Consider the following 557947-nt stretch of genomic DNA (forward strand, 5'->3'; position numbering starts at 1 on the left):
TTTTTTATTTGTTACATGTATTTCTATCACAATTAAATAACATGTCCCCTTTATCTCTCTACCTGACTTTGTTCTGTGTTGGCCTCTTCTCAGTCGGGTTCTCTTCATTGAGGATGGGGTGGCTGTCCAGAGATGTAGCCCATTTTCTTTTCTTTCAGCATCTTTAGTGGAGAGAGGTCCTTTTCCCAGTATTTTCACCAGGTGTGTTGGAACTGCTTCCCTTTGATTGACTGAGTTTGTGTCACCCGCCCTTTCTAGAGCCAGTTATGTGGCCCCAGGGATGTACTATCCCAGTAGAGTCAAATACTACTCTTTAGAGAATAGGCACGATTTTATGGACTAGAGGAAGAAGTGATTAACTTTGGGGAAAGAGAATTTGAATAGGCTTCACTAGATAGAGACATGGGGGAAGAAGAAATTTGCTGGTATAAGAAAAATCATGGGATTTCCCATTGTGGCACAGTGGAAATGAATCCAACTAGTAACCATGAGGTTTTGGGTTCGATCCCTGGCCTCGTTCAGTGGGTTGGGGATCCAGCATTACCGTGAGTTGTGGTGTAGATTGCAGACACTCATTGGATCCTGAGTTGCTGTGGCTGTGGCTGTGGCTGACAGCTGTAGCTCCAATTCAACCTCTAGCCTGGGACCCTCCATATGTCACAGATGCAGCCCTAAAAAGCAGAAAGAAAAAAAAAAAAAGAAGAAGAAAGAAAGAAAGAAAAATCATGGGCATGAACTATGGATATTCCAGACACAGCAGAGAATTCACATGGGTGAGTCTTTGGTGCACCACTTAAGAAAGTTTGTGCATTCCATGTTATTAAGAGGTCTGCCCTGTACCTACAGGTTAACAGACAAATTTAAAAGATTTTAGGAGTTCCTTGGTGGCCTAGTGGTTGAGGATCCATCATTGTCATTGCTGTGGTGCCTGTTGGATCCATGGTCTGGGAATTTCTGCCTACTGTGCATGTGGCCGAAAAAAAAAAAAACCCAAAAACCAAAAACCAAAAAACCCCAAGATTTTAGAGCAGAGATTCTATTTTTTTGTACAACTCTCCTTCTTACCTCCATGTTTCTAAATAATATCCACAATGTTAAATAATATTCTACTTTAAAAATTTATTGGAGTATAGTTGATTTACAATGTTGTATTAGTTTCAGGTATACAGCAAAATGAATCAGACATATATCCATTCTTTTTAAGATTCTTTTCCCATATAGATTACTACAGAGTATTGAGCACATTTGCCTGTGCTGGTGGTAGGTCTGAGTTAGTTATGTATTTTATACATGGACTCTCATTTTTGATTTATCAATTTGAAACATCAGTCACTGATCGTTCTCCACTATTGTAGAGGAGGATTTGGATCTCTTGGAATTTTTTTTTTTTTTTTTTTTTTTGCCTTTTAGGACCACACTTGTGGCATATGGAAGTTCCAAGGCTAGTGGTCGAATCCGAGCTACAGCTGCCAGCCCACGCCACAACCACAGCAACTCAGAACCTGAGCCATGTCTGTGACCTACACCACAGCTCACAGCAACACTGGATCCTTAACCCACTGGGCAAGGCCAGGGGTTGAACCCACATCCTCACAGATATTAGTTAGGCCCGTTACTGCTGAGCCACAACGGGAACTTCCTCAGAACTTTGTGTCATCATCATCTCCAAACTGTGACTTTATGATTTTTTTAAAAATTAAATCAATAGTCAAACATCATAAAATGGCTACTGTGTAAAATTGTGCACAGATGAGTAAATTTGTGCAGGTACATTCCCCACTTTCTGACCCTCGCTCCATAAAAAACCCTAATAGTGGGGTTCAGGGCAGTGCACACCAGTGGTGGCATTGGCTCCAAGCTCTGCACATCTCCTGGAGTAACAGTCGCCCCTGCAGACCAGGCTTCTGTCCCTCGGATCCCAAGGAAACTGCACATCTAACCAGAGACTTCATGGGGGAGCTGGGAGACCAAATGGTTTCATTTCTCTGCTCCATCCTTGAAAAGGAAAATCATCAACTCTTCACCTCTCCTTTCTTACAGTGTACTCACTTGGACACACTTTAGGAAGGAGGCTGCTGGCTGTCCTCCCTCATGCCTTTCAGAGAAACTTTAATCAGAGTTTTTTCACTCAAGGACTCTTGAGACCAACCGCTTTGTCAGCTCTCAGCATGCTTTCCTTCCTGCCTGCCTCCCCTCAGACCACTGAGGCTTGTGCTGTTGGACGGGCGTTCCAGACCATCGGGGATACTTTCTGCCTCTCACAAGACGACCCCCTTCAAATGGAACAGCCTGGGGGACTAATCATGGTTATTATTTCACCCCTGCTTTGTTTAACTGGCAGATGGGGAAGGCAGGGAAGCTGCGAATGAGAAGGGAGATGCTGGCAGAGCTGACTGGAGGCCAGGCTCTGAAAAATGTTGATTTCACAATTGTCAAGGCTCCCACGACCCAGTCCTCTGCGCTGTAAATTAAAACAAAGTCTACTGAGTGGAGAGAATCAAGTGATTGATCTGTTTATGGAAGCTGGTCATTTTGGGATCACAAGATGAACCCAAAGCTGGACTGGAAGACTTCATCAGATATGCAGCATGCATTGTTGAAGACTTTTTGAAACCTTCTAAAATTCTGAAAAGATCATTCTTACAGAACTCCAAATGTCTGTATGTTTTATTCCCCTCCCAATGAGAAACAGGAATAATAGCAATAAAGATAAATTTCCTAATTACTGTTGGTGCCTGGGAGGCATGTTTGACTTGGGAAAACAAGGCAGTTGCCTCACTTCAGGAATGTGAGGAGCTTAACCCAGCTCCAAGGACATGATGTGAGAGCTGGGGACTCAGGGACCACACTGTGACTCCCATCACAGGCAGTGTTTTCAATGTATTACTGAGACACCAAACCTCAGATGAAAATCCACATGAAAAGTCTCCTTGATGAATTTCTTATTTCACTAGCATCTGTGGCCGTGGGGGCAGGGAATCATAAAAATGGCAGAATGGTGTCGGAATTGGGAAAAGCCTCACATTCCCTGGATCTCACCCTGGGAGAACCCCTCACCGCTTTAGAAGAAATTCCAACGTCTCATCACGTGGGGCTCATGAAATGTTCTACTCCAAGCCTTGCGCACAGAGAGAGAGAGAGAGAGAGAGAGAGAGAGGATGCCTTTCAGAAAGATTTCTTTTCCGTTTCCAAATATGATAGTATCCAAAGTTCCCTCCCATCAATTCTTTCTCTTCAAACATGACATGTGAGTCTCTCATTCATATGTGGTCAGGGTGAAGGGTGGGGAGAGATGAAGAGACATTTAACAGAAGAGACCCTGATCTGTTGGCCTGAACAGTCTGGAATTCCAAATAAACCCTGAATGAGATCCTTGGGCACCCTTGTCAAACCTCAGAAGCTCTAAATCTATTTGTATTTTTTTTTTTTTTTTTTTTTTTTTTTTATTAATTTTATTTTCCACTGTACAGCAAGGGGTCTGGTTATCCTTACATGTATACATTACAATTACAGTTTTTCCCCCATTTCTTCTGTTGCAACATGAGTATCTAGACATAGTTCTCAATGCTATTCAGAGGGATCTCCTTGTAAATCTATTCTACGTTGTGACTGATAAGCCAAGCTCCCGATCCCTCCCACTCCCTCCCCTCCCATCAGGCAACCACAAGTCTCTTCTCCAAGTCCATGATTGATTTTCTTTTCTGAGGAGATGTTCATTTGTGCTGGATATTAGATTCCAGTTATAAGTGATGTCATATGGTATTTGTCTTTGTCTTTCTGGCTCATTTCACTCAGTATGAGATTCTCTAGTTCCATCCATGTTGCTGCAAATGGCATGATGTCATCCTTTTTTATGGCTGAGTAGTATTCCATCGTGTATATATACCACATCTTCCGAATCCAATCATCTGTCGATGGACATTTGGGTTGTTTCCATGTCCTGGCTATTGTGAATAGTGCTGCAATGAACATGCGGGTGCATGTGTCTCTTTTAAGTAGAGCTTTGTCCGGATAGATGCCCAAGAGTGGGATTGCAGGGTCATATGGAAGTTCTATGTATAGATTTCTAAGGTATCTCCAAACTGTTCTCCATAGTGGCTGTACCAGTTTACATTCCCACCAACAGTGCAGGAGGGTTCCCTTTTCTCCACAGCCCCTCCAGCACTTGTTATTTGTGGATTTATTAATGATGGCCATTCTGACTGGTGTGAGGTGGTATCTCATGGTAGTTTTGATTTGCATTTCTCTTATAATCAGCGATGTTGAGCATTTTTTCATGTGTTTGTTGGCCATCTGTATATCTTCCTTGGAGAAATGTCTATTCAGGTCTTTTGCCCATTTTTCCATTGATTGATTGGTTTTTTTGCTGTTGAGTTGTATAAGTTGCTTGTATATTCTAGAGATTAAGCCCTTGTCAGTTGCATCATTTGAAACTATTTTCTCCCATTCTGTAAGTTGTCTTTTTGTTTTCTTTTGGGTTTCCTTTGCTGTGCAAAAGCTTTTCAGTTTGATGAGGTCCCATGGGTTTATTTTTGCTCTAGTTTCTATTGCTTTGGGAGACTGACCTGAGAAAATATTCATGATGTTGATGTCAGAGAGTGTTTTGCCTATGTTTTCTTCTAGGAGTTTGATGGTGTCCTGTCGTATATTTAAGTCTTTCAGCCATTTGGAGTTTATTTTTGTGCATGGTGTGAGGGTGTGTTCTAGTTTCATTGCTTTGCATACAGCTGTCCAGGTTTCCCAGCAATGCTTGCTGAATAGACTTTCCTTTTCCCATTTGATGTTCTTGCCTCCCTTGTCAAGATTAATTGACCATAGTGTCAGGGTTAATTTCCAGATTCTCTATTTGTATTTTTTTTTAAAGGGCTATACCCATGGCATATGGAGGTTCCCAGGCTAGGGGTCAAATTGGAGCTGTAGCCGCTGGCCTACGCCACAGCCACAGCAACGCTGGATCCAAGCTGCATTTATGATCTACACCACAGCTCATAGCAACGCTGGATCCTTAACCCACTGAGTGAGGCCAGGGATCAAATCTTCGTCCTCATGGCTACTAGTCAGATTTGTGTCCGCTGAGCCATAACAGGAACTGCAGAAGCTCTAATTCTAGATTTTTATGAATAAGTGTACCAGTTGGGAATGTGTTTGAATGCATGTAGCAAATAGTAGCTTAAACATTGTAACTGTTTTTCATGGGACAAGAAGCCCAGAGAACAGCCCTCCATAAAGGGTACAGAGTGTTCTACCATAATAGGACCTATGGACTAAAAATCACTGCATTACACAAAATTGCACAATAGAAACCACAAGCTTATGGGGAAGCTGGGATTGGAGCACAACATCAAAAACATCTTTGGGGACATATTAACACAAGATACCATAGTTTGCACATTCACACAAGATGCCTACAGAATTTGCCATAGTTAGAATCTATTCATTGGCATCTAAAGAAAAAATAATCTGGTCCCTATAATCACTGTACGCAGCCTGGACTTTTGGTATAGCTTTAATTTCCCTCTTAGTCTGTTGATCAAACAAAAGAAAAAAATTCTTTTTAGAAAAGGTTCTTTTTGAGCCAGGATGTTGCTTCCTTGGCTGATGTTGGCTTTGTATAGAAATTGATCTGTTTTCTCTCAGGCATGCTGGGAATTTACCTTCCTTGTCTTCATCTCACTTTATTATTATTATTATTTTGTCTTTTTGCCTTTTCTAGGGCCACTCCCGTGGCATATGGAGGTTCCCAGGCTAGGGGTCTAATTGGAGCTGTAGCCACTGGCCTAAACCAGAGCCACAGCAACGTGGGATCTGAGCCGTGTCTGTGACCTACACCACAGCTCACGGCAACACCAGATCCTTAACCCACTGAGCAAGGCTAGGGATTGAAGCCGCAAGCAACTTCATGGTTCCTAGTTGGATTCGTTAACCACTGAGCCACGATGGGAACTCCTGTCATTATCTCACTTTATACCACAGCCTGAGATTCCCAAATCAAAAGCTCAGGACAGGTGGGAGTGTGCAGACTACATGAATTCAAATCCTGTCTCCATCACGCCCCAGCTGTGTGTTTCTGGGAGACATCCTTAACCTCTCTGGGCTTCCGCTTGCTCTTCTGTAAAATGAGAGTAACAGTAGTCTCTCTCTTTTAGGGTTATTAGGAGGATTTGATGAGTTTACTCCAGGAAGAGCCCTTGTAGCCATGGCTAGGATCTGGCTCTAAGTATGTAGGGGCTGTTATTACAGATGCCCCTCAGTGCTTGACTCTGTGTCATTTGTCGGGAAAACAGAAGCGATGTGATCCCAGCAGCAGGGAGTTGAGCTTCTGGCAGGAAGGTCTGAGAGGAGAAGAACACTTTGCTTTGTAAATCCTGTGCGTTTTAATGTCATAGATGGAAATGCCAACATCACCAACCTCTGCGTCTAAAGTTCAGAGATGTGGGTCTTCCATGAACATTGCTGGAAACTTCAGGCTGAGTAGGTAGACCCATCGGCACACAGGCACTGGGCCATTCTTCCACAGTGACATCCTTGGTTGAGCTCTGGTATTTTTTCAGGCCCTTTAAAGAAAGCCCAGGGGGCAGGGGCAGGAGCAGGGAGAGAATGATGTTGGAAAGAGATATAGGAGAACATATTTAATGTGGCTCAGTGATAAATCAGTGTTTACTTTGAGCATAAATTTTTCCTTTACAATAGCAGAGTCAGAACAGATGTGTTAAAAAAAAAAAAAACTGGAGGAGATAAAAAAAAAAAATCAGGAGGTTATAGTTGACTTTGTCTCTGCAACAAGCCCAAACATGGACTCTTCAAGGTGCCTCATTGTTCTGAATCTGAAGGGGAAGGAAATGCCCTCAGGTCCTCTTTCTCTCCCTTCCTCCTGCTGTTTCCCCCCCCCCCCACAGTGATGGTGCTTTTGCTGTCACCTTTCAGTGACAAATGGGCACCTCGTGGGTGTTGAATTTATTCAGCTTGTCCACCCAGGAAAGATTACAAATGAGGAACAAGGTTGGGATCTTGGAACATGCTTGTAAAAGGAAAGAAAATGGCTTTAGAATGATGCTGGGGTAGCACGTCCTCCAGCGAAGCTCCAAAAAGGAAGTGAAATGAGACAAAATCAATTCTGATGACTGCATATTTACAAAAGGAAGCCAAAGGGCAGTCGGAAAGGGAAATACAAGGGCTCTCTCAGAATAGCGATTCTGGACAGTTGAACGTGCACCCAATTAATTGGCTTGAACTACGTACTATTTGGAAGTCATCTGTCATTCCTTTTGGATTTGTCTCTGACCTGGGAAGACTGGAAATTGAGGGCGGGTGGATGAGGAGATAATTCTGTGCAAAAGATAATTCTTAAAACAGGAGTAGCCAAATGAAGGAAGCTCTCTTAGCTAAGAGACTTGACATTCAAGAGGCAATGGAGGGAAAAGGAATTGCAAACAGCTGTTCCTTACTGGGCTGTTGACAATAAATCTTGGTCCAAGCTACTAAAAATTGCTGCAGTGGTGTGGGAAGGCTTCTGTTGCTCTCCTACTCTCTTCTTGGGAGAAGGGGACCCAGGGCAAAATGAAAAGCTATTTTTTTTCTTTTACTTTTTATTAAAGTATAGTTGATTTACAGTGTTGTGTCAATTTCTGCTGCACAGCATGGCGACCCAGTCACATATATGTTTATACACGCATACTTTTTGAGGACCACTGACTTAAGCCAAGTCCCATTTGAATTGTTTACCCAGGTCAAATTAATGAGATAGTTGTCAAATCTCCATTTCACTTTCTGAAGTTTAGAAATGAAATTAGACTCTCATATGACTTTCCCTCCCTGCCTTCCTCTCTCCCCCTTTTTGAGCATCTCTGGACAAGGCACAAGTAGAGTCAAAGGTCCTCACCTTAGGAAGTAGAAAGGGAATGATGTTTACAGCCTGGCAGAGACTAACTTGTGTCCCATCCTGTCACATCTGCAGTGACCTTGTGCTGTCACAAATCTTCACCTTAGTGTCCTCATCTGGAAAATGTTAATAACTAATTCTTACTCTAGACATTGAACTGAAGCCAATACTGAAAGAGAGAAAGGGAAATAAACAACAAGGACCTACTGTTTAGCACAGGGAACTATACTCAATATTTATAATAACCTGTAATGGAATAGATTCTGAAAAAGAGTAGACTATATACATATATACATATTATAAATATATGTAATATATAGTAATATATAATGCTATTATTATAAATAATAAAAATAAAAATAATAAAAAAACCTGAAGTTGAATTGCTCTGCTGTATGCCTGAAACTAGCACAATATTGTAAATCGACTATACTTCAATTAACAACCCAAAAAGGAAAAAAAAAAAAAAAAAAACCCAGGTCTATTTCTGAAAATTTGTAAAAGAAAAGAAAAGAAGACCGATAGAGGAACAAGGTCAACTTTAATATTCCTCTGGAAATTGTAACAATTTTTCTTTCTTCTCAAGGAAGTTTCCAAATTATTGATTCAATCTTTATTCTTCCTTTCTTGCCTTTTCTTTTTTTAAATGCTACTGCAAAGCTCAACTGTGCGGAGAACAAAATCTGGATATTGTTAATTACCAATTTAAGAATTAATCCACTCAGGGGAATGGTCAACACAGCCTCCCTGAAGAGGTAGACTCATTTATTGAATTTCAATAGTGGAATCGTAAAGTAAACCGTTATGCCAGTGGACTGGCTTTCCGTGTCCTGGCATTTAACGAAGCCGCAAGTGAGGCCTTAGCAGCCATCGTTAGTTACTGAAAAACAAATCCCCTCTGTTACGGGTTGTTTTCTGGCGCAGTTTATAAAGGAATAACTCAAAACCATGTTCCTTCCTTTAGATGATCTTGACCCTAAGCCTCTCTTAAACATTTATTAAAAAGATCAGTAGGGAGAGAAAAATAAAAATACTCAGCCTCCTAGTAGTATCTGAAAAAGTGCTACATGTTTTCTGAAACCCTTGAAGAATGCATTACCTTAAGTCCTCCCATATTAATGATTCATATTATTTTCAAGCTCTCTTCCTATTTCACATTTTGATTAGAAGCTCAGCCTGACTTTTAAGTTGGGCTGAATTCACAATAAGATATGAAACTTAAGCTACTTGATTTGTTATCCTTCACATCTCTGCCCCTTAATCATTTAAAACACTTTCAAACAATCCCAGGTTTTCTAAACCAAAGTGCAAATCATCAGGCACACAGCCCTTGGGAGCCAGAGAAAAGAATTCTCCATGTGTTAGCATATTTAATCATTCCATTTTGGGGAAGATAATCCATTTTAATTTTCTTAGACCATGTTCTCTTGCTTTCATTATTTTTTTTTACTTCAAAGATCAACTTGACAACTGTTTTTTTCTTCACAGCCAGGCTTATGGTATTACTCCAAATCCATCTGATTTCATGGCCTTCAGGGCTGCTTTCATGTATTATGAATTTCTCAATTGGCAGTGTTTATTTGATGGAAACTTACAACTCTTTGTAGAAGTACTATCTGGTGTTAATTTGTTGTTAGGGTTTTTTGAAAGAGAAGGAAATAGCAATATTTTCAAAGAGATACTAAGGAATAGTTTGCAAAACCTACTCAACAATAGTGCATTGGATCATCCTTTTGGGATACGTACTCTTTTCTTTTCGTCTCCTGGTATTTCTTTTCCACCACCCCCACTTAAGCAGTGAGTTGGCTCTTTGTTCCTTGCCTTTGGCAGGGTTTGTGACAGGGCCATCTCCTCTTCCTCCCTCCTGCTTCAAAATCCGAAACCTATTATTGAGAATAGTGTTTGACCACAGAGGGCTTTTCTCCAGACTTGGAAAAGGGAGCCTTGGAAAGATTCCTGGTTTTCTGAGCTGGCAGAGCAGCAGAGAGAGCTAGTAGATTTTGAAACAGGAATTGCATGTGGCTGTAAGTGACAGCGACCACTGTCCTCTAGTAGAGCGGTTTAAACAATTCACAGATGGTCTAAACAAACATAAAGTCCAGAGGCACGTACTCCATAGCTGGTGTGCTGCAAAGTGACCAGGGACTTCTATCTCTTTTTCCTCCATTCTCAAGGTTGCCTCATATTCCAAGACGGCTACTAAAGTACCAGCCATCACATCAGCTTTCTTGGCAGTGGATAGATCGATAGGTGCTTCTCCCAGGCAAAGAAACTCCTTTTGAAAGATCCGTCATAGAAGTCACATATGTACTCACCAGACAGAACTTGGTCGTATGGCTGTATCTAGCTGAAAGGGAGACTGGGAAGTTAGCTTTATAATAGAATTCTGTTACTAAGGAAGAAGAGGAGGTGGCTAGTTGGAAAACAACTAGCAGTGTGTGTCACAGACCTGGGAGGGGCTGCGGGCGGAAGCAAGGTGGACTTCATGTGTGTTTGATGTGAATCAGTGGGATCATCGATATGTAGATCCCTCCATGTGGACCCCATCCTCGTTGAACTGGCACAATGTAAAACTAGTAGAAGCTTACCACAACCTTGGGAGAGAGAGTAGGGAAGTACCTAAGATTTCCAGGCCAAAGAAATGAGGCTTGAAATAGAAATTAAGTGGAGTTACATAACATAAAGATAAGTTTGGACTGAGATTTGTAATTATTATTGCGGTAGAGTAAGAATTCAAGCTTTGATTCAAATGCTTTCTTGTTTTAAGCACCAGGACTTCATGAATTACTTTTGTTATAAAAACACACTATGCTGGAAGATTTTGGCAGTACTTTGCTAAAATGACCCACTAATTACTGAGGACAAGGGTCATATCTTTTATCTCTGCAGAGTGTCTGACAAGCTCAGACACCTCACGTATGTTTGTTAAATGAATAAATGATGATAATCTAAGAGGTTTTAGTCTCCAGTGTTTTCAGGTCTATTTATGTGTCTTCCTATCAGTCAGAACTCCATTAGATGTGAATAACAGAAACTGAAGTTAAGATGCTTAAGGCAAAAGGTAATTTATTGGCATTTGTAATTTAAACAGTGGGCTTCAGGCATGGCTGGATCTAGGGGTTGGAGGAACCCATCAGAACAAGGTCTGTGTTTGCCAATGAAGTCTGCTCTATACTGGCTCCATTCTCAGGTAGACTTTCCCCTTTTGGTGGTAGAATGACTAGGAGTAGTTCCATAAAAACGTTTCTTTTAGTTTTGGCTCCAGTGGGTAGGAATATCTTTTCTCAGGTAGCAGTAAGAATTGTCCCTCAACTAAGTCTCATTAGCTCTGATTCTTCTGACTTGGGAACAGAACTCTTCTCAGAACCCTTCTCTAGAATATGACAGACTTTAAGACCTATGCCCACTGTGTCAATCAGCGTCCAGTTAGGAAAAAAGAAAACACACCAAATATTTATAATAATTTAATATAGGTGGGACAAATCTGTTTCACTGCCTGTTTGTAAAGGAAAATTTATTGGGACACAGCTATGCCTACACTTTTAAGTGCTGTCTACACTTTCACATTACAAGATAGTAGAGTAGTTGGAACAGAGACTGCAGGACAATAAGCCTAAAACATACCCTACCTGGTTCTTTACGGGAAAATTTTACTGACCCGTAATTTTACATAAAAGAATGACAGCAAAATGTTGAAGCCCTGACCAGGAAGAAGAGATTAGTTAGATGATAGTATTGAGGGAGAACCTGCCAGAAGCATCTACCTCTGGGGCTGAAAGAACAAAGGGAAAAGATTGGATTTCTTTGCTGTTGTTGTTGTTGTTTGTTTGTTTTTGCTTTTCAGGGCCGCGCCTGCAGCATATGGAGGTTTCCAGGGTAGGGGTCGAATCAGATGTACAGCTGCCAGCCTACACCACAGCCACAGCAACACCGGATCCTTAACCCACTGAGCAAAGCCAGGGATCAAACTTGCAATTCGTTTCTATTGTGCCGCAAGGGGAACTTCCCTGGGATTCTTAAAGACATTTCCACACTAGAAACTAACAGAACATTGTAAATCGACTAGACTTCAATTTTTAAGAAAGTTAAAAAAGAAAAAAAATAAAAATAAAACAGAAGTTTCAAGAAGAGGTCCCCACAGATCCAAAACTTCAGACCTCCCACGGAGGAATGATCTGGTGTTTGGTTTCAGTGTGGTGGAAGAGACCCAAGGAGGCTGGTTCTGGGACTGCTAACAAAAGGGCACACTGTAACAAGAGGACCGTCTCTGGAATCAACGGCCGAGTTCAAAACGCATGGCTGGAGAGAGGTTGACCAGAAGAGGAAGCAACAGCAAGAAGGGGCATGTCCCCTGGTCCTCTGCCCGCCAGTTCCCTTAGTGGCAGAGTCCGAAGAGGAGCAGTGCAGAGGAAAAAAGGGCTCGCGGTTGCCCCGCTCCAGCGGCACGAAGTTGAGCGGGGAGGCGGGGCTTGATGTTGAAATTCAGTATCTTAAAAACGGACACAACCTGCTCTTTGACCACTCGGACTTCATCCACACGCTTCTACCCAGATTTAAACTTCTGCCAGCAACACAAATAACTACGCTTCCCCGCTAGCAACATACAGCCAAACTTCACTCAAGCAAAGGCACTCTCACCTGCTCCTCAGTCACAACAGTCATTCTATCCATTTCTGGGCTATGTTCATCACTCTCCAAAATCAATCTTCGTCCCGTTCGAAGGTTCTGGTACTTTAAGACTTAATTGTAAAGTTAACTGCCGCTACGAAGACTTGTATAAGACATTGGGGAAGAAGAGAGAAAGAAATTAGAGCACACACACACACACACACACAAAACACATGCACACTCCAGGCCAGGAAGAACTATGCATAGTTCTAGCATTCTTGCTTCTGTAACAGGTCATGATCGAGCTGTTGATATCACATGCCCCTCTTTCTCCTACAAATTTCCTTTTTTTTCAGCCAAGACCTCAATTGGTAGCGTTTTGTTCTTTTGTTTGTTTTTTGCTTTTTAGGGCCCACCCGTGGCATATGGAAGTTCCCAGGCTAAAGGTTGAATCAGAGCAACATTTGCCAGCCTACACTACAGCCACAGTAGCACAGGATCCAAGCTGTGTCTGCAACCTATACCACAGCTCACGGCAACTCCAGATCCTTAACCTACTGAGAGAGACCAGGAATCAAACCCGCAACTTCATGGATACTAGTCGGGCTCATTACTGCTGAACCACAATGGGAATTTCCTGGTAGTTTTCATTACCTTGGGGTGAAATTCTAGCCTTTCATTTCTGAAGGGCTAGAATTCTCAACCCTATTTTTGTTGTTGTTGTTGTAGCTGTCCATTTTCCCAGAGCATGAAAGTAGTGAGAGGAACCCCAGAGAATCTGTCGGTCCAGATAGAAGTCTTCTTGCTGTGATGAGGTAGTAGTGACCCAAATTCCCCTTCATGATTGGGATCGCTCTCCCCCTGCAGGTAGAGACAATCCTTTCTTTGCTTGTTCAGTGGCAGAAGGAACCAAAAATGTCCAGATGGTCGTCTCATCTCGAATCCAATGGCACTGTCATCATGTCCCCTAGTGGAAGCTCCCCCACCCATCCCTCTTGGGACGAAGATCTTCAAAGCAACAGAGCTCACACTTGCTGGGACGGGGAGCAAAGATCCTGTGAGTGAGATTGCTAGTGAGAAAAGAGGTTTCCCACTCCATCTGTTGATTCATGTACTCTCACTGAGGAGGAAACAGCACCATGAATTGCTAGCTGAATCCAAGCAGGTATTGTCTCCTGTAGGTAGAGATCCATCCTTTCTGGGTGTTGTTGTCTCAATGGCTTTGTAAGTAAATCTCATGTAGGCCTTTTCTCCCTTCTCTTAGGCCACCTGCTCCTAGAGGATGAGGTACCTGGCAAAGGAGTGAATTCCACAGGCAAGACCCCACTGATGCATTTATTTTGTTGTTGTGCATCTTTTAAAAATATTTAAAAATTTCTTCTTTTTTTTTTAATGGTTGCCCCTGTGGAATATTGAGGTCCCCAGGCTAAGAATCAATACAGAGCTGCAGCTGCCAGCCTACGTGACAGCCACAGCAACACCGGATCTGAGCTGCATCTGTGACCTATGCCACAGCTTATGACAAAGCTGGATCCTTAACCCACTGATCGAGGCCAAGGATTGAACCTGCATCCTCACAGAGACAACATTGTGTTCTTAACCCTCCAAGCCATGTCAGGAACTCCCATGAGGCATATTTCTTGATGAGGAACAATGGAGGGGAAATGTCATGATGGTGAATAGGGCATACTATTGCGGGTCCATGGATGGATGGTGGTGCTGGCAGAGAGATTTTGGAGAGGGCAGATACCTGAATCCGGTAAATTTCCTGTCACTAGTGGGCTGTCTGGACCCCCAGGAATGCTGTTGATGTGATTATACACATGGTTAGTATTCCCAGGGAGAATTCCCAGGTTTCTGAACCCATACATGGCCCCCATCCCTGCCACCCTGGCCAGCTGGCACATGGACCCACTGAATAAGCACAGGAGTGGCTGGGGAAAGAGACTGACCAGCATCCACAGAGTGTGCCATATATTTTTTTTTTTTTTTTTTGCTTTAGGGCTGATCCTGCAGCAATGGAAGTTCCCAGGCTAGGGATTGAATCAGAGTTGCAGCTGCTGGCCTATGCCACAGCCGCAGCCACACCAGATCCAGGCTGCATCTGCAACCTATACCGCAACTTGCAGCAATGAAAGACCCTTAACCCACTGAGTGAGGCCAGGGATCAAACCTGAATCCTCAGGGATACTAGTCAGGTTCTTAACCTGCTGAGCCACCACAGGAACTCCAGGGCATGCCACCTTGCCCACCAGGTTACTGGGAACCTTCTCCACTGTGGATTTGTGTCTCACATGGATCATTCTGAGCCTAGTCTAAGTCCCTCTGTGTACCCTTTCCATAGCAGCTCCCCCCGACCCCTGTCATCAGCCTTCCACATCTATTCTTTCCAAGAACCTATCCATCCAGACAAATCATTGGCAAATGCCCATGTATTGGTCTGGCTCAGGGATTCCAATTCTCTCTTGGTCCAGCCAAAGTGAATACCTGAATATTCTGCTCAAAGGTCTGACCTCCTGGAGGACCTGTCCTTCAAGGCCTTCTCTGAATGGGGCTGGAAGGTGGCAGCTGTCCATTTCTGGGTGGTACCAGCAAGCTCTGGCCTCTGCCATTTCTCTTGCCGCTTGATCTCACACTCCATCTTCCAGACCTCTGCATCTTTGGCTCATCCCAGAATACCGTTTCTTTCCTCTGTCTGTTTTCATGAGTCACCTCTAAGCAGCACCACAGTTTGATGACTCTGTTCCTGGCCCCTTGGCAATTGTTTCTGCTATCATACTTGTTTTAATCCTTTTATTTGTATGCTACCCAAGTACCAGCTGTGATCTCCTGGCCTCCTAAGGATTCAGAGCACATCAGCTCAAACCACCGTTCTGTTTTTCCCTTGATGTCCAAAGCCCTCCTCAAAGAGTCTGCACATTCTCAGGCAGCTTATATTCATGCCTGCTGGTTTCCAAAGCTGGCTTTTGCACATATTTTCTCTGGTTTTCACCATGTTAACCTGGCTATGGAGTTAAATTCTGTCCTCAATCTGTATTGCTATTTTAGATGGGATTTTGAAAGTCTACTAAGATTGTTTTTTGTATGTAGCAGTGGTCGTTAAACATTTCTTTTTTTCTTTTTATGGTCACACCTGCAGGGGTGGCATATAGAAGTTCCTGGGCTAGGGGTCAAATCGGAGCTGCAGCTGCCAGCCTACCCCACAGCCATGGCAATGTTGGATCCAAGCCACATCTGTGACCTATGCTGCAGCTTGCAACAACATCGGATTCTTAACCCACTGAGAGAGGCCAGGGATCAAACACACATCCTCAGGGACACTATGTTGGTTTCCTAACTTGCTGAGCCACAGTGGGAGCTCTAGTCTTCAAACATTTTGACAAAGGGTCAGAGGGTATATATTTTCATCTTTGGGGTCCATAAGGACCCTGTGGCAACTACTTGATGCTCCTGTTGTAGTGCAAAACCAGCCATAGTAAGCAAGTGCATCTGGCTGTGTTCCAATAAAACTTTATTGACAAATATTGGTGGTAGGCAGGCTTTGACCAGCTCATCAACTAAGGTTTGTTGATACCTTGTATTTAAGAAGGCTGTGAGTTTTGGCCCAGTAAATTTGCATTTTCAGTCAGTCATCTTATAATTCTCTTGTTTGCAATGTTTTTTAGTTGATTTTGAAAACTTGGGTTTTTCAGGTAGACACATCATATCATCTGATGGGCTGCTAGAACAAATGCTGTAGACTTAGCAACAAATACGGTAAGTCACACAACAGTATTGATTTATTATAGTTATGGAGGCTTGGAAGTCCAAAATCAATATGCAGCAGGTCCAGGGTTGGGTGAGGGCCCATTTCCTTGCTCTCGCTGTGTACTCGTATTGGCAGATGTGGCAAGAGAGCTCTCGGAGTGTCTCTCTCTCTTTTTCTTTTTTTTTTTTGGTCCTTAGAGGCCTTCTAGGTAGGCCAAATTTTATTACCTATTGCCTTAAAAATTGTTTTACTATAGTTGATTTACAATGTTCTGTCAATTTCTGCTGTACAGCAAAGTGGCCCAGAGATATACACATTCTTTTTCTTTTTCTTATATTATCTTCCATCATGTTCCATTGCAAGTGACTGGATATAGTTCCCTCTGGCTCTGTTTTTTTGAGGGCTCTAATCTCATTTATGAGAGCTCTACCTCCATGACCTAGTCACATCACAATGCCCCCCACCTTCTAAGAATATCGCCTTGGAGGTTGGGATTTCAGAGTGTGAATTTGGGAGGACACAGACACACGGTTCATAAAAGCTAATAAGGACTTCCTCCCTGACCAAACTCTAGTCCAGCCCCTTTGTTCCCTCTTCTTGACTTGACCTTGTCCTTGGATGGCTATCCTTGGCCAGTGGTCCTTGATCTACCTTCCCTGGCCTGCTGAGCCCAGTTCAGCAAGAATCCTGCCAAGCCAGTATAGCAGGAGTCTTCCCACCCTTGATACCTTACCCAGTTCCTCCCAATGATTTTCTTTCCAATGACTCCTTCACCCCCAACCCCTTTAGCTATAAATCCCCAACTGTCCCTGTTGTTTTTGGAGTTGAATCTCTCTTCCCTATTGCACTTATCTTGTTTACTTATTTAGCATGTCTGGTACAATTTTTCTTTGACATATCTGAACAATTTTCATTGTAACATCTTTTGCTTTGTCCAGGCTATCTGCCTCCTGACCCATATCAAATATAGTGATGACAGTATGTGTAGTCAGGCTCAGTGCAGAAAACAGGGGAGACCCAACAGGATGGATTGACAAGAGTTTAATGAATCTATTTCCAAGATGTGAGCAGAGTGAAAGAAACCCAACAAAAGAGGATGAAGCACCCCAGGGCTAGGCTTGCAAAAGTGGGGCAACTCTTACACACACTCTAGACACGAAGGAGCAAGTGAAGAAAGCCTCAGAACAGGACTAGAGAGCGCTTCACAAGAGCTGTGCTTTAAGTAGGAGAACACACCACTGCTAACCTCAGCTAGATGGAAAGGCAGCCTGGTGACTCATGATCCTGACCAATCTATTTGCCTGTCCCCTGATCTCTGGCCAGTATGTCCTTTGGAAGAACTCAACCAGAAACCACAAGGCAAGGGAGACTAGTGATGGAGTCCAAAGAGGCCAGTGTGGAGTTCCCATTGTAGCTCAGTGGTAACACACCCAACTAGGATCCATGAGGATGTGGGTTCAATTCCTGGCCTCACTCAGTGGGTTAAGGATCTGACATTGCCCTGAGCTGTGTGGTGTAGGTGGCAGATGTGGCTTGGGTCCTGCCTTACTCTGGCTGTGGCTGTTGGGTAGGTCCAGTAGCTGCAGCGCCAATTTGACCCCTAGCCTGGGAATTTTCATATGCCATGGATGCGGCCCCAAAAAGCAAGCAAACAAACAAGAAAACCTCAAAGAGGCCATTGAGGCAGAGTAGGGAGAAGCTGGGTGGAGGATGGATTTGGGGAGGGAGTGTGTTGAGAGTCAGAGAACATGCATCACAATAAATATTGTTGACTTGTTCAGACTTCAGTGGGAGAGTTTCTGGTGTTTACCAATTAAGCATTATGCCATTTTGGGGAGTGAAATGAAGATTTTGTATTATATTAAGAAAGTATTTACTTAAAAATTTTTTTTCTTTCAAAACAAAAATGGATGTTAAAGCTGATCAATGCCTTTTTGTTATCTAAATTATATTCTATTTTTTCCTCTTTTATTATATTAATATAGTGACTTACATTAATCAAGAGTGTATTTTGAGGAATCCTTGCATTCTTGGGAGATGGAAAATGAGTACTGTTGGATTCTGTTTGTTGGTGTTTTATTTAGATTTTTGCCAAGATATTCCCGAGTGAAAAGAGAGAATGGTCTGGAATGGTCTGTATTTTCTTCTGTGTTATCTTTTGCAGCTTCATAAAAATACAGAAGCTTTCCTCCTTCTTTTTGTTTTTGAAGAACCTATTCTCACCTTAGGTTTTTTTTTGTTTTTTTGTTTTTTTTTTCCTGCTTGCCAGTTGAACTTGGAAATGTATTTCCCCCATAAACTAATTTGGGAAGATATCCTGCTTCAATGATGTTAAGTCCTACTAGCATAAGTGGGTCAGGATAGTCTGGGTTTAATTTCCAATTCATAGAGTTTGAGGAAAGAATGGCTTGAATTAAGCCTGGAGAGGTAGCAGAGATCTTCAGGCCAATTCTTGCAAAGATTTGGTCCTATTTTCAGAAAATAGGACCGGTGAGGGGTTTTCAATAGGTCAGTTGCAAAATCAGATTCTACATTCTAAAGATCTCATGCTGACTTTCTCATCATGGAAAAATTACTTTTCTAAGCTTCAGCTAGTCTACAAGTCACTGGGGAAAAACTATGTTATAGAATTTGAGACAATGCTTGAGGTAAGTGATAGCTATAAAACATTTATCCTTGAGTTTATCTAGCATGTTATAAGCATTTATAAACAAAGCTAATATTATTTTTTGTGCATATTCATTCAAGTCTTTATTTTCTGTGTATGTTTAAGCAGTAATTTTATAGTTCCTTTATTTAAAAGCCAGACCCTTTCTGTAAAGGTCATTCCTAAACCCATATATATACTTTTGGGAGTGGAACCTTTTCACACTGTTAGTTTATGGGAAGCCTATTGATTTCTGTATATTTATCTTATATCCAGCCATCTTACTGTACTCTTTCATTAATGCCTATATTTCTTCAGCTAATTCTCTTAATTTTCTTGGTTATTCAATCATGTTGTTTGCACACAGTTTACTTTCTTTTCAAGTCATTATTTGTGAATTACCTTCAACTTGCATTTGTTTGGAGGATAATATTTATCCTTGGAATCCAAGCCAGAATTGCATATTACAAATAGATTGCTTGATGGAGATGTGACTCATCGTTTAAATTACCTCTGAAGTTGAATAGGATGATAATTGCAATGATTGCATAAGGCACCATTTGGAAATTAAAAGTTGGATATTTAACCTACCAGGTGGAAGAGAAAACAGATTATTATGTGTATGATTGAGTTTAATGGGCTGTTTATACGACCTCCATGTTCCCCATGTGTAATCATGCATATATTCCATCTTGAACTAAGAAAGATCAGAGAGGTTTAAATATATACCTCTTTCCCTCATACCTTACTGTTGATTTGGAATATAAAATAGGTCTTGATTTCTAGAATTGTTGATTATGTTTGCCACTCAATAAATATGTATATTGAAATGTTAAGGAGGGCATAGAGAGGGCATATAGTTCTAGTGTAGTTACTGACACATAATAGGTGCTATAGATTGAATATTTATACTCTCCCTAGAACTCCTATCTTGAAGTCCTAACCCTCAATGTGATTAGGAGTTGGGATTTGGGGAAGTGATTAGGTCATGAGAATGGAGCCCTTGTAAATAGATTATTGCTCTTTAAAAGAGGCCCCAGTTTGGAGTTCCCGCCGTGGCTCAGTGGTTAACGAATCCCACTAGGAACCACGAGGTTGCAGGTCTGACCCCTGGCCTTGCTCAGTGGGTTAAGGATCCAGCATTGCTGTGAGCTGTGGTGTAGGTCACAGATACAGCTCGGATCCTGCTTTGCTGTGGCTGTGGTGTGGGCTGGCAGCTACAGCTCTGATTAGACCCCTAGCCTGGGAACCTCCATATGCTGCAGGAACGGCCCTAGAAATGGCAAAAAGACAATAAATAAATAAATAAATAAATAAATAAAAGAGGCCCCAGAGAGCTCTCGCACACTTTTCCATCATGTGAGGGCAGCTGTCTATGAACCAAGAAGCAGGCTCTACCAGACCCTGTGTGTGCCAGTGGATTGATCTTGGGCTTCATGGTCTCCAGAACTGCGAGGAATGTGTTTGTTGTTTTAGCCACCCAGTGTATGGGATTTTTATTATAGTAGCCTGAACTGACTAAGATGATAGGGTATAAACTTGGCTTTCTCACTCTTCCCTTTAAAAAAAAATTAAAGTATAGTTGATTTACAGTGTTTCTTCAGTTGACCCAGTCAATTGTCCCAGTCATACATATATGTACATTCTCTTTTTTTCATACTATCTTCCATCATGTTCCCACCCAAGAGACTGGGCATCGTTCCTTGTGCCTCTCCCCTCCCTTATGTCCAAGGACATTTCAGTCCCCCAGCCTACATTCTGCCCGTGCTTTGCTCAGTCTGCGTGGTCTGCCTCCTGTCTCCTCTCCATCCTCATTTTCTATGACTTTTCCCTTGCTTCCTTCACTCTAGCCTCAAAGATCTTGGTCTTCCTTAAGCTTCCGAATTTTGAATGAAGGACTGTCACAACCATTACCATGGAATTTGTGATGGGAAATGATAAAATGACCATGGCTTGAATTAGCAGAATCTGACACCAGATGCTATATTTCCTGATGTGGGGGATCCCTCAGGAGCTGAAGTCTTAAAGCTTAGGCCTTACTAAGGACCGAATTATGTCCTTTCCAAATTCATAAGTTGAGATCCTAACCTCTAATTGGATTGTATTTGGAGATAAGGCCCATGAGGAGGAAATTAATCTTTTTTTTTTTTTTTTTGTCTTTTTGCTATTTCTTTGGGCCGCTTCCCTGGCATATGGAGGTTCCCAGGCTAGGGGTCAAATCGGAGCTGTAGCCACTGGCCTACGCCAGAGCCACAGCAACGCGGGATCCGAGCCGCGTCTGCAACCTACACCACAGCTCACGGCAACGCCGGATCCTTAACCCACTGAGCGAGGCCAGGGACTGAACCCGCAACCTCAAGGTTCCTAGTGGGATTCGTTAACTACTGTGCCACGACGGGAACTCCAGGAAATTAATTTAAATGAAGTCATAGAGTTGGCAGTCCCCGATGCAAAATTATAAGAAGAGGGGGAAGTATGATAGAGCTCTCTCTCTCCCTCCCCAGTGCTGTGAGGACAGAGAGGGATGGTGGCTGTCTGCAAGCCAGGAGGAAAGTCCTTACCAGGAATTGAATGGGCTGGCCCCTTGATCTCAGACTTCCCCACCTCCAGAACCCATAAGAAGATACATTTTTTTGTAGTTTAAGCCACCTAATATATAGCATTTTATTATATATAGCTGACTAATACCAGCATGCAGAGATGTTTATAAATGATTCATATACCCTTCCATGAACCTTCCACGAGAAAAAGTCTGGAACATAGGAGCAGAGGGATGTGTGTACACGTATTGTTGAATCACTTTGTGGTATATCAGAAATTATCACAACATTGCAAATCAACCATACTTTAATAAAACTTTAAAAAATGAAAAAAAAAAAAAAGAAAGAAAACAGTCTTGGGCTCAGTCTGCTCCACATATATCATGTCCTCTCTGGCTCGGCGGCTACCTGGATCATGTTCTTCCTGTGGTCAGTTGCGAATGTGGGAGAGAGTGAGCAAAAGAACTGAGGGAATCTTGAGCTTCATCCAGGAACTGATACAATGTCACTTAGGCTCACATTCCACTGGACACAGAAGGTCCTTCAGCCAAGCTGCTAACAGTAAGATGGGAAAATATACCCGCTATAGGTAGGTAGGCATGTTATGTCAAAGGCCATAGAATTCTAATATAGGGAGGGTGTGAAGAATGTTAAAAAAAAAAAAGGTAAATAATGATTCAATCTACCACAGTTGTTTTATTATTATTATCATCACTTGAGAATGAAGCCAACCTAGAGGAAAATAGCCAAGAGATGAAGAGAATAAGCATTGATGGCATTATTTGACTTGACCTTCCCCTGGGATTTTCTATAAGGGAGCCAAAAGACCAGATTTGATTTTAACTTAAAGTGGTTAGAATTGGATTTCTACCTTTTGCCCATGGAAGAATGCTAAGGATTAAAAAATCCTCGGAATTCCCGTTGTGGTGCAGTGGTTAACGAATCCGACTAGGAACCATGAGGTTGCGGGTTCAGTCCCTGCCCTTGCTCAGTGGGTTAAGGATCCGGCGTTGCTGTGAGCTTGTGGTGTAGGTCGCAGATGCAGCTCAGATCCCGCATTGCTGTGGTTCTGGCGTAGGCCGGTGGCTACAGCTCCGATTCGACCCCTAGCCTGGGAAACTCCATAGGCCGCAGGAGCGGCCCAAGAAATGGCAAAAAGACAAAAAAAAAAAAAAAAAAGAAATCCTGTAGACTAATAGATAAGTAGTAGGTTGTTGATTAGATTATAGTTTATAAACTATTTACTACTCTTTCCACTTTGATAGAAGGGGCATAGTCCCCACTCTACTTATGTTGAGGTTGGCGTGGAATTTGTTTTGGCCCATAAATTGTGGGCAGAAGTGAGAGTATGAATTTCCAAGCTTAGGCATTCAGAGATATTGCATATATCCTCTCATCTCCTGGGAGTTTCCTACCCTTGCTAGGAGAAGAACATATCCCAGGGGAACTACTGCTCCTTGAAGGAGGAGAGACACATGAGAAGATGACCTGGATCTAGACCAGCTTGAGCTCTGTCTAGATCAGCCAAACACAGTCAACCTAAGACGTACGAGTGAGAAATAAATGTTTCTTTTCTTTTCTCTTCTTTTCTTTTCTTTTCTTTCTTTTCTCTCTTCTCTTCTCTTCTCCTCTCCTCTCCTCTCCTCTCCTCTCCTCACTCTCCTCTCCTCTCCTCTCCTCTCCTCTCCTCTCCTCTCCTCTCCTCTCTCTCTCTCTCTTTCTCTTTCCTTTTTAGGGCTGTATCTCTGGCATATGGAAGGTCCCAGGCTAGGTCCCAGCTAGGCTAGCTGAATTGGAACTGCAGCTGCTGGCCTATACCACAGTCAAAGCAATGCCAGATCCAAACTGCATCTGCAACCTAGACCACGGGTCACAGCAATGCCGGATCCTTAACCCACTGAGTAGGGCCAGGGATTGAATCTGCTTCCTCGTGGTTACCAGTCGGGTTTGCTACCACTGAGCCTCGACAGGAACTCCAAGAAATAAATGTTTCTTATTGAATGGACATCTTGGTATTGTTTGTTATGCAGTAAGAGATGACTGAAGTATGTGACATTTCCCAGACTTTGATGGTGGAATCTTTTGTCTTCATGAAGCAGTTTCTAAGGCAAGCTTGAGCTCCTTCAATTCAGAGAAATGATGGTCTGCTTATCTGCAAACAATCCTACACAAATACCACTTTACTCTCCAAGGTATTTGGTGAGAATTGGACAGGGAAAAAAAAATCCTACTTAGGGTTTAAATTATGCCAAATTCTTTTTTTTATTTATAGGAAAATCAATCAAATACAAAAATTTGTATTTTTTTTAAAAAACTACCATGAACTTGAATAGGAAGGGGAAGGAAAGATGAGACTCGCCCATATGCTTTTAGTTTGCCAGTTAGTAAGATTACACATTCTGTGGAAAGTGGTTACAGGCAAAGGTTTAGTGGCTCCATAATGTCAGAGTTGGTATATTTGCAGTTCTCTTGCACTTTTCTTCATGATCACAAGATGATTCCAGCTCCAGCCATACAGTATTCAATGTTAGCTTCTTGTATACTTTTTGATTATAGAACAAAACTTTCACAGAAGATCTACTTGGTACCTTTCTGCTTATGTCTGAATCATGTCACATGACCATCCTCGACTGCAAGGGAGTCTGGGAAATCAGTAATTAACATTTCCAAGCTGTGTAGTGGGACATGGCAAGAGATGGAAAAAGTGAGTTGTGAAAATCTATTGGGGCAGTCAATCAGTTTACTGTTGATATAAAAACTATACTTTCTAGGGAGTTCCCATGGTGGCTTGGCAGGCTAAGAATCCGACTAGTATACATGAGGATGTGGGTTTGATTCCTGGCCTTGCTCTGTGGGTTGAAGGATCTGGCATTGCTGTGGCTGTGGTGTAGGCCAGCAGCTCTAACTGGACTCCTAGCCTGGGAACTTTCATGTGCCAAGAGTGTGGCCATAAAACAGAAAAAAACTAAACAAAACAAACAAACAGAAACCCCCCCAAAAAAAACCCCTATAATTTCTATGAATACTTCAAGCCCCTTGGAGAACATTCTGGGTAGGAAGCTTGCATCTTTATCGCCATTACTCAGATGCTCCTCTCTGTGGGTGGAGGCGTAGCTTATCTGGTTACTGAGAATGATGATGTGCGTCCTCGTGTGTTGTCTCTGCCCGCAGGCAAAGCATGTTTTCCTTCTTTCCTTTCTCCTGTTATCCCTCCTGCTATTTCCCAGCTGCTCTGCTTCAGCAAAGGCAAGATGAGGTAGGAACCCTGGATGCAAGCAAAGGGACCAGATCCAGTCACCGTGAAGCTGATGTTCTGAAACTACCTAGACCACAAAACTGGGGGCGGAAAAGAGCACCCTCAAACCCCAACACATCCCGTTTGGTGCTTGAACAGTTTAGACGAAATTTCACATCCATTTAACAAGAACTTCATGAGTTTGACATTGCAGGAATTATTTACCCTCACTTCTTTGCAAATGAGGAAACTGAGCCTGAAGAGGGCAAGTGCAATATGCACAGCTAGTGTCGGCGTAGCCAGAACCCAAGCCCGCTCATTCTCCTTCAGTAGCTGATACGGCTCTTCCTGAGACATTTATTCTACACTCTTTTTGCGAAGTCTCATCAATTCTGCTCATCCCCTGGTAACTGTTTTTGCATCCTGTTGTCATCCATCCTCAGTCCCCCTTCAGCCCAGGAGAGCAATGTCTCAGCAATCGGTCAATGCTAATATGCCAGCAATTTCCCAGAGCTTTGTTGTTGAGGAGACTGTCTTGATTTATTATTCTAAGTGTGTTGCTTAGGCAACATTGATTAATGATCAATTTGTACATTACAAAGTAATCATAGGGCTGCTGATGAAACTGCTCAGGGAGCAGAGGCAGCCTTTGAGTAGGTAAGATACATTCAGCTTTATGCTAGATTACCTGTGGCTGCCACTCTGCAGATTTTTAGTTGCTTTGACATTCAAGTTTCCAGACTTCTTAAAGGGATATTGGCCATCATGTTACAGTTTTCTGCTTGGTTATCTATGAGCGCATTTTGGAATAGGGTGTTGCCAAGTAATGTAGCATAGATTTTGTTTTTTGGTTTGTTTTGTTTTTTTTAGGGCCCCACTGGTGGCATATGAAGCTTCCAAAGCTAGGGAGTCTAATCAGAGCTACAGCTGCCGGCCTACACCGTAGCCCCAGCAATGCAGATCCAAGCAGCATCTGCAACCTACACCACAGCTCATGGTAACAACGGATCCTTAATCCACTGAGTGAGGTCAGGGATTGAACCCACAGCCTCATGGTTACTAGTCGGATTCGTTTTGGGTGCACTATAATGGGAACTCCATAGCATAGATTTTGGATTTTGGTTCTTTTTTTCCCCTAGTGGTAAGCAATGCCTAGCACACAGTAGACTTATGGTTGTTGAGTAAATGATTGTACATCTATCTCAGTCTTTGGTGGTCACAACTTTCCGTAGGTTTCTTTGACATTCACGTGGAATATGAGGATTCCAAGAGTCTCCTTGATTCTATAATGCTTAAGTAGCATCCATTCACCTTGAAAACTCCTAGAAGAAGCTGATACAGCACTATGGTTAGTCACCTCTGTGGTCCAATGGCCTGGGTTTGAATCCTGCCTCTCCCTTCCAAGCTCAGTAACTCCAGGCAAGCGTTTAGCCCATTGAACCTCACTTTCCTCATCTGTAAAATAGAAATTCTATTGTCAACACCTACTTCATGGATGGAGCAAGATTAGAGGAACATAACCCATGTTGAGTATTTAGCACACTGCCTGCATCTTGTAAGTCCTGTGTGATTGTTAGCTCTTATTTCTGTTTAACTAAAGATTTTGTGAAGATAACATTAAGATTAGCTGAGAATGACCACATTCACCCCCCTGGAATGAGAACGTGATAGAGTTTGCTATAGAATTAGTTTTGGTCAAATATTTACAGTGATCATGAAAGGAAGTACAGAGGGATTACCAAGACAATTAGTCTGATGTGGCTGAGAGAATAGAGTTTATTCTTGTTGGCTTGGAATTTGCCCTTCTTGCAAGCTTGCCCTTCTACATCCAACATATTCTGCAGATCCTATTTGCATTTCTCTCACTGTTCTTGAACCTCCTGGTCTATTGCGGGATAATGCTTTGGGCTTGTTTGTTTCTGTACCTTCATTCTCCATCTCTGCATTGGCCATTTGCCAGAGTTAGATTTCTAAGAGCAAGGACTTTATCAGCTATATTCCCAGAGACCCAGTGTCCCTCCAATTCACTCTGCAAAATGCCTGTGATGTTTGCCCGAGAAAGTTTTCAGTTTTTCCTCTGGTTCGTTTCTACAGCTTTTTGTCTCCTACTAATTTTGGGACTTGAACTATTTTTTTTTTTAATTCAGCATTTGTTCAGTGTGCTATCATCCAAACTCTTAGCAAAATATTGAGCATTTTCATCACCCTAGAAAGATTATTCATACCCACTTCCAGTCAATTTCCCTCCCCCTGAAAGGCAACGCTTCTTCCTGTCTTTGTCGATTAGTTTTGAATGTCCTTGAACTTCTTTTGCCCGTTCTTCTGCCTGTGAGAGTCATCCTTGTTGCATGGGTGAGAATTTTGTTCCTTTTAATTTTTCAATCGCGTTCCACCGCGTGAATATCCTGTGGTTTGTTGATCCATCCTTGTATTGATGAACATTTGGATTGTTTCCAGTTTTTAACTATTAGGAATCAAGCTGCAACAAACATTCTTCTACACGAATTTTTGTGAACACATAGTTTCCTCTACTTTTGTGGAAAGAAGCGTGGAATTGCTGACTCTTCAATTAAGTGAATATTTATAGGAACTGCCAAGTTTGTTCCATTTTGCATTTCCTCAACTTTCAGTTGCTTGGTCTCCTCACCAGCACTTAGTATGGTCAGCCCGCTCTATTTTAGCCATTCCTGTGGATGATGACTAATGAGGATGACTACTTTTTTTTTTTTTTTTTTGGCAAGAAGTAAATTTATTAGGATAGGATGCTTGCGAGCATTGAAACTGGGCCCACGAGGAAGCTCTGCAATGACTACCTTTTTAAGTGCCTTGTATTTATAGCTAGTTGACCTTTCTCTTGTTGGTGGAAAAGTGATTTTCCAAATGGGGTCTGAACTAAACACTCTTTTCCCCATAACTCCAGATAATGGATGTCATTGGGTTCCCTGCATAATTTCACTAAACACCCTGTGATAGTTAATTTTATGTGTCGACTCGAGTGGGCCATGGGGTTGCTCAGACGTGTAGTCAAGCATTATTCTGGGTATGTCTGTAAGCATGTTTTTGGATGAGATTAACATTCAAATTGGTAAACCGAGGAAAGCATATTGTACTACCTAATGAGGGTGGGCCTCACCCAGTTGGTGGAAGACCTGAATAGTACAAAAAGGCTGACCCTTCTGTGCATAAGAGGGAATCCCCCTGCCTGACTACCTTTGAGCTGGAACATTAGTGGTTTTTTGTTTTCACTTTTTTTTTTTTTTTTTGTTCTTTTTAGGGCCACACTCAAGGCATATGTAAGGAAGCTCCCAGGCTAGGGGTCACATCAGAGCTGTAGATGCTGGCCTACACCACGGCTCACAGAAATGCTGGATCCTGAACCCACTGAGCAAGGCCAGGGATCGAACCCACATCCTCATGGATACTAGCTGGGTTTGTTACCGTGGGAACTACGACAGGAGCTCTGATCTTTTCGCATTTAAACTTACACGTGGCTTTTCCTGTGTCTCTGTTGGCCCTTATATCTTCAGTTCTTCTGGGTTTCAGATTGCCAACGGCAGATCTTGGGTCTTGTCATCTTCCATAATCACATGAGCCAATTTCCTATAATAAATTTCCTTATATCTATGTGTCTTATCAATTCTCTTTCCCCTGAGAATTGTGACTAATATATACTTCTTCCCCTTTCATTGTCTTCCCCCGAAGTGCTCCATTCATTTTATTTCTGCACACACATGTACACATAGCCCTGTGCTGCCTTTGTTAAATAGACCATAAACACGTGTTCAGGGCTCTCACTTAACATCTTTGGGATTGCAGTTAAAATCCTTGCAGAAAAGTTATCCAAAGTTATCTTAAGGCATTCAAGGCAGCCATATTCAGAAGGAGTGACCTTCCGTTAGCATGGCATGAGAGATTATCACTGGGTGGTGGATCCCTGGCCTTACGCTGTTGTTCTTTAACGATGTTTTCCAACTGAAAGATGTAATCTGGCAACATAAAAATGAAAAGGCTCTTGCCCTCCCAATGGCAGAGTGACTAATAGAATAACTAGAGGATGATAAAGCTCCATGGAAGGAGGATGATTAAGGATGCTGATGGATGCAGCCGTGCTGCAATGGAGATCTGTCTCCACACCACGGGATGGATGCAAACCTTGTTTTTTTCATGGTGTGAACTCAAGCATAACATTCTGCAAGCAGAGGTCCCATTAATCAAAATCCTGTGTGTAATGCTTCAGAGACTCAGAGGGAATGTTTCTTTCTTCTGCTTGCTTTCCAAACAGCATATTTACTTACTTGTTTGTCTACGACCCTATTCATTTATTTATCCATTGTCTATAATGTTTATATATTGTTTATTTACCTACCTACTAGTTATTTTAATACTTCATTAATTAAAGGGGGTATAGACTGACTGACTTCCCTGGACTGGAGTAAAAATAGCTTTGCTGCTCTTAATTTTTCTAAATAATACCCCTCATAGGAGTTCCTGTCGTGGCTCAGTGGTTAATGAATCCGACTAGGAACCATGAGGTTGTGGGTTCAATCCTTGGCCTTCCTCAGTGGGTTAAGGATCTGGTGTTGCCATGAGCTATGGTGTAGGTCACAGACGCGGCTCGGATCCTGCATTTCTGTGGCTCTGGCGTAGGCTGGTGGCTACAGCTCTGATTAGACCCCTAGCCTGGGAACTTTCATGTGCCACAGAAGCGGCCCTAGAGAAGGCAAAGACAAAAAAAAAAAAAATACCCCTCATAGCCCTATTAACAACAAATCCAATATCATCTTTCTTGAGACATCTAACCCACCTCCAGGTTATACATGAACCTCAGGGGGAGGCTGCTGGGTTCAAAGGGGTTTTCCATATATAGGCAAAGAGAGAATTAGTGATTTGGAGGGTAGTCCACCAGCTTGGTGCATCTTTTGTTCACTGCTGAGGGTCTGCCTTGGCCTGCAGCCTGAGCTCCCACCACTCGTCTATTTTTCCCTCAGCTTGGTGATCGTTTTCAGTGCTGGACTGAAACTAGTCTTTCACTCCTATCCCCGGAGCTTGGTGTTGAGGCCCAGTCGTTGGTTCACTGGCCCTCATGGTGAGCCATGATCCCCTCTGCAGCCTTGATGTCTGTTTCTGAAAACTCACAATCTCAGTGCATTCTGGAGGTTCTGGAAGATTCATTATCATCATCAGAGGGGGGCCACTCTTCATCCTTCTATTCCCAGACACTCATGGTGCCGTTGACTAATTTGCCCACCCCCTCCTCAGCTGCCAGGTGAAGGGTATTGGGAGAGAGAGCACTTACCAGCCTATGAGGGTCTGGCTACTTTGCCCTCCAGGGCAGTAGGTGCCTGTGAACCTGAAATTTGCCCACCTAGGAGTGCAGAGAAGATGCCAAGAGTGTCTTCTCCAAGAAGTTCCCTGTGCCGACCTAGACAAAGTAATAGCCTCTGATTCTCCTACTGTAACATCTAAGAAAAAATCCACCAGACACTTGGCTATGAAAGTAGTCCTTGTCCAGCATAGGAGATTTAAGAAATACAGATGAATAATGAGAGAAAGTAAAATCATTCATTCAGGAGTTCCTGTTGTGGCGAAGCGGAAAAAAATCTGACTAGGACTGATCTGGTCTTGCTCAGTGAGTTAAGGATCTGGCATTGCCGTGAGCTGTGGTGTAGGACACAGACGCAGCTAGGATCTGGCATTGCTGTGGCTGTGGTGTAGGCCGGCAGCTGCAGCTCTGATTAGACCCCTGGCCTGGGAACCTCTATATGCTGTGGGTGTGGCCCTAAAATGACCAAAAAAGACCAAAAAAAAAAAAAATCACTCATTCACTGCATCATCTAGTGTTACCCTGGGTTGACCTCTGCTTGTATCATTTCAATTTCTTCCATGTACCTACACATACACAATATTGAATTATCTGGCATTGTATTGTAACTGGTTATTTTTCAGTTAATAGCATATTATTTAGGAGTTCCTGTTGTGGTTCAGTTACAAACCCCACTAGTATCCATGAGGTTGCGGGTTTGATCCCTGGCCTCACTCAGTGGGTTAAGGATCTGGAGTTGCTTCAAGCTGTAGTGCAGGTCGAAGACACAGCTTGGTGTAGGCTGGCAGTGGCAGCTCTGATTTGACCCCTAGTCTGGGAAGTTCCATAGGCCACAGGTGCAACCCCCCTAAAGACAAAAAAATATGTATTATTCATAAATTTATTCAAAGATATCGATTGAGTGGCTACTACTTATATACTGTTCTAGGCATATAGCAGCAGCAAAAATTCTTGCCTTCAAGCATCTTGCTTTATCTAAGTGCTCTAATGGGTAATAAATAACAAATAATTAAAATAGGGGTTATTTGTTGGCGTTCCCATTGTGGCTCATTGGTTAACGAATCCGACTAGGAACCATGAGGTTGTGGGTTTGATCCTTGGCTTCACTCACTGGGTTAAGGATCTGGCGTTGCCGGGAGCTGTGGTGTAGGTTGCAGATGAGGCTTGGATCCCGAGTTGCTGTGGCTCTGGCGTAGGCCGGTGGCTACAGCTCTGATTCGACCCCCAGCCTGTGAACCTCCATGTGCCGTGGGAGCAGCCCAAGAAATGGCAAAAAGACAAAAAATAAAAAAATAATATGAAATAAAATAGGTTATTTGTCAAATAAAAATATTGAAGAGAAAATATACAGGGAGGAAGGGAGATGTGAAGAGTGCATATGCGTATTGGGGCCCAGGGTAGGCTGCCCCAAAATATGCTTCAATGGTATGTCGATTATTTTGAATTAATGTTACTTAAGAATTAGCCAGTGTACAAGGGGTTCCCTTGTGGCACAGCAGGTAAAGGATCTGACGTTGTCACTGCAGCAGCTCAGGAGCTGATCCCTGGCCCAGGAACTTCCTCATGCCGCAGTGGTGGCCAAAAAAGAGAACTGGCCAATGCAAGAGGGTCAGTCTAACCCTCCTCCCTGCCTCCCTGAAAGCAGGAAATCAGTCTCCCTTGTGAAATGTGCCCACTCCCTGCATCTGGAGGTAGAAAGACACTTTATCATCAGAGATGGGGAATTAGGGCCAAGGAGCCCGTATAAACAAATCTCGTTGCTTCTTTATTACCTCAAGCCCAAACTCTAGATTTTAACCAAGCACCCAAAGCCCAAGTGTCTTTGTCCTGTCCTTCCTTCACAAATTTACTCTTTCTTTGTGTAAAAAGTATAAAAGCTGTCTACTCTGGCCCCTTCTTAAGTCCCATTTCTACGAGACATCTGGGCTCATGCATTACATTGGTTTCATTCATTCTGTTAATCTCTCTTGTGTTAATTGGATTATTAGTCCAGCCACAAAAACTCCAGAGGAATTGAGGGGGGAAGTTCCACTCCCCACCATGCCTGTTGACTGCACATGTTGGGTGGGGGAAGTTGACATGTTGGACGGGAGCCCTCGTGCCCAAGGTGGTTTCTGGGGAAAGCTCTAGGAAAGGGGTGGGGGAAGAGCATCTCCAGGCAGAGGAAGCAACCCGAGTCCACAGAGTACCTGGCTTGTTCCAGGTAAAGGTGAGAGGGCTTGGCAAGGAGATGGAGCAGTGGGAGAGATGGAGGATGTGGGATCAGGTGCATGGGGTGAGAGCGGACCACCATGAGCCCTTTCCACTGCTGGGCTGCTTCCTTGTTCTCTGTTTTTCTATGACAGGATTAGCAAGGGCTGCTTCCTTATGGGCTGTCAAATACATGGTTGCTAGTTTTCCATCAGGATCAGCCATGAGATCTTGCTGTGGTTTTCTCTTCCTGAGGGTCTTCCTCCAAGGAAGGGGAGTGGGTGGCAGGAAATGGGCACCTGGTGTCAGCCCATTTCTTTGGGGGGAGGTGGGGATGGAATTTTGAGTCATTGCCCTTAACTCCCATTCGTGTTGGTTTGAGAAGCCGCGGTGCTGTTGATCTCTAGGTCCAGGAAGAGCAGCCTTTCCGGCTCTGAGCACAATTCAGGGGATAATGTAATGCCTGAGAAATTTACCAGGCAGGGGAAGGAGGCGAGAAGGAGGGTTAGAAAGAGCAGGAACCAAAAAGAGACACGAGAGGAGGCCAGAAGGAAGGGGGGAGGGCAGGAAATTTTTATAATATTAATACTATTTTTGTTGTCTGATTTAAAAAGTAGTACATGCACATTAAAGAAAATTTGGAAAGTTTACAAAAGAGTAAATGTTTAAGTTAAAGCCACGTAATTCCAGAGCTAGAGATAACGAGACATTTTATTGCCTTCCATCCAGAGATGCGTGTAATCACATGTGTATGCAGTTTTAGATTTTGCTTCTTGTCATTTAAAATTTTGTCAAGAACATTGATTTACAAGCATAGGAATATTAGAAAGCATTATTTTTAATTATCGTATAAGATTCCACCAATATTGTATTTAATGAAATGATATTGCAATGAATGCTATCATTTCCTTATTGTTGGATGCTTTGGTTGTTTTTAATATTGTATTGTTATAAATAATGCAGCCATGCAATCCTTCTTCAACCATCTTTGACTGTATCTCTGAATATTTTATTAGTATGAATTCCTCGGAGTGAGATGACTGGCATGGGCAGATGAAATTTTCTTTTCTTTTTCTTTTTGTAATTTTTAATTTTTGTTTCTTTATATTTTTGTCTTTTGTCTTTTTAGGGCCATACCACCTGTGGCACATGGAGGTTCCCAGGCCAGGGGTCAAATCAGAGCTGTAGCCGCTGGCCTACACCACAGCCATAGCAACTCAGGATCAAAGCTACATCTGCGACCTACACCACAGCTCACGGCAATGCTGGATCCTTAACCCACTGATCGAAGCCAGAGATCAAATACGTGTCCTCATGGATAATAATCGAGTTTGTTAACCACTGAGCCATGACAGAAACTCTGATTTTTTCTTTTTTAAATGCCTGAAGCCTTGAAGGCAAGTGATTGATAATCTTGTGTGATGATATTTAATTTGTTTAACCAATTATGAATGGGTGGCAGGCTACTCAGATTATGATTCCATAATTTGTCCTTACTGTCTTCAGGGTGGCCATTGCTCAGATTGTAACAAAAATACTTTGGAGGAAGCCTAGCCATTGGACTTAATTTTTTTCGGGAAAACCCAACCGTGAGTGAAAAGACATTCAAATAGAATCAACATTAAAAAAAAAAAAATTTAGGAGTTCCCGTCGTGGCGCAGTGGTTAACGAATCCGACTAGGAACCATGAGGTTGCGGGTTCGGTCCCTGCGCTTGCTCAGTGGGTTAACGATCTGGCGTTGCCGTGAGCTGTGGTGTAGGTTGCAGACATGGCTCGGATCTCGTGTTTCTGTGGCTCTGGCGTAGGCCGGAGACTACAGCTCCGATTGGACCCCTAGCCTGGGAACCTCCATATGCCGTGGGAGCGGCCCAAGAAATAGCAAAAAGACAAAAAAAAAAAAAAAAAAAAAAAAAAAAATTAAAGGAGACTTAGAAGAAGCAATGTGTAGACCTTAGTTAATTGTATCTGATCAAAAACACAATTGCCAAAATGTATTACATCTATTAGATAATCAGAAATTTGAATGGAGACTGAATTTTGATAATATGAAGTGGGTTTTTTTTTTTTTTTTCCTTTTTCCTTTTTTAGGGCCTCACGTGTAGCATATGGAAGTTCCCAGGCTAGGGGTTGAATTGGAGCTCTAGCTGCTGTCTGTGCCACAGCCGCAGCAGTGCAGGATTCCAGCCTTGCCTGCGACCTACACCACAGCTCTCAGCAACACCAGATCTTTAACCCACTGAGTGAGGCCAGGGATCAAACCCGCATCCTCATGGTTCCTAGTCGAATTTGTTTCCTCTGTGCCACAAGGGGAACTCCAACCAAGATACCGTAGAATAAGTGTTACGTCAAAAGATGAGTCCTTATCTTTTAGAAGTATATTGGGAAACACTGAAGATGAAATGTCTGGGATTTCCTTCCGAGTAATTTTGGGGGGAGTAGCTGATGGATCAACATTAACTGAATTGATGGTGGTTGGGGCTGGGGGCTGGGTTCCTAGGGGCTCATTTATAACAAGGACTATCAAACTACAGCCTGAGGATTATCAAACCAGTGGCTGTTTTTATAAATAAAGTTTTATTGGAACACAACCATGCCCATTTGTCCACCTATTTTCTCTGGTTGATTTTGCACAGCAATGGTAGAGTTGTTGCAACAGAGACCATCCTAGCCTGTAAAGCCTGAAATATATACTATCTGGCCCTTTACAGAGTTCGTCGACCCTTGATTTATACTCTTCTGCCTACTTCTGTTTGTTTAACATCATTCACAACAAAGTATTTAAAATAAAATCAGTGTAAAAAATCTGTATGGTTTCTACAACTACTGCCCTTAGAGTACTGTTTATCCACTACGCTGAATTAAATCACAGCTGAAATGCATGGCAGAAACAATAAATGGCTGAAATATCTGTGAGCTTATTCTATCAAAATGCATGCCTCTGGGTGGGTAATACAGACATTGTACAAGATTTATAGGGCATGCTCTGCAAAGCGAAGCTCCGTTTCTTCTTTGCCTCCAATCCACCCAGGTCACCTTCCTGGTGTTTCTTGTTTATTCTTCCAGGAATGATTTCTGCATCTACAAGCATAGGATAAGTTTATAGTTTCATTTCTCTCCCATGCAAATGATAGTATACACTATATATTTGCCTTTTGCAGTTAATAATATCTTGGAGACCTTTCCATGTTGGTTGTATAACCACTCCTAAATTATACATAAGTATATAACTATGTATGTGTGTATATATATATTCCTAACATAATAATATGTATATTCCTAAATACATATACTTTATATATATATATATATAAATTTTATATAGATACATATTCCTTATTCTCAGTTTTGGGAAAGAATCATAGGACACAGAGGTACCAACCATGAAATTAAAGCCTGGAGAGAGATGCATTGGCCAGTAGGAGATGATGGAGTGCAGGGTGGGCACCTGTTAAACCCCCCCTCCCTGTTCTGAAGAGTGGGTGCAGAAAGAATTAGGTGAGTTGGAGTTTGTTGAATATGCGAAGGTCCATTCTCCTCTTTATCCTTCCTTAAAACACCAAAGAAAGACAGAAGTATCAATTAGCAAATTCTACGTGCTCTCCCTTCAACATATCTTCAGAACCTGTGCCCTTCTCACTCCTCCCCATCCCGGTCTGAGATCCAGTTCACATCTCACCTGGTGCCCATGACCATCCCCTCTCCTGGGCTCCTCGTATCTATCTACCCCTGTTCCCCACCGTCTGTTCTCACCACGCAGCCAGCATCATCCTTTTAACGGAACGTGTTGGATTATTTCCCTTGCTCTGCTCAGAATCCTTCAATGGCTCATTTTATGCAGAATAAAACCCAAAGGCTTCATTCACAAAGACTCACGTGGTCCTACCACACTCCCCATAGGACCCTCTTCCTCCCTCCCTTCTGCAGCCATCTCGGCCTCCCCATCTCCCCTCCCTGGGAAGATCTTGACCCACCATCCACATTGCTCATCCCTCATCTCTTTCAAGTTTCTGCTCAAATGTCACTTTCTCAAACACTCCTTCCCCAACTCCCTCTTTTTAAAATCTCTGCTTTCCAGCATTTCCTGTCCCCTTTAAAATGTATTTTTTACCCTTGTTTTATTCTTTCTGTATGAGTTTCCTGTGGCTGCTGCAACAAATGGCTACAAACTGGGTGGCTTAAAACAATGGAAATGTATTGTCTCAGAGTTCTGGAGTCCAGAAGTCTGAAATCAACCTCCTGGCAGGGATGGTTCCTTCTGGAGCATCTGTGGATGAATAGATTCCATGCCTCTTTCCCTAGATTCTAGTGGTTGCCTACAATCCTTGGCTTTCCTTTGTTTATAGATGTCTTTTTGTCTTTTGGGGCCCACACCACGGCATATGGAAGTTCCCAGGCTAGGGGTTGAATCAGAGCTGTGGCTGCCAGCCTTCGCCACAGCCGCAGCAACATCAGATCCTAGCGGTGTCTGCAACCTACGCCACAGCTCATGGCAATGCCAGATCCTTAACCCACTGAGTGAGACCAGGGATTGAATCTACATCCTCATGGATGCTAGTCAGATTCGTTTCCACTGAGCCACAATGGGAACTCCCCTCTTTGCTTCTCTTATAAGGACACATCAATGGATTTAGGACCACTGTTTTAATCCACTGGACTACATAATCTTTTTTTATTTAAAAATTTTTTTAAGTCTTATTGAATTATAGTTGATTTACAATGTTTTGATAATTTCTGCTGTGCAACAAAGTGATTAAGTTATACATACACACATATACATTTTCCCCAGATTCTTTCCCCATATAGATTATTACAGAATATACTGTGCTATACTGCAGGTTTCCATTGACCGTTCATTCCGTACACAAGAGCGTGCATGTGCCAATCCCAAACCCCTGATCCATCCCTCCCCACAACCTGTCCCCTTTGGTAACCATAAGTCTGCTTTTGAAGTCTATGAGTCTGTTTCTGTTTTGTAAATAAATTCATTTGTATCCTCTTTTAAATTTAAGATTCCACATATAAGCGATATCCTATGATATTTGTCTTTCTCTGCCTGACTTAATTTCACGTAATACAATAATCTCAATTCTATCCATGTTTCTACAAATGGAATTGTTTTGTTCTTTTTTATGGCTGAGTCATATTCCGTTGTATATGTACCATAGTTTCTTCACCCGTTACTCTGTCAATGAACATTTAGGTTGCTTCCATGTCTTAGCTATTGTAAATTGTGCTGCAGTGAGCATTGGGGTACATGTGTCTTTTCAAATTATGGTTTTCTCCATATATATGCCCAGGAGTGGGATTACTGTAATCCAGGATAATCTTATCTCCAGCTCCTTTACTCAGTTACATCTGCAAAGACCCCTTTTCCAAATAACATCACATTCCCAGGTTCCAGTGGACATGTCTTTTAGGGGGTCACCGTTCAACCTATTACACCTTCTATCCCTTATGTATTTACTGATCCATCTTGTATTTGTCTTTATCCTCACTGTAGGATATAAACACCCAGAGGGCCATGTTTATAGCCTGTTTTTTTACCACATTGCTCTGGTGACTAGACAATGCTCAGCATATGGTAGGGGTGCAATAGTTATTGGTTGTAAGTGAATGAATGAATGAATGTTTTTGCCGCTGGTCGTTGCCCCAAGAACTGTGTGATGTATCTTCTATCTGCCAGTCAAAGATGTCTTGGCTGGAGTTCCTTCTGTGGCTCAGCAGTAATGAACCCAACTAGTATCCTTGGGAATGAAGGTTTGCTCCCTGGCCTCGCCCTTGCTCAGTGGATTAAGGATCTAGCATTGCCATGAGCTGTGGTGTAGGTCATAGACACAGTTGTAGGTTGCAGATGTGGCTTGAATTTGGCATTGCTGTGGCTGTGGTGTAGGGCAGCAGCTACAGCTCTGATTAAATCCCTAGCCTGGGAATCTCCATATGCCACGGTTGCGGCCCTAAAAGAGACCAAAAACAAAAACCAAAACAAAAAACCAAAACAAAAACAAAAACCCCTCAAACAACGAAGATGTCTTGGTTAATCCTTCACTTACCAGTAAAGCTATAGGGGGTATGTAGACGTGATGTGTAAGGTGCCCCCGTAAATGACTGACATAAATCACAGAGTTCTGGGAGTTCCCATCGTGGCTCAGGGGGTTATGAACCCCACTGATACCCAAGAGGATGTGGATTTGATTTCTGGCCTTGCTCAGTGGGTTAAGGATCTGGTGTTGCTGCGAGCTGTGGCGTCAGTTGAAGGCAAGCCTCCAATCCCGCATTGCTACGGCTGTGGTGTAGGCTGGCATCTGCAGCTGCGATTCGACCCCTGGCCTGGGAATTTCCATCTGGTACAGGTGCAGCCCTGAAAAAGGAAAAAAAAACACGTCAATTTATAACTAGAACTGTTTTTTCTTTTTACATTTTTTTATTACAGTTTCTGCTGTACAGCATCACTAGAAACTTTTGAACAGGGAAAATCAACACCTAAAAAGAAACAGCAAATATCACAATCACTGAACATTTTCAGTGACATAGGCTTAAAAAAAATCATCGATTTCCTGTAGGCTCTTGTTATCAGTAACTATGTGAACTCTAAGCATAGTTTTGAACTTAAAAAATGACTGCCTTTGGCCTTGTGAGATGGTGTATGGTCAGAAACTGGGTGGTGGCTCAGAATGGCATGTTAGGGTGAAGAACTCTGTTCCCAGGACAGAGATGGGATTTTGGGGGCAAAGTCTCTCTCACACAGGATCTTCTATCTCTTCTCCTGGCCCAGGATGAAAGATGCTCTCAGAAATGCTGCTCTTTTGTGTCTGGGAGAGAGATAACAGGATGTACATCTGAGCTCACAGCCTTCAACTCAGCTTTATTGTCACAACAGACTCAAGGAACCTTCATAACTGCCACCCCACTGGATTCTCAGACCCTTTCCCAGAGTGTCTCCTGTGGGAAAATTCTCCCCCTTGCCCAAGTCCAAGCTGCAGACGGGTCCCAGGGCTCTGCTCCAGAAAAATGTTCCAGTTTACTTTTCCTCCAACTGCCTGAGAGGGTCATAGCCCAGGAGGAAGCCTCAGTGGGATCTTCTGTTCTTTACAATGTATTATTTTCAGAGATGTTCCCAGCTTTTAAATCCCAAACAAGAGAATAAGGGCCATTGAATGTTGTTCTCGGATGATCTTTTTTTTTTTTTTCTCAAATATCTCTCTTGCCCCTGATTATCAAAGTAATAAGGGCTTGTTGTTCCAAAATTGGGAAATAGAAGAGTGTTAAAAAGACAGTCCAAAGCATCAATAATCTACTGCTAAGAATAACTACTATTGTTACTTGGGTTTATTTTCTCTCTCAGTATTCTCTGAATGTGTATCTGCATATATTACAAAATTATTATACCTTGCACATAGTTTTTGAGCATTTTATTGCAAAAATAAAATGAGAGGCCTCCTATGTGAATGGACGGGAAGAATGAAGAAACCGGGCCTTCCGTTCCTTAGGACCTGGATGTCCAGTCCTTTTGCATTTGAGAGCCCCTCTCCCACCAGAATGTAAGTCTATCTGGAGGTGGCCAGTCCAACCACCAGAGACTTTCACTGAGCACTGAAAATTCGCTAGGTAAGTGCTGAGAGCTCACGAGAGAGAAGATGACAAGAGTTCTTAAGGAACACCCAGTCAGGGGGGAGAGTCTTAGCATTGTGTACATAAGGCTATGTTAATTGGGATAACAGAGGCAGAAATCAAGGGGACCTAAGAACATTTATAAAACTCGTCTGTGCTCGGTCACAATATAAAATATAGTATCCAGTATGGATTGTGATTAACAAAGTTTAAATAACATGAAAGAAGGCATAAGGTGTCATGAGAACCCAGAAGAAAGGTGCCTTTTAAAAAATTTATACACATTTTAAATTTTTTAATTAACATATAGTTGATTATAATGTTGTGTCAATTTCTGCTGTACAACAGTGACCCAGTCATATCTGTGTGTGTGTGTGTGTATGTGTGTGTGTGTGTGTGTGTGTGTATGTGTGTGTGTATTTATATATTCTTTTTCTCATATTATCTTCCATCATGTTCTACATCGAGAGACTAGACATAGTTCCCTGTGCTGGGCAGTAGGACCTCGTTGCTTATTCATTCTAAATGTAATACTTTGCATCTACTAACCCCAAACTCCCAGTCCATCCCACTCCCTCCCACTATGGCAACCATAAGTCTGCTGTCCATGTCTGTGAGTCTGTTTCTGTTCTATAGATAGGTTCACTTGTGCCATATTTTAGATTCCACATATAAGTGATATCATATGATATCTGTCTTTCTCTGTCTGAGTTACTTCACTTAGTACGAGAATCTCTAGATGCAGCCATGTTACTGCACTCTTTTTTATGGCTGAGTAATATCCCATTGTGTATATACACCACATCTTCTTAGTCCATTTATCTGTCCATGGACATTTAGGTTGTCTCCATGTCTTGGCTATTGTGAATTGTGCGGTGATGAACATAGGGGTGCATGTATCCTTTTGAAGAAAGGTGACTTTTGAGGGTTGACAGGGCTCAGGGAAATTGTCACAGAGGAGATAATATTTTAACTAAATTTGGAAAGATGAGTATGAGTTTTCCAAGTAAGCAAGGACCAGAAAGGAGGAATCAAGCAGATGGAACAGAATGTACAATGTCAATGAGCTGAAGAAGAACAATCAGGCAACATTAAGAAGTTTGCAGTAATCGAGTATGTGTGCGTGTGTGTGTGTGTGTGTGTGTGTGTGTGTGTGTGTACACGTCCAGCCATGGCAGATAAATCTGGAAAGAGAAACAGAGATCAGTGGGTGAAGAGCCAGGCCTGCAAGTTTAGATTTTACTGAGAAGATCAGGAATTGGATACACGAATGCCTGCATGAGCCAGGGAGATAAAGTGAATGAATGAAGCTGCTTGGATAATGAGAAAAGTTGGCACAAATGTAATGATCAATGGCAAGAATACCAGCCATGGTGTGGGGGAAATGCAATGGCCACACCATGGAAACCTAGGTTCATGATGCCAGACCTTAGGATTGTTCAACAGAAGCTGAACATCTAGATTTTTATGTAAAACTGCTAATGCAGAGACATTGGCAACTCTTTCAAATTAAAAAAAAATATGCTATGTTGGTCAATATTGTGTAGACTGAACAAAATATGTTGTAGGTTGAAGTCAACCTGGGGTCCACCAATTTAGGGGAACACTCTGGTGGGCAGTAATGGTGACCTGCTGGAGGATCACCAGGAGAGTGACACAGAGGCAAGATTTGGAGCAGATAACGTGTTCACTGGTTAGAGGGTCTTAGGGCCCTAGACCTGCTCTTTTGAATTTTTCCCGCCCCTCTGTCTTTTCTTGGGCTGTGACCGCTGTCTGCTTCTACTTTGAGAATCATTTGAGGTGTCCTTTCTTCAAGACAGCCCCGTGGTAGGTTAGATGCCCTCTCTGGCTCCTACAGTATCAAGCTTATCCCTAGTAGAACTCTTTAAGATTCCATTCTCTCACTATCTGCTTACAATGTATCTCCCCTACAGGGGGTTGAGTTCTATGAAGCCAGAGCTTGTGTCTTAAATATGGTCGCTAATGCCTGGGCCTGGCTTACTGCATATGATTGTTGAGGAAGATTACACATTAGGGGCCAAATGGACAGATGGAGACAAAGATTGCCTTTGATGGAGGCAGATTGCTTTTCTCACCCTGCTCAGGCGATCTGGAAAGGCAAGATCTCCATCTGTAAAATGGGATAATAATAATACCATGTGGCTTGTTATGAGCACTAAAAATGCTCAGGCTTCATTAGCAAAGCACTTGACAAATCATTCAAGGGTTAATACGTTGATTATTGATGACTTTGGTGTTGGTGACGTCACTGTCTGGGACACAAGAAGGTGAGGCATGTAGAAGACAGAATGGCTCAGAGTCTTCCCTCCGTCTGCTGATAGACAGTGTTACTTATGGGCAGAAAGGTCCGAACACAGGTAATTTAGACTGAACAAGGTCTCCTGATCTCTAGCCTGGATTTGTTTGTGTGGAAGAAGTTCCAAGGGGGGCAGAGGGATGCTCAATTAGGAACGGGCTTAACATTATCCAGGGATATAAGCAAAGAGCAAATAAATATTGGCAATGAGTGTCTCTGACCTATTTATCCAGTCTTCTATGGTCTTCTACAGCAGAGTTTGAAAATGCTTTCTACAAATGACTAAACAATAAATACTTAGCCTTTATAGAGCAGAGAGTCTCTGTCACAACTATTTAATGCTACACAAAAGCAATCATAGACAATATGTAAATAAATGGACGTGGCTGTGTCCCAATAGAACTTTATTTATAAAAACAAGTAGGGGGCCAGATGTGGCCTCTGGGCTGTATTGTGGTAACCTCTGTTCTAGAGTCTTCAGAGGCTGGTGATGAAGTTAAGGGCTACAGACAGGCAGCTGCATTTCGTATTGTTTCAAAACACTTTAAGGTCTTCTGTAGCACTTGAGTAGAATGTGAGTTTGAATTTTCCACTCCTCACATTTTCTGTGTTGAATACATGTAATAGGGAATTTGCTAACAGATCTTTTTTTGGGAGAATTCTGAGTGCGCCTCCAATGCCAGGAAGATAGATGTGTCCTAGCGGGGGAGATTAAAAATCCAGGCTCTGGGAGTTCTTGTGGCTCAGCAGGTTAAGAACCTGACTAGTACTCATGAGGATGAGGGTTCAATCCCTGGCCTTACTCAGTGGGTTAAAGATCTGGCATTTCCACAAGCTGTGGCGTAGATCACCAATGCAACTCAGATCTGGCATTGCTATGAGTGCAGCTACAGCTCTGATTTGACCCCTACCCTGGGAACTTCCATATGCTGCAGGTGCAGCCCTAAAAAAGACAAACAAGCAACCCCCCTCCAAAAAAAGAGAGAAAAAACAAAACAAAACAAAAAAGAGGCTCTGTGGTCAGAAATCCCATCTCTGCTTCCCAACAACGGGGCCTTGAGTGAGTTATGGAACTTCTCTATGCCACAGTTTCTTCATCTGTAGAATGGGGTAACATAATAAATACCTTCCTTATAGGAGTGTTGCGAACATTCACAGAGATAACATGTGTAAAATAATAAAATATATTTGTTGATACATTGATGAGAAAGCCTTGGACCTGGGGCAGATTTGGGGTCATGTTGCAAAGGCATAAGGATGTTGGGCTCTGCAGGATTTTGTAGAAACTTGCTCCTGCAGCCTGGAAGTACATATGCCATAATGTGGCAGGCTCGATAAAACCAGGAAATTTCCCTGATATTCTGCACACCAAACTTGTCTCCTTATTCACGGCATTCTCTCTATTACAGAGGGAGCCAAAATTTTGGGGGTGGGAGCAGAGAAGGATTTGGGCACTGGTAAAGCCAATAAAGCTCAATTTGGAAAAAGAAAATCCCTTGACTTCTTGGCCAAATAACTCACTACTCTCCCTGAACACAATTTTGCCGAAGGCACAAAAAAGGAGGATTTTCCAAGATGTCCAACCTTTCCTGCAGTTGAAAACAAAAAGGAGGAGCCACTGAAACTCCAAGTCAGAAAGCTGCAGTGGGATTTTTTGAGACATGGCTCAACTTCAGAGAGAAAAGATGGACTGAAGTGCTTTCTTTCTCCTCCTCCTGGATGGCAGAAAGATGTGCCCAGGCAGTAGCTTTGGAACCCTCCAGGATGCGCCTGGCTTGGAAAGCAATGTCCTTTGTATTCCTTGCCATAAGATGGCACTCTGATGCCTGCGTTGTGAACTGGGTCTGCTGGTTCCTTGGGCAACCACAGGAGCAGCCAGCCAGCGCTCCCATCCACGTCTGCTTTATATTTCTATGCTAACAAGGTACGGTAATTTTACTCCAAATGTGTAAATATTATTGAGTTTGGCAAGGCTGTTGCCTGAATCTGGGACAGAGGACTGATGTTCAGGACCAAGAGGAGAGGGCAGAGAGAAGCAGCGTGGGGGAGCAACAGAGAAGCTTGCCCACCCGGCTTGCTTCTGCCATTGGTTGCCTTTCCTTAGGCTTTTTGTATTAACATGGGACAGTGTGGGTCTCTCTGGGACCATGGCTCATTCTCTGACCCCAGAGGCGGGAGGCTATTCCACTGTTTGTGCTAAGACAGGAGTGAGGGAGTCCAGAAGCCCAGAACCAGTTGCCCAGGCTGTGGTGTGCCTTCTTTCTGGTTTCCAATCCTTTGATGGACTCTTCTTTTCTTCTATTATCTGATACTTTGTTTCACTGAGGGTCCAACTGCCCTTGAAAGTGGTACCTCAAAGCTTTACCATTTTTTTTCTTTTCTTTTTAGGGCTGCACCTGCGGTATCTGGAAGTTCCCAGGCTAGGGGTCGAATCCAAGCTGCAGCTGGAGCCTAGGCAACAGCCACAGCAATGCGGGATCTGAGCTGCATCTATGACCTACGCCACAGCTTAAGGCATTGCTGGATCCTTAACTCACTGAGGGAGGACACAGCATCGTTGTGGATACTAGTTGGGTTCTTACCCGCTGAGCCACAACGGGAACTCCAAGCCTTCACCGTTTTGGTGAATGGGGGATACAGACTGTCTCCACCTAAGTCAACCTCTCCCCCAAGTTCAGCCAGGGAATCTTGCGTCTTATCCAAGTTGCTGAGAAGAGGAGATGCTGGAGGAACTACTCTTCCCCTTGAGCCAGTCTCCTTATCTGTCACTGAGATGAGTTTCTCAGGTGCCAGGAAAGCCCAGAGGATTTCCGGTTTCCTTGCGGTTTGCCTCGTTCTCTGCTCAGTGTTTTCTTAGGAGCCTGGAGGCCTAGTTTGTAGTAAGAGCGCTTTGAATATTTGATTGAATGAGTGGAGGTTGAGTAGATGGATGGATGGATGAATAAGCAAATCTCTCTACTGCTGGCTGAAATGGTTTTGCAGGACCAGAGTAGTAGACAGAATGTTGACCTATTGCTGTGGAAATTAAAGATCATGTTTAACCCTTTCTGTCCTTAAGAAGCTTAATCTTTTTAAAAAGAATTAATTCATTATTTTATTGAAGTATAGTTAATTTATATGTTGTGTTTCAAATGAACAACAAAGTGATTCAGTTGTGTGTATATATATATATATACATGCACAAACACACACATTCTTTTTCAGATTTTTTTTCATTATGGGTTATTATAAGATAGAAAAAGCACGGCATAGGCATAGTGGCATAGTGGGTTAATGATCTATCTTCTCTCTGTGGAGGTGCCAGTTTGATTCCTGGCCCTGTGAAGTGGGTTAAGGATCCGGTATTGCCACAGCTGTGGCGTAGGTCACAGCTCAGGCTGTGATTCCATATGCTGTGGGGGTGGCTGAAAAAAGAAAAAAAAAAAAAGCCGTAAGACACTTAGAGCCTTAGAGGAATTTAAGATATGCCCGTAATTATTAAATGATTGTCAAAACTACCATCTGTTGAGGTTTATATTTATAGTTATATAACATATATGTATTTATAATATCTTTCAAACTTCTTTTAAGAATATATAAATGCATATATGACATATTATGTTATATGCTTATATGTAACACATAAACTTGTAGAAGTTATATATATTTACATACACTTTTTTCTTTTTTTATACTTACATGTTCTTATATATAATGATGAAGCTGAGGATGAAATTTCCTGATGTTAATGAACTGGTTACCTCTGTGGCCTTTCATTGTTCCCTTCCTCTCTCCCAATAAACTTCTGCTTTTGCTCAGTTACTCCCTACCCCCTACACAGCAGGTCCCTTCCTTCCTGGCTCTGTGAGTGGGTCCTGTTTCCGAAAAGCCATGTATGATAGATGCAACCCTCTTGCCAGTGTTTGCTTCCAGAACCAGGCTTCCCAATGAATGCTTGGCGCTCCTCGGGATGCTGTGGTGGATTCAGGGATGAGTATGCGACCCAAGTTGGTGCCATCAGTCTGAGGGAAGAACACCTCCACCGACCCCTTCACCCACCTGGGGGAAAAGCTTGCTCCTCTCCCTGGGGTCTGGACAGAGCAGCCTGCAGCTGTAGGCTGTATTACATCTAGAAGGAAACGGGCCTTAGGATGACAATGCTTTGAGATGGAAGAATCTAGGTCCTTAATGACATCACTGAGTGGCGGAATCAACCAGCCCTGAAACTCATTCCACCTCTGAAATTCCTGTTACATGAGCTCTATTAGCATATTTTAATTTTTTGGCATTTAGGCTATTTTTAGTTACACTGTTGCCTTTTTAATAGATAAAAAAGAAACTAAAGGTCAGAGAGGTGAACAATAACAAAGTAATATTAAGTGACAAAGCCAGGATGGTAACCCTTGGCAATCTGACTCTCCAGTCTATGTTCCAAGCCCTGAATCTGAATCCATGGTGTTGCCTCCCAGTGAAGACAAGGTACAAAGTGTTTAGGAGTTTACTGGGGGTTGGGAGAAGGGATACAGAAAGAACTCACAAGGAAGGAAGGAAAATATTAGAGAATGTTGACTATGGTTCCTTATTATTTTTTTGCTTGTTTGTTTTTTAGGGTCTCACCTGTGGCATATGGAGTTTCCCAGGCTAGGGTGTCAAACTGGAGCCACAGCTGCCAGCCTACACTACAGCCACAGCAACGCTGAATTCCCAGCTGCATCTGCGATCTATGCTGCAGCTTGCAGCAATGCTGGATCCTTTAACCAGCTGAGCAAGGCCAGGGATCAAACCCACATCCTCATGGATCCTAATCAGATTCTTAACCCTCTGAGCCACAGTGGGAACTCTGAGGCTCCTTATTTTCATAGACCATGGGACGACAGATATGCTACCAGAGGGAAAAATTTTTAGGTCCAAACTCTAGTAGAGATGAACAGTTCACACTATTAATTTTGATAAGCTCAAGAGGACTCCAAATAAGATATAAACCAAAGTGATGCTTCTGTGTATGTCTGGAGGGAACATCTCCCTTTTTCCTTTGACCTCTCTATTTCCCGTTCTGCGATTAGGGCATAGGAAGAGATGATTTATTTTCCTATTTAAAACCAAAGGAAAACATCCAAACCCCCAATCTCTCTTTAGTCCAGAATGAATGACAAGCTGACAACTGATGACAACTTGATTTTACCTTGGCTCTTGCCTCCTGGAGTGTGACTTCTTGGACCTTTGCCCAAAGTTGGATTTGCCTGTCACTTCAGATGTTGCAAAGAAGCTTTGCAAAAGTGCTCTTGGGGAACGTGCTGACCAAGGGAACGAATGATGAAACTGAAGATAAAATTTACTGAGAGGTGACGTAGAGTGAAACTTTGATTGGCAGAAATATCAAGAAAGTAACTTTTCTGAAATATGTAGAATTTTCTTCAAGCAGTAGGCTCCATTGACTGCTTCCAGGCTTTAATTTTTTATTTTGAAAAGTTTAAAAAATACAGAAAACATGCATACATATTTCTCCAAAGAAGGTATGCAAATAGTGTGTGAAAAGATGCTCAGTGTCATCATTAGGCAAATGCCGATCAAAACAACGAAATACAACTTCACAACTATTAGGGTGGCTGTAACTTTTTAAAATTACTCAGTGAATTTTATTACATTTATAGTTGTTTAACAATCATCACAACCCAATTTTAAGCATTTCTTTCCCAAACCCCAGGTGCATCCCCCCACCCCCCAGGGTGGCTATAATTTTAAAAAGGAAAATAACAAGTGTTGGCAAAGATGTAGAGAAATTGGAACCTTTGCACCTTGCTGGCAGGGTTGTGAAATGGTGCAGCTGCTTATGGAAAATGGCACAGTGGTTTCTTAACCAGTTAAGTATATTTATCATAATCCAGCAATTCCATTTTTGGTATATACTCCAAATAATAGAAAACAGGAATTCAAGTAACTAGTTGTATGCCAATGTTTTATGGCCGCATCAGTCACAGTAGTCAAAACATGGAAATCATCCAAGTGTCTATCAACAGAGGAACGGATAAACGAAATGTGGTATATACACACAAAGGAATATTATTTGGACATAAAAAGGAATGAAGGTGTGATATATGCTACAACATGGATGAAAATGTGTGAAGTGAAATAAGCCAACACAAAAGGACAAATGTTATATGATTCCACTTCTTTTTTTTTGCTTTCTAGGGCCGCACAGGCGGCATATGGAGATTCCCGGGCTAGGGGTAGAATCCAATCAGAGGCACAGCTGCTGGCCTATGCCACAGCCACGGCAATGGGATCTGAGCCATGTCTGCAACCTACACCACAGCTCACCGGCAACGCCAGATCCTTAACCCACTAAACGAGGCCAGGGATGGAACCTGCAACCTCATGGTTCCTCCTCGGATTGTTTCCACTGCGTCATGACTGGGAACTCCTACGATTCCACTTCTATGAAATATCTGCAACAGGCAAATTCATAGAGCTAGAAAGTATATTGGTTACCAAGGGCTGGGGGAGTATGACTAGGGGTTTATTGGTTAATGGTACAGCTTCTCTTTAGTGTGATCAGAAAGTTTCAGAAATAAATAGCGGTGATGGTTGCACAACACGGTGAATGTAATAATAAAATTTAAAGAAAAAATACAGAAAAAGATAAAAGCAGAAAAAGATACACATTGCTGTGGCTGCAGTATAGGTCGGCAGCTGTATCTCCAATTTGACCCCTAGTCTTGGAACTTCCATATGTCCTGGGTGCGGCCCTAAAAAACCAAAAATAAAAGAAAAAAAAAAGAAAAAGAAAAAAATACAGAAAAATTAAGCAACACCAACAGAATACGTAATAATCACATGTCCATTGGGTAGAATTAACGAATATTAATAATTTATCATATTTACCTTAGGTATTAAAAATGTTGCTGAATTATTGTTATGAGCTACTCCCTTGTAGCATACCTGGTTAATGCCCCCTGCCACGTCCCCGTGGCCAGTCTCTTGCAACTATGGTGGGCAGTCCCCACGCATCCCAACTGCTTGACCCAGGAGCCCACATCTTTCATCTTTTGTGGAGCAGAGCTCCCCCTAGTGGTAAGGGGCTTGATCAGCCTTCCCAGAGGGCACTCCATAAAGGGCTCAGAGACGCGATTCCTGGAGGCCAACACCTGTCAACAAGAAATAGAGGTAGAGGAATGAGTATCCCGGATTTCTGGACCCGTGGCAAATCCATTCTGAGGCATGTTCTCTGTGGCTCTTCAGAGGGTCCTGAGTGAGGCTTAGCCCCAATTGCCAACAGGGGTTCCCCTCTGACTGATACACACTGACTTGGCTTTTCTTCCCTCCAGTGTCCTGTGTCTCTATGCTTCCTGCACTTGCCACCCCCCAAAAACCACTTGTTTCAGGCTCTGTTTTCAGAAGAATGCAAATTAGGACATGGGCTTTCCTCCTTATCCCCCTCTTTCCTCATTGGAGGAAGTCACCTTCATGAAGCTGGTAGAAAGCTTTGGTGATCTACACTTGAAAAACTGGTGGCTAGTGTATAAGATATACTTGAATGGATTTGAATGACTTTATGAATGGAATCATTGTGTATGTGTGGCTCTGCAGATTTTCTCACTCGATACAATTTTGAGATGGCTCCATGTGATAATAGCGATCTGGTTCATTATGTTCAACTACGGTTTGTAATTTTAACTCTTGCATGGCTAAAGCACATTTTATGTGGCCAAACCCCTCGTGATGAGCGTTTATGCTTTCCCCATATTTGGCTATTACCAACAATTCCATTACCCCCAAATAAAACCCTGTACCTATTAATCAGTGTCTTCCCCTCCCCTCCTTTTCCTCAGCCCCTAGCAACCACCGTTCTACTTCCTGTCTCTGTGGATTTGCCTATGCTGGGTTGGTTGGCTGCCTGAAAACCTCAGCTCCTCACTAACTAGCCATGCAGTTTTTCTTGAGTCACTTAACCTCTCTGAGCCTCCATTGCCTTTCATGCAAGATAAGGATGATTCGTACCTCCCTCACAGGAAGATTTTGAGGACTGGGATAGACAATGTGAAAAGTATATAGCACAGCGCCTCTTCCACAGTCAGTGCTTCGTCCCCAGGAAGAGCTCAGCTAATGTTTGCTATTACTGTTATTCCAAAACCAAATAGAGGTGACTTGATGCCTCAGAAGCTCACTTCTCACCCATATTATGTCAATTATGTAAGCAGCAGGATTCTCCCTTTTATCTGGGAAACACAATAATCAATATAATAATCAATCAAGACAAGACAATGAGACCTTTGGGGTGGCAGGAATCCTATCTGTCTTATTCTCTGTTGTATCTCCCAGGCTGAGATGCTCTCTACATAATTGTCAAGTAGAAGAATGAGTAAGTGAAAGTGGAGTGTAGCAGTCATTGGCACCATTCACCAAATATTTCCATGATAGCCTCCCACGTCCCTCCCTCCCTGATGTTTAGCACGACTTGCTTTGGCCAATAAGGTGCAAGCAAAAGGGAAACGAGTCAGAATGGCAGGCTTCTAAGCCAGGGCTGTCCTGACCACATCCCTCCCACAGCCTTGGTGATCATGTCAAGATAAAGCCTCCTTTGGCCTGAGTCCTTTGGTCACTATGATGAGCAGACTCCTTCCCCCACCCCCGATAATCGCTGGCGTGCATTGTATATGCAGCTTGGTCGAGAAAGAAATCTTTGTTAAGTCAATGAGACTTGAGGAGGTTGCTTGTCACTGCAGCTAGCCGGTCCTGACTTATACATAGATCTACAACTTAGTGGAACTTTTGGGGTATTACTTAAAAAATAGAGACAAAGAATCCTATAAGCATTGGCTTCTTTAAAGCCTCACTTAGGCATTCTATGTATTATCCCATTACTATCATCACTTGAAAGAGACTTTCAGAATCATCACAAGAATCTCCAGCTCATTTACTTCCAAGTGCTGGGATCTAGCAAATGTTTTTATTCCTGGAGGAAGAATTTTGTGTTTGCAAAGAGACCGTATCAAGAGACACTGCAGTCAGGTCTAGAGAGGAAGACAAGGTTGGGCAGGCTGGGGTCATTTTTGATCCCAAGCCAGAGGAGGTTAGAAAAAAATGAGATTTATTTGCTTGCTCCAAAATCTGACCTGGAATTACCAGTGTTGGCTGTCTGTGATTACTTGTTCCTTGTGTGCCAGGCATATGGCTACCCTTACTCCTTAACAACAGTTCCAAGTGGTGGGTTTGAGGTCTTCATGTTACACATTGGCTCATGGAAGCGAAGTTTGCCCCAAAGCCCTGCCATGGCCCAGCTGTGAAGCAGACAGCTGGGATTTGCCTGCAGGATTATCTGACCCCAGAACACTCATACTCAAGGGAAGAGAGAGTCTCAGCTTCTTCTTCCCTTTTTTTTTTTTTTTTTTTTTTTGTCTTTTTTGGCCTCACCTGTGGCATACGAAGTTCTCAGGCTAGGGGTGAATCAGAGCTGTAGCTGCCAGCCTTCATCACAGCCACAGCAACATGGGATCCAAGCCACAACTTTGACCTGCGCCATAACTTGTGGCAACAGAGAATCCTTAACCCACTGAGTGAGTCCAGGGATCGAACCTGCATCCCAATGGACACTAGTTGGGTTCCTTACTGTTGAGCCATGATGGGAACTCCAAGAATCTCTGCTTCTAATGGACCAGAAGAAAGTGGTAATGAGTGCATTCTGAGAGCTTTTGGTTTAGCCTTTTGTTCTTATCCTGGGGAGGCAGTATTTCATGGTGGTTAGTGCTTAGCCTTAATCCCCTCTGTTTCCTCACCTATGAAACAAAGTAATGATCCTCCTGTGACCAGGTTACCATGGGACCAAGATGAGCTGGTTGCAAAGCCTTTAACAGAGAGCTTTACCTATGGTTCACTATTAACCTCCCGAGACTCGACATCACAAGGCGCTCCTGTTAATGAACGCTTACATCCTGGATAGCTGAGAGCATGGACATGAGAGCATGGCTGAATGAATTTAAATCTCATCTGCACTCTCATGGCTTTGGACTAGACACTTGATGCCTTGGATAAATTTTCATCTCTGCAAAATGGGGGTATTGATGCGAACCAGGTTCCTAGCGTTGAGTGAGGGTTAAATGAGCTGATATATGCACAGCTTCTAGAAGCCGCCTAGTAGCAACATCAGCATCCCAATGTGGTCTCTTATACCCCTCATCACAACAGTGTAAGATAGATGGTGTCACCCCCCTTTTACAGAAAAGGAAACGGAGGGAAAAGGGGGACCCAGGATTTGAACTCAGATTCATTTCATGCTATTATCTGTGCTGCTCCCTTATATCACAGTGCTAACTAGATTCCTCCATCTACAGCTTCCTCCAGAACTGCAGACTATCCCTGCTTCTCTGCTGCCTGATTCTGTGTATCATTTGGATTCCAAATGACAACCCAGAGCCTCGGCTTCCCTTTTTTATTAGTGTCGTAGCTGATGGGATGGATCCCCTTGCTCCAGCAATTGGGCTTCAAAATATTTTTCTGAGACCTGGGACTTGAATTTCTGCCTGTGTACCTGCTGTAAATGGATCTTCCATCTCCTTTCATTTATCACTGTTTGGAATTGCTTCTTTTGGAAAGCTTCTCTGAGTTAAAAAAAGAATAATAACATTGGAAATTGAATTAGCCCTAGCCCAGGCTAAAGCTACCCACCCACTGGGTACCCCAACTGTGGGTTTGTGGGCCAAGAAGCCATAGCCTTCCTGCAGGAAGGGCTCTGGGAGAATCCTGGTGTGTTGCTAGAGAGGGCTTTGCTATAATGCTTTGCGGGAAGCGAGCTCTGGGAGTTGGAGTGGGTAGGCTGAAGCAGCCCCGCTCACTCAACAGTTAAAAGCAGACCATTTCCAGCACAGTGGAAAGTAAAGAAAAAGGCTTATGCTGCAAGAGTGGAAGTTTAGGAATGCCAATACACAAAACTGCAGACTTTCGGGAGAGCTCTGCGGCCAGGTCTCTTTGTAGAGTGTTTCCATCAAAGATTTGTTTAGACAGCAGCTAGGCTGGACCCTTGTGGATTTATTTACTGGTTGTTGTTAGCTGCTTGAAGGAGAAGATGGGGAACACTAAGCTGAGAAGCTTCAAATAAAAAGTTAGAAATGTCTTAGAATGTGAAGAAATGGATATGAAGAAATTTCAAAAACTCCAAGGTAAATTAATCATTTTTTTTTTTTTTAAATGGGCCAAGTCAAGTTATAAGCAACCTTTCCCAAAATTTGGCTGAAAGTTACTGTGCTTGGACCAGTCTTGGCAGCCATATCGCTGCCTGCCTGATCCTAGTCAGTCTTGGGTTTTGCTGCCAGGGCACCTGGAACGCGTGACCTCCAAGCTCTCTGAGACACACAACCTCTTAATGGCCTCAACCCAGAAGTGTCATGTATTACTCTCACTCTGTTGGTCAGCACTAGCACATGGCTCCATCCTCCCTGCAGAGGAGGCTGGAAAATGTAGGGGAGGGCACAGACTATTTGTTGAGGATTATAACAGTTTCTGGTACATTCCAAAGACTAGCTCAAATTTTCTTCCTCTGTGTTTTCAAATCACCCAATCCTGGGTATTCCCATTGTGGCTCAATGGATGTGAATCTGACTAGTGTCCATGAGGATGTAGGTTCCATCCCTGGCCTTGCTCAGTGGGTTAGGGATCCAGTCTTGCAGTGATCTTCAGTGTAGGCCACAGATGTGATTCACATCTGGCATTGCTGTTGACATGGAGTTTTAACTAAAGAACCCCCCCGCCTTGGGTAAGAAGGCAGCTGCAAGCCTTTCCAGCTGTGCTCATCACAATGCCACCCTTCTTGTAATAATGTAACAACTGTGTGCTCTCTGTCCAAGCCAGCAGCCCCGCTAATCAGGTAGCCAGCATTGCTTATCAGTTCTGCTTCTGTAACCTTGCTTGCTCAGTTTCTTAGGGAGGAACACTGTCTGCTTGGGGATGGGGGAGGTCCAGGATGCTTACATGGGAAAATCAAGACCTTGTAGTGTATAAAAGTTACTGAGAACAAAGACCTGGTGCTCAGACTCTGGAGGTGACTCCTCTGAGCCCGCACCAGTGCTGAATAAACCTTGCTTTTCCATATCTCCGAGTGCTGTTTGTCTCCTTCTGTTGCCACGGTTTTTGCAGTTTCCTCAACACTGTGGCTGTGGCGTAGGCCGGGAGCTGCAGCTTGGATTCAACGCCTAGTGTGGGAACTTCCATATGCATTGGGCGTGGCCCTAAAAAGACACAAATAAATAAATAAATAAATAATGGTTTTACTTAAAAACCAAAACCAAAAACCTGATCTTAGCCCTCTCTCTCTCTCTTTTGGTAATTGCCAGTTTGTTAGCACCCCCAAATCTCAAACCTATATACTCTGAGAGAAAGAACTAGAACTCATTCTCTATTTCAGTCCTTATACACAACCCAACAGAGCCCATGGTGGGAGTTAACTAATTAAATATTGAATAAGTAGTGAAAAATAAGGAATAAAGGACCCAGGAATATAGCCTTTTTTTTTTTTTTTTTAATGGAGGCATAATTGTTCTTTTGTAAATCTCTTACCCAGGAGGTTGAATATTTTATCTGTGGATCAAATTATTTAATCTTGGATGTCCACCAGATTCCTTGATCTAAGAATCTTCAGACAAGGGCATTGGAAATCTCCCCTCCCTAAACTTGTACATGGGATGTATTTAATCCTAGGCTCTATTCAAAGCTTCGTGACTTTATTCTAGCTTCCCTATTGATCATGACTTGTTCTGTGGTTTCTTATGCCTACACACATTAAGGAGAAAAACTGCAAGACTTTTTATCTCCTAAACATGGCCCATATTTTAAAAATATTATTTACGTAAAAAATAATCTCGAGAGTTCCTGTCATGGCTCAGTGGTTAATGAATCTGACTAAGAACCATGAGCTTGTGGGTTCAATCCCTGGCCTTGCTCAGTGGGTTAAGGATCCAGCGTTGCCGTGAGCTCTGGTGTAGGTCGCAGACTCGGCTTGGATCCCGCACTGCTGTGGCTCTGGTGTAGGCTGGCAACCACGGCTCAGATTTGACCCCTAGCCTGGGAACCTCCATATGCCATGGGAGCGGCCCTAGAAAAGGCAAAAAGACCAAAAAATAAAATAAAATAATCTCGATATTGTGATGTATAAGAATTACATGTTTGGTCATTCAGAAGACCAAAATATACATCTCATATATGTTTGGTTTTCTTCCAACCTTCCTGGCGCATAACTCCCCAAGCCCTTAGAATTTCCCAAAGATGGAGAGGGATTAGGTCTCCTTTGATATGTTAATGAAGTGACTTCGGGATCCCACCTTGGGGCTGGTTGCCAAGGGAGACAACCAAGGGACAAGAGGGTTGGAACTTTCAGTCCCTACTTCCTGGGAGGGGCGGTGTGGTCTGAGGAGGTTCAATCAATCACCAAGGACAGTGTTTTAATCAGGTCTTGTAATGAAGCCTTCATAAAACTCCCAACGTGTTTGCAGAGGTTTGGGGTTTTAGTGCACACATGGAGAGGCTGGGAGGATGGTGTGGCTGGAGAGGGCAGGGAAATTGCATCCTTTGCCCATGCTTTGCCCTACACATCCACTCCATCTGGCTGTTCCTGAGTTACATCTGACAGGGATGGAGTGGGATAGTCACACACTAGTTGTGGAAGTCCCAATAAGGGACAATAGATGGAGAGGGAAACCGAGGGGACTTTGGCAGACCACTGCACATTAATAATTGCTCAAGAAAGCCATCAGAGTGAGGCAGGCTTGCTTGACTAGTGGAGGCACGAGATATGCCTCAGGTCATTGGGCGGGAGATGGGGGTGAGGCCTGGATTCAGGTTCAGACCAAAGGGATGAGTTTGAGGACCAACCTTCTGCTGATTTGACCTAGTTTGACCTTATAGGGTCAAGTATTCTCTTACCAGATACCAAGGAGGTGCTACTAGAAAAGGAGGAGCTACTGGAGTTCCCGCTCTGGCACAGCAGATCCATAAGGACAAAGGTCAATCCCTGGCCTTGCTCAGTGGGTTAAGGATCTGGCAGTGCTGTGAGCTGTGGTGTAGGCCAGCAGCTATAGCTATAGCTCCAACTCTACCCCTAGCCTGGGAACCTCCGTATGCCATGGGTGTGGCCCTGAAAAGGAAAAAAAAAAAAAAGAAAAGAAAAGGAGGAGCTACTAAGAAAGAGGAAGAGGTGGCCTTTTCCTACCCTCACTCCCCTTGGATTATAAAATTGTAGCCCACCTCATCCTTAGGGCAGTGCCTGCTTGCCTGCCCGCTTGCCTCTCTCACAAACACTTTATCTTAATTAATTTCTTGCTTATCACTTTGTCTCTCACTGAATTCCTTCTGTGCTGAGTCACAAAGAACCTGAACCTCTGTAAGTCCAGACATCAGGTGAGTGATTCTAATTTAAGAACCATGGGTTCAAGTCCCAATTTGGGTTTAGGCTGAGTTCAAGCCATAAGTGCTGTCAGTTTCATATCCTTTTATAATAAATCTGAAACTGACAGCACTTATGACTTGAACCTAGCCAGAACCCAGACTGGGACTTGAACTCATTTTTTTTTGGGGGGGGGGTCTTTTTACGGCTGCACCTGTGGCATATGGAGGTTCCCAGCCTAGGGGCCTAATCTGAGCTGTAACTGCTGGCCTACACCACAGCCACAGCAATGCCAGATCTGAGCCACGACTTTGACCTACATCATAGCTCACGACAACACTGGATTCTTAACCCACGGAGCCAGGCCAGGGATCAAACCTGCATCCTCGTGGATACTAGTCAGATTCATTTCTGCTGAGCCACGACGGGAACTCCGGACCCATGGTTTTTTAAGTTAGAATTATTGTGCCATAAAAGAACAGAGACCACCACAACACAGGAAAAAACAAATTAGGAGTCTTTATTACTGGCAAGGGCCACACACTGCCTAAAAGTGGCATGCATGTGAAGCCCCGAACAAAGAAACAGACCACGTTTATAAAGGCAAACTTACATCCAGGTTGGGAGGGGGTGTGCATGCATAAGCAGGGGTGCGAAAGCGAATTGGTGGTCAAATTACTTCAACCCTTAACTAGGAATAGTGTTTCGGTTAACAATAATGATTTATAGTAAGGGCCGTATTTTCTGACTTTCAAGCAGGCATCTTCTGCCAGCACCAAAGAGGTAATTAAATGGGTAACCTTGTAGCATCTGCAGTCCTCCTTATCAGCTAACTTTGTTCTTCTAAGGAAGGGGGCTGCAGCTGGGGACTTAGGTGCCGGGTTGATTACATTACACCGGCGCTGTGGAATGTTAATGAGGCCCAGGCAAATGTCCTTCATAATCACTCACCTGGTGTCTGATTTGATGAGGTCCAGGTTTTTGCTGTTGTTGTTTTGTTTAGTTTCAGCACAGAAGGAATAAAGTGAGAGACAAAAGTGATAGGCAAGAAATAGATTGGTTAAGATAGGACACTTGTGAGAGATACAAGCAGGCGGGCAAAGAAGCTCTGCCCTGAGTATTAGGTGGGCTACATTTTTATAATCCAAGGAGTGTAGGGAAGGGGAAAAGACCACTTTTTTCCTCATTCTTCCAGTAGACATCAGGCTCGCATCATTAGCTCCTTCTTCATATCCAGTAAGAGAGTATTTGACCCTACGAGGTCAAACTAGGACTGTCATGGTGCTTATTCAAATCAGTAACAGATGCTAAAATATGTTCAATTATCTCAGGTTTCCATATAATGAGGATCTCCTACTTTGGAATGTCATCTTTCTCAGACATTCTTGTGCTTGGTCCTCAGGATCATTATCTTGGTGAACCTGAATGCAGACCTAATTTTATCTTTCACTTAATGACCTGAGGCATATCTCATGCTTTTATTTATGGTTATAGTTAAGCAAGCATGCTTCATTTTGACAGCTTAAGTGATTATCAAGTGATAGCAGTCTCCCAAAGTGCTTTAGGCTCCCCTCTTTATCTGTGGTCCCTTTCTGGGACTTTTACAACTATCTATATAACCATCCATCCTTATCAAGCTGATAATCTTACTGGGAGAGGGATGGGCCTCCTTCCAGGGTCTGAGAGTGGGCCCTTGTCGACCACTCTGAAATGCATTGTTCGAAAGACACACAGGCTGACAAAGCAAAAGATTTTATTGAAATGGGGGCTCAAGCCAAGAGCAGCAGGCTAAGTGCTGCCAAAACTCAGCCTCTGTCCACTGCTGCCAAATAGAAATGCAAAGACAGAGTTTTGGGTGAAGGATAAAAAAATAGCTTTATTGCTTTGCCAGACAAAGGAGGCCACAGCAGGCTAATGCCCTCAAGACTGTGCCCTCCCTTGGGAGAGATTAGGAAGTGGTTTTATAGTTTAGGAGTAGAAAGATAAGGCTCAGGGTAGATGTAAGCTTGCATTCTTCTTCAAATTTGGTGTTTAGCAGCCCCAGGATTGGTTCTGATGGTCTTCCTCTCAGGTTTTCGTTTGTTGGGGGTTTGCTGCAGAAAAACTCAGAGATATTGTTACATATATTCCTTCCAGAGGAATCAGGACCCTGCCCCATGGCTGCAGTGCTGTTTATTGACCATTCCTCCTTGGTCTCTGCATCCCTTCCCTGATCAGCAACCATTTGAACCTGGCCTTTGGAGCTCTGGGAAGTTCATGGAAGCTGAAGCTTATTCCCCCCAAATAAGAAACAGGGGCCATAAAAAGGCTGGTGCCCAAGAGCCCCACAGAGCCCAGCTCTGTTACAAGAGGGAGCCCAGGAAGGCGGCTCTGCCAGGAGGCTGGCAGTCTCAGGTTTTATGGTAATAAGGTTGGTTTCCGGGTTGTTTTCGGCCAATCATCTTGCTCCTGCCCATATATGGTCCCACAAGCGACCTTTCTCGCTGCAGGTGCTTCTCTCAGTCCTGGGGGTTTCCAGCGCAGGGGCTTCTGGGAGGCCAGCGGGACTATTATGGGCTGGCGCTTCTTCCCCGCTCTGCCCCCTCGGTCCCGCTCGGGCGCCAGCCTGTCCGCGCCAGGTTTCTTACCCGGACCTCCTGTGGTGAGACAACCCCTGGAAGCGGTTATTATCTGGCTGGGCGGCCCCTTCAGCCCACAGCTCCCAACAATCGAGTAAGTAAACTGTTTCTCAGTTCTTTGAGTCGCTCTAGCAAATTAATTGGGCTGGTCGTCGGAAGCACAGGTGGGCTTGAGACGGGCGTCTGAGGTAGAGGTGGGTCTGGTGGGACGGAGCGCATCCCTGTGTCAGGACTGAGGTGACTGGAGCCGAGTTCTGGGACACCTTGCTGGTGTCTGAGAATTGCTTGCTGGTGTGGGGAAGCCCCCCCACGAAATGGGGTCCAGGGACCCAAGAGAGTAGTACACACTTTTAGGAACTGGTTATGGTGATGCTTGCTGCTATCACAAAAGAAAAACATAAATGTTGGTGCCTTATTAAAAATAATTTCTAGCTGACATGGCAGGGGTTTGCAGGGGGTCCGGTGGCCTTCCTGGTGGTGAATTGGGGAGCAGCCTCCTCCTGTCTTGTGTTCCTCCCTTTCCTAGGGCTTCGGGCCCCCCCCCCCCGTCCACTTTTTTTTGTCTTTATAATTTTTTTTTTTTTAATTGAAGGGCCACACCTGCAGCTTATGGTAGTTCCCAGGGTAGGGGTCGAATCAGAGCTGCAGCCGCCGGCCTACGCCACAGCCACAGCAACGCGGAATTTGCACCATAGTTCATGGCAATGCCAGATCCCTGACCCACTGAAGGAGGCCAGGGATCGAACCTGCGTCCTCATAGATACTAGTCCAGTTCGTTACTTCTGAGCCACAACGGACACTCCTCTGCTTTGGTTTTCATTCCCTTAGCAAGAACTAGCTATAGAGGCCAACCTAGACCCAAGGCAGGCTGGGAAATGTAGTCCATGGCCAGACAGCTCCTCCCTAGCAACAAAAGGTCCAGGGATGATGGAGGTCCCCTACTGGTGCACTTGAAAGGAGTCTGACTAGGAACCATGAGGTTGTGGGTTCCATCCCTGGCCTTGCTCGGCGGGTTAAGGATCCAGCGTTGCCGTGAGCTGTGGTGTAGCTTCCAGACACAGCTCGGATCTGGTGTTGCTGTGGCCGTGGTGTAGGCCGGCAGCTGTAGCTCTGATTAGACCCCTAGCCTGGGACCCTCCATATGCTGCAGGTGTGGCCCTAAAAGGACAAAAGACAAAATAAAGGAAAATAAAATAAATAAAGGTCCAGGGATGTTTGTGAGGCTGCCTCTTCAGCAGCAGTTTGTCACCCCAACAGAAAGTACTTTGACTCTCCTTGGTGGACTTCACCTTCTGCCTTTTTCAGCCATGTGATTTCAAATGAGGTCCTCTCAATTTCTTGCGTGGCTCCATGTAAGCCAACAAGCCAGTCACATACCACTGGCCACAGTGAGGGGGTTAGAGGTGGGCACATCACATAATTCAGAGCATCAGGAAAGTGGATCCTCAGACTTGGGCTAATGTTGTCAGACACCCCCCACCCTGCTTTTATTTTTGTGTGAATTTGTGAAGTCAGGAACAGCTCCTGTCATTTTGCTACCATGAGAAAGCCAACTCACAGGTGTGAAGGTGTGTGAGTAAATGTGAGGAGAGGGTGGGAAGGAGGATCAGGACCACTGTGTGGAGCCAGAGCTTGAAGCCAGCATTTGGAAAGCAGACCCTCTAAAACATACAGAAAGCAGATTCTTGGTGATCTTAATCTTTTTTTTTTTTTTTCCCCTCAGTAAGGTCTTTGCATTTTAATTGACTTTAATGATTATTGCTCATCTGCAAAGATTAATACTGCATCCATTAAAAATCATTCAATGCACAATAAACTTGTTCCTCCCAAGTTGCTCTCCACACGCTCCCTTTGATGCCAGACATTTTTCCACAGTGTCCTTTGTTACATGGCTGACAGAGATGGAGCCCCTACCTAGTATTCCTGTGGACACAGTAATAGATATGGGATCAGGGGGCAGGCCAAGGGCAGCAGCAGCAGGACCTGGGCCCATTCCCTCTAGCAGAACTGACGGGATGGATACCACTCTCAGCCAGGTTACCTCTCCTAAAGGATGTGCTGTTCTGATTGGCTGGTTAAATGCCCTGGGAAAAGGGACTTGAACTGTTAGCGTCTATAGAGAAGAACACGTGGTCATACTGGCAAGGAGTGGGAAGGGGCTGGGTGGGGAGAAACAGGAGAGGGAATGGAAAAAAGTTTTGCCGAGATCACAGTCCCCAGCTAGGAAGTCACAGGGTGAAAGCTTTCCTTTTTATATTCTGTTTTTTAATTATTTGTCTTTGTTGGTGATGTTATTCTTGAGGCTGTACTATGCCTTACCTGCAGCTTACTCTATTTCTTAAACTCTCAGTTATGTTAGCCAATTAATTCCCATTACTGTTAAGGCAGTTTCATTTGGGTTCTTTATTGTGATGGAAAAGGTACTAACCAGTATGGACCATTTGGTTGTGTACCAGTTAAGTCTGGCAAAAGCATGAAGGTGACGCTCCATAATTTTTCAGTGTTTTCACAGAAGACATTTTAGTAGTTTTTACACAGTTGAAATCGTGCTGCATATTTAATTTAATCCTGCTTTTTTTTTCTTCTTAACATGATTTGTAAGCATCTCTCCACGTCATGAAATACTTAATGTAAAGCATCATTTAAAATGGATTTATATTCTAGTTGGTTACCATTGCCTAATTTGGGGGCTTTTATTTGCTTTTTTTGGCCTCCTTGATATATATATTTTTTTCTTTAGGATACATTCCTAGAGTTACTTGGCCAAAGGTAGAGCTGGAAAGAACTTGATAACAGTTGCCAAATAATTTCCTGCAAAATTCAGGCCAATCCCATTTCCTCCAGCAATGGGCTGGCATCATGGCTCACCGTGGCCTCACTGGACCCTGGTCACCATAGAAGCATCTCGGATATCTTTGTTAATGCCACAGGCTAAAAGTGGGTCTTTGTTTCACTTGGCTTGATTTTACATAACTTTGAAGTTTTCTTTTTTTTTTCCCCCTTTTTAATGTATCTCTTAACCTAGTGTTTAATATGCTTTTGAGCCTCAGACACTGGACGCATTTGACCTCTGACTCTTGACTGCTGACATTTGCTCTGCCTTCACAGTCAGCTTCCAGACGTGGCTCTGAGTGACACAGACCAGGGTTTCTCAATATTGGCACAAGTGACATTGAACTAGTGATGTATATCTATGTACAGATATATAGATATAGATGTATCTGTATGTGTTTATATTGATAGATAGATATCTCTGTATTATGTATACTTAAAATTTTTTCTGCATATTTTGTTTTGACATCTTTCTTTCTGACAGGGCACTGCCTCTCCTGGGCTAACTAATTTTTAGAGGTGACAAAGGGCGAAGTAGAAAGCATGCCTCTGATGTGCAAACTAAGCAATCCAGAGCCACACCCCCTCTATTTGGCTCTAACATCCCAGGAGACAATCATCCAAGGGCCAGGTACTGGGCCACCAGACCACACTGAAGCCCACAGGAATTTTTCAGAGTAAGCTTTTTACCCTTTCCTGCCTTGCTTTTCCTCGGAAACTCCAGTAATGGCTGTGGCCTAAGCAGTCCTGGCTCTCCTGTCTTTTACCTCCTGACCCCAACCCAATGTTTTCCCTGTGACCCTGTGTCATGTACATTGACCCCCCCCCCAAACATGTGCATATAATCATCCCTCAGTATCTGCATATCAGGGTTCCAGGACTCCCAAGGATGTCAGAATCTAAGGATGCTCAAGTTCCTTGTATAAAATGACCCTCCCTATTCGAGGGTCCCTCATCCGTGGATTCAACCAAATGCGTTCTGGTTCCACTAGGGTTGGCTGAATCTGCAGATGCAGAGATAGGGTTTCAGAAGTCGGAGTGTATAATAAGCTTTGTTCTCCTACCAGCATCACCTGTTTCTCTCCCAACATCTCCCAGCCCCGCCATCCTATGAACAAAAAGTTTAAATCGTTTTAACAACCCACTATCTATCTGTCCTGCTGGTTCATCCTCTCCGTTGAACCGTGCCTAATACAACAGATTTGAAATCTATTTCAAAGTTTGGGCCAAGAGGTGCTGCTGATGGTCTGAATGAAGGGGTGCCAGTTAACCTTTGGCCCACACAATGATGCCCCGATCATGCTCTTCCAACTTGAAAGAGCGAAGCTTTTGCCAAAGTCAGGCTTGGGCAGCGCACCTTGCCCGCTTCTAAGTGGTCTCATCCTGTGCCTTTGACATTCTTCCCCAGAACAGAATTCACCTCCTCAGACCTCCTGTACTGATGTTCCTTACAGAACTTCCCTGATTCCCTGGCCAGGCTTCATTAGCAGCATTTTCAGCGCAAAACCTGCTGGAACCCTTTGCAGAACTCCGGAAATTAGAAAGTGAACGTATTCACTGCTGAGGATTCCAGCTCCCAAGTATCTCTGAAGGACATTTTTCATTCCTTTCACTTGCGTCCATCATCTTCCTCTTGTGCTTAAAGGGCTGAGGGTGGTGGAGGGTGGGCTCTGAGCTGTGTTCAGAAGAGCCGCCCCCGGTTGCGAGAGACTGATGGTTCTGAATCAGAATTTCCATATGGATGGAGGAATGAGAGATCTTCTTGGAAGCCTTTCAAAGGTGTATGGCAGCCGCATCGTTGATCTCAGGGGAAGGACCTTTCCTGCTTGTGCACGATTCATGGGGAGACTGCTCAGCTAACCACAGATCTTCCCTGAAATTTCTAGATGTGATTGAAAAAATCCCTGCTCTGTGTGGGCAAAGAGGCATCAGGGGAGTGGAAAATTGGGGCGAATGCCCCCACTGGGACCCAGGAGAGGGTCTGTGGTTTCAGATTCTTTTGAGCAGAGAGTGATTCTAGACTGCAGACACAAAAAAGTTTAAAAAAAGGAGCCAAGCTCATTTAGAGTCGGCTCATGATCCAGTTCTCTTTTCCTACTATGGAGGCTAAAAGGGGAGGCCTTTCCCTATGGCTCTTGCCCCTATTCAAGGCTTTTCTTTTTTTTTTTTTTAATAATTTTTTTATTTTCCCACTGTACAGCAAGGGGGTCAGGTTATCCTTACATGTATACATTACAATTACATTTTTCCAGAGTTCCCGTCGTGGCGCAGTGGTTAACGAATCCGACTAGGAACCATGAGGTTGCGGGTTCAGTCCCTGCCCTTGCTCAGTGGGTTAACGATCCGGCGTTGCCGTAAGCTGTGGTGTAGGTTGCAGACGCAGCTCGATCCCGCGTTGCTGTGGCTCTGGCGTAGGCCGGTGGCTACAGCTCCGATTCAACCCCTAGCCTGGGAACCTCCATATGCCGCGGGAGCGGCCCAAGAAATAGCAACAACAACAACAACAAAAAAAGACAAAAAAACAAAAACAAAAACAAAAAAAAAAATTACATTTTCCCCCCACCCTTTCTTCTGTTGCAACATGAGTATCTAGACATAGTTCTCAATGCTATTCAGCAGGATCTCCTTGTAAATCTATTCTAAGTTGTGTCTGATAAGCCCAAGCTCCCGATCCCTCCCACTCCGTCCCCCTCCCATCAGGCAGCCACAAGTCTTTTCTCCAAGTCCATGATTTTCTTTTCTGAGGAGATGTTCATTTGTGCTGGATATTAGATTCCAGTTATAAGTGATATCATATGGTATTTGTCTTTGTCTTTCTGGCTCATTTCACTCAGGATGAGATTCTCTAGTTCCATCCATGTTGCTGCAAATGGCATTAGGTCGTTCTTTTTTATGGCTGAGTAGTATTCCATTGTGTATATATACCACCTCTTCCGAATCCAATCATCTGTCGATGGACATTTGGGTTGTTTCCATGTCCTGGCTATTGTGAATAGTGCTGCAATGGACATGTGGGTGCATGTGTCTCTTTTAAGTAGAGTTTTGTCCGGATAGATGCCCAAGAGTGGGATTGCAGGGTCATATGGAAGTTCTATGTATAGATTTCTAAGGTATCTCCAAACTGTTCTCCGTAGTGGCTGTACCAGTTTACATTCCCACCAACAGTGCAGGAGGGTTCCTCAAGGCTTTTCTTGAGGGTCAAAAATAGCAGGGAAGAGGTCTCCTTCATTGTAGAAACTGTATATGCTCATTACAAAATGCACACAGTACAGACATGTGTGTGTACAACACACACACACACACATAAATGAAAGAGGAAAAGATAAAAACCTTCCGAAATCCTACTACCTAGAGAGATAAGCATTGCTAACATTTTGATAAATATTCTTCCAGATATTTCTAAATGCATATTCTCTCTCTCTCATACACACACACACACACGCGCGTGCATGCACACCCACATAGTTCTATGCAAACAAGATCACATCATGCTTGTTCTCTTATTCTGTAACCTACTTTTTTACTCAACATTATGCCATGGTCCTCTTTCTGGGTCAACAAATCTAGAAATATCTCATCAATTTTAATAGCTGCTTGAAATTCCACTGAGTGGTTAAAATATGCAATGTTTAACTAGTTCCCTATTGCTGGACATTTAGGTTGATTTCCATGTTTATTGTAGAGAATGTTTGCTGCGAAAATCCCTGTGGTTATATCTTGATCCATATATATAATTTATCGGTCATTTAAGCATCTCTCTTTTTTTTTTTAAAGCACTGTACATAATAGTCTTTTGGGGGGGTTCAAGATGAGAAAATAATGTGGCATTTCCGGAGACTTCTGAATCTCCCTAGGAGAGTTCTCAGCATGGAAGTAAGGCCCAAGTCAGTGCTGCCTGGATTTCCCTGATTTTAGGGATCCTGAGGGCACATGCTACATGTCCCACTTCCAGGACTCTCTGTGGCATATTGCATCAGTCTCCTCAGGAGCTAAAACACAGGCACTGGGCATAGGTGGGGACCTGGGGCAAAAAGAAGCTGGAGGAGATATTATCACAGAAATTATCACTGTATATTGAGGCTTGGACTCAATTTAAATGCTTGGAAGGGGGACAGAGGGAGGCAGGAAATTATAGTAGAGTAAGGTAAGTGCGAAGTACAAGATATGTTGGAAGCACCAAAAAAGCTCACCAGTCTTTGGAAGTCCAGGAAGGCTTCCTGGTGGAAGTCAACTCCACACAGGTGCTCTCAGTGTTTTGAAAATGGTTAGGTGATGGAAATACAGGTAGGGGGTTCAGGCAGAGCATCTTGGGAAGAGAACAAAGTTGTTATTAAGGTTAGGGGGGGAGAAAAAAAGGAGTTCCTGCTATGGCCCAGTGGAAATGAATTCAACTAGGAACCATGAGGTTGCAGGTTCCATCCCTGGCCTTGCTCAATGGGTTAAGGATCCGGTGTTGCCATGAGCTGTGGTGTAGGTCGCAGCCGCAGCTCAGATTCCGTGTTGCTGTGGCTGTGGTGTAGGCCGGTGGCTACAGCTCTGATTTGATCTCTAGCTGGGGAACTTCCATATGCTGTGGGTGTAGCCCTAAAAAAACAAAAATAATAAATAAATAAATAAATAGTGTTAAATGTACTTAAAAAAAAAAAAAATAGGGACTGTGACCCAGGCGAGAAGACGCTTGGGATCTAATAACTTACAGAAACCTTATATTCTCCTGGAGGGTATTTCTTCCCTCTTGGCCTTGGGGAATGAGAAGAGTTTCTCCTGTAACTCAGAAAACAATACCCTGGTGTTTGGTTCTGGAGCCACTGTCACTGTCAGTCACTAAGGGTCTTCATTTTCTTGTGGTCAAAATAATAACTAAAGTACAAGATGGGAAGCAGAACTTGGGCAAGTGAACAAAGGCTGAATTGTTTTGTGATGACTCCTTTTAAAAAATTTTTTAAAATTAAAGTACAGTTGATTTACAATGTGCCAATTTTCTGCTGTACAGCAAAGTGATCCAGTTATACATATGTATACATTTCCTTTCTCACGGTGTCTTCCATCTTGGTCTATCCTAAGAGACTGGATATAGTTCCCTGTGCTATACAGTAGGACCTCATTACTTGTCTATTCTAAAAGTAATAGTTTGGTGATGACTCCTGGTTTTAAGTGAGGAGTAGGAAACAGTTTTATAGTTCATCATGGAGCTGAGATTATGAGAAGGTAACTGGGAGAAGAAGTATATGACTAGTTTTTTGCTGTAACCCCCCCCCCCCAAACTTCAGTGCAAGTCTGCCACACACTTCCTGTTCTTGTGTGTTGGGTGCTTTGGGGATAATGAAGCTGTTGAGATGAGTTCACTGTGTAGGAAGAACATGGGCATTCCAAGAGATTTCCAGATACTGCCCACTCTACAGAAGCAGAGAAACATCACAAAGTGTGACTGAGTGAACTTAAGTACCTGCTCTGGAGACTCCTCTGAACTACCAGGGAATGGTCATCAAGTTTGACACAAAAGTGGGATGAGGGTTTGAGCCATTATGTATGACTATTGCAGAGAAGGACAAACCAGAATGCCAAGGGGCTGGCATTTGTGTAACATGGTGAGTGATTTTCAGAGGGTCTTATGGGTCCATTAACCCACATCATCCTTTCAGTAACCCTGAGAGATAGGTTAGTTCTTAAACCCATTTTCAGATGTGAAAGCTAAGGCTCTGAGAGGTTTCCCCACCTTCCTGCCATCTTAATTGCTTCCCAGCTGGGTCTCTCCCTTCTGCTCCAACATTTTGCAGCTTGGTTCCCCAGCGCTCCATTAGGGAAAGGGGTGATGAGATTTGATTTGGGATATGAAAGGGTAACTAAAGTAGTTGCAGAAAACCAGGAGGCTGCTAATTTAATTAGTCTCCTTTTGAAGACATCTGATCAGGCCCTTGTCACCACCCAGTTTTTTCGACTCCTGATTGGCTGATGTTTTCAAGTCAAGGAGGAACCTAGAAGGGGAAGGAATTTTATGATGTCAGTATGCACTTACGAGGGCTGTAAATTGGCTTTCTTGGGCAACAAGCATTACCTTTTGCAGGTGGGTCTTTGGGACCAACAGACCCAAAGAAACTCTCCTATGAGACTGGAAGTGGCTTCCTCCACTTAGGCTTCCTCTGGAATCTAAAAGGACGTGGTGCAGCAGTAATGAAGGCATAGTTGCTAAGAGGCCACAGATGTGACTTGTTGAATGAAAAAAAAAGCATAACCAGTAAGTTGAAATTATGTTGTGTTTGATGGACAAAACTGAGAACTTAAGCCCAGGACATAGCTTCTCAGATGGCTCCGAGGGACTGCTCTGAAGAGGTAAGGGGAGAGCCAGGATATATAGGAGTTTTTGAGACAAAGACCAGATAGAACATCAAAAGATTCCTGTTAATTAAACAAAACCAGACATCTCAAGTTAAGGAATTTAGTGCTTTTCTAGGTATGGGAAGATGCAAGAGTCTGGGCTCACCGGAATCATTCTTTTGATAGGCACCTCGTCTCGGGCCACTTTCCTGTGCTTTCTTACCTTGAGTTTCCTCAGGGTGCACTGTGAGGGGCAGAGAAGCTGGAGAAGAGAGGATGCAGCAGCTGACTGCTTGATGGTAGGCTTTCTGTTTCTATGCTGAGCTCCCTCAGGGCTCACTGTTGGGGCGGCTGTAATGTGATGCTGCAACATCCTTTGTTTGCAGATATGGTGGGCAACATTTTTTTCATCAACAGACCCGGCCAGCTGAAGCTCATGGGCTGCACTGACGTGATGGGGGCAGCTCTACGTCGACAAGAACACAACTGGCTGCGGATCAAATGGCCAAACAATTGTGTGAGTGAAGCCGATCTCTCCTACAGTTTTATTCACTCTCCTTCTGCTTCTTTTGATCCTACCTTGGCAATAACTTTCATATTAGCATCCCTGCTGATAGCTCTTCTCCTTTGCACTTGCTTATTAGTTCAGACTTTAGCATCTTCCATAGGGATTACTGCCATAAGTCCTTAGCTGGTCTCCAGGGCTCTATTCCTAAAGGTTCTGCATTCTGTAACTGTCCCTCAGACTTTTTTTTTTCTTTTTGCTTTTTAGGGCCATATCTGTGGCATATGGAAGTTCCCAGGCTAGGGTTGAATCAGAGTTGAGCTGCAGAACTATGCCCCCTTCACAGCAATGCCAGATCTGAGCTGCATCTGCAACCCACACCATAGCTCACAGCAACACTGGATCCTTAACCCACTGAGCGAGGCCAGGGATCGAATCTGCATCCTCATGGATACTAGTCAGGTATGTTACTGCTGAGCCACAATGGGAACTCCCCAGGATCCTTTTTTAAAAAAATTTGAAGTGTAGTTGACTTACAGTGTTTTGTTAATTTCATGAGTATAGCAAAATGATTCAATTTGCTATATACTTGAAATTATATGGAAAATAATCTGTAAAAGAATATATATTTATGGTAGGTTATTGCAAGGTACTGACTATAGTTCCCTGTGCTGTACAGTAGATCTCTGTTGTTTATCTATTTTATGTACAGTAGCATATATGTTAGTCCCTAACTCTTTATTTGTCTCTGTCCTTCCCACCCACCAAGAGTTCTTTAATTGTCTCTTTTAGGGCTTCCCTTGGCTCTAGGGTCATAACGAACACCCTTTAGCTTTGACTAAATCTGTCTCTCCTTTTGTCCCCTGGTTTCTGTCACTCACTTTTCTATTATAAACACCTCCATGATAAGAGCTTTTTATACCAGATTCCAAGTCTAGATTCTAGGGGCAATGAGATGAGCAATAATGGATAGTAACATTGGCAAATTTTAATAATTTTTTATAGCTTGATATTAACTCATATTAATATGGACCCAGGTACTAATTTCCATTTGAGGTTTATTTTTGAGACCTTCTCTCTGTTGAGCACCAGGACAATTTCTGTGGAAAGATGGGTTAGGCAGCTCTTGCTCAAAGAGGCTTGTAGTACTAGATGATAACTTTTTGTGGAACTTAATACTATTTTTTAAATTGATAACAGCACATCATGGATTTTCTAGTTCTTGAAAATGTCCAACTAGGGTACCTGAAACCACCTCATTTTTGTCAATTTTTTTCTCATAATGCTCAAGTCCCTTCTCAACAGCTGCTATAACTAAGCAAGAAAGGCATTTGAGAAACACTTTCTGGTGAAGGGCAAAGGAAATTGAGTTTTCAATATGGTCAGCTAGTCTTATATTTCACTTATAACAGTTTCTTCAACTTTATTTTAGAGCAACAAGATAAACTTGAATTGTAGTTCTAATAAGGCAAACTTTAAATCATGTTTCATTAAGGTTTAGGGTGGCATGGTATTAAGAGTAATAGAAAATAAGAGGGTCAAGTTTCTGTTTTCGATTTTGCTGTGTTCTGTGAGCTTGGGCTATGTGTCTAGTCTGAAAAGATTCAAGGTTTTGATCTGTAAAATAGGAGAGTGTTCCTAGAATGAGGGACATCAATAAATTTCAACTCAAGTCCTCTACTAATGGCTGCCTGATGTTCTGGGTTGAGAAGAATTCTGAGACTGAACACTGTGATCAATTAGTCATGTTTGGAATTCCCGTCGTGGCGCAGTGGTTAACGAATCCAACTAGGAACCATGAGGTTGTGGGTTCGGTCCCTGCCCTTGCTCAGTGGGTTAACGATCCGGCGTTGCCGTGAGCTATGGTGTAGGTTGCAGATGTGGCTCGGATCCTGCGTTGCTGTGGCTCTGGCGTAGGCCAGTGGCTACAGCTCCGATTCGACCCCTAGCCTGGGAACCTCCATATGCCGTGGGAGCGGCCGAAGAAATAGCAAAAAGACAAAAAAAAAAAAAAAAATTAGTCATGTTTGTCATGATTGCAGCATTGGGAGAAGTGGGACGAGTGCCATGCATTTTGTGTCTTTCCCATATGATCTTTAAGTTGCTTTTTCAGCATATAAAAGTCTTGCTGCTCTTCCTTAAAAATAATGAAAGCTCAGGCACCCCGTTAAGCTATCTCTAATGTGGTGTTTGCCAATTTAAACCTAAAACAAATTGCAATCTTCATTCAGCCATCACAGTGTGGAGCAGTGAACTGTAGATGGGTTTTGACATTTGGGGTTCATTGTTTTTTTTTTTTTTTGTTTTTTTGTTTTTTTTTTTTTTTTGCTATATAGGCATCTTTTGGCCTTTGACAAGATGGTCTCACTCTTCCTTCCTTCCTTTTAGTTAGTGCTGTCCCTTGGTATCTGTGAGGGGATTGGACACCCATCAGATACCAAAATCCACAGGTGCTCATGTTCTTTATATAAAACAGTAAAGTACAGTCATATCTGTGAATTCCACAACCATGGATAAGGAAGACTGACTATGTTTAAAAGTAATAATTCTTAACATGACAATCATAGGGATGTTTCTTCTGCATCTTTGTGAGCTTGCAGGTACCTGGAAAAAAAAGAGAACTTAAGGTGATAAAGGTGAAGTGATAAGGAAAACCAAACCAAAGTTCCAGATGATGCATAGAGTTAATTATAAGAAAAGAGTGTGATGCAGGGGTCAGTCACTGAGACCCTAGGAGGTGAAATAATTTTCCCAAGACGCCATGGCTAATAAGGGACAGATCTGGCGCTCTTGACTTCCAGGAGAGAGGGCTGTTTCTCCTATACCATTCAGTGCCTGCCAATTTACCCCAAAAGTTCTAGTAACTGGGATAATCTTTGTCACCAATATGGGGTACAAATATGGATATATTGTTTTATTTTTATTTTATTTTATTTTTGTCTTTTTATCCTTTTAGGGTGGCACCCAAGGCATATGGAGGTTCCCAGGCTTGGAGTCTAATCACAGCTGTAGTTGCTGGCCTAGGCCAGAGCCACAGCAACACCAGATCCGAGCCGCATCTGCGACCTACACCACAGCTCATGGCAATGCCAGATGCTTAACCCACTGAGCGAGGCCAGGGATCAAACCCAAAACCTCATGGTTCCTAGTCGGATTCGTTTCTGCTGTGCCACAACAGGAACTCCTATATTGTTTTATTTTTTAACTTAAAATCAAAACGGGTGAGAGCCCCCATGTGAGAGATTAGCAGGACATTCAATATGTATTTTAGGGGCTACACCCCACCCCTCCATGTATTGGCTCAGAAAATCGGGGATTTATACCGCCTAAGAGAGTCATTCAAGCAGGGAGACTTTGAAGCCCTAGCTGTCTGCTACTGCCATTACCTCCCACTGCCACATGGTGGCGCTGTGGAGCACCAGGCCACAGCCCAATGGACAAGGCTGGTCCACATGGATATCTTCCTTAGATGATGGGTTAGTGCCAAATCTGACTGAGGACATCGAGGCTTGGCATTTAGTACACTCAGTCTCAAAGGGAGCTGCACTGGTAATGGGTGGCACAAATGATCTGGGCACCTACCCCTTAGAAGCATTTGACCACTGTCCCTCTTTTCCCTGGGGACCCATACACTGGCAGGGAGGGGGAGGGGTTGGGGAGATGCAAAGTGTGGGTGCGAGGCAGTGTTTCCTTTTAAAACGTTCATTATATAGGGATATCAACACCCTTCTTTCTGCAAAAATAGACCCTGCCTGATGACCTCCAGGCCACTGGTTCACACAAGGGGTGATTTGTTCCCCAGGGGATATTTGTCCAGGTGCCCAGGCCAAAACCAGGAAGTGGCTTGCTCATTTCCATCCACATGTGTGTGGACTCTGGGTGCCTCCTTTCTGTAGAATCACACCCAGGATCTAGGATGGGGGTGATAATCTCAAATATCTACCAGGGCTCACAGGTCAGGAAAATGAATGATGCAGGGAGAGAGGTGCTGCAGGGCCACTGTGTGCTGCTGTGTGGGGAGTGAGCCCAGTGAGGCCAACTTTTCCTCATATAATTGTCATATATATAAGGGAAGTCATATAATTATATTGTCATTTGAAACAACCCCCTTGGAGTTCCAGTTGGGGCTCAGTGGGTTAAGGATCTGATATAATTTCTGTGAGGATTTGGATTTGATCCCTGGCTTCAGTGGGTCAGGAATCCGGCATTGCCGCAAGCTGTGGGGTAATTTGCAGATGTGGCAGGTATGGCCATAAAAAGACAAAACCAAAAACCATTAACCCCCCCCAAAAAAAAGAAACCCAAAACACCCCCTTTTTAAATACTGACAGTTAGCTAAAACTTTTTTTTTTTTTTTTTTTGGGTCTTTTTGCTATTTCTTGGGCCGCTCCCACGGCATATGGAGGTTCCCAGGCTAGGGGTCGAATCGGAGCCGCAGCCACCAGCCTACACTAGAGCCACAGCAACGCTGGATCCGAGCTGCGTCTGCAACCTACACCATAGCTCACGGCAATGCCGGATCGTTAACCCACTGAGCAAGGGCAGGGACCAAACCCGCAACCTCATGGTTCCTAGTCGGATTGTTAATCACTGCGCCACGACGGGAACTCCAGCTAAAACTTTTTAGATTCGTGGGGGATAAAAAGGAAAGGAAAAGAAAAATCTGAGGGCTTCCTGAGATCCTCTTTGTTTGCTGAGCTATGGCAAGTGCATCTACCTCCTTTGGAAAATTCGTGGCAACTGCCTTTTGTTGTGGTCTCTGCACGTGGGTGGAAAAAGAATTTTCTGGATTTAAACCAAAATGTAGAAAAGACAAGTTTATGGAGGCAAGAAACACTGTTAACACAGTGGGCCGACGTCCTGATAATCAGGGAGAGCCGACTCTGGGCACAGGGTCATGTCTGTTTTTATAGCCCAAAGACAAAGGAGTGCGAGGAGTGGTCTTGCCATACACCTGTTGACCTGCTGGTTGGTTGGGGAAGAATGGGGTCTTCTGATACACTTACTGATTGGTTGAGGAAGGATGGGGTCTTCTGATATACTTACTGGTTGGCTGGGGAAGGATGGGGTCTTTGGATACACTTGCTGGTTGGTTGGGGACATATGTTGCCCCTACTGGGGCAGGGTAAGGAGTGGGCTACATACCTTTCCTAGTGGGGGGTAGGAAGGAGTTGGCCAGGTTTCTGGGGTGGAGAGGTCCTTAGGAACATTGGAATAAGACAGGTGGGATGATAATAACAATTAGTCAGGCGGGATGATAAGGGTCTGGCAATTCTTATCTCCATGCGAGAGAGACATTTTGAGTTTTATCTCCTTGGAGAAGCCTTGAAGTCCCACACCTTTCTAGTATTCGTCTGTTTTCACTAATCCACATACCATTCTGAGACACTGTCAGCTGGAAGGAAGTGATAGGGACAGAAATTTTTGATTAAACCATTAACTCAACATGTATGTACTGCTTATCATGTTCCACTCCTGTTCTAGGCACAAGTATCACCTTGTTTCCCCCTCATAACAACCCCATAGGGAGCTACTGCTCTTAATCCCATATTAAAGATGAGTAAACTGAAGGCAGAGAGGTTGTGGAACTTGCAGTTGGGCAGCTACTAAGGGATGCAGCCTGGATTCAGACCTAGGAAGTCTGACTCCAGAGTCTGTGCCCTAAACCTCTATTCCAACAGTCTTTCAAAACAAAGCAGGAAAAAAGGCAACCTTTGCTTTCTATTTAGTGTAGAGTCTTCTTTAAAGTGAAGGAGTTGAGAAAAGAGAATGCAAATGAGCCAGACTGATCTGACTCTGTTGGCATTTAAAGCTTCAGGAAAGCTTGGTAAGGACTAGCCATTTTCTTCTCTGTCTCCATCATGGAAAGCACCCCAGGGTCCCGTGATGCCCCCCTATCTTTTTGTGTTTCATAATGTGGCTAGCTCATCAGCAGGGAGGGAAGATGGCTACTAAACCTGAAAGACACAGAAATGAGGTGAAATATTAGTCTCCCTATAAAAGATAATTAGACCCAGAGAGATGGTTTTAAAAGCTGCCTCTAAAAAAAGGGCAGACACAGCTGAATGCATTTCCAGTCATCAAAAGTGTTCTTTGTAAAATGAGCATCAGAGCAGAGGAGGGGCAGCAGATGAGAGGGGCATGCATATTTAGGTTTCATCAGGAAAGCGCCAAGTTTGGGGGTGGTGAAGAGGATCAGCACTTCTCTCTGCTCTCTTTAGCACGGATGGCACGGTCCAAATTGCCAAAACTCTACTAGCAGATTTGCCTGGCTCCGGACCCTACCAGACCCGTAGCTGCTACTGTCATAGATGCATAGGGAAACAACCCTGGGCTTTCCAAGTGCAAATGAAGTTCCTGCAGGGTCACTGGGAAATCTGCCAGGCGGTCTCGAAATTGGGAGGCTCTCAAGTGGTTGAAGGCTGGTCACATAGCCTGAGCTCATCAAGTTCTTGCTTTTCTGTGTTTGATTTCTTTTGGTGGAAAAGACAATAAAGCCAGCTAGTTAATGGTTTTCATGCACGGCAGGTTTAGTTCTCCCAGGGCCATGGGAGTCCTGGGAGGAAAGGCCTGGTGGGAAGAAGTTGAGGGGAGAGTCAGTGGACTTGGTTTCAGCTGCATCTCTGACTCCATCTGCAGTTGAGTTGGGGTCTCTGAAAGAGAGCCCTGGAGTGGCTCGAAAAGGCCCATGGACGTCTTATGGAGAAGCCCAATCTTCCCACATCTGGGCTGGAGGGAAGAATCCAGAGTAGTGCATTCAGCTGATCCAGAGATGAAAACTACCTGGCACATGTGCTGCCCCTTTTTTGTCCCATACTCTTGGCAGACATTGCTAATCAATCACAAGGGGGCTGTCCTGGGAGCCTGGAGGTGGCTTCACAGCCCCTTCAACACTGTGTTCTAAACAGCCACTAGCAGTTGAAGGGACTTGGCTTGAGAGGGGAGCAAATTGGACTTCTCCATTTCCTTTCGCAAAAACTTGACCTTCTTCTCGGCCTGACTTTCAGCACATTGGAGGGAAGTAATATAACCTGTTAGTTAGGGTTCTGGCACCAGATGACTGGGCTTGGAATTCCAGCTCCACCTCCTAGTCTGTGGTCTTTGTCTTGATGCCTGCTCACTCCTACCCCCAACTTCCTCTCCTGTGAAACAGGGCAATACCAGCATCTACCTCATAGAAGTGCTGTGATTATGGTGGTGGTGCGTGTGTGTGTGTGTGTGTGTGTGTGTGTGTGTGTGTGGGCATGTGTGTGTATGCAGACAGCATGTGTCTAGCCCTGTGTCTGCTTAGATGCTCCAAAAATGAGGTTCTCTTCTTTTCCCTCTATAAAGTCCCATAGATGAGTTTGGGGGATGGGTTTAGGCATCAGTTAGAGGATAGACAGGGAAGGAGATGGAACAGGTAGGGACTAGACCTTGCAGGACCTTAAAGACAGGGGAGGGACTTCCGTTTTTTTCTTTTTTTTTAATTTTTTTTTTATTAAATATAGTTGATTTACAGTGTGCCAATTTCTCCTTTCGTCTTTTTCTTAAGATCAAATGGAGCATAAACACGTTTGGATTCTCAAATTTGCCATAGTCCCTCCCACCTTTTGTTCAAGCCTTTCCTCTTTGCTAGAAAACTCTTTTCTTGTCTCCTGTTTCACATCCATCCTGCTTTTAGTTTATTTTCGAAAGCCTTAGATGGCTCTCAACCAACACTTCCTTAGGGAAGGTGATCTGATTTCCCATCCCCTTGGGTTATATGCTCCCAGGGGTCCATGTCCTTAACCTCATAACATCCCCCAACTTGTAGTTTCACCTTTATTTGTGTAGTTATATGACGAAGCTGATCTTGTCCACCAGCCTGTAAGCTCTGTCTCCCCAGCATCTCACACATTGCGTGATACATCATTTGCTGAATAAGTGAAGGAACATAGATCAGTGCTGTGCTCTAGAAACGTGGCTCTGATCACATGGAGGAGAGGACACTGAGCCTCAGTGGAGGCAGGGAGACCAGGGAGGAGGCTGTTGCTCCAAACCAAATGAAAAGTCAAGATGACCTTGAACTCAGATGCCCTTGGAGGAAAGTGGATGAGTGGAAAGAGCAAAGAATGGAAACTTTGTCTCAGTAAATGATTGGCAGGCAGTCATCTTCATTCCTCTTTTCTTCTTTGAAGATGACAACTGCCTTCTTGCTTAATAGAAATTCCCAAAGGAGAAACAGCAGCAGCAAAGTAAAATATAAACTACTTTGCAAATTAAGGTTGGAAGAGGAGGAGGAAGACCTCTAATCCTCGTGCTAATCCGAAGTGGGCAGAGCCCATCTGGTGAACCCCTCTCCTCTGGTCCCCCAACAAAGGCTGTTCCCAGCCTTTGAAATCTGCACCTTGTTCTGCCAACTTGCAGCTCCAAAACGCCCAGTAGGTGTGTCTTATGAGCTCAGTGAATTAACTGCGGAGTGGAGAGGAACGGGCTTATTGAAGTCGGCAAAGCTGAAAGCCTGTTTGAACTGTGATGTGTCCTGCCGAGCATTTTATGAATATGCAGAATCAAATAGGAACTAGCAGGAGCCAGAGGGAGCAGGCAGAAAGAGGCTCTCTTTAAAATCCCAGCCAATGGACACACACATTTCAACTCATTAAAACACACAACAGGCTGTTACAGACACTTTCAAAAAGAGCTTTCTATTGAGTTAGATCCTGGGGGAACTTTTTTTTTTTTTTCTTTGTAGAAAGTCTTCCAGGGGCAGCACCAAATGTTCTAAGGCAGGCGGCTGTCTCAAAGGGCCGGACAGAAGCAGAGGGCGGCTTTCCTGGCAGTGACAAATCAGATCTCCGATCTGGGCTTTCAAAAGGCACTTTTCTTTTCCAACTTATCTGTCTAATCTCCCAGATTCATTTACACTTTTCAGTTTGATGGTCTTCACTTGACAGTGTGGCCCATATGCTTGGTGCTTTTGATGGAAATGGTTCTGCTTGAATTCCCTTATTTAGTTTTAATTTCCTAATTTTAGGTTCTGCTCTGGGTTTTTTAACCACTTGTGAAAGTAAACGGCTCCCTTTCCTTTTGAATGCCTCTCAGGATGGCTCTTTCCTCCTCCCCAAATGCTGAAGTTCCTTCCTGGGGTCACCTTGAAGATTTCTTGGTAAAAAACTGATGTTTGGGAGACCCTTATTGACAGTTACATAGGCAGGAGCCACCTCCTGGAGGCTCTTCTCTCCTGGGGTGGCAGCAGAAGCTGTGATTTTCTTTATTTAATGTTGAAGTCTCCCTTTCTTCCTTTATTTCCTTGGGTATCTGGATCTTTCTTGCTTGACATCAAGCCCACAGGAGGCATCTGTTTCCATCCTCCCTCTAAATAAAAGCCATTTAGGGAAAAGTTAAAAAAAAAAAAAAAAGTAACTACATTGGGCAAATAAATCTTGCTACTCTCTATTGCCCAAATACCAGTTAATTAAACTCAAGGCTTTTATTATCAAGTCAATGGCTGTCTCCTTTGGTAGTGTTGAAAATGGTACCTTCCCCAAAAGCCATGCCATGTGACTTTATAGAGCTCTCCCACCCTGACTCTGGACAGCCACATGACTTGATTTGGCCAAGGCAAAAGAGGCATGCAAATGCTTCGTGATTGGTCCTGTCTGCCCTTGCCCTTGGCCACCGCCATAAGAAGGACGTTCCCAGGCTCACCCACTGGTTCCGGGGGAGGATGAGAAAGGCATGAAGCAGAACTGAATCTCCCAGTCCTCCCAGTTGACATCTAGCCAAGACCTGAAGAACCACCCAGCCAAGTAGACTTATGAGCTAAAATAACTATTATGTCAAGACTGAATTTTGGGGGGAGTTTGTAATGCAGCATTATTTTAGCCACGGATAATGGCTATATCCTGAGAATGCAGCTATGAATTTAGTAACGGTTCTGCATATACCTTCCTGTTGCAGGCAAGATATATCAAATGGTTGGGTGTATTGGGAGAGATGTCTGAGAGCTTTCAACCAAAGAAACTCAAAAATTTAACTGCTGGAAGCTGAGGGAGATCTTTCTCCTCAGCTTTTTTTTTTTTTTTTTTTTTTTTTTAAACTTTTGTTTTGGTGGGAGAAGGTCTGGCTGGGTGGACATGAATAGCTCGGAGAGTTAGCACACTGCCTGCCTATTGCTTGTCTGGCAGCTGAATCTAACAAGCTGATTCCAGTTTGCAAAATATGATGGCTCTTTTTATGTGTCTTTGGAGGTGTTCAGGAATGAAACTCACTGTTGTTTGAGGTTTATTGCCCAGTCAAGCCTGGAAATACCTAAATCTCTTTTAATAAGCTATCATTTTAGCTACACTTATTTTTTTGCAGAAGGAATGTGATCTCTGTCTCCATGAAAAATCCGTTTCCTGATATCTGATTCATAACTATGATTTTGGATGGTCTGGAAAACAACATTTGTTTGTTTGTTTAGGGCCATACCTGTGGCGTATGAAATTTCCCAGGCTAGGTTCAAATTGGAGTTACAGCTGCTGACCTTCACCTCAGCCATGGCAACACCAGATCTGAGCTGTGTTTGCGACCTACACCACAGCTCACAGCAACGCTGGACTTTAACCTACTGAGCGAGGACAGGGACCGAACTTGTGTCCTCATGGATACTGGTTTGCTTTTTCGTTACTGCTGAGCCACAACGGGAACTCCAAGAATTTTTATTTTTTAAATATAAACTGAATTTACTTGAGTGATTGAATTTATTTAGGTTGACCCTCCTCACCCCTAACATAAAAACAGAATATGAAGGGATAGTTGACTTTAATTGGATGTTATGGAGCATTAGTCATTTCCTGCTCAGAATCCATGCACACTTTCTCTGGTTAAGTGTGTCCTAAATTTCCTCTCAGTTACCATCTCTCCCCAATTTTCAGTCCATGTGCTTCTGGTGGAGTTGATTTCATCAAGTTCTCCACCCCCTCCCTTCTTCCCAAGGTGAACATGGGACCCAGGCCTGACCAGTCTGATCCTTCAGGCCACTGGAGTGTTGTCACATGACCCAAACCAAGCTAATCTGATCACTGTGATCTGGTTCTGAGACTTTTTGGCTTGCATAGTCAGAAAAGAAGCATGCTTTCTCTTTCCTGTTGAAACTGGGGCTCTGAGCATGTAAACCTAGTTTTTCTAGAAACATTTTGTTGCTGGAGGGGACTGCCTGCATGCAGATGGAGCCACTGCAGGGGATGCAGACATGAGAGATGGAGAGACATATGGTCCTGATGACATTATTTGAGCTCCTGGATCCAGTAAGACCTGAAGCCAGAACTACTCCTGTGATTTACATTTTCATGAGCTCATTTCCTCCTTTTCCTTGTACTTTTGAGTGGGGATTTCTTTCACCAACATCCAAAAGTTCCTCCTTAAGAAATGGTGTTTGGAGACCACAATTCCTTTTTAAAAATGTTCTCTCCATTCTCTCCTCACCCAACTCCTGGCTCTTTACCACTTATCTATGTTCTATCTCTAAACATTTACCTATTCTGTAATTCTGATTTACCTATTCTATAATTCTGTTATATTATAAACTGAATCATATAATAAAAGCAAACTTTTGTTTTTAATCTTTTCAGGGCCTCACCTGTGGCATATGGGGGTTCCCAGGCTAAGGGTCCAAATGGAGCTGTAGCCGCTGGCCTACGCCACAGTCACAGCAACGCCAGATCTGAGCCACGTCTTCAACCTATACCACAGTTTACAGCAACGCTGCATCCTTAACCCACTGAGCGAGGCCAGGGATTGAATCTGCGTCCTCATGGATGCTAGTCAGATGTATTTCTGCTGAGCCAAGACAGGAATTCCCAAAGCAAACATTTTTTGTTCCCTTACTATATATACCATGCACAGCCCTAAGCACTTGAACAGTATTATCTGAATTCATCCCTTACAACTAGCCCACCAAGTGGAGACCCACCACACTCATATATCAGGTGAGAAGACTGAGGCCCAGAGAGGTTAAGTAGCTTCTCCAAGGACACACAGCTAGTAAGTGGCAGAACTTGAATTTGTTGACCCCAAAATATTTTTTTTTTTTGTCTTTTTGTCTTTTTGCCATTTCTTGGGCCGCTCTCGCAGCATATGGAGGTTCCCAGGCTAGGGGTCGAATCAGAGCTGTAGCCACAGCCTACACCAGCGCCACAGCAACGCAGGATCTGAGCCGCGTCTGCAACCTACACCACAGCTCACGGCAATGCCGGATCCTTAACCCACTGAGCAAGGGCAGGGACCGAACCCGCAACCTCATGGTTCCTAGTCGGATTCGTTAACCACTGCGCCACGACGGAACTCCCAAAACATTCTTAACCTATACTGACTAGCACTGAGGAAATGTGAAAACTTGGATAATCCTGAGCCACATTCAGAGACCTTCCTTACCATGTGTTCAGTTGGGGTGCTCCTCCATAGTGGGGCAGCCTCCATGTGTGAAAGCTGATTCTTTAGGATTGTCCTCTAATGAGGATACCCCCAAGGATTGGAGCCCACGCCATGGTGAAGAGGTTGCTCTGTCTTCTGCCAATAGCCAGCCAGGGCCATTGGCCCTTCAGCAAGACACTCTCTGGCTGGGTCTTCTGTTTTCTCAGGTGTGCAATGAACATTTGAACTGACTCATTTGTAAAGTCTTATCTCAGGCCATCTTCTATTTTCATCTTTATCTTGCCCTCTGGAGAAGACTGTGCTTTAGTAAATTAGCATCAATTTAAGCATGAAAATGCACCTCTAATGAGAGTAAAGAAGCTGGGTTTGTTCTTTCATTTCCCAAAATGCATTTTGAAAAATATAAAATCCATGGTTTGATATTATGGGATGTTAAGCTAATTTTTAGGAAAAGGAAAATTAAAAACAAAAAGGAAAAGAATACAATTCCATGAGTTTGGGAAACATTGAGTTAAGCAAAATTGTATAGATGTCTTTACTGCAGGATTTTCAGTCTTCAGTATCTTATGATCTTTCCTATGATTTCCTCACTATAGAGGGCTAATATTGGAACACACTGCAGTCTGGGACACCCAGTATCCCTTGCTAGGAAATGCCCATCTTTAGCCATATATTGGTAGCAGGAGCCTCTATGTAACTAAGTCACACTTCTCCCATGGCCTCAAAGAATGACTGCCGGAATCAGATGGGACAATCACAATATGCCATCCCTTGAACTAAAAAGGTCCTTCTCCTGGAACCTGTGCTTGGAACCTGGAGCAAAGAGAGGAAGTCTCTCCCCATGATACGTAACATGCAGGAGTTTTTAGTGCATTGTACTAAGCAGGTAGTACAGGGTAAATTTCAAGATGGGAATGAGGATGCAGCTTCTTCTAAACTTAGGTGCATTAGCCTTTTATGGAGAAGCATCATTTAGGACTGTGCTCCACTGTTTACTTGTACTACATCCTCATGAGTTTCACCATATTTTTTTTCCTGTACTGAGAATTACAAATGTAGGTAATGCTGGCACTGGTTTAGTGGTTTTGATACTATGTGGTTGATACTCTCTATTCTTCTTGGTCTTTTCCTTATGGTCACAAAGAAGCTGCTGCTTCTCTAGCCATTCTTTCTTCATACAAAGCTAGATAGATAATGAAAGAAAAGGTCATGTCAGTTGCATTTTAAACTTTTTGCCAATAAGGTTAAAGCTTGCCCAGATCCTAAAATCCTTACAGCAGAGTTGTTGTAGGTCTCAATGGTCAAAATTGTGCTAGGGCTGGAGAATTTGGAAACAAAATTGGTGGGATTGGCTTAAACCAACCCCAATCCATTGTTTGAGGTTGAACACAGAGCTCTATCTAAACTGAGGTTCTGTTTTCATGGAAAAAGGAAGGAGAGAGTAATAAGTGGCCAAATAACAGTCTTCTGTGCCTATAGGACCTCTGCACTTAGGTAGACATTTACGAGCTGTTTGAAAGTTTCCTGAGGCTCAGAGAAATGAATGCAAGCATCAGTAAGCCAACAGCCTTTCTCTCTGTTGGTTAGCCTTGAATACTTGAGTTTCTCTCCTAAGGCAAATGTGTGATATATAAAAATTATGGCCCCAGGCAGAATATAAGCATTTAAGGCAGATGATCATTTTTACTCTTGGTTAATACTCTAACTTGCTCTTGCCCTGGCCTGGCTTTGAATGATTTCACCATTCTTCCCTGCTGCCAGTCAGTCTTTTATGCTTTTCCTTCTCACAGGTATATTTAAATTTATCCATTAGTTATTTTTTAAAATTTTTATTGTTATTGCCCCAATATGGTTTTTTTTTCTACTGTATAGCATGGTGACCCAGTTACACATACATGTATACATTCTTTTTTCTCACTTTATCATGCTCCATCATAAGTGACTAGACATAGTTCCCAGTGCTGCACAGCAGGATCTCATTACTAATCCATTCAAAAGCAATAGTTTGTATCTATTAACTCCAGGCTCCCACTCCATCCCACTCATTCCCCCTCCTCCTTGGCAACCACTAGTCTATTCTCCAAGTCCATGATTTTCTTCTTGTGGAAAGGTTCATTTGTGCTGATATTAGATTTCGGATATAAGTGATATCAAATGGGATTTGTCTTTCTCTTTCTGACTTACTTCACTCAGTATGAGCGTCTCTAGTTCTATCCATGTTGCTGCAAATGGCATTAGGTCGTTCTTTTTTATGGCTGAGTAGTATTCCATTGTGTATATATACCACATCTTCTAATCCAGTCATCTGTTGATGGACATTTGGGTTATTTCCATATCTTGGCTATTGTGAATAGTGCTGCAAATGAACATATGGGTGCATGTGTCTTTTTAAAGGAAAGTTTTGTCTGGATATGTGCCCAAGGGTGGGATTGCTGGGTCATATGGTAGTTCTATATAGTTTTCTAAAGTACCTCCATACTGTTCTCCATAGTGGTTGTACCAGCTTACATTCCCACCACAGTGCAGGAGGGTTCCCTTTTCTCCACACCCCTCCAGCATTTGTTATTTGTGGACTTATTAATGATGGCCATTCTGACTGGTGTGAGGTGGTATCTCATGGTAGTTTTGATTTGCATTTCTCTAACAATCAGGGATGTTGAGCATTTTTTCATGTGCGTGTTGGCTATCTGTGTATTTTCCTTGGAGAAATGTCTATTCAGGTCTTCTGCCCATTTTTCAATTGGGTTGTTGGCTTTTTTGCTAGTGAATTGTATAAGTTCTTGTATATTTTAGAGATTAAGCCCTTGTCAGTTGTGTTATTTGAAACTATTTTCTCCCATTACGTAAGTTGTCTTTTTGGTTTCCTTTGCTGTGCAAAATCTTGTCACATTAGTTATTTCTTATATGTATTTCCTTGGTGTACAGTAGTTCCCTGTCAAAAAGGATGCTCCTCATGCTATGGCAAGCATTGTTCTAAGCAATTTTACAAATACGAACTCATTTTATTTTCATAGGATAACAGCAGTATCCCATGATGTAGGTACTGTTAGTAGTACTTTTTAGATGGGAAAACTGAGGTGCAGAGATGTTAAACAACTTGTAGGTGAGTAAATGGTAGAGACAGATTTGAACCATAGGACTCTGGCTTCAGAGTGCACACTCTCAACCTTTCTGAAGGCATCTCTACAAGGCTGTGGTGTGTCCATTGCAGGTGCGTGTGGGGGGGACACTTAGCACATTTTTCCAGGACTCTTCCTTTCTGTCTTGTATGTACGGGTTGTAGCAGGAGCATCCATCTTTCGCTATGAGCCCATGTGGTCTCCTGACTCCAGTTAAGTAAATCTTGGTACCCCAGCTTCCAGAACCAATGACTACTTTCCCCTGGGAATCTTTACTTCAGCCAGAGGAGGGGAGTCTGTTGTCTTTCTTCCCCAAATGCAAAACTCAAGAACTGCTGGTGGCTGTGGGACTAGAGACAGGAAGGAAGAGGAGGGATTGTTTTAGTCCTTGACTTCCATGGGTCATTCTAGGAAACTTGCCAGAATGCTGCCTCTTTCTTCTCCTACTTGACTTGGACTTCATTACCTGCAAACCAAAAGATTCATTAATAGTGTATGGATCAGTTATTTATTAACTCTCCAATGCTGCATAAGGAACAATCCCCAAACTCAATGACATATAATAATGCACATTTATTTAGCTCATGGCTTCTTAGGGTTCAGGGTTGGCTGATCTCAGCTGGATTGCTCATGGTCTGTGGTTGCTGGCAGATTGAGAAGGCAGCTGAAGGTCTGTTGTTGCTGAACTTGGCTGAGATCTTTTACAAGCAAGATGGGGGGCTCGCTGGGGGTTGGCTGGCTTAGGCTGGCTTCTGGGAAAGATTGGCTACTTAGTTCTTTTCCCATGTGATTCTTATCCTCTAGCTGACCAATGTGGGCATGTCCTTGTGGTGATGGTGGAAAAGATGCAAAAGTGAGAGACATGCAAGTGCTTTACAAGTCTCTGTGTGTGTGTCATATTTGCTTCTAGTACATTGGCCAAAGCAAGTCAAGGCCAGAGTGGGTGGGCTCAGCAGTCATGTGGCAAAGTGTGTAAGTAGACGTGGGTGGGTGTGGAGAGGTGGGGCCAGTTTTTCAAATATCACACCAAGGGATAATGGCTTAGAGAAGGCTGTTTTTGAACAATCCTTGCTCTAAAAATGAGTTTTATGTTATAGAAGAATTATAAAATAATAATAAAAATGATAATGAAAATCATGATAATCATTTGTGATAGAGACTATATATATCCTGCAAAACCTAAAATATTCACCATCTGGCTCTTTACTGAAAATGGTTGCCAGCCTCTGGTTTAGAGACTGGACTCCAGAGTCTGTCTGGTTGTTGACCTTGAGAAAATTACTTGACCACTCAGTTCCTTGTCTATAAAATGGGGTATCTAGTAAGACCTACCTCACAGAAGTGCTGTGAGGATTAAATGAACTCTTGCGTGTAAAGTCTTAGCTCAGTGCCTGGCACATGGTAAGACCACGTAGGTCCTACTGAGTAGTATTATTCCATAGGGGCCTTGGGCAGACTGAATGGACTGAGGAATAGCGTCTGTTATGCTATAGTGAGTAAACATAGGATTTGGCATGCATACTTTGAGCTTTGAGTTTGTCTAAACCAAGCCCTGTTTGGCCCCAGGTGTGTGATATATTGTGTTCTTAATCACACTTACAGGTATATCTTTATACATACACAAACTCTGTAGAGAAATGCAGGTTGGCCTCATGCCAACAGAACGGCAGGTAAATGGAAACTTCTTCCAGCTGTTCTGTCTCCAAGGTGTCACTCAGCCGACCCTCAGATCTTCTCAGGCTCTCCTGTCCTGCTGTGACACCACATGGTTTCTTAGCAAAGCAAGAAAGAGCAGCTGTTTCCAAGAAGTGTTCCAGCAAGCTGTTTTTGGCTGGCATCTGGGAGCAGCTGCCGCCGCCACTTCATGTTGAGTCACCACGCCGCTCTGTCAAAGCCTAGGTGTGCAGAGAGGAAGCTACCAACTCAGACCCACCAGAGAACTCATCACTTGATTCTCCCAAGTGATGAGGTATTGGAAACCTTTGAGTAGGTGTTCTGGAGGACCATGCTGAGACCTTGTGGCCATGCTTATTCATTGGAATTTAATTGTGCTATCTTAAAGCTACTTAACCTTCCTAAAATTCCATTTTCCTCATCAGAAAGTGGCCACAATGGTGGTGCAATAGGGAAGAACAAATCTGACTCCATTTGGATCCGTTTCTTTTACTTTAACCTTTGTATTCTTTTGCTTTCTTTACAAATTGATTACTAAAAGGATGTTGCCTAAAGCTTAAACAATACATAATGGCCCACCTCTGGCAACCCTACCTCCCACGGTGCTGGAGTGTTTGGCTAAAATGCCTTTGTTTAAACTCACAGGGAACATCCTGACCCAGCCCAGATATAAATGGCTGCAGGGAAGAAAAAATTAACACACCCCTCCTGGAGTATGCCTGGTACCAGGAAATATTTGCAATAACTTATCACCTTTTTTACTTTACCTCCTCTCCTCCCCCTGTTTGTTCTATAATGAAACCAGTATCCAAATCTGGGCAAGATGGTTCTTTGGGACATGAGTCCACCATCTTCTCAGTCTGCTGAGAAGTCACTATTCGTTTCCTCAACAACTTGTCTCAGTTTATTGGCCTGTTCTGCAGTGAGCAGTGAGAGCTTAGACTCAGTAACAGTGATTCTTGTCTCACATGGTTAATGGTAGCATTACAAGGAATATTGTAAAACAGAGGTTGGCAAACTACTGCCTACAAGCTAAGAAGGATTTTATGCTTTTAAATGGTTGAAAAGAATTCAAATGGAAAATAATATTTCACAACACATGCAAGTTATATGAAACTCAAATGTCAATGGCCACAAATAAAGTTTTATGGAAACAAAATCACATTTATTCCTTTATATTTTGTCTCTGGCATGTTGTGCTACAACAGCAAAGTTGAGCAGCTAAGACAGGATGGCTCAGCTTGCAATATTGACTCTGACTTCTTACAGGAAAAGTTGGCTGAACCTGATGTAGAGCCTTATGTTGGCTTGGGTTCCCGCAGAGGCAAGCCTTGAGACAAGGATTTAAATACAAGTTTTACTTTTATATCTTGGGTGATCCTGTGTAATAAGATTGGAGAGTGTAAGCAAGGAAAAGTTAGGTAGCCAGTAAAGGGTGTATTATCCAACTAGGTTGTTAGAGCTTAATCCCATTGGGAAGCTCTGGGAATCAGTGTAAAATACAGCCTTTGAGATAATTCTACCCAAGGAGTAGAACCACGCAGTGGTTGAGGGCTGCTCTAGGGAAGAAGGAAGTGTTGATTTCCTGGCATTTATGAGAAAAAGCATGCCATCTTAAATGTAGTAAAGTCTCCACAAGTAGTAGTTACTAATAAAAAATATCAATATGGTCAGCTTTGAAAATTGGCAAAGTGTGTTTGTTGAGTCAGACTCTGTGACCTTGGGCAAGCACTACACTTCTCTGAACCTCCTTAAGACTGTGGTGAGGAGTTCCTGTTGTGGCGCAGTGGTTAACGAATCTGACTAGGAACCATGAGGTTGCGGGTTTGTCGGTCCCTGCCCTTGCTCAGTGGGTTAACGATCCGGCATTGCCGTGAGCTGTCGTGTAGGTTGCAGACGAGGCTTGGATCCCACGTTGCTGTGGCTTTGGCGTGGGCCAGTGGCTACAGCTCCAATTTGACCCCTAGCCTGGGAACCTCCATATGCTGCGGGAGCGGCCGAAGAAATAGCAAAAAGACAAAAAAAAGAAAAAATCTTTATTCATCCTATGGTCAAGCAAAAGAATAAAAAAAAAAAACAGTATTATCTGGAAAAGCATTAATAGCAATGAAGCTGTGATTACACACAGAAGATAAAAGTCTGAGGAGGGAATATTTATCCAGAAAAAAAAAAAGACTGTGGTGAGGATTAAATGAGATAATACTTGGCACTAAATAAGTGTGCTGTAACTTTTAATTACTATTAATACTTACTGGATTCACATATTGAGTCAGATTCATAAAACTTTTATGAAAAGTGTGTCTGTTTCTTTTAAAATCCCAGAGCATGTAATAAGATTCTGTAATTAAAATATTCTAGATATCTGAGAGCCAGAGAAGTCAAATATTAATGAGTTAAGAAAGGAGAACTTGGGCTGATGGTGCTGTTCTGGGGGAGTGTTGCCGAAGTGCACGGATGCCTGTGTCTGAGCATAGAAATGTCCTAATACTTAATTAGTTCCCAAGGACTCTGGGGCAGATCTCATTTTTATGGAAGTTAGAAAGCTCAGGGAAGTTGGAAGGCTCAGGACACATTGCTGAAAATCCTTTTGGTGTCCTTGAGGATTTTCAAACCAGTTGGTTTCAACAAACTGATGTCTTGGTGCATGTGTACCTGTCATCGAGTAGGGATGGAGACACAGAACTAACCAAGGCAAAGTCTTCACCTTCAAGGCATTCCTAGTCTGCCTGAGAGATGTTCTTACCATGAACACATCAGCCCAATGAATGCTATTGAAAAGAGAAGGGGGAGGTTTCCTCTGAGCAAGAGAGCAAAGATGTCCCCAGATGGGTGACAAGTGTGGGCCTGGAAGAATGAGACAGATTTTACAGTCAGGAGAGGGACAAATGAACAGATATTTCTGGAAGAGGGAGGGTCAGTGAAACAAAAACTCGAAAGAATGCTTGCTGACAGCATACCATTAGGAATGGGGCTGGAGCCAGAAAGATGGGGTTGGTGTCATCTTGCAATGGCACTCCTATTTGAATTTGAACTTTATTGTATTAGTGGTGGGGAGCCATCTCATGTTTCAGAGCAGATAAATTGTTCTGTGAAAAATTCTTCTGACCAAGCATGAAGGATCTAAGTGCAGAAGAGAGGAAGCAGAAAAGAGACTCTTCCGATCAAAGGTCTAGAGAAGTAATGGAAGAAACAAAAAAGTATGCACAAGGTAGTCTGAGTTTCTTAACAATGAACATTTCTCAGGGGGCAGAAAGGAGAGACAGAGGCAGGGAGTGGAGGAAATGATGTATCTGTTGTGCTTTCAGATAGGGGTCTGCAGGGCACAAGACATCCATTCTGCTCTCCCTCTTGGGACCCTCTTTGAACACAGGTTCTCTTTCGTGGAAGGTCTGGCAACTCAACCTTTTGGTTTGGTCTTTTGGGTGAGAGAGAATTATTCACACTTAAACATGGGTCTCAGGTGATGGAAGGAGAACACAGATAAAGAAAAATAGCACCAAGGTTAGACTTCTCTCAGAATTGTTCACTCTCTCTAGGAATTGGCTGACTTTTTTTTTTTTTTCTTTTTCTTTTGACAGCTACACCTACAGCATATGGAAGTTCCCAGGCTAGGGATCGAATTGGAGCTGCAGCTGCTAGCCTTTGCCACAATCACAGCTACATAGGATCTGAGCTTCATCTGTGACCCACATGGCAGCTTATGGCAACACCAGATCCTTAACCCACTGAGCGAGGCCAGGGATCAAACTCACATCCTCCTGGACACTATGTTGGGTTCTTAACCCACTGAGCCACAATGGAAACTCCTGGAATTGGTTGACTTGGGAGGGGTGGTCCCTTCAGTTCAGCAAGGCCCCATATGTTCATCAAAATTCAGAAAATAAAAAGACATGGTTAAGAGTTCCCGCCATGCCTCAGCGGAAATGAATCTGACTAGGATCCATGAGGACAAGATTCCAATCCCTGGTCTCACTCAGTGGGTTAAGGATCCAGTGTTGCTGTGAGCTGTGGTGTAGGTTGCAGACCCAGTTCAGATCTGGTGTTGCTGTAGCTGTGGTATAGGCCAGTGACCACAGCTCCTATTTGACCCTTAGCCTGGGGAAGCTCCATATGCTGTGGATGCAGCAAAAAAAAAAAAAAAAAAAAAAAAAAAAAGAGAGAGACAAGGTAAATTCAGGCTGTTATCTTTTGTGATGACTCGGTACTTTGATTGTTTTTCCTGCCTATTATTTCCTCCAGGAAGGTCATGCCCACCCAAAAGTTTGGAGGAGAACAGAAATCAACCAGGTGGCCCCTACTCATGGACTCTTGGTTTGGCGTCCATGCTCTCTCTGTGTGAGGGCTTTTCAGGGCTCCTGGAACACTGGCAGCTAGTTGCTTAATGTGTCTTCATTTAGAGGAGATTACTCTTTCTCAGATTGCTTTGTGGTGGTAAGTGTGTCTCTTTCATCTGATTAGTCCTGCTTCTTGGAGACGTGCAAGACCATTGCTTTCCTCTGTGGTACTATGTGTTTTTCCTTTGGGTCTGTAGTATTGTGTGCTCAAATTCTGGAACTGTGATGTGGCATTTCTCTCCTGATGATTCCTAGCATGTGGCTTATCTCCGCAGCTGGTAATGGCTGGGGTTGGTGTATGAAGGAGAAGGCAGGGGATGCTGATCTCTGTGTGTCTGTAGGTCCCTCTTCGACTTCCCCTCCAGGACTATTGCCTTCTGGTGTTTACTGTCCTTTCAGCTCATCTCTTACATGGGCCAGCACTGACTGCTATTATGACATCTATTAAAGGAATTCTATATTGATCTGCCTGTGACAGAGACCCCAGGAGCTTTTGGGGGAATTGAGGTCATATTTAAAAGACAATCATGGTAACATTTATGGAATCCCACTGCGTCCCACCCATTGTGCTAACTAAGCATGTTGCATTCATTAACTAATTTATTCTGTCCTCAAACCATTTCAGGTAAGTGGATTATTATTCCCATTTCACAGATGAGGCAAGTTAGACCAAGAGGCTTGCTAAAGACCAAAAAGAGAGTGAGGCCAGAATTTGGATCCATGCCTGTCTGATTCTAGAATGACACTTACCACTTTGACTTGATGGTATGGGTGGTAGTCGTCAGATACTTTCGTGTAGGTAATTCATTCATGGCTTTCTTCACCTAATGAAGTCCTGGGACTCTGGAACTCTTGAGTCATTAATGAATAAGTCAAAAGTTTTGGGCTCTGGACAGAATTGTGAGGACGGTAAATTTGTCTGCAGGATCGTCCTCGTCCTCTTCCTCTAATTCATTCAACTTGTTTAGTGGCCTCCTGGTCTCTCCTTTTCCTGCTACTGGGGTAAAAATGAATGAGGCTTTAAAATATTGTTTTATAGATGTATTCACATTTCAACTAAATTCCAAACCTCAATTAAAGAGGCAAAGCTCTGATTGTGGGCTTTTGAGAATTTTCTACTCATTCATTCCACAAGTGTTCCCTGAGGGCTTACCCTGTCCCAGGCACTTCACATGGCTCTGAGGGTACAGAGGTGCAGAGGATGTTGCTAAATTCCTCAAGGAGCTCCCAAGGTGGGGTGAGACAGGTGTGTACACTATCATGTACTCTGTAGGAATGCTCAATGGCAGAGCTGTCAGGATGCTATGGAAGCAAGGCTGGAAGCTGATGACAAACACTGATGGGTGTGAAAAGGATAGTCCTGGAAAAAAGGACATTTGAAGTGAATCTTTAAGGGTGAAATGATGGGTGGGCAAAAAAAAGTAGGCATTACAGGTAGAGGGAAGGGCATGTGTGTGATGGGAACAAGAAGTTTTAAGGTGTGACTGTTCTCAAATTGTCTCACCTCCCTCCTCCATCTCCTTGTTAAATAGAGTTGAGTCTTTCTCAGTCCAGGTTACCTCCAGGCTCCTGAGGGTAAAAAATGGGAGGATGGATAAAGAGAAAAACAGGGTTGTAGTTGGCCAGAAAGGATTCTTGCTTGAAGCAGAGAGTTGGCAGGGGGAAAGGAAATCAGAGAGGTTGGCATAATGAGGAGAAAGAAAATGGGGTGAGGTGGGAAGAAGAGATAATTTTTGTAGTATGGATGTTGGGGACAGTTTTCTGGGAGGTTGGCAAGAGTGAAGATCTGGAGATGTTTTGAGGTGAGAGCAGTTTTAGAAGAAGAAATGGTGTTTGCAGAAATCTGGCTGAGTTTTATGACTTTGCTCCCCTTTAACGTTCTCTGAGAGACCCAAGTAAAGAATGCAGTTTCTTTTTATTTGCTTTGCCTACCAGATGATGCTTCACTAAATTTGATTCCATGTAGGGCCTGAGCAACATGGGTCCTCAGAATTTATTTGGGTTACAAGTGCAAGGGCTCAAAGATACTCAGTCAGATGGTTCATAGATAGAAAAGGGTTTTGGTTGTTATTGGTGCATTTCATCATCCAATCCATAGGAAAGGTTCCCTTAGTGACTGGCATTCATCAGTCACTCATTCCTTCATTCATCCATTAGACAAATATTTATTGATTACCTGACATGTATTGGTGCATTGTTTCTCTTCTTAGGGCTGCACCTGTGGCATAGGGAAATTCCAAGGATAGGGGTCAAATTGGAGCTGAACTTGGAGACCTATGCCACAGCCATAGCAACACCGGATCTGAGCCACATCTGTGGCAAAGTCAGATCCTTAACCCACTAAGCGAGGCCAGGGATCGAATCCGCATCCTTATGGACACTATGTTGGGTTCTTAATCCACTGAGCCATAATGGGAACTTCCTGTGTCTGGTACATTTTAGTCCAGGTGGTCTATCATTCTGCATGCTCAACAGAAGGGCAGGGGGAATGGTTAGCTCTGTTCCCTCAGGGAAGAGTCAATCCAAGATTTGCCTAAACCTCCTTGGAAATTCTTTGTGCTTCTAGCCCATGTTGACTCTATTTAGATCAGGAAATTGTTTCCTAACTACTGTGTACTACTATTTTCTCTATAAAAATGTGAATAGTAGTTCTTATTTTTAAGGAATTTATGGATTAGTGGGGAGACACAGACAGAATATGTGACTTCAATTTAATGTGGTAGACACAAGGACAAAAATAGGAAAGGGACTTAGGCTTGCCTGGCTGTTCATGGGGCTTTCTTGGAGGAAGAGATGCTTGAACTGCATCTCAATAGACAGACAGAAATTAGTCAGGTAATAAAGGTGGGAGGTATCCCTGGCAACAAAAACAGAAAGACAAAGTCATGGAAATTTGAAATAACACATCAAGGAGCTCCAGGTTCATGGTTCACATTAATGTATCCAGTATTTGAGTGTCTATAACATGACATTAGAATGTTGCATAGGTAAATGACCCAGTATAGTGTCTACGATGACCCTGTACAAAGACCCCATAATGTAGGTTGGTTATACTTGGCTTTTCAAGAATATAAATGAAAATTACTTGTAATGATATTATAAGTAACGTAATGATAATGCAATTTTTTATAAAGCAAAAATTTACATCTCTAAATTGTGAAGGAGTAACACTGTAATTCATTTATCAAAAATGACAAAATGTGTCAACAGTCCTCAATCTTGCCAAACCCTCCTGCCATCCCATGGGGAAATAGTGGAAAGGATTAGAAAGTTGTAGGTCTGAATTTCAGACTTAGAAGTGGGGGCCTCAGGAAAGGTACCCCTCCTCTCTCAGCCCCCATTTCCCCTATAAAATGGAGACAAGAATGCTGCTTATCTCCTTGGTTTACAGAGTGGATTCAGTGGAAAGTGGGTAAAACAACCTGTAGTGGGTCTGGTCCATAATGGGAGCCCAGAAACTAGCATCTGTATATCAAAAGGGAAAAGCATGGACTTCAGAATGAGACCTGGGTTCCAATTCCAGATGTACCCACCTAGTTGTTTAGGAGCAAATTACTTAGATCCTATGTCTCCATTTCCTCATTGTTACAATATATGTAACACATAAAGCACCTGGAACATCACTGACACTTAATAATAGAAGCTACTAAAGTGGCTTCCTATGTGCATTTAGTTTTACTTTTTATTTACATTTTTTTTGGGAAGCTTACAGGGTATATCAGGATAGATAAAGCTGAGGTAACAAATAGTCCTCAGAAGGGGTGGCTCCACCACAAGATTATTTCTTCTTACGTGCCAGGCCATGTTGGATGTTTCTGTCTGTTGGATGGCTTGCTTCCTTGTGGTGATTCAGGGACCCACGATCCTTCCATCTTGTGCCTTTGCATTATCCCCTTCATCATCAGTATCTAGCTGCGTCTGTTCCTGAGAACCAATCACACAGCCACACAGAACCACAAGAGAGGGTGGGAAGGAGAAATGAATTTTGGTGAACGATTAGCTATCTCTGCCACACTGTCTTTAAAATCAGATTCCTGGGAGTTCCTGTTGAGGCTCAGTGTGTTAAGAACCTGACATAGTGTCTGGGAGGATGTGGGTTCAATCCCTGGCCTCGCTTAGTGGGTTAAGGGTCCGGCATTGTTGCAAACTGCAGCGTATGTCACAGATGCTGCTCAGATCCACCGTAGCTGTGGCTATGGTGTAGGGTGGCAGCTGCAGCTCTGAATTGACCCCTAGCCCAGGAACTTCCATATGCTGCAGGTGCAGCCATAAAATGAAAGAAAAAAAAACAAAAACAAAAACCCAAACAGATTCCTGCCCTCCTGTGTCCTGTTTACATCATAATATTTTCCTGTTCATCACAGCAAATGCTGCCCCTGTAGGGAGAAGACAGATTAGGATTTATGGCCCTTCTTCTTGATTCCCTTCAAGTAGGCTGCAGAGATAACGACAAAGGAGAAATTGAGAATTCTGGGTCATCCTATGTGACTCAAGAAAGCTGTCTTGTAGCGAACCCCTCCATTCAAGGCAATGCGATGTCACTGAACAGCCAAAAAAGTTCTGAGGCTGTTAACTTCAGTACCACTACTGAGTGTGTGCGTGTAACAGGGGTGGCAAACTCAATACCGCCGAGGTCCAGACAGATACTATCCATAAATGAAATGGCCTGAGTGTATACTGTGATGAAATGGAAAGTTCCAGAATGCCACAGTGGGCAGTCACTTCCCACAGATTTTTGCGTTGTGGAAATGTGAGGCGGATGTCAGATAGATTTTCTAGAGATGTTGGAAATACATATTTTTAAAAAATATTAAAATCTCCTTTTACATGTTGGCAGCTAATCCAAATACAAATAACACTGCAGGTCAAACCAGACACAGGTGTGAGCTCTGGGCAGGCCCAGGAGCTGGCATTTAGGGACCTCTGACATACATGATGTGAATAGGGGGAACTCTGAGGTCTATATGCCTGGCTGGCTTGAAGCTGCTAGGATGAGCGCTGCAGCTGGATGAAGGTGAGGAAATTCATTTCTTTCTCTGTCAGGGGTGGGAGAGAGAGCAGAGGAACCACTATGGGCCCCTGGGCTCTAAAAGATTCATCGCTGCTTGTGTCGTAGCCCCTTTGCACAGGCATGATTTGGGTTTCTCCTCTTTTGTGTATTTCATCTTGTGATTTAGGGAAGTAACACATAAGCCTGAAATATTGAAGAGATTTATGGAGCAAGGGGGAGAATCAGCATCCCAGCCCCACCCCCATTATAAGCCAGGAAGAAAGGTGGGGCCTTGGTTTGCACGTTGCTTTCATGATCTGGAGATGGGAGGCAAGGAACACTCCACTCAGCTCTTTTTAATTTTAATAGGACCTCACAGCATGGGTTTGCCTGTGATGTAATTTTCAAGTCAAATTCCTCTTCGTTTTTGAGCTGCACATCTGGTGATTGTAGGACATAATTCTATATTTTTCATGAGCCACTTCGCTTGGAGGGAGGGTTAGAGAGAGGTGATAGAGGGAGAGATCTATGCCTAAAATAAAGGGCCTCTCTGCCTTCCTCACCTCACTTACTGGTTATTCAATGGGCTCCTGTGATGTGTGGGGCTTGGTGACAGGTTCTGGGGACGTGATGATGGACATGTCAGGCAGGGGCTCTGTTCTCAGCTGCTCTGCTCAGAGGAGGAAGCATCATTTCAGACACCCATACGTGTTTCTGAGACCACAAAGCAGACAGAATGCAAAGGGTGACCGTGAGCAGGGGATGACTTTGTGTGTCCTGAAAGGGCCCCCTCTGAAGAGCTGTATCAGAGCTGAGACCTCAGTGGCAAGAAGAAACCAGCCATTTGAACATATTTGGGAAGGGTGTTCCAGGCAGAGAGAACTGTAAGTGCAAAGTGCCTGAGGCAGGAGTAGGTGCATGAGGTGCATGCCAGAGACAGAAGAAATGCCAGCATGGCCTGGGGGGGAGCGATGGGGAGAGCTGTGGGCACTGAGGTCAGAGGGACAGGCAGGCTCTAGATCATGCAGAAAGTTGTAGGTCATGGTCATGGTTTGGGATCCAAATGCCATTTTAAGTGCGATACCTACCCACTGAAGAATTATAATAAGGAAAGTGACATTCTCCCATTTAGGTTTTAAAATGACGATGCTGGCAACTATCTGGAGAAGGAATTTCCTGTGGCTTGAACTGTGGACTGAACGTATGTCCCCATCCTCTCATTTGTGTATGGAAGCCCTAACCCCTGATGTGACAGTATTAGAGATGGGAGGCGATTAGGTTTAGACACTTCAGGGAACTTGACCAAGTTCATCAGCTCATAAGTGATGGAGCCAGGATAGAGCCTAGGTGAATCTGAGTTCAGATTCAATTGCCTTTCCTCAATACATAGTACAGTCACCACAGCCTACTGATCAGAGCCCAGGCTATGGAATCAAATTAGTCTGACTTCTGGTTTGCTGCTCGCTAACTTAATGCCTCTCTGCCTCATTTTTCTGATCTGTACCTCCCTCATAGGGTTGTAAAATGATCAAGTGAGTTGCTTCTTTGAAGCACTTAGAATATTACCTGGCACACAGTAGAGTATATAAACATTTGCTAAGAAAATAGCAGAAAGAAAAGTGATGTCTAACTCTAGCATCCTGCTGTGCAAGTGGACTCTTAGGTATTGGAGGGAAATCTCAGAGTATAATTGTGTTGGACACCTGGTAACTCTACTTTTGAGACACTCTTGGGTTGCCCATTGGCAGCTCTTGATTTCTCACAAATTTATTTTGAGCATGCATGCAGCTTCCTTCTCTCCACTACTTAAGTGGGTCCCAGGAATAGACCAGAGAGGTCCTAGAACAAAGAGGCAAAATTTACTGATTCCCAGCTGTGACGGTGAATGGGAGATACTTCCACTTGTTGCAACTGGTGTGGTGCAAAGCCGACATCCAGTGGGTAGAGACCAGGGATGCTGCTAAACATGGGACAATGCAAGGACCCACCCAACAAAGAGTTCTCCAACCCCAAATGGCAAGGGTGCAGAAGTCGAGAATCTTGACCAAATTTGACCTTGTTTTGCCCTTGATGGATGATAAGATGGCAGTTTCTGGAGTTCCCACCATGGCACAGTGGGTTAAGAATCTGACTGCAGTGGCCTGAGGTTGCTGCAGAGGTGTGGGTTCCATCTGCAGCCTCATGGGTTACAGGATCTGATACAGATTCAACCTTTGGCCTGGGAACTTCCATGTGCCAAAAATAATAAATAAATAAAAAGATGGCAGTTTCTGAGATAGATCTGGTCTCTGCTGAGATACAGAGTGAAGAGACATGACATTCTCTGATTTGGTTTTTAAAATGCAAAAAAAAAAAAAAAAAAAAAAAAAAAAGCAAGTTCCAAAGGGCTTGCAAACCCTCTCTGTTCCTGCTCCTAGGCTATTTGAACTGAACACCTTTCAATGTTTCTTCTTTTAGTAGAAAATTCTACAGAGGGAGTTGGCGGGAGTCAAAAATCCATCAGTTCTCGTTTTCCCAGGCATTTAGGAAAATAACTTTTCTCCTGCAGAAGAAATTACATGAATTACATTAAAACGGTGCTAAGGTAATAAAATTACATGCTCAGGACTCTTCTAAAAAACTCCCTTTGTCTGGCAGGGTAATTTGAGTGTGGGAAAGACAGTCTCCCAGCCACCACACTTTCACATAAAGAGGGAACAGAGGAAATTGGCTCAGACTGCGTTCTTGCTGCATGTACCACTCTGTGAAATTTCATGATTTTTTGCCTTTTTTTTTTTTTTTTTTTTTTACATCTGCAGATTTAGTCACAAGGCAAACTTTCTGATGTAGATCCACGAGAACAATAATTTGGGTTTTATTTTTAAATGCACATTTATAAGAGGAAACTTCAAATCATCACATGAATGGCAGTGCCAAGTCAGGGGCAAACACTCTCAGAATTGGGCAGAAGGGGACTCTGACGTCATGCCGTCATGCAAATCATCCTCACTTTTGGCGTTGGCGCTCTCCTGGTTTGGAAGGAAATGTATAGAAAGGCGCATGTAATGAGAGAAGTCTCTTTTGCTTCCAGTGTCCTAACAATTTTTAGCTCACGAGGAAAAAAAAAATTCTCACTGTAATGTACGAGAAAACCGAAATGACAGGGGAAAACGACTTCTGTTCTTAAGATTCCCAGTGAAAACTCCAGTCATTTAGAGGCACATTGGTGCATGGGGTATATTGGCCAAGGCCATGCGGGATGTATGTAATGGAGTCTAAAAAGGACAGACCTTGGAGACAGAAGCCCTGGTTAGCATCCTCGTTTGCGTGGACAGTGGGGTTTGCACTTTTAGAAGAGTGGTTCTCAGACAGGGGTGATTGTGCCCTCCCAGGGGACGTTTGACAGCATTTTTGGCTAGCAAGCATTCGGTTCTGCTGGCATCTCCTGAGTAACAACGAGGGATGCTGTGAAGCATCCTATGAGGTGCAGGACAGCCCTCCACATTGAAGACTTGACTGGTTTAAAGTATGAACGGAGCTTCAATTCCTTCATCTGTTAAAATGAGAGTAGCTCCTATGCCTCTTTCACTTGGTTGTTCTAAGTATTAAAGATGGTAGCACATGGGAGAATGCTTTCTACAAGTAGCTGCTGTCTTCATTGATTCTAGCGATATCTAGGGCATCCCCATATTTTATTTCTCTATCTAATCTATCATTGCCACAGACCTCTTCCTAAACCGCAAATCTGACCCTATTATTTCTCTCCTTAAAACCAAACTGATCTTTGCGGCCTTGTTTTTCAGCCCCCCTGCTCCCTTGTGCTCCCATCAGGAATGTAGTATAATATGCTCTCTCTCACCTCCGTGCCTTTGCACCTGCTGTGTCCTTTTCTGAGCCCTCTTATCACACTCCCTCCAGTTTCACCTAGTCAGCCCCTACTTGTTCTTGATGGCCTTAGCTTCCGTATCACCTCCTGGAAGTCTTCCCTTATTGCCCCAGGTAGAGAAGGTGCCTATCATCTGAGTTCCCAAAGTGCCTCATGTTTACCCCATGCCACAGCTTGTAATGCTGTCACAATTGCCTTTTAAAATAGTCCATCTTGGGAGTTCCCATTGTGGCTCAGTGGTAACGAACCCAACTAGTATTCATGAGGACAAGGGTTCAATCCTGGCCTCACTCAGTGGGTTAAGGATCTGGCGTTGCCATGAGCTGTGGTGTAGGTTGCAGACGTGGCTTGGATCCTGCATTGCTGTGGCTGTGGTGTTGGCCAGAAGTTGTAGCTTTGATTCGTCCCCTAGCCTGGAAATTTCCATATGCTGTGGTTGAGGCTCTAAAAAGACCAAAAAAAAAAATTCCAGCTTGGCATTCCCTTGTGGCACAATGGGTTAAGGATCCAGTGTTGTCACTGCAATGGCGCAAGTCGCTGCTGTGGCACAGTTTCCGTCCCTGGCCCAGGAGTTTCCACATGCCTCAAGTGAGGCAAAAAAACAAACAAAAAATTCCATCTTCTCTAGGCTGTGAGTACCTTGCTCACTGTTGTAGTCTCAATGCCTAGGAAAATATTTGATCAGCTAGGACAGTTCAGTAAACATTTATTGAATGGATGAATGAATGAGATCTTTGAAAATACCTGTTACCATCAGAAAATACCCCATTTTGATTTGTCTTCCTTCTTTTTCCTTTGGTCACCGTTAGGGTCAAGCTAATGGGTGATGGTCCAAAGGAGAAGGTTGCTGAGAAGAGCACAGGGGGGTCAAGAGAGGCTTTAATCTCAACCAGTGGCCTTGATGTAATCTAGAGGGAAGGGTTCTTGCTTGAAAATAATCATCTTTGTCTTTAGACTGAATTAATGCTATTTTCTGGAAAATATATTAATCAGGAAAAGATGAGAACTTAATAAGTTGCCGGTAGCTCTGGGATGTGTGTGTGCGCGTGCGAGCATGTATGTGAGTTTGCATATTCCAGACTATTTTTTTTATTGTGTGTCCATTGGAATTTTACATTCTCTGCTATGGAATTAAGCTTTTGGAGATAGAAACATTCTTTGCTTCTGAAGGACATCTTAATGTATGTCTTGCCAAAATGCCTGATTAAAGAAAGCTTTCAGGTAAAAATCTTTCAGTAATGGATGTACCGTGTCCCCATTTTACAAATGAGTAAACTGAATATTCTCAAAGAATATGTGTCCATACAGTGAGTTAGGAACCAAACCAAACCAGGACTCAAAAAAAAAAAAAAAAAAAAAAAAGCATAGCTTCATTGGAGACAAATTATAGAAGCTGCAATGTCTTTAAATTTAGAAAACAAAGTTAGCTCCTGCCAGAGCTGCGAGGCAGTTTTGACGTCTTCTGAAAGCCACTTCTCCCATCCAATTTTATTCTTAAAGTAGGAAGCAAAAGCTCGCAGGGACACTCCGGTGCATCTCCCCTTCCATTTATCAGTATTTTTGCTTCTCATTATACCCATGGCCTAGTTTTCTTGGGCTCTTTAGATGTCAATGAGCATATTACACCAGGTATTGTCCTTGAAAGTTTTTGAAGTTCTCTAGGCATTATGAACAAGGTCTTCAACTCCAGCTGGGAGCCATGACGACTTTGGCTCTGCTCTATTTCCTTAAGAAATCTAAAGGATGGCGTTGTCATCTTCCAAAAGAGAAACTGATAAAGAAAGGCTGCCCTCATACTGAGAGTTTTCCCCCTTTCTCAGAGGCAGCAGAGACATTGCTAAAATTGAATTTTATGGTGCAAGACGTGACTATATTTTCACCAAGAGAAAGTAAGGTGTGAGCTCTGGAAGAATGGAGCACGATTTCTGGGAGGCAAGACCACTGATGCCGAACCTGGGGAAGAGGGGGTGAGGAATCAACATTCTTCATTCTAATTCCAGCCCGCACTGGTTGGGGAGGCAGAAATCAGCCAAGCTGGGCTGAGCTTCCTGTGTCCTGGGCACAGGGCACCGGGACACAGATTTTTGTCTCTGGTGACTGTGGGGCATTCCCAAGGGGATCTCGGTCTATGTTTTTTTTTTTTTTTTCCTGCTCTAGGCTTTTTCCAACCCAATATAAGAATGATTGACAGTTCTTAGCAGACCGCTGGGAAGCTGTTTTCTGGCATCTTATTGGATTGGAGGAGAAGATGGAGTTTAGCACCAAGGTTTGGAAGGGAGTGTTGAGCTAAGGGCTTGCTCCTAAGTGGGTGGAGTAGGCTCCTGAAATCTAATTTAAGAAGACCCACTCAAACCCCGAAATATCACCCCTTCAGATTTCGGAAATGTCAGCTACAGCATCCATCACTCCGTGTCCATCATGTCTTTCCACAACTTCCTGTGTGAGGCAGCAGCACATTCAGTCTATAACACTTCCACGTGGGTGGTTTTCTCTGGCCAGCTTTTCCTCTTGACTATGTATAGGGGGTGGTGGCATGAGGAATGAAGCCAAAAGACCCAGAAAAGTGGCTGCTACTGCTGTGGTCATTGGAAAGTCTTTCAGCTGGCTCTGTTTCTCTTTTAACATGTTGATTATGTGTGTGTGTATGTGTGTGTATACCAGTGTTTGTTTCAGCAAGTTGAAGAATAGCACAAATTTGTATTCCTTTTAATATTTATTTATTTATTTTTGCTTTTTAGGGCCATACCTATGGCATATAGAAGGTCCCAGGCTAGGGGTCAAATCAGAGCTGCAGCTGGCCTACACCACAGCCACAGCAATGCAGGATCTGAGCTATATCTGTGACCTACTCCACAGCTTGCAGCAATGCTGTATCCTTAACCCACTGACCAAGGCCAGGAATTACACCAGTGTCCTCATGGACACTAGTTGGGTTTGTTACTGCTGAGCCACAGTGGGAACTCCAACCCTCAGCTTTTTAAAAGGGGAGATCTGGAGCTGGCCAGCATGGATTCACATCCTAGCTGTACCATTTAAGAGCTCTGTGGTCTTGGATAACTGACTTAGTCGTTTTGCATCTCAATCTCTTTTCTGTAAATGGGAGTACTTATACTATATATATTATTATATATATATATATATATATTTTTTTGTCTTTCTCTCTTTTTTAGGGCCACACCTGTGGCATATGGAGGTTCCCAGGCTAGGGGTCCAATTGGAGCTGTAGCCGCCATCCTTCGCCAGGGCCACATCAACATGGAATCCAAGCCATGTCTGTGACCAACACCACAGCTCACGGCAATGCTGGATCCTTAATCCACTGAGCAAGGCCAGGGATCGAACCTGCATCCTTATGGATGTCAGTCAGGTTTGTTAACTGCTGAGCCACAATGGGAACTCTGACTATAGGCTTATTTGAATGATTTAGAATAACATATAATTTCTATCCTAGTGCTTACACACACATGCAAAAAAAAAATCCTTATTAAATCCCATTGGATAGGGTTATGTCAAAGGGGCTAACAGAAAGAGCTCCTAATAGCAAAGCTGGAACATTTTGAGCAATGAAAAAAATTACCGTCAAATAAAAATCCCTGAGTCATAAAAAAATGTTTGAACAAGTATACAAATGGGGAAAAACACAAATCTCCTGAAGAGAAGAATTCCATATAATTCATGTAGACATCATGTCTTTAAGGGGGAGTTACATAGTTGCCCTAAGTGCAGGGTGCATACAGTGACTTTTTTCCAAAGAGGACAGTGTAAAAGGGGAGAAAATCAAGAGTAATTTACAGTGGAGACAGTTGACAAATGTCAAATGATCTCAGCCAGGTGATCAAGGTTAAAATCAACAGTGATGAATCATCTTGATACTAGTACCTTTGATATGATGTGATAAAAATGGCAATTTATCGCTATGGTCTGTCCCCCAAACCTCATAACCCCAGCCTAATCATGAGAACAACAGCAGACAATCCAAATAGAGGGGAAATCATACAAAATATGCGACCAGTATTCCTCAAAACTATCAAGGTTATCAGAAACAAGTAAAGTCTGATAAACTGTCATAGCCAAGAGGAGACTAAGGGGACATCAGCTAAGTGTGATGTGGTCCTGGTTGGAATCTTGGAACAGAAAAAGGACACTAAGAAAATATGAATAAACTGTGGACTTTACTAATAACAATGTATCCATATTGGTTCATTAACTGCTATAAATTACCAAATGAATCTAAGATGTTAATAATAGGTGACACTGGGCTCAGGCTGTGTAGGAATTCTTTGTGTTTTCTTCTCAAATTGTCTTTAAATCTAAATGTTCTGAAAGATAGTCTATTTTAAAAAGTTCTTATCATCATCATCAACATCATTTTCTGAAGTTTCTCTCCTGTGTAAATTTCAAGGCTCTCAGCAGGACCCGCTAAGTCTAAGACATCCATCCCAGTTGCTACTGCTTTTGTTAGCCAAGAAGCCCTGTTCTTTTTGATTATGGTTGGTGTGGTTCCCACATGGTAGAATTTGGGTGATCTGGGTGTCCATTATGCTCTTCTAGGGGAATATGTATTAACTCTGAAAATGTAAACCTAGCAGCATGAAAGAACCTTTGTCCACTAAAGAAAAGTGTTTAGGTAAACTAGCTTTCATTCCAGGCAAAATCAATTTTCTTTCTCTGTCAGCACCGCCTTGTACATACCATGGCTGAATCACTCATCACATTGGATTTTCATTATTCATCTCTACCCATCTGTGAATTCCCCAATGGAAGAGTGTTATCTCATTTATCTTTGTACTTTCAGGACTTAATCTTATGCTCAGCAGAGATGACTCAAAAACTGGTGATTGAGTGGAGGACTGGGCAGCAGTGTTTAAACTTGCAATGCCAAAACTCAGTTTGATTGTCTGTGCCAAAAGAAGATGATGGGAGAGATGATATTTTCCAAAGATGGCCACAGCAGTATCTCCCATCCTACTTTGTCTTTTGTCAACCTGACCTTCCTTTTCTCTAATAGCATCTCGAGATCTGTGTTCTTTCCCCTTGAAAGGAGTTGACCTTTGTAACTGTCTTAACCAATAGCGTATGGCAGAAGTAGTACATTGTGACTTTGGCAGTTGCATCATAAAAACTCCACGAACTTCTCTTTCTCTCTTGAGTCGCTCACTCTTGAAACCCCGCCACCATGCTGTGAGAATGCCAAGCAGGGGTATGAGATATAGCCTTTGAGAGCAACTGAGGTCCTGGTCCATATCCTCAACAGAACTTCCAGCTGAGAGCCAGCATCAACCTGCCAGCCATCTTGGGAAGTGTATTTTCCAGCCCCCAGCCAAGCTGTTATAGCTGATGGCATGTGGAACAGAGATCAGCTCTCTCATCTTGTCCTGTCCAATTTGCAGATTCATGAGCCAAGTCAATGACAATTGTTATTGTAAGCCACTCTGTTTTGGAGTGTTATGGAGGGTTACCCAGATCCTGTGGGTAAATAAGATCCTAGCTGATTGAAAATAAGACTTGTGATTTGTTTTACTTTCCTTTGTATTTCATGCAAAAAGCTTTCTGATGCTGGGATTTTTTTTTTTTTTTAACCATGAGTGGAAATTGATTGAGAGGGATACAGCCACATTTGGAAGTGAGTAACCACAAGGGTCTCAAAATGATAATTTAATTAATGCATTTATAAATCAATTAACAAATTTAGCAACTGTTTGAGTACCCAATGTGGTCCAAACCCCTGGCTGAATGGTGGGATGTAACACTGAAACGCCTAGATGTGATCCTTTGTTTAATGAAGATTAACATTTTACTGAGAAAACCAAATAAATAATTCCACAGTTAATTATTTTACTATTATTATTATTATTATTATTTTTGCTTTTTAGGGCCACTCTTGTGGCATAGAGAAGTTCCCAGCTAGGGGTTGAATCGGAGCTGTAGCAGCCAGCCTGCAACACAGCCACAGCAATGCAGGATCTGAGCCATGTCTGCGACCTGCACCATAGCTCACAGCAATGCTGGATTCTTAACCCACTGAGTGGAGCCAGGAATCGAACTCACGTCTTCATGGGTACTAGTCAGATTCATTTCCCCTGTGCCTCAACGGGAACTCCTACACAATTATTTTAAACTAAGAATTAATTCAGTGTCAGTGGTGGAAAGAACTGAAGGATATTTATCCAAGAGAGTAGCTTCTTCAAATATCTAAGGATTATGCTGTGGCTCACTCACACGGCTTGGGCTTCCTCCTAGTGTGGTGGCTGGGAGGCTGCTCAAAACAGTGCCTTCTGTGGGATGATTTTCTACTCCCCAGTACACAGGTGGGCTCCTAGCATCAGTACCTGCAGTACCTGCAGATGACAGACAGCTCTCTGGTCCAAGTTGATGCATCCAGGGAGGGACACCTGGCTCAGGCTGAGCCAATCACGTTCTTGGAGCTGTCAGTAAGGCTTGTTAATGGCAGTGCTAGAGATGAAGGTTTGGTGACTCCTGATGTGGTCAGTCTTGAACCTGCCCTGATCCCTCCATTCCTGGAGGCTGATTCTCCTTCTCCTTTTCTTCTCCCCAGCTCCTCCTCTCCTTCCCCTTCTCCTTCTTGATCTAACCAGATGCCACAAGATCTTTCCAGTTAATTTCCTTTAATGCTAAAGCTTCCTAAAGCTGATTTCCATTACTTAGAATAAAGCCAAACCTTCCTTAGTACAGACTACAAGAGGGATCATCCTTGTCCTTGAGGACTCCCACAGCATAGAATTACGACCAAGGAGCAGAAGCCACAGTGGGAAAAATTTCAGTTGAATACATGCAAGAATGTTCTAAGGACCAGAGAGATGCATAGACTCAGGTGGTGAGCTTCATATCCTTGGAGGTTTTCCAGTGAGACTGGTCAACCACTTAGATGTAATATTATCAGAGAATTCAAGCCTTCACTCCAAGATTAGCCTGGTTAATGATGATAGTGATGACGATGAGGGTGGTGGTGGTAGCAGCTAACAGTTTTGTACCCTTACCTGGGTACATGATAAGTGTTTAGCATGCATTGCTTCATTTAATCCTCACAATAACTCCATGAAGAAGTATTGTTACCACAACCATATGGCAAATGAGGAAGCTGAGCCTCCAGAAGTTAAGTAACTGGCACAAGGTCATTCATCCAATGAGCCCAATTTTAAATTCAGGCTGTGGGAATCCAGAAACAATGCTCTAGTTTTGTTTTGTGGGTTTGCATCTGCGGTATATGGAAGTTCCCAGGCTAGGGGTTGAATTGGAGTTGCTGTTGCTGGCCTATGCCACGGCCACAGAAACTCTGGATCCAAGCTGCGCCTTTGACCTACACCACAGCTCATGGCAACGACGGATCCTTAAGCCACTAGGCGAGGCCAGGGATTGAAGGGGCATGGATACTGGTCGGGTTGGTAACCCACTGAGCCACAAGGGGAACTCTGCCGGGAGCCTGTTTGATGACTGTTTCCCAGAAGCAGACGTGATCCAATTCAGCAGAAGTTTCTTTTAGAAACATGCCTATAAAAAGGTCCAACCTCTACCTGATCATTCATGATTATTTTAAATAATAGGGAAAATGGAAGGTTCCTATCATTTCCTTAATTGAATAAAGGAGACAGACTTGGAAGTGTCGTGCTGAATGCTGAACAGACTCCAAGCACCTAATTAGAGCATTTACCTGCAGAGTTTGCTTTGCAGGGGTGGCGCTGAGCCCTGCTTCTCTTCCCCACCTGTTTCTGATGTGTTTCTGCCTGTTTGGGAGGTTAACGCCAAGGCCAGCCCGATGTGCGCTTTTTTAATAGAATACTTAAGCTCATTCTTGTTGTGGAGCAAACCACAGATCTTGGAAGAATCTTCCGAGGTTTTGTTAAGCCTATTATGATGTTTCCAAGGAGATGGAGTCCAGCAGAAGGCAAAGGGGGGTTGTTGTGTTTTGTCAGGAGCTTGTTTACCCAGCTGGGTTTGGAAACTCATTACTTTATTATTCATCTCCACATCTCCAAGCAGGTGATGCTTGCGTCTAGAAGCCAATTGTGTGCTTTCCACCACCACGAATCTAAAACTCTCTCAAGCAACCTATTTCAGATATATAAAGAGAAGCACGTTAACATCTCTAGACGTGAGTCCTGCTGGCTTGATGTAGGAAATGCTGGTTGCTTAAAGCTGGATTGAAGTTTGAGTCCCAGGCATGGGATGGGATATATATTTGGGAGCCCCTGGGTGATGCTGATAATAAAAGCTGAAGTCTATGGAGTACTTAACCATATGCCAGGCACTCTGCTCTGGGGCGGGGTTGAGCCCAGGTGAACACTGTGTCTCCATTGTTAACAGGGAAAATAAAACTTGGGGTCTCTCCAACCAGGGACCATCAGGAATCTATTTCAAGCACAGAGAATGAGGCTGTGAATATCATGGCCTGGGTTATACTTCCTGCATCTACAGGGCAGCTTTTTTAGGAATATAGGAACCTCTGAAATCATAGGCAAAAACCCGGCAAATTGCATCAATCTGGGGATGTATATTTTTTGGTTTTGCTCGCTGTTGATTTCTGTTCCCTAACTTAAACTTCTCATATTAGCACGGGAGTCAGCATGCTTTTTCTGGAAGGAAGAGATCAAATGTTTTAGACTTTGTGGGCCCTGTGGTCTCTGTGGTATGAAAGGAAAAATCAAAACAGAGTCAGTATTGCTGAAATGGAGCTGGGAGGCCACTGAGAAGTGTGACTTATGCACGTTTCTGCCTGGACGGGATCTGAGATTTTGACCGCTTATCATCTTAACACAGCCATCCAGAACATTTGCACAGTGTTCCAAAAACTAAAGATACTTGTCAGACATCAGACCCTTACCCTAAAACAACTCAACAGCCATCCCTTAAGGACAAGTATTTCCTTTCTTGTGTAAGAGTACTGCCTCATGGCTTTTGCTTTTATGAACCTTGACTCTTTCTCTTCATCAGAGCGCTCTTTCTATTTTACCTGAATAGCAATGTCCCAATCGCTATCCTTTTTTTTTTTTTTTTTTAAATCCTTGCCCTAAATAAACTCTTTTCTTATTTGCAGGCTTCTGCTTTTTTGTCGTTATTGTTGATAGTTGCAATTATTCAACTCTGCTCTTATAACGCAAAAGCAGCCACAGGGCAATAAGTAGATAAAGGGAGGGTGGTGGCTGTGTTTCAATAAAACTTTATTTATAAAAGGTGTAGTGGCCTCAGGACTATAGTTTGCTAACCCATATACAGCATATAGTAGGTGATTCAGAAATATTTGTTGAAAAAAAAACCCTCTAAAGTAGAAAGTTCAAACAAATGGCATTTAAAATGCAAAACCAATCTTTGTAAAATGTTTATAACAGTAAACTCTTATTGTACAATTTTTGGAAAATTACAAAAAAATACATTTAAAATAAAAATCATGACCAAAAGATAACCAAGTTAATAATAATTTGGCGAATAATTATTTCCTTTTTGTCATTTTCTTATGAAGTTTTTTTTTTTAAATGGGTAAACAACTAGAATTTTAAAATATTACAATATGTATTTGCTCTATTTTTCTGGAAGGTGACAGATGATGCCAGCTTTCTTTAGGACTGTATCAAAAGGACTAAGTCTTCTGTTTAAGGTAATGAAAGATCACTCCCAAGCTTGCTTGATCACCTGTGTCCCTTTACATCCCAGGTCACTTTTCTGTCTGTGACTTCAGGTTCTGAAAAATCTTAAAGAGCTTTTTGGATCCCAAGGAAGATTTAATTAAAAATCTCAGTAGAATTTCAGCATTGAGTTCTATTTTGCTTGTATGGTCAGGGGACAGGGGAGGTAACTCATTTAACCAAATGTGGCACTTCCTGCCTAGTTTTGGACCCTTGCAATTGCCGTTATTATTATTGCCCAGATATTTTGAGACTGTGTTGTCCTAACATGAACAAGAAGGGCTGTGATGAATGTTGAGCCAAAGGATTAATAAGTTGGTATGAGAGAGAACCATCAGGGATTTTTTTATTTCTATGACACAGAGAGCAGTAATATTCCAGTTCCCCTCCATTGGTACACACACACATACGCACACCCCATCCCTGCGCATCTTTGAGGGTGTTTGACCTGCCCTGGTCTGATATTTATGATTATGTAGCCTCTGTTGCCTTGCATAGTCTTTTACTCTTCTTACCCCATCCCCTCCCACCACTGCCCTGTCCCTGCACACACATCCTGTGCCCTGTATCGCTCACTCTTAGAAGCCAGAAAGCACATGATCATCTAAAACAATTCTAAAGGATGTTGGAGAAGCATCTAGCACTCAGAAAACCCCAAAGCTGCCAGACCAGTGATGACCACCCCTTCCCAAATTTGGGAATGGAAAATCAGCAGCAAGCCTTTACATTTTAAAAGTTTTAAATTATGGGTATTTGGCTTGGCAGGAAGGGAGGTGGCCCCATCATATGCAGGTGGCATGTTCGATATGTGTCCACGCAGGCTCTATGTTTTTGATAATGACTGCAGAGAATTCCACCTTGTACCCTCCAAACATCCTCTGTTCCCTTTAAAATTCTATGATGGTCCTTTGCCAAATGCACCGTATCATGTCCCCTTTGAGTGGTTGGATGCTCAATCTGGGGGCTCCCTCCCACACTAGGAGGGATGAGCATATGAGAAGACAGCGGGGAGGGGTGAAGTGCCCATCATGGACCTGGTGCTCTCTGTTCTTGCTCTGATTTATTCCACCCAACAATGCTGTTGGTAGGTGGAGCATCTCTATTTTATGGATTGGGACAGACTCTTTTTGTTAACAAAGACCACATTTTCTCCCTCCTGCCTCCCTCTCTTCTAAAGCTCTTAAAACCATGCCTGGTACAAAAATAAGTACTAAATAATTGTTAGCCATCATTATTCTTGTTGCTATTTTTGTTCCTGTACTCAGCAGGGCTGTGGGAGCAGCAGAGTTCTTACACGAGGATCTGCTTTGGCCTTGAAGAGCCTTGCGTTTGCATCTCAGCTCTGTCTTTTATTTATAAGATGAGCTCTCTTGGGCATGTTATTTTCTGATTCTTAGTTTCCTCACCTGAGAAATGGGGGGTGATAATAGAAGCTTTATTATGGACGTGTTTTTGAGGGTGGAATAAAAGGTCATTCTGTCAGGCCCTGGACTGGAATGAAAACCTTTCACTACCCAGAGGGGTTTGCCAGCCCACTCTGCCAACTGTGAAAAACATATGGTCAACTAATCTTTCCATAAATGCTTATGGAATGTCTACAGTGTGGCTGCTTATGTTGTAGGCCCTGTGGAAATAACTGAGAACTTATATCCCAGTTAGGAAGAGCATAACAATAAACAATCAAACAAGGAAGAAAGCAAGTAGATATATTTGGATAGAAATTAATATTATGAAGAAATCAACAGAGTGCCATGACAGTGATAGGAGGCAGGGAGAGGAGGGCCATATTAGCAAGGTACCAGGAACGAGGCGTATGAGGGGTGTCTTTTGAGTTGAGAGTGATGAAAAGCAGCCAGCCAGGGAAAAGTTTGGAATATGAGAACAGAAGGAATAGTAGGTGCAAATTTTAAGTAATTTTTCTGCCCAAATTTCCCATTAACTTCTGATCCATATTTTCCCTCTCTGTTGAACAGCAACCTGTTTATTAGAGGTTGCCTAACAGCACAATACTCTAGATCAGGTCAGTCTAGGGACATTCAAGTTCTAATCAGAAACTTGGGAGCAAATCTAACTTGGAGATGAATAGCATGTTGACCTTGATAATTAATGAATGCTGTTTGGATGGCTGTTCAATTTTGGAAAATTCCTAAACCCTTGATGGGCTTCAGCTGAACACCAGAGCCTAGTTTCTTCCTCAGAAACCATCCCAGAACTGTGTGAGCACAGATAGGTCTGGGAGCTTCTGGCTTCCAGCAGGTGAGATAAGAAATCTGTTAAATCACTGGTTGATTTGACCTCAGAAACTCACAGAAAAAGAGATCAGATTTGTGGTTACCAGAGGTGGGGGGGTGGTTAGGGTTGGGGGCCAGGGTGATGGTGAGAGGGGATTGGATGAAGGCAGACAAAAGATATTAGAAACTTCCAGTTGTGAAATGAATGAGGACTAGGGGTGTATATCTATCATGTATAACATGATAAGAATAATGAACACTGCTGTATGTTATATATGAAAGTTAAGAGAGGAAATCCTGAGTCCTCATCACACATAAATCTTTTTTTCTGTTTCTTTCATTGTGTATCTATAGGAGGTGATGGATGTTCACTAAACTTACTGTGGTCAGCATTTCATGATGTATCTAAGTCAACTCATTGTGCTGTACACTTTAAACTTAAACATCGCTCTATGTCAGGAAAACTGGAAGACAGGAAGAAAAGTGTTAAACATTCTGCAGGATCATCCCAGAGAGGGTCCAAACCCCTGGGCCTGATGAGATGTGGTGGTTAGTTACCTAGAAATAGACTGCAGAGGCACTTATTCATTTAGCTGGCATTGTTTAGCACCTACTGTGTGCTAGGTGATCTTCTGGGTAATGGGAGTAGAAGGATGAGTAAGACTTACTATTGCTCTGACAGAGCTCATTGTCTTTTGGGCACTTGAATCATTGCTTTTGTTGTTACCTGTTGTTTGGCTTTGGGCTTATCTCTGGGACTAGGTTTTCACATCCACAAATTGATGGGATCCAACTAAGTGACTGGTGGGGTCTTTGCAGTCCAAACGGGGCTGCTTGACTGGAGCAGGAAAATCCATGCTACAGAGACAGGGAATGAGAGTCAGTAAAATCTTACATGGTTGGAGTTCCTGTTGTGGCTCAGCAGGTTAAGAACCTGACATAGTGTCCATGAGGATGTGGGTTCAGTCCCTGGCCTCTCCTGGTGGATTAAGGATCTGGCATTGCCATGACCTGTGGTGTAGGTAGCAGACGTGGCTTGGGTTTGGCATTGCTATTGCTGTGGCATAAACTGGCAGCTACAGCTCTGATTTTACCCCGCCTGGGAACCTCCATATGCTGCAGGTGCTGCCCTCAAAAAAGAAAAAAAAAAAAAAGAAAAAAAAAGAAAGGAAAGAAAGAGAGAAATAAAGATGTGTTCTTAGAACTAGCAGCTATACAACTTACTGGTAAGTTTCTAGTCAAATTTCAGATTGGGTTTGGAAGCACAGTTTTCAAGTAAATATTAGGAGAAAGGGTGATTCAACATGGATTCACAAAGCAAAAGCCATTCACTGATTAATTCCAGAAGCATATTTTTTGAAGCATATTTTATGTATATGTTCTAGGTACCGTTTTAGGCACTGGGAATTGAGCAATGAATAAAACAGTTAAAATATTTTTTTTTTCTTCTCTCATGGTATTTATATTCTAGAGAGGATAGGAGGAGTAGCAGACAAAAACCAAGGTAAATAAGTAAAACCAGCTAGTTGTGAGATGACAGTAGGTCATGTGGAGAAAAATAGAGCAGGGAAGGGGATAACAATGCTGTGGTTTATTTTAGTTTTAAAAAGGGTCATCACTGAGGAATGAGGAGTGATTGCTTAATGATTATGGAGTCTCCTTTTGGGGCAATAAAAATGTTTTAGAACTTGATGGAAATGATGGTTGTATAACACTGAATCTACTAAAAGACAATGAATTGTACATACAAAATAGGTAATTTTCTGTTATGTGAATTTTACCCCCATAATAGAAAAAGGGTCATCAGAGAAGGATTTTTTTTTTTTTAAAGTGATATTTGATAGGGACCTGAAGGAAACGAGGGAGGGGGTCCCTTTTTCCATTTTTTAAGATTCCATATTTGCATAAATGAGATAATGCTATTTTTGGGGAAATATCTTGTGACCCACATTGCATGGGTTTTCCATGACTCAGGACCAGTGCTACGTAGCCGGGGCTAGCTCCACCTGACCCCACTGTCATGGCCAGGGTTGAGATCACCTCCAGGTGAAGCAGGAGGTGGCCAGCCCAGGCACGGACTCAGAGGCTCTTCTGTGTGGACAATGAGTAATCTGAGAGACTGTGTATTACCTGAAGAAATGATTTAAAATATTTTAAATTTATTTTGTGTTATTTTCATTCTTCATGAATTTTGCCTGTAGGCGAGGGCTCATGATAAAGTCACTATCTGTAATAAATTGCATTATTATCTGAGAGGTAATGGGTGTAAAAGCGAGACCAAATCAGTTGTATGTTCATTTTTTTTTTCCAGAGAAGCTAGGGAACAATGAGAGTCCCTAGCTCTTTAAGGTTCTCTAACAGGTTATGGGCTCAAAAAAATTAAGATGCTCCAAGCTAGCAAGCTAATTTTTCTTGTCACAAATAGCAATAGGCATGTTGGCACAAAATCCAGTTTGGCTCCATTAGGGGTAGTGAGGAGAAGACTGGAAGAGGTTATTTTATTTTCAGCCACCAGTGACAGAGGTATTTCTCTAAGTAACTTTTGCACTCATCAAAGTTGTGGAATGTACCAACACACTGTGCTGTTTAAACCAGGACCACTGCCAGGAAAGTACAATGCAGAAGAACTGTACAGTAGGAGGGTGTTTTTGCTCTACTGAACTCTTACTGGATATGTCAACACATGGGGCAATACAAATCTTCCTATACTGTAAATATGAAGTGCAAAAAAAAAAAATCTGAACTGTAAAAAATGCACAAAGACCCATATGCAGGTATATTGATGTTGTAATGGGAATATATTAAATACAACCTATTTGTCCATCAGTAGAAAACTGGTGAAAAAAACTACGGTTCAGCCAGATAATGGAATAATAATATATATAATAGTAATACAGCTATTAAAAGGATCAAACGGATCCATGCACACTGAAATGACATAATCTTTAGGGAATATTATGAAGAAATCTGCATATAGTATGCTTCCATTAGTATGAAAATGAGTATATATATATTTGTATCTCTGTCTTTGTCTATATCTATACCTACACCTATATGTATCACAAAACAATATTTATGTCTATTTTGTTGCTTTTATATGAATAGAATATTTCTGGCAATCTTTATAGGAATCTAATACTCTTGGTTGCCTTCTGGAGAAGACTGAGGGGTAGAGTGGGTGGGAAATCAGAAACAAGAGGAGAGTTATTCTTCATTTGAAATTCATTCTATTTGGTTTAAAAATAAATAACGGGGAGTTCCCTGGTGGCCTGTCAGGTTAAGGACCTGGTGTTGTCACTGATGTGGTACAGATTTGATCTCTGGCCCAGGAACTTGTGCATGCCGTGGGCACTGCCAGAAAAGTCAGAATGTCGAGTTGGAAGAGGGGATATGTTGTGAGTGGGGGATGTTGAAGATGGGACTGGGGGACCTGGCCCCGGCTTTGGTGAAAGAATAGGGTTGCTTCTGATTCTTGGGGATGGTGGTGGAAGCAGATGAGACAGAGTGCTGTACTGTGTTTCATATGGGGTGTGCTGGGAGGGAGGAAAAGGATGCTTGGGAACCCAGTTCCCGTATCTCCCAGACCTTGTTATAGGTCCATGGATAACAAGTGAACCGTTCACCCATCTGGCAACTGAGACTTCCAAAATAAGCTCTTCTCCTTCCCTCCACTTCTGGCAAGCTTCTCTGTGTTCTGTAGTATGTTGCAAAACTGGTCATATGCTTCTTTCACTAAGTGGCGAAGCCTGCTTATCTATCCTTTGAATCAGGGACATCCATGTTTTTGTTTTTGTTTTTTTTAACCAATAGAAAGTAGCCTCTTTGCAGCGTCTTCATATTTTTGGAGCCCTCCACCACCATGTGGACAAGCCAGGATAGCATCGTGGATGATGAGAGATGTGGTCAGAGACTCCTGTTGCCTCTGAGTCAGCCAGCTACCCCCCAGCCACATGAGTGAAGCCGTCCACAAACAGCCCCAGTAAACCATCAGCTGATCATAGACACACACAAGAACCTCAGCTAAGCAAGCTGAGGCCAGAAGAACCTCCCAGCTGAGCCCGGTTCAAGTTGCTGACCCTAGAATGGTGATGGAAATAAATGCTGTTTTTGCACTGCTAAGTTTTGGGGTGACTTGTTACATAGAAGTAGGTAACTACTACATTGAGCATGCAGGGATGGACGCCAAAGCTCAAGCAGTCAAAACAGCCAGGAGAATCCAGGGTTTTGTTTTCAAAATTTTAATTTTGTATCTGACATTTAGTCAAGATTTTTTTGTATAGGGACCACTTTTATTGTATTCTCTTATTCTCTTATCCTCTATTAATTCTTCAAATATGGGACTTTTTAGATCCCCAAGCCTTTCTGGACCCCAACCTCTTCAGCATGGCAGGAAAGGGAGCAGGGAGGATGGTTTCAGTGTTTTTCAATCTATAATTAGCTGCTTACAAGAGGTGACAGAGTTGGGGCATGGAGCCGGCGTTCTTAGAACCTACACCCCTACCCCCAACTTTAATCAGAGCAACTCTACTTTTATTTGTTTACATACGCATTTATTTAAAGAATACATTTTTGTGTGCTCACTCTGTTCCAGTCCTATATTTTTTAGGAATCCTGCTTGCCAGACCGTTAACTGATAAGTCTGTTTGTTCACTGTCAGAAAGATTCATCTGCTTTAAAAAAAAGTTTGAAATCCTCTGCTGTGTACAGTATTTTCTCAGAATCCTTTTCAGAAGGTGGAAGCATTTTCCTGGAAAGGTAATTTTGGCTGTCGTTAAGTCAGAGCTGTCTGCATGTCTGCCAGGAGGCGGCCTGGCTGGAGGAGGGGCAAGGGCTGGCTTTCTGGAGGCCTGGATGGAGTGGAGGGTGCAGGACAAAGCAGGAGGGCTGTGACTGGGTCATAGTCACTCCAGGGCCCCCTCCTCAAGTTCAAGTCCTGAGCCCCAGCTCTGCCCCACCCTCAGCTGCTTCCTGGCAAGGCTTCTTCTCTCCTCCCTCTGCATACCCAGAATATCCCAACTGCCAGTGGCAGCAGCCAGAACGGAGCAGGCTTCCTTGACAGTGGGGTTTGATGGCTTCATTTTCCCTTCTGCTCCCTCACATCTTCTGTCTCCTCTCCAAGGCCTGGTGCTCAGCAACCTGGCCAGAGAGGAAACAGCCACCCTTCTGCCCCTTCTCTCTCTTCTCCCATCCTTTGAGTGACGGTCTGTTTTGGCTCCTGTTTACCTCTCGGAGGCCTTCGCACACAAGAGGTGGACAGGGGATGAGGAATCAGGAGGCTGAGTTCAGGAGACCAGCTCTGTTTCTTCAACTGTGAAGAGAGGGACTTGACCCCAGGGATCCCCTCAGCTGCCAACTGGAGCCAACTCCACTTTCTGGCCACAAATGCCAGGGCTAGATGAAGGCTGTCCAAGGTCTAGCCTGTGGCCTGCTCTTTCTTTGTTAAAAAGGAGATTTGCAAAAATACTGAATCACACCCGAATGTAATGCAATATCATAAATCAACTATATTTCAATTAAAAAAAAAAGGTGAGAAAGTGTTAGGATGTTGAAGACAGCGGAACCCCAAACTGAGACTTGTTTTCCCTAATGAGAAAGACTCCAAAGGGAGTTCCCATTGTGGCTCAGGAGGTTAAGAAACCAATGTAGTATCCATGAGGATGTGGGTTTGATCTCTGACCTCACTCAGTGGGTTAAGGATCTGGTGTTGCTGCAAGCTGTGGTGTAGGTTGTGGATGTGGCTTGGTTCTGGCATTGCTGTGGCTGTGGTGTAGGCTGGGAGCTACTGCTCTGACTTGACCCCTAGCCCAGGAACTCCCATATGCCTCAGGTGCAGCCCTACTGTATAGCCCAGGGAACCATTTTCAATATGCTCTGATAAACCAAAGCGGAATAGAATATGAAAAAGTCATGTGTATATGTGAATAACCGAATCATTTTGCTTTATGGAAGAATTAGTATGACATTGTAAATCAATTATATGTTAGTGAAATACATTTAAAAAAGAAGGAAATTACTACCAAATTAAAAATAAAGAAGGATGTGCCTTGTAGGGACCTAGGGGAACCAGGGATAGAGATCCTATAAGGCCTGTTTAAGTTCTAAACATCTGTAATTATTTAATGTCTGTGTCCATACGTCTTCTCCATCATTTAAATCCCCCTTATTTTGCTGGGTGCTGAGCCTGTCCCAGGCCAATGCCCCAACAAGTGTGAAATCAGTGTGGACATTGGTTGTGGGAGGAGTCTACAGATTCCACGGGAAACATCTCTTTTCCCTCCTATCCACCTTTGCTCCTTTGACTTCAATCTGATCCTAAGTCCACGTGCATTAAAATACAGGGATATTTATGTTATGTGAAAAGGATTTCTTGAGATTGATGGCTCTTGGAAGTTGGTTGTTGGAAGGTTCTAAAGTTTCCACAGGAAATTTCTCATTTCCCTCCCTCCATCTTTGCTCCTCTGACTTCTGTCTGATCTTAGGTCCACGTACATTAAAATACAAGGACATTGGAGTTCCTGTCTTGGCTCAGTGGTTAATGAAACCAACTAGTATCCATGAGGATGTGGGTTCAATCCCTGGCCTTGCTCAGTGGGTTAAGGATCCGGTGTTGCCGTGAGCTGTGGTGTAGGCCACAGATGCTTCTTGGATCCAGTGTTGCTGTGGCTGTGGTGTAGGCTGGCAGCTCCAGCTGATTTGATCCCTAGCCTGGGATATGCCACGGGTGAGGCCTAAAAAGAAAAAAGCCAAAAAAAAAAAAAAATATATATATATATATATATATATGGACGTTTATGTTATGTGAAAAGGAGTTCTTGAGATTGACTGCTTAGTCCCTGCATTGAATATGAAGAAGATGTTCAACCGCTTCAAACAAATACTTGTCAGGTATTTATTTTGAGACTAGTGTTGCTCTAGATGCTGGGAAACCAGCAATGAGGGGGCAAAAGTGTCCTGTCCTCACAGAGCCAATGGGGAGGCAGACAGAAAAGACGTGGAATAGCAGTGGGGGTGGTTGGCAGAATAATATCCCATCCTCCAAGATGCCTACATCCGCATCACCAGAACCTGTGACTACTTTATGTTATATCAAAAATGGGAATTAAAGTAGCAGATGGAATGAAGGTGGCTAATTAACTGATTTAAATCAAGGAGATTATCCTGGATTATGCAAGTTGGCCCATTGTAATTCTAAGGACCTTGACTTTGGGGAAGAGGGAGGCAGAATTCTGACTCAGGGAGACAACAAGCATAACGAGAAATTGCTCACTGGCCATTGCTGGCTTTGAGAATGAAGAGTCACAAACCAGGAACGTAGGAAGCCTCTAAATGCTGGGAAAGGCGAGAAAACGGATTCTCCTCTAAAGCCTCCAGAAATGAGCTGAGCCTGCTAACACTTTGATCTTAGACCAGTGAGACACATTTTGAACTTCTGACTTTCAGAACTGTAAGATAATTAACTTGTGTGGTTTAAGTCACAAAGTGTGTGGCCATTCGTTACAGTGCTCATAGGAAACTAATACAGATAATAGCTCTTCCATCTGCATTTTAGTGGTTTTTTTTTTTTTTTTTTCTTTTTTCTTTTTCTTTTCTTTAGGGCCATACCTCTGACATAGGGAATCTCCTGGGGTAGGGACTGAATTGGAGCTGTAGCTGCCAGCTACACCACAGCCACAGCAATGTGAGATCCAAGCCACATCTGCGACCTACAGCATAGCTCACGGCAACGCCAGATTCTTAACCCACTGAGTGAGGCCAGGGATCGAATATGCATCCTCATGGATACTAGTCAGGTTTGTTTCCGCTGAGCCACAATGGAAGTCCCTTTATTTTAGTTTTCTCTTTGTTTTTCTGTTTGTAGGAGCAAGTGTCCTGGGGTCTTTAAACATCTTCTCCATTCCTGGGGAGATGCATCGCTTAAGGATACCAGGAGCAAACTTTGCTGTGGCTTCTAAAATACAACCCTCCCCCCAAACCCCAAAAAACAAAAAATGGATGCGCTCTTAAGTGGTACTTTGAATCTCATTTTCTCTCTTAGTGCCTCAGGCTCCCCCACTTAAGAACCTTGCCATATGGCAGTGTGTTTCTGGGCTCCTGTGATGCAGGCAGCCGTTTGACAAAAGCCGCCCCATTGAGGATGCTGGAGGCTGGAGTGTGCTGAGAGACCTGATTTAAAAGGTCTTGAACTACAGTACCATACTTTTGCTTGGTGCCTGCAGCCTATGGAAGGGGCATGTAAGCTGCTGAATGGGACTGGCTATGGCATGGTACCAGCTGGAAAGCAAGAGGCTGAAATTCTTTTTCAAATGCCTGAGTGTCCCTCTTGCTTTTTGTTTATTCATAAAGGTAGATTTTAATACATTTATATTGTGATGTATAACACAATCAGAAAAGTGAAAATAACCACACATATACAGCTCAGTGAAATAGCACAAAGCAAACATGTGTTAGAGCATCACCCTGGCTAATGAAACAGAACATTTCTGGTATCTGGAAGCCCTCTTTTGCCCCTTCTCTGTAGCTATTCCATTCCCCCTTCCCAAACAACCACTGTCCTACCCTCTCAAGACTCTTTTTTCTTTTGTGCATTAAAAAAAATAATTGTAAAAATTCAAACAATGTCAAAGCTAAAGAATGATTGATCATGTGTAAGCAAGCATTTCTAATAAGTAATTCTTTTCTCTATTAAAATTATTATGAAATAGTGTGCAAAATATAAGCAACAGCTGGTGCCCCTCACACTCCTTAAGAAATAAAACATAATCAGTACTATTGAAGCCTCATATGTTCTTTTTCCTGATCCCTCCCTCCCTCCCTCAAATGTGGTATTTATTAACTCCAGACATTTTGTTATATTTCCACTGACTACATTTGTGTACCTAAATAATATATCATTTTATTTTGCATATTTTCATACCATACCATACTGTGCACATTTTTTTTTTTTGCTCAATACTATTTGTGAGATTCACCTAGGTTGATGCGTGGAGCTCTTGCTCATCTGTTTTAAAATGTCTTCATGCAATTCTTATTGTGGCTCTATCGGTTAAGAATCTGACATACTGTATGAGGATATAGGTTTGATCTATGACCTTGCTCAGTGGGTTAAGGATCCAGTGTTTCTGCAAGTGGTGTAGGCCTCAGCTGCAGCTCAGATTCAACCACTAGCCTGGGAACTTCCACGTACCATAGGTATGGGTGTAAAAAAAAGTGTTTTCAGCCTCTTTGCATTTTTATTTATTTATTTTTGTCTTTTTGTGTTTTCTAGGACTGCACCCATGGCGTATGGAGGTTCCCAGGCTAGGGGTCTAATCAGAGCTGTAGCTGCCGGCCTATACCACAGCCACAGCAACACCAGATCTGAGCTGTGTCTGTAACCTATACCACAGCTCACAGCAATGCCGGATCCTTATCCCACTGAGCGAGGCCAGGAATTGAACCCACAACCTCATGGTTCCTAGTTGGATTCGTTAACCACTGAGCCACGACGGGAACTCCCTCTTTGAATTTTTGCAAAGAAAGAGAAAACATCTGCCGTCTCTTCCTTTTCCCAATCTGTCATCAAAGGGAAAGGCAGATAGGGGTTTGGTACCAGTAATTCTCCAGCTCTCTCTGTGCATATATATCCATATGCACATGTATACACATGCAGAGTTTTAAACAGTTATAAACATTGAATCCTCAAAATAGATATGAGCCCAAGCTTTGGATCTGAATGGCAGCACCTTCACTTAGATGCTCTGTGACCTTTGGTAAAATATTCATCTCTCCGTATTTTACTTCATTCATCTATAAACTGAGGTAATAAAAATAGCAATGTCAAAGTTTTGGGGAATGGATTCAGTAAGATGATACATGTGCAGTGAATACCTTAGTTTCTGGCCTGTAGCAAGTGCTTTAATAAATGTTAGCCATTATTATTATATGGTCTCTACAATGTGCTTTTTCCATTTAATAATTTATCACACCATCTTTCCATGTCTGTAAATGTAGGACTATATTATAATGGGAAAACACTTATATACATACAATAACTATTTACAAACCAGAGGACTCATTTAGCAACACATCATCATGATCTATTTCAACCTCTTTTATTGGTCATTTGGGGCACCCCTGCTTTCTATCCTATATCCAGAGGACAGGGCAAGGTGGAATATTCATTATATGCTTCAGGAGTTCTTAGCCAAAGACGGTAACCCCTGCAGGTCTGTGGATAAAATGTAAAGGATTAGTCAACTTGGAAAGGCAAAATTTTTTTCATGGACCTCTCCCTGATTTGTTAGCATTTCTTCAGTGATGACTATAGGCAACAAACCACAGCAGAATTAACACTTCCTGTGACTTGGTCACCACTGGAAATCACAGCTATTTTCTTATAATTGTTACAGAGTCTTCAAATATCCTTCATGCTCCTTGCTTCTTTGAAATTACAGTCATTGTCAGATCCACTGCTAGATTTTTTTCCTTAATGTGTTTAATAAAGAGCAATGTGTATTGCATATATATTGCTATATCAAAAGTTTGATCATTGCCATAACTGTATTTCAGTGTAATTCTATTCCTTTGGAATACGTGCATTCTATTTTACTCATTTAAAATTATACCAAGAAAGAGTCCACAGGCTTCACCAAATTGCTGAAGTGACCCATACCACTAAAGAGATTAAGAGCCCCTTGGATTTTCTGACCAAGGTTTCTAAGTATAGAAGATACTTGCTATACTTTTGGCTTCTTGGAATCTGAGGTCCTTATATTTGGGGGAGTCTTCCAAATGATGCATAACCTGCCTCCTTGCACAGAGGCTGAAATGATAGGCACCCACTCTGCTGATTCCCTCTGCAGCTGGAGCATAGACCCATCAGATGACTCTGTCAGTCAACTGTACCAGCCCCAGACTTTTCAGTCAGAAACTGATGAAGACAGAGGGCCAAACAGAATTTATTCTGGTAAAGAGAAGCAGCCACATCCTCATTTTAGAGGCACTGGTAGTTATAGGTCTAGTGGTAACATTAATGCCCAGCATTGGTGGTGCTGGGCATAGAAGCCATGAAGTCTTTATTGCCTATTGGAGATTCTATAACTACCCCAAATCCTTTAAACAAACCTTCTTCTTTCTTAAAAAATCAAAACAGTTTCTGTTGCTTGTCATATGAATCCTGGGCTTGGGGGGTGGGTTTTCAAAGACAAACCCCCTATAGTTTTGGGAATCCATCTCTAAGGTTTAGGACTCCTGTTTCTCTCTCCGTTTTGAAAGTGCTATTTGGTATGTGTGTATTTCCACAGCAAGTGAATACTTCCAAATAATAAGGGCAAGACCCACAATGTGGTAGCCATTCTCCATAACGGCATCCAGTGTTCCTTGCTCCCTGGTCGTCACACCTGAGGGTAATTCCCTCCCACATTATTCCAGGGTTGGTCTGTAGAGCACATAGCAGAAGCAATGGATGTCATTTCTGAGACTAGGTTATGAAAGGCTGTGGCTTCCATTTTGATGCTCTTTCATGTGCTTTTGGATTCCTCACTCGAGGGAAAGCCAGCTTCCACACTGTGAGCAGCCCTACGGAGCAGCCCACATGGTGAGAATATGATGCCTCTGGCCAAAAGCCAGTGAAAAACTGAGGCCTGCCAACAAACATGTGAATGAGCTTGGAAGTGGATTTTCCACACAAATTGAGTCTAGTGATGACTACAGCCCTAGCTCACAGCTGGACTGCAACCTTGTGAGAGACCCTCAGCCAGAACCACCCAGCCAAACTGCCCCTAAATCTCCGACCCTTAGAAAATGGGTGAGCTAATAAATATTTGCGAATTTAAGCTATTAAACTTTTTAAAGCTATTAGCTTTTTAAAGCTGTTAAACACGTAATAAATAACCAAGACACAAGATTAAATAAAATATTCTTGCTGGTAGCTCAGTGGACAGAAAGTATGATACAAGAGTAGTTGGAGGCAACATGGTGTGCCTTTCTTCTAGTATACAGACAGTAGAATACAAATGGATAATAGCCATTATATATAAAGAGTTCCTATGAGTCAGTATGATAAACTACCCCATAGAAAAATGAGTGTATGACCATGAGTAAGTCACTTAATCAGTTTCCTTATTTATAAAATTGGGATAATCAAGTGCCACTTTCACAGATTTATTAAAGTCATGCCTGGCACGGAGCAAAGTATGATGTAAATGTACATAAAACAGGTAATTTCCATAGAGAAAAACAACATGATTTCATTTAAATGTGGAATCTGAAAATAGTTAAATTCAAAAATAAATCGAGATGGGGGTAATGAGGTGGAGATGGGGGATGTGAGGTAAATGGGGAGATGTGGGTCAAAGGGTACAGAGTTTTAGTTATGTGGAATGAATAAGTTCTGGAGGTCTAATCCCACAGCATGGCGACAATAGGGAACAATACTGTACTGTATACTTGAAATTTGCAAAGAGGGTAGATCTTTACACACACACGTAACTATTAGAGATAATGGGTATGTTAATTAGCTTGATTGTGATTATATGTATACAATGTGTATGTGTATATTCACAATGTATATACTCTTGAATAATGGGGTTAGTGGAGGTTAGGGGCACCCACCCCCTGCCCAGTAGAAAATCTACAATTATCTTTTGACTCTCCCTATAGGTAGCTACTAACCGTCTACTTGTCTGGAAGCCTTACCAATAACTGAACAATTTACTAATACATATTTTGTAAGTTTCATGTATTACATACTGCATTCTTACAATAAAGAAGGAGAAAAGAAAATGTTAAGAAAAGTCTAAGGAAGAGAAAATACATGAACAGTACTGTACTGTATTTGTTGATACTGCAAGTTTATGTTGTGTGTTTACACACACATTGAATGGTCTGGCAGAACTTACCTCAACATTGTCTGCTATGATACAAAACACTGTAGAGGCTATATGTACTGCTACCAATAAACATCAATAATGAAAAGATAATGTGAACAAAATTATATTTATTTTCAAGTCTAACAATTCATGCATTGATAACAAAGAAACAGCAATGTAGGCCTAACGTAACTGATGGTGCCATGCATAGTCTGTAAGTGTGTGCATACATTTTGATAAATTTTAACCTTTTATAATAGCTTTGCATATATTTTGTGGCAGTGAGTGATAAAATGGACTAGTATCCACATAGATTTTATGCATTCATAACATACCTAACTGTATCTTAACTTTTTTCAATATTTTGAGGCTACCCAGTTTGTCTGCAAGTTTTAAAAAATGATCACAAATCTCCAAAATTTTCCTAATATATTTATTGAAAAAAACCGCTAGTGTGAGTGGACCCACACAGTTCAAACCCCTCTTGTGCAAGGGTCAACTGTGTATGTCAGAACATTATGTTGTATATTTTATTTTAATTAATTAATTAATTTTGCTTCTTTTAGGGCCTCACCTCCAGCACATGGAGGTTCCTAGGCTAAGGGTCGTACCAGCTACAACTGTCGGCCTACACCACAGCCACGTAATGCAGGATCTGAGCCGTGTCTTCGACCTATACCATAGCTCAAGGCAACGCCAAATTCTTAACACACTGATTGAGGCCAGGAATCGAACCTGCATCCTCACGGATCCTAGCCAGGTTCATTAACTGCTGAGCCACGAAGGGAACCCCTCAAGTTGTACATTTTAAATACATACAATTTTATATATAAAGGATATCTCAGTGAAGCTGTTTAAAAAAAGATCACATCGCAATGAGATGCTGCTGTATAGCACAGGGACTATATCTAGTCACTTGTGATAGAACATGATAGAGGAAAATGTGAGAAAAAGAATGTGTATAAATATATAACTGGGTCACTTTGCTGCACAGCAGAAATTGACAGAACATTGTAAATCAACTATAATAAAAAATAAAAGTCTTAAAAAAATAAAGCTTTACACCTATCTTTACCTAAAAAAAGAGAGAGAGCACAAGATCTCATTGGTCTGTTAGGCAAAAGAAAAAAAAAAGAAAAGAAAAAACCTCCAAGACTCAAAAAATAGTTATAAAATAGTTGATAAGTTTAAGAAAGTTGCTCTACTTCTGCAAAGAGCAGAGAAATAAGTCCAGTCACCTGTGCTGAGGATAGTGTCTAGCACATTGTCAATGCTCAGCAAATATTTATTGAATGAATCAGACACGAGTGAAGGAATGAATGAATCAGATGTGAGGGAGAGTGTGTACAGCGTGCGGATGTGGTCGAAGAGATGTAGACAGAGGGGAGGGCCAGGTGAACATCACAGGGCAAGAACAGGCCTGGCTTGTTTGAGGACAGTCAGGAGTGCTGTGTGGCTGGAGGAAAATGAGCAAGGGGGAGGACCGGGAAGGGGCCAAGGCAGGTCCTGGGATGTGAACGGACTCGTTCATTGTAAGGACATTGGCTTTTCTGCTGGACCAAGCGAGGAGTCAGTGGCAGGTTTTGGGCAGAGGAGCGACATCCTCTGACTGCTGTGCTCTGAATCACCTAATGGGGAAAGGGATGACTCAGGCCAGGTGGTCAGCCATGGAGATGGTGACAAGGGTCAGATTTTTCATTGTTATTTTTTATTTTTATTTTTTAATGAATTGACATTCTATTTTGGGTCTAATTGGAGCTGCAGCCGCTGGCCTATGCCAGAGCCACAGCAATGCTAGATCTGAGCTGTGTCTGTGACTTACACCACAGCTCATGGCAACGCCAGATCCTTAACCCACTGAGCGAGGCCAGGGGTCGAATGTGCAACCTCATGGTTCCTAGTCGGATTCGTTAACCACTGAGCCACTGCAGGAACTCCCAGGTTTTCCAGTTTTAAACAGTATACATCTATATCTCAATTTAATGATCATGTGACTTTCTTCTTTGGTTTGTTAATATGATGGATGACATAGACTGATTTTTGAATATTGAAGCAGTATAGCATTCCAAACTCCATTTGGTCATTGGCTATTCTTTTATGAATGCATTGCTGTATTTAATTTTCTAGTATACATGTGTCAGATTTGAGATATGTTTTGAAGGTAGAACCAGGGCCAGCTTCACGGCCGCATGACTTGTGGTATCCCACAAGTTCCCTTGCTCAGAAGAACTTCGTGATTGGCTTTGAGGTGGGAGGGAGATGGACCCCTGGGCTGAGAACAGTGGGGACTTGTTAGGCTGAGTAAATTGGGCCTGGCTTCTCTTTGATACATCAAGGAGTAGCCAGAGTAAAAAGATGAGATGACCACATCAATCACTCCTGGGGTCAAGGAAACCTCCCCAACTACACATGGACAGAAATACTCCTCGGGGTCAAAACGGAGGGGATGCCAGGCCATAATAAGTCCTGATACTGCCCCATAACCCTTTGCTCTGAGATCCGTTTTGGCCAGAACATGTGCACGCATATCGGGGAGGGCCCTGGGTCCTGTTAGGTGTGAGAAATAAAACAAGATAGTTGGCCAAAGGAAAGCAGGAAGAACTTCCCTATGTAAGTGGTTTAAATCACCTTGCTGGCACACTCATTCAGGGGATGCCCGCCCCCGAGCTCCTCCTTTGGGTGTGTGTTCTGCTTTGCTTCTGCCTTAGATAAACAGACTACTGCTCTGTGTGCTCTCCCACATGTTGTACTGTGTTTCTAACAATAAATTCTGTACCTGTTTTCCTAGCCTTTGCCTCCTTGAAATATTCTTGCTTTCAACAAGGGGCAAGAATCAGGGCAATTTTGCTTTTAGCCTTTAGCTAGTCTAGTGGCCAGGATTCCTGGTTTTCACTCAGGCTGCCCAGGTTCAGTTCCTGAGCAGAGAATTAAGATCTCGCTTTAAGCCATCGCTCACTGCTGTCTCTCTGAGATCAGTTTCATGCTCTGCTCTCACCATCTTGTAGTTCTTAATAACCTTTGGATAGCATCCCCATTTTCATTTGACACTGGGCTCCACATATTATGGATCTAGTCCTGGAGAGAACTGACAGGATTTGTCAACAGATTGGAAGTGCGGTTGGAGAGAAAGAGAGGTGTCAGTTCACGCCAAAGTTTTGATCTCATCCATTCAAGTGGAAGTTGCCAGGGAGTGAGATGGGAATACTGCGGGATGGCCAGGACCAGGGGGGATGTGAGACCCTGGAGGGGGGGGGACTTTTCTAGGACATGAGGTCACTTGGGAATGATTTGGGGGTCCTCTTTTTGTTTTTGGTCTTTTTAGGGCTACAACCTCAGTATATGGAAGTTTCCAGGTTAGGGGTCAAATTGGAGCTGCAGCTGCCGATCAGCCTATGCCACAGCCACAGCAATGCCAGATCCGAGATGTGTCTTCGACCTTCACTGCAGCCCACACCAGATCCTCAACCCACTGAGTGAGGCCAGGGATTGAACCTGCATCCTCATGGATGCTAGTGGGATTCGTTAACACTGAGCCACAATGGAAACTCCTTGGGGTCCTCTTTGGGGAGAGTTTCCCCCACTTAGGTTTCCAGCAGGGCCCTGTCCCCACCCCAGTCTGATTCTAGCCTGAAAACCTAACAACTGCAGCAACAACAGCTGTGTCCTCCTTGGGGACAATGGTCTGACCTCAGAGGGGCTGTGCCTGCCACTGACTTATTTTTAGAATTTCTCATTTCTCCTCAACGGCAACTGGCATGAAAAATTCTGAGGCTGGATGGGAATGGCTGAATAAAAACCTTTAATTAAGAGTTAAAGACTTTAATCTGCCTATAGCTCAGTTTTACTCCTAAATCCTACAATTTTTAAAAGAAAAAGCAATTGAGAGAACACAAAATGCCTTCCAGGACAGAGCCAGGAACATGTTGCGCCCAAACAATGGTGGTCTCTGGGGCAATTAAACTCTTCACTCTAAAGATGGTGGCAAGAAAACGTGTTTCTCCTCCCCATCAAAAATTTTTTCCCAGCTTGCCGGTTATGCTAACTCGGCCCAGAAAGTATTCCTTCTCTCATTTTACTTCTTTTTTTTGGCCACTGGAAAAATGGAAAAAAAGTGTGCACATGTGTCTTTTTAAAAATTTATTTATTATTATTTTTTTGTTTTTTGCTTTTTAGGGCCTCATCTGTGGCATATGGAGTTTCCCCTGCTAGGGGTTGAATCATAGCTACAGCTGCCAGCCTACACCACAGTCACAGCAATGCAGGATCTGAGCCATCTCTGTAACCTACACCACAGCTCACAGCAAATGCTGGATCCTTAACCCACTGAGTGGAGCCAGAGATTGAACCCTCATCCTCATGGATACTAGTTGGGTTCATTACTGCTGAGCCACAACAGGAACTCCCACACTTTTTTAAAGATGCAAATTCCCACAATTTGTCAGAAGGAGGCAGGCACTTGCGTCAGGAAGGACAGATGCCAGTGGCTGATAGGACTGAAAGGGAGAAAAAGCCCTTGTGTTTCTAAGATGTAAATAATTTAAGATTGAGGAGTGCTCACCTTTGGACCTGCTCTAGCTGTTGGGAACTTGGGCCGTGGGGAAAGCAAAACTGCTGAGACAGGAGAGAGAGAGGTGAGCTTACTGGACTTGGTTCAGCCAAGAGAGCAGCTGATGTGCCCTGGTAGAGGAAGACGTTGGTGGGGAAGATTCCATGAGGACTGGGACCCGTCTGGCACTTGGAGTGGGCTGTGAATGGGGACCCCCTTCATCACATGGGTTGAAAATTCTTCTTGCTACAAAAAGAATGGCAGAGGCAGATGACTCCTACCATGGCAAGAGAAAAGGGGAAAAAAAAATAGTAATAAGCAGTGTTCATATAGTTCTTCCTATATCCAAAGTAACCTTCTAGATTGGTAGCTGGCAGGTGTTTTCTGTAAAGGACCAGGCAGTTGATATTTTAGGCTTTGTGCCCATATGGTCTCTGTAGGAACAGCAACTACTCAACTCTGGTCCTGTAGTGTAAAAATAACCAAGGACAGTATGGAAATGAATGGGCGTGGCTGAGTGCCAATAAAACTTTATTTCTGGACACTGAAATTTGAATTTCATTTTTCATGTGTCATGAAATAGTCGTCTTCTTTTCATTTTCCCAACTTCGTAAAAATACAGGAAACATTCTTAGCTTGCTGGCTCTGCAAAAGCAGGTGGCAGACTGTATTTGGCTCTTGGGTGACAGTTTCCAGACCCCTCTGCTAGACACTTTGTATATGTTAACTCTTTTCAACTGTCAAAATCTTGTAATAGCCACTTAGACAGATGAGTGAGCACAGAGAGAAAAAGCAATTGCCAACAGTTGCTCTTACGGTGGGTTGAATTGTGCCCCCATCCATTCATATGTTGAAATCCTAACAGCCGACACCTCAGAATGTGACTTTATTTGGAAATACTGTTGTTGCAGATATAATTAGTTAGGATGAGGTCATTAGAGTGGGTCCTAATTCAGTATGACTGGTATTCTTACAAAAAGAGGAAATTTGGACCTAGAGATGCATGCAGGGAGAACTCCATGTGAAGATGAAGGATGAAATTTCAATAATCCAAGGAATGCCAAAGATTGCCAGGGTACCACTAGAAATTAGGTAGAACAGATTTCTCCCCTGCAGCCACTAGAGGGAACCATCTTGTTCATCACATGTTGATTTTAGAACTTTGGAGCTGTGAGATGATCCTTTTCTCCTGTTTAATCAACCCGTGTGCATTGCGAACTAATGCAATTACATAGCCAATAAGTGGCATGGCTGAGGTTTAAAGACAGTTTGCTTTCAGAGGTTAGGTACGTAACCACTGTTCTATCCATTCTGACCTTAACTTTGTAATGAAAAGTAAATCAAGTGTGACTTTAGAGCCCGATAGAAGCAGGTCCAACTCCTGGCTACCACTTGTAGACACTGTGTGATCTTGGGTGAGTTACGCAATCTCTCTGAGCCTTGCTTCCCTCATTGATAAAGTGGAAATTACAAGATACCCATTTGATAAGGATATGGGAGAATGAGGATGTTATACAAATAAAAGATGATGGAGTTCCCATTGTGGCTCAGGGGGTTAAGAACCCAACTAGTATCCATGAGGACACAGGTTGGACCTTGGCCTTGCTCAGTGGGTTAAAGAATCCTGTGTTGCTGTGAGGTGTGGTGTAGGTCGCAGATGTGGCTCAGATCCCAGCTGCTGTGGCTGTGACTTAGGCCAGCAGCTACAGCTCCAATTGGACCCCTAGCCTGGGAACTTCCATATGCTGAATGTGCAGCCCTAAAAAAGCCAACCCCCCGCCCCCCAAAAAAAATAGTAATAAAGAAGCCTATGGCCCATAGGAGTTGCTCTGTTGCTGCTAATCATTTTTGTTATTTGTGACATTTCTTGGACTGTTTTATTACGTTTTCAGTCTCTCAAGATGCCATTTTTGTAGTCACTCTCCAGATGGGGCTCTTAGAAGCTCTTCTGACCCTGTCGCTCCTGTCCCCAGCACCATATAAGGCAGGCTTGACACTCTCTGTTTGCCCTTATACATACAAGGACACTCATCATATGGGATTAGGATCTCCCTAAGGACCTCATCTTAACTAATTATATTAATTTTTTGGTTCCTGATGATTCTGTTGGAGGAGGTCATTGAGGAGATGTGTCCTCTGGTTGACTCTGGAGCTGGACCTGGGCAATTGGAGGCTCCACGCCCTCCCCATGTCCTTGAAATGTACATCCCACCCACTTTTCTCACACCAGGAGCTGATTCAAGGATGCAGCCTTGAGAGAGTAAGGTGTTGCTGAGACCATCTGGACATGATACAGCACTGAACCCCATCAAGACCTCTAGAAACGGCTGAAATACAGGCGGGCTGGTGGATGCTGAGATCTGCTTGTCTTGTGGCACCCAAAACAAGCCTCACAGGTAAGTTTCCGTGATGTTAAACCTGCCACCTACCAGTCTGGAGTGGCTGCCTCTTTTCTTACTCTCTCTGTGCCCTCCGTGTGCACAGCAGCTTTTGAATTTTATACCGGAAGCTCCTGAAGTTTCTAGCACCTGGGCCATGCCTAGTAGAAGGTTCTCTGCTGCTCATGGGTGAGGTATGGAGAAAAGTGATAGCTTATTTTATTGTCCAAATATTGGCTGCCTTTGTGCAACGATGCCAAATAGCAATGCGGAGTCAAAGTTGAAGGAAACAGAAAAAGTAGCTTTCATTGCCAGGCAAAGAGGGGAACACAGCAGGCTAGGGCCTCAAGTACTGTGCCCCCTTGGAGGGGGTAGTGAGGAGCCTTCACTGTCAAAGAGAAAGGCGTGATCAGTTCATGGACACTTTCATGGGTGGGAGGCCAGGTCACTGGAAGTCAGCTTCATCAACCTGCGTCCAACCGGTCTGGGGTCGAGTGCTTGTAGTGAGCATATGGTTGACTTCTTCCACCTGGTGGGGGCTTCAGCACATGCAAAATGGCTCTGTGGACATGGCTCAGAATATTATCTGTAGCCCTTGAGGAAGAACTAAAGGTCCTTGACGTTATTGAATGGCTAAACTATTATTATTCTGTCTTGCTTGACTGTTTTCCTTTTTCTCTTTTCTCACTTCTTTGATTAAATTGGTTCTTTAAAGATTTTCTACAGATTTAAAACAAACAAAAAAAAGACAGGTGGAGGATATGAGTGGGGGTCTGTTCCGGGTACCCCTCAAAGGTTTCTGCTCAGTAACAATCTGATCTGTTCTGTTCATTGCTTTGAGTGTATTGTCTGGAGAGGATGTGGGGGGACTTAAATGGAGAATGTAGAGATCTTCCTTCTGGCTGTGTCTAGAGGGGCCTGAAGGAGTGAGAGAGGCTTTGACGAATTGGGATGGGGAGGCCACAGTTACAGGGAGAACTCTTGGATGTTTCGAAAAAGATCTTTTTAGGAAGCATTTTCTTTTACTCCTTGGTTTGTTGTTTATGGTCTAATCAAGGTCATTGAATATTCTGATTCCCACTGAAGTTCCAATTTGGATTCTTTTTTTTTTTTTTTTTTTTTTTGCTTTTTAGGGCTGCACTCACATCATTTAGAAATTCCCAGGCTAGGGGTTGAATCAGAGCTACAGCTGCTGGCCACAACCACAGTAGCACCAGATCTGAGCCACATCTGCAACCTACACCACAGCTCATGGCAGTGCCAGATTCTTAACCCACTGAGCAAGGCCAGGGATTTAACCCGTATCCTCATGGATACTAGTTGGGTTTGTTAACCACTGATCCATGAAGGGAACTCCCCAGTTTGGATTCTTGAGGCTAGATAGAAATCCATTCATTTGGGTTAAGATGAAATTCTACCCTCCCATCCCCAGTAGTGAATTCCTACCTGGAATTCTATCAATGAAATCTTTTCTGACTGGACAACCAGCAAGGAGGGACCCAGGACAGTAAGTTTCAGTCGGGGTCCAAAGTGTGGACAACTGTCGAAACAGAGGAAATCACTTAAGGAATTATGGCCATAGGCTTCAGCAGCAGGAAGGACTTCAGTACCTAATGGGGGGAATGTGTCAGAGAAGGGGAAGAGAGGCATGTAAAGGGAGAAAAGCAGCAATAAACTTGCCAGGGGCCAATAGATCTTGGTTCGAATCCCACCCCTGCCACTTAGTGGCTGTGTGATCTTGAGGAAGTTATCTTAACCTCTCTGAGCATTAGTGTTCTAATTTAAAGTGGAATTGATTAGCTCATAGAGTTGTCAGGGTTAAACAAGAATATGGGAGTAATGACAGGGATCTTTACGGGCTGGAAAGAGCCTAGCAGGACACCTGGTTCAAAACAGGTACTCAGTAAATGGGGGTGGGGATTAGGTTGATGCTCTGCCCAGATCCACTTGGATCCTGTTTTTGCATGATCCTTGGCTTTGGGTTTGCTCTCACTTCCTGCTGCTCATGCCTCCAGCTCTCTTTTGGAGAGACTCATGCATTTAGGTTAGGGAGACTCATAGGTTAGGGCTATGAATGTTTTCAGAAGGCAGCCTTAAACCAAAGACTGGGGGCCCAACTTCTCTTGCCCTGACTGGAGATGATTCTGTTGTGTGACTTAAACATCACTTCCCTGTGACATCAGGCTCAAGCCCCGTCTGTGGGATTTCGCCTGGCTTTGCACACTGGCTTAAATCTTTCTCCTACCCTTTCCAGCTTTCCCTCTCTCTTACTGGTCTCTCCTGGGAAAATTTCTTTAAGGAACCCCTTGCACACATAAACTCTGTGTCTGGGCAATTCATTCTAAGAACCGCAACCCTCTTCATGCTATATTCTGGTCTGAGTCTGAGGCCTCTGGAAGTCAAGAAATCAACCAACAAGAGAACCACACTGAAGTCCTTTTTGCATAAGAGATAAAGACCGCTATATACTTTAGCTAAGATCTCTAAGTGGAAGACAAAGAAAATTTAAAAAAAAATCATTTGAGAGAGAGACAAGATCAAAGTTCTATTTGGCTTTTAAAACCAGAGCCAGAAGACTTCTCCTGAAGTTTTCATTGAAAGGAATCTAAAATGTGGCACAAATGAACCTATCTGCAAAACAGAAACAGAATCACAGACATAGAGAACCAGTTTATGGTTGCCAAGGGGGAGGGGGGAAGAAGTGGGAAGGACAGGGAGTTTGGGTTTGGTAGATGCAAACTATTACACTTAGAATGTATAAGCAATGAAGTCCTACTGTACAGCACAGGGAACTATGTCCAGTCTCTTGGGATAGACCATGATGAAAGAAAATATGAGAAAAAGAATATGTATGTGTGTGTGTGTGTGTGTGTGTGTGTGTGTGTGTGTGTATGTTTAACTGGGTCACTATGCTGTACAGCAGAAATTGACTCAACATTGTACATCAACTATAACCTAATAAAAAATAAATTTAATAAAAAAAGGTTTATGGCATTCCAAGGGGCATTTGGATTTTATTTACTATGTGGAAAGAGGAGATACATAAGAGAGGGGCAGAGCTGCCTTCCTGCTCATCACATTGTGTGTGTGTGTGTGTGTGTGTGTGTGTGTGTGGTGTGTGTGTAGCAGTTCAGGTTACCAGTTATGAGGTTATGGTTATGGTCTCAGAGAAATTTTCCATGGGAAAGGAAAAACAGAATCACCATATATTTATGTGCTGTCTACGTAATTGGTTTACTTTTTCTCTTCCACACATGGAAACATTTATTGAACAGACATTTATAAGCCAATAAGTGTAGAACAACCGTATAACCTGTTCTGTATCTGGATTAAATCCCACTACTTTTTAGGTGAGTAGTTGCAAACCTTGGCTGTACAGGAAGCTTTAAAAGATACTGATTGGGGTTAGTAAATGCAAACTGTTACATTTAGAATAGATAAGCAATGAGGTCCTACTGTACAGCACAGGGAACCATGTCCAGTCTCTTGAGATAGACCATGATGGAAGATAATATGAGAAAAAGAATGTGTGTGTGTATATATATATATATATATATATGACTGGGTCACTTTGCTGTACAGCAGAAATTGGCATAATGCTGTAAAGTAACTACACTTTAATAAAAAAAAATTTGATGCATGCGGCCATCTCGGAGATTCTGATGAGGATGTGGGGTATGGCCTGGGCACTTGGGCATAGTGCTGGTTTTTTAAAAAATACTTTCAGGTTTATTGAGGCTTTATATTTGGTGAACAGTTCTATATGCATTGATAAATACGTCTATCATGTAGTAACAGTCATACAACATACACTTTCTTCACCCCCACATTTCCTTAGTGCCCCTTTATAATCAAATCCTCACTTATACCCCCTCCACCCCTTGCCCACCCAGCCCTTGACAAACAAGATGTACTTTCTATCAGTATAGTTTTGCCTTTTCCAATTTGTCATTAAAATGGATGTAGCCTTTTGAATCTGGCTTCTTTACCTTGGGTTGTTTTCAGTTTTTGCAAATCATGAGTAAAGCCACTCTAAAAATTTAAGTATAGGTTTTGCTTGAACATAAGCTTTTATTTATTTTGGATAAATATCTAGGAGAGGGACTGTTGAGTTTTATAGGTTTATACTTAACTTTATAAGAAATTGAAAGTTGTTTTCCAAAGTCGTTGTACCATTTGGCGTTTTTACCAGAAACAAGTGGGAACACCTAATGTTAAGGTTTTTTTTTTTTTTAAGCCATTCTAATATATTTGTTTTGGCATTTCATTGTGTCTTTCCTTTGAATTTCCCTTGTGAAAAAAATGATGTTGAGTATCTTTTCATAAGCTTACTTGCCACCTCCATAACTACTCTGAGTAGGGGAATTTTCAAATCTTTTACCATTTACAAATTAGTTTTTTAAAAATTTCCTTTTTATTCAGCACTACTGAAGTATAATTGAAAAATAAATTTATAAGAATTCTTTATAATGATTTGATAGATGTCTACATTACGAAAGGATTCTTCCCATCTAGTTAATCGAAATACCCATGACTCACTCTCTCTCTCTCTCTCTCTCTCTCTATATATATATATATATATATATATATATAAACATTTAAGTTCTACTCTTTTGGCAGATTTCAATTATAGAATACAATGTTATTGACTATGGTCAGTATGTTATATCTTAGATCTAAAGACTTTATTTATCTTGTAGCTGAAAGTTTGTACCCTTTTGCCAGCCTCTCCCTATTTGCTATACTTCCACCCTCAGCCTCTGGGAACCACTTTCCTACTCTGTTTCTATGTATTTGATTTTTTTTTTTTAAGATTCCATGTAGTTATTTGATACCATGCAGTATTTGCCTTTATAAGTGATACCATGTAGTATTAGCCTTCCACTATCTGGCTTATGTCACTTAGCATAAGGCCCTCATTGTCCATCCATATGGTCAAAAATGGTAGGATTTCCTTCTTTCTCGTAGCTGAATAATATCGTTTGTTTTCTTATTACTGACTCTGAGAATTCTTCTGGATGTAAGTCTGCTCAGACACTTGTTTTGCAAATAATTTCTCCCAGTCTGTAGGCTTATCTTCATTCCTTAACAACTTTTAAAGAGCAGACGTTAAATTTTTTTTCTTTTATTGATTGTAATTTTTTTTTTTTTTTGATGGGGGGTTGTTTCTGCCCAGGAAATCTGCCTGTCTTGAGCTTACGAAGGTTTTTTTTCCTATTAAAATTTTTCTACTGAAAGTTAATTCTAGATTTTAGATTACATTCTGTGATTAATTTTGAGTGAATTTTTAAATATAGCATGAGGTGTGGGTCAAAGTTCAGTTGGTTTATTATTATTACTATTATTATTATTACTTTACATATGATCATCCAATTGTTTCAGAAGAATTTGTTGTGAAGGATATTCATTTTCCATTGAACTGCCTTTGCACCATCATCAAAAATCAGTTGATTGTAGGAATTCCCTTACAGTGGCTCAGCAAGTTAAGGATCTGGCATTGTCACTACTGTGGCACAGGCTTTCTGGGTCCCAGATCTCATTCACCCTTAAGCTAGTTTCATGCTGTAATCTTTGATTTGCCCTTCCAGGGGCACTCTCTCTCCTTTCCCCTCTTTCTTTCTGATCTGTATGCTTTCTGTTTATTTTTCTTGCTGTATTGTTTTGGCCAGGACCTCTAGGACAGTGTTAACTAGGATTCATGTGAATGGACGAACACCCTTGCCTTGTTCCTGACTTAGCGGGGAAAGTGTTCAGACTTCCACCATTGAGCATGCTATTGCCTGCAGTTTTTTTGGCAAATGCTCTTTATCAAGTTGAAGAAATTAGGAAGATAGGAAAGAAGAATTCCTACCTTGCTGACAGGTCTTACCTATGCATGGACACTGAAGTCGTGGACTCTTTTTCCTGAGCCTCTTGATAGGATCATATGGTTTTCCCTCAGTCAGTTATTATAGTGAAGTGCATTGATTGGTTTTTGAAGACTGAACTAACTTTGCATTCTTAGGGTAATATTCTCTACCTCATTCTTTCCTGATAGTTTATCATTCTTTTACCACTACTAGGTCTCATTTGCTAATATACTTGAGGATATTGCCCCTATATTCATGAGAGACATTTGTCCATAGCTGCACTATACAATACTTCACAGAAGCATGGGCTATATAAATTTAAATATAAATAAAGTTCTTATATACAATTAAAATTTTTATCTCCTCAGTTACACTAGTTATATTTCCAGTGCTCAATAGCCACATGTAGCTAGAGGCTGACCCTGCTGGACAGTGCAAATATTTCCACCAAAGCAGTAAGTTCTGTTGCACAGTGCAGTTCTATAGCTTTCTTCTTTCTCTTTTATAATGTCTTTGTCTGGTTTGGTATTAGTATGATGCTTTCCCAAAGAATGAGTTGAACAGTCTTTGCTGTTTTCTGGAAGAGAATGTATAGCCCCGTGTGTAGAAGCAATATGATCGGAGTTCCTGTTGTGGCACAGTGGAAGTGAATCCAACTAGAAACCTTGAGGTTGCAGGTTCAGTCTCTGGCGTTGCTCAGTGGGTTGAGGATTTGATGTTGCCGTGAGCTGTGGTGTAGGTCTTGGTTCAGATCTGGCATTTCTGTGACTGTGGTGTAGGCTGGCAGCTGCAGCTCTGATTAGACCCCTAGCCTGGGAACCTCCATATGCCATGGGTGTGGCCCTAGAAAAGACAAAAAAACAAAAAAAAAAACCCCAGAAAAACAAACAGAAATATGGTTTATCTTGGGGAATGTTCTATGTGCATTGTGCACTGGAAAAAAGTGTGTACTCTGGCATTGGGTAGAGTGTTTTATGAATGTCAATGAGGTCAGGTTGTGGACAGTATTGTCCAGGTCTTCTGTATCCCTGCTTGTTTACTTCCTACTGTCCTATCAAGTAGCACTGAGAGAGGAGTGGTTTTGTCTCTGGCTGCAGTTGTGCATTTGTCTATTTCTTCTTTTAGTCTTAGCAGTTTTTCCTTCTGATGTTTTCAAACTCTTCTGTTATATATATACATTTGGGCTGCTTGTCCCATTGGTTAACAGATTTATTGTTATGTTACTGTTCCATGCTTCTGCCCAGGGGTAGAAGATTCTTTTCTTTTGCCTTTTCTCCTGCTCCAGTGGGTCTCCACCTGGGCCGTGGATTTGCTGCCCTGCTTCCAACCTCTTGGGGTTTGAGTTCTCTTGAGGAGAAGCATCTGGATGAGGGCCTTTGCATTTACCCCAGCAGTGCAGAAAGATCTTTCCAGTATCCTACCCTGTTTCTCAATTTTCTGCCAAGCATCCATTGAGAGTCTATAGAGGAGAGCTTCAGAATATATGTGTACAAGCTTCCTGCATGCCTGTGACTCTCAGGGATTCAGTAATCTCATGGTGGCCTACACTTGGTGTCAAGCAAATTTTTAAAAATTTTAGTTGAGTTTTTCTTACTCACTTGTATGCCTGGTGCCTCTTCATCTCATGCTTTGCCACAGATGCTCCTTGGAGGCACCTTTCTGTGGAGTTCAAGCTCCTTGGTTTCCCTGTGACCTCAGCTTTTAGATGCATTGAAGAGAATTTATAGTTCTGAAGTTTATCTGCCTTTTTCTTGTGATTAGGGTGGAAGTGAAGCTCCTCCCAGCTTTCTCCATCCTAGGTGGAAGTAAAACTCTGCGTGGTTGAAAACTTAATGTCTTTTTTTCCTGAAAGTGTCCTTGCAAACTCCCAATATAGAAGAGGTCACCTTAGCATTATATAAGATCACTTTAATTAAAAAAGGAAAGGATTTTAGTTTGGGAAATGCTAGGAAGGACTGATTCATGCTCTTAAATCATACATAATTTCAAAACAATATTTTACAAGCCAGACTTTATCCCAGAGAACATTTTTAGAGGTAACTTAATAAATAATTGGAATGCAGGCTTATTCAAAAAGTTCTAATATATCTTTCCATGGCATGGTATACTTTGTTCAACTGCAATTATGCCATAAGCCCATATCTCTAGCAAAAAGCTATTGTCCTGCTAAGAGGTATCCCTCTGTCCTTTGTAGGGCAAAGCCTCAGGTATAACTTTTTACATAGCATACATCCTTCCCATAATTAAACCTCATGTTCAGTGTGCTGTGCTTTCTAAGGGTATAAAGATCCCAGGAAAAGAGGATTAAGACGTGAGCAAGGCTCAGAAAGAGTGAAAACATAGGAGTTACAGAGAGGAGTGTATTGCTTAATAAGGATTAAAAATAAAAGCTTTTACTTTATTCAGAATTGTTAACTGGAGTCAGGAGACACAGAGCAAAGGCAGTGTTTCTAGGAAAGAGACTTTCTGAGTCTCGTTTGAATTTCTTTGAATTTCTCAGATTACATGCCCACCCATGTCTCAGTGATGGCACCCAAGACATTGATTAGTTAATTTAAGTTTTCTTAAATTCTGCAGGCTCTGGGAAAGTCCAGTGGAATATACTGGAAGGAGCTTTTGGGACATATGGGCAAGGGCAGCAGTCCCATCACGGACCATGTAGATGGTATCCTTGAGATAGTATGTGGTTTGGATGAACCTATATTTGAATACCTTTTTTTTTTTTTAAACCTGTGGCATGTGGAAGTTTCAGGGCTAGGGGTCAAAACAGAGCTGCAGCTGCTGTCCTATGCCATAGCCTCAGCAACACAGGATCTGAGCCGTGTCTTTGAACTACATTGCAGCTCATGGCAATGCCAGATCCTTAACCCACTGAGCAAGGCCAGGAATAGAACCCATGTCCTCCTGGATACTAGTTGGGTTCTTAATCTGCCGAGCCACGATGGGAACACCCTGGTTTTTCTTCTGAGTGACCTTGGGTAAGTCACGTAGTCTCTCTGACTCTAAATTTACTCCTCAATGAAATGTCTTAGTATTATTAGGTGGATGAGGTAATGAAATCTGTACAACACTTGACATAAGGCCTGACACCTCGTTTAAGGCTCAGTCATGATGAGTTCAGGTCTCCTTTCCCGTTCTCGAGAGTTGCACAAAGAAGAGGGTGAGAAGTTGTCTGTCCACAAATCCTGTGCTCTAGGATCTAGATTTTATGAAAATACACAACTTCACATTTTCAGTTTTAGGAACCTACAGGCATTTTTTGCTGAAAGATCTGAATTTTGCACTTTTCCCCTAAGGTGATTTAGTTGTATGGGCTGTGATGTTAGACATTTTAAGTAATTGTTCCATTTTGCAACTTGGAAATCAGAGCAGTTCTCCCCTTGGCTCATTGGTGGGGCTGAATCTGTCCCTCAGTGAGCCTTGTGTAACTGGGGTCAGCGATTGCAAAGGGTGGGGATCTTCTGCATAAATAGATGATTAGCTAAGGTCGTCTGGGTTACACTGATCTAGGTTTGAATCATGGCTTTGCCAGTTCCCAGGGGCAGGATACAAAGCAAATTCCTTTTCCTTTCTAAACCTCAGTTTTCTTGGGGACAAAATGGGAGAGGGTTGCAAGACTTCATAGTGTTGTGATGATCAATGAGATCATGAATATCGTGCACTCAAAAATGTTTTAGAAACAATTTATTGAATATTTACCATTTACTCTCTTTGGGATAAGCACTTTATATGGATTATATAGTTTAATGCCCATTACATGGTAATATTAGTATTCCCATTTTATAGGTGAGGAGGCTGAGATTTGGAGCAGTAAGTAACTCTGCATAGCCCACGTAGGGTGGTGATGGGATGTAAACCCAGGTCCAGGCTTTTAACCCCATCGCTGGGCTCCCATTTTATTAGGTTTCTTCTTCTCCCCAGACCATGAGGAGTTTAGAAATACGTTCTGGTATTTGGTGACACGTTAGTAGATTGCATACCTAATATCACCTTTTGAAAACATGTTTTGGAGATTTTCTGCTACTCTCAGAGTAGTGAAAGCAGAAGATATTTTGAAGGTCAGCCTCCCAGTTGGTCATGCTTAATCCCCTGATCTGTCAGGCATTTTAAGCCTTAAGTTGGTTAGGTCTACTCATGAATGGGGCAAGGACTCTGGGGGCTGAGCCAACTGTGGGCAGACAATGGTGTCGTGCTTCCCATAGACCAGCGAGAAGATTGACTTTCCAGGGGAGCAGAATGACCAGCAGAAACTCTGTCTGAGGCCTTACCTCTTTAAAAACATGTCTGAAGTTTATTCTTTAGATCAAGCTTGATAAATGGAGGGATGTTCCCTCAATGGTAAAATAACACCGTGTGTTGAATCAGAAGCTTCTGCACTTGGCATGTAGTTTACAAAGAAGAAATGATGTGTTGTCCTAGTTTTTCTTACAATTTTCCATTAGGTCCTAATTAACACACAGCTGGTACTGTAAAGTGCAATGGCCAATTGTTCCTTCAACCTCCAAAGGACTGTCACCTAGAGAAGGCACCTTGGGGAAGGTTTCTCTGTATGAGGATGATTCCAGGAGATGTTATTTACAGATGCATTTTTGCTGGTCTTCCTATTTCCTCCAAACCATGTTAATGAACAGGAGCACTTAGATTCAACATACAGGGCATTAAATACAATGATAGCACCCAATCCACAATCAGAAAGGTAATGTTTTCCCAGACAGAATCATCTGTAGACTTTTTTATTTTTTATGAATTTTTAAATTATAGTTGCTTTACAATTTTCTGTCTTTTGTGAGTCTCATTTGGACCTGTGTTCCCCATGTTACACAGGCAGATGAATGATGCAGAGGTAACACCAGAGGTTCTCTACACAAAATTCCCTTCTTTGTAAAAAAAAAAAAAAAAAATAGATCCAGCAATCCCATATATTCAGACAAAGCTTTTGTTGGAAAAGAAACATGCACCCCTCTGTTCACTGCAGCACTATTTACAGTAGCCAAGACATGGAAACAACCTAAATGTCCAAGGACAGATGAATGGATTAAGAAAATGTGATACATCTACACAATGGAATGCTACTCAATCATAAAAAAGAACAAAATAATGCCATTTGCAGCAACATGGAGGGAACCTGAGACTCTCATACTAAGTGAAGTAAGTCAGAAAGAGAAAGACAAATACCATATATCATTTATATCTGGAATCTAATATACAGCACAAATGAACCTATCTATAGCAAAGAAATAGACTCATAGACGTGGAGAACAGACTTGTTGTTGCCAAGAGGGAGGGAGAGGGAGAGGGAGGGCCTGGGATTTGGGGTTAGTAGATACAAACTATTGCATTTGGAATGGATAAGCAATGAGATTCTACTATATAGAACAGGTAACTATATCTGATCACTTGTGATGGAACATGATGGAAGATAATGTGAAAAAAAGAATATGTGTGTGTGTGTGTGTGTGTGTGTCTGTGTGTGTATGTCACTTTGCTGTTCAGCGGAAATTGATAGAACATTGCAAATCAACTATAATAAAAAAATTAAAAAAAACCCTGAGTTGCTGACCAAGGCCTTAACTGTCTTAAATAATTGATACACAGGAACGACATAGGACCCTGTCAGAGAAATAGGCCTCCCAGGAGAAGACATCGAATCCTTACTGCTTGTCCTTAGTATACACTCTTGATGCTCACAGAGTATTGATGATAGATGAGCAGAAATAATAAAATCTTCTTGCAGTCCTCTCAAATCTGTGTTCATAAACAGAATTATCACTGTTTATTTCACGTATATTTTAGTCTAGTTAGCTATGTACATCCTCTAGAATATTTGCAACTCTGAAAAAATATATATTATTTACTCTACTTTAAATTAGGAAAAGGAGGCTCAGAAGAGTTAATTTCTTAATATCATGCAGCTAGTACATTGTGGACTCAGTCTGAATTACTTAAAAGCTTCTGTTATCCTGTTACTCTGTAGCCACTAGAGGGTATCATGATGGGAAAGATTCAGTTTCTTTCTTTTCTTTTCTTTTTTTCATTTTTGTCCACCCTGCGGCCTATGGAAGTTCCCCAGGCCAGGGATCAGATCCAAGCCACAGTCATGACCTAAGCCATAACTGCAGCAACCCTGGATCCTTAACCCACTGTCCTGGGCTGGGGGTCGAACCTGCGTCTCAACACTCCCAAGATGCTGCTTTGCCCCACCTCAAGAACTCCTCTGTTCCATTCTTTTAATGCATTATGTGTAGTTCAGGCTCTGAGATGCAACCATCACAATAATAGGCTGAATTCACTGAGAACTCACTATGTATCAGGGATTCTGCTCAATGCTTTATATAGATTTTCTCATTTAATTATATCAGGAACCCCATGAAGTACATAGTACTACTATCCCACTACAATGACAAGTGATATTAAGCAGCTAATTTTATATGGTGGATTGAATCTGAGCTTCAAACCCAGGCAGTCTGACTCCAGAGCCTATTCTTTAAGCTACCATTGCTTCTCAGGACTGTTGATCTGGGGCATTTTAGTTTTTCTGAAGACATTTTAGTTGAAGTCAGGCTAAGTGAGGGGTCATACCCTGTGATTAGAATCAGTGGTAGCTGCAGTTTACGGAGTTAAGGGTCAAGACAATGATAGTGATAAGTTGTCCATGGCAGCAGAACTTTCAGAACCATGGACAGCCACCCAGAGAGGCATTTAGGTAAAGCTGTTATCTTCAAACAAGGTTAATGTTGCCTATCCACTGTCTTTATTATTAACTGACCTTCATTCTCCTCTTGCTTGGCTTAGCTCCTTAGAATTCCTGGACTCTTTTCAATACCCTCAAGAACTCTTGATGTCTGTAGTTGCTGTGAGCAATTGTTTTGAGCTTCCGTTGATATACAGAACATTCAGCAGGGTGGTTATGGAGGAGTAGGGTTTGGAGGGAGTAGCATGAAAGGAAGGAGAATTCGTAGCCCTCTTAATCAATTGGTTTGTCCTCTAACCACCCATTTTCCTTTAATTCATGGTGAGATTAAAACTAAGGTCAGGGCCCTGACGATAAATGTGAAGTTTAAAACTGTTCAGTTGAAGAATACAGGCAGTGTCACAAGAAGACTTAATTGCCAAGTAGAAGGTACAATCAAATGCCATCTGAGGGAGAAATCATTGTAAGCTGCAGTGGTCTCAGGAGACAACTGAAGGATATATTTGGCTAAGTACGGATAAAGAGGGGTTGTTTCAGAAAAAAGTAAAGAGCACATAAAACATACAGAGGTAGGGAGCTATAAAATGACTAGTGGAGAATAAACAGGCTATTTTTTTTTCCTGGAGACTCCTATTTGTTTGTGATCAAATTTGATTCTAATTTTTATGTATATACACAAAATGTCATCAGAATGAAGAACCATCAGCTATACTTTCAAGTCATGGCGGTACTGATGTGGATACAGAAGGGCTCATGCACTTCTTTAGCCAGACAGCTCTGCTACAATTATAAAACATCATTGGAGACATGCTGTGCTGTAGCATTTCTCCCCAGGCAACCAGGGGCCCAGAGAAGCTGGAATGTCATTTGCAGGAGACATACGACAATAATCCCATGAGATGTAATGTGCAGAAAAAATGCAGTCCTATTATGAGACTGTCATTGTAAATGTTTCTTCTTGTTCCCAGCTCAGACAGAGGAGGGAGACAAGGTACCATGTTAACAATAGAAATGGAGATTTTTACCCAGAGTATGGAAAGATCAGCAGATTTCTGCTGTTTCGGAAAAGCAGTCCTTTGGGGTTGAATCAAATTAAATGCTTTAGGGGGAAAAATGTTTTGCTGCATAAGAGAAAGAATATGGCTTAACAACTAAAGTTCCACTTCTGATGGACCTGAGAAGCCTTGGTGAGGAAATTTAATTTCACATTCTTTGAAGAGATCACAAATGCCATTGTTTGGGGAAGAGGGTTCCCAAGTGGAATTCTGGAGTTCTGACTACCTTTAACAGATACACTGGCTGGGAAGGGACATTGTTCTTAATTTTAATCTGGGAAAAGAAGAATGTGTTTTACTTTGCCTTTATGTACTGTGTGATGGCAGAAGGAGGGTTATGTCCATTCAACTCAAACCACTGGGAAATGTGTATAAGTGTATCCGTGCACAGGGAGATGTGGGGTTTTGTACCCAGCATGATGAATATTAAGATATTCATCCTTCACCAAGCCATCATCCAGACTATTTCACACCCAATGTCTTCTACTCAGTAAAGTATTAGCATGGTACATAGGAAAGGATGGGAGATTTTTTTTTTCCCCAATGGCCACACCCTCGGCTTTTGGCAGTTCCTGGGCCAGAGATCAAACCTGACCTATACCAAAAAAATGCGTCAATGCCAGATCCTTAACCCACTGTGCCTGGCTGGGAATCAAACCCATGTCACTACAGAGACAGTGCTGGATCCTTAACCCACTGTACTCCAAGGATGGAATCTTTTGATATTAGAGAGATTTGGGTTCAAGTCCCCGCTCAATCTCTTTCTAACCATGTGAACGTGGGCAAGTTACTTAATTTTTCTGAGGCTCATTTTTCTCATCTGTGCAATGGAGATACTTATCCACTGTGCAAAATATTTGGGATAGTGCCTGATATAAAATGCATAAGAAATAGCCATTGCATGTTCCCATATTACAGTCAAAACCAGTTATTTTAATTGCTTCCTTTGTGAGGTGGAGGACACCTCTTTTGGTCTTCCAGCATCTTTCCCCTCCTCTTCAGTTAACACCACTTCGATTTTCCTTTGAAAAAAAAAAAGAAAAAACCTATTCCTCATTCTCCATCCATGTGATTTGGATAGAGAGCTTTCTTTACTGCAGAGGTAGGCAAATCTTCATCAGTCATGGTTTTCCATGTTCTTGCCCACAATGCTTGGTTCAGAGGTGGACATGTGACCCAGGATAGGCCAATGAGACTTGATACTCGTACTTTTTAAAAAATAAGTACCTTCCCCCTTTTTTTTTTTTAATTTATTTTGAGGTATAGTTGACTTACAATGTTAATTCCTGCTGTACAGCAAAGTAATTCAGATACACACACACACACACACACACACACACACACACACATAACACACATATATACATTCTTTTTCATCTTCTTTCCATTACGGTTTATCACGGGATATTGGATAAAATTTCCTCTGCTATACAGTAGGACCTAGCTGTTTATCCATCCTATATGTAATAGTTTACTTCTGCTAACCCCAAACTCCCACTCCACTTTTCCCCCTCTGCCTCCCTCCCTTGGCTATCACAAGTCTGTTCTCTATGTCTATGAGTCTGTTTTTGTTTCATAGATAAATTCATTAGTGTTAGATTCTACACATGGGTGATTTTGTATGGTATTTGTCTATCTCTTTCTAACTTACTTAGTATGATAATCTCTAAGTCCATCCATGTTGCTGCAAATGGCATTATTTCATTCTTTTTATGGCTGAGTAGCATTCCATTATATGTATGTGTTTGCATGTGTGTGTATACCTACACATCTATGTATATCTATATACCTCACATCTTCTTTATCCATTCATCTGTCAGTGGATATTTAGGTTGTTTCCATGTCTTGGCTATTGTGAATAGGGCTACTAAGAACAAAGGGGTATATGTATTGATCCCAGTACTTTTATAGATCTTTCTGGAAGGAGAAACTCTATTCTTCTGGTGGTTGTTAAGATTGTATCAGATGGTTGTTCAGAAAGTTAAACATGGAATGACAACATCACTCATCAATTCTATTCCCAGTTACATACCAAAACAATGAAAAACAAGTGTTCAAACAAAAGCTTTTACGTGAATGTTCATAGCAGCATTATTCATAATAGCCAAAAGGGAAAACAACTCAAATGTCCATCAACAGATGACTGGATAAACAAAATGGATGAAAATATTCACATAATGGAATATTATTCAACCACATAAAGGAATAGGTACCAATACATGCTACACTGTGGCTGAACCTTGAAGATATTATTTAATGACAGCTTTAGGCACCTACCTTTTGCTGAGAGAAAAAGACTGATGATAATAACTCTTAACACCAGTGGAAGGAAGATATTTCCAGGGCCAGACAGCGCCACTCTCCCGCCAAAAAGGAAGGTGGGATACTCTCTGAATCTTAGCCTCCATTGGTCTCTTTTCAGGGGCTCCTTGAGCAAGACCAGCTCAAATGCTGCTTTTTCCAGGAGACCTCAAAGCTGAACATAGTCCCTGCCTTAGGGAGGAATATTTTTATTTTTTGAAATGTCTGTTTTCCTCATAGATTAGGGAGTTTCTGGGGGTAGAAACATGTCTTGTGCTAATTTATATCCCTTACCTGTGGTGGCTATTGTGGTGCTTTGCTCAATGATCCCTTAACTGGAAGAGAGAGTTGGTCACAATTGTGTGAGAGAGTAACACGTAGCTGTTTTTGGGCCTAGGTTTGTTTAGCACTTAGCACGGTTCCTTAAATATGCATTTTATATAAAGTATAGCTATGTGTGTATCTACCTATACCTATACCTACTTGACATCTACACCTATACCTGTATCTTCACCCACACCCACCCACACCCACACCTACCTCTACATCTCTGTCTGAGAGAAACTGAAATCCTTTTCTATCTGTGAAACTCACTACACCATTGAACTCGGGCCACAAGTTCAAAAATCACTGAGCACATACTATCCTGCATGTCCCAGAGGTCATTGAACTGTTGTACTACCTCCTGTACTAGAACCTCTGTCCCTGTCTTCACCTCAAAGTAATCATAATAATGAAGATTGTTGCCAGTGGCCAGTTATTGAGTATTTGCTTTCAGCTGGGATCTCTGAATTCTTCACCCACATAATTTTCTTCATTGCATACAACAGCCATTTGTGTCTAGTTCTGTGATTATCTTCATTCTATGGATACACTGAGTCTGAGAGAGGTTCAGCCACTTGTCCAAGGTCACACATCCCATATGAGGCCAGAGCCAGGATTCAAACCTGTTTGACCTCCAACCCCATGTTCCTGACCAGCTCAACTGCCAAATGGGGAATTCTTCTTTAGTTGGAAAATTCCCTTTCCTTCCTACCTCCTGCTTCTCCCCACCTCCCTCTGAGAGCCAAAGGGTCAGAATCCAGCATCTGAGGAGTCTGCATCCTTCCCATGCACCCTCCCTTTATGTGTGTGTCTCTCCAGTTTCCTGTAGTTCTGAAAGGGGCTTAATTTGGGGCAGTTCTGATTGGGTCACTTCATGAACGCTCAGATGGCAGGAGTGGTTGTATATGTTCTTGTCCTTGTCACTACCCCCCATGTCTGGAGATGTGCATGCAGGACCCCTCACCATACCCCCAGTGCATGGAAAGTGGCATGGGAGATGACATAGATGTGACAAAACCTTCAGAGTCCTTTGCTGGGTACCATGATCTGTCATCATCTTGGTGGCAATCTCAAATACATAAGCTTGTTTTCCTCTAGAAATCAGGCTCAGGGAGAAGTTGTCTTTACATTTCAGATCCCTTAGGTGGGAGAGGAACTGGGTAAAGCACCTGGACCATCGTGGACCTATTTGACCTCAGATCCATCCTTTGCCCTCCTGCAGCCCATGGTTCCCAGGCTCCCATATCAGCGGAGTTACAGCAGAGTTTGGCTATTGGGAGGCGCTGATGGGAGACTAGCGAGCAGGAGAGAAGGATAAGCCATGGAATTTCTTCCTTCCTTTGTCACTTGTGGCATCTCTGCAGCAGCAGTGTCTCCTCTGTGGCTTCAGGTCCTGTGGGAAGGACCCTGTTTTTGTCCTGGGCTCCAGTAACACACAACCTCCCTCAGTCCCTTGTCCTAGGGGTTATGGTAGATCCTTGCTATTTATTCATCTTGAGCAGGACCAGTACTAGGATAAAATAAGTGATGCTGAATTATGTAAGTGTGGGGTCAGATTCTGTCTTTATTTAAAATTTTGACATTTTTTTGTTATCATGGATTTTTCTTCTGCATCAATCGACACTTTTAAAATACAAACCTTCCTCGACTTATGATGGAGTCCCGATAAACCCACTGTAAGTTGAAAATATTGTAAGTTAAAAATATATTTAATGTACACCTAACCTACTGAACATCATAGCTGAGCCTAGCCTACCTTAAGTGTGCTCAGAACATTTACATTAGGCTACAGCTGGGCAAAATCATCTAACCCAAGCCTATTTTATAACAAAGTATTGCATATCTTGTGTATAAAAGTGAAAACCAGAATGGTGGTCTGAGTACAGAATGGCTATAAGGGGATCAGTTGTTGATGCTCCTGATCACATGATTGACTGAGAGCCATGACAGCATCAGAGGGATCACACTGCAGAGGGAAAAGATCAGAATTCAAAATCTGAATTTTGATTTTGACTGAATGCATATCGCTTTCGCACCACCATAAAGTCAAAAAATCTTCATTGGAATCATTCTAAGACAGAGACTGTCTGTATTGCCTTAAAGTAGGATTGCCACACTGTCCCTATTGGAAACTTGGTGTTTGTCACCCAAACAGCTAATTCTCAGCATTAAAATCCTGCTTGCTTTTTTTTTTCTTGTCTTTTTAGGGCCACACCAGTGGTATATGGAAGTTCCCAGGTAAGGGGTTGAATCAGAGCTACAGGATCTGAGCCACATCTGTGACCTACACCACAGCTCAGGGCAACACCGGATGCTTAACCCACTGAGCGAGGCCAGTGATCGAACCTCTGTCCTCATGGATACTAGTTGGGTTTGTTAACTGCTGAGCCATGATGGAAACTCCAAAATTCTCCTGTTTAAAATAGTTATGTGATTTCTCCTTCTGGTTTAGACATTGACAGATAGAGTGCCTCACATAGATTTGGATTTGCACGTCTCTGTGAGGTTGGATTAGTGTGATATCCATTTTACACATGAAGGAGAATGTTCAGAAACCTTCAGTAACCTGCCAGGGTCACTGAAGCTATGATGGGACAGAAACAGACCTTGAACCCAGGTCTTTGGGACTCCAGAATCCTCACTCTTAACCATGAAGTTCTGTGGTTTTATTATACAGATTTTCAAAGGACTCAACTAAGAACAGAAATCCCTTTTGATAAGGAAGAAACCTTTTGATTGTGGAGGACTCTCTTAAAAGGGTCTTTAGCTGGGCTCTTTCAAACTTGAAATTTATATGCAGAGAATACAGCCATGTGAGGATGGATGATATTGGGATGAAACTGGGCAGGTTTATATTCTTCTCTGAGCTGATTTGTCGCAGTAAATCCCCAGAAAATATCACTTGTCTCATTTTCCTTCAATCCTTTTGTCTGAGATTGAGTTGAAAACATTTCCCCCCCTTTTTCTTTGTAAATTCTCTTGATTTTGGTTATGTAACCAGGCTAGGCAATTGCCTTTGCTGAACAAAAGTCTCAAATGAATAGATATCAATGGTAATACCAGTAATTAACAGTTTCTCTCTGCAGCGCATGTCTGAAACTGCTTTTATTGATTTATTTTGACTCTGTTCCATATAGGACAATTTTTCGGCTCACACAAACATATGCTTATCTCCTTTTGCTTCCGACCATTCTGGGCTCTGTTTTTAAAGACTGTAATTCCTCAGGACAGCTCCAACAGGGGAGTGGATAAGGCGCCTCAAATTAACTGTAACCTTGAAGGGTTATCAGTGAGAGGGAAGGATGGAGCACCTCTTAGTTTTGGGGTTTGATTTCTGTATTTTCAGTCTGATTTGATTTAAGCAGAATTTGGAGCTACATGGAGTTTAGTGTAGGGAGAGGAAAGGAGGATAGATGGGGAGACTTCCAGTCAAAGAGGAGAAAAATGGAAGAGGAAGAACCAGTTGCTAAAGTTCCCTTGAGTCAGCTATCTCTGCTTCTCTGGGATCCAGCCCAGTGATCCTATTTTTTCCCTTAATCGAGGGAAAAATGCAGAGTGATGTAAGCATAATTTGTTTGGGTGGCTAGGTCTGTCAGATTATTACTCCGCCCCGCCCCCGAATTGAGCTCTTTAAGTTTGATGTAGAAAACTTAGATGGCAGAGAGGCAAAGGAGGGGCAGGTGATGAGAAAGCTAGTTTTAAATATTTCCAAAAACGTTATGGTCCAAATGCAGATATGTTCTACCCACTCCCAACATGCAGACACACACATGTGATTCAGTTGAGATCACACTGAACATGCCTACTGAACATAATAAACTCTTATTTGAGCCATTTTTCAAATTAGTGATGTATCATGAACCCATTTACATGTCAATACTTACACCTCCATGTCATCATTTTTAATGGGTTTTTGTTGGATGAATGTATATAATGTATTTAACCAGCCACCTAGTGTTGGATATTTAATTTGCTTCTTTTCTTTTCCTTCCTGGCCTCTTTTACTTTTACGATCTTCTTTCCTCCCTGCCTCCTTTCTTCCTTTCTTCTTATAAAAAAACCCTTTTGAAATAAACAACCTTGACCTTTTTTTTATTAGTCTGAAGCATTTGCTTAGGTGCAGACTGATGGGTCAAAGAATGTGCCTATTTTTAGGTTTCTGAAGCATTTGCTACTCTGTCCTCTGAGAAGATTGTAAGCATACAGGAAATATGGCAATTTTAACTCCAGAATTACACTATCCAGTAAGGCTTCTCTGAAGATGTAGTGTTTGTGCTGAGAACTCTAGGATGGGTGTAAGTTAACAAGGCAAGGGCAAGAAATGCTGGTAATAGTCATGATGGTGATGGTAAGCATTTTGGCAGAGGAACCTGCAAATGTAAGAAACATTTGGTAAGAGACACTAAAGGACCTTCAAAGAGGCAGATTGAGCACAAAGAATAAGGGGGGGTGTACTATTCAGGATTCTTGAGGTTATAAGCAATCAGCACATAAGATTTCAGAGGCTGGCAAAGACCCAAGATTGCAGTCAGTCAACAAGCTGAAGACCCAGGAGAGCCAATGTTTCATTATGAGTCCAAAAACTGGGGGAAAAAACACACAAAACGCAACACCAATGTCTTAGTTCAAGGCAGTCAGACAGGAAGAGTTTGATTTTATTTGTGAGTGGGTCATCCTTTTGTTCTATTCGGGTCTTCAACTGATTAGATAAGGCCCACCCACACTGGGGAGAGCAATCTGCTTTACCCAGTCTACTGATTGAAAAATTTATCTCATCCCCAAATACTTGCATGGACACATCTAGAATAATATTTGTCCAAATGTCTGGGCATCCTGTGGCCCAAGCAAATTGACCCCCAAATTAACTATCATTGGGGGAGCATGAGAGGATGCTCAGGAAGTGGACAGTAGGGGAAGGGATGTAGATGGAGGGGGAACAGGACCATATAAGGCCTTGTGGATCACCTAAGGGATTTTGATCTTCATCGTGAGAGATATTAGCAAGGCTGGAGGTACGATGACATAATCACGTTTATGATATCCCTATGAAGTGTGAAGGGAAGCCAGCACTTACCCAGATAATCACTGAAAAGATTGGCTAGAACATTTAAGTAGCTCCCAGAGGCTCAATCTTATTCCACAGGACAAATTAGGGTTCTTTTGGCCACACTGAACTGCTACTTATGGGTCTACATATGCGTAGAGACTTTGTGCAAGGCATCCCCCAAGTACCCTGATCCCTCACTTCAACTTAGGAGTCACCCCATGGCAGATGGGAGCTGGTGGGTAAATACTGCAGCCTGGCTGTCCCAGGCCGCAGAATCATGCTGGGGTGTGTTCTCCCCAGAGCTCCCAGTGCGATGGGGTTCCCATTGCCCAGAGCAATTATCTTCTTTTTTTTTTAAATTTATTTATTTTATTTTTTAGTTGGAGTATAGTTGATTTACATTGTGTCAATTTCTGCTGTACAACTTGGTGACCCAGTCATATGTTTATATATGTTCTTTTTCTCATACTATCTTCCATCATATTCTATTCCAAGAGACTGGATATAGCTCCTTATGCTGTACAGTAGTATGTTACTGCTTATCCATTCTAAATGTAGTACATTTTTTTTTTCTTTTTTCTTTTTAGGGCTGTATCCACAGCATATGGTCATTCCCAGGCTAGGGGTTGAATTGGAGCCACAGCTGCTGGCCTACACCACAGCCACAGCACTGTGGGATCCAAGCATGTCTGTGACCTACACCACAGCTCATGGCAATGCTGGATCCTTAACCCACCAAGTGAGGCCAGGAATCAAATCCGCATCCTCATGGACACTAGCCAGGTTTGTTACCATTGAGCCACGAGGAAACTCCCTAGTTCCTTTTTTTTTTTTTTTTTTTTTTTTTTTTTTTTTTTTTTTGTCTTTTTGTCTTTTCTAGGGCCACTCCTACAGCATATGGAGGTTCCCAGGCTAGGGGTCCAATTGGAGCTGTAGCCACTGGCCTACTCCAGAGCCACAGCAATGAGGGATCCGAGCCGCGTCTGCGACCTACACCACAGCCCACAGCAACGCCGGATTCTTAACCTACTGAGCAAGGCCAGGGATCGAACCTGCAACCTCATGGTTCCTAGTCGGATTCGTTAACCACTGCGCCATGACGGGAACTCCCCCTAGTTCTTGATAATACAGTCTGTGCTGGTGCCTCTTCACCTCTCCATTACCCTGTTGGGGTTTTCTGAGACCACTTCCCCAATAAATAATTTACAGTTAGGTTTTATCTCAAGATCTACTTCTGGGGAAACCCAGCTAAAGGCAGGGGGACCCTCCTTCCAGGACATTCCTTTTTTGTGCAGTTTTGCTGCAAGCACTGGGATCTGGGCACGCACTTGGGCTCTGCAGCTGGAGGTTTTAGTGATGAGCCTGGGGCCAAGACTCTCAACATTTGTTTCTCTCTCTCTCACTCCTGACCACAGAGCCGGTGTCAGGGAAGGACCTCTGTGGGCAGTATGTGTAAATCTCTCCTGTGATGCATTTCTGCTTAAGGCAGGTTTTGACAGTGGGTACCTGCCAGCATGCCAGCAACCATGTTGACACCACGCATGGGGCTGAAGAATTAATCACCAGCCCCTGCCAAGTCCAGAGTAACACGCCTGCCATCATCTCACCTCTGACACCTCTGCTACCCAGTGGATCCCAAAGGCTGCACCAGTAATTCATAGGAGAACGAACAGCATCAGGACCCTAGCATGCATTCCAACAGTCAGTCTGATTCTGGCTTTTTTCCCTACCTTCTGGGTCAGGCTTGGTGCTCTGTTTTCCTGAACTGCAGGTGGCATCAGGTGAAGAATTAACTTCAGGGCTGTCATTTCCCAAGGACACCAATACCAGGGATGTGAATTAAATACTCGTAATTAGAAGATGCCTTTCTGCCAGGCTTCTTTAGGGAAAATTTCCTCCTCACTCCGTCTGATATTCCCATGGAGACGAGGGGAGGAATTTCATATCTGGCAGTGGGCTGTGGTATCAGAAATAATGGCTTGAGGCACAAAGAAAATGTAATCAATATTTACCTGCTGAGAGGTCCCATGATGGGAAGGAAATTGACTCTGTTCCCCACTGCATATATCCCATGTTGATGTCCTGCTTTCTTTGTGTACTTGGCAGAGGGGAAAAGCATAATATTGGTTCTTTGGGGGGAAAAAAATCTCCATGAAACTGTTACATCGTCATCAGTCTATATAAGATAATCCATTGCTGGGGGTAGGAGCTTAAAATATCCAAGCAGTTGTCTTGGTTATCTGCCTGATTTCTCTTTGTGCCCAGACTCTTGTAGTCAGGCAATATATTTTTCCTTTCTCTTCTCTACCCCTTGCCCAGTACAAATACTAATTGATGACACTTGTTTTACTATCTGTGTCACCTCTGTGGGTTGATAATGTTCCTTTGGACTGTTTTACCATAGGTCTGAAGTTTTGAGTATAGATATATCCCTAAAACTCCAATGCATATCATGTAGATGCTTTTTTTCCCCCAGAAGAAGTATACTGGTCTGAATTTCTGGTTGCAAATAAGATGGCACAATGGATGATAGTGACATGAAGCAGAAAGGGATGTATGGTTTGGAAAAAGAAGGAAGACCTGGCCAGGACTTGGCCTTAGGACCAGCCAGTCTGGGGCATTCCTATTGGTATGGTTGCCCCTGGATGCTTGTCATTCTGCAGCTGTACCACAAAGCCAGCTTCAGCTACATGAGTATCCTGGAGAGAGGCACCTACTAGCTGAACTTTAGTCATGGTCAGCAACCCAGCATCCAGGTACCAGGGACAGGCACCCCACCCCTTCCACTCCTGTAAGGGGAGTCTTCCAAAGGGCAGCCTTTTGCTTCACCCACCCATTTTCCTCCCTCCCACAACTTCGTTCTCCTCTTCCCCCTGATTTTCTTCCATTGCTCTTGTACCATCCAAAATATAATTTACGCATCCATTGGGTTTATGTTCTGCAGTTTCCCACTAGAATCTAAGTTTCTTGAGAGCAGAGATCTTGGATTCCCTTGTTCATTGCTAAATCCTAGAACATTGCCTGACACTTAATCAATGTAAGTTTGAATGAATGAATCATTGAAATGGGAGGGATTGTTTAGATGCTGGGCTCCTCTAAAGGATAAATGTATGTTGCAAGAAATAGTTCTTGATAAAAGGAACAATCACTTTCAGAAGTTGACTCTTTGTTTTTAGCAAGACAAGACTGAACAACTCATGCACTGCAGAGAAAAATGCTGCACGGTGACATTTTTCTCTCAGATTTTCTTCTATGCAAAGGTGACATTTATAGCCAGTGTCCACTGGCCTGTGTCTGCAAATTGAGTTGTAGATACCTTAGCAAGGATCCTGGAACATGATAGAGTTACGGGCAGGCCCATCTCTCATACTTTAGGCAGAGATTAAAGGGAGAGTCTATTTTCTCTTCTAAAAAGGACCATTTGGGGAAATGGTACCACTTGGCATGGGACATTCAGAGAGGTGGGTTTGTGGGGGAAAAAATGTAGACCTAGTTGTTTAAGCTCTCTCATCCTGATCACATGCTTAAGGACCAATATTTATGGAGCATCTACTATGTGCCAGGCATTCTTTCAAGATTGCTATACACTCTGATACGTTAACTCACTGTGCTGTTACTGCCATATTGTAATTGGAAACTGGGAAACACTTGAGGTCTGTGTGAGCTATGGCAAGTTGCATGAGGACTTTCCCCCTTTCAGAGTCATGGAAGGACCTGGATGCATCGCCAAGCCAAGCTGTCCTCATCCGAGGACAAGAGAGGAAGGTGCAGCCATACTATGGGAAACAGTATGGAGGTTCCTCAAAAAAACTTAAAACAGAGTCACCATGTGACCCAGCAGTCCCAATCCTGGGCATCTATCTGGAGAAAACTCTAATTTGAAAAAAATGCTTGCACCCCTCTATTCATAGCAGCACTATTTACAATAGCCTAGACCTGGAAATAACCTAAATGTCCATCGATAGATGAGTGGATAAAGAAGACATGCTACATATACACAACGGAATACTACTCAGCCTTAAAAAGCAGTGAAATAACGCCAATTGGAGCAACATGGGTGGACCTAGAGATGATCATACTAAATGAAGTAAATTAGCAAGAAAAAGACAATATCTGTACGATATCACTTATATGTGGAATCTAAAATTCCACACAAATGAACTTATCTATGTCTAGACTCACAGACGTAGAGAACAGACGTGTGGTTGCCAAGGAGGAGAGGGTGGAGGACAGAAGGATTAAGCATTTGGGATTAGCAGAAGCAAACTTAGCATATGCAGGTAGATAAACAACAAGGTCCGACTGTATAGCCCAGGGAACTCTATTCAATATCCAGTGATGAACCATGGTGGAAAAGAATATGAAAAAGAATCCATATATGCATACCTGAATCAACTAGCTGTACAGCAGAAATTAACACAGTATTGTAAATCAATTATATGTCAATAAAATAACAAAAATTTAAAAACAAGAGAGGAAGGTCCTTACCTGAGAGCCCCCCATTATACCCAGCTCCCAGTTACCCTCAGGAGGTTGTGTGGATAGAGATTTGGTCCAGTGAGCTACTGTGTTTGATGGCATGAGGCCAGGCAAGAATGACATGTATGGAAGGAGAGCACGTGTTTGGGCATAAGTGCTAAGAAGACTCTAGAACTGCCCATGACTGCCCTATAAAGAGACTCTTTCACTGCATTTACTCATGGGTTTTGGAATAAAGCTATTGAGATTCACCACCTGCTTTCTGTTCTGACCACGTGCTTCATCACCATGAAGGCAGCACCTTGAATGCTGGCTGTTATTGTCCTTAACACAGGGGATTTGGGGAACATGCAGCATTATTTCCTGTCATGACATGGTGCTAATGGAACTACAGTTGACTTCTCCACACTAGTGCAATTCCTGCCATCAAATGAACATAAACTCAAAATGTGCCTTTATTCTGGGGCCAAGGAATTAATCAGGTGTGTGTTGGAGAGGAATTAAGATATAAGATGCCAGATAAGATCACCTGTTAAATTTGAATTTTATATAGACAACGAATAACTTTTTAATATAAGTATGTCTCATGCAATATTTGCAACATACTTATACTAAAAATTATTCATTATTTATTTGAAATTCAAATTTAACTGGGCATTCTGTACTTTTATGTGCTAAATCTTGCCTTCCTGAGAGTTTTGCTTTGTCTCTAGCTTTTCCTGGCCTTATATTAGCTTCTTTCTCCCCCCTGCCTGCTTAAATGTGAAATCAGAAGTCATAAAAGCCTTGACAAAATGACAAGAATTTTAATGGCCTAAGGCATTAATTCATCCTTGACAGGAGACATATCCAATCTATTTAGGTTCAGTGATTTGAAATGGCACATTTTCATATTTTCCATCCTCATTCCACCCCCTACCCCCTCAAGAACCAGGATGGATTGAGAAGTAATTAATTCCATTCTTGGGGTGTTTGAGGGAAAATGTCTTCCTATGAAGAGAGTGAAGATTTAACGTGTAAAGGTAGATGTCAGAGACCTTTTGGGTGAGTGTTAATTCCTCTTTCCTTGTACTGTGCTGCTAATTTCTTTAATAGTCATGAGCAAACAGGTGTCACTAGCAAGGCAGAAGGAGAGACATGTTCCTAATCTGGGTGATTAAGACATGTTTGTTTTCTCATTTCCACACTATAATTTGAGATGGTCTTGATTTTTCATTTCTGCTAGTCATGAACTAGCAGTGGCACCAAACATTTTAGTGTTGAAAACCTGTGCCTCCTACCCCCACAGGCAAGCTGTTTATGGTGTCTAGATATGCACTTGATCATAAAAATAAGAGCCCTGCAGTGAATCTTTACACACAAGTGAAAATTCCTTTTGTGATGCAAAATACCTGTCTTCTCTATTTTATGGGTTTTGCAAGTGTAGAGGCCTTTGTATATTGATTTTTTATTTTATTATTTTTATATTGACTTTTTAAAAAGCAGATGTTCCTTATATGCTATTGCATGTTCTGACCTCTGTTCCTCATACTTCCTTTCTTCCCATCATCCTCATCATCAGTTTGGGGTTGAACTCACAATTAATCATTACAGTTCAGAGCAGTCCTGGTCTTCAGCCCTGGCTCTATTTTCATATTGCAGGGATAATTAAAACATGGATGCTCAGGGCACAGTCCCAGAGATTCTGACTTATCAAGGTGGGTACCATCAAGTGAGTCTAATTGCAGCCAGGATGGAGGACCACCAGCCTAGAGGTCAAAAATAGTCTGAAGTGAGGGGGTCTGGATTCTCATCCCACCTATGATGTGTCTTCTGGGGAGTCACCACCTCCCTGAGGCTCAGTTTCCTCATCCACAAGATGAGGATGATTTTGGCAGAGTTGTGTTGACTGAAAAAATACACAACCTGAAAGTTGAGAGTTAAGTTCTATTTGGGGCAAAATTAGGACTTAAGCTGGGGAGACAGCAACTCAGGTAGCCCTGAGAAACCACTGCAAAGGCAGTGAGGGGTGGAGCTAGTTTATATAGGATTTTTGCAACAAAGGGCAGGGAGCAGGAACAAAAAAGGCCTGGGCTCAGGAAAATCATTCCTTTGATATGCACCTCTGCTATCAGGGCCAGTATCCTGAGTTTTCACAGCCTGCAGGACTCACTGGCTCTCACCCTTGGAGGTGACTGCATCCACAGATGACCATGACATTCTTTCTCCTTAACTACAGAAGGGGCTGAAATACTCCCCAAGGAGGAAAAGGGGGAATATCAGGATATGATAAAGGTGAGGGGGAGGTGCATGCAGCACACACACATTTTACAAAAGTTTGTTGTGGATCTGAAGGTTACTACCAGTCACAAGGAGCAGACATCACCATGAAGGATTTTAATGTTTTTCTAGATATGAGAAGATGCAAGAATTGGGCACATAAAATCATCTCCTAAAAATATATGACTCTCTGAAGGCCTATTCTTCCAGTTTTCCTGGTCTCCACCCTGAGCTCCACTCAGGGGCTGCTGCAGATTGGTAGCTGCAGTGGCTCATGTTTTACTCCATGTAGAGGCTGATGGCAAGTGCCAAACTTCAATTCACAGTTGAATAGTTGTGATAAGAGACCACATGGCCCTCAAAGTCTCAAACATTTACTCTGAACCTTTGCAGGAAAAGTTTACTGTGACTTAACAACATAACATAAGCCTGTAACATAAACCTCATTTATGTCCTCATGGAGTTCCCAGTATAGTTGTAGGAGACACCTTAAATATCTCCCATATATTCCAGTAGAGACGCAGTGTGGTATCATGGAGGCAGTCTGAGGCTGGTCTCCTCAAATCCTCCCCAAATCATAATTTGACCTTAAATAACCTGCCTTTTTTTTTTTTTTTTTTAACCCTCTGAGCCTCAGTTTCTTCATTTCTAATCTAGAAGTGTGGGGCTAGGTGATGCCTACAGGTTCTTTCAGCTGTAGAATTTTCTGATTCCACCCCTGGCATTACGTAGCACTCTTTTTTTTTTTTTTTTGTCTTTTTAGAGCACCAACCTTGGCACATGGAAGTTCCCAGGCTAGGGGTTGAATCGGAGCTCCAGCTGCTGGCCACAGCCACAGCAATGCAGGATCCGAGCCAAGTCTGTGACCTACACCACAGCTCACAGCAACTCCAGATCCTTAACCCACTGAGCAGGGCCAGGGATCAAACCCACATCCTCATGGATACTAGTTGGGTTCATTACCACTGAGCTGCAGTGGGAACTCCTGTGGCCTTCTTATAGCACAGATCTACTCTATGGGACTTAGCCCAGGAGACCTTTGAACTTGGGCTTGGTGAAGCATCAGCCTTGCTTTCCTCCACACTACACATGTCTTAGAGCAAATGAGTAAATCAACACAATTCTGCATCACAGCCACTCTTCTTTCCCCAGAGGTTCAGAGAAAGGTTTAAAAACACCTCTGTGTAGGATGAATAATGACCCACAAAGATATCCATGTCACAATCCCTGGAACCTGTGAATGTTACCTTATACAGCAAAGGAGACTTTGCAGATGTGATTAAATTAAGAATCTTGAAATGGGGATCATCCTGAGTTACCTAGGGTGCTCTCAGTGCAGTCGTGTGCCCTTATAAGAGGCAGAGGGAGATTCTACTGCAGGGAAGGCAATATGCCAACCTCAGCTGAGAGAGTTTTAAAGATGCTAAGCTGCTGGCTTTGAAGGTGGGGGAAGGGGCCAGGAGCCAAGGAATGCAAAGAATGTGTAGCCAAAAGGAAGCCTCTGTACACAGGCATCGATTAAGTCTTGAAGACAGAGTTTTGGGTGAAGCAGAAAGAACAGCTTTATTGCTTTGCCAGGCAAAGGAGGCCACAGCAGGCTAATGCTTGAAAACTGTCCTCCCTTGAGAGGGGATAACAAGGGGTTTTATAGGTTTAGCTTGAAAAAACAGGGCCGTTGATAAGGATTAGGGTGCCTGCATCCTTCTCCTTCCATAGGTCATTTCAGAGTCATCAAGGCTGGAGTCAGAGGGTCTGATGATGGTTTCTGGTGGTCTTGATTCTCTGCAGTGAAGACTGCTCACAAAAAGAAGAGGGTGTTAGGGAGTGTTCCAATTACAAGAGAAAACACTAGGTGCGATGTAACTCTAGAAAGTAACCATTAGTAAAAGAAATCATTTAAGCAAGGAAGAAATGTGCAAAGCTGTTAGAATAAGTTCATGGGCCAAGGCAGGGCATAACATCATGGAGACTGTTTTAACTAGCTTTTAGCTGTAACAATATTGCCTAATCATTAACTCTTGATACAGCCTTTGAGACTGAGGGGAGGCCTGGGAGACTAAAGGAAAAGAATTTTACTTCAAAATGCAAGGACTTAGGGGCCTGTACACAGTTTCAAATGCAGCTCTAGAAGCTGGAAAAGGCAAATGAAAGGATCCTGCACTCTGTAGGGCCTCTCGAGGGAGCACAGCCCTGTTGACAGATATTTTAATTTCACTCCAGTGCAACTGCTTTTGGGCTTTTGACTTCTCAAGTATAAAAGGATAAGTGTGTGTCATTTAAAGCCGCCACATCTGTGTCATTGTTGTGACAGCAGCCATAGGAAAGCAGTACACTTGCCTTACATTGGTAAGTAATCCATGGATCCCAAGGAGAATCAGCAGTGTGCTTGCAAACTAAGCCTCTCACCAGAGAGAAAATTAGTAAAGGGTCAGTCAATGTGGAAAGCCTTGAATGGAATAGGGACAAAGGGGAGAATGAGAAAAAACCTGGATGGCTTGGGGTCTTCCCCAGCTCTTCATTTCCATGTATCACTGTGGCAGGCCATGTACTAAGATAACCCCCATAATCTTTACCCCTTGACATCACACCCTGCTGGGACCTGTGACTTACCTCTAACCAAGGGAATACAGCAGGGGTGATGTTGTTTCGGTCTTAGGCTAGAGAGATTCTCCCATTGGCAGAATCAAACAGCCATGGTTTTTGTTTGTTTGGGTTTTTTTGTTTATTCATTAAAGTATAGTTGATACACAATGTTGTGTCAATTTCTGCTCTACAGCAGAGTGACTCAGTCTTTTTCTCATATTATCTTCCATCGTGGTCTGTCACAAGTGATTGGAGGGAGTTCCCATCATGGCTCAGCAGGAATGAATCTGACTAGCATCCATGAGGACACAGGTTCTATTCCTGGCCTTGCTCAGTGGGTCAAGGATCAGGCGTTGCCATGAGCTGTAGTATAGGTCACAGACGTGGCTCTGATCTGGTGTTGCTGTAGCATAGGCCAATGGCTCCAGCTCTGATTTGACCCCTAACCTGGGAACCTCCATATGCTGCAGATTCGGCCCTAAAAAGACAAAAAAAAAGTGATTGAATAGGGAGTTTCCATCTTGCCTCAGTGGTTAACGAATCCGACCTGGAACCATGAGGTTGCAGTTTTGATCCCTGGCCTTGCTCAGTGGATTAAGGATCTGGCGTTGCCGTGAGCTGTGGTGTAGGTTGCAGACGCAACTCGGATCCCGCATTGCTGTGGCTCTGGTGTAGTCCGGCGCCTACAGCTCCAATTAGACCCCTAGCCTGGGAACCTCCATGTGCCTCGGGAGCGGCCTTAGAAAAGGCAAAAGGACAAAAAAAAAAAAAAAAAAAAAAGAGTGATTGGATATAGTTCCCTGTGCTGTACAGGAGGACCTCATTGATTATCCATTCTAAATTAATAGTTTGCATCTGCTAACTCCAAATTTCCAGGCCTTCCCACTCTCTCCCTCTCCCCCTCAGCAAACACCCATCTGTTCTCCACGTCTGTGAGTCTGTTTCTGCTCTGTAGATAGATTCATTGTGCGATGTTTTAGATTCTGCATATAAGTGATATCATATGGTATTTGTCTTTCTCTTTCTGACTGACTTCACTTAGTATGAGAATCTCTAGTTCTCAGATTGCTGCAAATGGGATTCTTTCTTATGCAAATAATCAGGTTGTAAACTGTGTGTAGAGAGCAGCATGTGTCAGGGAACTGCCACTTGTCTCTAGGATTCCAGGGCAGCCCCTAGAGCCAGTAAGAAACCAGGACCCTTAGTCATTCGGCAACATGAAAATGAATTTGTCAATAACCAACATGACCGTTTAAGCAAATCCTTCCCCCATCAACATTCAAGATGAGCACATAGCCCTTCCCCCTCCACTGACACCCTAACTGCAGCCTTATGAGACCTACAGGAAAAGACCTAGTTATGGGGCCTGAATACCTGATCCGTAAACACGGTGAGGTAATAAATGGATATCTTTTCATTTGCTAAGTTTGTAGTAATTTGTTACTCAGCAATAGAAAATAAATACAATCACTGACGATGAAATATATTCTGAACTAAGTGGAGTAAATGACTATTGAAGAAGTGTGGTTTGGGGCTACTTCCAGCCTTTCACTTTCATAAGGATTTCCTCCCTCTCTAAGTACCCACGTACCCACCGTGCCTATCCTTGTGACTGTAAAATTGAAAACATCAAAGACATAGTTAAAATAAAAAGTATTATCAAGGAGGAGCAGAGCATGGAATGATCATTAGTTTTAAACTTAGATTAATTCAAGTATTTGATCAACTCATTACTTGATACTGTAGAGAATAGTCCCCAGGATAGGTAAATTTTGATTAAGGCAAAAGGGAGGACCAGGAGCAATCGAATAAAAGAATTGCATTTAACATCTATGGAAAATTTGCTAATGTTTCAGAGGTTATCTTGAATGCTTTATATCTTATTTAGTCATCATATCAACTCTATGGGGTAGGTACTTTGACTATCTCCAGTATACAAATAAATAATGGCACAGAAAGTTTCTTTCACTTGCTTGGAGTCACACAGCTATTCAGTGGTATGTCTGGCAGGGACCAAGCATGGGGATCCTTGAAGAGCCAGAGGATTGGAGAATGACTGTGGATATGCAAGGAATGGGAAGGGGTCTTAAGGAAGAGGAAGCTTCTCTAAAGAGATATGGAATCCAAGGCAGCTCCATCTGAAGGCAAACCGAGGGGCTTTTTTATGAAACTGGTGACAGCTAGGTTTACTGGTAAAGAATGCCTGAAGGACTTGCTTGAGAATGACTCTGAGAGCATATCCAGCTTCACTGGGAAAGAGTGATCTGATGATGGCGATGGTGATAGTGATGATGGTGAGGATGATGGTGATGAGGATGATGACAGTGGTGATGATGGTGCTGATGATTCATTGGGCTTAGGAGGGAGTAGATACATGTACTATTGACTTATCTTTTATTTATTTATTTTTTTATTTATTTGTCTTTTTGCCATTTCTTGGGCCGCTCCCACAGCATGTGGAGGTTCCCAGGCTAGGGGTCGAATCAGAGCTGTAGCCACTGGCCTACGCCAGAGCCACAGCAACGTGGGATCCGAGCCGCATCTGTGACCTACACCACAGCTCATGGCAACACCGGATCCTTAACCCACTGAGCAAGGCCAGGGATCGAAACTGCAGCCTCATGGTTCCTAGTCGGATTCCTTAACCACTGTGCCACGACGGGAACTCTTGACTTGTCATCTTTGATGTAGTACCTCACATGGGAAAGAGCCTCTCAAGATCATTCTTTTTTTTTTTTTTTTTTTTTTTTGTCTTTTTGCCATTTCTAGGGCTGCTTCTATGGCATATGGAGGTTCCCAGGCTAGGGGTCGAATCGGAGCTGGAGCCGTCAGCCTACACCACAGCCACAGCAGCTCGGGATATCCGAGCTGCATCTGCGACCTATACCACAGCTCACGGCAACCCAGATCCTTAACCCACTGAGCAAGGCCAGGGATTGAACCTGCAACCTCATGGTTCCTAGTCAGATTTGTTAACCACCGAGCCACGACGGGGACTCCTCAAGATCGTTCTTAAGTGATAATATAAAATCATCCTCCCAGCCTGACACAAATATTTGGACCACTCGTGAAGACACTTCCACTTTATTCATGTAGATTTGTGCAAATGAAACCATAAAAAAATTGCATGACTTTAAATACATATATGTTAGCTCTTTAAATAATTGTGGAATAGTTAAAAATTGGAGTATCTTCTTGGCTCACAATGATCCCCTTTCGTGGCTGTGTCCAAGCCTTGATTCCTTCTGGAACAGACCCAACTGTCGACCCCATGGGTGAGTAGTGTCTCAAATGGGCCAACCAATCATACTGCTCCTTTACTTGGCCCCAGTGATTGGTCTGAAGGATGAGCACATACAAAAGCTAGCTTTTCAGAGTCCTTTGGGCTTTTTCAAACTGGAGCCGAGAACGAGAAGGTGCTTCCTTGATAACTTCAGCTCTTATTCCAGGGCTGCTGGCCACCAAGGCTCTCACTGTGAGCAGTAGGTTGGAGCGAGGCCACCTTGCAGGGATGCCCAGACATGAAAGGAGGCTCTTTCCTATGTGAGACCCTATGTCAGAGATGACAAAGGAGGGAAACAGAAGATGGATCCGGTGATCCATGTCAACTTAAGTTATCAGCTCTTCATAAAGCGTATGGTTCTTTGAGCCAATGCTCTCTTCTTCCCTTTCCTCCCCAGCTTTAATGAAGTATAATCGACATATAATAACCTGTGCATGTTTAAATTGTACTATTTGATGAAAAAATATATTCACCAATTCATCATCATAATCAGGATAATGAACATACTCATCACACCCCAGAGTTTCCTCAAGCCTGTTTGTGATTCTTTACTTTAACTGCTACCCCCGACAACCACTGATTTATGTTTTGTCACTACACATTCGTTCTGATTTTCTAGAATTTTATGTTAATGGAATCATTCAGAGTGTGCTCTTATTTTTGGTTCAGCTTCTTTTACTCAGCACATTTTTTAGGGGAGATATGTTCAGGTTGTTACATGTATCAAGAGCTCATTCTTTTTTTCTTATTAAATAAGTATCCCATTATTTATCTTGTTGATGAATATACTTTCTTCAGGTTTTGACTGTGATGAATGATCATGCTATGGATATTTGGGTACAAATCTTTGCATGGACATGTGCTTTCATTTCTCTTAGGTAAATACCTAGAAGTGAAAAACCTGGGTTGCATGGTAAGTGTATGCTTAACTTTTTAAGAAACTGCCAAGCAACTTACTTGCTGTCCATGGCAGTGTAACATTTATGAGAGTTCCAGTGGCTCTACATCCTCGCAAGTATTTGGTCAGGCTTTTCACTCCTCGACTTTTGGCTTAAGTTAGTTCCATTTCAGTTTCTGTTACTTGTAACCAAAGAATCATGATTCCAACATGGGGAGAGATACTCTGTTTTAGAGAACTTTATAAGGCTTATGAATTTGGATGTTGAAAAATACTTATTGAGAACAAATAACACTCAGTAGAATCTATGTAAAAGCTTAAAACTGCACGGCAGGGGCGTTCCCGTCATGGCGCAGCAGAAACGAATCCGACTGGTGTCCATGAGGATGCAGGTTTGATCTCTGGCCTTGCTCAGTGGGTTGGGGATTGGCATTGCTGTGGCTGTGGTGTAGGTTGGCAGCTGTAGCTCCAATTCGACCCCTAGCTTGGGAATCTCCATATATGCAGTGGGTGTGGCCCTAAAAAGCAAAGAAACAAACAAATAAACAAAGCACATGCACAGCCTGACTAAATGATACTGATCCCTTAGACAGAAACTCCATCCAGTAAGTAGCATTATTTTATTGTCCTGATCCCATGACATATTTTTTTTCATCCAGGAAATGGAACTCTAGGACCAAGAAGGAGTAATGGTTGATGTGGTTAATTTAAGCAAAGTGCTTTTAAAAAAACTCATAATGAGTTCATAAGAATTAATAATAGCCTTATAATTGTTGCCAATGCATCTGAGATGAGAAATCTGACAATGGCGGAACATCGTGATTGAGTTGTGTGAAAAGAGAAAAGAGGCAGGTGGCCAATGTTTGCCTGGGGCTTTGCCAAAGTGAGGGCCACCTCTGGCTGGAAGGTGGATGAAGGGACATAGCAGAGTGACCAAGAGTGATGGCTCTTGACTCATATGTTTTCTTGCATCCTAACTCAGTCACATAGCAGCATTGGCAAGTTATTACACTTGCTCTGTGCCTCAGCTTCTTCATCTACAAAAGGGAGCTATGCAAAGTATGTACCTAATAAGATTGTTCTGAAGATCAAATGAGTTGATCCATGTCAAGTGCTTATTATTATTATTATTTTTTTTTAGGGCCAATACCTGTGGCATACGGAAGTTCCCAGGCTTAGTAGATGAATCAAAGCTGCAGCTGCTGGATCCCAGCTGCAGCTGCAACCTACACCACAGCTCCTGCAATGATGGATCCTTAACCCACTGAGCAAGATCAGGGATTGAACCCATGTCCTCATGTATACTAGTGGAGTCCTTAACCCACTGAGCCACAGCAGGAGCTACTGATGATGGACAGCTTCTTATTTTTATTTTTAATTTTTGACTCATTCCTGGTGAAGCAAGCTAGTTTTTTCATGTTATTATATCTAAATGTCCTAGGCACTCTGCTTGGTAACCATGATCTCATTTCCTCCCATAATTTATCATCATTCCCGTTTTTCAGGTGAGAGTCTTAGGGGTCCTCAGCATGAAGAAGCAGTTACTGGTAGAGCCAGCAGTTTAACCAGAATGCTGAGACCCTAACCCAGATGCTGTTTCTATTCTTTTAAGCTCCTCTCATGAGCAGAGGCCAGCAGCCTAGGGTAAGAGATTGGTACCCCCTCAGGGTGGAGAACCTGTCTTTCTGCCCCAGCCCATTCTGGCCTCCAGGTGCAGAGCTCTGCTTTTAGGTGTGGGAATGAAAGGGCCCCTTCTGCCTGCCTCCTACTTCCTTAGGGCTCATGTCTGCAGTCTTCATCCTTAATTAGCTGTAGACCTCTCCCTGAAGGAAAATGACCAGGTAGAAGGGTTGGAGACATTCTGAGGGCTTTTGGCAAAAGAGATCTTGGGTACTTTTCCTTTCTGTCTTGTAAACACATGTCCCACTGAGTAGAGGCACTGATGACCCCATTGTGCATGAAGATGCTTCCTGGAAGGCTGCACCCGCTTTGTTGCCCCAAAATGGGAGGTTTTCGAGGCTGAACTGGAGGCAGTCTTCTTTCTGAGACAGCTGCCTCTGCACTTTTAAGGGCATGGTTAGCCTTCCTAATTAGGTGCTTTGGGATTCAGGGAAAACCACAGAGACACAGGGAGTAGAAAAGACATTGAATAAACCCATTGCCATGAACCCTGGGAATGATATCTTTGGGAAGATAGGGGAGAAAGGAAAAGAATGAAGCAAATTGTTGAAGGGCAGGGGTAAAAAACTCCTAAATAGAACGAGAAGAAAAATTGTCCATATCTAGTCACTTGTGATGGAGCATGACGGAGGACAGTGTGAGAAAAAGAATGTATATATGTGTGTGTGACTGGGTCACTTTGCCATACAGTAGAACATTGACAGAACACTGTAAACCAACTATAATGGAAAAAATAAAAATCATTTAATAAAAAATAAAATAAAGATAAAAAAAAGGAAAAATTGTGCCTTGCTCAAAAGACCCAAAGTAAATGACATGTATTAGAAACAAGACAGCCATGAAGGGTAAACAGGACGAGAGAGACCAGGAGTGGGGAAGGCGGCAGAGGGAGCTATTTGCTGGAAGAAGATGGATGATGGCAGTGAAGGCGGCCGAATGGGAAATATGATAAACTCTTAAGTGCCAGCGACAGAGACTCGAGTAACGAGAATCTCAGATAAGACAGACAAGAAGTAAAACCCCATTTTAGAGCAAGGCTGATGGGCCGAATGGAATGGACAGCCAGTGAGGGGGTGGCGGGCTGCAGCAGGGATGTGCAGCATGAAAGAGACAAATCCAAAGAGAAAGAGGATCTCTCGGCTGCTATGGCTGTCAAATGGCTTTGACAAGGGAGGCGAAGGGGGACAATGAGGGGCTGATCTGACGGACAAATCCCCCCAGCCCAGAGTCACATAGCATTAGAGGGATTTGCTTTGTGGGCCGTGACCATCTCCGCTCAGGGACGCCCATGAGGGCACATTCAGAACCAATGATGCTGGTTCCTTTTCTGCTTGGGATTAACACTAAGATGGAAAAATCTAGAAAGCAGCTGCAAAGTCTCAGATGTCAATGTGAATATCCAAACTTACTGAAAGGGAGGGGGCCCTCTGTTCTAACATCAAAGTCTATGGAACTTTTCCCCCAAAGTCTGTGCCTTTTGTTTTAAGTCATTGTTTGTTTGGTTTTTGATAAAAACAAGCTCACTGAATATAGCTTGATGGATAGGTATGTAAATCTTGGCTATCAATACACCAGGTTAAGACCTTGGCTTCACTACTTACTGGCCTCAGATTTCTCAAATAGGATGGAGTTGATCATAGGCTGGCTGTGGGGACCACATGAAATGTGCTGAGTTCTCAGTACTGTGGCAAGGCTGAGCTAGAGGCTGGGGTGTGGAATGAGGCGCAGTCCAGCTCCATGTGGCCTCTAGGATGTGAAGTGAGGCAGGCATGTTAGCATACGCCCCAGTAAAATATATGAAATAGAACCATGGAGTCTTACCCAAGGCCTAGAGATGGCCTGGAGGAGGGTTGTGTTTTACTCTTTCAGGGTGTAATTGGGGCCATGGAGGAGCTTTTGCTTTGTAACCCAGGGTTTCCTGGTTTATAACTAGTAATCTGGAGTTTACTGGTAGGAGAAGAACATTTCAGGCTCAGGGAGCATTAGAACAAAAGGCATGGACTAGTGACACGGGCTGGCAGGTTCAGGAACCCAGACATTGCTTTTTTTCCTCAAAGTGCATTTCACAGGAGGTTAATGGGTATAAAGGAATGATAAGACTCCATGTTTTCATGAATTTTAGAGATTTATGGCTAAACAAACAAACTGGTTTCTTTATTGGAAAATTTAATTAAGAGTTGTTATTTTTTTGGCTGTGGGATGCAACAGCTTGTTATGGAATCTTGTGGAATCTCAATTCCCAGACCAGGGATTGAACCCAGGCTGTAGCACTGAAAGCACCAAATCCTAACCATTAGACCACTGGGGAACTCCCTAAACACCACATTCTTTTTTGGAAGACTTCTAAGTCTTAAACCTGATTATCTATACAGTGAATCTCCAGGAGAGACATACAGGACACAGTATCTTCCAAATTTATTTGACCACAGAACTTTTAGAAGAGGATTTTGCAAATCTGGTATTCTTCTCTTCTTCCCCTGACAAATAACAAGTAAATTGCAAAAAAGAACATTTTGTGAAATGCTGACCTCAAGAAAGAGGAATGGAGCTGAGATGACTGTGGGTGGATTATTTACTCACTTGAAAGCAATGTTACAATAGCAATAGGAATCTAAGACAAAAAGTATCACTACCTCTGGATAACACTAAGCATATTAAGTTGCCCCTATCCAGTTAGGGTAGGTAAGCAGCCCTGGACTCCACTGCCTTCTGGGGAAGGACTGTGGCAGAGCACAAAACAGAAGTCACTGCAGTCTTCTGGGCTCTTTTTTTCAAATCCTCATAGAATTTAGAGGTGTTATGGAAGAGGTTCAAGGCAGGGAGGAGGAGCTTCATAGGTGTAGGGGAAATGTCTTAGCCATGCAAGGAGGGAGTGGGTTCCCTCTCAAGAGAATTTCTCAGAGGTCCATGGGAAGAAACCAGGTCTACTTCTTTGCAATGCACCCGGGAGGCATCAAGACCCCAGACAAGTATGCCTGGCTGGCATCTCAGTAGAGAGGTTGTATTAATTATCTGTACAACAGAATTCCTCACACAACACAAAGTAGTTTTAAACAACAAACATTTAGCATAGCATGTGACTATAAGAGAATTGTTTCCATCAGAGAAAAAGCAGCATCAAGGGCAAATGTACATAGATTGAGTGAGATGCGCTGGTTACTACGTTTTGCACTTTATGGATCCAGTAAACATGATCCATACGTTTGAATGCAAGAACAAACGAATGACTGGAGATTTGATGCAAAAGCAGGAGACGAATAAATAGCTTGGAAAAGGTTTTTTAAAAACCACAAAGCGTTTATTACATCCTTGTTTCTATGGGGCAGGAACTTGAGTATGGCTTGTCAGGGTCCTTTGGCTAGAGTTCTCTGACAAGACTAGAGTTGAGGTGTTGGCGGGGGCTGGGGTCATCTCAGGACTCAACTGGGAGAATAACCATTTCCAAAATCACCTGTGGGGCTGTTGGCAGTATTGAGTTTCTTTATGCTGCTGGACCGAGGGCTTTAGTTTTTTACTGGCTGTTGGCCAGAAGCCACCCTCAGTTCCTTGCTAGATGGGCCCTTCCATAGGGCAGCTCACAACTTGGCAGCTGGCTTTCTTGGGGTGTATCAGAAACGCCAGAGAGAGAGGGCCAACGAGACAGAAATCAGTCTTTTGTAATAGAACCTTGGATGTGACATCCATCACGTGGGCCATATTCTATTCATTAGAGCAAGTCACTAGGTCCAGTGTACTCGAAAGGAGAGGGGATTATACAAGGGCGTGAATATCAGGAGGTGGGGGTCTAGGGGGTGAGGACTTTTGGGGGCCATGGCAGAAGCTGCCTATCATGAAGGACTACAACCATTCTTAAAAGAGTTCTTATAAGCCTGCCTTGGAGGTAGCAGAGAATGGAGGTTGACTGAGAGTAAAATAGTGGGGGTATCACCTTGAGTCTGTATGGATAGTTGGCCTATCACAGAGGAGGTCTACCTTCTATCTAAACACTGCATCAGATCCTAGAATCGTGATGCAGATACAAGGGAGTTATGGAGAGAGTCCCAAGAATGGCTGGACTGAAGGGGAAGTACATTTGCAGTTTTAATAGATATTGGCAAATTGCTAACCAAAAAAGGATGTACCAATTTGCATTTGCAGAATTCACAGTCTTTTCTTATTTTCTTTCTTTTTCCCAGAAACACATTCTGTGGTTAACTGCTGAGTACAGTGGAATAGAAGTGATAAAAGACAAATGTTCATGTTCAGTTCAAGTCAATGAAAGATGAATCATAGACGGTACTGAAAAGCAGAAGAATAGTTCTGAGATTAGATTTAGTGAAGCTCAAGGTGGGAGAGTGACTTGTCAAAGAGTAAATGAAAATCAGGTTGGGAGATGTTGAAGGGAATAAAATTGACTAGAGAAAGGACTTGGAGTCCAATATGGAGACCAGTTCCAGGTCTGAAGCCCAAGCTCATCCAAAGCTTAGCCTAAGCATTTATTTCTTTATTCACCCAGTAACTATTTGGTTCACTTTCTATGCAGTAGGTGTTGTATAAGACATGGAGGGTATAACAATGGGCTAGACTAGGGGTCAGAAAACTATGGCCAGTGGGCCAAATCCTGCAAACCTCTTAAGTAAGTTTTATTAGAATACAGCCACACTTATCAATTTACAAATTTGCAAAAATCATAACTCTTTTCACACCATGATGGTGGACTTGAGTAGGTGTGACAGAGACTGTGTGGTTCATGAAGCCTAAAATATTTACTATTTGTCTTTTGTGGAAAAAGTTTGCATACGTGTATAACTGAATCCCTTTGTTGTCCAGCAGAAATTATTGCAGCATTGTCAATTACCTACTTCAATAAAACTTTAAAAACTGGGGGGAATAAAAAGAAAAGGTTTGCCAGCCCCTAGGTAGGCAGTCATGGTTCCTACGCTCATGGGGCTTACCATCTGGCAGGAAAGATGGACATTCATCAAATAATTTCCTAGATTTATGACTTTAAGTTGTAAGTAGTGTTCTGGACAATTATGTGATACTATGACAGAACGTAGCATGGGACACTTTTGATAGGCTGGTCACCTTTGATACTTACTGAGGACATGGATTGGATGCATGAGAAGGAGGCAGCCTGCAAAGAATCAGAGGAGAGATTTCTGAACAGATGGAAGAGGATTTGTTAAGAATCCATGTTGGAGGAGTTCCCATTGTGGCTCACCAGAAACGAATCTGACTAGGATCCATGAGGATGCAGGTTCGGGCTGTGGCCTCACTCAGTGGGTTAAGGACCTGACATTGCCAGGAGCTGCAGTGTAGGTCACAGACACAGCTCGAATCTGGTGTTGCTGTGGCTGTGGTATAGGCTGGCAGCTGCAGCTCCAGTTGGATCCCTAGCCTGGGAACTTCCATGTGCTGCAGTGTGACCCTAGAAAGACAAAAAAAGAAAAAAAAATTTCCATGTTGGGAGAGAGCTCTCTCTTCCAGAAATGAAGAGGGACCCAGCAGAGCTGGACCATGAAGGGTGAGACAGGACTCATTTGAGATCAGAGACCTGGGTTTTGTTGAAAGTACAAAGTGAAGACTTTGGATGTTTTTATGATCAGTGTTATAAAACTGAAAGACTGCTCTGTCCTGTTTAGTTAGCTGATAGGCAAGGCATGTCAGGCTGGGCATAGAAGTGAAGCAGTGCAGCCCGGTGACAATTTTGACAAGTGTACCTGCTAGGGGACAAGTCACATTGCTTGGGTCACATGGCCCATGGAAAGGTCTGAACCATGGAACTGTCCCAGGAAATACTCATCATAGGACTTTTGCAGTGAAGAAAGTGGCTGATGCTTTTTTAAATTATTATTAAGGCTGTAATTTTTCTTCTGTCTTTTTAGGGCCACACCTGTGGCATATGGAAGTTCTGAGGCTAGGGGTCAAATTGGAACTGCAGCTGCCAACCTATACCATAGCCACAGAAACACCAGATCCAAGCTGCATCTGTGACTTACACTGCAGCTCACGGCAATGCTGTATCCTTGAGGTACTGAGCAAGGCCAGGTATCAAACCCGAGTCCTCATGGATACTAGTCAGGTTTGTTATCAGTGAGCCACACGGAACTCCTAAAGCTGTCATTTTTATCAAATGTAACTGAACTGAGTCACAGACAACTCATAATCTCCATGTCAAACCCTTTTCCTTCAACTCTTAAGTACTGTTTTCGTTGTGGCAACCTCTCACAGGTGCTGATGACATCCCTTGTTTGGCCTTACAGTTGCTGCTAAAAGTGTTCAGGCTTAAAAAAATAAACAGCAAAACAACAAGGACACAACCCCTCCTGACTTTGAGCAAGGAATTAATTCACCTTTTTGACATTCTACCTTATCTTAATGTCTTTCTAATCTCTTAGAAGAAACATAACAATTTAGTCCTGAGTTTGGAAACTCTAACCAACATCTTTTCTCAGTAGATAGCTCTGTAATCGAATAAGCTTTCAAGGTGTCTCCCAGTTGTATTAAAAAGCTGGTATTCAAACCACTTAAAAGGATGTTGCTTTTTATCATCCCACTAAACAGCAAGAAAACCGAGGGGCAAGCTGCTGAGGGTGAATTGTTATTGGTGAATCATGCAGTAATAGCTGATATCCTCAAGGTATATAATTATAAAAATTAAGCCTTAAATGCCCCAATGCAAAACTTTTCCCCCATGAATTATATATAACAGTATGGGAAATTTTCTTTCAGTTATTTTTATAATCAAGAATGATATAAATTAATAGTTAATCTAATTAATGACTTATAAGACAATATCATTACCATTAGAGAAAGCAAAGAGAAATAAAATGGCCAAATCATTAGTGGGCAGTTTTTTCATTCATCTCTGAGACCTGAATGAGGGGTTGATGAAAAGGCAGATGTGGACGACAAGAAGATAGGAGCTCAGAGAAAGGACTGCAGAGCTGGTGTTGGGAGCACTGAAGGAAGCTAGGTATTGGAGCCAACCGATGTTGCTGGAATGCTAAGGTTAGGAGAAGTAAAACAAAGAGATCAAAGTAAAACAAAGAGGCACTGTTTTATCCCTTCCTCCTCTAGAATCTCGCAACAGCAGAAGCCATCCCCTCAAGGGAGTCTGTGAAATTTGGTGTGCAGATTTCCGTTTAGGATCACACACAAGTGCAGAAAGGTGGACAAAGAGCTGAGAGGCAATAGATAAATAACTGGCATGGTAGTATCCTTTTGTGTGAATAAAGCATCTTGGATCAGTAGGAGCCCTTTCAGGCTAGGCTAGATCATCTTGACTTGACCCCATTAAATTCTGAAAGCTTCCTTTCTTTCTGGCACAAAATATTCCAGGCTCATCTTGTACATTTTATGCCCCAGATCTCAAGTTAGCTGTTTCTTCAAAACAAAACAAACAAACAAACCCTGGGTTCCTTTTAGGAGGGAGTGGTATTTAGAGACCAAAATCTGGGCATCTTGGGTGTTCATCTAAAACCCTCATTTTAAGTCAGCCTTTGGCCACTGTATCCATTGTTTAAGAATATAGTTGTATCCTACCACCAGTTCAGGAGTTTTCATGGGGAGGATTATTTTTATTTTGCTTTGGTCCCTTGTGGAAAGACAAATTCCAGTTATTTTGAATTTCCCTCATCATTGTGCTTGTGTTCACTGATTTCATGCTTAGTCTTCAAGATTCTGGCATTTAAACCCTAAGGTATACCCCAAGATGACAGTTTAATTTGTAAGTTACTATTCTTTAAAAAGATACATGAAGAGTGACACTAAAATCAATCAAACATACAATTAATAAGTTTTGGTAAATTTGTGTTACCAGTTGCTCATTATCATTGGAAATAGATGTAAGTTGAGGAAATCAAACATCAAGCAAATTTGTGGCAAAAACCTGAATTGTGAAAGAGGTATTGATTTTCTATATGGTTAAAGGGTGGTTAAACTGGTGCACATAGTGAAAACCTCCAAAAAAAACCAAAAAAACAAAAGCAAAAAACAAACTACGTGTGTAGAAATTTCCAGATTCAGTCAGGGATATCTTGCTCAAGTTCATTGCCTTCTTTGGATCACCACCAGCTATGTTGAAACCCAGTGACGTATCATAATCTTTACTCCCCCTATAACCCTGCTGACTTTAATGCATCTTTAGATTATACTTTAATAGCTGAAAGCATCTAATTATCCAACTACTTTCCTGCACATAGAAGTTGTATGCTTCATAATTTCAAATGTGAAAAATTCCATGAAATTGGTCAACCTGGAAAAATGATAGTTTGATAACTGTGCTTGGATATGCTTATGATAAAATCTTTTTAGAGCTTTGAAAATTAAAAAAACACACTTCCCAAATCTTTGAGTAAAATGCATGCTTCAGGAAGATACATCATATTTATTTGTGGCTTTCAGAAGCCTCCAAGCCTCACTAAGGACTCTATTTTGAGACCTATTAGCGGTTAGGACTTCTGATCACTGTCTCCTGCTACTGTCCTGGTTCTAATGAGAAGGAAACACTAACAAGGAGCTTGACGGAGAAATGAAATATATTATTTATTATTAAGGGCCTTCAAGTTCCAAAACATGGAGTTCTCTGGGAAAGCAGACTGGAGAACACAGAGTGGAGGTGATGTCTTTTGCCACCTTCCCCAGTGTCTAGGTCTTGAACCATCCACTGATAGCATTGGGTAGCCAAGTCAATTTTGAATATCCTCACCCAGTCAGCTCAGTGCAGGGTCACTGTCTGCTTTAACATCTTAAGATTTTCACTGGAGGGGGCCAGAGAGGACTTCGGTGGGGGCTGACTGCTAAGAAGCAGGGAGGAGTCCTGGCTTTCTTCTCTCAGAGATCTGCTGAACAAGAGAGTGGGTGTTGCCTCCTTCTTTGCTTCTGGGGCAAACTAAGTCCACCCAATGGAAGGCCAGTCCCTAGGAAGCTCACCAGTCAGATTAGTTACTCTCACTCTGTAGGGAGGAGCCAGGAAAGGGCAGAAACAGAGGTTAAAACTATCTCTTTGGGGGTCTCCTTAAGGGGGAGACAATCTTGGTAGACACTTTCTTCTTTGGAAATCTGAGGACAGGGGAATAAAGAATCTTCCTTTTTGGGAAGCAAGGATCGTGAATTCAAATACTTTCAAGAGCTGGAAGGTGTTAGGAATAAGGGAAGGGGGCCAGGTAGGAAATGAGGGACATGGAGACACATACCTCATCCAAAGCTCATGGTGCCCATTCAGGTCCAATGAATGTTGGCATAAGAGAACATGGGTTCAGAGTTGCCAGACCTAATTTTTCAAGAGAAGCCAGGGATGCTTTTTTATGATATATGTAATTATACAGTTTAGAAATTTTGGCAAGTTAGTCAACTTTTTAAAAGATGCTCTGAAGGCCAAACAGAACATATCTATGTGCTGGACTTGGCCCAGGAGTCACCAGTCTATGACATTGTCTGGTTTGCAGCATCATCAGCTGAGACAATGAAACTTTTTTTTTTTTTATAACCCTCTGGTTAGGCTGGTGAAATGAGCCATATCACAAAGGATTAGAATAAGAAAAAGGAATATCCTGAACATACACTGTATTATCAATATTTGTATTTCCTGGACTCTCTTCCATCTCGATATCTACCTCTGACCCAAGACAGACTGTCCTGGCCTCTTTCTCTTGCTCTGCTGCTTCCCTCAGCAGCTTCTTCATGTGTAAGTCATGTGATTCTGGCCCCACAGCCTCACACACACTGACTCTGGCTAAAGTTTGCTGTCATTCTGATTAGCAAATGGAGGAAGCAGAAGCTGCTCTTTTTGACAGATGAGACATGGAGCCCCATTTTGAGACCGGAAAGGCCAAGCCTTCATCCTGTGTCAGTAAAAATGTCACTGTGCATTCTGCCAGAACTGGAGCCAAGTGTCCAAGACAGCTATGGACTGAGCCCATCTTTAACGTGTCAGTGCCCCTGTAGGGCTGGTTAATGGCCTTGATTGCAAGTGCAATTAACAGGCTCCTCCTTAAGTCCATCTGGCTCAGAGCACTTTCTGGGCAGAGAAACTTCAGACATTCGTTCATCATTCAACAAACATTTATTGTATTTCTGCTGTTATCTGGATATTGTTAAGGCATTGGGCATTCAGCATTAAACAAAATAAACTTGGTCCCTGCCTTTATGAAGCTGATTCTAGTCAAGGAATGCAAGTAAACAAACAGATAAAAGATGATTTGGCTGGTGATGACGTCATGAAGAAAGTAAAACAAGATGATGTCATAGTGATTGAGGTTACAGTGTCCTCTGATTGGTGTGACTGAGGGGTCCTTTTTAAGGAAATGACATTTGAGCCAATACATGAATCATATATACTTTTTAAGTGTCCATGTATTATTATTATTATTGTTATACTAAATACTTAGTCCTAGAGTTAATAGGGAAACAAGACCATTAAAGTTAAATATGATTAAGGTTTAGAAATGGCATACACTGAAACATTAACAATGGTTATCTCTTAATGGTGGGAATCATGTATTCATTTAACTTAAGAAGCATTTATTAAGTGCCAGTATGACCCTGGTACTATAATAAATACTAGGAACATAGTCATGAACAAACAGACAGTATCATGTGGTTAAAATGTACGAGCATCCTGAGGGAAATAGTGTGCTATGGCAAAGGATAAAAAAGAGAAACACTTAGTTTGTAAGTGAGGGTCTGGTCAACTGAGACTGAGAAATGAGAAGGATTCAGTCATGTGAAGAATATTGAAGATTTGGAGGAGCATTTCTGGTAATGAGGGCAGCATGTGCAAAGGCCCTGGGGAAGGATGGAATTTGTTATATTTGGGGAACTAAAAAGAAAATGTGTTAGGATGGAACAGAGGGATTAAGAATTAAAACTGAAAGGATTTTCAGGATCCATATTAGGCAACCTCTGGATTTATAGAGAGGAGTATGGACTTTATAAAGAGCAATGAGAAACTCTTGAGGGGTTTTGAGCTAGAGAATGATGTGATTGCACATATATTTTAAAAGCGATCCCTCTTGGTTGTTGGGTGCATAATGGATTCTTAGGGACAGAGTGGGAGCCATAGAGACATGTTAGGAAGTTGTTGCATTTATTCTGGTGAGAGATGATGGTAATTTGGACAAGGGAATCATAAGTGATGTTTATGATCCTATAATTGGATCATTGCACAACTCCAGGGGGTACTTTTTACCTATACAATAATGTAAACAATGCTTTCTGGAGTTAAGCACTGGGGTTGCCCCAAGTCTGGGGCAGTAGTAGCAGCAGAGAGAGATAGAGAAGGGGTTCAATTTAGGATTAGATTGGACGGAGGGAAAGGAGAGAGAGGACACATAAGGATGATTCCTAGGTTTCTGAGTTGGATAACTTTGAGGCTGTTGGTGGTGTTTCCTTAAATGGGGGAAGACTGGATACAAAACATTTTAGGAAGAAACAGTAAAACTTTTCTTAGGTTTAAGTGTGAGATTTTGGAGGCATCCAAGGGAAGATGTCAAGTAGAGAGTTGGTCTGAAATTCAGAGTGGAAGTCAAGGCCAGATACAGAACTTTCAAGTTATCAGGATAAAGGTGGCATTTAAATCCATTGGTGTAAAGAGAAAAAGATGAGATCCTAGACCTGTGACTTGAGGAATTTGATAGGTAGAGGTAAGAAGAGGAGGAAGTTTGGCCAAGAAGATGGAAGGGGAGCCACCATGAACCAGGAAGAAATCAGAAAAGCACAGTATCAGAGAAGGAACATGGATGGTTTCTGTCCTAAGGGTTTGTTTTTCATTAAAATGATAAATGCAAATGCAAGCATTTTTGTCTCTAAATGATGCAGTTGGATGTACTTTATTTTTCTGTGAGTGGCAAGGGTGGAACTGATTTTGCTCTGCAAGGTGACCAGTGGTGAGCAGTGGTGGCTATAAATGAGATGTGATTCAGAAATAAATGGGACCTGACACTGTTGGACATAGGAAAATTAGTATGGCTCAGACAGAGCATGGCTCACCACCCAGCTCTATGAGGGCAAGTTGTAACCCACTGCAGTTGCCCACCTAGAGTGTACCCTGAGAGGAATTAAGGATGAAAAATAGGATGGGGCAGTCTATGCTTTGGATAAACAGACCCTGAAATGGTTGGATGATTCCCTCAGGAAGAATTTCAAAGACCCCTAATTCTTGCATCTTCTCATACATGGGAAAGCACTAAAACCATTAACTTGTGATGTCTGTTCTTTGCGATTAGCAGTAATTTTTTTTTTTTTTTTTTATAATTTTAGGGCCACACTCTCGGCATATGGAAGTTCCCAGGCTAGGGGTCCAATCAGAGCCACAAGTGCTGGCCTATGCCACAGCCACAGCAACACCAGATCTGAGCCACATCTGTGACCTACACCCCAGCCACAGCAAAGTGGGATCTGAGCCACCCCTGCAACCCACACCACAGCTCATGGCAATGCCAAATCGTTAACCCCCTGATCGAACCTGAAACTCATGGATACTAGTCAGTATTTTCACAGTAATCATTTAACAAGATGTATGCTTGACTGCATGTGCTCCTTAGGCAAAAACCTCATAGAAGCTGGCTTCTCTTCTGTCTCTTTGGAGCAGTTTCCTCAGAGCTACCTGAGTCAGTGTCCTGGTCTATAGTCCTCAGCAAAACCTTGAATAAAATACCCACAACTCTTTTTTGTTGCTGTTGTTGTTTTAGGGTTGCGTCCGTGACATAAGGGGTCAAATTGGAGCTGTAGCTGCTGGCCTACACCACAGCCATAGCAATACAGGATCCTTAACCCATTGTGTGAGGCCAGGGATCGAACCTGCGTCCTCGTGGATGCTAGTCAGATTCATTTCTGCTAAGCCACGATGGGAACTCCACCATCACTTCTCTTATGTTGTGTGTTTTTCTTCAAGTTGACACACTCTAGTTTCACTCTCAAGTAAAATCAGTAAAGCTGAAGTCTGACTGTTGTAGGACAATGGTTCTTAGAGGGGCAATTTTGTTCCTTGGGGGCATTTGGCAATGTCTGGAGACATTTTCATTTATTACAATTGGGTGGTGGTGGTGGTGGTGAGGTTGCTACTGGCCCCTGGTGGGGTAGAGGCCAGGGACCCTGCTAAAGAGCCTACATAGCACAGGATGTCCCCCGCCCCCAAATAAACAGTTGGGCCAAGGGTGAGAAATCCTGTTGTAGTGAATGCAGTTACTTTAGAGATTCCATCATTTCTTTCCGAAAGACCTCCTTGGAGGAAGAGAGGGACCTGCTAAACCAAAAGTTTATCTGTTTCCATTTTCTAGGAGTGTCTATGCTTGACACAGGGACTTGATTGAAATGATTTCTTGGCTGATGTTTTACACTTAGGCATGTCTAGGCTGTCAGAGATGTAATTCATAGAATATTTTCTGTGGCTTGGATATGCTTTTTTATTTATTTTTTATTTTTATTTTTATTTTATTTTCAGGAGAGGGAGAGGGGAGAGAGGAGGAGAGAAGAGAATAGAAGGGGTAAGAGGGGGAATGTCTTTGTCTTTAAAAGACAAAAGCACCAATGTTGCATTTTGTTTCAGTTATTCAGGATTCCTCATCCTGTTATCCTCTCTCAAAAATGGCATTTACCTTCCATTCTCTTGAGAATTGATTGAATTCTTCCTTTACTTATGTAAAAAAAGCACTTGGCACCTGAAGGCAAATAAAATGACCAAACAAATCTTGGTCTTACCCTTGGATTCAAAGGCAAAGTGACATTTCTATATTACCCAAGATTTTTCCATAATGGGAAGTGTGCCTATGGATGAAAGGTGAAAAGCAGTTTGAGAATAGAAAGAATTATGTAGAACTCTGAATTTTATTTTTTTAATTTTTTGGTCTTTTTGTCTTTCAGGGCGGCACCCATGGCATGTGGAGGTTCCCAGGCTAGGGGTCCAATCAGAACAGCAGCTGCTGGCCTATACCACAGCCAGGGCAACGCCAGATCTGAGCGCATCTTCGACCTACACCACAGCTCACGGCAACGCCCTATCCTTAACCCACTGAGTGAGGCCAGGGATCTAACCTGAATCCTCATGGATGCTAGTTGGGTTCGCTAACTGTTGAGCCACGACGGGAACTTCAGAACTCAGAATTTTAGATCCTTAAGGAACTTTAGGAATCTTCTAATCTCACCTTTGTACAACCAGCAACTTTCAGTTTTGAGAGAATCACAATTGACCTCATCCTGTCCTTCCTCAACCTTGGAAAAGCAGAAGAGATTGCATGAAGAACTGAACAGCGTTATATAAAGAAAAGTGGCCTGAAGTTTCCAGACTGGATAGGTGTTTACTGTAGTGGAAGGAGGAAGAGGAAGAATGTGTGACATACAGTAGGCTCCAGAGTGGAGGATTAAAGGCCATGTTAGCATTTAGATTCACATAAGCATTGAGATAAGGGGCACTGGGGAATTGTGTTCATCATTGAAGACTTGGCCCTTCAGCAGTGCCTGCCCATAATAGGAACTCGGTAAATTTGTTGAATGAGTGAGACCAGGAAGTCAGCTCACAGGCAAGACTGACTGGAGTTGGCAGGCTCATGAAGGAAGACAGCCTTCACTTTTTTATTCTTTGATAGGATGCTTCAGAGAAACAGATGGTTAAGAAGGACAGTAATAATATCAGATATTTTATGTTCAGCTTCATGAAACAGACTGCGTAATAACTAGTGGCTTGGATGGAGAAAAAGTGTATTTTCATCGTATAAAGAAAGCTTGGAGATGTTTAGGAGGTCTGGCTAGTGTGGGGACCCAGAGATGCTATTGGGAACCTGGGCTCCTTCTGGTTTTTATTCTTCACCAGCCATTCTCTACATTTGTCTTTCACCCTACCACCGACCCCCTCCCCCACCCCCGGGCACACCTATGGCCTGAGGAGGTTCCCAGGCCAGGAATCAAACTTGTGCCACAGAAGTGACAATGCCAGATGCCTAACACACTGAGCTACCAGGGAACTTCCTCTTTTCTTTTGTCTTTGTCAAAATGGACACAAGATGACTGTTTTACGTCCATGCATGATCTATGCCCTCCTTCCAGCCAGTAAGAAAAGGGAAGGGCAAAAGTTGTTGAGTCAGTTCCATTTTTATCAGGAAAGCAGTGGTTTTTCCAGAAGCCCCACCCACTAAACTTCTATTTCTGCCCCATTGGCCAGAACTAGGTCACATGATCATTCCTAACTGCAGTGGGGTCTGGGAAGAAATGTTTGTCAGTCACCCTGGACAAAATAGGAATTCTATTTGTAAAGAAGAGGGTTTGTTAGTAAAGTGGCACTTAAAACACATCTCTCATTCCACAGTTGAAGAGAATGAAGTTGATTGGTCCTTTCTAAGTGAATTTGAGTCAACTTGGAAGCACCATTCCAGTCCGAATGGCTTGGCTTGAAATCAGGATGCAGAGCATCATGGAACTTCAGTAAAACTGTATTTGTTTACCACCGCCGGGTTTGGTCTCTGCTAAAGGTCACGTGGTAGGGCCAGTAAGTCCTCAGGAGTCTGGGAGATAGCAGTGCTGAGAGAAAAATTGAATGCAACTGTGTCTGAGGCTGCTTTTGTTCCCTGTGAACCCAGTTCTTACCACTAACATCACACTTGGCCAAAGAAAGATAGACCTGAGTGTCATGCTGAGCCCAAGGGAGCAATTCCAGACACGGCTGAATTTCTCTAAGTTCTACAATGCCGCCAACCAAATGAAAGAAATGATGTGCACACACAAAGCTCAGTAAATGGTAACTGTGGTTATTATCATTTAATGGGTAATATTGACCCAAAGAGAAATCGGATGCATTGTAGGATGAAGTTACATTAGAGTAACTAAGAAAGACATAAAATATGCATGGCGAGGAGGTTGGCTAATGTATAATTATAATTTTATGTGCAAGTAGAGAGCATGGAAAGAAAGAACTGAGGTTGGAAAGGGATTTAGCCTTCTATTAAGTGTGAAGAGAAAACTTGGGGTGAAGGGAGAAGGTGTTGAGTAGGCAGAGTGACCAGATTTCTGTTTCGGAGGAGTTTCTGTAGTACTGACAGAGGGAGGAAGGCTGGAAGCGGAGAGACTGAGGTTGGGTTGGTACTGAAGGTGAGACGTGATGGTGGCTTGGACCACAGTGCCTGTAGTGGAAGTGATGAAGAGTGGTCAGATTTAGGATGTATATTTTCAAGGTAGAACCCACAGGACTGATAGGTGGTACTCAAGAGGAGGAGTGGAGGCAAAGATGACTCTGGTGTGATGGAGTTGCCATCTCCTGAGATGGGGACATCTGCAGGAGGAACAGGTTTGGGGCAAGTGATGGGTTAGTAGTTTTTGGCCATGTTAAGTTTGAGATGTCTGTTAGACACCCAAATAGAGACTAAAGGAGTTAATTGGAAATTTGAGTCTGTAGTTCAGAATTGAAGTTAAGCCTAGAGTATCCCATTTTAAAGCCCTTATTGTGTCGATGGGATTTAAAGCCATGGTGCTGGATGGGCTCATGGAGGGAGTAAGTGTGCAGAGAAAAAAATAAATGATTCAAGAACTGAATCTCTGGATAGTGAGAAGCAGCACCCAGTGAGAATGGGGTTTCTAGGAATCAAAGTGGAGGAAAAGCCCAGCAAGGGCTGAAATGTTGTGGTGGTAAGGATGATAACTGCATTGGCATTGTAGAGTCCCTGGGAACATGGACAGGACCTGTTCTAGTGGTGTGCAGGGGGTGACATCCTCATGGATGAATAGAGTTCCATGATTTCTTCAAGTTTCTATGGGAAGATTTATGACACGATTTGCTTGCCATGTAAAAAGAGTTTGAACTCCATCATGGTGGCAATAGCATTTTAGCAAGAGATGTGATGTGATCACATTTGCGTTGCAGAAAGACCACCCTGGCTGCAGGGAGAGAGGGGGTCAACTTGAAAACAGCTGGTGGATGATGGTGGCCAGAGCCAAGCTAGTGACAGTGGAGATGGAGAATGTAACCTTACTGGAAAGAAATTAAGGAGATGGAACCCATTACAACTTGAGAATGGATTGGAGATGGGAGGTGGGAGAGGAGGCAGGTTCAAATCCTGACTTGCCACCTGGTTGCTCCATGACCTTGAGCAAGCCTCCTAATATCTCTTGTACTTCATTTTCCTTATCTGTAAAATGAGGCTAACAATAGTATCTACTTCATAAAGCTGTTCAGGATTAAATGAGATGCTTAGCATAGGGCCTGGTGTTGGGAATATATATATACTATTGGCATTCATACATTAGCACATATAAACAAAACCTTCGAACATTTTTAGATAGTAGCATCCTTTTCTTGGGGATTGATTCCTCTTTCTTCAGCTATAAGAACTGACATCCCTTTTGAGTAAGGCAGAATTAAATTGCATTTGTAAGAATTCACAGGTCAGATGACTCTCATTTTTGCCAGGAAAATGACGATTCATATTTACTACTAGGTGTCATATAAGCTATACATTATTATATCATTAGTAAAACATAAATATCAAGAAATGCTTTGGCTCAAAGGATTCACAGAATGAGGTAGATATGATTGTCTGTCCTTGTGATTGACATGCAGTGACAGCTAGGTTTAATGGAATTGCAGGTTGATTTACATATATCATGCCTTCAATTTGCCCAGAAATTTGCACACTTATCAGGCATTTAGGTACACAATTACCCAATTAGGGTGTGTCATTTACTAACTGTGGGGGCAAATGTGGTAATTGAGCCTTCAAATGGCTAAGCATTCACAATTTGCTTCCTTTTAGGCAAGATGGTACTTTTGAGTTTCATGGGAGAATTAAAAGCATCTGACAGCTGAGGATTCCTCTCCTAACTGGATGATGGTGTCATTTCAGTACAGGCTGAGCATGGTGGTTAAGAAACTTAAGGAACCATCAGACCTAGAGTTTACACATGGAGATTGCTGATATCTTACTAGACATCATGTTAGAATTCCTTGTCCTGGGATGCACCACTGGACCATCAAGGAATTTTGTCTCTAGATGCTGATGTCTCTGCCCACTTTGGAAATCATCTTTTCCTGGTGTGGGGGGCTGGGGTGGGTAATAACACCTTCCGTCTGTTTTGTGTGTCTCTATTAATTGGGATGCTTTTGCCTCAAAGACATGGGTGTTCTCTTTATCCATCTGGCATGCCCTTAGGTATCACACCACTGCTTCTGGCATTCAGGTAGAACTAGGGAGCTTTCTATTTCTGTCCAGCATAAAAAGAGTTTCTTGGTGAGACCAGGGTGTAATACTGGAACTTAGAACTTTGAATCTGACCCAGATCCCAGTTTGGTGGAAGGTCACTGGAGATTCCTGTGGAGTTGCTTGCTAAAAAAAACAACTTTCCCTCCATTATTGAACCAAATTTTGGTCTGCTCACCTGTGTTCAATAAAACCAATCTATTGACACTGGGTTGTGCTGAGGGAAAGTTCAGTGTTTATTGTAGGGCACCAAGCAAGGAGTACTTCTCTTGAGGATGAGGAAGAAGGATTGAATAAAAGAGCTCTTCTGTATTCACAATGGCCAAGACATGGAAACAACCTAAATGTCCATCAACAGATGAATGGATTATAAAGATGTGGTACATATATACAATGGAATATTACTTAGCCATAAAAAGAATGAAATAATGCCATTTGTAGCAACATGGATGCAGCCAGAGATTCTCATACTAAGTGAAATAATTCAGAAAGACAAATACAATGTGATGTTATTTATATGTGTAATCTAAAACATGGCACAGTTTTTATTTCCTTTTTACTAAAGTGTTTTGATTTGTGTACTGATCAAGCAGCCGTAATTGTTAGTCCCTGAAATCTCAGTGGCTCCACTAACCAAAAATTTATTTCTTGCTCATTTTTCATTTAATTTGTAAGCGGACAGCAGTCTATGAAGTCACTTAGGTACCTAGGCTCCTTCCATCTTGTAGCTCTGCCCTCTTCTTGGTCCCTAGAATCCTCTCTTCTATTGGCTGATGAGGAAAAAGAGGATGGAGAAGGCACACCTGCTTCTTACTCACTTTGTATTGGAGGAAATGCACACCACTTCTACTCTCATTCAGTTGGTGAAAACAAGTCACATGACACCATCTAGATGCAAAGGATGCTGGGATAAGCAGTCTTTGGATGGACAGATAGTTCCCTGCAATAATTCTGCACTTGGCATGGGAAGAACCAGTCTTTGGTGGTATGCTAGCCATTTGTGTCACAATTCACATCTTTCAGTGAGCATATCCCTCTCTGCCCCATCTTCCTTCTTTTGGATCTCCTTTCATTGTGCTTTATCTTGAGTCTTGCATTCCTAGAAAATTTGCCAACTGAAACTGAAGTGCTGAGTTCTCCAGCCAGACAAGCTCGCCATGGGATCTCTGAGGTTCATAAATCACAGTGTAGAGGCAGTTCATCATCTGAAAAATGAGGAGGAAGGGCTGGCAGAGCCCAGCTTATAAAACAGATGTTCTTTTGGTGGAGAAGAGCAAAGGAATCTAAGCTCTGAAAATCAAAAACCCAGGCAACTAGCCCTTCTACCTTAAAAAAGCACATCATCCCTAAAGTAATTTACTTTCTCCTTCTTACTAGACCCTGCCCTCTAGGGAAAAAAAAGTCATTTCCCCTGTTCAATTATGTCCCATTTTAAGCTAGGACAATAGCTGTTCTTCCTGTGTTTCCAACCCCGAAAGTAAGGACATTAATTTTTTTCCAGTGCACGACAAATCCAGTGATACCTCATTATCAACCACAGGTCTGATATGTTTCAGGATACACACGGCTCTGCCATCCTTATCATTAAATCCCACTCAGGATAAACAAGGCTCATTTCAGCAGTAGCCATTTGTTCATGTTACGGAGCTTCCAGGATGGCATGAAATATTAAATGACAAGGGTTAATTCTGTTCTCAGCGAAGTGCTCCCATCTCATTTCCCATAAGAGTGTACAATGGGTCATTGTATCAGGCTTGAAATCAGAGCCTGCGCTAGCCTTCCTCGGGAGGCTTCTGTACCCAGGGTGTACTGATGAATCTAGATTTTGCAATGGGAAAAAAAAGCTCCTCCTGCCACTGGGAGGATGGGGGGCATGGTGGTTGTTTCCAGCGTGTGCAGCAGTGGCTTTGAGACTCCGCCTCTAGTGACTGGTGCTTTGTTATTTTTTGACGATTCCCTTGTGAAGAATGAGGATTTCTGGGATTTCTATCCTTTGGCTGTTGGTCTCTCCTGCTTACTTCTCCTGGCTTCTTAGCCAGAGATTGTGTAAAGTGAGAGGGTTGTTGTTTTAAATTACATTGGTGCTTTATTAATATGTTAAATGATCATAGTTGAGCTATTGTCACTTATTATTGTGTATTATGCCATGTATTAGTAATGAATGGGAGCACTTTACTTAAATATCTGCCTATAAATCAGTTGAACATGGGGGAAAAAGAGTCATGGTTTATTTATGAGGTCTGGGAAAGAAATTATAGAGAGCACACCTTACAGTCTCCTATTCTAAAAACATTATGAAACATTGATTATATGTTTGCCATTAAGTTTATGCTCCTGTTGCCTTTATGTTCCTAATATATTATTAATCTTTCTTAAGAATGAAACCTCTGAAATCTGCTTTAGATAGAAGAGTGGAAAGCTTCAGAGCTAGGCAGTAACGTTTGCTTGAATGGAGTCTTCAAAATGTGCAGTCCTCATGGGAGTGGTTTACCACTGGCCAGGGTCCATTAATGGTCTGCTTCCCAGTAAGTGCAAATTAATAGACTTTCATCGAGCTTCTTTGGACCAACAATGGGACCAAAGTACTGTTAGTACACACAAATGCTTTTTAAAGCATTCTGGGAAGCTCTTCCTTACACCAGAAAAGTCCCTCTTCAAAAGATTTCTTGAGTGAAGCAGTCACATAAAATTATAGCAGGCAGGGAACAAGGCACCCATTTCATTGTTTGACTAAGGCTCTGTTGAGAGCCACTATTTTAAAATTCATTGGTAAAATGGGCTGAAGTATGTAGCCTTCCATAAGAATCTGTTGGGATCTCTATTAATGTCTAAACCCCCAGATCAGCAATCAGACAAGTGCTGACCAAATTCTAGGAAGTGTATGAGGGTAAAAGAAAAGGGCTCAAATGACCTGACTGGCTGCTCTGTAGGATTTGTTTGCTTGGATGGACCAAGCAGAAGAAGAGTGACCCTGTCGGTAACTTTGGCTCAATCATTGTACTGGAACCTGGACAATTATGAGATTAGTAGTTCCTTCTGTCTTTTTTTTTTTTTTTTTTTCGGTCTTTTTGCTATTTCTTGGGCTGCTCCCTCGGCATATGGAGGTTCCCAGGCTAGGGGTCCAATCGGAGCTATAGCCACTGGCCTACGCCAGAGCCACAGCAACTCGGGATCCGAGCCGCGTCTGCAACCTACACCACAGCTCACGGCAATGCCAGATCCTTAACCCACTGAGCAAGGGCAGGGACCGAACCCGCAACCTCATGGTTCCTAGTCGGATTCGTTAACCACTGCGCCACGACGGGAACTCCTTTTTTTTTTTTTTGCCACACCTGAGTCATGATGTTTTCAGGCCAGAGATTGAACTGAGCCACAGCATTGACAATGCCAGATCCTTAACCCACTGTGTCACCAGGAACTCCTTAGTAGTCTATTCTTTCGAGGATGAAGAAGAAGGTTTGAGTAGAAGAGCTATTCTATATTCACAATAGTGAACATGGAAACAATTTAAGGTCCATTGATAGATGAATGGATTAAGAAGGTGTACATATATTTACAATGGAATACTACTCAGCCATAAAAAGAATGAAATAATGGCATTTGCAGCAACATGGATGCAACTAGAGATTCTTATACTAAGTGAAGTAAGTCAGAAAGAGAAAGATAAATACCATATAATATCACTTACATGTGGAATCTAAAATATGACACAAATGAACCTATCTATAAAATAAAAACAAACTCACAGACAAAGAGAACAGACTTGTGGTTACCAAGGGGGAGGGAGGGGGATAGACTGGAATTTGGGGCTTACTAGATGTAAATTATTACATTTAAAATGGATGAGCAATGAGGTCCTACTGTACAGCACAGAGAACTATATTCACTATCCTGTGATAGAACATAGTATGAGAAAAAGAATGTATGTATAAGTATGACTGGGTCATTATGCTTTACAGCAGACATTGGCACAACATTGTAAATCAACTGTACTTTAGTAAAAATACATAATAATAAAGAAGAGCTGTTCTACACCTTCTGTTCTTGCTATAGCTACTCTGTGCTGGGTTTTGTTCCAAGATGATGGACATAACACAGGAAAGCAATACTAATCAGTTGCCATTTAAAAAATGCTCACAGTCTTGCAATAGAGGTGGACTTGTAAGCAAATGAGTTACCATACTACAAAATAATAATAATAATAATAATAAATACCAATTTATGGAGTGCTTGTGAAGCATCGGGCACTATGGCAAGTATTTTATAAGTTTATACGACTTATGGAGGTAGCATAGCAAAGGGAATGATTAGCTTTGGCAGGACAGAACTTTTGGAGGAGGTGACATTTAGGTTGCAGTGTAAGAAGGGACAGGAATTCTCCTTCTAGGTGGAAAGGAAGTGGAGAGCACTTGGGTCAAGTGAAACAGTGTCTGTGTGGAATGACCTGGGCCTGAAACACCAGCTGTATTGGTGAGAACTGTGAGCATCTTGGGATCTCTAAAACATGTTGAGGGGGCAGAGCTGGTGTGAAACGAATTTGAAAACAGGCAGAGTGACATTGTACTTTTTCTGCTAGGACGAGGAACTTGGATTTTATCTTATAGAGGGTGTCAGTAATGGGATATATAAGTCAAGGAGAGAAAGGATTGATCTGGGTCTTTGTAAAGTTCTTTCGGCTACAGCTGGGAAAATGGTTGGAGGAAATGAGACATGAGATTGGAGGCACACACATGAGTCAACAAGGGTCTGCATTAAGTAGATGTGATAACGTAGAGTGGAAAAGGATTTGAAAAATCTGTGAGAAGTAGAATTGATGACATGGTGGCTAATTGGATGCGAGGACTGAGGAGAGGAAAGAGTCGTGGTTGGCTTCATGTTTTATTTATTAGGTGACAGCCTTAGTGCAAAGGGCTGGAGTCAAAAGTAGACTGTAATACCAGGTACCAATTTCTACTACTTAGACTTCTTTGGTTGAAATCAAAACCAATTCTTTTTCTGAATTTCTTTAATTGTGGCAAAATACACAGAAAAGCAAAACTTATTATAATACTTGTAGGTGTACATTGGTATTAAGTGTATTCATCTTGTTGCACTATTATACAACTGCCACCACCATCCATCTCTAGACCTCTTTTCGTCTTGTAAAACTGAAACACTATACCTGTTGAATAATAACTTCCCATCCTCCCCTCCTCCAGCTCCCAGCAATCACAATACAGAAAGTATTTTGCCTCTGTGATTTTGATTACTCTAAGGACCTGATATAAGTGGAATCATGCATTATTTATCTTTTTGGAACTGGCGTGTCTCACTTAGCATAATGTCCTCAAGTTTTAGCATGTGTCAGAATTTTCTTCCTTTATTTTTCGGCTGCACCCATGGCATGTGGAAGTTCCTGGGCCAGAGATCAAACCTGCATCACAGCAACAACTACAGCTGCTGTAGTGACTATGGCTGCTGCAGTGACAATGCCGGATCCTTAACCTACTGCACTGCAAGGAAACTCCAGAATTTCCTTCCTTTTTAAGACTAATTCCATTGCTTATATAGACCACATTTTGCTTATCCATTTATTGGTAGATGGACACTTGGCTTGCTTCTGTGTTTTAGCTCTTGTGAACAACTTTGCCATGAACATGGTGTACAAATATCTCTTTGAGATTGTGCTTTCAATTCTTTTGGATATATACTCAGAAGTAGAAATGCTGCATTATATGGTAATTCTTTTTTTTTTTTAATTTTTGAGGAATCACCATACTATTTTCCATATAACCACTAACAGTGCATAAGGGTTCCAATTTCTTTACATTCCGGCCTGTACTTTTTATTTTCTATTTTTTTTTTTTTCTTTTTATGACCAGGCCTGCAGCATATGGAAGTTCCTGGGCTGGGGGTCAAATTGAAGCTGCAGCTGCTGGCCTGCACCATAGCCCAAGCAATGCCAGATCCAAGCCACCTCTGTGACCCACGTTGCAGCTTATGGCAACACTGGATCCTTAACCCACTGAGCGAGGCCAGGGATAGTATCCACATCCTCATGGACACTATGCCAGATTCTTAACCTGATGAGCCACAACAGGAACTACTCTCTTTCTTTCTTTCTTTCTTTCTTTCTTTCTTTCTTTCTTTCTTTCTTTCTTTCTTTCTTTCTTTCTTTCTTTCTTTCTTTCTTTCTTTCTTTCTTCTCTCTCTCTCTTTCTTTCTCTTTCTCTCTCTCTTTCTTTCTCTTTCTCTCTCTTTCTTTCTCTTTCTCTCTCTCTTCCTTTCCTTTCCTTTCCTTTCATTCCTCCTTCCCTCCCTCCCTCGGTTCTTTCTTTCCCCCCTCTCTCTCTCTTTCTTTCCTATAGTAGTCATCCTAATGGGTATGATGTTAAGACCAATTTTTAGATGTCTACATTTCACCCTATGGTACTATGAGGCCATTCATTCAGGGTCCCTGGGAAGTTATTATGGGAATGACTTTATTTCCATCTTCAGTTCTCCTGTGGCACCACATGGGATTTAGCTTTTTTTTTTTTTTTTTTTTTTTTTTTTTAAAGATTCGAGGAGTTCCATCGTGGCTCAGTGGAAACAAATCCAACTAGTACCCATGAGGATGAAGGTTCAATCCCTGGCCCTGCTCAGTGGGTTAAGTATCCAGAGTTGCCCTGAGCTGGGGTGTATGTTGCAGCTCAGATCCCAAGTTACAGTGGCTATGGCATAGGCCAGCAGCTGCAGCTCTGATTTGACCCCTACTCTGGGAACTTCCATATGCCACGGACGTGGCCCTAAAAAGCAAAAAAAAAAAAAAAAAAAAAAAAAAAAGTTTGGATGCTTACCCATTTATACCAGGGTAAACATTACTAATAACACCAATAGTACACATCCTAGTGAAAACTGCATGTTTTCAGTGACCCTGCAGGAATTTAGATTATTCGTTCAAATCCTGGTTCAACTGTTTATAAGTGTGTAACTTGGAGCAAATTTGATCACCATAACTTCCTCACAGGCAAAATGGGCATTAAAATTACCCTGTGCTGAGCTGTTTTGAGAATTGGAGGAACACCTGGCATGAGTAAAAGCTCAATTAGTATTCATTTTTATTTTTCTTAAGTTGAATAACATTCTTAGTGGTAGGCCTTCGGAAGGGGAGGTGGGTGAAGAAGGTTGTAGTTTTGAGACCTGACTGCTGGCTCCGAAATTTTATATATTTTCTTTTCCTTCTTTTTATGACCACACCCAGACAACCTTCTCCCCGTGCCCTCACCTGTAGAGGGATCTCAGGCCTCTGCATCCTTCTGTTAGGTCACAAATCCCATCTCGGGGCTGATGACCTCATTGAAACCTAATTACCTCTCAGAGGCCTCACCTCCAAATACCGTTCACATTGGGGATTAGGCCTCAACAGATGAATTTGGGGACATAAACATTCAGTCCATGCAGATGGCTTTTTTGCCCTTTGCTTTGTCTTCTCTTTGACTGAATCTTCTACTAAGAACAAGTGCAAATTCTGATCCTGTAGGCAGTGAGGACATTTGACATGTGTTTTTAACTTCACTTTTTAGGTATGAGCTTTCATCCTGGGTAGTTCTTAGTCAATTGCAAGATGGAGAGATTAGGTGGCGGCCAAAGAGGTCCTGACAAGAGCAGAATCACCTTTGCTTAGGTGTCCAGAGGTACTTGGGAATAGAGAAAGATCACCATTGTGTTAACCTGAGGTGTCCTGAATGATTATCCTTGTGGAACCTTTGCAAGGCATGTAATGAAATGAGTGTTGCAGATACTGTCAAATTCCCCAGGAAGAGTGGAAGGAAAATCTTAGTAGCAGAGAGATTTTCATTTATTTCTGTCTAAGGGGAGATGACATAAGTTCACTTTGTGATTTTTTTTCTGCCTCATATAGGACAGTGCTCAGAATACAGATCAGGAAATCTGAACAATTCCTATTCTTTATAAAAATCCAGGGGGGAAGATGTTATAACGATCTGCCATGAGTGCTTTAAAAATGGAAAGGTGAACTCTAAAGATGTTCGAAGCATTGTCTTCCTTTGGATGTCCAGCAGACTCTCAGAAGTCAACTTTTGAAACTGGTGTGGTAAGTCCATTGGGTGGATCCCTTTAGTTCTCCAACTCAACCCAAGAATTATTGTCATCTTTTATTTTTAAAAAATTTATTAGAGTATAGTTGACTTACAAAGTTGTGTTCATTTCAGGTATACAGCAATGCAAATCAGTTATACATATATCTATCCCTTTTCAGATTCTTTTCCCATAGGTTATCACATAGTATTGAGTAGATTTCCCTGCGCTATACAGTAGGTCCTTTTTACTTATCTACTTTATATACGGTAGTGTATATATGTTAATCTCAACCTTCCAATTTATTCCTATCCCCAACATATCCAGTTTGGTAACTGTAAGCTTTGTTTTGAAATCTTTGAGTCTGTTATTGTTTTGTAAGTTCTTTTGTATCATTTTTAATTAGATTCCACATATTAGTGATATCGTATGAATTTGTCTTTCTTTGTCTAACTCTTCCCACCCAGTACAGTAATTTTCAGGCCATCATATTGCTGCAAATGGAACTATTTCATCCTTTTTTAAGGCTTAGTAATATTCCATTGTACATATGCACCATATCTTCTTTATCCATTCATCTGTTGATGAACATTTAGGTTGCTTCCATGTCTTGGATATTGTAAATAGTGCTGCAGTGAACACTGGGGTGCATGTGTGTTTTCGAACCATGGCTCTCTCTGGATATATGCCCAGGAGTAGGATTTCTGGGTTATATGATAGTATGATATTTCATTTTTTAAGGAACCACCTTAAAAAAAAGATGTTATCCATGTCATCTTTTATTTTTAGTGGTTAAGGAAAAGTCATGGTTTGGCCAGGCTTTCCATGGATTTCTATGTAATAGGAATACCTATTGTTTCTGGCAGTAATCTGAGGGAAATCACTCTTTCCAAACTTATTTGGGCTTTGGAATCAGACAAGCTGGGTCCCTGTTTCAGCTCTATCACTCACTTATTGGCCATGTAACCTTTGTCAATAAACTTATCTGAGCTCCAGTTTTCCTACGTATGCAATGGGGGCATCTACCTTATAAGGGTTATATAGGACAATGTTAATTGCCTGGTATGGGACATGGCATAGTGTACACACTCAATAAATGAGAGCTATATTAACTTGACTCTAACATCAGGCTCATTAAAAAGGAAACTAGTCATATATGATGAAGGTAAGGGTTAAAGAAGGCATAGCCAAAGAAGGATGCTGTGGCACATACATTCCATCCTCACTTCAATTTTCAGCTTTGGTCCTAGGTCATGGTACTACAGTGGTCCAAGTATTCTACCTTGAGATGAATGAGGACCATATTGGACTATGGCTTTGATGACTGCAAGACTCCCATCTTCAGATGTCTTCCCCCAAAGGGAGAACGAAGTCATTAAGGACCAACTTGAATTTGAATGGATCATCTGTAAAAGTTGGAGGAACTACCCTGTAGTTCCATGCAAGGCTATGGCTCAATCAAAAGCATCCTTCCCAGACTCTTCCCATCAGGATCCATTCTTCTCACCTGCATATGTCCCCCAAGGTCATTACTGAAGAAATAGGGGTTATGTTGTATAAGCTTAATCACTGCTGAGACCACTCGTTACAAGTCAATGTCCAATGTTGTATTGGCTCAGTTGTTTTTTCTGGTTCAGGGACAAAATTCATTAGCATCTGGAACTAAAGCTAAAAGGCAGTGGCCAGTATAGCATTGTTACTTTTATCTTTATGGCCACAGGGCTTGTAATTATTAATAAAACTTGACTTTTGCTCTTCAATCTGCATTTTCTATGGTACAGTAATTACAAACTGAACTTTAAGTAACTCCTTCTTTAAGAGTTCTTCACTCAGAGCTAGAGGACTATTTAGATGAAGCTTGACTTGTCCTCCTTGGAAAGGCTCCTTTCCTTCCCCTCCAGCTGTCACGGCTGAAGTGTAGTGCTGGGGGTGGGAGGTGGACTTTGAAAATGAATGAGAACAGCAACACTTGTTCATTTTAAATCTGATTTTAATTCTTTATTAAACAAAATTAAAATAGCACATGAAAACATGAAAATTCAATTAGCAACTCTTTGTTGAGAACTTCTATGTGTAAGGCTCAATGGAAGAGAGGTTGAAGATAGAAAGATGAGGCAGAATCTGACCTCAAGTGTGTTCAAATGTCTTGGGAAGAGAAGTGTGATTAAGAGGCCCAAGAGTATGATTTAAAATGAGGAAAACCACCCAGGCATAGCTGGGCATTCTTTGATTCTAATATGCAGTGGAATTCTGAAAGAGCTTGTCAACTTGCTTATGCGTCCTAACTGGAGGCAGGTTGGCTTATGTACAGAGCTACAGACTTTTCCCCTGGTACTTTATTGAGTTATAATTTACAGAGAATAAAATGCACAAATCTTAAATGTGTAACTTGGTGTACACACACACACACACAGACACACACACCCCCATGCCCACACACACCTGTATCATCACCTTACAGGTATAATCTATATTTTTTGATCAAGGTAGACTATATTTACTCCAGAAACTTCCTCTGTACCCCTTTCCTGTCAGTTCCCCTCCCCGGAGGTAACTCCTTTTCTGACTTCAGTCACCTTAGATTAGTTCAGACAATCTTTTTTTTTTGTTTTGCTTTTTTAAAAAATTATAGTTGGTTTACAATATTGTGCCAGTTTTTGCCGTATAGCATAGTAACCCAGTCTCTTTCTCTCACACGCACGTATATAAACACATTCTTTTTCTCATACTATCTTGCATCATGTTCTATCCCAAGCGATTGGCTATAGTTCCCTGTGCTGTACAGTAGGACCTCATCATTGCTTATGAAATACAATTGATTTATAATGTTGTGTTAATATCTACTGTATCATAAAGAGATTCAATTATGCACATCTTGGAAAATGTTGCCTTAAAATAGCTGGATATATTCAGCTGATCAGATATATTCAGATATGTCTGAATATCCTTTTTCATATTCTTTTCCATTATGGTTTATCACAGGATATTGAATAGAGTTCCCTTGCTATACAGTAGGACCTTGTTGTTTATCCATTCTAAATATAATAGTTTGCGTCTGCTAACCCCAAACTCCCAATCCATCCCTCCACCCCCATCCCCCTTAGCAGCCACAAGTCTGTTCTCTATGCTAGTTCAGATTATTCTTGAACTTCATATAAATGAAATGCTAGAGCACATACTCTTCTGTGTGAGAATTTTTTTTTTTTTTCATTCAGCATCATGTTTTTGAAATTCAGCCATTGTGGTGCCTGTGTCAGTAGTTGAGGCCTTTTTTGTTACTGAGTAAGATTCCATTTGTTTGCCCATTTACCTTTAGATGGGCATTTGAACTGTTTGCAGTTTTTGTTTATTATGAATTTAGCTACTGGGAACATTTGCATACACGTCTTTGTGTGGACATCTGCACTCATTTTCTCATTTGGGTGTTCAGTTGCTGGGTCCTGGGGTGTACATTTGTGTAGTCTTAGCAAATAGACTGTTATCCAAAGTTGACATTCTGCTTTATGTCACCACCAACAGTAGGTGTGAATCTCAGCTCCTCTTTCTCAGAATATCTGATACTCTCGGAAGCTAGAGAGACCTTGGTTTAGATTAAGGATCTTCCACTTAGTAGCCTTATTATCTTGAGACAGTTACTACATTTTTTACTCCAGTTTTCTAATCTACAAAATGTGGATAATAACAACCTTTTGCAGTGTTTGTGAAGACTAGTATTTGGAAGATCCAAGACTGCATATTAAACTGCTATAGTAAATACCCCAATATATAGTAACTGCTACACTCATTATTATTTCCATATTCTCATCTCATCCAGCTATTTTAAGGCAACATTTTCCAAGATGTGCAGTATGGTGGCACTTGACATTTATTTTACTCTAAGTATTACCTATTCACAGCATTACGAAGTACTGAATCACACAGTGAAAATTTATTTCTATTCCAATTTTCTTTAATCCCAATAACATCAAAGGAAAAATCTTAGCATGGTGTTAGTCTGATTTAACACCTCTCCAACACTTGCTAATCTTCCTTTTTAATAAAGTGAGAACAAGACACAGGCTCTTAGTCTTGGGAAGGCGACAGAATCTAGAAATAATTCAATGTTGTTTTGCCTTCGTTGTTTTTTAATTTTTACTGTTAGTAGAATGGATGGCTGGCGAGACTAGTAGTATTTCTGGTCGTGATTTACTCTTTTCATAAATTATTAAAATCTAAAAAGTGAGTCGTCTGAAATAAAAAAAAAAAAGTTAAGATATTAATGGTGCAGGAGGAACTTGGGCATGGCTGCAAGTCCTGTCCCAGGTTGGTCCTCTCCTGTGGGTCCCACACTCAGCTTCATACTGACCTCCCCAGGACACACAGACACAGGCATGTGGATGAGCAAGGGCATGTATTCTTTGACCTTGGAGTCCAGGTCGTACATAGAACACGGTGTGTCTGGGTCATTGGGGGTAGAGTTTTGGGGATCTAGATAGGGACTGGCCAAGCAAAACCAGAGCAGAGACAACTTCAATTATCAGGGAAAAGGTCAAAGCGATGCTTGAAGAAACTTCCATGTTGTATACCATCCAGCCAGAGATATTAGAGATGGTGCTAATAGGATTTTAGAGACAAATAGAATGGGGTTCAAATTGTGATGTTGCACATTCATGGCTGCGCGACATTGGGCAAATGACCTGTCATGGCCTCATTTTCCTCAGTTGTGAAATCGGGGTTCTAACCCCTCCCTGTCTGAGTCACTATGCAGATTATATGAGGTAACACTTATGAACAGGTTTTTTGTTTTGTTTTGTTTTCTCTGGTTTTTTTTTTTTTTTTTTTTTTTTTTTTTTTTGTCTTTTGTCTTTTGTCTTTCTAGGAACACACCTGCAGCATCTGGAGGTCCCCAGGCTAGGGGTCCAATTGGAGCTACAGCTGCTGGCCTGCACCACAGCCACAGCAACGCCGGATCCTTAAGCCACTGAATGATGGGAACTCTGACAGGTTTAATGGATGCTTTCTATTATGTTGATGATCTGAGACAGACCTTCAAGATAGTATAGCATCTACCTTTGCCTTAACTCTTCGGGAATCAAGCATGATGACCTTTCCTTGGCTGATTAGGCTTTGCTGCCGTGAATGTTTCTTGTACACGTTATGCTGCCAATATTCTCTTAAATTTATGATCAAAACTTGTGGGTTATGTGTCTCAACACTTCAGGCCTCTGCCCTACTGCTAGAGAGAGTTACGTATGAATCCTTGTGAGTGGAATAGCAGGCCTGAGTCTGAAATCTCATCTAGTTGTTTCTGTTTGAGCTCTGCTAGATACTTTGTACTTACATCTGTCACAGCACCCATGGCATCGAGAGAGAAGTCAGTTAAACAATAAGCTTCTTGGATATAGGGACCATATCTTGCTGATCTCTAAAGCTGGAATGCCCGGGACAATACAGGTGCTTAATAAACATAGTTGACTGATGCCCTGTGGTTTCACCTGTTTTCTTACTAGAATATAAGGTGCTTAAAGGCAGGATTGTGTCTGCCTGTTCAGTGTTGAATCCCTAGTGCTTGGTAGGCTCTCAGTAGCTATGGGTTGAATGAATGAATGAGACAAAAGGATGCTTTTTCTTTTCAGTGTTTGAACAGGATGTGAGCAGGTAACCAGACCCACACAAAGGGGGCACCAGCCGCAGGCCAGACCTGTGAGCAGCTGGTCTGATCTGCTCTCTTTGTTGGCAAATACTCGGTAAGAGGCCTCACTCCAGTACACCTGCCTGGATTGATCATCTTCTTTGTGATAAACAGGAAGGAAAATCATTATAGCACCAGCGCCTTGTCATTCCACATGCTTCTGCCTGTGATAAATGTTCTCCATTTACGGAGCCATTGGTGGAAACCTGGAGGAAATGATTGCCATCCAGGCCTAACCTGGCGCAGGTTCATCATTAAACAACTCCCATAATTTCCACTGCTCAGCATTCATCTTCTCACCGCTCGCAGGGCTGGGGAAAAAGAGGGTTTTGACTTCAAGACAGAGAAAACTGCTACCTAATTGCTCTTTTTGTCATCTGTACACTGTTGTGAGGAAGTGGATAAGAAGGATTGCCATCAAATGAACAGGTATTTGGAACCACTGGAACTTTATAACACTTTGGTGAGAGCCTTCTTTCGGTTGGTGTGACCCAGCCAAAGGGGCAATACCAACAACCCAGCAAGAGGAATCCTAAGTGTTTACCCTGGAGAGTTAACTGATGTGTGTGGGAGGAAAGGTCAGGACAGCATTGCTTGTAGCAGCCATATTATGAACAAGGTTAAATATCCATCCACAGAAGAGCATGTTTTTATAATGTGGTATATGTATACATTAGAATATTAACACAGAAATTAAAATGAATGAACCTCAGCATGAATGATTCTTACATAATGATGTCCAGTAAAGAAACAATATGTAAGAGAGAACATATGCCATGAGCCCATTCATATAGAATTGGACACAGACAAAAAGAAATATATTGTTTAGATCTGCATGCAAAGGAAGAAAAGCTATAGAGACAAGTAAATAAATGATCACCATAAAAGTTAAGATAGTAGCTAAAAGTTAAGATAGGGTTTAGGAGTGCCCACTGTATCTCAGTGGAAATGAACCCAACTAGTATGCATGAGGATACAGTTTCAACCCCTGGTCTCACTCAGTGGGTTAAGGATTTGGAGTTGCCCTGAGCTATGGTGTAGGTTGCAGGCGAGGCTTGGATCTGGCATTGCTGTGGCTATTCCCTAGGCTGGCTGCTGCAGCTCCGATTCAACCCCTAGCCTGGAAACTTCCATATGCCACAGATGCAACCCTAAAAAGGGGGGGGGGTTAATTAAAAAATTAAAATTAATAAAAAATTTTTTTAAAGTTAAGATGGGGGAGGGACCCAAGGGTGCTTTTGATATTGTCCATATTCTTTTTCTCTAGCCATGTGGTTGTTACAAAGATACTCACTTTATAAGTATTTGCTAAGCTGGGCCTGTGCGCAATTTTCTGTCTACAGGTTATACCTGGCAGTAAAATATACTTTAAAACTCTAGCCTATCGATTTGAGCTATAATTTATCGTAATGTTTAGGCCAGTGCTTCTCAAACACGCAAAATTTTAAAAATGACCCAGGGCTTTTGTGAAATGTGCGAGTTCCTAAGTGCCTGGTGATTCTCATAGGTGTAGAGCCAATTGTGATTGTTTTGGTAAGGGAATTTTTGAAAAATTGATTTAGAGCAAATTTTTTTTTTTTTTTTTTTTTGCATTAGAATCACCAGGGGAGCTTTAAAAATAACTTATGTCTAGATTCTATCACAGAGCATCTGATTTAAGGGTCTTGGGAAGGGGGCGGTGCAGCTTGGGCGCCCAGATATTTTAAAGCTCTCCAAGTGATTTCAATATTAAGCCCAGTTGAGATGAGGGCTTCTTAAACTGTAATGCAGTTGGATTACCTGAGGATCCTACTTAAATGCAGATTCTGATTTAATGGGGACCGAATGGGCCTGAGATTCTGCATTTTGCCTAGGTTCACAGGTGATGCAGATACTGGTGGTCCATGGACTGCACTTGGAATAGCGAAGGTTTAGAGCCTTTGGAATCAGGCAAGACTTCAAGTCTCAGCTCTGACCCTAAATGCTGTGTTACCGGGGCAAGGACTGAATCATGCTGAGCCTCAGTTTATTTATCTATAAAATGGGGGCGATAAAAGCAATCCCCACATCCTGGGGTGGTTATGAGGATCAAGGGACTCAAACCAGGTAACTTTCTGCCACAATGTCAGGCTGAGAGCAAGCTTTCAGTAAAGACTGAGGTCCATGTGTTTCCTGCTATGCTGGGGAGCTCCCAAAGGGTGTTAAGAGTGGGTGCAGCATCTAGCATTTCCTCTGCTTCTTCCCTGCCTCTTTAAGAGGCCTCATGGAGGGTCAGCACAACTCATGGGCCTTGAGTGTAGAAGGAAGTATAGTGAGGGCCGCAGAGGACAGCACTAAGGCTAAAGTGGACACTTTGACCAACTCTGCTGGGAACTGAAAAGAGTAGAAGACCAGCTGCGAATTCTCAGGACAGAAGCCCTTGATGCTGGACTTCTTTGCACCTGTCATTATTTTGTGTGTGTATGTACACACAAATATGTTTATACATATATATACATATATATATAGCAGGTACTCAGATGTGTTAAATTAGTGGGTTTGCTGGGGACAGCAAACAGGCAAACATATGTGTATGTGTGCATATATGTTTGCCTATGTGTGTGAATACATACGCATATAAATATAATATTGGAATTCCCATTGTGGCTCAGTGGTTAACGAATCCGACTAGGAACGATGAGGTTGCGGGTTCGATTCCTGGCCTTGGTCAGTGGGTTAAGCATCCGGCGTTTCCGTGAGCTGTGGTGTAGGTCGCAGATGTGGCTTGGATCTTGCCTTGTTGTGGCTCTGGCGTAGGCTGGTGGTTACAGCTCCCATTAGACCCCTGGCCTTGGAACCTCCATATGCCATGGGTGCAGCCTAGAAAAGAGAAAACCAACAAATATATATATATTTACCTGTTTTCTATCTGCCAAGCTATGAATGAATTTATACACATATATTTATCATATATAATGTATTGTAATATACATGTGTATGTATGTACTTATTTGCTTATTTGTTGTCTGTCTCCCTACCTATGAATGACACATGCACACACATAGATGTATATGTGTGTCTCTATATGTGTTTGGGTATGTATATTTTCCTATGTGTATGATATTATATCCATATTTATAAATATATAAACATGCATATTTATATATTTACCTGTTGTCTGTCTCCCCAGTTACAATTCATTCATTAATTCAGCTAATCTTTGCTGAGCACCTACTATATATCAGGTACTTCCTTAAGCCCTGGGAACAAACACATGAGGGAACAAAACAGACAAAATTCCCTGTCTTCCTGGAGCTGACATTCTAGTAGGGCAGATAGTAAACAAATACTGTCATAATAAAATCATGTGAAAGTTGTATGCTATGTAAGAAGTTGACACCTGCTAAGAAAAAAGCAATAGTGCACCAAGGGGGGGGATGGGGAGATGTGTATGCAGTTTTAAGTAGGATGATTCCTGATGGCCTCACTGGAAAATGACATTTGGGCAGAGACTTGGACGAGGTGCTGATATCTGGGGAAGAAGCACTCTAGGCAGAGAGAAGTAGAAAAAGAACCCCCTTGTCTGGGAGGCAGGAGAATGCTGGCCTATTCATGGACTAGAAACGGGGATTGGGGGGTGGCTGGAGGAAGAGAATGGGCTGGGCTGGGCAGAGCAGAAGATGACAGAGCAGTGATAGGTGATGAGAGGGCTGGCTTTTCTCAGAGTGAGCTGGAGCAGCTAGAGAGTGTGAGCAAAGGTGTGACCAGATCTGACTTACTTAAAAATTTTTTTCTTGGAGTTCCTGTTGTGGCTCAGTGGAAACAAACTGGACTAGCTAGCATCCTTGAGGATGTGGTTCAATCCCTGGCCTTGCTCAGTGGGTTAAGGATCCAGCATTGCCATGAGCTGTGGTGTAGGTGGAAGATGTGGCTGGGATCTGGGGTTTCTGTGGCTGTGGTGTAGGTTGGCAGCTGCATCTCCAATTCAACCCCTCACCTGGGAACTTCCATATACAGTGGATGCAGCCCTAAAAAGCAAAAAAAAAAAAACCCAAACCAAACAAAAAAAAACCCCACAATTTTTAAAAACTGAAATGTTAATTTACAAAGTTGTATTAGTTTCAAGTGTACAGCAACATGATTCATATATATATTAATTTTCAGCTTCATTTCCATTATAAATTATTACAAGATACTGAGTATTGTTCCCTGTGCTTGATAGTAGGTTCTTGTTGTCTATGTATTTTATATATAGTAGTGTATATCTCTTAATCCCAAACTCCTAATTTATTCCTCCCCCACCCCCTTTCCCCTTTGGTACCCATAAATTTGTTTTCTATGTTTGTGAGTCTGTTACTGTTTTGTAAATAAGTTCATATGTGCAGTATTTTAGATTCCACATATAAGTGATATATGGTATTTGTCTTTCTCCAACTTAACTTCATTCACTATGGTCATATATAAGTCCATTCATGTTGCTGCAAATGCCATTGTTTCATTCTTTTTTATGGCTGAGTAGTATTCTATTATATACATATGTACCACATCTTCTTTATCCATTCATCTGTGGATAGACATTTATGTTGCTTCGATGTCTTGGTTTTCACAAATAGTGCTGCTGTGAATATTGGGTGTGTGTATCTTTTTGAATTAGAGTTTTCTCTGTATATACACTCCCAGGAGTGGGATTGCTGGATCATATGGCAACTGTACTTTTAGTTATTTAAGGAACCTCCATGCTGTTCTCCACAATTGCTGAATCAGTTTACATTTCCATTGATAGTGTAGGAGGGTTCCCTTTTCTCCACACCTTTTCCAGCATTTATTATTTGTAGACATTTTGATGTTGGCCATTCTGACTGATGGGAGGTGGCAACCTCATTGTAGTTTGGATTTGCATTTCTCTAATTATTAGCGATGATGAGCATCTTTTCATGTGCCTCTTGGACATCTTTATGTCTTCTTTGGTCTATTTAGGGGTCTTCTGCCCATTTTTTGGATTGTATTGTTTGTTTGTTTGTTTGTTTTGTCTTTTGGCCATTTCTTGGGCCACTCCCGTGGCATATGGAGGTTCCCAGGCTAGAGGTCTAATTGGAGCTGTAGCCGCCGGCCTACACCAGAGCCATAGCAATGCAGGATCCGAGGCACGTCTGCAACCTACACTACAGCTCACAGCAATGCCAGATCCTGACCCACTGACCAAGGCCAGGGATCGAACCTGCAACCTCACGGTTCCTAGTTGGATTCGTTAACCACTGAGCCATGACAGGAACTCCAGATTGTATTGTTCTGATTTACATTTTTAACAGAGTGGATGTGCTGTGTTGAGAAAAGAAGACTGGGGGGCAAGGTAGAATGAGGGAGACCAGTTAGGAAAGTACTGGAATCATTCCCACAGGGAAATGATGGTGGCTTGGCAAGGATGGAGCAGTGGACATCACTTAGGGCCAGTGTGTACTACCATTGAGTGAGTTGGACACTACCCATCCAGGGGACCCATTCCCATGGCTATCATGGGAATAGCACCCCTAGAGTTTTGCAGGGCACACCTGTGTTATGCAGTAGTCCTGGAAGAAGTAGGTGGATTTCATGAAGGCAGGGATTTAACTTTGTTCCATGCTCTCTCCCTGATGCTTGAACACATATCTGGCACAGAGCAGATGCTCAACTGAAATGTTTCTCATGAGTGATATGGTGGCTTCCATCTCCTCTGTCCTTGGAAACACTCAGAGGCAGGTGACTCAGTGCAGGCTCAAGTGTGTTTTGGGTTACCTTGTAAACAGCTGCATTTTTCTTTGATGACCACTTTGAGTGTCCTGGTATGACAGCCCCTTTGCACTGCAAAACGCTACCATTTTACGTCATCAGGGCAAACCAGCTTTTAATGACATTGTTTGCAGAGAAGGAAAAAAATAAACTTTTATTTTATTATACTTTGTCACCACCCCCTGCCCTCCCAACCCCCGAAGCATCATGTCTGAGTCATCTCTCACTCACTGATCTGTTCTGGATGCAATTAAAGTTAAATCGCCTTTGGAACCAGAACAGTCTCATCTTTATTTACAGCATCTGCAAATCAAGCCACTCCTCCTAATTTTAACAGCTTCTTCAGTGGCAGAAATTTCTTTTCCAAAGGTACAGGTGGAGAAATGATAAGGAATGGTTACTGTCCTTTTCCCTCTGGGAATAGGATGGTGGAGACCAGGCCAGGAGAAGGGAGTCAATTTATGCTATGACAGGAGGTGCCCCCCACACTCTGGGTTCAAGTGTGGCTGCTGCCTTTCATGAGCTGAATGACCTTGACGAGGTCATGGAACCTCACTGAGCCTCAGTCACCTTATCAGTAGGATGAGAGGGAGATCAATGCCTGTGCAACCAATCTGGTGGACTTTAGGAACCCAAGGAGATCATACATGAGAAAGTTCTTATATTTTTAGTAGCAGTGAGAGGGAGCAAAGAGTGGGAGAATATATAATAAATCATTTAAATTATCAGGCTCACTGCATGTTTTGTTTGAAGTCCTTCTCATCATGTATCATTGTGTTGAAATGCCTTTTCTTCTATATCTGTTGCCCTATGCTTTTTTCTCCTTCCCACTTCCATCAAATTCATTCAGCAGTAATTTATTAAACATTTATGATGTGCTAGGCACTGAGTCTCTAGCAGGGAACAAGACAGATGTGGCTTCTGCCCATAAGTAGCTTACAAGCTGATGAAGAGAGGTCTGGGGGGAAAAAAAAGATTACATACTTGACTATGTGATTACCACTATGCTACATTCCAGGAGGGGAAAATATCTGAAGATATGACAGGGAGACTAAATTAGACTGAAGGGTCAGAGAGCTCTACCTGCAGACATCTATGCAGAGATAGGAGGATGGCTGGGAGTTAGCCAGATGGAAGGAGGGAACAGTGTCCCCCGTGGGTGGAACAGCATGTGCTAAGATCTGGAGGAGGGATGAAACAAGGCTGGGAGTTAAATCATGAGGGTGGAAAGGCAGGCAGGGAAGAGATTAGGTAGGAAATCACTTTGCTAGAGCTGTGGGTGCCTTAACATATGATGCTGGTGCCTTGATGTCACAGAACCAACCAAAAGAAATCACAGAACAAAAGAAGATGATAGCGATGAACAACTCTGGTTGTGCTTCCCCTGGATCATTTACAATATTTTCTCTAAAAGTGTGGCCCTTTTTTTTTTTTTTTTTCTTTTTATGGCCATATGTGAGGCATATGGAGGTTCCTGGACTAAGGATCATATCTGAGCTGCATCTGCGACCTACGCCACACCTTGCAGCAATGCCAGATTGTTAACCCACTGAGTGAGGGCAGGGATTGAACCTAAATCCTCACAGACACTATGTTGGGTTTTTAACCCACACTGAGCCACAACAGGAACTCCTGATGTGTTTCTTAAAGCACCAACTTAGAACTTTATGTTTATACAAGCAGCTCCTTCTTAAAGCCTAGTGAAACAAGTTATTCCTTGTCCTTCTGACTCTAGAGGGAAGGTTGGGGGAATAGAAGGCAGAGACAATTTCTAATCCATCTTCATAGACTTCAGGCATAGAATAGGGGTGCTGTAGTTCACTCATTGAATAAGATTCTTCACACGAGCACCCGCTTTGAAGTTCCCATCGATCACCCTGTGACATTGTTCTAATGAATATCCTCTGCACCCCATCTGGACTCAGCAGACAGATTTGCCCCCCAGGGGATGGTGGCCTCCCCTTGTTGCCATCAAAAGCTCATTACCAAGCCCAGGGAATCACATTTACATTGCTAATTGAAGAAGAAAGCTACAGTAAGCATGAGAGAATTATGGTATCTAGGAAAAACTGGCCCCAGTTCCCCTGAGGGTGTTGGTGTCAGCGACCATGACAGGCCACCATGCTGTGCCTGATACTAATGAAAGAGAAGCTTAAAATGTGCACTGAGGAAAGGCAGCTGACTCCAGAAATTCTCCATGATTGCCTCTGATGTGGAATGTTGAGGTATTTCAATGCCATGGGACTTAACCGAAGTGGAGCAGGATGGCAAATGAGTTTCATTTCTTAAGTGGGTTCTCCGAGTAGCAACGGGATAATCTAAACTGAAATGGCTCTACTGTTATTCAAATGGTTAATTTGGCTCAGGAAATCCCTCTGCTCCCAGTTAGGAAGATCCTACCCCTTCACCATGGCTATCACTTGACCTAGGACCCTAACAGAGGAGTCAAATTGTTCACCAGTAGGTCAGCTTCCTTTTCAGAGTCCTCAGATACTGTCCCGTGCATTCTTTGCAAGGTTTTTAGTTGTCTTGTGTGGGAGAAACAGGTAAGCTTCCTCCACCTTACCCAAAACCGGAAGCTGAACAATTCATTTTTAAAAAAATTGATTTTATTTCTTGGACTTGAGTTCTACATTTCTGAAAGTCAGTTTTATTGAAGCATGAGTTACACACAATCAAGTACACACAGCGTAAATGTCCATTCAGTGGATTCTGACAAATCTGCATACCCATAGATACATAATCACCTCAACTAAGATATGGACCGTTTCCCTCACCTTAGAAGATTCCTTCATAACCCTGCTGATTAGAAAAGAAAAAAAAAAAGAAAAAAACTTGAAAACTTCTGCAATTGTTGGCCTTACTCAGTGAGTTAAGATTCCGGCATTGCCCCAAGCAGTGGTGTAGGTCACAGATGCATCTTGGATTCAGTGTTGCCATGGCTGTGGTGTAGGCTGGTGGCTGCAGCTCCAATCTGACCACTGGCCCTGGAGCTTCCATGTGCCATAAAAATTAAAATAAAATGTCAGGAGCCCCCAGAGGGAAAAAGCAAAAAAAAAAGCACCAATACTTCTGGTATTGAAGGTATTTGCTGTTGATACTTTAGAGTATGCAATGCTTTATTGCTTCTCCTCTCTCTCTCTCTCTCTGAATTATGATAATTCTTCTGAATATTTCAGAGCAAGCTGCTGACCTCAAGACCCTCAGGCCCATAATATAGTGTGTGTATTTCTTAATAACAAGGGCATTCTCTGACATGACTACAACGCAGTGATTGAAACCAGAAAATTTAACATCAATATAGAATGATTATATATTATTCAGTTCCTATTAACATTTTGCCTACTGTCTCATTAATGTCCTTTATAGCATTTTTTTTTTTCTAATCCATGATCCTTTTGCTATTGAGTTTTGAAGAAGAGTAAAAGCTCCTCTCTTTTCCCAATTCCTCAACTCCACACCCGAAGCCAGAGAGCCCAGACTCTGGGTGGAGGGCAGAGGAGGTGAGACGTCAAGAGAACAGCCCTTTGAGGGGGTGGGGGGGCAGGGCATGTGCATCTCTTCACTGGGCCAGGCAGGCCTTCTGGCAGAACCCTGCTGGCCAGTCATCCAGATGGCAATTTCCCAGGAACCTTGGTGTTCCATGAACCTGCCAGCAAAATAAACGCAGTCAGAGATGGCAAGCATGTTTCTTAAAAGCCAGCTTGATCTACTTTCTGGAGGCGAGGCTTCGGGTCTGTGCACCAGTCCTATCAGAGCAGTCAATTTCCTGCCATGTGTTGGTGGAGTGAGCAGCCCATGTGGGCTACGACCATGCCCTACCTGCTGCCATGACAAGGCAAAAGCGTGGTCCCCTACTGCGAGTGCACACAGCCCGAATCCTCCTTGAAACCTACCCCTCTCTTCCTTGCCCGGGACAAATGTGAATTTAGAGGAACATGCTCTTGGCACCATTCACTTTTCTATGGGTCTGACTTCTCTTAGGTGTGGGCAGGTTGGGAACACATGTTTGTGGGCTGGTAGATCTTCGAGATGCAAAGCTGATCTCATGTCTCTTGGCCAGTTGGGAAGCAAATTGTTGCCCCTGGAAACAGATATCAGATTGAAAATAGTAAGTTATGAATATCCTCAGTCCTTTTTCACATTTGAGTTTATGGAAACTGTTACTTGCCTTTAATAATGGCAGCTAATTCACGGCTCTAAGTACTAGAGGGTGTTAATCAAACCTTGTAACTAAAACCCTTTAAGAGTGGAAGGGAGAGGTGGTACGTACAGTCTACTATTAAACAGTCTCAGTATTTACCAGTTATACATACATAGTCCAGGAGAATGTAAAACGAACAAACACATGGAGTTCCCATCGTGGCTGCAGCAGAAACGAATCTGACTAGTATCCGTGAGGATGTGGGTTTGATCCCTGGCTTTGCTCAGTGGATCAGAGATCCGGCACTGCCTTGAGATATGGGGTAGGTTGCAGACATGGCTCAGATCCCGCGTTGCTGGGGCTGTGGCGTAGGCTGGCAGTCATAGCTCTGATTGGACCCCTAGCCTGGGAACCTCCATGTGCCTTGAGTGTGACCCTAAAAAGAAAAAAACAAAAACAAAAAAACCCATAAAATGCTTTTCCAGGTCAAGTCCTATTTCAAAATATACAGAGGCCACTGACACCTGGTCTGCATGGGAAATGGCTTTTCCTTTTTACCCAGCCTGTCAACAGCATCTCAACAGGGATGAATCTTTTCATATTGGTTTAAGTGCTTTATCTTCATGGTTACTGTAGAACTTAACTCCTCACTTTTAGCTCTTTCTTCTTTAGGATCTTACACCCTCCCTCTGCCCCCCTCATCATCCTGCTTCTATTTTGTATTTAAAAATAGGATGTTAGTCATTCAGTCACATTTGGTTCCACCAAATAAGAACAGGGATGCGAGTCTGGGCTGAAAGGTCGATGGTGACTTTGGACCATGTGGGTAGAGCAATGATAGTCCTAGACAATTAAACTGCCATAATGGTCTTACTCCTGGCTTGAGTTCTTAACACTCTGAAGTTAAAATAATTTCTATCTTTTTTTTTTTAAACATACCTTGAGTTACATTAGCAAATGTGCTCTGTTCCCCATTTGTTAAATTATCTTTGAAATGTTCAGGCCCCAGGAAAGGAGGTAAGGAGAGAAAAACCCATGCAAGCTATGTTAACATGAGCCAAACATAGGAAATAAATGTTTGGCAAATGCATCTCTCTGAAAATAACAAAAGAACAACCACATGATCCTTCAGTTTCACTACAGGCCATGTATTTGGAGAAAACCATAATTAGAAAAGATACACGCACCCCCGTGTTCACTTACAATAGCCAAAACATGGAAGCAACCCAAGTGTCCATAGACAGATAAAGAAGGTGTGGTACCTATATGCACAATGGAATATTACTCAGCCACAAACAGAATGAAATAATGCCATTTGGAGCAACACGGATGGACCTAGAGATGATCATGCTAAATCAAGTAAGCCAGATAAGGGCAAATACTGTATGATATCACTCATATGTGGAATCTAAAATACAGATAAAAATGAACTTATTTGCACAACAGAAAGACTTAAAGACATAGAGAACAAATATGGTTACCAAAGGGGAAGAGGGAAGAGAGGGATAAATTAGGAGTTTGAGACTAACATATACAAACTACTATATATAAAAGAGGTAAACAACAAGGACCTACTGTGGGAGCACAGGGAACTATCCTCAACATCTTATAATAACCTATAATGGGAAATAATCTAAAAAAGAATATGTATATATTCTTGACATATATAACATGTATATGTATCAGTCATACATGATACATATATATTCACATGACTGAATAACTTTGCTGTATACTTGAGACTAACACAACATTGGAAATCAACTATATTTCAATAAAATTTAAAAAAATAAGGAAACACAAGGATGTTTAAATGTAATATTTTCTGCAATAACTTTGAGACTTTTAAAAATATGGATTTTGGGTCCTCTCTCTGATTCTACAACATGAGGACCTCTGGAAACAAGTCCCAGGTACTACATCTATAGTGAGTTTACTAGGTGATTCTCAAAGGATTCATGAACCACAGCTTTAGAGAACTCAGCATCCCACAGGGGAAAGAGGAAAACAAACAGCTCCATCCAAGGAATGGGAAAGTAAGAAGGCACGTGCCTCATGAGCATTGGATGAGAGTACTAATAGCCCCCAAAGACTCAATGGGAAGAGGGAAGCTGATTAACAAGGGTGAAGAGAGGAATATAGCATTACTGACAATGTGGATAACTAATTAGTTATTTAGGGAAATTGGATTGCTTAATGTTGGATCAAGAATTTTTAGAGGCAAGAAAAGTTACATTGATTTACAAAATGAAAAGCCCAGCAACCATATACACAGCATTGATGATTTCCCAAAGGGGCAAAAATAACAAGTAGGCATTTTCTGGTGAGCTGAAGCAAGACATAATACACACTCTTTGTTGTAATGGGGCACATTTCTGTTCATTTGTTACCTTAATACTTTCAAACTTTAGGCTCTGTGCAGATTGAAATCCTGGTGATTATTGCAAGGTAGATAATGACTCCTCATAGTCTGTACCACACTAAAGAAGGGAAAACATTCCTATTCAAAAGTGATAAGTGATCAATCAATCTTTCATTTATTCTGCAAATATTTGATTTATTTATTTATTTTTAGGTCCTCTGCCCTGTTTATTTTTATTACTTAATGAATTTTATTGCATTTATAGGCGTACAACAATCATCACAACCAAAGTTTACAGCATGTCCATCCCAAACCCTCAGTGCATCCCCCAACCCCCCTATAAGTTTTGCAGTCTGTGAGTCAGTACCTCTTCTGCAAAGAAGTTCATTTTGTCCTTTTTTTAGATTCCACACGTCAGTGATAGCATTTGATGTTGGTGTCTCATTGTCTGACTGACTTCACTTAGCGTGATAATTTCTAGGTCCATTCATGTTGCTACAAATGCCATCATTTCTTAACTTTTAATGGCTGAGTAATATTCCATTGTGTATATGTACCACATCTTCTTTATCCACTCCTCTCTCAATGGACATTTAGGTTGTTTCCATGTTTTGGCTATTGCAAATAGTGCTGCAATGAATATTGGAGTACATGTATCTTTTCAAGTCATGGTTTTCTCTGGATAGATGGCTCAGGAGTGGGATTGCCACTTCAAATGGTAGTTCTATTTTTAGTTTTCTGAGGAATCTCCATACTGTTTTCCACAGTGGGTTGCACCAATTGACAATCCCACCAACAGTGTACTAGTGTTCCTTTTTCTCCACACCCTCTCCAGCACTTGTTGTTTGTAGACTTTTTGATGTTGGCCATTCTGGTTGGTGTAAGGAGTTTGATTTGCATTTCTCTAATAATGAGTGATGTTGAGTATTTTTTCATGTGTTTTTTTGCCATCCATATGTCTTCTCTGGAGAACTGTCTACTTAGATCTTCTGCCCATTTTTTGATGGGGTTGTTTGTTTTCTTGGTATTGAGCTGTAGGAGGGGTTTATAAATTTTGGAGATTAATCCCTTGTCAGTCACTTCATTTGCAAAGACTTTCTCCCATTCTGTGGGTTGTCTTTTTGCTTTGTTTAGGGTTTCCTTTGCTGTGCAGAAACTTTTAAGTTTGATTAGGTCCCATTTGTTTATTTTTGTTTTTATTGTCATTACTCTAAGAGGTGGATCTGAGAAGATGTTGCTGTTGTTTATATTGGAGTGTGTTTGGCCTATGTTTTCCTCTAAGAGTTTTAGTATCTGGTCTTATATCTAGGTCTTCAATCCATTTCAAGTTTATTTTTGTGTATGGTGTTAGGAAGTGTTCTAATTTCACTCTTTTCCATGTGGCTGTCCAGTTTTCCCAGCACCACTTATTGAATAGGCTGTCTTTTCTCCATTGTATATTCTTGCCTCCTTTGCCATAGATTAGTTGGCTGTAGGTGCATGGGTTTAATTCTGGGCTTTCTATCCTGTTCCACTGATCTATATTTCTTTGCACATTCCTGTTGTTCAAAAGTGAGAGGTGATTAATCAATCAGTCTTTCACTCATTTATCCCACAAATATTTATTGAATGTCTCCTACATGGTAGGTGTAAAGATATGACTTAGGGACAGAATATTGGACAATCCCAATTATTTGGTGTCTGTATTTGAAGCCTGGCTTCTTGTATCAGTTATCTATTTTTGTGTAACAAATTAACCTCAAACTTAGCTTAAAACACTGGACATTATCTCACAATTTCTGTGAGTCAGGAATTCAGTATCATCTTAGCCGAAGGGTTCTGACTCAAAAAAGTCTTTTAGGAGATCAAAGGCAAGATGTTGGCTGAAGATGTGGTGAGTGAAGGCTTAACTGGGTTGAGGGAATCCATTTTCAGGATGGCTTATGCACGGCTGTTGGCAGAGGATCTCAGTGACTTGCCATATGTGCTTCTTTATAGTGTAGCTTGAGTGTCCTTACAACATGGCAGCTGGCTTTCCTTTGGAGGAAGCTGAATTGTCTTTTATGACCTCATCTTGGAATTACATATTATAACTTCTGCTACATCCTGTTTCTTAGAAATGAGTCACTAAGTCTAGTCCACACTCAAGACAGGGGAAGGGATTAGGCCCTATCCTTTTAATGGAGGGGTATCAAAGAATTTGTGGACATATTTTTATACCACATGCTACTTTATCTAAAGGGCTTTGTTACCTGTGTTATGGCTAGGTTCAAGTGTAGACTTAATGGTAATGTACAAACAAGCTGACTGAACCATAAACAACTCTCAAGTACCAAGTATGCAGTTCTTAACTGGTCACATATTAAAATAACTGGGGGAATAGCTTTTCAAAAATTATGTTACCTGGGTTCCACTCCTGGAAATTCTGACTCAAATGGTCTGGAATGGGATCTGCATATTAGTAACTTTGAAGTGACAAATCACTGCCTAAAAATCATTGATTAGGGAGGGAGTGGGATGGACTGGGAGTTTGTGGTTAGTAGATGCAAACTATTGCATTTGGACTGGATAAACAATGAGATCCTGCTGTATAGCACAGAGAACTATATCTAGTCACTTGTGATGGAACATGATGGAGGATAATGTGGGAAAAAGAACATTTATATGTATATATATAATTATGACTCACTCACTTTGCTGTATAGCAGAAATTGATAGAATATTGTAAATCAACTTTAATAGAAAAAATCATCTATTAATAGATCTTTCAGAAACTAGCTTTTGGACACTATTTTAATCTTTATTTAATTACATGATTCGATGAGCTCTGCAAGTCTTTTGTTGGCCTTTGTCACCATTTTTACCCATTTGTATTCATTTTATGTATGTTCAGGTTTGGTGTTCTTATTTATTTTGGATCCATATTCTCAACTATATTAGAGTTTGACATAATGATATTTCCTTACAGCTTCATCATGCATTCACACATCTAAAGGAAAAATCTTAACTCCAGCAAAATTGGCTTGAAGCATGTGTGTGCTATGTAAAAATGTCAGGAATGCTATAATTATTTTTTATCAGGTGAAGCTTAACATTTTAATAGGCAGTGTCTAAGACTGATCTGACAGGGTGTTTTTGGATGGTGAAATGGATGCTCAAAATAAGAAAACACCACTCAGAAACTAAATGAGTCACTTCTGCCAGACAAGTAGGATCTGAGTTTATTCTGAAGGGCCTGTATAATTTTTCTGAAGTGTTATCCTCTCTTAATGTTTGTTCATTAAATCTGATTTGGAAGGTTGGGAAAATAACCCCCCCTGTGACTTGCTAATCATTATAGAAGAGTGAAAATTGGCAAAGTTCCAGGAGAGGCCCTTAGCTGGATATTTATTTTATCTCACCATGGGTATAATTCACCAAAATACCAAGAGTTTAAGCAACTTCATCAGCTATATAGCTCTACTCATTTCTTTGTATGTTAAGACATAATATCCACCAAGTTGGATGCATGGGCTCATTATAGCTGCACTATTTATTACCATTATTATCTCATGGGAGTAAATTTAATTTACTCGGGTTATTCTTCTGATGTGTGTGTTCTCTTTATTTTATTTATAGACAGGAAGTCACGAGTCCTTTGCCTTGAGTTAGATCCCTGGTGAAAGCCTAATTTTGTACATTAACTAAAAAATAAACTATGCAATTTACATATATGTGAAGTATTTCCAGCTCTTTAATGAAATGTTGATTTCTATCTCTAAGAAATATTTCTTTTTTTCCCTGGAGTGCTAAAAAGATCTCCGTTCAAATATACATGTGACTAGGCTGTAGCATCTGCCATTCCAGGACTGCCAGGTTTGACTCTGCTGATCTGACTGCCTGCTTCCTTCCTTCTTTATAAAGCATTCTGCAGGGAATATAGGTTAAGGGTATGAGGCTGAAAGTTAGATCTGTATTTGAATTCCATTTTTGACAGCTCACTCTATGAACTTGAGCAAACTATTTCTCTGTCTCCACAGAAAGCTATCATGAGGATAAAATCAGTGCATAGATAATTCTTGTTTCTATTTGCCTTGCATGTCTCTTCCTTATTCCTTCTAGTGGTAACAGCTCTGTTTTCTTTAGGAAATGTAATTCCAAAATTCCCAATCTTTCACAGATCTGTTCATTTAATCAAAGAAAGTAGGAACAGAATTTTATCAATGGAAATTTGTTTTTAGTACCCGAGACATATAATTCCATTGTCTTCTGACTTCCATTGTTACTACTGAGAAGTCATCTATAATTCTTACTGCTCTTTTGAAGCTAAATGCTTCTTTTTCCTCTCTCTGCTTGAGAGGCAATTTTTTTCATTAACATTGGACTTTAGATGTTTAGCTTTGACATGTCTAGGTTTAAGTACACACATATATAATTATTATCCCTGCTTGGGGGTCATATAATTTCTTGATACTGTATTTCCTCAAGTCATTTTTTAAAAATTCTCTTCAAAAATTGCTTCTTAGAATTCCCATTATGGCACAGTGGATAGGAATCTGACTAGTAAGCATGAAGTGGTGGGTTCAATCCCTGGCCTTGCTCAGTGGGTTAAGGATCTGGTGTTGCTGTGAGCTGAGGTGTAGGTCACAGAAGCAGCTCAGATCCTGCATTGCTGTGGCTGTGGTGTAGGCTGGCATCTGTAGCTCTGGCATCCTAGCCTGGGAACCTCTACATTCTGTGGGTGTGGCCCTAAAAAGCAAAAACAAAACGAAACAAAAAACTGCTTCTCCTACCTCCAGTAAGTCTCTCTCACCTCCCCTATTGAGCATCTAATTACGTAAATGTTAGAGCTTTACAAGAAGTCTCATATGCATTTTATGCTTTTTAAAAATGTATTTCCCATCATTTTATTTTTCTCTGTGTTCCATTCTTAATATTTTCTACAGATGTTCCTTTGGATAGACTAATTCTGTGTTGTGTTGTGTTTAATATTAAAGTATCTGTTCAATTCTTTGTTTGATTTTTGTTGTTACCAACTTTAATTTTGAAAAATTTTTAAATGTAGAAAAATTAAATAAAACAATGTACAAATATCTTTTGTTAGATTAAGCAATTATTAATGTTTTGCCACATTTGCCTTATCTCTCTTTGTATATATAAGTGTACGTGTACATACACATTCATATTTTTTGAGCCAGTTGAAAATAAGTATGTGATGTTTCACTCATAAATACTTTAAATACTTCATTACATAGCTTCTAAGAACAAGGGTAGTTTTTTGGTATCACATCGAAGAAGTTTAAAATTAATAGAATTCCCTGATATACTGTTCATATCCAAATTTCCCCACTTGTTTCAATTAAGTCTTTTATCCCTCCCTACATTTTTTGGCAAGGGGGATCCAGGATCCAGTGAAGGATCTCACATTATAAGTAATCTTTTTAGTCTCCTTTAATTTAGAACAGAGACTCTTGATCTGTTCTGCTTTTGTGATTTTTTTATTTTTGTATTTCCTTTGCTTTTTTTAGCTTTTATGACATTGGCTCTTGAAGAGTTAAGAACAGCTTTCTTATAAAGCACCCCACAATCTGGATTTTTCTCACTGTTTTCTCATGATTAGACACAGTAAAACATCTTTTTGCAAGAATATAACATAGGTGTTGTATATAGTCTATTGCATCATAACATGGATGATAATATCAGAATGTCCAGTTATTGGTGATGCTAAATTTGATTGCCTGGACATGGTGTTGTCTGCCTGCTGCTTTTCTCTGGTGAAAAGGTACTGTGACTAATAAGTTAGGCCAAGATGTTACTTTGAGACTTTGTGCATATCCATTTTAGCAGCCATTGATAAACCTTATCTGAATCAATTATCAAGTTGGTTATTTCAAAATGAGTTCATAATTTTTTTTCCCACTGTACATCAAGGGGATCAAGTTATCCTAACATGTATATATTCCGCCCCCCCACCCTTTGTTCTGTTGCAATATGAGTATCCAGACATAGCTCTCAATGCTACTCAGCAGGATCTCCTTGTAAATCTATTCTAAGTTGTGTCTGATATGTTCAATTCTTAATTTCAGTTTTTGTCTTTTTTCAGCTCTAGAACTTCAATTTACTTACTTATTTTGTGTAGATTACAATTCTCTGGCAAAATTGTCCATTTTGTTATCTTATTGTATATATTAAGGTTGTCTTAAATTCTCTCTCTCTCTCTTTTTTATAGGGCTGCACCTGTGGCATATAGAGATTCCCAGGCTGTTGGGTCTACTCAGAGCTGCAGCTGCTAGCTTACACCACAGCCACAGCAACACAGGATCTGAGCCACATCTGCGACCTACACCACAGCTCACGGCAATGCCAGATCCTTAACCTACTGAGTGAGGCCAGGAATTGAACCTGCAACCTCATGGTCCTCATGAACATGGTTCATCTGAATGGTCAGATTCGTTTCTGCTGCACCACAGTGGGAACTCCTTAAATTCTCTATATGATGAGTTAACATCCTGTTCTCCCTCTCTTTGTCTCATCTCTTGATGTGCCTGGTAACTTTTTATTAAATTACAGATAAATGTATGAAACATTTTTGAAACTCTGAATGATGTTGTTAATTTTCTAGAAGGGGCCTACTTTTGATTTTGGAAGGCAGTTAAAGTATGACATGAGATTGATCTGATAGGAAGCTGGATTTATCTCTGAGAATTGTATATATTCATTTTGACCTTAATTCTAGGGTGGAACACTTCAGGGCCCCTAGTCAAAACCTTTTGATGTTTACCAGAGCCTTTTATTTTGGCTAGCTCTGAACTCTAATTTTTGTCTCACCATCTTTGTGCGACTACAATAAACTCTGTTTAGCTTCCCAGGATTTTAGTTTATGCTTTCTCTTTGGCTCCTCAGCCTCCTAGCCACTGGTTACAAATTCATAAGTGCTTAAAAGGGAAATGTACAGGACAAATATAAAGCTTACTTATACCTTCTCAATGTCCTTGGCCCCTTGAGCTAAGGCTACTTCAGTAGCTGTGACTTTTTACTTTCACCTAGACCCCTGAGACTTCTGGAAAAGCTGGTCATCTTTTTAAGGCTTTAGTCATCTCTTTCTCTCTAGTATCTCACCTTTGCTTCAAAATTCGCAAATGTTTTTTGGGGAAACTTGGCATAAAATATGGGACTTTCCTCATATCCTGGCCACCTTGGTAGATTTTCAGTGACTTCAAACATTTTAAAATAATTCTAGCTTTTCAAGATACTCTTTTTGAAACTTTTGGTCTGATACCAATTAGACCATCTGATTTGGAAGGAGCATCCTCTGCTGAAAATTTTCATTTTGATCTGAAATGGGATGGGAAAGCCTGTGGTAATTTCTAGGGAACCAATTCCGGGAACTTGGCTGGTGAGTTATCTTGTGATGTGCTAGCTATGACATTTCCCCGAGATTGGTTTCTCCTTCTTTCATTTGAGTATATTACTCACCTACTATATTTCCAAGTAAAAACTCTCCTCTTCTTAACCTAGTGTGAATATCTGTATTTTCAAATAAACCATAAACATAAAACTCATTTGTTTGTTGGCTACTCAGAATAAGAGGACTAATTTGTATTCATGCAAGAGCAAAGTTGTGCAATGATTTTGGGGAGGATAGGGAACCAAGTGGCCTGGTTTTGCTAGGGTTTAAAAGCAATTCTGTCACTAGACTGCTTGGTGACTTTGAAGCATTCATCCCCTTGGGTCTCAGTTTTCTCATGTGTAAAATTTTATGTTTGTATAAAATTACCTCTGAAATTCCTTCAAGCTGAAAATCCTATCTTCTGATTGGGAGCTAATTGCCTCATGCAAGAATTGAATACACAAACTTGCCCTTACCCTTTATCTTACCCATTGATTAGGCTAATATTTCACATACATTGTTCTTTATTATAAAAAAAAACTAGCTATAAAACTTCCTGCCTGTGTACTATGTACAGTGAGGCACGTTTGAACAGGAATAATAGTTGTTTGGTTAGTTTTGTGACCGGATAGACTTATTTGGAAAGGTCACTTTGACAGTGAGTGTCAGTGGTTCTCCTTGACTTATATGTCACTCTGTAACAACACCTCAAGATGTTCTTTTAAACTGAGCAATTTACGAAGGTACCAAAAATTAGCTGGGAGATCATATTCACATTTTGGAATAGCCATATATCTTATTTCTGCATATACATATCCATAACTTCATGCTTATGTAAATATGTGCAATATATACAGCCAGATCTTTGACTTTTATGGGAGGATGTTGGTTGTTTACTTCCAACTCACTGAAGACCTATGGACATCACCATTGGCTTTGTGGATGTCAGTATCTCAGTGCCTTTTTTTTTTTTCTTACACCGAAGAAAAATTTTATTAAAGTATAGATTACTCGTTATTTAAAAATACATAAGAAAAGACAAAGGCATTATTATACAACTGATTTCTAAACTCAATACTTTTGAAATACAAAACAATGGTCATTACCCCCAAAAGTCAGTTGGAAACAAACTGATTAAGTTGGCTTTATAATTCTTTTCACTCAATTGTACATACAAATGTTACTAGGTTTTTCGGTTTCATCCCACATCAGAACTTTTCTGGACATTTACTTCTCAAAGTAGTATATAGTTATTTCTTGCAATTAATGTCAGCAACTACGGGAAGCTTCTCTAAGTCACGAGAATTCAATATGGTTGCTGCTTTGGAAATAGTTACCATTTTGGGTTATCTACACTGACTCATATATTGACGGGCAAAATATGGGGCTGAGAACAGAAGGACTAAGAAAAACTGATGTTATCTTTTACTACAGACCTGTTTTTTTTTAAAAAAAGACTCCATTATTTACTTTGATACTATTGCTAGAAAAGCAGTTTCCGCCAGACCACATTTTGGCTATGTGGTTGTCCATTTTATGTTTCATTTTCTAAATGACAGACTTCAACAATAAGATTGCTCAACCACATAAGCAGAGACCTTTGAGTTACCATATACTTCAACTGAGAAATAAATTGTTTTCTTAATTGATTTAGCAGCCTTGTATCTGGAAAGGCAGCAAAACCCACTCTGTTCCAAAATTAGGAGGCCAACTCAAGAGGCTGCTTCTAAGATGCCTATCTTCTATTATCAGTCATGTCATGAAGGACCTTCACGAACTCAGTAACCTAATAAATGTAAAAATGAATCATCTCTCAACACAATGTTCAAAACCGAAAAAACACACTAATAAGGTAGAAATTGGTTTGTATAAAACAAGAGGGTATATACCTTTTTAATATTAACACAAGAGGAATATGTATGGTAATAAAAACAATCTATAATAAACTTGTAAAAAGATGATTCTGGTTTACACATAAGTTTGCCTAAATGATCATGACTGAATGATTGAAAATTTTCTGCTCCTGATATAGTGCCCTTTCATTATAAGCTAAGCTGGACCTAGTTGCTTACAAATCTCTTATTTCTTTGTATTTATCTACTACACCCTTACTTTATAGTCATTTAACTTAGAACCTGGGCCTGCCCAGCCTGCCTATGAAGCCTCTCTTCAGAGAGATACTAGATGCATTAAACAGAGGCATCTTCTTGTAAAAATCTGCACTTCAAACCACACATGAAGAACCAGCAATTGGCCCTCCAATGTAAATACCTTTCATTTCATATTATTACAGAAACAGTGCAGTTTACTAATCACTCCTTCCTTACAGAAAACTCAGTGGCTGTAAAAATTTGTGTTCAGTTTCAAAACTTTTCAGTACTTACTAATTCCAACACAAAAAGACAACCCACAGAATGGGAGAAAATCTTTGCAAATGAATCGACTGACAAGGAATTAATCTCCAAAATTTATAAACAACTTCTGCAGCTCCATACCAAAAAAACAAACAACCCCATCCAAAAATGGGCAGAAGATCTAAACAGACAATTCTCCAAAGAAGACATACAGATGGCCAAGAAACACATGAAAAGATGTTCAACGTCACTCATTATTGGAGAGATGCAAATCAAAACCACTAATGAGATACCACCTTACACCAGGCAGAATGGCCATCATCCAAACGTCTAAAACAATAAGTGCTGGAGAGGGTGTGGAGAAAAAGGAACACTAGTACACTGTTGGTGGGATTGTCAATTGGTGCAACCACTGTGGAAAACAGTATGGAGATTCCTCAGAAAACTAAACATAGAACTACCATTTGATCCAGCAATCCCACTCCTGGGCATCTATCCAGAGAAAACCACGGCTCGCAAAGACACATATACTCCAATGTTCATTGCAGCACTATTTACAATAGCCAAGACATGGAAACAACCTAAATGTCCATTGAGAGAGGAGTGGATCCAGAAGATGTGGTACATATACACAATGGAATATTACTCAGCCATTAAAAAGAACGAAATACCAGCATTTTTTGCAACATGGATGGACCTAGAAACTATCATGCTAAGTGAAGTCAGCCATACAATGAGACACCAACATCAAATGCTATCACTGACATGTGGAATCTGAAAAAAGGACAGATGGAACTTCCTTGCAGAACAGATGCTGACTCACAGACATTGAAAAACTTATGGTCTCTGGAGGAGACAGTTTGGGGGTGGGGGGATGTGCTTGGGCTGTGGGATGGAAATCCTGTGAAATCAGATTGTTATGATCATTATACATCTACAGATGTGATAAATTCATTTGAGTAATAAAAAAATGAAGAAAAAAATACTTATTAATTCCAAAGACCTGAACACCATGTAGCTGTGGCATTTTGGGAATCAGCACACTCAGGAGAGAAGCTGTGTTTAGGATGAAGTGAGTTGGATCATAACTTCGTATAGAAACTTGCCAGGAAGTATAGAATAATTGGAGAAATTGTGAAAAACTTCTGTGAAGATGTAAACTGTACTCCATAGTCCAGTTGTTCCCAATGAGTAAGGAGCCTTGCTTTACACTGGTCAGGAGTTTCAAAAGGTGTTCCTTTTATGGCATGCAAAAATATATACATCCACCGCCGCAGTCCTGGGTGGCCGGCTCAGAGACCCTGCGGCAGCGGCAGCGTCTCCTCAAGCGGAATCTCTCAGTGCTTTTTTTTTTTTTTTTAAGTACCCAGGGATCAAATCAATACCACAGAAGCAACCAGAGCCACAGGAAGTGACAACATCAGATCCTTAACCCACTAAGCCACCAGCGGACTCCTAGATCTCAGTTCTTGATGGATAGTTTAAATTTGAACTTAAGAACTCCTCCAAGGCTCAATTATGAGATACTTTTGTGAGGTATTACCAATCTAGCTTTTAGATTTTCTGAAATTTAGACTTTATTAAAACCAATTATCCTAGAACTGGGTACATGGCACACACTCTTTTGCCCTGGGGGGGGGAGAATTATTTTGGTTCTGTGATACCCAATTACATCAAATATGTTCCCTTCCTCCCATAGTCTCATCAATACCATAGGGAAAAATTCTATTATTTATCATCTGGATTACTACAAAACCTAACCTCAACTTCCAGGTTGGTCTTCATATATATATATTTCTCTTTTTTTTTTTTGTCTTTTTTTTTTTTTTTTTGGCCATTTTTCTTGGGCCGCTCCCACGGCATATGGAGGTTCCCAGACTAGGAGTCGAATCTGAGCTGTAGCCACCGGCCTATGCCAGAGCCACAGCAATGCGGGATCCGAGCCGTGTCTGCGACCTACACCACACGGCAATGCCAGATCCTTAACCCACTGAGCAAGGGCAGGGATCAAACCCACGACCTCATGGTTCCTACTCGGATTCGTTAACCACTGAGCCGGGGGTTGACTGGAACTCCATGGTCAGGAACTCCATGGTCTTCCCATATTTTTGTGGGTCCCATACAATCTGTTCTCCCTTAGATGCCAAGTGATCTTTTCAAAATGAAATTATGATTGTATTACCCAGTTGCTGAAAATCCTTCAGTAGCTCCTCATTGGTCTTAGGACAAATTGCTCCATTGTCTGACCCTTGTCTATATCCTCAGCCTCTTCTTCCACCAGACTCCCCCCACTCCCATTTTAGCGGCAGTGACTCAAACTCATGCTAACACTTTTCTTCAGTGGGGCAGTTTCATGTGCTATACCTTCTGACTGGAACTCCCTCTTCTTTTCTCCAGTCTAAAGTCAGTCAACCCCCAATCTAGATTAAATCATCTATCATCATCTTTTATGACTGTGTGGGTTTCTGCTTCATTGCATTTGCATTTATTCCTGTGTTTTGCAACTTTTGTCTGAATCTCTCATTAGGAAGCTAAGCTCCATGAGAGCAGGAATTTTATCTCTTTCCATTTAACATTGTTTTTGCTCCCCAGAGTCCAGCACAGTGCCTGAAACGTAATAAGTGCTTAAGAAATATGTTCTGAGTGAATGAAGGAAATAATTAGCTTAAATTCATTATTTCATCTGTTGTGGGGATGGTTTTGAAGATATTTCCATGAAAATTGTTGTTCAGTGAGCACATAGTTTAAAGCATTTTCTCTGGTTTTAGTACCAGAGATGAGCTGTCTCATGAATAATTGATTTGTTTTATTTTGTCTATAGATTCTGAAAATTAAAGAACTGTTTATTTTTCCCTTTTTGTTTGGCTTTTAAGCAGGCCAGAGTGAAATTTAGCATTGAATTCCAGCTGGTTATGTTCATTAACCAAGATCTGTTTATTCAGCTAACATTTATTGAGCATTTGCCATGTGGGAAACACTGTCCCAGGCGCTAGAGATACAGGACTGAGCAGAGCTAGGCAAGATCTTATCCTAAAGGGGCTTATAATATGCAGGTAGCTGGTAATGAAAGAATTACTCAAATAAGTCTCACAGTTGCAATTTGGAGATATGCTATAGAAAATAAGTCTGTGGGATTTTGAAAACTTGGAACAGGAGGCTTTGTTCTGGTCAAAGTAATGTCAGAGAGGTTATCAGAAGAAGGGATAAAAGTTAACGGGATAAAGAGTGGAGGGAAGAACATTCTAGGGAAAGGCTTGAGGTAATGTTCTCCAGCAGAAGGGAGCGTGGTGCCTAGAAAACATTCAAAATTCGGCCAGTGTGCCTGCTGTGAAAAGAGCAAGGAGGACTGTGTGGAAGATGAGTTGGAGGGGCATGCAGAGGCCAGACTGTGCAGGATTTCTTGTAAAACTTGCTGAAGAATTTTGTCTTTATCTGGAAGAACAATGGAAAATCAGGAAAGCTTTAAGAGCGGGGCCTTTCTACTCTCAAAGAAACAAAAATCGTTGACTTTAATGGGGAGACACCATATACATGATTTTATAGTCTCGATATTTTGTATAACCTAATTTTTACTTCTGTAGTACTGTCTTTTGCTAAATTCCCTAGAAATAAGGCCAAATCAAGAGATTCTTGAGCAAGTGATTTATTGAAAGAGCGCTCTCAGGAGGCAGAGAGTAAAAGCTTAGGGGAAATGGCTTATCAGCAACTGGGTCCTAACTGGAGTCTAGCTTCAGCCTGATTCCGAGGGAAACTCTGGGGCATGCAGTGTATCGCAGAGTTGATCCCACCTTGAGGTAAGGGAACCAGCTGGAATCACCTAGCAGCTGTGGGTGGGCTGGCCTATGAGAGAGATCGGAATGGGGAACAAAACAGTGTCTACCACAAGCACTTTATTTTCTTTTTCTTGATTGGGAGGAGATTTAAAAATTATTTATTTCATTAGTCCAAATGCATGTGATTGACAATAACTAAAAAGATGTGCAACCTGTCTCCAGTTTTTTCCCCCAGAGGCAACCCTTATTAAGAATTTCTTGTATATCTTTCAAAAATAATCTCGCTCTCTCTATATACACACACACACACACGCACGCGCACACACACACACACACACACACACACACACATATGAATTGAAGCAGAGTTGATTTACAATGTTGTTTGTTTCTGGTGTAGAGCAAAGTGATTCTATATATATATACACATATTCTTTTTTATATTCTTTTTCCATTATGGTTTACCCTGTGCTGTACAGTAGGTCCTTGTTTTAGCTATTTTATATGTAGTAGTATGTATGTGCTAATCCCAAACTCCTAATTTATCCCTTCCTGACCCTTCCCTCTTTGGTAACCATACATTTGTTTTCTGTTTCATGTATTTGCTCTCCCTTTCTATAAACCAACCTATAGCACAGTATGCTTGTTCTTTCATACCTTGTTCTCTTAATAATGAAACTTAGCACCGTATATCAAAACATCATCAGAGCTGCATCATCGTTCTTAATGGCTATAGACTATTGTATTGTACCATAGTATATTTTACCTTGATTTGTTTCACTTAATATTCCTATATTAAGTCCTGTGTATATGTCTATAAGCCACCTCAAATACGTGGAATAGAGTAGAAGCTAAATGACTAAAACTACCATATGAGATCTCATGTCCTATGGCAGTTAATCTGAAAGACCAATATAGGACCTGGAAATATCCATATTCAAAGAGGGACCGTATTTTTTTCCTGTATGACCCTGTGGAGTCTAATCAGTTATGGGTATTCAGTCAGTTCATTATGCTGTAGGTCCTTGGCTGAAACTCTTGTCATTTCATCAGAATATGGCAGAAGTCCCAAGCCAGTTTCAGAGTCTATTTCATATGTTTCCAAAGAATCCATTATGACTTTAGCTGAAGCTCTCCAAACTTTTGTACGGACTTTCGTTATTGATTTAATGTAAAGCCTAATCAAATTCTACAGCTTAAAAATAAACCAGCCTTATCTAGATTTAGCTCAAGGCCAAAATGATGGTACTTTTCCTCTATATCTTTGTCTTTGGAGATTCAATTATCTTATCTTAGTCATGGTTTAATGGAGCCAAAGGTCTGGAATTGTTCCTGCCTAGTTGTGTTTGCAAAGTGAACAGCTGACATTCTTACAAGATGGCTGTTTTGAAAACTAAAGACAGAATCTTGGCTTCTCCCCTGAGACTGCCTGTGTATTCATGAGTCACACACTGCAGAGACCAACATGGAGCTGGATTGGGATAGGGTTGCTGGTGGTTCCCCAAGCGAGCCTCCCTGCGATCTTTTTCTAGTCATTTCCAAAGGACAGATGCTCTGTGGCCAAATGCCATGAGTAAAACACTTGGCCCTAAATTTAATGCAGCTCTGAGATTCCTGTTTTTTTCTTTATGAAGTCATGCAGATAGAGAATAGTTGTCTGTTTTTTTTTTTAACTCAGATAAGTGTATTTCACCAAAAGATAACAATTACCCAGTGTTGTATTGAAAAGGTAGCAATCACATAGTATTTTATGTATTTTTAAATTTGCTTTATTGAAATGTAGTTGATTTAGAATATTGTGTTAATTTCCACTCTACAGTTAAGGGATTCAGTTATATGTATATATATATATATATGCATTTTTTTATTATGGTGTTAACACAGGGTACTGAATATAGTTTCCTATGCTATACAGTAGGATCTTGTTTATATATTCTATATGGAATCATTTGCATCTGCTAATCCCAAATTCCCAATCCATCCCTTGCCTCCTCCCCCACTTGGCAGCCCTAAGTCTGTTCTCTATGTCTGTGTGTCTATTTCTGTTTGGTAGTTCAGTGTATTTGCAGACACAGTATTTTATATTCTCCAGTGTCCAGTTTAAAACAAAGGTACTATTGTGAGTCTTGAATAAGTCCTTCATTGTCAAAGGATCAGTAGGTTGAGGCCAGGTGTTAGGTACCAAATTGACAATGACTCAGGTTTGTTTTCCTTCATTTTCTCTTTGGAAGAGATGAAAGTGATGAGCAACGCCAACCACTTCATCCAAAACTGCTCAGTGAAGGTACTGAATAAGAGATTAATTATTAGTAAAACTGAATTTTTACCTTGGCACTGTGTCCCATTGATGGATTATGTATGTAGATAATCATTTCTTCTTTGCACTTTGTATTATTGACAGCCTATTGGGTGCTGAAATCCATCCAAGAGGTAATGCTTCATGATCCTGCACTAAGCCCCAGATTTCTCATATAAAAAACAATTGTGAGATTTTTGTAAGGATTCTGTGAGATAGTTTATGTAAAGCTCTTAGCACAATGCATGGGACATAGTAATCTCTTATTCACTATATTTCCAATAAATAGTGAATGATTCATATGAGTGAAACACTATTCAAGGTACCAGGGACATATGCAGACATGGACCATGATACTTACATTCCAGTTTGGGAAAACTAATAAACCCATAATCAAGATATGTTTAGAGAGTCATGAGTATTATGAAAATAACTAAACAAGGTAAGGTGGTCATGGAGTTCCCACCCTGTCACAGATTCCTGCTACAGCAGCTTGAGTCACTGTGAAGGCATAGGTTTCACCCTAGCCCTGCCTCATGGGTTAAAGTATCTGGTGTTGCTGCAACTGTGATGTAGGTTGCAGCTGCGGCTTGGATTCAGTCCTTGGCCAGGGAACTTCCATATGCTATATGTGCGCCCATCAAAACAAAAAAAGATAAGGTGGTCAAAATTGAATGGGAGAGGAGAGAAGGTAACATGAAATGGGGGGGGGGGTACATTGGTCTTGGGCTGTTTGATCTCAGCTCCATCTTCCACTCCCCTGTTGTGATCTGTATGGCCAGGTGGTTGTAGGATGTATTCCCCAAGCCCCTGTGTCCACTGGTTTCCAGATAGGCTCAGTCAGTGGAGCCTCTCACAGGAGATTGGAAGGGTGGAGGAAAGGAGAAACTGGGGTGTTTCTCCCCACCTCTCTCTGGTGACTGGGTCCTAGCAGTGGTGGCATTTCTTTTGTGACTCTAGCTTCTGCTGGGCATATATAAAGCTTCTTCCACCTTCCACTTGGTGACCCTAGCTCATGGGATCTAGTGATGCCAGTTCCTTCCGTTGGCTTTCCAAGCTTGGGTGGACTAAGTTTTCCTATTGTTGCAAATCCTTACTTGGGTTGCCTTTCCTTGTTTGGCTTCAAATGCTATCCATCACCTACATCACTAGTTGGCTGTATTAAATTCTTTCTGTTTTATGTACATAGAAAGCTTTCTGCTTTCCTGGTTGGATCCTGTCTTGTACAAGAACTTAGACAAAGTCTTTCTCAGAAGATACCATTTGAGATGAAACTTGGAGGACAGAAGTGATCTGGCAGAGTAATATTCCAGGCAGAGGGAAGAGCAAGGTCAAAACCATTGAGATGAGCCTGAGCTTAGAATATTTGAGAAAAATAGAGAAAGCAAGTGTGGTTGGAGCGTGTTGAGTGGGCAGGAAGGGGATAAATACAGAGAGGGAAGTGGGAATTTCTTGATGGAAGATCTTATAAGGCAGACTAGGGGTTTGGGATTTTATTCTAATTGTGACTGAAAACTTTTGGAATTTTTTTTTTCCATTTTTAAAAAAAATTGTAGTTGATTTACAGTGTTGTACAGTTTCTGCTGTATGGCAAAGTGATAGGGTCATAAGAGTAGGACAGATTTCCCTGGTGGCCAGGCAGTTAAGGATCTAGCATTGTCATGGCTGTGTCTTGGGTTACTGCTGTGGTGTGGGTTTGATCCCTGGCTAGGGAACTTCCACATCCTGCGGTATAGCCAAAAAAAAAAAAAAAAAAAAAAAGGCAGAAAAGGGGAGTTCCCTTGTGGCACAGCAAGTTAAGGATCTGGCATTGTCACTGCAGTGGCTCAGATCACTGCTGTGGTGCAGGTTCTATCCTGGCCTGGGAACTTCCACGTGCTGAGTGCTGCAAAAAAAAAAAAAAAAAAAAAAAGAGTGGGACAAAAACCAGTTAAATACTTATTGCTAATAATCCAAGCTAGAAAAGATGCCAACTTGGACTTCAATGGAAGGAAAGGAAATAGGGAGAAATGGGATGATTCCTAATATGTTTTGGAGGAAGAGTATACAAGCTTACTGATGAGAGGAGTGAGGAAAAAAGATGAATTGAGTATGACTTTTGACTTTGAAGATGTTGTTGATAGCGTAATTTACCCAAATGAAGACTAAGGGAGTCGCAGTTTTTCAGGGGAAAGAAAATATTTGATTTTGAATATTTTAGAGCAGAGATGCTTGTTTGACATCAAAATAGAGATATCATGTAGAGGGCTGTGGATCATGTCTGGAGCTTTGGTTAGAAGTATAGATGTGGGAGTTCCTGCTGTGGCTCAGCAGAAATGAACCCGACTAGGATCCATTAGGTTGTGGGTTTGATCCCTGGCCTCACTCAATGGGTTAAGGATCTGGTGTTGGCATGAGCTGTGGTGTAGGTCAAAGATGTGTCTCAGATCTGGCGTTGCTGTGGCTGTGGGTTAGGCTGGAAGCTGCAGCTCCAATTTGATCCCTAGCCTGGGAACTTCCATATGCTGCAGGTGCAGCCCCCCTCCTCAAAAAAAAAAAGGCAGAAAAAAAAAGTATAGATGTGGAAGTCAATGACATAAATCCATGGGTTGGATAATTGGCAGGAAAAAAAATAGATATGTAGTAAACATTATTATTATTGCCATTGTTGTTTTGTGGTACTGTTGTTGCTGTTATTACTGTTCTTATAGCAAGGTTTCAGACTTCCTCAAAATTAAAACTTTCAGCAAAGCTTGAGACTTGCTAAGTTGATAGAAGGTAAGGAGAGAAATGAGTATAGTGGGCAGGCAAAGGACCAATTGCCTGGATGTTTGTTAGAACGGTCTTGTGCTTTCCTCTGTGGACCAGATGGCTAGCTGGATAAGTGTAGTAAGTGTGATGGATGGTCTGGGGCTTGGAACAGCACTTGCATGGGCAAGTTTTCTGGAGAGAGGCCCAGGCCAGTTCCTTATACAGTAGCAAATAAATCTACTTTGTATTCACACTTGGTATGAATAATTGAATAATCCATCCTAAATTCCCTCCTCTATGAATATTTTGTCAAGAATAAGACAAGTTATAATGAGTACATTTGTAAAAGTACAAATAGATAAGGCCTTAACCTATTTGATTTTAAAAAGGAAATTGGAAACAATTGTTTTTAAGGTCGAACCAGCTCTTTCCAGAAAATTCTCTAGACTAAAACTAAGGAAATACATACTTCAAAGCAAAAGAGTTAAGAAAGGCACAGCGAGCTCATATGTGACCTCTTTATTCTTAGGTCACTGCCTGGTGAGTCTCCAGGAGCTTAATTTACCTGCTGTTGTGGTTATGCAAGCCCTCTTAGGCATGTAAGGAAAACTTTGATAAGAGGAAATGTTTTGAATATTCATAGAAGATGGAATTAGGAGTGACCTTGGGTTACCATATGGAAGTCAAGCATACCCAAGAATAGCACCAACAGCAGGGTCGACAAGATGTTGTTTGTTCACTGTTCACCCAAGCCTTATTTTAATGCAACTTAGAGGTGTGTATACATACTTGAAAAAAAAAATAACTTCTTCAGCTGTCCATTTCTTAAACTCATAGACCATCCTTGGCTCTGTCAATTAGACGCAGAGGCATGTAGTGCTGGCTGATGAGTAGCAACAAGAAGATGATCCAGGGTGATATTTTATCCTCTCCAGTGCCAAATTCAGAGCTTGCCAGCCTGGAGGGCGGCTTGGCAGTCTCCGTAATACTGACGATAAACTCAATTTTCCACATGCCTAAATTAGTCTAATCAAACCTCTCCGAATTCTGAACATCGAGATAGTCATGCTGCCAGGAATTCTCTTCTGCCTTGGACAGCGTCAGATAGAAGCCCTAATAGTAACTTAATTCTGTTATTTTACCCATGAGTGCTGTTTATCTTCAGTTCTCTCATTTTCTCCCCTACTTTTATCCCATTGAATGTGGTACATGAAACATCCATGAATCCATGTGAGTTGCATATTCGTGTGGCGGCGATAGGATGGCAGGAAAGACCACAAGTAAACAAACGGAAGGCAAACCAACTCTAACAATGGGACACAAGTACCTACCAGTTTTGTTTTTGTTTTGTGAGTATTTTGTTTATTTGTTTATTCTTTGAATATTGGAGGTTCCAAATTGAATTCTCTATCTAGTACTAAGCATGGCACTTCTTTTCAAGTTTTAATGCTGCTCGGAGTTCCCATTGTGGCTTCGTGGGTGAAGAACCTGACTCGTATTCATGAGGATGCGGTTTTATCCCTGGCCTCGCTCAGTGGGTTAAGATCTGGTGTTGCCTCAGGCTGAAGTGTAGGTCACAGAAGCAGCTAGGATCTGGTATGGCTGTGGCTGTGGCGTAGGCCAGCAGCTGCAGCTCCAATGTGATCCCTAGCCTGGGAACTTCCATATACTATGCTGCAGCCCTAAAAAAGGAAAAAGAAAAAAAGTTTTAATTCTGCTTTATTAACTCGAGACTTGCTATAAATCTATAGTAACAAAATTGGTGTGGTAATGGCATACCTATACACAAAGAGAATAATAGAACAGAATAGAGAGGCCACATGATAGAGTTGAAATTGCATATCAGTGGAGAAACAGTGTATGTTTTAGTTAATGTTGCTGAGACATTTGTTATCTATATGGAAAGACATGTAATTGGAGCCCTACCTCACACTCTGCACAAACATGTAGTCCAAGTATATTAAACTCCTAACTGTACAAGGGAAATCTAGAAAGCTTTTAAGAAGAAGATACATATGTGGATATTGTCATGAGCTCAAGATAGAGAAATACTTCTTTCTTTTTCTTTTTTTTCTTTTTTTTTTTTTTTTTGTCTTTTTAGGGCTGCACCCACGGCATATGGAGGTTCTTAGACTAGGGGTCAAATTGGAGCTGTAGCCACTGGCTTACACCACAGCCACAGTAATGCCAGATCTGAGCCATGTCTGTGTGTGACCTACACCGCAGTTCACGGCAATGCCAGATCCTTAACCCACTGAGCGAGACCGGGGATCGAACCTGTGTCCTCATGGATTTAGTCAGATTCGTTTCCCCTGAGCCATGACGGGAACTCCAGGATTTCTTAAACAAGACCCAAGAAGTACAATTCATCAAGAACCTTATTGGCAAATTTAACCAAGTGAAATGCAAGCATATGCATTTACCCAAAGACATCACATAAAGAGTGAACATGGAAAGTTGATGCTGAATTCCTTCAATTCTATTGGGGATTGTTGGTATATCCAGACCATCCAAAGCTATAGGAATATAGAAAGATGTCAGGGCTGCTCAGATGTGACAACTCTTGCTGACCTCATCTCCATTATTTGTGACCTTGTCCATCCTATCAAAGTAATGGTGAGGATAAATTTAGCATCATTGCTCTTCCTTGATTCTTCTGCAGAGTGTCAAAGTACTTTTGAACTACTATAGTTAGAAATATGCTCTGTGGCTTCTCTCACTGTTGACAAAATATACAATTTCTTCAAAGAACTGGAGCTTATAATTCAAAAACGTGTGTGTGTTTGTGTGTGTGTGTGTATGCCTCCTTGAGAAATTCAGGAAGTACTAAAAGTGAGTCTCTCCTAGTTTAAATATAATGCATGCTCATTATAGAGAAAATCTGCAATACTGAAAAAGTTTAAAAAAGAAAAAAATCATTCATAGTCCTCCTATCATCCATACTCATTTATTTACTTTTTTTTTTTTTTGCATGACCGCCCTGCAGCATACAGAGTTCCTGGGCCAGGGATCAGATCCAAGCCACAGTTGTGAGCAGCACAGGGGCAGCAACGCCAGAGCCTTAACCCATTGTGCTAGGCCAGGGATTGAACCTGTGTCCCAAGGCTCCAGAAATGCCGCTGACCCCGTTGCATCACAGAGGATTCTCCCATTTATTAACATTGATTTTTTTTTCTATGTGTATCACATTGCAGATACATTATTGAATTCTGATCAGATGACTTAATAACACAAGCTTCCTCTGTGTTGTTACAAACTTGGTAGAAACATCATTTTTTAAACTTTTTCCCCCCAATTTTATTGAGATATAATTGACATTCCACACTGTATATGTTTAATGTATACAGCATAATAATTTGGTTTACATACTTCTAGAAATATTATTTTTAATGGCAACCCATGGGAAGCAGCCCACTATCTTCATTAGGATCCTAAGCTCCATGGCCATACTATCTAGGTTTGAATCCTCAATCCACCACTTATTAGCTGTGTAGTAATAGGCAAGGGACTGACCATCTCTTGCCTCAGTTTTCCCATCTGTAAAATAGGCCAATACTGGTATCTAACTCACAGAAGGACTATTGTGAAGATGAAATTTGATACTTTTAAATGGCGCTTGGCAGATAGTAATAGGTAGTTGTTATTATTTTTATTATTATTATGTTTTTGCTTTTTTCTTCAGGGCTGCACCTACAGCATATGGAAGATCCCAGGCCAGGGATTGAGTTGGAGCTGCAGCTGCCAGTCTACATCATAGCCACAGAAACACCAGATCCAAGCCTCCTCTGCAACCTACACCACAGCTCACAGCAACACCAGATTGTTAACCTACTGAGCAAGGCCAGAGATCAAGCCCACATCCTCATAGATACTAGTTGGATATGTTTCCGCTGAGCCGCACAGGAACTCCTAGTGGTCGTTATTGTTATTGTATGTGTAAAGGGGTGATGGGTTTCAGCACTCTTCAGGTCCACTCAAGTATTAGAGCTAGAGCTTTCCTTGGCATCTTATCATTGATCTCTGTAAATAGCGAGCCCTACAGTTCAGGGCTCATGAGTGTCCTGAAAGGCATCAGTCCACATGGGGTAGTTTGGAAATCTTCAAAGACTCAGGGCAGAATTCTTTGGCCAGAATTCCATTGGAGAGTGCAGGTAGCCATTGCAGGAAGACCCTCAATTGAGAGCAGAGAGAACTGATAACTGGGTTCTCACCATCAGCCCTGATGTCAGCTTCCTCTAATGGGGATGCTAGACCTGTTTCATGATACTGACTTCTCTTCATCTGGTCTTCTTAGGTCCGTTCCTCCTTTCCTTAGTCTTAGGCAGCATCCACCCTCCAAGGTTGGGCCCTATCTCTTTGCCCAACCAGAAACAGAGATGGGAGGTATAATTGCCTACCATTTTTCTTTCCAGCTAGTTCTTGTTGCATCAACTTCATCAGCCAGCTTTCCCCAAAAGCCATTCTTTGTGATTCTTGAGACTAATTTTGGAAGTTAGAAAGGCTGGATATGGCCACTTTCTTTCTTTCTATCATTACCATAACAATCCCCATTTCCTTTGAATGGCTCTGATTAACTAGGAGAAGGGTCATGTATAATGGAGTACCGAAAAGAAAGCACAAAGATTAATATTTTAAGATATTATCTCATCATAAATGAATGTATCATAATTTACTTAATCATTCTCCTATTGCTGGACATTTAGATTATTTCCAATTTTTAGCTATTAAAATGACACTGTGATTAACATTGCTAAAAAATCCTTTCATGTTTTGGATGACTTAGGATGAATTACCAGAAGTGGAAATTCTGGGTCAAATAATACAAAAAATAATAAATGCTTTTAAAGTTTTCTTTCTTGTGTTAGCTTGCATTGCTTTATCAGGTGGTAGAGAATGAAGTATAAGAATAGGACCAGATTTTCAAAATCATTGCCATTTAACTGTCTGGATGCCTGTAATATCCATTTATGTTGAGTGAAAATATCCTGACCAGCTTATTGATGTCTGACTTTCTTTGGCCAATGGCTGTCTTCTATTGTTAAACTGTTAGCATTTTGGGGAATAGTAAAAGTTTAAAACTATGTATTAAAAGATAGACTTCATTTTATTGGAGCTTTAACCAAGCATTAGTTAGTGGAGATGGCGTGGCCAGTGAGACAAGGGGGCAGGAGTGCCACTGGGTGTCACATGTAACATTAGAATGGGTTCCTGGGGGTACCAGTAGCCAGCATTCAATCTTCCAATCTTCAGTCTTCCAGTCTTTAAAGGAAAATAAAGAGTAGAGTGAACTACATGGGACATCAGATAACTATTATGCCTCAATTCCATGATCCTATTTCCAAACAGAGGAGAGTAGATCAATGTAAAGTCAACACCAAGAACAAGGATGTCCCTGATGTACTTTTGTGATGGAAGAAGAGTGTTGTTCACTCCCACCGATGATTTAAGCTTTGTCCAACAAAGAATTCCATTAGGGTGCTGTCAAACTGAGCCTACCCTGGACACTGAATCTTGAATGAGATGAGATCCTATCCCTCTATAGTACAAAACTCTATAAAGGCAAAAAAGTATTCATTGAGAGTAAGTAAAAGGTATTAGGGAATAAAATGTATATTTTATGGTACACTCAATCCAAATACAATTGTGTATAAAAAACTAAAAACGCTGTACAATAGGGCTTGTAATTAATATCTAGTTATTCCTCACTAGGAATTTATGAAAGCTTTAGTCACTGCTCCTATTCCCACTTGGTCTGGATTTTTCTGTCTTCTGTAAGACCTCTAAGATCTGTGCATTGTTTTCTGCATATCTCATGTTCTTCTTGCTTTCTGTGCACCTCAGCTGGAATGCTTGCATCCCTGAATTAGAAAACTTATTACCAAAAATTACAGGAAATCCTCAGTCTCTGAAAGTATAAAGGCTCAACATTTAGTTTAAATATGGAGCCATCATCAACTGTGTTGCTATGGAGATCCTTCTTCCCATGTGCTCTGCAACATGTCTGCTGCCAATTATCCAGAAATAACTTCTCTATTTCTATGGAATATTCTGTTTCACCTACTGCTGCCTCTCTATTCGCTTGAGCTTTGGTACAAGGAGGCAGGCAGGATAGATAATTTCTATTCCTTGTAGGCAGGATAGATAATTTTCAATGTGTCCACACTGAAAAGGATCCCCCACAGTATCATTTCCTGTGTAACACTATTAACCCCCCCACACTTTGATGCAGTGAATGACAGTTAATTTTTTTTTTTATCTATTTCATACTCACAATAAAACAGACTACTGTCTTGGTGGCAGTGGTGGAAAAGATGATTATGAGTCATTTTTACATTTTGGGTTAATTTTACAATATAGACTCCCAGGTTGGTTTTTTTTTTCCCCCTCCAGTAGTTTGATGTGTCATGTTATTTTCCCATATGAACTGCCACTCAGAGTCACTCCAGAGAGTAATTAAGAGTTGAGGATGAGATTTTTCTGCTTCTCTATTTTGATTTGGATCATCCAAGCATGGGAACTAAAGAGTCTTCCTTGAGCTGATTTATCATCATTTGGGCAGATTTGAAGGCACTTTGACCTATAACCATTGAGCCAGACCTCCTTGGTGGCCTTACAATACAGCAAGGAGTTCAACTTTCAAATCCCTGTCTCCATTCTCTCTGCAGGTCAGTTGCTTTTGATGCTCTAGGAGCCTGCTTTATCTGTCACTTCATGCTGAAAATTGATGACTTTTTTTTGGTGGTTGATCCTTCCTTCTCATGGACTCAACCAAGTGCTGTTCCAAGAATATCCCAGCTTCACAGAAGCCCTCCACTGTATTTTATAGGTTCCCTTTTAGAGACTAGTTTAATGAACACAGATGTGTTCTAAAGTGCTAAGTTTCCTGCATTTGCAGCAGGGATGGAGAAACTGGGAAGGCTCTTTGAATACTTTGCCCAACTTAGAGGCCTTGGCAGAAAAAGAAATGAGAATTTTGTCTGCCTGCATCCTTTCCCCATTTTTACTGCCCACTTGGAATCTGTAAGGAGGATGTAATCCAAAAGGCTTGAAGAATATCGTGGAGTGGGTCCAAAAGTCTCACTGACTGGGTCTGAGATAAAGATGATAGAGAGTGAAGGAGGACCAATAAGAGACTGTAGGCTAATTTCTGACTTTCAGGCAAGCAAGTTTCAAATCTTTCAAACCACTGAAGAGCCCCTAGATCAGAATCTCCAGAAAAGCTGCATATATTTCTCTGATAAATATGATTGCTGAGCTTTGATTCTCTCTTTTTGGTAGATTCAGTGACCTGCTACCCTCCTTGGTCATATGACATGATAGGAATCATCATGCCTATTGACAGCTTTTTTATTCTTCTCCAAAGCTTTTAAAGCTGTTGTAGAACAGGAGTTGTAGGGAGGAAGCACTACATAGTGCCAAGGGGTTGACAGTCTGTTCAAGATTAGCCCCAAAGTAGCCTTGTCAGGTCACAGGGGAGGTGCATTTCCAATTCATATTTTGTCAGATAACAACTTAAGGAATTTGTCTTCCCCAAATTGTCACATTATTGCACAAGGCTGTGGTTATAAGAACATTCCCTGCAGCATTGCTTGTGTTACTAAACTAAGTGTCCAATAAAAGAGGATTGGCTAAAGCGGAATACTGTCTGTCTTCTGCAGATTAGGGGCAGAACTTTCAAGTGTGACTTCACATTGGAACATAGCCATTAACATAGAGGTATAGAAAAAAAAATCGAGAAGGCTGTGCACAAACTTATTAACAGTCATTAGCTATGGTCAGTTTAGAGGGAGACTTTTTTACTCCCCATATACTTTATTATATGTGTATGTAATATATAATTTTTATATATTATTTATTTATTATATATTACTTATAAAATATTTTAAATGTCTTGGTAAATAAATTCCCCATATTTATTTAGTTTGTTTATACAATTGAAATCATGAGTGAAAATCATGTCTGTGGCAGTTGCGCAAGGATATCTTCAGTCACACATGTTTACTAGTCCCCAAGTGTTAGCTTCATCTCTTCCTTTCCCATTCAAGAGGGCACTCAAAATGACTTGAGTCAGGATACCACAGTGACCTTAAATATGTTGTAGTTTACTCATAAAAGTAAAGGTACTCATAAACGTTAAATGTATAGATATAGGTCTATCTATCTATGTATCTGTCTATCTCAAAAGCAAATTATATGAGGCACATATTGTTCAGAACCACTAAGATTGATGGGTGGTTTTGGGTGAGATGATTTGCAAAGTTTTGTGTGAGACCAAGAAGATCAAAATCTCATCTTTACTTTAAAGCTGCTTGAAGTAGAGAAGGGAAGTATGTATCACAAGATACCCCATGATGAATTCCTGCCTGGATTTGAATGCACAGATATCCGAAGGCACCTTCCAGCTGGGAGATCGAGGAAGGGTCTCATGAAGAAGGCATCTCAACAAAGTGGTCTGATTAAAAGAGGGTGTGTGTGTGGAGGTCAGTTGAAGCTGAGGAGGGTGTGGTAAGCAAAGGTTGTCTTTAGCAGACACTGCAGCCTCCATGAAGATGAGGGATTTGTTTTATTGGCCATGCCTTACCTCATGTCTGCAGTCAGGCATTGAGACAGGGCTCATAATATTGTTGTGTAGATAACAAGTCAAAATTAGCATCAGTGATAGGAATTACGCTAGTCTGAAAAACAGCTTATGGATCCCAGTGCCCTGCTGGGAAAACAATAGCTGTTCTGCATCTTCTTCATGTGCTGGGTCCCTGGGAGTGCTAGTGGAATAAGCCCTTCAGCAATAGCCTCGGAAGATTGATTATTTCTTGAGTCCAGAGCTCTTTATTGACTGCTGAGTAGAAGACAAAGAAAGGAGACAAGATCTCTGCCAGTAAACAGTTTACTGATGCCTCTCTGTGATTGGCTTTTAATAAGCTGCACATTTGCATAGCTCCAGACACTTATCTCGGTATTTATGTGACCCTCACACTAATTCTGGACTGATGATGGATAGCTGGAATTATTATTCCGCTTTTGCAACTGCTGGGATTCAGAAGTGAAGGGACTTGTTGATCGCACAGCCTAGGATTTCAGAGCCTGGAAAAAAAAGAAAAGAAAAGAAATCAATGTCTCCTAAATTTGATGAAGTTCTCTTTCTACTCACACAGGCTGGGACACTGTGGGACCTCTGTGAGCAGCTTGGTTAAGTCTTAGGAGGTACTGCTTGCTGCTGTAATAAAGGCATGAATAATAGGTTTCTATTCCTCTGGGAAAGAAGAAAAAACAAAGCAAAACAAACAAGCTAACAAAAAGGTATTCTGCTTTGTGTATTGACTTAAGGGTTTCAGAATATACTGAGGCCTCCCTGAGATAAAGTTTCTGGAACTACCAGGGATGAAATTTGCTTTTTTTTTTTTTTTTTTTTTCTCTCTACCCTTGATGAGAATTGTTGAAGGTCTTTTGTTTTGTTCTTCTGAATACAGGGCCTCTTTAATTTACAGTGAGTAAAATCCATCTTTCCATGTCTACTTCCCCATCATTTCCTTCTCTGAACAGTTCCAGACATATGGGCAAATAAATCATGGATTCTGTATGCTGAGATGTCGGGGTAGGGCTCATCCTTGGAATAATCATGAAGTATTTGTCGATATTTGGTTTCTTACTTTCCTTTTCATCTTCCCCTCCCCTTGCTCCTTTCCCTCCTAGTTCCTTCTTTGCTACATCTAAATATACCCTCTAACTCCGTGAAGCATTTAAAAACAAAAGCGGATATTCATTCATTCAACGGTAATTATTGCAGGCCTGCTATGTTTCAGGCACTTTGCTGTTGGTATCACAGTTTTCTAGAGCTGTGTAATAAATTACCACAAACTTAGTGACTTAAACACATTCGTTATCTTACGGTTTCTGTGGGTCAGGGATCCAGGTTTAGCTCTGTCCTCTGCTCAGTGTCTCATCTGAAATCTAGGTGTCCACTGGGGCTACAAGCTCATTTGATGCTTCGTGTGCTCTTCCAAGTTCACTGGTTGGTGGCAGAACTCATTTCTCTGTGGTTGTGTGACTGAGGTCCCATTTGTCAGCTGTTAGCTGGGGACCACTCTCAGCTCCCAGAGGCCACCCTCAAGTCCTTGACATATGGCCTCCTCCTCTCACAACATGGAAGCTAACTTAGACACTGGACAAGCATCTGCTGCTGCTTCTCATCTCTCTGACATCATTTAAGGTCTCACTTGATTAAAGGTCAGTTTACCTGGGATAATCTCCCTTTTGATTAACTCAGAGCCTACTAATTAGGGGCTTTAATTGTCTCTACAGAGTGTCTCATCTTTCCCATATATATAGCCTTCTCATGGGAGTGGTGTCCCATTATACTCCTAAATTCTGTCTACACTCAGGGGGAAGAGATTATACACAGCGTGTGTCCAGGGGACAAGAATCCTGAGGCCATCTTACAATTCTACCTAGTAAGTTATGCAGTAGATATAACTGTGAATAAAACATCCTGATCCCTGCTCTGGTAATTTTGCCAAAGAATCAGGAGCTAGAAAATTGTCACTTCCCAGGTCTCAGGTGAGGCCCTGGGACGAGCTACCAAGTGAGGGGTCCTTGGCTTCGATCGTGCAAGAAAGATCTCAAGAGCGAGCCAGAGTAAAGTGAAAGCAAGTTCATTTAGAGAGAAACATAGAGGTACATATTCTATAAACAGAAGGTGGTCTATCTCAGAAAGGGAGCCCCGAGGTGTGGGGTGGTAAGTTTTTATGGGCTGGGTGATTTGATAGTCTAAAGAGTGGGAGGATTAGTCCAACTATTTTGAGGAAGGGGTGGGGATTTCTAGGAATTGGGCCACTGCCCACTTTTTTGCCTTTTATGGTTAGCCTCAAAACTGTCAAGGTGCCTGTGGGTGTGTCACTTAGCATGCTAATGCATTACTGTGGGTGTATAATGAGGCCCAAGGTCCACTGGAAGTCTAATATTCCACCACCTTAGGCTTAGGTGGTTTTAAATTTTTGTCTTATCTGCACCCCTGGCATAGGGAAGTTCCTGGGCCAGGGATTGAATCTGAGCTTCACTTGTGAACTGTGCTGCAGCTGTGGCAATGCCAGATCCTTTAACCCACTGGAACAGGCCAGGGATCAATCTCACACCTCTGCAGTGACCTTAGCTGATACAGCTGGATTCTTAACCCTCTGTGCCTTAGTGGGAACACTGTGTCATCTTTTGTTTTTTGTTTTTTAATTTGTTTTTCTTTTTACAGCTGTACCTATGCTAGGGGTTGAATCAGAGCTACAGCTTCAGGCCTATACAACAGCCACAGCAACACCTGATCTGAGCTGCATCTGCAAATTATGTGGCAGCTTGGGGCCACATTGGATCCTTAACCCACTGAGGGAGGCCCAGGATCAAACCTGCCTCCTCAGACAACATGAGGTCCTTAACCTGCTGAGCCACAATGGGAAGTCCTTGTGTCATTCTTTTAATGGTTGTGCCCTTCACCCTTCTCTCTTGTCTTAATAATAAGTATATTTAGTGGGAGCGCCATAAATAACAAATGGATAATTAAATTCTGTGAAAGAAATAAACAGATTGATATGAAAAATATTGCACATGTGACATTTAGATGGGGCAATATATATATATATATATATATATATATATATATATATATATATATATAGTCTTTTTAAGGCCACACCCACTGCATATGGAGGTTCCCAGGCTAGGGGTCAAATTGGAGCTGTACGTGCTTTCCTACACCACAGTCATAGCAACGCCAGCCCTGAGCCATGTCTGTCACCTCTACCACAGCTCATGGCAATGCCGGATTCTGACCCACCGAGTAAGGCCAGAGATAGAACCCGCGTCCTCATGGATACCAGTCAGATTCATTTCTGCTGATCCATGACAGGAACTCCTAGATGGGGCAATATTTATACAGAGTAGTATGAAGGTTGAAAAGCAACAGTTACATAAGATCAGGAGAAAGGGCATTCCATACAGACCCACCAACAAGTTCAATAGCGTGGAGATCAACTGTATAGCACAGGGGAATCTGCTCAATACTCTGTAATAAACTATGTGGGAAAAGAATATGAAAACCAAGAGCTATATGAATACTTATAACTTGTGCACTTTGCTGTACACCTGAAACTAACACAACATTGTAAGTCAACTATATTGCAAAAAAATTGATTAAATACAAAAACACAATCATGGAGGTCAGAAAGATGGATGTTTCTGTTTTCGAAGAACAGAGAAGAGGCTAGTGTGGTGGAAGCAGAAGGACGGAGGAAATAAAGTCTGAGAGGTAGTCATGAGCCAGATTAAACAGGGACTCAAACTATGGTAAGAAATTTTGGAGATGGGAAGCTAAAAGTAATTTTAATATATGATCTGATTTGTTTTACTGTCTGTCATATTGTGATTTGTAATAGGAAATATTTATTTAGTCTTCATCCCATTTTGGGACACAGAGGTAAAACCCTTGGAATTTCCTAAGGGATGAGAGAGAGAGAAAGCTTTCTTTTGTTATGTTAATGAGATGACTTTTGGATTGCACCTAGGGGTGGTAGTTGGAGCCAACCAAAATGATTAGAGGGTTGGAAATTTCCATTCCACCTCTCAGACCTCTGGGGGTGAAGAGGGGCTAGAGATTGAATTCAATTACCAATGGCTAATGATTTAATCAACTGTGTCTATGAAATGAAACCCTCATTAAAAACCCAAAGGATAAAGTTTGGAGAGCTTATAGATTGGGAAACATTCTGCAGAGAGTGGTGCCCTGGGAGAGGGCATGGAAGCTTTGCTCTCCTTCCCACATACATCCCTATGCATCTCTACGCATCTCTTCCATCTGCTTCTTCCTGAGTAATAGCCTTTTGTAATAAATAAGTGATTTAGTAAGTAAAATATTTCTCTGAGTTCTATGAGCTGCTTTAGCAAATTAATCAAACTCAAGGAGAGGGTCATTGGAACTTCCAATCTAGAGACAGTTGGTCAGAAGCCCAGGTAACAATCTGGACTTGTGATTGGCCTCTGTGGCTGGGCAGTTAGTCTTGTAAGACTGAGCCCTTAACCTGTGGGGTCTGACATTGTATTCATGTAGACAATGTTAGAATTGAGTTGAATTGTCGAATGCCCAGCTGGTATGGGAGAATTGCTGCATGTTGGAATTGGGTGCAGAATTATAAAATCACTCTATGTGGAAATTGGATCATAGAAGTTCAGGAGAGGAAGCCAGGAGACTATATTGGAAACTACTAAGAGAATCCAGTAGAGATGATGGAGGGCTGGACCAGAGTGGTGGTTGTGGAGATGAAAAAAAGGAAATGGAGTTGAGACACATTTTGGAGACATCAAGGAGGACAGGGGTTGCTGATGTATGTATGGGATGTGGCACCTGGCAGGGGCCTTTCAATTTTAGAAGGTTAATCATTTTGCTTAAGGTCACCCAGTTAATAAGCATCTGCTGGCAGTTTATGGATGCAGGTAGTCTAGCTCCAAATCTGTTCTCTCTCCATCCTTTCAGTTCTTTAGTGAAAGAACAATGCAAACCAGGCAGTTGATATCATTAACTGAGATTTCTGAAAATATGCTGCAAATCCGTTATCTTTCCCCCTCTTAATAATGAAGGTAAAGATAGTGTGTTGGGGAAGGTGTGGGGGAGGGTGGGTTGTTGCTCAGTGAAGTCAGCACATCCATATCTTTCTTGCAAACCAGAGTATGATCGTGCTGGAAGCCACAGTCAGCCAGAGTGGAATTGTCAGATGGTTTTTTGACAGCAAGGAGATGATCTTTTCCTGGAAGTTTTCCAAAGGAACACCAGCACAAGGCTCTGGAAACTAGGTGGTTATTGTACTGTAAAAATGCCTTTGCATAATGAGCAAAGAAAGAAGGCAAAGAGGGAATGATTGCCCTGGACTTGGGTGATATATGATTTCAATGTTTTAATTTGTGAGGCAGGTTTGGGGACTCTGATGACCTACGGAGTCACTTGAATTATAAAAACAAGCTCTCTCTCACCGCCTGCCCTCCTGACCACCCTGTCTGTCCAGAGGAAGACAAAAGCATTTGCATAAGTGCCAGACTAAATGATTTGGTGTCTATTAATCTACCTGCTAGAGATAATAGTTTTGTTTTGAAAATGGCTGTAAATTGTATTAGCACAGACAGAACTAGTGAGAAATTAAGAATCTTATACTGCTGAAGCTAAGTCAACAAACTTAAATGAGTACTTGCACTACAATTTAAATCTCAGAATCTCCTCTTTGTTTCCAATGGAAAACAGTGAGATGCCCCTGTAAAGATGAGGTACACAAAGAGAAGACCTGCTTTTCTTCCAAGCAACAGCTGGGAAGAGGCTATGCAGTATAAGTGACTCAAGAATGTGTTTCAGAGTCTTCCAGCTTCCTAGAGGAGCCAAGCAAGCAGGCAAACACACAAAAAACCATCTATGCCCAGGAAAGTCATCAATGTTCTAGAGCTTATGTTAAGAATCTGTCAAATCCATGCTTATTAAGTGGAGCACAGGATGCAGAATGATAAGCTGTGGTTCAACAACAGACCACAAGAGAAACTGGGATACAGAAGTTTATTACTCACAGGTCTTGGAGGAAGTACCTGGGATGCCTCAAAGGGTCACATGGGGAGGTCAAGGCCAAGTACAGATACATACAGAGAGATAGGACCTGGGCACATGTCTTTATTAGGGTCTAGAGGGGGAGTGCTTTTGGGGTAAGGCTAGATCGGTCAATTTAAGCCAAAAGAGCAGGATTTTGGTAAATACCATGGGGGTGTTATCTAAGGGGTGAACAAAGGGAAACTTTTGATCACAAGGGATGTCAAGGAAGTCTTACCAGCAACTTACACTTGCTCGAGAAGGTTGTGTAAGTTGTTGTCTGCAGGTCGTTATTTGGGGTATCTATTTGCATGAGATGGCTGGTGTCAGTTTAAGGTCCTTGCAGACCACTTTGCCAAAACAAAACAAAAAACAAAAGCAAAAACAAAAGAATGCAGAGGCAGAAATACTATGGAATAACTAAACTCTCAGCAGCTTACTACTACCTCTGTTACTACCTTTATTACTAGTATGGTTCATCATCATCATCATCATATGTAAAGGCTAATAGTTATTGAAGACTAGTCATGGGATAGATGGGAGAGATGTTATGTTGATTGTTTTATGTGAATTAACTCAATTCTTAAAATTATCTTGTCTTGCAGTATTATCTCATCTAAAGGAAACGAGGATTAGAGAGATTAAAGAATTTACTAAGGATTCCTAGATGGTGAATGGCAGAGCTAGTATTAGAATCCAGAGGTATTTCACTCTGGTTTTAGTGCGTTTAAATATAAAATGAGTGCTTTAGATGCTGCACCTTAGAAACTGTCAAGTTAATCTAGTCCATCTCTTCTCCCCTTCTTCCCAATTTTATGGATGAAGAATTGTATCTTAGAGACATGGAGTGACTTGGCCAAGGTCATTTAATTGTGTAAATGTTTAATGAGCGAGAAGTCCAGGAGAGGCTTTTTTTGTTAAGAAGAGTTTTTGAACATCACTGGAAATCTAGAGATGTTCTTGATAGGACAATGAAAGCCTCCGGCAGAAGAGTTTTTAAACACCTGATAAAGATGTAGAAGGACTGTAGCTATGTTTGTTTATGAGATGACTTTAGTCTTGACATGGTTCAGTTGAAGAAAATATCCTGCTGAAATATGAGGGGGAAAAAAAGGTTAAAAGAAGCAGTAATTTAAAATTAGTAGTAAATGATTTTTTTAAAGAATTGCCTAGTTATACCTAGAAGTTTGTCATTCTATATTATTTTAAAATCTAATTACCCTCCAGGAAACATCACCTGAGATGTTAATTTATAAATAACCCAGATTTAAAGTTCTACTGTGTCATTTTTTTCCCATCAAATCTATGTTATTATTTCCTTAGTCTTCTTTTCATTGTTTGCTTCTAGACAGGTGTTAGCAGTTGGATTTCTTGAGAGAAGGGATTTTTTTGGGAGGGATGGCAAAGTAACTTTTATCTTTTTTTTTAACTCACAGGAGCAAATGTATATTTGATGACTATTAGACAGCAGTATTTGGTGGTCAACCAGGTCCACTCACCAGCTATAACTCACAAAGACGTAATATTCTTATAGTTGTTCCTTGAAATTACAAACGGATCATTTCAAATGATAAATGTTCTGGGCCACTCATAAATTGTTAAAATTAGGAAAGATAAATGTCCAGGGTCCACTGTATTAGCAAAAGTAATTGGCACTTGTGTTTTAATTAAGCACAGCTTTTTTTTCCCTGCATGTTTTTAGGGAAGTGATGGGTTATAGGTTGTACAAGACAGATACTGAATACTTCCTAAAGAGATCCATTACCTTGCCATGTTCAGGGCATTTTGTACTTCACATTTTGGGTACAAAATGTTAGCATCATGAAGAATGGTGATTAACTCTAGGAAAATTAATGCATCACCCCATATATTATACTAGCAAACATTTACAAAACACCTGTAATGTAGCAGCTAATATGTTAGGCATTCAGTTTATACAACTATCAGTACAGACTCTCCTTGAGCAAATTACAGATAATGTGAGAGGTAAACTTGGAAAAAAATGTCTACACAGTGAGATTAGGTATTAATAGTATACATTAGAGAGTTATTATACTAGTTGGGCACCAAAAACATACCAGGTGGTAGATGGAATTTTGTTAAATAACTTCTGAAGTTTCTTCCAGGCACAAGTATGTGTGTATCTACCACTTAAATAATTGAGTTGCCATTACAATAATGAATTAAGTATCAAAGAAGTCATGCACATCTTATTCTATATGTAACGACACCCTTTGAGGTCATCAACAGGTATTTATCACAAATTAAAGGAAGAAACCCAGAAGTGGTAAGGATTATTTTTTGTCCAAGATTATTAGGAGTCAGAATCACCAAATAAATTTTGATAGTTCAAAATGCCCAAGGCAAAGACAATAAAACCCTTCCTTTCTATTACTGTATATATATTATAAATTTTATAGAGTTCTGTCTTATTTTCTACTGAGTATCAAAGTTCCTGGTATATTGTTAGAAGAAAAGAAGATAGAAATATTGCAGACTCAAAAAAGGGAACAGAGAAAATGGAGAGAAGGAAATTACTAAGCTACAAGACTTCCATAATGTAAATTTTCAAAAAAAAAGGTTATTGGGTGTCCACAAAATATGAAGAACAATTCTATTCACTAAAATACCTTACTATAATTTTTCAGAGCATAATGATAAAGACATGGACACAAAAGCTTCCCAAGATTTAAAAAGTACCTTAAAGAGTGTGGCATTGGAATGGCTTTGGGCTTTTCAAGAGTAACATTGCAGCCTGAATACTGGAGTCCAGAAGGCAATAGAAAGGTGTCTTTAGAATTTTGAGAGAAATATGGTTTCCAATCTAAAATTTTACACTCAGCCCAATGACCCATCAAATTTGATGATGGAAGAAAGAAATCTTCAGACAGACAAGGTCTCACTAATGTCATTAAATTGATCTTTGAAGCCTCCTTTCTTGAAAAGTCCTGAGAGCATTCTCTCCTACAACAAGGGAGTAACCTGAGTAAAAAGAAGACATGGAATTCAACTTCTGGACGTTTATCCACAGGAAAAGATATCTATACTTCCATGTTCATTGCATCATTATTCATAACAACCAAGACATGGAAATACCTAAATGTCCACTGATGGATGGTTGCAATGGAATAGTATTCAACCTTAAAAAAGAAGGACATCCTGCCATTTGCAGCAACATGGATAAAGTTTAAAGACATATCCCAAATCTAGAAAAGACAAATACTGCATGCTTTCACTTATATGTGGAATCTAAAATGGTCAAACTCAGAGAAACAGAGTAAAGTGGTAGTTGCCAAGGTCTTGGGAGAGGGAAAATAAGGAAATGAAGGGGTTCAAATTTTCAATTGCGCAAGATAAGTTCTGGAGCTATTAGTACACTAATATACTGCATATGCTATAGCTAACAATACTGTATTTTACACTTAAAATTTTCCAAGAGGATAGATCTATGTTAAGCATTCATCTAATAATAATAATGATAATAATAATAATAATAATACAAAAGGGTGAGAGGAAACTTTGGGAGGTAATAGATACACTTATGACCTTGATGATGGTGGTGGTTTCACAAGAGTATAGCTTATCTACAAATTCATTGAGTCGCATACAGTAGATAGGTGTAGGTTTTTTTTTTTTTTTTTTTGGAAAAAATAAAACCCCATTTAATAAAATTATATTTCCAATGCCAATATTTTCAACTGAGCTATTTCTTTTTTTTTTTTTATTTTTCCACTGTACAGCAAGGGGGTCAGGTTATCCCTACATGTATACATTACAATTACATTTTTTCCCACACCCTTTCTTCTGTTGCAACATGAGTATCTAGACATAGTTCTCAATGCTATTCAACAGGATCTCCTTGTAAATCTATTCTAGGTTGTGTCTGATAAGCCCAAGCTCCTGATCCCTCCCACTCCCTCCCCCTCCCATCAGGCAGCCACAAGTCTCTTCTCCAAGTCCATGATATTCTTTTCCGAGGAGATGTTCATTTGTGCTGGATATTAGATTCCAGTTATAAGTGATATCATATGGTATTTGTCTTTGTCTTTCTGGCTCATTTCACTCAGGATGAGATTCTCTAGTTCCATCCATGTTGCTGCAAATGGCATTATGTCATCCTTTTTTATGGCTGAGTAGTATTCCATTGTGTATATATACCACCTCTTCCGAATCCAATCATCTGTCAATGGACATTTGGGTTGTTTCCATGTCCTGGCTATTGTGAATAGTGCTGCAATGAACATGCGCATGCACGTGCCTCTTTGAAGTAGAGTTTTGTCCGGATAGATGCCCAAGAGTGGGATTGCGGGGTCATATGGAAGTTCTATGTATAGATTTCTAAGGTATCTCCAAACTGTTCTCCGTAGTGGCTGTACCAGTTTACATTCCCACCAACAGTGCAGGAGGGTTCCCTTTTCTCCACAGCCCCTCCAGAACTTGTTATTTGTGGACTTAGTAATGATGGCCATTCTGACTGGTGTGAGGTGATATCTCATGGTAGTTTTGATTTGCATTTCTCTTATAATCAGCGATGTTGAGCATTTTTTCATGTTTGTTGGCCATCTGTATATCTTCTTTGGAGAAATGTCTATTCAGGTCTTTTGCCCATTTTTCCATTGATTGATTGGTTTTTTTGCTGTTGGGTTGTATAAGTTGTTTATATATTCTAGAGATTAAGCCCTTGTCAGTTGCATCATTTGAAACTATTTTCTCCCATTCTGTAAGTTGTCTTTTTGTTTTCTTTTGGGTTTCCTTTGCTGTGCAAAAGCTTTTCAGTTTGATGAGGTCCCATGGGTTTATTTTTGCTCTAATTTCTATTGCTTTGGGAGACTGACCTGAGAAAATATTCATGATGTTGATGTCAGAGAGTGTTTTGCCTATGTTTTCTTCTAGGAGTTTGATGGTGTCCTGTTGTATATTTAAGTCTTTCAGCCATTTGGAGTTTATTTTTGTGCATGGTGTGAGGGTGTGTTCTAGTTTCATTGCTTTGCATGCAGCTGTCCAGGTTTCCCAGCAATGCTTGCTGAATAGACTTTCTTTTCCCATTTTATGTTCTTGCCTCCCTTGTCAAAGATTAATTCACCATAGGTGTCAGGGTTTATTTCCGGATTCTCTATTCTGTTCCATTGGTCTGTGTGTCTGTTTTGATACCAGTACCACACTGTTTTGACGACTGTGGCTTTGTAGTATTTCTTGAAGTCTGGGAGAGTTATGCCTCCTGCTTGGTTTTTGTTTCTCAGGATTGCTTTGGCGATTCTGGGTCTTTTGTGGTTCCATATAAATGTTTGGATTGTTTGTTCTAGTCCTGTGAAAAATGTCATGGGAAATTTGATAGGGATTGCATTGAATCTGTAGATTGCTTTGGGTAGGATGGCCATTTTTACAATATTGATTTTCCCAATCCAGGAACATGGAATATCTTTCCATTTCTTTACCTCTTCTTTGATTTCTTTGATTAAAGTTTTATAGTTCTCGGCATATAGGTCCTTTACCTCCTTGGTCAGGTGTATTCCGAGGTATTTGATTTTGTGAGGTACAATTTTAAAAGGTATCGTATTTTTGTATTCCTTTTCTAATGTTTCATTGCTGATATACAGAAATGCAACTGACTTCTGAATGTTAATCTTATATCCTGCTACTTTGCTGAATTTATTAATCAGATCAAGTAGTTTTGGGGTTGAGTCCTTAGGGTTTTCTAGGTATAGAATCATGTCATCTGCATACAGTGACAGTTTGATCTCTTCTCTTCCTATATGGATGCCTTTTATTTCTTTTGTTTGTCTAATTGCTGTGGCTAGGACTTCCAAAACTATGTTGAAGAGCAGTGGTGAGAGTGGGCATCCCTGTCTTGTTCCAGATTTGAGTGAGAAGGCTTCCAGTTTTTCCCCATTGAGGATTATATTTGCTGTGGGTTTATCATAAATGGCTTTGATTATATTCAGGAATGTTCCCTCTATACCCACTTTGGCGAGGGTCTTGATCATGAATGGATGTTGGACTTTGTCAAATGCTTTTTCTGCGTCTATTGAGATGATCATATGATTTTTGACTTTTCTTTTGTTAATGTGGTGTATGATGCTGATTGATTTGCGTATGTTGAACCATCCTTGTGAACCTGGGATGAACCCAACCTGGTCATGGTGTATAATTTTTTTGGTATGTTGTTGGATTCGGTTGGCTAAGATTTTGTTGAGAATTTTTGCATCTATATTCATCAATGATATTGGCCAATAGTTTTCTTTTTTGGTGGTATCTCTGTCTGGTTTTGGAATGAGGGTGACGGTGGCCTCATAGAATGTCTTTGGGAGTATTCCTTCTTCTTCAACCTTTTGAAAGAGTTTAAGGAGGATGGGCACCAATTCCTCTTTATATGTTTGATAGAATTCACCTGTGAAGCCATCTGGTCCTGGACTTTTATTTGTCGGGAGTGATTTTATGACCTCTTCAATTTCATTTCTAGTGATTGGTCTGTTCAGTTGGTCTGTTTCTGCTTGATTCAGTTTTGGCAGGCTATAAGATTCTAGAAAATTGTCCATTTCTTCCAGATTGTCAAACTTGTTGCCATATAGTTGTTCATAGTATTCGCTTATGGTTTTTTGTATTTCTGCTGTATCCATTGTGATTTCTCCTTTTTCATTTATAATTTTGGTTATTTGGGTTCTTTCTCTCCTCTTTTTAGTGAGTCTGGCCAGGGGTTTGTCCATTTTGTTCACCTTTTCAAAGAACCAGCTCTTGGTTTTATTAATTTTCTCTGTTGTTTTTTGAGTCTCTATTTTATTGATTTCTTCTTTGATCTTTATAATTTCCTTCCTTCTGCTGACTTTAGGACTTTTTTGTTCTTCTTTTTCTAGTTCATTTAGGTGGAGGGTTAAGTTGTCGATTTGGGATCTTTCTTCTTTTTTGAGAAAGGCCTGTATTGCTATAAATTTCCCTCTGAGCACTGCTTTTGCAGCATCCCATAGATTTTGAGAGGTTGTGTCTTCATTATCATTTGTTTCAAGGTAGATTTTAATTTCCTTCTTGATTTCCTCATTGACCCATTGGATTTTTAGTAGCATGTTGTTTACTCTCCATGGAGTAGGTTTTTTCTCTTTCCTTTTCCCATGGTTGATTTCTAATTTCATGGCATTGTGGTCAGAGAAGTTACTAGAGATAATTTCTACGCTCCTAAATTTATTGAGATTCGCTTTGTGTCCCAATATGTGGTCGATTCTTGAGAATGTTCCATGAGCATTTGAGAAGAATGTGTATACTGATTTTTTTGGATGTAGTGTCCTGAAGATATCAATTAAGTCTAACTTTTCTATTGTTTCCTTTAGGGTCTCTGTTGCTTTATTGGTTTTCTGTCTAGAGGATCTGTCCATTGATGTGAGGGGGATATTAAGGTCTCCTACTATGATTGTATTCTCATCAATATCTCCCTTTATGTCTGTTAATATTTGTTGTATGTATCTGGGTGCTCCTATATTTGGGGCATATATGTTGACGATAGTAACATCCTCTCCTTGGATGGATCCCTTAATCATTAAGTAGTGTCCTTCTTTGTCTTTCTTTATGTCTTTTGTTTTAAAGTCTATTTTGTCTGATATGAGCATTGCGACTCCTGCTTTTCTGTCATGTCTATCGGCGTGAAATATTTTTCCCCACCCTTTCACTTTCAATGTATATGTATCTTTTCTCCTAAGGTGAGTTTCTTGTAGGCAGCATATTGAAGGTTTTTGCCTTTTTATCCACTCAGCCACTCTGTGTCTTTTGATTGGGGCATTCAGTCCATTGACATTTAAGGTGATAATTGATAGATGATTATTTATTGCCATTTGAACCTCGTGTCCAGTTGATTCTATGGTTCTCCATTCTTCCTTTCTTTGTTTTTTTTTTTTTTTTTTTGGTTGGATGGTCTACTGTTATTATCTGCTTGAGTGTATTTTTTTTTTCATTTTTTGCAAATGGAATATTTGGTTTTGGCTTGTGGTTGCCCTGTTTTTTAAGTATGCTAACCCCTTCCCATAATTGTGTGTTTTAGCCTGATGGTCATGTAAGTTCAAACACTTCATTACTATATTAAAATTAAGAAGAGAAACGTACAAACAAACAAACAAAAAGGGTTATTTACTTCCTAACATCCCTTGCCCACATTTTATGGTTTTGATGACTCTTTTTTCTTTTTTTCTTTTTAATTTTATTTTGTTTGAAGCATGTTCATGATTAAATCTGTATGCTGGCTTATTTGAGTGACTGCTCTCTGATTGCGGTTTCCTCAGTCCTAGTTCTTCCTCTTCTTCTTCTTCTTCTTCTTTTTTCTTTTCTTTTTTCTTCCCTTTCCTTCCTTTCTTTTTGGTTTAGGGAAGCCCCTTCAATATTTCCTTTAACCTGGGTTTTGTGTTGCTGTATTCTTTAAGTTTTTGTTTGTTGGGAAAAAATTTTATTTCCCCTTCTATTTTAAATGATATTCTTGCTGGATAGAGTATTCTAGGTTGCATATTTTTTCCTTTTAACACTTTAAATATCTGTTGCCATTCCCTCCTGGCCTGTAGTGTTTCTGTAGAGAAATCAGCTGATAACCTTATGGGGGTTCCCTTGTAGGTAACATTCTGTTTTTCTCTTTATCACTAACTTTTGCCATTTTTATTATGATGTGTCTTGGTGTGGGTCCTCTCTTTATCACTAACTTTTGCCATTTTTATTATGATGTGTCTTGGTGTGGGTCTGTTTGGGTTCAGTTTGTTTGGGGCCCTCTGTGCTTCTTGTATCTTGAATCCAGTATCCTTTAGATTTGGGAAGTTTCCAGCGATAATGTCTTCAAATATATTTTCCATCCCCTTATCTTTTTCTACTCCTTCTGGAATTCCTATTATGCGTAGATTGGCCCGCTTTATATTATCCCATATGTCTCTTATATTGCTTTCCAGTTTTTTGATTCAGTTTTCTGTCTGTTGACCGGATTGAGTGATTTCCATTATTCTATCTTCCATATCACTGATTCGTTCTTCTGCATTATTCATTCTAGTTTTTACTGCCCTTAGTTCAGTTTGCATCTCTGCAAATGAATGTTGTAGTTTTTCTTGGCTCCTCCTTATATTTCCTAGTTCATTTCTGAGGGTATCTGCATTACTGTTCATATCTTCTCTTAATTCCTTCAGTATTTTCACTATTTCTCTTCTGAACTCCAGGTCTGTCTGACTGCAGAGATCTCTTTCATTGCTGACTGTTTTAGGTGAGTTCTCCTGTTGGTTTGACTGGGGGTGGTTTCTCAGCTTCTTTGTCTTGCTTGTTGTTTTCTTTCTCCTGAGGGAGTTGTACTCTCCGTTATTGGGCAGTGTTTGCCTTGTCACTGCCGTGGAATATTTCCTGAGGGCTGGCGTTGTTGGTCAATCTTTTTTGAGGCAGTATGGCTTTTCTGGAGTGTTGATGGGGCTAACAGTGTTTCTTTGAAGCAAAGGAGGACTTCCTGAGGGTAGACAGGACTGGGAGGTCCACACCACGATGGTAGCAGATTTCACTTGGTCATGCAGAGCTTGCTCTGGTGTTTTTAGACTGTGGTGTTCTTGCAGGGGGTTGGTGGTGTTGGGCAGCTGTTCCTCAGGGGTGCAGCACTCCCTGGGGGCTGGAGCTGCTATCTGGGTCACTGAGAACCTAAGAGGCTCTTCCCTAGGGCAGCCCTACTCAGAAGGACGGCCTGAGAATGTAGGTGGATCTTTTCACAGTCTGGCCGAGTTTGTTGCAGCTTTTCTGGGCTGCAGGGGCTCTTCCAGGGGGCTGGTGGTGCTGAGCAGCTATTCCGTGGGAGTGGGGCACCCTCTGGGGGTTTGGGCGGGTAGCAGGGCCTCTGGAAACCCAAGAGGCTCCTCCCCAGGGCAGCCCAACTCAGAAAGACCGTCTGAGATCTTTTCCCGGCTCGGCCAAGCTTGTTGCAGGTTTTCTGGGCTACAGGGGGTCCTGCCTGGAGTTGGCAGTCCTATGCAGCTGATCCAGTAGGTCTCGGCACCCCCTGGGGGCTTGGGTGGGTAGCAGGACCACTGGAAACCCAAGAGGCTCCTCCCCAGGGCAGCCCAACTCAGAAAGACCGTCTGAGATCTTTTCCCGACTCGGCCAGGCTTGTTACAGCTTTTCTGGGCTGCAGGGGGTCCTGCCTGGAGTTGGCAGTCCTATGCAGCTGGTCCACTAGAGCATCCCCTGGGGGCTTGGGCGGGTAGCAGGGCCGCTGGACATCCAAGAGGCTCCTCCCTGGGGCAGCCCGACTCAGAAAAACCATCCGAGAATTAGGCAGATCTATTCATAGCCTGGCTAGTCTTGTTCTAGCTTTTCTGGGCTGCAGGCCTTTTCTCGGGGGCTGGTGGTGTTTGGTGCTGCTCTGCGGAAGTGTAGCCCCTCCAAAGGGCAAGCAGGCCTGTGCAGGGACAGCCCCTGTGGTGGTAGGCTTCAGGCAATTGTTGAGGCCAGCCCTCCTGGATGGCAGGTAGCCCCAGGTTCAGCGAGAGCGTAGGGGGTGGCAGGGGTAGGGGGAGGGGATGCACTGGGAAGCACAGCTTTCAGCTAGCTAGTGGGCCTGTAAGCTTACTGTGGCGTGGGGGTATTCTACAGGGACACACCCCTTCTTCTCTCCCCTCCCCAGCACGGGCACAGACCAGGCTCTTCTCCCAGGTTCCCTCTGATGCGGCTTTCCACTTCCCCGCCCCTAGAGTATTGCTCCCTTCCTCTGGGACAGCTTTGTTTTCTAGTCTCCCAGGCAGTCTCTGCCCGGTCAAATGGTTTCTAGACCTCCCAAGCAGTTTCCGCTCCACCCCGCCCCCCCAGCCCGGGGAACTAACCTCTGGAGCCGAGGTCTCGGTGCCCAGCCCCCACCCAGGCATCCCCCGGCCCTTTCTCGGGCACTAACCTTCGGAGGCGAGGGCCCTTTCTCGGGCACTAACCTTTGGAGGCGAGGTCTCGGTGCCCAGCCCCCACCCAGGCGTCCCCTGGCCCTTTCTCGGGCACTAACCTTCGGAGGCGAGGGCCCTTTCTCGGGCACTAACCTTCGGAGGTGAGGTCTCAGTGCCCAGCCCCCACCCAGGCGTCTCAATTTTTGGTGACTGTGCCCGTAGTTCAGATGGTCCATTCAGTTCTTGATCGGCTTTTCCGTACTCCAGATTACTGCTACACTCTTCTCTGCATCTGGAGATTCCTCCAGTTCGTATGATCTTTCCCCCGTGTAGGTGACTTTCCAGGGTGCAGGATCCCTTTCTCCTCCTCAGTTCCCTTTTGGGAGCGCCCATCCCGCTCAGATTCACCTTCTCTCACTCTCCTCTTTTCTCCCGTTCTGCCCAGTAATGTCACGAACTTCTTGCCGTTATTGGAGTTTAGGTTCCTCTGCCAGCGATTGGTTGCTGTTCTGTGTGAGTCATATATTCTGTAGATGTGCTTTTTTTGCTGTGTTTGTGGGAGAGGGCGAGCGTGTCCCCCTACTCCTCCACCATCTTGTCCTCCCAGCGGTATAGTTTTTAATATGTCAGTTATCCCTCAATAAAAACAGGAATATGTGGAATTCAGGAAACAGAGGATGTAATTTAGGAGAGAGAAAAAAGGAATTTCCGGATTAATGAAAGAATTTCCAGGATGCCGAATATCTATGAGCAGATCATAATTTCCAGATTATAATTGGAGAAAGAAAAACCCATACAAGGTTGTCTTCAATAAAAATAATACAATGAAAAAATCTCTCTAGGGAGTTCCCGTCGTGGCGCAGTGGTTAACGAATCCTTCTAGGAACCATGAGGTTGCGGGTTCGGTCCCTGCCCTTGCTCAGTGGGTTAACCATCCTGCGTTGCTGTGAGCTTGTGGTGTAGGTTGCAGACGCGGCTCGGATCCCACATTGCTGTGGCTCTGGTGTAGGCTGGCAGCTACAGCTCCAATTAGACCCCTAGCCTGGGAACCTCCATATGCCTCAGGAGCGGCCCAAGAAATGGCAAAAAGACAAAAAACAAACAAACAAAAACAAAACCTCTCTAAATGTTTCTGATTTATACCTTTGTCCTCCCACTCCTCTTCCCTACTGAGGATGACTAAATTCATGTAGTTCAGGAATTCCGAATCTGGTTGACATATTTTCCCCTATATTATAGATTAGAAAATTCAGGTGTTCGAGACCAAAAATCTTAACTGTTTCAGGCGTCTGCATCCATGGACTCCATGTGAACTGCCTACTCCCAAGATCTATAATTAAAACATGATATTAAAATAACTCTTCAATGCTAAATGCACAGGAATTAGAAACATCCCATTTTCATTTAAAGGTATTATGGAAGATCAAGAAATCATACTCTCGAGAATAAGATAAGCAGATTTTGGATTATGCTGGATTTGAATCTGAAGATATAACAGAGTTGTTGTTTTTTTTAATCTAATAAACACTACCAATATTGAGAAGAAAACTCAAATATGTTGGCCACCTACTATGTGGCAAGTCTTGTGCTTGTCATGTTAACTCTACACAACCTTATAAGGATATTTTTGTAGAAGTAATGAAAAGATTGAGAACCCCCACCCCCACCCCCACCCCCCACAAACTAACAAACAATCGTCAAACCCTTACATTATTTGGTTGGTTTTCACAGCTCTAGGGATACTGATTCTCTCTTTGTTAGGTGTTCTGAACCATGGCGGGAAAAGGCAGTGGTAAGAGAGTAGGAATGTGGTTGAAGGGGAGACACAAATCTGAGAAATGGCCAGCCAAAGAGACTGTAATATCCCCTGGGAAGTTGTGGGATGATGTTTCTTCACACATGGTGTTTCTATGTTCATCAGGAATTTTTCCTCCTCCCTCTTCCCTTCTTCCTTTTCCTCTCCTCTTCCACCTCCTCCCCCTCTCCTCTCCTCCCCCTTTTCCTTCTCTTCTTCTTTTCCTCCTCCTCCCCCACCTTCCCCTCCTTCTCCTCTTCCTCCTTATTCTCCTCCTCCTCTTCCTTTCTCTTCCTCTTCCTTCCTCTTCCTCCTCTCCTTCTCCTCCTCCACCACTTCCTCCTCCTCTTCCTTCTTCTTCTCCTTCTCCTAATTCTTCTTCCTATTCTCCTTCTTCTTTTAATTCTTCTTTTCCTTCTTCTCCTTTTCCTTTTCCTCCCCCTTCTCCTTCCCCCCCTCCTCCTTCTTCTTCCTCTTCTTCTTCTTCCTCTTCTCCATAGAGCTAAAGAAAAATAGATCCATAAAATACAATAACTTGCCAAAACTCATACAAGTGGTACACTTGGGGGCATAGACTGGCCTGTGCTTTGCTTACTGCAGTATGTCATTGTATATTACTTACAACTTCTACGAGTACTTGCCCCTCCATTGTTCCTTTATTGGCTCTGTTTTCTATGAAGCAGAGCTGCCAAGTCAACCTTGAACCATCAACCTCCAGACATTCATATGATAGAGAAATAAATATGATTTAGTTTAAACCACTGATATTTTGAGTTTTAATTGCAGTCAAACCTAACTTAAGTCAAAACTAATTTAAGCCCTTTTATTCACAGAGTATTATTTTACTTTATAAATGCATATTCATTGAGAACCTAACAGATGCCTGACATCTGGGGATAGATTAATGAGGAATAATAAACAAAAATTCAGTGGAACACCCATTGGGAAATATCAAAGAAAGAACAATTTGTTACTCAAGATAGGTCATTATTTCATGAAATAACATATTAAAGCAGATTTTAAAAAGCATATTAGCAAAATAAAAGCTCACTGTTGGAGTGAGATAAAAGGCAAACATTTCAAAGTTGGGAAATGCTGGGTATTTGGTGAACTGATAAATGTTGAAGCTGTAATACAAAGTGGAATAGGGTAGTTGATAAAGATAAATTGCTTCCTTCCTACTTTTGCCTCAGCATTTGGAGCCACTTACATGGCTTCCAGTGTCAAGTGTGAACTGACCTTTCCCATTCTACCTGGGGAATGTCATCTTTTCTCTTTGAGTGTGTCCAACACATTTTGGGAAGGAAGAGAGACTCATTATTTAGTGTTCCTTGAACAGCCAGCTTATTTTGTAATAATTTTCTAGGAGGGCCCATGGAGCTTGTCTTTGCCTGCAACATAGATGAGATGTTAACAGATTTAAAATAACTTTGTGCCACCTGGGTCACTTCAGAAGATGTTCTCAGACAAGAACTGTCATTCATCCTATGGGGGAAAAACCCACAAAGCTACTAGTAGCACAGAAATGAAGGCAGATGAAAAGAAAGGGCTCAATATCCAGCATCTTCATCCCAGAGTATCTACTGTCAAGATATTGTTCAGATGGCTATAACCTCAGGAAGTCAGGAAAATGGAGTCAGGAGGAAGGTAGAAAGAAGCATTGGGGGAAAACCCATATTTCCTCATGTCCTCCAGGAAGCTGATGCTTATTAAATCATTCATTCATTATGCAGTTATTTATTGAGGATGTTTACTGAGTACCTATCGTGTGCCACTGTGGCTGGGGATACAATGATGAAAAACACAAATATGGTCCCTGCCCCTCCGGATCTCATCAACAGGCAGAATATGAAATAGTCCAGAGGGAGCCTGCGAGTTTGCAGGAAAAGGGAAAGAAAGAGGGCATTGTTTTGAGCACCTACGGTTCTCTTAATTAATCCTCGTGAAAACTGTGAAAGATATTGTCATTATCATTGTCTCCATTGTAGAGAGGGAGACCAGTGCTCAGAAAGTTTAGGTAATTACCCCAAATTTTTTGCTAAGTAGTAAGAAAGGGAAACAGAACTCTAACCTGGGTCAGTCTGACTCCATTGCTTAAGTAATTGGTGTTTAGATGAATGTCATGTATCATTTCTGCATTTATTTCCAGGAAGGGTCTATCCTGGGCTGGCTTCCCTCAGAAGTTCAGCACAAACATAAGCCACATGAACATTCTTGGAGAAGAAAAACTCATTTTAATATTTATAGTGAATAGCATTAAAAGGGTAAATCTGCCACTACATATAAAAACCTTACAAATGGCATTAGAAATGTTTGGGTTTTACTCCTGGTAATTTAATTTGGATGCATTTTATGGCCATGGCTTTGGAGTTGGCAAATGACTAGCTGAGAATCTTTACTACTCACAGTCTGTAATTTGGATCTTTGGATTTTTCTTCTTCTTTCTTTCTGCACTATTTAGTTTATTTTTATTATGTATTTTTTATTAAAGTATAGTTAATTTACAATGTTGTGCCAGTTTCTGCTGTAGAGCACAGTATACATACATATATACACATTTTTTTCTCATATTATCTTCCATCATGTTCTATCCCAAGAGACCAGATATAGTTCCCTGTGTTGTACAGTAGGATCTCATTGCTTATCCATTCTAAATGTAACAGTTTGCCAAGGGGGAGGGGGAAAGGAGTGGGCTGAACTGGGAATTTATGGTTAATAGATGCAATTTTTTTCCTTGACTGCAAAGTACTGGAATGGATTTTAATAATTCAATCAAGTCAGACATATCTATACAAATGGATATAACTCACATATTAAGTCTCAGCCACTATTATAAATGCTTTACATTTAAACCTCTCAACATTTGTCTGCAGTGTGTCTTAGTAGCATCATTCTCATCTTACAGATCAGGCATACTGGCTCAGAGAAATTAAGTAACTTCCTCGAGACCACACCGCTCATGAATGACAGAACCAAGATTTGAACCTAAGGATTTTTTTTTTTTTTTTAAATACTAGAGCTTAGTGTATATTCTTCTATCTTCCTCCAACAGAGAGGAAAAGTCCTCTGGCTTTGCTCTATTTATGCTCATCAGGAATAAAATAGTATTTTCAGAAGGCTGTTCTGGGAAGTAGATTTTTTATAAAAGATCAATTTCTCTCTGGTCCTATTATTTACATCTTGAGATTGGAGCACCTCAGTGGGAACCGAGATCACGATCTAGTCATCCTTGGGAAACCTCCAGTCTAGGGATTAGAGGGCTCGCTGTGGGGTGGCAGTTGATTAGATACTTGCCTTCAGGGTCAGCAGAGCTGTAGCTTCTCGAGAAGGACATCTTGGCTCTATCCTGTGCCATTGGCTGCCATCCAAAGCACCAGGTGGGATTCTTGCTCACTGCTCCTCCCCCGGCTGGTAGAATCCATTGGTTTTTCTGTTCTTCTTCCTAAGTCCAGAAATGATTTTCCCCATATGCCCTGAACAGGTCAAAGAATCTAAGGTATTTCACTTCAACTTAACCCTCCCCCAACATATATTTCCCATGTTGATTCCAAGCTATGCCCCAGATCCAGGGAACCCCCATGGGGGTCTCTTTGACAGACATCAAAACCTTACACACAGGCTTCCAATCAGGTGTTTCGGATTTGCTCTAGCTAGGGCCTGGCTGTTCTCGAATGTTTTCTGGAGAGAAATTAAGAAAATGAATCTAGGAATGTCCATTTGTGGCTCAATGGTAACAAACTTGTCTAGTATCCATGAGGATTCAGATTCAATCCATGGCCTCAATCAGCAGGTTAAGGATCTGGCATTGCCTTGAGCCATGGTGTAGGTTGCAGAAGAGTCTCCGATCCTTCATTGTGGTGGTTGTGGTTTAGACCGGCAGCTGGCAGCTGTGGCTCTGATTCAACCCCTAGCCTGGGAATTTCTGTACTTGCATATGTTGCAGGCGTGGCTTTAAAAAGGGGGGGGGGAAGGAAAGAAGAGAAAAGAAAGAAAATGAATGTAGACTAAGCAAAGAATGAGGGGAACCACTGCTGGAAAGGAGAGAAGCTTTTATTCCAAACAGAAGTGTCACTGAGAGAAAGAAACTCTTGACCATTTCAGAATAAGAAATCTGAGGTTTGGTGGACAAAAATAAAGATATCTTTATAGTTTGTTGGGAATGTATCTGTAAAAAGGTGCAGAAGGTACAAGAGAACAAAAAGAGAAAGAAAAAGATGAAAGACTGAAATGGAGGACAGGGAGGGAGAAGAGACAGAGGGAGAGAGACTATAAATATGAATGAATACCAGAAAATTGGGTCTTACAAAACATATCAGAAAAAACTATTTTATTTCCCCTATTTCTGCCTCTCCTGTTTCCCCCTGGGCTGCTCAGGACACAAGTGTTCCACCCAAACTTCTCCTACTTTGATACCTCCCAGTGTTTTCAATTCCTTCTGAAACCACACTCCTTCTCCATTGGGGCTCAAATCCAGTTGCACTTCAGATTGGGAACTGAACCCACAATCCCTGACTCAGGAGGGGACTCAAACACTGTCTTTGAAACTGTCTTAAAAAAATTTTTTTTTAATTATAGTTTATTTACAGTGTTCTGTCAATTTCTGCTCTACAGCAAAGTGACCCAGTTACACATATACATATATTCTTTTTCTCACATTATCCTTCATCATATTCCATCACAAGTGACTAGATATAGTTCCCTGTGCTCTACAGCAGGATCTCACTGCTTATCCATTCCAAGTGCAAGAGTTTGTATCTACTAACCCCAGACTCTCAGTCCATCCTGCTCCTCCTCCTTCCCCTTGGCAACCACAAGTCTATTCTTCATGTCCATGAGTTTGCTTCTTTTCTGTAGATAAGTTCATTTGTGCCATGTATTAGATTCCAGATACAAGTGATATCATATGGTATTTATCTCTTCCTGATTTACTTCACTTAGTATGAGAGTCTCTAGCTCCATCCATGTTGCTGCAAATGGCATTATTTTGTTCTTTTTTATGGTGGGTAGTATTCCATTGTGTAGATGTACCACATCTTCTTAATCCATTCATCTGTCAGTGGACACTTAGGTTGTTTCCATATCTTGGCTATTGTGAATAGTGCTGCAATGAGCATAGGGGTGCTATCATTTTTAATGAATGTTTTGTCTGGATATGTGCCCAGGAGTGGGATTGCTGGATCATATGGTAGTTCTATGAATCATTTTCTGAGATACCTCCATACTGTTTTCCATAGTGGTTGTACCAATTTACATTCCCACCAACAGTGTAGGAGGGTTCCCTTTCCTCTGCACCCTCTCCAGCATTTGTTATTTGTAGACTTACTCATGCTGGCCATTCTGACTGTGTGAAGTGAGACCTCATTGTGGTTTTGATTTGTATTTCTCTAATAATTAGTGATATTAAGCATTTATTCTTGTGCCTCTTGGCCATCCATATGTCTTCTTTAGAGAAATGTCTATTCTGCTCACCTGGTGTCAGGACTTACTGAAGCTCAGGTTCTTTTGTCTCTATGCAGAAAGAATTCAGTGTGAGGCTAAGTGGTAGGCAGAGAATGAGTTTATTAGCATAGGGCGCTTGTGAGAAATACAAGCCTGCATGCAAGGAAGTGTAGCCCTGAAAACATAGAGTGCCTCATTTTTATAATCAAAGACAAATAGGGAGAGGAGAAGACCACCTTCTTCCTCATTTTTGATAGACATCAAGGCGTGCATCATTATTTCCTCTTTTAACTCTCTATGGTCTAGCCAGGGCTTTCATGGCACTATTTAAATCATATGTACATTAGCAAAAGGGTGGTGATATATACTAAAATATGGTAATTCATCTCAGGTTTCAGTATAATGTCCCCTTTCGCCTAGTTTCTTTCCCTTTTCACCTCTATTCCTATCTAGGCTACATGCAGAAATGCTCTTTCAAGAGTCTTCTTCAAAGAGTCCTCAACTTCCTGACTTCATGTAACACAATTAAGACCTCATATCTATCGTCTTGTGTTTTAACACTCAGGACTTGCGGCTTGAGTGAACCTGGTCTTCCTTCAAGGTAGAATAGATTGTTAGATTACTAGGTTCTTTTCTTGTGTGGTCATTAGCTTTCAACAGTCTCCCAAACACCCTTAGAATTCCCTTTCTGTCTTTAATCCCCTAGCGGGATTTCTAAACTAATTGCTTTATTATCCTAATCTATCCCTACCACTTCTACCTCTGTACCTCTTACCCCAACCTATACCTGCTGGTCCCAAAGATGTTAGAATAAAGGAAAGTGGGTCAGGAAATGTTGGTTCAAATTCCAAATATGCCGTATCTAGGCTGTATGACCTTGGGTAAGTCACTTCCCCTCATTGGGACTCAGTTTCTCCATGAATAAGATGAAAGGATGGGATTAAATGTTTACTATCCTTTCTTGCTGTATGATTCTATGGTGCAGTTTGAATGGCCATATAATTCATACAGGTCTCTTCTCCCTGGGCGTGGGGGTGTGTCAGGTATGCCAGTTTCCCTAGCTTCCTCGAGCATCAGCATCACTTGAAATGCTTGTTAAGAATAAAAATGGCTTGTCTCCTAGCTCAGTGCACTGCTTCACAGTCTCTAGGGCAGGGTCCTAGGAAGAGGGGAAAGACATCAAGAATCTCAAGTGACTTTTTATCTTGGGAGAAGTTTAGAAAAAAAGACTCTAAGCTAATTGGATTTTATGGCTGATATGGTTTGATGTGGTATTTGTCCTGGTTAAAATATTTACATTTTAAAGGCATCTCAACTGCCTAAACCCAAAGTTTGTTAGTGTCAGTTAGAACAACGGAGGGTGAGGAGGAAGCATTTCTTTTTTAAAAAAATTTTATCATTTTATTGAAGTATAGTTGATTTACAAGGTTGTGATAATTTCTGCTCTGTAACAAAGTGATTCAGTTATACATATACACACACATCCATTCTCTTTCAGATTCTTTTCCCACATAGATCATCACAGAATATCGGGTAGAATTCTCTGTGCTACACAGCAGGTCCCCACTGGCCAGTCATTACACATACTTCAGTGTGCATATGCCAATCCCAAATCCCCAGTCCAGTCCTCCCTCCCCCTCCACCTGTCCCCTTTGGTAACTATGTTTTTCAAAGGCTGTGTGTCTGTTTCTGTTCTCTAAATAAGTTCATTTGTATCCTTCTTTTCACATTCCACATGTAAATGATATCACATGATATTTATTTCTCACCGTCTGACCAACTTCACTTATTATGATAATTTCTAGGTCCATCCATGTTGCTGTAAATGCCATTATTTCATTCTTTTTTATGGCAGAGTAATATTCCATTGCATATATGTGCCACATCTTCTCTATCCATTCCTCTGTCGATGGGCATTTACGTTGCTTCCATGTTGAGGAAGCATTTCCTGAGAGAGCCTCGGGTGCATGGAAACAGCTAAGTGTCACCTACTCTCTCACTGAGCTCTCACTTGGCTGTGTGCACTTGGTCAGGAAAGTTACTTAATTTCCCCATGACTCAGTTGCTTTGTCTGTAATGTGGGGTGAAAATAATGCCTACTCCACTGGTTGTTGTGAAGGTTATAGAAGTTTAGCACAGTACCTGGCATATAGGAAGCATGCAACATATTTTGTTCCAATGAATCCTAGGAGAAATATACTATTACCTCCACTGAAAAGTAGATTCAAGTGGGTCACATCCGTCACCATAATGGATTTTGCAGATAATTTGTAAATGATGCAGGAGAAATTCGAACCTAGGTCTACACTGACCCTAAAACTTCCATTCCTTTGTTGGTATCATTTTCTAACCTGCCACAGCTGAGTGGTGAGCCAGTCCTGATTTAGTCAGATAATTGGCCAATTCAGAAATTGTTTGATAAAATTGTTGTTGAACTTAATGGGATGATCATGTTGTTGAACTTAATGGGGTAATGTTCCTGTTCATAGAACGGCCTCTGGGTAGCACATCCTTTAGGCTCTTGGATAAAGTTTCTTTTTTTGTTGTCATGGTTTTGGTCAAGAGAGTTGTGCAGACTTTTCTCTTGGAGGATATATAATTTACCTATTCCCTTCCTGGCTGGCCCAGGTCAGGCTGCATCAGGTTTGATATGCATTTCTAGTTTGATCTCTTATTTGTGAGAGGCAATTTTTACAATCAAATCAAGAAGCAGAATTTCTTTCCCAGATGCAAATGTTTGATTTATTTCCTGGGCCTGAAACTGGTGATGGCTTGGCTTCTTTGTATCCCTATCTGTGTCCAGATGCAGAATTTGCATATTGTGTGGACATTTTTTCGTGTCCCAGTGTTTCACATTGATGCCAGTAGGTTTGCATACCTGCCAGACTCAGCTGTGACAACTCACATTTATAGTGTCCTATAAACTGAGTGTTTGTGTCCCTCCCAGATTCATATGTTAAATAGTCTTAACTCAATATGATGGCATTTGGCGATGGGGCCTCCAAGGAAATAAATAAAGCCATATGAAGTCATAAGCGGGGGGCCCTCACCCATTACAAAGGATGAGTGTCCCTAGAGGAAGGGAAAGAGAATATACATTGCCCAAGAAATGAGTATTTCCAAGTATAAGCTGGTCATTCCATAACATCTGAAGAAAAGAGTGGAACTGGCTTAAGTTTCATGCCCTAGAACTCAGGGTTCTAGAATTCTTTTAACTTTGTAGCTGGAGAATAAAGAAATTTTAAAAATGTACCTTTTAGGAAGAGGTTGCATTTGGTAGAAGCATAAAGTAGAACATAGATCTCAAACTGGCATCCAGGGGGCTGAACTAGCCCACAGATGTGTGCTTTGCTTGGTCTACACATTGTTCTTTAAAACTTTTTGATTGATTGAAAACAAAACAGAACAAACTCTAAATGCTGTTTTTCCATGGGAAATTTAGTTTAATTCTCTGAATCTCAGTTTTCTAATGTGTTAAAATACTTGCAAGTTTTTAATGAGCTTTACAGATATCACATATACAAAGCACATGGCACAAAGCAGGGCACATCCTAGCTGTTTAGGAAATAGTTTCTGTTGATGAACATATTAAGTGTGCTAATGAATGTGTGTTTTCCACCATGGATGGCACCAGAGCCTTTCACTTGTTTCTTTTTTCTTCCCTTGTGTATATGCTTAATTTTTAAAATGATAGTTGATTTATAGTGTTGTGCCAGTTTATGCTATACACCATAGTAACCCAGTCGTATATACATATATATATGAATATATGTATATTATTTTTCACAATGAATCATTTTCCAATTTGATCAGACGGTTAGCATTGTTGATGGCTTATCTGATCCAGCTAATGGTCAAGTACCAGTCCAGTGTGCCCAGCCACCAGCTGTCATGAAGGCTTGATGTTCTCCAAATATCATTTGGAGAAGCTGCTCCTTCTTTGAGTGACAGCCCAGACCTATGATAACTCACATTGGGAAGGTTGGCTTGTCCACCACTCACTGCCTTGGTCCATAGTTGGCCTCCAAGGTTTGCCACCCTTTGGATTTCAGACAGTATTTCCAAGAAGGGCAGGTGCCCCAAGGCTGAAATTTTTTGAGGGAGGAAGGGCAACCATAAGTAGGTCATCAGAAGGAGTGCACAGCTTGCCAAAGTCCCCCCAGTGGGAACATGCACCTGTATGGTAATTATGCCTTCACTCCTTGGGCTCCTGTACTCCCGTGTAAAGTCCTTGAAGTTAGAATCCATGGATAACTCATCTTTGTATCCCTAATTCTAGTACAGGACCTGGCACAGGGGTGTTTAGTCAAATGGGTCTGTGAATAATTGTTATTTTTTCCTTTTGAAAATTTCTCTATGGAAAATTTTGAGCATATACCAAAATAGAGCCACTGTATAATGAACCTCCATGTACTAATCACCCAGATACAACCATTATTGACATTTGCCACTCTTGGTTCAGCTACTCTTCCCAGTTTCTTTTTTTCCCCTTGCTTAATTTGTTGTATTAAAGTATAGTTGATTTACAGTGTTGTGCCAATTTCTGCTATACAGCATAGTAACCCAGTCATATATATACATATATATGTGAATATTATATATATATATATTATTTTTCACAATAGCCAAGACATGGAAACAACCTAAATGTCCATTGACAGATGAAGGGACCAGGTTTCTTTGTTTGTTTGCTTCTTTTTTCCCTTGGCTGCACCTGTGGTATGTGGAAGTTCCTGGGCCAGCTGTGGCCCAAGTCACAGCTGCAGCAATGCTGGATCCTTAACCCACTGCTCCCACTAAGGAGTTATTTTTTTTCTCAGTCTTACTTTAAAGCAAATAAGATAGAGCATTTCACCTGTAAATAACATCACTAACATATAAGGAATCTTTTAAAAGCATAACTGTAATACTCTTATACCTGACAAATTTCACAATAATTTCTTATATATTATCTACTGTTTGGTTTATATTCAAAATTCTACATTTGGCTTAAAATGTCTCTTTTGGGGGCTTAGCAGCTTTGAATGTTGTTCAGCTTCATTTGAGGATATTTTGCTTATTTACTTTCAGAGTTGGTTTTGACTCAGATATATGTTGTCTTTGTTCTGTACATCTGATTTGGGATATTTCAGGAACTCAAAGATTTCATCACAGTTTACAGGAGATATATGTTAGTGAATAAAAGCTTGTGTGCTTCTATGAATCAAAAAGTCTACTTAGAAATTTCTGCGATAAATACACGGGCCTGTGCATGCACACATACACACACCATAACCTAAACTTGAAATGAAAAACAAATCTGCTTGCACAAGAAAATTTTGGCTTTATTCAGATTAAAAGAAAAAGGACTAAAATATACTTTTCAAGTTAACTGATTTTTCTGGGTAAATCTTGATATTTCTTTTTATTTTTTCTTTCTTTCAAATATAGTTGATTTACAATGTTGTGTTAGTTTCAAGTGTACAGCAAAGTGATTCAGCTATACACACACAGACACACCTTTTCAGATTCTTTTCCCTTATAGGTTATTAAAAAGTATTGAGTGTAATTCCCTGTGCTATATAGTAGGCACTTACTGGTTATCTATGTTATATATAGTAGTGTATATGTTGATCCCAAACTTCTAATTTATCCCTCCCCTTCCCTCCCTTTTGGTAATCATAAGTTTGTTTCTTATGTCTGTGAGTCTATTCCTGTTTTGTAGATAAGTTCATTTGTATCATTTTTTTTAAGATCTATGGAATATCATAGGATATTTGTGTTTTAGAGCTTCACTTTGTATGATAACCTCTAGGTCTATCCATGTTGCTGCAAATGGCATTATTTCATTCTTTTTATGGTTGAACAATATTCAATTGTATATATGTACGACACCTTCTTAATCCACTCATATGTTAATGAACATTTAGGTTGATTCTATGTTTTGGCTATTATAAATAGTCTGCTATGAACATTAAGGTGCATGTTATCTTTTTAAATTCTGGTTTTCTGTAGATATGTGCCCAGGAGTGGGATTGCAGGATCATATGGTAACTCCTTAATTTTTTAAAGAACATCCATACTGTTTTCCATAATGATTGTACCAGTTAATCTTCCCACCAACAGTGTAGGAGTGTTCCTTTTTCTCCACACCCTCTGCGGGGTTTGTAAAATTTTTGATGATGGCCATTCTGACACATGTGAAGTGATACATCATTGTAGTTTTTGTTTGCTTTTATCTAATAATTAGTGATGTTGATCATTTTTTTTCATGTGCCTTTGGCCATGTGTATATCTTCTTAGATGAATGTCTACTTAGACATTCTGCTCTTTTTTTTTTTCTTGCTTTTTAGGGCCACACAAGTGGCATATGGAAGTTCCCAGGCTAGGGGTTGAATCGGAGCTGCAGCTGCTGGCCTACACCATAGCCACAGCAATGCAGGACCTGCAACCTACACCACAGCTCATGGCACTGCCAGATACATAACCTACTGAGTGAGGCCAGGGATTGAACTCACATCCTCATGGATACCAGTCAGGTTCATTACCACTGAGCCACCTTCTGCTCGTTTTTTGATTAGGTTTTTGTTGTTTTGATATTGAGCTGTATCAATTGTTTGTATATTTTGGAGATTAATACCTTGTCAGTCACATCATTTGCAAATATTTTCTTCCATTTCTGTAGGTTCTTTTTGTTTATGGTTTGTTTATGGTTTTATTTCTTTGCAAAAGCTTTTAAGTTTAATTAGGGCCCATTTGTTTATTCTAGTTTCCTAGAATAATGGAAATAAGAAGCAATATCTTTTTGAATCTGTTAAAGCATGTTCTACCCATGTTTATCTCTAGGAGTTTTATGGTATTTAGTCTTATATTTAAGTCTTAATACATTTTGAGTTTATTTTTGTGTGTGGTATCATAGAAAGTTCTAATTTCATTCTTTTACATGTAGCTGTCCAGTTTCCCAGCACCACTTATCAAAGAGAATCTCTTTTCTTCTTTGTAAATTCTTGCCTCCTTTCTTGTAGATTAATTGGCCACAGATGTATAGGTTTATTTATGTGCCTTCTCTCCTGTTGTATTGTTCTTTATTTCTGTTTCTGTTCCAGTACCATATTGCTCTGTTATCAGTAGCTTTATAGTATACTCTGAAGTTAGAAAGCCTGATTCCTCTAGGTCCATTTTTCTCTCTCAAGTTTGCTTTGGCTATTAGGGGTCTTTTGTGTTTTTATTAAAATTTAAAAAAATTTGGTCTAGTCTTGTGAAAAACACCTTGGATAATTTGATGGGGATTGTATTGGATCTGTAGATTGCCTTGGGTAATATAGTCATTTTGACAATATTGATTCTTCCAATTCAATAGCATGTATATCTTTCCATCTGTTTGTGTCAGCTTCAATTTCTTTCATCAACATCTTATAGTTTTTGGAGTGCAGGTATTTTGCCTCCTTAGGTAGGTTTCAAATACATAGATTCTTTTGATCAAAATGTTTTAACTGTTTTTATACACCTGAAGTGATTTTCATATTGCAATAAGTTAGAGCACTTTAAATAGAACTGAATATTACCAGCTATAATCTCTTATGCAAAATTTTAAACTTTAGATAACATTTATGTGGATGCTCATAACTATTAAAAAAATAGTTTATGAAACTATTTCTTATGTATCACCTACTATTTGATTTATATTCACAATTCTACATTTGTCCTAATATGTCTTTTTATAGTTATATTTTTTGAGATCAGAATCCAAACAATCCTTACATTTTTAACTATAATTGTTGTATATTAGAATACAACCTTGATAATTAGTCTTTTCCCCCTTCTTTTTTTTTTTTTTTGTTCATACCATTTATTTGTGGTTAAAGGACGTGAATCACTGTCTTATAGAATTTCTTATATCCCAAGTTCAGCTGAATATATTCTTGTGGCTCTTTAAAAACTTCCTCCATTTCCTTTATTTCCTATAAACTGGTAGTTAGAGTTAGAAGCATTATTATTTTCACATTCATTCTTTTTCTGGGAAAAAAAAAACCTTCTTGGAAAATACTCTTTTCTTCCTTAGTCATATCTGGAAGCATTGGTTGTACCACTTTTAGTGATTGAAAAATAAAAATTTTTAAATTATATAATTTCCCCTATATTTATTAATGAGAATTCTCATATAAGAAACAATATAATTACTCAGATACAGTTGACTTTTGAACAACCTGGGTTTGAACTGAGAAGTTCCATTAATGAACCAGGAAACGTCCTCAACCCTTGGTGTTCGGAGATTTTACCAAGGTTTCATTACCTGACTGTGATTACATTCAGATTCCAGGACTCTTCTGCCCAGAGGTCAGGCAGCTGAAAGTTTCGCCCCTCTAATCATGTGGTTGATTTTTCTAGTGACCAGCTCCTGACTCTGGCATAAGTCTCCTCATTATCATACAGTGACATGCCCATCACTCATAAAATTTAAAGGGTTTTGAATTTCTGTGCCAGGACAAAGACCAGAAATTTTTTTTTCTCATTATAACACACAGTTTGTTTTCAATTTATTGTTATTTTGAATGGTGAATATTGGTTTTTTAGGTTTTTGTTGTTGTTGTTGTTGTTGTTTTCTTTTTAGGGCTGCCCCTGTGGCATAAGGAGGTTCCCAGGCTAAGGGTCGAATAGGAGCTATAGCTGCCAGACTTTGCCATAGCTGCAGCAACACCAGATCTGAGCCATGTCTGCAACTTACACTGCAACTTGTGACCATGCCAGATCCTTTAATCCACTGAGCAAGGCCAGGGATCAAACCCATATCCTCATGGATACTAGGCAGATCCTTAACCCACTGAGCCACAATGGGAGCTCCTTAATGGTGAATATTATTATTATGATACTGTCCTAATATAGGTGCCTTACACAGAATTTTGTATATCAAAGGTACTCCACTATCTGTATGTGTTCAGGTGGTTCTCAGTCTCCTTGGGTTTGTGAATAAAATGATGCTAATGTTCTTTGTATGCAGTTTTCACATATGTGGGTCTTTTCTCCCATCTTGATTTTTTTCTAAGATTAGGACAACGCCATTTCTGCTTGTATATAATATATCAGTGTTGCTGTTACTGGGTTTGATAAATGAATATTGAATCAAATTCAAAAGTTAAAAAAAAAAAAACACCTCTGAGAACAGAAAGGTAGGAGGTGTTAGGAAAATACTCTGACTCTTCCATCCACTATTAATTTAAATATGCTGTGTCCCAGAAAAAAAAAATCCACATTTCCTTTATGTCCACTGTTTTGTTTCTACCAGTGATTCTTAAGGCTCATGGCATCATTCAGTCCCCTGAAGGGGAGCTTTCAAGAAGTTACCCAAGCTGGGGAAGACGCCTCTCCCCGTCTACCTTGATAAAGATTTACCTGATTCTCATTTAGTTCACCTGGGCTGAACTTTGGACATTGGTATTTTAAAAAATACACCCAGGCATTAGTATGAATGCATATTTAACTTAATATAGATTCAGATGTTTACATATAGAAATAATCGTAGATAACTATGTGTGTGTGTGTATATATTTAGTCTGAATACATGAAATCCCTTCTTAGTTGAAAATACCTAAAAGCAGCTCCTCAGTAGCAACAAGCAGTCCTAGAGCCCATATCTTAATTTCTCATACATTTTCCAAGAAGTTTGGTTTCTCTTAGCTCCAATAAAACATTTCAGCACTCCTTGGAGAAATGGCTTACTGTAAGACTGGGCAAAAAATATACAAAATAACCCTGGAGTAGCTTGTGGTACCAGAAATTACAGATAAGTAAATAAATAAATTAATGATAAATAGATAAGTAAAACTGCCCACACTGATGGGGATTTGTTAAAGACATGCAAGAGTCAATTGAAAGAGCTCCCAATGGCCAAAACTAGAACAGTCGGAACAATGAAACAATAAAGTAATAGTAAGTTATAACTCGAGGTAAAAAATAAATAGATGCCAGTCCATGCTGACATAAATACATAATTAAAGAAATGGGGGAAATAGACACATCTCCCAGGCAGAGCAGTATGGGCTCCACATAAAGACTTCCTTCCAAAGAGTCCAGCATCAAAGGAGGTTTAAGAGGAGAAACCTGTAAAACACTCCTCAGCCCAGTGATCCAGATTCACATCAACAGTGACAAGTTGTTGAAAGCATGTACCCTCGGTATTATGGCATTTTACCTCTGTGTTCTTATCTCCTCTAAACTCATAACCCCAGTAGAAGCATAAAACAAATCTGAAGAGAGGGACCCTCTACAAAATACTCGACCAGCCTTCTTCAAACTGTCAAGGTCATCACAAACCAGGTGAGTCTAAGAAACTGTCACAGCCCAGAGAGCTTAAGGAGAACACGATGGCATGTCATGTGGTACTCTGGGTGGGAATCCTGGAACAGAGACTGGACTTGAGGTAAAAACTAAAGAAATAAGAATAAATTATGAAATCAATTTAATGATAATGTATCACTATTGGTTCACTAACTGTGACAAAAGCACCATATTAACATCAGACATTAATGATAGGAGCCTCTGGATGTGGGGTAAATGATGACTCTGGGCTATTTTATTTTCAAAGTATTTCTGTAAATCCCAGACTATGCTAAAATGAAAAGGCTTATCTAAAAAAAAAAAAAAAAAAAAAACCAAAAAAACACCTGGCTATTTCTTCCTTCTTTTCCTTTGCAATGTCCCAGACTAAAGGAAAAGGAGAAATTGATCTATTCTGCCGCAGTTACAATACTCATTCAGTATGCCACTCAAGTATAAATTGGATTATCTTAGTTAAAACTAAGATGTGACTTTCTAATAGGCTTAACACTTTCAGGTGGTATTTACACTTTAAAAGAGGCCCTTATTTACTCAAATCTCAAAATATAAAACCCAGGAGGTATTTCTGAGCTGAGCCTATTTGATGCTCTATATCTGTAACTTCTATAAGCAATCCTCACAAAGAACAACACAGAAATAGATTCATAAACTTTGACAGATTTCTGAAGTCAAAGAAGACAAAGTTGATAACTTCTGACACAAATCTGAACTAAAATTTCAAAGGGCCAAACCAGTAGAGACAAAGCATGGTGCAATGGAAAGATTCTGGCCACTGATATCAGGTGGACCTGGATTCTAATCATGATAACTTTATGACCTTGGCCATGCTGTGGGATTGCTCTGCATCTCAGTTTCCATCCTTGAAATAGGGATAAAGATTTATTATGCCTAAGTCACATAATGCCTATAAAATGCTACATATAGGAAGTTCCTGTTATGGTGCAGCAGAAGTGACTCCTACTAGCATCCTTGAGGATGTGGGTTTGATCCCTGGCCTTGCTCAGTGGGTTGGGATCCAGTATTGCCCTGAGCTGTGGTGTAGGTCACAGCCATGGCTTGGATCCCATGTTGCTGTGGCTGTGGCTTAGGCCTGCAGCTATACCTCTGATTCAACCCCTAGCCTGGGAATTTCCATATGCCGCAAGTGCGGCCCTGTAAAGCAAAAAAAAAAATTTTTTTAATGCCACATACGATGCCTAGCACATAGGAGACAACAAAGATGATAATGTGTTGGAGTTCCCGTTGTGGCGCAGTGGAAACGAATCCCACTAGGAACCAGCCATGAGGTTGCAGGTTCAATCCTGGCCTTGTTCAGTGGGTTAAGGATCTGGCGTTGCTGTGGGCTATGGCGTAGGCCAGCAGCTGTAGCTCCGATTAGATTCCCAGCCTGGGAACGACCATATAACTGCAGCCCTAAAAAGACAAAAGCCAAAAAAAAAAAAAAAAAAAAAAAAAAAAAAAAAAAGATGATAATGTGTTGCTATCATCATCACCATCGTGATCATTATCAGTGGCTCCTCCATTCTGAAGCTAAGTAACCTGGAGTGAATCATTCAACATCCCTCAGCTTCAGTTGCTTGTGTAAAATGGCAATAAGAACTATATATTCCATATAGAAGGGCTATGAAAATTAAATGAAGTAATGGTTTTATTTGTTTTTTTCTTATGCTATAACACAGTTGTTTGTATTTATTTCTATTTACCTACCTACCTACCTATTTAATCTCTTCATTTGTCTTCATATCTATCCATCTGCCTTTAACATTTAAACAGACAGAGTTAACAAAACAGCTAGAAAGTTTTCAGTACAAGAACTTGTAATTGTTTTTAACAGTGGAAAGGAATGAGTTTTGAAAAAAACTCAAAAGCTTTCTTTGATATTCATGTGTTCTGTATAAAATTCTCAAATAATGCATATAAATGAAGAAAGCCTTAACCTGTGATAATTTAAGAAAAAACTGTTGGTTTTGAATGATATCAAAACTGTGGGTGTATTACATTCCCAGTGCCTTGAATTTAGAGTATAAAATAAAACTAAGGCCAGGGGAGGCTGCCTCTACTTACTCCTAATTAAAAAATTGTTGATGTTTTCTTGCTGCTGGCACTGAGGCTGGCTGAGAAATTATGCATAATTCTGGATGCTTTGAAGCCTGAAGCCAATAATACTTCTCTTCTTTTTTCTCTTCTCTTCTCTTCTTTTCTCTCTCTCTCTTTCTTTCTTTTGCTTTTTAGGGCCACACCTGTGACATATGGAAGTTTCCAGGCTAGGGGTCGAGTAGGAGCTGTAGCCGCAGGCCTATGCCACAGCCACAGCCATGCAGAATCTGAGTCGCTTCTGCAACCTACACCACAGCTCATGGCAACGCTGGATCCTTAACACTGAGAGTGGTCAGAGACGGAACCTGTGTCCTCATGGATGGTAGTTGGGTTTATTACCGTTGAGCCACAACAGGAATTCCCTTCTTTTATTTTTCAATGCAACTGTCCATATTGCAGGACCCTTGCAAGCAGGTCATCAATAACAATTCAAAACCTTTATGGTCACACTGTGATAAGCAACACGGTGGTTAAATATCCTCTCTTATTCCTGTTATCCTACTCTTCACTAGCACCTGCTCAAGACCACACACTGCTTCCTCCCTCAGGCCATACAGACTCACTTTCCTCTCATATTCCAGCTGGTAAATAGGCAGACATAATGGTCAAATTTTGGTTGAGTCCAACTCTGAGAGCTTTTAGATTAACTGGGAATCTAGCATGGAAAATGAAGGGAAGGGAAAGAACTTGAAGGGAACCCAGGGCTGAAGCCTGAGCAATGCTGCCTTTTGGAGTCAAGTAGAGGAAGAAGAGTAGCAGGTAGGTGTAAAGTAAAGGCCTGGTTAAGGGGATAGGAGGATACCTGAAAGTTTTAGAAGCAGAGCCCAGATGCCCTTGCAGGCTTGACAAGGGCTCTTGGGAGACAGTGAAATAAAGACCAACACATGGGTTGACAGCATAGAGATCATTAGAAATAGCAATTTCCGTGGAGGGAGAAGGGTGGGAGAGCTAAGGTGGAGAAGTGAATGGGAGGTAAAAGTGTGGGGGAAACCCATACCTTTCTTTGTGTTTAAAAAAATAAATAAATTCCGTAAAATAAACCATTTCTTTTTTATTGAAGTATAGTTGATTTACAATGTTGTGTTAGTTTCAGGTACACAAAAAAGTGACTCAGTTATACCCATTCTTTTCTGGATTCTTTTCCTTTATAAGTTATTATGAAATACTGAGTATAGTTCCCTGTGAGATACAATAGCTCCTTGAAGGTTATCTATTTTATATACAGTATTGTGTATCTGTTAATCTTATCTATTTTATATATAGTATTGTGTATATGTTAATCCCAAATTCATAATTTATCCCTCCCCTATCCCCTTTTCCCTTTGGGAACCATAAGTTTTCTATGTATGAGGGTCAATTTCTGTTTTATAAATAAGTTCATTTGTATTTTTTTTAAGATTCCACATGTTAGTGATATTATATGATATTTGCCTTTCTCTGTCTGACTTCACTAAGTAATATACTCTCTAGGTCCATCACATTGCTGCAAATGGCATTATTTCACTCTTTTTATGGCTGAGTAAATTCCATACATATGTATATGGAATATATAAATATACTGCATCTTCTTTACCCATTCATCTGTTGATGGACATCTAGTTTGCTTCCAGGTCTTGGCTATTTTATTTATTTATTTATTTTTTCATATTAGCATTATTTTATTTGTTTATTTTTAATTATTTCCCCAATACAGTTTTTTTCCTGCTATACCACTTGGTGACCCACTTACACATACATAGATACCTTCTATTTTCTCACATTATCATGCTCCATCATAAGTGAATAGACATAGTTCCCAGTGCTATACAGCAGGATCTCATTGCCAATCCATTCCAAAGGCAATAGTTGGCATCTATTAACCCCAAACTCCCCATCCTCCCCACTCCCTCCCCCTCCCCCTTGGCAACCACAAGTCTGTTCTCCAAGTCCATGATTTTCTTTTCTGTGGAAAGGTTCATTTGTGATTAGCTATTTTAAATAGTGCTGCAATAAACATTTGGGTGCATTTATCCTTTCAAATTATAGTTTTCTCCAGGAGGCATTTCTAAAGCCAGTATCAAAAACTATATTCACCTACACATGTGCATACAGTGCTCCTTGCATTTCATGTAATGGTTGACGTGGAGCATGAACTCAGGTCCATACGATCTCAATGCTAACCCCAGCCTGGCCTGTCCCGCCTTTCTACTGTACCATGTTACAGCTCTGTCCAAAGTACCACTCTTTTATGACTTTTTCTTTTCATATGCCTTCATGATTAGATTTCTTTGCTACTCTCTTTCTGAGATACTATTTTCAGGCCGATACATCCACCATATTTCCTAGGAGAAACTGGCTTCCAAGACCTCATTGCATGGTAGAGCAAGTTGTCCCTTTTTTTTTTTTTTTCCTTCTTCCTTCAATCCCCCTTAGCTGACCATACAGTAAGAGCAAAAACCCAATAACTTCTTATGGTCTATAGGTCACATGACCTAATGGTCACATGACCACCTAGCTCCTGACCCCTCTCTAAACCTCTCTCACCACTTTCCCCCGTCATCCCTAATGCCATTTGGAACTCTGCCCAAATGTCACCTTCTCTAACATGCCTACCTCAAAGAGCAACTCTTGTTTCTCTCTACCTCTTCTTCTTAGTTACTATATTTTTCGTAGTATTTATCTCCCTCTGATTTTATTGTTTATTTGGTATTTGTTTATCAACTGGTTCTCTACCACTCTTCCCACACCCAAAAGTAATCTTCATGTATTAGCCAGTATGGTGAACAGGTTCTTGGTACAAAGTAGCTTCTTGGAGGATCACAGTGCACATTAATGTAGAGTAGTTGAGATGTTCTATCATAAAGTTTAACCCAGCACAAATGGGACAATTTGCCTAAAAGGTATTTTTTTGATCATAACATATTTTATTTCTTTGGAAATTTTTATGGCACTCTATTTTTGTGGAATATAAGAAATGCATAAGTGGAGTTCCCATTGTGGCTCAATGGTAATGAATACTAGAACCGACTAATATCCATGAGGATGCAGGTTCAATCACTGGCCTTGCTCAGTGGGTTAAGGATCCCGCTTTGCAATGAGCCATGGTGTAGTTCACAGACATGGCTCAGATTCTGCGTTACTGTGGCTGTGAAGTAGGCCGGCAGCTGTAGCTCTGATTCGACCCCTACTCTGGGAACTTCTGTATGCCATGGATGTGGTCCTAAAAAGCCAAAACCAACCAACCAACCAACCAACCCTAAGTGCATGGTACAGTATAGTGGGGAAGGTCAGTGCGCTGCAGTAATTAAGAGTGTAGTGTAGACTCTAAGTCCAGGTCTGCTTTGATTATATCCTGGCTCCAAGGCTGCCAGCTGTGTAACTCTGAACAGGTTATTTAATCCTTCTGTGACTCAGTTTCTTGAGTGCAAAATGAAGGTGATAGTACTGGGACCTACGTCTTTAGTTGAAATGAAGATAAAATGGGCCAATCCATTTGGTGTTTAAATATCTGACTCATAGTACATACCTTCTAGCTCTTCGCTCATTACATGCTCATGTTTTTCAGTAAAAATAAGTGCCAACACATTGTTAGTTTTCAAACTCTTTTAGACCCTGGCAGTTTTAAAAAGCAAAGGGCTTTCAGTCTCTTGGTAGTGACCTCCTTTCCAGGAATTGCTCTTAGGCTGTTTGACCTCTCTTGCCCATTTCACTGAAAATTTCATAATCTCATATGACCTCTTAATATTTTGTTTCTCACTGTTAAACTGTACTCAAGCTCAAAAAAAAAAAAAATATGATGTTCCGACCATACAGATATGCGATTGTCTTTCACAAATAATTGTTCCCTCTTTCTCTGCTTATGTCTCTGGCCTCTGTCTGTCTGTCTTTATTTCAGTCTCTTGTCTGTCTGTCTCTCTCTTTTTTTTTAACTGAAGTTGGTTTACAGTATTTGTTAGTTTCTGATGTACAACAAGGTGATTCATTTAAATATATACTTATATATTTACATACATACATTTTTGGGGGGGTCTTTTTTAGGGCCTCGCCCATGACATACGGAAGTTCCCAGGCTAAGGGTCTAATCAGAGCTGTTGCTGCCGGCCCATGCCAGAGCCACAGCAGTGCCAGGACTGAGCCACATCTGCCACTTACACCACAGCTCACGGCAACTCTGGATCCCTAACCCACTGAGCAAGGCCAGGGATTGAACCTGCAAACTCATTGTTCCTAGTTGGATTCGTTTCTGTTGTGCCACAATGGGAACTCCCTATATACATATTTTTAAATATTTTTTCCATTATGGCTTATTACAGGAAATTCAATACAGTTCCCTGTGCTATACAGTAGGACCTTGCTCTTAATCAATTTTATATATAGTATGTATCTGCTAATCCCAAACTCCAAACTTATTCTTCCTCTATCCCCTTACCCCTTTGGTGATCATAAATTTGTTTTCTATGTCTGTGGGTCTGTTTCTGTTTCACAAATAAGTTCATTTATTTCATATTATAGATTCCATGTGTAAGAGATAGCACACAGTATTTGTCTTTCTCTTCCTGACTTACTTTACTTAGTATGATAATCTCTAGGTTCATCCATGTTTTTCCAAATGGCATTATTTCCTTCTTTTTTATGGCTGCATAGTATTCCATTGTGTGTGTATGTGCATATACATATATACATATATGTGTATGTGTATACCATATCTTCTTTACACATTCATCTGTCATCTGTCAATGAAATTTGAGTTGCTTTCAAGTCCTGGCTATTGTAAATAATGCTGCTATGATCATTGAGGGTGCAGGTGTTTTTTCATATTAGAGTTTTCTCCAGATATATGCCCAAGAGTGGGATTGCTAGATTATATGGAAACTCTGTTTTTTGTTTTTAGAGGAATCTCCATACTCTTCTCCATAGTGGCTGCACCAATTGACATCCCACCAACACTGCAGGAGACCTCTCTTTTCTCTACACCCTCTCCAGGATTTGTTATTTTTGTATCTCTGTCTTTATCTCAGCCTGTTTCTATCCTAATTTGTATTTGTCTGTTTGTCTTTTTCATTATCTCTGCTTCTGCCTGCCTTTATATCTTTCTTTGTCTCTTTTTATATTTCTTATACACATACAAAAACAATGTACATGGTGTGTCTGGTTTTCTGTGCATGTGTATTTCCCCAGACATGATTCTAATTCATCTTTCATGTTATCCCAACTTTTCTCTTTCTCTGTGATGAGGCACTGGTCTTCCATAAGACATATCAAGTTCTCTTAACTTGAGCCTTTTGAGTTGGGTTGAGTGGAAGATAAAGGCTCCTCTTAATGGCTCCTTTTCTTTAAATCAGCATTGCACACATGCCAGTGTCTATTTGGAAAGTGTTCCTTTTGGGAGGATTTTTTTCCCCCTTGACATCCCATTTAAAATTATCCATTTGTGGTTCAGTCTTTGTCTCTGTTTTGCAACTCAGCCCCACCCAAGGTCAATCACCTCTCTTCTCTGCTTTTCAATTATCTTTGGTGCTTTTATTCCCATGCACAACTTTAGTTGCTACCTAGCAATTTGAATCAGGGTGTTCAGCCTCTGAGATTCGTGAATGAATAGCCCCCCTGATAGTAAGTGTTGGTTGACAAGCCCCATTTTCTGTCTGCCTTGTTAAGTGATAGGAAGAATGAAATATAAATAGAAAGTCAAATCCTTGTATCTTCTTTCGGGTAATTCTCCTATTAATTTCAGTGTGAGCAGAAAATCTGTGGTCTTCATTTGCAGCAAGGACATTTGACACTAGCATTTTAAACAGATTTGTCTGGAGTAGATTGGAAGTTGATTTTCAAGATGTCAAAATAATATCTAGAAGAACTTGTCACGGTGGAATTTGTTTTTGTGGGTTAAAAAAATATCGCAACAACTTTTGACCTATATAATCTGTCTTCAGAAAGTGGTTTCCACATGCATGACATATTTAGACTGCCTAGTAAAAACACAATTTTTGTTTGACAGTTTTAATATTTTGAACACTCCATGTTGATGTTTTTATCAGATGGGTTGGTTGTTTTCATTGACAGTGGGAGTTTGCAAACCAATGAGGAAACTAAGAGAGGAAATTAGCTTGAAGCTGCTGAGTGTTTGCGACCAGAAGGTAAATGAAGGAGGTATTAGATCTGGAAATAATTACCATCACTGCCACAGTCCTCCATTAGTGCTGGCAAAAGACCCAGGGTCTGACAGTTAAATTAAAGCTTGCAACCTAGTGAAAAATTAGCAGCAGAAAGCTTGAATTCTGGTAACATCACAGTGCACGCCGTTTACTGTAGGACTTGACAGTTTTGCTCCATTCATAAGATTCATTGGTGAGGTAAGATGACTTAGAAGATGCAGAAAACAAATTCTTCTGTAGCAAGCAGTGTTTATAAAGCAATGACACCACCAGTCTGACGTTAACGTAGAACCTTGCTCAGTGAGATTCTTCCTTTCTTATGTGGTACTGGATGATGACTGGGGTCTGGGATTGGAAGTCAGATGGAGTTGAATATGAAGCCCAGTTCCAACACTTATTGGCTGTGTGTTCTCAGGCTGGTGACTTCACTTTTCTGAACCTTAGTTTCCTTACCTTCAAAATATAGATATTACTATGAAATACCTAATAAAAGTTACTGGGAGTAAGTAAGCTAATTCATATAAAGGACATGGCATGATGCCTGGCACATCATAAATGATGCCATTAGTAGTTGATCTTGTTCAAGCAAATGGTGGAGGAGGAGATTAATTGCTTTAGAGACATTTGGAGGCTCCTTGGAAGAGGTGGAAGTTGAGATTCATCTTAAACTAAGAGTGAGGGCTTGACATGAGCATGTAGGTTGGGAGAAGAATGGCAACCTAGAAAGAGGAGAATACTTGAACAAGATGTGAAGATGGGAGAGTTTATGTCCTATTCAAGGAATAAGAGAAGGGGCAGGGAACAGAGAACAGCCTTGAGTTTTAATAGCTTCAGGACCACTTTCTTTGTAATTCATCATACATAAGAAAGGGCCTCTAGGGAGTTCCCATTGTGGCTCAGAGGAAATGAACCTGATTAGTATCCACTAGGATGTGGGTTCGAATCCTGGTTTTGTTCAGTGGGTTAAGGATCTGTCATTGACATTAGCTATGGTGTAGGTCACAGATTCGGCTTGGATTTGGCATTGCTGTTGCTGTGGCATAGGCCAGCTGCTGTAGATCTGATTTGACCCCTAGCCTGGAAACTTCCATGTGCTGCACCTGGGGCCCTAAAAAAAAGAAAAGAAAAAAGAAACGGGCTTCTAGTGTAGCCAGGTGACTTGTTTCAAACTAGGTTCTCTTAAGCATCAGGCCACAGGAAAGACCAAGTGAGGCGTCACCATTCAGTTAGTTTGGCTGTTCTTCCAAGATTCTCAAATGCATTAACTCTTTCCCCTTCCCCTGTCCAGTACTTACCAACCTGATGACTGAAAAATGGTATCTTCTGGTTGATTCCTCATTTGAAAAATGGATATAATGCTGCAATACTACATATAATTCTATAATCTTTTAGGAAATTAATCTGACATTATCTGTTAAAATTAGCTATATGAATACCCCCATTAACCCACAAATTTAAGTTTGAGGATTTGAGCTATAAATGTACTAGTACATGAAGATCAAAGTATTAGCATGTTTATTGCATTTTAAATGCTTATTACTAAGGATGGCTAATAAAAGTAGAAGCAAATTCAGTGTCATAGTTGAGTTAATGGACAGACCGCTCATTTTACAGAATGTTATATAGCTTTTAGAGGAATTAATTATACATATACATCTTAACCTGAGCACACTGCATGCTGCAATGAGAGTAGTATGATCCAGTTATTTTAAGAAAATATTAAGAAACTTGATGCATGTGACCATCTATGCCTACATATGGTTGTATGAATGTAGAGAAAAGTGTGGAAGCTCACACCAAACTTAGTCATGTCTCTGGTGGAAGGGTGACAGGGATTAAGTGAGAAGAGAACAATAGTTGTCATTTTCTCTGTAAATCTTTCTGATTTTGACTTGTTTTCAGAAGCATGCATTTTGTAACTTGAAAGGAAAATCCAATGATATCTATATAAAAGGCACTCATGGGCTGAATGGAAGATACAGTAAAAGAAAAGCAGAGTAAAAGCAAAGGAAAATTGTGGAATACTTATACCACATCTTTATTCACTCATCTGTTGATGGACACAAGTTGCTTCCATGTCTTGACTATTGTAAATACCTCAGCTATGAACATTGGGGTGTATGAATCTTTTTGAATTAGTTTTCATCTTTTCTGGATATATGCCCAGGAGTGGGATTGCTGGATCATATGGTAGCTCTATTTTTAGTTTTTCAAGAAACCTCCATACTGTTTTTCCCTAGTAGCTGTACCAATTTACATTCCCACCAGCAGTGTAGGAGCGATCCCTTTTCTCCACACCCTTTCCAGCATTTTTTTGGGGGGAGGGGGATAAACTTTTTGTTGATAGCCATGCTGATCATTGTTTTAATTTTAATTTCTTTAATAATTAGTCATTTTGATTATCTTTTCATGTACCTGTTGGCCATCTGTATGTCTTTTTTTTTTTTTTTTTTTTTTTTTTTTTTTTTTTTTTTTTTTTTGTCTTTTGTCTTTTGTCCCTTTTAGGACCACACCTGTGGCATATGGAGGTTCCCAGGCTAGGGGTCTAATCGGAGCTATAGCTTCCGGCCTACACCAGAGCCACAGCAATGCCAGATCCGAGCCATTTCTGCAACCTACACCACAGCTCACGGCAACACCGGATCCTTAACCCACTGAGCAAGGCCAGGGATTGAACCCACAACCTCATGGTTCCTAGTCAAATTCATTTCTTCTTTGCCACCACAGGAACTCCACTGAATGTCTTCTTTGAAGAAATGTCTATTTGGGTCTTTTGCCTATTTTTGATTGATTTGTTGTTTTTTTAATATTGAGTTGAATGAGCTGTTTGCATATTTTGGTTAATAACCCATTGTCAGTCACATCGTTTGCAAATATTTTTTCCTGGTCTATAGATTTTCTTTTCATTTTGTTATGGTTTCCTTTGTTATGCAAAAGCTTTTAAGTTTGACTAAGTTCCATTTGTTTATTTTTTCTTATACTTTTGACTTGGGAGACTGATCTAAGAATATATTGCTACACTTTATGACAGAGTCTATGTTTTGCCTGTGTTCTCTTCTAGAAGTTTTATGGTGTCATTTGCTATATTTAGGTCTTTAGGACCTTTTGAGTTTAATTTTGTATATGGTGTGAGGGCATGTTCTAACTATATTGACTTATATGAGGCTATCCAGCTTTCACAACACTACTTGCTGAAGGGACTGTCTTTTCTCCATTGTATATTTTTGCCTCCCTTTTTGAGGATTAGTTGACATTAGCATATGGATTCATTTCTGGGGTCTCTCTTCTGTTCTGTTAATTCACATGTCTCTTTTTTGTGCCAGTACCATACTGTTTTAATTACTGTAGCTTTGTAGTATTTTCCAAGGTCTGGAAGGGTCATGCTTCTAGCTTTGTTCCTTTTTTTTTTTTTTAAGATTACTTTGTCAATTCTGGGTCTTTTGTGGTTCCATATAAATTTTTGGTTTGTTTGTTCTAGTTCTTTGAACAATGTTATGGATAATTTGATAGGAATCATGTTAAATCTGTAGGTTGCTTTGGGTAGTATGGCCACTTTAACAATATTAATTCTTCCAATCCAAGGGGTATGGGATATCCTTCCATTTTTTTTTTTGAATAATTTGAATTTCTTTTATTAATGTTTATAGTTCTCAGTGTATGGGTCTTTCATCTCCTTGGTTAGGTTTATTCCTAGATATTTTATTTTTTGATGTAATATTACAGAATTTTTTTTTACTTTTTCTTTCTAATATTTCATTATTAGTGCAAGGAAATGCAACAGGTTTCTATATATTAATCTTGCTGTCTTTAGAATTCTCTCTTTAAATTTTTGCCATTTTAATCATGATATGCCTTAGTGTGAATCTTTTTGGGTTCATCTTGTTTGGGACTCTCTGTGGTTCCAGTACCTGCATATCTGTTTCTTTCTTCAGGCTTGGAAAGTTTTTAGCCATAATTTCATCAAATAAACTTTTATTCCCCTTCTTTCTCTCTTCTTCTGGGACCCATATAATGTAACCTAGCTGACTCAAAAATAGGATGGTAACATCAAAGGCTTGGAGGTCCTCCCTGGGGATTGAGTGACTCAAACCTCATATCAGGCACAGATTCCAACCTTATCACTTCTCTTCCCTTCCTAAGTGACTCTGTGTGGATCTTTCTTTACAGCCTTGGTTTGTAGACAAGTTTTTCTGACAGTCTCACTTGTTTTTGGTGAGAATTGCTCCTCACGTAGATGTATTTTTGATATGCTCATGGTGGGAGGTGAGCTCAGCATCCTCCTACTCCACCATCTTGATCTCCTCTTCTCCCAAGTACAAATTTGAGTTTTCCTGCAAAATAGGAGAGGTATCTCTCTGAAGTACTAAAGTTTTGAGAAAGTTCATAAAACAAATGGCTAAATTTTCTTGTCTCTTTTTTGAAATACAGTTATGTGACTAACAAATACGGTTATGTGACGAATACTTTCAAGGGTACAAAGTAAAAGAAAGTGGGAACTAAACTACATTTTATGATATAGCAATTATAAAGTCTTGGGAGCTGGAATATCACTGTAAGGTTAGACAAGAAAATGATGCTTGATTATGATATTTCCAGGCTCATAGTGTCAGTACCATAATTTAAAAGACTCAAGTTTGGGACTGTGATGCTTTCCATTTTCACAATTTTTCCTGCCTTTGTAAATTCTAAGAATTCAGAGATCTTCTGTACCTGTGCCATTATCAAGTACTGAAACTGTTTTCTCAAAACCTATTTCATTGTATTCAAAGCTATAGAGTTTTCTACAGTTTAGACATTTCCTTCCAGCCAAAAGATTACACAATGGTGTAATCAGAGAGTCATGTAAGCTAATTATCTATGGTTGTATTTTGATTCAGATTCAGCTTTCCTAATAAGAGATTTCTCAATTAAGTTTTGTGCCATTATGGATAGTGGTAGAACTTTTTCTTGTATGCATATAAATGTGTGTGCATACATGGGAGTGTTAAAGATGCAACATGTGGAAAGCTGTCCAGGGAAGATGAGTGGTCTGAAGGCCTCTGTCCAAATACTGAAATTTTCAAACCCTTTTCCAACCAGTGGGTGCAAGATGCTTGGGCTGGAAGTAAAAAAAATCTGGGTTGCATTATGCTTCTTCCTATTGTGTATTCTGTGTCCTGGGAGAGTTTCCCCTCTCTGGGCCTCAGTTTTCCCATCTGTAAAATGAACACATTAGGTGAATCAGAGCTTTTGCCATTGAGTGTCCTAGTCCTCTCCCTGTCTAGTCATTCCTTCTCCTCTGACCTCCAGCCCCACATTTATGCCAATTCAACATAGTCGATTCATTCTCTCTTACATCTCCCACCCCAATCCACTACCTTCTGCTAACTTTTAATGTCATCACCACTATAACAGGATAATTTTCCAAAAGAGATAAAATCATGTGTCCATACTGATATAAAGTAAACACATGTATACTAGGTTGAATAGCATCCCCCTATTCATCTCTCTGCATGAGACCTTATTTGGGGATAAAGATGTAATCAAATTAAGATGAGGTTATACAGGGTAGGTCCTAAATCCAATGACTGGTGCCTTATTTCCAATGACAGAAATTTTAAAACAGACTCACACAAGCATTTAAAGGATGGAACTGGTTAAGGATCTTGAGATGAAGTCTTCCAGGATTTCAGGTGAGCCTAAATCTAGTGACTTGCATCCTTGTAAGAGGAAGAAAGGACAAAGAAAGACACACAGGCACACTGGGATGAAGATGGAGGCAGAGATTGTAGTCATGCTGCCACAAACCAAGCGAGGCCAGGAGCCACCAGATGGTAGAAGAAATCAAGAAGGACTCTCTCCTAGAGCCTCTGGATGGTCCTGCCGACACCTTAATTTTGGCTCAGTGAGATTGATTTTAGACTTCTGGCCTCCACAACTGCAAGGCAATACATTTCTGTTGTTTTCAGCCACTGTGTTTGAGGGAATTTATTTTGTCAGCCCTTGGAATCTAGTACAAGGGGAGAGGGCAGTGGGAAATAATTCAATTTTACTAACTTTTGCTGAGGACCTACTCTGTGGCTTCCAGATTTGGACCAGGCACGGGGCATTTGGAAACTGCTGACCAGGGCTCTGATCATCTTTGATAACACACGGTAGTGGCCACACAACATGGGCTTTTGGCCTCCTTCTGTGACTCTTCTTCATCTTTCTCTTCCTCCTCTTCTTCCTCTCCTCCTCCCTGCCCCCTCTTCCTCCACATCCTCATCCTTCTTCTTTCTACTTCCACATGGACCTTCCTTTTCTTTTCTCTTTCCTCAGTAACTTTTTTTTTTTTTTTAAAGGGCTGCACCTGCTGCATGTAGGAAGTTCTCGGGCTAGGGGTCTAATCAGAGTTACAGCTGCCAGCCTATGCCACAGCCACAGCAATGCCAGGTCTGAGCTGTGTCTGTGACCTACACCATAGCTCTTGGCACCATCAGATCCTTAACCCACTGAGCGAGGCCAGGGATCAAACCTCATCCTCATGGTTCCTGGTTGGGTTCATTTCTGTATTTCTGCTGTGCCGCAATGGGAATCCCCCCCCTTTTTTTTTTGCATTTTTTAAAGTTTCATTCATGTATAGTTGATTTACAGGATCTTCCTATTCAGTACCTGGTTTGGGTTTTATCATTGTATTGGGTCCTCCCAATGTTTATAGATAAAAGCTGCTGATTGAGTTAGTATTTATTTAGCTTGTTCACTCAATACATAGTCACTGAGTGTCTGCTTCATTCCAAGCACTATTCTAGATGTTAGGGATATGGTCGTGGCGGGGGGCGGGGAGGGAGGAGAGATGAAGGAATGAGAGCAGCACTTCAAACTCTCTCAGCCCTACCTCTTACTCCAGATGCTGCCGTAACAACTAGTTGAGAGCAGAGGTCAAGAGTTTTCAGCTGGTCAGTCTCCACCCTGGACCCTCAGGGTGTATCTCTGGCTTCTCTCACACCATAGTGGCCTCCAAGCACTGATTGGCCTTTAGTTGGGACATGGTAGTCATGAATTTGTGTGTGTGTGTGTGTGTGTGTGTGTGTGTGTGTAATGCCCATGAGACCACCTTGAACAATGTGGCTGAGCAGACGAATGCTCCAAAGCAGAGAGGTCTAGATGCATTTCATCAGCATCTGTAGACTGAGCACCCTCAGCAGGGGCCACCCCATTCTGCCTCTTTACTTTTCTTTCTCCTTCCCCTGGTTCCTCCTCCCTGGACTCCCTCCAGCCCCCTATAATCACTTCCCTCGTCATGATTACTGCTCTTGCAAGACAGGCAAAGGTGGCCCTCGTCATGGTTACTGCTCTTGCAAGACAGGCAAAGGTGGTGTTCTTCCTTCCCCACAGTTCCTTCCTCTGTCAGATCTACCTTCCCTACAACCTCAAGCTAAACTCATCTTGTGCAAATCACTTCCCTCTTTGCTTTGGGACCACTTACCCTCTGGGCCTGGCCATGTTGTTATTTTTCTAATCATAATGAAATAAAAATATGAAATATGAGGAGACCAAAGCTGTTGAAGGGGTCCATCAGGCATTAATGTTATGGTTGTTAAATGCCAGGGATTGCTCTGAATAGCAGGTTTAGGTCTTCCTTGTCACGTCCTTAACGGTGCATCTGGGGAACTGCAGCAGAAAAGTGGGGTGTCATTTCCAACTCTTTACTGTTTCCTTTGAGCAGAAATAAATCAAGAGCCTTTAGTGACTTCAGTTATAGTGTTGTATTAGTTTCCTGTTGCTGCTGAAACAAATTACCACAAACTATTGGCTCGAAACAACATAAATTTCTTACCTTATAGTTCTGGAAGTCTGAAACCCTAAAACCAAGGTGTTGGCAGGGCTGCATTCGTTTTAGAGACTTTAAAGGAGAACCCATTTCCTTGCCTTTTCCAGCTTCATGAGGTCCCTGCATTCCTTGGCTTGTGACTTTTTCCTTTCATCTTCTAAGTACATTGTTCCAAGTATAATTCCCCCATTTTTTCCTTCTTGGTCTTGCTTCCTGCCTCCCTCTTATAAGACCCATTGTAGTTATATTGGACTCAGCCAGATAATCCAGGGTAATCTCCCCATCTCAGAGTCCTTAGTTTAATCACATCTATAAAGTCTCTTTTCCATATGTTACCTGCAACATATTCATCTGTTCTGGGGATTAGGGCACAGGAATTTTTGGAATAGGTCATTATGTAGTCAGTTGCAAGGTTTCTTTTATCTTAATTATGGCATTGATGAAAAGCTCTCTCTCTCTTTCTGCCTGTCTGTCTGTCTGTCTATCTGTCTATCTATCTATCTATCTATCTATCTATCTATCTATCTATCTATCTATCTGTCTATCTATCTATCCATCCTTCCATCCACCTATCCACCTATCATCTATCTATCATATATAATCTATCTACTTACTTGCATCCTTACCCATTTCACTGATCATAATTCTTAAATAATGAGGGACTTTTTTACCTGGAATAATTATCAAACAAAATGCATGTTAAGCAGAGAACCTTCAGAAAATGAATAAAATTTCATCACTGCAGAGGAACAAGATAATTTTAGAAATGACACTTGGATTCTGGAGCACCTTGTTCAAAAGTAATATTCTTTCCAGGAGGAAATCTTATTATGTGGAAGCCTCAAGTTGTATCAGGACTTCAATCACTGCCAGCCTCACTGGGTCCAAAATGAGGTATCTGCTCAAAGATTAGGGAGCTTCTGCTCAACTTTTAATTGATACTATTAGGTTGTGATCTTAATATTTGGCCCATTTTTCCTCTTCTAGCCCTAGTGGGTGGGCATTTTTCTCCCTTGGGTTTGCCAAAAGCAAAAAGAAACAATTCCAGCCACCGGTGACTTAAAAAAAAGATTTATTATTTTCTACCAAAGAGCAGCTGTAATAACAGAGGACCATGTGTGTCCACCGCAGTTTGTGTTCATCGCTGCACACTATCAGAATCCCATCTTGTGGTTCCTTTTCTCCTGTTGAGGTTGTTGCAATAGTTGTATGTAAGATAATGATCTCAGAAGCCTGTGTTCTGTTGGAGGCATGATGGGGAGACCTGAGCTTCTTTCAATGCTTCAGTGTTGTAATTTCCAAGAAAGTGAAAATTTTCTATTCAAAGTGGCCTCTGCTTCTCTGGCCACTTATTCATTGATCAGCCTGAGCATGTGATGTAATCAGTCTTTCAGTGGATAACCAGAAGAGTGGGTGGTGAAATCAGACAGAGTAATAATTTTCCCAGTCAAGAAACGTGATGTTGATGCCTCCAGTAGCAGCATTCATTGGTACCCTGTGTTGGTGAAGGAGCCAGGGAGTTAAGATTATAACCAAGGACCAGAGCATTCAGGGGGAGTTCTTTCCTGCCCTCTGGCATTTGCTGAGACCATATCTTTATGTACCGAGACTATTCTCCTCCTACAAAGACCAATGGACTAGGGAAAGGATTCTTTCAGACACATCATCCTAGGACTTAGTTTAGCAGGTGTTAAGGCTTTGTGTCTTTGTATGTACATGGCAACAATTAGGCATTTGAAAAAAAACAATCATTTTGGACAGAATTTTTGACCTCAGAATAGTTGCCCTTGGCAACTACCAGCTATGTTATAACCCTAGGTGGTTGTTCATTTGTTCTAGTTCACCTTCGTGGCTAATCCTCTCCTTCCTCACCATCTATAAAAGTGGTTCTCCTTCCTCCAACTTTCCTCTACCTTCAATTTCGATAGATCTGCTTTTGCATGTTATTGGTCAGAAACATCAAACAGCTCTCCATTTTGTATGTTTCCTATTGAATAGAGTCCAGCCTTCTTGGTCAGGTCCAAGGCTACACTTCTTGCCTCATCTCCCACTTTTCCCCGAAAGTTTCAGCTACTGAAGACATTGCCTTTTCTTGCACCCATGACTTTTGTCAACACTTATTTCAGCATAGAATTTGCTCTCTCATCCTTTTTCTACAAATCCTTGTCTATTCTACATGTGATAGTTTCAGTGCTTTCTGCTTCCAAAAGCATGCCAGTATTTTCTCAAGCAGGTGAAACCTTTTCTCCTTGCAGTTTTTCCTCTTAGACAATGTTTCTGCAAACTCTCCTTCTTAGATATTGTTTCTGAGAAACATTTGGTCTCATTACCAACTATGATTTAAAAAAAAAAAGTTTATAGTTCATGTCATAATTCTCTTCAAGGCTTGACTTACTAAGAAGAATGTCAATTTAGTATTGTCCAAGTTAGCCATCCCTGTCCACTTAGAATGATTCAGTTAGTTAGGATAACATATTTTGTAAAGAAAATGCTGTACTATTTCCTTAGCATTTTTAAAGAACTATTTAAACCATGGGATCTTGCTCCCCAAAGAGTTAACAAGGCAAAATTCCAGAGAATTTTGCATAACATTTCAGAATGTTCTAAGAGCCCTTGAAGTTGATCCATGAACCACCATACCCTCACTTGTCAAGATTAAAACATTGTTCTTAAGGAATTCCATTCATGGCTCAGTGGTTAACAAACCTGACTAGGACCCATGAGGATGCAGGTTTGATCTCTGGCCTCGCTTAGTGGGTTAAGATTCCCTCATTGCTATAGCTGTGGTGTAGGCTGAAAGCTGCAGCTCCAATTCAACCCCTACCCTGGGAACTTCCATATGCCATGGGTATGGCCCTAAAAACCAAAAAAAAAAAAAGAAAGAAAGAAAGAAATTTTTCTTCAATATATTAATCTCTCTCATTGTGTATTAGCTGAAGCACAAAGGAACTGTATTTGGTATTGCCAGTGGACACCTTCCTACAAGTTTAATATTAAATTTGATTCAGTAGCTGTATTTTTATGGGTCTACTGTGAGAATGATAAGAAAAGAGACTATATGTAGGCCTTGATATGTTTACGACATTGTAAATGCTCTTTGCTTAGATGTAAGTGAAATATACATTTTGTCTCTGTACTGATCAGAAATGCTTAAATGCAAGTTGCCAAGGGCTCGGACTACCCTCTTTGTGGCATAAAAATAATTTCCCCAGATCAGTAACAAACCATTTAGTGCATCGGATTCAATTCACTGATAAAAGTATATCCCGGAGTTCCCGTCGTGGCGCAGTGGTTAACGAATCCGACTAGGAACCATGAGGTTGCGGGTTCAGTCCCTGCCCTTGCTCAGTGGGTTAAGGATCCGGCGTTGCCGTGAGCTGTGGTGGAGGTTGCAGACACGGCTCGGATCCTGTGTTGCTGTGGCTCTGGCGTAGGCTGGTGGCTACAGCTCCGATTGGACCCCTAGCCTGGGAACCTCCATATGCCGCGGGAGCGGCCCAAGAAATAGAAAAAAGACAAAAAAAAAAAAAAAAAAAAAGTATATCCCTCTGCTCTCAATGGGGCTATTTCTTACTAAGCAGGACTGAAGCTGTAGCTATTCAATATCAAATGACCTGTTTGAGAGGTTCTTTGTGGTTGTTCTACAAAGCTGCTCAAACAGCTGTGAGCCAAGTAACTGTTATTAGGGTCATTATTATGATGGAGGATATGTTCTACATGCAAGCAGCAGAGTTTTGGGTGAGAGCTGTTCTCAGCGCTTCGGTGTCAGGATGTGTGAGTGTAAAACTGAACTCTCTCTCTCTCCCCCTCTTCCCCTTGCCTTCTTTCTGCTCCAAGTTTGTGGCTTCCCTCCCAGAGGGCTCCTTCACCCTTTTTCTGGTGCTCTGCTGATTTCTGCTGATTTGTACTGTGTAATTTTCCTCTTCATTCTTTCCATTGACATTACTGCCAATCCCTCAAACTCAGACAACTGCAGTGCCCTCCAGTCATTCCTCCATCTTCTATTATCTCCTCCATACAAACAAGCATCTTTAAAAAATCACTTTTGATTGACGTAGATAATATGTGAATCAATTCCTCTTATTAAAAAACCATGGAGGATGTATGTGGGTGAAATCTCTTGGACAACCTTCTTCTCTCCCAAGTTGTATCCCTCTCTCCAGACTCCTCATACCCATGCATGTGAACTTCCAGACATCATCCTTTGTATTTGCCAACATATGTGCCCATAGAAAATACATAGAAATATGTGTATATTTAGTAGTATATCAACTTTTTATTATTTGGCAATGTGCTTTTTTGCATTCAACAATATGACTTGGAGATCTCTTCAAGTTCTTACATCGAGACTAACTTCCTTTCAACTACTGCATAGGGTCCCTAGTATAAATATGCCATAGCTTACCTGGCAATTTTCCTATGGATATTTTCATATTTTCATTATTAAAAGCAGTGAGATTTATCTCTTCATCTTTCAAAACACCTCTCAGTGAACACTCCTTTATAAACCTTTCAGGTGCCCACACCAGAAAGTCCAGATGCCATTTGGGGAGGTTCCTAGTCTGGTCCTCATCCTCTTTTTATATTTTAATTCTCACTGCTCCCCTCCCATGTGTCTACTGCCAAGCTGGTCTTTACATTCCCTAAACACTCTTGTGCTTTGGCGCATTCAACACAAGATTGATTTTTTTTTTATCATGTTCATGATCATTGCCACCATCAGCATCGTCATCGTCTTCATTGTCATCATCATCACATCACCACTTAACCATGTTTAGTGCTTATTATATTCTAGTCATTTCCTAAGTACTTCACACCTGTCTAATCGTTCCCCATTTTCCAAGTACTTTACATGTGTCTGATCTATCCCCTTACCCTGTGATTGAGGCATCATAACTCATTTTGGAGTTCCCATTATGGCTTAATGGGTTAAGAATTCGACTAGTATCCATGAGGATGAAGGTTCGATCTCTGGCCTCGCTCAGTGGGTTAAGGATCCAGCGTTGCTGTAAGGTGTGGTGTGGGTAGCAGACACGGCTTGGAGCTGGCATTGCTGAGGCTGTGGTGTAGGCTGGCAGCTGCAACTCCAGTTTGACCCCTAGCCTGGGAACTTCCATATGCTGTGGGTGTGGCCATAAAAAGACAAAATAATAATAATAATAATAATTTTCCTCATTGTAAAGAGAAAGCAACTAAGACCCAACAAGGTTAAATAATTTTTACAAAGTCAGTTGGCATGTCCATGGTCAGGATTCAAGTCCAGGCAGGCAGTCCAGCTCCAGAGGCAATGCCCCTAGCCCCTTATCCATGCATCCTCTCTTATAAATCATGTGCCACCGCTTCCTTTAAGACTTCCTTGACCATCACCCCAGACCTGTACATTTATTTTCCTCTTCAACCAACATTTTTGAGTTCATGTCCATGTTCACATTCTATGCTAGTTTCCAGGGAAATATTGGTCAACAAAACTGTGTAGCCTATGTCCTGAACTTGTCAAGCTAATAAACCTGACCTTCAGATGAATGGCACACTACCATTTATCTTTTTATGGATGTGTTCTGCATCCTATATCTCTTTTAGGGAATTAGTTGTATTTTTGCTGTTGGGCATCTCTCTTAACACTTAGCAGATCAAACTTGCTTAATTAGCATTTATCGACAATGGTGTTCCATATAGGTTGTTTAAGTCTTACCTACAAAAGTATTTGAGATGCTGTGCCAGGTAAATTGTAAGACTTGCTTTTAAAAAGTCCACCTCCCACCTTGAGGTCCAGAGAGAACCACTCGACAAACTGCTGAAACCCACTTGTTGGGACTTCAATGTCCCCACTGAGGAAGCAGGACTTCAGTGTCTAAAGATCATCTGAAGGACCTCGTCTAAGGCCTCAGTTTCTTTCAGAGCAGAGTGATGAATCCTGGGAGCTGAACTGCTGTGCTTTGGGGAGCATCTGGGGCTTAGAGAAGTGTGAGGGGCCAGTCCTGGCTCTTAGGCCTCGAGCATCTCACGCTAAGGGAGACAAATGTTAAAAGAATGCCTGTTTATCAGAAAAGCTATATGCCTGTCCATTTTATCTTCTGTAAGACAGTTTCTGTTAAACTAATGCCTCTGGTACCCACATCTAATATCCAATACCCTCATATGACCTAGTGGAAGTAAAAACATTTGGAAATAGCTTTCCCATGCATTGCTTAGAAGATTATCCTACTGTGTAACATACCAGGTGGAAAATACCAAGGGATGTGCTTTTATTCTCTCTTTTACATGATAACAGAGATTGGGAAGAGGATCGGAGAGAAGCAGATAAAATAATAACAATTAAAAAGTGGAAACAGGCGTTCCTGTTGTGGCTCAGTGGTAACAAACCCATCTAGAATCTGTGAGGATGTCGGTTTGATCCCTGGCCTCACTCAGTGGGTTAAGGATCTGGTGTTGCTGTGAGCTACGGTATAGGTCCCAGATGCAGCTCAGATCTGGCGTTGCTGTGGCTGTGATATAGGCCAGTGGCTACAGCTCTGATTCGGACCCCTAGCCTGGGAACTTCCATATGCCATGGGTGCTGCCATAAAAAGAAAAAGAAAAAAGAAAAAAAGAAAAGAAAGTGGGAACAGTTGAGCTAGTGGTTCAGAGTTGTATGTTCCACAACATATGGCACCCGAGGACCAAAAAAACAAAGTAAAAAACCAACCCACTGGGCCAAATTTGTTAAAATTAGGCCTTGCTGGTTTACACGCCAGGCAGGTACCATTAGTATGTTTTTTTTTATAATGTATTTTGCTGTTGTTGTTGTTCATTTTGCCTTGATTCAGTTCCAACACTGGGATTAAACTTAGTCCATTACCTGTTCTGGGCATTTTTAGCGAAATCCTCTTCCAATCACAGGCTTGTCCTACATCCTTGCTCAGAAAAGGAGGAGGTCTTCCCAGATCCTGAATAGTGCTTGGTATTCAGGCAGTGTCTTGAGGGGATAAACACAGCCTTGTAAGGTTACACTGTCTCTATTTCACAGATGAAGGAGAGCTGATTGCTGATGTCTGTGGTAGGGTGAGTATTAGATTACAGGACTTCAAACCTTTGTCCAATCACCAGTTTTCCAACACAATGCTTTTCTTTTCTGTGCTGGGTAGATCTTTTAAGATTAATATCAACATTAGCCCGAGAGGCCTGGCTCCTATTCAAAATCATATACCACCAGTTCTACATAGTCTGAGCTCTAATAATACCAAGGCAGCTCTTTGTTCCCCCAAATATTCCTTTGCCTTTTCTGCCTTTCTGCTTTTGTATGCATGGTTCTCACCTCTCTTCCTGCTTAGCCCCTTATGTGTGATGAGATCCTCCACTTCCTTCTAGACTCAGTTCAAATGTCACTTCCTCTGGAAAGCCCTCCAGGCTCTTCCTTTTGCTCCAGCTTTTTGAGATGACCCTTTGCCTTACTCTTCATCTCAAATGTATAGAGCTCCAAGCTAAGAGAAGGCAGAAAATCGACCATCTCTCCCCCATGACTCCAGGGAGTCCTGGCAGCGTTGGGAGCGGGGAGATGACCCCTTGTGGTCATCTCTTGCCCTGAGTTTCTGTCTCTGTTGAATTTCTGACTTCCTCTTTCTTTTCTTTTCTTTTCCTGATCTTTTTTTTTTTTTTTTTTTTTTTGGGCTTTTTGGCTTTTTGGCTTTTTGCTATTTCTTGGGCCGCTCCCGCGGCATATGGAGGTTCCCAGGCTAGGGGTCCAATCGGAGCTGTAGCCACCAGCCTACACCAGAGCCACAGCAACGCAGGGTCTGAGCCACGTCTGCAACCTACACCACAGCTCACGGCAACGCCGGATCGTTAACCCACTGAGCAAGGGCGGGGACCGAACCTGCAACCTAATGGTTCCTAGTCGGATTCGTTAACCACTGCGCCATGACAGGAACTCCTCTTTTCCTGATCTTTTTAAGGCAGCACTCATGATATATGGAAGTTCCCAGGCTAGGGGTTGAATAGGAGCTACAGCTGCTGGCCTACACCATAGCCACAGCAACGCCAGATCCAAGCCACATCTACAAACTACACGGCAGCTCATGGCAACACCAGATCCTTAACCCACTGAGTGGGGCCAAGGATCGAACCTGCATCATCATGGATCCTTGTAGGGTTCCTTACTGCTGTGCCATGGCGGGAAATCCCCTGATTATTTGTTTCTTACCATTTCCCACAACTTCCCTCTTCTCTCCGTTCCCCCTGACCTGTACTGACATAGTCTTCAAAGCACTGCTGACATAGGCTGTCCTGTCTAGCAGATATTTATTTAACAGAAGATTTTTTTTTTTTCTTCTCAGAGCAGGAGATTACATCATAGAACAGAACAGGCAATAACTTGTGATGAAATATTAGGTGTCCTGATCCCAAGAACTCATCCGACCTTTCCTGGCACTGGGAACTTCTCCCTGCTGTGTCTTAGCTGAGGCTGTCACTTTCCACCCCTTTTTGCCCTGCCTCCTGGGATGTCCCCTCCCCTCTACCTTTGCCAACTTTGAACCCTTAACATTCTTGTGACTTAAAGGCGGTGCCTTCTAGTGATCTTCCCTCCCTTACTCTAAACTAAATTCCAGCCAACATTAAATATTCAAAAATTTCCTTAAGGTAGCCCCACTGAATAAGGCATTTTTACTCCTAGCCTCTCCATTTAGATCACGATGCATCTAACTTGTGGACATTATTGTCTTTAACTAGTTGTGTTTCTCGTGGGTAAGAAAATGGAATTGCTGGAAGGGAGGCAGTCATGAAAGTTATTTTCTTTTTTTAAAAAAATATGTACTCCTGGGAGTTCCTGTGGTGGCTCAGTGCAAACGAATATGACTAGCATCCAAGAGTACGCAGGTTCAATTTGGCCTTTCTCAGTGGGTTATGGATCTGGCATTGCCGTGAGCTGTGGTGTAGGTTGCAGACGTGGCTCAGATCTGGTGTTGCTGTGGCTGTGGTGTAGGCCAGCAGCTGTAGCTCCGATTAGACCCCTAGCCTGGGAACCTCCATATGCCTCGGTTGCAGCCCTGAAAAGGCACAACAAAAAAATATGTATTCCTTTTTGGCTTCCATTTTATTTTTACAATGAGTGCATATTGGTTTATTGATGTATTTTTCATGCAATTGTTAATGCATAAAATTTAAAATGCACTTTGAAAACAAATTATGGCCTTTTTCCAATTCTTGGGACAGCATTCAATTCTTCTGTGAAAGCTTCTTTCACAAAGGCCTTGTAAACACAAGAGGAGCTACAGAAAGATTTATTTTCTTCCTGTCTAGGGCAAAGTGAGTCCTTTGTTTGTATCAGTTTTCCCAGACACCACATGAGAAGTTAGAGGCTGCATCTTAATCATCTTGGTGGCGTAAGGAAAAGAAGGGCTTCAGTGGGCAATTACCCGTTCCCTAGGCATATTGTTCCTGGTTATCGAATGCTGGGATCTCACTGCCACTGAGTTTTTGACGACTCTAAATTGTGGATAACCACTAACAATGCAAAATAATCCCTGCCAGTACACATGCAAAAATTCTGTATAATGAAGGTTCATATATGTGCAGTGGAAACTCCCAAATGCAAGAGGCATTTTGCCCCCACTTGTATATTCATTTCCAATATTGCAGACCTACACGTGTCTAATCTTTGCATTCTCCTGTGAACGCTACCTATTTCCCTTATTAATGACTTAACTAAATTCTCTAACACATTTTCACTTTACTTCTGTGTGAGAGTTCCGATTCTACCTCTCCTGAAATTTTGAAAATAATCTTTTAGCAATTTCCTTATTGCCTCGGTCAAGGACTGATGGGTGATCCCCGCAATAAATGTTTGTAGAATGAATGAATCAATGAAAAGAAAGAACAGGAATGTCTAACCTCATTGCTATTGATATAGCATTAGTTTAAGTGTGTGAATTATTAACAAGATTGAATTTGCCCACTAATGTTAAGCTTGGTGATAACTTGGGTTTTATCCAAGACATATTCATTCCATTTTATTCTAATTAGGAAAAATATTATTTTCTTAGGAAAATCAGAAAAGGGAAAGGATCAAGAATAAATTGTAACCATCCCATAGTCTCCTCTTCCAAGAGTAATCATTGCACATTCTTGGTTTTTTTTCCTTCTAATTTTTTCTCTGCATCTCTTGATTTACTAAGTATTAACTGTGTGCCTGGTCCTGCAGCTATTGCACTGAAGAAAACAGACAAGCTCCCTACCCTTTTGGAGATGACATTCTAAGTGGGTGGGAAGGGAGAAAAAATAGACACAGAAATGAGTAAGAAGATCCCAGTCAACAAAGAGCACGTGGATGCGTCTCAATGACTATTTTCTGTGCGTTGAGATGTGAGTTAATAAAATTAATTTTGTCACATATGCATTATTAACAGCCTAGGTTCAAATGCCTCAGTACAGAATTTGAATCAGCATCCGACTCTCAACTCTAAGGCCCTGCTCTCTTCCACCCCACAACATGCTATGACCAGGATATGAAATGAAAGTTGGTCACCCCCAAAGGTCAATGGCTCTGCTACTTCTCCATGCCTCTGAGACTCAGAGTTAGAATTTTTTTTTTTTTTTTTTTTTTTTTTTTTGGTCCTTTTAGGGCTGCACCTGTGGCATATGGAAGTTCCCAGGCTAGTAGTCAAATCAGACCCATAGCTGCCAGCCTACACCACAGCCACAGCAATGCCGGATCTGAGAGGCATCCACAACCTGTGCACAGCTTGAGGCAACACTGGATCCTTAACCCACTTGAGTGAGGCCAAGGATTGAACCCCACATCCTTATGGATACTAGTCGGGTTCTTAACCCACTGAGCCACAACGGGAACTCCTCACAGTCAGTCTTTCAACTTAAATATCCTCTCCGGGGAGCACAGAGTAAGAGTGATTTTTCTTTCTGTAGAGTTGCAAACAAGAAAAGCATTCCCAAAGTGCAAGAAACTTGAATCCCCCTTCGATCTGTCCTTAGTTGACAGGAGACAACTGATATGTGAAAAGAGAGAAGAAAGAGTGGCAGAGGACAAGGTAGGGAGACAAGGCAACTAAGTTTGACATTTTCCCCTTGAAAAGGTGATGCTCCCTCAGGCACTCTGAACATACTTGGGGAGAAATCACATATTTACAGGCATCCAGACTTGGTAGCTTTCTTTTCTTGTCAGAATGTTCCATTTAAAATTAAAGGTTCTTTGGGAGTTCTGTTCACATTGATGCTCAGCAGTAACAAACCCGACCTGTATCTGCAGGTGTTGCTGTGAGCTGTGGAGTAGGTTGCAGATGCAGCTCAGATCCTGCTTTGCAGTGACTGTGGCATAGGCTGGCAGCTGTAGCTCCAATTCAACCCCTAGCCTGGGAACGTCCATATGCCACAGGTGCAGCCCTCAAAAAAAAAAAAAAAAAATTAAAATTCCTCAAACTGGAAAGCTTTTATGAGATTTGAGAAACTTAACTGAGAGCACGTATTTTAGAGATGGAGTGTGTGTGTGTGTGTGTGTGTATGTGTTTAAGGTTTAGACTAGCTCTCACACAGGAAGGATGCTCTAAGATGGGGGAAGAAGGTGAGACTGTCCGAAGGGCTTGCATCTGATTGATTTCAAGTCATAGCTTAATATCGATTTATAATGTTTCCGTGGGGCAAATTCATGTGTTGCTTCTTTCTATGAATTGGGGCATGAGATCCGTAGTTTTGTAATACATGATAATGGCCTTTTCATATGGTTAGAGACAAGTGTGTGTCATCTGTTAAGGCCCCCCCCCCCCCCCCCCCCCGCCTCTGTCCTTCTTTGTAATTCTGAGGTTTCAGAATGCTTCGTCCTGGTGGCAAATAGAACAATGTCTCAATCCAGGCATCTGAAAAATATGTAAAAGGGCTTACCAAGGGCAAGCATTTGAGAGATGCTGCATTCATCTCAGAGCATGTCTTTACTCACTGTAATGTGTGTATGTTTAATTGAACCATAATTGACATACACTGTTACATTAGTTTCAGGTGTACCACATAGTGATTCAATGTTTGTATGTATTAGGAGATGATCTTTACCATAGTTCTTGTTACCGTTTGTCATGGTTTAAAGTTATTACAGTTCTTATTCACTATATTCCTAATGCTATACATGACATCCCCTTGACTTATTTATTTTATAACTAGAAATGTATGCCTCTTAATCATTTTCACCTATTTCACCCATCCCCCTGCCCTCTTCCCCTTTGGAGACCTCAGTTTGCTCTCTGTATCTATGTGTGTGTTTCTCTTTTATGCATGTTCATTTGTTTTGTTTTTTAGCTTCCACATATAAGTAAAATCTTATGGTATTTGTTTTTCTCTGTCTGACTTATTTCACTTGGCGCAATACTCTCTAGGTCCATCCTAGAAAAATACCTGTCTTTCATTTTTCCCACTTTTGACCTTGTTTTTTGAAGGCTACGACAGTATCTATGATCTGCAGGCAGATTATAAACATGTAAATCTTTTTTTTTTCTTTTTTTAATGTCCACACGTGCACCCTATGGAAGTTTCCAGGCTAGGGGGTTGAATAGGAGCTGCAGCTGCAGGCCTACACCAAAGCCATGGCAACACTGGATCTGAGCAGCATCTGCCACCTATGTGCAGTTTGTAGCAACGTCAGATCCTTAACCTACTGAGTGAGTCCAGGTATCAAACCCTCATCCTCATGTATACTAGTCAAATTCTTAATCCACTGAGCCCAGAGCAGGAACTTCTAAAGAGGTCAATCTTAACTGACGATTTAGGAAAGGAAGAAAAGGAAGATTATTTGTTCATCACCTTTTTCGACATAAAGATGGGAGGTTTGAAATTTCCCGACCAAATTAACTGAAAATTTAATTTTATTGCCAAACTTCTCGTAGGATTAGTGTCCCCCTCTGAGGGTTTAAAAGTTTACCTTTGTTGACTGTAAGCCCATTGTGGAAGGGAACTGCCCGATGCACAGTGAGGCCAAACAAGCTGAAACATCAGAGTTGGGAGCAAAGTTTATTGCAGGTCATGCAAGGAGACAGGGGATTCCTGTGCCTCCCAGGAAAATCTTGAACTACCAGAACAATATTGTAAGGCATTTTTAAAGGCCAGGTAAGATGTGTGGGGGGAGAACGCACAGGGTTTGTGATCAGCTCATCACAATTCTCTGACTGGCTGATGGTAACAGGGCGGAGTCATAGCAGTTAACATCATCCATCCTCAGACCTCAGGCTCCTGCAGGTCTGGGGGCCATGGGCTCAGGGTCATCAAATAGTTAACATCTTCCTTTGGGAAGAGGAGTTTGCATCTGTAAAACAATGGAAATATGCATCAGTTGCTGTTATCTCAGTACTTGGAGAGGAGCTAAAGCAGAGGATATGGGGAGGGGTCTGCCCCTGGAAGACCCCAGAGGGTCCTTCTTGGTTATACCACCATTACTTCTTATTTAGATTATTGCAACAGCCTCCTGAATGGTCTCACTACTTGAGCACCTGCCCCTGTAATATATTCTTCACACAGCAGAGTGATTTTTTTTAAAAAAGCAGAAGTCATATCATAGCTCTCCCTTGCTAAAACAACCTGGTTCTCATGCCCCTTAGAAAAAAATGGAAACTTTACCATGATTTACAAGGTCAATCTTTACACCCCTGACTCTTTGTCCTCTTCCGTTCACTTACCAAGGTTCTGCAAATCTGAGGTTGCCACCCCAGGGCCTTTGCACTACCTCATCTGTCTTCCTAGAGTGCTCTTCTTGAGGACTTGCCTATAGATGATTTTTTCTTGCTTTTGAGATCTCAGATTAAGTGTTACCTCCTTATCCAATATCAAATAGCCCCTGTCTCATTCTCTCTTACTTCATTCCACTTTATCTGAAAAAGCACTCATCTCTGTATGATCCTTTTTTTCATTTTCTTCTTCTGTTTGTGTCCTATTCCCCCCATGAAGATGCAAGCTCCTTGAGGCAGAGATCTTACCTGTCTTGCTCATGGCTGTATCCTTGCTTAGCATCTAGTACTTAACTTAGCATGTGGTGGCTGGTCAATAGGTATTTGTGGATTGAATGGATGAATTACATAACATCCCCTCCACTCCAAATGGGGAGCTAGATTTTCTTTGGGAAATAAAGGGTGTTTTTGCCTTGACTGTTGTTTGTATAAACTATTGCAAATGGGATGCAAGGCTAGGAGTACCAACTATAGAAACATTGGTTCCTGGGGTGACTGGCATTCAGGCTGTCATGCCTGAGTGACACTTAATGCCTCCCAGTGAAGCCAAAGCTATTGATCTCTGAGTGTGTCTCAGGTTCCAGGGGCCCAGTAGCAGCTGTAATTAACTGCCTGAGCCTTGAAAAGGTTTTCTGAGCTAACCTAGAGCAACAGACCTTTATAAACAGTAGTTAGTGAGAAGAAAAGGTAAAATTGCAGGTGTCATCCTATTGTTTATCATATGCATTTTAAAGTTCAAAGGGATTATGTTAAAATGAATATAGCCTAGCCTTCTGCTATGTACTTGCCTTCAAAGGAGCAAAGAAAAAGCTTTCCAGTAAAGCAGGCGGCAGGTACCCCTCTTCAAACAGGCCAGGGACGTTTGAGAAGCAAAACGACCATGCTACTGAAAACCATTTCTCACTGTTAACTACGTCCAGTGAGACATTCTACAGAAAACTGGTGCACTTACTTTCATGATAATTTGGGGGGGGGGTGGATATTGCTGGCCCAGATGAGGGGAAACTGAAGCCTAGAGGTTGGTAATACACAGTATATTTTCATTCATTCATTTGTTCATTCACTCAAGGTTTATTAGGCATCCACATGCAGCACAGGCTGTTTTAGATGCATATATTCATATATTCAATGAGCAGAGAAGAAGCAGCTCCTCCCTATCTTCATGGAGCTTAAAGTCCTTGGTAAGGAGGACAGGCATTCAGCAAACCAATGAGCAGATAAATACTTAATTATTACAATGGAGCAAAGGCTGTGGAGGGAAAGGACAGGGTGTTAGGAGAGGAGATAAGAGGGAACCTTTTTCAAATTTGGGGCTTAGGAGAGCCTTTCTAAGGACATTCAACTTAGATCCAAGAATGAGGAGAAGCTAGGGAAGAAGTGCTCTGGGTGTGTGGGATGGTATATGTGATCAGCCCATGCCAGGAAGGAGCTTGGTGTGCTCCAGAGTTGGTCAAGGCCACGAGGCTGGATGAGGGTGAGTTGAGGGGCAAAGAAGCAGTGACCAGTGGGAGGCCTGATCATGAGGGGTGTATGGGAATGTGGATTTTATTCCATAGGTTACTCGAAGCCAAAAGAGGGGATGTCTAAGACTATGCTTCTCTAGAATGCTAAAAACAGCTAGGTCCCCAAGCCTCTCAGAGTGTTCCCCTAACACAAATGAGTTTTAACTGGGGTGACCTTGGAGCAATATAATTAATCCTCTTCTTTGTAGAGGACAATGCCTTCTGGACTCCTGGGGTAATTCTCACAATGCCACCACGTCACAGTCATTCTCAGTGGCTAAGGATGTTGACTTATTAAACTGAAAGCAGATTCACTCATGGTGGAATGATAGACAGCCACTGAAATAATGAAGAAAGTAATTTAAAGGATGAGCAAAGATGCCATGATAGTATATGATTACAAAGTAGTATATGTCAGAGTTCCTGTTGTGGCTCAGCAAGTTAAGAACCCAACATGGTATCCATGAGGATGCAGGTTTAATCCCTGGCCTTGCTCAGTGAATCAAGGATCCCGTATTGCCACAAGCTGCGGTGTAGGTCGCAGATGTGGCTCAGATCTGGTGTTGCTATGGCTGTGGCATAGGCCTGCAGCTGCAGCTGCAGCTCCAATTTGACTATTAGCCCGGGAACTTCCATATGCTGTAGTATATGGGGCATAATCCAATTTTTTTTTTTTTTTTTTTTTTTTTTTTTTAGGGCCACACCCATGGAAGATGGAAGTTCCCAGGCTAGGGATCCAGTTGGAACTGCAGCTGCCGGTCTACACCACAGCCACAGCAACACCAGATCTGAGCCGCATCTGTGACTTATACCACAGCTCACGGCAACGCCAGATCCCTTAACCCACTGATCGAGGCTAGGGATTGAACCCACATCCTCATGGATGCCAGTCAGATTCATTTCTGCTGCACCACAACAGGAACTCCCATGATCCTATTTTTTTACATGCTGTTTAAAAAAAGAAAATCCGTGTTGTAGGAAAATGAAAATCCTGGACAAATATTTATCAAAATGGGGCTTCTGAGTGCTGGGATTCTAGGTACATTTAGCTCTCATCACAGCTTTGAGAGTAGAGGCTGCCAGTCCTAATTTCTAGATGAGGAGAAACTAAAGTCTCCCAATTATTCATTTATTCATTCAAGAAATATTTATTGGGTATTTACTCTGCAGCAAGGATTTGCTTGGCACTGGCTTTTCAATGATGAATATAGCAGAAGACTTTAAAAATGCATTCTGCATGATTTCAGACATACTGAAAAGGTATCAAAGAAAAGGTATAACTAACATTCATGTATCCAATACTTAGCCAAAGAAATAAAATATTACTGATAAAATGGAAGGTCTCTGTCTATTATTCCTCCCATCACCTTCCATCCCTTCCCTTTAGGGGTAAATGCTATTATAACTAGAGTGTTTATCATTCTCTGGCATTCCTTGGATTACGGTTAATTTTTATCTCCATTTTGCATGCCCATATCTTTGAAATTTCCTGCAGTGAACACATATCCTTTCAAGGAAAAAAAAAAAGAATTCCAGTAAAATGTAATTTTTAAAACTCAGTGGAGATGATGGAAGTCAGGCCTGAGAAAAACAGTTCCTTCAGGAACCTGCAGTCCATGGCCTGCCTTCATCGTGGTGGGTCCTTTGAACCTTCCTGCCCCAGCTGTCCCTCCTGACCGCTCTCCTGAGATCTAGATAATTGTTGGCCAGGGAGGACTCCTTCTCAGGTCCTTTTGCTTCCTAAAGTGATTTAAAGGTCAATGTTTGTTGATGCCTGAAGCTGGGTTGTCAGGCTCCTGATGGGACTGTGTCCTCATCCCTTGCTCTTCCATGGACAGCCATGATCTTCAGGACGGCACTGACCAAGGGCAAAGAAGAGCAACCCTAGCAGCAGGGAGGAGTGTCATCTGAATGCATTTCCAAAACAAAAGCTGAAACTAGAATGAAACTTTACCTTGCATTTTTAATGATGTGTGTCTTAGTCAACTTCTATATTTGCAAAGACAAAGGGAATTAATATTTAATATGGGCACAGCAAAAGGAGAGGGGAGTGATCCTTTCTCTGTTGCATCTTTGTATCTTCAATCTCCTTGAAATATCAGCCTTTAATCTCTTGATTATGAGCTAGACTTTGACCTGTCCCATTTCTCATTGATGTTGGGTAAGAGCTGTTTTATCCTTGGACTCATATAGCCCTGGGCTTGGGTTCCAGCTCTGCCATTTATGTACCAAGTGATCCTGGGCTTCAGTTTCCTCTTCTGAAAAATGGGATAATAATACCTACCTCATGGGAGTGCAATGACTATTCCATGAGATAACTAGGTGTAGCAGGTGAAAACAGTGTTTGGAACCCTACAAATCCAAATAAACTGTCACCAGATAGCCTCCTGGGGGATGAGGGTGGGTGGCTATATATGTCAAAGGAAGGATAAAAGAAATCTCTTTCATTTAGATAGGCCAGTGTGGAAGAGAAAGGGAGGAATAGAATGTGTTAAAGCTTCTTCTCCATCCTTTGCGCTGTATAGGCTGAATTTCAGAATATCAGACCCTTGATTTTAACAGAGATAATTTTATGTTTATGAATATGAAGATAGGTCCAAGGCTAAATTGCTCTGCATACATGGGAGAGTCTGAGGGTGAGGGAAGCTGAGAAAGCAAAGAAAGGAGGAGATAGCCTTGCAGAGAATAGAGAGCTGATGAACAAGGTAATATGGAGCCCAGCCAATTGGAAGAGAGCTGAGCTGGCTAGTCCATCAGAACACAGAATACTTCAGTAACGTGTTCAGGAGCACAAAGCAGCTGGGGTGAAACTCAGAGCCTTTTCTACTACGGGAAAGAATAGTTGGTTGAGTGTTCTACAGATTCTTGGGTTTCCCCTAAATTAGGTTTTCCTGGAGAGCAACTTGGGAATTAGCGTTTAAAAATAAGTGTTCTTGGAGTTCCCGTCATGGCCCAGTGGAAACGAATCCGACTAGAAACCATGAGGTTGTGGGTTTGATCCCTGGCCTCGCTCAGTGGGTTAAGGATCTGGCATTGCCTTGAGCTGTGGTGTGGGCTGCAGATGTGGCTGGGATCCAGCATTGCTATGGCTGTGATGTAGCCGGCAGCTGCAGCTCTTATTCAGCCCCTAGCATGGGAACTTCCATATGCCTCAGGTGCAGCCATAAAAGACAAATAATAATAATAATGTGTTCTATGTAATTGGAAAAAAATATCAAGCTTGGAAAAATCTTTTTTATGGTAATTGTCAAGTTAGCTGGTTCCCAACCTGACTGTAGAATGTATTTAAAAAATCATATTCCACCTATAAATATGAGAAGAGACAAAAAAAAAAAAAAAAAAACAGAAGTAGATTGGCAGTTACCCGGTGCTGGGAAAGGAGGAAATGGGCAGTTATTGCTTAATGGTTACCATTTCAGCTTTCAGTGATGAAAAATTTTGGAAATAGCTGGTGATGGTTATACAACTGTAAATCTAATCAGTGCCATTAAATTAAATGGTTAAAATGGTAATAAATAAAATTCCAAGGCTTTGCTCCAAGATGCCGAATCACCATCCTTTTGCCATAGGGGAAACTTAGATGCTCTTCCTGGGTTGGAAAGTACTGACCTTGAAGATATTATGTCACTCAATGACAGCCATCCATCCCTTTCTGTCTGATCTTGGAGACCTACAGTTTGCCCCTAGCCAACTGGCTGTTGCAGGGCTTCTGGGTTACTTGACAAAGCAAAGTCAGAATCAGTCCTCTTGCTTGAGAATTTTCTGTCCCTGAAGTTCAAGAAAGGAAATCAGGTGGAGGCAGTTACTCTGCTGATATTCATCCTTCCAGAAGTGGATGTTTTCTTTTTTAAATTTTTTTTTAATTGTTTATTGAAAAAATTCTCTTAATAGGGAAACGTTTGCTTTTTTAAAATCATAAACTTTCCTATTTTTATTTTATTTTTTAAATATTTATTTATTTATTTATTGTCTTTTTTGCAATTTTTTTGGGCCGCTCCCGCAGCATATGGAGGTTCCCAGGCTAGGGGTCGAATCAGAGCTGTAGCCACTGGCCTGCACCAGAGCCACAGCAACTCGGGATCCAATCCGCATCTGCAGTCTACACCACAGCAACGCAGGATCCTTAACCAACTGAGCAAGGCCACGGATCGAACCCACAACCTCATGGTTCCTAGTCGGATTCGTTAACCACCGAGCCACCACAGGAACTCCTTATTTTTATTTTTTAATTAAAGTATCGTTGATTTACAATGTTGTGTTAGTTTCAGATGTACAGCAAAGTGATTCATATATATATATATGAATATATATTGAAAGGATGAAAATGCGGCTTAACCCTCCCAGAACCCAGGAAGTTAATAAAAAGCTCTGAATGCCCTCAAATTTCGGACCCTGTTCCCTATAGGTAAAAGACCATACTTGCTGTTTTAGGGCTTGCTTTCTGTTCTGTACAAAACTAAGTGGAGGAGAAAAGAAAAAGAAAGAGAAAATAGGCACCTGAGTACGTGCCTCTATGCATGAAACTCCTTGAAACTGCTTGAGATAACAGGAAAAAGGGTCCCTAACTGATTGTTTGGCTTCTGTAAAGCTGCTTGCATAAGATGAAAGGAGGGGAAGTTAATCGCTAAACCGACCCCAGTAAGATCGGCTTCGCCATAAAATGTTGAAAATCCTGGTAAACATACTTTGGCGACAATATGTCTCCCCCTCCCAGGAACAAGCCGAAACACGTAACTCCAGAACAAATTAAAACTAATTGGTCCACGAAGCACGGGTTCGCAAATGATTGGTTTGTGATATTTTGAAATGATTGGTTTGTGAAGCGAGGGCTTTGCTGTGAACCCCAGGCTTTGTTGTGAATCCCATAAAAACTATCTTGACTCCGCACTCGGGGCCGCAGTCCTCTACCCCTGCGTGGTGTACGACTGTGGGCCCCAGCGCGCTTGGAATAAAAATCCTCTTGCTGTTTGCATCAAGACCGCTTCTCGTGAGTGATTTGGGGAGTCGCCTCTTCCAAGAGAGGGATTTTCTTTCCCCTGGCCTTTCAATATATATATACATATATGAATCTTTTACAGGTTCTTTTTCCTTATAGGTTATTACAAAATATTGAGTATACCTCCCTGTGCTCTACAATAAGTCCTTGGGAAGCAGATGTTCTTTTTGCTACCCCTTTCTTAAAAATCAGGATCCAAGACAAGTATCTCACTTTAAAGATTCCAAGCTTTTTCTTTTTTAATTTTACAGATCAGAGGAGGGACTGGTGGTGGTCTTCCATGACTCAGCAGGAGGAATCTAAGGAATTAACAGGGAATGTTCTGAAGTAATTAGCTTCACCAAAGGAAGGACAGAAAAGGCTGTAGGCAATTGTCTTAAGGCAACACTGTTCTAACCTTGATGGGCCGGCAGATCACCTGGAGGTCTGGTTAAAATGTAGACTCTTACTCTTACTCCTGGGCTGAGGCCTAGGATTCTGCATCTCTAACAGGCTCCCAGTTGATGCTGCTGGGGCTGGTGCACAAGTCACGCAGGCAGGAGTGAGGTCTTAAAGCTTCTGCCCTAACATACCTGGCAAGTCCCTAGCAGTGAATGGAGATTGCCCTCTCAAATATTCGCATTGGCTGGATAATTTATTCCATTTAGCTTTAAACAGGAAAACACTCTGTGACCTTAATCCATGCTAACTCAGACTGTTAGAATCTATACATAAGCCATCATCAGTTGTACTAACAATGGCTAGTGTTTCTATTGAAAAAAAATCCTTAACATTCGTGAAGACAAAGTGAAACATGTAGAAAAACAGTGCAGGGATTGAACACTGATTCTTTGCGATTCTTTGGTCTCATGTTTAGGGATGTTGGGAATCAATACTTTGAAAAACAAAGGAATGTCCATGTGTGTGGGAGGTGGGAAGTAGTGGCAATTAGAGAGAAAGGCTCAAGGTCAAAGCCATGGTAAAGTTTGCCCTTATGATTTATTTCTATGCAGGCTGTCTGGTTAATTGGCTCTCAGGTGGACAAGCTTGGATCTGAGCCTGAAAAGAGCTTGATCTTAAAGATCCTGCCTTCCAGAGTGATTGTAAGGATCAGCAGCTACATAGAATAAGTCTTAGCTTATTAATTCTTTTGAATATTTAACCCGTATTTACTGAGTGCCTATTATGCCTGAACAAGTAACAAGACAAAGTGAATAAAGCAGACACTATCCTTACCCTCATGGAACTTAAAGTCTAGTAGGGTAGACAGACACAATTCAGTTACAGTAATAAGTGGACACTGTGTTGCAGATGCCGCTGTTATGCTGCTCAGAGCCTCTGTTGCCTGCCTGACAGTTTACACCTACCATCTGCAGAGAAGGCTTGCCATTGTGGAATTGGGGTTGCCTCAAAGTAGTGCTCCCACCCCCAGGCAGCCCTCTGTCTCTCACTGACTGATTGGGTCTACAAAAGACTGACTCCCTTTGCCTCAAGGCAGGACAAACTCAGTGGTTCAGTTCTTCCTCCAGAGCTTCCAGTGGGTCAAGTCTATATATCACCTGACCTATGTCTTTGCTCAGCCTTTTCACATCCTGGCCTGCATCCCAACACTCCCTTACAAGTTTCTCCTAAGAGCCTTACCTTAGGAAGCCAGTCCATTGTACAAGAATCCCCAGGCTCTGTTTCTAGGGAACCTGACCTGAAATCCAAGATAATTCACAGTAGTGATGAAGGCTAGGAAGATGAAGGACAGAAGAAGTGTCCCCAGACAGTGATCAGGGGAGAGGGACTTGTTTTAGATCAGGTTTCAAGGAAGGGAGTGGAGGCGACATCTTGAAATGCAACCCCAATTGTAAGGGAGAATGCCTGCTCACTGACCCAGCGGTGAAGCTGGTATATGGACCTCGGGAGGAAATGAACTGAAGCCAGGAAGACAGCCTGAGGGGACTTGAGGCCTGAGAAGCAGCCACAGTGCCTTTCTTTGTAAATTAGGGAAAGGAGTTGGATTGTATTCCAATGTGATGGGAGGACACTGGAGGTGGGGGTGGAGGCGGGGGTGGGAAGGTGTGGGGTGTGGTGGCGAGACTTGATTCAGGGTTCTTAAAGATCACTCAGGATGCTCTCTGAGGAATAGATGATAACTCAGTGCCTGGAGATAATAGTTGCTAAATAAATAGTTGCTCCATTCCCATCCTTCAGAGGTGTCTTAGGGAAGATTTCTGCATTTGGAGGAAAATTGGCGTGGCTTACCCTCCAAAGGCTACTTGAAATAAAGTATAATTCATTGAGCTCTTATGCTAGCGGCCACCTGGGGCCGCAGGACTTGTCTGTCTTGTCTGTTAAGACTTTTTGTTTTATTGTATTTCATTTATTGGAAAAACTGAGAAGACATAGGTTCAAGTATATCGTTTCCAGATTCTTTTATTGACTTTTTTCTCTTTTATTGACTTTTAAATATAGAAAGATGAGACACACTTTTCAAAGCGGCAATATTAGACCTCATCAGATTGTGATGCAGTAGGACTTTCCTTTTCTTCTCTTTAGGTATTTAGTCTCCAGGCAACTGGCCCCTCCTTGCTCTCTGCTAAAAATTTTTATTTAAAAACCTTCAACTGTTTTCTAGTTACAGAAGAAACACAATCATATTATAGAAAATATTATAAAATCCAGCAAGCTCAACCATTATTAAAAATAATGGCTGAGATTAATTGGGCACTTGCTATATGCCAGACACTGAGTGTGATATATACTTACATTATCTCATTTTATTCTCACCATAACTCCAGGAGGTGGGGACTATTATTATCTCTGTTTTAGAGAACAGAAAACAATTTGAGTGGAGTCAGGTAGCTTGCTCAGCTAGGTAGATAGAAGGTGGCAAAAACAGGTTGAACTCAGGTTACCTGACTCCCAAATTTGAGCTCTTAACCATTCAGACACTATCACATCACTTGTATGAAACAACATTACTGTTTGGTACATAGCCTGCCATATTTTAGTATATAAGTAATACGCATGTCCAATTGTATCATCCATCACATATATATCTCATTTTGAACCAAAGGCACAGATATGTATATATCCGTGTATATATACAGATATGTATATATGTATACATATATGTACATATATGTATATATATGTACATATATGTGGGTGTGTATGTGTGTGGATACAAGCACCATGAAGTGCTGCTTTCATTCCCTCATCTGCCTCTCCACACCCCTCCACCATATGTTTGGTGTGAAGCGGACACTCAGTGACTATGTATTGAATGAAGAAGCTAAATAAGTACCAGCTCAATCAGCAGCTTTTATCTATAAATATATAAACATTTTATAACCCAATTCTTCCCTTGAAGCAAACTATCACAAGCATTTACGACATCCATGACTCATTTTTAATGGCTGTGCATGGTTATAAATGGACATTTTCAGTTCTTTTTCTCATCACCTCTTGGGAGCATCTTGAAACATTTTCCTTCATTGGCGTCAGGAATTCTACCCTTTTCTGGTTTTTCTGTGATCTCTCTGGCTATTCCAGTGTCCTCTTGCCTTCTCATTTCCACCTTCCTCTACAAGGGAGGTTGACATTTCTCAGGTTGACCTTGAGTTAGGTCCTTGCACCTTCTATCTTTATACACTTCCTGGGCAAGTCCGTCCTCATCTTTATCATCAATTAAGACCTTCCAGGTTCATGCTCCATGCTCTACATCCATCCCTTCTCTCATTGATTCTCGGAGGCAGGGACCATCAAACTTTGAAGCATAATGAGGCTGCATGACTTCACAAGTGTCACACACGTGGAAGGTAGAAGCACTGTGATTTTAAGTCAGATCTGTCTGATCACAACACAGGCACTCCCTATTCTATATTCTTCAGAGCACTTAACACAGAACATCTCATACTCCTTAATAACTGCTCGTTGAAGCAGCAAATCCTGTGTATTAATCCCCAAGGACTACTTTTATGGGCCATTTCTTCTGACTAAGTGGATTCTAGCTTGTATTTTCCATTTCTCTTCTGCATCTACTTTTCCTCCCACTTGTTCCTCTTCCTTTTTTTTTTTTTTTTTTTTTTGCTTTTGATTTCTCAATCCTGACAATTGGAGATTTCAAACCAAATATGGTTGGAATTTCAGAGTCTGTCGGTAACTTAAGAGTAGTTAGCCTCAACTAATTGAGTGTTGGCTCTCTAGAAAGACCCTGAAGTTAAGCCAGTCAAATCACTGCACTCTGCTTGATTAAATAATTAAACTGGGGATAGCTGGCTTCAAAAAAGATGTTTTGTCGCTGCTCACTCGGCACCTGCTACATTTGGGGAGGCAGGGGGACATTGAGAGGCTTTAGCAAAAGCACCGCTACACAGCCCCTTTTCCTCTCCCTTCCTACTCTCAGTTCCCCTACCCCCACATGGATGGAAGATCCCGCCCATAGAGAGGATCCATGGAGAGGAGAATGACTGTGGAGGCAGAGGCTGAGCTTTGGGGATTCCAGGAACCATGTAGCAATTCCACTGTGTGACCATTCAAAACCACCCATTGTGTGTATGGAAATGAGACTTCGTGGTCCTTGAGCAATGCCTTTAAGCCTTCCTTTGGCTCAAAAGGAACTTGCTGGATGAAGCACTACATCCAAGTACATCTTGGGATCAGTGTTGGCAGTTTCTCAAATTAGGACTTGAGTATCAGCAAACTTAAGAGTGTACTGACTAAGGTGGTCTGTTCTGGGCTGTCCCATAGAACCGTCTGTGATGATGGAGATGTGTATGTATGCTGCCTGATCCATTTGCCACTAGCCGCCTGCAGCTATTGAGCCCTTGAAATGTGAGTCAGGCAAACAAAGAACAGAACTGGACTGGTTTTGTACCCCTAAACTTCATATGTTGAAGTCCTAACACTGGATACCTCGGAAGGTGAACTTATGAGGAGACAGGGTCTTTGAGGAGATAATTGACTTAAAATGAGGCCCTAATTCAGTATGACTGCTGTTCTTATAAGAGATTAGAAGGCAGACATGCACAGAGGGAAGGGAGATCATGTAAAGACACAGGAAGAAGACAGCCATCCGCAAGCCAAGGAGAGGGGCCTCAGAAGAAACCAACCCTGCTGATACCTTGAGCTCAGGTTTCTAGTTTATAGAATTGTAAGAAAATAAATTTCTGTGGTTTAAGCCACCCAGTCTGTGGTGCTTTTTTATGGAAGCTTGAGCAGACTAATAGTCTTTCTCCATCCATCCATCCATCTATTTCTTTTAATCACATCATAAATTTCAAATGCTGCTAGAGGATCATGTGACTTTCTTTCTTCAACACAGTGTTAGTAGTAACTTAAAATTGACATTAACAATGATGGTTACTGTTTCTAGCCTCTCACCTTGAGCTAAGCCCTTGTACTTACTTTCTAATTTAATCTTCCCAATAAACTCAGACATGTTAAGACATTTAAAATCAGTCTTGAATCCCTGCCTCTTTGCCTCGCAAAGTATTTGGCCGAAGGTGTATGTTACTTCATAAATATCAACAGAAGAAGAGTATGGTGAAGTACGAAAGCACATAGGGCATTTGAAGAGGTGACATTTTTCCTGGGATCCAGAAAATGAGCAAGAGTTGGCCAAGTGACAAGGTTCCTGAAGCACTCCCCCGCCTCGACACAAACACACTGAAGAAGCATCAGCCTTGAATGGCCAGGAGGACCTTGCTGTGGTTGAGAAGCCAGAAGTGGCCAGTGTGGCTGGATCTGTGAGGCTGAGTGGGAGTGGGGGCAGACAAGGGACACAATATGAAACAAGCTCCAGTTGTGATAAAGTCAGATGGATACAGAATCTGAGCCTGACTCTAGGGCTTTCTTTTTAACCTAATTGCAAGAGCAATAACATCCATGACAACAGTGATGGTTAACTTTTATCACGTGTTTACTATGTCATAGGCTTCTAAGAACTTTACACATATAATCTTACGTAGTTATTAGTGAGATGGGCACTTCTGTTATTCTGATTGTATAGACAGGAATATAACTTTGCAGATTTAGAAACTTCACGATCATGCTACTGGTTGGTTTGGGAGCAGGCACTTGAACTCGGGTCTCTGTAGCTTCATACTTAAGCTTTTTACCACCATAGTCAGCCCTCCATATCCATGGGTTTTGCATCTGCAGAGTCAACCGACAGTGGATAGAGAGGTAACTATAGTCATGGATTGTGCCATTTGATGTAAGAGACTTGAGCATCCATGAATTTCGGTAACCATAGGTGCTCTCAGAACAAATTCCCTGCAGATACCAAGGGATGATTGTATTTATACTGCCTCCCATATAAGGAAGAGTCTCTACTATTTTCACTCCTCTTTATATTACTGTTCCTTCTAAATATTTTCTTCCTCCTCTAGCCCTCCTACTATCTCCTGTTATTACTGGTACTACTGCTTCTACTACTAATTTTATTTCTACTATTACTTTTACTGTATGTACTGTTAAAGAAGAAATGATTCATGATGTTGTTGAAGACAGTAAGGCAGACTTTATTCAGGAAGGGCCATTGGATTAGATATAGGGATCCCTGTGATGGTGTCCTGCAGTGGGGGAGAGAGATTAGACTCAACCCTGAATACAGTGAGGTAAGTAGGAATTTATTAGCAAGGAGCGGGGTGGAGTTCAATGGCTGGAAAATCACTAAGTGGAAACATCAAGGTTAAGGAGGATTCTGGCTAAACCAGCCTAATAGGATTCTTGCTTAAGACATCACCTGGGGGTTGATAGAGGGTGATCAGGTATAACAGATGGAGAATTCCCACTAAACCAGCTTAGTAAGATTCTTGCTCAAATCTGACAATGCAAAGGCAAACATGGAAGTCCCAAAGTCAGGCCTAGCTGAAAAGGAGTTGAACAGAGTCTGAGTAGAGTCGGTGAGAGAATCTTTGTCACTGCTATATTAACCTCTTTCAAATCTGTTTTTAAATTATTTCTATTAAAATAAAAAAAAACGATGAGATCCTTCTCTCCCCCACTGCAGGACGCCATCACAGGGATCCCTATATCTAATCCAATGGCCCTTCCTGAATAAAGTCTGCCTTACTGTCTTCAACAACATCATGAATCATTTCTTCTTTAACAGTACATACAGTAAGCTATATCTAGTCACCTGTGATGGAGCATGATAATGTGAGAAACAAGAATGTATACATGTATGTGTGACTGGGTCACCTTTCTGTGCAATAGAAAATTGAGAGAATGCTATAAACCAGCTATAATGGAAAAAAAATAAAAATCATTAAATAAAAAGAATTATTTCTAGTTCATTTACTACTACTGTTCTTGGGTGGCCATGGGGTGAGAACGCTGAACCCTAACCACTTAATGTAGGTCCCCAGAACTTGTCCCTTTGGGGAAAGACTTCAACAAAGAGACTGAGGGTAATGGGCAAAAAGTATTTATTAAGAGATAAAAGAGGGAAAATAGATATGGAAAAAGCACAGGGAGTCTCCGGTGGGTGTGGGAGGTGAGAGGGAAAGAGACAAAGATAGAGACAGAGAGTAGAAGCAAGAGAGAAAGAAAGGACATGTGCTTTGGGGGTGGTTCAGATCACCTGTCCTTCTGAGCTTCCTCTGGCCAATCATCTTGCTTCGTCTGGCCTACAGCCCACCTTTGACCTGATTCAGTCTCCTCCCCTGTGTGTGTGTGCATCTTTTAGCCAGGGTGGATTCTACCACCAGGGTCTCTAGGAAGTTGACAGGATGTACTGTGGTCTGGTGCCCCTCCCTTCTCTGACCCCTGAGGCACCTTTCTGTGAGTGTGTAGTTCTGGAGGTCTCCTTGACCTCAAGAATGAGAAAGAGGTGGTCTCCAGCTTTAACCAAGCAGGACACAGCTCCTCCTTGCTCCTGCCATCATCTTTATGTTGAAGTATCTGTCCACAGGGAACAGTTGCTCAGCCTGGAACCCATCTATCACCTGCATCATTACTATTTCTCTATGTCCACTACTTTCACTTCTCCTATTTCTATCACTTTTATTTCTAAGTCTATTTACCATAATCATACTTTCCCCTCCGTACTTCCAAGAGTTGAAATTTTAGTCACTGACTATGGATATAAACATGGCTTTTGCAAAAAGGCTCTAAATGAGACATAAAGTATTCTTAAATTGACATGCATTAGCCCAAACATAAGTAAGCAAAATAAAAGGCATTATCTTAACATATAATCTTGGATCTTCAGTGCTGCAGTGAGAAGGATGACTTTATTTTGTTTTACATGGCCTTGCGCTTATTCTCAACACATCCTAATTAGAAGCTGTTATTGTGCAAAGCACCTTATTCCCAAGTCCAAAGAGCAGGATGTTCTTGGACCTGAAGTTTCTGCCTGCCTTACACTTCATTTTTCTGGGTGGTAACAGGGTTTTTAAACCTCATTTCAAAGTCAAGGATAAAAGTTCTCCATGATTTTTCTTTCTCCAAAAGCCTATGCAGAGAACAGAGCCTGGGGAAAGGGAAAATGCCAGAGTAATGCAATTATATTTGTAGGTGGCGGGCCAAAAGGCACCGTTGCCCAGATTGAATGATGTAAGAGGAATGCTCTCACTCTGATGTGTACATTTGGTTAGGATATTAAGAAGCAGCAAGACTCCCATTTGGGGTGAGGGAGTGGGGAGAATGTGATCTAACCATCCCCTATTGGTCCTAAGATGCAGGACTGAAAATACTCATTGTATATTTGGGGGAATAAGACAATTTTCTTAAAAATATAAATACAAAAACATTAAAATATTTTGAAAACCTAGTAATGAAATTGAAGTCTTCTCTCACCTCCTATCCCCCATTATTCTTTCTACAAACAGTGTTCATGATTTCTAATGTATGTTTTATATACATGCACAAGCATATGTATGTCAGTATGTCTTTTTTTAACACAGAAGGGATAAAACTAAGCACACTGTTTTGTATATTGCATTTTTCACCTACTCTTTCCATAAAAATAATGCATATCTGGAGTTCCCATCAAGGCTCAGTGGTAACAAACCCGACTAGTATCTGTGAAGACTCGGGTTTGATCCTTGACCTTGCTCAGCGGGTCAGGGATCTAGCATTGCTGTGAGCTGTGGTGTAGGTCAGAGACACAGCTTGGATCCTGCGTTGCTGTAGCTGTGGCATAGACCCGCAGCTGAAGCTCTGATTTGACCCTAGCCTGGGAACTGCCATATGCTGCTGTGTGGCCCTAAAAAGCAAAAAAAAAAAAAAAAAAAAAAAACAAAAAACCCAACCAACCAACCAACAACCCCTCCCAAAACAAACAAAAACCAAACAAACAAAAAACCAAATAAGGACATTATGAGAAAGCACATGTCTTAAAAAAAAATGCAGAACTACTTTAATCTCTTTTTGAATGTTAACTTCTATGTTTATACTGTCATCTATGAAATGGGACAGTTTTGATCCACTTTAAAAATTTTTTTTTTTTTTTTGTCTTTTTGCTATTTCTTTGGGCCGCTCCCGCGGCATATGGAGGTTCCAGGCTAGGGGTCTAATCGGAGCTGTAGCTACTGGCCTACGCCAGAGCCACAGCAACCCGGATCCGAGCCGCGTCTGCAACCTACACCACAGCTCACGGCAACGCCGGATCATTAACCCACTGAGCAAGGGCAGGGACCGAGCCCGCAACCTCATGGTTCCTAGTCGGATTCGTTAACCACTGCGCCACGACGGGAACTCCGACTTTAAAAATTTAACAACACTCCTATTGATGACTTTTTAGGTTGTTTCTAGTCTTTCTCTTTTATGAACAATATTGCTATGAACTTCCTTGTGCATATATGTTAATGCATTTCTGCAAGGATACTTGGGTTAGGTAAGTTCCTGGTAGACCACAGGGTTTGTATCTTATGGTTTGTATAGTTGAGGCTAACTTGCCTTCCCAGAGGCTGCCCTGCTTTCCACACTTTGGTCAAGTTCTCAGTAACATTGTCTGTTATAAATACCTTTGTGTTTTCCAGCCTGTGAGGCCAAAATTATGGTCTCGTTTTAATTTGCATTTCTTTAATTATGAGAAAGGTTAGACACCTTTTCACGTGTTAATGAGCCATTTGATTTTTTTTTTTCTCTTTTATGAACTGATTATTTGTGTCTTTGCTGGTTTTCCTACTCGGACATAGGCCATTTTTTATTTCTTTGAAAGAGCACTGATTCAAAGAAAAACATTGATCCTTCCTTTGTCATTGGTGGTACAAAAGTATTTTTCCTTCAGCTTATGATTTTTCTTTTGTCTTTGTTTATTATGGCTGGGCAGAATCTTTTTATTCCAATTTATTCTAATTTCCATAATTGCTCCTAAAGGGCAGCTAGTCCTTTGCATCTTTCCCCTAGTATCTTCTTAGTTCTTTGATTCATTCAGCAAATATTTATTGAGCTCTTACTATGTGTCAAGCATTGTTTTAAGTTCTGGAATGACAGAAATAAAAAAAAAAAAAAGTCACAAATATTGTCCTCTAGAGGCTAGTGAGGAGAGAGAGTCAAAAAGCAAGACAAGTAAAATAATATTAAATGTTAGATGATGATAACTGCTAAGGAGAAATTAAAGCTAGTAAAAGAATTGAGGTCTCTTGAGGTTGGGGGTGGGTAGAGTGGCAATTACAAATGTTGAACTTTCAAAGGCTTATCTTATTGTGAAAGTGACATTAGATTAAAGGTGTGAAGAGGGCAAGGAAAGGAGCCACATGACTATCTGGGAGAAAAGCATTTGGCTAAGAAAACAGCAAGTGCAAAGGGAACATGGCAGGAATAGCAAAGTAACAAGTAGGAAGTGAGGTCTGAGATGTTCTGGGAGGAGGGCAGATTCTTAGTCATTGTCCTTGAGAATGATAGAAGCTGGGAGACCAGTGTGGAGGCTCTGGTTCCAATCCAGGTAACAAATGATGGTTGCTTGGACCAAGGTGGTAGCAGGGGAGGATTGAGAAGAGATGGGATTCTGGATGTATTTTTAAAAGGAACCAGTGGGCTGTACTGAAGGATTTATATGGGATATGACAGACAGAGAAGAGTCAGTTTTGGTCTGAGAAATGAAAGGATGGTGTCAGCTTTTACCGAGACTGGGAAGGACAGATTTAGGGGTACATGATCAAAAGTCCAGTTTTGAACACATTAAGTTTTATTTTTATTTTAAAATTTATTAATATATAGTTGACTTCTAATGTATTAATTTCTGCTATATAGCAAAGTGATTTGGTTATGAATACACATATATTCTTTTTCATATTATTTCCCATTATTGTTCATCCCCACAGAATATTGAATATAGTTCTCGGTGCTATACAGTAAGACCTTTTGTTGTTTACATGTTCTACATATAGTAGTTTGCATCTACTAACCCCAAACTCCCAGTCCATCTGTCTCTCCCCCTCCCCACTGAGAACCACAAGTCTATTCTCTATGTCTGTGTGTCTTTTTCTCTTCTGTACATAAATTTGTATTTTAGATTCCACATATAAGTGATATCTTATGATATTTGTCTTTCTTTGTATGACTTACTTTACTAAGTAGGATAATCTCTAAGTCTATCCGTGTTACTACAAATGGTGTTATTTCATCCTTTTTTATGGCTAAGTTGTATTCCATTGTTCATATACCACATCTTTATCCATTTAGGTTGTTTCCATGTCTTGGCTATTGCAAACGGTACTGCCAAGAACATTGGGGTGTGGGTAACCTTTTGAATTATGGTTTCTTCTGGATATATGCCCAGGAGTGGGATTTCTGGATCATATGGCAACTCTATTTTTAGTTTTTTGAAGAACCTCCATACTGTTTTCCATAGTGGCTGGATCAATTACACACACACACCCTCGCCCAGAATAGGAGGGTTCCCTTTTCTCCACACCCTCTCTAGCATTTAATTGTAGACTTTTTGGTGATGACCATTGTGACTGGTATGGGGGGTATCTCATTGTAGTTTTGCTTTGCATTTCTCTAATGATTAGTGATATTGTGGATCTTTTCATGTGTCTGTTGGCCATCTATATGGGCATGTTAAGTTTTATTATGTCCAGAACAGATGTTGAGCAAGCACCTGAATATATGGGTCTGAAGTTCAGGAGAAAGTTCTAAGCTGGTAATAAAATGTGGGAATTGTTGCCTTACAGATACTGTTTAAAGACATGAGGATGGAAGAACTAGAAAATGAAGATAGAGCATAGAGGTCCAAGAGCAAAGTCATAAGACTCTCCAAAAAGCAAGAAAACCAGGACTCTGTGGTGTCATGGGCCATGATCTCTGATACTTTGAGTGAATGAGAGTTCACTGTCTGAGGAGACAATGGTAGGAAATTGTGTACCAGGCAGAAGGACCAGCATGTGCCAAAGCCAAGAGTGAGGAAAAGTGTGGTCTGTATCAGGATCCTGACCTGAGGGCTGGCAGACCTCCTTTGGCCCATTCATGTCTTTTGTTTGGCTCATTCAGTTTTTTGTTTGTTTGTTTGTCTTAGTGGAATTAGTTACCAACATTTGAAAATAGAGAAATTTCACATTAAACAAAAATTCGGATACCTGCCATCTCTTGAATAATCTGTGTATTTCACAGCACTGGCTCATGTTCCCCCAGAGCAAGAACTGGCCATTGCTAAGTAGCTGCTGGTCCCTTAGGAAGCATTGTATGTTTTGCTGCAGGGGTTCCCCCTACCCCCACCTCGTTCATTTTTGTTCTATGGGCAAAAAGCCATGTCCTTAAGCTTCTACACTGGAACTTTTCTTTCAGTCTGTGCTCCTCCTCACCCCACCTCAGGACTAGATGTGGTGACTTCTTTTGGGGGGCACCTCCAGGTTGCGTGTCAGGAGGCCTGGGGTTACATCCTGGTTCTGTGACTAACTGTGCAATCTGATTCAGAGCTACTGTTAAGGTGACAGACTGTCTAGGTTGGCCCAGAGCTGCAGAGTTTCCCAGGATATGGGACTTTCTGTGCTAAAACCAGGAAGGACCCCAGCAAACCAGGACGAGCTGGGCCCCATCCTCTAAATCCACCTGGTCCTCCAAGTTGAGTGGCAGGCCTCAAAACTCATGTTTTTCCCTAAGACACTAACGTGCTCTTTAAAACTGGTTAAAGATGAAACATGCAATAGAAAAAAGGACTAGCATTTGCGGAGTGCCTGTTGTGGCTCAGTGGAAACAAATCTGACTAGCAACCATGAGGTTTTGGGTTCGATCCCTGGCCTCATGCAGTGGGTTAAGGATCCGGCATTGCTGTGAGCTGTGGTGGAGGTCATAGACTTGGCTTGGATCTGGCGTTGCTGTGGCTGTGGTATAGGCTGGCAGCTACAGCCCCGATTAGACCCCTAGCCTGGGAACCTCCATATGCCACGGGTGCATTTGAAACCAAATTTTTTATCACAGTGAGAACTCACAGGCAGGCCTTGGCGATGATGACGCTCATTGTTATCATTATTGCTATGGTTATAATAACAATAGACGACACTTCTTACATGCCAGACCCTAGACTAAGCATTTTGCAGGGATTCATTCAGTTTAAACTAGGAGAAGCCCCAGGAGGTAAGGACTGTTTTCCCACAGTGCAGATGGAGAAGCGAGTCTGGTTGTGTTAGGTCACAGAGCTAGTAAATGACAGAGCCAGGAAACAAACCTGGGTCTGTGTATCTCTGAAGTCTGAATCATGTTGATCAGTGTCAAAAATCCAGACTTCTTTGGGTGGCTGGCATTGTCTGGATTGTTTGCATGCTGAACAAAGCACCTCTCCCCACAATCCTCCAGGTTCAGACCCCCCCCCCGCCCGCCGCCAAAGTCCTCCTTGTGCTTCAGAAGTCGGGGCCCAGGGAGCCTCAATGAAAAGCTACCTCCTACTGCATTCTAGTTATCTTGTTTTATGCCAAGTGGCTTAATATCCTGGCAACACAAGCCCTGGCATTTCATTTCCCCCCTGTTTTCTGAAATTTGCAACAAATGAGAGCAGTTTGGGCTCATTATCTAAACCCCCTCATCTGCAAAGCAGAGATGGGATCAGAGCTAGCCCACGTGGCAGCTGCTTCCTTTCATGGATGTGGATTTAATTAGGCTTCTGTGTCCCTCAGGCTTGGGAGAGCTGTCTTTTCTGTTGGGCTTAGCGAAGTTAACTTCCTTTCTCCCCTCCTGGGTTCCACAGCGGGTAGGGAGAAGGCAACTCTTTCCTATTCTCTGAAGTTGAACTGTGAGTCTCAAGGAGGAGCCTCTAAGCTCTTCCTTTATGAGAGCCATTTGACAACTCACGTAGAAGCCAAAGTCATGTGCAAGCCTAGTCAGAGATAACCGGGGCCTGAGAGCCCCTTCCACGCTCCTTTTGGGGATTCTGACATCCTTGGAAGGCCAGGAACTCGATCAGACCCCTCAGACAGAAAGTATCTTCCTTACAGCTTCAACCCATTGAATTGTCACCTCCTCTCTTTACCCATCACCTTGGGCCTTTACAGCAGGGCGCCCCCAGCCCCCAACTTTCTTTCCTCCGCTTTTGAGCATGAGTGATTCATTCCCACTCATGTGTCAGGAAACATCACTTTTCCAGGGGTACCATTTCCAACCCTTTCTACCTTTCTAAACCCCTCCTGTTGCATGGCCCCATGGCATGCTGGAGTTTTCTTCCCTTAATACCCTCCCAAATGTAATTTCCCTCCTAGTCTAGAAATCTCTCTTCAAGAATAATTTTCAAAAAGTTAAAAACATGACTTTAATGCAAATAGAGATTAAACACACATCAAGATTTTATTTCCCTCTTTAAGAAAGGAATCAGTAAAAAGGTAAAACTGATGCTAAGAGCATTTTGAAAAACTGGGTATTTATAGATATTTTGGAAAGAACATTAGAATAAGATTGCTAGGTTAGATACAAAAAACTGAGTCATGTCCTATGGGACAAGAAAACTGTAACCTCTAGGGTTGTCTTTTCTCCCTCACAGAAATCTACACGGCGACATGTAACTTCAGAGGATTTGGTCCCTAATCAAAGAATAAATAGCAAAACCAATAGAGATACATTTTTCTAAGAGAATTAAATAAATATTGTGTGAGCAGAACTGTTAAAAGTACTATGACATGATAATTGAGAGCCCAGGCTATGTTTTTTGACCTTATTTCTAAATTTAATTAATTAATTAATTAATTTATTTATTTGTCTTTTTGCCTTTTTCTAGGGTCGCTCCCGTGGCATATGGAGGTTCCCAGGGCTAGGAGTCTAATCAGAGCTGTAGCCACAGGCCTACGCCAGAATCACAGCAACTCGGGATCTGACCTGCATCTGTGACCTATACCACAGCTCACGGCAACGCCGGATCCTTAACCCACTGAGCAAGGCCAGGGATCAAACCCGCAACCTCATGGTTCCTAGTCAGATTCATTCACCACTGAGCCATGACGGGAACTCCTATTTCTAAATTTTAGATAATTAGTCTTAACAGCTCGTATGGTCAGGGCCCCTTTTGTGATATTGCTGTAGCATCTAACCCAGTACTTGGCATAGGATTTTTGCTGCCCTCAGGATCTAGTGGAGACTTGTCAACTAGTTACTGAAATCAAAGAATACCATGTAGTGAATTAACTTGAAGCCCATATTAGTCAGCTCAGGCTGCTAGGATGGGTGACTTAAACAACAGACATTTCTTTTCTCACAGTTCTGGAGGTAAGAAGTCCAAGATCAAGGTTCTTGTGATTCGATTCTTGTGAGAGATCTTTTCCTGCAGAAAGCTGCCTTCTTGCTATATCCTCATATGGCCTTTCCTCAGTACACATACATACAGAGAGAGGGAGAGAGCTTTCTGGTGTCTCTTCTTAGAAGGAACTAGTCCTGTTGTATCAGGGCTCTACCTCTATGACCTCATTTAACCTAAATTAACTTCCTTACTCCAAAAATAGCCACACTGGGAGTTAGAGTTTCAACCTATGAATTTTGGGAGGATACATACATTCAGTCCATAACAAAGCCCCATTTTTGTGGGTTGAAGAGTATGGAATCAGGTGTAAACTCAGCTTTGTTCACTTTAATGCAAGTCGGCCCTTCAAGGCTTCTCTTTGTTCTGGATAAACTATGCAAGTTTCATCATTCACTTGGTAACTAGCCCATGACTATTATCACTCTTTCTTCAAAAGTTTGTACAGATCAATATTTAACAGTGCAATAAAGTTTTTTTCCTTTTGGAAGCCAGTAATATCTATTGGCTAAGATAGTGTAGCAAATATCTATTTTGTCTACTCATCATCCATTCTCTTTTCTTCTACTATCAAATGCTTGATTATCATCTGGGGGACCACACCTTCCCTACTCTCAGTCCATGGGATTCAGAAGAGGTTAACTCCATTCACACTTCCAGCAGTAGCCAAGAGATTCAGGCATAGCCAATCAGAGTACATCAACTCCTAAACCAGATTGGTTTATGGTTGAGCATGTGATTTGACCGGGGACAAGCCAGGTCTTAACTAGGGCTTTTTCTGAACAGCCTTTTCCTTTTTCTTTTATGGATGCTCAGCTTTTATAACATAATCCTGAAGGGGATGGTGGCCATTTCTACAGCCTTGTGATTATATTCTGAGAATGAGGCTATCGAATGCTGGCTCCCCCAAATACCACCAAAAGAAGTTGCTGATAAGACAAAGTTGAGTTGATTTTTATCACTGTAAGGGGGAGCTTACCTTGCTCAATCTTAGTAGCTTCCCAGAGGAGCAAGGACAAAATTGAGATAGCTATTGAGATTTCGAAGTCAATTTAAGGTGTGTCTCTAGTGTGGGGACTTTGTTAGGATTATGATACAAAAGTTTGGAATTGGTAGACACAGCAAGATGAAAAACTTCAGATGAGTGGTTCAAAGAGTCTTCAGTGTAAACTGTTGTTTAATGCTTTCTCTTGAAGAATCGATGAGTTTTTCATGAAGTTCCTTGGATGAATAATAAAGTTACTTGCAACTTTTATCTTGTTGGGTAAGAGTTTTCTGGAACAGCAAAATTATTTTGATGAAGACAGTAAAATAGTGAAATCATGACAAGGTAGACAGTAGGCTGTGCATGTAGGTGGCTTCAGTATTCAGTCAACATCGTGGAGGGAAGAGGGACGAAAGAAATGATTTCTGTTGGCATCATTTAAATTTCTGGAGTGGGGAGGGATAAATTAGCGTTTGGGGATTAACATATATACACTACTGTATATAAAATAGATAGACAACAAGCACCTACTGGATAGCACAGGAGCACTGGGAACTATATTCAATATTGTGTAATAACCTATAAGGGGAGGTTATAACCTGAATCACTTTGCTGTACACCTGAAATTAACACATTGTAAATCAACTGTATGTCAATTAAAAAAAAATTAATTTCTTTTTTTTTTTTTTTTGTCTTTTTGCTATTTCTTTGGGCCGCTCTCGCGGCATATGGAGGTTCCCAGGCTAGGGGTCGAATCGGAGCTGTAGCCACTGGCCTACGCCAGAGCCACAGCAACACCGGATCCGAGCTGCGTCTGCAACCTACGCCACAGCTCATGGCAGCAACGCCGGATCGTTAACCCACTGAGCAAGGGCAGGGTTGCCCTCATGGTTCCTAGTCGGATTCGTTAACCACTGCGCCACGACGGAACTCCAAAATTAATTTCTGAATCCAGAAATCCTGAAGTCAAGATACGGGCGACTGAATCACTGTCTCTTTGCATTAGAATTATGCATTCACGTTCTTTGTCATGCAACTGCAACACCTCCTAATAAACAATGTGGATTCTGTTTCCCAGACCCACTGATGTTGGGCTAGTCCCATGACTGGTTTTGGACAACAGCATGTGGGCAGGAGAGATGGTCGCCAGTTCCAGGCAGAGACTGTAGAGCATTGGTATTTCTGCAACCCTTTTTAAGCTCCTATGATCAGCCTTGAGCTAATGCTGTCCAAGTTTCCATCGTCAAAACTAATCAACTTGAGTCCAGCCTGGCCCAACCAAGCCAAACTGTACTTAGCAAAAAGCTACCCCATGAACCTATGAGGAAAAAACAACAACAAAGATTTGTTGTTGAAAGCCACTGAAAAAATGGAAGTTGTTTGTTACACGTTAAAAAAATGACTAACATTCAGGAGTTCCCATTGTGGCTCAGCGGAAATGAATCTGACTAGCATCCACTGAGGACATAGGTTTGATCCCTGGCCTTGCTCAGTGGGTTAAGGATCCGGTGTTGATGTGAGCTGTGGTGTGAGCTGGTTGCAGATGCGGTTCAGATCCTCTGTTGCCATGGCTATGGTATAAGCTGGCAGCTACAGCTCCAATTCAACCCCTAGCCTGGTTACCTCCATATGCTGTGGGTGAGGCCCTAAAAAGATTAAAAAAAAAAAATGATGAACATTCAGAGTTCACCCCTGCCCATTTAAATATATGATCCAATAGATTCCCCATATTGCTTTAATCCATTTGAGTTGGAGTTTTGTTGTTAACCAGAAGAGTTTTCCCCTTTACTGTCTTTTTATGGTGTTGAGTCACTTTTGACTCACATGAACCTTGGTAGCACCCTGGGTCTTTCGCATGGAAACCACAGCTAAACCTGATCTCCTCCATTCTCTACTTGAGTAACTGAATTTTTTTGAAAGCAGTATTTATCCCTGATAATGCTTGTCTCTTGGCTTGCGTCCAATGTTCCAGTCTAGTGAGATCTTTCTCAATTGATTCTTTCATTCTGGGTCTTAGCTATCCCATTCAGCATTTTGTCAAACACAAACTGGATCAGCATGGGCATGAGAGCCTCCCCAAGCTCTTGATGTCTCCGTAATAATCTCACAGTGCTGCACTAAAAACTGACCTCTCCATTGACCCCAAATCACACAAACAAAATAATCATTATTTAGGCCAGGTATTCTAGATGAATGCCCACAGGACAGAATTGATCCCAGAGGAGTTGAAATCGGGAGATTTTATGTAGCAATGGCTTGAAGCAAAGTCTTCCCAGATAAAATTTTCCAAGTCTATCAGCAATGGAGTGACACACTTGCAAGTCAGTGGGTTGGAATTTGTATCTCTCCTGAAAAAAATAAGATTGCCCAGCTCTTGAGTTCTTGTCTTTCCCATGGTATAAGACCACTGACCTTGAGTGAGTCAGTTATAGCTTGCCTCTGGTTTTCTGTTACCATAACCTGGATAGAATTTATAAAGACCTTTTAAAGTCCAAAAGACCAAGGCAGTTATAAACTTATATAAACTTATTCAAACCTACCTCTACCCCCAGACTAGGTATAAGTTTAGGGTTAAAAATCTGGGGAGTATGCTTCCCATCAGAGTTTCTGTAGGGCAGCCCTGGATCCAGTGATTCACTGTGCTGTAATTTTCCATTAGCTTGTGTATTTGTCTTGCTTATCTCTGGGCTTTTTGAAAGAAAGAATCAAGTTGATCTTGTTATCAAAATACCTGACATTGTTTCTAGCACAGAATGGGCCCTCAGTAAATATTTGTTTGTTTGAATGAATAGAACTTGGTCTGAAGTTCTGAGTGTGTGTGTGTTTGTGTCTGTGTATGTCTGTGTGTTTGTGTTGGAACAGCTGGATAATGTTCATTATTAGCCTGAAGCATTGGCTAATGCTAAATTTAAATTAAAATATACTCTTGGGTGACTACATCTTCAATTTCATGGTTGATTCCTTTGTGATTGACTTATTAAGCTAAACCAGGAGTTGAAAACTCAAATACCTTGAGGGGACAAAAAGGAAACATAATAAACAAGTATGGTTAGGTACAAGTGTAGAATATCCAGTATCTTCATAGGAATGGATGTCTAGCATTTCTAGATACTCTGTTTGTTTCAGAGTAGGATTTTAATTTTAAAACATGCTTTTAATAAATGTAAAAACTCCTGATTTAAAAATTTTTTAATATTCAGAAATGCTAAAACATAACTTCTAAAATATGACATGGGTCATAGAAAATATATCTGCAGCCTAGATCCAACTCAGAGGCTATCAATCTGAGAAAGGGAGTTAAACATTTTACATGTATATTGGTATTTTAGTTTGCAATGAATATTTAATTTATAATGAACAAACCTTGGGTAATATCAAAGACTATGTTTATTACTGAATGATATAAACTCTATAAAATTGATATAGATTCAATTAAGGCCTGCCTGTGAGGTCTGAGGTTAGATTTTAGTGGGCACACATCACAAAGGGTTCACCAGGTAGCAATTTACAGGAAAGATTGTGGAATTAAAGATCAATCTTTAGCAATCTGTACCACTATTTTACTAAACAAAATACTTTGAGTCCGTTGTTTCTGGGAAACTGATCTCCATTATGGTTGAAATAGTGGAGGTTTTGTCACCCTTGAAAAGTTCCCTATCAAACCCCCTGAGCTTGCCCCATCATGTTCTCAATGGTTATACATTAATATTCATAGAGAGAGATGGATATCTTAACTGCTTCTAGCTTTCAGCCCATCAGTTATTGTTCTTGGTTCATCCCACTCAGTTTAGTAACTAGTCAAGCATGTCAATATTCTCTTAAGCATTTGCCAGGATAAAAACCAGAATCTCTCCCTGGGAAAAACATCCATGTTAATCAAACCCTACAGCTTCCAACAAGCAGAAATCCATCTGAGGGTTTCCTTTTATGAACCACTAATTGAAAAACATATTTAATATTCATGCCTAATTGACCCTAGACACCAAATTGATAAAGCATTGTATAGCATTTTTAAAAGAGCACAGCTAGATATTCAAATAAGTCTAGAGGTAATACCTAAAAGAACCACTGTATCTAGGACATTGCCTCCCTATGAGAATCTGGAAAGATAGAATTCTAGGTTCTTGAGAATGATAACTCCTGTCAGGAGATGGGTTGGGGGAGAGTAAAGACAGGGCCATAAGTGAGGTTAAAAAAGGTAGAATTCATTCCCATGGCAGGGATCTGATCTTTTATCCAATACCTGAAAATTTGTAGTGAAGGGTGGGGATACAGTATTGAGAATGATTTCAATACCACACACTAATTTAGAGGAATGCATGCTGTAATTGATTAGTAATGTCTGCTACAGGTGTAGGAAGAAGAAATGGCAGTATACATGTCTGTGCTACCTATGGCCAAACTAGGATAAATAAAACTGAATATGTATATAGGATTATCACAAGTTCTAATTTGCCTGGGACAGTCTCAGTTTACACCTGTCATTAATCAGTTAATTCCTGTTGCTATGCACAGTACCTCTCTTTATTTTCAAGAGTGTCCTAATCTGGATAGTCTGTTATCTACAGCGACCCAAGAAAGATCTTGTATAATTGTTTTAGTTCATATGCTTTTTTTTTTTTTTTTTTTTTTTTTTGTCTTTTTGCCATTTCTTGGGCCGCTCCCACGGCATATGGAGATTCCCAGGCTAGGGGTCTAATCGGAGCTGTAGCCACTGGCCTATGCCAGAGCCACAGCAATGCAGGATCCGAGCCACGTCTGAAACCTACACCACAGCTCACGGCAACGCTGGATCCTTAACCCACTGAGCAAGGCCAGGGATTGAACCTGCAACCTCATGGTTCCTAGTTGGATTCGTTAACCACTGCGCTACGACGAGAACTCCTCATTTGCTTATTAAAGAAATACTCAAAATCTCTTCTTTTGGGCCCAGATCACTTATTATTATTCCCCACCCTTCTTTGGGGGGCTAAGATTTTCTCAATATTTTGCTTAAAATATCTCAACACAACACAATCTATTTCTTCAGACACAAGCATGATTCCACACTTTCTATCTAAAGCACTCTCTGGTATGTTCTGGAACACAGCCATGAGATCACACTCCTCAGCCACTCCTGTATCTCTGATAATTCTCCCCTTCTTCCTCCCCAGAATAGCTCCTGGGAGGGAAAAAAAAAAAATCTCTCTTTGAATGGAGTGCCTTTGTATTTCCTTCCACACCAAGTATCCTGTCTTTGTCAAATAGTATTGATCGCCGAAAGCCCAGATCAGCAAATCTCTGAAGCACATATCTCTCTCAGATTTTTCCACAGCAGATTCCTGGGAGTTTAAAATCTTTGATTCTGTCTGGATTTTCTAGTTGGTTTTCCAAGGGCAGAACAGGTCCCAAAACACACCCACCCACCTTAACTGAGTTTCCTAGATGTATTTAGTCTCATGGACCTACCAGTCAATTTGCTTTCCATAATCTTGCTTTGAAAGAAACCAGATTTCTCAATGTCAGCAAATTAACAGTTTGGGTTGGATAATTTTTGGTTCATTGTCTGTGCATTTTGGGGTATTTAGCAGCATCCCTGGCTCTACCCACTTGATAGTAGTAGCACTCTCTTTCTCCTGATTGTGAAAACAGAAATTTTTCCAGACAATGCCAAACGTCCCCTGGAGGTGAAGCCAAATTGCTGCCTGTTGAGAAATACTGGAGTAGGCACTCCAGATGTCAAGACAAATAAATTACTCTTTCTGGTCTTGAGCAAGTCCTATGAGCAAGTACATTTACAAAACTCTAAGTGCTGTGTTAAGACTAGTCAAAGTGCTCTGGGAGCCGAACTGGGGGTGGGTGGGGGGAGAGGTGGAGAGGTGAGTTTCTTCTTTGACAGTCAGAGAGAGCTTTTCCAAGGATGTACCTTGGGACTTCAAGAGATCGTTCAATATTTGCCAGGTGGGAGAGAAGGGAAGGATATTCCAAGGAGAGGAATAGCACCCGCAATAGGATTGGGGTATGGAGGAGAATAGCATATTTGAAACAGAGTAAGAAGTTGGAATGGAGTGATGGGTACGCTGGGGAGACAGTCAGGGATTCACGGAGAGGATGGGGCCCTAGATTTAAGTCCAGTTTGTAAACTCGCTAGGATGTGGATCTGGACTTCATGAACTAGGCACCAGGGAATCACAGAAGATTAATAAAAGGGATATGGCCAAATCTGGGCTTGAGAGCAGTCACATGGGTGTTAGTGACATCGATGTAAATGGCATTGTCTTTGGAATTATGTTGCCCTGGGTTGGGACGATGCTTTAGCACTGAGTAGCATGTGAGACCTTGGGCAAACCACTTTCTTTCCTTGTCTCCTCCTCTGCAAAATGAAGGTGATAATCCTACCTACCCCACTGGGTTGTTGCGAGGATTAAACAAGTTAATCCATGTAATGCGCTTAATGTATCTGGATAGTGTTGAAGCTCATTAAATACTTATTCTTTTTAGATTGCCAGGCAGCACGGGGGTTGAGGCTGAAGGCAGGGAGACAAGTTTGGAGGAGGCAATGAAACATGATGGGGTCATGAGCCAGCCCAGTGACTGGGTGATGGAGAGATGACGTAGCTTCCACCTGAACTTAGTTGACTCAAGAAGTTAACATTCTCCAGGATCCCAGCAGTAAGACATCCAATTCTCCAAACAGATGCACCATCCTTAGGGTTCCTACCAGGTCCAGCTCTGGACAGTTCCCTGCAGAAAGTTTCCATCACCTCCCCCTTCCCTGACAATGTGAACCTGTCATCTGAGAGAGAGTTAATTCAATGAGGATCCACTGTGAGAGTGTAGATCGTCATCTCATCCTGCCTCCTCTGTGTTTTCCTGATCTTTTCTGCAGCAGGGAGATGGGCTACAAATGACCTGCTTCAGGACCAAATAACAGTTTAATAGAGTGGAGATTCATTCAGACAGTGCTGACGGCGACAGTAGCTTTCGGAGTGGAGAAAGAGCAAGGAGCCCAGAGGATTTCGAGTCTCTACCAGTTTTCTGACCTCAATTTAAAAGGCAGAATTAAGTTCTGGAAACCTCAGAATAGAACAAAATAATGAAACTGCTGGCTTTTAATCACTGGTAGAATCAGGAGGAGTTGGTAGACCTCTAACCTTATCATTTAGTTCTCTCTTCTAAAGGGAAATTTCTGTATCAATAACACAGAGCCTGATGTGATTTCTATTTCCTTTCATTTTCAAAATGTATTCAAAGATATTAAAAAAAACAAAAAACCAAAAAACAAAAAAACAAGCTGTGTGCCATGGCAGTGTCGGGTATTGGGAAAACAGTGATAAACTAGACCAACCAGGCCTTTGTTCTTGTGGCGCTTGCTTTCAAGGAGAACTAGACAATAAAGAGAGAACTACTAAAAAAAAAAAAAAAAAAAAAAAAAAAAAGTGGCAATTACTAAAAAAGGACATGAGCCAACTGCTCTTTATGTAGCTGAAGGAAATGGATCCTAATTTTAAACACGATGCTCAGTATTTTTTTTCTTTCAGATCGTAAATGTTATGAAGCAGGTAGACAATTTCATATCCACCTCTGGCAATTTTTGGAATTGACTTAAACCAATTGAGTCATGGCTTAATAATCCGAAGTTATTATCACTTTCTTACATGTCTAGGAAATCAGGATTCAGGGGGAAAAAAGAGAGAAGTTGTTTGTTTTAGTTTTTCCGTAGTGAGATGAAGTTTGCTATCTTCAGACATTTTGGATGAAGGTGAGTAACAACATGAAAGTGGGCATTAGGGGAGTTCCCATGGCGGCTCAGCAGAAATGAATCTGACTAGCATCCATGAGGGGCCTTGCTCAGTGGGTTAAGGATCCAGCATTGCCATGAGCTGTGGTGTAGGTCACAGGCAAGTCTTGGATCTTGTGTTTCTGTGGCTGTGGTGTAGGCTGGCAGCTCCAATTCGACCCTTAGCCTGGGAACTTCCATATTCTGTGGGTGTGGCCTTTAAAAGCAAAAAATAAACTTAATTAATTAGTTAATTTAAAAAAGAAAGTGGGAGTTAGGAGGATGGGCCCTGAAGTCAGGTGCCTGGGTCCAAATCTGGGCCCTACCACTCACTAGCTGCATACTTTAGCGGGCTTGTTCACCTTAACATGTCTCAGTTTGTAAAATGGGATAACCTACTTCTTAGAGCTATTGTAAGAATTGAATGAAATGATGCATATGAAGGCCTAGAAATTGCCTGACACATATCACATATTAAAAAAATAATATAGCAGAGAAAGGAGATGGGTTATATTGGCAGCTGGGATGGACATTACTGAACTGGTTTCTGAGGAGCAACAACCAGCAGCAAGGAAGAGCAGGTTTAAATGCAGCTTTGCTAGCTCCTAGCAATATGAGCATGGACAATTCAGTTCCCCTCTCTCAACCCCATACTACTACTACTAGGGATAGTAATGGTCATCTCTGGCAGTTCCCACTGTGGCACAGTAGGTTAAGAATTTGGCTGCAGGGGCTCAGGCCACTGTGGAGGTGCAGGTTTGATCCCTGGCCCAGTGCAGTGGGTTAAAGGATCCAGTGTTGCTAGGTTCAGTCCCTGGCCTGGAAACTTCCATATGCTACAGGTGCAGCCATAAAATATGATGATCACCTTCTGAGGTTGTAGTAAGGATGTATGATATCACTTACATGTGGAATCTAAAATATGGCACAAACGAACCTATCTACCAAACAGGAATAGACTCACAGACATAGAGAACAGACTTGTGGTTGCCAAGGGGGAGAGAAGAGGGAATGAGATGGACAGGGAGTTTGGGGTTGGTAGATGCAAACTGTTACATTTAGAATGGATAAGCAGTGAGGTCCTACTATACAGCACAGGGAACTATATCCGGTTTCTTGGGATAGTACATGAATTTAGTATGAGAAAAAAATATAGATATAAATATGACTGGGTCACTATGCTGTAAGGCAGAAGTTGGCACAGCACTATAAATCAACTAAACTTTAATAGAAATTGTGATACAATATTAAAAAAAGAAATGTGGAGGCTAGCACATATCACAATCCTTAGCAGATGGTAAGGATCACCACCACCACAACCTCATCGTCATCACCATTATTAGGGTCAGTTGTTTTTGCTGCTTAGCACGCTTTTTCCATTTCCATCTGCTTTAAGCTGTGTTGCCTAGAAGCAGAAATTGCAGTAGGGTTTCTTGTGCAAAGGGTTTATTGAGTGGCTGCTCTCAGACTAAGCTTTGTCTCGGGACAAAGGTCAGGAGTGGAAGTCAATCCCAGAGTGATTCCAGGAGTATCAGGAATCAGGAGAAGGTGGGAGAGGGAAAGATGCAAAGAAGTGGTTCCAGGGGATATCTAGTCCTAGCCAGAGCCTGCAAGCAGTTCTGGTGCATTGTCGCAGAGTTCATCCTATCCAAAGGCCAGGGAGCTGTGCTTTATATCCCCATAGTGTTCAGTCATTGGTTGCTGGCCACTGAGGAGAAGGACCTAATTTCCCAGGCATGCCTGGTGAGAAGGCTCCTATCAATAGCAAGGCAACCCTCCAGAGAAGGATGCAGGATGAGCTGTTAGCAGCCAGTGTCACAGCAGCTGGGGGATGGATGCACAGGCCTTGTATTGAGGATATGGTTGGGAAACCAAGAGCATCCACTGCACCTCTCTAATGCACTTTGAATTTCTTCTGGGAGCTTCTTCCCCTACTGTTAGTCTGACCTCAACTCTAAGTTGGGAGGCTTGGGACATGGAACCTGGCCAAAGAGAGTATGCGATTTGCCTGCCCATAGGGATTGGTTCAGGGGTGATCATGGATCTCATGGGAGCCAATAAAACATGAGGAAAGTTTTACCAGGAACGCTGGGAAGGAGCTACGTGGTCTTTTCTGCAAATAGTGCTAAGGGTTATAGGGTCATAAGCTAGACCAAGCAGGGCCAACTTGGGGTCTGAGAATGAAGATAACCCAGGAGATGGAAGAGTCAAGTTACAGAGAGAAACAAGGAACTACCCAACTAAGTCTTTGTATCAAGACATGCTTAAATCATGACATTGCTCTCACCTTGAGTTTTCAAGCTATGTGAGCCTGGTTTTCTGTTTTTGCTTAGTTCTGTGAGCTGGAGTTCTGGCTACCTACAACACAGAATCCTGACTGATATCCTTGTGGAAATGAACCCAGGAGCACTATGTAAATTAGAAGGAGTCAGTCAATTTATAGGATTATTGTTGTTATGTAAATAAAGTTCTCTTTTGACTGAGTGAGCAGAGCCTTCCAAGCCAGGGCAGCTTTCCAAATTAGATTTGCATTGTCTCAGCTGGAGAAGAGGCACCTTAGACAACTCAGAGGGCACCAGAGCCGCCCCTACCTCTGCAAGAAAAGAGATTTTTCCTGCCAGCTTTCCCTGACAGCCAAGGACCGGGTGCTGGAAGAGTGACCTTCAAACTAAGTGGCCCTTGCAAAGCTGACAACCCAAACCAAATGAGAGGAAGGGCTAGAATCACTTAGGAAGGAGAGGTAGGCAAAAGTAGAATGGGGTGAGCAAATGGGCAACATCTTGTTATTGTTAAAAGATAAACTGAGGTGTATTAATAATTTTTGAACAAAATTTATTTGAATCTACTAGGGCCAAACAGAAAATGCTTAGGCGTGCTCCACAAGAGGAGCTAGGGGGAAAGACTTAGAGAGCAGAACTGGAGGTAATGCAAGGAAATGATTTGATTGGCTTTAGCTTAAGGGGTTGTTTTATTGGGAAAAGCCTAGTTGGCTGCTTGTGATTGGTTGTCCTTAGATTTCAATTTCTTCACCTCGGGAGATTTCAGGCTTAGGTTTTGATTTGCTTATGTTGACTGCTAAGGCATTAAGGCCACCTCAGTCTGTTGACCTCCTTGTTTAATTAATTTAAAAATACGGACAGAAGCTGTTCACTAACAACAACAAAGAACCCTTTTAATCCACACAAAGACACCTACTGATAAAGCAAAATACATTAACCTTACTCGTGGTTTTTAGCATTTTCAAAAAGTTTACTGTATTTTAATTTTCATTTTTTACTCTCTTTTTTTAAAAAAGAAAACTTTTTTGGTCCTAATACAATATGCACTTGTATTGCCCACTGACCTCAAATCACAAGATCTCTAAACTAGGAGCAGTCAGCAAAAGAACACTCAGAAAAATTTGTGGCGGGGGAGGGTGGGGGGAGCGGTGGAGACTTCCATACATTTCCATTAGATTGAGCTTGGTTTCAAGGCTTTCTGGACAAAAAGAACATCTTTTCTATGACTCAATTTTAGGAACTTTGTAATGCTTTTTCATTGGAGGATTCTTCTAGCTTAAGACTGGGGAGGGCTCTGGCAGTTTGGAGGGTGTTTAAGAGAATGAGAAGTCTGAAATTATAAGGGGAAAACTTAGGAGATGACCATCTAGTACCAGTGGAGTGACGCATAAGGATGATGACAAGAAAGAAGTACGGGAAAGAAAAATGAACTTGCAAATGAGCCGGATAGAGAGAAAGGATGGGAAGAAAAAAGTGTGGCTCTAAGTTCCATTAATACTGCCTGCCCCACTGATTGGGGAAAGTTGGCCAACTGAGCTTGGCATATGGTAGTATCCCTGGCTGAGTTGGTGTAGCCAAGAGATATATTTTTCTTGAGCAGCATTTTTCAACATGCAGTTCAGGGACTACCTACACTAGCTTATCCTGGGAAGCCTGTTAAACAGCTGATTCTTTTTTTTCACCTACGCTACTTAACTATTTCTGGGCATGAGACAGAAGGGGAAGGGACTGCATTTTATTTATTGCATTATGATCGACTTACAATAACTTCACATATTAAAATATACAGTTTGATGAGTTTGGAGTTTACAATGCATCTATAAAGTCATCACTACAATCAGGATCATGAACATACCCATCACCTCCCAATGTTTGCTCATGCCCTTTTGTAATGCCTTCATCTCCACACCTTCCCCTTCCTCCCATCCCCCAGGGACCACGAATCCACTGTCTCTGTAGATTAGTTTGTAATTTTCTAGAATTTCATGTAAGTGGATTCATAGATTTCATGCTGTTTTTGTTTGGTCCCTTTCATTTGTTTATCTATCCATCTGATGAGAGACTGTTCAGATGCTTCTATTTTTTGCCTCTTAGGGCATAAGGCTGCTTTTACCATTTTTGTCAACAAGTCTTTGTATAAACATATGCCTCACGTTCTCCTTGGTACATTCCTCAGAGTAGAATGGTTGGATAATACATTAATGGGATGTTTAAATTCTAATAAATTGCGAGATTGTGTCCCAAAGTGCTTGCAATGTTTTACATTCTCAGCAGCAATGAATGAGCATTCTAGTTCCTCCACATCTTCACAAAAACTTGAAGTCTGTCTTTACATTGTGGCCATTCTAGTATGACTGAAGTGGTATTTCAGTGTGGTTTGTTTTACATTTCCCCAGTTACTAATACTATCAACGAGTTTTTAATGTACTTATTTACTTTCTCTACATATTCTTTGCTGAAGTATTTTTTTTCAAATATTTATATTGGGTTGTTGTAGGAGTTCTTCGTGTATTCTAGATAGATGCCCTTTGTTACATATGTGTTTGCAAGTATTTTCTCCCAATCTGTGGCTTCCTTTTCATCGTCATAGATTTCCTTTGGTATCTGCCAAAAATCAATTGACAATATTCACTTCTCTTTACTTCCTCTTGTTCTTTTTGTTCTGTCTTCTTTTGATTTAGTTGAATTTTCTTTATGGTTCCATTTTATCTCTTTGTTGGCTTTGAGTTTTCTTTTTAATGGTTGCCTTCTGTTTATAACATATATCATTAGCTTATTACTCCTTACCTTCAAGGAATATTATGTGCCACTTCCATATCATACATGGATCTAACTATGTTTTCATTTCCCTGGTAACTGCCTTTGTGCTATTTTTGTCATATATTATACTTCTACATATGTTATAGCTCTTAGGATATATCCTTATTATTTTAGCTGTAAATGGTCAATTATGTTTTAAGGAGTTTTTTTTTTTTTTAAAAAGAAAATAGTCTTACATATTTACCTACATGTTCACTAGTTCTGACACTCTTCATTCTTTTATATGGACCCCAAATTTTCTGGTATTACTTTCATTTACCTGAAGGAGTTTCTTTAATATTTCGTGGAGTATAAATTTGGTAATAAATTCTCTCAGTCTGTGTATGAAAAAAATATTTTATTTAAAAATGTTTTATCTTTACTTTTGAAATGTATTTTCAGTGTGTACAGTGTCCAAGATTAACCCCTACTTTCCCCTTAGAATTACAATTATATGTATTTTAAGCCATTTAAAATTTTCCCATAGCATATTTATCTTCTGGGTTTTGTCTTTCTCTCTTTTTTTTTTTTTTTCCCTCTTATGCTTCTATCTTCAAGTTCACTAAACTTTTCCACTGTAGTGCCTAATCTGCTGTTAATCTCATCAGTGTATTTTTCATCTTAGAGATGGTATTTTTCTTTTCTAGAAGTATGATATATGTCTTTTAAAATATTTTTCTGGAGTTCTCTTATGACACAGTAGGTTAAGAATCCAGTGTTACCACTATAGCATCCTGCATCACTGATGTGGCCCAGGTTCATTCCCTGGCCTGAGAACTTCCACATGCTGCAGGTACAAACAAACAACAACAACAACAAAATCTTTTCTACTTAACACACTCAAGCTTTTCTCTACCTCTTTATCATATGGAATAGTGCAATAATAGCTCTTATTTTCCTTGTCTACTTATTTTCTAAACTATGTCATTTCTGGGTCTCTTTCTACTCACTAATTGTTCTCCTCATTATGGGTGAGTTTTTTCTACTCCCTTGCATGCCTGGAAGTTTTTATTATTATCAGCCATTTTGAATTTTACCTTTATGGTTACTGAGTAGTTTTGTTTTTCCTCTTCTCTTCCTTTTCTTTCTTTCTTTTTTGTAATTCTATAAATATTTTGTAACTTTGTTCTGGGACATGGTTAAGTTTGATGCTTTCTAGGCTTGCTTTTTAAGCTTTGTGAAGTAGGACCTTTAGTTCAGGGCTGACATTTCCACAGTAATAAGATGACACATTTTCAGTACTTTATCTCAGATTCCATGAATCATGCTTTTTTCCTCTCCAGCTAGTAGAAGCACAAACTATTCTTGGACTTTTGTCAGCCTTGGGAATTGTTCTGGGGTTAAATTTTTGATAAGTCCCCAGGGTACTTTTAGGTATATCTAAGTTGTGAATTTTGTCCTAGGCAGTTTGAGGATTCTGATAGAAACCAGCAGTGACTGGGACCACAGGATTAGTCAGGAAAAGTGTATCTACAAATTCATGGCTATTTTTCTGATCTGAGAGACCTCAAGTCTGTGGCAGTTTTCGAGAAAATTTTTTCATCCTTTAATCATAAGGCTGAAGAGGGAAAGGGATTATATGCCACGTTGTTCCCAATAGGCTTCTGTTTTAAGCTTGGGGATTATATAAGCTTCGCAAATAAACACATAAGGTAAGGTGGTCTAAATAAGGCTGGAGTAAACTGTTCTTATTGGTCAAGCCTTCAATCCTTTCTGTTAAGCTCCTAAGAGCCTATGTTTAGATACTTTGGGAGTCTGGATTTACTAGATACTCAGAAGCCAATGGGAAGTTTCTAGTCTCAGAAATGCCGTTATTAATGTATCAGATATCCAGCTGACACACAGAAACAGTCCTGATTATCTAGTAGACATTGAGGCCAACCTCCAGGTAATGGCTTATGCTTGCTTAATTTGAAATTGAACCACATGTCAACCAGGCCAGGGAATCACTTCTAGTCTCCCATTTAGCCATCAAACTCAGAAGTCGTTCCAAAAAGACATTCTGTTCCCATTACCCAACTGTTTCCGTAGGTACAAAACAATCTGTACAGAAACAACAGCTGTTAAGGCATTATATCATGTCAACATTGAATAGTAGCATTGAACAATTTATTGGAATCTTACTTGCAGTTTATTAAAGTATATATATATATTTTTTTCTTTTTTTGTCTTTTGTCTTTTTGTTGTTGTTGTTGTTGTTATTGTTGCTATTTCTTGGGCCGCTCCCGCGGCATATGGAGGTTCCCAGGCTAGGGGTCTAATCGGAGCTGTAGCCACCGGCCTACGCCAGAGCCACAGCAATGCGGGATCCGAGCCACGTCTGCAACCTACACCACAGCTCACGGCAACGCCGGATCGTTAACCCACTGAGCAAGGGCAAGGACCGAACCCGCAACCTCATGGTTCTTAGTCGGATTCGTTAACCACTGCGCCACGACGGAACTCCTATTAAAGTATATTTGATTCCACTAGAATGTAAGCTCCACAAAGGCAAGAATTTTGTCTCTTGTCCTAGTGCTATACCCTCAGAAGCTAGGGTAGTACCTGGCACATAGTAAATTCTTAATTAATTTTTATTGAGTGGCTGCATTTTATTTATTTATTTATTTATTTTGTCTTTTTGCCTTTTCTAGGACCACTTCCCACAGCATATGGAGGTCCCCAGGCTAGGGGTCTAATTGGAGCTGTAGATGCTGGCCTACACCAGAGCCACAGCAACTCCAGATCCGAGCCGCATCTGCGACCTACACCACAACTCACGGCAACACTGGATCCTTAACCCACTGAGCAAGGCCAGGGAGCAAACCCTCAACCTCATGGTTCCTAGTTGGATTAGTTAACCACTGTGCCATGATGGGAACTCCCAGAGTGGCTGCATTTTAAAAGTTAACACAATAGTTTTTGCTTGTCAATGCAAGTCAAATTACATGAAGAAACATATAAAGAAATTCAATGATCCCTGCACTCCAAATCCCTCTCCCCACATATTAGATTACCAATGTTTACTTTCATATTATATATCTTTTTTCATTTTTCACAACCCTCAGACAGAAATATGAAAGATTATACACATTTATATTGTTTATTCTCTTATTTCCCATCTTTTTTTCTCTTCCTTTTCCCTCTTCCTTTCTTGCTTTTTTATTTATTATAACAGTGATGTTCCTTTAATTTTGTGGGTCTCAATTCTAATTGCACATTAAAATCACTATGGGAGTTTCAAATAATTCCAAAGATTGGGCTCATCCAAGACCAACTGAATCCCTTTGGACACTGGCATTTTTAAAAACTCTCTAGAGGATTCTAATATGCAGCTAGGGTCAAGAGTCCCTGATATATTTCAATACATACAAATGTAGCTCATCCATTGTAATAGCTACATACTGTTTCATAGCATAGGGGCATCAAAATCTATTCATCTGGTTTTTTGCTCATGCTCATTAGGTTGTTTCTAATTTCTTTCCCTGTTCTCTGTTGTTGGATGCAGAAAGCCTCTTTACTTATTTTCTCTATGGGTTATGCTTTTTATCATTTTATAATCTGTCATCTGGACAAATTTATGCTTTCGGTCTTGAACTGGATTCTATCTGATTGGACTAGTACCACTCATGCTTTCAATGGTTGATTTTGCGTTTGCCTGCTGTAGCTTTACCTGTAGATTTATTCACAAACTTTTCTTGTCACTTGTTTTAGGCATAAATATCATATAGCTGGAATTCAGCAACCAAAAAATTCTTAGCTGAATGTCTCTGCCTTTTTTTTTTTTTAAGGATATTAAAGTTTTAAATAAGAATCTGAAAAGACTTAAAGTAAATTCTTCAAGCCTCAAATTATTGGGCATATGGGGGCATTTCAGGCACCATGCCAACCCGATAGATCAGCAGGATGACTGTCCCATCTTTACCCCACCCCTCTCCAGTTTTCTCATTTCTTGGGTGAGCAGTTGTCAGTTAAGGCATTTCTTACTGCAAATGTAACTTTCCAGTGTAAACTGTTTCTTTCTTAATTTTATCACTTTTTCCTTCTAATTTTCAAGAGTCTTAAATTATTAGCACTTGTCTAAACAATGCAGCTTCACCTGGTATCTCTGAGGAAGTGTTGCTGATAGCTTCCAAATGATATTACCCCTGAAAGCACAACTCCAAAGCACCCATTCGTCCTAGGCATTGTTCTGAAAGCACCTGAATAATTCAGTGACCCACAGCCCCGATGCATTTATAAAGGTGCAAATTGAAAAGTAAACCAGTGACTTCATTTCCATGTCTTGAGCTCTAAAAACTCTATATATTCCCTACGTACTGACACATCTCATCATCCAGGATGGGGAGAGGCAGTAGTTTCCTATGGGAACTGAAAGATCAATGTTTCTCCACAATCTCTTTCTCTCATCTCCTCAGCAGCAGATTAGGCATTGTGGGGACTTACAACTCCCTGCCTCACCTTTCAGCAGCTATCCACAGTAATATTTATTAAACACAAACACAGTAACATTTATTAAACACATATTTGGTAAATGCCCCAACAGATTATCTTCTTTAATTATCACCACCACTGCTAGTTTCCCATTCTTCGGATGAGAAAACCGAGACTCGGAAAAGTGATGTCACTTGCTCATGATCCTCCAGCAAGTTAGGCAAAGAGTACAGATTTGACCCCAAGTCTGCGTGGTGCCAGAGTAATGCCTTTACTGCCTAGGATAACCTGATTCACTATAGTATTAAAGACCCATCATGATTAGGTCCTGACCACCTCTCTGGTCTTATCTGGCCCCCTGACCCCCCTCCCCACCCACGCTCCAGCCATACCCAGAGTTCCCCTAATGCACATTATGGTCTTTTCCCTCTGTCTTTGCTCACACGGGTCCCACTGAGCGGGAGTGACTGCTGGACTCCATGCAGGAGCCTATCACAGCTCTCCGGTACTTTACAACAGTGTGAGCTCTCTGAGGGTGGGGACTGTGTCTCTCTTAAGTATCTGATCACTTAGCACTTTGCCTGGCACACAGCAGGTTCCCAAAATTAAATTGGATGCCCTCTCCCACCAATCTTTTTTCTCCCCACTAGGAAAAAAAATCAAGTGCTTTGATCTGTCATTTCATTCCTCTTCAGTTGATTAACAGGCACGTTTGTTTCTGTCATCACTTTATTGCTTTCCCTTTATTGGTTGTTGGCCTTGAACACTGGATTGTCTATAGCACCTGCAAGGGCTTGGAACCACTTAGGATTCCTCTCAAGAAATTAGGGAGACAAGCTGAGTATATGTTTCCCGGAGCCAATTCTGAATGCTCTCTTCCATGAGATTTTATCATATGCTTACGTCAAGGTGAACGCATCTAGAGATTTAATGACCTGCACGATAATTCTAGCTAATGATATTGAAGACTGGAAGTTTGCTGTAAGAATAGATTTTAGGTGCTCTCACCACACACATACACGCACAAATGTAACTATGTGAGGAACACACACACATACACAAAGATAACCATGTAAGGAGATGAAATGTTGATTAGCTTAGTTATAGTAGCCATTTCCCTATCTATCTATCTATCATTAAAACATCATGTTATACACCTTAAGTATACACAATTCTAATTTTAAAAGTATGAATGGGAGTTCCTGCCGTGGCGCAGTGGTTGACGAATCCGACTAGGAACCGTGGTGTTGCGGATTCCATCCCTGGCCTTGCTCAGTGGGTTAAGGATCCAGAGTTGCCGTGAGCTGTGATGTAGGTCGCAGATGCGGCTCGGATCCCATGATGCTGTGGCTCTGGTGTAGGCCGGCGGCTACAGCTGCAATTAGACCCCTAGCCTGGGAAGTTCCATATGCCATGGGAAGTGGCCCTAGAAAAGGCAAAAACAAACAAACAAACAAACAAAAACAAACAAAACTAACTAAATAAATAAAAGTATGAATGAATGGCTTTCATCAGCATCATCTTCTTCAACTCACTTCTCATGTGGGAGAAAGAAGTGGGATCCCCGCGTAGATTCTGGAATAGGTGCTGAGTACTGGTAATATGGCGATGATAAGTATGAGTAGGAGGATGCCCTCACAAAGCCTGGAACAGGGCTCACAAACTCAAATGCCCAGGGGCACCAAGGAAGAAACTTAAGTGAGGGAGGCAGTCCAAGTGGAGACTGGGACAAATTGGCAAACTGAGCTGTGTTTCTAGGGGGCAGCATCTCACTCCAGCCAACTGTTGCCATGTGGGAATTCTATTTGAACTGCTGTCAGAAATTTCAACTTTTCAAAACTACTTTGAAGTCTGGATGTTTATATAAATCTGAATTTTGTTGATGGCTAATCATTCTTAAAGTCTTCGTGGTCCAAACACAACCCATATTTTGGCATGATCTGGCTTAATTTTGCCAGTTTCCCACCTCTGGCTTGGATTTTCAGACAGGCTTAAGCAGTCAAACTGATGTGGGTTTGAATTCCCATTCTATCAATACATGTTTCCTGGGTGACATTGCAGATATTTCAGAGTGATAGCTTCCTCATTTTTAAGATGGGACCTCACCATAAGCCTTCTGAATCCAGTCATGCCCATGAAAGTTCAACACGAGAAGCATTTAGTTTCTTGAGCTGTCCTGAGTACCTAGGACAGTGCCTGACACATAGTAGGGGTCAATGGTATTATTTCAAAGAGTGCATGTTATGCTCTCCCATCTATAATGCAGGTGATGTGATAGGTAGAACCCCAGGGGGTATCATGATGTGATTTGATCAAAATAGTCAATATCAGCACTCATTTGCTTGCAAATAATAGAAAGCTGAATCCAATAGTTTAGACAAAACTAGCAACTCCATTGGCTCATGTTTCCATAAAGCTCAAGGCTTCAGGTGTGATCAGATCCAGGGACACAAAATTGTGTCTTTCCATCTTTTGGCTCCACTTACCTCTGTGTTGGTTCTAGTCTGGGACCAGCCCTCCTACCTGGTGATAAAATGGCTGCTGTCTACCTACCTGGTTTTAGGTCTTCCCAGGTGTAAACACTCTTGCTTGTCTTTGCAAGAGTCCCAGCTAATCTCCTTCACTCTGATTGGGTCATCAGTGCATTCTTCATCCATTCCCTGTGGCCAGGACAATGAGATGCTCTGACTGACTGGACCTGAACACACACCCATCCTTGATCTGGTCAGTCATCTCCAAACCATACAAAATAAGAGCTGGGGAGAGTGGTTCCCTAGAGGAAGAAAAGAGAATATAAGCTGCTGGGCAAAACAGTGTGTGCTCCAGAGGCTCCATTTGGGTGATGTGGGTCTGCACATGCCCCATCTAATTTTGCCTTTGGACAGCCCCGCACCTCTCCATTCCCAAAGAGGGAACGGGCTACAGGTAGGTACCAGCTGCCTACCTCCCACCATGTTGTAAACCCAGGGCTGCTTTGGCCCAAGGCTAATGAGGCCTGGGGTATTTGCAAAGCCCTCTCCAGAGAGGTTGCAAAACACAGAAGAAATTTAATAGTATCATCAAGTAATCACACTGCACACTGGACTCTTTAAAATGCACTCTTTCTCCCCTTTGATCTTGTTCTAATGGATAATGCCCATGGCATTTGCTGTGACCTAAATCCCTCACAAGATTGCTGGAGAGGAAAACTGCACCAAAAGAAAACAGCGGTCTGGAATATCAAGTGTAAGGGGCCAATTATTCCTGCTCCTTGAGACCCCATCTACCCGGCTTGCATATTCATGGGACTCACAGGCAGTGAGATGCCAGCTGCTGATTAAAATGGCTCACTTTGTTGTGGGGGGATTTGGGGACTCTGGGGAGACCTCTTGAAGCTGATTGTTGGTGAAATGTCCTCTTCAGGGATTTTTCTGTTCCCACTCAGTGTGTTCCTTTGGAATAGTAAATAATCTAGATCTTTCAGCTTCTGGGAGCAAATGCTTGCTTTCTAGCTGGGTTGTGTTGGGGTTGGATTTGGTTGAAAGCCTAGATATAAACTTGGAAGGACAGACCCTCAATTTACTTAGCAGAGCTGTCCTAAATGATCCCCCTCCTTTTTTTTTTAAAGGATAGGAATGGGGTGGAATAGAGGAATGGGGTGGTCTGTGGGAATTTTTTGGAAGAGTGCTGGAGGCTCAGTGGTTCCTGCCTGGGATGGTCTAGAGCAGTGCTTCTCAAACTTGATTTATTTTATTTTTAATTTAGAGCTGCACTCATGGCATATAGAGGTTCCCAGGCTAGGGGTAAAATCAGAGCTTCAGCTGCCAGCCTACATCGCAGCCACAGCAATGCCAGATCCGAGCTGCATCTACGACCTACACTGCAGCTCATAGCAACACCGGATCCTTAACCCACTGAGCAGGGCGGATTCTTAACCCACTGAGCAGGGCCAGGGATCAGACTTGCAATCTCATGAATACTTGTGGGGTTCATTACCACTGAGCCACAATGGAAACTCCTCAAATTTTATTCATAGACACACAAAACCCCTGAGTCTTTTGTTTGTAGTGCAGATTCTGTTTTGGTAGGCCTAGGATGGGGCCAGCTCCCAGAGGGTGCCAGTGATGCTTGTCCATGAGTCACTCTTTAAGTGTAAGAATGTAAAGCAGTTATTCCCAAATTTGTGTATTACAATTGCTTGCAGAGCTTTTAAAAGCAGGATGCCTGGAGTTCTCTTGTGGTGCAGTGAGTTAATCTGGTATTGTCACTGTCCTGGCTTGGCTTGCTACTGTGACACAGGTTTGATCCCTGGCCTGGGAACTTCCGTATGCTATGGGCATGGCCAAAAAAAAAAAAAAAAAAAAAATCAGGATGCAGGATCACACCCCAGACCAGTTAGATCAGAATCTCGAGATAGCACCCAGGAATCAATAATTTTATAAAGTCTCCCGGTTCATTCCCACATGCAGCCAGGTTTGAGAACCAATGGTGTAGTGGTTCATAACCCTGACTACTGCACATTACACTCCCCTGGGAATCTACAAATACCGATGCCCAGCCCCATCCCAGGCTGACTCTCTTATGAGGTGTGTACGGTGGGGATAAGCCTGAGCATCCTATGTTTTAAGAGCTTCAGAGCTGATTATCTACAGTCAAGTTTGGTAATTAGAGATGTAGAAGGAATCAGCCTCTGTGGTTCTCTCCAATCCTGAGACCTTGAGAATTCCTTTTGCTACTACTATCATCAGGGATGTTGTTATCACTTTTGAACTCAGATTTATAACTGCTAAGGTGACTCTAGGTACATTGTTGTACAGTGGATTGCTAGGGTTTATTCATCTTGCTTAATTGAAACTTTATGCCCAGTGATTTGTAATTCCCCCTGCTCCCGCTCCCTCCTTCTCCTGGCGGTCATTATTCCACCCTTTGCTTCTATGAATTTTACTATTTTAGATACCTCAAATAAGTGGAATCATGCAATAGTTGTCCTTCTGTGACTGGGTTATTTCACTTAGCCAATGTCATCCTCAGGGTTCATCCATCTTGTAGTATATTGCAGAATCTCATTTATCAGGGCTGCATAGTATTCCACCGTATATATACACCACATTTTCTCTATTGATTCATCTGTTGATGGATATTTAGGTTATTCCCACATCTTGGTTGCTGTGAACAGTGCTGCAATAGACATGTAAGTGCTAATATCTCTTAGAGACCTTGATTTCAATTCTTTTTTCAAATTAAAAAAATTTTATTTTACGGCCACACCCACAGCATATGTAAGTTCCTGGGCCAGGGATTGAATCTGTGACAATACTGGATCCTTTAACCCACTGCACTGGGCTGAGGACCAAACCCACACCTACACAGCAATCCAATCTGCTGCAGTTGAATTCTTAACCCACCATACCACAATGGGAACTCCCTGATTTCAATCATTTTAGTTGAATACCCAGTCATAGAATGGCTAGATCATCTAGTAGTTCTATTTTTTGATGTATGTTCTTCTAGTCTTTTTTCATTTTGCAAATTTGGAGTTGTTTCATGGCCACATTTCCCCTCTTTTTAAAATATCACTTCCCTATATCATATCTTTTTCTATCAGACCTTTCTTAATGACTGCAGATGATCACGATTCATTTAACCATTATTCTACTCTTGAGAGATACTTAGATTGCTCCTAACTTAAATATAATTTCTTTAGGAAAACGTCTTAAGTATGAAATTGTGGGCTCAAAGAGCAGGAATATCTCCTTTTTTTCATTTATTAAAAACTCTATCAGAGTATAGTTGACATAAAATTGTGTTTAGTTTCAGGTGTATGCAAATTTAATCAGTCATACGTATACATATATCCATTCCTTTTCAGATTTTTTCCCATATACGGTATTACACAGTATTGAGTAGATTTCCCTGTGCTTGTTACCTATCTATTTTATAGTGTGTATGTGTCAGTTCCAACCTACCAGCTTATCTCCCTCTACCCATATTTCTCCTTTGGTAACCATAAGTTTGGTTTTGAAAACTTTGAGCCAGTTTATATTTTTTAAATTCTTTTTATCATTTTTTATTAGTTTCCACATATGCAGGACCTCATATATTTGTTTTTCTCTGTCTGACTTACTTCACTAAGTATGATAATTTCTAGGTCCATCCACGTTGCTCCAAATGGCATTATTTCATTCTCATTCTTTTTTATGGCTGAGTAATATTCCATTGCATATATGTACCATATTATCTTTTTCCAGTCCTCTGCCGATGGACATTTAGGTTGCTTCCATGTCTTGGCTATTGTAAATAGTGCTGTAGTGAACATTAGGGTGCACATAATCTTTTTGAATTATGGTTTTCTCTGGATTTGTGCCCAGAATTAGAATTGATGGGTCATAGGGTAGTTCTATTTCTTTAGGAGAATGGATTCATACTGTCAAATTAGGGCAACAGAGTTCTAGTTCATTTTTTAAATGTCCAGTGCCTTGCATACAGTAATCATCTAATTACCTAATGAATGAGTAAATGAATAAAATGAGTCACTGCATCTCCAGCATTTAACAGGGCACCTGGTCCCCAGGAGTCATTCAGCAGTGTTCCTAGAATGAATGAATGAGTAAACTCTGTACAAAACTATAAAACATTTAAAAATAGTTATCCATGGGTGGCATATGTCAGAAGGCTCACTTTAGAATATAATTTGCCTTTCCTCTTCACAAGCAGCCAAGCCCAATTACCTACAAATGTTTCCCAAAGTGAGGGCTAACATTATACTTTGCTCTTGGTAAAATATCAGGAAATTAATTGCTCCATTTCTCAAAGACTTTTCATATGCAATATTAAAAAAAAAATTCCACTGTAGCAATTATCTGCAATTACTAATGAAAACAGGTGTCTTCAATGCCTTTCAAATTGAGACATGAATGGTTCATTATCATAGCAGGCAACTACCAATATCCAATTTTCAATGGGATGTTGAGATCAAACATAATGCAGAGGACCGTGGGGGCACACACAAAGGGGATGGGTGCTCCCTGGATGCTGCTGTTTAGAAGAAACGAGGTGGAGGGGGCAGAGGTTGACAAGCATTACAATGAGAAGCAGAGTTTCTTGGGGTTGTGGAGCATTGCGTTGCTGAGAGAACTATAAAATAGCAACAAGGTAGGGGGATAAAAATCTCCTCTCCCAAAAGCCTTTCCATGGAGTGAAGTTAGCTCCATCAAGCTCTTGTCTCTGAGCCCACTTTGCATCTGTTGCATGGTCACCAGAAAACCTAAAAATTATTTGGCCCCAGAACTCTTTTTTTTTTTTTAAATATGAGGGGAAGTTTGTTTGTTTGTTTGTTTGTAATGTTAGAGGGAAGTAACTGAGAAAATGGATAAAAAGGGAATGGCCTGGAGACCAAGATGTGATTCCTTCTTGTATTTCTCCTTTAAAGTTCTCTTTGGAGTGGCTGTTGTGGCTCAGCCAGTTAAAAATCTGACTGGTATCCATAAAGATGCAGGTTTGATCTCTGGCTTTTCTCAGTGGGTTAAAGGATCTGGCGTTGCCGTGAGCTGCAGAGTAGGTTGGAGAGGTAGCTCAGATCCAGCGTTGCTGTGGCTGTAGTGTAGGCCAGCAGCTGCAACTCCAATTTGACCCCCAGCCTGGGAACTTCCATATGCCATGGGTGCAATCCTAAAAAACACACAAAAAAATTCTCTTTAATTTTTGATTTCTGTGAACTTATAATAAGAAAGGTGGACCAGGTATAAGGGGGCATCTTAGAACTCTGCACTTCTGTCCCTTCATTTCCTGTTGCATTGCATGCTGTATCCCTCAAGAGCAGATGCCTAAAGCAAGGAGTCAATAAGAAAGCAGTTGAGAAGCATCAGAGCTTGACCTGGCTGGCTCAGGACATAGCTTCCATGCATTTGAAGGATGGGCACGTTTATTTGGGAGCATTTGCAGTTCCTGCATCCTAGTTTTAGTCAGAAATGGTGAAGTGGGATCAATATGTTTTCTAATTTTGTTCTTCAGATATACCCTGTGGTAATCCAGAGAAGGAAGTTTGTGTTAGCTATCCCATTGACAATATAGCCAGCCGAATGCCCCCCTGGACATTGTGATTTCCATAAAATGCAAGCTTCAGAGGCTGTTCTGCTCTAAAAGCTTTTCATGGCCTAATGGGTTCCAGGAAAACTGTATACTACGTTTCCCTCCTGGGAAATTTGCAACGGAAATTGACATATTTCTGCAGTGAGAGTCCTACAGCAGAGAAACCTGATTAACTGGGTTTACCTAGTCTTTTCTAAACCTATTTGGCCACAGGACTCCTTTTATATGCAGGAACTATTAACATCCCACTGATCTAGTGTTCTAGTGTTGAAGAAACATTGGTTTATAGTCTTTCCTCTTTGGTTTTCCTATCAAGTTTTGAATTCTTATGTATCTCTAAGAGTGTATTAATAAGAAACTGAGTTGCAGAGGGTAATTTTGTTTTTGTCCATCCAACAGTCTGTGGATTTATCTTTCCTCCCCTCTAGCTGGTGGCTCTGGGGAGTTTCTAATCACAGAATTCTTATCCTCCCCCTGGCAACCACAGAGTTGCCAGATAAAATATAAGACACCCAGTTGAATTTGAATTTCAGATCAACAATGAATAATTTTTTAGTACATGCTTACACTGTCTTTTTTACCTGCTGAATCTGGCAACACTGTCATTAGGGTGGCTGGGCACCCCAAGGCTGGCCAGCCTTGGACCTCCTTTCTTCTGGTTCATAACGCCTGTTCCAGGGATGGTATTCCATCAAGCAGGATAACCGGAGAACATCCCCTGCGGTTCTTGATTTAGTGCTGGAGGAAAAAGATGTGATTCATGTCACAGAACTGAGAGAAAGTCAGTCAATGACTGGCTCAACCATCTCCCCCTCCACAGGGGGAAAGGCTCTCTGTGGAAGCCCAGAATGAAACTACCTCCTCCAGAGAAACCAGCCAAGAGATGCAGAGAAATGGAGCTCCTCCAGCTTCAGCGATGTCCCCGGATCCACTCTTCATGGGAAGCAGTCCCATCTTTAGCTCCCCAGGTACACAAGCCAATACATATTTATCTTTTGCTTTGTTGTTGTCTTTTGCTAATTTGATGGCAACCAATACAGAAGTATACGTAGTGCTTCTTTTCTGCTGTCATAGTCCTATATATTATTTAACATTTATTTAACATCTACTGTATGCCAGGGCTTACACTAGATGACTCCCTTTCCCCACCGCCTGGCATTAAGGGCCACTCAGGTCACTGTCTTGATCTGTGTTGCACAATCAGAGTCCCCAAGCCAGCGTTTCCTCTAGGTGGGATCTTTCTCCCACCTCCAGCTTCCCACACCTGACCAGTGTTGCTAGAATCTAATTTTTAAAAAAATGTTATTGGAGTATATTTGACTTACAAAGTTGGGTTAATTTCAGCTCAACAGCAAAGTAAATCAGTTATACATATTTATATATGTATCCATTCTTTTTCAGATTCTTTCCCTGTATAGGTTATTACACAGTATGCAGTAAATTTCCCCATACTCTACAATAGGTCCTTGTCGCCCATCTATTTTATATATAGTAGTGTGTGTGTGTGTGTGTGTGTGTGTGTGTGTATCAATCCCAAACCCCTAATTTATCCCTTCCACAACATTTCCCCTTTGGAAAACATAAATTTGGTTTCAAAATCTTTGATTCTGTATCTGTTTTGTAAGTTATGTTGTATCATTTTTATTAGATGTTAGAATCTAAATGTGCACAGAGTCCTAAAGGCTCGGGGCACCTCAGCACAGAACCTAAGCAAAAGTATCAGATGCATTTTGGCTGCAGACCTTCTGCCTCCTCAGAGCTGTCAGTGGAACAAGGTTCCTGTCCCCAGTTTCCTTCTCACTTAGAATGCTTAGCAGCGGAGCAGCTGTTCAACATCAACTTGAGAGTGAAGTCTTGGGACTATGGATTCCCAGTAGAGCGAGTGTGTTGTAAGGAATGTGAGGCCGAACCCTCCTCCTTCAAGCCCGTGAGTTGCATAAAGAATGCAGCGACTAGTGGGACAAGGGTGCTGGTTCCCAAAGACATTCATTTGGATGTGACTTGTGCTCTTCTACTATTTGGGGACAAATATGGTTGTCAAAGATGTCACTTAGCATTGCAAAGTGATGACCCTCATGTATTCGTTGTATTTTAAATGATGTTCAAACAGTAAATAACATGGGAAGAATTTGTTGTTGTTCAAGGACTGAGATGGCCCTGTCATTTCTCTAACTTCCTCTCCCCTTTATGTGTAGAGCTTATGATCCTGCTGTTTTGAATCACCAGAAATTCTTTGGGTGGTTCATGTCTTGCCAACCCTGTGTCTTGGCATACATGGTTCCCTCTAATTGGAATACTTTTCTATCCTGATTCTTACTGTGAAATCCATCTGGGTAGCTCCTAGCCCTCGTTGAACATCTGACTCAGTCATTATCTTTTCCTTCGAGTTCTTTTTAGCCTTCAGGTGATGCTTCACTTCTGTGATTCCACCTTATCCTGAATTTACCTCTATCAGTGAACATTTCACATCTATTATCAGTATTGGTCTATTTCTTCACTTTATCTCTAGGTTGTGAGTTTCTTTGGGTGTTTTTAATCTCTATATACCCAGAACCTAGCAAGGGACCTGAACAATAATATCTGTGGATCAATTAATTTTTTTAAATAGCAATTTCTAAAATCTCTATTCTTACTTTGGGGAGTTTCTTGAGGGCGTTTGGCCTCATATGTGTGTCATAGTGTAACAGAAAAGTATTGCTTTCCTGGTATCCCTTCCCCTTTCCCATATTTCTATCAGCTTTGAATTTTGGTAGATTCTTTAGGTACTGGAAAAGCTGATACCAATATCTGGGTCACCAATCAGCAGTGTCCATCTCTCTGGCTGTGGAGGTTGGTTCAGGGCCCACCATGCTTTGAATTTTGGTAGATTCTTTAGGTACTGGGAAAGCTGATACCAATATCTGGGACACCAATCAGCAGTGTCCATCTCTCTGGCTGCGGAGGTTGGTTCAGGGCCCACCATGTGACCTAAGCCAATCCAGTCAGAGTGAATCTCAGATCTTTGGCTACAAAGTCTGGACCACAGAAACTCTTTTCTTCAGGAAGCTGTTTTGAGTAGATGGTAAGTCTTGGCTTCCTGCAGACATTCCTGCTACCATGAAGGAAACTGTCCTGAGGGCACAGCTAAGAGAATTGTAGAGAAACTAAGCTGTAAAACTGAAAACATAATGATATTTTTAATCCCTGGAGCAACCCATATTGGAAATCTACCCTAACTCTGGACTTGTCTGTTGCACAAGTCGATAAATTCTCTGTCTTGCTCATTTTAAAGACAGCATGAGTTCATTATTTGCAACACCAAGTCTTCAGTTGTACTCATAGCCCTTCTTCCTTCCTGGTGAATTTTATCCAATGAGAACCATTGCTTAAAATTAAATCAGTCATTCCAATTGATGAGGTAGACTGTAGCTGAAGGTATAGGCTACATTTGGATCTACTGGGAATACCCTCCACATTTTCTGTAATCCACCCTGCCGCTGTTTACGGGGCACTGGTCTATTTCAAGTACTGGACCAGATGCTCTGTGACATCTCAGTAATACAAAGAGGCTGCAAGGTGCTGGCACTATACTGAAACCAAAGCATAAAGGTACATTGCTTCCCCCCCCAATTAACTCTGTAATCTCGGGCTGATCACCACCCTTCCCTCGGCTTGAGCTTCTCATCTGAGGGTATTAGTTGATAATTCTCCAAAATTCCTTCCAGCATTAACTTGTCACTCTCTGTGTACAAATAATGTAAATATACTTGATATTGAGTCTGATCAAAATAAAGCTTCAGGCTTATTTACCCAGCCAATATTGGTTAAGAGTCTATTATGTTTTAGGTGGTAGAGACACAGCAATGAACATAAGAGACAAAAGCAAATGTTTTCGTGGAGTTTACATTCTGGTGGGGGAAGCAGATAATAGAAAATATCTAAGTGGGATATACAGTAGGTCTTCTTTATTCATGGAGTGAGTATCTGTGAATTTGCCTACTTGCTAAAATTTCTTTGTAACCCCCAAATCAATAGTTGAGCCACTTTCACAGTCATTGGCCGACATGTGTGACATTGGAAGAAAATCTAAGTCACTTAATGCATGCAGTTCTCAACTGAGGTCAAACAAAGTGATGCCTTCTCCTTGCAGTTCTCATGTTCTAAAGAAACATCATTTTAGCACAAAAATTCTGGTGCCAAGTTTTCTACTACATCAGATTGGGGTAAGAGCTATGAAGGAAAGCAAAGTGGGAAAGCAGGAAAAGGAGTCCATATTTTTAAAGACTGCCACAAAAGCATGTTTCAGGCAAAAAAGAAGAACAACAACAACAACAAAAAAGCAAGAATGAAAACCCTGCAATAGGAGTGTGCTTTACATATGGAACGGGCAGCCTGGTAGCTATAGGTCTAGAGGGGACTGAGGCCAAAGACAGCAGGAGGATCTGAGGCCATGCCCCATAGGGTTTGAGGGCTAATGCAAAGTCCTTTTTTTTTTTTTACTTCTTTTTTTGTCTTTTTAGGGCCGCACCCACAGCATACGGACGTTCCCAGAACTGTAGCTGCTGGCCTACACCACAGCCACAGCAACACCAGATCCGAGCCACATTTTCTACCTACCCCACAGCTCATGGCAATGCCAGATCCTTAACTCACTGAACAAAGCCAGGGATCGAACCTGCTTCCTCATGGATGCTAGTCAGGTTCATTTCCGTTGAGTCACAAGGGGAACTCCCTACTGCAAGGACTTTGACTGCATTCTGAGGCACATGTGAAACTGTTGGGGAATTTGACAGAGGAGGGATATGATCCAAGTTCATTTTAATGGGGTCCCCCTGTCTGTGGCATTGAGAACATTCTGAAGCAAGACAAGAAAGAGGGCAACCAACAAGTCAGGATGCTGTCACTGTGACTTGGGTGAGAGCGGGGGACTGCGAATCTTGAATGACAGACCTGCACCATCACTGTTCACCTTCTAAGGGAGCAGAGGTGGCTGGGAATTTGAGAGGCTCAATCTTATTGCAAAAGTCCTTGAACCTGAGCAGTAAATTATCCTCAAAGTTTCATTAGAGCACCTTGGCATGGTTCTCTCCTCGGACACCCTGTGCCATGTTCTTCTTGAGAAGTGGCTATAAATAATCTGTGATTCTGCTCTCATCAGGGAAACAGGACCTGGAGTCGCTTTCCCAACGCATTAATAACTGCCCTCTCCTCACCCCCAAATTAATCTTGTTATGAGGCAACTTTGCCACGGTTATCTCCTAATCACCATTTAATCCCAGCACTCAGCCATCCTGTTATGCACCAGACTGTGCTTCCCCTTAGTGGCTTCAGAGGAGCACTGGGTTCTGTTGAATTTCCAGCCAGGTAGCTTTTCCAGACAAATCCATTGCATTGTGATCGAGAAATTATAATTGTGATTGAATTAACTGCATCCATCTTTATGGCTGCTTTATGACGACATGTAATTTGGAGCAAATTTGAGGCAAAAATTCAAGATTCAAGGAGAAAGAAGAGATTTGAATTCCACCTTCCCATATTCTTCAAAGGCAGCAGGGGTGGGGGAGGAAGGAAGACAGAACTGACATTTGGTGAGCATGTACTCTGCCCATTTATTCATTCCTTCATTCAATATTTATTGAACTCCTACTACATGCTAGGCATTGTTCTAGGTGCTAGGAACAGAGCAGAGAGCCAAGACTCATATCAGTCAATGAGGTGAGAAGTAGAACAGAAAAATGCACTGATAAAGAAAATGAATTCCAGAGCAGAAAAATGCACTGATGAAGAACATGAATTCCAGAGCCAGACTGAGCTCATACCCCAACCCCAGTCATGTGACCTAGGCTAGTACTTTGCCTCCCCTGTGCCTCCATTGCATCATCTTTAAAACAGGAGATAATATAGATGCCTGGATCACAACTCATTGTCTGACATGAGCTCACATTCCATATATTTCGTATCAGGCTGGTTGGGGGCTTGTCAAGTGATGTGAAATGCACACCCGTCCTGAAGGAAGAATTTAGGGACATCTGAGTGCAAGGGGGCCTGGCTCATCCTGTTAGGCACCGTGTTCAATGTTTTTCTCATCTCACCTAGAATCCTATATAGTCTCAAGAGATCAGCCATACTTCCTCTTTTTCACAAACGAGGAAAGAGAAAACCAGGACTGGGATGTTTTGTTGCTAAGCACACAGAATGAGGTCTACACAGTGGAATGAGGAATTGAGACTAAGTACGATTTGATTCCAGAGTCCGACTTCCCCAGGCTGAATTTCCCTCTGGGGCTGAGAGCTGGAAAGCTGTTTTGCCTCTAACTATAAAACACCCTGCCCCTTCCCTCCGCTTAGCAGCATCAGGGACTCCAGGAAGATGTCATGGAACATCAGTGTAGCAGGCAGCCTTAAAGCTATGCTGCTCCAACACCGCCTTTGTACTATATCACAACAAATGGACATGGTGGTATGTTCTCTTGACCTTCTTTGGGGGTAGGGAACTCAGTACCTCCCCAGGCATCTTACTCACAGATCTGTTGGTTTGTTTGAGACTCCTGTTGTACAAGTTAATACATTCTCTCTCTTACTCATTTTTTAAACAGCTGGACTTCTTGTCCCTTCTAAAATGGTGTATTCTCATGCAGCTCACATATGCCCTTTCTCTCCCCCCGCCCATCATTTGAAGGAGCTACCAAACCTTCTTGGGTTTAGGTGAAAAAAAAAAAACAACCTATTTTTCCCCACAGCAATTTTTAAAAGCATTCTGAATGTGGTTAAACCTCTTTATTCAACATAAAAGAGGGAGTTCCCATTGTGGCGTGGTGGAAATGAATCTGACCAGGAACCATGAGGTTGCAGGTTCGATCCCTTGCCTCGCACAGTGGGTTAAGGATCAGGTGTTGCCGTGAGCTGTGGTATAGGTCACAGATGTGGCTTGGATCTGGTTTTGCTATAGCTCTGGCATAGGCCGGCAGCTACAACTTTGATTAGACCCCTAGCCTGGGAACCTCCATATGCCCCAGGTACTGGCCTGAAAAAAGGACAAAAAGACCAAAAAAAAACCAAAAAACAAACAAACAAAAAAAACCACATAAAAGAGGCCTCTATTAGGGTGATCAGATTAATGTTTTCTAAGCCCCAATTAGGCTGTAGGGTTGATGACACAACTATTGTACTGGTAGAATATTCTAGAGATAAGAATATATAATTTTTATTAAGTGCTTATTATGACCAAGCACTATGCTAACATTGTATGTGGCTTGTTTGCTCATTAAATCCTCACCACAACCCTCTGAGATTTTTATCAGGCTGTTTAGGAGATGGGGAAATTGAGGCTCAGAGAACTCAGTCGCTTGTCACATGTAATAAGTAATGGAGTTACTTTTTGAACCCATGTCATCTGACCCCAGAGTCTACTTTCTTAGCCACCAGATCACAACCTCCCTGGTTCAGAAAAGTTCTAATGATGTCGTATAAGATACCATGTATACTGGAAGCTATGAGGCTGCAAGACTAGTAGTTTGACTCTGTACCAAGTCGCATACTTGGAATATAGGAAGTACTCAGTAAACATGGATGAATGAATGAATGACTTCACTCACAGGATTAGTGCAGTCTCTGCATGGCCTTTTAACTTGCTTTAACAAGGTGACTGTCAAGGTTAATATTGAATACAAAAAGTCTAATTTCTTGGAACTGGAGTTTTGGAAGCATCCTGGTAACAGCCTTGGCTTTGGGGAATTGGAACCAATTTTGGGAACCCAGAAACTTGCAGTCTCTCCTCCCCTATGCAGATGGGCTTAACCTGGGCAATTCTTTAGGTCAAACTCAGGATATTAAGAAAACAAACATGAAAGCTCCAGTGTCAAAGAGATTTTATTGCTATTTGTTTTTTATGAATTTATTATAAATAGGACGCTTATAGGAACCAATGAGCTGTGGATTATTTGCATATTCATGTAGCCCATTCATTTATTCATTGACCCAGCTATCGAATAAAATGAAGGGGTGGCATTAATTTCCCTAGAAGCAAATAGGGAGTAACTGCCATTTCATGCTCCAAACTAATGTATTCCTGGGATCCGGTGGTTCAGAGATGGGAAGTCTGGGGTAAGATACAGCTGGAACTTGGAAGTATCTGCTCATCATTAGCAATGTCCCCTGGGACTACATCCTGAAACAGTGATAAAGTGAAGAGGATGAGCTCTTTAATGGCTGAATTCACAAGTTATCAATCCCATTTAAAGAGTTTGTTTGAAATAGTTGTACTGTGAGCTGAAGAAGTCCCCAAAAGTAGGTTTCCAGAAGAAGGAGGATACAGTGTTTTGAAGTTAGGGCATCTTCGAGTCTCAGCTCCACTCCTTCTAAATTGTTTGAATTCCTTGTCAGTGGGGATGTCAGTCTGTGTGTTATCTCAGTGAGGCAAGGTGGTTTAATAAAAATAACTAGCTTTTTAAAAATCGATCAAACTGGGGTTCAAATCCTGGTTCTACCACTTACAAGCTGTGAGTCCTTAGGCCAGTCTCTTGACCATCTCAAGTCTCAGTTTCCTCATCTGTAAAATGGCAGTGAGTGTATTTAATTAACCCTTCAGGATTGTTTGAGGACTAACACAATAGCAGGTGTACATTTCCTGGCATAGACATGGTTTTTAATATCATTTGTTTTCCATGTTCCTCTTATGTGCTCCCAATACATAAAAATAAGCCCTACTTTGTAGTTCCCTGGTGACTCAGTGGGTTAAAGATCAGGTGTTTCACTGCTGGGGCTTGAGTCACTTCTGTGGCACAGGTTCATTCCCTGATCTGGGACTTTCACATGTCATGGGTGCAGCCGGGGAAAAAAAAAAAAAAAAAAAAAAAAAAAAAAAAAAAAGATAAACCCTATTTTTAGCTAATACGAATTGTATTTCAGGAATCTGAGGCTTGACTGTTAATAGAAGATCCAACTCAAGTTGTCTTGAACAGCAAGGGGACTTATTGACTGGGGTAAAGGAACATCTCAGAAGAAGATCTGGCATCAAGCAGGATTTGACCCATCTTACACAGATACTTTCCATCTTTCTTCTACAAATTCCTCATTTCCACTTCAACCTAAGAGTAAATCTCCTTGTGATGCAAAACGGCTGCCTGGACTTTGCAGCAGCCCTGTGCTTCCCACTACCCCTCCCCGCAGCAGCAGGAACCAAGTATGCCTGCCCCTATGTCCCTTTTAAATAGAGAAGAAAGATATTTTTTTTCCCTCTAGCAAATAGTATCTCTTATCTCATTGGCTCAAAATGTAGCAGATGCACGGAACCAATCAGAGTGGCTTCCTGAAGTTGTGGACCGTTTTAAGCCAATCAGAGCACGTCCCTGGAGCGAGGGCGGGACTTTGCCTGTGTAAGAAGGGGATGTTACCCTGCCAAACACTGCAGTTTCGTTACGGAGAGAAAGGGAGGTGGATGTGAGTTGCTTTTTTACTTTTTGCTGTCCTTCAGAACAGAATAAGAGAGTTGCCCCAGGACCCTCATAGTCGTGGTCTTGTGTCATTTTAGAGGACCTCACAGGATGCTAGATTTTAATAGGATGTTATTTTTAATCTTTCACAGTCCTGACTCATATATTTTGTGTCACAAAGACATGAAGATCATCATCTGGGTTAGATTTGAAGGTCGCTGGACCTTCCCAGCTGGAAGATTTCGCACAGCCCCTGTAATAGGGGAAAATGTGCTCTGTTGTAAGGGAGTTAATTGGTACTAACTAAAGCATGGTGCTCTGACTTGGTGGTGATTCAGAGGGAAATGATGGTTAAGGCTTCTCAACGATGCCGCAAGAAATTTGCTTTATAATTCAGTTACACAATTTTTTTTTTTTTTTTTTTTTTTTTGGAAATAGTGGCTCAGATACTCAAAATCTCTATGCCAGCTCACTAGGCAGGAAATCTTAAAATAAAAGCTTGTGTTCTGGTCCATGAAAGTTTCAGTCTGACCTTTCCTGTCTGCTAGGGCAGGGGTATTCTAAAATTCTAGACCTGGTGAGCACCAAAACTGCCAGTCGCATGTCATGGGTTGGAATCCCTGCGCCACTTTTTGTTGGATGGGCCTCTGCTTCCTCACCTGTAGAATGGGGATGCTTGTGCTGTCTGCCAAGAGTTGTGGTGAAACCTACAACACAATGCCTGGCACAGTGAAGGCTTGCTAGCAGTCACTATTATTGGCAGTAGCAATAGAAAACTAAGAATAGAGGGATAACGGTAACTTTGGCCAATTATAATTTACCCATTTTGTGCTTCAGTTTCCCCACCTATGGGACGAGGGCATTGAGAGTACCTCCCTTATAGAGTTGTTGGGAAGATAAGTGAGTTAAAAGCAGGTGTTGAGGAAGGATGTAGTCCTGTGAATCTCAGTCAGGGATGATTTTGTCCCACTAGGGGCCATTTGGCAGTGGATGGAGGCATTTTTGGTCACAGCTGATGGAGAGGGGCTACTGGCCTCTAGTGTGTAGAGGCCAGGGATGTGGCTGAAAATCTCACACTGTGCAGGACAGTCTCCTCCAAACAAAAAGTAATCTGGTTCAAAATATCAGTAGTGCCCAAAGCTGAGAAACTCTGCTAGAGCATAGTCAAAAGCCTGAACGAGGTCATCTTTTGTTCTTTTGGTGGCTTTTGTGACTTTGCCTTCCCATGGAAAGCCGTTCCCATGAGACCGAGGCCATCTCTCAGAAAAGAGCCAGATTGGCCTTGTGAAGTGGGTTTTGGTAATGCTTTTCTTTTAAACGTCTGTTTAAAAATAAAGCTTAAAAAACAAAACAAACAAAAAAAACCTTTGTTACTGTAAAACACCCCAGGCTTGACCACCCCCTGTTTCTGGCTGTCTAAATCCAACCTGGGTTCACAGAGCCCCTTCATCAGTTGTGACCCGGAGCAAGTTGTTACCTCTTTTATGCTCATTTTACTCAAATGCAAAATGGCACTAATAATTCACTTTTCCCTTGGGGTTGTTGCAGAGATTCCATGAGTGAAGGTAGCAGAGGCACTTAGCACAAAACCAGGCACCACAGGGTGTCTGAGATCACTCTTGCACTCCTGGTGGTTGTTAACTCTCACGTGCAATCATGACATCTGCCTTTCCCACCTTTTGCTGAAACTTATAAATACAAGAGAACATGGATGTGAAATCGTATTTCCCCTCAAAGTCAAAAGGAATCATAAACATAAGGCTGTTGTTAAAATTAAATTGCAGGATGATGAGGAATATTCTGGGAGACTCCCTCTGGTGAGGATTTCATGAATTTCAAGAGCAGAGATCTGGCTCCCTGCAGAGCCAAAGCTCCTCATCTTCCTTGTCTTTGCAGAGATGAATACCAGTTCTTCTGGTTCCCCAGAAGTCAGCATCTTATTTTCTGACTGCTTCACTCATTTCATTCCAATTGATTTTCCATTTCATAACAAGACAAAGAAAAAAAAGCAACCCACAAAGCAGAAGCCAAAATGCATTCTCTGTCCTTTACCAATTATATTTCTTTGGACCTGATCATTTGGGAAAACCGTATAAAGCTCCTCAGTGTGTGTATACACAGGTGCTTGTGTGTCTGCATGGAGTGGGGGAGTGATGACATGCTTGTCATTTGAGTGCTTCTAAGAACTTGTGTACCTAAGTGCGTGCCCACACATGTGCCCAGTGTTGCATTATGTTATCAGCCTGTGTGGCCCTGAGTGCCTATGTCTTTCTAATTATGCGTGAGAATCTCAGAATCTAATTATGTGTGAGAGTCTCAGCCTCCTGTCTGAGGCTGTACATGTACCTGCATGTCTGTGCTGTGTGTACCTGTGTAAGCCTGTGGCTTCTCTATTGCAGATGCCTTGGTTTTATGTTTGTAAGTTCATAAGTGGACAGATGTGTTTGCTTATGTGACTTGCTTATGTTGCTCAGGTGCCTGTGACATTCCTTACATGTAGGCACACATGCACATGAATATTTGTGTACACACCAGAGGCTGTGACTTGAAGTATATGTTTTTGCTTGTGTGTATTTTAGTGGATGTTACCAGTGACTGTCCATCTGATATGTTGGGGTATGTGTGTGTGTTATAAAGAAAAAAGAAGCAAAGACAGTTGGTGGATTTTTATCTTTGTGTCCATCACTACGAGGAAGGAACGTTCTCTCCACTCAGTTGTTTTAGGGAAGAAATAGCAGCAGAGACCATGCAAACAGCAGGAAGAAAGTTATTAGTCCTGATTAGTTCCTCCTTCTCCTTCCACAGTGAAAATGCAGATTTTTTTTTTAGAGACAGTGTATTAAAATGTAGGGAAGAAGCTGTTTTTAAAAAGCTTCGTTGTGTTTCTGATATTCTCAGAAAGGCCTGGAGTCGGAAGGGCCAGAGTCTGATCCAGGAATCTTGCTTTGTTTATGTTCTGATGAACTGCACATCCGAGAGAATGTGCTGGAAATCCCCTGCTTAGTTATGTGTTTGCTGATCCATGTTTAAGAGTTGCCACTTCGACGGTTTTAAAAATGATGAGGAGCATATTTTGCGGATGCTTAAAAGGGGAAGCTTTTTAACTCTGTGATCTCAGAAAATTTAAATGCTATGGAGGTTTGAGCTGGTGAGGCACTTATGCATGATCTAGTTTAACTTTCTTGCTGCAGGGATGAGAAAACTGAGACCCAAGGTAGGCGGATTTGTTTCTAGGAGCTGGAGAGAGAGCAGTGTATGTGATAAGAGAGGGCTCTGTGTAGAAAGAGCCTCTTAAAACCTAGCAAGAAAGAGCAAGCTGAACACCTCACCCATGCTCACTTAGCCGCATTGCTTTCTTTTGGTTCCTCTGAGCTCAATCCTGCCCCAGGGCCTTTGCACTTGCTGTTCCCCCTTTTCCTTCCACACTTTACCCGGTTCGCCCCTTCTTGTCATTCAGGTCTCAGCTCCATGTATTCTATTGAAAATACTTCCCACCCACTGTTGTCTTTGTTATCCCTTTCACTAAATGGAATGATTTCAAACATGTGTGCTAATGTGATTATTTTTTGCTTTCCTTCAACTGGAATGTGAGCTCTAAAATGACCAGAATCATTGTCTTGTCCACTGGCCTATACCAATTGCTTTCACATAGTCAACACTCCCTAAGTGTTTGCTGAATGAATTAATGATTTAAGTAAAGGGATAAATGTAGAATCTCCCAAGTCATGAGTATTATGGAGAAAATAAAACAGTGTGATGGTCTCTCAGAGGCATTGAAGGTAGGAGTTTGGTGATGAAGAGTCAGCCCTGAGAAGACGGAAGGGGAGGACATGGGCCCGGGGCAAGGAAGAAATTTGTACAGGCTGGGGTGGCTGTGGCAGAGCAGCAAGGTGGAGAATTTCATGGGGTGAGCCAGAGACAAGAGCCAGATGATGTCAGGCAGGGAACAGCAAATGCTTCCAGTAAAGTGTCACGCGGTAAATTGTTCAGGGTTTGCAGACTGTATGGTTTCGGTTATAATCACTCAACTCTGCCATTTATGGAAGAAGCAGCCACAGCTGATACAAAAATGAATGGGTGTGTCCATATTCCCCTAAAACAATCTTGACAAAAACAAACTTTAGGCTGGCTTTGTTTGACCCCAGGGCCCCAGTTGGCAGATCTCTGATGTAAGGCACAAGAGGCTGTGGGCAGGTGTTTACATTTCATCCTCAAGGCATCAGGAAATCTTCTATTCAACATCTTCTGGGCAGAGAAATATCTTGAAGGTCAAGGCCAAGTCCATGTATTTCTCTGTCCCCACTGGACTGAGCAAAGTACCTGGCAGGCTCCTGCATTGCGGGTGTTGTCAATTACCCCAAATTCAGTTCTTACCTTCTTTTCTTGAACTGCAGACTTTATTTCTGAAATCCACCCCAGTCAAACTCCCCGAAATTACCTGGTAATAGTGTTTTTCCCAAAATTGCTGCTCTAAATCATTGCCCATCATTATGTTGTTGCACTCTGAGGTTAGAAATGGCCTCAGAAAGTCGTAAGCCATGTTTGCTGCTGGTCACTGACTCAGTACTGTAGCTTGGGATTGAGTCTGACACTCATACACTTCATCCCATGAGGGGAAACTTCAGGAGCCTTGTTGTGTAGTGATTCACCCAGACTTTCTCACCCAGTCTCAGCTTTCTCTTCCCTAAATCAAATCAACTCTCTAGGAGTTCCCATCATGGCTCAGCAGTAATGAACCTGAATAGTATCCATGAGGATGTGGGTTACATCCCTGGCTCAGCTCAGTAGCATTTCCCTGAGGTGTGGTATAAGTTGAAGATGCAGTTTGGATGCCATGTTGCTGTGGCTGTGGTGTAGGCCGTCAGCTGTGGCTCTGATTTTTTCTTCCTTCCTTCCTTCCTTCCTTCCTTCCTTCCTTCCTTCCTTCCTCTCTCTCTCTCTCTCTCTCTCTCTCTCTTTCTTTTCTTTCTTTTCTGCCTTTTCTAGGGCCGCTCCTGCAGCATATGGAGGTTCCCAGGCTAGGGGTCCATTCAGAGCTGTAGCCACCGGCCTACAGCAACGTGGGATCTGAGCTGTGTTTGTGACCTACACCACAGCTCCCAGCAGCGCCAAATCCTTAACTCACTGAACAAGGCCAGAGATCGAACCCAAAACCTCGTGGTTCCTAGTCAGATTCGTTAACCACTGAGCCATGTTGGGAACTCCTGCAGCTCTGATTTGACCCCTAGCTTGGGAACTTCCATCTGCCATACCTGCAACCCTAAAAACAAAACAAAAAAAAAAGAAAGGGAAGGAAAGAAGGAAGGAGAAGGAAGGGGAAAGAAGGAAGGAAGGAAGGAAGAAAGGAAGAAAGAGAGAAAGAAAAGAAAGAGAAAGAAAGAAAGAAAGAAAGAAAGAAAGAAAGAAAGAAAGAAAGAAAGAAAGAAAGAAAGAAAGAAAGAAAGAAAGAAAAGGAATCAACTCTAGTTCTTGAGTCATGGCCCTGGTTCCATTTTCTTCCTGCATTCCAACCTCTTTGGATTTTGCCCCACCAATTCTGGACTGTGCTTGGATTGTCTTCAGAAGTTCCTTAGTTCATACTCCTTGGGTTCATCTGCCTTTCCTATTCATTAGACCCCTAGGATACTCATCCATTCCATCTCATTGATTAAGCATCCACTACATTGAAAATAAACATTCTCCTATCTACTGCAGTTTGTGGTTTCATTTTCTAGCTAGCACTTGTCATCATCTAACCTATTGTATTGCTTATTGTATTGTCTTCTTTTCATTGTCTTTTGTCTGAATCTCCCACCCCACCCACTCCTGGGAAATAATGCCCTCACTGAGGGCAGAGATCTCACCTGGCTTGTTCACTGCTATATCCCCAGCACCTCACAAATCTGGGGAAGTACTGGTATAGTAGAGGTCTAGGGGAAGTGCTCATAAATGTGTGTGAAATAAATGAATGGGCAAAGGTTGAAGTCAAAGGCTGCGGTGAGACAGCAAAAGCAAAAGTTTTGGCATCAGATAACCTAGGTTCAAATTGCCATTGGAATTGCTAAGCTTGTGGAGTGCAAACCCCTACTGCTGGTGGCCATTGCTTATCAGAACCTGCCCAAGACAAGCCAACACTGGGGGGAATATATGGGATCAGAAGACAGAGGTGTTACTGATGATGTCACCTGAACCTCCAATCTACCGTGAAACTAAAGCTGGGCTACTCCTTGAACTTTCATTGTGTCAGTCAGTGAATCCCCCTTTTGAGTTCACTTGTTTATCTTGCTTTAAATAAGTCAACTGACACTGCTTACAGTCCAAAGAGGTCTGCCCAATGCACCTGTGCATCTTGCTACCCTTGGTTGAGGGAACAGAGTAGAAAGGATAGACCATTCTGCACAGAGTGGGGTAGACATATTTTTGTGGTCCTACTACCACACTTCATCTCAGTTTGGGCTCAGAGGCTGTGGAAAGACTGCCTGAGATCTGATCTCTGCTCTGCCAGCGAGGTGCTGTGTGATCTTTGTTGAGTCACTTACCCTCTCTGAGACCTAGTTGCCTCACCTATGCAGTGCAGGTACTATTATCTATCTTGTAGTGCTTGGGGATGATTAAATGACAGGATAGTTATGAAAGTTCTTCCCTTGTTTCTGGGCCATCACTCCACCCAAGAGCTTCCTAGGGCTGCTGAAACAGATCACTGCAAACTTGGTGGCTTAAAACAATAGAATCTATTCTCTTGTGGTTCTGGAACCCCAAAGTCTGAAATTGAGGTGTTAACAGGTCCATGTTCCCTCTGAGGGTTGTGGAGGAGACTCATTCCTAAACTCTTTCAGCTTCTGGTGGCCCTGGGCATTCCTTGGCTGTGGCCGCATCATTCTAATCTCTGCCTGATTTCATATGATCTTCAGATGCCCTTCCTCACCATGTCTCTGTCTCTCTAAGTCCTTTTTTTATCTCTTATAAGGACATTCATTGCATTTAGGGTCCACTCTAATCTAGTATGAGCTCATCTCAATTCTTACCTTAATTGTATTTGCAAAGACTCTATTTCTAAGTAAGGCTACATTCTGAGGTTCTAAGCAGAGGTGAATTTGTGCGCGGACACATTATTTTATCTGCTGTTCCTCGAAGCCTGAAAATACTACAATTCATGTCGGATGCTTTCTTGTCCTTCATTCTGTAAGTCCACTGGCTTTTCTTAGAATGGATACACTCACCAATACAGTTCCCAATAATCATCCTCACGCTCTTGGCGGCCCCCTTTCAATCAGTAGTGGTTGTGCTCTTTATGATATCACTGATAACGTGGAATCTAAAATATGGCACGAATGATGATATCTACAAAACAGAGTCACAGACATGGAGAACAGGCTTGTGGTTGCCACGGGGGAGGGGGGAGGAAGTGGGATGGGAGCAGGATTTGGGTTTAGTAGACTCAAACTATTTCATTTAGAATGGATAATCGTGAGGTCCTACTGTACAGGACAGGGAACTAAATCATTTCTTGGGGTAAATTATGATAGAAGATAATACGAGAAAAAGAATGTATGTATATGTATGACTAGGTCACTCTGTTGTACAGCAGAAATTGACACAATGCTGTAAATCAACTATACTCTAAAAAACAAAAACAAAACAAACAAACAAAAAAGGAGAAGGAGATGCTGTTCCTGAAGATCCAAACTGGAAACTACCCAAGTGTCCATCGACAGAATGCACAAGCAAGCTATGATCTGTCCATTCAATGGAATACTCCTCAGCAATAAAAAGGATCAAACAATTATTATATGCAACATCCTGATGAATCTCAAAAGCATTATGTGACATTAAGAACACAGACACAAAAGAGGACAGGCTATAAGATTTCATTCACATGAAAATTTAGAAAAAGCAAAGCTAAATCTAGTGACAGAAAACTGAAAGTAATTGCTTCTGGGGTTGTTTGGGAGAGGTATTGACTGTAAAAAGTTATGGAAGAACTTTCTGGGGGTGATGGATATATTTTATAGGTTTCACATAATGATGGTTACTCTGGTGAATGTATCCATATTCAACAGACTTCATGTAAATGATTGCATATTACTGCATATAAATTGTAACTTCAATAAAATTGATTTACAGATAATTTTTCAGGGAGTTCCCATTGTGGCTTAGCAATAATGAATACAGCTAGTATCCATGCGGAGGTGGGTTCAATCCCTGGTCTCATTCAGTGGGTTAAGGGTCCGGCATTACTGTGAACTGTGGTGTAGGTCACAGACGCAGCTCGGATCCTGTGTTTCTGTGGCATAGGCCAGCAGCTGCAGCTCTGATTCAACCCTTAGCCTGGGAACTTGTATATGCTGCATGTGCAGCCCTAAAAAGCATAATAATAATAATAATAATAATAATAATTTTTCAAAAAGAGTACAGGAACATGGTGCGGGGAACATTAAGAGTATCTTCTGTAAGGGGCTTAACATGTGATTATACATCTATGTTTCTCTACATTTAACCAGACATTGAGTTGAGGAAAGGATGTAAACATTGGCTTGAAAGTTAGACTAAAAACCCTTAAAGATCCATGGAGCCTTAATATTAAAGGACACCCCAACATCAACAGGGTATGTTGGTAGCTGGGTGTTATCCTCAATGGGTCATGTCTCTTGATCCCCAAGGTAATGTCAAAGACCCTCAAAGAGCATCAGAACTCACATTCAGAGCAGGCTTCTTGAATGATCTACTTCTAGCTGTCAAAGTTCTGCCTTTTCAATTAACTTATTGAAGCCGCTTTCTTTCTCAGTATGAGTCAGCAGCCTTTTCTTATCATCCCTGTACATATTTTACATCCAATGGCACTTTTTTTTTAATCCAAAAAGATTGTGTTATTAAAGTTTTGTGTGAAGCTGTGATTGCCATTCTTGGAACTGAAGATGCAATCAGGGGACAGAATTGATGCCTGATAATTCAATGAATGGATGTGCTTCTGTGGTAATTTCTTCAGTAATTACTTGTGTAAACTGTGTGTTTCTGTAATTGAAACTTGACAGTGTGCGATAATTTATCAAAATCTATAATTTATTACAGACTTTCCATCTCATTTCTTGGTTTCTCCTCTTGTCCTCATTAGGATGTTGTTCCCTTACCACCACTTCAGTCCATCACAACTGTTTAGATGAAGAGACAAAAATGTACATTGCATTTGAGAGAAACGTTCTGATGGACTTTGATGGAAGTTTAAAATCCATTTTCTAAAGGACACAGTTGTTATTGTTGTTTGCAATATGTATTTGCTGACAGATTCTAGGGTGTGATTTATGAAATGGTTTTGAAGAGATTGTCTGCTTCAAGAGTCTAGAGAATACAATTTTTCTCTTGCGGTCACCAAGTATTCTGAGTGTGTCTCGTGTTTGTCTGCCAAAGCTTGGAGATGGAGGCAGGGACTGGGGTGTGGGGTTTGCTGATAGAGGACATTGAATCCCAGAGCCTTCTGAAGGAGAAGCTGTGTCTTCTGACCTGAGGAATTGCCATGGGGCAATGGGCAGGGCAAGCTGTTGGAACCCCATTCCAAGCCACTCTAAGCACATGCCAGGGAGCTGTCCCTGGTGCTCAGTTTCCCCTCCAGCATATCACAGATATCAAGCCACGTTGTGTGTGTTGTTGAAGGATACTAAAATCAAAGACCATGGAAAGAAAAGTTCATAATTTAGCATATTTTAAAGCAAGCTTTATTTGTTTCATCACCAGAATTAAGCACAGAAGAGAAAAATGAAAAAACAGCATTTGCCCTCCCACCATGGCAAAAGTAATCTAACGTTAGTATTTTGACATGGTTTCTTCTATTTTTTCCCCCTCTGCATGGTTTCTGTGTTACTTGATATTGTTTCATATTCTGTGTGTAACTTCTTTGCAGCATTCAAATAATTCAAAATGTGATTTAAGATTTTTTGGCAGGGTTTTTGTGGTATAGTTTGCACATGGTAAAATTCACCAATTGTAGTACACAGATCTCTGAATTTTGACAAATGTGTACCACCACCAGTCAAGATATAGAACAGCCACATTGTCACCAAAAATTTCCTCATAATCCTTCTAAATCATTCTTTCTCCCCTCCCCTAGTCCCTGGAAACCACTGATCTTTTTTTCTGTTTCTCTAGAAAAATATTATTTTAATGACTGCATAATACTACAATAAATAGATAGACCATATTTTTCTTAACAATCTTATTTCTGTAAAGTACCTAGTTTATTCTCTTTCCTATTATAAATAATACTGCAATGAACACTTTTGTGCCGACAGCTCTTCCAGGATTTTAGATAATTACCATATTATGGAATTCCAGGAATGAAACTGATTCATGAGAGATGATGAAAATTTTAAAGCTTGACTCTAGAACCAGACACTAAATTAATACCCTTGATACTTAAAATCCAGAGTAATTATGTATGAAAACTTCATAATAGAGGGGAGAGAATTTGGAATGTGCCATAGGACAACACTAGGCTTGGATACCAGCATTTCTATTTTCTTTTTTTTTTTTTTTGTCATTTTATCTTTTTAGGGCCACACCCACGGCATATGGAGGTTTCCAGGTAGGGGTCCAATTGCCAGAGCCAGAGCAACGTGGGATCCGAACCACATCTGACCTACAACACAGCTCATGGCATTGCTGGATCCTTAACCCATTGAGTGAGGCCAAGGCTCATACCTGCGTCTTCATGGATGCCAGTCAGGTTCATTACTGCTGAGCCACGACAGTAACTCCAGATATCAGTATTTCTGATCATGCTATAATTCTATTTAGTTTTCAGTAATTTTCTCAATGACCTCAGAAAAGTATAAACATCCTAGCCTGATATTCAAAGTCTTTTATCAGCTGCTTTATGTCTGTTTCACTCCACCCCCATCCTGATCTATATGTATATCTATGGTTCGTCTTATATGTGCCTCTATTTGTGCTTCAAAGTGTGTCACCTTCCCTCATCATTTTTATCTTTGGACATATTTGCCCCCCTTTCTGAAAAAACTCCTTCCCCATCCAGAGTCCCTTCTTTTCTAGCCTTCATAAGCATCCTTTAGTGCTAGGCATCTTCGCTTTGTGTTCCCACAGTCCCTTCTGCTTATCTCTCTGTTAGGACACATCCATTTATACCTTCAACAGTTATATATCGAGAGTCTCCAATATGAGGCCACTGTGGGCATGGCAGTGACTGAAAGAGACAAAATCCCTGTGAAATGGAAAATGACATTCTTTCAGCAGAGGAGATGATACTGGAGCAGACACCCGAATCATGAAAAGAAGGAGCCTTAGGGATATGTGGACCCCAAGTGCTTTAGGCAGATGGCAAAATCAGTGCAAAGCCCCTGCAAAGTGAAAGTACTTTCTTTGAGGAAGAGTGAAAAGGCTGCATGGCTGGTATCTAGTGAGTTAGAAAAAAGGTTGTAGGAAATAAAGTTGAAGAGGAGAATAGGTTCTGATCATTTATAGCCCTGTAAGTCATAACACAGAGTGTGGCTTTTATTACGAATATGATTGAACAATTAGAGCTTTGTAATTGGGAGAGTGACAGGATATGATTTGTGTTTTAAGAACATCATTCCGACTTCTGGGTGATAATGAGGAAAAATAATGGAAGAAAATCTACAGAAGCAGAAGGTCATGACAGTTAGGTAGGCATGAAACAATGGTGGCTTAGGTCAGCAATCAACAAACTTTTTTTGTAATGGACCAGATAGTAAATGTTTTAGATTTCGTGGGCCAAATGGTTTCTGTCACAGCCACACAGTTCTGCCATTGTAGCATGAAAGCAGCCACAGACAATGAATGAGGATGGCTGTTTGCCAATGAAATGTTATTTACGAAAACACATTGTGGGCTGGATTTGGGCCCAAGGATTGCAGATTGCTGAGCTCTGTCTTACACTAAGAGTTGTGATGAAGGATTAGCTTCAACATACATTTTTGGATAGGGAGTAGATTTTCTCTGAGAAGTCAAAAGTTCTGTTTTTGACCTAAGGTATTTACAAACTCATGAGATGTCTATGTGCAGATTTTGAATCATCAAGTGGCCAGTTGTATCAAAGGTTGCTGACCGAAGAGTTGAGTATTGTGGAAAGATTGGCTAGCAATATTAATTTTGGGATTATCAACATGCAGCTGTTAAGTAAGAAGGGATGTGGCCTTCTAGAGAAAGAGCTTAGGTGGAGAAGAGCAGAGGAGAGGAGAGGGGAAGATGAGGGTAAGAGTTGAGTCTTGGATCATTTCAGCATTGAGAAGTTGATATACAAGGAAGATCCAGCAAAAAAGATGGAGGATGAGCTTTCAGTGAAGAGGAGAAGGGTACCTCCAAATTCAGGAGCAGAGAGAATGCTCCTGAGTTTTTTTTTTTTAAACTGAAGTATAGTTGATTTACAATGTTATATTAGTTTCAGATTACAGAATAATGATTAGATATTTTTATAGATTATACTCCGTTTAACGTTATGATAAGCATGTTCCCGTCATGGCTCAGTGGTGATGAACCTGACTAGTATCCATGAAGATTTGGGTTTGATCCCTGGCCTTGCTCCGTGGGTTAAGGATCTGGTGTTGCTGTGGTGTAGGTTGCAGATGAGGCTCGGATCTGGCATTGTTATGGCTGTGGCATAGGCCAGCATCTTCAGCTCCGATTTGATCCCTCAGCCTGAGAACTTCCATATTCCGGGGGTGTGGCCCTAAAAAGACAAAACAGAAAAGTTGTGATAAAATATTGGTTATATTGCCTGTGATGTACATTTAATCCTTGTATCTTATTATTTTATTCCTCATAGTTTATACCTCTTAAATCTCTTCCTCTATGTTGTCCTTCCTCTTTAGGTAACCACTAAAGGTTTAGGTAACCCCTGGTGGTTACCACTCTTCCCACTAGTAACCACCAGTTTGTTCTCTCTCTCTGTTCCTGTTTTGCTATATTCATTCATCTGTGTCAAATATATATATATATATCTTCTTTGTATTTTCTAGGGCCGCTCCATCAGCATATGGTGGTTCCCAGGCTAGGGGTCTAATCAGAGCTGTAGCTGCTGGCCTTCGCCAGAGCCACAGCACCTTGGGATCCAAGCCACATCTGTGACCTACACCACAGTTCACGGCAATGCCGGATCCTTAACCCACTGAGTGAAGCCAGGGATCGAACCCACAACCTCATGGTTCCTAGTCAAATTTGTTAAACACTGAGCCACGACGGGAACTCCCATCTGTGTCATATTTTTAAGAAGGAAGAGTGGCCAGATGTGTCAAAGTTTGCTGAGAATTCTTGTAGGAGGAAGGCTGAGAGTTGACAGTTAGTTTGGGTAACATACGGGTCATGGTGTAGGTAAGACATACAGATTCAGTTAGAGCAAGCCTGGAATGTGGGGTAGTTTGTGGTAGGCTGGAAAGAAAAACAGGATATTGGATGGAAGGAAATGTAATATCAAGGGAAGTGTTCTTTTTAAAAAATGAGCCCTAGAGTTACCTTTATGGCTCACTGGAAACAAACCCAACTAGTATCTATCAGCACTTGGGTTCAATCTCTGGCCCCGCTCAGTGGGTTAAGGATCTGGCTTTGCCTATGTGCTGTGGTGTAGGTCGCAGACATTGCTCAGATCCCTCATTGCTGTGGCTGTGGCAGCTGCAGTTCTGATTTTACTCCTAGTCTGGGGACTTTCATATCCCATGAGTGTGGTTCTAAAAAAAGCAATAAATAAATAAATAAGTGAAAATAAAGAGTAACAAGATAACAAAAGAGCATTACCATAGCTCGTCCACATGTTTATGGAAATGATCCGCAGAGAGGGGAGAACTGATGCAGGAGAAAAAAGAGAATTGACATTGTAAAGTCTTTGAGGAGGAAAGAGTCATGGTGGAGAGGCTGATGGTCCATCCAGCATAACAGGGAAGTCAGAAGCAGTCTGTACAGGTGTTTGCAAATTTGGTGGTGGCCGTGGTATGATTGAGTTCTTTTGAAGTTCCTCATTTTCAGTGAAATAAGAGAAAGGTCATCAGTTTTCCAAGGATGAGAAAAGAGGCATTGGAGGTTGGGGAAGAAGATATTAAATAGTCATTCTGAAAAAAAACAGAAAGACCAAGTTTCTGGAGAAACACAGTAAAATTTTCTTTTCTCTCTCTCTTTCTTTTTTTCTTTTTTCTTTTTTTTCTTTCTTTTTTTTTTTTTTTTTTGGTGTGTGTGTGTCTTTTCAGGGCCATACCCACATCATATGGGAGTTCCCAGGCTAGGGGTTGCATTGGAGCTGTAGCTGCTGGCCTGCGTCACAGCCTCAGCAATGTGGGATCTGAGCCAGGTCTGCAAACTACAACACAGCTCATGGCAATGCCGGATCCTTAACCCACTCTGAGGTCAGGGATCGAACCCGTGTCCTTATGGATACTAGTTGGATTCATTACTGATGAGCCATGACGGGAACTCCCACAGTAAGTTTTTCTGGTAGGACTATCGTCATAAGGGTAAAGTGAGGTCAGTCACCTGGGTGTGTGTTTCTCCAACCATGTTGAGCTGTTGGGCTGCAGGCACAGAAGAGGTAAGCATAAGGTTTAACCTGGGTTTGATTTGGATGGAGAAACAAAATAAAGGAAGGGGGAAGTGAAAGAGTTAATGGTGTCCCCAGGTGTTTGACCATGAACCTAAACTGTGGGAAGAAGAAAGAAAGGGTGGACACTAGATGATCAATACGGAGGTAGTGATGGGGGACCATGGCGTAGGGGCTTCAATGGTGGGGAGAATAATTGGATTAGAGGGTCCTGCAGCAGATGAGCTGCAAAGATACAAGGATGGGATACTTAAGTTTCTTAGACATGGTGCTCTCAAAGTTGTAATCATGCCCATGTGTGGTTGAGATGAATCAAGAGGACAGATTTGCAGAGATACAGTGGTCAAGGATATGGGAAGCTGGGTCCTTGGATGGACACTTGGATGATTCACATGGGTACTGGGGTCACAAGGAAGGATGACAGGAATAACGGTGGAAAGGAAGACAGTGGTCTAGGTGCTAGACTCTTCAGTGAATGAGAGTGAGTGGCTGAAGTGAAGGCTCAACATGAACTTCAAAGGAGCTGAAACTTTGGAAGCAGGAAGGAAAAGAAATGGCTGGGAAGCAGCCATGTTGAAGCAAGGGTGCTTTCCCACATTTTGGAACCTAAGAAAAGAATTCTTGCTCTTGAGGCAGGGTCGTGCTTTGGTTAATATCTCTGTGGAGAGGCATATGTCATTTTAGTGTGCTTCACTTTATTGATCTTCATGGATATTGCACTTTTTTTTTTTTCTTTTTAGTGCCGTACCTGCGGCAGGTGAAAGTTCCCAGGCTAGGAGTTGAATTGGAACAGCAGCTGCCAACCCACACCATAGCAACAGCAATGCCAGATCGGAGCCCTGTCTGCAACCTATACCACAGCTCATGGCAATGCCAGATCCTTGACCCACTGAGTGAGGCCAGGGATTGAACCTGCATCTGCATGGTTACTAGTTGGGTTTGTAACCCACTGAGCCACAATGGAACTCCAGATATTGCACTTTTTACAAATAAATATAACAGAAAGAGACAGATTCACAGAGAGAACAAACTAGTGCAGTCAGTGGTAAGAAAGGTGGGGGAGGGGCAAAATAAGGCTGGAGGATTAAGAGGAACTAACTACTATGTAAGAAATAAATAGTTAAGGATATATTGTACTTCCCAGGGAATATAGCCAGTATTTTATGCTAACATTAATAGAACATAATCTATAAAATATTAAATCACTGCATTGCACACCTAAAGTTAATATACCATTGTAAATCAACTATACTTTAAAGAAATAAATGTTTGTGACAATCCTGTGTCAAGTACATCTACTGGTGCCATTTTCCAAACAGCATTTGCCCACTTTGTGTCATATTTTGGTCATTATTGCAATATTTCAAACTTTTTCAGTATTATTATATTTGTTACAGTGATCTGGATCAGTGATCTTTGGTATTTCACTTTGATTTGCCGAAAGTTCAAGATAATAGTGTTTTTTAGCAATAAAGTTTTTTTTTCGTCTTTTTAGGGCCACACCCACCGCATTTGGAAGTTCCCAGGCTAGGGGTCGAATCAAAGCTACTGATGCCACAGCCACAGCAATGTGGGATCTGAGCCAAGTCTGTGACCTACACCACAGCTCATGGCAATGCCAGATCCTTAATCCACTGATTGAGGCCAGGGATCAAACACGCATCCTCATGGATACTAGTCAGGTTCATTATCACTGAGCCACAATGGGAACTCTAGCAATAAAGTATTTTTAAATCAAGGTATGCCATTATTTTTAAAGATGTAATGCTATTGCTTACTTAATAGACCACAGTACAGTGTATATATAACTTTTATATGCACTGGAAAACCAAATAATTCGTGTGAATCACTTCATTGCAATGTTCACTTTATTATGGTGGTCTGGAATCAAAGCCACAGTATCTCTGAGGCCTGCCTGTATAGATAGTATCACTCCATTACATAGGCAAGAAAAATGAGGCTCAGAACAACTAGGGAACCTGCCCAAAGTCACAGCACAGCTTGGATTCAAACCCACATCTGCCTGATTCTGTATTCTGGTTTGATACAGTTCACAAATCTGAACATCATGCTATGTTCATTTCGGCCATGAGTGAGCCTTTCTGCCCTGACCCTGTAGTTTCCTCCTTCAAAGGTCATCCCCTGAGGTGACTCAGAAGGATGCTGGCACGTGTAGCCTTATCCTGGGCTGGGCTTGGCCGAGCATCCTTGGATGTGTTCCTCAGGGTTAATGACCCACATGGGGGAATTCACCCTTGACTCCTCCTCTACCCCAGATTCTATTCTGAGATGCTGAGCGGGGACAAGTTGTTACTGACAGCAGGTTTTCATTCTCTTGGTGCTGACAGGGAGATAATGAGTCAAATTGGCCTTGGTTATGAAATGAAGCACTGGGAGGGAATTATCATCAGACTCCTTAGTGAGAAGAGCAGAGAAAGGGCTTTAAATTAAAGCAGTAACTGCCGACATGGTTGGCATTCAGACCATCTCCTTAAGTCTTTTTTCCTCTTCATGTCATCATTCAAAGAGACAGAGCAGGCAACTGGTAAATGGGAGAAAGGTAGGAAAATGCTGCGAGGCTGTGATAGTTGATCTTTAATAGCTCTCGTGTAGGCTCTGAGCCACACACTGAACAGGGAGCTTCGTCCCTCCCCTCAGCAATCCCACGAGGTAGGAGCACCCCCTGCCCCTTTTACAGGTAGGCAATTGAGTCGCATTTATCTTACTTGAGGCACACATACAAATCAGCCCCCTTTCCACCCCATAGTGGTCTCTCCCTGGGGACTCTATTCATTTGTCTTGGCTTTGCTTAGAAGCTGGAAGAAGAAGGGAGAGCACATCAGGAGATAAAATCAGATTTCCCTGTGGTCTTCCTCTCTGTGTCATAGTTTTGTTTTGTTTTTCTTTCTAGGGCCATACCTGTGGCCTATGGAAGTTCCAGGGCCAGGGTTTGAATCAGAGCTGCAGCTGTCAGCCTGCGCCACAGCCACAGCAACGTGGGATCCATGCTGCATCTGAGACCTACACGAGCCTGCGGCTATGTAGTTTCCTTAAACCCACTGAGCAAGGGCAGGGATTGAACCCTCATCCTCATGGACACCATGTTGGGTTCTTAACCCACTGAGCCATGACAGGAACTCCTGTGTCATAGACTCTAGTGCTTGGCTACCTGGGTTTAAATAGTGCCTCTATCATCTACCAGCTGTGTAACCTTAGGGAAGTTACTTAACCTCTCTGAACCTCATTGTCTCCATCCATTTGGTATAATTATGCATCTTCCTCATGGGGTTTTGTGAAAATTAATTAATTTAAGTATATTAAGCACTTAAAAGTGTGCCTGGCACATAGGCAGTGTTTGCTGTTACTCTTATAGTTGCTGCTGTTGTTTTTATTATTGTTAGCTAGTAACGATGATAATGGTTATGATGGCATCAACGACAAGAGCTAATCATCTGTTGTACCCTTCCTGGGTGGCCAGGGTTGACTGTGACTAGTGATTTGCCTGTGTTATCTCAAAGAGCTCTCATCGGTCCGGATACTTTCGGATGCAAGTGACAGAATTTGTGCATCCACTTGGCTTCAATGTCACTCATGATCAACAGTATCAGGAAACTTGGAGGTAAGACAGGTTTCTAAGTAGGCTGATTCAAAGGATCAACAGGGATGCACAGGTCCAGGCTCTTTTCATCCTCTGTTTTTTTTTTCAGTGTTAGTTTCACTCACAGGCTGACCTCAAAATGGGTTAAAGAAACTCCAGGCATCACGTCTGGACCAGACAACATCCAGAAATGGAAGAGACCTTTGGAAAGACAGATCTTTTCTGAAAAGTCCTCAGTCATTTTCTTCCCTTGTCTCATTGACTAAAGCTATGTCATATGCTCATTCCAAATCCACGGAGGAAATAGGATTTTCTCCAGACCAATGAAGCTACCGTGGGGCCCGAGGGTGAGGTCAGCCTTCCAGAAGCCTTATAGCTACCTAGAAAAACCATGGTAACTGAAAAAAAGCAAACCCTGTAATGGAGAAAGGGAAATGGATCTGGGTCAGCAAAATCAGGTAGACGTTGTTACTCCTTTTTAATAGAGAAGGAAAATGAGGGTATGAAAAATTAAGTCATTTCATACAGTCGTCAAAAGTGAAATTCAAACTCAACTGTGTCAGTCCTAAAATTCATGCCCTTTAGGGCCACATTAAAGCTTTATAGGGTGTGGAGAAGAGATGTGACAATTTTATTAATTAAGCACATACCATACGCTGGGCACTTTATAAGAATCTTATTTAATTTCCTTAATCCAATAAATTAGGCATTTTAGTTCCATTCAGTGGGGTTGAAACAGCAAGTATGGCTTGCTGCAGGCCAGAAATCTCTCTGGCTTGAAAGGCCAAACTTATCCTATGACCCTAAAATAAGCAAATGTCATTCTCATATCCCTCTATTATTTGGAATTCATATGAGAAAAATCAAACTTTTAATGAAGATCCTGATGCGTTTCAATTCAGTGACCTAGTTCTTTTTTTCATAATTTTTATTTCAGAATAAGACTTTCAAAAAGCACATACAGCTGTGAATTTTTCTTTTTTCTTTCTTTTTTTTTTTTTTTTTTTGCACTCCAAGCTCTGTGACCTCCTCTTTCCACCTGCCTTCCCTGAGACCCTTTAGGATAAAACATCTTTTATTTTTATTTTTTGTCTTTTTGTCTTTTTAGGGCTGCCCCTACGGCATGTGGATGTTCCCAGGCTAGGGGTCTTATTGGAGCTGTAGCCGCTGGCCTACACCACAGCCACAGTAACATGAGATCCAAGCCGCATCTGCGACCTACACCACAGCTCACGGCAGCACCAGATCCTGAACCCACTGACGAGGCCAGGGATTGAACCTGCAACTTCATGGTTCCTAGTCAGGTTCGTTAACCCCTGAGCCACAATGGGAACTCCTAAGATAAAACATCTTAATCGGCAGCTCGGATACCCTCTGGGCTGTGTGGGATCCAGAATGTGTAAAGGGCCTCCTTGGGTTCCATGCTGGCTTGTCTGCTCTTCTGCCTCAGCCAGGAGCAAACAGAGAGCTGAGAGGATTACAACCTCATGAAACCCAGGTCATGCTCAGATCTTGGGCGGCCGCCCTCTTAACTTTCTCCTCTTTGTTCCCTCAGACCCCTTCTAGTGCTAAGATGGGGAAAGGAATTCTGGTTAGTTGCAGCCTCCACAAGGTGCCAGGCAATATACTGATATTTCATTTGCACAGTGTCCACATGAAATATTGGTATCCTTTGTGAAGGGGAAAAACCTAGTTCACAGAGGGAAAATAACCTCCCAAGGTCACACAGCTGGCGTGTGAGCATTTGGAGCTGAACTGTGTCTGACCTCACATCTTTGATTTTTGTTTCCCACACTGCATATTCCTATAGGGGATCTGCCAAAGTCTTATGCTTCTTTGCACCCCTCCTCTGTATCCTATGCATATTCATATTAATTCATCTTGATTACAACTCACAGAAGCCTACTCAGATTAGCTTAAGCAAATGGAGGAATTTATCATAAGAATACTGGTGTCTCACAGAGTACACAAGCGGGAGCATAGGGGACTAATCAGGGCCTTGAATGCCATGTAGACTCTCCTTCTGTTATATGAGATTCTGTGTGTTTTCTTCAGTCTTAGTCTTATTAACTTATATTCGTTTACTCAAACAAATTATAAATAAATGATTGCTGGCACCTCTAGTTTATGTATGATTATATTATGTGAATGGAGAAGGCCTTATTTTTTTCTCCCTTCTTCTCAACCCCCTCTACCTTCTATGTTCTTAGGGATGAATTGGCTTGGGTACGGCTTGTATCCAACACTAGCCCACTCATCTGTGTTTAAAGGCTGGGATTAACGTTGGACCAAAATGGTGACTTCTCTTGCAACTTCATGGGTAAAGGGAGAAGGAAGTGATCTCAGAAATGTGAGTGGGAAATTCCGGAAGTTTGTGGTCGTACAGGATAGAATACCTAATAGTTCTCCTTTATAACAAATATTGCCACTGTACTGCCTCATTAAGCAGATCCAGTGAATTACATGCAAAACATGTAGAACAGGGTATTGATGTAAATATTCAATAAATACAGAACGTTTTTGTTTTAATTCATTGAGTATTTACATCAGCTTCCTAATGATATAAATATATAACACACCACACACACACACACACACACACATACTGGAGTTCCCATTGTGGCTCAGTGGGTTAAGAACCCTACACAGTGTCCTGAGGATGTGGGTTCCATCCCTGGCCTTGGTCAGTGTGTTAAGGATCTGGCATTGCTGTGCTGCAAGCTGTTGTGTAGTCGCAGTTGCATCTTGGATATGGCATTGGTGTGGCTGTGGCGTAAGCCTGCAGCAGCAGCTCTGATTCGATCCCTAGCAAGGAAATTTCCAAATGCTGTAGGTGTAGCCATTAAAAAAAAAATACATCATTTTAAAGATTTTTTCTCATTTTAGGTTATTAGAAGATATTGAATATAATTCCCTATGCTATACAGGAGGTCCTTATTGGTTATCTATTTTATATACAGTATTTATATTTATATTTTATATTTTATATACAGTAGTATATATCTGTTAATCCCAAACTCATAATTTAGCCTCCCCCTTTCCCTTTGGTAACCATAAATTTGTTTCTATGTGAGTCTGTTTCTGTTTTGTAAATAAGTTCATTTTTTTAGATTCCATACATAAATGACATCATATGCCATTTGTCTTTGTCTGACTTACTTCACTTAATATGATAATATCTAGGTCCACCCATATTGCTGCAGATAGCATTATTTCATTCTTTTTTATACAATATTACATACCACACCTTTATCCATTCATCTATCAATGGACACTTAGGTTGCTTCCGTGTGTTGGCTATTGTAAATAGTGCTGCTATGAACATTTGGGTGCATGTATCTTTTCAAGTTAGATTTTTTTGTCTGTTTCTGATATAAGCCCAGGAGTGAGAGTGAGATACGTTGGATCATATGGTAACTCTGTTTTTAGTTTAAGGAAATTCCATACTCTTCTCCATAGTGGCTGCACCAAAAGTACAGAAGGTTTTTCTTTGAGTTTTGAAGTGGAAAACAGAATGAGTTGTCATTTGGAGAGAAGAAATCAGTGCACGAACTCAAGGGGACATGTATAAAAGGTCATCGAATTTTTAGAATCACAATTGGTGTGTGCTTTTCTTTAAGGCAGAGGTCCTTTGGTTACAGGGAGACTCAAAGTGTTTGCAGGGTTTTTCTTTTTCTTTTCTTTTTTTTTTTTTTTTTTTTTTTTTTTTGCCTTTCACTTAACACCCTGTTCTTAACCATGGATGCACATGTGTATTTTTAAAGCAGTAAAAATACTGATACTTGAGTACCACCTCTAGGAATGCTGATTCATTTGGCCTGGGGTGGGGCACGTGCATTAATTTTCCAAAAAAAAAAAAAAATTCTTCTGAGGTGCACCTAATACACACAGAAGGGAGAGCTACTAGTTTAAAGGGAGAAGCAAGTTCCCGTCGTGGCGCAGTGGTTAACGAGTCCGACTAGGAACCATGAGGTTGCAGGTTCGGTCCCTGCCCTTGCTCAGTGGGTTAACGATCCGGCGTTGCCGTGAGCTGTGGTGTAGGTTGCAGACGTGGCTCCGGTCCTGCGTTGCTGTGGCTCTGGCGTAGGCCAGTGGCTACAGCTCCGATTCGACCCCTAGCCTGGGAACCTCCATATGCCTCGGGAGCGGCCCAAGAAATGGCAAAAAGACAAATAAATAAATAAATAAAGGGAGAAGCAGTTGCCTGAGGGTTTGCGCCTATTCCAAGAAGATGCTAAATCCCTAAAGCCCCATGATCCTAGGCAGGTAAGGGAAGGGTCTTTTGCTCCAGGTTCACGTGGGCCAGGCTCTGAAGTGATGTCCTCCCCAGGAGAGGCTGTGCTGAAGCCATTGATGGGTCTCTTCTGGAACAAGACCTGTTTTGGGGAATTACAAGGGAAATAAGTGCAGGTGGATCTTGTTAGTGTCAAGTGTATTCCTACAGCATTCAACTGGCTCTTCCCTTTGAATTCATCATCTCCCACCTGAAATGGCATTAGGGAATATTAGGAAGGGCTCTCAGAGACCAAAGGGGCTGGGATAACAGCTTCACGTGGCCATTCCTGATATACAGCCAGACTTTAAGAACAGAGGAATGTACACTCGCTGCAGTAGCTCATGTCAGGGAAGGCCTCCCAGTCCCAACATTTGTTCCCTCTCTAGACAGTTAACAACCACCTCCCTGGCCACACAAAGTTAATAACAGCACCTTGAATCTGTATGACACTTTGTAACCTATAAAGCTCCCTCACAAACACTCCAGGGTTCCCCAAAGTGTGATAACATGGACCATGGGAGGTGTAGAAGATGATTTTAAGTGGTACACGGAGATTTTTAATAGTTATCTTAATGCCTATTGGGGAAAGCATAATTACCAAGTGAAAAGAGATTACACAGATGTGATTTCTTATGATATAATGGATAATTAAGGTTTTTTCCTCCCCTATTTTGCGAGTTGATGTGAAGAGAAGTGTTCATTTCATGTTGTGAAAGATCTTGTGATGTGCTTTGAGGATGATCAAAGTTTGGGGGTCCCTGGGTTTTTTTCACCGAGTCACCAACAATCCAGAGTCAGTTTGCTGTCACTTGTTCTTTTCTTTATTCTGTGGATTGGGGAATTGGGGCCTTAAAATTCTGATAACTCATTGGCTTTGGGTTTTGTTTTGTTTTTTTAATGGGCTCAAATTCACATTTTCTAATTCTAATTCTAGGCTCCTTTCTCCTACTTGACTCCTCAACTGAGAGTCATTGTCTAAACCAGAACCTTTATTTTTCTAGCACGTGAGGAAGGTCTTCATAGAGTCATCCACACTCAGGATTAACAGTATGCATGATTCTAGATGCATAATGGAATGGACTAATTCAGTAGTTCTCTAAGGGTGGTTTCTGGGCCAATAGCAGAAGCATCACCTACAATATGTGCACATCCTTGGACCCATTTGAGAACGGCTGGGTCAGAAACTCTGAGAGCACAGACAGCTGTGTTTTATCAGGCCCATAGTGTGAATCCAAGGCACTCTAAAGTTTGGGGACTATCCTGTGGTTCTCAGCTCAGGGTGATCTTGCCCCCCTAAGAGATGTTTAGCTGTACATTTTCCATTATCCCGTCTGGGGTAGATGGTGCTGAAGACATTTAGTGAGTAGAGGCTACAGATGCTGCTAAACATCCTACACAGGACAGCCTCCCACAGCAAAGATTTACCCATCCCAAGATGTCACATGTGCTGAGACCGAGAAACCCTGCATCCCACTGACTGACCTTGACTTGATGAGCACGGTGCTTAGGGTACACTTAAGAGGCCAAACATCATCTGAACATTGTAGCATACTTTGGCCTCTGGTTGACAGAGTAACAGGATTTCCATTTGCCACTGTTCAGAGATTCACGGCCAGTGGGCAAGAATCTTCTCCAAGCTACCCATAGCCATGTTCGTCATATCTGAAATGGATGGTCAGAGTTGATGATGGAGTCAAGCCCAAGAAACAGAGCAGCCCAAGGAAAATGTACGGGGCTGCTGTCTGGCAAACTCCACCCTTGCCTTCTCTGCACCCAGAACTTTGAACTGTCCCCTGGATGCTAGGATTCCACCCCTGCCAGAATAGAACGCACGGCCAGTTCCTCGATAACAAGGCAGGACCGTGTAAAAGTCAACAGCACTCTGTAGGGAATCAACCCCAGTTTTATTCTTTCTTGGCTGTGTGACTCTGGCAAATGTGTCACCTTCCTGAGCCTCAGCTTCCCTACTTACAAAATAAGGGTGATCATAATTGTAGTACTGACGAGGACTGTATGCCCAATGCAGGCAAAACACTTAGAACAAATGCCAGACCCATAGGACATGCCTGCCACATACTAACTATAATAATGATGAATTTTCTGTATTGTCTCTTTAGGTCTTACATCTTTAAAGCAGCAAGTCTGTCCCCTTCGTGCTCATTGAGAATATCTGATACCTTCATGTTTGGACTCATCCAGCCCCCATCTCCTCAGTCTATCTCAGATCTGACGGTGGAGGCTGCTTTGTCCAGGACCAACCTTTTCTCTTGCCTCATTTCTGTTATGCCAGCTGATGAAGAGCATGCTATGCCCTCAGCTTCTTGGACTTCACCCTGGCCCTGGAAGGTTGGTGTTATTGTTATTAGTGGGGATGGGACAGGTGTCTGACATTATACAAGCTGCTCCCAGTTTCAAATAATACATTTTGAATGATGGGTTATCGGCCTCAGGGAAGATATTTTCAGATGAGGGATAGCTTCGCCCCACCTGGGCAGGCTCTCACTGCAGTTTTCATAAGGTCAGCCTTGCCCAGGTTAATATGGCTTTCAAAATAATAAAGGGGAAGGAAGAATCAGAATCTGTCTGCTTTCATTAAGTTTCACCCTTGCCTGCATATTAGAATATGTATAACTCAGCATCATGTAAAAGGATGGCTGGCCTCCAGGTCAAGCTTGGTACCAAGGAGAAGACTGGGGCTCCTCATTAATGGTCCAGGAAGCAAATGGGGTCAACATCATTAATACCAGAGCATCCCTAATTCATCTTCAGATGATTGAAGTACTGAGGGAGGGGCAGTGGGGGAAGCCCTGAACATGTCATTAGGATCTGAGCTGTTCAAGCTTCTTTTTCTTCTATGTAACCTCTGAAAGAAGGGCTCCCAGCTTAAACCACTGTTGACCTACTGCAAAAGCTTCTTTCTGTCTTTGCATCTGAGCATCACTGTGGGAAGCCTCCTCCAAGTAAAAACAGGAAAAAAAAAGGGGGGGGGAAATCTTGCACAGATGGCTCTGCAGTCCTCTTGATAGCAGTATCTTCATCTTATATGGAATTATTGGAAAGCAGTTTGAACAGGATTTGGAGTTCAAGGCTGAGGGAGGAGAGAAGCCCGGGGGTTCAAACATGATGGGGGCTCCTATCTGATTTGCCGTTGTTGTTCCAGAGTTCTGTTTCTGGGCCACAGAGTAGCTCCCAGGGTATGTGTGGGCTTTATGCAAAAATAATAAAGTCAACAGCCAGCCTCCCTCCTTCAGAAGGAGTTATTTCTTGAGTGTTTTTTATGAGCTGCCCTAGGAGGAGAGCACTGATGGATGGAGACGTCTATTTCAAAGGTTTGTTTAGTTTTTCAGGGAGAAGTGATATTTTGGTGACTCATCCTAACAACAGTTGTAGGGGGAAATCTGCTAAAGGTTAAGAGCATTTAAACATCAGGAAGATGAAACAGTTAAATGACAGAGTATAGCTTACCAAGCCCCATGCTGGATGCAAGGGCAACAGCTCTCAGCCTTGGCTGTGCATCAGCATCATCCTTGGCACTCAAAAACATTCATAAAAAAAAAACACAATCCAATGCCAAACCCCAGGCTAATTAAACCAGAACCTCTGGGGATTCTCCCAGGAAGCCACCGTTTTTAAAGTTCCCCAGGTGATTTCAATGTGAAGTCAGGGTGGAGAATCCCTGACCTAAATTGTCAGAGTTGAATAGGGTATAATTTTCTCCCTTGAGAAAGTAAACAGACAATCATGGAAATAAATATACATGTAGAAGACATTAGACACATTAATAGTAATGGCCACAAGGGATGGGGTTTTTGGAGAGAATGAATAGACAAATCTTCTTTGGAAGGATCAGGGGATACTTCAAGGAAGAGATGATGTCAGAATAATTTTGAGGATAACAAAAGATTTTTTACCAAGTTGGCAAGCAGGGAAGGAGATTGGAGTGGGGGAAGGAAGCTTACATGCCATGCATGCAGGTAGAGAAAAGTCACAAAGATGCTGGAGATGTCTGACCCATAATTATCGGGTATGGAACAATTTGTGCATAATGGTCTCAACACCCAACCCCGATGCTGCTCTTGACTGATGAGAAATCTGTGGCTGGGGAAAAAAAAATCCTTCTTTCTCTTCAGTGGAGATTATAGTGTGAGAGCTGTGAGCTGGAAGGCAGTACACACATAATGACTTCCTTCCTGGATGCAGGGGTGACAGGGAAGACATTGAATGACAGCCAAACCTTTTGTGCTATTAATATTTTTAACACATTTTAAAAGCATTTAATGAAATCCATGTGGCTTCAAGCCACCAGGATACCAGACCCCTCTTCTTGCCCTTCATCTTTCTCTCACCTTTTCTGCCAAAGCATTTGGCTTTCATGATGACAGGTGGCTTTGAGAACATCTCTTCTCCAGAATGTTTTAGTAGCAGAATTGTATCACTTAAATGATGGGGGCATCTCCAGCCTTGGTTCTGGTAGCATTTGCCCATGTCTGCTCGCCGACCAAGGTCCGTAATTTATCAAGGTTGGCAGTTGGGCAGAAGTTGTGGTTCCTCTTGGAGTGGTAAGGTCTCATAGGAACCTTGTCAAAGTAGGCTGGGTAGTACTTGTCTAAGTTGATCCTTTGGTCATGCTCGCCGCTAGCATGACTCTGCTTCCCCCATGCTTCTGGTTCTTGCTGATGTGGCTGTCCCCAGGGCTTCCATGGTCCTGAAGTTGATGGTTCTTCCTTCATCTGATGGTATGTCAGTGACTGAGACAAAGGTGATGTTAATATTTTTGAAGTGACAGCATTTTCCTGAGTGGAGGCTGTAGCATATAGAAACAAAGACAATGGTGGTTACAGAGATACAATTTATGAAATCTTGGCACTTGGTACAAATTTCAAAGACATGGTGCAAATTTCGGCAATGGCATTCCTGTTTGGAATACTGCACTGTTCAAACCATATACTATCGCCTGTTGCATTGTGAATAGGCTGATTTGTCATGTGACGTCTTGTCGTTAATGACAGTTAATAGTGGCATTGCCCATAACCATGCTGCCACAAAAGTTACAATGACAACTTAAAAAATATTTTAGGGAGTTCCCGTCGTGGCGCAGTGGTTAACGAATCCGACTAGGAACCATGAGGTCACGGGTTCGGTCCCTGCCCTTGCTCAGTGGGTTAACGATCCGGCGTTGCCGTGAGCTGTGGTGTAGGTTGCAGACGCGGCTCGGATCCCGCGTTGCTGTGGCTCTGGCGTAGGCCGGTGGCTACAGCTCCGATTCAACCCCTAGCCTGGGAACCTCCATATGCCGCGGAAGCGGCCCAAGAGATAGCAACAACAAAAAAGACAAAAAAAAAAAAATATTTTAAAGTCTTAATATGCCCTAAGTGTGTTATCTATTTTTATGAAAACTTTGATTATGTTTTTCCACTTATAATTTTATTCTATTTATTTTATTCTTTTTTTTTTTTTTTGTCTTTTTGCCTTTTCTAGGGCTGCACATGGAGGTTCCCAGGCTAGGGGTCTAATCAGAGCTGTAGCCACCGGCCTATGCCAGAGCCACAGCAACGCAGGATCCAAGCCGTGTCTGTGACCTACACCACAGCTGATGGCAATGCCGGGTCCTTAACCCACTGGGCAAGGGCAGGGATCGAACCTGCAACTTCATGGTTTGAGTCAGATTCGTTAACCACTGAGCCACGACGGGAACTCCTCTATTTACTTTATTCTTAATGCTCATCAAATGTTTTACTTGCAGTTTTTAAAATGTCTTATTTGCATATTTGTTTACTCATAACAAGGGGTAATATTTTAAAAAATTTAAAGAGATGCTCTTTCTTCTTTTTGTGGTAAATCAGGTTCTTCTAATACATCTTTAGAATAAGAAGGAAGAGTGATGCTACCTTGGGGAAGAGCAGAAGGTAGAATAGAGAACATCCTGGTGAAAGGGGAAGAAGTGGCTGAAGGTTCATTCCTGCTGTTTCAAGTGGAGCAGGAAGAAATGAGTTACTGGCTCAGCGAAGTAGGTGGTGAAACACATGTGTCTTCATCAAACTCTCTGTGATGACATGTAGGGAGGAGAAACCAGCTAGAGAGATTGATGGGGAGATGAAAGCAGAGAGGATTTTTTTCTTTTCCTGTTTCCTATCTGGGTTCTGAGAGGAGAAGGATTTATAAGATGCCCCCTGTGTTAACATAAGGTGGCTATTTCAAAAGCAGATCATGCTGCAGTTAGGGAAGAGTTAGCCTGAGACAGCATCTTTAGCCTCCCTTGTGGGGACTAAACAAAGCCAGATTTTTTTTTCTGAGTTACTGAAGGACCTGGATGTTAGCTAAGAATGCTTAGGAAGCTTGCTTTGGGAGCTCCAGAAGCAAAGTGATCTATGGTAGGGTGCGTAGGGTGGGCCACCTGCCCTGGGGGCTGAAAGGGAGTGGTCGATATCTGAGGGATGTGCAGCTGGAGGAGGATTGTGGAGGGACCTGTCACAGGCCCTGACTGGATGGAGAGAATAGAGATCTTAAGTTTGCCTATCATGGGCTTCCACGTGGTCCACTGCCAAGCAGGGTACCCAGAAACCAGTCAGCAAGGGATATCACCATGGAGACCGGAGGTGCCTGGATTCAATGGATGGGCTTGACTGAGTGGATCTGCGGCCCCTCTGTCCCTGCCACCACTCCTGCCTCCTGATCCCCATCTGATGCCCCACTGAAGAATAAGTGTAAGAAGGGGAAATGGAAATGGAAAGTGCCGGGAAGAAGCTAACTCACCTTAAGAGACTGTTTGAAGGGAGTTCCCATCATGGCTCAGTGGCTAACAAACCCAACTGGGATCCATGAGGGTGTGGGTTTGATCCCTGGCCTCGCTCAGTGGGTTGAGGATCCGGTATTGCTGTGAGCTGTGGTGTGGGTTGAAGACACATCTTGGATCCAGCATTGCTGTGGCTGTGGTGTAGGCCGGCCGTTACAGCTCCAATTTGACCCCTAGCCTGGGAACTTCTATATGCCTCGGGTGCAGCCCTGAAAATCAAAGAAACAAAAAAACAAAGATTGTTTGAAATATCGCATGGGGCAGCATTAACTTAATTGAACTAACTTTATGTTTTCCCCATGACCCCTTGGGGTGAGGATTTGTGAGGATTATCAGGTGAATTCAGGAAATATAAATGCTACATTGTTTTGGAAATCTGAGTATAATGTACAGATTCGTAATCCAACTATACTAGTTTGCAACACTGCCCCAACAAATCACCATAAACTAGGTGGCTTGAAATACCAGAAATGTATACTCTCATAGTCCAGGAGGCTAGAAATCTGAAATCAAGGTGTCAGCAGTTTGGATGCCTTATGAAGCCTCCGAAGGAACTTCTGGTGGTTGCTGGCAGTCCTGGGTACCCCCTGACATGTAGATTTGTCACTCAGAACCCTGCCTCCATGTTCACATGGCCTTCTGCTCCATGTGTTTCTGTGCGTCCTCTTCTTTTCTTTTTTTTTTTTTTTTTAGTTTTTGTTTTGTTTTGCTTTGTTTCTTTTCTTTTTTTTTTTTTTTTTTTTTTTTTTTTGTCTTTTTGCTATTTCTTGGGCTGCTCCTGCGGCACATGGAGGTTCCCAGGCTAGGGGTCCAGTCGGAGCTGTAGCCATTGGCCTATGCCAGAGCCACAGCAACACCGGATCCGAGCCGCGTCTGCAACCTACACCACAGCTCACGGCAACGCCAGATCGTTAACCCACTGAGCAAGGGCAGGGACTGAACCCGCAACCTCATGGTTCCTAGTTGGATTCGTCAACCACTGCGCCACGACGGGAACTCCTCCTCTTCTTTTCTTATGAAGATGCCAGTTATGGGATTGAGAGCCCACCCTCATCTGATACAACCTCCTCTTAGCTGACCACATTTGCAAAGACTATCTTTCCAAACATTCTGAGGTTCTGGGCTAGCATGAATATTTAGGGACACCATTCGACCCAGTCTACCAACAATGTTTATTTCTTCCTCTCTATCTTGTCAGCTCTAGGAGAGTGGTGACCAGAGGGGTTTGATTCACATATTTGGCACCTCATGCACTACATGTTCTCAGCTTTTATCTATTGAGTAAATGAAAGAAGGGATGGCCTCTATCGGTTACAACTTCCACACCTTCCCTACAGTCCTTCCAGCCATCCCGGACCATTTTGAGACCATCGTGGGTCAAACTAGTCTTCGGTCCCCTTACCTAGGACCTGCATCCCCACCTTTTTCTAGCCCCTCTAGGAAGCTTCTCTAACAATGTGGCTTCAAGCGATGAACAGTCCCCAAAGATTACTCCCCTCAGCGTCTCAGTAGAGAGTGACTACTGAACTGAGGCTGGATTCCGCCTCCAGTAGGGTTGGTTGAACAAGAGAGGAGTCCTGCCTCTCTGCAAACACAGAGCACATTTACTTCGTGCCTTGCAAGGCTGGGAGAGACCAAAGCCCTCTGAACCCTTCCTGACCCTCCATTAGCTCTGCTCTTTATCTGAGTTGAGGATTAGCCTGGGCAAGACACCTCCCCTGCGAGAGGGAATGTCTTCCTCTTGGAAGACTTTTGATGTAATTAGGAGATTAAATAGGACATAGGCAACTGATGAAAAATGGAGGAAAGAAAGTAAGCTATCCAGTCAGCTATGGGCCTTGTGCCTCATCTATGGTATAATACCTCTTAATTCTTGTGCCTTATTTTGCTATATGCTTACAACAAAAGAGGTTACCTAGGCAGGCTTAGTCAAATATTCGGCACCTACAGACCAAAGTCAATGCAATGACCAGGTGCCAAAATCTCTCAAAGCCCTGCAAACCTGCATTTCCCCTGTTGCATTTTCATTCCAAAGGCAGATCTAAGTATGGTTAAAATTGGATCCCTCTTCCCATCTTCAACTCTGCCAGCTTCCTCTGATCCATCTCTCTCTAAAATGCTCTTCTTGCAATGAAACTCAAGGTTAAAACCCAGGTCTTGGAGTCAGACAGAAACAGCTATACCCTCAGTTAATTATTATTATTATTATTATTATTTTTTGGCATTTTTAGGACCACACCCACAGCACATGGAGGTTCCCAGGCTAGGGGTTGAATCGGAGCTGTAGCTGCTGGCCTACACCACAGCCACAGCAACATGGGATCTGAGCCACGTCTGTGACCTACACCATAGCTCGCAGGCAATACCGGATCTTTAACCCACTGAGTGAGGCCAGAAATCGAACCTGTGACCTCATGGATCCTAATCAGATTCGTTTCTGCTGTGCCACGACAGGAACTCCCCCTTAGTTATATTTTCAATCAGCGTTCTCAGCCGTGGCTGCATGTTAGAATTACCTGGGGAACTTAAAAATCCTTAAACAGCCCCACCCAACAGTCAGGAAATCACAGTCTTTGGGGGTAAGACCCAGGTAGCAAGATTTTTTGAAACTCTGCAGCCAATGACAATGTACATCTACATTCCAGACCAGGGACCTCAGACAAATCACTTGTCTTTCTAAGTCTCAATTTGCTCTTCCGCAAACAGAGGTAATCCTTACTCTCTTAGAGTTTTTGTGAAGATTAAATGACAGTGAGTGAAATATGCTTCATACAGTGCCTGAGTTAGTAATCTCTGAATATATGATAGCTGTTTTCATTATTTTCAGTCTCATATTTTTCTCCAATCATTTCTCATGTCTTATTTCCAAAATAAGATGGTAAGTTCTTCCCTAGAGACTGTTACATTTCTTTCTTAAATACTTAAGTTAACAAGTATTTATTATTGTACATCTCTGTATTAAGTGCTATAGTGAAGAGGATTTAAAAATAGTTGAGACAAGTCGTCTTACCTCCAAGAGCTCAACGTGTAATGGGAAAATGTGACGTCATGCACAGGGTTCTAATCCAAAGTGCATTCCATGATCAGCTCTCAATGCAAGTACCCAGGATGTGCATTGGAGGGGAGGGCCATTTATTCTGGTCAGGGTATTTGAAAGCCTTCTCAGCGAAAGCAGAGCCTGAACTAACTGGGCTTTGTGGAATAAATAAGTCTGAGATGGACATCTCCATGCCAGGCAAAGAAGGTGCAAAGAGAACAACTCTTACAAAGGAGACAGAGAACATTGAATTTTTTTTCCCCAGAAAAGCAAGCAGTTCATGTCTCAAGAGTGCATTCTGGGTGGGACCACAATGGTAGAAAAATAAAAAAGCACATAGGAAGTTAGAGGCTTGGAAATCTAAGGTAAAGGGTTTGGACTTTTTTGTCTGTTTTATTATTTGAATGCACAGGCTGTTGATATGATCTTCTTGCTACTTGGGGTTGAGTTGTGCAAATCAAGAACAGTCCTGTTTGCAGCATTCCATGAGGACCCAATCACTTAAGGTCCTTTAGCACCAAGCCTAGTCAAAAGAGTATATATTTCCCTGGAGTACCCTGGTGGCCTGGTGGTTAAGCATATGGCATTGGCAGTACTGTTGCTCAGCTTTGATCTCTGTCCTGGGAATGTCCACATGCTGTGGGTATGGCCTCCCAAATTTTTTTTCCCCAAAATGTACAGGATAACTACTGATCAAAATGTGGTCCATTGGGAGTTCCCAACATGGCTCAGCTATAACGAACCCAACTAGGATCCATGAGGATGCAGGTTTGACCCCTGGCCTCGCTCAGCGGGTCAAGGATCCAGCATTGCTGCGAGCTGTGGTGTAGGTCACAGATGCGGCTTGGATCCTGAGTTGCTATGGCTGTGGTGTAGGCCAGTAGCTGCAGCTCTGATTATACCCCTAGCCTGGCATCTTCTGTATGCTGCAGAAGTGGCCTTAAAAAGACAAAAAAAAAAAAAGTGATCCATTGTCCAGAAACATCAGCATCGCCTGGTGGTTCATTAGAAAAACGCAATCTTGGATCCTATCCCAAACCTATTAAGTCAATCTGAATCTTAACAAGACCCCCAATGATTGATATGCACATTAATATATGAGAAGCATTGGGCTAGCCTCTTCTCTTGGCATCATCTTTCCCAGTCTTCTCCTAGTTGAACATTTCTCCCTTCACCACAACAGCTTGTATCCCATAATAGTCAATAAGGATGTTAGCTGAAAGGAGCAAATCAGCAAATATAACCTTTACCTCCAATTTAGAAATGTTTTGTTTTTCAGGGGTCTCTTGTGGTAATACCGATTTCTTCTTTTGAGTACTCTTCATGTTTTAACATACAACAGTTACTTATTAATTCTGGAAAAGTCATTAGTAGATCTGGGCATTCTTGCCACCAGTGAACTCTTTCAAAGGCATAAGTGCAATTTCCAAAGTCCAGCAAAAGAGACTATGGGTACATAAATCTCAAGAATCGTGTGCTCTGATTGCATGATAGCTTGTTTGCCAACAGAAATATTTAAGTTATGCTTATTACTAAGTGTTGCATAATTAAGTTTCCTGGGGTAAAATTATTGTGGTAAATTTCATATATTTTCTTTCCTTTCTTAGAGATTTATAATGTATGCTAACATATTTGAGATTCTATGGTATCCTATAGGAAAGAAGACTGCTTAATTTACTGTTCCCTCTGTTTCACTGCAGAACACACTGAGTGGATGCAGTAATCTCTCATAGAGCACAGTTAGAGAAATTCTGCTCTAGGAAAGAAAGGGAGGAACAGGGTCAGGAGGCATAAAACTAACTGTTAGAAATGCAGAGAAAAAAATGTGGAGAGGAAATTGTGCCAAGATAAACTTGAAATCCATTGCACTTCTGTCCTGTAAGAGGGTACTCAATTAGTCCAGATCAATTCTAATTGACTGAATGCCTTTTAAAGCCTCTCCAAATTTATGAACACATTCTCAGTAAATGGAAAAAATATTAGCCAATTCTGTAGTCAGAACCATATACAATTTCTGGGAAGTGGTATTTTTCTCTTCCTCATACATACCTGTGACCCTGGATGAGTACTTTTCTATGAGTCTGTTTTCTTTATCTCTAAAACGAGGACACTGATTTCCACATAACAGATCTTTGTGAGTATTATTAGATTTGTTTTAAGACAGGCAGTTATGTCAGAGAAATTTAAAATACAAGGAAAAATCACATTTTTTGTTCAAGAAATTACCATTTCTAGTTCTCTTCATTCATCCCAGATTTCCATCAGAAATCATTTTTCTTCTGCTTGAAGGAATTCTTTTAAACATTTCTCCTAGTGCCAATCTGCTTCTGCTGAATTATTTGGATTTTGCATTTCTAAGAAATGATTTCATTTTCATTTTTGAAAGGTTTTCTCACTGGGTATAGAATCTCTAGGCTGACAGTCCCCCCACCCCAAAATACTTTAAAGATGTTGCTCCACTGTTTTCTTGGATACATTGCTACTTACTAGAAGGTTACTGACATTCACATCTTTGTTCCTTTGTATGTAATGTGTCATCTCTCTAGCTACTTTTATGATTTTCCATTTATCACTGGTTTTAAACAAGCTGACTATGATACATCTTGGAACCATTTTCTTCATATGTCATGTAATTAGTTTTGTTGAGCTTCTTGGCTCACTGGGTTTATAGTTTTCCTTTATATATATAATTTTTGTCATTATTTCTGCAAGTATATTTTTCTCTTCCCCACCCTTTGGGGTCTCTAACTACACATATATAAATTAAGCCAATGGAAAATGATTGCAACTCACATGCTTTATTTTAATTTTGTTCATTTTTCTTTACCTGTCAGTTTGGAAGATATCTATTGCTATGTCTTCAATTTCACAAACCTTCTTTTGCAATGTCTAATTCTATGTCAATTTCCTCCAGTGTAATTTTCATCTCTAGAAGTTCAGTTTAGGTCTTTTATGTGTCTTCCAAGTCTCTACCTAATATGCGCAATTTTTCTTCTACATTCCTGAACTATGGGATACAGTTATGACTGTTTTAATATACTTGTTTAGTGCTTCTATCATATGTATCTTTTCCAAGTATGTTTTGATTATGCTTTTCTTCTCATTATGGGTCATATTTTCCTGTATATTTGAATGCCTGGTAATTTTTGTTTGGATGCTAGACATTGTGATTTTAGCTTCTTGAGTTTTAGGTAATTTTGTATTTCCATAAATATTCTTGAGCTTTGTTCTAGGATGTAATTAAGATACTTGGGAATATTTAGATCCTTTTGAGGCTTTTCAGTTTTGTTAGGGGTGACTAGAGCAGCCTTTAGGGCTCATTGTACCCCACTTCCAAGGCAATATCTTTCTGAGTACTTTACCCAATACTGCAAAAAAACTGTGAGGGTTTCTGCTCTGGTTGGCAGATAAAGGAACTTGTTCAGGCTTTTTGTGAACTCAGAATGATTCCTTATGCTACTTTCAGGTGATTCTGCCTCTAGGCTTTGGTAGTTTTCTCACCTAATGTGTTGATCAATAGTGATCATAGGACTTAAGAGGGATCTTTAGCCCCCCCCCCCATCTCTCTCTCTCTGGCAACTCTCCACTACTCTGTCCTGTTAACTCCTTAATCACCTTGGTCTCTGAATTTACAGCTCCATTTCAACTCACGTCACTAGGCTTCACCTGAATTTCCCAACACTGTGGCCTGAAATCTCTCTCCAGTAGGAAATTGGGACAATTTTGGGGACTTATTTGATTTTTTTTTTTAATTTCAGGGATCACTGTATTGCACTGCCTGATGTCCAGTATCTGAAAACAGATGTTTCCCTTATTACATCAAGTTTCTTAGGTGTTTTAAGTAGGAATATAAGTCTGTTCCCTGTTACCTCACCTTCATTGCAAGCAAAAAATTCTATATATGAAAAATGCTGAATGCAGGCAGACCATAGATAAGTAGTATCCATTTAATTCTCCTTATATTATAATTTGTGATCTTAAACTTGAGGTCTCCTTCATTTATTCTATGCATTTCTGCTTCTTTGTTCAAAATAATGTTTTGCCTTTCACAACTATGTGAGGATTCCACATGTTAGCAATAGGGTCTCATATCAAAGGCCAATTTCCCTAAAAGGGAAATCTGACAAGGGTCGGATTTCAGCTTATAAGAGACTTTATTTGGCTATAACTACAATCTGGACTATCATTAGTTGATTTATTAGTAGTCTTAATTTATGAACATTAACTAAAGTTTTGTCTTTAACCAAGAAACATGACTAATGTAGTGATGTGCCTCAAAAGTGAACCATGTGTTAAATTTTGCTTTCTCTAGGTATCCATGCCTGGAGAAAATCTAATTGTCTGTGCAGGCAGAGATTAATGCCCCCTAGTGTTTGCTGCACAAATTGCAAGCATAGTGTTATGAACCCATGTGTTAATGAGTTCTACTACAATATTTAGTTCCCAGGTTAAAGTAGACAAAGGTCCTTGATTGCAGAGAAGGTAACCTCTAAACTAATTTTTTATATTGTAAAACCTCAACAGAAAACTTAACATTTCTTGATGAGGAACCCATACAGCAAAACTGTCATTCATCATTTTTGCTTCTTTGGGCTGAAATGATAAAATATAAAAATGATGACTACTACTTAACGAAGATATATTATGTTAAAGCCATCATTCCTAGGCTAAAACAGCTGTACAATAAAAGCAAAAATGAGTAAACAAAGACATTATTTTCAACACAATGCACTTGTTACATTGTACTTGTCTGCTTGGTAAGAAAGCTGTTTAGAAGTTATAATTTTGTTTAATTGATGAGATTATGAGAATGAATGAATTATTATCACACAAATACAGTGGATATGGTCTTTGGAATTAGGCGAATTAATTTTGTGATCCTAGGACATTAACTTATCTGAATGAGTCTCAGCTTCTTTCCTATTAGTAAAGTAAATAATTAGTAAATAATAATAAGATTCAGCATGATTTGAGCACTTAATATGTGCAGCCATCATAGTAAGGTGAAGTCAGGATTACTACTAGCCTCATTTTACAGGGTGAGGAAAAATGAAGCTTAGAGAGCTCATGTGCCCTAAATCACATGGCTAACAAATGAAGATCTAGGATTCGAACCCTAACTCACAATAGTGTCATGCAAAAATAAGGCAAAATGACACCTATAAGTGGCACTCCCTTTTCCTCATGGTAATTTCTTAAACTTGAAGATCTAACAATTTTGAAAAATAGTTCTTGGTGGAGAGAATACCTGAGGTCAATGGACAAAGTCAAATGTAGATAGTGAAGAAAACCTTCAGGGTATCTTAGGAATAATATTAATTTACTTTAGGTGGGCCCCAAGCCTGAGGATATTCTCCGATCATCTTCACAGTAACCATATAAGGTAGGCACGATCTTCATCATTTCTTTTTTTTCTCTTCTCTCTCTGTTCTCTTTTTTTTAGTATGATTATTATTATTATTTTTTTTTGTCTTTTTAAAGTCGCACTTGTGCCATATGGAAGTTTCCAGGCTGGGGGGGTGGGGAGCTGTAGCCACTGGTCTGTGCCACAGCCACAGAAACACAGGATCTGAGCTGCATCTATGACCTACTCTACAGCTCACGGCTATGCGGGAACTTTAACTCACTGAGCAAGGCCAAGAATTGAACCCGCATCCTCCTGGATCCTAGTCTGGTTCATTACCGCCGAGCCACAATGGGACCTCCCATCTTCATCATTTCTGTTGAGACTTGTGGAAGATATGCCTACTGTATTTAAGTTCACTCGTAAGAACTGGGGAACAAAGGCAGTCTTTGGGTCCAGATAATCCAAATCCATAGTTCCAATTCTAGCCATTAAACCATACTGCCTCTTCATAGATTACACAGTATTTTTAACCAGTGTTTTTGCATTTCTGCATTGTATTTTGCATTCAACTATAGGCCTGTGCCAGTATTGCTATAATCACCAAAGAAGATTCTATCCCACTCATGGATGCAACATCCCATTTAAAGTTAACATCTCAGGTTCAAGACAGGTTATGCAAATATTTCAACTGCACTTTCCATTGTGTAATTATCCTCATGCCTGATTTCAAATTCCCCTTTATGAAAACCAATTTGGAGCCAAGCAGGGTTGGACACATGAAATCCGGGAAATCATACGAGAAATCCCCTTTCCTCCCAGGTTTATAGCAATTAAATCCTTGATAATGAATTGCTCATCAGTTCTGCTGATGTTGGAAGTGATTGCCTCTGCAGGTAGCAATCATTTTGTGTATTTGCCACAATTATCAATCCCCTTCAGGATGATTGGAATTTAGCAATAGGGACCAAAAGAGTGGAAGATTTTTCAAGATATGGACTAATATTAGAAACTTGCCCATGAGAAATGATGTCTTTCCACTAATGGAGGTCTCTTAGAAAGTGAGTAGTGGTTAGAAAATGATCAGGATTTCAAGTCTCTTCCTTACAGATTTGAATGCACTGTATAAACCCAGAAGGCTCGATAATTTTAAAGATCTGTTGTGGATTGTATCTTTTCACAACTCTCACAGTTATTATGCTGACACATATTCATTTCTGATATAGGCGTTAAATTATAGGTAATCTTTAATGTTGGTGATGATAATGGGATACATACTTCTCTCCTCCACCCCACCCCCCGGGAAAATAATTTGGCAGCATATATTAAAGCCTGAAAATGTTTATACTTTCTGTCCTTCCATACCTTTTCTGAAAGTCTATCCTAAGGGAAGCAGCAAGGTAGGAAAAGATTTAAACACTCAGTGTTATTTCTAATAGAAAAAGTATTAGAAAACACTTCAATGCTCAATAACAGGATAGTTAAGTAAATTATAGTTCATTAAATGATGGCATAATATGCAGCCATTAAAAATCATGTTTTTGAAGAGTGGTTAATGACACTTGGAAAATACTCATTATAGAATGTCAAGTGGAAAAAATAAACTCAATCAAAGTTGAATAACAGTAGGCGTAATGTGGTTTATTAAGCATCCATTATATGACCCTGAAGGGTAGGTTATTTTTATCCCCACACAACAGAAAAGGAAACAAAGGTTAAGAGAGATTGGGAAGGGGCGGGGAATGTGATATGAAGAGAAACAATTATTGGTAGTTACCCTGGAGGAGTGGGAACCAAAAACAATTTGTTTGTTTTTTTTATTATGCATGGTGGTAATTTCTACCATAAGCATGCATTATATTTGTAATCAGAAAATAATAAATATCATTAAAATACTCTGAGCACCTAAGAAACAGCTTTGGAAAAGAATTTTTTTTTGGACTAGGCTGTGGGTAGCAGGAAGCAAACTTGAGTTCTAGTCTGAAAACACCCAGACTTGACCACAATATTGCTTTGCTGCTCTGGCCCCTGGTTAGGGGTGATTCAGACATGGGAATCGGCCCAGCCTGGTATAGGGTCTGGCGTCTCCCTACAGCTGTCTCCTGTCATTATGTGTGAGTTCCTATCCCAGAAGGAGACTTCTGGTAAACCCGCCGACACGCAGGTGTTTGGCCCTGAGTGGTGTTTCTCAAAACACCTGGTTCTGGTTCTGGAACCCCTGACATGGGAATCACCTAGGCTACTTATTAAAAACATAGATTCCTGGGTCTTTCAGACTTCCTGAATCATAAGCTCTCTAACCCCACTGTGTTCTTTATTTTTTGTTTAATCAAGCCAAGCACGCTCCCACTATAAAACTCTTCCATTTGCTATTCAGACTGGTCATCCACATGTCATTCCATGGACTCTTTTTTTTTTTTTTTTTTCTTTTTTGTCTTTTTGCCTTTTCTAGGGCTGCTTCCGCGGCATATGGAGGTTCCCAGGCTAGGGGTCGAATCGGAGCCGTAGCCACCAGCCTACGCCAGAGCCATAGCAACGCGTGATCCGAGCTGCATCTGCAACCTTCACCACAGCTCACAGCAATGCTGGGTCCTTCACCCACTGAGCAAGGCCAGGGATCGAACCCGTAACCTCATGGTTCCTAGTTGGATTCGTTAACCACTGCGCCACGACGGGAACTCCTCCATGGACTCTTTTGCTCAAAGTTACATTTTCTCTGAATCCATCCTATTTAAAATTTCAACCCATTCCTCCTCATGACACCCCCAATCTATCTCCTCTCCCATGATTTCCTTTTGGTTTTGCACTGTACTTGTCACTTGTGAACACACTGTATGATGGGCTTTGTATTACTCTTATTATTTTTTTGCACACCCTCTCCCCCTAAATATCTGTGGAAATGCAAAACACCCCAATCAGGGATCATTGTCTTTTTATTGCTGTTTATTGATGTTTCCAAGCACCTTAAACAGTGCCTAGAACATAGTAGTTGATGAGTGAATGCATGGGTGAATGAATGAATGAATAAAAAAAGAACTTGACGGGAGTTCCTGTTGTGGCTCAGTGGTTAATAAATCTGACTACCATCCATGAGGATGCAGGTTCGATCCCTGACCTTGCTCAGTGGGTTAAAGATCCGGCGTTGCTATGAGTTGTGGTGTAGGTCACAGACGTGGCTTGCATCCTGTGTTGGTGTGGGTGTGGCATAGGCCAGCAGGTACAGCTCTGATTAGACCCCTAGCCTGGGAATTTCCATATGCTGCGGGTACGGCCCTGAAAAAAAAGAACTTGATGAATCTCCACTCTCTCCTTCACCAGGGGAGGTGGATACTTACTTAAGGCAGAATGGCTTTCGTGTCCTAGTATTTACTTATTTACTTCTTGTTTTAGCTAAGTCTTTGGAAGTCGCTGCTAATCTACCATCTTTTTTGCCAAAGCTTTTCTGTCTCTCAGAGTACCTAGACCTACGTACCAATAACTTGGCCATGGGCATCATTTTTTTAAAAAAAGTCTCTGAAAAAGATGGGTCATATGTCTCTTGCCACAGACATGGGAACAATGCTTTCTGCCCTGGACAGGCCCAGACCGCAGTGTGTTCCTTTAAGACGAGATTGTGCTCTTATATTGATATCGTTAGAGGAGCCTCTTGACATGAATCTGATACAATTTCCCCAGTTACTAAACGCAGGTCTGACTCTGCCTTCTCTGCATTTCTCTGGAGTCCCACAGAAAACAGGATGACTGGCTCAGAAGTCAAAATATGTTTAGTGGAGAGAGATTACAGACTGTAAAACACACCGCGTTTTAGCGATGAAGATTATTGTTATTGCCATTGTTGTTATTGGTTTGCCCTCTGCCACACACAGGAAGACTTGGTAACTGTTCCTGCTTCCTTGTTCTCAGAGCATTCACATTTGCCCCAAATTGGCCTGAGTGATATAATTAGCCCAGAACACTTACTCATTGTTATCCTGATAAAAGCAAGTTTTCTCCAGGCCAGCTTGTGTCTCCATTACCCCAGGCCTCCATGGCCGGGATCAATAAGGATATATAAAGCCCCCAGAAGGGCACCATTCTGGGGAGAGGGGGCCGGGGAGGGGGGGGCGCAGAAAGACAAAGAGCTTCTCAGGGCTGTTTAGGCTCCCTTATGCCAAGCCCTTGGACTTTAATGATTGTTTTTGTCATTGTGCACAGCAAGCTGCAGTTTATCTTTCCTGAGATTTCAGAACAGGATGCTCTTCTCTTGTGCTTGGGTCTGTTTGGCATAATCGCGAGGAGTTCTTTAGCCATCACTCGCAATGGCACACCCCAGAAAGCAGAAAGAGAGGAAAAAAATGGGCAGGTCATGGAACATTCCAAACTCCATCCAACACCCTTTGTATAGTTCCTAGCACATGGGCACAGATCAAAAAGCAGCGGGCCGGGGGGGGGGGGGGGAGAATGAGACTGACCTTATCTGATTATCTGAAGTGTTATCTAAAAGCACAGGGCAGTGGTATGGGTCTCAGTTAAGAAAGACCTTGATTCTACTTAATTCTAATCTTGGTTCTGTTGCTTTCCATCAACGTGAACTTGGGTAATTTATTGAAACTTTCGGTGACTCAGTTTCTTCATCCGTAAGACGGAAACAATAATACCTTTTGTAGAGTTGTTGTGAGAACCAGAGGTGATTACTTAAAGATCTTGGCACATATCGGGGACAGAACATGTGGAGAAATGCCCATTTTGAATCCCCCGAGGGCTGGTGGTCCATATGTTGTGAGCGATGGGTTTCCTCATGCCACAACCAAAATCCCTTCATTTCTCAGTCCTCTGTATCACCAGTTATTTTCCCCCTTAGGCAAATATCTCCATTGATGGCAATGATTTCCATAATCTTGTCACCTTAATTGCTGCTGTCACTGTAGGCACTGAAGTTAATTTTGATTTCTTTTTGTTTCTGCTCAGTGCTTTGGATTGTGACTAATGCAATTATTTTCGGGTTTGGCTTAGAGCAGTGTTCCCAGCAGCTTGAAGAGCAAGCCTGAGCTTTCCATGTGGGGCCACTTTCTGCCCAGGGACTGCAGGGTGCTGGAAATTTCAGGAAAGGAATCCATAGTTGTGGTCCTTTCAGCCGCATGGCACATAAATGGTGTGTGCTTTCCGATTGTCATTTTCCTCTTGTACATCCCAATGAAACCTTAGGTGTGGGTCTTACCACAGTTTGCGTACTGTAAGGGAAGGAAAGAAAAAATTTATTGTGTGTCTGAGCATTACATTGCTTTATGTGAATTGTGTGCCTTGTCATAAAAATGCCAGGGGTGGAATTAAAACATGACACAAATGAACTTATCTCTGAAAAAAAGACAGATACACACATATAGAAAACAAATCTGTGGGGAGGAGGAGAGGGATTAATAATTAGGAGCTTGGGATTAGCAGATACACACTACTATATATAAAAGAGATAAACAACAAGATCTTAACTACAGAGCACAGGGAACTATCGTCAGTATCGTATAAAAAACCATAATGGAAACACACACACACACGTACGTACGTATGTATAACTGAATCACTTTGCTGTACATCATAAACTAACATAATGTTATCAACTATACAACAATTAAAAAAAAAAAGACCTCCAGGAGCAGGGGGTGGCTATATCATTTATGTTAGACCCTTCAAAGCTTTCCTTCATGGAATTGAGTCTTGAGTGAGACTCAATTGAGCACAGATCCTGCTGCAGCTTCCAGAGGGGACCAGTCTATCTCTGAAGCTGTTCTTTCTCTCCCTAGTTGTTTAAACTTCTTGGTGATTCTTAGAGCTACCCTACATTCTTCCAGCAAGCTCTCTTTCTCCCTTGGTTGGTTAGAGTCAGTTTCTGTGACCTAGGAGCAGAGAACCCTAATCCCTCCCACACATTTTACAATTTTTAGGATACCCAGTGGTGACCTAATATCCATCTCTCTTCTTCTTCTCCCTCCCTCCCTCTCCGCCCCCCTCCCCTGCTCCCCGCCATTGCTGTGCTTGGAATACCCTGCCTGCCTCATGCATCCACATGGGTTCTTCATCCTTTAAGACCCAGATCAAATGTTATTTCCTTCTCTGAAAATCCTGGTGCTGGGTGTTGGGTCCTCCATCCCCCACCCCCCGACAGTGTTCATGCCTCTGGGTGGCATCTGTTCCATCACACGGCATCACATCACATCATATGTCACGCTTTGTTTGCATGCCCGCCTTTCTGCCCGAAGCACTCCTTTGGGGTGAGAAACTTCTGAAGGCTACATGTGTGACACTGAGCACAGTGCCACACACAGGGTCCCTGCTCAGTCATTGTTCCAGGCATGTGTTGGTGGATGGATGAATGCACTGACCCTGTGAAGGGACAGAAGGTCTGAAAGTTGTCAGATGCCCTGACTGAGAGCAACTGCACTGAAATTGTCTCAGAAGAAACCTTTAGTGGGTTTGTACTCATATGTTCAAAGTGCCCTGGGCCAAAATCAAAGAGTTTATTCCTCTTGATGAGCAGAGGACAAATAGTGCAAAGTCACTATGACCTCTTAAGATTGTGCTTTCTTCAAAAATAGCATGGATTTTTCTGATTATAAAAGCAGTACAAACATAGTGTAGAGAATTTATATAATACCAAAAAGACAGAAAGGAGAAAATAAGAATCACCCATAACCCCAGCACCCAGAGATAAAAGCCGGCATTTTAAAATACTTTTTATGGGCTTTTTTCTCCCCATGTATCACAATTTGTAGATTTGTGTTGGACATTGAAGCACAAGTCCATGAGTATTTTGAGTAGTCTGTCTGTCTGTCTGTCTGTCTTTCTTTCTTCTTTCTTTCCTTTCCTCTTTCTTCCTTTCTTTCTTTCTCTCTGCTGTACCTGCAGCATGCAAAAATCCCCAGGCCAGGGATTGAAACTGTGCCACAGCAGTGACAATGACAGGTCCTTACCCTGCTGAGCCACCAGGGAGCTCCATCCATGAGTACTTTCTTAAGGAAGATTTTTGGAAGTGTTACTGGGAGATTGAATATTTTTAAGACTTGTGAAATATATTTCCAACTTGTTTATTGCAAACTTTGTTCTAATTTACCTCGCCACCCTCAGTGTGTAGAGCGGACCTTGTCACTTCATCTACATCAGATTTGACCAGACGCCACCTTAAAGCTTTTCTCTGTATTTGGTAGAAAAAAGAGGCAGCTTATTTTTTCATTTGTTTATCTTTATAGTAAGAAACCTGGTTTTGTCCATCAGTTTGTCATTTGAGTTTTTGCTCTGAACAATCCATTAATGTCATTTGGCCATTTTTTTCTACTGAATTTTAATTTTGAAATGGATTTATATACAAAGTATAACACATTTATCTGCTTTATCTTTAATTTGCCTTTTTACTTTTATGCTGTTTATAATTTAAATAAGCATTGGATTATTGGATTTGTTGAATGTTTGCTTTGTGATTCTTCTGTTGCTTATAGGTTTTTTCAGATAGAAAATAAATATTTGTCTACACATTTTTATGGTTTTTTTTTTTTTTTTTTTTTTTTGTCTTTTTGTCTTTTGTCTTTTGTTGTTGTTGTTGCTGCTATCTCTTGGGCTGCTTCCGTGGCATATGGAGGTTCTCAGGCTAGGGGTTGAATCAGAGCTGTAGCCACCGGCCTATGCCAGAGCCACAGCAATGCGGGATCCGAGCCGCGTCTGCAACCTACACCACAGCTCACGGCAACGCCGGATCGTTAACCCACTGAGCAAGGGCAGGGACTGAACCCGCGACCTCATGGTTCTAGTCGGATTCGTTAACCACTGCGCCACGATGGGAACTCCTATGGTTTTATTTATATATTTGCACCTAATATTTTAATCTGATTGTAATCTATTTTGGTGTGTGTTTTCAGGCCAAGATTTCTTTTCTTCTGTAACAAATAGATAATTTATTGTATCTTGTATTGCTATTTTATGTAGTATTTTATTAGAAATTTAATATCTAGGAGTTCCTGTCATAGTGCGGCAGAAACGAATTCGACTAGGAACCATGAGGTTGTGAGTTCGATCCCTGGCCTCGCTCAGTGGGTTAAGGATCTGGCGTTGCCATGAGCTGTGTTGTAGGTCACAGACGCAGCTCGGATCGGATCTGGCGTTGCTGTGGCTCTGGTGTGTGCTGGCAGAAATAGCTCCGATTAGAGCCCTAGCCTGGGAACCTCCATGTGCCGTGGGTGTGGCCCAAAAAGGTCAAAAGACAAAAAAAGAAAAAAAGAAATTTAGTATCTAGCAGGTAATGATACCCCTCATTTTACACCTCTTATATACCTCCAAAAATCTTGGTCAGTCTCATCTCATATTTTCACATGAACTTTAGAATAATTTTATTAAGTTCTACACAATCCTTTTTAGAATTCTGGTTTGTGTTAAATTAAAGACATTAATTTTAGAAGAAGTGATATTTTAATAATATTAAGTTTTCTTATTCAGGAAAAATGGCATGTTGAGGTCTTTAAATCTTTATGTATATACCCCAGCCATGACTTCTTTTTTAAAAAACCTTTTGTAGATGTATATTGTATTTCAAATAACAAAGCTATGAAGACCCATGTTTTCGTGAACAGTGATATAATATTTGCAATATAAAATACAATTTACAGAAATTTTTATCAACTACCCCTAAGTAAACACATTTGATTTTTATGTTTGTTGTATTTAAATTAGGAAAAAATTGGACTTCCTGTTGTGGCTCAGGGGTAACAAACCCAACTAGTATCCATGAGGCCACAGGTTCAATCCCTGGCTTCACTCAGTGGGTTAAGGATCTGGCATTATGGTGACCTGTGGTGCAGGTTATAGTCGCGGCTCAGATCCCGCAGTGCTGTGGCTGTGGTGTAGGCTGGAAGCTGCAGCTCTGATTTGACCCCTAGCCTGGGAACTTCCTTATGCTACAGGTGTGGCCCTAAAAAGTAAAATAAAAATAAATAAATTAGAAAAAAATTGTTTAGAAAAACACTTCACATGCCATTAGATGGGGTGTATGTGTGTGTTGCCCATTAGTTCTGGATGTTTTTATTTCATTTTATTATTGCTGCTGTAAATCAACTTTTTGCATTTTCTTATTCCTTTATTTCAGATATTTAGGAAAATATAGATGTATTAATTTTGCAACTCATCCATCCTCAAAACATACTTATTATTTCCATTTTGTCCAGCTCATTTTTTTCTCTAAGTAATCATTGCTTATGGAAGAAGTAGTGAATTTTCCTACTGCTTTATTTCTCATGACCCATTGGCTAGATTAGAATATCCGGCACATTAATAAATAGTTGCGGGCTTCCTTGTCTTATTTTTAATGTTAATGGAATGTTAATGGAAATATCTCCATGTGTTATGTTAACCATTGGCTTAAGGGAATTAGAACATTGTATGGAGGCACGTTCAATGTTCATTTTATTCTCTGCACTAAGCTTTTGTGAGTAATGGAGTGAGTTGATTTTTATCAAGTGCCTGTTGTCCCTTGTTTAGGATGATTGTAGCATTGCTTTGGGAGATTGCAGTTCTTTGGTCATAATCTTTCTTCTTCAAATCTTGATGATGCAGAAGAAAATTTGGGATCAGTTTGTTGGTTTAATCTTCCTAGATAAACCGTTTTGGGGGGCCACGCTCATGGCATGTGGACATTCCTGGGCCAGGGATTGAACCCTTGCCATAGCAGTGCCCCAAGCCCCTGCAGTCACATCACTGGATCCTTAACCTGCTGCGCCACAAGAGAACTCCAGTAAACCATTTTTAAAGATATTTTGTTTTCTGCCTGGCTGCATATAGGATTTTAAAATTTTCTCCCTAAAATTCTAAAATATTATTAGGTTGTTTCTGGATGGTGTCATTCAATGTATCTATTAGAATTGCAAATTCAGGTCATAAATCTGGAAGGTGTTTGGCTGTTTTCTCTCTCTGATTACTGTTTCGTCATATTTTTTATGATTGCTTTTTTAAGAAACATCAGTGGTAGGTTGACTCTCCATGTTTGGTCTTACAGTCTGTTATATCTCTTAGCATTTCATATCTTTAGTCTTTGATATTGCATTCTGGACTAGATTTGTTTGTGCTACACATCAGTGCTTAGTGTCTCTAGTATTCCGTATGTTTTCAATGTACGATTTAATTTTGCTGTTGCATTTTGTATTTCTTTGCAATATTTCCATATCTTTTGTTTTGTTTTGTTTTGTATTGTTTGCTTTTTAGGGCCATACCCAAGGCACATGAAAGTTCCCAGGCTAGGGGTCAAATTGGAGCTGAAGCCTATACCACAGTCATAGCAATGCAGGATCTCAGCTGCATCTGTGACTTACACTGCAGTTCACAGCAACGCTGCATCCTTAACCCACCCATCGAGGCCAGGGATTGAACCCGCATCCTTATGGATACTAGTTGGGCCCATTTCCCCTGCACCGTAGTGCCGTGTGGCTCCCAGTATTTCTATGTTTCCTCAGGACATTTTCTTCTCTGCCCTTCTTTCTCCCAATTACCTTTTTATAACACTGTCATGTGTATTTTACCTTGAATACTATTCATTGATCAAATATTTTATTTCAGCCACTACACTTTGAATTGATAAGTTCTTTTCAGAATCTAAAAATAACATATATTGTGAGTTCCCTAGTGGTCTAGCAGTTAAAGATCTGGACATTGTCACTGCTGTGGCATGAGTTCCATCCCTGGCCTGTGAACTTTTGTGTGCTGAAGGTGCAGCCAAAAAAAAAAAGTAATGTATATTTACTTCAGAAGTTTTAAGGCATACAGAAAAGCATATAGAAGAATATAAAATTATGACTATCCCATTAACCAGAAAAAAAATCACTGCCACTTTGAGTATTTTAGTCAAAAATTTTGAATTTCTTTGGTATACATTTTTTAAATTTTTATTTTGAAATAATTATAGACTGACAAAGTTGCAAAAATAGCACATAGAGTCCTATGGACCCTTCACTCTGTTTCTGCCAGTGGTGCCACCTCATAGAAATTTAACATAATAGCAGACCAAGAAATTGACATTTGTAAAATACTATTTTCTTTTTCTTTTTGTGGCTGCACCTGCGCATGTGGAAGTTCCTTGGCTAGGGGTCGAATCAGAGCTGCAGCTGCCGGCCTATGCCACAGCCACAGCAACGCCAGATCTGAGCCACATCTGAGACCTATGCCACACCTTGTGGCAACGCTGAATCTTAACCCACTGAACAAGGCCAGGATTTGAACCTGCATCCTCACAGATACTGCATTGGGTTCTTAACCTGCTGAGCCATAATGGGAACTCCAAAATACTGTTTTCTAGACACAGATTTTACTAAGTTTTCACCATTTTTAACATGCATTTATCTGTGTGTGTATGTATATACTTCTATGCAGTCCTATCCCGTGGAATAAGACGATCTTATGGAACCACTACTACAATCAAGATACACAACTGTTCCATCACAACAAAGGAAGGCACTCTCTCATGCTACCCCTTACATTCACACCTCCATCCTTGTACCTTGGCAACCACTAATCTATTTCTGTTTCTAAAGTGTTGTCATTTAAAAAATGTTACATAAACGAATCATGCAGAATATAACCTCTTGGGCTTAACTTATTTTACTGTTCATAATGCCTTATTTTACTATTCATAATGCCCTTGAGACACATCCAGGATGCTGTATGTATCAGTGCATGGGTGGACCAGAGTTTATATAAACATTCACCCACTGGAGAATATTTGAGCTGCTTCCAGGTTTGTTTGTTTTTGTTTTTGTTTTTTTTTTTTTTTTTTTTGCTATTATGAATAAAGCTGCTATGAACATTCATGCACAGATTGGGATTCTTTGGCATTCATTGTTTTTAAATTCCACTTTGAAAATATAACATTCTATTGTTAGCATTTCTCCATATCATTATTTAGTCTTTGAAAACATGGTTTTTATTGGCTGCATAATATTCTACCATATGGCCATACCTCCATTTATTTAACCATTTCCCTATAAGTTCATGTTTCCTTGAATTTGAGAGCACACCAGATGCTCTTTAAAACTTTCTTCTTTTTCTCAGTAAATCTTTTTAAAATGTGTGCACTTCCTGTGCATTGTTCCATGCTTTTTTATGGTAGGAAATTGTTTCCTAGACCTCAGGTTGTTGTCGATTTTTAAAATTCTTCTTCCATTTTCTCAAAAATAAACAAAGGCTTAGACAGGCTTGGTATTTGCTGATAGGCTGGGTGGATTTTCCTCTATCTCCCTAATTGTCCACCTAGGTGCAGTTAGACCTCCCTCCTTCAGACTTTTTGATGGATGCCTGATTAACATACCCTGATTCCAGTCATATTTCTGAAGCTGGTGGCGCTCTATAGCATGTGGGCAGAAGAGCGATTCCACTAATGCTGCAGAGGGTATTTATTCATGGATTCTCTAACAGGGTGTGTAGTCGTTCCCTTGTCAGAAGCAGCACATTAAGTGCTACGTAGAGTATACTGTTTCCACTGCTCCCTATGGCTCCCTGACTCCTCCCACTTTGGTTGTCACATCTTGCATCCCAGGTGACATCTCCCAGTGAATATAATAAGGGTGAGCTATTGGAGGAATGGGAGTCAGTGAAGGAATCATGACCTCATCAGAATGTATCAGGGGTCAGGGCAAATCTATTACCATCTCCCTTCTTGATCTCGCTGTTCCGCACTCTCCTGGGGTGGCCAGGAGAGAATTCTTCATGGAAATTTCTCCTGGAGTCTGGCCGGCACTGTTGCAACCATGCATCTTGACATGGCTTGAAATTATTTTAACAGAAAGATTCAGGTGCCTCTAGATTGTCAACCCCATGATCCAGAAGTCTGTAATAGCTTTGTGATCTAAGAGAATGATATTGGAGGCAGGGTCTAATTCTCCTCCAAATGATGATGACTGTCAATTCTGAAACACTCCATTGTTTCAGAAGCACTTTATATGCATTATCTCAGCTCATTCCTCCCATTTCTGAGCACCTGTTATGTGCCAAGCATTGGGGACACCAAGTGAATGACGTATCTTTTTTTATTTCCTTTTTCTTTTTCCTTAAAATCTCTTTTTTTTTTATTTTCCAACAGAATCCTTTTTAATATAAAACAAAGATAAAACATATCTCAACCCTGCAATCTGCCAGCATGCCTTGTTTCTACAAGATGCATGCTTGTCTATAAGACTAAGTAGCAAAGAGTCTTTAGGAGCATTTGGTTGGGAGAAGTAGAAAAGGCAGATCTTAGGGGAGCCCTTAAAATCTTTCAATGGCTTTGAATGATACTTTGAATAAAATTTTGATTCCATCTCATCACTACAGGAGCTGGCACCTTCTGTCCCTCCAATCTTATACTCTCTCCATTTTCCATTTCTTTGTAGCCACAGATGCCTCTGGCTCTTTCTTAGATACTCTGTTTCCCACCCTCAAATCTATTATTTCTTTTGTCTGAAATTGTTTTTCATTATTAACTTACTGCTTTTTTTGTCATTTAAATCTCAGCTTGAATGTCACCTCCTAGAGGCGTCAAAATATTCTGCTTCAGGGGTTCCTGTTGTGGCTCCGTGGTAACAAACCTGACTGGTGTCCATGAGGCTGTGGGTTCAATCCCTGGCCTTGCTAAGAATCTGGCATTGCCGTGTGCTGTGGTGTAGGTTTGCAGAAGTAACTCACATCCCATGTTGATGTGGCTGTGGTATGGGCTGGCAGCTGCAGCTCCAGTTCAACCCCTAGCCTGGGAACTTCATATGCCATAAGTGCAGCCCTGAAAAGCAAAAAAAGAGAAAAAAAAATTCTGCTTCAAATGATCAAATATTGGATTGGAAACACACGTATTCAACCCAAACCAGATCGTTGCTTGTGTTATCTGCTATCAATTGACTAATTGATCAATAATTCGTTGAGTGTGCACTGTGAGTCAGACCTTCTTTGGCACTGTGTTGTCTGCAATCAATTGACTAATTGATCAATAATTCATAAGTGTGCACTATGAGTCAGGCCGTCTTTGGCACTGTCTATACAGTGGGGGATAGTTTACCTTGGCCCCTGACTCTTTGGAGTCTACATTCTTTAGGGATTTGACAGTCTTCAAACAGACCAGACTTTGGCAGAGAATGGGCAGGAGAGGTGAAACGAGATGATGTCAGCCTAAGAAGAAAGCTGGGATGCTCTAAGCCCCCTAGCCAGGAACCTTCATCTCTTTCTCCCCTTTGATTTCTAATCTGCTCACTTAGGATCTCAGAATTTGAAGGAAAAAGGATTCATTTTCAAAGTGATCCAAAGGTTCTCCAAGAGCACCATTCACGTTATCTGTTTAGGAACCTGGCCCGCCTCCCAGCTCCAATTCCAGGAGTGATTCACCCAGTGAGAACACAGAGGCCCGGGCACACTGGCCGTGGTGTTTGCCCACAGAATGTTCCCATCGAAGCTCTGTTTGACTTTTGCTTTTCCCCTCCTTGGAAAGAAATTGACTAGGACTCGTTGTCATGGTGACACAGGATGCTGAGCACCTCACTCTGAGAGAACATTTTCTTTGTTCCTCCCTCTTAGTGGAGAAGAGGTGAGATGGGTAGGGCCAGGTGGGGAGTCTGAAATCCGAAACAGGCAAAAACCTCAATTTCAGAGGCTACTAGCGCTGGTTCAAAATCACAGCCCTGCCACACGTAAACTGTCTAGTCCCAGCAGGTTGCCTGACTCTTGTTAGCCTCAGTTTCCTCGCCAGGCACTTGAGTGATAGAGAGCTTAGTTTTAGAAGGTTTCTGAAAAATAAGGGATGCTGTTCCTTTCAGTACTTGGGTCAGTACCAGGCACATTATTGCTTTTGTAAATTTTACAATTTCAGCGTTTGCGCTGATTACTTTATGACTACTGCCACCAACATCATCACTGTTGTTGTCGTCATCCTCAACCTCCTCATCCCCACCAAGTGATTCCCCATAGTATCTTTGTAGAGAAGAGAGTCACAGCAAAGATCAAAGAGAACCCAGTTCAAATCCTGACTCCATCATTTATGAGCAGATCTCTTAATATAATTGTCTTACGAAATAGAGACAAGGAAATCTATTGTTTCAAAGTTATTTTAAGGATTCAATGAAACTTAGTTAAGTGAAAGTAGCCCACACATAATGAATGCTTAACACAAATTTGCTGAAGCTGAATTTGAATAATGCTCTTGCAGCAAAAGAGCCTTTGGTTTTAGGATGGCTTTCACTGCCAAAACTTGGAAGGGGCTTAGTGATGAAAGAAAAAGTAAAACCCAACATTCCCCTCCCCCAGATAGTGAACACCAGAGAATATCTTACAACCTATTTGAAAGAAGTTAACCCTGTGTTAACGTCTCCAATAGTCTGATATTATCACTGCAGTATAGTGTTGGGTAGTCAATTGACTGATTAACAGATGACTGTGGAGCACCTGCTGTGTGTTAAGTGTTGTTCCTGGCACTCTACCGAAGGAAAGAAGACACAGAAGGCCCCCAAGAACTCGAGTAAGTCAGTACATGTGTTGCACTAGGAGGATAATTAGGCAAGGCATCAGAAACCCTGTAGTTCCCAGATAAAAGGCGCAGACTCAGTTTACCCCAACAACTTCCAGGTTTTGACCTCTCTCTGTCTTCCTAGCCTTATTTCCTACCACTCTTCACAAACACCCAGAGTCCCAGTCAGTGTGATCCAGGAACGGAACTTCACTCCTGCTATGGCCTCTGCCTACATCGCCCTGTTCACAACCTTTCATGCCTCTTCATCTTTGCAAACTCAGTGAAGCCCAACATCCCCCAAGGGTGCTCTCTTTGACTTACCATCTTGTGAGTTTGCCATATTTGTATCTATCTTCTGTTCAGTGGTATGAAATTGCCATTTTGTAAGTTAAAAGTTGTTTGAATATTGTCAATTTCCTGTGGTTAGACCAAATCCCCTAGTCTTCTGCGTATGACTCCGTGCGCCACTCTTAACTCCACCCCTCCAGCTTAATTGCACTGTGACTTGGGAGAGTCACTTAACTGTCTGTGTCTCAGTCTCCCCATTTGTAAAGCGGAAATAGTATAACCTATCTCACGCTATTCATGGGGAGATTGAATGAAACTGTGTAAAATTTAACAGAATCCCAGACATCTAATTAATTTTAAATAACAATAAGTAGGTATTAACTTATAATTGCTGATTTATTTTACTGGACTCCTCATTGACACTATAAGCTCATCGAGGGTATGACTGAATATTATTTGACCTTATTACCCTTTTTCTAAGAAAAGCAACAATGATAAGTGACTAATACAGGTTTACTGAATAGAGAGCTATATGTGATTTCCAGTTCAGGCATACAGCAGCTGTGTGATCTGGGGTAAGCCTCTCTGAATTTCTCTTTTTTCAAATCTGTAAAATGAAAATAATAATTTCAAAATGCCTCTTCTACCTCCTAGTATTTCTATAGCTAACACACGGCATTTATTAATTGTACAAATATTTTTAGTCCTTAGGAGTATGCATACTGCCAAAACATTTTGGAGGTGAAGATGCCTTGTCATCTGCAAAACTCTAATCATATGTAAGGGGTTACATATAGAAAGAAACAGTCATTGTGCATGAGAAAAAAAAAAGACGTCTTAATTTGAAAGCTTCCCAGATGATAATGAAAAATTAAGCATTTATACTGATTCTGAGACCTGAGTTCTGACAGTAGGTCAATAAGAGTCCATAATTAGATTTTTAAAAATTTTCCTCAAATACACATTTGACATAAAGTTAGAAATAATTCCTTCTTCTATGGTTTAAGGAAGTTTAGTATTCTTAGGCTGTGGATATTTAATGAAGAGGGAGGAAGGGTAGAGTGATAAAACCTTAGATGGGAAGGAAGGGAGAGATGGCTGTTGGGGTCAGGGTCACTGGCTAACGAGCCTCCCCGGTGGCCCATCATCTTTCTAAAACATCAGAGGAAATGATTGGACTTGACATTATTTGGGATGTGAGCCAAGTTCAAGGACTAGCCTTCTAAGAAGCTCTCTTTGGCCTTATCGAGTGTGATCAGTTGCTTTAAAAGGGATTGCCTTCCCAAATTCCAGATTATCCTCACCATCCCAGAGTCCCAAGAATAGCTCCCTTGTCCCAACCCAAACCATCCCAGCCTAAAGGCATATACAAGCAAAGGGAAGGAGGTGGGACTCATTCATTCAGAACAGGGACCAGGAAGATGGGCAAGTAACCCTTCAGCTTGGTGCAAAACCAAGAAGCAAACATCCTCAGGAGAGGGGGGATGGGGAGAATTATCGTGGGCCTCCACTGAGTGCCTACTAGGCGCATGACACTGGAGTGGATGATTTACACACATCCTGCTAAAAAAGGATTGTTCCATAAAAACATTCTTCCCATGTTATAAATGGGAAAGTCAAATCAGAAATGATGAGTGAAAATGAATTGGCAATAAGTCTAAAAACTCTCAAAATTGAAATTTAAAAAAAATGATAGATACTAATCAGTTACCTGGATGTGGACTCTGGATTACAAGTGAAAGAAATGAAAGAAATGAAATCAGTCTCAGAAAAGGGGAATTTTGTTTGTTTGTTTGTTTGTTTTGGTAGCTGCATCCACAGTATATGGAAGTTCCCAGGCCAGGGATTGAATCTGAGCTGCAGCTGCAGCAACACCATATATATTAACCCACTGAGCTTGGCAGGGAATTGAACCCACACCTCTGCAGCAACCTGAGCCACTGCAGTCAGATGCAGTCAGATATTTAAAACACTGTGCCACAGTGGGAACTCCAGAAAAGTGGAATATTGAGGTGACCCATGAAAGCCACAAGAGCAATGTGACCGGGAAACAGGGATTGGGACACTCCCAAAATAATCTCGTCTCTCAGTCCACCTGCTTTCTGAGTGGTTATTCCATTTTCCTTTTCTCCCCACAGACTGGCTTTCTTCCAGTGCAGACCAACACCTCTCAGTCTTTACATCTTTACAGTCCTAAAGGCAGATAGGGTTGTGCCGGTTCCAGATCCCCAGTTCTCAGGGAAGGAATCTGATTGTGGTAGATCCCCATCCACGAGCCATCTGGGATCAACCTTGCCCAGGAGTGGGATGACACTTTTCTATCAAAGCGGCATCTAGAATAACTCTCTGGATGGAGTGGAGAGAGGAGACCAAGGATGTTGGGAAGATACTCCGCATGGGGGTGGAGAGGCCATAATGATGCAAGAAGAAGGGGTTAAGTGTTGTTCTGGCAGCATAGAAATACCTGCCATTCAGGAGCTTACTTTACACTCAAAGAAGCAACACTTACCAATTAACAATTTAGCAGTTGTGTCTGACGCCTGGCTGTAAGTGTGCTGGGCACTCAGATCTGGCTGTGAACTGGAACAGTATGAGAGGGAGAAGGAGGGTGATCAGCAGTGACGTATGGATCATCTGTGTCTTGTTCTGGTGCTTTACGTTCAAACATCTCTTATCCCCCTTTTGCTGGCATGGAAACGGACACTCCGAGAGGTGAGGTGACTTGCTCAAAGTCACGATTGTAACGAGTGGTCAAAACAACTTCTAAAAGTGGTGCAATTTCCAAATCTCTATCATGCTGAAATCAAGCTCTTTTTTGACTGATTTTCTCTCTCTTTTTTTTTTTTTTTTGGTCTTTTTTGTATTTTCTAGGGCTGCACCCATGGTACATGGAGGTTCCCAGGCTAGGGGTCTAATTGGAGCTGTAGCGGCCGGCCTTCGCCATGGCCACAGCAATGCCAGATCCAGGCCAAGTCTGTGACCTACACCACAGCTCATGGCAATGCCGGATCCTTAAGCCATTGAGCGAGGCCAGGGACTGAACCCTCAACCTTGTGGTTCCTAGTCAGATTCATTTCCGCTGCACCACGACGGGAACTCCTCTTTCCTTGTATTTTTTCTTTTTTTTTCCAAAGCAATTTTTTATTAAAGTATATTTGATTACATCTGCTGTAGAACATAGTGACCCACTCATATATATGTGTATTCATATGTATATATTCTTTTTCTCATACTGTCTTCCATCCTGTTCTATCCCATGAGATTGGATATAGTTCCCTGTGCTGTACAGTAGGACCTCATTGCTTATCCATTTTAAATCCTGGTGTCTTTTCAAACTTAGAACAAGTTTGAACTTTAAAGAATAAAGCTAAGCAGGAAATACCTATTTTCCTTGCAATTTCTGTAAAGCCGTTGGTTCCACTCTGGCCTCAGGATGCTGCTTGCCAACATCTCTGAATCAGTCTAACTATCCCTTTTAAAAAAGGAAAAAAAATGCAAGCAACCCAGCCCTAAATGATTCATGACACCCAGCATCCATATTTATAGGCTACATGCAAGGGTGAAATCCACTTGAGGCTCTCTTGTTCACACCCCCACGCATCTGCACGCCCACATCAGGCACTTGGAAGAACCAAAGACCCTGCCACTTATTCACTCGCACGTGTCTGTGATGGGGTTTGAACTCTCAGTGAACCACCACCAACTCGCAGAGCCAAACTCTAAGTGCCCATCTGTGGAAGTGGAATTCCAAAATGAGAATTCTGCCCTTGGTCCCCAGGAAAGGTTCTTCTGGTCCTTTTTTCTGTGAGTTCCCTTGGAGATCGTGGCAGGGGGAGGGCAGCATTGGCATGAGGGTTGGACAGATCTAGGTTGGAGGATCTCCATCTGCGGACTCTGACCTTGGGCATATCTCTTAACCCTTTGGAGATTTAATGTCCCTTATTGACAACGGAGCTATTAATAACCTGTACCATGGGAGATGTTGCTGTCCTTAGCAGTGTGGGACAGGCTTTTAGGAAACCCACAAGGCATAGCGAATGCCCCTGGGGTGGTAATAGAAGGCACCTAATACCACCCAACGCCTGGAAGGGCAAGAGGAGGAGGAGGTTACTGGTGCCGGGGAAGGCAGCTGAATGCAAAAGGATGCAAGACAGGAACTGTAGTCTACATCAGGGCGATGCACAGAGTGACCTGGAAGGGAGGGAGCCAGGGGACCAAATGCCTTGACCATACGCTACTCCTCCCTTCTGACATCTGCTGGAGCCTCCCTTTGACTCCATCCATAAGCTGGAGGAATGGAGGATCCATGCAGGCTATGTAAGGTAGCATCCCAGCACCAAGAGCAGGAAGGAGTGGGAGGAAAGTGAGCCTGGAGGGACCAATGGAAGACATCCTACTCAGGCACCAAACAGAGGGAGAGTGGCACATACAGTGCTTCTTCAGTGTGTGGTGTGTGATAGGTATTTAGTAAATGTTGGCGCTGATTATTTAAAGTGTGTAGAACTCGGGATCTACCATTTGGGGCTTTTTTTCTACTTCAATTTTGACTTTCGAAATTATGGGGAAATCAGGGGAAGATAGTTACCATCCTCAGTGTTATTTGCTCTGCAGCTATGCAGATCCTCTTCACCCCAGCAATGACCTCTGGCACTTTCTGCATTTCGTCTTAGGAGAGGCATTCATTCATTCATGGGTTACTCAACAATGGTCGACTCAGCTCCTTCTGTGTGCCAGGCTCGGTACAGGACGCAGAGCCCACGGTGGTGGACACACACCTGTCTCCGCATCTGCAGACCAGAAGAGGGCAGGGGCACATAAGCTACTAATTATGAAACGGTGTGTGAGGTGGGGGAGGTACAGTCAGCTGCGTGGAGCATATGGAGAACGCACCTCCACATGCGGGGCTCTAGCCTGATGCTGGTGCCGCTAAACCTTTGAAAATGAACACTCCGAGGATTAGCAAAGAGGAAAGGTTCTTCACAAAGGAAGATCAGTCTTCGAAAGCAAAGGTTTGAGGATTAGCAAAAGTAGTTGCCAGCCCCAGCTTTGGTGTCTTTCCAACTTTGCGGTGGGGTGTGTGTGTAAATGAATAAGCCGAGGGTCATTTCTAATTGCTTATAGAAAAAAGACTCTTGTTTCTGTGCTGAGCACATTCTTTTCCAAGTAATTAGCTCAACAAAGCCGAACCAAAAGTCATTTTTGACCCTCCCTAGGCAATTAAACATAAGTGTTTCCTACTGTCTACAACCCTTCACCACCTTCTGGATTGCTGCTGCCAAGGAAGGATGTGCAAGGGATATATGCAAAGGAATCCCTTTCTAGCAAAGGAATCACAGTGGTTTGGGGAGCTCTGGTTGAGGACTGCCTTGCACCATTCTCAGCCTCTTATGTTGGACTGCCTACACAAGAGAGCAACTGCGTTGAGAGTCTGACTCTGTTTGTCCTCAGAAGATGCTTAGCAAGTTGTGGTAGAAAAAGCATACCTCAGAAATGGCAAGGCCCTAGAAGGCCCCCCCACCCCGACCCCCATCATCTGGAAGCAGCAGAGGATAAAGAGAAGTGGCCAGTTGGCCTAAATAGACGCACTGAGATTCCCAAGGTTCTACGTGATGCTCACGGTGCAGAGAGTAGGGAAATGCTGATAGGTGGGGAGGGCCCAGGGCATCTGTCTGCTACCCATGCCTGAGAAAGAGCAACCAAATATTTCCCATGTTTAAGACAGGCCGAGAGTGACTGAAGCCTGGAGTGGCCATGGCTTTGACTGGAAGGATAGAGTAAAGCTCAGAGGGAGCTAGCATAGACTGATAATGACAGAAAAATTGAGCACTTTCTCCCTTAGCACAGCGTCACCCTAGGAGCCCCAGAATTAAGCCACAACATGTTGAAAAAGGAGAGAAGAGGATCCCTGAGGGTCCAAGATTTAGTTTTCTCTGGTGGTGAAATTGAGGCTCAAAACAAAAATTAAGATGTATTATAAAAAAGAAAGAAAGTTTCCTATTTTGCCATCATCTCCCTCTGCTTCACATACTCCAACCAAAGCACAGGTCCAGGTGTCGGAACACTGGGCTGTAGAGGCCTAATGCTAACTGCTTATTAATAGCTGTGAAAACCCATTTTGCTGATGAGGAAACTGAGGGACAGAAAAGTCAATTAACATGTGACTGAGGCAGGATGCAGATTCATGCCTATCTGCCCCCCCCAACCCATCTTGTTTAATAGACACAACTCCGTTCTTTAAGAAGAATATATTTGCATTCATAAAATGTAAGGTTCTAGGTGATAGGATGCAGGCAATTGCCAATTATCTAGGGGGATTATAGGTCATTATTAGCAAGTGTTCCAGTGGCATCTCCTAGACTCTGTTCATTGACTTTTACAAGAGAAAACTTGCAGCAACAAATTCTGAGACCCTTATATCAGCCCCAGCAAAACCAAGGGCATGTGTAATTAGATGAATAATGGCCCAACGTGTCCTGGTCCTCAGGTCCAGAACTTGTGACTGTGTTACCTTACATGGCATAACAGACTTTGCAGATGTGATTCTATCAAGGACCTTGAGATGGGAAGGTGATCTCAGATTATCCAGCTGGATCCAGGGAAATCACAAGAGTCCTTTAAAAGAGGAGGAATGAAGATCAGAATCCAAGTCTGAGGAGATGTGACAAAGGAAAAGGTAGCCATGATCCAGGGACAGGAATCAAAGAATTTGAGCAGCTGCTAGATGCTAGAAAAAGAAAGGAACTGAATCTTTCCAGAAGGAGGCCCTGCCAGCACCTTGATGTTAGCCCAGTGAAACTAATTTAAGACTTCTAAGCCTCCAGAACTGTAAAATAATAAATCTGTGTTGTTTTATGCCAGTGAGTTTACAGTAATTTGTCATGGCAGCAAGAAGAAACTAATACAAAGCATTACTTATAGAAACATCAGATGCCCCAGTGGTACATCAGGATCACCTTGGCAGCTTGTAAAATGTATCTCCCCAGGTCCCACCCTAGACATTAGAGTTCATTGGATCTGAGTGCAGCCAGCGAGTGCATTCTTAATACTCTCCCCTTGGCAAGCCCCAGGCCCTTCTGATTCAGGGGGATTGAGAAATATTTAAGCAGCGAAGCAGCAAAGACTGAAAGGACCTAGAAGGTTGGTTTTAGGAAAATGGGTGATGCTTCTTGTAATATGTTTGGCAGAATCGCTAAACTATAAATTAAGTTATTCATAAACTCCTAGACTATTAATGGACCTTGGAGGAATGCTCTAGGTCAATGGCTACATTTTTCAGACCTAGGAATGGATGCAACAAGAGGACCAGTATTTTTGGGGAGTAATCTATCAAGTCTGAGTCTGGATCAGAATCCAGTGCTGCAGGATAATTCTGTTAGAGCAAAGCAAAAAGCTCAACATTGGTTCTTCCTAGAGTGTGATCTTTTGCTTTGGGAAGATGTTATCAGTTTGAAAGTGTGTTTTTTCTTAGGTCTACAGAGAGGTCGAATCAAAGACCTCATCTTCATGCTCATATGTAATTTCCTGGATTGCATATTTACATATTACATTTTCCCTCTTTCTATTCTCCCTTATCTATCTATCTATCTATCTATCTATCTATCTATCTATCCATCATTTCCCTGAATTTAAAAATGTTTTCTATTTGTGGGATTTTATAAATTCGTATAGGTCATCTTGGGTTGCTAGTGGAATGAAAAAAAAAAGATGTATTTTTAAAATTCATCTGGCAGTTTCTCTTAAAAAATGGAGATAAAAGATATTAAAACGAATTGTGAATGTAAAATAATGGTAAGGCGTTTCCCCTGAACTGCTCTGCTGTAGGATCAAGTAGAATTCTCATACAAGTCACAGCTCAAAACCTGGTAAACCAGAACCGTAAAATGGGGCATTGTTCTCAGAGATTACTACAAGTTCTTCAGTGTCTGTGTGTCAGTATGCATGCATAGATGTACATGTGTGCTGTTCATGTGTGTATGTGAGTGCATGTGTGTCTTGGTGTGCTAAAAAGATCATTAGACATTGTCATACTAAGTGAAGTAAGTCAGAGAGAGAAAGACAAGTATCATATGTTTATGTGCTTTCACTTATATGTGGAATCTAAAAAAATGATACAAATGAACTTATTTACAAACAGAAATAGACTTAGAGACATAGAAAACAAACTTATGGTTACCAAAGAGGAAAGGGGAGGACTGATAAATTAGGAATTTTTAGGAGCTTTGTATTAACTGGTATATGTGTGTGTATATATATATGTGTGTGTGTGTGTGTTATATATATATATATATAATTTTTGATTCTCCAGTGTCCAACAACAACCTACAGTATAGAACAGGGAAATTTACTCAATACTGTGTAATAACCTGAATAGGAAAAGAATCTGAAAAAGAACGCATACATATAACTGAGTCATTTTCCTGTACACCTAAAACTAACACAGCATTGTAGATCAACTATACTTCAATAAAACTTTTTTAAAAAAGATAGTGAGAGGATTCACGAGAAGAATTAACTATATTTGTCCCCATAAGGTAAAACCTTTCAAGATTCTAACCCAGGAGAGTTCCCTAAACATTACTCTTTAACCCCATGAAGAAACCCCCACACTCTCGGCTTTGAGAGGTGAACTTTGATGACAGCCTCTGGAACAGAAACACAAGGACCAGGGGAATGTCCCTAAGTGACTCAGGAAGCTTTTAAGTGTTTTAAAATATACACAGACAGGAGAGTCCGTCAAGTTCCTGCCATGTTCCCCCTGGCAGGCTCTCTTTTTAGTTAAAGAAATGGCCAGATGAAAAGAGAAAGAATTCCCCCTGAAAACCCTGAGATGCCTTCCAAACAAAAGAGGATCCAGGAGCAGAATAGGGCAGGTCCCAGAAATCAAATGGGGAGAAAACCAACAAAGTCTAGTCTTTTATATGAAAATTCCAGTTTGTGTTGGGGAAGTCTTTACATCTTGCCCCCCTCCCCTTTTTTGGGGTGGGAGGAAGAGGGAAAAGAGGGAGGAAAGCGCGTGGGGAAAAGGCTTTGTAATGACTTTGTGTGGGGACAGGCTAGGACCCCCTTCTCCCACCTCGTGTCTCCCCAACCTCCCTTTCACTTATCATCCCAGCATGTCATAGTCCCAGCACACTGGTGTGTTATTTCAGACCTCTATGATTCTACTCAGACTGCTCTGTCTGCCTTACAATTCTTTGCTCTCCTATTTCTATGGCAAAATCCTCCTCCATCACATCCTCTTAAGAGAGCCTTTCTAATTACTTTTTCCCAGGCCGTGTAAGCTACCCTCCCCTGTGATTCAGTGGCATCCCGTCCTTATCTCTATCATGACACCAATTATACTGGATTCAAATAATCATTCTGACTCTGTTTCCAATTCAACCGTGGGCTCCTTGAAGACAGGAAGATCTCTTACTCATTTTTGATTCTCCAGTGTCCAGCCCAGTGCCTGACACATAGTAGGTCTTTAGTAACTATGTGTTGACATTCTTTCAATAAAACCTAGTGGAGCACATGAGGAGAAAGGGTGAAAGAAAAAACCCAGAGGTGCTTGCGGCTGAGTGATGCAAACCCAAGCAAAGAACAAGGTGCATTAAGTGGGATGGCAGGAAGGATCCAGGCGTCTGGGTTTCTCTCTTCAAATCCTGGGAAATTCAGTCAACTGTGGCATAAGGAATAGCATGAGCTTTGGGTTATAAAGGCTGAATTTGAATTTCACATTCTTTTAAGCACTTTGATACTGCTGTAAAATATTCTCTACACATCTGGGCATGTGTGTGTAATTATTCTGTGCCCTTTTCTTCTCTACACCTGTGAATTCCGTGAGGGACCACGACTGTCTTGACCACTTTTATGTCTGCTGCACCTCACACATGTTTTTGAATGAATAAATAAAGATGTTATAATGAATGTCATGGGTTAGCTATGCGACTTGTGGCAAGTTATATACTCTCACTTATTTATAATATCTTTCTTATAATCTCTATAAATAGATGGAAAGATACATATATACTTACACAGATACATAGATATACATAGATATAGATGGATGATAGCATATAGATAAATAGATGGTTGATAGATGTAGGTATATGATAGATAGATAGATAGATAGATAGATAGATAGACAGACAGACAGACGGACAGACAGATAATCCTAACATATAAAATGAGGGTGATAATTTCTTAGGCAAAATCCAAAGAGCAATTCCTGATTCTCCTCTCATAGCTCACAGCCAATCCATGAGTAAGTGCTGAAAACTCCACCTCAAAAACATATTCTAATTCCATTCTCCATCCCTCCAGTTTCACTATCACCATATCCAAGCTGACAGCTGCAAAGCTTCCTAACTCATTTCCTACTTCCATTCTAGCCTCTCATAATCTATTCATTAAGAGCAGTCAGATCGATTTTGTAAAATCCAAGTCACATCACAGCACTACCTTGCTTAAAATCCTCTGATGACCTCCCATGGCATTGGGCATGGCACAAACACTCCTGACCTTGGTTTACTAAGTCCTTCATGACTGTCATGTTCTATCTCTTCTTACTCATCACTCTCCAGCTACTTTGGTTTCTTTCGTTTTTCTCTCTCTCTCTTCCTTGAATCCAAGATTACTTGTTCTCAACTTAAGACTTTTGGAGTAGCTTTAATCTCTGGAAATGTCCTGATTTTCACTTTGTTGTCTCTTGTCATTCAGGTTTTACCTCCAGGGGCACTCAGAGCTGCCTTTCACAACATGATCTAAAGTAACACATGTTCTATATTTATCCCATGTTTTAATGATTTCAGAGATCTCCTCAACGTCTTGTCATTTTTTTGGCTGCGTCCATGGCATACAGAAGTTACCAGATCAGGGACTGAACATGTGCTGCATCAGTGACTCAAGCCACATCAGTGGCAATGCCAGATCCTTAACCCACTAGGCCACCAGGGAACTCCAACCTTGTAATTTTATTTGATTTATTTCTTCAATGTTGTCATGTTTCCCTTACCAGAATATAATCTCCTTGGATGGAAAAAAGTACCTCATATAATTCACAGCAATGTCCATAGTTACCTAGAGTTGTCTAATAACTCAGAAATATTTGTTAAGCAAATAAATAAATCCCTACATCTTAGTTTAATTTTAAAGATTAAATAATTTATATAAAGTAGCCCAGTGTTTGACACATAAGATGAAATAAATGTAGTTTTTTGAATCATCTATTAGCTTGCTTTGAAAAGAAAATTCCCACCACTAAGTTTCTATATCCACATCAATTCTATCCAACTCATTGGGAATTAGGGTGGGGAAGGCCCTCTGAACAGAACTGACTTATTTCTGTCTACTATGTTTGGATAATGGTACAGACCAAAGCTGTTACCCACGAAGGAAAGGAACAGAGGTGTATAATCAAGATTATGCTGGGCTGAAGTAACAGAAGTCAAGAAAAATGCTGATTTAAGTGGGTAAAGGGTGTTCCCCCTCACATAGCAATATTTAAAGAGAATACCTCTTGAGTATTTGGCTGAATATAGTTTAGCACCTGTGTGTGAGAAAACTACTTGGTGTGAGGGAAAGAACGAGCTAATATAATTAGAGGAACAGTGCTTAGTGCTCAGAGCAAGCAGTGCTTAGTGCCCAATAAGATTAGAGGAAGCAGTGCTTAGTGCTCAGAGCAAGCAGTGCTTGGTGCTTAGTGCCCAATAAGATTAGAGGAAACAGGGCTAGGAACGGTGCCTCTTACCCTAGCCAAACTAGAAAGCCTCTGATTTATGAGGCATTGGGGTGAGGACACAGAAGGATCCTGCCTCATAATGGGAGATAATTAGCCCAAGGTAAATTCTCTGGTTCTGACTAACAAATATTAAAAGCAAGATCTGAAAGAGTGAGACTTTCTCAAGGAATTTATCTGTGTCCTACCACAAAACTCAAGAATATTTATAGGAATACAAAGCTAATTGACCCTCAGCAAGGCATAATTCACAATGTTTGGCACCCAGTCAAAAATTAACAAGCAGAAAAATATGACCCATAATAAGGAGGCTAATTAATCCATCAAGATTAACCCAGAACAGACACAGATATTAAAATGAGGATACAGGAACATTAAAATTGTTGCAATAGCTGCACTCAAAGTATTCAGAATTTAAGTACATATATGGAAGTTTAAAAAAACTAACACTGACATTGTTGAGATGAAAACTGCAATGTATGAGATTAAAAATACTAGGTGGGGTTAATAGGATATTAGAGGAAGCAGAAGAAAATAATAGGGGATTTGCAAACATGGCAATAGAAAGCATCCAAAGTTAAATGAAGAGAGAAAAGGATTTTAAAATATTAACAGAGCATCAGTAAGCTGTGAGGTGAATTCAAACAAATTATGTAATTGGAGGGGAGCAGAAAAGTACTTGAGTAAGGGTTACAGAGCCAAGATTTCAGAGCCAGCTTACATAAGAAAACATAAGGAGGAGTTCCTGTCGTGGCTCAGTGGTTGAAAATCCAACTAGGAACCATGAGGTTGCGGGTTCAATCCCTGGCCTTGCTCAGTGGGTTAAGGATCCGGCGTTGCCGTGAGCTGTGGTGTAGGTTGCAGATGCGGCTCAGATCCCACGTTGCTGTGGCTCTGGTGTAGGCCAGTGGCTACAGCACCGATTAGACCCCTAGCCTGGGAACCTCCACATGCCACAGGAGTGGCCCTAGAAATGGCAAAAAAGACCAAAAAAAAAAAAAAAAAGAAAATATAAGGAAAGCAAATGAGAATTAGCAGGAATAAGAGACATCGATTCATCATACATATCTATAGGCCAGCAAGTATATGTTTTATAGACCAATGAGCCTGTTTAAAGAGTCAAAAGCAGGGCACACAAGCACAGCTCTCAGATCTGTTTACTTTTCAGGAAGAGTTTGATCTGGAGCTGTTCCCATCAAATTGAACACCTTCTTCTGGACCATCTCATTCTGTGGAAATAGGACATTTCCATGCAGTGCTTGGGCCACTCCCCTGATCTTTTCCTCACTTCTCTCTATGGTTCTCTATAAGTTACAGTAATAACTAGACAATAGTGCAGCTGGCCCATATCATATATCTTGTGTAAAGAATATTCTAGAACTTACAAAGATCTTTTGCTTCTTTGTGGCTGTAATCCCCAGGACAGTAATAATGGCATTATTCAGGGTACGCTAGTCTCTGCTGTGATAAAAAAGCAAAGTCTACTGTGATAAAAAAGCAAAGTCCTAAACTCCAATGGATTGACACATAAAAGCTGATTTATTATTCCCTTAAAGTCCACTGTAAGTCAATCAGCTCCTGATTTCAACAATGCTGGGGTAGACAGTTCTATGCCCCATTGTCAGCCTCCCAAACTAACAGCCATGAAGTCTCTCCATTATGCATTTACCAAAGCTGAAGAAGGATTATCAACTGATCATCTCAGAAGTACAGGAAGGTTAAAGTCCTTTAGGGTAACCCCCAAATAAAAAATGAGGGATATTCATTAGTGGAGACATGTCTAAGCTCTCCTATCCCTCAGCAGGGCAATTCTGTGATGCCTTCTCTATGAATCTTTAGGGCGTTCCTCAGTAAAATTTAACCCCAATTGTCTACACCTGTAGTGAGTTTATTACTATGCACTTGATTGGCTTTCTTCTCTACCCTGATTCAATCTCCTCACCCCTTACTTTGGTTTTATGAAATCTCCTCTCAATAAACTACTGTACTCAAGTCCTGATCTTAGGGTCACTTTTCTGGGGTGGGTGGGGACAAAATTAAACTATGCAGTAAAATAAGCTTAGAAAATATTGAGTTAACTCTAGTTAAACATGCTTTCTCTTATAGATGTTCTAGAGCTTTAATATGCTGATGTGCTTTCCGACTCTTCGTGAAGGGAATATATACATTTGAGCTTCCTGAACTTGGATCGTAAAGTTTTATCCCCAAGGCAACTCCATTTAACACATGTTAGGGATGCTTGATCTAAAGTTTTTACAGCTATTCTTATTTTTGAATAAGGGAAAATATTAGCATTTTTTAAAATGTGGAGGAATAGAGAGGGGAAGAAAAAGGATTTTTAAATGTATTGAAATATGTGTACCTTGTTTGGACCACCAGCAAGAACAAAACTGGCTACAATCCTGGTACATAGCCCAAGAAGAAGAGGTCCAGGGGCCCAAGGGTGGGCATTAAGTGGCCAGACATTCCCTAGAAACCTTCCTGCTACTTCCATGGGAGGATGGAGCCATGAGCTCTTTAGTGGAAAAAGAGCACACGCTTCCTCTCCCTCACTTAATCTCTGTGTGGGGTGGTGAAATTAAACCCAGCAGGTATGCAGCTCCTATATAGATTTCTGGAGCTATCTATGCTTTGGTTAATTGTGTCAGCCTGTAGAGGCTGATTAGCAGAATTAATCTTACCCTGTGATTACCCTGAGGAGGAAGAAGTTCTGACTGCACAGGTGGGATTGGCGACTGAGTGGCAGTACCTATCTCCAAGGGACAAAGAAACATGAGCTGGAGAAGATTTGAGGACCGCAGCTCGAGTCAGTTTGGGTGACCATGGCACAGGGCTTCATCGGATGGGAGAAAAGAGCAGGGGAGAGGAAGCTGGCACAAGTCAAGACTCACCAGCCAGGATGGGCCCACCCATCTCTATATATTTGCAGAATTCCAGGTCTCCTTTCTCTGCCAAGTGTTCCTAGAGGACCAGGCACTTGTCTTCTGCACTGTATAGAGTTCATTCATCATTTTCTAAAGTACTGGACCTTCCTTAAAGGAACAGGTAGAGTAAGATTTTTGGGATAAGATGAGGAAAATAAAGAAATAGATGGAATTGGAGGAAGAAATGAAAGTACTACGTTAGAAAAGGTAGAGGAAGGTAGATGGTTTTAGGAAGATGGATGAGTCAGTAGGTGGAAAGGTAGACTCTTGTGTAGCATTGACCACATGCCAGGGTCTTTGCAATAAAACAGCCCCCAAACTACTCTCTGTATAGCATCTTGTTTAATCGTCATAACAGTCTACTTCTGCGATTTGTTCTCAACTCAAAGGTACAAAAGAATCATTAATATACTTATTAAAATGCTTATTAATGAGTTGCACCAAGGAGATTTTAGTTCTATGATCTTCAAATAGGAGCTACATCATTCAGTGGCCCAGGTGGTTCCCATATCTGATTGGGCCTAGGACCCCACTTTGAGAAATGCTTTTTACTGAATGAATGAATGAATGAACGTGTCCTTCAAGGCAGTTGTTCTGATAACCATTTTAGAAAGGTAGCAATCGAGAGAATGGCAGGTGAGTAGCTTGTTCAAGCTCTCACAGGTTGTAACTGAGGGTATATATTCCTCATATTTGCTCTCGCTACTGTAGGCCACATTTAGCGAAGGTTATGAAAGAATCCTTGATGATCTCCGGCCCATTTCCTTAGAGCAGAAAAAAGAGGCAGAAGTTCCAGGAAGGATGTATCCAATCTGAATAATTTCTTCTTTAATTCATTCAACCAATATCTTAAGCTCCACACCAGACACTGAGATTGTAATAATGAACGAAAAGTCCAAACTTTTTAGACTTTATGTCTGGAGTAAATAGATATAAATAAGCAGAGTCTCATAAATATAATCTTATAAATTGCTCTAAATATTTTTTCACAAATACAGTGCATGTGGTGTTAGGATTTTTTTTTTTTTTTTTTTTTGGTCTTTTAGGGCTACACCTGCGGCATATGGAAGTTCCCAGGCTAGGAGTCGAATCAGAGCCATAGTTGCCAGCCTACAGCACAGCCACAGCAACCTGGGATCCAAGCCATGTCTGTGACCTACACCGCAGCTCACAGCAATGCCAGATCTTTAACCCACTGAGCGAAGCCAAGGATTGAACCTGAGTCCTCATGGATACTAGGCCAGGTTTGTTACCGGTGAGCCATGATGGGAACTCCTGTGGTGTTAAGATTTAACAGAGCCCCTGACCTGGCCTTGAGAGTCATGAAAGGAGACCCCTATTTGAGTTGGCATCTTAAGTATGAGTATGAGTTAATGAAATAAATAGGAAAGCACAGGAGTGCTTTAGATACTGGGGAAAAAATGTGCAAAACTCTGGGAATCCAGAGAGTAAAGGGCTTGAAAAACTGAGAGTATGTGAATTAGGCTGGAATATCCTTGGAGCTGCACTTCTTGGGAATTAAAATATGGTCTGGTCAATTGGACAAAAGAATATCTCCAGCTAAGAAGATTGGAGCCCCAGTCATGGTTTGGGCATGGGGGAAGCAAAACTATCTGATGCAGGTTTATATGTGGGAGCAATTAAATCAGAAGGAGAATCTGAGAGATAAGCTGGTCTGGACTATAAGGGGAGTCTAGGAGAAGAGGTTCTGGAGTAAGCTTGTAAATAATGTGAAGCCATGGGAGACCTGCCTTATTAAAAGCCAGGGGCTTAAGGAGTCCAGTGGGATTAAACAAGACTTTTGAAAGGCATATTATAAAGGAAAGACAAATTCCCACCAGCCCCATTGTCCATTATAATAAATGCATCTGCTTTTCTCCTCTGCCCAGAGCCTGAAGAGTATATTAGCTAATTAGTATAAATACTGACCATGTTCACTGTTAGGCACTGGTTATACAGCAGTGAACAGAGCTACGCTCAGTTCTCACCTTCATGAAATTTACAGAGAAATAGGAGAAACCTTCATTAGGTAAATAATTATACATGGAAATCATCATGATGAATACATAATACAAGTAAATGATGGAATTCCCATCATGGCTTATCCCATGAGGATGCGGGTTGGGTCCCTGGACTTGCTCAGTGGTTAAGGATCCAGCATTGCTGTGAACTGTGGTGTAGGTTGTAGATGCAGCTCGGGTCCCGGGTTGCTGTGGCTGTGGTATAGGCCAGCGACTATAGCTCCAATTTGACCCCTAGCCTGGCAACCTCCATATGCCATGGGTGTGGCCCTGAAAAGACAAAAAAGACAAAAAATAATAATAATACAAGATAATGAGAATTTCACCAGGAACTTCATCTAGTCTGAGAAGTCAGTGGTTGGGATGAGGACATGACATTTAAACTGAGACCTAAAGAACCAGACAGGGTTACATAGGCAAAAAAAAAGTGGAGGGCTGTTGGGGTAGGGAATGCGTAAATGGATAAACCTTGTGATGTAGGTACGGCCATCAGTATGTCTGCAGAGAAGTCCCCTGAGAGGAGAAACGAAAGGTTTTATGATGGCTTAGACCACATGGGGGCTTGCAGCCACGGTCCAGTGAGTGACTTTCTTCCAAGAGAAATGGGTGAATATTGAGAGATTTACACCAGAGAATGGCAAGACCTGACACATTTTCATCCTCTGGGGTGCAACGTCTCAGCAGAACATAGGACCAGAATTCGTATTCCCACCAGAGTCTGTGCTCCCCTCAAGGGCATGGAAAGTATCCAACACTATAGGAAGGGAAAAGTGCATAGGTGTCCTTACTGAGCAAGTCACCTCCCCCTTCTGAACTGGATGTCCTCTTCCAGCTACCAAGAATCTGGGCTCAGCACTCAGTAAGTATTTATTGAATCACTGGAGATAAATATACTTGCTTTCCAGCCATGAGTTTTCTCTGGAGTGGAGCTATTTTTTTCCCCCTTTTAAAAAGGCCTCTTGAAATACAAGGCTATCATTTAAAAATGAGATCTTGCTGTAGATTGATATGTTCCAATATGAGATGAGAAAGGGAATAAAACCACATCCATTTAAGAGCTGACAGGAACAGGAAGATAGAACCTCTTAGTCTAGTGGTGGGACTGAGCTGGGTTTTGTTGTGATTTTTGGTTGCCAATAGGTTTCTCCATTCTTCTGAAGGGAGATAAAATACCATCAAGAATCGCTATGTGTGGAACAGGCGGATTTCAGGAGCATTCACACAGGCAGTTTGTTTTGCAAGTCGTTCCTGCATTGTTCTCACTTTTCAGTTGAGGGATTTTTCTAGTGGAGACAGATGAACCTGGTGTTGGAGGAACAGAGGAGGAAGCAAGAAATACAGCTGGTGCCCAAGATTCCAGGTGGGAGAGGAAGGAGGCGTTCAATGACAGCATCTGGCCGTCTCCTTGGCTCCACCCCACAGGGTGCCCCCTGGAAAGTATCAGTAGAGAACCATTCTCTGCATAAGCGGATGGTAAACTCTTTTGGTGAAGGATCAGACTGTAAATCGTTCGGGCTTTCAGGCAGTGCAGTCTCTGTTACTCCTAGTCATCTCTGTGGTTGTAGCATGAGAGCCGTCCTAGATACTTCCTATGTAAATGGGTATGTCTGTCTCGGTTAAAGCTACTTCTAATAAAAGGCAGGGGGCCACACTTGACTCATGGCCTGCATTTTGCTGAGTCCTACTTTACATCTCTTGGCAGCTGCTTTTTTCTCAAGAGGCAAAGGGGAAGAGAGAGGACTGTGGAGTCCATATGTAGCCTTGAAATCGGTTCTATCTTCACAGGCTCATGACCTTGACATAAATGATTTATCTTTCAGAGGCTCTGTGGTGGACATTTGTTGCATTTCCTGCCTAGCACCCTCTATTCCTTTTTGAGATAACAACAGTTTTGGTGGGATTTGGGGGGGTTGTCTTACCTACTCAGGGGAAATGGATCAGTGGTTTGGGGGATGAAGGAGGTGATTTCAGCTTTAGCCCAAACAAAATATAAATAAAGTGCCAAGAAGGAGACTTTAGCTTTGCAGACCAGGGAGTCTGGTTCAGACTTTAGTTCAAAGTTGAACTACATAGCTAAAACATTGGGGCACTTAGGCCAAGATGGATAGACCAGAGTGGGGAAGATACAACCTGCTTTGGTTCCATGGGGTTGTGAGTTTTGGACTAATCTTAGGTGAGGCTTTGCAGCCATCTATGAGAAAGCTGTCCTGAGATAGGCCAGTGCAAGAATAGTATAATCCATCAAGTGCAATTCTATAATTTGAAGTCCTCTATTGATCAGGAAGTCTTTGCAAATGCAGTGATTATTATTTTTAGCTACCTTTTACTGAACCCTCATTAAATGCCAGGCAGTACACTCAGCTGGAAAGCTTCCTCTAGTCCTCACAATTACTCTCTTCTAAAGGATGTAGTAGAATTAATAGAGGTATGCCCATTGCAGAGATAAAGTAACTGAGGCATAGAAAATTTAAGTGATGAAACTGCTATATGATTCTCACACACAAGCGGTGGTTTAAGGAGAAAGGAGTATATACTTTGAGCCTGGGAGAGGCTGGACCTTTCTATTAATTAGCATTCTCTTGGGGCATAAGGTAACCAGAAAAAGGAAGAGAAACAGAAAAAAGAACAACCCTGTCAACTAAATAGTGAAGCAATTAGTTGAAATTCAATACTAACAAGCTTCTGTGATTCCAGGGACCCAAAGGCAAGGATTCAGAAGTGTCTGCCACTTAGCAATTTTCTAGACTTGTGGCCTAAAAAGAAGGGATGTGACACAAGAATCAATTCTTTGCCAGCTGATTAGTTGCTGGATATTTCCCAAGCAAGCCAATGGCTCCATCAGAACCATGAAGATGCTGCAGACAGTAACCAGTTAAATACAGAATCTGCTAAAGAAGGTGTTTTTTGGGGGTTGTTTTTTTTTGTTTTGTTTTGTTTTGTTTTGTTTTCAGGAAGCAGAGCACCCTGCCCTCATAAACACAATTTGCAAAGAATGTTTCTCCTACTTCTCGACCTTGGCTACCTAAAGCACAAAGCCTAGAACAGCACCTCCTACGTCAATGTAGTTGACATTAAATTGCTTCATTTTCTCCAACTGGAAAAGGTCATGAAGCTCAAGGGCAGTTCTTTAGAGAGCGGGTCAAGCCCTCCAGTCAGAACAGACTTGGAAATCTTTCTAGATTCTTCTTTCTGTCCCACGACCTATAGGCAGTTGGTTTCCAAGTACTAATAGCTCTGCCTCTGCTTTCCTTCCGCTGCCTACCTGGTCCTCTCCCTTCTGATGCCAGCAGTGTTAGTTCCCATCAACGATTCCCTACAACTGTTGCAACAGCTTTCTGACTAGTCACCCAACCTCATGCTCAGACTTCCCATTCTATTTATCCTTTACATGAAATCCACCATGAACTTTCTACACTGCAGTTTTGATTGTGCCATTACCCTGTTTAGATGGTCCCAATGCAATAAGATAAAACTAAGCTCCCAGATGACATAATATCCTCTAAAATCTAGCCTCATCACTCACCTCCACTCTGTCCAGTCCCCCATCATATTGAATGATATTCAGTTCCCCAGACTTTGCTTATAGAGATGCTATTTCTTCTGTCTGGATTACCTTTTCTGTTCTCCTTTAACTTTTTTTTTTTTTTTTTTTGCTTGTTAAGGCTGCACACGTGACATATGGAGGTTCCAAGGCTAGGGTTCGAATCAGAGCTACAGCTGCCAGCCTACACCACAGCCACAGTAATGCAGGATCCATGCCAAGTCTTCTACCTACACCACAGCTCACAGCAACACCAGATCCTTAACCCACTGAGCGAGGCTAGGGATCGAACCCGCCACTCATGGTTCCTAGTCAGATTCGTTTCCACTGTGCCACAACGGGAACTCCCTGCTTTAAGCTTTTTTTTAAAAAAAATTTATTATAGTTGATTTACTGTTTTCCTTTAAGCTTAATTGGATTAAACAAATGGTTTAATTTTATTCACTTGCAATTAAAGTATAGTTGATTTACAATGTTGTGCTAATTTCTGTGATACAGCAGATGATTCAGTTATCTATATATGACTCAGTTATTTTATATATATATATAACACATATTCTTTTTTTATATTCTTTTCCATTATGGTTTATCCCAGGAGACTAAATATAGTTCCCTGGGCTATACGGTAGGACCGTGTTGTTTACCCATTCTAAATGTAATAGTTTGCAACTAACCCCAAACTCCCCGTCCAACCCATATCAACTGCCTGCATGCTATGGCCAAAAATAATAAGAAAGATTAAAAAATAATAATTTTATCCATCTTTAAAAGATTGAAATTAAAAGTTTAAAAAAAATCCCCTGAATTGAGTCAGGCACTTGTCTCTCTGCAGTTCTCTGACCTGTGCTTCTGACCTCTTAGGGCGGTTTAAAGCTATGTTCACAAATTCTTTGACCTGCCTCCCTTCAAAAAGTAGAGTAATTCCCTATCCCGTGAATGCAGACCGAATTTGTTGACTTGCTTCCAACAAATACCGTAAGGCAAAATTGATGGAGTATGACCTCGATCGTGAAAGACTTTGCTACCCCCACCTCCCCTTTCTCCTTCTTGGCTCATCCACTCTGGAGGAGGCCAGCTGCCATCTTGTGAGGACACTCAAGCAGCCTGTGAGGAGTGATTGACAGCAACAGCAAGATGTGAATGTGCCATCTCAGAACTGGACATTCCAATGCCAGTCAGGGTTTTAGACCATGGCATCCCCAACCAACACTTCCTCAGAGACCCTGAGCACAGCCACCCCTGAAGTCCTGGCTCGCAGAAATTTTAGGCATACTACATTGTGGTTTTAAGTCACTAAGCTTTGAGGCCATAAATAACTAGTCCACCGTTAGAGCCCAGCTGTCTGGATTCAATCCTGGTGCTGTCCCTAACTAGCCCTGTGACTTTTAACTAGTTACTTCGTTTCTTTGTGCCTCAGTTTCCCTAACTGTTAAAGAGGGTCACCATAGTACCTATTTCCTAGGGTTCTTATGAGGATTAAGTGAGACAATGCATGTCAACTGCTTAGCAGAGTTCCATGCACAAATGCTTTGTAGATGTTTGCTCCAGTGATGGCATTGTCACATCATATTGTAATTGCGGTTGAGATGTCTCTGCCACTGGACTGCAGGCTCCTTGAAGGCAATGTCTAAATCCCATTCTTTTTTATTACCTTCTACCTAACCTAGCCTGGTACATGGCACCTGTTTACTACATGAATGGTGTTAATTGAATGCCTATCTTTCAAATTTCTTCTGGAATCAGGAACCTGTAGAGCAATGCGGCTCAGAATTTGGAATCTAAATTTAGTCCTGGGTTCCAGGGACATGGGGTTACCACTTACAGCTGTGTCATCTTAGGTGAGGTATTTAACTTTGCTAAGGTTCCTGTTGCTCACCTGTAAAATGAGGATTAAATTAACACTAGTCTCAGCATTCGTTCTGGTTACCAACTGCTGCATGACAAACTATGCCAATACAGAGGCATGTTTTTCAGGGTTCTCCAGAGAAAGAGAACCAATAGAATAAACATATATGTGGAGAGAGAAAGAAGAGAGGGGGAGAGAGAGAAAGAGAGGGATGGAGGGGGGGAGGGATTTTGAGGGATTTTTCTCGCACAGTTATAGAAGCTGAGAAGTCTTACAATCTATAGTCTGGAAGCTGGAGTCCCAGGAAAGCCAGTGGAATAATTCAATCTGAGTCTGAAGGCCTGAGAACCAAAAAACACCAAGGCCTAAAGACAGGAAGAGATGGATGTCCCAGCCCAGGCAGAAAGAACACCTTTTCTCTGCCTTTTTGCTCTGTTTTGGGCCCTCAACACATTGGATGATACCCACTCTCATGGGTGAGAGTGATTGGCTTTATTCCATCAATGCCAAGTCAACGCTAATCTCTTCCAGAAACACAGACATACCCAGACATGATGTTTTACCAGCTATCTGGAAATCCTAATCAGGTCGACACAAAAAATTAACCATCACAAGAGACTCCAGACAAAACCACATTTTGCTTGTGCATCCAAGTGCGGGCAGAGTTCAGGAGGAAAATCTCCTCTTTTTTCCCCTCGGCATCAGCTGTGGCTGCTCCCCTGTGAGCTGAGAATCTGCTTCCGAGATGGATCACCCTTAGGGTTTCTAGGTCAGTGCTGGCTGCTGGCTGGGAGTTCAGCAGAGAACTCTGGGGACCTTGGCCTTTTCCCATGGGGGCATCTTCATATATCCTCGGTTTCTCATAGCATAATGGGTGGGTTCAGAAGTGATTCTCTCAACAGAGGGAGCCAGGCAGAGAAGAATTTCCCACTGTGCAGCGGTGGAGGTCACCTAGTTTTATAGTCACCAGACTCATCCTAGACAGTGACAAAATCCACCCAGGTGCCGGGGGGTTGGAGGGGAGGTGTGGCGGATATAGACCTCATTTCTATTTTTCATATTTATGATTATTTGTTCACTAAACAAGTGTTGAGCATTTACTCAACATGGGAAGTGCTGAAATATGATGATGAAAAACTCAGATGAACCACCTGGCTTGTTGTCATACCTGGGAACTCACTTCAAGGCAGTCATAAAACAGATTCATTTCGAGGTTGTTTATATGTGTTCTGCTTAGGTATCAATGGAATCCATCTCCCTTCGGCATGTTCTATGAATCCAGTGTTGCTAAGTTTGCAGTGGACACTCAATTACTGCCCAATGAATATGCAAATATATATTTTGGGGATCATATTAATAAACATATGGAACTTTATACTGACTCTAAAGATATCTCAGGATTCATGCAAACTTATTTTTTTTCCATTAATTTTAAGGAAGGGTGGCTTCTAATTCTCAGAGACCAGTGCAATGCCTTTATTTTGCCCCTTTGTTCCTAAGTCAATTATGTCAGAACACCTTTATTAAGGTCTCTAGACATGGTATATGGGGTCGATAACAGTTGAACATTAGCAAACATCTGGCTGGAAAAGCTAAAGAAAAATGCACATTTCCCGCTCTTCTAAAATGTAAACTTTCTCTATCTCTTATATGAACTCCAGTGATTTCAGGTTTTGATGTATGGCTTTGGGCTCTAAATAATCTGGTTATGGCTTATTTGGAGAAACAAAAGAGGCAAGACCCCTTGAAAAAAAATAGAATAAAAAATCAATAGGCTAGAACATCTGCAGGCAAAGGTGAAGGTTATACACTAATTTATCTTGTTTCTCTAGATAATGCTCTCTTTTTGTCCCACTCTCCTTGTCCTAGGTGTGGTGACATGGGAGAAGGGGGTAGCATTGAGAGAGAGAGAGTGGAGGTTTGCTTTATAAAGTGTATAAATCTTTTCTCCCTGAGGTATGCCTAGACCAGGACTCTGCTTGACTCCTAAGGCATGGGTACCTGCTAAGAACATCTAAGATCCTTCCAGTCAAAGAGTCTCCATCTCTTTTATGATATCTGATGGTCCCCAAAGAGCCACAGTTGGTAAAAAGAGAAGGGTGAGCCATAATAAAATGTGTCCCCAGGAGGTTATTCTTATTATCCCGTGTGTTTCCTTCAGATGTCCACTGGTTCACTGGGTTGACTCGTAGAATGAGTACATCAAAGTTGGAACACTTTTTTATTATCCATCACTCTTATCTCCAGTGCCTAGCACTGTGCACAAAATATGGGATGTACTCAGGAGAGATTAGTTCATCCACATGTTGAACAAACATTTCAAATGTTTATTGCACTTCCAGTGACATGACAGACATCGTCCTTGACATAAATGAAGGAAAGAAGGGAGGAAGGTGCCAAGTGAAAAATTCTCTCTTCGATTTTGCCTAGAGTGGCTCTACTCTTATTTCTTATTCCTCGTCTAGAACCATTTCTTCATTCAGTTTTCTTTTTGTTTCTCAGATAGATTACCTGCACCTTCCGTTCCCGTTTGGGAACTGTCCCAAGCTTACAGGGTGGCAATAGGGAGTGCAGGGGACTGTGATTCTTGGTGGTTGAATAGACCATATAAAGAAACTTGTTCAAGAGGATTTAAGGTTGTAAATGATATAGATATGTGGTCCTAGGTCAAATGAAAAAGACAAGGGAGAACAAAGAAAATAATGAAAGGCCATACAGAGCTGGAGAGCTGGTACTATACAGAGAGCTAGCCGAAGGAAGGCATTCAGAAATTAAGCTGTGAACTTGAAGGATGTGCAGGGTCTTTATTTTTATGTGGTGACATGGGGCAGGCACATGGCCATGAGAATTAAACAATTATAGAGTAGAAAGGGGAAAAAAATCCACCTAAGGATACCCTCACTTTTTTTTTTTTTTTTTTTTTTGCTTTTTTAGGGCCACACCCACTGCATATGAAAGTTCCCAGGCGAGGGGTCAAATTGGATCTACAGCTGCCAGCCAACACCACAGCCGCAGCAATGTAGGCTCTGAGCCGTGTCTGTGACCTACTCCACAGCTCATGGCAAACTCCAGATCCCTGACACACTGAGCAAGACCAGGAATCAAACCCACATCCTCGTCATACTAGTTGGGTTCGTTTGCACTGTGCCACAACAGGAACTCCTACCCTCACTTCTGACACTGATTGTACCTATTGTAGGTTCAGAGGGTCCCCCAAACATTTTTAGTTTTGGGAATTAGCTGAAAAGGGTCATAGAATTCACTGAAAGTTATTATACTCATGATTATCGTTTATTGCCGGGAAAGGATACAGGTTAGAGTTAGTCAAGGGAGGAAGCTCATGGGCAGAGCCCAAGAGAGGTTTCAGATTTGGAGCTTCAGTCATCCTTTCTCTGTGGAGCTGTGGATAGTGTGAGCTTCTCAGTATCAGCACAAAATGCACAGAGATTGCCAACCAGGGACACTCACCTGAAATTCTAGGGATTTCGTTGAGACTTGTCCACATACTTGGCAGCCCATCTAGTGTTGGAACTGATAACTTGAGGCTAACCAGTAGTCTTCAGCTCCTTCATAGTTAGAACTGATACTGCAGGGCCCAAAGCCTCCCTTATAAATCACATTTTTAGCCTGTCTGGTGGCCAGGGACCCAAGTGAACAAAGACACCCTATCAGGCATGACATTCCAAGGGTCAAGGGGTTGCATCCCAGTAGCCAAAAGCAAAGGCCAGACCCCTGTTTGGGTAAGGTTAAACCTTCACTGCCCCAGGACCTTAAAGAATAGACATTGGTATCCTAGAATTGTTCCATTGAATCATTCATTCTTTTTTTTCTTTTTTTTTTTTTTTTTTTGGCTATTTCTTTGTGCCGCTCCCATGGCATATGGAGGTTCCCAGGCTAGGGGTCGAATCAGAGCTGTAGCCACTGGCCTACACCAAGCCACAGCAACACAGGATCCGAGCCGTGTCTGCAATCTACACCACAGCTCACGGCAACGCCAGATCCTCAACCCACTGAGCAAGGGCAGGGACTGAACCCGCAACCTCAGGGTTCCTAGTCAGATTCGTTAACCACTGCGCCACAACGGGAACTCCTCGCAACCTCAGGGTTCCTAGTCGGATTCGTTAACCACTGCGCCACGACGGGAACTCCTCATTCATTCTTTCATCCATCCATCCATTCACTCATTTCTCTGTGTGCATATAGCACTAGACACTCCAGGGGAAATGGTGATGAAGACATGATTCTTGAGTTGACTCAAATGTGAGCAGTAATGGGCGACATGAAGGAAGAAGAGGATAGAAAAGGGACGTGGCTAGCTAGAGAGGCTAGCACTAGAGATGTAACCAGACAAGTTCAAATGCACAATCTAAGGTGGCACTGGATTCCCAGTTCTTATTCTAGAAGGGTGAGAATGATGAGGCAGTCCAACCATGTGGCCAGGACATGGTAATAAGTCTTTCGGATCCATAGGAAACAGGCTAAGAAGAGTCACCAACACTCTCTACCCCATTTTATTTTCTTTCTAGAATTTACTGTATCTGAAATGGTCTGCTTCTCTTATTTGTTTCTTTAGTGTTTGTCTCTCCCAGTAGGCTAAGAAAAAATGTTTCCCGTCTTTCCCACCAGTTTATTCCCAATTCCCAGAAGAGTGCCTAGCACAAGGTAGACAGTCATTGTTCATTCATTAAATGAATTTTATTCCAGACTCATGCCATAAGAAGGATCTCTGGACTTCCTGCCTACAGGACTCAGGTTTCTCCAGCTAAATCAAAGATGAACTCACAGCCACCAACAGAGTGTCTAGCTCTAAGTCAACTCCTGTTCACTTTTTTTCCACCAGGAGAGTGATGCATTGTATCAGGGGGAGCGGGAGGCTGTGGTTCATTTGTCCATTTAGATCCACGTAAAAGCTGAGGGGTAATTGTAGATGCAAAACTGCTGCCTTTAACTGTAAAAACTCCACACTGAGTTAATAAAGAATTGGGCACTTAGCTTGATGGTTTTGCATCTTAACACATGAAGCCATTTCTCAAAGGGTTGAATGAACATAATTATCAATTTCCACATGCATATTATGATTCAGCTGGGATCAGGCAAATGCTTCCTAAACACAGGCTGTTGACAATGGCAATGAGCACTTCTACCACTGTTCTCATCCACCACATGCAAATTTGTGTCACTTTCTTTTGACTCTGTTTTATCGATTTCCACATAAATCTCTGGTGCATGTAAAACACTGAAGCTGCTCTTGAAATCAATCCAATAGGGAACAAGAATGGACTTTGCTTTCTGTAGAGGAAATTAGAGATACACCCTGTTTTGGGGGGGTTGTCTAAACTGGGCAGGGAATGACTTGGGGGCAGTACAGAGATGGGCTTCTTTCATTTACTGGCAGATAAGACTGGGGTGGAGGATGATGCAAAATATTGAACAGAAGGGGAATCTTTTGTTTTGGAGAGGGAATGTGTACTCAATTATGTATATAAAATGAATCTGGATAAATGGTTTATAAAGGCATAATTATGTGGTTATGTGCATTGTAGATAATCTGGTGTAGAAATTGAATGGACTAAAATAGTAGAGTTATGACTTGAGCAGTAAGATTAAAAAAAAAAAGTGGTTGATTATGTCTCTGTGATAGTAACAATGAGGTGAGCCAAGAACACAAGTGGAATTCAACCAAGTAAAATGGTGTGTCCCTCTAAGGGTGAAAAAAATAGGCAAAATTCCAGGCGATCCCATTGTGGCGTAGTGGAAACAAACCCAACTAGTATCCATGAGGATGTAGGTTCAATCCCTGGCCTTGCTCAGTGGGTTAGGGATCTGGCGTTTCCATGAGCTGTGGTGTAGGCCGCAAACGTAGCTGGGATCCCAAGTTGCTGTGGCTGTGTCATAGGCTGGCAGCTGTGTAACTCCAATTCAGTCCCTAGGCTGGGAACTTCCATGTGCTACAGGTGTACTCCTAAAAAAAAAATTACAAACTGGGAGTTCCTGTTGTGGCTCAGTGGTTGAGGAACCCGACTGGTATCCATGAGAACATGGGTTCGATCCCTGGCCTCACTCAGTGGGTTAAGGACCCAGCATTGCCATGAGCTGTGGTGGATGTTGCAGATGCAGCTCGAATCTGACGTTGTTGTGGCTGTGGTGGAGGTCATCGGCTACAGCTCTGATTCGACCCCTAGCCTGGGAATTTCCATATGCCGTGGATGCCATAGGTACAGCCCTAAAAAGACCAAAAAAAAAAAAAAAAATTACAAGCAAAAAAATAGGTAAAATTCCAAATTGCCTGGCTCTGAGACACCTTCCCCCAGAGGCTATTTTATTTTATTTTATTTTATTTTTGCTTTTTAGGGCCACACACACAGCATATGGAGGTTCCCAGGCTAGGAGTCTAATTGGAGCTATAGCTGCTGGCCTACACCACAGCCACAGCAATGCCAGATCTGAGCTCCATCTGCAACCTACAACACACTCATGGCAACACTGGATCCTTAACCCACTGAATGAGGCCAGGGATCGAACCCTCAACCTCATGGTTCCTAGTAGGATTCGTTTCTGCTACGCCATGATGGGAACTCCCAGAGCCTTTTTTTAAGGAAGAGAACTCCCTGTCTGGTTCTATCAGCTCTCATTTGGAAAAAGGTCCAAAGTGCGGTAGATAGAAAGCAATATCCCTTCCTTCTGATTGTCCCTATCAATCCACGTCCAAGGTGGCTAAGGCTACACCATGGGCTACAAGGCACAGTGTGGCTTCTTTCCTCAAGATTATGCCGACACAGACATCAGAGCAAGTCTGCCTGGATTTGAACCCCACTTCCATCCCTCACTACCTGTGTGATTTGGGGTACCTCTGACTCTTTTCTTCCTTATCTGTAAAATGGGGATGGACAACCTACATCTAGAGTTATTATGAAAGTTAAATGAGTTTGTACAATGCCTGGCATGTAGTGATCAAACATTTTCTATTAGGGTATTGAATAATTTAAATAGAAGATGCATGAGTGTGCGTCTGGGTGGAAAGTGGAATAGTGTCAGTGAAGGCGAAATCCCTTCCTACAGTACCTCTCATCATACTCCGCCAAGCCTCTCTCAGTCTTTTTTTCCTCTGCGTGAATCTTTCCCCTCCATTTTCTCCTTAGTAGCTTAATTGCTGTAGTTTCTCCTTCAGTTCCAAAAACAAGCAAGCAAGCACACACACACACACACACACACACACACACACACACACACACACACACAGGGAAGAGGATGTTCTGGAAACATCGACTGAGCATGGTTGGTCAAATATGACCTGTAGGGGGAGCCATTCCCTTTCCCTCTCTGCTTCTTGCAATCAGTTCTTGGAAGAGAAAGTTCTGTCCTCTCAAAAGGATGGTTGCCATCTCATTACCTCTCACTGGCACCCCATCAAGGAGGAGGAATTCTTTATTTGATTTAGGAGATGAGGGGATTATAACAGAAATTGGACCAACTTTCTCTATTGGAAAGTGTTAATGTGCTAAAGGCAGTGGACCCCTCTAGGGTTTTTCATGCTTCTGGACAATGACCAATCAGAAGGAAATCTTCCCCTTTTGTGGGCCTTCTATCATTTAGCAATTGGCATGAAACAGAGTACCTTAAAACTTAGTGGCTTAACACAATGATTTATTATTGTTTATAAGTCTGTGGGCAGTCTGGGTAGGTTTGCCAGTTTAGAGACGGGAGACGCCTTCATGCATCTTCAAGCAGCTGGAGAGCTGGCCAGGAGCTGGCTGGTCCATGGTGGCCTGGCTCTGCTCCACATGTCTCTTGTCCTCCAACAGGCTAGCCTGGGCGTGTTCTAGTGGTGGTGGTAGGGATCCAAGAGGAAGTAATCCTAGTTGTATGTGAGGACAAGAAGAGACCCACCCATCTTTGCAAGTCTCTGAATGGCGTGAGTTTGCTATAATCTTATCATTTAAAACTAGTCACACTTCTGACCCAGGGAACCACTGAATGATGGGCCAAGGATGTGGATGCAGGCAGATTATTTACTGGGGCTGTTATTGCAATCAGTCTCTACCCAGTCCCCAAATCTGTAGTATGGGATTTGAGATGTCACAGATTGCAAGGGTGAGAACAAACAGCCTTATCTGGAGAGGCTGGGATGGCTTTATGATGGAGGGGATCCCTGAGTCAAGTTTTAGAAGGTGAGAATGTATTTTCTAAGAAAGCTCAGACACCTGACAGAGCTTGGTGCTTTGGAAGAACTGACAGTAGCTCAACAGAGTAAGTTGAAATTGCGTTGTGAAAGCTGAGGTTGAAAGGTTGAGCTAAAGAGCTTTGTTTTTTTTAAATCGTACAGTCTGCCGGAAATCACTGAGGGTTTCTGTATTGTTGAATGATGCGATCTGCCTTCCTTTGGGAAGATAACCTTGTCCTGGGATTAGGAAGAGGAGGAAGAGCTCTACACCCACCTGATCTGTAAGTCAAGAAACTTTTGTTGTCAAATAATGCTCCTTTATCCACCCACCTGCTTTGTTTAGTCCTTTCATTCCTCCCAGGAACACAGCTAAGTGGTTCTAATTCACAAACCTGGAAGCCAACTCCTTTTGTAGTCAGACAATAACAGATCCGGATTCTGGCCACACACACACACACACACACACACACACACACACACACACACACACACACACAAAAGAACAAAAAATAACGGCTGTGCTAAGAAACAAAGCCCCAGGTTGAGGCTCTTTCTTGCATTCTCCTCCTGAAGCATCTATAATTAGACTGGGGAGAAATGATTTCTTTAATTCATGCTGTTTCACGCAAGATCATTAGCAGTACTCGGCCGTATCTTTATTACTCCTGTGCACTCTACCTCCGTAACAGTTGAGAGCAACAATGGGGCTTTACTTATCTTCAGGAAGCCAGCCCATTCTTTTGAGGAAGGAAAAATGGCCCCAACCCCAGGTTGCCATAGACACTGGAGAAGGCTGTCACGGAGCTGCGAGATACCTATTTCCTGGTGACATGCAGAATTAGAGGTATTGGGGAATCAAAGCGAAAACTAGCCTGAAGAAACAAAGGGTCCCTTCAGCTTCTCCTCACATACTTCTTTGCAGAAGCAGCCTCCCCGTGCTTCTTCCCCTTCTCCCCCTCCCTGAAGCCAGGTGAATGAATTTGAATCCCAAGGATGGAGACAGTAACCTCCATGCTTAGCTCAAAGTCAAAGACCTTCCTTAAAGCGCATCAGTGGTTTCCCATGGTTCCAAACTTCCGACATACCTTCAAGCCCTGGAAGCTCTGTCACCTGCCAGCATCTCCATATTCCTTAGTCCCTGATCTTCTGCCCATACTCTCCTTTGAGTTCATGAACTTGTAACCTGTTTTCCCACGTAGCTGACTCTTCTTCCTAAATTCTCTCGCTCTTGCCCCTTTGTGTAACTGGCTCCTGGTTCTCCAGGTCCTGTCTGAAGGTTACATTCCCCTGAGACCCTGCCTGACCACTATTATGTCTAAAAGAATTCCTCCACCCCCTGTTATTCTCCATCGCATCATCTTGGTTCTCACCTGGTAATTTTCACAATCTCTAATTACCTTTTATTTACTGTTGCTTATTTATGGCTGGTCTCTCCCACCAGGGAGCAAGCTGCATAAAGGCAGGTGCCTGATAGATATAGCGCTCTTCTTTGCTAGCTTTCCTCCCACAGCAGATGCCAAGGAAGGATGCAAGCGCAACTTGTTTATTTGGGAGGTGAAGGGAATGCAGGAAGGGGGTAGGAGGGAGACAAGGAAAGGAAGGCAGCCAGTAAAGGTCTGGGATAACAGGTTACCATTCTGAGTGGCTTATAAGTACCGGAAGCTGATATCTCACAGTTCTGGTGGCTGGAGGTCTGAGATCAGGGTGCCGGCATGGTTAGGTGGAAGTCCTCTTCCAGGTTGTAGGTGGCCAAGTGTCCTTGTGTCCTTCACGGCAGAAGGGGAAGGGAGCTCTCTGGGGTGTCTTTTATAAGGGCACTCACCCCATTCATAAAATCCCCACTGGGAGTTCCCGTCATGGCGCAGTGGTTAATCCGACTAGGAACCATGAGGTTGCAGGTTCGGTCCCTGCCCTTGCTCAGTCGGTTAACGATCCGGCGTTGCCGTGAGCTGTGGTGTAGGTTGCAGACGCGGCTCGGATCCCACGTTGCTGTGGCTCTGGCGTAGGCCGTGGCTACAGCTCTGATTTGACCCCTAGCCTGGGAACCTCCCTATGCCGTGGGAGCGGCCCAAGAAATGGCAAAAAGACAAAAAAAAAAAAAAAAAATCCCCACCCACATGATCTAATCATTCTCCAAGACCCCCAAATACCATGGCATTGGAGGCTACGTTTTAACATAGGTGTCTGGGGGGACACAAACGTTCAGTCTATAGCAGGTATGTTATTAAGTGAGTTACCACTGGGTCAACTGCAGTATAATGGTCCTTGGGACTCGAGGAGCCAGTGTAGACACACACTAAGCATTGCCCACCTGAGTGGTAGAGCTGGGGTATTTACACACCAGCTCCCATCAATCACTGAGGGCTGTCCTCGAGGAGTGGGAAGTCTCCACCTGTCATCCTGCCTGGTCCATGGCGAGAGAGAGCTCTGGTGGCCAGAAAAAAAAATCTTCAAGTAAAGACTTGTGGGTATCAGAACGGAGAGTTAAAGATAAGGCCTAAGAGGAAATGGAGAGGACGCGGACAGCCTCTGTTACTGCGCTCCATTGACATTTGTTGAATGAATGAATGAATGAGTGGGGAGTTCTGTTGTGACTCAGCAGAATTGAACCTGACTAGTATCCATGAGGACGTGGGTTTGATCCCTGGCCTTGCTCAGTGGGTTAAGGATCTGGTATTGCCGTGAGCTGTGGTGTAGGTTACAGACTCTTCTCAGACTCAGGGTTACTGTAGCTGTGCTTATACCACAGCCACAGCAACACCAAATCCGAGCTGCATCTGTGACCTACACCATAGTTCATGGTAACTGAGCAAGGCCAGGGATCAAACCCGCATCCTCATGGATCCTAGTGGGTTCATTAACCACTGAGCCACGATGGGAACTCCCTAGGTAGCATCTTTTTACTACATTAAAAAATACACACTTTTAGAAAATTCATACAATGACAAAAAGATTGAAAATATTAAATCATCCATAGTCCTGTAGCTCAGAAGAAACCTTGACCATTTTGGTTTATTATTCCTTGCTGTCTTTACTATACATTTTTAAAAATTTTGACTTGAAACTATGCTGTATATTCAATTGTATATTCTGTTTTTTAAATGAATCACCAGAACAGAAGCATTTTCCCAGGTTAATTACAAATTCTTCATAAACTTAATTCTACATGACTTCAAATATTCCATTGACGAATTCAGCAAAAAGTACTTACCAATTTCCTGCATGGCTGTTTGAGTTTGTTTCCAATATTTCCTAGTAATGAATGTCATTTCCCACAAAGTTGTTTGGATTGTAGGCTGTTTTATTACATTGGAAGTGGAAGTATTGGTTAAAATAACACATAGTCTTCAAAACCCTTGACACGTAGGGTCAAACAGCTTTCCAGAAGAGATCAACTTATATTCCTATCATCTGGGTCTACAAAGGGTGTCATTGAACTTCATACTCATCAGTGTTAAGCCACGTGGTGTCTTTGTTAAACTTGAAGGACTGCCTAGGAAAGCTCAGAAAACAGAAGGCTCAGAGTCCTAGAAGCTCAGTTTAGTGTCCATGCTGAAGAATGCTGCTGGTTTATTTTTTCTTTATATTCTGTGATGCTGAGATATTCTGAACAGGTACCTGGGGCATCAGTCTGGCTCAACATCTGGAGCCATCAAGGAGTCATGAGTAGGGAGGACAGACAAAGGACATTTGGGGGCCGCCTTGGAGCAGCGTCACAGATGGCCTCCTGTTATATAACCTCCTTCTGAAGAGTATGTTCTGCCCACCTCTCATCTCATCACGGGCGTGGAGAAGGAAGAAGTTGACAGACCCCGTCTGTGACTTGGGCAGCTTCAAAGGGGGCCTTTGTGAGGTTGGGAGACGCATGATAGCTGATAATTATAGCGGAGAGCGCAGCTCAGAGGCCTAATGACTGGAGCCAACCTAACATTTAGGTCAGGCTCCATAATGGCCTTTGAAGGCATGTTCTGCTGTTTAACGGTACCCTCCCATCTCCAGGAAATCTGGCCTTTTGCACTGGAATATGTGTGTAAAGCTCTCAGTACAGGATACTTCCAAACTCGCTTCCAGGAACCACTCCAGCAAAAATTCTCCACCATGAGCAGAAAAAGTCACTTCTTAGAGACTTTCCAAAAGACCCAGAGAGTCAGTCAAAGACAGTTGTTTCTGGAAGCCAGAGGCTCATGTGAACAGGTAGTCTCCTTCCATGCCCACCTTGGAAGCACTGCTTCCTTGTCTAAGGTCAGATACCCTGGAGCCTGTGCTTATCAAACGTGGCTTCCCCTCTCCAGGTTCTTTTTTTTTTTTTCTCCTTTTAGGCCCACATCTGCACCATATGGAGGTTCCCAGGCTAGGGGTAGAATCAGAGCTGCAGCTGCCGGCCTATACCACAGCCACAGCCATGCCAGATCCAAGTCACATCTATGACCTATGCTGCAGCTTGCAGCAGTGCTGGATCCTTAACCCACTGAGTGAGGCCAGGGATCAAACCCACATTCTCACAGATCCTATGTCAGATTCTTAACCCATTGATCCACAGCAGGAACTCCGAGGTTCTTTTCTACGTGCCTTTGAATCCCAACGATGGTGGTTATCACCCATTTACTTTCCACCGCTGTCCTCAAGTCCATCATGTATTATAGCGATGGGCACACGATGATCTTTGTTGTGAATGTGTGTGTGTATGTGTGCATGTATTCCAGGGTCCATTACTAAGTGTTATAATATTTATCCATAACAGTAGTTATGACATTTCTGTGGCAGTCATTCACTACCTGAGAAACAAAGAAAAAAGGAAAATTTCTCGTGTGTAAACACTGTGCAGCTAGTGAATTTATGCTCTCTGAGTCTCCTGGACCCATGAATTGTTCCTTTGTGTACATTCCACGATGTGCCATTTATACTGCATGCTCGCCCATCCCCTCCCCCCGCTGCCAAATGAGTCGTTTCCCTGGAACGACTGAAAGGCAAATGTCTGGATGCTGGTTACTCCAGGTGGCCTGATTTGCCCACAGGTGCAGTGTCTATAGTGGGGTTGGCAAGTGCCCTTTCTTCCCCCACCTGCAGCTGTGCCATGAGGCTAGGGACCAGGCAGCAAGTGACCAACCCACCTATACATCCCTGTCCTTCCTCCCAGAGTTCTTGCCACCTCCTCAGGATGCTGTGAAGTGTAGGATGCAAGTCCCTGGTACATTTGGAACATAAACCATCACTTCCAGAGTTTGGAATCCTTCTTTTGCTCCTGCAACTTCTGATTAAATGTACTCAACACCCCCCCACACCCTGCCCCCGCTGCTTATTCCTCCAATTCACATACTCTTTTAATGGATTTTGGAACTAAAAACTGGAAAGGGGTGTGGAGGAGTCTTCAGCTTTGACCAAATATGCTCAAGACAAATGCACACAAATGCCATGCTTTCTCCTCCTCCTTCTTCTCTTTTCATGGTTAATGCAATATTTATTACACCGAAGCAATGATAAGCAGTAAAAGACAAACAACTAACACTGCTTTCTGTACTCAACCCAGGACCAGAATTTTTGGCAGCACCTGTGGCATGTGGAAGTTCCCGGGCCAGGGATTGAACCCATGCCACAGCAGTGACAATGCCAGGTCCTTTAACTGCCAGGCCACCAGGAAGCTCCTTCCCACCCCCCATTTTTGTTGAGAAATAATTGACAAACATCACTGTATATGTTCAAGGTATAGTGCATAATGGTTTGATTTACATAAATTGTGATTACTGCAGTCATCCAGCTAACATCTCTCTTCTCATAGAGATACAAGAATATGAAAGAAAAAAGAGAGAAAAACCAATTTTCTTGTGATGAGAACTCATAGGGTTTACTCTCTCAGCAATGTATATATCATATGACAGTGTTAACTACAGTCACCATGCTGTATTTTACATCCCTAGTACTTATTTGTCTTGTAACTGGAGGTTTGTACCTTTTGCCTTTGTTTTTTGTGTTTTATTTGTTTTAGATTCCACATATAAATGAGATCATGCAGTAGTGGTGTTTTTCTGTCTGACTTATTCCACTTAGTATATTGCCTTCAAGCTCCATCTATGTTGTTGCAAATAGTAGGACTTCTTATTTTTTCTGGCTGAATATCATTCTATTGTATATAGAAGCCACAACTTCTTTATCCATTCACACATTGATAGACACGTAGGTTGTTTCCATGTCTTGCTTATTGTACATAAATGCTGCTATCAACAGGGAGCTGCAGATAACTTTTCAAGTTAGTATTTTCATTCCCTTTGGATATATTCCCAGAAGGGAAATTTCTGGTTCATATAATAGTTTTATTTTTAATTTTTTGAGGATCCTCTATACCATTTTCCATAGTGGCTATGCCAATTTACAGTCCTACTAACAGTGTACAAAAGTTCTTTTTTTCCCACATCCATGCCAGCATTTATCACTTGTCTTTTTGATGATGGTTTTTCTTTCAGGTAGATGGTAATATTTCATTGTGGTTTCATTTGCCTCACTGAACTCATAACACCAAATTGGAATTTTTGATTTTTATAGACTATGAGTGACCTGCAGGCAAAGATCAATTTAGCTTCCCCATATTTGCCTCCCTAGGTTTTAACTCAAACATAGTAGGTGCTCAGCAAATGTTTTTAATATAAACCTGCCCTCTAGTTTATATAAATAATAATCAGACTTACAGTGAGCACTTACACTATGTGCTGGGCAATAGTCTAACTGTCTTTTGCATTCACTAAATCCTTACTGGATTGGGAGGTAATATTATATTTCCCTCATTTTACAGATGAGGAAATAGAGGCCCAGAGAGGATTAACAACTTGCTCAAAGTGACACAGCTGGTAGGTGGTAGACTCAGGATTTGAATCCAAATCACTTGATTGCAAGTAGAATCCATGGGCTTAACCTACCACTGCTTTATATTCCCTGAATAATAACAAAGACCAAAGTTTTCAATCACAGGAAAAGGCAGTGAATAAAATTATTTCAGATTGGCTTAAGAATAACATTCCTTTTCCACCATCACTAATTCTTAGGCCAATATATGTTCATTCATTTGTTCCTTCTATAAATATTTATTGACCATCATGTTCCATGGACTGTCCTAGGGATTGGCTTTTAGTAATGAACATAAAATGACATCATCCTTTATCTTCAAAAGGCTTAGAATCTAAATTCATTTCAACAAACATCTTGTGAGGACCTCCTTTGTGGCAAGATCATGCTGGGTTCTAGAGATACAAAAATGAAAGAGTCTGAGGTCCTTGAAGAATTCTTAACTGGTAGGGGAGACAGACACAATAGATGTAATTAAGATGGAAAGAAAATGGAGTTGCCATTGTGGCTCAGCAGGCTATGAACCCGACTAGTGTCCACGAAGATGCAGGTGTGATCCCTGGCCGCACTCAGTGGATTGAGGATCCAGCATTGCTTTGACCTTTGGTATAGGTTGCAGACACGTCTTGGATCCTGCGTTGCTGTGGCTGTGGTGTAGGCAGGCAGCTGTAGCTCCAGTTCTACCCCCTAGTCTGGGAATTTCCATATGCCACAGGTGTGGCCCTAAAAAGGATGGAAAGAAAAACAAATTAGAAAATTGATGCAACCTTCCTAAAAGCAATTTTCAAAAGTAAAAATAGACAGATGATAGATAGATAAAAGTAAAATGGAAAAAGATGAAAAAGAATAGACATCTGTGACAAGGGTCCTGAGTCCAACCCTGGGACCCTGTGGAAGGCTTCTTGGAGAGGATGTGACTGCACCTGGGTCTTGAGGCATCAACCAGGTGGAGAAAGTTGGGACAGCTCCAGCAGAGGCATCTGTGTTTCTATCTAAAAGCAGTTTCATGTTGCTAGAGAAAGTGAAAAGCAATGACAGGAGATAGAGCTGAAGAACATAGGAATGTGGGCAACAAAATATGCTGGAGAAAGAAAGAAAATGTTTCCACATATAAGTGATACTGTATGGCATTTGTATTTCTCTTTCTGACTTACTTTACTTAGTATGAGAATCTCTGGTTGCATCCATGTTGCTGCAAATGGCATTATTTCATTCTTTTTAATGCCTGAGTAGTATTCCATTGTGTGTATATATATGTGTGTGTGTGTGTGTGTGATATATATATATATATATATATATATATATCACATGTTCTTAATCCATTCATCTGTCAGTGAATATTAAGGTTGTTTCCATGTCTTGGCTATTGGGAATAGGGCTGCAGTGAATGTTGGGGTACATGTATCTTTTTGAATGAAAGTTTTGTCTGGACATATGCCTAGGAGTGGGATTGCTAGATCATATGGTAGCTCTATATTTAGTTTTCTGAGGAACCTCAGTACAGTTTTCCATGGTGGTTGTACCAATTTACATTCCCACCAACAGTGTAGGAGGGTTCCTTTTTCTCCACACCCTCTCCAGCATTTATTATTCATATACTTGATAATGATGGCCATTCTGACTGGTGTGAGGTGATACCTCATGATGAACCTATCTGCAAAACAGAAACAGAGCCACAGACATGGAGCGCAGACTTGTGGTTGCCAAGGGGGAAGGAGGAGGAAGTGGGATGGACAGGGAGTTTGGGATTGGTAGATGCAAACTACTACATTTAGAATGGATAAGCTACTGTACAGCACAGGGAACTATATCCAGTCTCTTGGGATAGAACATGATGGAAGATAGTAGGAGAAAAAGAATGTATATATATGTATGACTGGGTCATGATGCTCTCCAGTAGAAACTGACACAATACTGCAAGTCAACTATACTTTAGTAAAAACAAAATACAATTTTAAAAGAAAATGTTTCCAAAGACCGATGAGAACTTGCACATTCTACATCATGTTTAAGAGAAATGCAAAGGAAACAAACTGGTCTTCATGAAGGAGAGAGGAGGTGATCTTCCTTCTAAGATGAGTTGCATAAAACAGATTTTTGGAGATAGCTATGATATGAATGATCATTGCTTCTTCAAGCCAAGAAATACTTCAAATAAGTAACTGGACTTCCAGGCTGGACTCCCACTTTGAGAAGGAAACTGCCCTTAAACAAGATTGATGGTCAGATTATTCCATAAGTGATAGAAAATAATGTCAAGGGGGGAGAAAAAATGAATAAAGACAGGCATGAGAAGAATAACGAAGGGGCATTAGTGGGTGGTTTATGATGCATGGCATTTTTTTAATGTTAAGCTTTCCCAGGTGTGTTGTATAAGTCACAGAACAAGGCAATGGGTGGAAGTTTTATTTTCTTGTGTGAACAATGAATGCCCACGAACTAAGTAAAAATATAGGGGCTTGGTGACATGGGGAGTTGATTACCAGGGTGTAAAATTGATCATAAGAACTATATCCCATCATGTACCAACAAAACAACCAGCACCATTTATGTTTGTTTGCTACCTTGAAGATGATCAAGTGTTTTCCTAATACATTAGTCATACAATTTTATCTCTGCTCTGGGAAGTAGAAATTACAGCATCCCATTTTACAGATGGAAAACGAGATGGAGGAAACTAGTTCAAGTAATTTCAGCCAGGAGGGAACCAAACTGGAATTCAAACTCGGGTGCTCTGACTCTAAACTGAGTTCATTTCATGTGTATAACACCTCCCGCCAAAGCCCCCTTCTAGCAAACATTGTCTAAAGAAGGTTAATCAGAACTCCTTCTTCCCCCTCGTCCCCAAAGCACATTTAACCATCAACCCTGATAAAAAACAAACAAAAAAATCTCTTCAGCCCAGATGAAGTTTACAGATTGGGAGTAGGCTGAATTCCAGTGACTAGGTTTTCTACTGCTCTCCAGCCAACTTAACCCAAAGAAATGGCCTGTTGTCTCAGAAGAAGAAAAGTGTGATTAAAAAGTCCTCTCGTGGGCAGCCTTAGTACCATCGACTCTTGCCTTTAGGTGAGTGAGAACCTTGGAGAAGGAAAGCAGCCTCTTAAAACGGGAGGAGAGTGGGGTAAATTCAGCCGCCCAACTTTTGTTTGCAAAGTTCTTGTTGTTGCAAGCCATTTTTTTTCTTTCACTTTTAAACGTTTGATTTTGAAATCATTATAGATTCACTGGAAGGTGCAAAAACAGTACAGAGAATTCCATGTACCTTTCCCCAGCTACCATGTTTCCTGTGGTAACATCTAATAAATCCATAGTACAATATCACTGCAGGACATTTAAAGAATTTTATTTCTAGAGTTCCCAAAGACCCTTCCATGGTGTCCATGAGGATGCGAGGTCAATCCCTGGCCTCGCTCAGTGGGTTAAGGATCCGGCATTGACATGGCTGTGGTGTAGGCTGGCAGCTGCAGTTCTAATTCAACCCCTAGCCTGGGAACTTCCCATATGTTGCAGGTGTGGCCCTAAAAATAAAAAACATTTTTTCCCTGAATTAGTTTCCAAAACCAAAACAAAACAAACAAGCAAATATTAGCAACAAAACTAGACGATCTAACATAAAAGCTAGAGTTCTGGTCTTTCTTGGAAACTTGGAAGATCTGGGAATGAGCTCCTGCTGGGCACTCTTGATGGCTCCTAATGACTGCCCCTTGTCCCCAGGCAAGCGCCCTCTAGGTCTCCAGTAAAGGGGCTTAAACTCTGTCCCTGATCCCTAGCACAGCAGGAAGCTTGACAGATCAAATCCAATGACCGACAGCTCTCCCCTACGGCCACGAAGAGGAGAGGAGCACTGCTGCGGAAAGCGAAGGCATTCAGGGGGTGCAGTGCCATAGGAATGGGAAGTAGAGGAGGTAGAAAGGGGGGGAGTTTCCTTCTAAGTAAAGGGAGCCCCAAGGGTCTACAATGAACTCCTACACATATAACATTCACTATTAAGACACCATCTGCAAGTTCACAGATCCTGTGCGGTCATCTGAGGGCATACGAGGAAGATGGAGAATTTACCAGGTCTGTCTTCCTCCAGCCAGTGTAGGAAGACCAAGACCATCCCAGAACACACAGTCTCCTCCGTGGTGCCTGCCCAAGCTTCAGCTTAGCCCCGTAATAGCATTTCATCTAATCATAGCCCCAGCTACCCATGCTGGTAAATCGCTGAGATCACTGCCCCTCTAATGGAAAGTTTGGAAGGTCAAAAGAAGCAGAGTTGGCTCCCAACTGGGCTTTTGAGAGCTGACCTTTTATTTCCTCCGTGGCTCTGCAGCAGAAGCAAGTTTCCCAAGAAGGTCCCTGTAATTGGGTTTAACACGAGGACTGCAGCCGAGGCGCTTAGGAAGGTGGAGTTTCAGGCTCACAGGCAAGGCATTAAAAATTTGAGCACCCAGGGGTCCGGTCTCTTGCCTTCAGTTTCAAACATTCTTTTTATTAAGACGTGGCAAATCCTTCCTCTGAGCCCCCACATTCCAAGCTTGTCACCCCTGAGAGGTTTTCCAGGGTAGATGATTCTAGAATCCCTTCAAGTAACCTCTTAAGTGTTTACTTCATCAAATAAAAATGTCGCGAGCATGGTGCCTCCATTTCCCTGGTTCTCTTTTGAAGTCAGCTTCTTGAGTTTTCTCATTAGCCGAGATGGAGGCGATGGTGGGCCCCTCATTGTGCAAAGGAATGAAGACAGTAATTAAGTTGCCGTGTCGTCCTTTCCTCTCTGAACTAACTAATCCCAATTATTTTTAACCTTTTCTCGGGGGCTCTTTTTTTCTGACCTTCTAATGAATTCTCCCTGCTTACCCCTGGTCCTTCTCCAGAGGGTACCTATGCCTCACAGTTTGCCAGGGATTTTCAGTAGTAATAATGAAATGATTACTATTTTCTCCTTAGTTGTAATAGCAGACTCCCATTTTTGAGAAATATCTCACAATGGTATGCCTAATTTTCCACTACGTTCCTGCAATGACATTCCTCCTAAACACTTCAGCTAGACTTTCTCTTTTTTTGCAGCCAAATGTGTTATCTACAACATAAAATGATTATTGAAGATATTTTCAAATAGTTCTGAGGCCTCCAGGGTGTTTTAAGAGTGTGCTACATAGTGGAACAGATAGAAAACACATAGAAGTTGTTTGGTCCTTGTGAAGATAAGCACCACAGTGATGAGCACGGGAAACGGATGTGCCTTTGAGGACCTACATGTGCCCAACTCATACATAATTGATCAATACGTAATCTCTTAATCCCCCTGGAATCCCTGCGGAATGGATGATGTCATTGCTACTTTCCAGAGGAAGGAACTAAGGTTCAGCGAATTTTTTTTTTTTTTTTTTTTTTTTGCTATTCTTTGGCGCTCCGCGGCATATGGAGGTTCCAGGCTAGGGTCCAATCGAGCTGTAGCCGCCAGCCTACACCAGAGCCACAGCAATGCGGATCCGAGCCACGTCTGCAACCTACACCACAGCTCACGCAACGCCGGATCGTTAACCCACTGACAAGGCAGGACGAACCGCAACTTCATGGTTTCTAGTCGGATTCGTTAACCGCTGCGCCACGACGGGAACTCCAAGGTTCAGCGAATTTAAATGGCTTGCACAAGTTCTCAAAGTGAATTAAGCAGTAGAAAAGTGTTATAAACCCTGACTTGTCTTGCCTGAAAGCCATACATGGGATTTTTCAGGGCTTGACGGCTTTTGCTTTATTCAGGTTAATGACCTTGGGGGCTTTCCTCGACAAGTCAAGGGTCATCTTGAAAACAAAGCTGGTATCAGTCACTGTTACATATAACAAATATTGTTATCTCCAAGAAGCCTTACAGGAGAGAGAGTAAAACCAATCAGGATCTTCCCACTGGAATCGTGTGGTCCTAGTCCTCATGGTTTCAGAGGCAGAGCAGAATGGAGGACAAAGGCAATGGTCCCTGAGACCAGGATGCTTTCCTTGCAGCTTCTCCGCTTCAAAGAAGGGCAGCCTTGGGAAAAGTGTGTCACCTCTGTCCATTTTCTCAACTGTATGACAGGAAGATGGGTAGCATTTACCTCATGGCGCTGTCAGGCGTCTTCATATGTTTCAAGCGCACAGAATTGAGCCTGAGTAATTAGTAACCATTACTATCACAGAAATCGCTTCTCCCCAGAGGTAGCAGCTTTTAATGTCCATCCTTCCTGGAGTCCTATTGCCTTTATGGTAACCATGGCAAACGGCCCCTCTGGATGTTTCCATGACATTTTTCCCCTTAAGCAAAAACTTGAAAATCTCTTTTGAAAACCAAGGCTATTTCATTCTTCCAGGCCAGAAGGAATCTAAATTTCCATCAGAGCTGTAAAATGCTTTACACAAGAATATTGTCCTAAAGCAATTAACTGCATGCTTGGATGAGACAAAAATAAAATCTATCTGAAATATAAGGTCATTTTGTTTTAAGGTAAATGTGGTGGTTTTGGCAGCAATAGGAAATGGAAGGAATTCTAAAGTGTCTCCTTGCTTACCTGAGCAGTCTATCCCTTTCTGTTTTCTTAAAATAAAATCAATATGGAAGTATAGCAAAATAGATGGGCAAGGATACAAATCTTAAGTGGACTTTTCCAAAGGGAGCACACATGGGGTGTAACTAGCATTCAGATAGGGGACAGAACATGGCCAGAACCTCTTCCACCTTATTTCATGATTTTTTTCTTCATACCCACAGCTCTAATGAGGAATGACCATACTCCAGTATTTAAAAATAAACCATTTTGCTTGAACTATCAGAAGCTATGGGACGAACTAATTTTCGTTCGCAGATTTAGGCCAAGGTTGAGTCCACCAGAAATAATTTTTGAAAGGATCTGGATAGTTTGTGTACTAGTCCCTCTTTGAAAACTACCTTTTCCCAGTTTATATGCTACTGAACATCAAATTGTTTAAAAAAAAAAAAATCCCATTGGGCTAAACGTCATTTTTCACCTTGCTGGGCTCAAATCATGCAGTTTTCTGCCCTTTCTCATGACATTGTTTCCATCATTTGCCCAGATTTTTTTTTGTGTATGTGTGTGTAATTTCACTGTTGTGTATGTGTGTGTAATTTCACTGTTGTGTATGTTTATCTTCTCTTTATTCCTCTAGGGAGAGTTCTAACCGAACCTCTTGAAGTCTTTGCACTTTTTTTTTTTTTTTTTGGTCTTTTTAGGGCCGCACTTGCAGCACCTGGAAGTTCCCAGGCTAGGGGTCCAGTCGGAGCTGTAGCTGCCAGCCTACACCACAGCCACAATAATATGGGATCCAAGCTGTATCTGCGACCTATACCACAGCTCACAGCAATATGGACCCTTAACCCACTGAGTGGGGCCAGGGATCGAACCTGTGTCCTCATGTATACTAGTCCACTTCATTACCACTGAGCCAAGCCTCTTTGCACTTCTGAGTACTCATGCAGTTATCACTATATTTACTGAAGAAATGATTCCAAGAACTGCAGTATCTATTCTTTCTAGCAATACATATTGTTAAAGTAATAGAAGTTTTCCTACACAAAACAAAAGTGAAAACACCTTGGTACATTATTTGAAAGGTGGTTATTTTCACTAATTAGCTCAAGTAATCGGGAAAGAAAATTATGTTGAAGAACAGATTACCCACCAGGCTGAAATCCTGTCACTCCAACACATTTGCAGTGTTAGTGCATTTTTCACTGTAAAGAGGTATTATTAATGAAGCCTAAAGGCATTCTCTGTTCACAGTATATTCTTAGAAGTACGCATCTCTCTCTAATCCAAGGAGACTCCAACTACTTTGTAATAAAAAGACGGGCTAATAGGCTATTCACTGTTATTGAGTTACTTAAAGTTCTGCTAAAAACCTGGAAGACCAGTCCCCATCAATTAATTAATTCATTAATTCTTCATTCCAACCAGAATCATTGAGTACCTATTGTGTACCAGGCATAGCTTATCTAACACAGAAATATCACCAAGCTGACAAAATCAGGCAATAAATGGTCTAGAACCAAACCACACACAGTCCACATAGTCTGACTTGTCCTGAGGATACATACGAGGTTAATTCAGGTGGGCAAATCCTCCAAGCTGTGGTCAAACGCTACCTCCTCCGTGATTCCATTCATCTGTTCCCCAGCGTTTTTACCCAACACCTCCATTTTCACTTCTCTCCCTTTGTGTATGTTCCTGTTCCCTTTGGAGGCAGTGAAACTCAATGGTCAGAATATGAATTTTAGAGTCAGAGTGAGAGTTGCCTCCTGGCTTTAACCCTAACTTGCTCTGTGACCTCTGATGTAGGCACTCACCTCTCAGTTTCTTCACTGGGGAAACAGGGATATAAAATATTGCCACAAGATATAATCAAGACAGTGTGTCATGCACACTGGAACGACAGCGATTCTAACTAACTTTTAGAGCACTAACTGAATTTTTTGTGAGTACTTTAGGTGTATTAGTAACCTCTCAGCATAGGCGTGTTGGGTTATTTTAGATGAGAAGCTGAGATAGAGAGAGGTTCAGGAACTCTGACAATGTGACACAGTGAGTTAAGTGGTGGATCAGGGTTTTGAATTGAAGTGTATTGCCTCCAGCCCTCGTGGTCTTATTCCTCTGCTCTATTGACTTTTTTGAGAAAAATATGATAGTTATTAATACGTGGTAGCTATTATTATCCTTATCACAAACACAACTTTAATCATCTTTTTTTGCCACCAGGTTAATAACATCCTGAAACAAAAACCATGTCGTATTCATTCATCTGTCTTCCTAGTTTTGTTCTTTGCACATAGGAAGTCCACAACATTTGTTGAGTTGAAATGCCTTTCCTAAAAACGAAACAGTGAAAGAGATAACAAACAAATACACATCTAAGGGATACACTATGTTAAATTGTAATTCTATCCATTTTTTGAATAAATGTTTTTCTGTGATCCTAGAGACTAATGCAGAAATGCAAATTTTTGAACATTTTAGACTGTCACCCTCCACTTCGACCATTTCACAGCTCATCAGCTTCCAGGAGTTTTCTTCTCCTCTCAATCCCTCATTATAAGCCATTTTTCAAAAACAATTCTCACCTTCCAGTCCAGATTTTCAGCTCCTGTTTTTTGTTTTTTGGGGGGTTTTTTGTTTGTTTTTGTTTGTTTGTTTGTTTGTTTAGCCTCGCAAATAGTCATCTACCCACTGGCCCAGGAGAACAGCATCTTTTGCTAAGAGGTTTAAGGAGAATGCAAATGTCCTACATCTTCCTAACTTAGAAATACAGAAAAGTTTTTTCAACTGGTTGTGCAGCTTTTTGTCTTTCAGGGACTGTAGGAAAGAAATTCACAGCATGAGACTTTACAAGCCTGGGTACAACCTAAAGAAAAGTTACTTTAACTTTGTTCTTGGAACTGAGTATATATTTCCTTGCAAGTCTGAATTTCTTAACATGTATTTGACAGTGAACTCACTGTTGGAACACAGGCAGCTGAGTCAATCCAAAACCAGTTGTTGAAGCCAGTTGACTCTCAGATTGACCAATCAGTGGGAAAAAGCATGCCTACTACAAAAGGGGCTATTAGGCATGGTGTTGGAAAACAAAACAAGCAACAGAAATGCTGAACCAAATATATTTTTGGGTTTTTTTGTGTGTTTGTTTGTTTGTTTATCCTTTCTTGCTTCAAGCTGTTGTTTTGTTGCTGGATATTCAGCCTGACACGGTCTTGGTAAAAATGTTTGATTCTACAAAATATAAGCAAGAAATCACCACCTCTTCAAGTTGGGTGGAAGTTTATAGGCGATCAACATCTAACCCCTCCCCTAAATCAGAAATCTCTTCTGGCCATTCGGTTCTTTTCTCCCCCTTGACATCTTCTGAGTATCTGCTCAGTTCTAAGCATTAAGTGAGCAATTGAGTTCTTGTCCCAAAGAAGTTCACCACATAGATGCTGAAAGAGTCAGGCTAACAGATAATGACTATAGAATCTTGGGGAGGTCAAGTTCAGGTAGCTGAATTCAGGCTGGACTATGAAGGTGATCTCAGGCTTTCTCAGGTAGGGACAACTGAGATGGGTCATGATGGATGTGTAGGAGTTTTCCCTTTACTAGCAGCAGCAGTTTCCCAAACCACCTCTGCTCAACCATTTCTCATAGGGAGAAGCGCCCTCCTTCTCCTGTAGTTAGCCGTGTGGGTACAGCTGTTGGAAATTTTCTTGAGCCTAAATACACCTTCCTATGACATCTTTCTTATCTCTAGTTCTCTCTTTTGGCAAACTTTTCTTTTTACATGGTCCCATCAGACATTTGAGGACAGTCCTTATGCCCCCTGTAACTCCCTCTTATCAAAATAAACATCTTATGATCACTCCTTATATAACTTAATATCAAGTTCCTTCATCTTTTTCATCTCTCTTTGCTGATAAAAATAAAATTAAATATTTATCGAGTCCTTTTCAAGGCCTTACTAAGTACTTTTCATTTATTAACTCCATCCTCACCACAGATCCTTTGCGAGACTCTTTTTACCTCTTTTACAAATGAGAAACTGAAGACTCAGAAAAGTTACCTGCCCAAAGGAATACACCTAGCCCTAGCTTTCAGCAGTGGATAATAGTGTCTCCTAGATTCCCACATATTTCATTAAAATGATCAGAGACAAAGGCTTGAGATACCCTTTTTTCCCTTTTAGCTGAGGAAAAGCCTTATATCGATGGAGTAGGATGCACTGGAACCACCTAGGCAAAAAGGCAAAGCCCCTGGCCATAACTGTACTTGGCTTGGCACCCCACATTCTGAATGGGTAGGACAGTGTCTCTGTTCGAAGACATGTAGGGTCACTGTCACAAGTACATGGACTCCTTTGTCAAAATTGTGAGGACAAGTCCCAGTTGCATTTGTGTCTGATGAAAACAGTGCATCCTGTTCCAAGTCTCCAACCACCTCTATGAACCTCAGACTCTGAGACCATGGGACTCCTTAAGACTCATGCCTACATCCCTGTCTTCCTATATTTTTGTGTTTTCATGTATTTCTTTACCTTCTGCCCTTCATTCTAGAAAATCAAAGTGACTGACCATTTACATATTTTATGACATATCCTACCATGGACCATGGGTGAGTAGTACCCACCCCAGGGACTTTTGGCAATGTCTAGAGAGGTTTGGGGTAGTCACAACTGAGGGTGTGGGATGTGAGGGGGTGCTACTGGCATCTAGTGAGGGGAGGCCAGGGCTGCTGTTAAACATGCTGCAATGTCCAGGACAGCCCCAGAGAGCAGAGGAGGATCCTGCCTCAAATAGCAATAATGCTGAGGCTGAGAAACCCTATGTTCACTCACTCATCTCTCATTCTTCATTTCCTTTTCCTCTTCCCTTTACTTTCTTCCATCCTTCCATTCTGTTTTCCTTTTCCCACTTTGCCTTTCTCCCTTTCCTCTCTAGTCCTCTTCTCTGTTCAACTTCCTTCCCCTGTCAGTGACAGATAAAGTCAAACACAGCTTTTCTTCATGGAACGGAGTTTACATCTCAAAACCCAAATGGTAACAGGTACCAGAGATAAACAACATGGTGGCATTTAGGATGCCAGGACTTGTTAAAGAGGGTGCTGTACAAATGCTGCTGCTTCTAAGCTTACGCTTGCTGGGGTTTGCAAATTATCAGATTACCAAAAGGCAGCAGCAGTAGTCTTGGTCTTTGGAAGATAAGAATCCAGTTACCTGGAAAGACTCAACATCCCCCACTTCCAAGTGTTGTCTCCTGTACTGATCAGACACCTTAAAGGATGATCACTAGATGATTCAGGACTGTAGTTGTCTGCCAGGGCTGCCATAACAAAGTCCCACGAACTGGGTGGCTTATACAACAGAAATTTATTTTCTCACAGTTCTAGATGCTGGATGCCTGAGATCAAAGTGGCTCACATCACTTTTCTTCTGTGCTTTTCTCTGTATCTTTCTTGAATTTTTTATTTTTTCCAGATTTGTTGAGGCATACTTAAATGAAAATTGTATATATGTATGGCATACAACGTGATGTTTTGATATATTTTTGCACTGTGAGATATTACCCCAATCAAGCCATCCCCTCTTCTTTTAAGGACATCAGTCATTGGATTGGGGCCCACCCTAATGATCTCATTTAACCTTCATTATCTCCAAATATAGTTGTGTTCTGAGATCCTGGGCTTAAACTTATGAATTTGGGTGGAGAAGACAAAATTCAGTCCCTGACAAGGTCACTGCAACTCATGTTTATGCCTTGCTAAATTGCAGATTATATGTTAATATCCCCTTCATCTGCAAACTATCTTAATTCATAAATAAGAAAAACACACTCGATTAGTCACCACCTCAATTATAACTCTAAAAAAACTGCAAAATACCTTTGAAATAGGTCCCACTTTGGGTCAAGTTGTGCTCTCAGCCCCCCCAAATTCGTATGTTGAAGTCCTAACCTTAGTATCTCAGGTGACCTTATTTGGAAATAGAGACTTTCCAGATGAAATTGGTTAAGCTGATACAGGAGTAAAGTGTCCCCCAAAATGACCGGTGTCTCAGAAAAATAAATGAAACTTGGACATAGAGACAGACACGCACAGAGGGAAGATGATGTGGAAACACACAGGGAAATAGCATGTGAAGATGAAAGTGGCAATTTGGATGTTGCCGCAGAAGCCAAGAATGCCAAAGATTACCAGCAAACCACCACAAGCTAGGAGAAAGGCACAGAATAGACTCCTCCCCCGGCCCCCCCTGCCCCCGCCCCATTATAGCCCTGAGAAAGAACTCACTGCTGACACCCTGATCTCAAACTTCCAGCCTCCAGAACTGTAACAAAATGCATTTCTTTTGTTTAAGCAACCCAGTTTGTTGTACTTTTTGAAAGCAGCCCTAACAAACTAATACAGATCCTGTTTTCCCAGTAAAAATTATTGGACAGAAATCTCAGTTGAGTAATGTTGGGAAACCAGAAAGGGGAGCTTTTGTGTCCTGCCATGACAGCACAGTCATCTAGAAGAAGTATGATTTTTCTTTCTGAAAGACTCAGTCAATAAAAAGCCACGAACTCTTTGTTTACTCTAGCCCTCCTGACTTCCCTTTCCCCTCTATAAAAGAGCTCTCCTTCCCTTACTGGGTAGGGATATCCATGTGGCTTGCCATGACTGCAGACCCCCAAGTTGCAATTCTTTGCTGATCCCGAATAAACTCATCTTTGCTGAAGAAATCCTTGGCAGTGTATTTGTTTCAGGTCAACAGCCCAGAACTACGGCTGAAATTGAGGTCTTCATCATTTCTCACCTAGTCTATTGCAATCAGCTTTAGGGAAGCTAAAGACTCACACCACAAGACTCACACCCTCTCCTTCCATTCATTCTCCACCCACCTGCCTGGTGACCTTTCTATAATTCAAGGGTTACCTTGTAAGAAATCTTCATCGTGATCCTTAGAACATGTGCCAAGAGTATCAGCCCAACATATAGGTACAAAGTCCTCCATTAATAAAACTACATCTCTTCCTGGAGCATTATCTGTCTGGTTTTTAGATCTCATAAGTTTCTTCTTAGGGGTCAGAACTCACTTGGGCGTGAAATGGAAAGAATGACCTCTGGGAAGCTGTCCACGAGAAATGGCTATGTCTGTCTTTGGAATTGGAGATCACCAGGGTCTCCCAGGCAGACATCTCTCTCCTCTCAAAGTGTGTGTATTTTGAGATAAGAAACCCCCTATTGTTTTGAGCTCTTGGTCAGTGTACTTGACAGTCCAGCCTATGTCATCTCCTTGGTGGTCCATCCAACAGGAGGCCCACTGATAGAATCCAGCCAAGGGTGTAGCTCAGTCATAAAATTGTTTTATGGCTACATTTCTATCTTTTTCTCCTCCCTCCGTGGCTGGTAAGTCCAAGTACAAATAATCAGCTTTGTTGTGCTGGGTTAGGAGGATGCTCTCCCACAGAAAATTACCCACAGCAAATGAAAACAATTCCATATGGCAGCCCATTCCCTGCAAGACTAGTCAAACCTTGACCACACAGTGTGCGCTAGCATTTCATCTTTCTTGTTGTCTTGGCTCTTTGCCAGCCTGTGGTGTTCTGTGTCCTCAGTGACAAATTCAACCCAGAAATTTCCCTTTATCCCTAGGTTTCTGGTAGTTCTTTCTGTTTTGTCCTCAGGGTAGACTCTAAACCTCAAACACACTTCTTCTCCTGGAGATTATTTAATATCCAATAAATATTTATTAAACACCTACCATGTGATGTGCCAAGTATTCTATAGCACTCCAGAAACACTATACTTCTATAAAAGATGAGGTTTTTGACTCATTATTGCGTGGGTTTGTACCTTCAATTTTTTTTTTTCTAGTTGTGATTCTGCATTGTTCTAGAATTATATCCTGAAAGCTAGGAGAACAAAACCTGTCATCTTTCACCAGTCTGCTTTTTCCCTCATATCCTGCTGCCTCTCTGCTTATCTCCTCTCAAGGACCCCCTCATGCTCAGTCCACACCACATCCAATATCCTGACTTATCCTGTGCTCTGCCATCTCTCTGCATTTATTTCCCTCTACTCTGTACCTGCATTGCCACTGCCAATCTTTCAAGATCCAACTCAAGCCACATCTCCTCCACGAGGCTTTGTCTATGCTTTTTTAGTTTTCCCACCTTCCAGTTAGAATGATTCATCCTTTAGAATGCTTTGAGTTTTGTTTTTCATTTAAACTGCAATTGCCTCTTAATCTACTTTGTATCACAGTAACCTGTTTACACTTGTTCTTTTTATTGATGTAAAGCTGACATGCAATATTATATGTTACAGATGAACTTTATAGTGATTCACATTTTTTAAAGGTTAAATTCCATTTATAGTTATTATAAAATATTGGCTATATCCCCCCCATTGTACAATATTTCCTGATAGCTCATGTTATGTGTGATAGTTTGTAACTCTTAATCCCCTACCCCTATATTGCTCTTCCCCTCTTCCTTCTCCCTGCTGGTAACTGCTAGTTTGTTCTCTTTATCTGTGGGTCTGCTTCTTTTTGTTACATTTCTTTTTCAGATAGGGAAGAGTGGCTTTATCTAACTGTAGAACCCTGGATAGGCTCCTTAGCTTCTCTTTCCTCTTTTGTAAAAGGTAGGATAATAATAGCACTTGCCTTACAGCAAATAATTAATTTATTTCTTTGTGCCATGTGACTCTGATTGATGAGTTTGTACTAAAGGGACATGTGACATTTCTAGGCTTGAGCATTGAATTGGCAAAGTGAGATGCTCCAGAACTCCCTTTCCCTCTGTAAGGTTGACCGGCGATGTTCCACATAGTTCCTGCTCTGCTGCCTGGTCTCACAGTAGCAGGATCTCCAGCTGACTATGATAGATGTACAGCCTGAGCAGGAAATAAACCTCTTTTTATAGCCTCCGAGGTTTGGGGCTTGCCTGTTACTATGGCGTAGCCTAGACTGTCCAGACTGATGCAGAGGTTTATTATGAGAGTTAAATACCATCATCTAAGAAGAATGGGTGATGATACTGGGCAGTCAGGAAGTGGCCAGTCCTTGTTACCACCATCCATAAAACACACGGTGCTGCAGAGATGATGTCAATCCTAAATTATCTATGCACAGCCATTCCCATGTCAGTGCTATAGTTTGATGTGGTCTGAAAGAGCCACAAGAAACATGATTAAGTTAGCTCTGTGTCACATGCTTCCTCCTAATATATTGTTCTGTCTGAAATGAAACCCTTCAGCCTGTCTTGAACTCATAGAACATCTACAGAAGTACTTTCTTAAGAGGGCTTGGTCTTAATGTCAAGAATCTCTGGGTGCCCTTTAAAAGAGGGGCTATTTCCTTCGACTGCCTTGGTGGCAGAGGAAATGTACACAGAGAGTGTGTCCCTGGAGATCCTGGTCTCCCAGATGCAGAGGCTTCTTGGCGAGGAGGCTAGGGTCATGGTTTTGGAGTCAAAACCATTCGAAATTGACTCCACGACTTTCTGGCTCTGTGCACCTAAGGGAACTGATGAACCTCTTGACAGTTTCCTTTGCGTAAAATGGAAGGAGCAATAGTGCCTATCTCATAGAACTGTTGTGAGAATTAAATGAGATAACACATATAAAACATCTGGCATGGTTCCTGGTGTGGTGTAAGCTCCCAATAAATGGTAGCTATTATTATTACAGCAAGTTGCAGCTCAAACTATGTTTTCTGCCAAATATGCTACAGAACCCAATGAACTGTGAAGTTCTTATTATAACAGGAAGGAAAAAGAAAGAAATCAGGGACCTTGATGCTGGCATGGGAAAGGGGAGCTAAGATTCTGTTGTCTAATTCCTACTTATTAACTTCCCTTTATAGAGTGGCTGTAGGGTGGGGAGCACAGGTAACCTGACCTTGAACCCTGCCTAAGAACTCCAGCCATATCTACAGAATCAGCAAAACAATAATAACTCTAATTTCTAATGCTTTCCTGGTCTTTGGCTTGTTTAAGAATTCCTCTCTGGGCAGAAACAGATGAGTAAATAAAGAACAACAACTCTCAAACTGATTTTTCCAAAGTAATGTTAATCCAGAATGGAAATCAGGATGATGGGAAGCAATAACTGTTTTTCACATTAATGTATATGAATGGTTCTCTTTGAAAGGAGAGTTTCTATGGATGTTATAAAGTTTGACTTTCCCCTGGTGGCCTGGAACAGGAATTTCCTTCACCCTTGAGGGATAAAGAACAGAGTCATCCTATCTTGGTCAATGGAATTCCTGGAGTTACACAGAATGGGGTGTGTGGTGGGCACAATTCTACGGTAGCCCCCCAAATTCTTGACCCCCCACATGTGCTTTATATAATCCTCTCACCTTGAAATTGAGTGGGACCAGTGACTATGACTGGTTACAACTCCCTTGACTAGTTTACTAATCATCTGACTTCAGGTTAATCAAATGGGACACTATCTAGGTGGGCCTGCCCTCATCAGGTGAGCCCTGAAATGGGACAGAGCTCTTCCCATAAAAAGAGTCAAAGAAGGAGAAGGATTCAAAGTGAACCTTGCTGGTTTAAAGATGGGGGACATGGAAGGAAAACCAAAATGGAATCAGCATTGCTAAGAGTATTCTCTAAAGAGGAGCCAGAAGGCCATTGAGGAAGTATGACTTATGCAGGTCTCAGGCCAGTGGAATCTGGCCCTTTGACCATTTATTGTTTCAATGCAGGCATCTGTAACATCTGCCCAATGTTCCAGAAACTCAAGATATGCATCGGGCCCTTATCCTAAATAACTAAATAGCTTGTGACGACCTAGCCCTTAAGGACAAATACTTCCTTTTTTGTATCAGAGTCAGTCATAATTCTTGCCACAGTGTATCCCTGGCCCATAATTCTTGGGCCAGGGATCAAATCTGAGCCACAGCTACAACCTAAACCACAGCTGCAGCAACACCGTATCCTTAACCCAGTTCACCAGGCCAGGGATTGAACCCATGCCTCAACCCAGGGATTGACTCAAGCAGCCACAGAAATAACACTGGATCCTTAACCCACTGCACCAAAGGGACTTGGTGGCTTTTGGCTTCATTAGCCCCTGACCCCTTCTTTTCCCCCAGAACACTCTCTAAGTTTTACTGGAATTTTTATCTCCTGAATTGAAATTCAGACACAAAATAAAACTCTTTGCTCCTTGCAGAACAATCTTGATACCAATCATTGCTTGACAGGAGACAGACATGAGGGATGCAGACACCCTCTTGGAGCCGAGAGCAGCCCTCAGTTGAAAGACAACAAGCAAGCAGGGCCCTCAGCCCCCAGTTGAATAGGCTTGAATTCAGCCAATAACCTGAATGACCTTGCAAGTGACCTCATTCCCAGAGCCTCCAGGACGGAACTGGGCCTAGATAACACCATCGTTTCAGCCTCGTAAGACTGTGAGCAGGGGACTCAGCCACCCTGTGCCTGGTCTTTGTTATCACCTCCTAAATTTGTGGTAATCTGTTATATAGACCCAACCCAGAGGAAATGCATTATTTTATTTGCTTAGTAAATGAAAGACTGATCCCATAAAGCTGAAGAACTTAGGGTTGATTTGGGTAAACGATGAGTTTCACTTGGAGGTGTTGAAAACAGGACCGGAGGATATAAAAAAAATTTAACTATGAGTATCTTTGAGGGGTAGGGTAGAATATAAGGTGTTCTTTCTTCTTTTTGATTTTTCCCTTCATTGGAGCATGCCTCACTTTTATTTACTTTTATTTATTTATTAATTTAGGGCTGTACCCTCAGCACATGGAAGTTCCCAGGCTAGGGGTCAAACAGGAGCTACAGCTGCTGGCCTACACCACAGCCACATCAGTGCGGGATCTGAGCCGAGTCTGCAACCTACATCACAGCTCATGGCAAAGCTGGATCCGGACCCACTGAGCAAGGCCAGGGATCAAACCCACATCCTCATGGATACTAGTCAGATTCGTTTCCACTGTGCCACAACAGGAACTCCCATGCCTCACTTTTAGAATAAGACAAAAATAAAGAAAACTATTTCTAGGTAGACACAAGGCAAATGCCATTGGCCAGAGACTGCAAAATCAATGGGCAGTCATTTCTGCCCTGCTCAGCAGCTCAAAGTTTTCCTTCTTCTCAGGCAAGCGTTTGGACACCTGACCTCCCTGAGCATGTGGATACTCAGAGCAAGCCCTGTGCATTACTGACTAATAAAACCTGGAGCTGACCCAGATCATCCCTCTCTTTTTGTAGGCAAGGGAACTGATTCTCAGAGAGACTAAATTATTTATCCAGGGCCATGCAAATGATTGGTGGTAGAGTTGAGCTAGGAATCCCAGCTCTCCCCCATTCCCATCCAGCCGTCTCTCCTCCTCACTCCAAAGTTGCCAAGGGAACATGCTGTTACAGAGCTGGGAGAAATCTTCAGTCTCATCTGAAGGAAGACCCTCATTACAGAGACAAGAACGTAGAGACGCAGCATTGGTGAAATGCTGTAACGAAGATCACTCACCAGACAGTGGCGATGACAGAACCAGAATTCCAATGTCACTCTTGTCCCAGCTGTCTTCTCTTAGCCATTTCAATGTAGTTTCCTTTAGTCTCTTTGAAAGTTGGTGGCATTGAGAATTTGGTGGGTTTTTTTTTTTTTGAGAATTTTTTTTTTTAACATGACACTTAAAGCAGAGAAAGAAAGAAATTTGCCACTTGCTTTCTTCTTTAGCCTGGGAGGGGAGCTACCCCTCCATGTGCCTCTGTGCTGGCTCCAGGGGAACACTGGTGGAATGCAAGAGTGCAACATCAAAGACCACATTTTACTAGGGGGAGGTTTTGGAGAGTGCTCTGTCTGTGGTCTTCCTTCTTTTCCTGTAGCCACAGAGGGAAGGAAAACTGAGCAGCCCCAGCTCGGCTGACTCTGCAAACTCCGTCCTATATGAGAGGACAGAGGGCATGGAAAAGCCCCATATAGTGTTTGGGGACCAACCTAGGCGTTCCCTGTGCCTATCACCAAGCATTTAGCTTTTCCTCTGCATCCTGCTAATCCCACCTTTCTTTCAATGTTGTTACCAAATCAAGCTTGGGTCTGTTCACCTGTGCACAAGGAAGCCAATCTACTGACACTGGGTTCTGATGAAGGGAAGTGCAGCGTTTATTGCAGGGTGCCAAGCCGGGAGTCCAGGCAGCGCAGCTAATGCACAAAACACCTGCACCATGGGTTTCAGCAGAGCCTTTGTTTTTTATTAGTATATTGTTGATTTACAGTGTTGTGTCAATTTCTGCTGCATAGCATAGTGACCCAGTTATACATACATACATTTTTCTTATACCATATTCCATCATGTTCTACCCCAAGAGATTGGATACGGTTTTCTGTGCTGTCCAGTAGGATCTCACTGCTTATCCAGTCTAAATGTAATAGTTTGTATCTGCAAAGCATTTAAAAAAAAATCTTTTTAGGGCCAAAACCTGCAGCAAATGGAAGTTCCCAGGCTAGCGGTGAATCGGAGCTGCAGCTGCCAGCCTACACCACAGCCACAGTAAAGCTGGATCCTTAACCCACTAAGTAGGGCCAGGAATCAAACCTGCATCTTCATGGATACTAGTTGGGTTCGTTACCACTGAGCCATGATGGGAACTCCTGCAAAGCATTTTTACAGGCCAGGCGAGGGAGGGTGTCCCAGGATCGGCTTGTGCACATTCTCTGACTGGTTGATGGTGATGTCACAGGGGTTAACATTATACATCCTTAGGCTCCAGGAGGCCTGGGTTCTACATTCCTAATGGTCCTCAAGTAGTTAACGTCTTCCATTTGGTGGGGGTTTTAGCATCTGTAAAACAATTCAGGAGATGAACATCAAATACCCATCCGAGGGAGGTACTTCAGAGAGGAGCTAACACAGAGGATATGGGGGTGGGGTCTGTCCTGTGAGGCCCCAGAGGATTACTGAGTTCCTGGAAAGGATTTTCTCCAACTTGGGATTTATTTATGCAGATGCACCCAAGGCATCCTATGAAGTGGGAAACATGGCCAAGGAGAAGTTTTATGAGACTTCTAACAAGAGTTATATATAGTAGAATGGCCTGGAAGAAAGGGAAGAGAACAAATATTTGCTGACACCCCCTCCCAGTCACATGTTGTGCTAGGTGCTTTAACTTACAGCAAAATGATATAAATTAACATTTACTGAGTGTTTGCTGAGTTCCACCGAATGAACTTAACCGCTGGGTTCATGAGAGCCCCAGGATGGTATATCGGAATTACACGGAACGCAGCAAGTGCCTGTTGTCGGTAATGACGCGGATTAGAAACAGCACGGTCTCCAGGACCTCCGGAGGCAGTGGACCCTCTGTTAGCTGGCACAGAGAAGGGGTGGAGAGCTCCAGCCAACTGCATATGCTTGTTGAAGGGAAAGGCTCATTTCCAAATGCTCTCTAGGTTTGCATTCATTTGTGCCAGTTTAATCAGGGTAGAAAACCATGTGGAAATCAACTCCCTCTTTGCCTGGTGTGTGGGGAGAGAAGTTGGATCACTGCTTTTCCCCCTCAAGCAAATTTGAGCTTATGGGCTTGGAGTAGCCATCCTGGAATCTTCTCATGAAGTGGCATCGATGTCTGGGTGAGTGGATCCCATGGTGTTTGTTGTTTGCAGAATCTCAGTTTCCAAACAAGGCTGTTGATCTTGTGCCATGAGGCTCGAGAGGCTATGAGCGTGTGCTGGGGGCTCAGGGACACTTCACCACTTGGGTATTTCTTGGGGTGATGCTAATTTCTTGACAATCCACTTTCTTCTTTCCCCCATTCCTCCCTCAAGCTCTCTGCTGCAGCCAGCCTGAGCTTGTGTTTGTTTCTCTAATGACACTCTCTCTCACCTTGAGGCATTTGAAACAGCTGTTTCTTCTAGATGGAATGCATCTACCCTCCTTAGCCTCCCCCCTTCCATCTGTGCTAAGAACAAGATTCCGCCAGTCTCAGATGAAACGTCACTTCCTCAGGGAAGGCATTTCTGGCTCCTCCCGTCTCCTAAGATTAGGTTAGGTCCTATTACATCTTTCCTTCCCAACTCCAGGCATATCTTTAGATTGGAAGCTCTAGGAGAGGAAGGTCACATCCACCTGTTCAGCTTTTTATCCCCCTTAACCAGCACTGTGCTAAGCATGCAGTGAGTCTAGAGTAAATATTTGCTGAGTGAACAACTTTTTTCTTCTTTTTTTGAAACTTTTTAATATTTTCACTGAAATATAGTTGATTTGTAGTGTTGTACAGCAAAGTGATTCGGTTATATATATGTTGTCTTTGATTCTTTTCCATTATGTTGCAAGATATTGAGTATAGTTCCCTGTACTACACAGTTAGGTCCTTGTTAGTTATCTGTTTCATATACAGTAGTGTGTAGATGTTAATCTCAAACTCCTAATTTATCTCTCCCTACCCTTTCCTCTTCAGTAACCAGAAGTTTGTTATTCATGTCTGTGAGTCTATTTCTGTTTTGTAAATAAATTCATTTGTATCATTTTTTTAAATTCCACATATAAATGATATCATATATTTGTCTTTCTCTATATGACTTATTTCACTTAGTATGATCATCTCTAGGTCCATCCATGTTGCTGCAAGTGGCATTACTTCATCCTTTTTATGGCTGAGTAGTATTCCATTGTATAGATATCCCACATCTTCTTTATCCACTTATCTGCTGGTGGACATTTAGGTGGCTTCCATGTGTTGGCTATTGTAAATAGTGCTGCAGTGAACATAGAGGTGCATCTATCTTTGGAAGTATAATTTTCTCCAGATATATGTCCAGGAGTGGGATTGCTGGATCATAGGGTAAGTCTATTTTTAGTTTAAAAGGAACCTCCATACTGTTCTTCATAGCTTTTGCATCACATTCTTAACAACACTGGGAAGCTTAGCTTAGATCTCAGTAAACATTTACAGGATGAAATAGATTATCTAGAGCAGGGCTTATCAAGCTCTGGCTCATGTGCCAAATCCAACTACCACCTGGTTTGACTGAAACTAGTTTTATTGGTTTTACTGAAACACAGTGATTTCCATTTGGTTATGGATTGTCTCTGGTGGGTCATGTGCCACAACAGCAAAGTTGAGTAATGGCAATAAAGAATGCATGGACCACAAAACCAAAAATAATTACTCTCTGGCCAACTCCTAGTCTGGATTCTTTCCTTTCAAGTCCAAGAAGAGATATAAGTAAATGATCACTTCAAAATCACTTCTTTTCTTTTGATTTTTCAACCTTCTCTTATAACCATTAGTCCCCCGGTTAATCTTCAAACCCCAGAGTTCCATGCATTATACACTAAAAATGGCTAAGGTTTAAACATTTAAAATGTTTAGGAGAAAATAATTGTGTGTGTTGGGCCAGAAGTCATTAAAAAACATTTCTAGTTTTGAAATTTCTTCTATTCTCTGCTTCTTTTCTGCCTAATTAAATTTTACCAATGTCCGAAGCACGGATCAAATTTCCCTCTTCCAGGAGGCCCCACTGTTCCTTCCAGCTCTCAGAGTATCTTTTTTCTCTGTGGTTATTCCTATAAAACTTAATGTGTGAGCCATTTCTTTGGAGCTCCCTGGTGATAGCTCTTATATTGTCTTATGCCATTATTTAATGTATATTAATTTTATTTTCCCAGTTCGATGCTAAATCCCTGAGGGTGAGGTCATTAAGTACAAAGCTTGAACTAAAAATGTTATCAAATTGAATTTGTGTCTTCAAAATCCAGTTTGTGTAAATGGCTTACATAAGACTGCATATCTACATTTCACAAGTTTTGCTTCAGCTACTCACAAAGAATCACCAATTCTCCGTAGAGTGTCCCTTGGGTTGTCTCATTTGTGCTCATTACTCAGGCTGTTAGCTTGGCCACTGTGTAATATGCAGTATGTCCTTTCTCTCCGGCTCTGCCCTTTGCTGTTTATTCTGCCCCTTGGGCTGGCTGGTGATCTCTCAGTACGACCATGCCAAGCATACAGTCACCTGTGTTCCCAAGGCTAGGTTACGACTTGCAGGACTTGCAGGACTTGCAGCCATTTCATATAGCTATGAAGTGCAGAAAGTAAACAGAGTCACCTCACCCATGTGCTGCTTTGCACCCTGGACCACAGAGCATCTCTGCTTGGTCCCACATCAGCAAAGCTCCTGCAGCTTCTGCTCTTTGCATGAATCCAGGCACATGACTCTGGGTCTCACTGAGGGATCCAGACAGACCCCTTATTATACGCTTTATTTCTTCTGTGATAATGAATCTCTGAAGATGTCTCATTCCCAAGAACCCCACTTTCCAGTATCTCTGCCCTTAAGTTGAGGCATCCATCTTTGCAGCCTCTTTCTTAGTCTCTCAGGTCTGGGGAAGTCTGCTATCCTGTAACTAGGCTGAGGATTCTGAGGCCACCATATTGTGAGGAAGCCCAGCCTGGTCGTGTGGAGAAAAAGCAATGCTAGTCTACTCCCAAATGTTTCAGCCTTCTCAGCCCAGACACCGGACATGTAAGTGATAGTCATCTTGGACATTCCAATTTCAGCAGATATCCCATGGTAAGAATAAATGCCCCAGATAGACAGCCCCAGTGGAGCCATTTCAGCCATCTCTAACCATTCAAATGACACCAGACATTGTGGAACATGGACAGGCATGGAAGGACAGAACAGAATCAGGAGTATATTAAAATGGTCATTCTCTTATGTGACTAAGCTTAGGGCTGTTTTATTTGGCAGCAATAAACAACCAGTACACCTCTTTCTACTTCCTTCCTGAAATATTCTGCAAATAAACCCATGTGGGCCAGCCATTCTTACAGACATGCCTAGACAAGCTATAATTTCAGAGATGAATGAAAGCTAATTTCAGGGGAGGGTCTGCACTCTAAAACATGTCAGGTATCTGTTGGATGAAGGAGTAAAGGAAGAAAAGAAGGAAGGGAGGGAGGGAGGAAGAAAATAAGAGGTTCATGGTTTCAGGAAGAAAAATACAAGCCGGGGCTTATGTAGGGTATCATTTGGCATAAATCTTTCACAGTGATTTTCCAAATTCTATCAGCTTCACCAAACCAGCACTTCAAGCATCCTCTGTTTGACCCCAGTGTTCGGTAGATAAGTCATAATGACTGTGTTGTTGGGGCAGCCTACCCCACCGTTGCTGCTCTGCTCACTGGAGTTAGTCTGCCCATTGTCTCCTCTCAGGGAAGCTTCAAGGGGCTGTTCCTCAAGTGGGGTGGCCACACATCTGCCCCCTATCCAGGCACAGGCTGTCTTGGTAGGTGGTACCTGCACAGGCAGTAGCCCGTGATGTACCCTGTGATGGTGAGGTCTGCCCACATGTGCGATGCCCATGACCATGCCATTCGGGCAAGCCACTTCTGATTTAGGATCAAGGAATACAGTGATGGTTAGTAGGTCAAAAGAGGTCAACAGGAATTCCCGTTGGGGTGCACCGGACACAAATCTGACCAGTATCCATGAGGACACAGGTTCGATCCCTGGCCTTGCTCAGTGGGTTAAGGATCCAGTGTTGCCATGAGTGGTGTGTAGGTCGAAGATGAAGCTTGGATCCTGTTTTGCTGTGGCTGTGGCATAGGCTGGCAGCTGGAGCTCCAATTCGACCCCTAGCCTGGGAACCTTCATGTCCCATGGGTGCAGCCCTAAAAAGCAAAAAAAAAAAAAAAGAAAGAGAGAGAGCGGGATCAACAGCATAAGCCAAAACACAATGACAGGAACCCAATTGCTCGTGAGAGAGAAAGCAAATTAACTAAGCAAGTAGCTCTTCGCCCAGCGTTCCTGCTGTTTCTACTTTCTGGTTCCAGTCCAGTTCTTAGGAGTAACTCCCCTGTCCTTTCATGGACAGTTAGTCTCTGATTTTCCTTTTTCCAACATAAAACCTTTGGAAGAACACAAGGGACAAGAAGAGACAGTTGGCTTCCATTTTCACTTTATAAGTGCCTCCATCTCTGAATTCCCCCAAGTGACAAAACATATCATAAAACATGAAACATAGACCCCTCGCTCCTTCGGGTGCCAACCATCCTTCAGCACGTCGTCACAAGTCCTGCTCTGATGCTGACAGTCCTCTAACATGCTGGACCTGACGCATCCATCTACGCCTTCTCCAATTGCCCCTCGCTGATAGAAACAGTGATTTATTCAAAAGGAGCTTGCGCCAGCACAAAGTTAGAGCCTTCGTGATTTTCTCTGTGGCTGCCCCTAAATTTTTGATAAACAGCCTTTCCCCATCTCAGTTAACCCTGGGTTTTTGATTTAAACATTTTCTTTTCTTCCAGAGGTAACTGAAGGGAATTTGTCCCAATTTCTCAGGTTTCTGAGTGGTTTTCACAGGAATCAACGTGTGAATCAAAGTGTTCCTGGGGGACCCAGCCTCCTACAGGTTATGTTACATGATGGTTAAGATGTGGCCCCTGGAGGCAGGCTGCTTGGTTTGAGTATCTGCTCTATTGCTTATCTGCTGTATGGTCTAGGGGAAGGTACTTAAGCTTTTGCATCCTGGTTTACCTTCTAAGGATGGGGTAACAACAGTATTCACTTTGTGTTGTTGAAAGAATTAAATAAACCAATGCATAAAATTCAAGATTGTAAGTAAGCCTATGATAAAAGTGCTAGCTACTCTAATTATTGTTTCTAAATATTTCTGATGAACACCATCTAGCTTGGTTTTTAACTCTGCATGGATTTGCTTTTGTTTTGTTTTTTTAACCTTTTGAGATTTTATTCACAAACAATACATGTACTAAAAAGTGCCAAGGTCCTAAGAGCATAGCTCCATGAATTTTCACAAACTGATCGCAGTCTCGTAAGCAGCCCCAGATCAGGAAGCAGAGAACATCACCAGGACCCAAGAAACAGCCTTATCATATTTCCTGCAATATATCTGATTTCTAATGCCAGAAGTTAGTTTTGCCTATTTCTGAATTGTATATCAATATAATCTTCCCGTGTGGACCCTGGGGTCTGGCTTATTTTGCTTAATTTGTGTGATTCACCCATGTTGTTGTATGTTTTTTTTTTTTTTTTTTTTTTTTTTTCTTTTTATGGCCGCACCAGTGGCACATGAAAGTTCCTGGGCTAGGGGTTGAATCAGAGCTGCATTTGCCAGCCTACGCCTCAGCCACAGCAACACCTACACCACAGCTGTGGCAACACTGGATCCTTAACCCACTGAGCAAGGCCACAGATCAAACCTGCACCCTCACAGACACTATGTCAGGTTCTTAACCTGTGGAGCCACAAGAGGAACTCCTTGTTCCATGTGTATGTAATATCCTACCATGTGAATACAACAGGGTGTATTTATCTGTTCTACTGCTGGAGGGAGTTTGATTAGCTTCCGTTTGGGGGATGGTATGAATGGTGTCACAATGATTCTCTTTTAAAAATGTTTTATTTTTTTGATGTATAGTTGATTTACAATGTTGTGTTAGTTTCTGCTGTACAGCAAAGTGATCCAGTTATATCTAGATACTCTTTCTCTTCTTCTTTTCCATTATGGCTTATCACAGGGTAGTGAATAGAGTTCCCTGTGTTCTACAGCAAAAACTTGTTGTATATCCACTCTATATATAATAGTTTGCATCTGCTAACCCCACACTCTCAATCTCTCCCTCCCCCGCCTGCCCTCCCCCTTGGCAGCAAGACATCTCTCTTCCATGTCAGTGAATCACATAACAAACATTCTTGAACATTTCCTTGGGTGGACATATGCAGACACTGTTGTTGGCAATGGAAGGAGTGGCCATGGAGGATATATAAATGTGGTTTTAGGAGACAGTGCCAAGCGATTTTTCAAAGCCATTGTGCCACTTTACACGCCCACCAGTTGTATGTGAGAGTTCCCAGTACTCCTCATTCCTGCTGCTAGAATTTTCTCTCTTTCCCATTTTAGCCGTTTTGGTAGGGTGCATTGGTTTTGCTTTTGAAAATCAGTCAGGCAAAGAACAATGAAAAGAACTCTATGGTTAAAAAAATTTTTTTTTTTTTATTTGAGTCCCTAACTCTAATTTACGAAACCTACTTCCTAGATGTGTGACGTGGTGAGTCATTTTACTTCTCTGAGCTTATTTCCTTGTGTTTAAAATGAGGCTAATAATGTCCCTGGGGAATGCAAAGCCCTTGTTTCAAGGAATGCTGTGTGGGCATTTGTGAACACCTACTCCATCCTGTTTCCAAGTCCATTTTCTCCCTGGATGCTAGAACTTACTCATCTGCTGGGGCTGTACAACCAATAACAAATTGTAATCATTAAGTCGAGGTAGCAATTTCTGTGGTTGGAAAGCCAGGGCTTAATGGGTCATGCTGCTTTCTCAACGGGACTTTTGAATACAAGATTACAACACAAAGAGGTGGTGGAAGGTTTGTTTTCCTCCTATTTACTAAATTAAGAAGTGAAAACAGAACCTGGTGACAGTTTAAAACTGTACACACATTTTAGGACACCTAACTCTATCTCATTTGTTGGCCAAGTGGGCCATCTCAGCTGCGAGAAAACTAAATTTAACTCCTGGGGGAAAAGCCACAGAAAGGATTTACCAGGATGATCCTTAAATTGTGAGACTCAGAGAGAACAGATGAATCTGGTCACTGAAATCCCCCAGTGGCTCTGCAGTGGCTTTCTGTTCTAAATTGTGGCTACATTTCCAGGATGACTTAAGCCAATGTGATAAAAAGATCCAGGGTCAGCTTAGGGAAGTCTTGCTTTCTCTTTTCCTTAATATCCCATTAAGTATACACTAATAGATTCCCAGAGTATCAGTTAGCTAATTCAGACATCTGGTAAACCAATTTCTCCCTGAATGTACACTTGCAGACTCCCCAGAGCAGCCAGCGATGCACATTTAACTAGAACCTTATCACTGAAGACCCCTCCATTCACTGTACAAGCCAAGAGTCTTTAATATTTTCAAGGGAGAAATTTTTTGGCTCTAGAGCTGTAAAGAGCTTCAGAAACAGTTCCATCTGCTTCTGTTACAAATGATAAAATTGATGACAAGAAGGGATAAATGACTTATACAAGGTTAAATTTAGTGACAGGCTGTGTTTGTCCAAATTTCCTCATTTTCAATCATGAGATTTTCTGCAAATTCCATGAGGAAATTTGGTGGGCATGCAATCGATAGTAAAGACCTTAATTGAGACAGCGAGGGAGGCCCTCTCTGCTAAAGAAAAATATTGAAAACTGCTCCTCTGGAGTTCCCTAGCGGTTCAGTGGGTCAATGATCTGGCGTTGACACTGCTGTTGGGCAGGTTCAGTTCCTGGCCACATGCGACGGGCATGACCAAATACAGAACAAAACAACTGCTCCACATCCTTCAGAGTCAGATTAAATGCCTCCTTTGTGAAAATTTCTCTGAGCTTTCACGTGGTCTGAATGAAATTAATCCCTCCTTTTTCTGTGTGTCTAGGGTAATTTCGCATATGTCTCTACTGTACCATTTCATTCATTGTTTATTCATCTGTGTATGTGGGACTGCATTCCCCAAGCATATCACATTTTTTTTTAGTTTGTTATCTAATTGTCCGTTATCCTTTTGAATCTGAGAGCTGCCTGAAGTCAAGGACCATCTTGAGTCAGAGGCTCATCTTTGCATCTTGCATAGTGGCTATCACAGTGAGAAAAATACTGGGACAAAGAGAGGGACACAGAGAAAGAGAAGAGAGGAAGGAGAAAGAGAATGCAGGGTAGGGGATGGAAGAGAAAGGAAAGAAAAGAGAGATGAGAGAAGTTAGGAGATGTTACAGACATCTGTTGATTTTACCTAATGAGCATCCATACTCCCTTATTCTGTCTGTAGCATCAATATTTTCTTTCTTCCTTTTTTTTTTTTTTTTCCCCCTGCTTTTTAGGGCCTCACTTGAGGCATATGGACGGTCCCAGCTAAGGGTCAAATCGGAGTTGCAGCTGCCAGCCTACACCACAGCCACGGCCTATGACCATATATGACCAACACCACAGCTCACAGCAACGCCGGATCCTTAACCCACCAAGCAAGGCCAGGGATCGAACCCAAATCCTCATGGATACTAGTTGGGTTCCCGTTGAGCCATGACGGGAACTCCCTAGCCTTGATATTTTCATCTGGAAAACCAGCCTTCTCTACTCTCACCCAGCGCATAGATCTCATGTGAGGCTGACCTCACTCCAGGGATAAGCACAGAGGACAGGCCGTTCAGTTAGCATTTTCCACCCTTTGACCATAATGACAGGCATGTGTGACCAAGTTAGACTGGTGTAATTCAATTTGGGGAACTTTATGAGAACTTCCAAAGAGAGAAACTCTCTTTCCATGGGTTTTGAGGGAGTGCATCTGGGTCTGCCAGCAGCAGTTTTGTCACCATGAGGGGAAGAATCTGCCAGTAAATAAAACTTAATCATATAGAAGCAGATATATTAATAGATCCCTGATGTTGTGATTTGAGTCCCTGGGTCCAGCTATGCCTAAAGCTGGTTCTTTCTGAATCCAGTTATATGAGGCAATGCATTTGCTGTGTGTCTTCTAGCTTTCAGAATTCCATGATTATTACTCAGTTAAGGAAGCAGAAATTATTGTCTTTATTAGCCATATCAGGTAATTTGACTAAAATCATCCTGTGAATTAGTGATGGATCTAGGATAAAAGCTTAGTCTTTGCTACTTTATACTTTTGCCCTTTTCACTTAATTCCACCAATCAGGCTTCTCTTGGAAGGACCAGATTCCACACGCCTCTCCTGATTTTTTTTTTTTTCCTTTCTTTTTGCCTTTTCTAGGGCCACACCCATGGCATATGGAGATTCCCAGCCTAGGGGTCAAATAGGAGCTGTAGCCGCTGCCCTACACCAGAGCCACAGCAATGCAGGATCCGAGCCACGTCGTATACCACAGCTCACAGCTAAGTTGGATCCTTAACCCACTGAGCAAGGCCAGGGGTCAAACCCACAACCTCATGGTTCCTAGTCGGATTCATTAACCACTGAGCCACGACAGGAACTCCTGATTTTTTTTTTTTTAAATATCCTAAGCAATTCATTCATGTTCGAAATTCAAGAATACTAATAACAGGAGTTCCCTTTGTGGCTCAGGGAAACGAATCTGACTAGTATCCATGAGGATGCAGGTTTGAGCCCTGGCCTTGCTCACTGGGTTAAGGATCCCACATTGCTGTGAGCTGTGGTGTAGGCTGAAGATGCAGCTCGGATCCTGCGATGCTCTGGCTGTGGTGTAGGCCGGCAGCTGTAGCTCCGATTGGACCCCTAGCCTGGGAACCTCCATGTGCCACAGGTGCGGCCCTAAAAAGAAGAAAAAAGAAAAAAAAGAAAAAAAAAGAACACTAATAACAGCTATTTTCTTTGAATTAAGATGTATTTGACAGAAAAAATTAATTTGTTAAACATCAATGAAGTGATGGTCAATTTCAGCTTCCCTCCCACAGATAGTATCTTTTTCACTAGGTTTATTCATAATTTTTATCAGTGAAAGGGAATTTACTTTAAACACCCTCTCTTTGAGCAGATAAATGATCTAATTCAGTCACAAGATGTCAGGCTTTATTTATTGAGATTTAACAATGGTACGTAATTCTTATCAATTTTGCACCCTTGAAACAGTCAGCTTAGCTCCCCGGTGCTAAAGTTTCTGAGAAACACTCTATTTTTCCTGCATATTTTCTGAACTGCAGGTTCTAATTCCGTGTTCCAGTTAATTAGCACCGTCTGTAATTTTAGACAACCCATATCTGTTAAGGCACCCAAATTTCCATCTTTGTTTCCAAAGGTGGCTGTTTGTTGTGCCAGAAGGTACTTAGCTGCCGAAATAAATAGATGACGTATCACTTATAAAAAGTGCCGTTGCCTCATTGGGCAGATGTCTCTTGGTGATGGTGACTAAATATAGCATGCCAATTTTAGGGCAAAGATGTAATTTTAAAAAGTAATCATAAAACTATTGATTGGAAAGACGTCATTTTGATTTCCTGTTCACTGCCATTACAGAGACCTTCACCCTCACCATGCTTAGGAAATGTTAACCCTTGAAAACTAAAGGGTTATCAGGAACAAGTTTCATATTGGAAAACGAACCTTAAAATTGTATCTGACCAAGGGGCGGTGGGGGAAGGAGGGATTGGGAGTTTGGGCTAAGCAGATGCAAACTCTTATATATAGAAAGGATAAACAACAAGACCCAACTGTAGAACACAGGGAACTCTGTTCACTATCCTGTGATAAACCGTGATGGAAAAGAATATGAAAAAGAATGTATTTATGTATAACCGAATCACTGTGCTGTACAGCAGAAATTAACACAACATTGTAAGTCAACTGTACTTCAATAAAATAATTTTTTAAAGTGTATACAGAGTTCCCAGGTTGCCTAGTGGTTAAGGACTTGGCATTGTCACTGCTGTGGCTTGAATTTGCTCCTTGGCACAGGAACTTCTGTATGCTGCAGGTGTGGACCTAAAAAAAAAAAAAAAAAGTCCACCCAGAAGTAGAAAAGTGTGAGTCAAAGATCAAAGACTTGTTTCGGTCCTTTGATTCAAGCAATGAAAACACATTCAGGAGGAAAAAAGAAGGTATTATGGGAGGTACCATCTTCAATAATACTGATTACTACTCTAATAGTTGCTGTCACATTCCAAAGTCCATTGTGTGCCAGACATTGTGCTAGGCACTTTTATTTCTATTATGGATTCATTCAAGTCTCACAGCATATGCCTGTCATCTACAGGAGATGTGTTTCCTGGCAAGCAAATAATGCATAAGTTTTAGGACCCTCTCACTTGCATGTCTAAAGCCCTAGCAATGTGTTCCTATCATCAGAAGTTGTTTGGAAAATCTGTCAAACTCAGATGTATGAACGGCAATGGGGTAAGGGTGGGGATTCTTTCTCCTGGAAGTTCTCCTTTGTTACACATCACCTGGTGGTGGTTGCTGCTGGAGGGGCTGGGAGCATCTGGGGATTTGGGATTTGGCTGCAGTAATATTGTAGGATGGGGTTTAGTGGGATATGTTTAGGTGATTCTCATTCATTTTCATGTATAGTTACTCCAAGTTACTCTACATGAAAAGTTACTCTAAGCTACCTGGGAGAACTTATCCTTATGGCTTCTAGGAGTACTCCTGCCACCACCGTGCTGACTCATCTTGGTATATTGATCCAGAACACCAGGGTCGGAGGTGGTATTTAAATGGGGACAGAAGAAATGCAGGTAACAAAGGAGAAAATAGGTTTAAAGGGAGTCAGAAGCTAGTCTGTGGAAAATTTTTGAAAGGCACATAAACCACTTCTGAAAAAAAAAAATACCTAGAGCTTTGTCTTTTGTCTTTTTAGGGCCACACTGGTGGTGGCATATGGACATTCCCAGGCTAGGGGTCAATCAGAGCTACACACAGTCACAGCAATGCAGGATCCAAGCCACGTCTGTGACCTACACCACAGCTCACAGCTAAGTTGGATCCTTAACCCACTGAGAGAGGCCAGGGATTGAATCTGCAACCTCATGGTCCTAGTCAGATTCATTTCCGCTGCGCCACAAAGGGAACTCCCAAACTACTTAGAGCTTTTCCCAGATTTAGTGAAAATCCTAAAGTTTTTCATGGCATTATTAATAATGAGTTGTGGAGCTGAAATAAAATTTCCTAAACCATCAAGGGTCATATTAATTTTTCATTAGCCATGTAGAAAAATGTTAAAATTATTCTCTCTATGGCAAGTATTTTTATAAAATCATTTCTATGTGAGGACAGCCTCAACATGTAGAATAGAAATATTATAGAGGTTTATTAGTCAGATTGTAACAAAAACTATTATTTTTAAAATTTTTATGATGTGGGCATTTATCAGGTTTTAAAATTTGGATACTGCTGTGGCTTCCCTTCTCATTCTAAATAAATATTTATTTTCATATCTAATTTTCACATTTTAAATTCTGTATTCTTTTACTTAAAGAGTGTATACAACATAGTGTAATTTTCAGATCCTACAACATGTAAAAATGGCTGACCAGTGGAGATATTTATTTCTAGAGTTAGATGTTTTCTTTTTTTTCCCCCTCATGATTGCAAGATGGCTGCTGTGGCACCAACCATCATAGAATCACACAGTAATGTCTAAAATTATGAAGCAAGAAAGATGGGCTTGCTGTTTTCTCAAGTCTCTCTTATTGTCAGGGAGGGAAATCTTTCCCAATATTCTTCAGCAGATTTCCCTTTGGATCCATGGTCCAGAAATGGTCATATGGCCTAACTTAAGCAGTCATTGACAAATGGGAATAGGATCACTATGACCAATCTAGAAATAAAAATTAATCCCCTGGCATAAGACACATTGACATGAATACCTGACTGAAACAGCACTCTGTTGTCAACAGTTGGTTAGGCCATCAATCAATAGCATCATTGTCCCCTTACATAAACAAATTTTTACATATCTCACGTAACAAATTACGTATATCACTTCATGATATAAAGTGTTCTGTGCCAAGTCACAGACCTAGAAAGTGTTAAGTTAGAAAACCCATGTATATTTAACTCCGGAAACATGTATTAGGATGACATAAATAAAATAGTGGAAACTGCATGAGTTGAGGGTAAGGGAAGCTTGGGTTTGAATCATAAATCTAGAGGGACCACCAGCTTTATGCCCCTTCCTTTACAAGGGAGGAAACTGAGGCCCATAGAGTTAAAGTGACTTGCCCCCAAATGCCCAGCCAGTTGGTACCAAAGGCCTCATCTACAAATTTGGGTTACTTACTGCTCAATCCATCTTTTAGACCCTGAACTGGGAAGGCATCATTCCATGCTCAGTTCTTTCTGCAACCTACTCTGATGATTTAACGTTAATAACATGCTTCTTTCCTTGTGGAAGCATGTGGATGTTGATGCTTAGCTGCACCATCTAACACTATGATTAAGTGCTGCTTTTGAATTACTGTCTCCATTTCCAATGAGGTGTTTGGGAAGCGCCAAACCCAGCAGTGATCAGGGATAATATTTCACCCAGGATTCATATGACTGCTACCTAGGGTGCCACAGGGTTCCTCTTGTTTCTGGTCATGCAGAGTCACTTATGCATTCATTCATTCATTCATTTGTTCTACAAGATGTTAACACGCACCAATATGCTGCTCCAAACTCAGTTTATAATTGTAATCAGAAAGGGAAAAATTATCTTTAAAAATAAGGTCCTGAAAGGCAGTTCAAGGTTATTCCTAGCTTATTTCTGGCTACAGAGCAGGAATGTGAGAGAACAGACATAGGACAGGTGAGTTTTGAGAGTGGCATCAAGAAATCCCCATGAAGGAGTTCCCATCGTGGCTCAGTGGAAGGGAGTCTGACTAGCATCCATGAGGATTCGGGTTCCATCCCTGGCCTCACTCAGTGGGTTAAGGATCTGGCATTGCTGTGAGCCGTGGTGTAGGCCACAGACATGGCTCAGATCCCACAGCGTCGCTGCAGCTGTGGTGTCGACCGGCCGCTACAACGCCAATTGGACTCCTAGCCTGGGAATTTCCATATGCCAGAGATGTGGCCTTAAAAGGCAAAAAAAGAGAAAAAAGAAATCCCCATGCAGTCCCTGGGTCCGTCTGTATGAGCCTGCTCGAACGGATGTAACAAAATATCGTGGCTTAAATAACAGACACTTATTACCTCATAGTTCTGGAAACTGACAAGTCCAAAATCAGGGTACTGGCTAATGTGGTTTCTGGTGAGGGCTCTCTTCCTGACTTGCAGTTGGCAGCCTTCTTATCCTGCCCTCACATGAGGGGGAGAGAGAGATCGTTGGTGTCTTTTCTTCTTATAAGGGCATCAGCTCTACTGAATGAAGACCCCGCCTCTAGGACCTCATTTAACCTTTATCACCTCTTCACAGTCTCTATCTCCAAACATAGTTGCATTTAGACCAAGGGCCTCAAGCTATAAATTTGCGGGGGCATAGACATTCAGTCCCTAACCCAGCCTTTATAGGGTCTGGAGGTAGCATGTGAGGCCCTGCTCAGTCTGGCAGTTCCAGCATGGGGGGAAGGGTACGGCTCTGGAGCCAGGCTGGGAGTTTGAATCATGGCTCCTTTGTGTCTGGCTATATGACCTCAGGCTAGTTCCTTAACCTCTCTGGGCCATGGTTTTCTTATCTGTAAAATGAAGCTGATAATTATATCTAACTCATCAAGTTATTAAGGAGATAAAATAAGTGAGTGCAGGTAAAGAACTCAGAGTAGTAACTAGAGCATAAGCACTCAATAAATTCTCTTTAAACCTTGGAAGAGTCAAGATGTTCATTACTCTGACAGCTCATAGCGGTGTCTCTCAAAATGTAATCAAACGCTCCAGGTGTGGGCCTGGACATAGGCATTTTAGCTCATTCCCAAAGTGACAAAGATAGGGTTACATTGGAGAATCGGCTTACCTACTAAGAGAGGTTGGTTAAATCTGTCTAGTTCACAGGCAGTTTCTTCACTTGGCTCTCAAATTCAAAGTGTTTCTTTCTTCCACGGGGTTGAAAGAAGTCAGTGTCAAGAAGAGAGGACCCCCTTGCTGCCCTGGATAGCAAACATCCAGTGCTCCTAGGCTGTGTCCTTCAACAGCTGATTCATTTGAGGTCATGCCGTCTGAGTCCTGGCTGCCTGTATGAAATGCAGACAGGCTGGCTGATGTGTTGAGACATGGAGCAAGGATGGTTGGGGTGAATTTTTCATTTGTCAACTGATCCAGTTAGCATTGCGGGAACCCTGACAGCAACTGCCTCCCTTACTGGAGCAGATACCATTGGGAGGGGGGAAGGAGAGGAAAGCTGTGTCTGAAGCCCCCCGCCCCGTAAGACTTGGTGGGTGGTGTCTGGATGTGGCCTCTCCATGATTGCATTTGGTCTTTATGAAAAAAAAAAAAAATGACTTTATGTTATAATGATTTGGCCCTGACAAAAATCCAGAAATAGCAAAATTAGAATGACCAAATCAATAGACAGTATTTAGTGAGAGTTCACTGTGCTTACAGGAACAGTTCGTGAATGGGGAGCTTTCAGATTTAAAACTGATTTGAAGCTCATGGGCATGACATTACAGGGATGGCTTATAAAGTGAAAATGAGAAGTTGTTTAACCTTTACCGTAATTGGTTATCACAGTGGGGGTTTCCAGATGGCAGGAGATTGGTTATCTTATTCCCTCCCTAAAGGGAAGATGTGGTTTAAGGGTAAAAACTTGAAACTAGGAGATAAATAAGTCCTGGAGATACAGTGACTATAGACAACAATATTGTAATATAAACATCAAAGTGCCTAAGAGACCAGAACTTAACGATTCCCACCGTAAAAAGGAAGTGATAATTGTGTGATGTGATAAAGGCGTTAGCTGACTCTATAATGACAAGCAGATTGGGATATACACATGCATCAAATTAACATGTCCCACACCTTAAACATGTACAATGTTATAAATCAAATATATTGCAATAGAGAAATAAATTTAATAAACTCACATAGAAAACAATATTATGGTTACCAAAGGGGAAAGGCAAGGGGAGGGATAAATTAGGAGTTTGGGATTAGCAGATACACACTCCTGTATATAAAATAGATAAACCACATCATCCTATGGTATTGCACAGGGAACTGTGCTCAATACCTTATAATAACCTATAATGGAAAAGAATCTGAAAAAGAATATATATATAAAATATATAAATATATATATATAAATATATATAAAACTGGATCACTTTGCTATGTACCTGAAGCTGTAACTCTGAAAAAGAATATATTTATAAAACATATAAATATAACATATTTATATATAAATATACTTTATTAATATATTTATATATATTAACATGTAAATATATATAATATATTTATAACTGAATCACTTTGCTGTATACCTGAAACTAACACAGCATTGTAAACCAAGTATACCTCAACTTTTTTAAAAAGTAAATTTAAAAAAAAAGAAAAATTTTAAAAAGTGATGATCTTATACCAATTTTAGGAAGATGACTTAAGTTTCTTCCAATGATCAGAGGCATTTATGAGAAACAACCTAAATTTGATATCTGTTTGTGATATAAGCCACATTCGGTTTGGCCTTAAATGGTTGTCTGTGTAGGGAATTTTCAAGTCCAGTCTCTGGTTTGTATTTAATTTTAACAGCCCCCAAAGGAAAGGAGCCTTTGGTCTCACCTTGGGTTCCTCCAGAAGCAAACCCAGAAGCAAGGATTTGAGTGAAAAGAGTTGAGCTGGGAGGTAGTTGCTGGGTATGCCAGGTTGGGAGGTGGAGCAGAGGGGAGTGCGGCGGGAAGAGAAGAAAGCCCCCTCACAGGAGTTAGCAAGCAAGTTACTAATAAGGGCAGTTGTGGCTTTTGTTCTCTAAAAAACTCTAGCACCCACATAAATAGATGCCTTGGAAAGATTCTACCCTGGGAGCAAGGGAGATGAGGCATTTATTTTCTGCCCACCACTGGTTGAAGACTGATCCAGGGGGCACTTACTTTCCAGCATTTTTTTTTTTCTTTTTATGGCTGCTTATGCAGGTTCCCAGACTAGGGGTCCAATCAGAGCTACAGCTGCTGGCCTAAGCCACAGTCACAGCAAGTCTGCAACCTACACTACAACTCACAGCAATGCCAGATCCTTAACCCATTGAGCGAGGCCAGGGATCAAATCTGCAACCCCATGGTTACTAGTTGGATTCATTTCCTGCCACAAGGGGAACTTCCTTTGCAGCATTTCTGACCTGCCTCCCATAAGGCTCAATCTTGCTCTCAAGGGCTGAAAAAGTAGCCTGCATTCCCAGTTGGGAGTGTTGGGCATATATAAGTGAGTTCTGACATGGGTGGGCAGGTAACTGACAGTGTCTGCTAAACTTTGAAGCTCTGGCAAAATGACAACCCCCTGCTTTAGAGATGTGAACATGATGCCGCGGATTGAGCATTTACTGGGCTCATTGCAAATATCCTGCTCATGCTTGCACCGCCAAGTGTGGTCCATTGGACTAGCAGAGTTAGCATCACCTGGAGGCTTTCTAGAAATGCAGAATCTCAGGGCCCAGACTTGCTGAGACAGAACCTGAATTTTAACTAGATCCCCAGGCAGTTTAGGTGTACACAGGCGCCCTCCTCATTTCTGTGATGGAAAACCACAGCCACACCTACCTGGCTTGTTGCGTAGCACTGAAGAATTTGGGAATGCCAGTGTCAGGCCAGCCACACTCCTGGGACGAACCAGAAGCAATAGTGCCAGGTGTGATGTGGCAGCTTGACCAGAAGGTGAGGGGTGAGAACATAAGCCAAATGATCTTGGCACACATGTGAAGCATTGCTGGGGACTCACAGAGATAACAGAGGGAGATTGTGGGAGGAGGGTAAGGTTATGCAGTCCTTTGCTGCAGACAAAGAGCCATTGCAGCTTAAGTGTTTATGCTACTTTGGCTCCACTTGCAGTTAAGTCCAGGTGAAACCTGGGTTGTTTCAGATATATCTGTCCAGTTTCTGAACTACATTGTGAGCACCTAGAAGGAAGGACCCAAGTCTTGATGACTTTTTAACTCAGCATCTGGTGCACAAAATTCGTGCTTAATTAACCTGCTGAATGGCCCAGTGAAGTCCATTAATTAATTTATTCCTTCATTAATTAACTATGGTTCAGGCACTGTGTTAGAGCTAACATTGGTGAATAGATCACATTGTTAGCTGCCCTTGTGAAGCATGTGACCTAATAAGGGATGGACAAGCACATAAAATTAATATATAATTGCAAATTATGAAAGTGCCCTATATAGTATGTAGTGATAAGGATAAACTGGGAAGAAGGGGGATGCCTTCGGGCAATTACCAGGAAAACCCCCTTTGAGGACTAATATTTAAGTCAAGAGCTGAAGAATAAGAAGGATCAAGACATGGGGAAGTGGATGAGCCTTCCAAAGGCCATCACAGCATGTGCAGAGGTCCTGCAGCAAGAATTAATGGAGGGTCCATGATGTAGAATTCACACCTAGATTGCTGCTAGCTGAATAGCCATCCTATTTAAGTAACAAAAACCCTAAAAGAGGAGTCCATTCTGTCTGAGACAAAACAGGTTCTGCTCTGAGCACTGAGGGTTGATTTAATTCATACTCCTCATAGGAGGAGAGTCATCCATTGGAAAATCCAGGTACTGCAGGGTTTGAGTTTCTGGGAGACGTTAGCATCTAAAGGCTCAATCTAAAAGCTCAACTGATGAAGGCTTCTAATTTGTTACGCTTTGCCCCACTCTTGAGATCATGGAAGATGAAAGTATGAGTCATACGTTTAGAATATGTCATAGTGTCACATTTCAGGGCCGTGTTCCAAATAAAAAGGAATATTTTTTTCTCTTCTGAATATAATGAGAAAGTTCTAGCTCTGCCATTACTATTTATGTGACCCTGAACACATTACCTAAACTTCCCACACCTAGTCGCTTCCTCTCTAAGACAGTCTTAATGATCCCCATGGTACTTATAAGAATTGGTTCAGTTTCATGCAATAAGTGTTTCTTGATCACTCATTTGAAAAATGTGCTGATTTCCTCTCTGTATGTTCTGAGCACTGTGTTAGGCTCAGGAGAGATAACAATAAAGTAAAACAGAAACCCCAACTTCCAAGAGCTCATGGTCTACCAGGAAAGACAGGCTTAAAGTGTAGCAGATGTGAATTTAAAACCCAAAACGGGGTACAATGTATAAAATAGATGAACAACAAGGATTTACTGAATAGCACTCGAAACAATATTCAGTATCTTGTAATAATCTATAATGGAAAATAATCTGAAAAAAAGAATATGAATACACACAGAGAAGCACTTGGCTGTACCCCCTGAAACTAACACAATACCATAAATCAACCCTACTTCAATAAAAAGTAAATTATAAAATAAATAAGTAAAACCAAAATGTGAAGATGCAAGAAATAGCAAAGATTTATCATCTGTAAATCAAGTTAAGTTTCATTCCAAGTCCCGATCATGTCTGGCTGGCAGGTAATTCCATCTTGGGCATTACTGAGGCTCACTCTCTTAACGTGAAGCTTTGTAAAGGACCTTGATTTCAGCCTGTGGGACTCCAAACAGAGAACCTGGTTATGTCCTTACGGGACCCTTGGAGATCATTTTACAGCAATGACAACAAAACACCAATAACATCCCAATATATTTGTCTCTCAAATGGTGATGACAATATACTGTTTCAGGGGCTGTAATAGGAGAAGCACATGGTGTAATAAGAGCACAGAACAGGGGCCACTGACAATTCCTAATAAGTCTGAAGCTGGTGGAAGTCGAATTTAGAATGAGAGGCAGAGAATGAGAAGGAGTTAATCAGGTGAAAGGGTAGTGGAGTTGGAAGGGGGGCGGAAGAAGGGACAGCATTGAGAGAATCAAAGCCAAGCAAGACATGGCACATTTAAAGAATGAAAGAACAGAGCATGTGGTGGAGAAAGGGGGATGGAGGTGGAGAATAAGACTGGGTAATGAAGGAGGGGCCAGACAGGGAAAGCCATGCAAACCCAATCAACAAATTTCATTATTTCTGTATCAGTCAGCTTTTGCTATCCTGATTCTATGGAACAAAAACCTCCCAAACTCACTGGGTTATAGAAACAAGCATTTCACTTTTGCTGATGGGTCTCTGAAGAGGCTGTGGGGTTTCTGGGCTTGAGTAGAATGAACTAAGTTTGAATCTAGGCTGGACTCAGGGTGGACTCCACCTGTCTCTTCATTCTCTTTGGACCAGTGGCTACATGAGGCATGTTTTTCTCATGGCAAATAGGCAAGAGGATGAGAGGAAACATAAAATGTTTCTTAAGGTCTCAGCTGGGAACTGGCACAATGACAGTTCCATTCAGGTTCCATTAGCCAAGGCAGGTCACCTGGCCAGCCCAACACCCGTGGGGCAGGGAAGGTCACTTTGCCCACCGAGGGACATACTTAGAGGCATATGGTAAAAGGCTGGCATGGACACTCTCTAATTCAGGGAGGGAGAAAAGAAGTGGGAACAATAGCCTGACTTGTCATAGCATCTTAAGGATAAAGGAAACCCACACCAGGCTTTCAAGGAGAGTTGTAAATAAAATAAGCAAAACATTAAGCAAGTATGAACAGCTGCCCCTTTCAAGACTCCTGAGGGGTATAGCACTCCCTCCATGATTCTTGGTCATACTCAGTCACCTGAGCCCTGAGGCTGGACTGCCTATTCCCCAAAAGCCACCCAGTCATTAATAAACCGCTGTCCATTTCTTCAGCCATGGTCCTTAATAAGACTTAACAATAAATACTCGATTTGAATGTCCAAGGCTGTCCCCTTTTGCCATTCCCTCCTCCCCCAAATCCCTGCAAATGACCAAAACAATATTATTAAAGTATCATTCATAGATAGCATCATTGGAAGAAAGATAGAGTGAAGTTAGTGGACCAGAAACAGTGAGAAGTCCCTACAAGGAAATAGATGGGATGTGACTGAAGGAAGGACAGTTGCTGGGAGGCTTGGGGACAGGATTGGCTACAGAATTTTCAGGGCCAGGTGCAAAGTGAAAATGCTGGGTTTAGGTTAAAAAAAAAAAAAAAAAAGATTCAGGATTTCAAGATGGTGACACCAGAGAATTAAAACAAGCCCAGAGCCCTGCTAAGTGTGGGGTCCTATGCTATTGCACAGATCAGGGGCTCATGAAGCCGGCTGGCTGGGGGCAGCAAATACCTTGAGCAGGAGGGTGTCAGGAGCAACAATTGTGGGGAGTGGTTTAGAATCAGGTTTGGAACCAGGGCATCTGATTGGTTTAGGGCCCCATGTCTCCCAGGCCTGAAACCCTCCACTTGTTGCTATCAGTGGGTAGAAATGGTTCTTCCAGGCTAGGCTGCTGTAACAGTGAACCACAAACAGAGAGCTTAGACAACAGAAATATACTGTCTCACATTTCTGAGGATAAGAAGTCAGAAATCGTGGTGTCAGCAGGGTTGGTTCCTTGTGGAGTTTATGAGCGAATCTGTTCCATGCCTCTGGAGGTTTGGTGGAAATCTTTGGTGTTCCTTGGCTGGTAGACACATTGCCCCAATCTCAGCCTTTAGCGTCACATGATGTACTGCCCCCCGAGTATGCCTCTGTGTCCAAATCTCCACTTTTTATAAGATATCACTCTTACTGGATTACAGCCCATCATACTCCAGTATGACCTCATTTTAACTAATTCTATCTCAACGACTCTATTTTTTTTTTTTCTTTTTAGGGCATATGTAAGTTCCTAGGCTGAGGGTCAAATCAGAGCTGCTGCAACCTACACCACAGCCATGGCAACCCCTGATCCTTAACCCACTGAGTGAGGCCAGGGATGGAAGCTACATGCTCACGGAGACTGTGTCAGGGTCTTAACCTGCTGAGCCACAGTGGGAACGTGAGAACTCCTGCAATGACCCTATTTCTAAATAAGGTCACATTCCTTTTTTTTTTTTTTTTTTTTTTTTTTAAGTTGCCCTTGTGGCTTGTGGAAGTTCCCAGGCCAGGGATTGAACCACGCCACAGCAGTGACCAGGGCTGCTGCTGTGACAATGCTGGACTCTTAACCCTCTGTGCCACAAGAGAACTCCTGAGGTCACATTCTACTCAATATTTTGTAATAATCTGTAAAGGAAAAGAATTTGAGAAAGAACACACCACACACACACACATAACTGAATCACTTTTCTGTACACCTGAAACTAACACAACATTGTAAATCAACTATTCTTCTATACTTTAATTTTTAAAAACAGAAAAACTAAGATCACATTCTAAAGTGTTGGGGGCTAGGAATCTAACATGAATGTGACCAGGGACACAACTCAACCCATAACAAGTATACCATGGGTGCTTGAGCCAGAGGTGCAGGGCTATGCCCTGGTACAGACTCCTTCACTCTCAGGAGACTAGCAGGTAGCAAAGCTGCTATGCCACAGACCTCACCTGGCAGCATGCTGCTCCCCACTCCCAAATATCATAGGCAGCAGATGGCTGGAAGCAGACAGCAGCAAACCAGGGCCATCAAACACTTGGGGCAAACCAAATATCAGGGTATTAGATAGTTGCTCATGAAGAATATCATTTGATTAAACCACACCACTTATCCAAAGCAGATGGGCTTTTCATAGTCCTCTGACAGTCCTGAATTGTAACCTTAATTACCCAACAAGTGCAGTCACCTCGAGCTACCTTACCTGCTGCAGTTGAAACACTGTGACTTGGCTCATTGGGTTACTTAAGGTCAGAGGTTGTCAACCTTGGCTCTACATGAGGGTCACATGGAGTGGAGGTTGAAAATGCTAATGCCTGTGTCTCACCATTTCATTGGTCTGGGGGTGTAACCTGGGCACTAAGAATTTTTCTTTTTAAAGCTGTCAGGTGTTTACAGTGTGCAGCAAAGGTTGAGAACTACTGGCTTGGAACTTTCCCAGAACCCAGCCATCTGCATAACGGTAATGATGCATATTGATTGCAGATGGAATAGTATGGGTTTGTTGGGGGTACATTTTGTTTGCTTCCAAATGAAATGCATCAAAATCTCTATCCTTTAACTCTGCAACACCATGGGCTCTATTTTCTTTAGTCTAACTTCTTTCTGTTGCTGAGGAGCCATATCTTTGCTGTATGGAGTTTGACATTTGCTTACAAAGGCAGTACCTCAGCTGGAAACTGAGGCTTGGGAAGCATAGTGAATTACACAGAAACAGAATCGAACAGACTGTAGGTTTGCGTTTAGTGCAATTTATGATAAGGAGCAATAGTGTGGGCCACAGCATCTCCTTTCCCGAGGATGCTGGTTGCTCTAGCTTACTCTGTTCCACAGAAAACATTGGCCTGTGACCTCCAAATCTCTCCGCCTCTGCTCATGTTCTCTTCCTTTTCCTCTCTTTCTCATTGGCCCTCTTTCCATCCTCTCTTTTATTCTCACCCTATTTCTCCTCTCTTATGTTGTCTCTCCCTTCTCCTTTCTCTCATAACAACTCTTTCTTTCACAGCTTGTCATGGTTGGGGTAGAGGGAAGGTAGATTCAATAGCCAAAATGCTGTGAGAATCACGATATTCTATGTGCAAAACCTACAGTCTTCTGGGCCATCTCCTATTGCTTCTTGTAAGAGATGTGAGGAGAAACTGCACAGCCAAGAGAAATAAGCTAGGTCTGTGTCTCTGTTTCCCTCAGCCCATGATGTTTTTCTCTCCCCAAGTCTCTCTCCAATCTGCTATGTTACCCTGTTTGCTGCTCCTAGAAACAACCTGGGAAAGTTGGCTGCACAAATGCAGGAAATAATAATAGTGCTTGCCTATAACATGCTTATTACATGCCAGGTATCCTTCTAAGCATGCTGGACAGATAACAGCTCATGATGTCTGCTCCAGAGTCTTTATATGACAGGCATTTCAGAAGGAGCATTGGGAGAGAAAAAAGATCACAGGCAGAGAAGGGTAGAGAGAGACTGAAAGAAAAAGGTATTGTGACAAAAGAAAGAGAAGGATGAAGAGAGGCAGCCATCAAGATGCAAAGAACCAGAGACAGAACGGGACCATAAAAACCACATCCATAACAACCACAGAACCAAGAGAGCGAGTGACCTGGTGAACATACTTCATATTGGCTCTGAATTGGGTAAAACAACTCCATATCTGGGGCCAATTTAGATGAGAGACTCCAACTGTATGAAATCTAAGTTTGGCTTGGGCATAGTTGGAAGAAAATTCTTGTGTCATGGTTCACAGGTTTTAGAAAATACATGTTTGCTTCTGGTTTACCTGGTATCTTTTGAAAAAGGAGAGGAAAAAGAAAACCCCTTTGGTTCTAGGTTCAGTACAGAGAAAAACAAATAAAAAGTAAAACATAGTATTTAAGTTCTGTTTAATTCAGCCTTCAGGAAACCAAAACAAAACATTCTGATTTTTTTTTTGGTCTTATTTGCACTTGCCAGCCTTCAAAGACTGTTAAATCAATGCCTAACCCAGTATTGTCCTTGGAAGTAAGTGGGGATAATGAGGCATCGTTGGGGCAGCATTTCCAGGGTTTGATTTCCCAAGAGCATCCATGCTAGGGAAGTGGGTCAAGCCCTTTGGAAGTGAATGGAACTCCTCAGCAATTATAGTTGGAGGAGATACTGCGTTGCGAGTTTCAAGCCTGTCCCAGCATTCCTAGCTGATCAATTATGTTTCTGTAATTTCTCAATGCAGTGGGTGTTATAATACTAGAGACCTAAGACCTGGGTCTCCTGCTATGATCTATCATAGTATTCAGGGCTTTTGTAGGGTTAGGGTGAAATATTAACTGTAAACAGGCATAAGGGATCTTATTAAGGTGATGGAGATGTTCTAAATATGTATGTGTGTGTTTGTTTCTATTTTTAAAAACTATATAAAAAGCACTAAAAAGTAATGTGTCTTGATTTCTGAGAGTTTTTGTAGCAAAATACCACAACAGAAAGTTTTAAATAATAGAAAGTCATACTTAACTGATTACACCTACAACAATCCTGTTTTCAAATAGTCACACTCTGAGGGAATGGGGTCAGGACCTTAGCGTATCTTGTTTGGTGGATACAACTCAATACACAACAAAGTGAAACACAGTGCTGCCTGAAAATCTGAGCAAATTTACAGAGATAGATAAATTATAGAATATGTAAGTTATACTTTGTAAAAGAAAAAAATAATGACCAGACCTCAATTAAATGGAGTTGGGAGACCAGAAGGGGGAGCTCTCATGCCCTGTGATGATAAGGCAGGCAGCCCATCAGGAAGAAGAAAGATGCCTTTTCTCTCCTAGCAAGGACTCAGCCAATGAAAAACCACAGACTCTGTGTTTACTACAGCCCTCATCCCCCCAACTTCCTTTTTTTCTCTATAAAAGTCTTCTCCTTATCTTGCCTTTGGGGAACTTGCAGTGACTCCCCATGGTTGCAGACCTTGGCTTACCATTCTCTGCTGATCCTGAACAAACCCAACTTTCATGAAATAACAGTAGTTTGCTTGTTTCAGGTCAACATTTTCAGTTGAGTAATTTTTAAAGAATTGCAAGATTTTTTTCAAACCATTGCTAGGCATCCTGAAATTTATATAGAGCGCACTGAATCTTAACACCTCATCTGCCAGTGTCAAAGCCATATTTAGTGAAAGTGTTTTTCCATTTCTCATATATAGTTCAGAGACACACTCACATGAGTTTAGATAGTGCAGAATTACAATCTTAATCTCCGTCAATAGGGAAACAGTAAATAAATTTAGGTATAGCCAACCATGGAATAATATGCAACAATTACAAAGAATAAGATAGATTTCTTTCCATGCCACTAAATATCAAACTAAGACATACTTCATGGAGAGAGAAAAAAGCAAATGGCAGAGTGACAAAGAGAGCACGATACTATTTATATAAAATACAAAAACATTGAAGAAAACAATACTCCATATTTTCTGAGGATACAGGCATAATAAAATTAATATCGAACATTCGCTAGATACCCGGCACTGTTCTAACAGACTGACACATATTAACTTCTTACCTTCTCAGAACAAGTTAGCTATATTATTGCAGCCCATTTAATGAAGAGGAGGCTAAGATACAAAGAGCTTAACTTATTCCTCCAAAGCTACTGAGTAGTGGAATCAGAATTTGAATCCAGGCTTGTCTTAATTCACAGAGCTCTTTCCACTCCTGCCATTTTAAGTATATTCTGTATTTATATACATATAAAAGCAATAGTGGTCACCTCCAGGAGTGAGGCAGAGAGGAATCCATGACTCTAGTCAGTAATCAAAGAGATTTTAATTTTTTGACAATTGTAGGAAATAATATAGAGAGATCTGTGTAATCTTAGTTTCACTTAGTTTCTTCTAATGATAATATCTTGTAAAACTGTAGTAAAATATCACAATCAGAATATTGACTTTGGTACAATCCACTGATCTTGTTCATATTTACCTATTTTTAGTCATTTGTGTGTATATGTATTTGGCTCTGTATACATTTTAAGGTTATTTTTTGAGCAATTTTAAGTTCACAGCAAAATTGAGAGGAAGGTATAGATTTTCCCATATCTCCTTTGCCCCCACATATTCACAGCCTCCCTCATTAACAACATCCCCCACCAGAGTGGTACATTTGTTAAAATCAATGAAGCCACATGACACATCTTTATCCCTCAAAGTCCGTAGTTAACATCAGGGTTCATCTTGGTGTTGTACTTGCTATGGGCTTGGTTCAGTGCATAATGTACTGTATCTACTATTTGAGAGTCATACAGAGTATTTTCACTTTCCTAAAAATCCTGTGTTGTGCATATTCATCTCCCATTCCTCCACCATATACCTGGTAACCACTGGTATTTCTATTATTTCCATAGTTCTGTCTTTTCCAGAATTCTGTATAGTTTTCTTCTGTAGTTTTGGCTTCAAATATTTTGTTTAAATCTTTAACCTATTTTGAATTGATTTTTTTAACATATTCTGAGATAAGGGTCCAATTTCATTCTTCTACATGTGGTTTTCCAAACACCATTTATGGAAGAGACTGTCCTTTCCCCATTGTCTATTCTTGGAAACTTTATCAAAGATTAATTGCCTGTGGATTATTTCTGGGGTCTATATTCTGTTTCATTGGTTGCCATGTCTGTTTTTAAGCCAATACCATACATGCAGTTTTGATTACTGTAGCTTTGTTGTATATTTTAAATAAGGTCATATGATGCCTCCAGCTTTGTTCTCCTTTCTCAAGATTGTTTTGGATATTCAGCATCTTCTGTGGTTTCCATATGAATCTTAGGTTTTGTTGTTTGTTTTCCATATGAATTTTATATCATCTTACTATTTCTGTGAAAACTGTCATTGGAATTTTGATAAGATTTGCACTGAATCTATAGATTTTGGAGGGATAAAATGGATATTTTAAAAATATACCAGGAGTTCCCTAATGGATCAGTGGGTTAAGGATCTGGTATTGTCATTGCTGTGGCTTGGGTCCCTGCTGTGGCATGAGTTCAATTCCTGGCCCAGGAACTTCCACATACCATGGGCATGGCAAAAAAAAAAAATTTTTTTTAAAGAAAAACTATTTTTCCAATCTACAAACATGGGATAGCTTTCCCTTTATTTATATCTTTTTCAGTTACTTTCATCAATGTTTTATATTTTCCAGTATCAGGTCTTTCACCTCTTTGTTAAGTGTATTCCAATTATTTTTAAAGCCATTTTAAATGGGTTTGTTTTCTTAATTTCTTTTTCATAGAGTTTTCTGTTAGTGTGTAGAAATATAACTGATTTTTTTTTTGTATGTTGAATTTGTATCCTGCAAATTTACTGAATTCCTTTATTAGTTCTAACAGTTCTTTGGGTAGCACCTTTAGGATTTTCTATATGTAAGATCATGTCATCTGAAAACAAGACAATTTCACGTCTTCATTTCCTACATGGATGCTAATTTATTTCTTTTGCCTAATTACTCTGGCTAGGACTTTCAATACTATGTTAAATGGATGTGTTGAGAATGGTATCTTTGTCTTATTTCTGATCTTAGAGGAAAAGGTTTCAATTTTTCCCCATTAAAGTATGATGTTAATCATGGACTTGTCATATATGGTCTTTATTATGTTGATGTATATTCCTTGTTTATCTAATAATCCGTTGAGGTTTTTTATCATGAGTAGATGTTGAATTTTGTCAAAAGCTTTTTCAGCATCTATTAAGATAATCATATGATTTTTCTCTTTCATTCTGTCAGTGTGGTGTATCACATTAATAATTTGCATATGTTGAACCATCTTTGCATCCTGGGGATAAATTTCACTTGATTGTAGTGTATGATCCTCTTAATGTGTTGTTGAATTTTGCTTGTTAGTATTTTGTTGAGGATTTCTGCATCTATATTTATCAGGGGGCCTTTAATTTTCTTGTCTTGTAGATCCTTATCTGGCTGGATATCAGGGCACTGTTGGCCTCATGAGTTTAGAAACATTCCCATCCACTTCAATTTTTGTAAAAGTTTTAGAAAGATTGATATTATTCTTTAAATGTTTAGTAGAATCTACCCACGAAGCCATCTGGTCCTGGGTTTTTATTTGTTGGGAGGTTTTTTAGTATTGACTTAATCTCCTTGTTTATAATGATCTGTTCAGATACCCTATTTCTTCATGATTAAGACTTGTGATTTGCATGTTTCTAGGAATTTATGCATTTCTTACAGGTTGCCCAATTTGTTGGTGTATAATTTTTCACATTAGTCTCTTATGATCCTTTGTATTTCTGTGGTGTCAGTTATAATATCTCTTTTAAGATTTTATTTATTTAAATCTCTCTTTTTGTCTTCACTTGCTAATTTGCCGATTTTGTTTACCATTACAAAAACTCAACTCTTGGAGTCCTTATTATGGTGTAGCCAAACGAATCCAACTAGGAACCGTGAGGTTGCGGGTCCAATCTCTGGCCTTGCTCAGTGGGTGAAGGATCTGGTGTTGCGGTGAGCTGTGGTAGGTCTCAGATGTGGCTTGGATCTGAAGTGGCTGTGGCTGTGCTGTAGGCCAGCAGCTGTAGCTCTGATTCGATCCCTAGCCTAGGAACCTCTATATGTGGCGGGTGTGGCCCTACAAAGCAAAACAAAATGAAACAAAACAAAAACAACTCAACTCTTAATATCATCGATCTTTTCAATCAAAAACTACTATTTTTCTGTTTCTATTTTATTTATTTCTGGCGTGGTATAGTTCTTTATGCTAAGCTTACTTTGTTCTTATTTTTCTACTTTGAGGTGGAAACTTAGGTCGTTTGAGATCTTTATTCTTAATGTAGGCATTTATTGCTATAAAATTCCCTCTTAAAACTGTTTTGGCTATCTCCCATAAGTTTTGGTATGTTGGGTTTTCATTTTCATTTGTCTCAATATATATTTTTAAATTTTCCTATCGATTTCTTCTTTGACCCACTGGTTGTTCAGGAATGTGCTGTTTAATTTCACACACTTGTGAATTTTTCAGTATCTTCCTTCTGTTGATTTCTATTATAAAACTGTTGTCATTGGAAAAGATATTTGGTCAGATTTCAATCTTCTTACATATCTAAGACCTATTTTGTGACTTCACATATATCTTGGAAAGTGTTCCATTGCACACAAGAGGAACGTGTGTTCTGCTGCTGTTGGATGGAAGTTGTATATATCTGTTGGTTTTGTTTACTCTGAAGTATAATTCAGGTCGAATATTTCTTTATTGATTATCTATCTGGGTGATCATTGTTAAAAATGCAGTACTGAAATCCACTACTATTATTGCATTGGTATCATTACCTTTAGAAATTTGCTTAATATATTTAGTATTTGTCTAATCCATTTAGGTGCTCTGATATTGGGTGCATATATGTTGACAATTGTTACATCCTTCTTTTCTTTTCTTTTTACAGCTACACGCATGGCATGTGGAATTTCCCAGGCCAGGTATTGGATTAGAGCTGCAGCTGCAGGCCGACACCACAGCCATAGCAACACCAGGTTGGAGCTGCATCTGCAACCTACACTGCAGCTTGTGGCAAGATGGATCCTTATCCCACTTAACAACACCAGGGATCAAACCACATCTTCAGAGATACTATGTCGGGTTCTTAATTTCTGAGCCACAGTGGGAATTCTGTCAATTGTTATATCCTCTTGACAAATTTTCCTGTTATCATTATATAATGATCTTATTTATTTCTCATTATAGTATTTAATAAAGTCTGTTTTGTCTAAGTATGGCTGCCCCTGAACTCTTTTGGTTGCCATTTGCATGAAACATCTTTTTCATCCTTTAACTTTCAGCCTACGTGTGTTCTTAAAACTAAAGTGAGTCTCTTACACAAGACATATTTGAGTGTTGTGTTTGTATCCATTCAGTCACTTTATGTCTTTTGATTGGAGTATTTAATCCATTTATCTTTAAAGTAATTACTGATAAGTGAATGCTATTTTCTTTTTTTCTCATTTTTTTTAAATTACTCGATGAATTTATTACATTTATAGTTGTACAATGATCATCACAATCCAATTTTGTAGGATTTCCATCCCACACCCCCAGGGCATGCCTCCACCCCCAAACTGTCTCCTTTGGAAACCATAAGTTTTTTAAAGTCTGTGGATCAGTATCTGTTCTGCAAAGAAGTTCATTCTGTCCTTTTTTTTCAGATTCCACACGTCAGTGGTAGCATTTGATGTTGGTGTCTCATTGTATGACTGACTTCACTTAGCATGATAATTTCTAGGTCCATCCATGTTGCTAAAAATGCTGTTATTTCATTCCTTTTAATGGCTGAATAATATCCCATTGTGTATATGTACCACATCTTCTTGATCCACTCCTCTGTTGATGGACATTTAGGTTGTTTCCATGTCTTGGCTATTGCAAATAGTGCTGCAGTGAACATCGGAGTACATGTGTCTTTTCAAGTCGTGGTTTTCTCTGGATAGATACCCAGGAGTGGGATTGCTGGATCAAATGGTAATTGTATTTTTAGTTTTCTGAGGAATCTCCATACTGTTTTCCACAGTGGTTGAGCCAATTTACATTTCCACCAACAGTGTAATAGGGTTCTTTTTTCTCCACACCCTCTCCAGCACTTGTTGTTGTTTGTAGACTTTTTGATGATGGCCATTCTGGCTGGTATAAGGTGGTACCTCATCGTGGTTTTGATCTGCATTTCCTAATGATGGGTGATGTTGAACATCTTTTCATGTGTTTTTTGGCCATCTGTATGTCTTCTTTGGAAAAGTAAATACTATCTTCATTTTGTGTATTATCTTCTGATTGCTTTGTAATTCTTTGCCAACCCTTCCAATAAAATTATATCTCAAACATAATTAAACATTCAGTATTTACAGTATAACTATTTGTTCCTTGATAGGTCATGGTCTAGTTAGTACATACACGTTTACTGCTGAGTCAAGCAATATACATCGACTATCTTTTCTCAGTTATGTAACTTTGTATTTTCCTGGCATTTATAATTGCCTCAAATTTTCATCTGCTTAGTTTTCCATTTCACACTCTTCACAGAACTCTAGAAATCCCTCTAACCCTATTTTTCTCACAGCCAAATGAAATGTTATATCTTTATAAACAGGTTTCTTGGAGATACTCTATTCATATCTGTAAAGTTCATCTGTTTTCCTGTTCCATCTGTTTTAATTGCTCTCTAGTTCTACTTCCCATTGTCATCTAGAGCCTTCCCTTCAAAAACATTCTTGAAATTACCTTTACTTCTGCTCTCTGCTGAATTCCTTCCCTAGGAATCTTATTTTTCTATCTTTTGGCTTACTTCTTTTTGGAGGAACACATTGTCCAATAGCTTTCTAAGAACTTACAAATTTGAAGAAATGAAGTGTCCTCCTTTTACTGTATCTCTACACAACCTGTATAGAATTCTTGAATGGATATAGAATTCTTATCTGGAAATTATTATAAGTCAGAGCATTGAAATCATTGCTCTATTGTCCCCTAGTTTCAAATATCATTGTTAAGAAATCTAATACCATACTGACTTCCAATTATTTGTAAATTATCTGATTTTTTCCCTTTTGAAGCATTTTACTTTTTTTCTTTATCCCCCTCGTTTTAAAACTTAATGGTGATATGTCTTAATTTGTTTATTTATTATTATTTTTGTTTTGGTCATTAGGTTAGAAAAAGAGTGTATTTCAAACATGGAAAATTTTCTTGTGCATCTTCTTTGATAATTTTCCTTCCTCTGTAATTCCTGTTGTAGTTTTTGAAAACTCTTTTTAGTGAAATATTGACTTCTTGAATTGGTCACATTTAAAATATGTATGTATATGTCTGTGTATCTTTATCTTTTGGTCCTACTTCCTCTGAGATGTCTTGATTTTGTCTTCCAACGCTTTTGCTTATTTAGTTCTTTTAAAAGCTTGATTATGGTGTTTTAATTTCAAAGATCTCTTTGATACACTCTGAGAGTGTATTTATGGTATCCTGTTTCATGAACATTTCATGAATTATAACGCAGAATTAGCTATAATAAAGCTAATATTAATTGAGCTAGGGAGCATTTTAAGAACTTTATAAAATTAGCTCCTTTAATCCCAGAACCATGGATAGAGGCAAGGGAGCGGTTCTCCGAAACAAAAGAAAGGCATTGATAATGAAAAGGAAATGAACAAAGTGGAATGCCGAAAATGACAGATGCCCACGACAGAATAATTCAGAGTATTATATGCCTTCTAGGACCTGAGCACTATGGTAGGCACAGGGGCTGGGAATATGAAGAGGGGAATAAGGCACCAGCCCTGCTGTGTTCACATCCTTTAATATAGTTGAAAACTAATGGCATTTGCCACTTGTCAGCCCCTGATGAATTCCTCCCCCAGTGCCTTGAAGCAGCCAGAAGCTCTGCAGGAAAGGCAGCCTGGAGCAAGAGGAGGGAAGGGAGGGGACCCAGGAGTTGCTCCTTCTTTGTGAAAAACTCTGATGGGAAAATTGTCAGCTGTACTCCCACTCTCTCTGAAAGTCAGTGTGATGCTGCATCCATCTTAATCACCATCGGAGAGAGCAGGCATTTTAATAAGCAGCATTATTCATGAAAACTTTGTTCTCCTTTCCCACTTCCTTCCAAAATAAGATAGACATGAACTTGGAATGAACTCCTCATTTGTCTCCTTCTTCTTGCCTCTTCTTTATATTCATACCTACTACCTTCTTCCCGTGGTCCCAATCCTCTGGACTCTTCTAGGGAAGAGGCGAAGAGCAGCTGTCCACCTGGGGGGAGGGAGAGTATGGCTGGAAGTATCTGGGTCCCTAGAGGGTGGAGATCACTGGGACTTGAGAGACAAAGGAGATGGTATCCTTGCTGTGGTGGAATTTAGAGATTATTCGCTGAACCAATGGCTTATTTAACAAGTATTAATTGGTCACTTAATGCGTATTTTACTGAGAGTACAGTAACTCAGATATCATTTCTATACCCAGAGGAACCATTAATTCATTCAACAAATATTTCTGATCTGTTGGACAGACCCCGGGCAAGATCACTGCAACGCATATGGTCCCTGTAATTCAGAGCTTTATAGGAACAGTTATCAATCGTATACATAAATGTGACTGATTTTGAATGTTAATCTTATATCCTGCTACTTTGCTGAATTTGTTGATCGGTTCAATTAATTTTGGGGTTGACATCTTAGGGTTTTCCATATATAGTATCATGTCATCTGCATACAGTGACAGTTTTATCTCTTCTCTTCCTATTCAGATGCTTGAGAGACAGGAAATGGTATCCCTGCTGTGGTGGAATTTATCCATTTCAATACCTCAATTTCAGGTATTGATTGAGACACTGGGCTTATAGACTCATATAGAATCCATGCCTTTGTGCTACTCAGGGTCTAGAAGAGAAGAAAGTTAGAAAAAGAAAAGAAATCTATAAAACACAGTATCTATTATGGCAAATGCCATAGATAATAACTCACAACTTTCCCATCTCGAAACTTCTCCATGTGGTTCAGAAGCTCTAACCCCACTCTGTGTTCAGAGATGGGCAGGTGAACAAGGGCTGGCCAAGTAGAGCACTGCATCTTCCTGGACATGGTGACTATTTCAGAGATGGGAGCAGGACTCAGGCAGGATTAATAAGACAACACTCTGCAGGGACTCTGCCAGGACCACTTGGTAGCAGGCACTGCCTTTATGGTAGGATTCTCAGTGTGTGCAGTAACCTTGCTACCACATGAAGCGAGCCTGCCTGAGAATAAAACCAACGCAGAGCAAAATAGACCAAAGAGATGGAAAGAGGTCAAGCCCTGGTGACATTATTTGAGTGTCTGGAACCAGCCACATCTGAAGTAGCCATGTGAGAATAATCCCTAAATGGTTCCAGTACAGACAGACCTTGTTTTACAGTGCTTCATTTTATTGTTGATACTATTTTTTTAAAAAAACAAATTGAAGATGCATGCAAACCCTATATGGAGCAAGACTATCAGCATCATTTTTCCAATAGCCTTTGTTCACTTGGTGTTTCCGTGTCACACTTGGGTAATTCTCATACTATTTCAAAATTGTTCATCACTATTTTATGTTATGATGATCTACATAACAGAGCTACAGTAAAGTGTAAACACAACTCTTACAAGCATTGGGAAACCACAAAAATTTGTGTGACTCACTTTATTGCAGTGTTCTGGCACTGGGCCCACAGTATCTCCTAGATAGGCTGAATGCGGGTCATTGAATCTCCCACTTGAGTTTGAGTTCTGTCCATAAGTAATATAAGATCTGAGACATACATCCCAACTCTTCAGCTTTTTTGGAGTCAGAGAGGGCCAATTTCTAGGACAGGGATTTTTTTATGAAACAAACAAACAAACAAACAAACAAAAACAACGAGCAAAATGAGGCTCAGAGACATTAATTTTCCTAAAGTCACAACCATATGGCAGAGTTGAGATTTGGATTTAGGTCAGTCCGATTTAAAGAAAAATTTCTTAATATTATGATGGTGGCCTCCCCGTAGAACTTCCACTCAGACACAGTACTCTTAACTGGCAGTTACCAGAAGCTCTATGCAGAAACTGTGCTTTTGTGTGTGTGTGTTTCTGTGTCTGTGTTATTTAAGGCTCACAAAATTTAATATGAACTGGATCGTTTTTAAAAATTTACTTTATTGAAGTATAGTTGATTCACAATGTTGTGTTAGTTTCTGGTGTACAGTAAAGTGATTCAGTTACACATACACTTACATAAATATAAATATATATGTATAGATAGATATGCTTTTTCATATTCTTTTCCATTAGGATTTATTACAGGATATGGAACACAGTCCCCAGTAGGACCTTGCTGCTTATCCATCCTATATATTCTAGTTTGCATCTGTTAATCCCCAAATCCTAATCCTTCCCTCCCCCACACCCCCTCCCCTTGGGCAACCACAATTCTGTTCTCTATGTCTACAAGTCTGTTTCTGTTTCATAGATAATGAGCTGGATATTTTTATGTTCACTTTACAACCAAGGCTCAGAGAATTAATGTGGGAGAAATCACCTACCAACAAGAGGCAAGTCTTGGGTTCAACTTAAAATGCTCTAGTTCCAAAGGCCCATTCATGCTTTCTCCAGAAAATCAGTTGCCCAAGCTTATTCAGTGGTGACTACAGGGGATATGTTTATACCTCCAGAATGTGTTCTCTGTGGTGCACACCTCCATCCCACCTTGATGCTGAGCCATAACTCTTCATCCTGCCTACATGCCAAACCCCAAGGGACAAAAAGGTGCTGAGTTCTTTGGGTCAAAATGGCATTAAAAAAAAAAAAATCTACCTCCACCTTCAAAATGCATAGAGATATCATTGTGGAGTTTACTCTTAATCTGATTTTTAAATAGCACACATGTAGGAGTTCCTCTTGTAGCTCAGTGGGTTAAGAACCCAGCTAGTGGAGTTCTCGTCATGGCACGGTGGAAGCGAATCCGACTAGGAACCATGATGTTGTGGATTCAATCCCTGGCCTCGATCAGTGCGTTAAGAATTTGGTGCTGCTATGAGCTGTGATGTAGGTTGCAGAGGTGGCTTAGGCCTGGCGTTGCTGTGGTTGTGGCATAGCCAGGGGCTACAGCTCCAATTGGAGCCCTAGCCTGGGAACTTCCATGTGCCACGGGTGCGGCGCTAAAAAGCAAAAATATAAAAAGAACCCAGCTAGTAACCATGAGGATGCGGGTCCAATCCCTGGCCTCACTCAGTGGGTTAAAGATCTGGCATTGCTGCAAGTTGTGCCATAGGTCACAGGTGTCTCTTGGATCTGGAGTTACTGTGGCTGTGGTGTAGGCTGCAGCTACAAGTCCAATTCGACCCCAGCCTGGGAACTTCCATATGTCGTAGGTGCATCCCTAAAAAGAGAATCAAACAAAAAAATAGTACATATGCCAAAACTCAAATGAACAAAAGTATTTACAATGATACCCGGGTCTCTCTCCCAGCTAAGATCCCAGCCCCATTCTACGTAGGCAGCCACCACCAAGGCTTCACAGGGTTATTCTGAACATAATCTGTGTGTACACAAACACTCATAGCTCCTAAGTTACATGCATCTACAACAGTGGTTCTTAACCAGGGCTGCTTCTGCAACCCCTCTCCCCAGGGGATATCTGGCAATGTCTGGAGACAAGTTTTTATTGTCATGACTTGAGAGGGGAAGGGATTATCATTGGCATCTGGTTGGTAGATGCTTCAAAACATGCTAAAAGGCACAGGTTAGCCTCCTACCACAAAGAATTACCTGACCCAGGCTGTCAGTTGTGCTGAAATTGAAAAATCCCTCGTTCAAAAAATCATTTTCTAACTTGCTTTTAACTCTTAGAAAAATGTGTTAACTATCTTTCCATACCAGTTACACTGATATTTTTGTGTTTTATTTACAGTGTCAGGCAGGTATAGTGCAATACCAGGCAGCAAGGGGAAAGCTGGTCTAGATCTGTCTTTGCCCACAGATTCATGTACCTGTAAGACATATTCACAGAGGGTCAATCGCTGAGCCAAAGAGAAAAACACTTATTTTCTTCGCTTTTACAGGTATTTCCAAATTTCTCCATAGAAGCTGCACTCTGTCACACACCCACATCAGTGACTGAGAGTGCCTGTCTTCTCACGGTTTCACCCATACTGGGTTTTACCAAACATTTTAATTTTTGTCAATTTGATAGATAAATCATTGGATCTCACTGCTATTTAAAATAGCATTTCAGGAGTTCCCCTAGTGGCTCAGCAGAAACGAATCCAACTAGGAACTGGGAGGTTGCGGGTTCCATCCCTGGCCTCGCTCAGTGGGTTAAAGATCCAGAATTGACGTGAGCTGTGGTGTAGGTTGCAGATGCAGCCTGGATCTGACTTTGTTGTGGCTGTGGTGTAGGCCAGCAGCTGTAGCTCTGATTGGACCCCTAGCCCGGGAACCTCCATATGCGCAGGTGCAGCCCTAAAAAGCAAAAAATATAAAAAAAATAGTGTTTCATTAATTGTGAGCATGATGAACATCTTGAGGAGGTACCTACATTCTGAAGTTCCTAGAAATGGTCCTTTGTTGCTGCAGGACCAGGAAACATGCCCTTTCAAAAGGAGGCTTTATTTTAATACCTCTTTCCCCTGCTCCTAGAGCCTGACTGATTCTCTGGCTGATCCTCAGAAAGTGTGAAGATGATGTCAACACACTCATGCCCACATGCTTCTCAGAAACCTGCATTTTAGTACCAGATGGGGAATCCCAGGTCACTCACGCATGTATCTGAGGCCATTCCAGTCCTTATTTTTATGATCAGAGGTGGGTTTTCCAGAGACTCCAAGAGAGATTAAAGCTTCAGAAAACCAGAAGCAGGATTGTGTCTGTGAATAAGCAGTTTAATTCATTGTGGGCTGTTTAAAAATTTCTGTTCCCTGGAGTAGAGCTGAAAGAACATTTCTTGTTCTTAAATGATGAGATCTTTACATCAAGCAGGCTGATTCCAAGTGGAAAGTAAAACAGAAGACAATGTTTGGCACCTGTATCATCTCAGGAGGCTGGGGAGAGGAAAGGGTTATCTTACCGCCCAGTGAGAGCACAGTGCTTATCAGCGGTGAACAGGGTGAGGCCCCATGACCTGAATTTGCCTTGAATAGTTAAGGACTGAAGAGCTCTTCTACCAATATGGATGACAATAGCCATGAGCAGCACGTATGTACTATTGCTCAGGCTGCTCCGGAACGGAAAGCTACGCGCTGAACTTTTTATGGTGCAGTCTGAGCATGGAAAGCAACTAGATACTGAGGAAATATGCTCCCCAGGTGCTGGCACTCAGTTCTTTTGCATGGTGCTGCCCAATATCAATCATTCATTTATATTTCAAACATCACATTTATTTTTTTTATTTTAATGCCTCATAAACTTGCAAAGAGAGGGGTAAAGAGGTTTGTCAAAATATACCCTTATGTTATGACTAAACTCCATATGAATGTGCCATCAGCCTATCTGTAATATTGCCTGTGGTATGTTCTATAACTGCTCAAAATATTCACTAGCCCCTCCATAAGGAGGATTATATGTTTTTCCCACTGTTAGCAGGCTTGGCCATATGACTTCTTTTGGCAAGTGGAATGTGAACCAAGTGATATGGACTAGTCATGAGCAGGAGTTTGAAAAATCATTCCACCCCTCCCTTTTTTCTCTGCAATGCTATCAGCAATGTTCCAGAGAGACTTCTTCTATCAGCCTGGATACTTGTGTCAGCTGCTGTAACTTCTGAAATCAGGACACGTGAGTCTTCCAACTTCTCACTTTTTCAAGATTGTTTTGGCTGTTTAGGAACCCTCTTGTTTGCACATGACTTTTCTGATCAGTGTGTCAAGAGTAGAATTTTAATAGGCCTTGTATTGAGTATGCAGAACAGTTCGGGGTGTGTTGCCACCTTAACAATATTAAGTTTTCTGATCCATGAATGCATTGTATCTTTCCATTTTTAAAAAGTATTCTTTAGTTTTTTGCAATGATGTTTTGCAGATTTCACTGCACAAGTCTTCCATTTCTTTTTTAAATTTTCTGTGTATTTTATTATTTCTGATGCTACTGTTAGTGGAACAGTTTTCTTCATTTCCTTTCTGGATTGCTGGTTCATTGCTGGTGTATAAAAATACAACTGGCTTTTGCATGTTGATATCATATCATATACCTTACTGAAAATAATTTGTTAGTTTTAGCAGTCTTTTTTTTTTATTCCTTTGAATATCCTGTATACAAGATCTTGTCATCTGCAAAAAAGATGCCAAGTGTCAGTTTTACTTCTTTCTTTCCAATACGGATGCCTTCTATTTCTTTTCCTTGTCTAATTGCCCTCGTTAGAAACTCTGGTACAATGTTGAATAAAAATGGAAAAGTGGATATCCTTGTCTTTTCCCATTCTTAAGGGGAAACTTTCATTCTTTCACCATTAAATATGATGTTAGCTATGGATTTTTCATAGATGTCCTTTATCAAGTTGAGGAGGTTCTTTTCTAGTCCTAGTTTATTGAGTATTTTTATCGGGAAAAAAGGATTAGAGTTTCTCAAATGCCTTTTCTGCATTTATTGAAATTATCGTGTACTTCTGTTCTTAATTCTACTGGTGTGACATAGTACATTGACTAATTTTTTATGTATACAGCCAACATTATATTCCTGGTATAAATCCCACTTGGTCGTGGTGTGTAATCCTTTTTATTGCTAGATATATCTATATCTATATCTATTTTCATTTTGCTGGATATGCTTAGGCATCACAATGAAGATTTTGTAACTATATATACAAGGGATATTGGCTTGTAGTTTTCTTGTGATACCTTTGTCTGGTTTCAGTGTCAGAGTACTATTAGCCTAGTAGAATGAGTTGGAAATTATTTCCTCCTTTTCTATTTTTAAAGATTTTGTTAAAGATTGTTGTTATATCATCTTTAAACATTTGGTAGAATTTACCAGTGAGGCCATTTGGGTCTGGAACTTGTTTTGTGTAAGTTTTTTTCTTAACTTGATATTCAGATCTTTTTGAATCAGTGTTGGCAAGCTCTATTTTTCTAGGAACTTGTCCATTTCATCTAAATTTTCTATTTTTTGGCAGAAAATTGTTCATAATATTTTCTTATAGTTCAATTTTTTTCTATGAGATTAGTAGTTATGACCACAATTTCATTCCTGATTTTTAGTAACTTGGGTCTTCTCTCTTTTTCTTTGATCTGTCTTGATAAAGATTTATTAATTTTGTTTATATTTTCCAAGAACCAAACTTTGGTTTCATTAATAATTTTCTCTTTAATTTTTTTAATTTAAAAAATAAAATAAATTTAAAATACTATAAAAAAGAATGCATATACATGTATGACTGAGTCACTGCTGAACAGGAGAAATTAGCACAGCATTGTAAATCAACTATATTTTAATAAAAGATAAAAATAATAATTTTCTCTATTATTTTTCTTTTCTTTCCTCTACAATTAACTTCTCTCTAATCTTTATTATTTCCTTCCATCTATTTGCTTTGGGTTTAATTTGCCTTCAATTTTCAGTCTCTTAATGTATAAGGCTAAATTATTGACTTAATATCTTTCTGATTCTCCCACCATATTTTGTTGTTGTTGCTGCTGCTGCTGTTTGTTTAGTGAGTTTCCTAATTATTTAAAATTTGTATTCCTTGTTACATATGGACATTTAAGTTCCCATTTGCTTAGCTTAATGGTCAATTAATAATTGGACAGAAATTTCCTTAAATTCTTGGAACAAATAAGTTACCCAGTCTTTGCCCAGAGTCTCTGTCTTTAATGTGAGGGCACCAATTCAATCCTCTGATAAGCAGTTTACAGCTCTTCCTCAGCCTTAACGTCCTATTTGTGCAAAGCCTTAAGGTCAACAGTGAAAATTTAGGGTTTTTTCAACTCTTCCCTGACCATGTGCAACCTTGTGCTTATGTATACTCTTCTAGATTCTCAGGAACATGTCAGAAATTTTCAAAGCCTCAATGGACATCTCATTTTTCAGCTTTTCCTTTTAAGTTTTATGGTCAGCTTTTGGTTTACTCAAATTTTTATTGCTGCCTTAGGCAATTGCTATGTTAAACAGTTGCCACTGATTGTTTTTGACAAATACCTAGAGGGAAAAGCTTATTCACAAAGAGAAGGTTCCCAGTCAGGTTAAGTAAATACAAGTCTTGTTACTGGGTGTTTCCGGGCAACTGCCAGGCAGGTCAATAATGACAATTACCTGAAAATAATACTTCTGGGGAGCTCCAAACTTGTTCCTTCCATTCCAAAGGCCACTAGGCTGCTGGTTTTCATTGTGGTTGCATGCTTTTGTTTTTCAAGGCTATTGAGCTGAGGCATGGGGTTTGAATGGAGCAAGTTAAAATGCTGCAAAGTTCTCTGTTCTTACTGATATGTATCTGTTTTTCTTGAATGAATGTTTCTTAGATTGTTGCAAGCACTTGATTAATTTCCAGGGCTCTTTAAAAGTTGGGTTTTAACAGCTTTTACTAGTGTCATTTATAGATTTTTTGGAGGTCTTTGAAATGCCATTCCACTGATGTATGTTAAATCTGAGTGTAAATACTTTACTTTTATAATCATTAAAAAAGTCTCTCTCATTAAACTGACAGTTCCACAAGGGCAGTAATTCAGTTTTTCTTGTTTACCATCCTATTCCTCTATATAGTACAACACAATGTAGCAAGCACTCACTACATATATGATGAGTCAAGCAATGAATGAATAAGTGCATGAATGCATGTTCCCCATAGCTAACAAGAGTTTAAAAAAATGAAAATTTAAAACTAATCAATTATCTATTTACATTCCCACCAACAGTGAAGTAGAGTTCCTTTTCTCCACATCCTTGACAACATTTATTATTTGTTGTCTTTTTGGTAATAGACATTCTGATAGTTGTGAGGTGATACCTCATTGGGTTTTGATTAGCATATCCCTAATGATTAGTGATGTTGAGCATGTTTTAATGCACCTCTTTGCCATCTTTATGTCTATTTAAGTTTCTGCCCATTTTTTAATTGGGTTGTTTGGTGTTTTTGATCTTGAGTTGTATGAGCTCTTTGTATATTTTGGATATTAACTCCTTATCAGACATATCAGCTATTATGAAAAGCAGTATAGAGGTTTCTCAAAAAACTAAAAATAGGAGTTCTTGTCATGGCTCAGTTGTTAATGAACCTGACTAGTGTCCATGAGGATGCAGGTAAGACTCCTGGCCTCACTTGGTAGATTAAGGATCCGGCATTGCCACGAGCTATGGTGTAGGTCACAGATGTGGCTCAGATCTGGCATTGCTATGGCTGTGGTGTAGGCCTGCAGCTATAACTCCAATTCGACCCCTAGCTGGGAACCTCCATAACCTCCAGTTGTGGCCCTAAAAAGACAAACAAACAAACAAACAAACAAAAAACCCTAAAAATAAAGCTACCATGTGATCCAGCAATTGTACCTGTGGGCATATACCCAGATAAAATTAAAACACTAATTTGAAAAGATACATACACCCAAATGTCCATAGGAGTATTATTTACAATTGCCAAGTTATGGAAGCAACTTAAATGCCCATCAGTAGATAAATGGATAAGAAAGATGTGGTACATATATACAATGGACTAGTACTTAGCCATGCAAAAATGAAAAAAAAATTTTCCGTTTGCAACAAAAATGGATGGACCTGGAGGGTATTATGCTTAGGGAAGTAAGTCAGAAAGAGATAGACAAATATTACACATTTTCATTTATAGTGGAATCTAAAAAATAAAACAAATAAACATGAAAAAACAATAACAGACTTACAGAGAACTAACTGGTGGTTACCAGAGGGGATAGAAGTGGGAGGATATAAACTACTGTGCCTAAAATAAATAAGCTATAAAGAGTAATGTATACACCAGAAAATATAACCAATATTTTATACTAAATTTTTTTATTATTATTTTTTTAGGCCTGCTCCTGTTGCACATGGAAGTTCCTAATTCCCAGTTTACGGGTCTAATAGGAGCTACAGCTGCCTGCCTTCAGCATATCCATAGCAACACCAGATCTAAGCTGCATCTGTAACCTACACCACAGCTCATGGCAATGGATCCTTAACCCACTGAGCAAGGTCAGAGATCGAACCCATACCCTCACCCTCAAACTAGTCAGATTTGCTTTCACTGAGCCACAGAGGAACTTCTACAGTAACTTTAAATGAAGCATAATATATAAAACTATTGAATCACTATGTTGTACATCTGAAACTAACATAGCATTGTAAATCATCCCTACTTCAATTTAGAAAAATAATAAATAGATAAATAAATAAAAATTAAAAATAATCAGTTATCTTACTCAGGTTAGGATGACTATACTTCATGATTCTCAACCCTGGCAGCACATTAGAATCGCCTGAGAAGGTTGTGATTCCTTGGGTGTGGGGTGAAGCCCACCGAGTGATTCCACTTGGTGGGAGCCAAGATAGAGAATCACTGCTTCAGTCCCTTCCAGTTCTAACTTGACTCAACAGTGTATTTGGAGAATCTCAAGCTTCAGGTTCATTACCTCCAACTGGAGAGCTTGCTTAAAAAAATCTAGATTTTAAGAATCTACCCCTAAGCTTATTGTATCAGGATCTATGGAGGTGAGGAGAGCCATCTGGATTTTAGCAAATCCCCCAGGTGCCCAAGTGAGTAGAGTATGAATGATCTGGATTTTTCTTCTCACTGTACACAGGAGGAAGCCACTGGCCAAATAAAAAAAGGACTTTTCTGAATCTGTCTCTCAGATGTCAGTTCCTCTTACAAGACATAGTACTTAACCACAGCAGATAGAGAATAATTGTTTGCTGACTGAATAGTTGTTGAATGGCTTTCACCTTATTTCTTAAGAGAGGCACTGTATTCTTGTGGTTAATTTAACAGGTTCTGGAGCCAGACTTCCTTGGTTCAAATCCCAATTCTGCCACATACTACCTCTGTTACTTTGGGTGAGTTACCTAACACTACGCTCCTGTTTTTGCAACTGTATCATGGGAAGTATAATAGAATTACAGGGTTGTAAGGAATAAATGGAGTTAATTCACTCAGTCGGGTTGACAGAATCAGCAAAGAAAAATACAAGAACAGATACTAAAAACTTATCCATTGTTTATCTGAAGTTCAAGTTTATCTAGGTACCTTATGTTTTTTATTTGCTAGATCTGAACAACCTTATTACTAAAACACCTAGAAGAGTGCCCAGCAAGTGTTAATAAGTGTTTTTTATGATTTTTTCTTTTTATTATTGAGCCCACTCTATTCCAAGCCTTTTTCTCAAAGTAAAGAGCTCTTCAGAACCTTAATAATTTGGTTTCCAATAATGTTAATACATAACCATTCAAACAGAGGGTAGATTGGAGCTTCCGTTACTAAGTAAACACTCCCTCAAAAATAAAATAAATTTATGCTAAAAACAAGATCATAGCAGGAACACTTAAAATCGTTAACTGAACCAGATGTTTTTTATGAAACCTCACATGTTTGAGAAGCTCTCATTTCCATACAATTAGGATAATTATAAATTATTTTGTGCTTGAAAGAAGGTCCACTTAGTGATACCCTCTCAAGCCAGTTTAGGTTAGTGGTATCACCTCTGGAAAATAAAGTCTTATTGGTAGAATTTCCTTTCATTTTTCTTGCAAGATGGTGTCAGAAAATCAGCCTTTGAAGTCTGGATTCACTCCTACTTAGCTGTGTGTCTTTGGGTCAAGGTATTTTGTGTTTTGGGACTTGCATTTTCTCACTTGGACAACAGAGCCACTGTATCACATAGTCTCCGAGACTCCTTTAAAGGACCATTGACTTCACTCTCCATTTCCCACTGAGGTCTGGGTCTGAGCAGAAAAGGTGACTGGCAAGGTGGGAAATGCAATGTGTATTTGCAAATCTAAGCTATATTGGTTGTTGCCAGTCCAGAAGTAAATACAGACAGAACCCATGTTATGGAGGCCTAAAGCACACAGTATAGTCCAAGGTTCTCAGCCTAGGCTACACACTGAAATAAACTGGGGAACTTTTAAATTAAATGCCCATCTACTCCCAGAGATGCTGATCCAATTGGTCCAGAGAGGGAGCATGCACTCTTAAGCTGCCTAGGTGCTGCTGATATGCAGCCAAGGCTGAGAATCCTGGCCTAACTAGCCCCTGTGAAGTCAGTTTTTATCCTTGTCTCATATCCCTCTCAAATTCACCCCAAATCCTCCAAGACAGGGCTCACAGTATCACAGGTCACATTGCTCCAGATCACGTGATTTTCTTTGCTCCTGGCTCTGCTAGCTGTGATGCAATAAGCATGAATAGCAAAGCCTCATACAGGATCGACCCAGAAGTGGCAGCAGCACAGCTTAGTCTCAGCTGCGCCCTCTGCTTCTCTTGGCTGAACACCATGTTCATCTCATTTTGGCTCATCTCACTTGGGGTCACAAGAAAGTAATCTCCCTAGACCGTGACTTATGAGTCTCGCTGTCCAGGATATTGTTTCCTCAACCCACCAGCTTAGCACACTTCCTTTCTTTGATTACTATGAACTAATTTGAACATACAGAAGAGGCTAGATTCATTTAATAAGCTAGCGAGCAGCCATTCCCATCTCCCCAGGTGAAAAAATGCTAATGCTTATTCGGATTTCCTTTGTGGTCTTTTCTAATCCTGTACTCTTAATTTTCTCCCAGGTGTTATCACTACTCTTAAACCAGTGAGTGTCCCTCTTATCCATGATATTACAGATTTTTATATAAGCAAATGTTAATAAACAACATAGGATATTATTTTGTATCTTTTAAAACTATACATTAATAGAATCACACTGAGTACATTATTCTCGAGCTAATTTTTTTCATGTGACATTTTGTTTGAGAGTTATCTAAATTCAGTTTATTCATTTTAATAGCTCTGTAGTGTTCCATTATGTAAATACCTAGCACTTTATTCATTCTCATGCATTTTCTTTCTACCAACATAACATTTAGAATATGTCCAAACACACATATTTACACATAAATGATCTTAGTGGCTAAAGAGTCTTCTCTCTACCAGGAAAAATGTTGGATTACACACCCAAATGTGTGCATTTTCATTGCTACATTGTGCACTTAGCTCATTGTTGATATTACATTAAATATCTGTAAGGCTTAATTTCTTTCTTAATTTTAAGTAAAAGAAATTATTAGAAGTTCCAACATTTTCTTCCCATATCCCAGTGGGAATTTTTTGCATGCATCTTGCTTTGGAGGCCATTGCTCTAACAAATGCATCTTATAACTTAGCTGAATATTTCTGTATCCTCTAAGATAAGGGAATTCACTTCTGATCAATACAAACCATTATTTTCCCACCAGCTGCATATGTCTTTTAAGAGTCTCTTCTCAATGTTCAAACAAACCCACGCTGTATTACACACTTTCTCTCTCCTCATCTATACTGCCTCTTCCTCTCCCCTCCAGCTTTAAAAATCTGTGGAACTCAAACAAGTTCCAAGCTCCCGGGGGTCTTTCTTCTGGTGGTTATAAGTCATGTTCCTTCTAATCAGCATGTTTTTGTACAAAGGATTGATTTGAATTTAGTGTGAGTTTGAGCTGTTGCTACTCCTTGGGTGTTGCAAGAAAAAGCCTACCTAGACTACCAAAATTCCTTGAAGTTCCCTTGTTCCCACCTTACTGTGTCAGAAACTACCTCTGGCTCCCCGAGGGCTAGAAAAGTGGTTGCAAAATCATCCTCATGATTACATCTACTAGTGCCCACTGCTCAGATACGGCTGATTAGAAATGTCTTTGTAGGAGATTTCAGCCCAATTTTAAGGACTTGTTGATTAACTTGGTTGATTAATCACTTGAAGCACAGTGGGGAATTGCCAGTCTGTGGGTATTTCGGAGGAGCTTTTTGGAATTATAGATGATTAAAGCCATTGACAGTATGGATCTGGATTGTAACTAGGAGGTTAATGGCCGAAAGACTGTGGGGTTCCCAGGGATAAGTAAGGGCTCCTTAGCAGATCTCTCCTCTGAGCCCAGATTTTAGGGAAGGAGACCAAGACCAGTTCAGTTGTGTGTGTGTCTGTGTGTGTGTGTGTGTCTGTGTGTGTGTGTCTGTGTCTGTGTATGAACTACTTATCTTGAGAGAGATCTGTGTTTTCTTTCTTTCTTTCTTTTTTTTTTTTTTTTTTTTTTTTTTTTTTTTTTGCTAACTGTTCATCTTGCTTTAGGATTGGGAGTGGCATTTCTGCTTCAAGTGATGAAAAATTCTATAGAAGCTTGATAATGAATCAAGAGACTGAGGATTCAATTCTTGGTTTCCCATCCAAGAATGATGTGAATTTGAGCAAAGGGCTTGACTTCTCTGCATCTTGGCCACCTGTTCTGAAAAATGGGGACAATGATAAAATTTTCCTCTTACTATTTGTGAGGACTAAATGGGAGAATGTCTGTAAAGTGCCTGGCATGGCATAAGAGCTTAATAAATGGTACACATGGGTGACATCTTTCCGTCCTCTGTTTTATGTATCCAGTTTGCCTGAATTCAGATCTCAGCATGACTGGGTACCACAGAGCAAACTCTGCATGGCGCCTGGCATTCAATAAACACTCCACACATGGTAGTTGCAAAAAGTTTGATTTCTGAGTGGTTGTTGGCACTTATTGTTGGACATTTACTTAGAAGTTCACCCTGGTAGTTGGTTTAATTCTCTGAGTTTAAATTTTGTTGATTGGAACTCTTGTTGTACTGGTTTGATAGCTGATTTTGGATGCTATTAAGATCTTTGAGAGAGGAGCAAATTATTGGCACATATTAACTCAGAGTTTTACAATCTAGATCCTCGATACTTGTAGTATAGTCTGGGGAACAGCAACACTGGTATCACCTGGGAGCTTGTTACAAATACAGAATCTCAGCACCCCCAGACCTACTAAATCAGAATCTATATTTTGTCAAGATCCTCAGAGGATTTGTATACATAATTAAGTTTGAGATGACTTTACCTTAATATTTATACTACCTGTGAAAACACACTTCCACTCTCCTTAAATAGATGTATCCCCTATTTGCTCATGTGGACTCTGTCTACAGCCAACACTATAGGGAAGTGAGTGGACAAGACTCAGTGTTGCAATAAAGCACTACCTGTTGAGTCATCAGCAAGATCTTTTCAAATAACATGAGCCGCTTAACACGATGCTGGCTATTTTGAACTGATGGCAACTTTGTATGCACATTTTTCATGTGGCCCTTGAATGACCCATTATTTTCTTGATCTACTGCAGGACAAGATTACCAATATTACACCATGTGATGATAACCCCAAAGTATGGGCGCTATGCATTTCAATTCAAAGCAATCTAGAAGACTTCAGTGGAGCTCTCATTTTCTATGAGATAAAACTTTCCCTGGGGGGAATGCCTTGAATTATGGAGTCATTCCACTGTTGTCCTTGATTTTTTCAGAGGTTCAAACCCATAGGTTGTCCATGGAGTCCTACAGACAGATATAAACCTGGGCATCATTCTTGACTCATCACCATCATCACCACATTATCACCATCAACATCCTTTTTTGGAACACAATTACAAAGCCCCAAGGTCCTTGTATCCATCCATTTCTGCTCTCTTCATTCTTCCATACCCTAAATAACTCATTTCCTCATTCTTACTGCCCACCTAAGGATTAAACCCCTCACCCATACATCATCAGCCACCTGCTAAAATGAGCATGATGCGCCAAAAAATAGAAATTAACCGGATATAGAAGCTTTTAACATAACTGTCACTTGCATTATTCAGAAAGTGATTGATGTCCAGGGAAGGAATACATTTAGAGAGCACAATTCGTTAGACACTGAGAATCAAGCCTCTTCCAGAGGTTGATCAGAGAATAAGTGAAATATGAAACAATCTTTCAGGAGCCTCTTATCATTAAATTGTCTATTTAATTAAAATATTCCCTGGTGTTCATTATAATTGGGTATTGTCTGTTTAATATTGTCTATATGGTATATTGTCTGTTGAATAAAATACTGAATGGTGATAATTATATTTGGGTGAAAAGAATCATCTTGCATATTCACTGAAAGACATAAACCACCCAGATTCTGCAAGTTGAGTGAATGCTGAATGGGGAGCTATCTCTTGTTGCTTGTTCTAAATTTGCTTCTCTTTATTTTTTCAGGGTGTCTCTTGTCTTTGTGTGATTCAATATCTTTGGCAAAGAGACAATTGCTTTTCCCTGTTCCTTGGATCATGCGAACATCAGAGACTAGCCTCTCCTCCTTCCCTAGATTCTAGTCTATTTCATATTTTTACTAAGGACCTAGTGGACACAGGTCTTTCAGAGGAAGTCCAAGCTAGTTTTAAAAGGCAGAATAAATCCATTAGCCAATGGCAGTAAAGATAAGAGATCAGTCTAGAGGTGATAGATGTTCTCAAACTGGGCAGATCATCAAAGATAGGCGTGTTTTTGTTTGTTTCATTTATTTTTTATTTTTTAATTATTTTTATTTTTTAATAGTTATTTCCCCTCATTTTTTAGTATAGATGTTTAGCCCCACACTTTAGATCAGGGGTCTTCATGCTTGAGCATGCATCAGAAATCACATGGGATGTTTGTTAAAATACATATTACTGGGCTCCATCCCCTGAATGTCTGATCCAAAAGGTCTGGGAGAGCCTCAGAAATGAATGTCTAACAGGTTCCCGAGAGACACTAGAAGTCCTGCTTCAGAATATTCTGAGACTTGAGAATGCACAAGTGTATCACGCCTGCTGTGGAACTGTGCACTCTCAAGTTTAAGACCTTCGATACAGTGCATGCTTATTCTGTGCTAGACTCAGCACAGAGGCTACAGGAAAGGCTGGGCCCTTCTGGCCTCTGGAGGTCCATCCTCTATGATGCCCCAGCCCTGATTTATGTGCCAGCTCTACCAAGCCATCTATAGTTCTCCAAATCCAAAGGTGTTCTGACCTTCACATCTTTGCACATGCCTTTGTGTCGGTTCAGAATACTCTCCCCCACTTCTCTGTTTCATCCTTCAAAGCTCAGTTCAGATGCCTTATATATTCTTCAGTACCACCCTCCCCTAAGGATACAAGTTCATCCTCAAGAAAAATCATTCCCTCAAGGAAATTACCATCTGGAGGGAGGGTCAGGAAATGAAAATTTTCAAATTGTGAAACTGCCTCTGAATTTTGCTTGACACATATCCCACTGGTAGGCTCATTACCCAACACTGAAAGAGTTGCTTTCTATGCCTGCTTCTCCCCTTAGACTATGGGCTCTTAGAGGGCCAAATCCACATCTTTTCATGTCTGTGTACTCAGTTCCTATAGAGAGTTGGTCAAATGGCTGAGTATTTTCTAAATATTTTCTTCTCTCACTCTTCTTCCCAAAGGGATAAGAATCTTGTCCTAATACCAGTGCGGCAAATGTGGAAACTTTAATTATATTATAACATGGTATCAGAATACTTTATATATGTGTTTGACTTTTTGTGGAGAGAAATCCCTTGAGAAGCCATTTCAGGCTTGAAGAAAAGCTCAGAGTGCCTGGACTTTGGGGACACAAATCAAGGCAAGGGAATAAAAGGCTCGTTTGACTCTGTGCGAGAAGATGAAAGGGAGGTGGCTTTGCTCTTGGGAAAGGAAGAAAAGGTATACCAAACAAAGGGAAATGGAGTGGGGAAAGTGACCAGTGAAAGCGATTGAGAAAGAGAGGCCCCTGTTACCAGGGAGATGAGCTGAGACTAAGGCAGAAGATGGGGTGAACATCTCATTGGCTGAAGGTCACCGTGCTGGCACTAACTCCCCTGTTTCTATGAGTGGTCTTGAGTGAGCTGCTACCATTTTGAAAAAAAGCCCTGAGACAGAAAAGTGGGAGACAGAGCAGGGACCTGAAGTCAGATACTGGCAGTGACCATTCAGCTCAGCTAAAATCCGAGATGGGCTGAGGATGAGCGACATGGGGCTCCAGTAGCATCTGCTGCGTGGTAGTTGGGGTTTAAACCCATATCGGATGGAGTCCAAAACTCACACACTTGTTTTCACCACCATGCCGCCAGCTTTCAGCAAAGAATTCCATTAAAATGAAAATGGCAACAGCATTAACGGGCCAGTTCCTCCCAGGACTCATTATGGGAATTTTGCTGACATACTGTTTTCCACACCAGGACCTAAAAATACCCATTTCTTGAGAGACTGGACACACATCACAGATTCTAAAGAGGACAATGAGAGCCATGGTGAATCCAAAATTGGAAATGCTTCTCCAGTTCAAGTCCAAGGGATGGGAATTGCCTTTCTCAGCCAAATCAAAATTGACAGAACACTGTAAGCCAGCTGTAATAGAAAAAATAAAAATCATTATAAAAAAAGAAATCCTTTACCACCAGGAATATGTAGCTATTAAAGTACCAGGCTTTTGGCCTTGGAAGAGGAATCCCAGACATTCCATCTATAATCTGCTTAGCTCAGCACTGTGCCCAGTGAATTGAGGCATTTCTCTGTTTTCCTCATTCTGACAGATCTTTATAACACCGTTTGGCCCTAAAAGCACCATGGCTTCTAGGCCTATCAACAGCATCATATTCCTCTTCCTAGGACTGTGCAGAAAACACCACAGACTGCAGGTGTTGCATCTGCTGTTGACATCTGGAACTCATACCCCTCAATGGTCTGACCTAAGTGAAGCACAGGTTGCAGGAGGGAGTTCCAATCCTTCTCTAACTTTGGGACCTTCCACTGGGTGGAAGCATGTAGAATTTGTGCAGAATTTGTGAGTCTGGCAAATAGAACAAAGTTTTCTGATGATCACTGTGTCCTGCAGGATAAAAAGGAAAGGAAAGGGGAAAGGTGGGGAGAGCGAAATTTATGGAGCATTTACTTATCCTCGTAGATTTTTTCATCTAATTCTCACAAGGTGGTAACAAATCCAAGAAAATTAGGCTGACTTTTTAAGTTTCAAAAAAAACCCTCATGATCGAAGCCAAGATTTGAACTCAGGTGGCTGACTTCAAACCCAGATGGCAAATACAGCATCTCACACTGCCACTTCTTCTCCTACCCCTGGGTAGACATCATGAATCAGTCAGCCCTTTCAAGATCCTTCTCACCTCCAGTGTCCCAGATAGTCACTACCAAATGAGGAAGAACAAGTTGATAACCCTCTCACTGTTAACCTAAAATGATAAAACAGCTAGTTATTTTACCAGCAAATTGGGTTTATTTAGGAACAGCAGAGGATTGCAATTCAGGATTTGCAATAATGAGGGACCACATGCAAGTCTGGTAAAACAAAATAGAGGAAACGCTTTTATAAATGAGAAGGGGACGTTGGGAAGGGCTGTTATAAATGAAAGTCTGTTGGAGAAAACTGGGAATTTGAAGTATAATGGCTCTTCATTGGCTGAGTTACAACCGTCTCTCAATCGCTAAGCTATTGCCAGGTCAGGGGAAAAAATGTTTTTTTCTTCTCCAGCTGGCGATAGTAAAGTAATGTCACTTTCTGCCAGATACACAAAGTATAGTCTCTTTCCATTAGAATCTAGATTGACTACTTGGATGTGTGTGAGAGTGCCCCCTTCTGGCCTCCAGACTCCTGACATTTTAGTGAGGTTTCCCTGTATTCATTTTCACACCACTTATCAAAGATTTGCTGGCAGAAGGAAGACTCTCCTTCCCCAGGGGAGGCTAGCCCATCACAGAGATGCCATTACTGTCCAGACCAATCTGAAAGGTCATCTCAAGACAACACAGTGTGCCCTAGATTCCCACCAGAATCTCCCTGTTTTAGCAGCAAAGAGTGCTGGCATATAACTATCTTCCCATCCCCCAACAGCAACTACTGATAACATATTAATACACTTATTTTCAGTCTTTTCTCACTCCAGAAATTCTTCTATGGACTTGAACTTAATTGTTATCACACCATAGCTGCATTTCAATCCTTCCTTTTTTCGTATAACACCATAACAAAGGCATTAAGCGAACTCTCCTATCATAATACTCTCCATTTTTAAAATTTGTATTTCTGCCCTAGATATAAGAAAACAAAGAAATCAGACCATGCACTCCTTTCTCCCTCTCTTCTCCATCCTGTGGCTTAGAATGCTTTTTAAAATGAGACCTAAGAACTGGGCATTTCTATTCTGCTCTGGCAAAGTGGAGGCTTGGTGGGGGGGCGGGTGGATGCTGCTTATATTAAAACTTGGAGAAGTTTTCTTATAGCCTTCACTTCCCTGCTCCATGATCACAATTGATATTCATCTCTCCAGCCTCCTTTGATGTCAGCCAAACCATTTTATTTGGGTAGTAGCCAGAGGGACCGAGGCTGATTCACCACCTGTTGTCATTCCTGTTCTCCCTCCTTCTTCTTCCAGTAGTGAATTTAGAAAAACTCTTCACAGGGTAGCAGTATATTTGCTATGGTACCGCAGTTCCCTATGTTTGATCTTATGTTTCTTGCCTGGAGCTTGTATTTCAGACTAGAGTAAATTATTTACCAGTGCTAGCAACCAAGTCTTGTGTTATTCAAAATATAAACCTGAAATATTGGAGCAATCAGACCTCGCCAGCTGACACTATTTATGCTCTGCAGATATAGAGACAGATCAAAGGATGAATCATAATTATCCCAGTGCATCAGTTTTTCCAAGTGAAAGAGGGGGGAGATGCAGTTTTCTCTAGCGACCTTGAACATCAGGAAATAAATAGCGATTTGGGAAAGTGTCTTCTCTCCCCAGACCCATCACAGCCTGAAAGAGAAGGGTGGGTGTGGGTGGAGAGCAGGACATGGGGCTGACTTTACAACTGTTCTGGCTTCCTTCTTTCGCTCTTTCAACCTCCTTTGCACATCAACAGTCCTTAGTTGGTACTTCTGCTCATTACAGTGTGTTTTACTTGTTTTCTGTCTCCTTTCTCTTCTTTGCCACCCACCAGTCTATGAAGTCCTGAAGGACAGGAAACTAAGTTACATAGAAAAATGTGTTTATACAGAAGTAGCTGCCATTTGCTTTCCATGGTAGCTTTAACATTTTCTGACTAGAGGTCTTTTTTGTCCACTTGCCGGGCAGCTTCCCTTGGGATAGAGAAAAATAAGCAACCAGTGGCAGGCAGTATGGATAAGTGGCTGAGAGACTGGTCTTTGGAGTAACGTACACCTGAGTTTGAGTCATGGCTCTGCTGGTTTTTGCTGTGTGATCTTGAAAAATTTAGTTAATCTCTCTGATTCCCAATGTTCTCATCAGTATAATGGGGGTTGTTATCCAAATTGATTGAGACAATTCATATAAAAGAATTGACTCCTATCAAGAATTTAGTATAGTGCCTGCACATCAGACCTTAATATGCAATAGTTACTGTTGAGAAGACCTGCAAGCCTTTCATGGATCCCTGAAGTACAGTTGGTAGAAGATATAAGGACATCATATTCTCTGGAGCATCTGGGTTTCACATGAGATTTTTTTTTAAAAAAAAGACTTTTTTAAAAAAAAATTTATTGGTGTGTAGTTTGATCCTACATTGTTTTTTTTTTTTTTTTTTTTTAAGTATTTTTTTGTAAGTTAACTACAAAACTATATGGAATAAAAAAAAAAAAAAAAAAAAAAAAAAAAAAAAAAAAAAAAAAAATAAAAAATAAAATAAAAAAAAATTTATTGGTGTATAGTTGACCTACAATGTATTAATTTCAGGTGTACAGCAAAATGAATCAGTTATACAAATACACATATCCATTCTTTTCCCCATATAGTTTATTACAAACTGTTGAGTAGATTTTCCTGGGCTATACAGCAGGTTCTTATTAATCATCTGTTTTATACAAAGGTGTGTATATGTTATTCCCACCCTCCCAATTCCTCCCTTCCCCCAATGGTTTCACCTATGGTAACCATAAGATTGGCTTTGAAATCTGTGAGTTTGTTTCTATTTTTAAAAAAAGTTCCTTTATATCATTTTTATTAAATTCCACATATAAGTGATATCTTATGGTATTTGTCTTTGTCTGGCTTACTTCACTTAGTAGGATAATCTTGCAGTCCATCCCTGTTGCTGCAAATGGCATTATTTCATTCTTTTTATGGCTAAATATTACTCCACTGTATATATATTCCCACATTTTCTTTATCTCTTCCTCTGTTGGTGGACATTTAGATTGCTTACATGTCTTGGCTATTGTAAATAGTGCTTCAGTGAACATTGGGGTGCATGCACATTTCCAAATTATGGTGTTCTGCAGATATGTTTCCAGGAGTGAGATTGCCAGATCATATGGTAGTTCTGTGTTTAGTTATTTAAGGACACTCCATACTGTGCTCCATAGTGGCTGCATCAATTTACATTCTCACCAACAGTGTAGGAGGGTTCCTTCTCCTCTATATCCTCTCCAGCATTTATTGTTTGTAGACTTTTTGATGTTGGCCATTCTGACTGGTGCAAGATGATACCTTGTAGTTTTGACATGCTTTTCTCTAATAATTAGTGATCTTTTCATGGATTTTTTTTAGCCATTTGTCTTTATCTTTCAGAGAAATGTCTATTTATATCTTCTGCTCATTATTTGGATTTTTTAAAATATAAATCTCCATGAGATGTTTGTATATTTTGGAGATTAAGCCCTTATCTCTTGCTTCGTTTGCAATGATTTTCTCCCATTCTATGAATCATCTTTTCAGGTTTTTTAAATGGCTTCCTTTGCTGAGCAAAACTTTTAAATTTAATTAGGTTCCATTGATTTATTTTTGTTTTTATTTTCATTGTTCTAAGAGGTGGATCAAACAAGATATAGCTGCGATTTATGTCAAAGAGTGTTCTGCCTGTTTTCCTCTAGGAGTTTTATCGTATCTGACCTTATGTTTAGGTCTTTAATCCACTTTCAGTTTATTTTTGTTTATGGTGTTGGAGAATGTTCCAGTTTCATTCTTTTAAATGTAACTGTCCAGTTTTCCCAGCATCACTTATTGAAGAAATAATCTTTATTCCACTGTATGTTCTTGCCTTCTTTGTCATAGATTAGTTGACCAAAGGTGCATGGGTTTATTTCTGGGCTTTCTATCCTGTGCCACAGATCTATATTTCTATTTTTGTTTCAGTGCCATACTGTTTTGATTATTGTAGCTTCGTAGTATAGACTGAAGTCACGGAGTCTGATTCTTGCAATTCCATTTTTACCTTTTTAATACTGCTTTGGCTATTTGGAACCTTTTGTGTTTCCATAAAAATTTTAAAATATTTTTTCTAGTTCTGTGAAGAATGTCATCAGTAACTTGATAGGGATTACACTGACTCTGTAGATTGCCTTGGGTACTACAGTCATTTTGACAATATTGATTCTTCCAATCCAAGAGATGGTCACTCTTTCCATCTGTTTGTGTCATCTTTGATTTCTTTCATCAGCATCTTATAGTTTTCAGAGAACAGGTCTTTTGTCTCTTTGGATAGGTTTATTGCTAGATGTTTTATTCTTTTTGAAGCAAAATTAAGTCTTTCTCACTCTGACTTTGCCAAAGCCTCTTTGGAGAATAAAGAGCGATTCTGTGTAACAAGGAACAACACCTTAAAACCAGTCATTCAATAAGCCATTCAGAGTTAATACTCTAGTGCTTGCCTATTTCCCTCATTGCCTCTCTTTCTCTCCCTCTCTCTGCAAAAAGGAGCATGACATTTATGCAAGTTGCAGAATGACTTGTACATCTGGGGCCTGAAGGCACACCTGGAAAGGACCCATTTCTGTAAATGCATCTCTGCTTTTTTTATGAAGAAGCCCAGTCCTGAAGCTCCCAAGAATGGCTCCCAGAGGTCCAGGCCCTGGGGCTGGTTCTGGGCTCATCTCGGTGGACATAACATGTACATTTATCAGTTTAGGAGCCTTACAGAAATCTCTAGTGAAAATCAAGGGCACTGTAACTTCTGCACTTCTGAGGAATCAGGTCTATCTTTTTATGTGACCTAGTCCCTCACTTTCAGACCAGACAAAGACCAGACCCCTTAATATGCTCACCTAAACAAAAGTAACCATCCCAACATGAGATTCATTACCATGTTTTCAAGATTCTAAGATGGCCTATCTGTAAGACATATCATTGATTTGATAGCACTTTTCTGGAAAAGAAACAACACAAAAATAAATGGACGCATCAATTGTCAGGGGTAACATGGTTTTAGAACTGTTGAAATGTAGAAAAATGTGCAATTTAGAATCAGAAAAATCTAGTCATATTAACTATAGGGCACCTGTTGCAACAGAAATGCTACAACTGCCAATAGATTAAAAAGTGAGCAGGAGCTTTAGGAGTCCCAGTCCCCCTACCCCCAACCTTTTCTATCTTTAGTCTGTGGTCCTCAGGAACCTTGCACTTGGCCTCCAGAGAGCTAGTGCTTAACCAGTGAAGTCACATACACATCTGTAGTATCTGTCCCTTGTGACTCCAACCTCTCTCTAGCAACAGATTTTGTATTTTCATAGAAAATCAGACTGCCACTGTAAGTGAGCCCTTCCCCTTTATTTCACCTTATATTTATGTGGTGAGTTATTAAGACACACTGAATATCAGACCACAGGAAATTCTAAACTGATGGCTGCTTTGCAAACCTCATTGACATTTTGCTGATAAAAACTAGGAGGACAAAGGGGTTTGATATTTACTACATGAAAATCTAGATGGGAATTATGTGCTTCTTATTAATCTCTTTGGCTCCCAAACCACATTTATTTCTTTGGTTACAAAGACCACCTTACCAGAATAAATAACAAAGTGGATACAGTGGCTTGTTAATTCCAAAGAACAAATGTCAAGAGTGTGCTCATGATGGAAGGTGTTTTAAAGTAACCTTGTGGGCCATTAACCTACCCACTTTGGGTGTCCATAGTCAAAGAGAGTGGAAAGGAGAAGAGTTGATGGGCCCACAAAGTATACAAATGAGAGAACTAAATAACAGACAACTTTTGGTGTGCTGGAAAAATATTCTTTGTCTTTCTCTTCTCTGTCTTGTTGCATCTACAGAGGTAGATCCAGTCTCTATGATAGTTGTCCATAATCCCAACGTCCATGAGCATTACTTGATTAGAGAGAGCTAATCACCTGACTAAACTGGGCCAATCATATTCCCTCTAACAGAATTCAGAATCCAACCAAGCAGTGACCTTTCAGTCTCTATCTGTGGTTGGCTCAGAGAACAAGTTATGGAGTCAGACCCCTGGGGTCAACTCCACCACTTCCTAGCTGCCTTTAGGCAAGTTACTTAACCACTGGACCCCTTGGTTGCCTCCCTTGAAAACTAAGGGCAGCAATAGAGCCCAGGTTTTCTAAGATGCTTAGCACATTGTCTTTGGCATGTAAAAAGTGCTCTGTAAATACTAACATTATTGTTGTGCTAGTTTTCTGTGACTGTTATAACCACTTATCATAAACTTTGGAGCTTAAAACAACACAATTTTACTATCTTCTCATTCTGTAACTTAAGGATCCAACACAGGTCCCACCATTGTGATTATGTGACTACACTGTGCCCACTTAGATAATACAGAATACTCTCCCTACTGATGGATGGCCATCATCTATGGTCAGCTGATGAGCATCATAATTTATTAGCAATTTTTTTTTGCTTTTTAGGACCACCCCCATGGCATATGGAGGTTCCCAGGCTAAGAGTTGAATCAGAGCTGTAGCCACTGGCCTACACCACAGCTCACAGCAATGCTGGATCCATAAGCCACTGAGCAAGGCCGGGACTGAACCTGCGTCCTCATGGATGCTAGTCAGATTCATTTCTGCTGAGCCTTGATGAGAACTCCCTCATTAGATTCTGGAGATGAAGACTTAGACATCTTTGGGTGGACATTATTCTGCCTACTGCAATTGTCATGAAAAAAATAATGGGAGCTCCTGGGAAGCAATAGTACAGGGTAAATATGGTGAAAAATTAGACAGCAGTTCTGTAGGACAGACAGGCCAGTCATGCAAAGTTCTAGGGCTGTCCTAATTAATTTCCCAGTCTAGTGGTCCTCAAGGCCCATCTGTATTGCTTCATATGGCTTCCCTGAGACGTCTCATGATCACTACAACAAAGTATCCCCTCCTCCCCCTATTTTTTCTCAAGAAAGCTTAAGTGAGTTGCTAATAATGTTGACTCTTGAACAACTTCTTTCCAACTGTAAATACTAGAGTACTACAACACCCCCGAGTGGTTGAATCCACAGATGCAGAACTGCAGATATAGAAGGCCGTGGATAGGAGTATTTATCTTTGGGCTACTCATCTCCAAAGATAAATTATACACAGGTTTTCATGAGATAGAGGGTCAGTGCCCCTAACTCTCACAATGTTCAAGCACCAACTGTATTTACAACTGGAAACCTGACAAGGTGTAAATGTTCTCAACAATAGTGTTCTAGACCACAGCTACTCGGCAAGGACTTGTGTCACAGAGACCACTGATATAAGGATATACCTGACTTTTGCCTTTGTACCAGGACAACAGTGGGATGATCTGGATGATTAATCTCATCCAAATGATACTTTGTTTAATTGTTAATCCATCATGTTTTTCTAAAAAACTTTCCTATGGATTGGTATTGATGCTTGTGTTTCCTTGGATGGAACAGCTACTGCAGTAAAAGCCTCCCAAGATGTGTACTGATGCTCTTCTCCTATTGATCTAATTAAAGATCATGATGCCTAATATCATTAGCTCAGCTGGCCTTTCTGTCTGGATAGTTCTTACACTTTTAGACATGTAACTACCAGAGTTAAATTACTCTGGATAATGAGTTGCACTTCTGAAGGAAATAGCTTTAAGGGTACAAATATGAGACTCAACTAAGACTTTAATAATACGATTTCTTCCTTTATTTTTAGCAATTGATGCTTATTTTCCTACTAGACTTTCTCCACCTAAAGGCCAGACACCCAGTGGCATTTTGTAGACTTCTCTACTCAACCAACTGCCCAAAGCCTGGGTTATGGGAGCTGGTGACTTAATACCTTAGTTCAGATGATGATCAGCATTTTTTTTTTATGGTACAAAAGAGAGAAAGGGGAAATGGGAAAATGTAAATGTCTTAAGAAAGCAAAAATATGTAAGACCTAGATCACATGTTAAGGGATTGCCTTTGGGAAGAGAAAAATGAGATCAGCAGAGCTATTGGGAGGTTTCCATATTTGGTGATAGCAAGATTAGGCAGTTCTCATTGGAAGTTTTCAAGTTCCTCAACTGACTATGAGGTAAGGTCATAGGTGAAAGGTGAGTGGGTTAACAACAACAACAGCAACACTATTAACAATAGCCAACAATCATTGAGTCCTTCCCATGTGCCAGTAATATTTTAATTCTTTTGCATACATTAACTCTTAATCTTCACAATAACCTTATGTGTTTGGATTGGATCCTGGAGAGCAGCAAAGTAAGCTCGGTGGAAATACATTACAGGATGTAAAGCTAGGACCCTGCTTTTATTTTCTCTCTATTGCTTTTAGTCACTCAGGGATAGCATAGAGAAGGCAGACGGCTTACCACATTTAGAGTTGGATGTTGCTGGGCAAATATGTTGGAGAGAGAAAAAGAGTCAAGGATATCAAATAAGTGGGCATTTGGGAGCAAGTAATTGCAAGCAATGGGCCATGAAATCAGAATAAGAAGGGGAGTGAAAATAAGAAGGACTAAGGAATATAGAGAATGAGGTGTAATGGCTTTGGGTCAAAGTGAAATTGAAGAATGATTATCTAAGAGTTAGTTGCCTGCAAGCTAGAAGAAAAGGAGTTTGCAGTCACAAAGAAGGAAGGTGGCATTTGTGATGTTGTGATGTTTGTGGAGCAGTGTTCAGTGATAAAGAGTTCTAAGGCATGACCCTGATGTGGCAGCTGTGATATAGAGGAGGTGAAATAATAGGCATGATCAGATTTGTGTTTGGAAAGATAAGCATTATGGAAGGGGCAAGCCAGGGAGCAAGGGGACAATTGGAAAAAAGAGTTTCAGTTATCCTAGAGGGAGAAGATCATAATAGCTTGACTAGGATGGTGGCAGTGAAGGTGGAGGACACACACACACACACACACACACACACACACACACACACACACACACACACGCTTGCAGGACTGGTAAGGAGAGAAGCAATGAATCCAGAGTAGACATGAAGATTTGTAGATACTTTAAAGATAAACCAAGACTTTTCTGCTACATATAGGCAGGATCCTTATATGTTGCTTTCAATGTTTCATCATTTGCATTTGACTAGGTTACTAGTTAACCCAAATAAGGTCTGTGGTGGCAAAGAGTGTTGCAAATGGAAACGTGAATACAGAAGTTGGGGAAGGCTTTTTTAGGATTCAGGTAGGACCCCATCAGCACTAGCAATAACTAAAGTGGTTCTCCCTAGTCAGGCTGGGTAGTCTGCGGAGCTGGAGTATAAATGGCAGAAACAAGTAGCAGAGGTATGTCTTCTTTGGAGAAATGTCTATTTAGGTTTTCTGCCCATTCGGTTGTTTGTTTGTTTTTGGTTGTTGAATCGTATGAATTATATATTTTTAGATATTAGGCTCTTGTCAGTTGCATCATTTGCGAAGGTCTTCTCCCATTTTGCGGGGAGTTTGGGGTTGATAGGTGGAAACAATTACATTTAGAATGGAAAAGCAATGAGGTCCTAATGTACAGCACAGGAAACTATATCTAATCTCTGGGGGTGGAATATAATCAAATATAGGATGAGTAAAAGAATATATACATATACTGGGTCACTATACTATACAGCATAAATTGACACAAAGCTGTAAATCAGCTAGACTCTACTAAAAAAAAATAAAATGATGCTGAAAAATATCAGCAGGTAATGATGACTGTGGTCATCATTGTTGCCCGTGCTGTATATCCTCATTTTACTTTATTTATTATTCATTTATTTATTTTGTCTTTTGCCATATTCTAGGGACGCTCCTGTAGCATATGAGGTTCCCAGGCTAGGGGTCGAATTGGAGCTGTAGCCACCGGCCTACGCCAGAGCCACAGCAATGCAGGATCTGAGCTGCATCTGCAACCTATACCACAGCTCACGGCAACGCCGGATCCTTAAACCACTGAGCAAGGCCAGGGATCGAACCCAAAACCTCATGGTTCCTAGTCGGATTTGTTAACCACTGAGCCATGATGGGAACTCCTCTGTCTATCCTCATTTTAAATCATCTTGGAAGAAGAAAATTTGGGGGATTTTCTTAATCTCCATGTCCACACAGCAGCCTAAAGTTTCTCACTGGGTTGCAGATAAGAGAACTCCACTCATGAGAGATTAAACAAAACACAGGAATTCAGTGGAAGGATGCTGAGGGCCTTTCATTGAACTTTTTTTTAAAAATGAAGAAAAGCAGGCTTCAAGAAGAGTGGGGGTGGGTACCAGGACAAGTCCCAAATTTCAGCAGCAGAGGTACACAGACTTTCACTCTCTAGCTTTACTCATCCTCAGCACTTATCCATTCACTCAGAAAGTATTTATTGACCATATATTATGGTCCAGGCACTGTGCCAAGTCTTGGGGATACAAAAGTGGGCAAAAGTAAAGAGGACTTTGCCCCATTGGAGCTTGGAGTCTTCTGGGAGATACCATCATTAATCAAATCATCACACATGCACATGTGTAATCACAACTGTGGCTGGCATTAGGATGGAAAGGCACATAGTGCAATGGAAGTTTACACAACTGACCCAGTTAGGGAGGTGAGGGAAGATTTCCTTGGGAAAGTACCCACAGAAATGATACAGGAAAGATGAAGAGGAGAGTAGAGGGATTGGTGTTTCAGACAGAGGGAAGAGCATCTGCAAAGGCTTTTTAGCAAGAGGGTACATGGTGAGCTCAAGGGCCAGAGAAGGCCAGTGAGGTTGCAGCACTAAAAAGAAAGGCAGGATGTTGTGAGAGGAGGCCTGGAGGGTCCATGGTGTCTAAGGCCAGACTATACTGGTCCTCATCCCAAGAATAATGGTGAACCACAGATGCGTTTGAAGCAGGGAGAAGATGACTGATTCTCAGAAAGATCACTCTAGCTGAATTGTAGCGTTGGCTTGCCAGGAACTCAGCTTCCAAGGCCCAGCTCCTCAGAGAGTGAATCTGGTTGTTGCAGTTTGGATCAGGTGTCCAACTCTAGTTCAATCATATAACAGGAGGTAAGGTCACATGGCAAGAACCTGACTGCTGAGGACCCATCTTGGGGGAAGTTTTCAGCAAAGATGTACTGGACAGAATCCCCCAAATAACTACATCAATCCACATGGCACCATCACCTTCCATTATATGGAAGGTGAAAGGGGACCTTCCACCACTGTTCCCTAAATGCTCCCAGCTTCCAGGGAGTGAAGAGGGAAAGGGATTTGGGGAAAGACACTTGGCCAAACCATTTGTGTGTCTGTAGGCAGATGGCGGAACCACTCTCACTTCCTCCTCTGTAAAATGAGAGATCATCACAACCCCCACTACGTCCTAAGCTGGTACACCAGGATCTCATTTTAACCCTAAGGGGTAGAAATTATAATCTCTATTTTATAAAAGTAGACATGGAAGTTGAGCATATTTTAAACCAGAAATAACTTCAAAGTCTCTATACTCTTCATCATTTTCCTCCTCAGATCCCGTAACCTTCTACATCCAATGAGTAATTATCATTATTATTCTTAACAGAAATAATAGCAGTGTTCAATTAATAATGCAATTACTATGGATGGCTTAGTACACCATGTTCCGGGCATGGTTCTAAACATTTCCATATTTAGGATGACTGTTCATTTAACTCTCAAAACAGACTATGAGATTAAATGAGTATTATCATCTTCACTTTACAGATAGGTAACTGAGACACTGCGGAATTAAGTAATTTGTGCAGGTTATATAAGTAGTGGAACCATGACTTGAACCCCAGCAGGCTGTCCTGAGAGTCCAGGTGGTTACATAAGGTTTTTTTCTGCTCTTATTTACCACCTCCCCCTCAATAAACACATGCACATGCACATGCACACGCACACGCACACACACACACACACCCAAAGAGGGGAAAACAACTAGGGGCATTATTATTATTCATGACTTCTTATTAATACTTTCTAAATAGGAAGCACAAGGGAATATACACTTTGCACAACAACTGCGTGATGTTCTTATACTATTATTATTGTCTCCATTTTACTGATAAAGAAACTGAGGCTCAGAGAGATAAATTCCTTATTCAAGGTAATACAGATTGTAGCTGAAAGAAGCAGCATTCAAATCCAGGACTGTTTTACTCCAAAGTTCTACTGATATGAGAACATGAAGACAATTTCCCCATCATTCTCTCCCCATTGGTGCCGTCAACGCCCTTCTTGAATGAGCTTCGGGACTCTTGTGAGAAAATAAAGTAAAAGACCAGGAGCTTCCCTCATGGCTCAGTCGAAACAAATCTGACTAGCATCCATGAGGGCAGGTTTGATACCTGGCCTTGCTCAGTGGGTTAAGGATCCAGCATTGCCATGAGCTATGCTGTAGGTTGCAGACACGGCTCGGATCCTGTATTGTTGTGGCTGTGGTTTAGGCCAGCAGCTACAGCTCTGATTAGAGCCCTAGCCTGGGAACCTTCTTATACTGCGGGTGCGGCCCTAAAAAGACAAAAAGACAAAAAAGATATGATAAATAGGGCTTATTAGCCCTGAAATTATGCCAGTTTTCACTCTGAATTCCATACCAAGCTGTGTCTACATTTTCAAAAAAAAAAAAAAAAAAAAAAAAAAAGTCACAACACAGGATTAATCTCCAGTATTTTCTGCTTCAGTTTTCTGGCATAGAAATTTAAACTTTTAAATTGTTTGTAGCTGAAAGTCCCTATAAATTGTAAAAGGAGGTTCAGCAGGGTAATAGGTGACATTATTTTGCTCTTTGTCATACTGTCTGTCTTTCTCTGGTTACAATCTTTTCCTGCAATTCCATGTACCAAGTGGGCATGAATTATATATGTACTTTCTGAAGTTTGATGAAAGTTCTCCCACCTATTAAATTGCCAGTTTCCCAAATCTAACATAAATCTAATCCAAACACTCTTAGGAAAATATTGTGCCATTTGTTCTTCTGTGATTATGCCTTTTGCTTTATTCTATCATGTTTTCAAAGTGCCAGGAGCTTCTGCTTACTATATTTTCACTGGGGATTATAACCTGTCAAATGAGTCTGTAACATGGCTTAGAGATGTTAGAAATCCAGAAAACACAGGCTCAATCATTCCACCCCATCATGCAGAAGAAAGTCAGTCTACTGCCTTGGAAGTAACAAGCAAAAAAGATAGGACTGCCAGGGAGGAGCTAAACTTCCAAATTGAAATCCCAAGGCCACATCCCAAGACTTTCACTGGCTTACTATTGCCCATGAGTATAGAAATAAACTTTTAAGGAATGCATCCCAGGTCTTTGTGATGTAGCTTCTGTCTATTTGTGAATCTTGCTCTGGCCCCAAAACACTTTATTTCTAGCCATTTCAAAATACATCAGATCCTTGGTATGCCATATTGAACCTCGTTATCAACTATATATGCATGAGTCATTGTATTGATTAAGAGGGGTTTTTATAGTTGTAAGTAAAAAAAAAAAAAAACAAAACCTCAAACTTAAGTAAAATAAAGAAATTGTTAGACTATGAAATTGGAAGTTCGGGAATGTCAGAAGCTTCAGGTGTGGCTGGATCCAGGGGTTCAAATGACATCACCATTACTCAGCTTCTTACCATCTCTCAGCCATCCTCTTCTTATCTAAAATATTAGTGTCATTTTGAATAAGTTTCCTCCCTATGTTGACAAGAAAGCCCCTGAGAGTACATTGCTCACATCCTATCCTTTCAGCCAAACTGGAATGAAGACTCTGCCTTTTTTTTTTCAACACCAGTAGAAAAACGTCAAGTATTTGCTAAAAATTTGAGTCAAGAAAAAAGTCAGAATTTTGCATATGAATATCCTAGTTGAGAGTCTCTCTAGAAAAGTCAGATGAGCTGGCAAAAGTCAGATAAGCTCAATTGGCAAATGGTAGCCATAGGCTGGCTCCTTGGAAGTTCTCCCTAGAAACAGGACACCAACTCTCCAGTTTATTATCATTCTTCCCACACCTTATAATCTCCCAGACACTAGAGTCAGGCATCAGTTGTCAGTTATTACCATACTTTCATTGTTGCTTTTGTTTTAGAAGAGAAGTGTTTCTTTGTGGACACGTCTTTAAGAAAAGTGGGACAATTAATGAACACTGAGAGAGCAAGCTGAGTTTTCTTATACCTATTACACTTCATTGAATCAACAGTTATGTTGATTGCCTACCTGGCTTCCAAGGGCATGGAAGTTTGAGTCTCCATGGGAATGTAGGAGAGTTAGAAATAATAAGAGAGTCAGGTTCCGAGAGTGGACAGAGCAGTACAGACAGAATGAAGACACTGATGAATATTCATCCACAATTTGAATATTTCACCTCCCCTCATCCCAAACTGAGTCCCCTGACCAAAATTTGGTCTGCAGCTAAATCGGTGGCTCTTGGTGCTTGTCCAGGGGCATGTACATAGGAAAGGCATTCCTCATCTTCCAAGTCGGTCATCCTCTTGAGATGGAGAAAAGCAGTTGTCAACTATTTTAAGAAAGCCATGCTATAGATTGCTACAGGCTTTCAACAAGGGAGCTTCCTTTCTGGGATCAGAATGATTCACTGGGTGCTTTTTGTCTGGGACTAGCAGGAAAAAAATAACTTTAAGCATCTTTTATATGAATCTTGGACCTAATATACCTAAACAGACTTGGGTTCATAATAGGAACCCCTAAGTGTGTATTTATTAAATGATTGACTATTTACTTCAATTATATCATGATCCAGGATCTTGATCAGCTTTTAAAAATTGTTATTATTAAAGTATAGTTGATTTACACTGTTCTGTCAATTTCTGCTGTACAGCACAGTGATCCAGTCTCTCTCTCTCTCTCTCTCTCTCTCTCTCTCTCTCTCTCTCTCACACACACACACACACACATTCTTTTTCTCATGCTATCTTCCATCATATTCTATCCCAAGATATTGGATGTAGTTCCCTGTGCTGTACAGTAGGACTTCATTTCTTATCCATTCGAAATGTAATAGTTTGCATCAGCTCTTTATTTGGCATAGAGGCCACTGTGTTCAGCCTTTTTTTTAAATAAAGAAGGACCAGCACTATTCCTCCGCATTTGAGTTGGAGAAAGTTGATTCTGGAAAGATTAGAGGACATGCCTGAATGTGGCTGGGCAAGCCTGAGCAGAGTAACCAGGCGGTCTTTCCGCTAAACTCCTGGAAAAGGGGTTCTGATCTGACGAGGCTCCCCACTGGAACCTCTCCCTTCAGTGTTTAACTATAATTAGCGGGAACCATCCATATGGAGACTCTTCTCAGGCCAGATGGGTGGTTGTCAGGCGGCACATGATCTTTGCTTCACTTTGAGGGAGACATGAGTAATCCTGGGGTATTCATCCAACAAGGGCTATATTTATCTCCATTTCTTCGGTTGATAGCACATCTCTATTTCTTCTCTAGGCATCCAGGGGCACAGGGCACAAGCACCAAGATGATCCTGCCCAAAGCTGCAGGAAACAAGGATGCCTTCACTCTGTGGTTCCTACTTGACTCCACAGACCCATGCTCAGATGGCCTCGGCCACCCTCAAAGGCACAGAGCATTGGAACCTTGTGGGATGTCGGAGCCTCAGGGTTCGTCCAGGCAGTTTGACAGATGAGGAGATGGACGCTCAAGAGAGGATGTGTAGCTGGTCCAAAGCAAGTTAAGGATGGGGCTAGAGTAAGAGTCACATGACCTCTTTCTGGCTTCCTGTGGGGGTGACATCCCATTTTCCATTTGCCGAGGCAAACATGAAAAATCACATAGTTGCCCTATTTTAAGTGAGTACAGTCCCCTTTAAAAGGAGGCAGGGGAGGTAAACATTTTCAGCGTATATGTGGTGTATATGGAACCAGAAAAGCCATCAGGGTTCAAGGTGGTCCTCCAAGCAGCCTCTACCACCCACCTCTCTCTTTCTCCTTGATGATGGCTCAGCACCTCATCTCTCAACTCCATTACCCTCTCTTTCTCACCTAACTCATCTTCTTCATGTTTCATGGGCTACATTCCCAGGGAAGCTAGTCCGACTGGCTCTGCTGATAGCCATCAAACCCACTGACCATCCGCCTTTGTCTCCGGTGACCTCAGAGGTCACTGGCCAGCCAATGGATGAGCTACAAACCACAGACTGGATCAGTAAATGTTCCTAGCTGAGTAGGAACTGAGAGGGGGGCCATTGCAGCTAAAAGAGGGTATTGGGCATGGTGAATGTTGGGTTGTAAAAAGTAGAGTCCTTCTTGGGATTTTATTAATGACTTTATTAATAACCCTCTTTATTAAAATCATAACACTTTCATTGGGCACTTTCTGGCACCAGCTTTTCTGGTGTTTATTTTCTTATTCTTTCACCATCCTAAGGGGCATGTATATTCTCATTTTACAGACAAGGAAATGGGGTCCAGAGATTCTATAATCTGCTTAATGTAATTCTAATGTAGCTTTTAAAATGCTATCTTGACGCAGTTTGGAGACCCCAGCTAGAGGCTAGTCAGTTCTCCTTCCTGAGCAGACAATTCCATACCACAAGCGCCTCCGTGATGGGCTCACACTCCAGGCAGAATTATCCACCCCACGCATCCCAGGCCGGGTAATCTGGGATAGCAACTATGCCCCAGAGCCCTTTGAAATTATTCAAATGAGCCAATCCTAAACCTGCTTACCCTTTTCTTCCTTTCCTTCCCCAAGAGACCACAATAAGGGTGCCTGCCACCGTCCCCCTCTCCCTCTGCCCCGTGATGGACCAGGTGCCTCCATGAATGGCCTGCCCAGCATACCATTTCTCCCCAGGGAGCTGTGAGTGAAACAGACCCCAAAACTCCTTCCTATTTCTCTCTCACTTAGTCTGCATCTGGCCACACCATACTTCACTCAAGGTAGTATGGTTAAAAACTGACATAGCTGGGAAGAGTTGAAGCCAAGGTTCAGACCCAGGCAGCCTATCATCAGGAGCCACACACATGGTTATGTTGCCCCATCTCATTCATTGTCAAGTACCCCTTCAGGGACAGGGTACCACCACCTTGTTACTCTGGGTTGACTCTAACCTTGGCATAGACAGAGTTGCCATAAATGGCTTCAGTTCCTCCTTTCAAGGGTTGTCTCTGGTATCTCTCACTTCCTTTTACAGTCAGGTTATCTACCAGCTCCAACCTTGAAGCTTCCTGGTAGCAAGTAAAAGTTTCAGCCAACATGATTTGGCAAAGTGTATGGAATCTTTATTTCTTATAGTTGTCATTGTTATTATTATTTTCCATTTAATTAGTAGTCTGGAAAAACTTCCATATTTAAAAGCATGAACTTCAGATATCATACAAAAGAAAAAGGGGAAAATCCAGGATGCAGGGGCCAGACATCTGTGGCTTTGGAAATATTTTTTTATCTTTCTGAATCTCAGTGTCTTCATCTGTAAACTGAAAATAATACCTCCTACTTTACAGAGTTATTGTGAGGGTTGAATGAGAAAAATGCCCATGGGAGTGCCTAGTACTGGTGTCTGGCACTTGATACTAGCTCAGCAATTTATTTATATCCTGGCTCCAATAATTCCCTAGGCATCACCCAAATGCCATCTCTGTGCACCTTCAACAGTCATGCATCATTCTCCTTTGTCCTGAATTCTTTGCTGTGAGTTCTTTCTCCGGGATGTTGGAATTAACTATCCCTGAATCTGATCCTACTTACACAGTCTCCCATTTTGGACCTCGACTAGCCTTTCATGCTCAAAGCTCTACTTTTTCTCCTCACTCTAGTTATCAGGTTTTATGGATGCATAACTTGCCCCTTCTTTACCACATCAAAGAGACATAAATCAGGTAGGGTCTTCTCTTTTTTTTTTTCTTTTTAGGGCCACACCTGCAGCATATGGAGGTTCCCAGGTTAGGGGTCTAATCAGAGCTACAGCTGCCAGCCTATGCCAAAGTCAGAGCAACATGGGATCTGAGCCACACCTGTGACCTACACCACAACTCATGGCAACACTGGATCCTTAACTCACTGAGCAGGGCCAGGGATTGAACCCGCAACCTCATAGTTCCTGGTCAGATTTGTTTCCGCTGCACCACGATGGGAACACCCAGGTCTTCTCTTTTTTACTGAGCTAGAGTTAGCAAATATCTTTCAAACTGAAGGCTATGATGATGTGAGAGTGGCTGGTTTCTAAAGATTCTAAGTCCATGAATAGATTCAGTGGGAAGGAGTTCCATGATTGATTAGCAATGTCTGTCTGAGCATAGTGTGGAGAGTGACAACCCATATTCCATCTCTCCTCTATGATTATTATACTGATTTGCTCCTAGAATTGTGGCTACATCATGCTATTGGTCAGGAAGCAGGTGACATCATGTACAAGCACTAAATGCATAAGCCTCCACTGCCACTCAACTAACCACTTAAATGCTTTCACTCCTGATTTATCAGAAACTCCATCTTCATATGCAAAAATGTACATTGTGTGATTCACTCATTATTTCGTAAGAAAAACAGACCCATTGAACCATCCTCCCTGGGTAGCTGAAGGAATTAAGTTCTCTCTCCATCTTTTCCCAATGTTTTTAATGAGCCATGCAATTAGTAAAGAAATCTCTCTGAAAACAAGGTATGACTGTTTCATTCTTTAGGACACAATAGCAATTGTGTTATTAATAACTACTCTTTAAATGACCCCACTACTATCTGGCTAGTGCTGTGATCAAAGTGATGCTATGGCTTCTCATTTAACTTTATAGCAACCCTATGAGATCAATACTACTAATATTTTTATTTTAAAGGTGAAGAACTTGTCTATAATCATACTGCAGTTGAGTAGTAGAGATGGATTTTGCCCTGGATGCTATCTGTGGCCAAAATCTGAGTTCTTTCCATAATATTATGTTTCTGAGCAAGGTTCTGGAAGACCTTATCTACAGGTCAGGCCCCCCTGACCTAAATATGCCCTTTCCTTGTCTGCTGTTTAGTAGGCATTTGAGATAGAGACTCTGTGTGCGTGCGTGCGTGCGTGCGTGTGTGTGTGTGTGTGTTTCTGCAACCAGACTGGCTTTCTGCAATAGATTAGATTTAGAAGATTTGGTCTTGGAGTTCCCATTGTGGCTCAGTGGTAGTGAGCCCGACTTGTCTCCATGAGGATGCGAGTTTGATTCCTGGCCTCACTCAGGGGATTAAGGATCTAATGGTGCCATGAGCTGTGGTGTAGGTCACAGACGCGGTTTGGATCCTGCGTGGCTGTGGCACAGGCCTGCATCTGCAGTTCCGATTTGACACATAGCCTGAGAACGTCCATATCCCACAGGTGTGGACCTAAAAAGGAAGGGAGGGAGGGAGGGAGGAAGGAAGGAAGGAAGGAGGAAGGAAGGAAGGAAGAAAGAGAGAGAGAGAGAGAGAGAGAGAGAGAAAGAAAGAAAGAAAGGAAGAAAGAAAGAAAGAAAGAAAGAAAGAAAGAAGGAAAGAAAGAAAGAAAAGGAAAAAAAAAAAAGATTTCAGCTCAAAAGGCCAGGCTGTGAGGCATGCATCAGTTATGTCATAGAACAGAGGCCATGAGAGAGTTGAATTGGAGCTCAGCCTCCAAGCCAGAAAGATCTAAATGAGCCCATCTCCAGCTCTTGTGTTTTTGTTTTGTTTTGTTTTGTTTTGTTTTTTTGTAGGGCTACTATAACAAAATAGCCCAAATTACGTGACTTAAACCATCAGAAATATATTATCTCACAGTTCTCAAGGGCAGAAATCCAAAATCAGGGTGTGGGCAGATCCATACTCTCTCTCTGAAAACACTAGGGCAGAGAACTGGTCCATGCCTCTCTCCCAGCTTCTGAGCCTCAGGTGTCCCTTCTCTTATAGATGCATCACTCTTGTCACATGACCGTCTTCTCCCTCTGTGTCTTCACATCATCTTCCTTCTGTGGGTGTCTATATCTACATCCAATTTCCCCTTTTGACAAGGACACCAGTCATAAGTCATATTGGATTAGGGCTCCCTTTAATGATCTCATTTTACCTTGATTACGTATGTACATCTCTACCTCCAAATAAAGTGGGAGTTAGGACTTCGATGTATAGTGTGTGGTTGGGGGTGGGGCGGGATGGTAACGTAACGTGATCTATAACTCTTGGGTCTCTGTAAGGGAATCCGAATTTAGGGATTAGCTTTCCACATGGAAAGAATCAAAAGATAAGCGTAAGGAAGCAAGAACATTTACTAGAACCAAACGCGGGATTCATATAGCTTCTTAGGATACTTAGGTCCATAGCACATAAAACTAAAATTGGAGTAGACGATCCATCTCTAGGAGGGGTGGACAGGTAACATTTGCTGAGCACCTTCTATGTGACAGGCTCCCTATTGAGCACTTTACAATCAGTACCCTACTGACTCAATGAGTAATGGGCAAATGACTGTTCATATCAGTTCATTGATCCTTCAAAACAAACATAGGAGGTAGGGCGTTCTATTGTCTCCATTTTACAGAAGGGAAACATGGATTCCAGAGAAGGAAAGATGCCCCAGCCAGCAGGATTTCCACATCCATCAGGGGCATTGAACTGCATGCCCCCATCACCATTGGTCATAAGTGTCTGTGAGGATTGGTGGTGACCAACTGTGGCTCAGACTTCAGACAACTGGGCCAGTGACCACCAAGAGGCAGACTTCCCCTGAGGGGTGGTGAAAACATGAAAAACCCAAGAAAGAGGAAGCTGATCACAGAGTTCACTGACTAGGGACAATCATCTATTCTCAATGGGACTTCTTCTTCGTGTTCACATTTGACATTAAACTTTAAAACTTGGCCTGAAAGTCCAAAATCATCGTCTGAAAACTGGGGACATGAACTTGGCTGGGGAAATCAAATGGATTAAGATGAGCTCACAAACAGGAAAACATGATGAAAATGTTGATATTTTAGTCTCCATGGTTGTAGTTAGAGCAGAGACAGTTTGGAGCTAGATAGAATGACCTCCTCTGAGAGATGAGGCCTTTGTCATTTGTGGTAACAAGGTTACAGGGTTTTAGCAGGGAAGCAGAAAGCAGACCTTATGTCAGCAAGCCGGGGCCCAGGAGAACTCCTCCAACTCCCACATCTTTTTGCTGCTAAGGACAGGATGGTTACCTTAAGGCAAGGTAGTTTTACATATCAGATGTTTACACAGTGATTTTCCTTCTGTTCCTGTTTTAGGACATACCTACTGATCTCTCTCAGAGTGTTTTTTTATTTTTATTTTTTTTTTTTTTTTTAAGAGCTGCACCTGTGGCATATGAAAGTTTCCAGGCTAGGGGTCTAATTGGAGCTACAGCTGCCAGCCTACACCACAGCCACAGCAATGCAGAATCCAAGCTGCATCTGTGATCTACACCATGGCTCATGACAACACCAGATCATTAACCCACTGAGTGAGGCCAGGAATCGAACCCACATCCTCATGGATACTAGTCGGGTTCTTAACCCACTGAGCCATGATGGGAACTCCCTCTCTCCAACCTTTCAGTGGGTAAATGGAAACCTGAGAGAGTTATTCTCTCTCAAAGCTAGATAATGCGTCCCTTCAAATGCAAGATGTGGCTCTTGGCTCCAGAAAGTCTGAGACTGTTGGAAGATGTCCAGAAGCTCCATTCACCCTGAATTCCATGAAATATACACAGTACCAAAATAAGCAGACTTGAAAACCTCCCTCCCTCCTGGAATCCGGGACAGCAGTGTTTGTGATCTATATGCATCTTAGTCAAATGTACATCTGACATGAGCTTGAGACTTACCAATAATACATCAGGGTGATAGCATTTCCCACATTACTCGAACCAGCTTCCTCATTCCCAGATTACCTGAAGAACCAGGTGAAACTTTGATTGCAGCTGGAAGTGCTCCAGAACCAAAGCGGTCCTGCCTGCCCCTGGCTGTGTTTTTATCTCCCTTCCCTCAAAAGAGAGAAAGATGGGAAGTTTGGTATTTGGTTGGACATTCCTATCACACATGTGCACGGATGACTCTGAATCTGCAAGGTTCAAGAACTGGACTAGGGAACACTGGTCCCTTTCTCCTTTCTCCAGGGAAGGGGAGCTCTTCCAGGCCTCTGACTTGTGAAGACAGACACTGCAGAGGACTTTTTGCTGAGAAAAGAAGCTGAATGAAGGGATGGATGTCTTTAAAAGGTAAACACAGACTTTGACAGAGGAATTGATTTGAAGAGGTCAGAGCAGCTCCCAAGGCAGATCAGCACACATCAGGCAACCCTGGGAGTTGCTGGCAGCCCAAACACCAGGCCAATCAGCATCTCTTCTGGAGTGGATGGGAGAGGCATGAATACTGCTGGGACGGAACACATGGATGCTTAAAGGCTAATGCCCAATCACTTTGTTGTGCCTCTAATGACCTCGCACATGGACCTGAGGGTCCTCCTGGAGCCACACCTCTGATGTATTTTTTTCATTCCCGAGTTCCTCTTCCTCCTCTGCAGGGAAACTCCACCTTAGCATCTCTGGGGATTCTGAGGACATCAGAGGTCTCATCTGAGCTGTATGGCCCCTTCACTTCTCTGGTGGAGGAGTCTTTGTCCTTCTTTGGGAGAAGGATGTCCTTTTTAATCAAATAAGAAGTTCTTTAGGAACATATAGATGTGTGAGGGAGGAGAGGGACTCATCTGGCCAGATAGGGCATTTGAGTCATTATCAGTTATTATCTCCCTCTCGTGGCCCACTGTCTTCACCTGCCGTTTCAGTATTTCTCCAGCAAGAAATGGAGATTACTCAGCCATCCTATTTACAGTAAGTCTACTCAATCTGTCATGGGCATGGGAAGGATACACCAAAAGCTTAAGATGTGGGATAACTAACTTTTTCCCAGCTGGTCTAGGTCTTTCCTGGTTCTATCAATGAAAGACCTTTCTCAGCCAAAGCTAACTGAGACAGTCGGTCATCCCAGAGATGTGTCCTTCTTCCAAAAAGCCTGTCTTCTCCCGTGTAACTACAGAGGGTCTCTATTTTCTTTCTGGTATTTCCTCTTTGCTTGAGATCTACCTCCAGTCATTTCTCTTTCTTTTTTTCTTTTTCTCTAAATACTACTATCTAATTTCTACCCCAACCAGGTTAGCAAGAAGGACAACTGGCCCAAGATAATGGGGAGCATTTTCTGAAGGACGTAGGAAAGAGACAAAAAAAAAAAAAAAAAAAAAATGAAGCTAACCTAATGTGCTGTACCAGCCAAGAACTGTACCATCTACTTAGCGTATACCATGTAATCATCACAACGTGGGATAAGTAGTATTATTGTTTCCATGTTCCAAATAGGAAAATAAAAGTTAGAAAGATTAAGTAAGACGTCACATTGCAAACATATAGTGGAACTGGAAACAGAGTCCAGGTCTAGTCTGGGGAAGACGTGAGGTTGCCTTCATCCTAGAAGGGAAGTTTGGGGTTACAGTTCTAAAATTTCCCAAAATGTTGAAGCCAAGGGGAAAAAATCCACTGTGATAGAAGAGAGCAGATGAAGCAGCAATGTGGGAAAACTGAAATATATGCATTTCTCTATTTTTTTTTAATTTTTAACACTCTTTATAGAACTTAAGTCATTTTGTAAGCTTTGAAACATAAAAATGTATTATGTATAATGTGCTTTGCTCATAAAATTATCATGTTTGGTGTATTTAAAGATGTGAGAACATAGGAAGAAGGAGAAGAGTTTTGGGGAAATAGCTTTCCTCCTTTTTTGAAAAAAGTTAAAAGGTTTTGAAGGAAAAAAAAAACCCATGCTAAATAGAAGTTTTCTATTTTTTCACCAGATGTTCACAATTACATTTGCAGTTATTAACTTTTCCTTTTTTCTTAACCTCTAGGAACCCTCAAACTCACCCTCAGAGGTTCCCGCACCTGCCCAGGGGCCAGTGCTCAGCATCACTGTCCCTGCCCCTCTGCACCCCCTCCTTCTCTCTAGTTGTGGGATACTTCACAACTCTGGCACCCTCGATTTTTTCCTGGTCCTTTCTCAAGCCCCAGCCTTTCATGTAGCTGCCTACTCAGTAGCTCTTACTTGGTTCTGCTCTTCATAATTAACTACTCCTTATGAGTAGCTGGTGTCTGTGCTACTTCATGGCAGCTCCTGGTCATCTCACTCAGATGATTTATGATCTCTGGGATAAGCTGGGCTCTAGATTCAGAGGACTGCCTCTCTAAGACTGTCAGAGGAGTGAAGCCAGGGAGCTCCTCTTTATCACACATGTACGCATGTACATCTAGGGGATACAGTCCTACACTAGGGTTCCTGGTTAGATAACTGGCATGTGAGCTTGAATGTCACTCCCAGTTGGCCTCCTGGCCAAGTGCCCATCCCTGCTGGTCCCAGATCAAGCCAAGGTTTTCAAAAGAGTTTGGTCCAAAGACTGGATATAACCGAGATGCCCACAATAAATTTGCTTAAATTATGATATATCTATAAAATGGGATAATATGCGTCTACTAAAATATCAAGACAGAACTATGTCTACCAAATATGGTAACTACCTTTAAGGAAATTTAACCAAGAAAAGTAAAATATGAAATAATGTGGAAATATGCCTTATTACATTAAAAAGCATAAAAGTGAGACAATAGATGCATATTTGCTTATTTGTCCATAAAATATCTTTAATAATCTTTACAATATTCAAGAAACTATGACAGAGAGGTAACCTGAAGGATTAAAGAACAAAGAGAGACTTAATTTTGACTAGATATTCTTTTATAGTACTTACTTTCTATGATTTATATTCATGGCCTTTTGACAGTTGGCTAACTGGAGAGCTAGGAAAACCAATAGCTAAATGAAAATTTCAAGGTGGTTTGACACCTTGTATCCATTTAATAAGTATGCTGTAAGTTAACTAAATGAAAAAATTGCTTATTGATCAAGTCACCACTGCATAAAGGGATGACAGCATGGATGTAGTCCAGTGAATCTAAAAATATTTGTTTATCCCTGAGAAAGGAAGGTAAATGAACTTGCCTCTAGATGGTCTCTCAGCCATTTAGTTATCTCCACAATAAACATTAACTGAGAACTCATGTTCCAACTACGAGATGGACACTTGTGCTGTAGAGATAAATAAGACACAGCTGCTCCCTCCAGAGCTCACAGTGGAAAGAGGAAACACCTCAGTAAGTCACGAGCACAATGTAATTAAATCTCATCCCAAAGATGCTGGGGGTGATTCACTAATGGATTATTGGAGATCTGGAGAAGATACTGAATCACTTCAGAGATAAAAACAAAAAACAAAAAAACTTAGGAGTCTTCTAGTTCATTTCTTGTTGAAAAAGTTGAGAAGCAGACCTGACCAAGGTCTCGCAAGGATAAAGTGGCTGAAGTGGGCGTATGAGCTAAATAAAAATGTTCAATTCTGCTGTGTAACAAACATCCCCAAAATCACATTAGCATGCAACAATGAGCATTTATGTAGCTCAAGTTCTGTGGGTGGCTAGGGATGGACCAAGAGTTATTTGGGGTGATTCTTCTCTGCTCCATATATCTTTCTTCTTGTGGCTATCCTGGGCATGTTCTTCTGGCATGGTGGAGAGGCAAGAAAGCCAAGAGAAACATGCAAGTCCTCAGAAGGTGTAGTTTCAGAACTGGCATGATGTCAATTCTGCCTCATTCTCTTGAAAGTCAAGAGAAAGAAAGTCACATGGCTGAAGCCTGAATTAGAGGAATGAGAAATTATTTTCTACTCTTTTAGTGGAATAAAATAAAAGGCATAAGGCATGGCTAGAGAGAAGGGTGAAGAATTAGAGTCAACAATATAATATACCACATGAATTTTAACTGATATCTTTTGGTCCCAATCCCAATGCAGTAGCTACTTTTTAGGGAAAAAAAAGTAGTTGCTAATACAGGGAAGTCCAAATTCCCTAGTGATTAGGGGGACCTGCAGGCTATGCATTTGTAATCTTAAATCATTAAGTATTGTTAAGGAGGAGAACAAATTCTTAGTAGAAATTGGCATGTGGGAGTTAAACCTCTTTCCCTTTCTTTCTTTTTTTTTTTTTTTTTGTCTTTGCCTTTTCTAGGGCTGCTCCCACGCATATGGAGGTTCCCAGGCTAGGGGTCCAATTGGAGCTGTAGCTGCCGCCTACACCAGAGCCACAGCAACATGGAATCCGAACCGCTTCTGCAACCTACACCACAGCTCACAGCATCGCCGGATCCTTAACCCACTGAGCAAGGCCAGGGATCGAACCCACAACCTCATGGTTCCTAGTCGGATTCGTTAACCACTGTACCGTTACAGGAACTCCAAACCTCTTTCCCTTTCAAAGCTAATCCAACCTGTCCAAGATTTGGCAGAGGTGTGCAAGGGCTAGAGGGGGTGGTCATGGTGAGGGGCACCTGCTCCAGCTGACCTTAAATGGAAATTAGAGGGAAAAGACAAAACTATTTAGAGGGACTGGAGAGGCAGTGCTCTACTCTTTGTATAACTGTCAGTAGTGGAATTTTTTCAGTTATTTGTTCAGATAATACATGAACATGATGTTTTGATGAGAATGATGAATCATTTTAAAGTAAGTGTCAAAGTGCAACTTTGAGGCCCAAAGGAAGGCAAGATCTAGGGCCTGTTTATGAGCTGGCTGATCTGCCAACCAACAGTTTGCCCCATTAGGCTCTACCCCTTCAGGATCCACCCCTGACGGGCCCTGTTCCCAGGCTCCTTTCCCCCCTGGTTAAGACCTGGCTGTGCTTCCAATAGGGTGAGCAGCCAGAAGAGCTGATAAGGCTCTGGCTTGTTGTATTAGGAAGAGTAACTTAGAGCAGCATTTTCATAGAGTGATAGTACCTGGGGGCAAGACTTCTAAAAATTGGTAAACACTATGGCAAGAACTGAAATAACTGTTATCACACTGTTTAACACCTAAATTGCATATATTGTTGCTAGGGAAGAAGCAAATTTAGCTGGTGGGTGTTGAGGTGGGTGTTTTCAGGATAACCACGTTGCAAAGACATTCTAAGATGATTCACTGAGTTACAGATAATAAGGCACAGAGAGGAGAAAGGCAAAAATAATAACAATAGCTGCTCATATAGGGAACAGCTATTGTGTGCTAGGTATTGCTGCCAGATCATTTTTTCTCACAACCCCAATAAGGCAGGGACAGGCACATGACCTAATATCAACCAATCAGATTCTTTCCCAGGACTTTGACTCTTAAGTGAAATGATGCAAGGATCATGGAAACCACTGCCTTATGTCATTTTAATTGCCAGTCAAAAGAACTAAAAGGAAAAGAAGGGGAAATTCGCCTCTTCTACATTATTATTATTATTATCACTATTATTTCTGTCATATGAGGCCCAACTCTCTAATGATGCAGAAATCCCATCTGTATATTGCATACATCTATGCCAAAACACAACCAGAAGTTCTTAGACTGACACACGTGACAACACAAGGAAATACATAACATTACACAAAACATAACCTCCTTGAATTGTAGCATTTCCCTTCCCCCTCTACTTTCAAAATGGCCTTCTCCTTTGTATGACCCCTTTCAGGCTCCACTAATCAGATAGATGAATGCAGGCAGGATGCTAATAATGGCTTTATTGCAATACCTTTACCAAGGTAGCTGCATTTTAAAAGATGAGTTGTGGATACCACAATGCAAAAGCTTCCAGATTTATTTGCTTTTAGAGAAATTTCAGGCATCTGGTAGGAAGAAAGAAGAAAGAATCCCAGGGAATGATTATTAATTCGTTCACTCAAATGTTATTGATCATAAATTATGTGCTGCATAGTGTACAAGGCTCTAGAGAGAAAACACAACAAGAGAGAAAAGATCCTTGACTTCACAGGTATTAGAATCTGCTGGTGTTATAATTGCTCTTAACAATGTCCTTCCAATGCCACCTATAGATGGACACAGATAGTTTTAGTCTGGGAATCCTCATGGTAGATTCCCAGAATCTGGGAGTGTGCTATTCAATATGGTAGCCACTAGCCATGTGGGGCTATTTACTAATTTGCATTCAAATTTATTAAAATTCAATAAGGTTAAAATTCAATTCCTGGTCTTGCTAGCCACATTTCATCACCTCTGTCTGGCTAATGGTTACCATCTTGGGTGGCACAGTTATAGAATGTTTCCATCCCTGGGGGGAGCTTCATTGAACAGCACCAGACTAGAGGGCAAAAGCATGAATTCTACCCTCTTCATTGTACAAATGGAAACACAAAAGACCCTGAATAGCCAAAGCAATCTTGAGAAAGAAAAACAGACTGGAAAAATTTGGGTCCCTGGCTTCAGACTGTACAATAAACCTACAGTCATCAAAATAGTATGGTACTGATACAAAAACAGAAATACAGATCAGTGGAACAGGATAGAAAGCCAAGAATTGAACCCAAGCATCTATGGTCAACTAATCTATGATAAAGGAGGCCAGAATATACAATGGAGAAAAGACGGTCCCTTCAATAAGTGGTGCCAGCAAAGTATTTTTAAAGACCAGGTGAGGGAGGCCTGTCCCAGGCTATGTGATGAGCTCATGCACAATTTTCTAGTTGATGGTGAGGTGGCAGGTCAGGTATCCCAGGGGTTAATATTATCATCCTTAAGTACCAGGAAGCTTGGGGGCCATGTGCTCATGGTCCTAAGCAGTTAACAGTCTTCCATTTGGTGGGGCATTTTAGCATCTGTAAAATAGCTCAGGAAATCTACATCAGGTACTATTATCTAGGTACTTCAGAGAGGAGCTGAAGCAAGGGATGGGGGCAAGGGACGTGTCCCAAGAGGGTCCTGCTCAGTTACAGAACCTGAACTGGAACCCAGGTCTCTTGATCCCAGAGCCTATTGCTGTTTTGCCTTTGTTTTAACCTACCATTTCATCTTAGAGCTTCATTTTAACAGAATAAGGAACAGTTATAATTGCAGATTTTCCTCTTTCCTGGCCTTCCTTCAAATTCAAATATCAAAACAAATGTAAAACCAAAGTTTAAACAAGAACCATCCCTGCTGGAAAAGCCACACGTGTTCTGTTCCTTGCCCCGTTTTTATCAGCTCTGTGCACATCTCTGCACTGAAGTCCCTAGAAACCCTTTCATGGGACCTGGAAGGACCCAAAAAGCCAGAGCTAAGAGAGGAGGCCTCCTGCTCTGAACTCAGGACTGCACCTTGTGGATGAATATGAAAGGCTAAAATTCAGACTCAGGGGAACTACCCCTCCCACAAGACACACACACACACGCACACGCACACGCACGCACACACTCTCTCTTTCTCTCTCTCTCTCCCATCCCCATCCTGGAAAACAGGGAGAAACAAAGGTCAGAAAACTCTCTTAAAATTGGGCTCCTTCCAACCACAGCCTCAGCGATCCCATTTCCAATCTGTGTCAGGCAAGAAGGAGAGTCAGCATTACTCTTGTGTGATAAAGCATTATCATCTCTTATTCATGTAGGGTTTACCTCTTCACGTCATGTTGACAACTGAAATATTTGTTTGAGAGGTCTCCAAACAGATCTCTTAGGACCAGAGAAATGCAGGTGGCTGGATAGCTTTCTCACCAAACAGTTGGGTGCGTTTTGCAAAAATAAATACGGTGAAATGAGTCCATGAGGACTGCCTTAGTTCTAATAAGAGCACAAGACGGAGAATGAAGGTTGGACCCCTATCCTTCAGGGCTTTGGAGTTGAACCGAGGAAACTGGACTTAGGAAGTGATAGGGAAAGGCAGAGGTGGGTTTCATTGTTTTGTTTTACTTTTAATGGACAATTGCCATGATTCAGGCTTATTTGAGCATTTTGCAAATATTAAGCACTTAGTATATGCCAGCTACTCTTCCAGGCCCTGGAAATTCAAGGATTAGCCAGACAGACACAAGCAGGTCCTTGTGGAGCTTATGTTCATTTCGAATAGTAGTTTTCAACCAGGGGTGATATTGTTTTCCCTGGGGACATTTGGAAATGTCTGGAGGCTTTTTTGGTTTTTATAACTAGCAGGAGGTGAATTTGCTACTGGCATAGGGGCCAGGGATCCTACAGTGCACAGGACGGCCCCCACAACAGAAAACTGACAAAATATCAGTTGTACAAAAGCTGGAAAGCCCTGACCTAGTAACTCAGAAGCTCATGAATGATAAAAATCTTTTCTGCTTGCATGTAAATCACAGATGCTACTGCAGTGCTAGACACCAAGTATGTCAACAGTGAGTCAAATCAAATAGAGCATATATGAAATGGCTTTAGAAATTACCCATGTATATACCACCATCAGATATTAGGTTTTTCAGACAGAAAAATCTGAGCAACCAAGTGGGAGCTCCAGAAAATCAAACATGAGGCATTTCCAACCTTAGGGAATCAAGGTACATTTGCGGGGGGGGAAAGCATGAAACTCTGAGTATTAGGAATATCCTGCAGCAAACAGCCATAGCCTTTGACATCTGCCACATAAGGGGACAAGTGATAGCTATCCTTTATGAAGCACTTAATATATGCAGACTACAATGCACTGCCTCCTGCTTCCCCACGCACACACACCAAATAACCCCATGGAGACCAATTTACAGATTAAGGAACAAAAGTGTTGCAGGAAGGGGGACCCCTTCCAGGGCCTGGGCTCTTGTCTCATACTCAGAAATGAACTGAGGAAACACATGTGCTGACAAAGCAAGAGACTTTATTGGGAAGGGATGCCCAGGTAGAGAGCAGCAGGGTAAGGGGACCCAGGAGAACTGCTCTGTCATGTGGCTCAAAGTCTCTGGTTTTATGAAAATGGGCTTATTTTCCGCTTTGTCTCTGGCCAGTCGTCTTGCTGGGCCCATACTTGGTCTGGCTAAGGATCCTTCCTGATGGCACGTGCATCTCTCAGCCAAGATGGATTCCAGTGCCAAGGATCCTGGGAGGTTGGTCCTCTCTGCCCTCCCATTGGCCTCCTCCTGGTTAGTCTTCAGGGTAGCACCACGTTCCTCATCAGGGCCTCCTGTTTTGAGACAATTCATGCATCATGCGAGTGGCTATTATTGTGCCTGGCCAAGGTGGGCAGTTTCAGTCAGTGATCCCCTAACAGGAGTACAGAGCGGTTAAGTAACTTGCCCTAGGCTGGCCAGCCAGCCAGCAGGCAGAGCTGGCCTGGGAGAGAAGGCAGTTGGACCCCAGAGCCTGCACTCTTCACCCAAATTTCCTTTCGGGGAACTCCCACTGTGCATGGCATTGGGGAGCCACCCATGAGCATCGCCTTTCCTAACTCACACCAGGCCAACTGGACTTCCTGGCCTAGAATGTTGACTCCTAAATGTTGTGACACAAATAGAAGAAAGTTAAGCAGAAATGGTTGACAAATTTTCCTTCAAGCAGAGGCATTCAGACTCCTTACATTGCCCTGGGTCCCACTTTCCTGTCCATTCTACCAGCTGCCTCTTTTCACACCAATAAACTAGATAAGCTTCTGCTTAGGTAAGTCATTGTTCGTTTCCCGGCTTGCAAGCAGAGAATCCCAGTACAGAAAATACCCAGGAAGGGAATTACAGACATCTTGGGCCCTATGGGCCTCTTATAGCAGCTAGAGAGTCAGTCTGTGGAGCAGGGAAGGCCAAAAGGTATGAAGACTGGCCTCAGACTCAATTGACGAATGAGGGGAAGGGAATAAAAGCCACTGAGGCTTCTATCTCCAAATGTTTGGAGAAGATATGACTTGCATGTTCCCGGAAGTGCCTAGGCTTGCACCACGCTGCCTGGATTTAAACAGTGGCTCTCTTACCAGCTGCATAACTTTGACAAGCTATTTAATGCCTCTGAACCAGTTTCCTCTTCTTGAACAGAGTGTATATTAATATCTGCTTTGCAGAGTTGATGGGAGGACCCAATGAACTAACAGGGTATTTCATCACTTCAATGGTGTACATTTCCCGCATTTTATCTTCTCTAAAAATTGGAAGGTGGCTTACAATGGATAAAAAATATTGATGATTGGATGGAATGTTTTTTTTGTTGTTGGTGGTGGTGGTGCATGAAATAAAAGTAAGTTATTGCTGTCATCTTAGATTCAGTGATAGAATATGCCTGGATTTATGGCTTAAAATGTTAGGAACTATTGTTCTTATTTATATCACCAGCTTGTAGCACATCATAAGCACTCAGTAATTGTGGGCTCAGAGAAGATCCCTCATGAGCTTGAGCCTGACCTGAAGGTACATTTGAACATCTAACCCAGAAGAGGTCAGGGAAAGGTCACATTTGGGCTCTCTTTCTGGGGAGAGAGGTCATTACAAACCTACAAAGAGGAAGAAATTATGAAACTCTGGCTGCAATAAATCAGTCTGGACAGGTTGTCTGTGTTTTCAGGGAATTCTGCAAACATGTTTCCCCTTGGTTCCACATTTGCAATATAACACCACTGACCCCTCCACCACTGCTTCCTGGTCCACCGAAGAGTCAACCAGACCAAAGGTAGCAACCAGGAAGTGGACAGTAAGTGATTGTTTCATTCCCAGGCTCTGCTGGACCCATGATAAGCCCTTTCTAAATTCTATCAATCATCAGCTTGGCCACAAAATTGGGCATCTGCAGCTCTCTGATTGTCGTTGAGGTAACTGTCCAGATCACAACACTTTTTATCAGATTTTATTGTCTCGGACCTAGAGGTGCAATTCTATATGGGCTTTCAGTTCACCTGGGCATCTTTATCAATGTTTACTCATGTAAAATAGTTGACCAGGGAGAGAAAAGTACTGCATGATAACTAAGAGAGCATGTAAATGCCCGAGTTCATATCGTCACTCCTAAATCCGTGACCAAATAAGAAATCTACGCAACTCTTTCAGCCTCAGTGATTTCATCTGTAAGAATAATAATAGTTAGCAAAATTGTGTACCAGGCACTACTCTGTGTGGCGAACACACGACTGCTTATTTGATCCTCACAATCATCTCTGAAATGGGTATCCTATTAACATCCTCCTTTAACAGATGGAGAGAAGGATGCTTCAAGAGGTCCTGTCACTTGCCCAGTGTCACAGCTAGACAGTGGCAGACCGGCTGCCTGGAGTGCATCCTCTTGACTACAACTCTATGTTGTATTCTAAACCTGATTGATGCCTCCTTGATAGCAAGAGTATGTTAAAATTAAATGAGATAATCAATGCAAAGCATGTAGCTCAGGGATAGGCTTTATACACCCAATAAAATTTGGCAGCTGTTATGACAGCTTTCATTTACCAAACACTGATCATGTGCCACACGCTTCTATGTCCCTGACCATGCAGCCTCTCTCGTCTTCACAATGACCCAAGGAAATAAGAATTATTATTATCCTCCTCTTAACAATGAAAAGCTAGGTTCATAGAGGATTTGTCCTTACAAATTACTATGTACCAGTCACCTTTGCAGGTACCGGGCGAGAGTGACTTGCCCCAGGGCACACAAGGATTGACTGGGTATGTCTCCCTGATTTCAAGACCCATTCTCTCTCCATTAAACCCATGGCTCCAACAACAGGCTCTATCTATCTGGAAAGGGTGCCAAGATCATTTCAAGGGGACCAGGCAAGGCTGGGGTTCTGTTGTGGACCATGATAATCAAAAAATAGGAGTTGTTCCCAGCATATAATGAACTGCCCTAGAATTGATCATACATTGCCAGTATAAGAAGGGACCTTGGCAGTTCCTTGGTTCCAGGCTTCTCTTCGCAGTAAAAGAAGGGAGATTGGAGACCTGCCCAAGGGATGCAGTTCCTCAGCAGAGCCAGAGCAAAACCCCATGGGTTCCCAGCCGAATCATCCTTTTTTGCCAACCACTCAACACAAAGAGAGGATGGTAAGCTGCACCAAAGGGCTTCCATTCAAGTCTTTTAATATGCAGTTTATTTTGGCATCCTAAAGGCTGTACATGTTTGCTATAGAAAATTGGGAAAATACAGAAATGGAGAAAGTTGTGACAAAAATAAAATATCCTGTTTCCCACCACCCAGAGAGCTGTAGATAACTTGGCATGTTTCCTTCTAGGCCTCTTCCTATGCATAGCTTTTTGTTTGTTTTGTTTTTAGTTTGTAGATACTTGTGAAGGCACTGTGTATGCAATTTGTTACCAGCCTTCCCACTTAAATTATAAATATTTTCCCATGTTATTACAGACTCTTCATAAACAATTTTCCTTTTCAATAATGAAATGCTATAG

At 41.5% G+C, this 557947-nt stretch overlaps 1 long non-coding RNA gene across 5 annotated transcripts; it reads left to right on the forward strand.

The window, feature by feature from the left end:
* LOC110259931 lies at nucleotides 58942–444352 on the forward strand. Of its 5 annotated transcripts, none has more exons than XR_002342415.1 (6): nucleotides 58942–59155; nucleotides 68395–68507; nucleotides 68626–68725; nucleotides 130567–130732; nucleotides 384878–385106; nucleotides 444063–444352. It is a non-coding gene; the product is annotated as an uncharacterized LOC110259931 (long non-coding RNA). The 5 variants fall into 5 exon arrangements; XR_002342414.1 differs by lacking the exons at nucleotides 384878–385106; nucleotides 444063–444352 and adding exons at nucleotides 193210–193401; nucleotides 194624–195161; XR_002342416.1 differs by lacking the exons at nucleotides 384878–385106; nucleotides 444063–444352 and adding exons at nucleotides 193271–193401; nucleotides 194624–195161.

Source organism: Sus scrofa, chromosome 3 (assembly GCF_000003025.6).
Source record: "Sus scrofa isolate TJ Tabasco breed Duroc chromosome 3, Sscrofa11.1, whole genome shotgun sequence".
NCBI lineage: Eukaryota > Metazoa > Chordata > Mammalia > Artiodactyla > Suidae > Sus > Sus scrofa.